Raw genomic sequence first — 576,716 nt, 5'->3', positions numbered from 1 at the left:
AAAGATTATTAAAATGCAGATATAATAAGTAATCCCAATTTTACTTTGAAATTTGTATACATAGAAAAAAACAGATTGGAAGGAAATCCTCTGAAATATTAACAGTAATGATCTTTGGTAGTGTGACTGTGAATGATATCCTACCTTTTTCTGTACGTTTTCTATATTTCCAATAGCAAACGTATTATAATCAGAGAAGAATGAAAACCACGTAAACGGAAGGGGTGCTTTCCTCTCCAAGGTTCAGGACTACAGTAAAAAATCACAGACTTGCACCAGGGAACCCTCTTCAAACCTGACCTCTTAGGGTGGCTGTGGAGATGCTGGTCCCAGTTGGCCTGGTCCACTCCCTGACAAACATAAGACCAAACGCACCCGAGCCTGCTTGTCCGACTGGACAGAGCTGGACTGGCCGTGATCTCCTGCAGCCCCGCACATCCTGGGAGCCTCTGTTTAAGCCTCCTATTAGCAGGCTTTCCTCCTGTCTATTAGGTCACTAAAGATTGATTCATCTCACTTCACCGTGGTTTACAATTTGCAGTTCTTGACCCTGACATCCTCCCCCTGGTGCTGGAGCCCTGTTTCTGCAATACCAACAAGGCAATGACAGCAAGCAGCTGGTCACCTTCAGGCCTTGTATCCTCTCGGCCTCCTCAGCAGGCTCCTCGCCCTCTCCCTTCCTCTCTGTGCCCATCCAGCATCCACATACACAAGGCTGCAGCTTCAAGGAACCCATGGGGTCCTACCCAAGATACAGGCATAAAGAAAGGGCAGGGTGAGACTGGGCCAATGGGAATTCACTTGTGTGTAGCAAGGGTCCTAAGCTCTGTCCAGGCTACAAAATAAGAGGCTCCATTGCAGAGTCCACAAGGTCTGGGACCTTATGCCTTATCTCTTAACGTGGAACAGGGAGCTCACAATTTCTGGTCCAGGTTACCATGCTGGGTGAATTCAACAAGTTGACACACTCTGGGCTTCTGATTTAAAGGTGGGGTGTTTGCAGAATAATCTTTTTTGCAAGTCGTATCAGCAGAAACCCTGGGAGGTAGTTAGAGGAAGTCTATCCCTCTGTCCCTTGTTGCCAATTATGAAAAAAAAAATTTTGTCCACTCAACCTTCAAGGTCTTTGGCCTCCTGGCCCTCCACAAACTTATCTGCCCAATTTTTCACTTCTCCTCAATATGGCCCCATCCATAAAATCCACTCTCCCTACTCCCTGCCTCTGACATCTTTTTCAGTTGGTCCTTTCCCTCTCCCGTTCCAGTGTAATTGTAAGAGCAACACAACACAGAGGGAGGGAACCTGAATTCTACTCCTGGCTTCCTTGTTCATGAGCTTAGAACCTCAAGCCACCTTAGAACCACCCTGAGCCTCAGTTTTCTGTCTGAGAATATAGGAGTTGAACTAAAATTAGAAACACTGTTCCAGTTCTCACATTCTATCGTGCTTCTCATGACCATGTCAGAAGCCTTTCCTGAGTGAGCCTGCCTCTTACCCTGAGGTCCACAGGCTCCCTCCACTGTCGTGCTCACAGGGTGGAGGAATTCAGCCCCCCTTGCTCTACTTTCCCCGTTGGTTTGCTCAGGGTTTGTGTTTGTCTTCTGTCTAGGTAGAAGGTAGCTCTGGATCGATGACTGTGCTTCTTCACGACCCCCTTCTACGTGTGCAGAACACAGGAAACAGGTCATGTGGTTAGTTGCCTAACTAATGCCTACCCCTCAGGCAGACGTGAAAGAGACTCATTTAAATTTGGTTTCCCTGCCAGAATTGTCAGGCCTCAGTGGCCTTGGGAAGTCACCAAGGAAGAAAATCACCATTTATTCGGAAAACTCTGCCATCTGCACAGGCTGCTACCATCTCCAAACCTCTGCCTGGCCTGCCTGCTTCAAAAATCTAGCAGGTTCCCAGTTTCACTCCTCTCCAAGGAACTATGCCCAGAAGGTCATCCAACCCGCTTTTCTTTCTCCCAAGAGACTAAGACAAAGATGCAACTTGCCTAGTTGTATATTGGAGACGGAATCCCTCCCCACTAACAAATTCATATGTTGAAGGCCTAACCGCACCCCCTGCCCCAGTCAGCAGCCCAGAATGTGACTGTATTTGGAGATTTGGGGTCTCTAAAGAGGTAATTAAGGTTAAATGAGGTCATTAGGGTGGACATCAATCCAATTATGACTGGTATCACAAAAAGAGGAAATCAGGGGCTTCCCCTATGGCGCAGTGGTTGAGAGTCCGCCTGCCGATGCAGGGGACACGGGTTCGTGCCCCGGTCCGGGAAGATCCCACATGCCGCGGAGTGGCTGGGCCCGTGAGCCATGGCCTCTGAGCCTGCGCGTGCGGAGCCCGTGCTCCGTAACGGGAGAGGCCACAGCAGTGAGAGGCCCGCGTACCGCAAAACAAAACAAAACAAAACAAAAAGAGGAAATCAGGACACAGACACACATAGAGGAGAGACCACGTGGAGACACAGAGACAAGACGGCCACCTACGAGCCAGGGAGAGAGGCTGCGGAAGAAAAAGGCTGCGGACACTTTGATCTCAGACTTCTAGCCTCCAGAGCTGTGAGTAAAGCAATTTCTATTGTTTAAGCCACACAGCCTGTGGTACTTTGTTAAGGCAGTCCCAGCAAACACACAGCAGAACAACACCAGGGGCAAATCAGAGGGAAAATGAGATGCATACTCTAAGAGTTCCCAGTGGCAGACTTGGATGGACGTGGTTAAAATACTTCCAGCTCTGAAACTGTGACTGGGCTGCAGAGTTCACCCTTTCCTCACCCTCACACAGGCTCCTGGCTCCTTTGTTCAACCCCAGCTAGCCTGCCCCACCCACCCCTGCCTGCATCCCTGCTCTCAAGAGCCATCCATCACTACCAAGGGGGTCACATGCCAGCCACAGAAGGAGAAAAGATGGGACCAAGTATACTGTTGTCAAGGCTGCACTGTCTGATTTCCAGACATTCAGGACAGCTGAAGGCAGCACAGCTTGGGTCTGGAAATTTACTTCTCTCTTCCCTTCTTCTTAGCCCGTCAGGCAAGCAGGTTCTGGTCCTTAAGGGCCAAGGAGAGTCCAACTGAAGAGAAGGGATGTTCATTTATGTGTGTCTTTGTGTGTTTGTTTCATTACTGTCTTTTTAAGAGCAGTTTTGGGTTCGTAGCGAAATTGAAGGGACCTTGCAGGGATTTCCCACATACCCATTGTCCCCAGGCATGCATAGCCTTCCCGGTAACCAACATCTGCCTCCAGAGTGGGACGTTTGTCAATTTTTTTTTTTTTTTTCTGTTTTTGGCCATATCGCGGGGCTTGTGGGATCTTAGTTCCCCAACCAGATATTGACTTCCGACAGCAGTGAAAGCTCAGAGTCCTAACCAATGGACTACCAGGAACTTTCCAGCTCAATTTCCTTCTGGTGGTTGAAACACCATCAGTTTTTTCCCTTCAAGTGTCCACAAGCTCAGAAAAACTAATAATAGTTGGTAGCATTTTTCGAAAACCTATTATGTGCCAAGCACTGTGCTAGCCAATTCATTTACATGACTTCTGATCCTCCCAATCACATGTATGTGGGGAAGACCACTCTCTTCCTTCTTTTTTTTAATATTTTCAAAATATTTAGTTTATTAAAAAATTATCGTACATTAAAATTGACCTTTCTTGGCATGCAGATCTATGAACATTTCTTGAAGTATAGTTGATTTACAATATTGTGTTAGTTTTAGGTGTACAGCATAGTGATTCAGTTTGTTTGGGTTTTGTTTGTTTGGTTTGCAAATTATATTCCATTATAGGTTATTGTAAAATACTGCATATAATTCCCTGTGCTATATAGTATATCCCTGTTGCTTATCTCTTCTATGTGTAATAGTTTGTATCTGCTAATCCCAAACTCCTAGTTTTTCCCTCCCCACCTCCCTGTCCCATTTGGTAGCCATTAGTTTGTTTTCTATGTCTGTGAGTCTGTTTCTGTTTTGTATATAGATTCATTTGTATTATTTCTTAGATTCCATATATGTGATATCATATGGTATTTTGTCATTCTCTGTCTGACTTATTTTACTAAGTGTAATATTCTCTAAGTCCATCCATGTTGCTGGAAATGGCAATACATCATTCTTTTCTATGGCTGAGTAATATTCCATTGTATATGCATACCACATCTTCTTAAGTCAATTGTTTGTCGACGGGCATTTGGGTTGCTTCCATGTCTTGGTTATTGGAAATAGTGCTGCTATGAACACTGGGGTGCATATATCTTTTTGAATTAGAGCATCCCCTTTCTAAGGATGTGAAAACTGAGGCATAGTCAGATGAAGGAACTTGCCCAGGCAGGCAGCTGCTTGGAGGCAGAGCAAAGACAGAAAGTTAGCTTCATCTGATTCTTTGCACTTTCTACTCTCCCCCTCTGATGAGAAAACATACCTGTGAAAGTTCATTTATAATGTGAAGTGCTATACAATGAAAACTGTTGTTTTTGTTTCAATTCCTATTGTTAATAACTGGGAGATTTTAAAGAGAGAGAGAGAGAGAGAAATCTTCAACAAACATAGAAATCCCATGACTTCTAAAACTGAGATCTGATCTCCAACTTAAAAACCTTCTATGTCTTTGCCTGAAGAGAAGTCTAAATTCCTTTGGAGACCGGAGCTGCTCCCCAGTGCCCACTGTAACAGCACTCTGTACCTTTCCTTCCTAGTACCTAGCACAATTTGAAGTTATATATTTGGATGATTGATTAATGTCTGTCTTTCTGCACTGGGCTGAAGGTATATAGTTAGCATGACCATATAATTTATAGTGTAAACAGAAACACTTTTGAAAGTCAAAGGAGTGCTAGTAGTAACTATTCCAGGACAAGAAGAAACCTGGGATATATGGCCATCCTATGGAGGAAACAGAGACTGACTCGGCTTTGCTTGCCATTAGAGTCCAGTGCTGGATTCCATACTTGGCGCATAGGACATGCTCAGTAAATAAATCTGCTGATTGATTCAGCAACATGTCTTTCAAAGATTTCTTCACAATTTTGTCCCATTGTTGGGCTGTACCCCACAGGCCTACAAGCCTTGTACTTGCCCAGCTTCAAGACTAAAGAAAGAGCCCAAAGTCAGTGACAGAGACATCAATGGTTTAATGGATGGGGGAGCTTACATGTCTGAAGCAAAGTGCTGGAGTGACACACCGGCAGGCAGGTTACCAGTTATAGGGGGACTTGACATCATGTTGACTCATCGGTTACCAGGCAAACTGGCACAGGGGCATGCCCCTTACTGCCCCTTTGATAAGCTATGATGGTGGAGAAATGCTGATCTAAAGATTAGAACAATCACTACCTGGGCGGGAGCAAGTATGTAGCAAGGTCAGTCATGTGAGCAAGGTGTAGGTATGCAGGCACTGGCCAGTAAGGGGATGTACAGAGAGCAAGAGAACAGTTTTCTTGGTGGCCTCAAGTGACCACATACCCACCATATCCCTCAGACCTCATCTACTGCAACTTCTCACATACCCCAACTCTAGACACACGGGGGGTCTCTGTTAAGCCCATCTTGAACACACCTTATATTTTCACACCTCCAAGCTTTCCCCAGCCTGCTTCTTCTACCCACGATGCCTCCTGCTTCACACTCTACCTACTTGAATCCTCCCATTCTTAAAAGTCATCTCAGCTCAAATATTGCCTGTTCTCTCTGGAGTCTTGCTTCCGTTTCTCAGAACACTTGAATATACCTCTCTGCATCCCACTGCATTGTAGTTATTTATGTGTCCTGTCCCTCATGAGACTGTGAGGTCCTCCAGGTTGGAGCACAAGTTTCATTCATCTCCCCAGAATCCATCCTGGTGGCAAACACAGATGAGGCAGAGAATAAATCCCTGTTGAGAGAATAATAAAAGGTTAGAGTTCTCTGGGGTGTCAGCAGTAGAGAAAGATTGAAAAGGAGTGCCCTTGCATTCTGAGAGAATCATGTTTATGTTGCTGAGACTGGACAGCTGATCACTTTGTACATCAAGCAGTACTGGGCACAAAGCAAGCACATCCTCAATCAATATCTTCATCATCGTCATCATCATCATCATCACTATTCGCATTGCCAGTCTTTTATGGTGATGTGTCCCCTCGTCTCCATCTTTCCTGTCTTCTACAGCTCTAATGCCAGGTCTCCACTGGTTCCTCAGCTCACGATCAGCACTTTCTTTCTGTCGGAACCAACCTTCTCCCCTGCCTTCTGTCAGCCTGGATATATCTGAGGAGTCCATCCTTGACAGGCAGACTTCCTGGCATTTCACACCATATTCCTCAAAGTGCATCTGATGCAACAGCTGCTGTCAGACTCCTTGGATTCTCCATCTTCCCCTCCGCCAGGCTGTTTGTATTCTTTAAAGACCTTTCGTGTAACGCTTGTGCTAATATTTATATCCCTGCTTAACTAGGCTGGCCTCTGCTGCCCTGGGCATTTCTTAGACTCAAGCAAAATGGAGTTGCAATCTTTCCAAGCTACTCAGTAGCTCTTTTCCCACTCAAAGCACAAAGCATGATAAGAGCTGGAAGTTGCTTAGTGTGCAGGCTGCCTGGGGGTTGGGATACGTCCCGTGAAAGATGTGCCGGGTTTAGCCTAGTCGTATATAACTAGGGGCTTTGGAAACAGACAGTCTTGGGCTAGAGCAATGCTCAGCCACTCATCAGCTCTGTGATCAGCCAGTGACTTAATCTCTCCAGAGCATTACTTTCCACATCTGTAAAAAGGAAGTCATAATATTTCATAGGGCTGGTGTGAGGATTAAATGGGAGAAGGAAAAGAAAGAGGCACATAGTAATTGCTCACTAAAGGGTATCTATTATTTTGAAAGCTAGACAAAAATGTATTGCAGACCTACTATATTTAAGGTGTGTAGAGTACTAAATTCCGGTATTGGAGCAAAGGAGAGAAAAAGATGAAGAAGACAATCCCTGCCTTCCTCCAATTCAAAATCAGATCTCAAAGCAAGCATGATAACAGCTCTACGAGATACAGGCAGCTGCAGTGGAAGCAAAAAGGAGAGAGTGGCACTGGATGGGACAAAGCTGGGGTGTAGGCCGGGCCTGGAAGATTGAGAAGAGCCTTGCAGCTCTGATGTGAGAAATTCTTGCAGAAACAATGATCCGTGCAAAATCTTGGAGAAGGTCTGGAGAAAAACAATAGCAATGGCTGCTATTTGCATTGATTGCTTCCTCCAATGTTTCACATCATCTCATTTAATCCGCTCTCTCAACAGCCATGCAAGGGGAGACAGGTGCTACTAATATTTCCATTCTACTAATAGTCCTGAGGCTCTGACAGGTAAAGGGACATGCTCAGGATTGCAGGGCTAGTAAGTGGCCGAGTAGGACTTGAATTCAGGTCCGTCTGACCCCAAAGCCAGAGCCTGTAATCCTATGCTGTGTGTGCTGGGTGGGGACACGTGGGATTGTGGGTAAAACCGGTGCGGCTGAAGCGTAGGTAGGGCATGTACATGTGCGTGTGCACATGCCTGCATGCACACGACAGGAGTATAGCTCAGGGGTTAATCTGAGAGAGGAGGCTTGCAGGAGGGAGGTAGGAAACTACTGAAGAAGATTCTGGAGTCCAGGCGGAGGGGGCCAGCTTCAGTCCTTGCCTCTGTTCCACTCTGGTAGGCCCCGGAGGTTATTAATAACAGCCTTGATCATGCTAATTAGTGCAGTGGGAACAGTCCAGGGAGGGAGGGCAGTGCACCGGGGCAGGTACCATACCCACTCTTGGGGGAAAAGGCCTCCACCTCCCATTTTGCAGGCTTCCAGGTCAGGCCCAGGGCTCCAAATTGACTTTGACTTCACAGGAGAGCTCAGCAAATCCTGCCAAAGCAAAATACCGGGAGGAATATCTCTCCCTCTCTGGAGTTTTGGCAAAATTATTATCCCAATCAATATCTGAGTAATTACGATCCCCTGTGATCAAAGGCGTGGGGGGCTGGTTTTCCCTTTCTTTGGCCTCTTTAAAGGCCTCTCTTATCTGGAAAAAGATTTCTTCTTCTTTTTTTTAATCTACTTTCCCTGAATGCCCTGAAGGTCTGCGTGCCACAGAGGCCCCAGAATCCCCTGATTGCTTTTCACTCCTTAACTGCTACCTGCCCCAGCTCGCAGGCCGTGCTGGTAGGAGTGGGCCTTTCAGTTCAGGCCCTTCGGCTCGGGCCCCCCACGTAACCCCCAAGGGAAGGAGTGGGGTGGGAGCTGGGACTCCGGGAGCCCAGAGAACAGAGGTGAGTTTACTTCCCTCTCCATTTAAGAGGACGTGGGGAAGGGTTGGAGGGCGGGGCACCAAGAAAGAAGGTAAGCCAGCATCATCCCTCCTACTAGGCGCCGGCCAGGCTTTCAACTACTTTTGAGGCCTAAATACTAGCGAGAGGGGGGAAGGGACTTCGGGGAATTAGAAGGAAGTAGGTTGGAAGTTTTCCTTTCAGTCCTTGACAAGGGATCACGAGGCTGAAAGGCATTTTTGTTCAGTTATCACAGCCATTCTTCTGCTGCCATGAACCCCTCACCCATGTGCCACCCAAACAAAAAGCCATCTATCCAGCTGGTAGTGTCCCACACCAGGCAGGAAAGCCGCTTCTTACCTCAGCCTCCCTGGGCCTCTCAGTGACCAGGGTTTTCTCATGTGGGTCAGGGTGGGTCTCTAGAGGGCTGAATGTAACACATGAACGTGAAAAGAGGGGCTGCCCACTATTTACAATAGCCGGGACATAGAAGCAACCTAAGTGTCCATCGACAGATGAATGAAGATGAAAGAAGATGTGGCCCATATATACAATGGAATATTACTCAGCCATAGAAAGGAATGAAACTGAGTTATTTGTAGTGAGGTAGATGGACCTAGAGTCTGTCATACAGAGTACAGTAAGTCAGAAAGAGAAAAGCAAATACCCTATGCTAACACATATATATGGAATCTAAGAAAAAAAAAAAAAGGTTCTGAAGAACCTAGGGACAGGACAGGAATAAAGACACAGACGTAGAGAATGGACTTGAGGACATGGGGAGGGAGAAGGGTAAGCTGGGACGAAGTGAGAGAGTGGCATGGACTTATATACAGTACTAAATGTAAGATAGACAGCTAGTGGGAAGCAGCCACATGGCTCAGGGAGATCAGCTCTGTGCTTTGTGACCACCTAGAGGGGTGGGATAGGGAGGGTGGGAGGGAGACACAAGAGGGAGGGGATATGGGGATATATGTATACGTATAGCTGATTCACTTTGTTATACAGCAGAAACTAACACCCCATTGTAAAGCAATTTTACTCCAATAAAGATGTGGAAAAAAAATGTTTTTAAAGAGGGGCTGCTTCACGGCCAACAGCCCTCCAAGGAGTGGGGAGGTGGGCAACAGAGGGGCCTTCGGGGCTCAGCCTGGCCTGATGTATGATTTAGAGACCAGGTCCTTTCTGACTCTCCATGATTTAAGAAGTTCCTGCTTTCCAGAAACCTAGTTACCCCCAAAGATTTCCTTTAAGTCTTCTCAGCTTTGCTTCTGAAGAGGCCCTTCCAAGAACGCCGCTGGGTTGGAGTCATTATGCTGCCGACCACTTGCCGGGCCATTTATTGTATTTTTATGAGCAGAGTGCTGTGCTGCCTAATACATTTCCCAGGAAAGACTCTGAAGAGGGGGCTCCGGTGCTGCAGCTGCTAATGGGGGAGGGGCAAGATCAACATGGACCACAGTCCACATGCACGTCCCCCCCAGGAGGAGGGAGGCATGAGCCCGGAGGATACAAATGACACAAGCAGGTCGTACACACTTATGAGACAAGACAGTAAGCCAGCTGAATACCCACTGCTGGGACACCTTGATAAACATTCCAGAGGCCAATCCTGTCCAGCTCCCTGCCTCCAGGCAGATCTGTTCCAATTTACCCCAGATCGCACAGGACTCTGCATCTCTGAGGCAGGCAATTTCTCCGTTCCAATGGCAGACCACTCCAGTGTTTAACAGCCCTCCTCCCATGAAGCATTTTCCTTCTGGAATTAGCAATGTTTGGGCCAGAAGGGAACTTGGAAATCACATAGACAAAGCCTCTCGTTTTAGGAAGGGCAGAATCAGAGGGTTTCCGTTCCTGGAGAAATCACTCCATCCTATAGTACAGACACGCTCGGCCTAGGAGGGGATCAATCACCCTGCAAAGCCCTTCAGCTTAGCTCAGAGCCGAGGGGGTGGCCCTGTGATCCAGCCCAGCTCCTGGGTAGGTGCATCAATTTTCATAATAGAATGACAGCCCTACCCCAGGGTTGACAGATTCTAACAGTTTGTGTGTTTGTAAGGCATATGGGTCCATATTAATTGGCAACCCAATAGCTGCACTTTAGGTATTTGGCAGGGAATATAGTCTCAAACTCACTGCCATGCAGTGTCCATCAAAAGCCCAGCTGAGAGAAAGAAAATGCATAAAAGTGCCTGAAGGATGTGTGGTCCCTCCCTCCCTCTGGAAACATGAACAACGAATCGGCCCCAGGATTAAACCAGGTGAGCAGAGAGCTGTCTCCTGGACCATGTCCTTCTGCTCTCCTATTTTCCTGAGTTAAAGTTTGGTCTGTGTGGAGGATGATGTTATGGGGAGCAACCTAAAAAAGTGAGGCGCTGCATCTCCTGTGAGGCTGTTGTTGAGGACCTTGATCATCAGGTCACGATGTTCATTCGGTAGAGCTCTCCCGAGGAAGGCCCCCAGGAAAGCGCCTTCCTGGGTCAGCATTGGGAAAGTTGGGTTTCTCCTAAACAATCTTCTTTCCTTTTTTCCTCCCCATCTCCATTCTTTCCTCCCTCCCTTTCCCTCTCCTCCCCTCCTTTCTCCAACCCCTCCTTTCCCCTCCTCTCCCCTCCTTCCCTCCTTCCTTCCTTTTGTTCTCCCATCTTACAGACACTGTAATTGTGAGACTGATCACATTACCTTGCCCAGGTTGGCTGCCCAAAACCCTGAGTTTAGATTCTAAACTCAGGCCCTGGTTACCTGGTTACCAGTAGTAGGTGCTTAGGATTTCAAGCTCTTTATGCTTATATTAGCCTCATTCCTGATCCCGTGTGATATTTCTTCCTTTGTTTTCATATTTTCCTTTCCCATTTGCTTCTAATATATATTATCTCACTCTGTTTCACATATCTGTGTAAGCCACCATAACTCCACTTTGGCACAAGGCAGTATAAGTAAGTACATTAATGAATTAATTAATACAGCTCAAACTGTGCTGCACACACAGATTATATTTACAAAAGAGTGCATTTACCGAGCTGGTACTGGAAGGCCTCCCAGACCATATGGGCCTTGAGCTAAGCGTCTTGAAAGATGTGTAAGATAAAGAGAAGCAGAAAAGTGGGGAAGTCACAGTTCAAATTCTATCCCTTCACTATAATCTAAGGCTGCATCTTCTCATCCTTCTCTCAGCACCAGTGGAGCACTTCTCCAGTAACTTTACCCAGTCTAATAGCTCTTCAGGAATTTTTAGGCTTAGAATAAAAAAATAAAAATTATAGTCATAGAAGGTATAAATCAACTATACTTAAATACAAACTTTTTTAAATTTAAAAAATAAAATGAAATCATAGAAGGTAAGCTCCTGAAAGGAATCAGAGAAATCATCTCATCTAACCCTTTATTTTAACACAGAAATTAATGAAGGCCTTGAGAGGGCAAATCTAGTTCCTGGATCACTTAGAGCAAGTTCTGGGTCAAGCACCCTTAGTGGTGGTAGTTGAGGGGGGAAAGTGTTAACTCCTCTCTTTTACAAATGAAATGCAGCAGCCCAGGGGAATTCGGTAATTTGGCCAAGGGAACTAGCAGAACCCCTGAGTTGCCTGCTCCGAAGTGAGACCTTCTCTGCTTGGAATCCCGGAAGTGTTAGAGCATCAACACTTGGATTTCTCATTTCCCGATCCCTCCATCCCCACCTCCACCCTATCTCTGGCCCCTTCCTGATCCCACTTCCTGCCTCTGCCCACCAGCTAACTCCCTTTGCATAGATCCCATATGCCTAAATACCAGTACTGATACCAAAATGCCTAAATCAAGGTTGACACTTGAGATAGTAACCAAAGGAGGTTGTACCATCTCTTTTGGGCTCTTCTATCTGGGTCAGAGGCAGGAGGATAGGGACAAAGGAATTTTCCAGGAATATTTTCAGGCTAGGGACTCTGTTGGTTCTGTTTTCCTTTGCCTGAGCTCAGGCTGCTGAATCTTGTTTTGGTGCCTTGAGCAGAAATGTGAACATCTGGAGCCCTCGCTGAGTTCACACTTCAAAGCCTTGAAGCTCTGCCTTCAGCCTGAACCACTCTTCCTTCCTTCCTCCCCTCCCCCCACCACTCCCCTGCTCCAGACACTGGCACAGAAGGGAAAGGTGTGATGTGGTAAGATGAGTGCAGAGACAAGGGCATATTGGCACCACAGGCATTTCCCAGGTGCTGTAGAACTGCTGTTCGTCTTTACGATCAGGAAAGGGAGAGAGTGAAAATCAGCTACTGATAAGAGACTCTTGTGTTTGCTCCACTGGCACGTATTTTCTCAGAGACTTAGACTGCACTCACCTCGCCTGCTACCCATCCACCTCTCAGAACCTCAGGATTCGTTGGTCGGCAGCTCTCCTCAGATGGTCACACCCAAAGGCCCAGGGCCGAAGCCCAATGTGCAGTGCGACCAACCAACTCTCAAGGCTACAATCCATGGCTTATGTGTGACTAAGCTAGACCCAGCACATCTCTCAATGGACATGTCCCAACCCCCAGGCAGCCTGCACACTAAGCAACTTCTAGCTCTTAGCATGCTTTGTGTTCTGAGTGGGAAATAATTACTGAGTGGCTTGGAAAGATTGCAACTCTGTCCCGCTTGAGTCTAAGAGATGCCCAGGGCAGCAGAGGCCAGCCTAGTTAAGCAGAGTTATATATACTAGCACAGGCGTTATGTCAAAACTCTCTAAAGAATACAAACAGCCTGGCCAAGAGGACGAAGGAGGATCCAAGGAGTCCAACAGCAGCCGTGGCACCAGAGGCCTTAACCTTCCCTCACACCATATACAAAATTTTACCCCAAAAGGAAAGTAAAAGCTAAAGTAAACTTTTAGAGCTATAAAACCTTTAGACAGAAATATAAAAAAAAAAAATTGTGACTTTAGGTAACACCAAAATCATGACCCATAAAGGAGAAAATTGACAAATTGGATTTTATCAATGCTAAAAACTTCTCTTTAAAAGACATTCTTTTTTTAAAATTAATTTAATTTAATTAATTTATTTTTTGGCTATGTTGGGTCGTCATTGCTGCTCGTGGGCTTCCCCTAGTTGCAGCGAGCGGGGGCTACCCTTCGCTGCGGTGCGCAGGCCTCTCGTTGCGGTGGCTTCTCTTGTTGCGGAGCACGGGCTCTAGGCACATGGGCTTCAGTAATTGTGGCACGCAGGCTCAGTAGTTGTGGCTCGTGGACTCCAGAGCACAGGCTCACTAGTTGTGTCTCACGGGCCCAGCCGCTCCGCGGCATGTGGGATCCTCCCGGACCAGGGCTCGAACCCGTGTCCCCTGCGTTGGCAGGCAGATTCCCAACCACTGCACCACCAGGGAAGCCCCAAAAGACATTCTTGAAAGACTTAAAAGACAAGCCACAGACAAGGAGAAAATATTTCCAAAACACGTATCTGCCAAAGGACTTGAATCAGGACTACATAAAGAGCTTTCAAAACTCAACAATAAGAAAATAAACCTCCCATTTCTTAAAAATGAGCAACAGACATTTCACCAAAAAAAGATACACAGATGGCAAACAATCACATGAAAAGATGCTCCATGTTCTAAAGTGAGATAACTCTGCATACCTATTAGAATGGCTAAAATTATAAATGAATGAATGAGTGATGATACCAAGTGCTGGGGAGGATATACGACAAGGAGGACTCTCTATCATTGTGGGTGAGAATGTGGAATGATACAGCCATTTTGGAAAACGGTTTGGCAGTCTCTTATAAAGTTAAATATATACTTGCAAATGATCTAGCAATTCCAATCTAAGTATTTACCATATGAAATGAACTGACATATACACGCAGCCTGTATGTGAATGTGTAGAGAAGTTTATTCATGATCACCCAAAACTGGAAAGAACCCAAGGTCCTTCATCTAGTGAATGGGTGTAAAACTGTAGTACAGCCATACAATGGACTCCTACTCGGCAATGACAAAAATGAATTGCTGACATATACGACAGCATGAGTGAGTCTCAAATATTATGTTAAGTGAAACAGCCAGACCCAGAAGGCTACATACTGTATAGTTATATTCACAGGATACTCTGGGAAAGGCAAACTATAGGAACAGAAAACAGATCAGGGGGCTTCCCTGGTGGCGCAGTGGTTGAGAGTCTGCCTGCCGATGCAGGGGACACGGGTTCGTGCCCCGGTCCGGGAAGATCCCACATGCTGCGAAGCAGCTGGGCCCGTGAGCCATGGCCGCTGAGCCTGCGCGTCCGGAGCCTGTGCTCTGCAACGGGAGAGGCCACAGCAGTGGGAGGCCTGCGTACCGCAAAAAAAAAAAAAAAAAAAAAAAAACAGATCAGTAGTTGCCAGGAGTTGAGGATGGGAAGGTGATTGAATGAAAAGGGACTCAAGAGATATATGGAGGGTTGATGGAACTGTCCTGTATTTTTATTGTGGTAGTGATTACATGACTTTACATGACTTTACATGTCAAAACTCATAAAACTGTACACTGAAAAGGGTTAATTGTACCATATATAAAGTATACCTCAATCCAAAAAAGACTGAAGCTCTTTGTTCTTGACAAACATATCCTATGAGATGTGTACTAAAAATTGTTATCCCCATTTTACAGACGAGGCAATGGAGGAACGAAGAGATTGATTAACTTGTCCAAGGTCACAGAGCCCACAAGTGGTAGAGTTGTGACTGGGATCCAGGCTCCAGAGCCCCAAGGTCCATGCTCTTAGCCATCAGGCCACACTGCCTCTGACACTTGGGAATTTATTCTTAAGTATATTTTGGCTCATCCATTGGACTTTAACCAACTTGAAGACACAGTCTAAATCATTTTATGTGTGTTTCAAATACATGAGAATAACTTGAAGATACTGTAGTCTTAAAAACACTTAAAAACACAGAAAAAGGGTACAGAGAGGAAAGGGTGAAGGGCCCCTTCCATCACTCCTACCCCTGCACATACCCCTGCTTCAGGAGTGTTCTTGTTGACAAGATGGCCTTCCACCATGGACGGATATACTTACATATGCACATCATATGTATTTCCAGTATCCCACTCAATCTCCAGTCATGGACACGTACTTGACTTGGAAACAAAAACCATGATAGGTTCATCACCTTGCTTTTCATAGACTGGCTGTATGATCCGCAGGAAGCTAAGTCACCTCTACGTACCAGTTTTTTTAATTTCTAAAACAGAAGTAATAATACCTACTTTTAATAAGGATAGATCCCTTATCATAGAGTAACAGTTCAGTACATGCTATTTAACCCAAACGTGTGGGTAACTGAATTGCAAGATGGCAGCTCCGACGGCAAATACCAGGTCTCCATTCAGTCAACTCCACTGAATGAGGGTGATTCACACTCAGCTAGGTCTGAATTCAGCACCTGTTGCTTTTTTTAACAATCCACTATGCAATCCTAACGAGCAATCTGGGTCTTATGTCACTCAAGGTATGACTGTAGGAACTGAACGGATGGGAAGTACTTAGCCTAGAGAAGCAAAGATTCTTCAGGGATATGAGCATTGGTTTAAAATATTTGAAGGCTGTCGTATAGGAAGAGAAGGCAGATTTGTTCTCAGTTGCTCCAGGGCAGAGCCGGAATTAATCTGGATGCAGATTTTGTATTATGGAATAAAATTGTCCAACAACTACTCTTAGCCAGCAAAGGAGGAGCTGTCCGTGAGGCAGTGAGCTTCCCACCACTTTCAGGTAATCAAGCTGGCAATTATTTGTCAGAAAGCCAAAGAAAATTCCCAGCAAGTCAATTCCGGGATCCCATGCCTCTCGGTACAGGGGTGCACATGCCCAGAACATAGGTAGGTGTATATGAACACTGAAAGGGGCCAGTGTGCCCCATCCATCCTTTCATCCTCCCCAGTAATGGGGGTAAGTGGAGTTACATGCATCCAGGAACCAAGGCGATACACAGATAGATGGTTTCATCAGCTTGTCTTGCGTTAAAGGGAAGCAAAGGAGAGAATGTCCTGCCCTCCAAAAATGCAGGCCTATTTGGATCCTAGCTGAGGTCCCTTGGCGGCTGACACACATGCCCATCTGCCATGCTGGCACAGTGCCCCCAGCAATGCGAGCTCTGCTTCCTGCTGGTGGGCATAGGTGCCAGGTGGTTGCATATGCCTGCAGGGGGGGCCTGGGTCCCACACAGCTCAGGGCACTTGCAATCCCCATGCCCACCCCCCATCTTCCCCACCCGGGGCATGGAGGCGCCCCGGAGCTCCAGAGAGTTTAAGTGAGAAGCCAGGCACTGGAGGGGCTGGGGTTACCAGATGAACAGGCCTTGCTTCATCCAGCATGTCGTGGAGCCAAGACCACCCAAGGAACAACCAAATGGACGCTTGGAAGGAGAGGCCGAGGCACACATGACACCAACTCAAAGGGCATCACAAGGGGTTGGGCCCTTGAGAGGAAGATGGGATGTTAGAGGATGCCCCGGGCTCTGTCATTCTCCTCCAAGGATGCAGAGGAAGAACTCCAAGGGAGGATCCTTATGTTTTTCTACATCTGACCTTGGTGGAGAAGTTCATCCTCCTCTGCTGTTGAATGGGAGTGTCTGAGCCCATGGTCACCTCTGCCTAGCTGTGTGGGAGCGTGTCCACTGTGCTGGCGTGTGTGTGTGTGCGCGCGCGTGTGCATGCCCACATCTGAGGGTTGCAGTCATTGCGTATTGCTGATGCTGCAAAATCACATAAAGGCTGGGCAGCTAATCCAATCATTCATGCTTCCCTTGTTCTGACTCTTGGGTCTGATAGATAAAATGCCCAGGCAAATGACCAGTTTCATGGACTGTTTCCTCTTTTGTCAATACAAGGAATTATGAGCTGTCATCTTGTCCCTCCTCTCCAGAGAGAGAACTCAAATATTTATGACCTGCTTTTATAACACTAATTGTATTTCTAATTGTTTTTCCCTCTCAGCAGCATTGCTTCCCTCACCCCGGTGACGATGGGCAGTTCTGAGGTTTATGAAGAGTGGTTTGTCACAAATGAAATTCAGAAGAGATTTGGAATGAGGCAGCCGCATTTCCTGCTTAGCGGTCCTCCTCCGTTCTGAAGCCTGGGCTCTGGCTGGACACCAAGGCTACATGTCCAACGGGCCCTACAGAAAGGACGGGATTGGCTCTCGTCTCCCTGTCCCCAGACATGCGGCTGCCAGGGAAGCACCAAGGGCAGCTCCTTGTGCTGGATGCCCTTCGACCACAGGGCCAGGCAAGTCCCTGCTTCAAGTCCCTACCTTGAAAATCTCTTCCCTCTCCCCCCAACTCCCACACTGCTTCTTGTATTTCCTCTCAGCAAAAGGCCCATGGGTGGGTTTATTTTTAAGGTCTGAAGACTGATTTTTACATTTTCGGATCAATGAAAAACTGCTGGAATGAGAGTGGTGTCCTGGGCAGTACATTTGACTAGGAATCGGGAAAGCTGAGATCTGGTCACTCCATTACTCAGTCATTCATTTATACATCAAACATTTATGGGGATTCCCCGTGAGAAGCATCACCTGCCTCTTGGGGGTAGAGAGGCCACTGCCTCCTGTCAAGCTCCTGGAACCTTTCACCTCCCAGACCACAGCCGCTTCTTTATCGCCACCAACACCGCCTTCCGAGAGCCACCGTCACAGCATTTCACAGGACAGCTGGAGGAACAACTCTGCTCAAGTGAAAAGAGGGCTGGACCAAGCATTGGGAAGATCCTGCTCTGCTTCTTTCTAGTTCATGACCTTGAACCAATCACCTGGACTCTCTTAGGTCCAGTTTCTTTATTCCTTCATAGGACAGGAATCAAAATAGTCTTGGACCCTACATTGAATTTGAAAACTAGATGAGATAATGTAGGTAAACGCTGTCTGTAAATGACAAGGGAAGCAACCCGTGTAAAATGAGAAATCACTATTAATAATAATCCCAGAGCCCTAGCTATCTCTTCCGGTCTCCCCATGCAGGGTAAAAAGTGGACATTAGGATGTGATGTTGGGCAAGAAGATTCCCTATTGACTGCCCCCTTTTCAAAAGAGGGAGAGAAATCTTCTCTCCAGTAAATCTTGGAGGGTCCCCCCTGAGACTTGGCTGGAGCCAACCAGCACTCCACAGGTAAAGGACCTAAGCTCAATCATAACTAAAAGAATAAAAGAGGTTAACTCCAGGGTGGACTCACCCTAGGGAGAAGTCTTTGACTACTGCTGAGATGTGTAAGCCCGGCCTCACAGAGCCCTGGATCTGTTGTCCAATCAGGGTTCCAGGGAGCTGATAGGTTTCCTGAGTTTCCTGAGCCAAGGAGGGCGGGGGTGGGGCAGCAGAAAACCATGATGGGGAGAGAGTGTGGCTACTCTCAGGGCTCCACCCCACAACCCAGACCCAGCCTCTCTGTGTCTCCTTCCTGATGCTCTTTCACCTGGAGGCACCAGACTAATTTGTGACCATGGTGGTATATGAAGAAAGGAATTCTCTAAGCAAGTGAGGTTGGAAAAGAAAGTTAAAGTAACACAGCACGTTTTACACAGAAAAGACCTCAGATATCAGCTCGTCCCAGCCCTTCCTTGCACTGGTATGATCTGAACAAGCAGTGGTGTTGGCTGTAGTGACTAGGATAATCTGTATGACCTTGGAACAGTCTCTTCTCTGAACCTGGGGATCTGACTTCTTAATTTGTAACTTGGTGGTAACAGTAAGTAACCACCTTATGGGATTAGAGGGATCGGATAAGGTAATACTGTGTAAAGCCCTTCCAGAAATGGTATGGCCTAGAGGAAAGAAAGCATATAGGAGAGAGCCTGGATTTATGATTCAATTGTTCTATCTGCCTGTGGCCTTAGTGAAGTCATTTAATGTCTCTGAGCTGCATTTTTTTTACCTGTGAAATGGAAATAATGATAATGATGCCCACCTCAAAGGGTGAAGAATATCAAGTAAGATAATGAAAGTCCTTGATGAGCTGTGAAGTGCATCTCAACATTAGTGATTGCCCTTCCGATAAACACACTAAGGGCCAGGGAGGCCACCTGACTTGCCCAAGGCCCACAGCTAATGTGGAACCTGACCCACATTCAGCAGCCAGCCAGGCCCTGACTTCCAACAGGTCCCCTGTCCACTCCTGCCCTCCGGGGAGGAGCCAGGCCCCCCTGACAGCCCGGGCTCGCGGCAGGGACCCGCTGGCAGCCACCCTATAACCAAATGCAGTGGGGGGCATTTTACCTCTATTTGATCGCTGCTGTTTATATTTGCCTTCCCTCAGGAGTTAACTAGTCCTTGCAGCATTGATTACCGCTATCAGGTTTCCTAATGGAGTAAACACAGGGCCCCTTGGATATTGACGAGAATTTAACAAATATACCCCTTACAACTCCAAAGTCGGTCACGGGACACAGCATTTATACGCACAGGCCACTTCTGCCTGAACCCCCAGCTGGAAGTGAGCTGTGACTTCCCCTTGGGCTGCTGCTGCAGAGGCTCTGAGCTTAACTCGTGCATCTATGGGACTGTTTATAGTTTTTCCTTTTTTAATTTTGAGGCAGAAGTGATTCATTTGAGGCTTGTTGAGGCAGAGGACAAGTATGTGTGGATAATGGCGAGGCAGAAGAGAAGCTGAGTTCCTGCCAATGTCTGGGCCTCCCGGAGCTTCTCCGAACGGGCTGGCCTCCTTTGCCAGCCTCTCCGCACCCCCAGCCCGGGGACCACTCTGAGCAGGGATATTGCAGCCCCGCTTCAAGCCGACACCTGGAGTTCGGACTGAGCCCTTCAACCACCCTCCACGTAAACTCAGTCTCCTGTTCCCCAGCTCAGCCCGCACCCCACTCTACAGGCCCTTCTCCCCACAGCCTCCTCGCCCAAGCCTGCGGTATTCCTGGGCCCCGACCCTCCCCCAGCAGAGTCGAGGCCTACCTTTCAGCTGCTGCCTCCTGACCTCCGCCTGCTCCTCCCAGAAGACTGGAGCGAGGAGGGGCGAAGGCTGAGATCAGCCAGGTGAGCTGCGACGGGGCCGGGATGGTGGGGGCGGGCGGATCTACACTCGGCTCCACGGCTCTCATCAGCCCCGCAGGGAAATTCCAGATTAGGCTCAGGGCCTGTGCTCGGACCCCCAAAGCTTTTTTTTTTTTTCTTGGTACGCGGGCCTCTCGCTGTTGTGGCCTCTCCCGTTGCGGAGCACAGGCTCCGGACGCGCAGGCTCAGCGGCCATGGCTCACGGGCCCAGCCGCTCCGCAGCATGTGGGATCTTCCCGGACCGGGACACGAATCCATGTCCCCTGCATCGGCAGGCCGACTCTCAACCACTGCGCTACCAGGGAAGCGCCCCCCCCCCCCCCCCCCCCGTAACTATGGACAGGGAAGAATCTCTGGCATGACCCATTGATGAGGTCTGGCTGGTTTGGGAGAAAGGGTTCCTGCTGTCTTTTGGGGAGCGGCACCATGCACCCGTTCTCTCCAGGCACAAACTCCCTTCCAGGGCCCCCTCATCTCACTTGGCGCAGAGGTTCAGAGCCAAGCTTCTGAGCATCCCCAAGGGTGTGCAGGTAGCCACTGCCTCCTTCTGAAAAGAGGCCCAGCCTGGAGAGGAAGGGGAGGGAGGGGACACTGCCTTCCCTGCCCACTCCTCCTGCCCCAGCAGGGGTTCCCTGGTCCCTGCCTGGTTCCACCTCCCCAGGTCCCCAAGCACTGACTCACCCCCACGGCTTCCTAAGGAGCCACACAATAGATTTATTGAGGGAAGCTATAAATTTCAGCAAGGTCGACCCTGGGAGGAGCCCGTGACCTTCTGAGGGGGCTCCCTCTGGGCTGACTGTATCCAATACAAGAGGGTCTTTCATAACCGCTCAGCCTTGGCCACGGCATAGGGCCGGCCCGTGCAGGGGCGGGTGCTGAGTGCACCCCTGACCCCCCTAATCTCCCCACTACCACACCCCCATTCCCAGACAGCAGCCTCGGGAGGGCAGCGGTCACAGGAACAAACACTTCTGCTTTGAAGGAGACTATTCGGATGGCTGCTTCATTGTTTCCCCCCATTTTTGGCCTCAGCCCAAAATCGAGTTGAGGGAAGGATGGAGAAGAATAAATAACTATATCTTGCAGGCCTTTTTTAAAGTTATGACACCTCAGGAGATGCCCGGAGGGGAGGGGAGGAGGGGGAAGGGAGGAGGACCTTTTCCCTCTTTATTGGGGGGAAATTGCTACATTTTCTAATACCAAGTAACTAGAAAACAGCTGAACCTGAAAACTTCAAACTTGAATCAAAGTCACTCTTACAGAGGAGTAGGTGGTTTGCAAAGGCTAGGAAATAAGAAGAAAAAAAAAAGGACAATTGGTCTGGAATTAATCAAGATATTAATATTAGAAAAGGTAGCAGAACAGACAGGCTGTACCCAGGTGGCTGGGTGTGAAGAACCCAGAGCCTAGGGTCCCCTCTCAGCCCATCCCTTGCCCCTGAGAAAAGCTCATGCGTTAGGGACAAGACCTTGACTGAGGAGACGGCAGTGTGAAAAGGACAACCCTCCCAGCCACCGGCCACCAACCACCCCGCCTCTTCTCTGCAGTGACAGGCCAGCAGCATGGGTGGGGACATCTGTCCCCAAGGGCAGGTAGCCATGGGGCAACATTGACTGACAGCTACAACCTACAAAGAGACTTATTTGATGGGAAACAGACGCTTGGGCTGCCCATGGCTGTCAAGCCATTCCCTAGCTCTCAACTCATTTAAACTAAAAACCCAAGTATATTTATTCCCTCATAGACCTGATACAATCCAGTGCTCCTGCCAACTTGCTTTGCACCTTTGCACACAGCAGATCAATGTGTGCAATGTAGGAACAGAGAAATGAAGACGTCGGTGAAGACCGGGGGCGTGGGGGGCGTGGGGGGGCGGGAGGGTAGGGGCGGGCAGGCTGGGGGCTTGGCTCCGGCTCACGGCCCCCCATCCCTCCCTCTGAAAACTCTTGCTTTCCCCCGCCCACCTCATAGCACTGATCTCTGGGCCTTTAAAAGGGGGAGAAGGTCTTTGAGGTGTGGACACAGAAAGACAACGCTTCCATGTTACCCAGAACTGGCATCTTTTTTTCATGTGCCTCACGTATAGTACGGGACCGTGATCATAAGTTCATAAAAAAAATCCATCCACATGTCCTGTTCTGAAGGGCACCCTGTAGAGCTCAGGTCCCCACTCCCCCTGCCAGCCCAAGGAGCTCCCAATTCCTAAGCAGATATTAAGCTACGTGGGGCCGGTGACATAATGTTGAACAAATACAGATGCTATTTACCCTGCATCCATTTTCCTGACTATTCTTAGGGGACTCAAAAAAAAGTTTCACTCAGTTCTGCTGTGAAAGGAGCTTGCAGAATCTGCTGTTTTTAAGAGAGTGATTCTAGCAGGTTTTGGAAGATCCTTCTCCACGTTTCCAACCTCTCCTATCACGGAGACAACTCAAGGGGAGACGACTCAATTCTGCCAGCTGGTGTTAAAACAACAGACCTGAAGCTCATTTTCATAAGGTCACCAGCAAACTCCCTCAACACCAAAGCAAGGCCTTCTGCCCACTTTCACATACACCCTCAGGCTGAACATGCCTCCTTTTTCCCAGCGAACTTGCCCTTGATGTTCACTTCCAGCTGAATTCACTTGAATGGTGACCCCAGGGAGAGGGGCACGGTGAATTTTGCTTTGGGGTGCACAACGCCTGCTAGGAAGGATATGAATGCCTAGTAGGGTTTAGGTGAAGCAAAAAGGATTCTGCATCTGCTGAGTACAGGGCTCTGTGATGTGACTTTGTGTACATTTCTAGAGTCTTCTACCAGTATCACCTCCCCACCCCTGCCAAAATTCCCCAAAGCACAGATGAAAACCAGTTAGATCGATTTACCCACAGTCACACAACATGTGAGTGATAGCACTAGGATTCAAAACCAGGTTTTCTGACCCCAACGCTAGGGCCATTTCCTTGAAAGCGCCATGATGTGGAGGAAAGACGGGCTCCTGGCCCAGGCAAACCTGGATTCAAATCCTAGGTCACATCTCATTCCAGCACTTGCTAATGGCATGGCCTTGGACAATTACACTTTTTGGGTATTAGTTTCCTCATCTGTGAAATGGAGGACCTAACACCTATCTCACAGGATGGTTGGGAGGATTACATGAGTTAACGCCTGTCAAATCTAGCATGACGGCAGGCTTGAAGTAGGTATAAATAGATGTTACGTCCCTTTCTCCTGACTTTCCTCCATTTTAGAAGAGAAAAATAAGTTGAAGATATGTTTTATGGTAGTTTAGCATAAATGGACAACTCAGTGGTTTTCACCAAATGCACCATGATATCAGACAAAGGAATATTTCCACTTGCCCTACCCAGGGGCTCCCCTTCTGCCTCTTCCCAGTTACCATCTCCCTTCAAAGGTAACCACTATCCTGACTTCTGACACTATAGATTCATTTTACCTGCTTCTGACTTATATAAATGGAATCATCTAGCACGTTCACGGTTGTGTCTGCTTGCTTTCACTCACCATATTTATGAGACTTATCCATGATGCTGCATTGGTTATAGTTTGTTCTCTCTTTTCTATATAGTTTCCCAGAGTGTGAATGTACCCAATTTATTTATCCATTCCATTTTTGATAAATATTTGGGTTTTTTCCAATAGTTTGCTTTTACTAAAATGCTGCTCTGAACATACTTGTGTCTGTCTTTTGATAAATACATATGCTTTTTCTGTTAGCTCTAAGAAATGTGTACGTTTTGTATCAGTAGAAACCGCCAAAATGTTTTCCCAAGTTTTTGTTCCAATTCTCACTCCTACCAGTAGTGTTTGAGTTCTGATTGTTCCACATCCTCACGAAATACTTGGCGTTGTCTCTTTTTTATTTTAAACATTCCACTGAAAATGGGGTGATATTTCATAGTGATTTTAATTTACAGACCCCTGATTATCAAAAGAGGTGAGCACCTTTTCATATGTTTATTGATCACTTGGAGATCTTTTGAGAAAGGCCAGTTCAAGTATTTTGTCCATTTTTTCTATTGAATTATCTGCCTTTTTTCCTATTGGGTTGTAGTGTTCTTTACATATTCTGAATATGAGTCCTTTGAGAGAGATATATTTTGCAAATATCTTCTCCAGCTCTGTGGCTTGCCTTTTTTGCCTTCTTAGTTGTGTGGTTTTATCTTTTTTTTATTATTAATTGAAGTTATTAATTTTAATATAGTTTAATTCATCCATTTTTTCCCCTTATGGTTAAGTATTTTGTGTCATGTTGAAGAAATCTTTATCTAGCCTGGATTCTGAAGATATCCTTCCATGTTTTTTTCTAAAAGCCTTTATAATTTTACCATTCTCATTTAGAATTATAATTATATATTTATCTGTTTGGTGTGAGGTAGGGATTTAAAAAAAAAATTGTTTTCAAATAAGGATATCCAGTTGACTTAGCATCACTTATTGAAAAAGGCCATCCTTGTCCCCACGGCATTGCAGCCACCTTTATCATAAACGAGGTGACTGAATATGTGTGTGGGCCTGATTCTAGACTGTGCCATGTTCAATTGGTCTATTTGTCTATCATTTCATCTGTAGAACACTATCTTTATTATTGTAGTTTTAGGTAAGTCTTCAAGATACTTTCTAAAAAACTAATACCAAGATCTTCCCAATCCAGGAATTGAGGAAATCTGTGCCCCCTTCCTTGTCTCAGGTAGATTGTTCTGGTGCCAAACCATCCTTCCAGTTAGTTGGCTGGGAAGAGGGGAAGGAGTAGGGAGAAAGTAGAAAAATTTGTTTTGAACATTTCATCTTCAGACTAAGTGAGATTGGGGTAAATTGCCATGTGTCCTTCAAGGTGACGGAGCTTCAAGGTGAGGGAAAAACCTGAAGACATAAGGAAGTTCATAGAGCAATGGGAAGAGCTTGGGCCTAACAGTGAGAATTCCCAAATTCTAGGCTCAATCATATCACTCATTAGCTGTGTGACCTTGAACATCCCAGTTCCTCTGTCTGGGCCTCTTTGCCTTCTGTAAAAAGAGGGGATGGAACGAGCTGTCCTCCGATGTCCCTTCTATCTCTGAGAGTCTATAACTCTGACTCTTAGCCAAGGAAAAGAGAAACTGGTGTAGGAAATGACTCTCCAGTCTATAAAGGTATTTTTTATTACAGCAATAGAACTTTCCTATCCTTATTCATCCCCAGTGCAATATCTATTCAAAGATGTGGACTCTGTTGGGCAGGATGTCTCCTCTGTATTCAGCATGGGGCTGTTAATGACTTCCTCTGTGCTGAGATTTGGTCTAGAAAGAGACAGGTGTGGTTTTGGTGTGAGACAGCCATGGGGTTCAAATCCTGATTGTGCAACTTACTTGCTATGTGACTTTGGGATAATCACCCCACTTCTTTCAACCTCAGTTGCTTCATATGTCAAATGGAGGCTAAGAATACTTCTCATGTAATTTTTTTAATAGACCTTTATTGGTGTATAATTATTTCACAATACTGTGTTAGTTTCTGTTGTACAACAAAGTGAATCAGCCATATGCATACATATATCCCCATATCCCCTCCATCTTGAGCCTCCCTCCAACCCTCCCTATCCCACCTCTCTAGGTTATCGCAAAGCACCAACCTGATCTCCCTGTGCTATGCTGCTACTTCCCACTAGCTATCTATTTTACATTCGGTAGTGTATATATGTTGATGCTACTCTCACTTCGCCCCAGCTTCCTCCTCACCGCCCCCACCCCCGTGTCCTCAAGTCCATTCTCTATGTTTATGTCTTTATTCCTGCCCTGCCACCAGGTTCATCAGTACCATTTTTTTTTTTTTTTAGATTCCATATATATGCATTAGCATACGGTATTTGTTTTTCTCTTTGACTTACTTCACTCTGTATGACAGACTCTAGGTCCATCCACCTCACTACAAATAACTCAATTTCTTTTCTGTTTATGGCTAATATTCCGTTGTATATATGTGCCACATCTTCTTTATCCATTCATCTGTCGATGGACATTTAGGTTGGTTCCATGTCCTGGCTATTGTAAATAGTGCTGCAATGCCTTCTCGTGTACTTTTGCCAGCCTAGAATATCTCCACAAGGACAAGCTACTATTTACAAGCTACATAGTGTGGCTGCAGTGTCTAAACTCACTGTCAGGTGTCTCATCGCTTCTGACCTGTCCAGTTGCTTTCCTGCTTCTCATCCCCATCTGCCATAAGCCAGCCAATAAAGGTATCAGCAAATTAATCATTCACCTGGAGCCAACCCAAGGTTACACACACCTGCTCAGAGATTACTTGGGTTTATTTTTGGTCTGAGTTCCCAGATGCTTCAATCCTGGGGAATGTGGTTGTGAGTGTTTGTGAGGTCAGAGGAGAAGGGCTAAGTCAACAGGAAGAGTTAATGGGGGATCAGAAGTGATTATGTTCACAAACTATTTAGCCCAGGGGCTGATGCATGGTAAACACTTAATAGTGATATCTGCTGGTATTTCTATTATTCTTATTATACCTGTTCAGTTAAAGGACAGCACAGGTGTTCTCATGTGAAAAACACCTATGGTCCTGCCCCTTAGGTGGGGCATACCTAATGTGGCATTGCCTCTTTCCATGAGGAGAATAACCACAGGATTCCATCCCCCAAGCCAATTCAGCTTTTGGTTGAAACTAAACCACTGTAGGTTACTTCTTTGGCAGGAGATGGAGAGAAAAATGAAGAGATGGATTGTTAGGGAAGATGTCTGTGTCCTCCACCCAGTGGCTCCTAGGGAGCACTTCCTTCCCTATAGAAAACAGGATTCTCCTATAGTTGGACTCTCTGAGCTGTCAAAGGCCCCTGTGGCCAGAGAGTAGGCCTCTGGTCACTAGTCTCTTAGCTTCCACTGGTCAAAAAAGGACCACTTTATCTTTCCCACTCCATCACTGTGCCCTGCAGAGGTGACTGCCTGCTGCTCAGTTATGTCTCTGTGCTAGAATCACCCCCCAAACCCCATCAGACGTTACAGAGAGGTATTGCCTTCTTCTCTGTCTCTTCTTCTGTGTGGCTGGAGGGGAGCAGGTTGGGCACACAGGCCCTCAGCAGGATATAACAACAGATCTGTGCATTGCATGCAGTTCCCAGCATATTTGTTTGACCCATGTCCAGGTTCACTTAGACATCTGCTTCTAAGCTGACAGCTGAACATAAAAGCAGTCCCAAGTGGCTGTTTTCAGGTCTTCAGCACTGGTTAGCCGCAGTTGGGAAATCTTCTCCTTCCCTGTGCCCTTAAGTGAATTATCACATGTTATCAAGTCAGAGCTTCGGGGTGGCCGAGCCGTAGCTCTGCTGCTCCTCCTCTGATGATCCATCACCCACCAAGTGGGTGATTAAGATATTCTCTGCCTGGGAGTGTGCATCAATCTGTGGCTTGGCTGTCCTTTCAAGGGGGCATGGCAGAGGAGCGCCTGGCATTCCTGTCTCCTAGATGTTTGAGTTGCACGCTCTGTACCTTGAATCCACTGAGAGATCCTGAATCTGATCACCAATCCACCTCCAGCCCATACTAACTCCCTCCCAGTCATTGCCCCTGCATCCAAGCCATTCAAGGGACACCTTATTCCAGCACCAGCCCTCCCAGAGCACAGGATGCCAGGTCTGCCCCACAGTGCCCAGGGACGTGCCCTCCAGCCCCTCCTTGCCCCTCTGCAACCAGGTCATCCCTGCTGCTCTCAGCCCCCAGGCCACGTGGAGGATTAGATTGCACATGAATAAGCAATATTCACTTGGCTCTGAAAGCCTAGAATAAATCCCTTGAGCTGCTGTACGGGAGCAGTGCAATATTTCCCATCTCCTCCCCATCCCCTACCTCCCCCCTCGCCCGGCTCCTATTCCATTTGAAGGCCTTTTTTTCTGGGATGTACCTGCAGGTGGGTAACTATATTAGAAAAACACCATCAAAACAAAGCATTCAGAGCAGAATACCAGATCCCTAGGAGGAGTCACTCGACTAACAATAAGGAGAGGTGCTGGAAGAGAGCATCCCCCATCTGACCTCTCTCTCGGCTGGGAGGAGGATGGTGGTCAGTCCTTTGCTTTCTGCACAAACTCCTAGTGGTCACCAGCCCCACCTGTGGAAGGAAAAACCTCCCAGAGGCTTCACAGGAGCCACCCACCCTGTGAAAATCCTGCCCTTCAGAAAGGGCTGGAAACGCAAGGCACCCCTGTGGTATGACGTCTTAGTTAGCTCAGGCTGCTTTAACAAAACACCATAGACTGGGTGCCTTAAACAACAGACATTTATTCCTCTCAGTTCTGGAGACTGGGCAGTCCAAGATCAAGGTGTGGGCAGATTCAGTTCCTGCTGAAGGTCCTCTTCCTGGCTTGCAGACGGCCGCCTTCTTGCCGTGTGCTCTCACGGCCCTTCTTTGGCGCTTGTGCATGGACAGAGTAGGGTCTCTCTGTCTTCTTCTTCTTATAAGGGCACTAATCCCATCAAGAGGGTCTCACCCTCATGACCTCATCTAAACATTATTACCTCCCAAAGGCCCCACCTCCAAATATTACTATCACATTGGGGGTTAGGGCTTCAACAAAGGAATTTGGGGAGGATGCAAAAATCAGCCCACAGCAAGGTGACTGACACTTTTTACCAACTCACAGTGAATATTTAACAAAAATTGTAGGAGTCAAATCCCGCCTACCACTTACCAGTTGTGCTTCCTTAGGTAAGTGACTTTATCTCTCTGTGCCTCATTTTTCTTACCTGTCAAGGGGGAAATAATGCTCTTCATTGTGATGCTAAGTCACAGTGAAATGTTTAGAACTGTGCCTGACCCATATTAAATGCTTAAGAAACATGAACAATTTTTAAACTCCTTTCATCCTGCCGCCTCCACTCCCCATCCCAGGCCAAATTCCAACAGGTATGCCAGGTACAGCAGAAGTAAATAAGAGGGAAATTTTATTTTGTTGTCTTTGATGAAGTATCACCACCCTCTCAATGGTCCTTCATCAGGCCTGGAAAATGTCTGTTAAACTTCTTTGTCTCCAGCACATGATGGGTGCTCAATTAATCTATTTCAAGAGAAGAAAGAGACAGGAAAAGGAGGGAAGGAAGGGAAAGGTAAGAGGGAGGAGAGAGGAGGAGGGGTAAAGAGGAGAGATAATGGAAGGAATTAGGGCAAACCCAGTCTGTACAAAATTGAACTCATCGGCTATCTCCTCCCACCCTGGCCCCAGCCTGCTTTCCCTCCTGACTTCATTCCTATCAGTGGTATTAACATTTTCTATTGTCTGAGGCTCAAAACTTCAGGGTCATCGTCAACTCTCCCCCTTTCTTGTTCCCCTTATGCATCCAACCACTGACCCATAGTAACCCTTTTTTTTTTTGAAGTATAATTGACTTACAATATTATATTAATTTCAGGTGCCCAACATAGTGATTTGACACTCTCATCTATTCCAAAATGATCACCATGACCAGTTCCAGCCACCATCTGTAACCATACAAAGTTATTAGTATATTATTAACTGTATTTCCCATGCTGTACATTACATCTATTTATTCATTATTTATTTTATAACTGGAAGTTTGTACCTCCCAATCCCTTCCACTTATTTCACTTATTCTCCCATCACCCACAGCAGCAACCTGTATCTCTGAGTCTGTTTATGTTTTGTTATGGTTTTTCTCCTGTTTTTATTTTTTAGATTCCACATATAAGTGATATCATACAGTGTTTAACTTTGTCTGACTTATCTCACTTAACATAATACCCTCTAGGTCCATCCATGTTGTTGCAAATGGCAAGATTTCATTCTTTATTATGGCTGAGTAATATTCCATTGTATATATACACCACATCTTTTTTACCCATTTTTCTATTGATGGGCCTTTATGTTGCTTCCATATCTTGGCTATTGTAAATAATGCTGCACTGAACATTGGGGTGCATATATTTTTTCAAATTAGTCTTTTGTTTTCTTTGGGAAAATACCCAGAAGTAGATTTGCTTGATCATATGGTAATTCCATTTTCAATTTTTTTTAGGAACCTCCATACTGGTTTTTATAGTGATTGCACCAATTTACTATCCTACCAATAAGTGTACAAGGGTTCCCTTTTCTCCACATTCTTGCCAACACTTATTTGTTGTCTTTTTGATAATAGACATTCTCATAAATGTGAAGTGGTATCTCAACGTGTTTTTTTTTTTAAATAAATTTATTTATTTATTTATTTATTTTTGGCTGCATTGGGTCTTCATTGCTGCATGCGGGCTTTCTCTAGTTGTGGCGAGCTGGGGCTACTCTTCATTGCCATGCATGGGCTTCTCATTGCGGTGGCTTCTCTTGTTGCAGAGCACTGGCTCTAGGTGCACGGGCTTCAGTAGTTGTAGCACGCGGGCTGAGTAGCTGTGGTTCATGGGCTCTAGAGCACAGATTCAGTAGTTGTGGCGCCTGGGCTTAGTTGCTCCGCGGGATGTGGGATCTTCCTGGACCAGGGCTCAAACCTGTGTCCCCTCCATTGGCAGGCGGATTCTTGACCACTGCGCCACCAGGGTAGCCCTCAATGTGGTTTTGATTTGCATTTGCCTTATAATTTGTGATGTTGAATATTTTTTCATGTGTCTGTTGGTCATCTAAATGTCTCCTTTGGAAAACTATTTGGGTCCTCTGCCCAATATTTAATCAGGTTGTTTGTTTTTTTGATGTTGGGTTGTGTGAGTTCTTTGTATATTTTGGATATTAACCTCTTATCATTGTTTGCAAATATCTTTCTCCCATTCAGCAGGCTGCTTTTCATTTTGTTGATAGTTTCCTTCACTGTGCAAAAGGTTTTTAGTTTGATGTAGTCCCATTTGTTTATTTTTGCTTTTGTTTCCCTTGCCTAAGGAGACATATATTTTAAAAAAAAATGGCTAAGACCAATGTCAAAGAGCATACTGCCTGTGTTTTCTTCTACGAGTTTTATGGTTTCAGGTCTTACATGTAAGTTTTTAATCCATTTTGAGCTTATTTTTGTATATGGTATGAGAAAGCAGTCCAATTTGATTCTTTTGCATGTAGCTGCCCAGTTTTCCCAACGCTATTTATTGAAGAGGTCGTCTTTTCATAGTAACTCTTCATAATGTTTCTCAGCCATATTTTTTTTTCCTTTTCTGGTAACTCTCACTGTAGTTCACAGCTTTGTCATCTCCCCTTCCCCATAATGTGATGGTCCTGCCTCTAATCTGTGTCCTCGCAACCCATTCTGTCTAATGCATCCAGGTTAATCTTCTTAAATTACCATTCCCACTGCATTATCCTCTTTCAGAAACTGACAGTGGCCCTTTCCCATGGGCCCCCGCATCATTCCAGCCTCATTCTCTGCTTCTCTTCTGTACAGATGCCCTCCTCCAGCCTGATATGTCTTCTCTCTGTTCAGGATGCATTAAGTGCATTTGCATCATGAAAAATTTCAATTAGGTGCTAGACCTGAACTGTCTGAAATGGTAGCTATTAGCCATGCTTGGCTACTGAGCACGTGAAATCTGGCTAATGCTACCAAAAACTGAATTTTTAATTTTGTTTAATTTAAGTTAAAAAGCAGAAGCAGTGTAAAATATTTTGGCATTAGACACGCTTTTATTGTTTTGATAGAAGCCCATTTCACTTTAACCATCGTATCCTGTGAGATATCACTGTTGTACTGTAGTACATGTATCAGCAACGTGTGTCATTTCTTGTACTGAAAACACAGCACAAAGCGGGAGAGAGATAAATTAGGAGTTTGGGATTAACATATACATACAACTATATATAAAATAGATAAACAATAAGGACCTACGGTATAGCACAGGGAGCTATGCTCAATATCTTGTAATAACCTATAATGGAAAAGAATCTGAAAAAGAATTGATATAAATATATGTATGTATAACTGAATCACTTTGCTGTACACCTGAAACTAACACAATATTGTAAATCAACTATATTTCAATGAAAAAATAAAAGATAAAAATAAATAAATAAAAACAACACTGGTTGTGTCAGTGTCAATGGATTGATTCAGTTGGAATGATTTTATTTTCTAGGCACTGATATGCCACCGTAATGTGATTTTCAAAATATTTTATGCAGATAGCATGAGCTACAGTGACACCTATTCCTTTTGGTTTCTTTTAATGTACCTAATAAAACACGTAAAAATACATATGCGGCTTGTATTATATTTCCATCGAATTGCTCAGTAGTAGCTCTGCGTGATGATGACACGCAGGAACCTAATGGTAAGGGAGGTGGGAAACGGGCCTCCTGGAGATGGTTACGGCAGCCTCTATATTGATCCAGTCCTGCCTGTGGCATCTAGAAACCAGCTTAGGCACAGTGGGGACCTTCAGTAAATGCTGCAGAAGGTGGTAGAGTGTGGTGAGTAGGAGGAGAAGATTGGAATGATCAGACGCTGAATTTGAATCCCAGCTCTGACAACATGATGGATGACTCCAAGCCTCAGTTTTTCCATCTGCTAAACTGGAGTGTTAACATTACCGAATTCAGAGGGTTAGAGAAAAATGACATAAGATAATACCTACTCTTAGCATGGTACTTGCCGGTAACGAGTGCTCAATAATTGAGCACTAATAAATTAGTTTTGGAGGCCCTTCGATTCCTCTTCTCTGTGATTCCCAGTCACATGGTTGCTGCAGAGGATGACCTTCTGACTCACAGATGAGGTTCATTGCAGCAATAAAATCCCCTCATAGAGAAGTATGTTTTACCCATAGACTCAGCACAAAATGCATTCTCAAATGCCCATCAGCTAACCACAATGACCTGCCCTTGCAAATCCCATGATCAGCTCTGAGCTCCACCTCCAGCCGCCCTGGGATGGGGCGTGGGGGTGGGGTGGAATGGGCCCTGTTTCTATGCAGTTCCCGTTTGTCAAAAAATAATCTTCAGGATGCCTAGCCCTCCTCCCAGGCTAGCACCTCCAGGCTCTCCCAAGGTCAACTGAACCCCCAGGCTAGAAGTCACTGGAATTGTGGTATAAGTGACTCTCCAGAGAAGTGCTAAGGAAAGCCTCTTCTCCTTATTCTTACCTTGCTCTCTGCCGATATAAGAGGGTGTGCTGGGTCCTGGCACAACCCCGCAGACAGACCAATGTCTTGGAAACCTCTCCTGGGGTCTTGCCAGGCAGGAGGAGAGGAAGCAGTTGTATAGCTGAGTCATTGGAGCTCATATTCTCTCCCGGTGCTTCTAAGTGGAGAAGAGAAACAACAGTGATTTCAGACAACACTCGAAGAAACAAGAAAGCAGAAACCAACTCCAAGCTCTCTGCAATGTTCTGGGACCCAGAACCAAGGAGAGAGCCAGAGTCTTGGATTTAGAACCAAAGAGGCAGAGAGTAACGCAGAGAGCAGAGCACCACAACCTTCTCACAGTGAACGCACGTGGGAGCCAGTCCTCTAGTTAAAGTAACCAATAAACCTACAATGGCTGTTAGAGTCCCTCCAGTGTCACAGGGAGCTGTAAAGGGGTCTTAAAGGAGAGGAATAGCAGGACCCTTGTGGCTGTGACTGACACTTTTTCTAATGAAAGAAAGAAAAGAAGGAATTTATTAAAAGGATCCTGAGTATCTCCCATAATCAGAGCTAAGATTAAATAACCAAGCCATGGGAAATATAGAGATGTGACAACAGACCAGCTTCGTCTATGTGGCAGAATTACTCCAAGGAGCAGAGATTACTGGGAGCCTAGTACAACATGCATTCCTCCTTTCCTCCTTAGAACCCCAGTTTTATTGGGCAGCAATGGTTCCCAGCTAAAAGATTACATTTCCCAGCTATCTTTGCAGCTAGGTTTGGCCAGGTGACTAGGTTTGGGTCAATGAGATGTGAGGAGAAGAGTTAGGCCTTCTAAAAAAATGAGAGCCATGCTTTTTTCTCCCTTTTGTCCTTCCAACCTCCTGAAATGCAAATAAGACCACTGAAGTTCCTGCACCCTTACTGGAACAGGAGGTAACTCAGAGGCTGGAAACTGCCCTGAAGATGGAGAAGCAGAAAGATCGGAGCCTGACCTTGGAGCCCTCAGCTGGCCCTGCACTGCCTACTTCTGGACTGTTTTTACAGAAGAGCAACATATATGTCTATTTTATTTAATTACTATTTTTGTTTAGTTGTGCTTTTTTGTGGCATGGGTGGGATGGGGGTTTCAGTTAAATGCAGCAAAATCCAATCTTAACTGATATACTACAATTAGGCTGTCTCCTATTTACTGTATCTTTAAGCAGACATGGTCTGACTAGCTTCCTCAGTTCTTAATTCAAAATCCTGGGAAAGCTCAGATTGGCCCAGCCTGGGTCAGCTACCATCCCTGGACCAAGCAGCTATGGTCATGGGAGCATATCCTGAGAAAACCAGGAGCTGAGGGGGGAAAGGGTGGAGCCCATGCTGATCTCTGCCCACAGAGGGAGGGGTAGCAGGTCATAGAAGTAAAGACAGAAATGAGTAGACAATGCCCGCAAGTCTACTATAAGAAGAGATGGGTTTAAATTACCTTAATCTTGGACGGACCTAGAGATTATCATACTAAGTGAAGTAAATCAGACAGAGAAAGACAAATATCATATGATATCACTTATATGTGGAATCTAAAATATGACACAAATGAACCTATCTATGAAACAGAAATAGACTCACGGACATAGAGAACAGACTTGTGGTTGCCAAGGGAGAGGTGGCTGGGGGAGGGATGGAGTGGGAGGTGGGGTGAGCAGATGCAAGCTATTATATATAAAATGGATAAACAACAAGGTCCTACAGTATAGCACAGAGAATTATATTCAATATCCTATGATAAACCATAATGGAAAAGAATGTAAAAAAAAGAACGTATATATAACTGAATCAGTTTGCTCTATGGCAGAAATTAACAGAAGATTGTAAATCAACTATACTGCAATAAAAAAGAAAAATAATCCTTTAAGGTAGTTGTGTAATATCCCCATTTTACAGAAACAAAACTGACACTGAGAGTGGTTAAAGTCACTTGTCCAATGGCTCACAGCCAGGGAGTATTGGAGCTAAATTTCAAGTCAGGGTACAATTTCTATCACATTAATTATTTGTCAAGCTCAATTCATTATTGAGCTTCCCTTACAGAGAGAACTGGATTAGAGATGACATACCTCCCCTCCCATCCCTACCTCCACCCCCTTAAAAAGACACAGCTCTGTAGTCATGTCACTTAGAATCTAACTGGGGGGAGGGAGCAGACAACAGTGAGCCTATGTAAAATTACAAAGCAGAAAAGTAACTGTAAATTAGATAATGTCTCCAGGAGGGATGGATGTGTAAGGACTGCCCGTCAGACCCTCCAGGAGAGTCGGCCATGATGCTGGCGTTAGCCAGAAAATCTGTGAACCTGGCAGCAGAGCTGTGAGAGCAACAAATATCTTTACTGGAGCTATTTTTTAAGAGCTTTTGATTAGCCTGAAACATTAGTGTGACTTATTTTCTCAGCTCTGGTAAATATTTAATTATCAAAAATAATGGTGTCTTTTTTTTTTTTTTAACCTTTTTGAATCTAAATCACAGTGAGAATTTTATTAAGGCTGTCTTGGCAGTGAATGGCATCCTAGTGTGGCATCTTTTAACTGACATCCCTATAATTAGAAAGAATTGTCTTTTCATACCACAAATTTGAACGGGCTAATTACTCAATGAATATTTAGCTTCTTACGTAGGCAAATATTATGTGAAGAGAGGAACTTTACTGAATAAGTTTTCAACCCAGAAAACTTCCCAGCAGCCAGCTATGACCCTGTCTATCTGAGGTCTTCTCCACTGCTCTTCACCCCAACTATTCACCACCCACCTCTGCCATCTCAGACTCACATACATGGATGTACACACCATACACACACACACACACACACACACACACACACACACACACACACACACACCACGTCCTGGCACTTCTGAGGAAAGCCGAGGGGGTCCTTAGTTGTTTGGATTTTCACATTTTTATTTCTTAATACTGTAAAATATTTCTGAAAATATCTCAACCACTCAGAAAATTTAAGGAATCGTATGATAAATACCCTTGTGCCCATATCCCAGCATCAAAAATAAAACATGACCAATAAGGTTGGATGCCCACGTACTGCAGCCCCTTCCTCCCAACCCTCCCTCCCACTCCCTATTCCCATGCTCCTAAAGTTGACCATCTTTGAATTTGGTGTCTATATCCCTAGGTATCATTCATAAACAGTACATGGTTTGGTTTTGCATAGCTTACAGCTTCTATAAGTGGTATCACAGTGTATATACTCTTCTGCAACATGCTTTTTTAGCTCCATGGTGTTTCATAGAGTCATCCATGTTGATACATGTAGTTCTACTTCATTTTTACTGCTGAAAAGAACTCCATTCAATGAGGATTTCACAACTTACTCAACTTATTCATTTCATTCTCTTGTTCATAGAAATTTAGGTTGTTTAGGTTGTTTATTAGTAGAGCCTGTGCCTGGAGTACAGTTGCCCAGTTGTAGGGCAGTGTATCTTCAACTTTACTAAATACTTCCAAATATTTGTAGCTCAATGAGCAACAGATAAACCACTCAAGAAAAACTGATGTTTTTAACCCACCTTACAGTTTTTGGCCTGAAGGACTGTGTCAGCATTCCTTTCCAATACTCTCCCGTGGCTTCAGTAACTTTCCAGAAGCCTCTTCTATGTTCCTTTCTCAAAGGATGCTGGTGTCAATGAACTGCCAATCACAGGCCCAAAGCCATGGCCCCAGTGAGAAGGCTGAGAAGGTTTACCTGCTTCATGTTCAAGCTGGTCTCCTTCGAGCTCTCAGAGATTTGCAGCAGGCAGGGCGGCGTGATCCCCAACTCTGTCTGACACCCACCAGCACCAGAAGTACAGAAGATCAGTGACATATACCTCAGCTTCCCAGGGCCCCAGCAGGGACTGCAAGTCCTCAGGAAACTAAAACACAGCTCCAGGGGAGGAATATATTGGTTCAGTTGTCCTAAGGAGAAAGCTGAGAAGTCTTAAGGACTTACCTTGTCTGGGGCTCCATTGCACTAGGAGGATTTCAGAGAGGGACAAGCCCTGCAGATCAAAGGAATGAGTGACTGTCTTCTGAAGGATGAGCAAGCACTGTAGTGATGGGAACAGGGGAAAGATGGAGGGAGCACAGGTCGGCCTGATCCCCCAGGAATCTCCTTCTATAAGAAGCTGCTGGGTCAGTCCTTCACCAAACTCTGAAGTGTGGAGAAAAGGGGCTCGTGTCTTGAGAGCTGACCTCTGGTCTCATCAAGGGCAGATTGAACCAGGCATCCAGGATGTGCTCTGGCAGTATCACCACCAGCCCCATCCAAGAGTTCCCTTCATCCCAGGCCTCCCTGCCCCTTCTGGGAGGGCTGCTTCCTTCCCACTTAAGCACACTGCCAGGTCAAAGTCTACCGGGCTTAGGGGAGCTGAGTGCCAACCTTGAAGAAAACTGTGTTTTCTGCAGCCCTGCAAGCCAAGAAGGAAACGCCCAGGGCAAACTGCACCTGACCCCGGGCGACCTGTCCACATAAGGTCTCCACATAGCTTTGCAGCCCTGAGATCCTCCGTCCACCTCTGCCACCATATAACCCCCAGCACTTCACAGGACCTAGTTCCTCACCCTGCAGCTGGGGGGTGGTCTCTTTATGGACCTGGTGGTCTCATGTCTCGCTGCCTCTTCGTAAACCTGGGGAGGCCGAGGCACAGGCCTCAGTAACTGAGTACTTCCTTCTGCCTTGAACTTCATCCTCTTCCTCCTTTCCCACTGGGGCAGGAACAAGCCCTTCTGGCAGGCCCAGTGTGGCTCAAAACGGAAGGTAGTTCCCAAGCCACTAGCCAATAGCAGAGCTGGAATTTGCCATCAGAGTCTCATCTACAGAGGGAGGAAAGTTCCAGGATGCTGGGAGCTAAACCCCAGGAGGACCAGGGGAGCCTTATCTCTGGCCCCCGGCTGTACAGTCCCCACTCCCACTCAGCTCCGCAACAATGCCTGGACTAATTTCATCCAATTCTACTTTAAAAAAGAAAACCCCGGAAATAATTACTTTAGTCAGCCATTATTTACTTAAGTAATTCTTTACTCAAACGTCTTTAGGCTTTATTTTACTAATACTACATAATTACGTAATTGTGTAATTAGGAAGAAATTAAATGACAAATGTTTGCTGAGAACAAATGGAAAAAAAAATAGATCCTTTATTTCCCTGAGTGCTCTCGGCTCAGTATGTTACATCTCCTTCCCCTCCTCCCAGCTTTCCCCGGTCTCCCCACCCCCAGCCTCCCGCAGTGGGGATCAAACAGGAGGGGTACCTGGACACGTAGCAGCAGGTGTGGGCACCCTGAGCTGGAGGCAGAAAGCAGACACCTGTTAGAACTAACCTGTGTATCTCTCTCTACAGCCCGACCTCCCTCCCCGGGTGGGAGGCAGGAGTCAAGCCTCCTTTGGTTTCAAACCCTTACTGGCCCGGGAGATCCACGGAGCTCCATCCCACGGCAGCCCGAGAAAAGTAAGCACAGCTGGCCCTACGGATTACCCTCCTGTAAGCAAGTCCAGTTCAGCTCATCCTGCAGATTCCCGGGGCGGAGAGCTTCCCCGTCTGAAGAAGAGGAATGAAGGGTCTACTAGACTGAGAGGGGGATGGGAACACATCTGCTTTGCCACCTTCACAGGGACCCACAGTGTCTGCCTGGCACTCTACCCAAGGAAGAGGCGTGGCACACACCCCAGGACTGAGCTGCTCATAGGGGGACCCATTCCCGTGGGCCACCACGCCTCCTCCCTCCTTCCTTCTCCAACCTCAGCAGCTGTGGAAGCCAGTGGAGCTTCCTGCCAGTAAAAATCCAATCAACCACCTACCCAACACCCATGGAGTGTGCCTTTTGTTCAAGTTCTGAGGGGGACACAAAAGAGCAGGCAGGCCAAAGCTCTGCTCATTAGTACATCAGCTGCTTGGAGCTTGGCATGTAGATCAGCGTTATTCACAGTAGAAAGTTTCCTAGGCCAGCCTGCCAAAAAAAAAAAAGAAAAGGTCACTTTAAATGTCCCCAGCATCCAGTACAAATAAGGAGGAGTCTGCGCCACAGACGCGGTTATGGAGGGTCACATCTGTCTGCAACACTTCCAGGCTGTGCCCCTGAAGAAGTCACTAATCTTGCCGTGCCTCAATTTGCCCATCAGTAAAATGGGAATGGTGCACACCCTACCAGATTACTGGGAGGATTAAATGAATCGGTAGCAACAAGGCACTCAGAACAGCATGAAGGGTTATTAAGCAGGAGCTGGGAACTACAGAAGCCAACCCAGAGTAGAAAGGCTGCGGGGTGCGGGGGGCGGGGGGAAGCTCCTCCCCAACCCCACCAGCTCTGAGCTGATGATGACTCAGGAGCTGGGGCAGGGCCAGCAGGGCAGGAGGTTGGGAAAAGTTGAGAAAGGTCTTAAAGGGACTCTGGTCCCCAGGGGCAGTGCCATGGTGCCCTGTAGGAGGGACTTCCTGCTGACTGAATGCTCCAGAGAAACTTCTGCCTGGGGCCTCTTACTTCGGGGGCCGACTGTAGGAAAGAACACAGGGCCCCACTCTGTGACATCCTTGAAGGAAACACTTTCTGAGTTTGTCTTTTTTTTCCCCTCAACAAACGGGATCAAGGGATTAAAGTGACTTCCTCCAATGTCTCTATTCATTAGTTTCATATGAAACAGACAAAGAGTCTGTCCAAACACTAATGGTGGGTCTTCAGGTGTCCACCGAGGTGAAGAAACCCTGCTTCTGGCCATCTCAGAAGGGATCGGAGGCGGGGAAGGGGGATAATATACGGGGCTGGGCACCCTGAGCCCTTGCGACAGCAACAGAGGGAGGAACCAGGGGTTTTGCCTTCCCAGCTCCCCGGTTCTCTCTGGAGAAGAAAGAACGTCCCCTTCAGAGTCTGAATCCCAGCGCAGCAACTTGCTATCTGAGTGGCCCTGGCAAGTCGTGTGACCTCTCGGAGCCTCAGTTTCTTCTTTTATGAATCAGGTCTTATAAAATGATTAAATGATCCTTCATGAGATTGTTAGAAGTATTACATGAAATAATGCATTATAAAGCACTTAGCTCAGGGCCCTGGCACATCATAAGGACCTAACAGATGGTCATTCATTCCTTCATTATTATTACCATTCTTACCTCATGGCACCGCTACTAGTCCTGCCACCACAGATCAGATCTTAGAGGGGCGTCCAGAGCGGGTGCCTAGGGTAGGGGTGGGTTCCAGGCGACCGCAGGCAGCCGTGAAGTCCGTAGAGGAGAGGGGAGGGGCAACCAGGAAGACAGGGGAGTAAAGAAAATTCTAACAGTTGGAGAAGATGGGGCAGTTCAGAGTCAGGGCTGCTGTCCCCATGCACTGTCCAGATATGAGAGACAGACTGGTTGGTAGTTCTCGGCAGAAGACAAACATACACCCAACACGGAGGAAATTCTACCCTTTTCTTTCCAGCATCCTCCATGAAGCTTCGTATTTCTAGGAGCTCCTTTGGGGTCTTTAAATTACAATCTACTGGGGTTAAGAGTCACTTGTTCTCTGTCAGAGGCTAGCCTCAGAAAACTGCACTTTTTAAGATTTTCCCATATTGACATTCGGCAAACCAGTTGCCCACACCTCCGTCACCCTACTCAGTCTTCTGGGCTTCTGTTCACGGGGCCCAGCCTGGACATGTTCTGTGTGATGCTCACCAGGGCTCTTGCTGTGGCCACGCTCCCACCCTGCATTTCCTTGAAGGCTGAGCTTGGGGTCTTGTCTATGCTGTCCCACCCCTGGCTGCCAGCCCGGCTCCTATATTTCCTTTGCTCCTGCCCTCTCATGGCCTCAGCCACCCCCTAGCTGAGGCAGGTCCTCCCACCTCGTTCTGTGTTGTCCTTTTTTCCAGGCAGCTACAGGGTCAAGCAGCAAAGGAGCCAGGGAAGCCAGAGGGAGAAGAGCCACACCCCTTCTCTCTGGGTTCAATTTCGAGTTTAATTCAATGCCACGGATATTTATAGACCATCGAACACCAGAAGGCTCAGAACCAAGTGTGTGTGAGTGTAAGTGTGTATGTGTGAGAGTGTGTGTGTGTCGGGGGTGTCCTCTGATGGGAGAGAGGGAGACTCGTCTTTGTTGGTTCAGCTCATGTCTTTCAAAAACATGGAATTCGGGACTCCTTCTGAATGTTCTATAGAACACATTGCAGCCAGCCAGTACTGACCGATGCATGAGCTGAGTTTTTGAATCCCAGGGCTTTCTCACAAGTTGGGTCCCCAGGGTAGGGACGAAACTCTACCCCAGCAGGCATCAGCTGCTCCAAATCTCCCCACTAAGCCTTGCTTTGCCTCCTGTGGCTCGTTGGCTGAGAGCCGGTAGTAACCAGGGTAAGTCTGCAATTAACAAGGTCTCCCCCGTCATCTAACCTTAACAAGGACAGAGACAGCCAGCGCACAGCCTGCCCTCGCTGCCTCCTCTGTGCTGTTTGTTAGCCTCACAGATTATTATTAGAGGAGCCACAGAGCTAATCACCTCCCTGGTGGACACCCTGCCTCCCGCTGGCTCCGGCTCCTACATCGTCTGCGTTTGACCTGACTTCCCAGGGCTCCCAGGCTGCCTGCTGGCGGCTCCCAGGGAGGAGCAGAGGTGAGCCCACTGGGGCAGGACTGGAGGATCGTCTCCCCCAGGAGGGTGACCTCTGCCCTGAGCCCCCAAGGACAGGGGCTGGGGAGGTAGAGAGGTGGGAGGAAGGAGAGGGAGGAGGAAGTTTGGGGAAGTACTGTAAACTAAAAATGCCTTGGCACTTACTCATCTCTGGTTAAGCCCTTGTTAGTACATCCAGAGGGATGTGCACAGGGAAAGGCAGGAAGACCAAGCTACGGCAGAGCTCCCCTCCCACAAATCAATGTCGGGTAATGGAGGAAGGTCATTAGCAATTCTCTCCTTCCCCCAAAGACTGCAGAGGAGAAAACAAACTTCAGTTCCAGCAGAAGGAATTTAAGCAGCCAGAGGAAGAACCCCCTCACTGCGAGGAGGCTTTGCATCCTTGGATAATTTCCATGCCTCCTTCTGCAGCCCAGCTAGCCCTCACCAGTTTTCACCTGGCTTTTCCCCTGCTCAAACCTCCTGGGTGGCCTCCACTGGGCAGGAGGAAGTCTGAAGACAGGAACCTGATGTTGAAGCCATGCCCTTGCCACTTCAGGGCACTGTCTTGGCCTATCTAAGCCCAACTTTTCCTGCAAAGCCAGCTCAGGGTCACTCCAGTCTTCTTCTGTCCTCGGTTCACCTGCCCCCCAGCCTTGTTCCAGGGGTAGGACCCATCCGTGCCTCACACATTTCTGAGCTCCTCCCTCCTAAGTGCGGTATCTCACACAGAGACAGCGATCAACGGATACCACGTGCTTAACACGAGGGACAATGTGAGTCCTGGTTGTTCTGGTCATTTGTAGGATGTTATAATCAGAGTTTTAGAATCACAGGGAAGAAGAGCAAGAAAGGGAATGATCAGTTACAGGACCTTATTACCCCATGTCTTCCTTGTGACCACCCTATTTGGTAGGTTTTTTTTTTTTTTCAGTACGCGGGCCTCTCATCGCCGTGGCCTCCCCCGGTACGGAGCACAGGCTCCAGACGCACAGGCTCAGCGGCCATGGCTCACAGGCCCAGCTGCTCCGGGGCATGTGGGATCCTCCCGGACCGGGGCACGAACCCACGTCCCCTGCATCGGCAGGTGGACTCTCAACCACTGCGCCACCAGGGAAGCCCCTGGTAGGTATTTTTATTCCCATTTTATGTATATGCAAACTGAGGCTTACAGAGGTAATTTGCACAGGCCCACATAGCCAGTAAGTAGCAGAGCTCTGGGATACGAATTGAAGTCTAACCCCAAAGCCTAAATTTCCTTCACTATAGGATGTCCACCTTGGTCAAAACTCCCTTAGATGTGAGGTCAATTTGACCTAGGCTTCTATTACAGAACTCACACAGGATTTGCAAAAAGGTGGAGTAGGTGAGACATCACATTTCATATCACGTCCATATCCTCACCACCCCTTTGGAAGAATCCCATTTCATTTAGTGATTTCTGAAAATGAAAGGTACTCACTAATTCAACAAATGTTCAGTAAGGAAACTGAGTGCATGCAATATGCCAGGTTCTGTTTTAGGTGCCAGGAATACGGCAGAGAACAAGACAGATAAAAAGCCCTGCCCACTCATCAACAACAAAACAAATAACCTGATTAAAAAATGGGCAAAGAACTTGAATAGATATTTCTTCAAAGAGAAAATACAAATGGCCAATAAGCACATGAAAAGATGCTCAACATCACTAATCATTAGGGAAATGCAAATCAAAACCACAATGAGAAATCACTTTACACCCATTAGGATGGCTATTACGAAAAACCAACAAACAAACAAAAACAGAAAATGAGTGTTGATGAGGATGTTAAGAAATGAGAACTCTTGGGCTCTGCTGGTGGGAATGTAAAATTGCATAGCCCCTATAGAACACAGTATGGCGGTTCCTCAAAAATTAAAGATAAAATTGTTACTGAGTCCCGGCTTATACTGCTTTACACACGACAGACCAATAAATCGAGGGACAAATTGTTGGGGCAAGGGATAGCGACTTTATTCAGAAATCCAGCACACCAAGAAGATGGGTCTAGCATCCCAAAGAACCATTTTACCTGAGTTAGAAGTCAGGCTTCTTTTATACTACAAGGGGAGGGGATGTGGTTGGTTGGTGCCAATTTCTTGGTACCAGAATCCTTTGTTCTTGCAACTGTCCATGTAGATCTGGTCACAATGTTCCTCCAACAAGACAAATGTTATTCTCTGTTCTGCAACTTTTTATCTCTATATGAATGGGAAAGTGTTATACCTTTAAAGGTCAGAGGCTTGAGAAGGGGCTATCCTGTATATTTCAGGCTACAGGCAACATTCTTTTACAAAGGTGCAGAGCCAGCATGACTAAGCACAGGCAACAGAGCACAAGGGTTAGCGCTAAAGCAACAGATCCAATGTGGAGTCAGGTTTGTTCTTCTTTGTTACAGAATTATCCTATGATCCCTGCACTTCTACTTCTGGGTGTATATCTGAAAGAATCGAAAGCAGAATCTTGAAGACATATTTGCGCTTGCATGCTCATAGCAGCAGCATTCGCAACAGCCAAGAGGTGGAAGCAACCCAAGTGTCCATCCATCTACAGATGGGTGGATAAACGAAATGTGGTATTTACATACAATGGAGTATTATTCAATCTTATAAAGGAAAGAGGGCTTCCCTGGTGGCGCAGTGGTTGAGAGTCCGCCTGCCGATGCAGGGGACACGGGTTTGTGCCCCGGTCCGGGAAGATCCCACATGCCGCAGAGCGGCTGGGCCCGTGAGCCATGGCCGCTGAGCCTGCGTGTCCGGAACCTGTGCTCCGCAATGAGAGAGGCCACAACAGTGAGAGGCCTGTGTACCACAAATAAATAAATAAATAAAAATAAAATAAAAATTAAAAAAATAAAATTAAATTAAAAAAAGGAAAGAAACTTTGATTCATGTTACAACATGGATGACCCTTGAGGACATTACGCTAAGTGAAGTAAGCCAGTCACAAAAAGTCAAATACCATATGATTATACTTACATGAGGCACCTAGAGTCGTCGGCTTCCTAGAGACAGAAAGTAGAATGGTGGATGCTAGGGGCTGGGGGAGGCGGGGACGGAGAGTTGTTGTTTAATGGATACAGAGCATCAGTTCTACAAGATGTAAAACTTCTGAAGATTGGTTGTACAATAATGTGAATATATTTGACACTACTGAACTGTACTTAGAGACAGTTAAGATAGTAAATTTTATGTTATGTTTTCTTAACAACAATTAAAAATAAAAAAAAATTAAAAAAGAAAGAAATCCCCTGCTCTTGTGGAGCTTCCATTCCTGCACTGAGTTCATGCCCTGATGGCTTTCTCCTCCCGGGCCTCCTTCCCCTTCCATGGGTGAGAGGGGCCAGGCAGGAAGTCAAGTAGCCATAGGGTTCCTACCCCTGCACTGCACACTCACTCACGCCTGACACCCCAGCATTTCTTTGCAGGTCTCCTCAAGCTGGGAGGCTCAGGCCCGCTCCTCTCCTGACCCCTGTGGCTCGCCTCACTCTCACTGGTGCCCCCTGGAGGAGGGTCATGATAGTGCTCATCACAGCCCAGATGGAGGCTCCTTGAGGGCACATCTGGGGTTCACCTCTGGAAACCAGAGGCCTTCTCGGTTTCACCCCCCAGACTCTCCAGGGCCAGGAGTCTGTTGACTTGTCACAGATCCCCCGAGGGGCGTGCAAGCGGCGTACGTATATGTGTGTGCGTACACACAGAGTAGGGGTAGGAAGGTGGACGCGGGAGGAGTCCTTCCGGTGGGACCACAGATGTAGCCAGCTGCGCGCAGGCCTCCAGCAGCCGGCCCTTTCCCCAGGGGGCCCACCTGGCGCTAATCGTGTGTTGTTCTGCCGTGGATGCAGCTTCTCCCCCAAAGTCCTCTCTGTCCAGATGTTGTCATCCGCCAACCCCATCAAGGGGGGCTGGCCTGGGGTCTGGCTGTCGCCTGTCAGCCCTGACATCTTCAGTGGATAATGGAACGCGAGGATGTGAGAGGCAGAGCAGGTGCATGCTAATGAGGAGATCAATTTTAATTATGATTTTAATTAAACACCCGATCCAGTAGGAAATATGACAAGAGCTGGGCTGGGGCTATGCAGCCGGGAAGGAGGGAGAGCTGTATGGGGAGGGAAGGAGCCTCCAGGAAGCCTCAGGATTTAAAAGAATAAAGGGCAGCACAGTTGGGAAACGGAGAAAAACCTGTGCAGCCTGAATTTTGCACCTAGCGAGGCTCTTCCTCCAAAGAGTGCTCAGACATCTCAACTCCTGCAGAGAGGGTCTCGGCCACGAGGAGGCCTCGGAGAGGGCCAGGCCCGCCCTCTGTTCACCTGGGGAAATCGAGGCCCCGGGAGCGGGGAGCTGTGACTGTCTCTGCTCTGTCCCCACAACATGCTGCCCAGGTCTCCAATCAAGTGCTGATCACACCGCATCCTCCTCGACTCCTCCCAGCCCCCATCTGTTTATATCAAGTGTTTATAAAGTGAGGGCTGTTTGTGCGATGCAAACCCTTCAGGGGCAAGGCCACAGGTGGACACTTAGAGGGTTGTTGATGCTCCTGGTGGCCATGCCTCCTACCGCGAAGGACTTCGCTGTCATAAGGGGTCATCCCCAAACTCCACATTCCACTGGTGCTCTGAACAGTACCTGGCATGTAGTAGGCATTCAGGAAATGGTGTACAATGAATAATTACATGACAAAGAAAGTCCCTCAAATGTAAGGAGAAGTCGGGAGTGCACCCAATTAGTCAGTTGTTCTCAAGTCAGGCTATCAAATTTCTCAACACTGCCCTGATTGGAAGAAAGCATTGTGTGCCGTGTGTGTGTGTGTGTGTGTGTGTGTGTGTGTGTGTGTGGGCATTGCTGTGTTGTGTAAGTGGTGGCAGATGACAGCAGCTGGTGGGGAGGAAACTCAAGGGGGCAAAGGAACTAATGCTGCGGGATTCTTGATAGCAGGCAATTCTAGAATAACGCAATAGCAGAATTGCCAGAGATGTTATGGGTGAGCGCTGCCCACCAGAACTTTTTGCAGTGACGGAATGTTCTATACCTACACTGCCTGATGCAGCAGCCAGTGGCCACATGTAGCTATTGAGCATGTGAAATGTGGCTAGTGTGACTGAGCTGCTGAATTTTGTATTTAATCTCAATTCATCTCAATTCAAATAGCCACACGTCACCAGTGGCTACCATATTGGACAGCGCAGTTGTAGATCACCTAATCAAATTCTCTCTTGGTCCAGCAGAGGAAACTGAGGCCCAAAGAAGTAGTCCTTGGACATCACCCAAGCTCACGCATAGGCCTTCACAGCCAGCGCGTTAAGGCTCCATCCTCTATGGCTTTCTGGTGCATAAACAGAGAGCTTGTCAGCGGCTTCCACTTCTGGGAATGTTGATAAAGTCCCTCTATAAGGCCTAAGGGCCAAGTGCAGAAAGATTCTGCCCAGTTCCCCAGATAAAGCTGCACTGGGAAGAGCTGGAGGCCAGGGCAAGACTTGACTTAATAACCCAGCTACTTCTGCCTTGTCTCCACCACCACCAGTGCCCCAGCAGGCAGGGCCCTTCTGGTTGTTCCCACCTAGGTAATGTGGGGTCTTCCCAGCCTGTTGGCCTGCAGCTAAAGTCTTGTCACTGGCGTGAACAGAGAAGCTGAGATTGGAGATGGTGGCAGAAGTTAATTGGGATTAGATGCGCATGTTCCATGGTTAATGAAAGCGCAGATGGTCCAGAGCTACTTCTTAAGCCAGATTATCTTCTAATTACTCTCCCCTCCTCCCTCTCTGCTTCCTCTTCACCCTACCTGCAGCAGTCCGCCTCCACAGGTGCTCTGGAGAGGTATCGATTGGGCTGTTTCTCCTTCTTGCAAGTTATGACTCAATATCTAAACCTTTTCCATAATAAATGAGGTCATTTGCAGGAGGAAAGGAGAAAACAGGGACTCTGGGCCTCACTCTGACACACCCATCAGCCCCTTCTTTCCTTCCCTCTTGTCTCCTCTGCTGTTTGCTTCATTCTCGGGCTGCCAATGGAAGAGACAAAGGCAGGGTACCCACAAATCGCTCCTATAGTCAGAACACAAAGGATGTCTGCTGTCAACACATTTCAGACTCCCAGATTGGCAGTGACTGCAAATCAGGGAAAAGCATGGGCTACAAATCCCCAGAGAATTCCCCCAGCCTACCCCAAAGCCCCCCACTGTTGGAGCAACTGAATTCCAAGCTTCAGATGAACTCTGGTTCTCAGACTCTGGGAGCTAGCTTACCAGGAGCACCTTCTTAGAAAAGACCAGCTCCGAATTCTCTCTTCCTTTCACATGAGGAAGAGATGGAGAAGGACAGAAAGTTAAGCAATTTGCATCTGTGATTCAAATTTGCTCCTCCCAAATCTGAGCAGGTTCCCTAGCAGCCAGACCCTGGTGTGCGGTCACACTGTCCTTAGACCCAGCTCCGCTTGGTGAGTTCAGGACCCTCAAAGTAGGACAGAGGCAGCCTCGCTGTGGCCACGGCAGTCCTCCTGGTAAGGAAGGACCCTGCCTGTCAGAGACCTGTTAGCTGAAACAGACAAAAGCGTGAGAGACAACCTGCTGACCTTCTGGGGCACAGGGGGAGAGAGGTGCATCCAGGGCGAGAAGGCAGCACGTTGTGAGACAGGCTATGAAGCCGTCAGCGAGCAAAGGGCCAGGGACAGACACAGCGTGTAACCTTGTACATTGGCCCTTCTCATGCTAACTGCGGTCTCCGTAGGAGAAAGAAATTCTCTCTTTAAAAGAACTGACAAAGTGGTTTTGCAGCTCCCAATCAATAATTCCTTTTGCCCCCCTTTTTTTTTTTTTTTTTTTTTTTGGCAGTATACGGGCCTCTCACTGTTGTGGCCTCTCCCGTTGCGGAGCACAGGCTCCGGACATGCAGGCTCAGCGGCCATGGCTCACGGGCCCAGCCACTCCACGGCATGTGGGATCTTCCTGGACCGGGGCACGAACCCGTGTCCCCTGCATCAGCAGGCGGGCTCTCAACCACTGCGCCACCAAGGAAGCCCTCTTTTGCCCCTTTCTTAAGGAACTCCTTCCTGAGAGCAGTGTATCTGCTAAAGGAACCAGCCAGCGCCCCTCTGTTTGCTGGTGCCCAGCCCTCATGCCTTCTTCAATTCATTTCAACAAAGTCATTGAGCATCTACTCTGTGCTTTCTTTTGTGTCTCCCCGCACCCCCGGAGAACAATGGCTCTGGAGAGGGAAGTGGGGGTGGGGGTGGGAGTGGGGAGCCAGTGGCAGGAGCAGAAATGGAAGCAGAGGAGAGCAGTGACGGACACCATGTCTTAACGGGTATTCAGATTCTTGCCTGGCTTGGTTTTGTCCCCAGCATTAGCCTGTCTCCTAGGGTTCTCCTTGCCTTGGGTGACACCTTGAGCCTCCCCCAGCTCGCTTACATGTACTCAGTCAACTGGAGATGACACCAGGCTCCAGACAAAATCCAGGTGGGAATGCCTGCCACCCATCTCCAGGGTAGTACATTCAAAGCCAAACAAATGCAGCATTATTTTAAGCTGCACACCCACACAGCGCTCCTAGGAGCATCTAGGCAGGGAGACCAGCAGAGAGATGAAGATTTCAGCCTGACAGCCAGAGAGACCCACATCTTGCCCCTGACCCTGAACGAACATGTTTCTTCTCCTGCCTGCGACTGTCTTCCCATTACCGTGCTTTGCAGACAATTAGCAAGCCCTGACCAAGAGACAAGAACTTTATTAGCACTGGGAACATCTCACATCAACCCAGGCCTTTCTGCCCAAGATCACCATGTACCCTGTAGGCAAGAATCCTCTTCTGCCCCCCTCCTCTGGGATGGGGGAAGTGTGGATGGAGTTGCTCCTCTCTCAAATTGACGATGTTGCAACCAGGGCTCAGAGCTTAAGGAAAATGCATCCAGTTAGAGAATAAATTCAGGTGGAGCCTTGACATCCTCATCTTTGAGTTTTCTCACGCCTACTGACTGTGGCAAATCCATTAACAAGTATTTAATGAGCAACTATTATACGTGAGGCATCACAGGACACTTGCAGATGTCTAAGATAAGACACCTCTTCTTACTTGAAGAAATTTACACTTTTCTTGAGGAGATACATCCAGGGACACTGGTGGCTACTCTAGTGCCAACTGGGGAATCCACTCACATGGAGCACAGCAGAGGGGCCCTTGGTGGTGATGCCCATGACCATGACTATGTTACTCACAACAGGAGGAGGGATGAACCAAGCACTGTAGGACTGGGAGGGGGTCATTGTGGGATGAAGGGATGGGAAGGCTTCACCAAAGTCATGGGGCTTGAGTTTAGCTTAGAAGGATGATTTGGGTTTAGTTGAAAGGAGACAGGTGAGGAAGACATTCTGATGGGAAAAATCCCATTAGGTAGGAGATCTGGTCAGAAAGACCCAGAAAGAGTTCAAGAGACACTGAACAGAACAGTTTGGCTGGAAAGGAGAGCTTATGTGAAGCAGAGATGGGAGACCTGTTTGCACATGTAAACTGGGGGCCAAACACCACTAAAGAACCCCAGGCCGAACTTTGTCCTGTTAGAGACCCACATCCCAGATCTTCCTAGTGAGGACAGAGGGATCTTGGGTTTGCGTTACTGGATAAGGTTCAGATCTGGATTTGTGGCTGGATCCCCCGAGTGGCTGGCCGTGCTCCACGGGCTGCAGGGCTCCGTTCAGCCTCCATCTTGAGGACCTCTCCCCCACTTCTCCTCACCCGGAGCCTGGTGCCCAGCATCTAAGGACAGCAGGAGTGATTGGGCCTCTCACTGCTGTGGCCTCTCCCGTTGCGGAGCACAGGCTCCGGACGCGCAGGCTCAGCGGCCATGGCTCACGGGCCCAGCCGCTCCCGGACCGGGGCACGAACCCGTGTCCCCTGCATCGGCAGGAGGACTCTCAACCACTGCGCCCCCAGGGAAGCCCAGCAGGAGTGATTTCTTAAATCACTTAAGATTTATGTGACCCCAACAGAGTATTTAATATCTGTAAATTCCCTTGAAACCTCTGTTTCCTTAATTGTAAAGAGGGGGTAATAATAATACTTATCTTACAGGGCTGCTGTGAGGATCAAATGAGCTAAACCACGCAAAGTGTTTTGGCATATAGTAATTGCTCTGTAAGATTGGGTATTATGATTATTATACCCAAATCCCTAATAAATTGTAGCTGTTCTTTGTTACGATGGCACTTAATTTCATTCCTTTATCTAGCAAACGCTCAAACCTCAGCTGAAGTATTATGTCTTCGGGAAAGCCTTCTCCATGTCTCCCAGCAAGAGGTAGTTAGTTATTTCCCCTGTGCATTCCTATAACACCCAGCCCACGTTTCTATTACAGCATCAGTACACTAGATTGATTTAAGTGTCTGTGTACACCCCACTCCACCACAACCACACATGCAGGAGTCTGAGCCACTTGAGAGTAGATTCCATGCCCCCGTTCATCAGCATATAGCCAGTGTCCACTTCAGGGCCTCAGCAATACAACGTTTAAGAAATGTCCATTGACTGTTTAGAAATTACCATAACATAAAATATTTGTTAATTTATGTGTCTAAACATACATAATAACACTTTATTCGTATTCCAGTCGGTGAGGTGCATGCTTTGTTCCATGGGAGCAGCATTCCTTGGGGTTTGAGCAGAATTGGACCACCGACGGAGCTGCAGCCGGAAAGTAGGATTCCCGCGTGTCTGGCCCCACTCTCAGAGGAATCCTCTGGAGCGTAGCGTCCCTCAGACCACCACTCCCACCTGCAGCTTTGGGGCTTCCCTTCCCTGCTTCAGCAACTAGGCCCTGCAGAAAAAGTCTGAAAAGCATATTTTCATGGTAAGTCAAACCTCCTCTCCTACCTTAAATGAAAGGTATTATTTTTGAGAAGAGAATGTCACACTCTACCACCAAAATTCTGCTTCCTCAGCAGAAACCCTGGCAGTTTCTCTGCACAGCTGGCAGCTCTCCACCCAAGGCCAATGCTGGGAAATTCACCAGGCCTAACGCAAATCATGGGAGCACAAGCTCCTCTGTGATTAAAACAAGGGAAAGCAAAGTCAAGGAGCCTTCACTTTGCAGAAACAGGGCAGGGGTAGGAGCTACTGTCCAGACACTCCACCCCAGGACCCAGAGCAGGTCCTAACTCTTCTTGGGAAATTCACGCATCACTTTGCCAAGTAAATAAACTATCCCTCCCAGCTCAGCAACCTCTGTGCCTTTCCTGTAATAGATGATATCCTTTCACCTTCATCTTTGGTATCGTATCTATAAAAATATACACTTCTTAGCTGCCAACAAGCTATCAGTCACTCGTCTCTAAGCAATTCATTCTAGAGACAGTGTGATTCACCCACACTGAACCTGCCCTGGGTTAAAAAGCTTTGTACAGAGCTGGGAGGGTGGAAAAGGCAGTGAGTGGGTTCGAATAAATGGGAAACTGTCTCTACTTTTTTTTAAAAAAAACATCTTTATTGGAGTATAATTGCTTTACAATGGTGTGTGAATTTCTGCTGTATAACAAAGAGAATCAGTTATACATAAACATATATCCCCACATCTCCTCCCTCTTGCATCTCCCTCCCACCCTCCCTATCCCACCCCTCTAGGTGGTCACAAAGCACCAAGCTGATCTCCCTGTGCTTTGCGGCTACTTCCCACAAGCTACCTATTTTACATTTGGTGGTGTATATATGTCCATGCCACTGTCTCACTTCATCCCAGCTTACCCTTCCCGCTCCCCGTGTCTTCAAGTCCATTCTCTACATCTGTGTCTTTATTCCTGTCCTGCCCCTAGGTTCATCAGAACCATTTTTGTTTTTTAGATTCCATGTATATGTGTTAGCATACGGTATTTGCTTTTCTCTTTCTGACTTACTTCACTCTGTATGACAGACTCTAGATCCATCCATCTCACTACAAATAACTGTCTCTACTTTTTAATGAGTGAGAAGGTGCTTGGAGGAACAGGTCAGAAGCAGCCTTCTGCCCCTTGAGCTTCCTGTTGTGTCAGCTTCTGTGTGTGTGGCCTAGGGGCTGACGAGGTTCCAAGTCCCCAGGCGTCCCAGAAGCACTGGCTGCTTACCTAGCCCCCAGCTCTAAGTACGGGTGCAAGGGCACCGTGGTCACATTTTCCCAGACCTGGATGATTGGGGCCCTACTTAGCCTCTCCAGCCACTCCCGCAGGCTCCTGCTTCCTGACAGAAATGTGAGTCAGCTCTGGGCAAAATCCAGATGTTTAGCTCAGGTGTTCTGTGTCTTCTGGAGGCCCTATGGCTGCGCTCAGGTGCCGACCTATTCCATCCTGGCACCCTCTGTACGGATTCAGCGTCTCTGAGGCCAGGAGGACAGATGTTTTGCCGAGATGGATTCAGGGGCACAGGTGGTGACCTATGCGTGGCCTGTAAGGTCTCGTGGCAAGGCACCCCCATCCGGAAGTTCCCCCCTGCCGGCACCTTGGCCGGCAGGGCGCATCATGTCATCGTGCAATGCTTTCCAAGGGGCCCATCTCCTCCGGAAATCTCCCAGTGACCACAAGTACCCTCCTTACCAAGGACTCTCCACTCAGAAATCTCCGGCCTGCTCCTCACTCCATCTCGGGATGGGGCTGTATGCAAACATTCCCTTTGATTTGTAAAATGATCCATATAATTAGGGAAAAGAGTTAAATGAAGGGACTGATTTCAGAGAGCAGGCTCTTAATGACACTAATACCTGACAAAAGGGGTCATTATGATGGGCTAATGGGCCTTGCGTGGCAGCGTTCAGCTCTCTCAGGACACAATCCAACACACTCAATTATCTGCTAATCAGGGCCATTTTGTCAGAGGTTATTGCCCTGAAGTATCAATTATAGGAACATTATTAATACTTTATGGAGAAAGCGCTTGCATGAAAGTGTTAAACCCATGGGGCGAGCACTTCACCCTTCCCCTCCCCACTAGGACCCATCATCTGCCGTCTCTTTTCACCCCCATTTAATTCCCCAACTGGGTAGTTTTCCCAGACCCCACTGGTTCTATTGGGAAGGAGCCAGGGCCATGGTGATGTTCCCAATCCTGTCACCTGTGACCGAACTGGCACTCCCAACTCTTAACGCCACCAGCTGGCAACAAGTGGCTTAACCTGAAGCCAAGGCATCACTGCCTCAAGATGAGGGAGGGAAGCTGAGGGCCGTAGGGTTGTAGGTACAAGAGGTTTGTGGTGGTGGGGGGGTGGTCTGTGTGTATGTCTTTCTCTCTCTTTGTCTCCCTCTCTCTCTCTCTCCAGTGTTGTCCTCTCAAAGAAATGGAAAACAGATACACAGGGACCCTCACTTCCGGATACAGCCTGTTCAGGACGCCATCTTTGCTGTTCCCTAGAATCCACTTCTGCTCCGTGCCGGACACAGGAATGTCTCACCACCATGAAGGCACCATCAACACAGAAACTGGAGGAATAACTCTAAAACCATGCAAAGGACTTTAGAGTCAGATCAATGAGAATTCCAATCCCATGACTAACTGGCAGTGGGATCTCAGGCAAGTCACCTAACCTCTTGGAGCTGTGGTTGTCAGATCTCCCAGGACACAGCGTAGCTTAGAATACCAGCTGGGCCACTTACTAATTGTGCAAACTTGAGAAAGTTATTCCACCTCTCTGAACCTAGTTTTTCACACATAGCATAGAAATAGTTCTGTCCATATGCTGGAGCTGTGACGAAGGTTAGATGAGAATGTGCACATAAGCACTGGTCCTGCGCCTGACGCATTCCATCCACGGGGAGCAGGATACTTACTCTGCAGTGGGGCTCTGGGGTTGAAATACTTGCTCCTAAATAAACAATGAACATAAATGCTCAATGGAAGTAAGTTCTCTCTGTTCCTGCACTCCTGAATAATTAGATAATGGCCAGGAGGGGGAGGGTTAAGCACTTTTTCCAGCTAGAACAGAAAGCAGGAGTGACCCCGTGAGATCCCTCCCAGTGTTCTGGCGTCGTACAGAGGTGCCCAGCCCACTTGGGAGAAGCTGGCCTTTGGGAATGGGTGAGAATCTCCACTGTCACGGCCCAGCAAGTCTAGACCTGCCCCTCACAATCAGGCATCTAGCCAGCAGAAAGGGGATTCGGCACCGTGTGGGAATCTCCTGTAATCTGGCTTAGAGGCAGAGTTTAGACTCATGAAAGAAAAGTAAGAAGGAAGGAAGGGGGAATTTGCTTTGGCATTTAATGGTCTCTCTCATCACTGTCAACCCTACTCTGTGGTTTAGAAAAGAGAAGTAAAAACATGGCTGTGCTCATGCCTTCACCAACTGTTGTTGAGGACCTGGCATGAGTTGAGCAGTGTGATCACAGTCTGAATGGGAAAGGCCAACTCAGGAACAGATCAATTCCACTAGAGTTTGATCTATGTGCTAATATAAGCATTTATCTATGCATGTTTAAAGCTTCCTGTAACTCCTGGTTAAGCCAAAGGACTGTGAGTTATTCCATTTGGGAAGCAAAGGTCAAGAACAGGAATGTAGGGCTTTCCTGGTGGCGCAGTGGCTGGGAGTCCACCTGCCGATCCAGGGGACACGGGTTCGTGCCCCAGTCCAGGAAGATCCCACATGCCGCGGAGCGGCTGGGCCCGTGAGCCATGGCCGCTGAGCCTGCGCGTCCGGAGCCTGTGCTCCGCAACGGGAGAGGCCACAACAGCGAGAGGCCTGCATACCGCAAAAAACAAAACAAAACAAACAAACAAAAAAAACCAAACAAACAGGAATGTATAAAAACATTCAAGTGGTGGAAGAATTGGCACAATTGGTGATCATCCTCAGCTCAACTGAGTACAGACATCGAAGAATGAATTTCGTTCATAACTGTGAGATCTGGGGTCAAGAGTGTGAATCTGAACGTAGTTTAAAATGCAGAGAAAGCCTGCCACCTCTTTCCTGGAGACCAGAAAGCAGTCGAGGCGTTTGGTTGACTCAAGGAGAATCCCGTCCAGGGGAGAGAGATGGTCAACATTAAAGTCAGTATCCTCCAGATGCGGCCGGAAAGGAGGAACAGACACTTACAGACAAAAGGTCTCCACATCGTGCTCAGGGCAGCCTGACGCAGGGCTCAATGGCGAGCAGTGCTGGTTGAAGGTCTGAAGGTGCTGAGAATCAATCCTTCCGCTCCTTGATCATGGGGTATAAATGTGCTGTTCAGTGAGCCTGGGTAATTAGCGTTTGCGGTAAGAAGTTATGGGGTTAAGTGCTACCAGGGGTTTGAGCTGGGCTGACAGAGCCTGAGCCGCAGAGTAGGGTGGTTGCCTAGCAACAACACCTGTAGCACATTAAGCAGCCAGTCAGCTTTGTCAACTTCTAGCAGGGGCTTTGTAGAGCGGAAGATGGGGGTGGAGGAAGGATAAGGGGGCACAGAAGTGGAAAGCTGGACAGTGGCTCTCAAGCTGAAAGAGGGGACAAGATTGAAGGTCCCACCAACAAGGCTTTATGTCTATTTTCCTCAAGCAGGAGGCAGGTAGGCAGCTCAGGTGGGAGTCCAGGGCAGGCTCTTGTCTCTTCCTAAGACCCTCACATGAATCACCGGGTGAGGCTGGAACCCTCTTCCTCAGCCCAAGCTCTCTCTCAAAGAAGGCATCTCAGGATTTGCTGCCTTGGGGAGGGGGTGGGAGAATGATAAGGAGGCACTTTGTGGATTGGGGAGGATTGAGAGCTCTTTCTGCTGACTCATCTTCGAGGAAGGGCCCCGGAGAACAAAAGCAAAGACCCTGAGAGGGTAAAGTCTTTCTCACTGCCTTCCTTTCTCACCTTCCCATGCATCCCTCTGGACTGCATCTCATGCACACCTGAGATCTGACTGAAAGAAAGAAAAGATTTGGGGAAGGGCAGAGACCTGAACAGTATTGTTGCCACTGTCTTCATAGAATTCACGGTCTAGCTAGCCCCTTGACTTTTCTCAGAATTCCCAAGCTGCCTTTGTGGGGGGGCAGGGGGGGCGTGGAAGGGCAAAGAGCCGTGTACCATATGGGAGGGGCCTATTCAAAATGTAGCCCCAGCAATCAGAAGACTTGGGGTCAACCCCACTGTGTTACGTGTAAGCGACATAGCTGTTGGCCAATACCTGTACTGAGGCTCAATTTTCTCATCTCTAAAGTGGGTGATAATTATATCTGCACTACTTACCTTATGGGGATCAAAGAAGGCATGTTACAAACGCTATAAATCCTCCTCTGTGTATAAAGTATTCGTAATACAGAGAAGACACCGATGTATCTGCTCTTTGGGACTGGCCTGAGCTATTTGCTATTTGGCCCAAAGCAAAGAGAGAAGCAGCCACGTGACTGTTGCTGGGTAACTCAGTGGCAGAAGGGCTCTGAGAGGAGGCCTATTTAACTATTCTATTGTAGGTTCACTGGTTCAAATCCAGCCCTAGGCCAACAATTATAGTAATCATTGGGTTTGGAATTCAGAGAGTCTGACTTTCAGAAGACCTTTTGCTTATCTATTACCCACTGAGTTTTTACCGGAAGCTTATGCATGAGGTCACGAAGGAGGCTGGAGAACCTGACTCATGGCCCTAAACATGCATCCGCCCACCCTCCCCTCCGCAGATCAAGCTTCTCCTTCTAGATTATCTGAAAAGGCGGTCCAGTGACAAGGGGCACGCGTGTGTCCTCTGGGTTTGGAAATCCACATCAGCATGCCAGCCGGACCTGCCGCCGCCTGAGCGTCCCCCTCCTAACTTGATCCTCCCTTCACGTCTGAAAAAACAGGAAAGTCTCCCTTTCCACACATCACTTAAGATAGATCCTCCCCAACTCTTTAAGTCACACCACATCTGATGAGGAAAAAGGAGAATCTATGCAGAAAGCAGCAGAGAGAAGGCCCACCCAGGCTAACGTAGCTAGCTACTCACCGGCCCGGAGGGCACCAGACCTCTGTGGGGTTTTGTGGGCTCTCTGCCTGGGTGGCCCTGGGGTCTGCAGTTGCCCTGCCACCCCCAGGGTGACAGACAGTGTGACTGTGTGTGAGCTGCTCACTCCATGGCTTCTCCGATCCCCATGTTGTGCTGTTATTTTCATGCTCTGGGTTATATTTAACTCAAGTCATAATATTTGGGGTGTGGGGGGGGGGCGGGTTGGAAGCCTGCTGTTTCACCAAGAAAGGCATTTGAATATTCTCAGTTCCAGAGAATTCCAAGGGCTCCGGGAAGAGAGTGAGACGGTTGCCCCAGATTTGTCTGACACATTGCGGTCACGTGGACTCCATTAGCGGATGACTGAGGCGGTGAGCAGGCAGCCTAAAGGAATGTTGTAGACACGATGAAGAGGAGCTAGGGAGTGATATCATCAGGAGGCTGATGCCTCTGGGGGTCCCAGGGCACTCGCCCCACACATCCCCAAAGGGAGGGAATCTCTAATTGGCAATATGGCCTGCCTTGTTACCTCCCCACCTCTTATGGCTGGCAGCTTTGACGTCTGATGCAGAGGCAGAACTCGAGTCCCATGTGATGTGAGAGGCACATGCAGCTCATCCCCTCCAGAAGCTCTCATTCCCGATGCCTCTGATAAGAAAAGAAAGCATCCAAAGGGAGCCCATCCTCATCCCGGGAGTCAGTGTTTCCCCCAAAGAAGCCCCGGCAAGGTTAGCACGGGGCAAAATCCAGGGCTGTCCGAAAAAATGTGGAAACACACATAGTTCTATTTTGTTCCTTACAGGATAAAGATATCCTTGAGGACACAGATGCACCTGTTTCCAGCTTGTGTGGACACTCTGTACGTACTTTTAAATTCTGAATCTCTATTTTCCAAAAGTTCTTTCTATGTTACATTATACAACACATTTCTCTGAGAGACTCCAACTTTTTTTTCTTTTCTTTTCTTTTTTTTTTGGCATCACTTCCCTGAGCCGGGAAGGGCAGTTCAGGCACAATCCCAAATGCACGGAGGTGGCGTCTCTGAGTAGATGGAGAGTGAGGACAGGCAGGCTCGCCACGTGTTTCTCATTATGGTGTCTAGACACAGGCAGGTCTCAAAGCTGCAGGAGAGGAAAGGTGTCATGTCCCAGGGCACCAAACACTTTCTAGTCTGAGCAGACACCAATCCCCTCACCAGTGAGGGCAGCTGGCAGGAGACCCACAGAGTATTCCAGGAGGACAGGTCCTACTCACGCCTGTGAGTGGAGGGGTCCAGAAGTCAGTGACTCAGAGGGCGGAAATTAAGGAGGCCCTTGCAGTCAGAGGCTATCTTGGTCCCCAGCCGTGGAGAACACCATCTCATCTCCAGTTGGAACTAAAGCACTAAAACCAGCCTTTGCTTCACATTCATGGAAACTGACATATGGTATAATTTTTTTTTAAATCTTCCAAGTTCCCTAGGCAGCTCTGACGTGAATATTAATACTAACATAATTTCATGATGATTAGAGAACACAATTAGGGGCTATTAATAATGACACAAATAATGACATTTAAGGCCTCATTTTTAATTTGAGTAATATTCTGTCTGGTGGTATTTAAACAGTCCTGTCTGGCACAATTAGGGCAGTGCTAGGGTGCAGTCACTGCTCACAAAATCTGTCAGATCCCCCTCCCCCACTCATCTGCATGGCAGAGGAGATAGATGGGGAACGTTGCCCCAGACCTGAGATGCTCTAGCCGAGGCCCCTTGGCCAGAGGGCCTTGTGAGCGGATTGCAACAGAAGAGTCCAGCTCGAGGAAGATGGCTGGTGGCTGGATTGGAGTCCACTGAGAAGCTGGTTGCTTCCATCCTTAGGTATCACTCTCCTCCTCAGAGTTGGAGGGACGGTGCAGGTTTCAATGTTCCCATATCAATCATACTTGAGCTGCAGAATGTAGCTCCCATTCCATCCCAGAAAGAAGCCTCTCCAACCCTTTTTCCATCACATTATCCTACTCCTATCATAGCGTCTAGTACATTCGATTCTAATTATCTGTTTACTCATCCACCTCCCCAGCAGACTGCTCACTTGTCGAAGGGCTGGGCTGTCTATTTGCCTTTAAACCCTCAGTTCCCAGGCACATAGTAGGCTCTCAGTGTTTGTTGAATGACTTAATGACCAAATGACAGTGTTCTACCTTCCATCCACGGGGTGCATGTTGGAAGCTGAAATCCCATCACAGCATTATACCTGCAGGAGCTCTAAACTGCATCTTTGGGGGCATTTCTGACCAACAGCAAACATGTGGAAGATGACTGGACTGGTCGAGGGGGTACAGAGAGAGGAAATGTCCGTGAAGTACAAAACTTCAGGGGCTCAATGGGTAGAAGCCAGGGATGGTTAGGACTTAACCCAAAGACCTTGACCTTGGTTAAATGGCATTAACCCATTGGGGAAAGCATACTCTAGTTTCATAATATATTTTGGTGTTGTAGACCCAATTCTGTCTGAAGAGGATTGATAGATAAGCCTGGACTAGAAACTAGGTTTTCTCTCAATCCAGGATTCTATAGCAGAAAGAAGGAACCAAACCAACAAACTCCCTGATAAGTGAGGATCTTAGATGAATAAGTAGGAAGAAGAGCAGGCCAAGAGGAGGAGAGGAAGGAGGGGGGAGTTGAAAGAGGTGAGGGCGCGGGGAGGAAGGAAAGAATATTGGTGAGCATTTACTCTGGGCAGGCATTTCAGGCACTTTACACCATCTTTTCTGATCCCCACAATAATCCTATGAGATATATATTATTATTCTTTTCACTTCACAGATGGTGGAACTGTAGTTGAAAGAAGTTAAATTAACGCTCCAGGTCCCACAGCGGTACGTAGCTGATCCCGGCTTCAAACCCATGTCTGTCCTACTGCAGAGCCCAGATTGTCACCACCCACTGAACTGGGATAGGTGACCGAGGAGGAGGACATGTAGGATGGCTGATGCCTCACAAGAGGGACAGGACAGCCCCTTGATGCCCCTCCCACCTAAGGATCCTGCGGGGTCTGCAGGGGGACCAATGGAAATCCTCTGGCCAAGAGCCAGAGCAGGCATCCCTGGAGCAAATGAGGGCAGGACACTAGACTCCTGGATCCAGTGGCCCTGGACCTGTCCAAGGACACAGCTGGCAGGGAGCCGGCTCCAGTGCAGGCCGACGGTGCTTTGGCCGAGGCCAGCGAGGCTGCAGAGGCCGGGGCAGGATCTGCAAACAGCAGGGGAAGTTAAGTGGAACCTTTCTGGGTAATTGACTCTGCCTGCCCACAGGACCCCCTGTCAGGCCCAGGCAGGCCCGGGCCTGACACACTGCAACCTGTCTGGCGTCTGTTCTGTGGGGCAGGGCGCCTGGTTGACAGCAGCCTGGTAATTTCATTATAAGACTCTCCCTTCCGTTGCAAGCCTCCTTTTGTCTGAATCCCTGATGCCCACAGGCATGATGGGATTGAATGGAGGATGGAGGACTGGGGATGGGGGTGTCCAGGCTGAGCCCCCGTACTCACCAGAGGCCCTCCAGCCTCCCTCAGCATCCCTTCCAGCTGGTGAGCTGGTACCCACACCTCTCCCAATGCCACGTGCACACTATCAGACAGGCGTGGGGAATTCAGAAGGGCACTGGGTCCCCATCAAGGGATTCTTGTAGCAGCAGGAAGCCCTTGAAAGCCCCCAAAGCTGGTCACTCACCAATTTTCTCCTCCTAGGGCAGAATACTTATTTCCTGCTGCTACTTACCACCATCCCCCAAATCCTTCCCTCCCCCTCCTGATCCGCACAGCCTGGGCCTTCTGCTCACCCATCCCTCACACCCAGGCTTCCCAAAGCAACAGCAGGAGATGTGATCTGCTTTGACAGGGACCCAGTGTCCCTGTGCCCTGACCATTTGGGGAAGCAGCTGCAGAGGGCATGTGGGGCACTCAGGAAGGGCTCAGAGGAGACGGGAGCACAGGAATCAAAGGTAGCGTGAGGACAGAGCTTCCCAGGACCCAGGTGGGGGGACAAAGAAGCAGAGCAGCCATGTAGTAACAAGCCAGGGGCAGGGCTAGACCGAACCCCCAACCCCAGCTCCTCTTTTGGCTCTGGGGTTGCTTCTCACTCTAGTTTCACATGGATTTAAACCAACCTTCTCGTCTTCCCCTACTCACCTGCAGCTTCTCCCAGTGCCGAGGTCTAGGACTGACACTGCCATTCTCCCAGCTGCGAGTGACCTCAGGGGGCTCCTGAGTGCACCTCCACAGCCAATCAGAAGCAGAGTAACACTGATTCCCCCTCCTGGTGTTTCACTACATTCCATGGGTACCAGTCAAGGTGAAGCCTTTAGACCCTGTTGCCCAGACTGTTACAACTGCCTCCTAGCTAACATCTGGGCCTTCTATCTCTCGCCACGTCACCCCCTGCTATATATACCATTATCAGAATTAAATTCCTGAAGGGTAAAAGCTATATCCAACATTTACGAAGACCGTACTGTGTGTCAGGCATGATTCTAAGCACTCCACAGACATTACTCATTTGATCCTTACAACGGCTCCATGGGGTAAGTACTGTTTATCATTCCCATTTTACAGATGAAAGAACTGAGGCACAGAGAGATTAAATAATCTGCCCAAAGTTGCACAGCGAGGCAGCGACAGGGCCAGGAAGCAAAATCTCCACTCTTTCTCCTATGAGTAGCAATGCTTACATTCAGACTCCCTCTTTCTTCAAAAATGTTTAGGGTTTTCTCACTCTCTACCCCACCCCAAATCCACCTCAGTAGCTTCCACACCTTCAAAACCCTGTCCTAACCTGGCTTCCCAGTCTCATTCTCAACCCCGGCTTTCCAGCCTGAGCTGCTACGTTTTCTTCCCCCAGAGCTACTAAGCCTGGGAAACTTTGCCCTCGGTGTGCCTTCTATCGTCCCATTTCTGCCGGCCCAAATCCCTCCCTTCTCATCCCCGAGCCCAGCCAAGTCAGTCTTTGCCCTTTTTGAACTCTTCTTAGGAAAGCAGATTGTTACAGTGGCAAGAGAATTGGCCTGGGACATACTGTGTTAAAATACTTACTCTTAAATACCTATTCTAAAATACTTATTCATGGCTCTGGCACCTTGAGAAAGCAAATTCGCCTGTCTGAAAATCAGTTTCCTTGTCTATAAAAAGGGGGTGATGATAACAGTACTTATTTTCCAGAGTTGTTGTAACGATTAAGAGATGTGATTTGGGGAAATGACTACAGGGCTCCTAATGGGTCCTCAGTCAAGGTTAACATCCCCACCCGGCCCCACCCCCCCGCTTCCTGCCCTCACAGCATTCACCATGTCTCCCTGGCATTTTAGCTGTTCAAGTCCTCAGGAAACTGTAAGTTACTTAAGGGCAGGGGCGACCCATCAGCCTCTGAATTCCCCTGTACAACTTGCCAAGTACCAGACATTGCCGGGGCTCCATCAATGAACGAATAAGTGTATGACTCCATCTAAATGCTTGACCAGGGCCAATTCAAACGTGAGAGAGAGGATCCACCTACCAAAGAAGCTAGATCCAGACAATCTCTGAGTCCCCTTCAACCCTGAGAGTCCATAACTGGAACAATCTCCTTCCTAGACAGAACTTGTGCAAAACACAGAATTCTCTCCCTATCTCACTAACGACATCAGTGTGAGGTCACATTGACTCTTCAAATCCGTTTCAAGCCCACTCATTTTTCTCCTCCAAATTCTTTTTTCCAGGGGTCTGGCATTTCCAGTCCATACTAGGAGGCTGAGGTTCTCCGGCGGCCCCAAAGCACGGCGGCCCCTGGCGGAAAAGTCAAACCAGCAAATAGAAATGTCACTCAATCATTTCCCCTTGCTTTCCTCTCATTGGCCTTCTCTACCGCATATAATGAGAACTGCTTTTTGCCCAAATATTGTTTGAATTTCAAATACACAATTTCCCCGGGGTGACCAGATGAAAAGAGAACTCGGGTTTGCAGCGTAAGACCTCTATGAGGAAGCTGCCTTGAATGAACACCAAAACGAAATTTTTATTGAGTTCCTTGAAATGATAGAAGCACATCAAGGCAACCGGGCTCCCTTCGCACTGTGGTGTGCTAAAATTATTTTAAATGAACACCACGGAAGCACCCCTCAAGGGGTGAGGGAAGAAGGAAAAGATTTTAAACGCAGTGGGCAGAATGATATATCCGTTCATTGTGTCTACCCCATCCCTACCAGAACCCCAGCATGTGCCTTCCTACGTGCCTCTCTGTACAGGCATTGACTGTCCACAGCTGGGGTTCTTAATCAGAGTGGGGAGGAGAGTCTAAGGGGCCCTAGGGCAATGGTTCTCAATCTTGGCTGCATTAGAATCTCCTGGAGTGTTTTAGAAAAAATACTGATGTCCAGATCCCACCCTGGACTGTTTCAATCAGAGTCCATGTGTGTAAGGCCTAGACCTCAGAATTTTATCAGAGCTCCCAGCTTATTCAAATGTGCAGCCAGGATGGGATGTATACATAGATTCAGAGGGTGTAACGCCCCCAGAAATGGCAGCTAAACTTTTGTATACATCAGAATATGTGTGTTTCTGGGGTGAGGGGTCATAACTTTCAGACAATTCTTTAAAATATCTGCAACTCCAAACGGGTTTTAAAAATAGACCTATTTGGGGGCTTCCCTGGTGGCGCAGTGGTTGAGAGTCCACCTGCCGATGCAGGGGACACGGGTTCGTGCCCCGGTCCGGGAAGATCCCACATGCCATGGAGCGGCTGGGCCCGTGAGCCATGGCCGCTGCGCCTGCGCGTCCGGAGCCTGTGCTCCGCAACGGGAGAGGCCACAACAGTTAGAGGCCCGCATACTGAAAAAAAAAAGACCTATTTTTAGGTCTACAGCTTGTGTCTTGGGTTCCTTCCAGCTGGAAAATGATATGAACCTAAGACGTTGTTGAGGGTTAAGTGCTAATCAGCAAACAAAAGTTCTCTGGTTCCTCGAGGGGGTGAGTTTGTTGATCAAGATCCCACAGGGCAAGAAGCTGTCAGTGAGGGGCCCAGGGACACTGACGGGGGTGTGGGGGGAAGATCCACTGAAAAACAGAGGGGAGCATTCTTGCAGGCAAAAACTGGGCACTGGGCACTCGGTGTAATTTACTATTTCGGCAGCCCTGCCTGTGGCTCAGCTGACAGCTGTGCCCAGCTTGGCCTCGGAATCTGGACATCCGAAGCCAAGACCATAGAGAGGGTCGAATGCCCAGGATCTCTTATTTTGGGAGCTCCAATATCTCTGGCTGACCAGTGCACTCCATAAAACTGTCCTGAGAGCCAGCTGGTAAGTGTGTGTTGGGGGCTGGAGAGAGGCAGATGGGGGTGGAGCCCCTGAACAGCATCCCCAAGACCAAAGAGGTCCCTTGGAGCCTACAGTACCATCAGAGCATGATCTCAGTAAATCCGGGAAGGGGGCAGGGGGAAGGCTGTGCAGGGAGGGAGGGCGCTGGGCTCATCAACACCCCAGAAGCCCTCCATTAAGCCCTGGAGGCCGTCCTGTCACCAACACCACTCACCCGCCCTCCTCCTGTCCCGCCCCCACCCCCATCCCCCAGGGCCTGGCGGGACCTCAGAATTTGGGCTCTGCCAGGGTACAGCCAGGCCTGCCTGCAGCTCTGCCACTGGCAAAAGGAAAAAGGGCCAGGCTCAGGGGCTTCCCAGCTCCAAGTCAGCTGCCTAAGTGCTCAGCCCTGCTCATGAAAGGGCCCCCTCTTCCTCTCTTCTCAGCCCTGTGCTCTAATTTATCCTCCCCTTTGATAACCAACTCCAAACACATTCAGTCAAGGCCGGGCCATCAGCGCACAAAGGCCTGTGCTCTCCCAGCTGAATGCGACACTTCACTCTTGGGGGGATTTCTATAGAAGGCAAAATCCACCAAACAAGCTATTACACTTAAATCAGACAATGCCCGAGGTGAGGAGACCAGCGTTAATGACTCAGCTAGCAGCGGGCTTCTCTATTTGGAAGCTCTACCCCAGCATGGGAGAGCAACCCGCTGCCCTTCCCAGCCTCACGGCCAGATGCCTCTCCTGCTGCCGGACTAGAAAGTTGACCCTCTGTGTCCGCTGGTTCTCTGAATCCTGAGGGTTGATTTTCCCCAGGCCTGCATAGACTGACTCTTGATTCCCTTTCTGCCTAGGAAAAAGAACCGAGAAATGAAGTCTGTCTGCCCCCTTCTCTAGCCTTCATTCTGAAGATGAGGAAACCATGGGAATTGTTGAAAGTCACACGGGCAGCCAGAGGCAGAGCCAGGATTAGAATCCCTCGTTCTCACCTCATTCAATTCATGCAAGAACTAATATCAATTAGGTGATGCACAGAACGCACTTTGCATAGTTTCCGGCAGAGGAAAACACTCAATAAATACCGGTTGTTTTTTGTTGTAGTGGTAGCAGCATTTTTATGTGCCATTCAACTACTCAGGCAGCACTTCTCACGAGCCAGACAGTCTTCGGGGTGAACATGACACAGCGCTGCCCTCCTGGAGCTTACATTCTAATAGAAGATTTGAACTGGTCAACGGACAGTTGCGATACAGAGTGGTAAAAGATAGCACAGGGGAAGTAAAGGATGCCTCAGGAGCCCACAGGAAGCGCACCTAATCCAGACTGTGGGGCTTGGTGAAGAGAATCTGGTGTTTTAGCTGAGACTGAAGGAGGAGTTGGATCTAGCCAGGTGAAGGGGGGTAGGAAGGAGAGGGACAGGTTGGGGAAGATAGAGATTTCTAGGAGGAGGGTATAATTGAATGTGCAAAGGCAAAGGAGGTATGTAAAGGTGAATGAGGGTAAGATGCAACGGGATAACTGGGTTTGATGGGGTGAAGACAGGGTCGTGTAGGGTGGAAGGTCAATGGTTGTGAGATGTGAGGCTGGAGAAATAGGCGCAAGGCATCTCATGAATCACATGATAAGCCCTAGAAAGGAACCTGGGCTGTATTCAGAGGAGTAAGGGGATGACAGGATCCACGGGCATGGTAGAGATCTCAGGATGTATTGGGGGAAATGGGCTGCGGGGGAGCAGGGCAGGGAGAACACTTAGCAGGTCAAGTCCCAGTTTAGCACTTGTTCCAAATTCCATTTCAACCCATTACGTGGTTCTAATCTTGAGTCACCAAAGAAGGCTCACCATTAACAAGACTCACGGAAGGGGGAGTAAGCTTAAAGTAGAGAGCTGTGGCCCCAGGGACAGAGAAATCGAAAGACAGGTTTCACTGGCCACTTGGCCCATTACCCAAAGCCTGGAGCGCTATATAGTGAGAGCAAGTTCTTCCCCACCAAACAGATATGTGACCTTGGGCCACCTCCATTTCCCCATCTGTACAATGAGGATATTTACTAAGTGAGTGGTACGCTGCCTTGCAGTTCTCCCATTCTGTTGTTCTATTACTTGAAATATATATCATATATTTTTTTTCTAAGAAGCATTGCTTTGCATTTTAATGTTTATAAAAACAAGACAAAATGGTTTGCATATTATAATAGAGGAAACACAGCTCATCAAAATCAAGCACGCTGCATAACCGTCCGACATTTCCTCTTCTGGGTCCACGAGAGGCCCAGATTTGACACGGACCAGGAAAAGCTGGTCGGGACCTACGGTCCTGAGTTGTCCCAGCTTCTCCTTGCAGCCTGTGAAACCCTCTTTCCCAGGCCCATTGCCCTGAGGACTGAGGTTCTACAGAAGGCCACAGCACTCTCTCGTCCAATAGCTCTGGCAGCTGCTAAGGTAGAAACCAAAGCTCCAAGGATTCTGGGCAGGTAAACAAAACAACAAATTGAGGCTGGGGTGAGAAAAGAAAAAAACACATTAGAGCTGTTTTTGGCTGGAAAGTTGCTTTCCATCCCGTAGCTTTAGGACGCAAGCAGCATAGTGTCCAGAGGCACACAGCTGTATAGAACAATTCAAAAATTGCCTTGTTGGACTACAACGTGCCAATTTTTCCAATCTAGAGCCATTTTCACTATTACAGTCTGTGCCGTCTAAGCCGGGAGAATTTTCTTCTGGGAGGGAAAATTGATTCCGAGGTTACCATTTACCCCCATTAGCACAGCACGCCCCATTCCAAAACTATTCTTGGGAACCAAGGGGGCCAGAGGAAGCTCTAGAGGCCCCTGGCGAGGTTGGTGCCCAACATCCCGGGTGCTAACAGCCAAAGTCCATTAGCCCCATGTCTCAGGGGGGCAAGAGAGTGAGTGAGGCGGAGAGAGGCGGGTGAGAGGAGTACAGAGGAATCTGGGAACGCGTTTTTCCAGGAATTCCTGGGCTTCGGAAGTTTGCTGGTACAGCTCACTGCATCTGGGTGGATTGGGAACTTCCATGAGCTGCACAGCAGGAACCTAAGCTAAACTCTGCAGAGACCCTCTTTATTTTGACCTGTAGCTCTCACCTGTGACTGCCCTCTCTAAAGGGGGCCAGAGCCCAGCAGAGGAGTGTTCTCCAGGAGCTGGTTTGGAGGTGCCCATCCCATTCACATTCCTTGTACCCAGCTGCTCAGGGCCCAGGTCTTTGCCAGATAACACAGCTATAAGGCAACTGGCTTTGCCTGCCCAGGTGCTCTATATGGAAAATCACTCCAAGCCATTCTAAGCACAGTCAAGAGCCAGCAGCCTTGATCATGGGGTGTCCTGTGACCTCCATCTTCCCAAACATAGAGCAAAGACCCATCAGCCCAGCAGAGAAGGCAGTGGTGACAGCGGCTGCTACAAAACAAGTACAGAAAGACAACTGTGGGAACAAAAGGGAACAGCAGGCAACGGAGGAAGGCAGCACATCCACTGACCTCCCAAGCGTTATTTTTTGCATGCCTATGACAGAGCAGTCGGCACTGGTCTTGGATCCAGCAAGCCGGACTCTGAATTCTGGCTCTGCCACTTGACCTTGAATAAGTTACTTAATCTCTCCCAGCCTCTGTTTCTTCTCCCTTAGCCTGGAAGTAAAAATAACCACCTGGCAAAGTTGAAGTCAACATTAAATAAGATAATATAGCAAAGGAGTGATTATATACTAGTTTGCTCAGCAAATATATATGTATGTGTGTATATAAACAACTAAGGAAGCCCACCATCCACTCAAAAATGTCTCTTTATTGTCTATAGAACGACATAGTCTCATTCTTCTTGCCAGAGTTTGCTTCAGTGTCTGAGATTGTGGCTATGTGGATGACCCGCTCCGAACTGGTCAGAGAGCTTAGAAAGGAGGCCCCCTTAGTGCTGGGGGCTCTGGAGAGAGGAAAGCGCTCCAATACAGCTTGTCTTCCTTCCGTAAACATTTAGAGCATCTGCTACATGCTGGGTCCTGTACTAGGCACTGGGGCTCCCCAGTGAGCCGTATTTGGTCCAGTTCCAGCCCCCTAGGTGCCAGGGAAGCCAAGGCACCAGACCCGTAAATAGAGCTCATTACAACCCTACACGGTGAGGACAGGGCAGGCTCACTGAGAGGGGGTCATGGGACCGAAGGCGCGAGGAGGGCCTCCCAGGGGTGGGTCCGGGCACAGCGGCTGCTTCCGTCCCTGCAGAAACTGGGAAGTTGACCTCTCTTAGTCATCGGGTGATTTGTGTGGGAGGGGAGGGGAGCGCACGCGCAGGGCTAAGTGCTGACGGGACGTCCCTGTCAACACAATGTTCCGCCTGGCCGGGCCTTCATATATAAAGATATTTAATGAATTAGTTAATTAATGAGAGGAGTTTGATTGATAGATCATATGGCGTTCGCAGCAGGGTGAGTCTGACCCTCAATATCGCCGCCTCGGCTGCAATCCGTCCCCCTCACTGGTCGGGAGAGCGCGGTGGCTCCGGCAATTTGCATGCATTTAATGTAGCTCTTTAATAGGATGTAATGTTAGCGAAAGCCAAAAGCGCAGCAGCTGTAACTTAAAAGACAGCCCCATTACTGCAAGCCTTATAATTAGGGTAAGAGGGAGACTCGGTCTGCCATATGTTAAACTCTTTTGAGGTTAATAGCTCTGTAAGATTTTTGCAATTTAAAAAAATTACACTTGAAGGATGATGACAAGGCTCATCAATGAGGAGCTTCTCCACCGGAGGGAAGGGACAGAAGGAGCCCATGTCCCCCAAGGCCCTCTTTCCCGGGGACGTGGCCAAGTGGCCCCTCTCGCGCCACAAGTCCCTCCTGTCCCCACCTGCTTCCCGCACCCCGGCCCCATTAGCGCCTGGCCGCGGCTCAGCTTCGCGGAATCAGAGCTCGCCCACCTGGCTCGGCGCAGTCCCCGCAGTCCCCGCATCCTCCAGTCCCCGCATCCTCCGAGGGAAGGAGGGAGGGCGCCAGTCGATCGGTGCGCACCGTGCCGGGAGCAGCAAGGCGCGTGCTTACCTTGCAAAGTCCCGGGCAACTCCAGAGCAATTACGGGTCCCCGCAGGTTCCCGGGCGCTGTTTGCACATTCCCGGCCTGAATCAGAGAACACGCAGCAGGCGCTGCCCCGGAGTGGGGAGAGGAATTCGCTGGGAATTTGCTTGGTAATTACCGGGCACAAGGCCCTGGGGGTGTTTGCCATCTCTGTGCCACAGCCCACGCGGCAGGGTTGGGGATGGGGTGAGGGGCGAGTGTGATGCGGAGCCCTAGCTTGGGCCCGATGGACCGTGGAGCGCTGGCCCCTGCACTCCGACCGCGATGTGGAACAGGAGGGCCTCCCTCCACTCACCAAGCCCTTGTGAGCCCGGCTGCACCCTCCCAGGCTCTGGTGTCTTTCCCGAGGGCCCCTTCCTAGCGACCCAGAGGCCCTGGGTGGCGGTGGGGGGCAGTCAGCGGGAGTCCGTCTCTGGAGACTGGAGTGGCCTCCTCCCGCGGTCCAGTCCCACAGCCTGAGCCCGGCGGGGAGCCCGGGAGGGGCAGCCCGCCAGGCACATCCTCTTCCTCAGGAGTTCTGCCGCCGGCATCTTTCCCCTCCCCCTAGCTGCCACGCGGAGTGCGTGGGAGTCGGACCAAATTCCTGATGACAGACATTCCAGACAAAACAAGGGGAAAAAAAAGAAAACCCTTTTATTTTATTATTATTTTTTTAAGGGGACTCTTGTTAAAAGGAAATTACGGGAGCGATCAAATTACTGCTAATCGCACAATCACCTGATTATCTCTGGTACCAAAAATACACGCGATCCTTTTCCCCTCCCAGCCACTCAAAGAATTCTCAGGGACATCTCTTGGGGAAGGACACAGCTCTCTCTGGCCAAAACACCAAAGAATATGAGGAAAGGGGGCTCGTGGGTGAGGGTAGCAAAAGGAAGATTCAGAGGCCAGGGTAGATCTCCAGAGAGGAGAAGGAAAGGTTTAGGACAGGATTAGGGAAGAGATGGAGTAGAGGAGAGAGGTGGCCGCAGAGAGCAAGAATGCATCTTCCGGGGAGTTATATGTCAGAGCTCACAGGGCTCCCAAGAGGTGAGACCCATGGAGGTTAGGTCACTTGCCCAAGGTCTTTGGAGCTCGCTGCCTGCGTGTAGGCTGCCTGAGTGTGGGCCGGTGTTGGGTGGGGCCTGGGGGAAGCTGTTGAAACCCTCTAAACCCTCATTGCATTTGGGGGCAGAGGTTATGGTGGGCTTCTGCAACCCAGGTACAAAAACCTTTGTTCATATTACAAATCTTGATTTGAAATGCTGCTTATTGGGAGCTACTAAAAATGAGCACAACAGGAATAGCTAAATTTTGTTAGTGCTGGTTTATAAAGCATTTTCCCATCTGCTTTCTCACATAATTCTCTCACCTACCCGTTCCATCGGAATCCCCATTTTCGAACGAGCTAACAGAGACTCAGATGATGTGAAGAACTCCTCAGAGGTCATTGGAACACGTAAAACTCCAGGCCCGGCATCTTTGCCCTGTGTCTCAGAGCCCGTCTTGGAGAGATGAGCCAAGGCTTAAGGGATTTCTCTGTGTGGGTCTGAGGCCGTGTAAATAAGGTGCTGAAGTTAGGTTTTATTGTCTTCTTTACATTCATTATTTTTTTAAGTCAATGGCCCGGGCAGTCTCTCCGCTTGGATGTGGCTCAGTCATCTGGAGCTATTTTTTTTTTCCCACGGGAAGGGACTTCAGTTGACACGCCAGCCTGAAATGTCACTTTCGGGTCACCAACGATGCCTCAGCTCCTTGACGGGAAAAGGCACGGATAGATCCTGGTTGAAGAGCCCACTTCCTGTTCTCCCCCACCCATTTTGCCAGCCAATCAGGATGAAGAGAGAGACCTTTCCCCCAGTTCCCCATCCTCTCTGCTGCCACAAACTGGGGAGCAGGAGGCTGAGAGGATGCAGCCCCAAGGACCCTGTCAGTGCCATGCAGACACGAGGGCCACTGCAACTTCCCGGAGACTCTTTGGCAGTCAAGACCCCTCCTCCATAGGCACCACTCGTTTCCCCTCGGAGCAGCCATGGCAGATTCAGAATTACCGTCTACAGATCAGTAACAGGCCAATGACGGGCGCCTTGCCTGCAGCCAGCGGGACCTCCCTCTGGAGGAGCAATGGGGGTGCATGCAGGAACATAGGTTCCCTTCATTAGGGCAGCTGGCCTCCAAGTGAGACCAGAGCAAGGCTGAAGACTCTCAGGACTGGGGGCTGGGAGGCATCTTCCCAGGAAGGGCTTTGAACTCAGGAGAAGTGAGGAAGATGTGGAGGTGAATTGGCCTAAGAGGGTCTCTCAGGGGAAGAGGCTGACCCTAGGCCTGTCCACCCATCCAGCCAGCTCCCAACATCCTGTCCCCCTACACACAGCCCACTTGAGAGAAGTTAATAAAAAGTAAACAAGCCGATTCTTCCCATCAACTACCCCTGGGCAGAAGGTCCCACGGCCGAAGGGGTCAGTGGGCGGTCAAGCAGGCTATCTGAGGCCAGAGCAGGCAAAGGGCTTGAGCTGAGGGCTATTTCCCAATAAAGCCCTGCTTGACAAAGTCCCCAGGCTCTAGAGAGGCCCCTTCCCCTAAAACCAAGCCCTCCATCTATTTAGGAAACGTGGTCCCTGTGATATAGATGCTGAGGGTTAAAGATGAATCAGGCTTGCCCTGCTAGGAGGCTAGAGTCTACTGGGAAAGACAGACACGTGGCCGCTTGACTTGGAGAAATCACATATCTCAGAGTTCAACACCCTCAAGTCATAGAGAAGAGGAAACAGAGGTTGGGAGTGAAATGCCTTGAGCCAGGTTTCCCAGTTAGCGGCTGGATCTCGGTGGGAAGCAGCTATCCCGACTCCCTGTCCAGTGCTCTTCCCATCACGAGGCGGAGCTGAGTGGGAGCTGGTGCTGCGCTCAGCCCCACGGAAGAGCCGCAGCCCCCGTCCTCACCTGCCGCCCTCTTCCAGGTGAAGAAGCATGATTAGCAGCCGCTTCTCAATCCTTCCCGCTCGGCCAAAGGTCTGGTGTTTCATTTCTACCCAGCAGAGGAGCCGGTAACATTTAAATTATTTCATTTGAAAGGAAATTTCCTCAACCCCATCTATTCTCAGGCAGGATACCTTGGCCAGGACGGGACATAGGGAGACTGGGGACACGGGGCCGCAAGAGGGGTGGTGGACCACAGCTGGCGCCCTCTCCTGGTCAACCAAGGGGAATGCATTTTGTATTGCGCTCTCTCGTTCGGTGAGAACAAGGTTGGGTACTCGCTGCTGTTCTGCCATGCCAGACCACCTCCAGCCTCAGGGCCTTTGCTCTGACTGTTCCCTTTACCTAGACTTGCCCAGCTATCAGCACGACTCACTCCTTCACCTCTTTTAAGTCTTTGCCCCAAGGGGACATAGTGAAGGACATCTCCCCTGACCTCACTAAGTAAAAGCGAAATACCCTCCTCCCCGTGTTCAGCATCCCCACCCTGCTTTCCAGTTCTCCATAGGACTTCAGGACTTCTAGCTTATTATATAATGTATTCACTCATCATATTTTGTGTATGTCCCACTTCTGCCACCACTAGAAATCAAATGTCAAGAGGCCAAGGGCCTCCTGTGTTTTGTTCACAGTAGCTAGAACACTACTTAGCACGTATTAGATGCTCAGTAAATAATGAGTAAAGGAATGAATCAAGAGTCTTCAAATATGAGAGCTGGAAGAAACCTTGAAAATGAGCTAATCTCAAACCCTCAAATTGTGGGTGAGGAAAACGGGAGCTGGAGAGAGTAAGAGAAGGAGGAGGTGGTGACATTTGAGGTAGACCTTCTTTCCCTTCTTCCTCTTTTTCTTCTTCTTCAACTAGTTCATTCCATGCATTTGTTTATTCATTTATCCATTCAGAAAGTATTCATTGGACATTTACTACTTTCTAAACACCGTGCAAAAAATAATCATAATGTTAGACACATATTGATCACTTTGTTCCATTTATCTCATCTGAACAACCCTGTAAGCTTAGTTCTGTCAGTATCCCCATTTCACAGATGATAAATTAAGGCTCAGAGAGGTTAAGCAACCTGCCTAGTCACACAGCTAGAGAACGGCTTAGGTGAGACACATACCAAGGTCTGTTTGACTCCAGACTTGTGTGTTGCACCACGACATCTTTTTTCCCTCTTTTCCTTTACCTTCCTGTCTCTTGGGCCAGACTAAATGGCCCAACCAAGGTGGCAGCCAAGGTCACCCAGAGCTGGAGCCCTTTTGAAGTGGCACAATCCTGTCGCTCCAAAGACCCCCTCGAAGCCACCTCTCTCCACCCCATCCGCCCTCCTCCTCCTGGCCACACGCGCTGAGCCCCACATACAGGCACTGGTATGATTCACAGCACCAAGATCGGTCCCTGGGAGGGAAAGAGGGCCCATAAAACCTTACGGCAGTTTTATGACGTATTCTTAGCTTTTACAGGCAGACGGGGCGGCCGAGGCTGGTGAACAGCAAGTGTCTTGGGCAGATGGGCGGGCTCCATGGACCAAGAGCTAGTGAGAAGAGCTGCAAGTTTTTTTGTGAAGACAGCACCATCTTTTAGCCGCCCAAACGGGGAAGGGCAATGCAAGAAGCAAATATTTCTTCAGACCTCTATAGTTTAAAGAACGCCGACCAGGCAAAGCAGGTATTATTTCAGATTCACAGATGAGGAACCCTGCAGAGAGGTTGTGGAGACTCCAGCTTTCCTTCCTGAATTCAGATCTGATGCTATGCTCCTGGGACCGCCTGGCACAGCACTAACTCTCAATGACCCCTGCTACTTCTGCCCACAGAGACAGGCAGTACCAGGCAGTCACCCCTTTTATGGTCTCAGTCCAGACTCCATCACCAGGACATCCCAGAGCAGCTCCCGAGTAAATTTCTGCTACCAACATCCAAGTATTGGGGAACATTGTACCCATGTCTGTGCCCCCGGAGCCCTAGCTCGACTCCTCCACCTCCCTTCATACTTCTCCTCTTCTATTCTGCAGGCCACCCCCATCTCATCATTTCCAATGCACAGCTTATATCAGCACCAGATGCGGGGGGTTCGGAGAGATGGCAGTGCCTCATAGATGTAATCACCTGCACTCTCTGATTTATTCGGATCATTCCTGAATTTCTAATGAAAAATAAATCACGTGGGTCTGGTTGTGCCTTTTGGACAGATGAGGAAACAGGTTCAGAGAGGTCAAGCAATTTTCCCCAAGTCACACAGCTGATGATCGAGAGAACCAGGATCTGAATCAGGTGTCCTGACTCAAGTCCAGGTCCCCTTCCCTTCTCTTCGGTAAGTTTCAGAGAGTCCCAGGTTGCTCCTAGTGGTTCAGTGTGGCACTGTTTCAGATTCAGTGGGAGTATTGCTTTCTCCCTAGTTGAAAGCTAGGACTGGCTTTCTTAGCTACTTTGACCCAGCGTGTCTGGGCATATTTTAGCTTGTGGTTTTTCTAGTACGTGGGTGGTCTTCCTTAGTTATCAAATGCCAACACCAGCCCCCCGCTGAACACAACTGGCACCTCTAACATCCCCTCACGTGGCCTGAGCTAGGGACCCAGTTAATCATCCTTAGGCCAGGGGTCCTGCATCTTTGCATTACTAAGTTCAAGAGGTGTCCTAACTGAAAATCATTTGTCCAATCATCTAGCATGGTTTAAACTCCTCTTCCATGGAATCTTCTTAGTGAGGCTTTTCCGGGCTTGGCTCCTTGACAACACCCTGAAGTATGGTGAACAGGACCCCATACTAATCTGGGCCCCTCCTGTCCCTGAAGCCTCATCTCTCTCTATGCCTTCTTCCCCTCTCTCCCCTGCTCCAACCCCCTCCTCCATGTCCCAGTCACTGGCAGTGCCTGCAGCCTCTCAGGGGCCGTCCCACCCCTCCAGCCCACGCTGCTCCCCCACAGCTGTGCAGCCCCCCTGTTTGGATGCCCTCCCAGTCTCCTTTGCCTGCCAATCACCTACTCATCTGTCAAGAGACAGCACAAAGGTTGCCTCCTGTGTGAAGCCTTTCCTGATACACATGCCTGTCTCTCCCGCCAGAGAAATCAACCACCCCTCCTCTGCGCAGACCTCGCTGTACCCTAATGAAGGAACTAGCTCCCTGCTGGGTCTGTGAGCATTTGGAGAGCAGGGATGCTGTTCGATCTCTCTCATAATCTTATCAGAGATCCTGGTACACTGAAGATGCACCACGTGTGCTCACTGAATACAGAAAGACGTTAACGGATGACCATTGGCTGCATGCGTGGAAAGAGAAGAAACTACGCCATCACAGAGCCATCACAGAGTTTAAAACTTCACCTGTGTGTCCATCGATGGATGAACTGAAAAACAAAATATCATCTATACATACAATGGAATATTACTCAGTCTTAAGAATGATAGGAATTCCGACTTGTGTTATGACATGGATGAACCTTGAGGACATTATGCTGAGTGAAATAAGCCAGACACAAAAGGACAAACACTGTACGATCCCACTTATATGAGGTACTCAGAGCAGTCCAATTCAGAGACAGAAAGCAGATGGTGGTTGCCAGGGCTGGCGGTGGTGGTAGGGTGATCACGACTCCCACAGGGGAGTCTTCCCATGTCCCCTCAAAGCCCTCCCTGGTAGTGGAGCAGTCTGCCTCTCCCCCACAGCTACAGAACATTTCATAGCAGTGAGTCTGCCCCGGTGGGATTAAGCTCTACCCTAGCCCTCCCCTTCCTCAGTGTAACCGGTGAAAAGTTGCATCTGGACTGCCTCAAAAACCAGTGTTTGGGAGATATATACCTACACACACACTTTTGTTCGTTGATTTACACAGAGGTACCACTGGCAGGCTTTGCATTTCTGGGCTGTCTTGCTTTGCTCGCCTCACACCCTTTGGCTCCTGAGAATGCTGGGAAACTCAAACGACAGCAGTGTCCCTGGCCTGAACCCTTCAGCTCTTACCAGACCCTCCTCACGTGTAGCTTTGCAACCCCCTGCAGTGGATGGTCGGGTGCTGACAGCAACGTGGTGGGAAGCAGGCGAGCATCTATCCAGGAGCAGCAGGGGAGAGCTGGCATGAAGCCTCCCTTCCCCACACAGGCCACGAGGAGGAAGAATAGTTAAGGCTGGAACCTTAAATGCAAACTGCTTTCGAAGAATCTGTCACACACGGAGCGCCTCCTAGGAAAGTCGGACCCTGAAAACTCAAGTCGGTGTGGTACCGGAGGACTCGTTTATTGAGCACCTATTATTTGCAACACGCTGGACTGCATACTTTGGGCTGTGCCTGCTGCAGCACCTCCAGTCTAGAAGGGCAGATGCCAAGGGCCCAGGCAGATGCTAAGTTGTAATACAGGGCCGATGCACGGTGTCAAGACATGCATTTCAAATGCCTTAAGGGTTCAGAGTGGAAGTGAGATGCTCAAACCCTGGCAAGGTCTCCAGCGAAGCCAGCCTATAAACACAGATAGCCTGCGGGCCTGCATTTCCAGGAGAGTAGGGAGCACATTGAAAGGCTGGCAGGATCCGTTATTCTTCTGGAATAGAAGAGGCTAGGGCCATACACTGACTACTCCTCCCCAAGCAGGCACCTGGTGTTTTCCCAAGCCTTGGAATAGGAAGGAGAGAGATACTGAAGTCCCAACCAGTCCGGAAAACAAGATATAGGTTGAGCAGAAACAAAGCCAGTCTTCAGGATCAGATAGACCTGCGTTCAGTCTTGGCTCTTTCACTTACTGTGTGGCCTTGGGAAAGTTACTGAACCTCTCTGAGCCTTAGGTTCTCCATCTGTAATATGAGGATGACAACCCTTTCACGTTATGAAATAAAGAGGTGTATGGAAAGCCTCTAGCATAGACCTGGGAAGGAGCTGGCACTCAGTCAATGAGAGTGGGTATTATTGTTAGTATCAGTAAAATTTGCCTGGGTGTTCCTTTGGGGCTTTTGATTGATGTATCTGGTATCCAGGTAGGCCACATAGCCCTAGAAGTTTCCCAGTGCTGTTGGGAGATTCCTTATTTCTGAGCTTGAGACATGGGTGAAGATGTTGCATGGTCCAATGTTAATTAGTACTGATACAGGGTTTTGGTGAGGATGAAATGAGCTACCATACATAAAAGAGCATCTAGCAGCATCCGGCACAGACTAAGTGGCAGTGTGGTGTAGACGTGCAGAATGGACTCTGGAGGCAAACTCTGGGGTTTGTCGCTTGGGGTGTGAGCCTGAGCACATTATCTTTAAGTTCTCTGTGACTTGCTTTCCTTTTCTGTGAATCGAGGATGGTAAAAATGGTGCTCATCTCACAGAGTCGTGGGATTTTCATGATATAATAGGTACAGAGAACATGGAGAAGTCCCTCACCCTCGGTAGGGCTCTGTGAGTGTTTGCTCTCGTGATTATGAGGTTCTGCGTCCATCTTTGCCACTGCTGTTGTTTGGGCCAAGAGCACTGGACCTGAACCCAGGAAACCCACGTTCAAGTTCTGGCTCCGACAATTGACGGCTACCTAACAGCGGACAGGCGACTTTGCTTCTCTGAATCCGTTTCCGTGTCTGAAAACTGGAGACAGTAATGCTCATCCCACTTACCTTGATGGGTTAATGTGAGAACAAAAGCACTTTGTAAACTGTAAAAGAGTAATAAAATTATAACAGGCAAATGAAAAAATAAAGTTGTAACACAATATTAAAGTACCTTTTTAATTTGTGGAAAAGAGAAAAATATAGAGAGATAAACATGCACGTTTATTCGGAAATGGGAAATTTCTCAAAGGATAACTGGTGGGACCTAGGAGATGAGAATGGGCTTGGGACATTAACATTTTACTTGAAACCCTTCAGTACTATTCAAATACATTTTTTGAAACAAGCAGGTTTTCCTCACCTAACTTAAAACCAGAGCAGTATTTTCCCGGACATGATGGATTCTTAGTAGATTTCATAGAACTTCAGACAATTCGGATGCTTGCCCTGGTTCTGAAGTGGAAATGAACAGGCACTCGTGGCGTCAGTTTTTCCATCGGTGAAATGGAATAGCCATTTCCTTGTCACCGCCCAGCTTTACAAAGCTATGGGGAAGATAAAAATATGATCCCGAGTAAAAATAAAAATGAAGACAAACACAAAACCTTTTTTGAAACTAACTTAATTACCTCTAACCGAAAATCCACGAGCTTCTAGGTCTGTCCTTACATAGGCATGGCTCCCACCCAGAGCCTGAGGGAAAGGAGATGCACTATCGTTTCTGCCCTGGGGGGCTCGGCATTGGTGCTCACAGTGACCCTGCACACAGCCTGAGCAGGCCAGGGCCCCTACCCTGCCGTCCGGACTGCCAGAAGAACCCACCCCATACACACAGACCCAGTTCAAGGATCCGGAGAGGAGGACTCTTCAAGGAGCCCCAGAAGACAGACTGCGTTACCTCCCACCTAAGCGAGACACCTCTGCTGCTCCAGAGGAGAGGCGAGAGGAAGCCAGGCTGGGGAAGTGGCTTGAGCCCCCAGACCTCAGACCCCACCCCCCAGCCCCATGTCCCCGCCCTCCTCTCTCAGAGCCTCCCAGAAGCCTCTCTCCTCTTCCCTTCCCCGGGGCAGTGCCTGCTTGGTATTCACACCATGTCATGCTTGCCTGTCTCCATTTGGAAAAGTCTCTTTGTGACCTCTCTGTATCTCTCAGTTGCCTTTGTGGGGGGAGGGAGTGAAGGGGAAGGGAGAGAGAGATCATCTCAGCATTTACCCAATTAGTGGTAATTAGAAGGCAAGGCCCGATGCTCTCCTCGCAGCTGCTCCAAAGGGCAGAGACGGCTCCAGAGTAGCTGCTAAACGGGCATCGGACACACTCTGTCTGTGAGAGCTCTGAGCAGCCGGCTCCTGGCCCTCAGAGCCCCACCTCGCTCCCCGCCCAGCGGACACCCTCATCTTTCTCCCCACAGCTGCTTCTCCCAGGTCATTTCTGGGGTTTGCCCTGGATTCTCAGCCCCCAAAACAGCAACCATGGGCTGTGTCAACCAGGGCCCCCTCTGGGCCTATACCTGGGTTTAGGCCTGGTTCCCATGGTAACCCAAGCCCCACCCCCTGCAGAGTGCAGCTCCCAGGAATGGGCATCTACCTTCCCAGACACCCACTGCTTTGGTTCCTAGTTACCTTGAAGTACTCTGGTCTGGCACAGAAAGCCCTACAAGGCAGGGCAGCTGGTCCTAACTCCATATTCTTGGGTCACAGTTGGGTCACAATTCCTCTTCCACTCACTTGGGTCCAGACCGCAGGTCTACAACTGCAGTGGAACCTTAAATCTGATGGCATCTCAAGAGGTCAGCGTGTCTGCTCCTCCTCAGCAGGTGATCTCAGTAGGTGGAATGGAATTGAGAAGCTATTTTTACTCGGAGCACGGCCTGCCCTGACCCCGGCATAAGGAACCAGCTGTTTGGGGACTGTCCATTTTATTAATGGCTCTGAGGAGCCTCTACGGAGATCCATTATCTCCATGCCAGGGAATAGACTATTAATTCCCACCTGTGCCAGATTACCTACAGTTAGTGGTTGGTACTTTTCCACGGTCTCACGACACATCTTAATCAGACGGTGAGTGAGTTTAATTAGCCGAAGTATAGGTTTTATTTTTTTATTCATATAACCACTTAATCTAATGGAAGCCTATTATCTGTGGCTTCTTTCCCATGCATAGTTATGACTGTGTTTAATTGATGGTGCATCGGGGGTTGCAGCTACAATATGGCAGCTGGAACACAAAGTCGCCTTTCCCCAGAATGAAGGCTGAGAAAATGCGCTGTCAGTGAGGCGTCCGACTTCCTGTTTTCACTGAGATGTGAGCTCCCATGTAGAAACTGCTGGCACCTGCCAAAAGGAAGAAAATACGGATCTCAGCTGGGCAACCCCTGGGCTTCACGGCTGCAAAATGCCCTTCAGGAGCCCTGGGGCAGAAGCCAAATCAGGAACAGCTGGGCAAGGTAGCTATTTGTCAATCCAACCAGATCATAATCAACCCCAGGGCAGGAACCAAGTCTTTTTCTTGTTCTGTTTCCTCCACGCCACAGGCCCTGGGACAGGCTCAGGTACCTGTGTGCTCTCCATAGACAGGTGGTGAATTAAACTCAGGGCTGAGATGGTGCAGGAAACCCGGACTCTTGCAGAGAGAGTCACCATCTTGAATGTGAAGATGATCCTGAAGTTGCCCACGCAGAGAGAGGGATCCGCGTTCAGAGGTGAACTGGGGCTCTCAGTCCATCCACAGAAGATCCTAGCTGTTCCCATTGAGAAATCAGACCCTGGTCTTCAACTGGGATGGGTTACCAACGTTCCAGTGACCATCTGGGACAGAGTGTGATCTCTAGGAACCAAAAAGTGTCCCATTCACCCAGATTGTAAGGGAAATGAGCGGAAGGGTGGAGTATCTGGTCAAAAGTAGGAATCCATCCATTTTCTTTGTGTGTGTGTGTGTGTGTTGAAGTATAGTTGATTTACAATGTTGTGTTAATTTCTGCTGTACCACAAAGTGATTCAGTTTTTTATATATATATATATATATATATCTTCTTTTTTAAATATTCTTTTCCATTATGGTTTATCACAGGATATTGAATATAGTTCCCTGTGCTATACAGCAGGACCTTGCTGTTTATCCACTCCATATATAATAGCTTACATCTGCTAACCTAACTTCCCACTCCATCCCTCCCCCCAACCCCCTCCCCTTTGGCAACCACAAGTCTGTTCTCTATGTCTGTGAGTCTCTTTCTGTTTCATAGATAGGTTCGTTTGTGTAAATCCATCCATTTTCTAATAACTCTAAAAGGCTTGGGCTTCCTAGAGGTAAGCTGTCTTGAAGGCTTGGTAGGAGAACCTGGCAGCCGGTTAGCAAAGCCCCAAGCTGACCCAGAATGGAAGGACTCGGATCTTTGATCAGTTTGCCGAGTACCTTGGGCTGAGCGAGACAGGGAGCCCTATTCACCCCTGAGGGAAGCTGAGGAGCTGCGGACAGGAAGTGTTGTCCCTCTTGCCCACCCGCACAAGCCCACCCTCACTTTACCTCTTGCCTCCAGCTCTCCCCAGACCCGTTAGCTCCAGTCAGAGGAAATCTGCATAGCTAGGTTCAAAGCCTTATTTCCCCTCCTGCTTTGTCTCTTCCTGTTAAATAATGTGATACAGAAAGGAGGCCACGGGAAGGAAAGGTGCTGGATCTTTCAGGTTGAACCGTCTCTTCCAGGAGCCTCTAAGTTACCTGGGCAGGAGTCATGCACTTTCTCTCCTGGCCCCTGGCTCTAGTGGGGTATTATTGTCGGTGGCATTGGGTTTATTCCTCCCTTCCCATTTTGCAAAAATATGTGTACGGAGACTCCTGTGCCTGACCCACAGTCAGCAGCAGACAGGAGCCACAGATTCCTGTTGCAGCATTTTACAGGGTGACGGATCAGATAATGTACACTTAGCGAGTGCACAAATAATGTGAATCAGGGTTGGCATAGTGCAGTGAGGTGTAAAAAAAGCAATTTGAATTGTTCTAGGGAAACGCCAGAGCCGCTCTGACATGCTTGCTTGCCAGAACGCTGCCCTGTGCCCCTCCGGAGGGCTGAGATCCAGGTTCTGGCTGGAATGGCAACGAGGCTGCCCAGCATGGCTGGCCTGAAGGGGAGCTCCCCCAGAGACGGGAGAGGTTCTGCGTCCACACACAGAAAGGAGATGGCATGAGCGAGCGGATGAAACGGGGCTCCAACTCACACTGGAGGGGATAGTTTGACCCACTGAGCTGTTGAGACAATCATAGTAAGGAGGGAGGGAAAGAGAACGAGAGAGACTAAACTCTGTGTCCCTGGGGATGGCCACACCTGGGCAGCAAGTTGATGCCGATGTGTATCGACTGCGGTAGATCTACCCTTAGCCTCCCTGGACTGCCAGAAGTCATCTAGTCCGTTCCCCTGCCTCCAGACAGAACTGTGCCTCCTCCCCCACACAAAAAAGTGGGTTCTGAACTTGTTTCAAAGGCTCTCCAAGAAAAGGAGATTTCACATCCTCTCTTAGTCACCTGTTCTTAGTGTCTCAGTATGCCCACCCTCTGCAAGTTCTTCACTTTCAGTCTGAGTCAAATCCTTCAGGCACTCTTCAGCTTACACATTTTCACGAGGGTCTGGCCACACTTGATCAGTTGATGGCATTCGAGATTACGTGTGCCCAAGCAAAGACCTGGCCGTAGTGCCACGTCCTCCCTCTCCTGGTGAGAGGGGCGTAGATGAGGAGGTAATCAGCTCATCCCTCGGGCCAGCCTTCCTCCCGCTGTCCTGTCCAACCCTGGCTGCACTGAGCCTGCTTTGGCAAGTTCCCATTGCTCTCCGTCTCTGCGGAGCCAGACTACCCGTTGACACTCTGCAGGTTGACGAAGCCGACCCTCCTCTGGTGCTGTCCCCATCAGCCTCTGTCCTCACAGCCCCTCCTCCCAACATGCTGCTTCCATGAGGTTTCCTGTCCAGAGCAGGAGACAGGCTGTTTATCACTGTGACACCCACTGGGCAGCCTTACCTCGCAAAGCCAAAGTGTCTCTGCAACCCTCCCAACGCTGACCTTCCCCAGCCCTAAACATCATCCCCCAGCCCCCTGGGGGAAACCAAGGCTCTGCGCACAGAAGATGGTCAATAAAATGGTTTGAATTTATTTTTCAGTAAGAGCAAGCAGACATTGCCAACCGCTTCCATTAAATACCTTAGTCAAACCAAGCTCTAAGCCTGAAACTCAGCATCTGGGTGGTCTACGAGACCTGGTCAGAGGGGAAAGTGGTAGGAAATCTCTTGACTGTTTCACATGAAAGCTGATTACAGGGAGAGTTTTTTGGTGGCTCGGGAAGCTGAGAGGTTGTGGGATAATGGATAGCCAGGCTGCCGCCTGCCCACCTGCATTACTGACCTCAGGGAGGCCAGGCAGGGAGCCCAGCGCAGATTAAGAACCCAAACAAAAGGGAAGATAGGACAGGCCTGGGGACAGGCAGCCTGCTGAGGGACTGGCTAAGGCCTCCAGATTTTTTTCCCAGGAAATCTGGGGACAAATTTCCATGTTGTCGTTGCATAAATTTGTGGGCTGATTTGCATACATTTGCATTTTGCCTTCAAAACACCCAAACTCCCAGAATATAAAATAAAATGCAATTAATTAATTAATTAATTAGCATGATGGATGGCAAATGCAGCCAAACTAAAAATACAGTATCAGTGAGGGACCTTGATAAAGGGACAGATTTTTGAGCTTGTCCCCCTAACCCAGGATGGATCTCAGGGATATGGTACAACCTGTTCTGAAGTTGTCTGTCTCCCTGGCTAACAGTAAGCTCTGGGGAGCAGGAACAGACAGAATTCTTTGATCCCTACATTCCTGGGCTCCAGCACAGGGCTTGTCACATACGAGATTATTAATAACTGTTTGTAGAATATGCGACTCAATGGCCAAGTGAATGAGCGACTCCCCTGCAAACTTATGATCAGATGATAGGATCAGAAAGAACTTGGGACTTCCCTGGTGGTGCAGTGGTTAAGAATCTGCCTACCAATTCAGGGGACACGGGTTCGAGCCCTGGTCCAGGAAGATCCAACATGCATCAGAACAACTGAGCCCGTGTGCCACAACTACTGGGCCTGCGAGCCACAACTACTGAGCCCGCGGGCCACAACTACTGAAGCCCGCACTCCTAGAGCCCGTGCTCCACAACAAGAGAAGCCACCGCAATGAGAAGCCCGTGCACCGCAGCAAAGAGTAACCCCCGCTCACCGCAACTAGAGAAAGCCCGTGGGCAGCAACGAAGACCCAACACAGCCAAAAATAAAATAAATTAATTAATTAAAAAAAGAGAAAGAACTGATGCTCCACCCTCCTAGGAACCAACTAGACAAGATTCAGGGCTGCCCTCGGAGGAAGAAGTCTTCACAGGCCAGTGAATCAGTGACATAGTTCCAGGCAAACCCTCTGGGGCAGAGTTCTGGGAGCAGGTTTGGAGAGATTCCAGAGCATGTGGGCTGTCCCAGCCCAGGGGCAGGGGCTTTTGGTCCTGAGCAGGTGTGGACAGAGATCTGGACCACATGATGGCATAAACCAGAGTGCAAAGAAAAGGCAGTGGAATCTGCCCTGTGCGTCCAAACAATGAGGCTTTATGGTCTTCTGAACCCAGAAAGGACCCAATAAGTGACCCGGCGCATCCATCCTCTGTGCCTAGCACAGGGCTTTGCACAGAAGTGATTCTTAGCGAGTTTTTACTTAAGTACCTTCTACTGAATACTCAACAAATATTGATTAATCCACTGATTGACTGACTGATTGATTCTCTGGTCACCTTTCAGCAGTCCTTAATCCTCTCCTCAACCTCAACATCTCCCTCAATAGATACCACCCCTCCTCCATGCTTACAAACACAAGGTTTTCAGAGACTCCAAGATAGCCACCATCTGGTACCATGTAGCCCACACATATGATGGTGTTGGCCCCACTGTTAACTCTTTGAAACAGGTAGTTCTACCTGATGTCTTACCTAATCTCACTTACTACAACAAGAGTCTGCTCTTTCTGATTCCAAAAATTTGGAAAAAGTATCAAGAATTACTTTTCATTCTGCACACATCTCCCATATTGTTGATTGATTATAACAGTCAAGAGAATGGACTTTGGAGTTGGCTGCCCAGATTAGAATCCTGGCTCCACCCTCCCTTGCGGAACAAGTTGTCATCTCATCTATAAAATGGAGATAATAATGATAGTGACTCCATAGGGTTGTCGTGGGGATTAAATGAGACAATATCCACAGAACACTTAGAACAGTGTTGACACATGGTAAATGCTACCCGAGTGTTAGTTCTTCTTATTACTTTACAATTGAACCCCTCGTCCTCACTTTGGAGAGAAAGGTGAAACAGAAATGGCTGACTGAAAGTGATGGGGATTTGTAGGGAGTTTCACAGAAGTGACTCCTCAGGATGCAGAGGGGAGATTGAATCGTTCTCTCTTCACTATGCATCTCGCAAAATATAAACTTGGAATCTAATGCCTGAAGAGAAGCCAGGATGCTGTTTGGATAAAGAGGCGAGAGGCTCTCAGGAGCTGACCCAGGCATCTTCATGTGGGACAGGTGGCCTGATTAGGGACACCGGTAGAGCCAGGGATTTGGGGATGTGCCCTCCGGCTTTGGGGATCAAGCTGATGTGAGGCTTGGAGAGCAGATGCAGAGGAAGCAAGCCCGCCCGGGGATTAGCAACCAGGGCATTCTCGGCTTTGGGCTCTGGGGAAGACAAATGAGAAAGTCCTCACTTAGAGGATGCTGGAAAATCCCAGAAAGGGCACCGGTGCTGACACTGTTTCTCCTTCCGTTGCCCGGGCTCTATATGCAGCTTGGACACGTGACCAAGAAAGAAGAGATCTTGAAGAAGCAACCAGCTTATCCGTAAATTCCAAGGAAAACACCAAGTAGGGATTCCAGAGCCTTAAAATTTTCCTGACTTGATGTGAAGGGCATCAATAAAGTGTCAGGTTCCTACCGTAGGGCCAGCTGCTTTTTTGCTGACCTTATTAAATTCATTCTTTGCAACAGCTCTGAGATGTAGGTGTTAACGGTTCCCATTTTACAGATGAGAATAGGAGAGATTACAGATTTGCCGAAGCTCTAAAGGTAGATAAATAGAGGATGCTGTGTTAGAGGGCAGGACTACCCAGCTCCAAAGCCTGTGCTCTACTTACCACTTTGAAGGAAGAAGGGTACAAATTGGGGAGAAAAAATGGGAACAGAGGTGTTGAGAAAGGAAGGAGATGCAGGAGCTTCGTGGTGGTTGGGGAGGGGAAGAAGCAAGAGCTGGGAAGTTGTGTGCATATGACATTAAGTGAATAGTATGCAAATGAGATACAAAACAACATGCAAATGAGTACGTGGAGTTTTTTTTTTTTTAGCCAACCACTCAACTCCATTTGGCACAATTGCAGCACAAGGCGTACCTGCCCAAAGCTAGCAGTACCCGTGCTACAAGCAGAAATAGCTTCTGGGCTGGAGATGCCCCTTTCCCACTCTTTCTGGGGTCTCCTTCCTCCATCCTCCTGCACTTGTCCTTTGCCCCCCTCACCCCTCCCCCGATCCTGAGGCTGAGACCAATCACAACAGCCTCCCCGCCTCCAGACACCCCAGAAGACAACTGGTCTCATCAGCCTCCTAATGCAGTGACCTCTCACCCCTTGGTCTATCTCCATTTCTGTTTACCTTCAACTGGGAGGCTTTCTGGCCACCTGGGATCAACACTGCCACTTTCCTGACCCGGCTTGTCAAGTGAATCTCCCAGCCCAGTGCCTTCCTTTACTAAATGGCAGCAGAGATGAAACGTACCCTTTTAAGGGACTGCCTCTGACACCGACCACAGTCAGCAGCTTCTTAAGTTAAGTATGACAGCTGCTTCCCCGCTAGTCTCCAGGGAATCTGGAAGAAATCTTACAAGGTGATCTTCTGAGACGCTTTATGTAGACAGTAGCTGGTAGCCTCTCGCATTCTTACAGGTGCCTGAAAAAGAACCTAGGGTCGGCCCCAGCTATGCATGCCAATTTTAATCCCTTCTTTTCTGTTTGGAAGTTCTTGCCAACGTCTACCTTATACCCTCACAATCATAGTGTCAGCCTGTTCTCTGCTATTCTGTCCTTAGTGGAGGTGGAGAATCTCTGCCCTCTCACCTTTTAATGTAAGAAAGGAATGGGGAAGTAGAAAGAATACACTTAGCAATACAGAGTTGAGACACTTATTGACAAAATACTGGGCTTTTATTTTCTCCCGCCTGCTCAGAAACCGTAGCTCATGTCCAGGGCTCAGTGCTAAGGGCCCAGGAGACCTCCTGGCTCTTGGCACAAGCAAATCGTGCAATCTGAGGAAGGCTCTGATCTCTTTGCACTATGTCTTTTATGTTTCCAAAAGGAGCTCAGGGTAATCATTATGTTTTCAAAGTCAATATCAGAAGAGCCATTTGCAAGATGGACTGTCCATGAGGGGGGTCACTGAAAGGCAGTAACCTATTGGCCAAAATATTCTTAGGAGTTGACATAGTCCAGCTATGGGAGTTCATCTTCTTTGAGAAGTCTTCCTCCCTTCTCTAGGATTCAGATCCAGATTCAAGTAACAAATATTAGGTGTATATTATGTACCAACCACTGTGCTAGGTGCCTTCAGATACATTACCTTTTAAAAACTCATCATCATAAATACCTTCAAGATAGGTATTCTTATCCCAACTTAGCAAATGAAGAAACCAAAAGTCATGGCTAATTTAATAATTGCTCAGTCTCTTTGGGTACCTTAATAGGAAGTCTTACCAGATAGCTACTTAAATGCTTTCTTTTAATAAATTTATTTATTTCTTATTTATTTTTGGCTGCATTGGGTCTTCGTTGCTGCGCGCGGGTTATCTCTAGTCGCGGCAAGCAGGGGCTACTCTTCGTTGCGGTGCTCAGGCTTCTCACTGCGGTGGCTTCTCTTGTTGCGGAGCACGGGCTCTAGGCGCACGGGCTTCAGTAGCTGTGGCTCGCGGGCTTAGTTGCTCTGCGGCATGTGGGATCTTCCCGGACCAGGGTTCAAACCCGTGTCCCCTGCATTGACAGGCGGATTCCTAACCACTGTGCCACCAGGGAAGTCCCCCTCAAGGCTTTCTTAATGCTACTTTCTTCTCATCACCTTCTATTCCAGTTATGAAAATCCAGTGGTAAGCTTGACCTACCTTTTGTGGCATAAGGTTGGAGGTGGTTGCAGGTCCCATTCCTCAAAGCCTGCCCTGCCTCCCAACATTGAAACCCACACCTCCGTCCCTACTGGAAGGAAGGAAGCTCCCCAGAAAAGGTGAATCAGTGGTGCTGGAAAGACCCTCTGGCAGGATCACCAGCAAAGTACCACTCCCTTATGACCCTCTGGCTTCACGCTACAATGACTCACGATTCCAACTTCAGGCAGTCTCTCTTTCTTTTGATCTTACCATTCCTGGCATCTTCAGCGGGGAGGCTGGGGAAGCAGGCTGGAATATTAAGGGGACACACGTAGGCTGGTGACTGCATTAAATGCTGTAAATTTGGCATCTACGTGGGCCGCCGTTTTGATAAATAGCATTTTCATTATCCAAATCTTTCCATCTTTGGGCTTCTGCTGATCTAATGCTGGGCTGACCTGTGTATGAAGTGAGCAATACAGACATTGTTCTGCCCTCTGAGAGCTGAGATATGATCTCTCCTCAAGATGGAAACCTCCATCAGTTGAGACAAACACCCTAAATGCCATACCACTAGAAAGCATGAAAGAAATCAAAGATATTAAATTGGGGTAAGGCAAAAATTATAAAGTTTCCTCTAGGCCATTAGAAAATTTCCAGTTTCCCCTGAAAATTGTCCTATACTGATTCTTCTCCATACGTGGCGGTCTCAGGAACTAGAACAGCGTGGGGCAGCAAGTAGGCAATGCGTATATTTTATTTTTATTTATTTTTTATTATTTTTTAATGCGTATATTTTAGATGGATGGCGAGATGAATGGATCTTAGATGAATGGATAAATACAGTTGGATCAAGAGGCAGCATGGAGAAAGTCTTCTCTGATGCCCTAAAACTCACCATCCACATTTGGGCAAATGACCTTGTCTTATCATTTCACCCCCATTCACACTCTGCCTACACCAGCCCCCAGGGAGCTTGGCTGTGCCTTCGTCACATCTCTACAGAAAGGCACGTTAGACACCTCTTTCTGCCTGGGGAAGCTTGTCTCTAAGCGCGGGGACATCTGGGATTATGCCTGGCCCCCGAGTTCTTTATAAGGAAGCCTTAGACAATGGAGGCCCAGCTCCTTGGGAGCCAAAAAGCTTTGTGAAAAAGGCAGCTAGTTAGAGAGTGGACAGTATTTTTAAACGCATGAGTGTGCTGAATAGTTAAGCAAAAACTTTTGTTTTCATGGAAAAATTTCCTCCAAATGCTGCATCAAGCAGGGTACTGAATTTGCCACAGGCAGTTGTTGGCAAAGACAATGAGACTGTGTTTCTTCCAGTCCAGGGGAATCCAGATCAGACCTCCAGGCTACGGTCTCCAGTCCAAACACAGCCCATTCTTTCTGATGCAGAACAGTCACTCTGGGAAAATCAGATAATGTCTTTCAAAGGTCATAAGCCTTTCCCCTGTGTTACCGAAACCACTCATGCGCTTCCCCTGTCTAGATTTTCCTGGATCATAAAATTTTGAAGCAACCAGTCCAATCCCCCATTTTACAGAGGAAAACGTCGAGGACCAGAGAGGTTAAGAGATTTGCCATAAGTCCCACAGCAAGTGAATGGCAGAGCTGATTATCTTAAATGCCGATTCTTACCCTTTGCTCTCTTCTCTGCCAACCCAAACACAATTCATCATTTAATACCTTGCCCAAGTCTCCCCTCCTCCCCCAATGCTTTTTGAACCCAGCACCCTACAAAGATCTTTCTCCCCTTCTCTGAATTCTTAAAACAGTTACTTCTTAGAATGTTTACACTCAGCATCATTCATGAAATCATTGGCTCCCACGAGGTCGCATGGCTAGTGAACGATCATCTGTCAATATCTTTTTGACAAATGTATTCCAAGGCCCTGAAGGGCAGGAACTCTCTCTTACACCTCTTTTGTATCTCCCCTCAGGGCAGAGCATGTAAGTGATACTTGATGAATGTATGTTGAAAATGTAGCTCAATGGATAGACGGATAGACTAAATGATGAATGATAGCGTTTAAAAGGTACTTAATGAATGAGAATAAATGAAAGGATAAATTAATAAAATTATTCTAAGCAGTTTAGTACGAGTATTTGCTTAAAGATGCAGCACCTCCTTACTGTACATATGTACGTACATGTGTACAGTATATATATATATGTACATACACAGTCACAGTGATTAAGTGTAACAGTCCTCAGGCCATTTCACTTTGTATTCATTTCATAGGTGATGAAATTGAGTCACAGAGTAAAGGGAAGGAACCAACCCCTCTCTCATGGCCAGGAAAAGACACAGAAGGGATTAGAGACCCAGTTGGAAATACACAGCGCACAGTCAACCATGACGAATTTCTGTTTCTTTAGAACAAAGGATGAATAATAACCTAGGGCACCTTCCAGTGGGTGCTCTCAGGCCCTGGGGGGCTGAGAGAAGATAATTCTACTCTTCAGAAAAAGAAAAAAAAACACACATAGTTAATGTTTCTTTTTTATACCCAAAATTACAGGTATGACTGGTGGGTCATTAATTACAAAACCGCCTTAATAAGCTCCAGTGAAGGCATTTTTAAAAAATTCTCTAAGTACTTGTAGCAAATGTTAGCATTAAAAATTACTCAAATCAAAATTATTTACCAGTATGGTAATTCTTTCCAAGACAACTCTAGACTTGAAGTCATTTTCCTTACTAGTACCACCCAATAGAATAATTGGCTGCAATTAGCAATGACTTTGTCATTCCTTCCAGAATTTGGCTTCAGCAACCGTGAAACATGCAGATTGTCTTCTCTTTCCCAACAGGGACTCAAAGCTTCTGCAAATCTTGTCCTCCATTTAGAAAGGGAAAGGAAAGTATTCCCCCATGTAATGCATCATGGCATCGCAGAGATGGACGGGGTCTGCCATCGCTCAGCCCAGAGTTCCTCAGAGGGTAGGACAAAAGGTAATTTAGATGATATACAGATGAGCCTTAAAGAAAATTAATAGTTAAGTTTACTTTAATCTACATTAGAAAAACATATGACTTGCTCACCAAACCCGGGTATTTTGCATAGTATGTTTAGAGCGAGGAAAAATTTTTAGTAAGCCAATTGAAAGAAACATATTTAAAGATCTGACAAAACTCCTCATAAAAATAGTACTTGAATAAATTGAAGTTTGGAAAATACTGATAGCCACACACCCTCATTTTATGGGACCAGAAACTGAAGGTCAGAGAGGCAGCTATGGGAGCAGAACTCAGCTCTGGGAATTGCCAGACCAGGTTTTCACTCCTCTAGACTCTGCAAGGTCTCCCTTCACCCCAGAGCAGCTGTCCGGAACAACGTGAGATTGGCAAAGTTTCTTGTGTGTCTAGGAGGCCACGTTTCAGGATTGTGCTTCCCTTCCCCAGCCTTCTCCCACTCTTCCCCCCATCCTCCAAAGTCCTGATCCCCCAGTGAGATAACCTATGTTCAGATCGTTTCAAAATCCACCATCTTCCCCATCACTAGCAACTCACACACCCACCAAACCATAGTTGTCCTGGAGCCCCATTCCTTCATGGCCCCATTTCAAGCCAGTTATACTGATGGGTATTTTTTTTTAATTGAAGTATAGTTGATTTACAATGTGTTAGTTTCAGGTGTACAGTGAAGTGATTCAGTTACAAATTCCTAATTTATCCCTCTCCCCGCTTCCCTTCCCCTTTGGTAACTATAAGTTTGTTTTCTATGTCTGGGAGTCTCTTTCTGTTTTGTAAATAAGTTCATCTGTATCATTTTTTTAGAGTCCACATGTAGGTGATGTCATACAGTTTTTCTCTTTCTCTGTCTGACTTACCTCACTTAGTATGATAATCTCTAGGTCCATCCATGTTGCTGCAAATGGCATTATTCCGTTCTTTTTTATGGCTGAGTAGTATTCCATTGTAGATATGTACCACATCCTCCTTACCCATTCCTCTGTCAATGGACATTTAGGTTGCTTCCAAGTCTTGGTTATTGTATTTAAATAGTGCTGCTATGAACATTGGGGTGCATGTATCTTTTCGAATTAGAGTTTTTATCTTTTCTGGATATAGTCCCAGGAATGGGACTGCTGAACCCTATGGTAGCTCTATTTTTAGTTTTTTAAGGAACCTCCATACTGTTTTCCATAGTGGCTGCACCAAATACCAGTGGTTTAATATGCTTCTCTTTGCTGGTTACATCAACTGGAAGATGCTATCTCAATTGGCGAGGTTTGGGATTTGCGTGACCCATTCTATGAAACAGTTGTTTGATTAACAACACTGCTTTACAGAGAGTCTCCAGCTAGGGGACCCTCCTTGCTGATGTTATCCTTCCTGCCCTCTGGCCTGAGTTGCACAGACTGTATTGATGACATTTTGTAAAGTTTGTATGCATCTCACCGAGTCCAAGTACATGCGCAACCTGGTCCCCCAGGCCAGGACCTTCCAGGGAGCCAGAAGAAAGACAGCACTGGTTGGTTAGCCTAATCCACTGACCAGAAAAGGATCCTCCAGTAGGAGCTGGGGCCTCAAGGATGCCTGCCTCTTTCAGAGTTTTGTTGTCTAGGGGAGTGTCAGCCTCATGACTGCTCCTTCTTTTTTTTTTTTTTTGCAGTACGCGGGCCTCTCACTGCTGTGGCCTCTCCCGTTGCGGAGCACAGGCTCCGGACGCACAGGCTCAGCGGCCATGGCTCACTGGCCCAGCTGCTCCACGGCATGTGAGATCTTCCTGGACTGGGGCACGAACCCGCGTCCCCTGCATCGGCAGGCGGACTCTCAACCACTGCACCACCAGGGAAGCCCGACTGCTCCTTCTTTATCCAGAAGCTTCTGGCCAGTTCTGGCCTCCTTAAACCTCTTTGATTCCTAAGTCTGGGTCTTACAGAGGAAGATGTCCAATTCCCTGGCCTCCCTCAGCCGATCCCCACCCAGCTTCCCAGAAGGTCGAGTAGAGCTGTCTGGGGGCCACGGCTAGATCAGTGTGTTTCACTGCTGAGCCAAGTGAAGGGAAGGGTCAGACCCGCCCCTCCTAGGCCTCAGTCTCCTTGACTATAAAATGAAGGGGTTTGGTTTAGAGAATATCTCTGGTGCCCGTCCAGCAGTCCTTGACCTCTCCCTACCACCAGGCTTTCAAACATTTTTCTCTTGAGGTTTCCTTTCTGTGTCTTGTAACCGCATTCCCCGTGAATGATAAAAGCGCTCCGGGTGCCTCCATTAGATACCTTGACAAAGAGCTCTTCTGAGTTCCTTCTTGACCTTGACAAAGACTTTAAAGCTGGAAGAGTGACAGCACTGTTTTACTCTTGAAGGCCTGGGTGTTCGAGGACAGAGGGCATGAAGAAAGAAGATACCGGAGTTGGGAGGACAGGCCATGGAGTCGGGCAGACCTGGGTTCTGAGCCCGGCTGTACCATTGCTGGCCAAGTGCCGGGAGCAGGTTACTTCGCTCTCTGAGCCTCAGTTTCCTCGTGGGTAAAATAGGGTAACAAAGGCACCTAGTTACAGAATGGCTGTGACAGTAAATGTGATCACTTTTGGAGCTAATATATGGAAGTCGCTCAGCCAGCACCAATGGTTGGGTTTGAACAACTCTTCCAAGAACATGACCAATCCCCATAAAATCAGCTGCTTCCATTGACGACTTTCTCCCAAACCCCAGACTTAAATTGTGTGTTGAATTTTACCCCAAAATAAAAGAGAGGAGGGGGAAAGACTGGATCAAATACAGAACGGCCAAAAATAACAGTGTTGCCCCAACCCAAATGGCAGCGAACAGAGAGGGTTGCTGGAAGTCTGGGTCCCCAGCCTCAGAGTTGCTGCTTAAATCTGGAATCCTTATGCCCACCACTATCCCCCGCCACCCCATCCCTTTTCATCCCTTCTCCTTTCAATCAAAAACTTCAAAGAGACGCCCAGAGAAGAGAACCGTGAATTCTCTGCTCACTAGTTTTCATGAGAGGAAACCAAAGAATGTTTCTTTTTGAAACTGCGTCTGCTCATCCAAACCAATTTTACTAGCTGGGGGACTTGAGCTTACAGGCAGGCTCAGGGGCTGATGAAATTCAGATGTGAGGCTGCAGAGAGACTGCAGCACTAACAGGAAAATGAGGGGAGCCGGGCATGGCTGGGCGAGGGCCTGGGCAGCAGGAGAGGGGACTTGGAGAAGGAGAGAGAGGTACCCAGGGAGAGACAGAGAGGAAGAGAGGAAGGGGGCCAAGAAAGCCTGAAAGGGAAGAGATAGATGAGACAAAGCCCAATAAAGCATTTTATTTTTCTTCTTTAAAGAACAAAAAACAAACACACTGTTTCAACTGACGGGAAATGTTCGTCTGCCGAAGGCATTATTAGGACAAGAGATAAGGAAACCACAGAGATAGGAAATAATTATTTTGTATCTGTCTTTATAAATGAAAATGAAGGACATTAAATAGGATTTCGATTTTCAGGGACAGAAGGGAATGAATTAGGAAATATTCTGATAACACAGGAAATGTTTATTAAAAGGTCAGAGGGGGACTCTCGAAACTGACAAGGACTCCTGGGCGAGATAAAAAAACCCACTAAGCTGAGGAAGAGACCGGGAGGACCAAAACTGCGGGCTCGGGGGGGCACCCCTTGTGCGAGATAAGTCAGATCAGGATGGAGGATGGATGGAAAAGGTGACTGACCCCTTGGCCGCAGTTGGCAGCTGGTGACCCAGCGTAACTGATGTGAGTCAGGCAACTGCACCCCGAGCAAAGCAGATGCGGGCAGAGGCATCCAGGGCTGGACTCGGCCTCAGGAGGACCTCTCCTTCTCACTTCAGCCCTCCCCCCAGCTCGTGGGATGGATGGAGCTTGGAGAAACTGCGTGGGAAGGGCAGAGAGGGAGGGAGCCGCATCAGTGAGAAGGCCAAGCTCACAGTCGCTGAGAATCCCACACTCTTCAGAGACTCACAAGGCCACCAAGTCCGCTCACCCACCTCTTGGTCTTCCAGGTGTGTATCCCACCTGGCCAGGAAGAACCATCTCCAACATTTCCCTACTCTGTCCAGGGAGGCAGCTGGAAGGCAGCAGTTAGGAGCCCAGGCTCTGGCATCAGATTGCCTGGGTCTAAATTCTGACTCTGTCCCTTTCTAGCTGCTAGCCTTGGATAAAGTTATTTAACTTATCGGACCCTCAGCTTTCTCAGCTGTAAAATGGAAATCTAACAGCCATACCTCTTTTGTAGGGTCGTTGGAGGGATTAAATGAGATTGTAAAAGAAAGTTCTTAGAACAGTAAATATACTACAGAATAGAATGTACTTCTTATAGCAATTATTAAAGGCATCCTGGCTTACTTTCAAAACCCATGTTCCTCTTTACATCTAAGCTTCATCCCTCTTGCTCCCATTTGAGCCCCTCCTGTTTGGAATAAACACCCGCTCATGTCCACCTATACATCTTCCGGTCTTGGACATTGAGCTCTGTCTGTCCCAGAAATGGCTTTTCCTCACCCCCTCCTGTCCACCACCCCGACATCACCTTCAAAGCCCCAGCACGGCTGCGGGTGGAAAACTTTTTGACAGCTGAAACCAGTGTCTAACTGGCCATGTTACAGGTCCTCATAGGAGAGAAAGCGGTGCATCAGATTCAGGGGGGAAGGAAGAACAGACCCCATCCCCTAATCTCCCGGAACCATTCAGCAGAAGAGTAGTCCGTTTCAGGAAGATCCAAATGCTCACTTCATCTTTGATTTTCCCTTCTGGCTCCGCCATTCCCTACAGCCACTGATCCCAGGGACTTTGCTGGAGCCATACGGCCGCCCGCTAAATTGGCTGTTCTGGATGGTGAATAGAAAGAGGAGGGGGGCTGGGGGCAGAGAGAAAAAGAAAGATACGTTGAGGGGAGGGGATTAGGGAAGATGAAAGAGGGAGATGAGAGAAGGAAGATCTTTCACTGGACTCCTCTTACACAGACCTCCACGGCCCCCGAGAACTTGGGGAGGTTTTGTTCCAGGAGAACGTTCCTGGTCTTCTCACTGTGCGGTGGTTGTCACAGACTGAACTCTCATCTTCCCAAGAAGTGGGAGGGGTGGAGGGCCGGGCCCCTGCTGGAGAGAGAGACCAGAAGAGGTTGGCTGCCACAGTTTGCAGGGGAAGCAGAGGAGAAAGTAAACCCTCCCAGGCGGGGCAGGACTCAGCGGGACCCAAAGCCCGGCCAAGGAGCTGCGTACAAATACAGGAGTGGCAGCATGGATTTGGGGATGGGATGCAAGCAGCATCTATTGCAGCTGTAAATCTGGAAACAAACAAGGGCTACAACCCGGCTTGTTGGATCTAGTGAGAAGGCAGGCACCAAAGCAGCAAATGTCACCCTCACCACCGCCATGGCTGGCCATTAAAATTCCCACTAGGCCTGGGAATGCAGTGAGGCCTCTGTGGGTCAGAGGGTCAGGAGATCAGAGCCTGCAGCAGCATCAAGGGGGGATGGGCGGGGGGAGGGGGGCACAGAAAGACCTGTGAATTGGCAAGTCACCTCTTTGTGGGGGACAGAGAGGGTCTTCTTTAAGGGACTGCTGCTGTAAATTCAAACCCAAGGCAGCTGGGTTTGACAATCGCAACTCAAGATATTTCCAGTTGTCCCGTTCTTAACAATCATTAGGTAGCCCACTCCAGGATAAAGTGTCCATCACTTTGTTTTCCCAGGGCAGCCAGCTGAAGCAGCTGCAGCTGATTTTAATGAGACATAATAATATTCTCTCAGTTCCTCAAGCTATAGACTGAGCCCACCGAGGGAACCTGCTCAACCCCCAAAATGATCAGACTTGTCAAAATATGATCATTTTGTTCCTTATTATAAATGAAAAGAAGATATGATTTAAGTGTCATCCTCTGGCGTGTGAGCCGGATTCCTATAAATCAATCACCCAAAATAAACTCTTTGGAGTGATTTCACTACAAATATGCTGGAAACAATTTCTTTAAACAAAGCATAAAAGTATTACTGTATCCCTCCAACATCAAAATGGCTTTAGACCTGCATTATTGGGTTGCTGGGGTGTTCTTTGCTTAAAATGTGTTGTTTATGGTTTTGCACCTGACAGGCAAAGTCAATGCCTGTCTGCTGGAAACCTCCTGCTTGTGTTCATATCAGGTCCCCACAGTAAAATGGTGAGAAGAGGAGGGATGCCGGGGCGGGGGAGACATCTAAGGGCCAGGCTGGGGTCCCTAATCTCTGCAGATGTGACACTGCATTTCCAAAGTGGGTCTCATCGCATCAAAGAATGGTAAGCCGTTGGTGTCACGCTACATTCTGCTTGGAGCGGATTCCCAGGTGTATTACTTACTAGCCCTGGGATTTGGGCACATCTTTCTTTCAGTTTTGTATCTTCAAAATGGGGACCATGGGGACAACAATAGCAACTAACTCATGCAGTTTTCGTAAGGAGCCAAGAGGGGTTAATACGGCAACGCACTTAGAACGGAGTCAGCCCTGTGTGGGCACTAGTAACAATAGATAGTATTATTGTGCATTATTTTTATTAGAAAGCCAGACACTTCCTGTCCCAAGGAAGTGCTGTGGAGCGAAACTGTGCTTGGACTTCCACAGACTCTGTCATTTGTCTTGACTTTGTTGTTTTCACTTCATTCTATGCAGGGAAGTAGACTTGCAGAGGACAGTGAGTGTCCCGATGCCATGGAGTTTTGAAGCCCCATCGGTGTTAGAAAAAGACAGTGCAGAGAAGGGAGTGGGGTCCTCAGAAGTCTTCCACAAGTAGGATTTGTCTCTTGAGCCCCACCTCTCACCCCTTCCCATCTCTCTACACTCACCTGGACAGGCATTGCTTCCACGCCACGTTTTGTAATGCTCCAGTCCATCTGCACTTTAACAACCTTGTACCTCAGTCGAGATAGAGTCTGAAAAGTTTAATATCATGTCAAATGAGAGAGCCAATAAAACTTGACATTATTAATAGGATGTCAAGGGTTTTTTCCAACTGCTTAGGGAAAAAACATTGTGTCCCATTAAGTGTAGCTCCTTGCACTGAGAAATATTAAGTGACTTTTCAGTGACCGCCAGCTGGAGCTGTTAGTTTTCCTTCATAAGCATTGATGCCGTCAATTCTGAGAGGCGAGGCGAGAACCTTTTAGGAAGATGCTGGATGAGCCCGTGCAATCAGAACAGCTTTGAGGTTTCCCTGAGATCTCTCCTTAAGTGGGCTTGCACATGGAAATGGGGCTATGAATTATGAAAAGACTTAAATACGTTGGGCTGAGTGAGCATGAGATTTCAGACCCCCTCTGTCCATTTATCCCCAAAGGATTGCAGTGACCTCTCAGGACAATTTGGTGTGGACTTAAAAACAAGGCGAGAGTCCCCAGGAAGGGAAAAACAGGACTTCTTCTCCCTGCCCTGCTGCCCCATCCCCCAGCCTTCAGTGGGCTCTCGATGGGCCCGAGAGCTGCGGGCGCTGCAAGTCCCACTATCACTGTCCCGGGGAGGGTGGGGGTGGGCGGTGAGTGCCACCAGTTGTTGCCGCCTCTGCTGGCACTGGGCTTCTGGAGAGGAGGCTGTCAGGGAGCTGCAGGGGCCTCTGTTTCCCTTGGCCTGAGGCCATGGTCGCCTTCCAGCACGTGGCTTTCCAGGCCGGTTTCCCTTCCCGGGAAGAGGTCAGGCCTTAAAATAAGCTGGCGTGACTCAGCGTCTGAGTTGGGACATGCTTCACATAAGTGCCGGCTTTTCAGGATCGTGCAGCTGGAGCGGCTGAAAAGAAAACTCCAGAGGCTCCGCCCTGCGATTCCAGGGTCTGTTGGCTGCTCAAGCCCAGCTAAGATTGCTTCTTCTGTTCCCACCTAGACCGCTTGGGAGCCAGCACTTCTATGCCTCCCTATCCCCGGAGAAGTAGATTCCGTAGTCTTTACCCCCTTTTCCATGCCGCCATTTGGCCCCGCTGTCTTGCCACCTTCTCCGTGGGTTGTCCTTTATGGTTCCCATCCCAGCCGCAGCAGCTTCTTAGGGCATGTACCTGTGTTTTCATTCTTAGGAATCCAGGGAGCTGGCTGAACAGACGGTCAAAGGCTGGTGCTTATTTATAGAAGGGTGCAGTATTTACTGGAGAGTTGTATTGCTTTCAGAAGATCAAAAGAAAGACCTGGGCAGCCAACAGGACAGTGCTTATTTATCCTCTTCTGATGTTCCAGTCGACAGGCTCCTCCTTGCCCTTTGTCCCCTGTCCTGCACCATCTGGGGGCACCTGACCCCTGGAGCCGGCAGATGGAAGGCAGCTTGTGCTTCTTAAATTTCACCCAACACTTGGGAGACCCTGGGGAGAAAGCCCTTGGGATGACCCTCATGGCACCCAGAGCACTCACACCCCAGCCTCAGCTGCCAGGATCGGTGATGAGGAAAATCCCTGCCGGTGGATTCCTCTCTTCCCCACGGAAGCTCAGGTTTGAGAGACTCGGCCAAGGGCAAAAGAGGCTGAGGGAGAAATTTGTCTCTTGCAACATAAATGACAGTAGCAGCCCCTCTGTTCTCAGTGAGCTCAGGACAAGAGGGAAGAAAATTATTACGATTGTGGAAGGGACTTAGGTCAGATTCTAAGAAAGAATCTCCTGACTCACAAGACGGTGGCCTTGATGAAGCCGTGGAATCTTTGCAAGTGCATTGGTTCTTTTGCTCTGAGGTCCCATCTTCATCCCAGCTCATATCTGACAGTGACTATCTAGCTCCTTTCCTTTTCCGGGACATAATCTAAGAGATTCAAATAGCTGACTTGGGGCTCTGAGGCACTAACTCCAAGAAGATAGGAGAGAGGTAAGTGATACTTGGGTAAAGAATGAAATACAACCAGGTATGCACACCTGGGTTAGCGTGGAGGCTGCATGGTATTGTGGAGAGGATGGAGACCGGAAACAAGAGCCACCACGCAAGGGGTCAGGAGCAAAGTCATCTCTACCCTCTTGGCATTGATGTCACCCTCAGTAAAACGGGGAAAATAAGACCTGTCTGGACTTACCTTAGACTTGTTGTTATGATCAAGTGAGATAATAGATATCAACATCTCAGGAAAAAAGGTAAATTATTTTAAGAGATACTCTTATCAGCCCACCCTTCCACTCAGAGGTGGAAGTGAGGGTGTCCTCTAATGCCAGGAGGTAGAGCCAGGTGATATTTAAGACCCCTCTGGCTCTAAGCAGCTGTGGATATATTCTCCTATACGTTTCGCTTAACCAACTCTTCATTTGAGGCAGGGCAAGGAAGCAGAGCGTATGAGCTGGCAACTCTTGGTTTATTCAGAAGAAAAACTGACCTTAGGGACACAACCTACAACATGGATGAACCTTGAAGACATTGTGCTAAGAGAATTAAGCCAGTCACAAAAGAGAAATACAGTATTTCAGATCTCACTTACATGGGGTACGAAGGGTAGTGAAATTCACAGAGACAGAAAGGAGAATGGCGGTGGCTAGGGGCTGGGGGAGGGGGTGGAGGGGGAGCTATTTCTGTAAAGGTATAGAGTTTTAGTTTGGGAATATAAAATGTTCTGAAGATGGATATGGTAGCACAAGAGGGTGAATGGACTTGATGCCCCTGAACTGTACACTTAAGATGGTAAAGGTTATGTTAGGTATATTTTACCATAATAAAACTCAAACCAAAAACTGACATCAGGCCAAACAGCTATCAAGTAATTAATTCTGATTGATTCAAACTAGGACTAGCTTTAGCCACTAAAATGTACTCCCATAACCAAGTGACTGGCCACAGTCACTGTGAGTTGGGAAGGCTGTCTTATTTGCTGTCCCATTGGTGAGGGCAGCAAGGCAGGATTCAGCATTGGTATGGGGGTGTCATCAGTACCCCTAGGTACCCAGTGTTGTGCATTCCACAAAATCTGGGGTTCTGAGAAAGCACCAAGGCTGCACCATCACAGCTGGGATAGCCCAGTACCATCTTAGGCCCAGCAATTGGAGCCTTTCTCCAAGGCAAATGGAAGGGAATTGTTCCCACTCCCTCTTGCTGCAACTCAACCTTCCTTCACCTTCCTGCTTTAATGTCTTAATCAAGTGGCAGATGAGAGGAACTGATCCATGCAAAGGACAGAAGGTTCGACAAGATGTGTGGAACCCACTGCTGCTCTCCTCCCCCGCATCAGAGTCGACGCCCCACCAAAGAGAAAGACAGGGGAGCTAGAAAGTGAAAGAGAGAAAGGCGAGAGAGATTTTGTACCCTTAAGCCTCCACTGCCACAGTTCAAAAGACCAATCTTTACTGAAAATAAATTTAAAGGAGAATTTTTGATGTATATTATGGTCTCTGGTGGTAGACAAGAGCGCTGCCGGCGGTATATGGAGTTATGCAAAACCAAACTGGGATTACTTAAAAGTGTCTGTAGTGCTTTGATTAACTGGTATGTGTTTTATTTTTTATACGACACAATCACAGGCCTACACTGATAATATCTTGCTATTACTGTTTGACACTTGAAGCTCTATTTTTCCTATGACTTGGAAGTGGGCCTTGTTCAGTCTGGGGCAAGGGTCAAAGGATCAAGATGATCCCAAAGGGGATAAGATGGAGACTTGCCCACCTCACATTTTTTTTTAATGCAATGTGTAAAAGACCTAGGACCCATCGTAGAAAGTAAAGAAGTGGGGGATCAGACGTGGTGATTCAAGGATCTGGCCAAGAACATGGGCTATAAGAGAGTCCAGCGACCTTCTGAAGTTTCTTACGTCCATCTGGAAAATGTCCCCCCCCCCATTAATACTTCTTCTAGAACTAAGGTTCCATGCTGATTAGGAAGCTGCAAACCCCTCTTTCTGTGTTTTGCTTTGTGATGCTGGGCTGGGACTCTGCACATTGCATTTCTCCTCAGCCCCCTGGCTCCTCTTTGGTTCTGTCAATAGGGAGAGCTAGAGGGAGACTGGAAAGCTCGAGGCCTGGAGACAGGATTTGCTCCTTCCTCTTCACTTGCTGCCTCTGCCCCAGCATAGGAGCCCTTTGCCCAGAGGCAGCAGTTGTTTCCAGGCTCATCCAGTACCAGGCTCACTGCATCCCCTCGAGATCCCAGCACCAGCCAGGCAGTTCTCCTTTGGCAGACAGAGTCCCAGCTCTGCAGATCCCCTTCCCTAAACTTGAGTCACTGGCAGCAGTGGGTCACACTGAGCCCTGGGGCCCCTCCTTCAAGCTCCAGGTGCATCAGCAGCCCCCCCACCCCTTTAAGGTCTAGATCCCAGTGGTACAGGGTCCCTCCTGGGAGCTTCTAAGTTCTGACAGCCCCAAGCTCTTCTCTTTGCTCACCCAGACCTAGGTAGTAAGTGCCTGCTTCTGTTGAACCAATCCCCTGTGTCAAATCATTTCTGTTGAAATGGCTGCTGTGGTTTCCATCTTCCTGACTGGACCCCAACAATACAAGTCCCTTGAAGTAAAGTCACACTGAGCAAGGAGGGCACCATTCTTCCTCATCCCTGAGGCGAAGACAATGCAGACCAGAGCTTAGGAGTGACTGGGCTGCATCCCTGAGGCTCACAAAACCCAAGAGGAGAGGCCCACGGAGCCACATCGGAGAGTAATTCTGAGGGGGTAAGGGCACCAACTTGCTGGCTGAGAGACTCAGAAGGAAATGAAAGAATGACTACACCTCTAAGAGTAGGCAGGGGCAAATCCATTCAGCCCTTTGCTGTTGGAGTCCTTTCTGACAGTGAGATGGACTCTGGAACATATCTGCTCTGTGTGTGGAATGGGGGCAGAGCCGTGGTCTTCCTGGCTGGCTTTCCCCAACTGAGTCTCCTGCCACCCCCGGCAGAGCTCACAGGACAAACTCAGAGACAATTTTCTTTCTACTTTTCAGACCTTTCTCAAGGACCAGTCTGCCTCTCCCCCAACTCTAGTTCCTCATCTGTCCCTGCTTGTTACCCACATGAGCTCACACACCGCACCACAGGGTCTTGTCTGAAGCCTGGGCAGTGAATTCCATGGTTGACCCTGACATCCTCGTCCATTGGTGTCTAAAAAAGGAGCAAGTCTCTGTCCTCACTGGGCTACGAGGCATGTGTTTGAAGGCATGAACACCACATTCCTACGTTCATGGCTATGGCCTTCCAGCCCACCCAGCTATCCTGGCACGAACTTGGGGCCATCAGGGGTCATTTCATTCCCCCCAGCCCCGCCCCCAGCCAGATTCTCTCTCTAAAATTCATCCATAGGAAGGAGACCTCTGTTCTTGAAACACACCCATGAAATTCCTTTATCACTGAGCTGTGTCATCTTCTCTCCCACTCAGGTTGACCTTCTTTTAGCAGAGTGAAGTCAGGAGATGGAAAATCTGGGTGAAGACTGACTATTTCACAGGGCTGTTGTGAGGGTCAAATAGGACAATATATGTGAAAGCATTTTGTGCACAGTCAAGCTCTGTACAAACGGGAGGTGATTTCATCACAACAGTTGCTACCCAAACCACTCACTACATGATTATTATTTAACTCCTCCTTCTGGCGCTTTAAACTCATTTCTTTTCGCTCTGTATGGTTGGGTAATGGGTGTAGATTTCACCCTGGGGCTCCAGCTGCACAGACAGAAGAAGGCCAAGGCAGCCATGTGTCTCCAGCTCCGATTCTCAGAAGCCCCTCCATGTCCCTGGCTGGCCCAGTTCCCCAGAGCATGGCCCTGGCCATCCCTGGGGAGCCATATTTTCAGGCCTGTCTAGTTCCAGCTGTGGAGCCTCTTCAGGCCAGTCTGGCAGGAACCTAACCAGCACCTGCATGAATCATCACTGCCCATGGCCCATTATGCAGGTCGGTGTGGCTGCCTGAGGAGGCCAGGGCCCTGACCTCAGAGGTCGCTGTATTATTTATCACCTTTTGTGTCGTGGGCAAATTTGGACCTTTGCCCAGCCCTGGGGAAATGGCTTCATCCCCATTCCTTCCCATGGACTCAGGGAATTCCACTCTTCATTTTCTACCTCATAGGAATAAACAGTGGGAAAGAGAAAAACTTTATGTGCTCCCATATACTATGTCAAATTCTGCAGTTAAAACACAACAACAATAGATTGAAGAGGGGACTCCAGCCTTCTAAGAGCTTATAAGGGGAATGAAAATCATCACCTATGGGAACAATGCTAGACCCTTACAATCAACCCAATGCAGCACATGTGCTAAACAGCACCAGGCAGTGGGGCCATCAGACTTGGGAAGGATTAAGGGAGGTAAGAGTAATCAGGGAATATTTCTTAGAGAATGTCCATTTATCTTTCTTTATAAACATGTGCTTTGCAGAAAGTTAGAAAATGAATACGTAAAAAGGAGAAAAAAATCACCCATAATCCTTACCTGAAGATAACCATCGTCTACAGGTTGATATATGCTTTTCTAGACACTTTTTTTTTTTTTTTTTTGCGGTACGTGGGCCTCTCACTGCTGTGGCCTCTCCCGTTGCGGAGCACAGGCTCCGGATGCGCAGGCTCAACGGCCATGGCTCACGGGCCCAGCCGCTCCGCGGCATGTGGGATCTTCCCGGACGGGGGCACGAACCCACGTCCCCTGCATGGGCAGGCGGACTCTCAACCACTGCACCACCAGAGAAGCCCTAGACATTTTTTGATGCATATATTTATATTCATACAATTTTAATAAAAATCAAATTATTCTGGGTGTACTATTTTATAACCTACTTTTTCCACTTAATTTCCTATGTCAATATATATATATATCTTCATTATTTTTAATGACTACTAAGTATTCTATTATATGAATGTAAAAGAGAATGTGTAATATTTTTAATGAGTCCTCTATTATTGGGCATTCCAGGCATTTCCAGTTTTGTGCCATCTTAACCAATGCAGCAGTGAACATCCTGGCACCTACCTCTTCATGTACATGTGTGATTCTTTTTTCTTTAGGATAAATTCCTAGAAATAAAATTACTGAATCAAGGATTAACATATTTCTAAGGTGTTTATTATACTTGTCAAATTTTGACATATACTATAATATACTCTTTAAATTTTGCACCAAGTTCCACTCAAAACCGACAGAAAAATATCAAGTTTTAAATTAGGCTTTGGAGGTAGGGAGAGATGTTGACTCGACACTAGCCATGGAGATGAATTTGGCAGCTACAAGGCACAGAGATGGGGTCTAAACAAGTCATTCATTTATTCAACAACGTTTATTTAACCCTGACTATGAGCCAGGCACTACGCTCAGCTCTGAGGTACAAAGACAACAAGACCTTTGAGAAACTCACAAGAATGGGAGTTGGAAGGAAATTGAGTGTGGCTTAAGCAGAGCATCTGTGTTGGAAGAATGGAAAGTCATGGAGAAGAGCCCAACGGTGATGGTCCTGAGGACCTGGCTGAGGGGTGGGATAAGAGCCCGGTTCTGACGGTCTGTGGAGTGATGCTGACGGGTTAAGAATGAGGCAGTGAGTTAAACATACCTGGATTGCGATTCTCGTTCATCCACTGTCTAGCCCTACAGTCCAAACAATGAATTTAACGTTTAGAGTCTCATTTCTTCAACTATAATATGAGGAATAGAATGGCTACCACATCTGGCTGTTGTGAAGGTAAAATAAGGTGCGTTAAGGACATACTATGGAATAAGTATTCAGTAACCATTAGCTATTGTTCTCATGTTGAAACGAGGTGGAGAGCAGGTTGCTGCAGATCTGAGAAGATGTAATGGTCCCACATCCTTGGCCCAACGGCAGGCTGGGTTCTGTCCAACCTATACTCCGTACAGCTTAGGGGCCCCTTTCCTGTGGACCTCATAAAGGCTGATGTGGGGTGGTGAGCTCTCTCAAAAGAAAAAAAAAAAGGAAAAAGAAATAACGCTGACAAAAAAAAAGAATATCCCCGACCTAGGTGACCCATGAGGTCCTTGGGACAGGGACCCATGTTGGGTCACTACTATTTCACCGCAACACTCTTCCTGCCCACCTGTCACGTTGCTGGCCAAGTTCTGTGGAGGCCCCTCCAGAGCCTAGACTTGAGTCTCCTAAGCAACAGGGGCTGCCAGGCACCTCTGTGAGCCTGTGATCTGCCTGTTTGTCCAGTGACTACCTGTCAATCTCGCACAGTGTCACTTCTGATAAACAACAGTGACACCTTGATACATCAATTCCATCTGAGGTTTCCCTGACAGGCCTTCCAGCTCCTGAATCACCAGGGATGATTCACGGCCAGGCATAAGCACTGATGGACCCTTCCTTCCTGGCTGGGCTCTGTGTCAGCCTCATCCTGTCAAAGAAAGCTCCAGCCTTCTCCTCAGGCTTGTTTTACCATCTTTTGCCTGCCTCCCAAAGAGAAGGGGGATATGTTTATGCATGCATGCACCCATCCATCTATCCATCCATCTATCCATCCATTTAACAAATGTGTCTAGGAAAATTCAATGTTAGCAGGAGGCTCAGAGGGGAGGGAAGAGAGATGAAGTCAGTGTCACAAGGTCTGGGTTCCAGAACTGGCTCTCCCTCAGTGTTCCCGTGGTTCTTAAAAAGTCATTTAACCTCTTTTCGGTGGTATAACTGCAAAAATCTCTGCTCCACAGGTAAGAAGATACATTGTATGATTGGAGAATGTTAACGTAAAAGGGGAGATCTTCAAGATTGTCAGGTTTAACTGTATTTATATTCATCCATTGGACAAATATTTATTGAGTGTCCATTTTGCACCAGGCACTATTTTAGAGTTGGGAACATATCAGTGAACAAACAGATGAAAAAATCCTACACTCATGGGGCTTACACTCTAATGGAAAGAGACAGATAGTAAACCAGATAAATAAGTACAATACATAGTATATTAAGTAGTGATAAGTGCTAGAGAGAAAAATAAAGCGGAAAAAAAAGGAATGGAGAGCATTCGGATTTAATTTTAAAAAGAGTAGTCCGAGATGACCTCACGAGGAGGGAGATCTTTGAATGGAGGGAGGGAGAAAAGTCACATAACTCTCATGGAAAGAGTACTCCCCTTGGAGGCAACAGCAAGTGGAAAGATCCTGAGGTGGGAATGACCCAGTGTGTGCCAAGAAATGAAGGCTCCAAGTGGCTGGAACAGAGTACCAAGTGGCTGGAACAGAGTACCAACAGAAGAGGTACAGGCCATCAACACTCACACAACCTTGGAGGAAAGGACTTCGGATTTTATCCTGAAGGAGGTGCTGGAAGGTTTTGAACAGAAAAGTGATAGGGTCTGATTTATATTTTAACAGGATCATTTTGGTGCTGTGCTGAGAATAATATAAACAGTAATAACCCTAACTCTAACCCTAATACTTATGTAGTACTTCTTATGCACCTGGCACTGTTTTAAGTTCATTTATGCATCTTAACTCAGTCAGTCTTCATAACAACCCTAGGAGGTAGTCTATTATGGTTCCCATTTTACAGATGAGAAAACAAAAGCATGGAGAGGTTATCAAGAACCTGGCCACACAGCTAGTCAATGACTGAGCCGGTTTGGAATCTAAACAGGTAGGCTGCCGATTCTGTGATTTCCCCGCCCTACCCTGCTGTCGAATCAGGCCAAGGGGAGAAGCAGCTAGACATGCCAGTGGTCTACAGCAAGGCATGTGGGGACGACGGTGGAGAGAACGGATCTCATTCTGGCTGTATTTGAAGGTAGAACCAACAGGTTTTGTTGTCAGATCAGATGCGGGGGCGGAGTCACGTTGGTTTGGTTGCTTTCATTTTAGCTTGATCAACTGGACAGATAGAGTTGCTTTTAACTGAAGTGGAGAAAATGGAGGAAGGGAAAGAGCAGGAGTTTGGGACACACTGATTGGAATCCCTGTCAGACATCTAAGTTGTAGGAGATGAGCTTAAAAGAAACGAAGAGAGTCTCAAGTATTTGCTCAACATCGTAGAGCTGGTTAGTGAAGAGAGTTAAATCCTTCCAGTATGAGCTTTTCCCCCTCTTTGTGCTTCTGAGCGCCTTTCCACTTTCAAGTCTACTGTGGTACATCATTTGTTTATCGAAGTGGAAATCAGGTGCTGGAGGAAGCTTCTCCTTACCTCCTCTTTGCCGGCTGGGGTGACAGTGTGTGCGTGCTGTGGTCCGGGGAGGGCTGGGGGACTGGCGGGGACTGGTAACCCAGGTCACTCTCTCCCCAGGTGGTGAGGGAGAACCGGCTTTAAATGTTTATAGAATTCTACCATTGCTCCCTCCTCAGAGGGATGGACCCCTGAAACCCACTGAAGCTGAGGCGTTTGGCCTCCCCAGAAGTCCGTCCTATGTTGACCAGGAGGCAGGCAATTACACGGGGGTACCGCAGCAGCCCCTGGCATGCCGAGCTGGAGAGAGCTGCCGGTGTTTCTCTGGGTGGCGAGCTGCTATTTAAAATCAGGCTTTGTTTCTGAAAATGAGACAGATGGGGCTACATTCGGTGGATAAAGACATTTTGTTGAACTTTCAAAATGGGTATTATTTTCCATTTACACTTATTTCACGGAGAATTGTAAGAAGATGAGATTGTAGACATGTCTGTGATATGCAGTAATGAGTGACGGATCTTTGAAGGTAAAAATATCTCTAGGATACTTTTTTCTTTTTTTTTCCCCCCCTTTTTCTCTTCTCTCTCTCTCCCCTCTGGGCCTCAGGTTGGGAGAGTTTAGGTTTTGTTTTCTTTTGTTTTTAATATCAAAATGGAGAGTGTCTCTGGTGGGAGTATAGACTCTTCTCAGCTCAATGTTTGTCTTAATAAAGGTTAAAAGAAATGAAATAATATTAAAAAGGCTCTCAGGAGACAGGAGCACCAGATGCTGCCTACTCCCTGGATCGCTGGAGGGGGAGGCAGGATAACAGGGCTGTGTACCCCACAGGTACCCTGAGTGGCTGATCCCAGCAAGGCCAAAAGCCTCTGGGAACAAAGAAACAAGGGAAGACAAAGAGGACTGGAGAAGAAGAGGATAAAGGAAAGGAGAGGAAGTCGGAGTCCAGGGAGACGCTGCCATCTTTCTCCATATTCAAGGCTCTCTCCTTCTCTGGGGTCTGGCATTGCAAAGGGTAGGCATCCCAGAGAAGCCAAAGTCAACATCCCTCCCCCTGTTGCCCTCTACCTCCCCTTAATTGCTTTGGAAGGAAACCAAGAAAAGAGAAACTAGAAGGAAGAATAACTTTCAGCTTGATTTTCTTGGATAAGAACTTAGATAAGGAAATCCATGGGTGTTTATTGAATAAATAAATGAATGAATCAGTAGTCTACTAGCCACTAGAGCAAAGAACCAATACTCGAATCAGGGAATGAATTAGGGAATCAGTGAACTTGGCATAAAGTCTCAGATTTCTTAACCTCCTGCTCCCATACACAGACTTCTTTATCTTTGTCTATTGACAAGGTTGACATTCTCAAAACAAAACAAAACAGAAACCCCATGGAATTTATCACCATCAAAGGCCTGTACCATGCAAGGCCTACATCCAGCTATGTCCTCGTAAAAATACTGGAAAAAGCTCTACCCTTTGTGTGTGAGTACTAGGTAGTAGAAACAAAAGTTTTAAAGGAAGAGAAGGATATACTTTCCAATGTACTGAGTTCAAACCAAACATTGCACACTTGCAGCCTAACTCAGCCACTGGACAGGGTTCAATTTTAGAGAGTTTTCACTTTTGAAGGTCCTTCCAACTGTGCTTTCCTTCTCAGCGTGTTTCAGGTACAACCATCTTCCAACCAACCAGTACTGATTGAAGAGATGGGCTTTCCCTTCTTCAACGTAAATTCTTCTGGGAAGAGGTCTACATCTTCTTCCTCTTGGTGTTGCCCAGCATCTCCAGTCCCCAGTGATGGCTCCAAGGCCATCAGTAGCTGCTTCTTGAATTGAGCATAGTCGTGTCCAGAGTTCCAGCTTTTCTCCCAAAGACGATGCTTCATTAGGCTCCAGCGGATGTCAATTGTAAATAGCAACTTTGTTTTTCAAGGCCAAATACGCTGGAGTCATCCTTGACTTCTCCCTGGGATATAATCCATAAATTCCCCTGGCACTGGTGAACCAGCCTGAAAGACACAGGGACTTGCTAATTAACTCTTCCTAATAACTTGAGAGAGCTGAGAACTCGGATACATAAGATCCCGTTAAGAGAGTGTCCTGCATTTTTATCTGAGGGCAATAGATCATAAGGGGCAAGAAAGGAAGAACTATTTGTCTCTGAGAGCATAATTTATATTCAATAAATTGAGAAGGGCGACTTGGGGGTCAAATATGGGGAAGGATGCCAAAAGAAATTCTCCACTCAGGGAAGGACTACGTGGAAGCAGAAAGTGAGTGGCAGGTCCTGAACAGCCCAGGGGAGATGGGTTTTAAAGATCACTTTCATGGGTTTTATTGGGCAGAGGGTGGGGTGACCTGCTTCAAGATTCCACCTCTGTCTAATGGGAAGAGAGACCAGGAGACCGAGTGGAAGAAAAAGATGGGAGAGAGGCAACAGGCCACGTGGGAGTGACACTTAGGGTACCCCAACTCCTTTTCCTTACCTAGAAGCAAAAGGACCTCCTTCCTTGATGTCAGGCCATGTGGGAGTGGAGACATTTGGCCTGAAGACTAGAGATGCCCAGAGTGTCAGAGAAAGAAGGGCCCTGAGCGATCACCTCCCAACCCCCCTACCCTACAGATGCTCAGAGAGGGGGCAGTGAACTGCTCTACCTAGAATCACCACCTCTTCCATAACCCTCTCCAATTTCCTCCGTCCCACACCCATCCTCACTCAGAGGAGGAGACCGATGTTCCCAGAAAGCGCACCACATCTTGGGTCATTTTTCTTTTTTTTTCCTACTGCCTTTCAAAGGAGTCCTGGATTTTGAAAACACAGTCTCCAGCCCTGACAAGTTTGAAAACTGGTCCCTGTGAGTCCCTCCCTATTTAGAAAGTAAGAAGGACAGCAAGGGTGCAGGGTTCCCAAACACTAGTCACTTGGGGAGCAGTTGGAGAGCCTGCTAAAAATGCATATAACCTTGTCGCACCCCCTGAAAACCGACTCTGCATGCGCAGTGTGGGAATCTGTAGTTTTCATCGGCACCTCCGGTGATTTCCAACCATTGAGGATGGAAGACACAGGGACTTGCTAATTAACTCTTCCAACAACTTGGAACCCTGTGCTAGAGGAGAGCATGTGGATGAAACCAGTTGTATGTATGGATGGGGCTGATTGCCTTTGTCCATCCATACCGTGGGAAAGGAGTCCCCACTCTCTGCTTCTGACCTGCCCAGTGAGTGGGTGAAGACAAACACGATCAATGGATCAGAAAAGACACCGGGCTTCTCTGAAGATGCTCTGTGTGTCTAGAGTATTATTGATTCCGATTTCAATTATCGTCAGTTTTATCACTCAGTCCTTGAGGGAAGGCTGATCTGAGACAGGGCCACGCCTGCCCCAAAGTGACCCTTCACTCCATGGTCCACCTTTTGCCAGCCCCGCCCAGGATGTGTATTTCGGCAACTGACCCCCATTCTGGGCTAGCCCTTGATTTAAGACCATGGGGAAGTAATTAAAGATAATTGAGGCTGCAACTTCTACATGAAGACATACTGCCACCTGGGCAGTAATTAATCACTTCCTCTACCCTCCCCGCAACCAGCATTTGGTTGAGACCAAACTGGATCTTGATATCCACCCACACAGGCTGACTTCCAATTCTCCCCCAAACCTCGATGTGGTCAACATGCTTTAATTACCATCATGGCTCATCCTCCATGCTCCCCCACTTAACATTCACAGTGGTCCCCATTTAACATTTTTTGGATGTGCACCAAAGGCAGCAGAAGCCCTCACCCATGGCTTCTGACCATTTCACTTCCCCAAGTCTACTATGGAACATTCCAAAAAAGATAAAGAGCAATGCTCCCCGGTTGGTAAATGTCACCACCTGGGTTTTCTGCACAAGTCCTGGGTTTTCCGTGCCCCACACTATTCTAGGTTGACAAAAGAGATAACCCATCTGGTTGTGGCCCGCCTTCCCTCCCAGGGTGGGCGAGGGGTTATGGCTGCTTTAACGCTGGGAGATTAGGAGCTTGTAAAGAGCCTTGTGCTCCGAACAGGGATACAGTTACATAAGTCCACCAAGCTTGGCACTGCAGGACGGCGGGCTCCAAGTGGCATCTAATTACAGGGAGGCTGATGGCCACAGTTGAAGATACTGTCACAGGACCCAGGTCTTGGCCCGCTGATATCCCTCCAGCAGTTGCAGTAAAACGGAAATTAAGTGCAGTGTCATGGCCATTTAGGGCATTAGGAATGGAAGGCGCCCTGGAGCTGCTTCCTGGCCCCTTGCCCGCCTTATGAACAAGGTGCACTCGAGGACTTGTGCTGGGAGAGGGAAATAGCTGGAGCACAGAGACTTTCTCTGCAGGTAGGGATATGAGGAGAGGAAGGAGGTGAGGGAAGTCTGTCCCAAATCACCTTGGCTGAGAAGGAAATCAGCTTGATAAGTGAGGAAAAGGTATCAAGCTCTGGATGAAACTCTTTAAAGGGACGTTTTCCAAGTTGCGATTTTCTCCGGGTCCTGAATTTCCACTCTGCCCCCCCACCTTCCACCCCAACACACACACAGACACACAGCCAGTGTGTGGAGAAAGGCATAGGCAGAGGACCAAATCAGCATCCTCTGACACCCCCCCTCGCAACATCTGTAACTTGCTTGAAGCCTTCAGTCTACTGGGTCCCTGCAAGCCTTCACCAGCCAGCGAAGTTCTCTAGCTCTGAATCTGGGGAAATCCTGCCCTGGGTCACCATCCAGCCCTGGATACTAGGGCTATTTGCTAAATCCAGTCCACAGGCCCCAGCACTGGAGGAGGGGCTGAGGGCTGGCTGCTTTGCTACTCACCTGCCAAATCTCCCCACCGACCTCCATCCCCATACAGCCCTACTTCCTCTCCTCACTCACCCTGACCTTTATTTCTGGCCATTGTCGGCTCCTCCTAGAAATTGCAGAGCCAGACAGATTTGGGGAACGCAGCAGAGCGAGGGAGCACCATGGTTCCCTCTGCCTCTTTCACCCCATTCCCACTGACACGCACATGCGCTTCAGGGGTGCTTGTGTCACCTCCTGCCCAAGTCAGGCTGGCCTTGGGGGGACCCCAGGAATCTCTAAACAGCCAGCCCAAACCTTCCACTCAGCACGCTGCTTTCTTATTTCTTTGCCAACAGCTGTGTAGCAGAGGTGAACTGGGACATGGGAAACACCAGCTCACTCTGGATAGGGGAAAAAAATTAAAAAGCCCGTTTTTCTGTCCTGTCAGGTCTATTTAAGTATTTAATGAGGTGAGATAGTACCAATAAATTTAACATGGCACAATAACTCTGATGATGTGGGCCACAGACTAATAAGCTTCCATCCCAGGGACAGAAGAGTGATCTCGCCTTCACTAGATCTTATCGGGTTTGATTGCTTTGTTCAGATATTAAAAAGGTTGAGCAAGGACTTTCGGGCACTGCCACAAATCTGTGCGTATACTCCCAGCCGAGATAGATTGAAGCCAGACCTCGGAATACAAGGCTGTTTATTTTAATTGACAATTGAGAGGAGTGGAATAGGTAGAGGGTGGAGGGTGGTGGGAACCACAGGGGGGCCCTGTGATTAGGTGGCTGGATGGTGTGTTTTCCCCTTCTCTTCAAAGTTGTGGCACAGTTTCAAATCTGAAGGTCTATCCAATGGAGTGTCTACTCCTGAGGCTTCAAAGAGTCTTTTCCCCACTTGTCTTGGGCAAGGAGACAGGACATTGACCCACGTGTCACCAGTTATTTCTGTCCTCACCTCCCTCGGGTGAGGCCTGCTGCAGACGTTTCCCAGGCACTCATGTACAGTCCAGGCTGCTACCCCCAGATGCACAGAGCCTCCCCTTGGCCCGCAGATTTAGGGGGCCGTCAGTAAAGCTCTTTGAGGTCAGAGACCACATGTCCCACTTCTAACTCCCCACAGCATGCAGCAAAGACCAGAACTTCTAATGTGTGATATGCACACTTTGCGGGTAAGTACAACAACTTCACACTTGGCCTATGACTGCCATCTTTAAGTTAACATTTAGATATTTATATTAATGTACATTGTATGCATAAGCCTAGTGCCACAAACTTGCCCTTGGTAACTTATTTGTCTGGTTCAAGATAACTTTGTAGTTTCCTTTCCTAGGACTTGTTAAGCACCAAAAGACATTTTGAACTGTACATATGACCAGATGGTTAGCTGTTCTTGTTTTACTTCCTTTGACAATCTTTGAATTAAAAAAAATCAAATTAAAAATATATATTATATACATATATATATATATAACTAATACGTCACACAAAATATCACGGATATTATTACTCAGGATAAGGCAAAATTAGACCATAAGTTTTAAAGATGAGTCAAGTTCAAGTAAATTACTACAGGGAGAATCCAAAAGAGTCAAGTTTGGGAAACACTGTATTCGCTGATTTACTATTTGATGGATTAGTTGGTTGGTTGATTTGTTGGTGCCTTTTTGGTTGACAGATTTTTTTCCCCCAAGATTTTATCATGAACATTTTCAAACATAACAGAAAAATTGAAAGAACTGTGTAGTGAACACCCATACACCCACGATTTAGATTCTACAATTTTTATTTGTTTATCACATACCTGTCCATCTAGCCATCTCCCATCAATCTATCTTATGTTTTTGCATGCATTTCAAAGTAAATTACAGACATCAGTACACTTCAACTTTAAATACTTTAGCGTGCATATCATTAGAGTTCAATATTTGTTTGTGGTTCTTTTTTTTTTATTTTGGAAGTAAAATTTACATACCACAAAATGAGCAGAACTTGAAAATGAGTTTTGATAAATGCATACACCTATGTAACCCAAAACCCTATAAAATTATAGAACATGACCATCACCCCAGAAAGTGATGGTCATGCCCCTCCTCATGCCCCTCCCAATTCAGCCCCACTCCCTTCCTACAGAGACAACCACTGTTGTGATTTTTTTTATTGTATATCAGTTTTGCCTTTTAGAGAACTTCATGTAAGTCAAATAATATACTGTGTACTCTTAGGTAAGGCTTCTTTCACAATGTAAGGCAAAATGTTTTGCCTGTTGATGCAAGTATCAGCAGCTTGTTCCTTTTTATTGCTGAGTGGTACTCCTCTGTATGTATCAGTGCTCCTGTCAATGGACACCTGGGCTGTCTCCAGGTTGGGGACATATAATCAATTAAGTTACTATGACCATTTTCCTACAACTCTCTTTGTAGATATACATTTTTATTTCTCTTGGATAAATCATTAAGAGTCTTATTAGTGATCATAAGACAGGACTATGTTTTAGTTTTAGAAGAAAACTCCCAGATCATTTTTCAAAGTGGTTGTGTACTGCCACCCACAATGTCTGCGAATTCCTGCTCCAATAACTTTGCCAACATTTGATATTGTCAGTCTTTTTCGTTTTAGTCACTCTAATGGATATATAGGAGTTGAACCCTTTTTAGTGTGCTTATTGGCCAGTTGTAAACTTTGCTTAGTGATGTATCTGTTCAAATCTTTTGCCCATTTTTTTGATTATGTTGTTTATCTTTTCATCCTTGAGTTGTAGCCATTCTTGGTACATTCTGGATACCAGTTCTTTGTCAGATATGTTTTGCAAATATTTTCTCTCAGTCTGTGGCTCACTTATCTGTTTTCTTAATAGTGTCTTTGGTGAGCAAAAGTTTCCTATTTTTATAAAATCTAATTTATAATAATTATTATTGTTTTATTTTATGGCTATTGATGTCAGTGTCCTAAGATATCTTTACCTACTACCAAGTCACAAAAATTTCCTAGGTTTTCCTGTAGAACCTTTATGGTTTTTAGCTTTTACATTCAGCTCTATAATTTGTCTCAAATTAATTTTTGTATATGGTAATTTTTGTATATGGTAATTTTGTATAAAAACAGAGCTCAGGCTAGATCCCAGGGCCTTTCACTGTGCTATACTGTCCCCCTCAAAAATGAATGTCACATTCTCTGTTATCCAAGAGCTTATGTTTTAGTGAGGAAGTCCAATGTATTCACAACCAGCCATAATAGAAGGCATTTTCAGTTAAGGCCCAAACCAGAAGTATGTGCCACAGGAACATGGAGATTCTGGGTAATCACGGAAGGCTCCCTGGAAAAGGAGGTCTTTGAGTTGGACCAGAGATGTGGAGAAAGAACACACCAGTCAAAGATATTCCAAAATGAGCAAAAGCTCTGGGGTAGAAAAGACTAAGCTCCTCAGTGTTAAAATCTGGATCCCTGTAGGTATGAAGCAATAGACATTGCCATGTTAATAAAAGTATTTTGATGGTCATAATACTACTCCTCACATTCCTTCTGATGGAAAAAGAGTCAATGGCTGGGGCAAAGGTCCTATGAGTTGATATTTCTTTTACACTCTGTCCCTGAAGCTATCAAAATTATGAATTGAAAACCCTGTGTTTCTGAGTGTGTTTAGGAAGGCAGGTTGAACAACCTCAAGGTAAGAAAAGTGTAGGAGGGGGAAAGGAAGCAGTAGAGCAGAAAGAATTCATAAGTTGGTGTCAGCAGACCTCAAATTGAAACCTGTCTCTTAAATTTACTAACTGTGTGATCTTGCACAAGTCATGTAACCTTTTGACCTCTCATTTCCCCATTTGTAAAATGGGACTAATCATAACGCCAACCTCCCTAGGTTGTTGTGATGTGTCAAAGAAATAAAATATGTGAAAGCACATCACCCTGGGCAGAGAACTGTGCAAAGGGAAAGTAAGTCATCATTATTATAAAGAGTTTTCTTGGGGCTCAGCTCTAGGAGCCCATACTGCTGGGCAATGACTCAGGGAGGCAGTAGGGTCAAGGGAAACAAAGGTACCCATATTTACAGCCAATCCCTGACCAATGTCTTCCCTCCTCAAAGACGAAGAGTTGGTGGATACACACACGGATAGCCTTATTTTTTAATCTTTCCCATTCAAAGCTGCCCTTGAAGTTTACTTAACTCTATATCTACTGTGCCTTGGGGCGGGTGGGTGGTCTTAGGAGAGGAGAGAAGGTAAACACAGGTTATTATTTCCCCAGACTACATTTACTCCATCAGATGGAATAGGCTAGGTTATGCTGCAGTAACAAACACAAAGTCATACCAACCTGGAACAACAAAAGGTACTATTTTGTGAGCAATATAATAGACTGTAGAACAGAGCTGGGGACTTTGTTCTTTATCTCCTCACTCCAGGACTAGACTAACAGAGCAGCCACCATTTCAAATATTACCAGTCAGTGTGACAAAAGAAAAGCCAGTTTGGGAAGATCCTACATCAATAATACAATGCTCTGGCCTGGAGTGGCACTTGTGACTTCGGCTCACAACACATTGTCACCTGGTCAAACAGTCAAACCCAACACTAAGGAGGCCAAGAAATGCAATCCCACCATGTGTTTAGAAGGTGGCGAACTGGAAATGTGATAATAACTCTTATGGCTGCCCTCTTCACTGGACCCATCATGCTGTTTCACATTCGGTGGCTTTGTACGTTCTGTTTCTTCTGTTTGGAATGACTTTATCTCTTCCTAGAGGCCACCTATTCCTCTTCTAAGACTCATTCAAAGGTGCCGTCCTCTCCTCTCGAAGCCACTCCACAACTCCTTATCACATTGCATTGCAATGTTGAATTTATCTGTATATTTCCCTGCTACACTGAGAACTCCTTTAGAGAACAAAATAAATGCCTGTAGGCTGAATAAATGAATTCTGATCCTCCTTGCCCAAGATGGTCTGATCTGAATCCCTTACCCCTCCCTCAGAAATGGCCCAGAATGTTATGGAAGGAGAAAAACAAGTTTTGCCTCATCCTTTCCCAGTGTCTTCACCATAATAGTTCACATTTAGCAAGTGCTAGCTTGTACCAGGCACAATTAAGAGTGCTGTTTGGCATCTAGTTTAATCCTCACAACAGCATTATAAGGCCCCTTGAGTTAGAGATTGCAGTATTAAAGTTTAGAGAGGTTTTGTGACCTGCCCAAGGTCACACGGATAGTAAGTGAAAAAAACAGGCCTGGAACCCAGGCCTAGGTCAGAGGCTAAAACCTGTGCTTTTAGCCACTCACTGTGTTGCCTCCATGGGTTACAGAGATAGGCCACTGATAGGCCCATTCCCATGGGCTCTGATTGTCCCACATTTTATAAGCGCACCACTGGCAACAAAGACAGTGAAGTCCCTCGTCCATGGTCCCTAATCAAATGTGTGCAAAGATTAGAGAATGAGAATACACTAGAAACCTTACCTCATTACAGCTCCATTTGGTTGGAGCCCAAAGGAAGACCCATCATGGTAACTGGCCTGCTCTGACCACAACGAAGAGAAGACTGGTATGAATAGTTCATCGAATTGAGATTATTTAGCCTGAAAAAAGAAAATTAAAAGTGACTTAATAAATGTTGGTTGATGACCAGATGTTTACTAAATCCACTGAGGATAAAAAAGACAGCACTTAAAATTCAGCTTGGGGGATTTCAATTAGGCAGAAAGAAGATGTTCTTAAATATCTTTGACTAATGAGGGATGATGGCGTCTTCTTTGAGTCTAGAGGCCTATTCAGTTATTTATTCGTTTATGTATTTAGCCACTTAGTCATTCATTCTTTTAGCAATCATTTATTAACCAGACACTGTGCTAGGTACTAGAAATAACAAATATGAATAAAAATAATTCTCTGCCTTTGAGACTTTCTTCTTGGAATCTTTTTCCAAGATGTAAAATTTCTTTGAAAGATACACAACAACTCGTAACACTTTGAATACAAATACATTTTTACATTTCCCAGGGAGGCCCTGGTTACCAGACATGATGTATATTGCTTGAGATGGTAAAGGATGAAAAGAAAGGGAGGGAAATTTTTATGGATTCCATTGGTTTCCTATGGCTGCTGTAACAAATTACCGCAAACTTAGGAGCTAAAAACGACATGTATTTAGTCTCTCACAGTCCTGGAGGTCAGAAATCAGTTTCACTGGGCTGAAGTTGAAATGTTAGCAGGGCTGATTCCTTCTGCAGCCTCCGAGGGGAGAATCTTTTCCTTGTCATTTTCCATTCCAGTGGCTGCTCGTATTCCTTGGCTTATGGCCCCTTCCTCCATCCTCAAAGTTCATCAACCCAGTCCTTTCCTTCTGTCATCACACCTCCTATCTCTGACTCAGACCCCTCCTCTTTCTCATTCAGGACTGTTGTGATTACACCCTGCCCATGATGATAATCTCAAGGTCCTTACCTTAATTACATCTGCAAAGTCCCTTTTGCCATATAAGGTGACATTCACAGGTTCTAGGGATTAGGAGATGGACACATTTGGGGAGCCATCCTTCAGCCTGCCCCAAGGACAGAAAGAGTATTACAGCAACTGTGCCTATTTGGCCATTGTATCAGGATTGGCCCTGACATTCTACATTGCTGAGGTCGCTATGGACTATGGGAGAGTGTCTTGGCCAGTGACACGTAAATAGCTGATGCTGGCAGAGTCGCTGGATTTACCCTGTGATACGGTCAGCCCTGTGGGGGAGTTTAGGTATTGTACTGGCTAAAGGCAAGGGAATAGATGAAATAAACCTTTCACATCCATTCCAGTTCTGTAATGATGGCTAACACTTATTAAGCATTTATTATGTGGCAAGTACCAAGCTAAGCACCTTATATATTTTCAAGTTATTTATCAAAGTAATCTGTGTACATAGTTTAAAAAAAACTAATAGTGCTAAAAGACTCAAACAACAGCAGTCTTCTGATCTACCCTTCCTCACCTCTTCCATCCCACAGAAACAACCTCTCTGAACTCAGTACTTTCTCCTGGCATTTACCTCCAATTTTAAATAACCTGTTTATACTGCTATTTCTTGAGTTATCAGTTTTAGACAGTTTCTATTAAATTCCAATTATTGCAGTTGAGAATTCGCTTTCTTGTACACTGTGAACCTTCTTCCTACTGTCTCTCCCCTACCCTTCTGGTGTAATTATATAACAATTACTATAAATTAGTAGTCTACTATAAATTAGTAGTCTGTATTTATACTATTAAGACTGCATGAGGGGGGCTTCCCTGGTGGCGCAGTGGTTGAGAATCTGCCTTCCAATGCAGGGGATATGGGTTCGAGCCCTGGTCTGGGAGGATCCCACATGCCACGGAGCAACTAGGCCCGTGAGCCACAACTAGTGAGCCTGCGCGTCTGGAGTCTGTGCTCCGCAACAAGAGAGGCCACGATAGTGAGAGGCCTGCACACCACGATGAAGAGTGGCCCACACTTGCTGCAACTAGAGAAAGCCCTCACACAGAAAAACGAAGACCCAACACAGCCAAAAATAAATAAATAGATACATTTTAAAAAAAGACTGTATGAGTATTATTCACTGCCGAGACACGTATTTTACCATAATTATGTGTCATTTCTCATAGATTGTTTTTCCTGGAGTTTATAATTGCCTGACTTTTTAAAGTTGCTGCTTTACATGAACCAATTACTCTTTTCTTTCTCCCAAATGCTCCAACTAATCAATCACCTAGCAATAATTTTCAAAATATTTATATCCGTCAGTTTCTTTTCTCCCCATGGTCCTCCATTCTCCCATTCCAACCTGGACGTTTCCCTTTGAGGTAGGTGCAGGACTGTTGTCCCAGGACTTGACTATTGCCATCTTTCTACACTGGATACCCACAGCAGATAAGTGCCCCACAGCAGGTAAGTGTTAGACCTCAGATTTGAATACACGTTTGTCTACATCAAAACCCCACATGCTTAGCTACCATTGCTATATGGCTTCTATAATTCAAGCATTTTAAAGAGTGGCTATAAAGTTTGACCAGGAGGTAGTTACCACGTGGAAGTAGTTACTGTTGGTGGTTGTGTTGCTTCTGAACTCTACGCTTGCACAAACAGTGCAAACTTTCAAAACAGATGACAGTTCTCAAAGTGTTGGGATTTACTCATCACACCTGGAATAAACAGCATGCAAACAGGGAATTTTTTTGTTTTAACCTCACAGACATTTCCATGTGAGTTTGTTGCCACTTTGGGAATCCTTCGTTCCTACTGTAAGGCTTTGTTCAGAAGCAACATCTGGTGGCTGTGGGTTTTTTTTTTTTCTCCCTGATTTATTTATGTTATCTACCTTTTCCCTGTGGTCTGGAAAGACTTCCAGTGGGCATATAGCCTGCCCAAGCAGAGGGGCAATGCAGCTTCTGTCTGAACCATGTACCGCTCTCCCCATCCACCCCCTCTCCCCATGCACTCACACACACACAGACTCCTGGGCACTCAGCCCCAACTCTATTGAAGACAAAAGAAGGGTCTGGTCAGTGTCAAAAGATATGAGTCTTATCAACCTGTTTGGACTGGAATCATGAGGGTAAGAGGCGCAAGGAAGGGGGAAGAATAGAAGGGAGCTAAGAGAGGATTTAAAGCTGTCTCAAATATTCCTAAATGCAATTTTGCATCTTCTCTTTGATACTCCCAACTCTAACACAAACATAGACAGATACCATGGAAAAGCCAAAATTACAATCAGATTTTACTATCTATCTAGGTGACACCATAGAGTCCCCAGAGGGTATAAATCCTTGCAGAAACAAATGCCCAGTGATGCAATTGCACTGTAGTGGTCTTACCCCATACCTCTCTCTCCTACTTTCTCCCTTTCTCTTTTGTTCTTTTTCTTCTCCCTCCATTTTTTCTTACTCTCTTTCCCTTGTTTTCCTCTGGTGCTCCTTCCTTTAAAAAAAACATCCAGCCACCCTCTATCTGTTTGTGCTCTGTGCGCGGAGCTCGGGGACCTCCCCAGAATAGTTTATTATGGCTTTTCTGTTTAGCTCAACTGCAGTCTAGCAGAGGTAATACAATCATGTCTCAGCTCCATATGGTCTCAGAGGCTGACAAGCAGAACAACCTCTGCTTTGTTTGTGTTTTACTTATGGTATTATGGGAGCCACGTGGGGCTGCTGGGCAAGGTTCCTCCCGCAGGACAGATCAGAGAAGGAGCCAGGCTCCACATCATCCCTGCCCACCTCCTTACACACACACACACACACACACACACACACACACACACACACACTCTGCAACAACTCAGGGCATGGTAAAGACAAGAGGATAAGAATCAAACCCAGAGAACATCAGGGGGCCCACAGGGAAGGCAGTGTTTCGGGGATGGTGGAGGTGAGAGGGGGAAGGGAAGTCATATTTATGGAGGTGTGCACATATTCTTCTAGACTCTTAGGTAATAATCCTCATACAGCTCTTTGGAATATATATTGTGCCTCATTTTCTCTCAGAGGAAACTGAGGTCAGGAATCTACTTGGCTTTTTAAATTTTTTTTAATTTTTATTTTTTTAATAGATCTTTACTGCAGTATAATTGCTTCACAATACTGTGTCAGTTTCTGTTGTACACCAAAGTGAATCAGCCATATGCATACACATGTCCCCATATCCCCTCCCTCTTGAGCCTCCCTCCCACCCTCCCTATCTCTTGGCTTTGGCTTTTTCCCTATAAGTGGGAGAACTGGCATTGAACCTTTGTGTGTTTGATCCCCAAAGTCATTCACAGTTCATTTCAGTGTTTCTGTCTACAGTGGGTGGTGGGGTGGGTGCGATTCTTAACAGCTCTTCTCAACAAAGAGCCCAGATACTATAGGCAGTGACATAGGGTAGATCACCACCCTCCCAAACTTGTAACAGAACATGGTTATGTAAGGTCACAGGGGGTACCATCATCTTTAGACCCCAGAAGGCATACGTCCCCAACCCCGGCCACTGGAACAAATGAGGTTCTATGTCTCAAAAGCATTTCGAAAAAGGTGAGATTTCAGTGCAGCACGCTTACAAGATGGCGTCATCATTGCTGCAATTACAATAATGAGGTTTTACCTAAAAATGCAGAGGATGACTCGGTGGGGAGGAGTTAGGAATATGTTAGAGATAGAACAATGGAAGGCCCAAGCCATGAATAATTATTGGGTATCTTTAAGGTTCTACAGACTAAAAAAAAAATTTTTTTTAATTTTAAAGCATGTGGTAGACAGATCCATGGACCACATAGCTTAGATTTTTCTGGAAAATTCCAATTCTAAATATTCTCTTTAATGGAAGAGAACCAATGACAAGTACTGTAAGGTCTACAGTTGAGCATCTGAACCATATGAAATAATAACAACAGCTAATATCTGTTCCATGCTCTCTGTGAGCAGATTCTGTGCAATTCATTCACTATCTCATCTAATCATTGCAACCACCTGTGATGCAGATGCTATTATTAAGAGTACCTGGCTCACAGAGGCGATCAATAAATATTTGTTAAATGAACATCACCTCTGTTTTCACCCCAGAGAGACTTCATAGCATGTCCAGCATCACACAGCGGGTGAGGGTTGAGTGGGATGTGAACCCAGGCAAACCAACGGCCACCTGCCCGCTAGACCCCTGCCCAGCACAGCCTGCATTTTTAACCCCCTCATTCTGCTGCTTCTCCATAAGGCTCTTAGATGGACTTTTCCACCTGAAAAATCATGTGATCCAACATCTAATTTGCAATATCTGCCCACCCTATATGCAAAACGTGGCCAAGGGATCCTGTGTGGCTCCGGGTGCCATGGGGATCCTACAAAGGTTGAAGAAGTATTAAAGGTATAAGGGCTGGTTTCCAAGGAGAAGCAAACTGTTTCCCTGGAGAATACTGACAGCCCAGGCTATGGGCACCACTGTCTGGGGAGACCCATGGGTGGCTCCTTTTGATTCTGGGCTTGAAGGAGGGATTGGAGGGGAACCTCTCTGATACCAGGAGGGTGCCAGCCCAATGCCCTGGTCCCAGCCACGAGCAATGACTATCTTCTCCTTCCCTCTTCCCCTTCAGGCCTCAGGCCTGAGTCACAAGGAGTGATCCTAGTCTCTCATTTGTATCTAGACGATTTCGTCAATTTTACTCGCAGTAGCTGGAGCAATGGAGGCAGTGAGAGTTTGCATTCGCAGGGCGCTCCTTATGTACTAGTGACTTGATTCACATTTTCTCATGTATTCTCCTCACCCGCTTTGTGAGATCAATTTTATGAATCCCGTTTTGCAAATGAGGAAACTGATATATCGCAGATTAAAATGAAGCTAACACAAAAAGTCAGCACCAAAATAGGAATAAATAAATGTTACAGGTAGCCTTGAAGAAGAAAAGGAATTTTTTAAAAATCATGCTTAGGAGCTTAACCATGGGAGAAAGTAAGGAGAGAAGGTTCCTTCTTTCCCTTGGAAACAGGAGAGGGTTACGGGGAAGGTGACATGTATATGACTGTATTTTTTAGTACAAGCTAATTGAACCCCCTGATTCTCCTCCACCATCTGTGTCCCAGACTCACTATCTCACTATCTTCCTCCCACCTACCGCCCAACAGCTAGTCACTATAGTAGCCTGGAGCCCACAATAACTCCTAATTTCACCAGAGCCAAGAAGAAAGCTTTGTACTCTCTGCACCCACAACTGGGTGCCCCTAAAAAAGAGTGTGTGCCCAGCGTTCATTCATGCTACAAATATTTGTTGAGTCCCTGCCATGTGCCAGGCACATTTCTAGACATCAGAACAGACCAGTGAACAAACCAAACCAAACAAAAAAAAAAAAGAGAGACCCTGCCTTCATGAAGATTATGTTCTACCAAAGAGGCTTACAGTGTTGGGGATCATCACTTCCTCCAAGAAAAGTCAATCCACCAAGGAGCCCAGAAATAGTGACAGAGCTTTGAGGTGCTAAGCTTTGCATATGAGGCCTGTTGTCACATCCTCCCAGCACCAGCCTTTCCCTCAAGGGCCTTTTGTTCCAACAGAGTAAGGCAATTCCAATTCCCCCTAAGTCAACCCTGCCCCAGCAGTGCCTCTGACTAGGCCCCTCTCAGCCCCTGCACTCCAAGCCCTGGCTTCTTCACTGGTTTGCCTCATAAATGTATAATGCCAGTCGAGGAAAGGCACCCAGCCCAACCCGCTCTGCCTTGCATCCATAACAACCTTATCAAAGGGTTTTTTTTCCGAGCACGGAGAACAGAGAGCCCTCCAGGTTTTGATTCATAGCAGGTGAAGGCTGGATGGGCTGAGAGCTGATTGAAATCATCGAGGTCAACAAAATACAGCTGAGAGTGCACAATAATTGAGAGAGAAGCATCACTTCCTTGTTTTTTGTGATCCCGTGCACTTTAGAGCTCCTGCTTAAAGGGAAGTCTTTGTCTTACACACTTTATGGCATCGGTGTGCGTCTTATTTGTATAAACTTCGGGTTTTGCTGACCCAGAATTTCCCCTCCCTTTGTCCTGCAGTCGACTAGGTATTTTGGTAGGGGTGAGGGGATGGAGACTGAAGGGGGCTTTAGACTCTCTGGATTTTCATGTTGGGAGGAAACACACACACACACACACACACACACACACACACACATCCCTCTTTAGGTTTTGTTTCAGGAGAAGAAATTCAGCACTCTACCATAGCCCTTTGGTGCTGATAGGAGTACTGTGGTGTATCAAGGGTACAATTCTAACCAACTCAAGGGCAAGTGACTACACTGTATTCAAAGTCTGCATCCACACATCCTCACACACACACACGCACACACGAGCACTCGCGCATGCACACACACACTCCCTTTAAAGCGGTTCTCTCTGGACTGAGCGTCCACTGAAAGCAGGAGCTCTGTCTTGCTCAGGGGCTCCTGAATATGAATCACAGAGCTCAGCACAGGGTTGTTGGTTGAATGAATGACTGCCCAGCTGAGACTTAGCGATACTTCTAAGTATCTCCTGAGACTTTGCTTTGCCAGGAGATATGGATCTGTAGATGAGCTTTAGTCCTTACAGGAAAAGAGAAAACCATCATGTGGCCACAGCACCGAGAGGGGATACTCGCGAGGGAGTAACTAACCCAGAGCCTCAGGGGACATTGGCGAGGCGTCAAGGACTTAAATGGAAAGCGACATTCTTCAAACTCTGGGGTTAGCACCTTTGTTAGCTGTGAATTTGAAGGTGGTGCTGATTTGGACTCTTGTTGAGACTGGCTCAGCTAGTCACTATAGTAGCCTGGAGCCCACTGGATTCCACCCCGCCAGAAGGAACTCAGCATCCTGCTCCCCAGAGGGTTGATGATGTATTCCATCTCACTCTCCACCCAAAGAAGTTTGCTGTCTATTTGAGCCCCTCCCTGTGAAGACAAGTCCTGACGTCTTAATCCCTGGTCACAGAGCTGAACTAGGGAAGTTCTCACGACTACCTTCTAACCTGGGAGTCTGTTAGTGGTAAACGCAGAAAGATGTTTCTTCTTGGATTGAAAGCCCTTCCTGCGGGCTGAAAAGGGACCCTGAAAGCACATGCTGCCATCTACATAAGGGAAGTAGAGACTTCGTGGTCATGTTATGCTCACCTCCCCATTTGTAGAATTAGAAGAGGTTGAGTCAGGTTCCTTCAGTCAGTAACAACAGGAGCCAGATAAGCAGCCCATTCTGCCATCATCACTCATATTGGCCATGGCAAAGGCCTCCAAATGTGTCTCTCCCTATGTCTATCTATGTTTCAAACTGCTGCCCCAGTAACACTCCTGAGAAATAAACCTGACAGATAATAATAAGTGTTGGCAAGGATGTGGAGAAACTGGAACCCTTATACATTGCAGGTGGGAATGTAAAATGGTGCAGCTGTTCTGGCAAAGGTTCAAAAGGTTAAACAGAGAGTTACCATATGACCCAGCAATCCCACTCCTTCATACCCAAGAAAACATATGTTTACACTAAAACTTGTACATGAATGTTCATAGCAGCATTGTTTATAATAGCCAGAAAGTGGAAACAACCCAAACGTCTATCAACTGATGAATGGATAAATAAGATGTGGTATATCCATAAAATAGAATATTATTCAGCATTATGGAGGAATCTTGAAAGCATTATGTTAATGAAAGAAGTCAGTCACAAGAAGTCACATATTACATGAGTCCATTTATAGGAAATGTCCAGAGAAGGCATAGCTATAAAGACAAAAAGTAGGTTAGTGGTTGAATACACACACACACACACAAATTGCATTTTACATATTTAATAGTGAATTGCATGGTGTGTGAATTGTTTCTCAGCATAACTGCTACCAAAAAAATAGAGGGAAAAATAGTTAAATCTGCTAATTTTCCTGCTAAAGACTTCAGCTTCCCATCACCCAAAAATAAAACCCAGGCTCCTGGGCCTGCCACCAAAAACGTCCCTTGACAATTTGATTCTACCCTATTTTTCAGCTTCATCTTCCACTCCCCTCGATAAATTCCTAAACCCCAAGCCTCTTCTGTCCTGGAACGGAAAGTGCTGTTGCTGTCACAGGAACCCAGGCCTTTGCATTGTGCCATTGCCATGTGGAACACCTTTCCCTGATCTGCACCTGCCAGATGCCGGTTTATTCTTCAGGATTCAAGATGAACATCACCTCTTCTGGGAAGCCTTTCCCAGCTTTCCCAGGGATGGCTTCCTGCGCTTCTGGGCTGCCACAATATGCTGCGTATAGTCTATTCGGGTGCTTATCACATTTTATTTTAATTACCTGTCTACATGGTGCCTGGACTGTGGACTCTTCAAGGACAGAGGTTTTGCCTTGTTTATCTTCATATCCTCTTCTCCACCTGACTCCCACCACATGTCGCTAAACAAGTGCAGAGAGACAGAGAGACAGAGAAGGAGAGAGATACTTGCACAGCTAGGACCTTGCACAGCTACCGTCCAACCCATAGGTAGTTAACAAATGTAAGAGGAAATATTTTTTTCTTTCTCTATAATTGAAGTACATTGACTTACAATATTATATTAGCTTCAAATTTGTAGCATAGTGGTTCAATATTTTTATAGATTATACCCCATACAAAGTTATTAGAAAGCATTGGCTTTATTCCCTGTGCTGTACCTTACATCCTTGTGCATTACTTACTTACTTAATACCTAGTAGTTTTACCTCTTGATCCCCTTCACCTGAACAAGTGGGAACATTAAATATTCCCAAACATTAAAGGGAGGAGAGAAGGGAAAGCAAGCGAAGGAGACAGACTCTGGCACGGGAGGAATGAGATTTGCATCTCATCCACTTGTTCCAACTGAGCTACCTTGGTTGATAACCAGTTTGCTCCATCACAGAAGATAATACATAGCTGAGTGGTCTGATGATCATATATAATAACAGTAGCTGAGTGGTGACCCTGTGTTGGTCACACGTGTTAAAGGAGTTTACATACATGATCTTATTAACCCCTGCAACAACCCTTTGAAAGAGTTACTGTGCACATTTCTCAGGTGGGAGAGCTCAAGGCATTCAGAGGTCTAGTTCTGGACCCCAAAGCCTGAGCTTTCAATCACCTCAACAATTTGCATGTGTAAACTGCTAGTTGCTACTGATTGTTTCACTTTCAGAGGATCCTGGAGGTAAAGAGTGCTGGGTACCATTCTAAGAACAGCTTCCTGACTTGGACTCGATTCAGTTCCAAGTGCTCTGCCTTGCACATCAGTTGACTAACGTGGGCCTCTCAGATTTTACCACGGGGCAAATGTACACATGTTAACCTCCCTGCACTGCTCACTGCCCAGCCAGGCCTCATTCATTTTGAGGACCCAACGCAAACGCAGTCTCCTTTAAGACATCTTCTTAAACAACTAAACAACGTTTCCTGTATTCTTCAAGGCCTTACACTTTGAATCACTTATTTTAACCACAGCCTCTAAATTTCGCCTTCCATTCAGAGACAAAATTGTCGATTTATACCCCTGCTTCCATCTCCTTACCGCCCGCCCACTGATTGGGTGGCATCCTGCAATGCAGATTCTATCCTCACCACCCCGTCAGAGCTACGTTCTCTGACATTAGCTGCAGTCCCGCCTCAGGGCCAGTTCTAACACATCTTCCAGGGCACTGCTCCCTGGTTCTCTCAGCACTTGACACATGACAGCCCTGACTCTGCCCTACTGGACCCTCCCGCCTCCCTCCTCAGCGTGCATCACTCCTACCCTGGCCCTCCCTCTCCCCACCCCCACACTCCTTTCCCTCCCTGGGCCTGCCCGAGGCTCAGGTATGTGGCCCTAGACCCTCCAGCCTTCACACTCTGTACCTTGAAGTTCGATGTCTTCTGTATCTCAAGCTCCAGCCCTATCTTCCTTCCTTAGCTCCAGTGGAGCATCTCCAACTGCCTCTGGACATCTCTACTTGTATACCTCACTGTCACTTAGCATTCAATCTGTCTGGACCCTGTGAGTGCTTCTTTTGTATGATAAGAGCTGTAAATATCTTGAGAAACTATAAGATACCTCTCCCGTTTTTCCTTACCCCACACTAAACTGATCTCTATCAAACCATCACATAAACTTGTTTATGCCACCAAATGAGTCAGCTGAGATGGGAATGTTCATTTTTTCAAGAAGATACCTAGATCTATCTAGATCTATCTTAATATCTATCTAGTTATCTATTTATCTATCATCTAGCTAGCTAGCTAGCTAGATCTATCTTGATATCTATCCACATCTATCTATATCTATATATTGCCTGAGATATCAGGGCCTGTATTTCATAGCAAGTCCCTGTCAATGAATCATCAAGAAATCATCGTTTGGTACCTACTCTGTGCCTGGCACTGTGCTAGATACATCTTTGGTGATTGCTACATAAAACCCATCGTCAAGCAAATGACAGCATGTACCATCTCAAAAATAGCATCGCATAAAACCAGACCATCATCTTCCCCCATGGCTGACCATCATTTCAGTCATCCATGTTTATAACATGGAGTTTTTAAAAAGGACAAAAACAAACAAAAAAAACCAGAGTGTTTTTTTTTTCTTTTTTGGGCTATTGTTTCTTCATTTTCTCCACCCTTGCCCCGAATCTGATCACTCCCCTAATCCTGCTTGTTCCCCTTCCTTAGCTTCCCCTGTGCCCATTCTTTCCTACTCTTCACCTCAGCATATACATTTAGGCCCTTGTTACTTTATGATGAGGTCTCTGCAATGAGATCTTTTCTCTGCAAGTTTTTCCACAACCTCTTTCTCTTCTAAAGGACCGCTCAGATCTTTCAAATTAATCCTCCTAATACACCATTTCCAGGGACTCACTCTCTCTCATTACATTATGGAATCTTAAAGTCAGGAAGAACCATGTAGGTCTTTGAGTCAAAACTCCTACCCATTGTTGCCGTCCTTCTCTCTACAACACAGCCTCCTCTTGATTCATCCAGAAATGGGGAACTCACTCCATGGCAAGTGGTCCAGTCCATTGCTGCCCTGACTGTTAGAACATCCTTCTCAAGGTGATTTGACTATCTTATCATTTCCACCCATGGGTTGAAGTCCTCTATTTTCACTTCCTACTATCTCTTCCATTGCTTTATTCTAGTTCCCTAACCCCCCAAAGATGTTGTCTATCCTCAAACTCCACTCCACCCAGTCTCTCCCTGCCTCCAATCAGCTTTTATCTTCTTTGTCCCCATCTACTGGGCAAAGAAAGGAAAAGGGCAGGAGGCTGATTGTAAAAAGGACATGGTATCTCTAATGCCAAAAAGAGAAGCACTCTCTCCCTCCCTCTCTTTCTCTGTCTCTCTCTCTCCCTCTCTTTCTCTGTCTCTCTCCCTCCCTCTCTTTCTCTGTCTCTCTCTCTCCCTCTCTTTGTCAGTGTTTGATGCACTTGCACGTATGTGGCTTGTGGATTCCCATGTGTGTGGCTCAGTTTACCTGAGTTCCATTTTCTGTGTTCACCCAGAGTTCCGAGGATGAGATCACGCATAAGCAATGTAAATGTTGCATGATGCTGAAATTGTTCGCTAATATACCAATCCCATTGAAACAAGTCCACCGTTAATCAGAGAAAACTCTTCCAGGCATTTACTATCGCACGCGCACACACACACATAGAATAGCTTCAGAGCCAAGTTTAAAACTAGAGCCATAGGTTAACACTAAAAAATTAAACAAGTTGAGCTGATGTTTACTTCACTGTTTATTACAGTTGAATCTGTAATACTCTAGACCAATGGATCTAGGACAATTACCTCCACCGCCAGGGTCATGTGGCAACGTCTGGGGACACAACTGTGGGAAGTGCTATTGGCATCCAGTGGTCAGGGATATTGCTAAACATCCTACAGTGCCTGGGACAACCTCATCTCCAAAACAAAGAATTATCCGGCCCAAATTAGAGTAAGTTCAGGAACCCTGATGTAAACCTACTCCTCTATTTTTATTTCCTCCTCCTGGCCTGCCTAGATTTGAAATCCTGTGTCGGTGGGACGGGTCAGAGCACTGGAAGGCTGCCAAGGCAATGCCCACTCCCAGCAGACCTGGAGGTTTGTTGTGTGACCTCTTGTCCATGCCCTGACCTCCTGGGCCCCAGGTAAGCCCATTCAGATAATTAGGTTAGAAAAGCAGACACTTGGCTAACTACCAGCTGCTGTGTCCAGGCTGAGTTTCCTCGGGGAGTGAGGGCAGAAGGGGGAAAAGAAAACAGAGGCAGGGTAGCAGGATGGGGAGAAGTCCAGGCAAGGAAGTGCGGATGAGGTTGCAACATTATGGGAAGCCTGAACGTTTCTTACCTTCCATCAGCTAATGATAAAAACATGTCTCCTTACAGCTTAGTAAAGCTTTACAGGTTACAAAGTGTTCTGCATGTGTTATCTCATTTAATTCTCACGACCGCCCAGTGACAGAGGGAAGGCAGTGATGACTGGCCTGTTGATAGAAGGGGAACGAAGTATCGGGGAGACTCCAGACCTCAGGGTGAGCTCAGCACTTAGTACGTTTGGGAGAAATACTTAAAAGACGGAGAAAGGGTGGAACAGAGGGAAGAGAAAAAAGGAAATAAATGAGATAGTGAATGTCAGGACAAATAGAAAGTCTTTGAAAATAGTCGATGCTCCATGAATGTGTGTTCACTCATTATTTGTCTTTAAGAAGATGAACTCTTTGTTAGGAAAATGAGATCATTACCTCAACAGAGTGCAATGGAAAGAACTCTAGACTGGGAACCCGAATCCTGGAGGGGCCCCCACTTTTGCCCTCCCTGACCCGCTGCCTCACCTGGCTGGACTGGGCTTCTCTGAAGATGGGGAAGTTGGAGTCTACCGTTTCGCGGGCGCCTTCCAATTCTTGAATCTCCTATCTCCTCCTTTTTCAACCTCCCCGGCTGCTCAGCCCCAGCTTCACCTGGCCACAGGGTCTGGCCAGAGCCCACAGCAGCTGGGTAAGGACCAGAGGGCTATAGCTGGTCCTTTGTATTTGTATAAACAGCTCTTGCAACCATCCAAAGCACCATCACAGGCATTGCCTTTCCATCTTCACCACAACTGTCCGACTGTCCAAGGGAGACAGGGTAGGGATTACAAGCCCCTCCCTTTCTGGATGGAGTCAGCACAGAATAGCAAGAAGAACACCAGATGAAGCCTCAAGAGACGTGCTCTCTCCCAGGTTGTTACCTTGCTATGGCTCCTTCCCCACTTACAGCACTCCAGAGACTACTCTTTGCCATTAGAATGACACCTGGGCTCTTCACCTGAACCCACAAAGGGCCCCCATGACCCAGACCCTGCTTATCTTTCTGACTCTCCCTTCTATCACTCCCTGCTTTGTCACTCTAGCAACACTGGCTTTCTTTCTGTTCCTTGAACCCAAGCTTACTCACTCTGTAGAGCCTTTGCCCTGGCTGTCCCCTGTCTTGAGAGCTCTTCCCCCAGATATCCACAGGTGGCTCTTCCACATCATTTGGGTCTCTGATCAGAAGTCCCCTTCTCAGACAGCCTCTCCTAACCACTCTAGCTAAAGTAACTCTGATGTTCCCACGCCACACCCGTTATTTTCTAGCCTCTGATTTTATATCATTTCTTCACAGATTTAGGAGGGAACACTGCTGATGTTTCCTTCCATGTGGGGGATACTTCCATTAGACAGAGGAACACTACTGGTCTCTCTCCCTAGCTTTTACTCACTTCTCTGCAGGGTAGGTATGTCTTACCTGATTGGCAAGTTTGGAGAAGGTGCTAGGACCACCTGGCTCAGTCTCTCCCTCTCTTTCTGGGATCTGCTTCGTGCAGAGAGCACGAGCGCTGCTCTGCCCTGGACCAAGAAGCAAGCTTCGTGGAAAAGGTTCTGCCCCTCAGGGGAAGGCTTGTGACTGACCATCTCTGTCTGGGAATGGATGGCAAGTCTGTCTAATCCCAGCGTCAGCACCGTGAAGCCCATCACTGCTGCACTGCTAAGCTTCATCCTCCAAACTAGCTATGATGAGCCATAAAGCTGGTGCTTGCGTTTCCACCGTCTAACTCATGTGTCTGTCTCTCCGGCAGTTCAGAGCTCAGGCTGGAAACGGCTGTCATTAATGGGCTCCACTAAACCACATTTCCCTCTTCCTGAAATCATCGTATTTATTGGTTGATTCATTTATTCATACATCTATTGTCTGCACACACACCCCACCCCACCACACACACACACACACACACACACACACACACACACACACACACCTCCCTACCACCCCCTACAGAATATAAATTCCTTGAGAGCAGGAATTCTCTCTTTCTCTCATACATCTTGTGCCTGGAAAAGTTCAAGTAAGAGCCAGAAAGTATCTGTTGAATGAATAAAAGAGACGTCCAGGGCTTCCCTGTTGGCGCAGTGGTTGAGAGTCCGCCTGCCGATGCAAGGGACACGGGTTCATGCCCCGGTCCGGGAAGATCCCACCTGCCGCGGAGCGGCTGAGGCCGTGAGCCATGGCCGCTGAGCCTGTGTGTCCGGAGCCTGTGCTCCGCAACGGGAGAGGCCACAACAGTGAGAGGCCCGCGTACCGAAAAAAAAAAAAAAAAAAAAGAGATGTCCAGATGCCTTGGCCCTGCATGGGACTCCAGGACTTTTGCATCACTGTAGGATGGGGAGTCCCATTAATGACTAAGACTAACTTTCCAACTTGCTCAGGAGAATGGGAACTCAGAATTAGATTCAAGTTGATTTAAAGAATTTTTTAGAGTATTTCTTATAATCCTCAACTATAGATGAGATTCATATCTGTGAAATATGATTTCCCTGAGATTAGGAAGCTGAGGCACACTGAGGTCCACTTACTGAGGCTCCACGACCAGCCAGTGGCAGAGTCTGGATGGCTGCTACTTCCCTCCATAGCCTTCTCCACCTGCAGAGGCAAACTGGGCTCCGGCCACTGCCTCATCCAGAGAACCACTGAGGGCTGATTTTCCCTGTCCTTGTCTTTGCCTGGGTCTATCAGTCTCTGCCAGGTCTCCATTCCATTCCTTTCTAGAACCTGAGGGCCTTTAATCTGCTGACTGCACCATGAGGCATGTGAGAGCTCCACCCATACCAGGAGGCATGGCCTGGATTTTGCTGTCTTAAACCCAGTATCTGGGGGGCTTGGGTCCCCCTCGTGCTCCCCGAGCTTCATCTGGGCCTACTTGTGCTGGCCTGGGCAGTGTGATGGGCTCCTGCCCTGGTTTCCCGCTCAAGTCTGGGGCTGGAGAATGACCCTGAACACTTGCCCACTTGGCTTCCATCAGCTTATCCAGCTCTGCTAGCTTTCTCAGCTCCCGCTCAAGGACCATGCCCATCCCATTATCTGAGCCACTGCAGAGGGCTCTATGACAAACTCTAGAAGCCTGAAAAAGCAAAGCTCTGCCTTCTGACTCATGTCTAGAATCTCCATTGTCTACAACATCCCGCTTTGGATGTCAGGCCTGACTTGACCCTAATCTGACTTTGCCCCTGGGGATGTGAACCTAGAATTCCTACACCCACCATTTCTCTTCGGGAAACCCTTCAGGCCCACCCAGTCCACCTGCCAGCCTCACCCTCAGCAGCCCCTCCTGCACATCGAGTCCTGCCCCAGTCTTGGCCTGGCCCTCCATGGAGCCACTCTGGGTTAGGGTCTGCTGTCTGGGCAGCCAGAGGGGCAGCCCTGCCCTCTGGGGTGACTTCCTTCCTCCGCTGGCTGGCCATCCTCCAAGAAGGTCCTCTTCCGGAGCATTCCAGCTCTCTGCCTCAACTTCTCTCTCCTCCCCCAGGCCCTTCCTGTAAACATCACATTTGAAATAAATATTGATTTCCTCACGAGTACCCCTTGCCAGGGTTGTAAGACACACACACGTACACACACACACACACACACACACACACACACAGCCTTGGCAAACAATAAGCATGGGCCTGCTACCACTTCTGGAAATGAATGAGGTGAAAATAAGGAAAGCACAAAGAAAAAACAGTGTGGCTTCTAGGCAAAACACACAGCTGCTATTATTTTCAGAGTCTCTCCCTGACCCTGGCACTGAGTTAAGAGCTCAGCTGGTGTGGTGAGTGTTGACTGGGAGTAAGAGACCCAAGAGGGCTGTTTTTCCATAAAATTTTTTTAAGAAACAAAAAAGTGTTTTAACTTTTCCCTCTTGTTACCAGAAATGAGCATGAAAGCCCAGGATCAGCTTCAATTCCGTGACTGCAGGACTCCCAGCCTCGTCTCCCTCCCCCATCACCCTCCGCCAACTCCCTGTTCCCTTGGCTAATAAGTAATCCTGAAAAGGTTTGTGCACTTTGCTTACTGTATTTGGCTCAGAAATACATTCCCTTTGTCACCCCCAACCTCAGGCAAATGCTTTCTGCTCTCCATTTGTATGCCTGAACACACGGAGCAATTGGGTTTAATGTCATTTTCTGGGTAACAGCAGGAAGCGGAAGGTCACTGGGCACAGTGAGAACTTGGCCCTTCTGGGAGATTAGATGCCCAAGGCCTGGCCAGTTCCTATTTTAGGCTCAGCCACCTCCTCCCAGCCCCAGGGACAGGCCTCCAGGGCACCTAGCTAGTTCCACATCTCCATCCTACTCCCCTTCCGGATAATTCCTGAATCCACCAAAGACCACACTTACTGCCATAGAATTTGCATAGAGCAGGGCAATTTATTAAGACTTTAATGAAGCAGAAGAACTGACTCCAAAATTACCTATGTCTTGTTTTTCTCTGCAGTGAGCTCAACACAAAGGCATGAAAGGTATTTCCTTCTCTCCTCCCCAACCCTTCTTCCAGCCCCTCCCCAGGCTTTTGTGTCCTTGCGGTCTAAGTTTCTTCACTTGGTTAATAACATGTACCTCTGTTTTGTAGCACAAAGGAGGAGTTGCCAGGGGCCATTATTTTTGTTAAAACTCAGGGACAATCAAGTGATTAAATGGGATTTGTCATCTAGGGAAGGAGCTTGGTGGCTTTGCCATGGCTGGATTTGAAAGAGAAGGGCTGGTCAAGGAGAAGGGCCCGTCTCTGACCCCAGAGAGGATGACTGACCTCAGGAGGTGGAAGCAGAAGAAGGAAGAGGCTGACAGCTTCCGGAGAGGCAGACACCTGAGAACCAGGGAACCCAGACCTCCGAGGAGGGAGGACTCAGAGAGGGAGAGCTGTGTGGAGGCCTATGAGGACCCAGCACCCTGGCCATGGTCTTGGGAACCTCCACAAAGGCCTCCCATGGCTGAGCTAGCAGTGCGGCATCAACTCACCACGTGGGTCTGCACAAGGAGCATAGCCATGTAACCCCACAGACTGAGGACCAGACTGAGGACACCTCACTGCTACCTTCCGAGACCTGAGAAGCCCAGCTGTGTTTTTACTGAATGGGAGGATGCCCTGAAAACATGCAGACAGTGGCAACCTTGGAGTTTGTTCTGGGTGTGTTTTCACCACACCACACCACACCACAGTGGGGAGGGGCTGCTTGTCTCCAGAGGCTTAGCAGCAGTGGCTGCCCTTTGGGATCAGGTGTAAGATGGGCTTTCAACAGCTCATGCAGGCTCCCAGGAGCTGCTTCAGGATGTCTGCAGCCGCAGCCACCAGGCATTTAACTGGATCCCTTATTAGTCCGATGGCCCTCATCCAATTACAGGACCTCGCCATATTTATTTCCTCTCTGTGTTCTGTTGCTTTCAATGCTGTGCTGTTCTCTAATCATTGTGTCTATGATCTTATTACCTCCCAATTAGATCTTGGTGTTTCCCCTATTAGTCTCTGGCTTCAGCCTACTTGCCTTTAGGATAGAATATATGATTTGGGTCCTTGCTATATTAAATTTTAGCTACTCTTGTTTTTCAGACTTTGGAGCCTAGCCTCATGTTGGAACAAATAGCTGCGTTCAGCTCTCCTCCTCTCTTGACCCTTTCAGCACATCTAACTGTGCTACCATCTCCCCAGTCGCACTTAGCCATTCACTGACCTCAGTCACTTTCACAGATTTCTATAGATCTTTGACCCCTGGCTTCTTCCCACCTGGACCTCTGTCATCATTCCCATGGCTTCAGTCTTCAAGTAGATGACTCATCTAATAACTTCGAAATTTCTTAATTTCCTTTACTTCGACAAATTTAGCCTCCATTTAAATGACCCACTTCCACGGCAGCACCCTAGAACTTGTCATCACCTAATACTGTTCCATTGCCCAACTCTTAAGTTCAAAAACCCAACTTCTTTTTTTTTTTCATTTTATTTATTTATTTGTTGTACCACGCGGCATGAGGGATCTTAGTTCCCTGACAAGGGATTGAACCCGCACCCCCTGCTTTGGAAGTGCAAAGTTTTGACCACTGGACCACCAGGGAAGTCCCACAACTTCTTATCTTTTCATCTATGACTCCTTTAGGAATGCTCATCATTGGGCTTCCCTGGTGGCACAGTGGTTGAGAGTCCGCCTGCCAATGCAGGGGACATGGGTTCGTGCCCCGGTCCGGGAAGATCCTACATGCCGCGGAGCGGCTGGGCCCGTGAGGCATGGCTGCTGAGCCTGTGCCTCCAGAGTCTGTGCTCCGCAACGGGAGAGGCCACGACACTGAGAGGCCCGCGTATAGCAAAAAAAAAAGAAAGAAAGAAAGAAATGCTCATCATTTAAAAATTGTATTTATTCACTGTGTGTGTTTGTGATAATATTTTTTCCAGGAATCTGATAGATTCACAGGATTTCCAAAAACATTTTTTAACCAACTGAGATAATGGAATTAGTGACTGGTTGTTGGAACAGACCTTGCCTACATTCCCCCAGATGGTTACCTACAGCCCAGAACAAAAGTCTGACCAAATCTTTGGCCAAGGGCATTACTCCAGGGAACCTTGACCCCATGTTTCTGTTTCAACATGATGCTTGAGAAAAAAAGCATCAGAAATCTACTGATGGGGGCAGGAACAAGGGATCAGCCTGCCAGGAGAAAGCAAGACAGCGAGTTAGGAAAGATATTTTAACTATGTTAATAAAATTAGGATTCAAAATATTTAAAAGCACAAGGTTATAGATCAACAAAGCCAATGAGAGCAGGCTCTCTTTTTGATCAGTTTGGTTTATGCCAAGACCTCAAGAACTCCAATCTCTTAAATTCTTCCCATCTTCTCTTTACTAGTCTTTCCGACCTCCCTGCCTTTACATCCAGTTCAGCCACGTAGCCATTTGTCTAATAAGAGTGGCAAACACATGGATTATTCGTGCCGCAGCCTACTGAGAGCCCTTTCTGTACGTTAACTTTCGTCACCTTTTTCATCAATTTACAAATGAAGAAAATGAAGTTGAATAATTGTCCAAGGCTTCCCAGCCAGAGTCAGCTACATAATTTGTAACGCCCAGTGAAAAATGAAAACGCAGGCCCTCTTTCAAAATTCAGGGGGAGAAAATGCCCTTAAAATACTAATATATAAAGTTTTTACCACCTCTACAACAAATGCTAAAGGAACTTCTCTAAGTGGGAAACACAAGAGAAGAAAAGGACCTAAAAAACAAACCCAAAACAATTAAAAAATGGTAATAGGAACATACATATTGATAATTACCTTAAATGTAAATGTATTAAAGGCTTCAACCAAAAGACACAGGCTTACTGATTGGATACAAAAAGAAGACCCACATATACGTTGTCTACAAGAGACCAACTTCAGACCTAGGGACACATACAGACTGAAAGTGAGGGGGATGGAAAAAGATATTCCATGCAAATGGAAATCAAAAGAAAGCTGGAGTAGCAATTCTCATATCAGACAAAATTGACTTTAAAATAAAGACTATTACAAGAGACAAAGAAGGACACTACATAATTATCGAGAGATTAATCCAAGAAGAAGATGCAACAATTGTAAATGTTTATGCACCCAACACAGCGGCACCTCAATACAAAAGGCAAATGCTAACAGCCATAAAAGGGGAAATTGGGGCTTCCCTGGTGGCACAGTGGTTGAGACTCTGCCTGCCGATGCAGGGGACATGGGTTCGTGCCCTGGTCCAGGAGGATCCCACATGCCGTGGAGCAGTTGGGCCTGTGAGCCACAACTACTGAGCCTGCGCATCCAGAGCCTGTGCTCCGCAACGGGAGAGGCCACAACAGTGAGAGGCCCGCGTACTGCAAAAAAAAGGGGGAAATCGGCAGTACCACAATAATAGTAGGAGACTTTAACACCCCACTTTCACCAATGGACCGATCATCCAAAATGAAAATAAATAAGGAAACAAAAGCCATAAATGACACATTAAACAAGATGGACTTAATTGATATTTATACGACGTTCCATCCAAAAACAACAGAATACACTTTCTTCTCAAGTGCTCATGGAATATTCTCCAGGAGAGATCATATAGATCAGATAGACAAATCAAGCCTTGGTAAATTTTAAAAAATTGAAATAGTATCAAGGATCTTTTCTGACCACAACTCTATGAGACTAGATATCAATTACAGGAAAAAAAAACTGTAAAAAATACAAACACATGGAGGCTAAATAATACACTACTAAATAACCAAGAGATCACTGAAGATATCAAAGAGGAAGTCAAAAAATACCTTGAAACAAATGACAATGAAAACACGACAACCCAAAACCTACGGGATGCAGCAAATTAGTTCTAAGAGGGAAGATTATAGCAGTACAATCCTACCTCAGGAAACAAGAAACATCTCAAATAAACAGCCTAAACTTATACCTAAAGCAACTAGAGAAAGAAGGACAAAAAACCCCCAAAGTTAGAAGAAGGAAAGAAATCCTAAAGATCAGATCAGAAGTAAATGAAAAAGACATGCAGGAAACAATAGCAAAGATCAATGAAACTAAAAGCTGATTCTTTTAGAAGATAAACAAAATTGATAAACCACTAGCCAGACTCATCAAGAAAAAAAAAGGAGAAGACTCAAATCAACAGAATTAGAAATGTAAAAGGACAAGTAACAACTGACACTGCTGAAATACAAAGAATCATGAGGGATTACTACAAGCAACTATATGCCAATAAAATGGACAACCTGGAAGAAATGGACAAATTCTTAGAAATGCACAACCTTCCAAGACTGAACAAGGAAGAAATAGAAAATATAAACAGACCAATCACAAGCACTGAAATTGAGACTGTGATAAAAATCTTCCAACAAACAAAAGCCCAGGAGCAGATGGCTTCACAAGCAAATTCTATCAAACATTTAGAGAAGAGTTAATACCTATCCTTCTCAAACTCTTCCAAATCATAGCAGAGGGAGGAACACTCCCAAACTCATTCTACAAGGCCACCATCACCCTGATACTGAAACCAGACAAAGATGTCACAAAAAAAGAAAACTAAAAAAAAACTAAAAAACTAAAAAAAAAAAAAAAAAAAGAAAGAAAACTACAGGCCAATATCAGTGATGAATATAGATGCAAAAATCCTCAACAAAATACTAGCAAACAGAATCCAACAGCACATTAAAAGGATCATACACCATGATCAAGGGGAATTTATCCCAGGAATGCAATGATTCCTCAATCAATGTGGTATACCATATTAACAAACTGAAGAATAAAAACCATATGATAATCTCGGTAGATGCAGAAAAATCTTTTGACAAAATTCAACACCCATTTATGATTAAAAACTCTCCAGAAAGTAGGAATAGGGGGAATTTACCTCAACATAATAAAGGCCATATATGACAAACCCACAGCCAACATTGTACTCAGTGGTGAAAAACTTAAACCATTTCCTCTAAAATCAGGAACAAGACAAGGATGCCCACTCTCACCACTATTATTCAACGTAATTTTGGAAGTTTTAGCCACAGCAATCAGAGACAAAAAAGAAATAACATGAATCTAAATTGGAAAGAAGAAGTAAAATTGTCACTGTTTGCAGATGACATGATACTATATAGAGAGAATCCTAAAGATGCTACCAGAAAACTACTAGAGCTAATCAATGAATTTGGCAAAGTTGCAGGATACAAAATTAATGCACAGAAATCCCTTGCATTCCTATACACTAATGATGAAAAATCTGGAAGAGAAATTAAGGAAACACTCCCATTTACCACTGCAGCAAAAAGAATAAAATACCTAGGAATAAACCTACCTAAGGACACAAAAGACCTATATGCAGAAAACTATAAGACACTAATGAAAGAAATTAAAGATGATACAAACAGATGGAGAGATATACCATGTCCTTGGATTGGAAGAATCAATATTGTGAAAATGACTATACTACCCAAAGCAATCTACAGATTCAATGCAATCCCTATCAAATTACCAATGGCAGTTTTTACAGAACTAGAACAAAAAAATCTTAAAATTTGTATGGAAACACAAAAGACCCCGAATAGCCAAAGCAACCTTGAGGGAAAAAAATGGAGCTGGAAGAATCAGACTCCCTGACTTAAGACTATATTACAAAGCTACAGTAATCAAGACAATATGGTACTGACACAAAAAACAGAAATATAGATCAATGAAACAGGATAGAAAGCCCAGAGATAAACACACGCACCTATGGTCAACTAATCTATGACAAAGGAGGCAAAGATATACAATGGAGAAAAGACAGTCTCTTCAATAAGTGGTGCTGGGAAAACTGGACAGCTACATGTAAAAGAATGAAATTAGAACACTCCCTAACACCATACACAAAAATAAGCTCAAAATGGATTAGAGACCTAAATGTAAGACCAGACACTATAATACTCTTAGAGGAAAACATAGGAAGAACACTCTTTGACATAAATCACAGGAAGATCTTTTTTGACCCACCTCCTAGAGTAATGGAAATAAAAACAAAAATAAACAAATGGGACCTAATGAAACTTAAAAGCTTTTGCACAGCAAAGGAAACTCTAAACGAGATGAAAAGACAGCCCTCAGCATGGGAGAAAATATTTGCAAACAAATCAACGGACAAAGGATTAATCTCCAAAATATATAAACAGGTCATGCAGCCCAATATTAAAAAAAGAAACAACCCAATCAAAAAATGGGCAGAAGACCTAAATAGACATCTCTCCAAAGAAGACATACAGATGGCCGAGGCACATGAAAAGCTGTTCAACATCACTAATTATTAAAAAAATGCAAATCAGGGCTTCCCTGGTGGCGCAGTGGTTGAGAGTCCGCCTGCTGTTGCAGGGGACACAGGTTTGTGCCCCGGTCCGGGAAGATCCCACATGCCGCAGAGCAGCTGGGCCTGTGAGCCGTGGCCGCTGAGCCTGCGTTTCCAGAGCCTGTGCTCCACAATGGGAGAGGCCCCAATAGTGAGAGGCCTGCGGATGGCAAAAAATAAAATAAAATTGCAAATCAAAACTACAATGAGGTATCACATCACACTGGTTAGAATAGTCATCATCAGAAAATCTACAAACAACAAATGCTGACAAGGGTGTGGAGAAAAGGGAACCCTCTTGCACTGTTGGTGGGAATGTAAATTGATACAGCCACTATAGAGAACAGTATGGAGGTTCCTTAAAAGACTAAAAATAGTATTACCATATGACACAGCAATCCCACTACTGAGCATATACCCAGAGAAAACCATAATTCAAAAAGACACATGCACCCCAATGTTCATTGCAGCACTATTTACAATAGCCAGGTCATGGAAGCAACCTAAATGCCCATCAACAGATGAATGGATAAAGAAGATGTGGTACATATATACAATGGAATATTACTCAGCCATAAAAAGGAACGAAACTGGGTTATTTGTAGAGATGTGGATGGACCTAGAGACTGTCCTACAGAGTGAAGTAAGTCAGAAAGAGAAAAACAAATATCGTATATTAACAGTATATGTGGAATCTAGAAAAATGGTACAAATGAACCAGTGTGCAAGGTAGAAACAGAGACACAGATGTAGAGAACAAATGTATGGACACCAAGGGGGAAAGCAGGGGTCAGGGTGAGTGGGGAGCAGGGGGGGGTGGGATGAATTGGGAGATTGGGATTGACATATATACACTAATATGTATAAAATAGATAACTAATAAGAAACTGCTGTATTAAAAAATTAATTAAATTTAATTAAAACAAAATACATCAACAACATGGACACACCTGGAAGGAGCCACGACCTTGTCCAGAGCAGGTTCTATGGCTCTTAAAAAATAAATAAGCAAATGAAGTTTTTCCCTTTAAAATATTTTATTACTTATAAAACATAATATAAAAAATCATCATTCTAAATGAAGTAAAAATTTTAAATTATTAGCCTAAGTTTTACTGTTTATATCGTGCAATGCCAGTTCTAAAGGTAAATATGAGTGTTTAACTCATATGCAGAACCACCAGTATTTCACAGCTTGTACATGTATTTGTATTTTACTCTTACCAGAACAGTGGAAACGCTGCACAAAACTAGCTGTTTTTATTTCACTTCTTGATACGCACACATCCTATCAACACTTCTTATCTTCAAATGGAAAGACTTGAAGGAAAGGGAACTATGGGCGGTCCTATCTTTCCCTTTCCTGGTATGTCATGATTTCCTGCATAAGTGATTGGCTAATGCAGGAAAGTAATGCAAGTAAGAAAGGATGTGCTTGGGTTCCTTGATTATTTGGAGAATGCCAGTGCCTTTGTTTTCCCAGCAAGTTCTGGTTGACAGGAAAGCATGGCCTGGTCAGGGCTGTCGGTGCCCGATTTGCTAGTTGTAGATTCGTTCTAGCATGAGCACAGAGTTCAGTGGACACACAATGCATGTGAGTTCAGCAAGACGCAAAGTGAGTAGAAATTTAAGTATGTTATGGAAGCTGCAGGGCTTCTGGAACACTACGTGTAATCGAGGCAGCAAGTAATAATGGTCGTGCACGTGTGCCGATTCCTCTGCTCATATACACGCTCCATGGGCCCATCCGCCTTAACAAAACACAAGTTCAAAGACAAAATTATTAAGAATTTGAAGCACAGGACCATTCTGAGAGCAGGAGTCTTTCAGTGGCACTTTTTGCACCCAAGAAGCCAGCTCTGTCCTTAATTCAGAGGTGGTGTCAGGATTTGAACCCAAGACCCTGATTCCAGAGCCTAGGCTCTGAACCGCTATAAACTACATACTCTCTCGACTATATAGCTTTTCTTACTGTATTAATTTAGCTTTGTCGTGCTCATCACTGCTTCTGTGTCAAAATAACTGTCAATAATCACATCACTAGCTGTTTGGGATCATCAGGTTACTAGGCATTCCTTTTTTTAGACTCCAGTAAGCTCCCTTTCCTGTCTCCATGGTGGCTATTCGAAACTATTTTTCGAAACTCTTCTCCAGATTTAAGTTTCCTCTTTCCCACTAAACCACAATTGTTCTATGTCAATACATTGTTTTCTTAATTACTATGTATTTTGTCCAAATGATACACCAGAATTTACTCAGCCATCTACCTATTGCTGTCCATTTAAGTTATCTTTAATGTTTCTTCTAACACTACAACATTGCAATGAATTTATTTTTAATTTTTCTTCTAACACTACAACATTGCAATGAATGGCATGCATCTCTTATGGGATGAACTTGCCTCCAATTTTACAGGAGAAAATAGAACATAACAAATATGAAATCCTTCTTTCCCAAATGTATATATATCTCCATCGAAGTTCATACTTTCTGTCACTGGTTGGGTTCCCTGGGAAGCAGACTCTGGAGAAGGAACTTAATATTCAAGAACTTTATTAGAGGAAGTTGCTCTCAGGGGCAACACCTGTGTTGAAGATCAAGAAATCAAGATTGGGCAGAGGGAGAAACTGGGCTGTGATGCCATCACTATGCAGTCTCAGCCAACCCTACAGAGAGCTCTGGAGCTGGGATGGTCCTTAGAATTGTCTGGGTTAGAAGGATGGAGCTGTTAACCAGTCATTGCCTGTAGGATGCCCCAGAACAGGCTGTGGGCTTGCTTGAGGCAACTCTTTTCGATGGAGGCAATTCGCAAAGAAGTTGAGAATGCCCAGCAGGGGGGAGGATAACTCCTGCAGTCCTGAAGGGCAGATGTGGTCGGTGCAGCCCAGCATCCAGAACACCCTCCCTCTACCCCCTGGAGAGAGATCTCTTCCTCCTCCACTTCCCTCGTATCTTGTCCAATTAATTATCCCACTTTTCTTATCTCTTCAATTTCTTTTCCAATAACAGCTCCTTTCACTCGGCCTAAAAACCTACAGCGTCCCTCAGTATCCACAGGGGGTTGGTTCCAGGACCCCCGTGGATACCGAAATCCACCAACATTCAAGTCCCGTATATAAAATGACGCAGTATTTGCATATCAACTACACACATTCCTCCAAGCTTCCCATCCTTTCATATACTTTAAACCATCTCCAGATTACTCATAATACCTTATACAATGTAAATGCTATGTAAATAGTTGTACATTGTACCACATAAATGCTCTGTAGATAGTTGCCAGGTAAGTGGCAAGTTCAAGTTTTGCTTTTTGGAAATTTCTGGAATTAAAAAAAAAAACATTTTCAAAATAACTGAATGATTCTGAGTTGGTTGAATTTGCAGATGTGGTGGGTGGGGGGCCCTACTGTACTTAAGTCTCCTCCCATTAAAAACATCCCCTTATTCACCTCTGCTTCCCCCAGCTCTACAGTCCTCTCATCGTGTTACCCACCAACATCCCTCAGAGTAGTCTCCACTTGTGATCTCCAGTCCCTCACAGTGCGTTTACCATCCAGCCCGGGGTCATCTGGCTTCTGCCTCTTAAACTCTCCTGAAACTTCACCCACGGAGGCCATCTGCTCATCTTTATGTCCAGTAACTGTCCTTCAGCCTTCAAGTTCCCTGACTTCTTTGTTGTACGCAAAACAACTGACGGCTTCTTTCTTTAAGATGCCTCTCCTACTCTGATCTTTGTCACAGGACACTTTTAGTCTTGTTCTACCATCATCTCTTCACCATTCCTTCTCAGACCCCTTCATTGACTCCCCTTCATTAACCCCGCAAAGGCTGTTATTCTCCAGGACTCAGTTTTTGCTCCTACCTGTTCTTCCTGGTTGATTTCATCCACCTTCACCTATAAGTCAATGACTCTGAACTCTATTCTCAGTACCTACTACTTCCTAAGATTCAGATCTATTCATTTTGTAAAAATAAACTTGATCGTCCAATACTTTAGATTTTAAGTCACTTTTTAAGATAACACAAATAATACCTGGTTTCTACAGAAGATTGGGAAGTCTAGGAAAGCCAAAAGAATATAAAATGCAAAAACCTGAAATTCAAACTTCCAGAGATAATCACTATTGGTATTCTGATGTATACCTAACTTTATGAACCTTTTCTGTGCAAAATATTGAATTTGGGGTCTAAAAATTTCTTGTTTTCCAAAATTTTGGTCATACTTTACATAGGACTTGGCAGTCCTTTTTTATTTTTGTCTTTCAAATCACTGAGTATAATTCTACAACCTCATTTCAATGGCTGCACAGCATTCCATGGTACAACTGTGCCAAAATTTGTTTAAACTTTTCTTCCAGTTTTTGTACATTAGCCTTGTTTCAACATTTTCCACTACTATAAACAATACCACATCCTTGTGGCTAAATTTCTGGGAGCAAGCATGCAAACATTTTTAACGTCAAACAAGGTATGTCAAATTACCTTCAAACAAGATTGTACCAATGTATGTTCCCCCCAGCAGTAAATAAGAGTACCAGTTTCCCCAAACCCTCATCAAGAATATCTAACAGCATTGGTTTTAATCTTGTCTCTGTACTTCCTCATTATTTCAATAGTACTTCTTACTTTTTTCTATTTGTTTATTGTCCATTTGTATATCTTTCTTTGAAAAATGCTTTTTTGTTTTCTTTGTCCATTTTATTCTATACACATTTTTTGTTTATGGATTTGTAAAAAAAAAAAAAATCTACTATTTCTAAGTACCTACAAGGTGGCAACAACTAGGTTTCCCCAGACCACTTTCAGACCAAAATTTCCACAACCAAATTGATTATCTCTTCCATAAAGACCAGTTACCCCTGTTTTCCCTCTCTCGGTTAACAGTATCACCACCTTCCAAGTTAGCCAAAACAGAAACTTCAGAAATAAGCATATCTCCTCCTCTGCCTCTTCTAATCCACTTACAAAGTCTTGTCCATTTACTCTAAAATAGCCCTCAGGTCTGTCCCATCTTTCCTATTCTCCCTGTCACTGTCTTAGCCTGGCGGCAATCACAACCTCACATCATATATATATATATATATATATATATATATATATATATATATATATATATATATTTGTTTGTTTGTTTGTTTGTTTGTTTATGGGCCCAGCACGCTTCCGCTGAGCAACTCTGCTAACATATATATATATTTTTTTTTAATTGAAGTATAGTCGATTTACAATGCTGTGTTAGTTTCAGGTGTGCAGCAAAATGATTCAGTTTATATTTTTTTTTCTTTTTTAGATTCTTTTCCCATATAGGTAATTACAAAATATTGAATATAGTTCCCTGTGCTATACAGTAGGTCCTTGTTTTTTTATCTATTTTATATAGAGTAGTGTGTATCTATTAATCCCAAATCCCTAATTTATCCCTCCCCCACCTCACCCTTCCCCTTTGTTAACCATAAGTTTGTTTTCTATGTCTGTGAGTCTACTTCTGCTTTGTAAGTTCATTTGTATCATTTTTTTTAAGATTCCACATATAAGTAATATCATATATTTGTCTTTCTCTGTCTGGCTTACTTCACTTAGTATGATAATCTCTAGGTACATCCATGTTGCTGCAAATGACACCATTTCATTCTTTTTTATGGTTGAGTAATACTCCATTATACACACACACACACACACACACACACACACCCCACATCTTCTTTATCCATTCATTTGTCGATGGACATTTAGGTTGCTTCCATGTCTTAGATATTGTAACTAGTGCTGCAATGAACATTGGGGTGCATGTATGTTTTTGAATTATGGTTTTCTCCAGATATATGCCCAGGAGTTGGATTGCAGGATCATAAGGTAGCTTTATTTTTAGTTTTTTAAGGAACCTCCATACTGTCCTCCATAGTGGCTGCACCAGTTTACATTCCCACCAACAGGGTGGGAATGTAAACTTTTCTCCACACCCTCTCCAGCATTTATTATTTGTAGATTTTTTTGATGATGGCCATTCTGACTCATGTGAGGTGGTACCTCACAACCTCACATGTTAATCTCACCATTTCTTGTTTGAACCATTGCAAAAGGCTCCTAATGATAGCCAGCTGTCTCCTCCTGTATTTTATCCTCCATTCTGACACAAGAATACTTTTTCTATCCTGACAGAATAGGAAAGAACAAATCTAGTAGTGCCAATCCCCTCTTAAAATCCTGCAGTAGTTCCCCATCACTTCCAGTGTAACATGATCTTTCCTTAGCATAGTATATGAGGCCCTGTACAACGTGGTTCCCAGTTACTTTCATATTCATCTACACTATTCTAGCCTTTGCACCCGCAGCCAGTCCTACTGACTACTGTTCCCTCCAAATGTCATGCTCTTAAACAACTTTATGTCTAAGCTGTTTTGCCTAAAGCCACATTGTCACGATTCAAGACTTATAGCACGTCTTGCCCCTGGAAACCCCTAAGAAATAAGTCAAACATACAAGCTTTGGCTCTTTAGCCAGCTGGGAACTGGGATAAAATCTGACCCCTTACAGCTGGAAACTTGATGCAAAACAGCTGAAGGCGTTATCCTCAGTACAGCATGGTATCTAAGTGAAAAACTGAGCTCAAATCCTAGCTCTGCATTACTGGCTCTATGGTCCAGGGAAAGTTACTTAACCCTTCTGTGTCTTAGTTTCCTCATCTTTGAAACGGTAGTCACAATTATGACTCCCTATAGGGTCTCATAAGTTAATATATGTAAAGCACTTAGAAGAGTACCTGTCATGAATTAGAGTGAGCCATTATTCAGTGTCACTCGAATAGATGATGTATGTAGGGCAACTAATGTTTGTGTCATCTGACTGTACATGTAAGTGGTTAATTGGATGAAACAGTAACATGTGAATGCAAGCTCTTTGGAAACATTAAGACACTATGGAATTTTGTGGTATTATTATCACTCCATTTTAAACATGGTAAGTCTCTATACTTCCAAGAAAGTATATATCATAATCAAAGTCATAAGATCACTATAAAAATTAGAGATTTAAAATTACATATACCCCTATATATAATGGAATATTACTCAGCCATAAAAATGAATGAAATAATGACATTTGCAGCAACATGGTTGGATGTAGAGATAATCATACTAAGTGACGTAAGTCAGACAAAGACAAATATCATGATATTACTTATATGTGGAATCTAAAAAATTGATACAAATGAATGTATTTACAAAACAAAAATGGACTTACAGACATAGAAAACACACTTAAGGGGTAGTGGAGGTGGGACGGATAAATTAGGAATTTGGGATTAACAGGTACACATTACTATATATAAAATAGATAAACAACAAGGACCTACTGTATAGCACAGGGAACTATATTTAATATCTTGTAATAACCCATAATGGAGAAGAACCTGAAAAAATAATATATATTTGAATCACTTTGCTATATACCTGAAACACTGTAAATCAACTATACTTCAATAAATAAATAAATAAAAATAAAATTACATCTATTCCATCTCATTCCAAAACGGTTTTGAGTGTTAAATTCAACCCTAAAACTTACACAAAAGCAAGGTGATGCCGTACTAAGAGCACTTAAGAATTTAACATACTGGATGTAAATCCAGGTTCTCCAACTTATTAATACAATGACTTCTCCAAGGCCTAGAGGTATTTGTGAGGCACTGGGCATTCAGAAATGGTCATCACTGTCATTCGGTTGAAATACAACATCAAGGCAATCTTGGCAGAAGGAGTAAGGCAGACACTCAAGCAGACACTCAGAGCAAGGAATTAAATGCTGAGGGATACTGAGGGAGTTCAGAAGAACTGGAGGAAAATAGCCCCGCTTCCCAGGTAGTCAGCAGCTCAGCCCAGACTCAGCAGCTGACTGAATCTCCAGGCAGAAGTCATTTCAAATGCTGCTGTTTAGCCCTTATTCCATGCAGCCTTCTATCATAATTAATTATTTCTAGGTCTGTCTCCTCCATTAAACTGTATCTTCCTTGAAGTCAGTGACCTCGTCTTTGTAAACCCAATACCTGCAGAGCACGTGCCATTCAGAATCAGGCATCATTGCTTGCTGAATGAATGCTAGAAAGAATTACCATCTGCCCGGGGAACTCTAGACACGTGTTCAGGCCAGTTCTTTCTAAATGAACTGAATTAAAAAAAGAATACAGAATTCTTGCTTGAAGAGAGAAGTAATGATGGACCTGGATGGAGAATACCAATTCTTACAGAAATGTTTCCAGAATCATGGGGAGTCAGAAAAATTCTGCCATTACACTTAGAGCATGGCTGGAACAGCAGCTGGTGTCCTGAGACCTTGCACAAAGGCAGAGACAAGCAAAGCCACAGCTACACCGTGAGGCTGACTGTGTCACTCAGGAGAGCTTGGTGGGTGCTAAAAGAGGACTCTGCCACTGCCCCCCAGCCCACCCCAGCATCCATACCAGCTCTGCAATACACTCATCGTGATGATTGTCACAGCCTCAAGTCCACCAGACGAGTTGCGCGTTCCTAGAGTTTCCAAGGGACGTTGGATTTCTGTAAATATGCTCTTTCTTCACTTACTCCCTTTATTTTCTACCGACCCTGTTCAGCCTAACAGTCGACCTTACAAGCATTGGTCAGTGATCAGAGGCAAAGTTGCCCAAAAAAATATCAAAACATAGTGGCTGAAGGTTTCAAAGTATTTGGACCTCCAGGGACAATAAGGAGCTCCTTTCTTACTCCACAGCTGCTGGAGCATTTCTCCCTGTCGGTGGGGGGCGGGGGGGGCTTGATCCATGTTTGATCTGGACTCTGGAGCGGGTAAATCTAATCTCACGGATCTAGAACTTTCAGGATCCCCTGGGGGTTCCCCACTGGTTTCTAGAGTTTGCATCTGACCAGGAAGCCGGTGGAGGTAAGACTGGGGTGTAAGCCTGTGATCCTACAGCTTGCGACACAGATGGTCTGGGCAAAATGGGGTCCAAACCCACACATATCTGTGTGTTTTTCTTCCCCTTTTCTTCTTTGTTTCTTTTCTCCCTGTGAATTTCTTTCCGGGACCTGGGGAGTCAGAGAAACCCAACAAATTGTTACTTTCTTCAGTATTGTAGCAACTTGAGCTCAGATTAGCCCTGCTGGTTTTAATCGGAGACATTTGCAATTCCTGAAGCAGTGGGTCCTTGGAATGCCAGCCCCAGATCACATCTCTGTGGTCTGTTGGGAGTGTGTCAGGGCCACTTGGGGGCAAGGAGCGGCCACGAAGTGGGGGCAGGAGGAGGGAGTCGCACACAGGGGCCTTTTGTCCCCTGGACTCTGTGTTAAAGCGAGTACAATGTGAAAGCAAAGAAGAGATAGGAGGGGAAGCTGTGCTGTGTCCCAGTGTGAAGAAAACAACTTGCTCTGAAGTTATCGCGGCTCCAAATACAATGTAATTTCATCTCAGGCTGGGCTCTGATAGCGTGACCAGCAGGAAGGGCTTTACGCCAGGCAAACTGACAGAGGGAGAGGGCACAGGGGGGCCGATGTCACCGTCCCCGGCCCTGGGCTTTCTCCTGGATCCCACTTGGGGCACAGAGAGTGCCGGCGCCTTCATGCTGGGCTTGGACCCAACCTCCAGCCAACCTCCTCCAAGCCCAGCCACGCCTGCCTCCCCCTCGCCTGCCCTTGAATCCCAGCCGCGCTTTGCCCCTTTTGTCAGAACTATAAAGACTCCACCAGGCACAGAGGTGACGTGGGCATCAGAAGTTAAAAGAAAATTTCTGCCAAGAATTCCAAAAGACGCAGGGACCAGAGCCACAGGAAGTACCCGGGCAATTCTCTGGTCCTTGGGGAAGCATCCTCTTAAACCCTCTGGGATATGACTCCCCATTAGTTCAAGTCTTCAAGCGAAGATTCATCCACCTCCCTCTGCAGCCCATTCTAACACCTACCGACCCTCACACAACCCTTCCCACCTCACCCTGAGCCCCCTTCCTACCGTTCTGGCTCCAGAGACCATCTCATGAGCAAGATCTTCTCCACCCAAACACACAGAACTTTCCACCACCTTTCACAGGGCCCAGAAATCTGGGAAATCCAGAAGAAACTAGTTGCCTATGGGTAGGGCCAGCAGCATCCTTTGTTTTGAGCAGCTCTGACTAGGCTGACTGAGGTAATGCAAGAATGAGCCAGGTGTCACTTCAGTTATCTGGGTCATTGTGTCCAAGCGGCCCTGGCCACAGAAGCTGCCTTTCCTACCCTGCCAAGTCATGAGGGAGAAAACACTCTGCTGGCTGTGTCTCCACGTTTCTCCGGGGGGGACAGAAGGGAAGGACTTGATGGACCCCCGCAGAGGCCTGACACTTAGAAGCGGTGTCCAGCTTGGGCCCATGACTCCCCATGTCCTTCAGCAGGAAGACCGGTGTGGGACTCCTTTTAGGGATAGAGGGAGGGGGGTGATGCTCGTACCCTTCATCCCCTGACCCCACAAGCTCTGGGGAGCGGGGAGGGAATGGCTCCAACATGGGGTGAAGGACTGTGGGGCTGAAGTGACACAAAACTATGGCATGGCTGTGGGCGGCCCACAATTTCTCTTAATTAGCTATGGCGTCTTGCCCATCATTGAAATAAATAACAGGTGTCCCCTAAGGACACAACATGAGAGGCGCCATTTATCGCCGTTCTCAGAGGAAACTGACAACGTGACGGGTGACATAGCAGAAATAATGAAGAAAAATGGTAGCGGGCAAGGAGGGACCCCATTGAGGAGCCTTGCAATCAGTCCCCAAGGGGAAACCCCTGCCCAGCTGCCCCCTCGGGGAGCAGAGCCTCCCAGGGTGACCCTCGTCTCCAGACAAGATTGACAGCTTCCATCAGCACAGGCAGGTGCCACACGGGAGCACTTCAAGGTCACCTGCCATCCCTCCTGTTCCATCATGGGTCACTGTGAACGTGGGTCAGAGCCCCTGACATGCCACTCAGAGAGTTTCATTCGTTTAGAGATTTCAAGTTCAGGCCACTCGAATTTGTCTGCGTGGATTCTCTCTGCCGAACGTTAGACGGTAGGCCACCGATCGGCCACCTGACATCCTCTGGTCCCTCCCCTCAACTAAAGGTTGCTAGATCGAGTCCAAAGGCGAGGAGGCGGCCTTCTCCTGGCAAAGGTGTATCTCACCACCTGTGCTCAGCATTCCCAGCCTGCTGCCTCACCAGCCATTTCTCACCACCAGTCATACCCTCTCTAACTGTTACTGACCAGGATTCTTGGCCAGCCTTAATCAATAGAAACTGGTAAGATGCCAGGCAAGAAATTCAGGCAAGGCTTTACTGGGGCTCCTGCTGCAGCAGGGGGTGGTGAAAATAAGTAACCGTTTCCCTTGCTTGCTCCCTGAGAAGGGGGGCTAGCGAGCTGTTCCTTATATGGAGTGAGGGTAGGGGTGTGTCCAGGGGTCCCACCGGAAAGGTGGCTTAGGTGGTCTGCCCACCCCTTTGGTGGTGCTGTGTGCAGTGGCCATGCACGGTAGCCTGCTTCTGCATCCGGCTCTTCAGAGGTGGCAGCTGGGATTTTGGTCTTTTTGCATCTTGTTGTCCATAATTTACCCCAACTGTACATGCGTGCAGTTATTTTAGTCCCTATAGTTTCTTTGTATTCTGTTGCTTGAGGAGACGTTTGTCCAGGTGCAAGCACTTCAGCAAAGGATCCCAGGTCCCAGGTCCCAGCCTGTCTCATAACCATTATATTTAACTCTCTTTACTTCCCTCATGGCTCAATAATACACAAGTCTCTTGTATTAAAAACAAAACAATCAAACCAGCCCTCCCTGTAGTTTAAACTCCTCTTCAGCTACTCCCCTCAACATCTCTTCCCTTCTCAGCCAGGTTTCCCCAAAGCATCTGCACTTCTTGTATTGACTCCACAGCCAACTTCAGGTTGGCTTTTGCCCCAAGACCCCTGAAGCAGTTCCAATGTAACCAATGACATCATATGACCAAATCCAACAGCCACTCTTCAGCCCTTATCTTACTTATCATTCCTCTTTCTGGAAATTCTTTTCCCCCAGGGACTTGGGGAGACCGTTCTTCCTAAATTCTACTTCAACTTCTCCAGTTCCTTCTTCTCAGACCCCGAGGCAGCTCCTTTCCCACCACCCATCCCATAAACGCTGGGAAGCTTCAAGGGTCAGGCCTCAGATCCCAGCTCTTCTCATTCACTTCTTAAGCAGACACCTGGATTCAACGCTCTTCCATGTCTTGTTGATTCCCAAGTCTGAGGCTGCAGCCCAGACTTCTCCTTTGAGTTCTGCCCTCATATATCAAATCATCTACTGGAAATCTCTGTGATGTTCTAGAAGGCCCTCATTTTGAATATATCTCAAACTGAATTCTTGTTTTCCTCTCTTTCACACTCATGTGCATGCACACACATGCATATCAGCCAAACCTCCTGCTTAGGAATGACACCATCAGCCACCCTTACGGGGAAGGGTAGAGACAGAGAGCCAGTAGCCCGCAGCTTTCACACTGCTTCACGTAATCCCCGGAGCTCTGAGAGCAACTGGCCAAACCCTGCTGGCTGGAACCTTGAGATAGACCCAAAAGTCTAGTGCGTATATGTTTGCCCACACAAAACTGGGCTAAAGACAAACACGAGACTGAGAGCTTCTGAAGATCAGAGATCAGTGAGACCAAAGGGAAGGGATACAGCACTGATAATCTAGCCACACGTAGCAAGACTCTTGTAATGGGCGGAGGGATGAAAAGAGATGGAATCCACGCAGCAAGGAACACAAACAAGAACTTTTAGAGACCCCAACGTGGATGAGTTTCAGGGCAGCGGTCCAAGTTGGAAAGGGCTTGGTCTTTCCAGACAGGGAGTCCAGAAGAGAAAATGCGAGTGGGGCATTAGAGCAGAAGTCCTAGACAATGAACTGAGTAATAGCAGATGCATAAGGAAATGCTCTGACTAGCAGGCTTCTGGGTACTTCCCAGGACTCATCCAAGGCAACAAGAATCAGTACCAACCTCACCAGATGGTTGGACGGATGCCACGGCCTCAGTGAAGACTTCCTTAAAAACTAGGGAGGCTTAGCTGCAGTTCTCTTTGGAAGATGGAGGGATGGGAGAGAACTAAGGCAGGAAAACAAGTTAGGGAGACTGACAGCCAGTGTGCTCTACAATGGTTGACTTGTATGCATTTTGCACTGTGGTGTGTGGGGGTCAGTTCTCTGTGGTCAGCTGGCCTTCTCTCCCCCGTGTGCAGTTTGGTTGGGTGTTGCATGTTTGGGGAATGAGTAGCCCAGGGTGGCTGAGGGCACTTTCTATGGGTAGCAACAGAAGGATGTTGTCCCACCAGAAGTTTTGGCCTCAGACTTATTGGTGGGCCAGCAGGGGCTTTCCTGTATTTCAATTGAGTCTATTGAAGACAACATCAGGAAAAAAATAGACTTGGTGATGTAATAAATGTGGGAGCCGAATGCCTGCTAAGTATAGCTACAGCGGGGACCTTTATGTGTTGACTGAGGATGCCCTTTGTATGGGGATGAGGCTGCACTCCAGTCCCCACTCTGCATTCTGATGGCAGCATGAAGGAGAGGGGCCTCAGCTGGGAAAAATAAGAAATAGGATAAAACTCTTAGAGGAAAACATAGGAAGAACACTCTTTGACATAAATCACAGCAAGATCTTTTTTGATCCACCTCCTAGAGCAATGGAAATAAAAACAAAATAAACAATTGGGACCTAGTGAAACTTAAAACTTTTGCACGGCAAAGGAAACCATAAACAAGACGAAAAGATAACCCTCAGCATGGGAGAAAATATTTGCAAATGAATCAACGGACAAAGGATTAATCTCCAAAATATATAAACAGCTCACGCAGCTCAATATTAAAGAAACAAATAACCCAATCAAAAAATGAGCAGGAGACCTAAATAGACATTTCTCCAAAGGAGACATACAGATGGCCAAGAGGCACATGAAAAACTGCTTAACATCACTAATTATTAGAGAAATGCAAATCAAAACTACAATGAGGTATCACCTCATACCAGTTAGAATGGGCATCATCAGAAAATCTACAAACAACAAATTCTGGAGAGGGTGTGGAGAAAAGGGAACCCTCTTGCACTGTTGGTGGGTATGTAAATTGATACAGCCACTATGGAGAACAGTATGGAGGTTCCTTAAAAAACTAAAAATAGAACTACCATACGACCCAGCAATTCCACTACTGGGCATATACCCAGAGAAAACCATAATTCAAAAAGACACATGCACCCCATTGTTCATTGCAGCACTGTTTACAATAGCCAGGTCATGGAAGCAACCTAAATGCCCATCGACAGACACATGGATAAAGAAGATGTAGTACATATATACAATGGAATATTACTCAGCCATAAAAAGGAACAAAATTGAGTCATTTGTTGAGACGTGGATGGATCTAAAGACTGTCATACAGAGTGCAGTAAGTCAGAAAGAGAAATGCAAATATCGTATATTAACGCATGTATGTGGAACCTAGAAAAATGGTACAGATGAACTGGTTTGCAGGGCAGAAGTTGAGACACAGATGTAGAGAACAAATTTATGGACACCAAGGGGGGAAAGCCGTGAGGGGGTGGGGATGGTGGTGTGATGAATTGGACAATCGGGATTGACATGTATACACTGATGTGTATAAAATTGATGACTAATAACCTGCTGTATAAAAAAATACATAAAATAAAATTCAAAAAACAAAAAAAGAGAGAAATAGGGGCGAGAAGAGATAAGTAATACTTTCCTTTTCTTTCCATTTCCTTTCCGTTATTCCTGGATGTCAGACTACTGGGTAGGTGCTAGAGGAAAAATCTCTACTCTCAGAGAGTTCACAGATTTGGGGAAATGAATATGTAAATGAAGCATTCTAATAGTACAATATGATTTGGAAAAACAATGGTAGCATAATGACGATACCTGACACGGACTGAGCACTTATTATGTACCAGGTACTGTAGAAAATGCTGTAAATGCATGAGATTCTTTAACCCTCCTACCAACTTCATGAGGAAGACGACTTTATTATTTCCACGTTGCAGATAAGGAAGTTGAGGCTTCCAGAGGTCCAGGCCACGGAACTCATCTGCGATCACTTAGCTACAAGTTGAAGCACTGAAATTCAGACCCATGATTTGTGCTCCTAGAGCCCATACTCTTAACCCCTCCACCTTCTGCTGCTTCCTTAGTTTAAGGCAGAGGGAAACAGAAGAAGAGAGAATGAGCATCTCTTCCCCAAAAATTCAGGGATGGCTGCAAAGAGGCGATGGTCTGAGTTGAATCTTGATAAATTAGTAGGCATTTATGGAATGCAGGGAAGACCAGGGCATTCCAGGTAGAGGGAGAAGCATGTACAAAGGCAAGGTCCATTTGGAGAACTAGAAAGTATGTCTGTCCCAACACACATGCAGACACTCACATGCTCACACACAGCCACATATGTGTGCACACACTAACGTGCACACATACACACGCATGCGTTCTTATATATTCTTTCACACGCATATCACATATACACTCACTCTCACACACACTTATACACACAGCCAGACCCATACACATGCACAGACGTGCACACACACTTTACTCAGTCTGTGATAGGTCTGCCTGAAGGTGACCTTCATTCCCGTTATTCCTTTCTCCTTCCTGGTTTCAACTCCAGTGGTCCAATGATAGTAATAGTAACTGTTCATTGGGTGCCTCCATGTTCCAGGAACTATACTAGGTGCTGTCTATACATTAACCCTACACTCACAAGAAACCAACAAGGCAGGTATTGTGACCCTCTTTTATAGATGTGGTTACAGGGCCTCAGGCATGCTCAGGGTATCCCCAGGGGCCACATAATTCATGGGTGATTTTTAAACACAAGTCCATCTCTTTCCAGAGCCTGAGCTCTTTAAACCACCAAGCTGCCTCTCAAAAGATAACAGCCCCTAGAGCAGACTTTGTCCCAGGAGGGAGTGGTCCAGCCCATATAGCCTGGAGAGCAGTGGGCTTGACTGGGAGAGTGATGGACCCCATCAAGACAACCCCTTCTCCCGTCCAGCTGTGGCTTCTGTCAATGATGGCCAAGATGCTGGAGAGTCACTGAGAGAGATGTGAGGGCTTCATATCACTGTGGAGACAACGACTGCCATCATCGCAGAAGTCTGAAGTTCAAACTGATCTGAAAGGGTGAGGAACTGAGGTGTTGACCAAGGGTTAATGGATTGGTATCCAGAGATTCAGAGAAAGCCAGTAACAGGCCTGGTTCCAGACCCATCCCACTGGCCACACTGCCTCCTAGCAGTCACAGTTCTCCTTAGAAATCTTTACCACGGGGACTTTTGATTAATTCACTTGCAGGAGCAAATATATAGGGTTGGAATCATTTGCGTGTATGAATTTGTTTTGTTTCTCTGCACATGCTCTAGTTCCCAGGAAAGCACAAGACTGAGCGAGGGCCTGGAGAGAGCCCACCTGAACAGATGGCCTAGTTGTAGCACAGAGAGATTAGCTGAAGCAAGAAGCTTAGAATAACATCTTGAAGACCAGAGTCTAGATCTCCTTTGTCCCCAATCTGGCCCTGCTGGGTTGGTGCAATTTTTTTCTCTTCGTGTTATTTCCTCAAAAGATGATCGCTCTTCTTTCTTCCCCCGATTTCAGGGTCTCACATCTCAGGTCTGTATTCTTCCTGAGTGTCTATTTTCCTTCTTACTGGATCCCTTCCTTGAGTTTCCCACTCCATTCTGAGCTGATTTATAGGCTAGAGTCGTCCCCTGGGCTGGACAGAAAAATAGCAAGGAGACAGATTAATGATCCCCTCATCATCCCCAGGAAAATGCCAGCCCAGGAGCGAGACCCTGGTCCAGCGGAAGCTGAAACAGCCTGCATCCCTGACCTGCGTGTTTCTCACCGAGCCTGACATACTCAGCTCAGGCCAACACGTGGTCTTGGGGAAAGGGAGGAAAGATTTGGAATGGCTCTGATCGTCAATTCCACCTACTGCTTTCCTTTTATTGTGAAGGTAGAAGGGAGGATCTGGGGGAGCAAAGGGAGCAAAGGGAGCAAAGGAGGGGATAGTACACAGGGATTGCCTAGAGAATCTGAACTCCCAAAGTTGACACGGATTAAAGCTTCCAGATGAAAACAACCTTTGCTACATGGCTCCCCCATCTGAAGCACGGCACACCATAAATCCACACCTACAGTCATAACACATCTTCACACATGCTCTCACACACACACACACACACACACACACACACACTCACACTTTTCTAGACACATATCTACATGCAGAGCCATGTGTTCCTGGCCCTGGAGCCTCCTTGACTTGAGGACAGGGCCTGCCCGTGTTGGGAGGTACCGTGGCTGGAAAAGAAGAAAGACACAGAAAACTTTGCAGCCCCACGTCTCCAGCACGCAGCCCCAGCTCCCTCTAAAGCCCCGGTGGGCTAGGATGGCGCCCCTCCTTCCTCCTTTTCTAATTATGACAGGCCCCAGGGGGCCAGAGCAAAGAGAGGGGAAGGCTGAATGAGGACTGCAAGTGAGAAAGCAGGGCACAGGAAGGGGGTGGGGGGAGAGAGAGTGGAGGTGGCTGAAGCAGATGTTTTGTTTTGGGGAGAAGAAACAAGGATGTGGCCAGACACAAAGCGTGGCCACCCCTCACCTTCCCCACATCCTTGGGGGGGTAAACCCACAAGAATCCCATGGCCAGGCTTGCTGTAGGACCAGCGCAATGGAAAAGGGGAGAAGCCTTTAGGTCTGAGTTTCGATGGCTGATTTGTCTTGGAACCATAATCAAGTTTGATGTCATTTATTCCGCTGGTCTCTCTGTGAAGCCGAGAGATACGAAGGGTTTTGTCATTACTTACATGAAGGGAGCCTGAGCTGCCAGAACCACTTGACTGAAACCATAGGATACAGGCTCTTTGCTCCTAGCCCAGGGGATACGTCACCGCTCTACCTTCTTGGAGAAGGACCGGCTTCCTCTTTCATCCTTACAAGTGAACAAACAGAGATGTACAACATCATCTGTCACCATTATGAATGAATTCACAGCCATTTGCTCTAAATGAGCACATTTTTAGTGAACGTTCGCTATTTTCCAGGCGCTTCTCTGAGTGATGGGATGAAGGTCTGGATGAGCCCAATCCTGGCCTCATGGAGCTTGTGACCTAGTGGAGGACAGATGGAGGGTGACACGAATTGTTATTTCATGCACGGTCCTAAGAGCCCTGCTAGGGCAGGGACCATGGGAAGGCACTCACACCTTCTCAGCTGAAAAAAGAAGAATGACCCTGGGGAGGAGGAATTCGCTGTGGCACCTACTTCTGTCTTTCTCAGCAGCTCTTGGTTAACCAAGTTCCCCAGGACCTTCTCTTGCCCAAGACAGAATTAAATCAGAATGTCAGCTCCTCTCCAGATGATAGAATTTCTTTTCCTCCCAGATCTGTTTTGTTGTGGTCATAAAGACTGCCCGGCCAAAGATTCGGAAAGAGCAACTATCACAATTACGTAAAATGTGATTAAAGCAAGTGTCGTGGCCCTTCCAGGCACCTCTCACTTAATTCTTGCCTTGCCACCCTTGCTTCGTCTGACAAGCATAATAGATTTGCTTGATATATCTTGTGCTAAAATAAAATGTCTGGTCAAAAGTGCTTAGAATCCGTCAGGCTGGGGTTGGCTAATGATGTCATTACTCCACAGGGCCTGGCGTTATTTTTAGGATGGCCATTTCCTCCCCCATTAAGGCCCATTAGGAATTTTTTTTTTTTCTCTGTAGTACTCTACCCACACAATAGAGGTCACACGCAGGGCTGAGGCCTGGTCTGAGCCCAAGGTGGGTCACTTACCCTTTCTGGACAGCTGAGTTCCGAAGAAGGCCACTTGAAGCTGAAGAAAGCTTTTCTTTAAGGACAGGAGATCAGATCAAGGTCAAAGGCTGTCTGGAATGGGCTTGCATCAACATAGCTGGCTTGCCAATATTGAAATGGCCAGGTTTAGGTAATGTATGCCCCACTTACCTCCTTTTTTTTTTTTTTTAACCACCTCTTGTCCCTTTGTTCCTCTGAGCTACTAACCTCTTTAAGACACTTCCAGCCTGGCTTAAATCACAGGGCTAAAATAGCCTTGCAAATATTCCATCATCCACGAGATAAATTCTCTGCACTCCAGCGTGAGGCAACCTTCACCATGCAGGGAAAAACATTAATCTAGTTGTACCAGCATAGGCTTTGCAATCAGGTTGGATCTAGGTTCAAATCCTAGGGCTGTCATTGACTGCCCATGTGACCTAGGGCAAGTTTCTTAATATCTCTGAGTCCGATCCTCTTCCTCCCTAAAAGGAAGATAATAATACCAACTGCCAGGACTGTTGTTGAACAAACAAGAAAATATAGGAAAGGCACTTAGAGTGCCTGGCAAAAGGAAAACACTTATTACATGCAACTGTTTTTATTATTCGTCATCATCTCTAGTATTCTTATAAATCGCCAATCTGCAATTTTGAAATCCAAAAAGCTCTGAATACTGGAAGATTCTTCATAACCCATTTGGCAATAAAACCTGACCTGAACTGACCTGGGTTTCTTTGTAGACCTCATTTATCCCACTTAAGATGAGTATTTGCTGCAGAAATCAGCCTGGTTTTTCCTTCCAAGTTGCTGCTCCAGACTCTGCTGGGGGTTTTATGTAATATCTAGTATCTGTAGCACATGACTTTTCAAAAATCTAAAAAATTCTGAATTCTGAAATACATCTGGCCCCAGGGGGGTTTGATAAGGGATTGTGGCCAATATTCTTTTTCAAGTCAGATAAATCTCACATTGCAGGACCCATGCCACAACTACTCCTTCCTACCTAGAAAAATACCAAAAGTGTGGATTTCCTTAGTGGCTGCATCTCCCTGACAAATCACGGGGAGCCCCCAGGCAGAAAAATCTGCCCCCTTTGCCACTCATAGCCCAAATCTATTACTGAACCTAGATTGTTAATTCTTGTAAGTCTGCACCAGAAAAGGCAACAAAATCATCTTGGAGTCATATGTTCTCACTGTGCTCTCATATAAGCAGCATTTCCATCTACCTACTATGTGCTAGGCTCTTTTCATACACTTTAGCTTCAAAACAAGAGCAAACTTTACAGATTTGTAAATAGGGACACAGAGATGGTGGGAACTCAGAAAAATTCCACTCTGATTTCAAAACCACTGTGTTTTTCTCTATAGCGTTGCTTGCTGATTCTCAAAAACTACAGAAAAAGAACAAAAAGGGAAATCTTATTTCAAATTGATTTTCGTCCCATTGCTATTATATTTGAAGTATGTAGCATTATTTAAAACCCAGGCCCTCGATAGGAGGTCTGTTTGCAAGTTTGAGAAACAGTGACTTTTTCTACTGCCAATGGTCTCTAAGTACCAGTGTTCTCAGAAAATGACATTGACCTGTATTACTCAGCCTTAATCCTTCTTCCATCTCCTGTAACTTAACTTGTGGGAAGAGTTTCAACATTGCATTGGTGGCAGAGGTGGTTGTTTAGGGGGGGTGGATTTGTAGCTGTGTTCTTTGATCTGATGAGATCATTTGAGCACGAAGGCCAAGGAAGGCGATCTGGTAACCTTGTCCCTGAACCCACTGGTGAGGGTTCAGAGAGATGCTCTTCAAGCACACAGCATGCTACGCCAGGCATGAGGCTCTATCCATGACAACCTGCCTTCCCTGGAGCCAAATGTAAAAATCAAAGGCAGCAGAAAAGATTAAAAAGCAAGTTTCCAAAACCAGAGAGAGTAACTCACCCTCCCTCATGACACCCGATGAGACAAAGACCACGAAGTAAAGGTGTCGGGCAGCCCGCAGATGAATCTACACTATGCAGAAGTGGTCAGAGTCCTGCTTTCCCCCATAATAAGGTGCCCAGGAAGCCTCACAATGAATGCTTTAGTCAACAAGGTAGCAAGGAATCTGGCTGGCTGGCGGTGTATTGTTTACCTGCCACCTGGGACTTTACATTATGAAAAGATGTCAGAAAGAGACTTTGTGATCTCCTTGTACTTCTGCAAGTCGCCACTCAGTGCGTGAGCAGCACCGCTCCTCTTCGAATTCCTGACTTTTGATTTGAGGATGAGATTGTTCCCTAGACTGACCATGGTAGGCTTGAAACCCAAGGGTGGCAGCCAGCCCTGGGGTCGCCTGCAAAATGGAGGTACAGCTGGGGTTTCTGACAGGTCCCGGTGAATTCCAGGCAGCCTGCCAGGTGGCAAGGCTGTCAGTGATCCATGCGGTCACCAAGGTATGAATCAACATCGGCAGCATCGATGGTCGCATCCATAATATAGATGGTTCATGTAGCGTGTCACAGGCCAGTGAGAAAGTGACTTGTCTTGGAGGACTTTTTCTTTTTTTTTAATCCCAGTAGCAGAGAAAGCAATCATCCAAGAAGCGGAGAGTGTGAAACAGAGAGCCCTGTCCAGGTGGGATACTCCTGCAGCTCTGCTATGTGGCCATGGAAGTGGCATAAATGCTGGTCACTGTGCCCCACATTATAAAGAAACTCTGATCCCCTTCTTTCTCCACCTCAGATAATTAAGGACATTCCTCTGCTCTACTTTCTCAGTAGCTGCTCAAAGACTCACCAAAAATCTCATCAAATAACCACAATTTATAGATGGGGAAGCTGAGGACCAGAGAAGGGAAGTGACTTTTCCCAGGTCACAGAGTACATGGTAGCAAAGCAAGATGAAAGTCATCTTTTCTGATTCTCAGTGCTTTTCTTACCACCACTCACTCAGAAACGAAGACCCTGAGATTTTCTAAGCCTGAAAATCATATATGCAGGAGAATGCTGTAATTTAAAATGAAAATCTGCTCTAGAACTCTGATGACAACTGGTGACGACCGCCACGTCTAGAGATAGCTTGACACTGACAAAACCAAGTGTTGCAGTGTGAATAAGTGTGATGCTAACAGATGATTCTCCATAATATACTTTTCATGAGCAAATGAGACGATAGGAAATATATATTGTGGAAGATTGTGCTAATGTCATGTTTATTTATGCTGTAATAACCTGATATTCTTTGCATTGTGCTTTCTCTGTGCCTGAAGATGGTATGATGCTGTGAAACCGGAATTTGGCTCCAAACTTTTCACAAATGCAACCAAGGGTCTGTCCCCGCCACACACACACACCCCAATTGAAGGATGGCTTCAAAAGACGGGTCTATAGTCTAACAAGCTGGTGAAGGGTAAAGAATTCCTCCCATCGTGGGTCATCATCTAAGAGTCACCCCTCTTCTCCCTCTCTGCCATTACATTATTCACACATTGTAGTCACTCAACATAGCCCTCCTCAGGGGTCCCATATACCTCTTGACTGAGGTAGGAGGAGGGGTCGGTCTCCATTCCTTAGGTGAAGCCCTGCCTGTCCCCACTGAGGCCCTTGGCAGTGGTGGCAGTGGCTCCCTCCTAGGACATCCCTCTCCACGTCTGGCACCAAGGAAGGCAAAGTTAGACTGACAACAACACTAACAAAGATTAATTCCTGTGTCTGATGAGAGTTAATTTCTCTGATTAGAGGACTCTCAAAGATGTGCAGTGACTAAATCCTGACTGGAAATATTTAAATGGCAGAACAACAGGGCAAAGAGCCCCAGTCACACACAGTGGCTGACATAAGACCTTCCGGGGACCAGGCACTTTACGAGTCAAACAAAGAACCAGGATAAACACACAAGGGCAAGCAGGTAGGTGTTTATGTATTTATCTATTTCAGTCCATTTATTTGTTTATTATTTATTTTCCTTTCCAGAGCTTCTTGGAAAGTCTTGTCTGGCACAGCATGTATTCAGAAAGAAGAGATGAGAGGTACGGAGGACATATCCACCTGGAGAAACATTGGCCCATGGAAACTGATGGCTAACAGGGCTGCTGGACTGGTCCACCCATCAAACCCTTCCCCAGGAATTTCCTTTGGATTATGGAAGAGGAAGAAGTTGATGGACAGTTGGGATGATCCACCTCTATCTAGATTGTTACGAAACTAAGGGCAAGTGCACATGGGTCAAGCAGGTGGAGGAGGGCGTCTGTTTAGAAACAGTTGACATTCAGAGTGACAGCCTCAGAGGTATCTGTGGTCAGAGGGAAAGTGGGAGGTGACTGGAGAGATGTGAGCTTGCAAGGCAGACTGACTTGGATTTGAATTCTGGCGCCATCGTTTACATTTGTGTTAATCTGGACAAGGCGCATAACTTCTGAGAGCCTTAGTTAACTCACCCAGAAGGAAGATCATCCCATTTATGTTAATTCCTCAGCATACCCAACTTGTAAAGAACCTGACAACAAGGACCCCTCTGTCCCCATGCCACTCCCCACCTTTGGGACCTAACAAGAGAAAGGTCCTCTGGCTTCATTCCAGGGAGACGTGGATGCCGTGGGGTCTGCTACTCGTAGAGAAGCTTAGCTACTTCTGGCTGAGGGAGAAATATAGTCTTCCTACTGGCAGGTGTGGGGTGGAGGGAAGAGCTACTTTTCCTTATCTCTCTCCCTTCCCTTCCCTTCCCTTCCCTTCCCTTCCTTTCCCTTCCCTTCCCTTCCCTTCCTTTCCCTTCTCTTCCCCTCCCTTCCCCTCCCTTCCCCTCCCCTCCCCTCCCTTCCCCTCCCCTCCCTTCCCCTCCCCTCCCTTCCCCTCCCCTCCCTTCCCCTCCCCTCCCCTCCCCTCCCCTCCCTTCCCCTCCCCTCCCCTCCCTTCCCCTCCCCTCCCTTCCCCTCCCCTCCCTTCCCTTCCCCTTTAACCCTACCTGTCATTCATTAATCCCATAAGCATACACTGAGGGCTCACCAAGGGCCAACACCACGCTGGGAACTGTCCACATTGTGACTCCCTTTAGCAGAAGACTCCCCACCCCATCAAAGACCAATTCCATTAGCATTTATTGAGAGTCTGTTTTGTGCTGGGCACCAGACTAGCATACCCCCAGACAGGAAGACAAGGTCTCTCTCCTAAGGAGCTCACAGCCTACTGATGGAAAAAGAAGCTGACTTTTGTCTGCAGGTAGTTTGTTCCTTGGGGTTTGGGATGTGAGCGCCCAGCGCTCCGCTCTTGAACTGGGCTAGTACAGATGTAAAGCTGCAGTCAGCACACCACTAATGGGGCTTTGAAAGTCTCTGCTTTATTAGGGCAGCCAGGAAAGCCGATTTCAGCTGCAAATGCCTTCATTGCCTCCCCAGCAGAAATGGCTAATACCTGCTTTCTGGGACGCGCTCATCAAAAGGAGACTCTCAAAGCCCCATTAGCAGTGTGCTGACGCTGGCTGTACATCCTGAAAGGGCAAAGTCCAGCGGCGTTAAAGGAATCCAGCCTATTTGTCAACACTAGCATGAGTCAGAGCTCCCACATGGTTCCAGCCCGCCACCCCCATTCTTTCCAATTTCTCAGCAGGGGGCTCTGCAGTCCTATAACCCACACACTTCCTCCGCCTTCTTTCAGCTCTCCAGCCTCCCTCCCTTCCTGTCTCAATTAATCCTACAATCCCGAGGAAGCCTAAATACCCAGCACAGAGCTGTACACCCAGAACTTCCGGCCACCACATGAATCCACCTAGAGAAACTCTTGGGCTCTGCTCCATCATCACCTTCAGGGGTCACCCAGGCTTCTAGAATCTTGAGGTCGGACAGGACCTTAAAGGTCAGCTGGCCCAACCTGACCCTGTAGAGGAATTTTTCCCTCAGCGCCACCAACATGTGGTCATTCGGTCTCCTAGGGGCAAAGATGACGGTCACCAGCGAGCCACAGGAGGCAGACAGACTTGTGGGTCCAGATCACACACAAGCTATGAGACTATGCTAGTGCACCTGAGGCCAACAGGGAGAGCTGCCATCACTGCCTGGTGATGCTGGGAATGCCAAGAAGATGGTCTCACCTGAGATTTTCACCAGCCCGCTCTCCCCGACCCAGACCTCATAGGACCTCATCTCAACTTCTGCAATGTCCCAAGCTCACATGCAAAGGATGCCCAGTACCGAGAAAAACTGTTCTTGCCCTTTTCTTGGGGACCTCAAGAAGAAAGAATTGAAATTCTCTCCACCTTGTTTATTGTCCCATTATTCAGTAGACAAGCAGGGTCATGTGGACCACTAAGGAACTGGAGTCATTAGACAGTCTAGCTACACCTGTGCTGCAGGCATGTGCTCACCCCTGGGTGTACGAGGCTGAATAATAAGGTCGGCCCCTTATGTTGAGGACTCACGGCTTAGTGGGTGAAGACAGGCAGAAAGAGGAATTATATGTAGCCTGAAACACGCTTTATCAGCCATATGAACAAATGGCTTTGTTTTGTTCCTTATCTTATTGGATGTTGCCATGACGTTTGTCACTGTTGACCACGGCCCATTTCTTGAAATTCTCTACTTACTTAGCTTCTGATTTCACTTTCTCCTGGGTCATCTTTACTTCTGAGACCACTCCTAAGTCTCCTTTATTGAATCCTCTCCCTCTGCTGACCCCCTAAATATTGGTATTCCCTAAAGAATCCATTTTTCCCTTTTCACCACTCCTTCTGCAGCTGACATTCTTCCTGGAAAATATCTTTACCCCTAAGCCCTGACAACACTTACATACTGACAGCCCCCAAATCCACATCTCCTACCCTCACTTTTATTGAGTGACACCTCCAGAACATATATTTTTTGGTTTTGTTTGTTTGTTTGTTTTAATTGCATCTTAACCACTACATTGTACTTATTTTTATTCCCTGCTGTTTTTTTAATTATGTACTGCCAAGCATATTATTTTTAAAATTTTTTATTTATTTTTGGTTGCTTTGGGTCTTCATTGCTGCGTGCGGGCTTTCTTTAGTTGTGGTGAGCGGGGGTTACTCTTCGTTGTGGTGCATGGGCTTCTCATTGTGGTGGCTTCTCTTGTTGTGGACACAGGCTCTAGGCGCACGGGCTTCAGTAGTTGCAGCACGCGGGCTCAGTAGCTCTGCGGCCTGTGGGATCTTCCCGGACCAGGGATAGAACCCACATCCCCTGCATTGGCAGGCGGATTCTTAACCATTGTGCCACCAGGGAAGTCCTGAGAACATATAGTTTTTCAACAAACATTCCTTTAAAATACTATCAATAATATTCTAAGTGCTTTAGAAATATCAACACCTAACAATATAACAACCCTATGAGGTGGGTGCTATTATTATCCTCATCTTAAAGACAAAGAAATTAAGGTACAGAGAGGTTAGGTAAGTTGTTCAAGATCACACAGCTAGGGAGCATTGAGGATGAGTTCCAAACACACGTGGTCTGGCCCTAGAGGGTGCCATGCCATACTGCCTCTCCACTTCTACATATTACAGGCATACGACACATAGCAGGGCAAATATTAACTTGGGTATCAAGAAAATTCATGGAGTGAAATAACATGAATGTGTGTGGGGGAAAAAAAGAAACTTGGTTATCTTCTCCCCAAGTCTCCTCTTCCATTTGTATAACCAAATCTTCCACTTTTGTTAATGGCATCATCATCTCTTCAGGCTCAAAGAAAGAAACTTACAGCCTGACATGTTCAGTGAAGCTTTCTGAGTTATATTGAATTGAACTGTTCTAAACTGAATTGAATTGAAGCATAAAGGGAGCTCAGAGTGAGAACTTCCACTGGAGAATCGGGGAAGATTTTAGACAAGAGGTGACATGTGAGCTGACCAGAATATAACACATTACATCAAACATTCCATATTCACACTGCAAGGGGCTAAGAGGCCAGGCAGTTCTATACTCTCATTTTACAAACGGTGAACTTCAGGCAGATAAGAGGAACCGACAATGGCAACACGTTGAAAACCCAGTGAGGTAGGAGCCTTAGCCCCTTACTATTCAAAGCCTGGCCCACAGGCTGGCTGGACCTGTGATATTGTCATCACATCGAGGCTTCTTCCCACAGACCTGCTCAGTCAGAGTCTGCATGTTAACAAGATCTCGAGGTGATTTATCTGTGCATGAAAGTTGGAGAAGCATTGGCCTAGGATTGTTTCTACAACTGGCCAAGGGAGTCAGATTATTTAGCCAAACCTCAGGATCCTCATGGTTTCATTCCCTCTGGAACCCCTCTAAGTTCTGGTAAACACATCTGTTCTGTGGTCTGTTCCTGACAACCTCATGGAAATTAAGAGTAATATGATTGTATACATATCTCTACTGTGTAGAGAAGGAAGCCCAAAGGAGGCACAGCTGTGAATGATGTTGGGAAACGCTCAACAGTTGGTTTTGACCAAGGAGGGGGGACAGAAGGAAAGAGGATGGTTTTGCTCATGGTGTTCACCCAGTCCCAGGCATCTGTAGTTCACGGGGATACTGGGCCTCCTGCAGTTTAGAATTAAGTGCTAGGAAGGGAGTGAAGAGATCTTGTGAGAACCAACTGCTTGATTAATGTTGTTGGGGGTGGGGTGTTGGTTACAGTCCTGGAACCTGGACATATTGGGATGACCCCAGCTTCAGAGTATTAACAGGAACTGGATGGAGACTTGAGGCTTCCAGTGGAAAAGAAACCAAGGTCTTGAGGCCTGGGTTCCCATCAAAAGTGGATGCCATCAGGATGGAAGGGATGGAATGCCTGACAGAACCAACAATGAAGAGTGGAAAACATGGTCAGGAATCAGGGGAAAGTATAAAAGAATAGGCTACATATAATGGGAAGGAAATAGTTAATTAAAACAGAACAACCTTCAACCACAGGGGCTGTGTCTGAGGGCCATTTAATGGTTGGACACAGGATCCAACCGTCTTAGGGAACGGAAAGAGCTACTAATGGAAGAGGGAAGTCGTCCAGGCAGCTCTTCACCCCAAAGTTACTCCTTTCATGTCTAACCCCACGGAAGATGATAAAACCCCTTTTTCAACAGCGGGGGAAGACATTCACAGACATTTCATAGAGGTATTTTGTTGCAGAAGGCATTCATGGAACAGGTTTACACTGGAAGAGAATTGCACCTCCTGAGATGCCTACATTTCCATGGATACGTGTGGTAGCAAATAGGAGCAGAAATAGCTAAAGTAGAAGAAATTCAAACATCTGTACGCTCTGGAGTGAACAGTTGGAGGCCGACTGCAATTCCGCAGTTGGCCTATCAGCTCTGCTGCAAGAAAGGGATGGGTCCAAATTCCACCGGCTGGGGATGCAGAAGCAGACTTGCGGCCAGTGCGGATCCAGCAGAATAATGCTTAGAGAGCATCAGGACGAGCAGTCTAGGTGTACCTGGCACACGGCCGAAGCAGAGTTCTATTGGAACATTAGGTAGAGCTGTTAACTCTAGAGAAACCATATTGTTCATTCCACAGAGTAAGGCCCAAACTGATGCTCCTTGTTTCTGTCCCTATAGAGTTTAGAGTTTGGGATGGGGGGATCCCTTCAAGTATTTAACAGCAGACGGATATGATCTCTGAGACAGAAGATTAACATAGCGTCCCTGTTCCTTCCCTTCCCTCCTGTCTTGCACAGTCTCCAGCCTCCTTCCTTTTCTTCCCCTACCCCCATCTTTTCTCCTTTTTTGGGCCTTCTTCTGACTCTTCTGGCTATAAAATGAAACTAACATTTATCTCATTATTTATTACAGAGAATTTTATGTTTCCTGGTCTTGGTTTCGAAAATGCACAAATGAAATAGCTTTATTTATTTATACATTTAAATAGACTAAATTAACTCAATTTTTATGTTGTGTGTATCGACCCCTGCCACCCTTTGCCCTAAACAATGGCACTTTCGATGCCAAGATGGCATCTACCCAGGTCTGGTACTTACACAGCATTTGCAAAGGATGCTTACAGAGAATGGTGTTGTAGATGCCTCCTGAGCTTGCCTGGTAATTCCAGCCCTTCAGAGCGTAATAGGAAACCTCTTATCTAACACAATGAACTGAGGATAGAGCCAGGGCATAAAGACAGGCAGGTCAGGTAGCGATTCAACTGTGTCCACTGATTCTGGGGCTTTCTGTTTGAAGGTCACAGAATTCCTACTCCCTCACCTCTTAAATCATCTGCTTCTGTCTGCAGGTGGTGACAGAGACTCCAAAAAAATGAAAATAGTCATCTTTCAAGGTTAAAAAGGAACTGCTTAGAAGTCCCAGCGTGACTGTCAATAGCCAATCAAAGGGAGCTGTCAGTGGCTCCCCTGAGGAAGGGTTTCAGTTAATGCAGAGAGTAAGGCTGGGGAACCCACATATGGAGAAGAACCAGCTGTTTGGCTTCCTATGTGGGAGCCCAATGCTGAAGGCAAAGGGGTTGGGCTTTGCCATTCTCCCAAGCAGAACGGACCAGAATGGTCCCGGTGGGACGTCTGCAACCAAGGAAAACTTGCTGCAATCTGGGGCTCATTCAGTGAAATCCACTGTTCTCTCCCCATGAGAGGGGTTCTCAATTAAATTTCTCCTGAGGTCCTTTCTCTCCCCTAGTGATCTGTTTTCTTTTTTTTTTTTTTTTCTCAGCTACTGTAAGGTTGACTCAAGTGAATACTATAGTTCCAGTCTGGGATCAGATTTACGCCATGCCCTTTACTGAAAGTAAGCCTCAGTTTCCTTCTTTGTAAAATGAGAGAGTGGGCAGATACAAAAGGGAAACACAATCACTCAGCCCGACAACAACACTATCAGGAATTTTTTTGGAAAGAGAGTCATCTGAGATTAATGAAAATTAAAAGGGCTTTCCTCGGGGTTCCTCCATAATCTTCCCTCTGAGTTCAGTGCAAGAAGAAGGGGAGAAGGCGGCTGCTTAGAGCAAATGACTTCATGCTGATTGACAGCAGAGAGAGAACAGAACCTCTCAGTTCTTTTTATTTTATTTATTTATTTATTTATTTTTATTGGAATATAGTTGCTTTACAATGTTGTTAGTTTCTGCTGTACCGCAAAGTGAATCAGTTATACATATACATATATCCACTCTTTTTTAGGTCTCCTTCCAATTTAGGTCACCACAGAGCATTAAGTAGAGCTCCCAGTAGGAACTGCTATACAGTAGGTTCTCATTAGTTATCTATTTTATACACAGTAGGGTCTATATGTCAGTCCCAATCTCCCAATTCCTCCCACCCACCCCTCCTTTCCCCCTTGGTTTGTTCTCTACATCTGTGACTCTATTTCTGCTTTGTAAATAAGTTCATCTGTACCATTTTTCTAGATTCCATATATAAGCCATATTATACGATATTTGTTTTTCTCTTTCTGACTTACTTTCCTCTGTATGAGCCACGTCTCTGTCAGCTCCTCTTAACCTCCGCCTTCTCTACCACAGAGACCAGTCTGGGTCTGGGAAGGGTAGGATGAACTCAAGTGGGAACAGCCTGAGGCCCATTATGGGCGGAGATAGAGTAAAAGAGTTCAAGTCTTCAAGCCTAGACAAATTGCCTCCCAGGCAGGCGGGACTGGGGAACTACAAGCTGTAATCTTGGAGAAACAGTCAAGAAGAAGAGGTGCCAAGTGACTGGCAATAGCACGTTTGTCCCGATTTTCAAAGAGAGGGAAGAGCTCCATTCTGGAAATCACAAGCTGCTGAGCTTCATACCAACCCCTCACAAAATTCTAGATGGCAGGATTAAAGAGGAGATTGGGAAGAGTTTGCGAGGCAAACAGGAAGCATCAGCAGCTGGCCTGGGTCCATTAACACAAAGTCATTCCAGGGATGGTTGCTCTGATATAATGTCAAGTTGGGAGAGATAAGCAGGATGCTTTTTAAAGTCTCTTTTACTGAAGACTGAGTTTAAAAAATTATTCATTCATTCATTCATGAATAAACATCTACTAGAATGTAAGCTTCATGTGGGCAGGGATTTTTTGTGGGGGAGGGAGGTTGCTTTCAGTTCACTGCTGCACCTAGAACAATGTTTAGCACATAGAAGGCGCTTAATAAATATTTTTGAATAAATCAATTTATGTGCATAATAAAAGACTGGAAAGAGACATAGCAAGAGTTAATTGAGATTATCCCTGGGTAATTAGACGCTGGGTGGTTTTAAATTTCTTCTTAATACTAGGTTTTTTTCCTCTATTTTCCATATTTTCTATAATAAGCCTAGGTCACTTTTATAATCACAAAAGTAAAAACACTATCCTCTTTGAAAGATTCATAACAGACTGTCCTTATTTTATTCTCTTTGTAAGTATTACAGTACTGGTAAACCAGGGGAATGTGGATTTCCACAAAGTGTTTCCCAAAACCTCCCATGTTACCCTTTGACCCAGAAGGACACTTGGCGGCTCAGCAAAGGCCGCCCTGGGTGGATTTGTAGAATGACTAAACCCAAGTATTGTTGATTAAAAGACCAATGCCAATGCCAAGGAAAATCTCCACTGGTTTGATACAGGGATCTGTCTCACTCAGCATGTTCTTCAGAGGCTTGGATGAAGGCCTTCCTTGAAGAAAGGCTTACTCACTTGAGCTGTAGACAACAGATAGCTGGGGTACCTAGCTGATACGTGGGAGGGCAGGATTCAGATCAAAAAGATCTCAACAGATTTTATGGACCAAAACCAATAAATTTAAATTAGATAGGTCTTATGCTCAGTTTCCAAAAATATCTATAGCCCAGATTCTCAAAGGAAAAAACCTGCTTAAGGAGGTTTGTGTGGAAAAAGACCCAAGCAACTTAGCCAGCCTCAAGCTCATAATGAGTCAACAGAACTATGTAGCTGCTCAAAAAGCTAGTGCAGTCTTAGGTCCCGTTAATAGATTTCTCCTGTCTAGATTTAATGTTGAGTCCAGATTCGGCATTCTACGATCTATGACAGCATTTTCCAAAGTGTCTTCTGGAATATTCCATGTTACATGGGAGTTTGGTGGCCACATATATTTGGGAATCACTTTATACTGGGTTCCCCTTTTGGAGATGCATAGTGCCTATTAGCATATTAAAGGTGGTGAGAAGTGCTGTAATAAAAGCCTGCCTAGATTATTTTACCAGGAAATGTTTCTTGTTTTGTGTGTGTTTTGTGTAACATCTGTTAACAACCAGAGCAGGCTTTGGGAAAGGCTGATCTACCATAATCTATACTAGGCATGAACTATATCCTATATATCTTTGTCCTCCCCATCAAATAGCGCAGGGCAGGGCACACAGCAGGTCCTCAGTACCTGCTTGTTGAATGAATGAAAAAGAAAATACCAGAGTCCTACAGGATCACAAACTCTCCAGATCACGTTACAGAAAAGGTGCACAGACACCTGGCACATTTCCAAAGGAGAGCTAACAGGATGGTAGATTTGGAACCTTGGTTATCTAAAGGAGACTTTGCCTGGAGAAGAGAAGATTGGTCAGAACAAAGCCCTGGTAGGAGAAGGATGGGCTAAACTGAGCCTGGCTGGGGTCTGGAAATGAGAGAGACCCACCAGAAGAGAGTAGGGCATCACAAGTGATTAGCAAAGTCCCAGGGTCAAGCATGGGTAAAGAAGCATGGTTAAGAGCCCCAGGGTCCTGGAGTGCACTTCAGGGGAAGAGACCCCAGAGAGGTCATTTAGTCCAGTGATCCTCAACCCTGGTTGCACATATTAACCTCTGGCATCATGTTTTAAAAATGCCGATTTCTAGGCCTCTTCCTGAACCCAATGGATCAGAATCTCTGGGTGTTGGCCTTCTACTGGCAGGGCTGGGACTAGCATGAGGCAAGCCAGACTCCTGGGGCACAAATGTAAGGAAATATTGCTCACAGGTCATACAAGTGCCCCTGAGGGTGAGTCCCTCTCACCCTAGGAGCCTGGCTTGCTTCATCTTAGTCCTTGTCGTGGGCATTGGTACTCTGTAAAGTTTCCCTCAGGTGTTTCTAAGTGGTGGCTGTTTTTAGAACCACCGATACACTCAAACTCATTCAACTTATAGACCAGGAAACGGAATCAGAGGTCATGCAGGAAGTTAATGTCAAAGGCAGGGCCAGAAAAGACCAGCAGAGTCTGACAGCAGGCAATGAGCCAAGGAGAAGCACTTGGCATCAGATACTGAAGACTCATCCATAGGGATGGGGTTTGGCTTCGGTCCTAGGAAGGCCTTGTGAGGGAAGATCTAATCCAAGGTAGTGGGTCCCAGACTGGGAGCTGAAGCAGGAATCCAGGCACTAGAGAATAAACATGGCCTCAGGCACAGGAGCTGGACCTCATCGTGAGCAGATGTGACCTAGTGACGGGGCTGTGAGGACAGTGCAGGAGCTGCTGCCCACAGTTCAGAGGCCTCCAAGTTCCTTCCTGCAGTCCAGCCCCTGAGCAGAGCTGAGCTGTCGTGACAGGGCTCCGCAATACAGTGGGAAATGCAAACATTTGAATGGAAATCACATGGAAAAAGAATCAGATTTACTTCAAGGGGTTTTGAAAGGCCGGACTCAGACCAGCAAGAGAAATTACAACTTTGCCTCAAGGTGAGGCATTTCTACCAATTAGAGATTTCCAAAAATGGAGTCAAGCAGTGTGTGTGATCCGAGTGGAAGGATTAGGGGATGTCTGAAGAGGGCAGACTCCATGGAGGGAGGGGCTGCTTTGTATTAAATGCCTTCTACTGTCTTTCAATTCAAAGATTCCAAATCCCTGTCTTTATTTTTTCTTACCTCAAGGAGCTCCGCTTGGATTCTCCAAAATGCTCTATCCAGGTACACAAGCTGGTAAGGAAGACCACACGGGGTATTTGCATATAATTAGATTATGAAAGACTGAAATGTGAATACACTATATAGTCTATTCACAGATAAATTTCAGGGTAAAATTACATCACTGCTCCCCTTATAGTCCATCATCCTTTGACTCTCTGTTTCTCCTCCTGTACCTATTTACATGGACCCAGATCAAATCTAATCAAATCGGCCAGCATTCGTGGAGTGTTTGCTGTAAGCCAGGCACTGCGCTAGATGCAGAGAAGAGTGAGGCCCTGCAGTCAGGTTGAGGGGGAAAAAGAAATCCAGGGCCTTGGGAGAACTTCCTGAGGCCACAAACCTTCACTTCCATTCCTGAGGCCCAGCGTGGAGAATAAAGCTGTGGACTCGCACACATGCACTCCCTACAACTCTCACTTCAACCGCCCAGAGCCAAAATCAAGACCAGGCTACGTCGTGGGAATTCCAGAATGTATCCACAGGGCTTCTGCAACAGTACAAGAAAGAAGGTTCTAGTGCCATCCCTTCCTCTGGAAAGCATTCTTTTTTTTTTTTCTGTGGTACGCGGGCCTCTCCCTATCACGGCCTCTCCCATTGCGGAGCACAGGCTCCAGACGCGCAGGCTCAGCGGCCATGGCTCACGGGCCCAGCCGCTCCGCGGCATGTGGGCTCTTCCCGGACCGGGGCACGAACCTACGTCCCCTGCATCGGCAGGCGGACTCTCAACCACTGCGCCACCAGGGACGCCCCGGAAAGCATTCTTGATCCGCCAGATAAAGCTGGTCATCTCTCTATAACATCTTCAAATTTTCCTGTGTAACATTTTTTGCAATTGTACCCAGTAACCATTTGTGTCATTTTCTTCTCTCTAGACTATAAGCTCCTTCGGGGTAGGGATCTTGAATGAATAAATGAATGAATGCCATAAGTCAGGGAGCACAAAGCAGCAGCAGCAGCTAGCTGGAAGCAACAGAAGCAGGCAAGTTGAGGCACCAAACCTGGAGGCTTAGCTGGAGCAAATAGGAAACCAGAAGGGCAAAGCCTGGGGTCAGGCACACATCACGTAAAGAGGGAACCAGGGCTATTGGACCAGGACTGTTGGGCAAAGCTTGCAAATGCTGGATTGCAATAGTATTCCTTGGAGGGAAGGTTTGGTGCTCCCTTCTTTGCACAGGGCAAGTTTTAGAGAGGAGAGCTCCACTGTACACCTTTGTTTCCAGCCCAGGCAAGATAACCTTCCCATGGCAGAACTAACCATCCAATATAAATTAGGCTGCACATGGGTTTATGGGACATCTGTCTTCACACCACAGGGATTTGAGATCCCTACTTAGCAAGGCTGCCATGTCTCACTTACAGCTGCCCTGGCCTTCTGTTGAAATTTTTTTTTTAAGCTAGAGCTAAAGGGACTCTATCAGCCTCTCTCTCTGTACCGTGGATATCTGATGCCCTGAGTACCTCTTGATTACCCAACTGAGACCTCTGCGGGAACTTAAAAGATGGAAGAAGGATGGTTCGTCCCAAGGGGAAGGCAGAGTCATATCTGAGAACACAGTTGGCCATGGACTGATTAACTGCATTAGGACAGGAAAGACAGCAGGACTCCTGAGATCTGGAATTAGACTCATCTACTCAGGTGGGGCAAACACCAAGGGGAGAGCAGAATGACCAACCCAGTGGTGGGGGGACACAGAATTTGGTAGATATAGTAACAGGTCACATGAGAGTGGGAGCAAGAAGTTAGCTTTGGGGCTTCCCTGGGAAATATTGGGGGTCACCTCCTGGGTGAGTGGGCACAGCGATGCACATAAGAAATAAGTCAAATAAGGCCAGCACTCAGGAGTCCCAGGAGGCAGGAAGCCACCTCTGGGGATGTCTGTTTGCAGGTAGCAAGATCAAAAGGCAAGACGTAGACCCCGAGGGGACTGGAGGCCAGGGAAGGACACTTAAGCAAGGAATGAACGTCCTCAGCCTCTGAGGCCCTGAGAACGGAGAAAATAACCAAGGCAGTGACTTGGGGACAGAGGTATATGTCAGGCTATCCACTTGTCAGGATGAGCCACAAGATGAGGGACAACAAGCCAGTAGCCAGGCTGACAAGAACAAAGCAACGCTGTTGGACGGCAGTAGCCTGAATTCTTCCAGCCTGAAGTCAGAATTGCTCCCGGAGCCTGGGCAAAGCTAGGCCTGCAGACCTGGCAGCCAAACAGAATCAGCTTAGGGAGAAGAGGGGCAAAAAGTCTGGGTACAAGGGCGGCAAAGCCCACATCAGAATCAGGCTCCAGGCGCACGTGTCCGCAGGCTGCCTCCTCTCTCTCAGGTCTGAGCTGTCCAGGTGTGTTTGTGAGAATGTGGAGCGGCTGCAGAGAGAGAAGCCCTGACCAGCTGGGAAGGACCGGGTCCTCGTGGAGTCTACAGTCGACGTGTGACACGTGCCAGCGTGCGGAACCCTGAGCGAGAGATCTAGGAACAATTCAACCTTCATCCTTCCAGGTAACTCTGGGCTGGAGGAGAGGAGGGTCACCACTTGAAGTGAAATGTTTCAAGGAAGACAAAAATAAAAACAAAAAAGCAACAACAATGACAAAACAGACCATCAGGGGTAGTGACTGGAAATTCGTTGATTTCCCTTGTGGGTGTAAATTACAAATGGGGTGGAAAACGATCAGTACTAGGGCTACTCCTGTGAGAGTGTGGACCTTGCTGTTTCTCACCCACTCACTGAGTACCTACCTCTTGTGGTCCAGGTGCAGTACCAGGTGCTAAACAAATAATAGTGAAGGAGGTGGGCCTGGCACGTGGAGACACAGACAGTAAGAAGGCAGACACTAGGATCGATAGCAGAGAAAATAGTGCCGGGCAAGCATGAAGAAGGAACACCCATATCAAACTTGAGGGGTGAAGTGAGGCCAGGGCAGGCTCCCTAGAAGAAATGACATCCCATTTCCTAAATAGGAAAAGGATCCAGCAAGCCGAGAGAGGGAAGAGGATTCCAAGAGGAAGCCTCCCCGTGCAGGGTGCACTGAGTGAGAAGAAAGCAAGGTGCCTTTAGGGAACGACCCGGACTCGGCCTCGTGGGAGTGCAGGAGGGAGTGGTGAGAGAGGAGAGGAAGCAGAGGCCAAGTCCTGAAGGACCTTATAAATTACCTCCAGAAATTTAGATTTATCATGTTGTCGATGGTGGGGTGGGAACGCGTGATCGTGGGAGTGCCAGTAGAAGGCTTTTAAGGAAGGGAGTGTGTCCTGGAATAATCTCTCTTTCCCTACTGGTTATTCTTAGAAAACCTCCCTGGTAATATTTTAGAAGGAGGTGTCTTTCCATTTTCACCAAGTAGTTCCTAAATCCATCTATTTGGTGACACTGGTTCCCACAGACTGCATCCCACGGGCTGCATCCCCGGCACAGAGCCAGGCACACAATACATACTCAACACACGGAAGCTGTTCCTTTCATGAAGAGCATGGTAAGATTTAAATGGCAGAAAGGACACGTTCCATACTGTACTGTCCTTACCTCAGACAGCTTGGAGGAGGAGACCATGTATACAGGCAGTAAAAGTGGAAATGCTGTCCCAGCCTGCAGCGAAGACTGCTATATACTCTTCAAATCCCATTTCCTTTTCCTTCTGGGCAGACTTTCCCCAGCTCCTTAGAGAGAGGTATCACCGTACGACTGAATTCCCAGCACCGAAATGTTGGCAGAAGAGATGTTTTCCACTTACAGGTCTGACCCATAGATCTTCTCTCCTATGATCTGCCATCTCCTTTCCCTTCTTCCCGTTGAGTGAAGAGGATTTGGAAGATCTACGGAAGGCTAGACCACAAGATGGAAGGAGCCTTAGTCCCTGAATGACCTCATAGATTAGAAGCAGCTTCACTGAAATATAGTGTGAGTTAGGAATGAACTTCTGTGGTTGAACTGCTGAGATGTGGGAGCTTATCTGTTATAGCAGCCCGTCCTATTTATCCCAACTAATACGTAGCTTACTCAGCCCCACCTTCACCAGACTCACTCCAAAAAGCCCCAAGAGGAGGCTTAATCTATGCCAAGCTGTCTCATTTTGGATGAGAAGAAGCACCACAGTGCAGAAAACGCCCTTTTCTTTCCCCAAACAAGTTCTCCTACTGGAAGAACACAGATCTCCCCACTTAAGAGAGTCTCGATACCTCTTCTGGAACATTTTGGATTGCTCGTTCTGATGCCCGGTTGATGGAATTCAAAATAAGCAACCGAGTCGGTCATTTAATTCTGTGTTTTTGCTGCACATAAATGTTCACATGGATGTGAACTAACATGAGAAATGATATAGAGTCAATGAGTTCTCTATGGTGGGGAGACTTGTCTGGCTACTATTAAAATGAGCAGTGATTCACTTCTAACCACGCCCCCACCCACCCAAAATAAGTCAGGGACCACAAAACTCCCCCCATGGCTCCTCACATTAGCTCAGAGAGCACACAAAGCACAGAGTTCAGCTATGGTCTGTAAACAGATAATATTCTTGGGCTTCCCTGGTGGCACAGTGGTTGAGAGTCCGCCTGCCGATGCAGGGGATGCGGGTTCGTGCCCCAGTCCAAGAAGATCCCACATGCGGCGGAGCGGCTGGGCCCGTGAGCCATGGCCACTGAGCCTGCGCGTCCAGAGCCTGTGCTCTGCAACGGGAGAGGCCACAACAGTGAGAGGCCCACGTACTGCAAAAAAAAAAAAATAATAATAATATTCTTGGGGTTTTCGGTAATTTCATAGAAAATTCGTAGAATGAATACAGAAATGGTTCAGTATTGAATGGATCAACACAGTAGCTATTATAAACAGCAGTAGCTAGACCTACAGAAACACAGTGAATGCAGATTCTGTACTTAGGGAGAAAACTAAGAAGTTGCTACCAGAGAGACTGAGAATTCTTTACAATTAGTATAAAAGGGAGCAACCATTCAAAATTAGGTGGAATGTCTATAGTAGCAGGGGATATAGTCAAAGACTCAGAACAAAGGAAATGAAAAAAGAATTTAAACCGAAGCACGATTTGCTTGGCTAAAGATTCTTTTAAATTTCCTCCTGATTCCTTAAAAAACTAAAAATAGAACTACCATACGACCCAGCAATCCCACTACAGGGCATATACCCTGAGAAAACCATAATTTAAAAAGAGTCATGTACCACAATGTTCATTGCAGCTCTATTTACAATAGCCAGGGCATGGAAGCAACCTGTGTCAATCGACAGATGAATGAATAAAGAAGATGTGGCACATATATACAATGGAATATTACTCAGCCATAAAAAGAAATGAAATTGAGTTATTTACAGTGAAGTGGATGGACCTGGAGTCTGTTGTACAGAGTGAAGTAAGTCAGAAAGAGAAAAACAAATACCATATGCTAACACATATATATGGAATCTAAAAAAAAAAAAAGTTCTAATGAACCTAGGGGTAGGACAGGAATAAAGACACAGACGTAGAGAATGGACTTGAGGATATGGGGCAGCGGGGAAGGGTAAGCTGGGACGAAGTGAGAGAGTGGCATGGACATATATACACTACCAAATGCTAGTGGGAAGCAGCCACATAGCACAGGGAGATCAGCTCTGTGCTTTGTGTCCACCTAGAGGGGTGGGATGGGGAGGGTGGGAGGGAGATGCAAGAGGGAGGGGATATGGGGATGTATGTATACGTATAGCTGACTCACTTTGTTATACAGCAGAAACAAACACACCTTTGTAAAGCAATTATACTCCAATAAAGATGTTAAAAATATATATATATTATTGAATGTCTGTTATATATAAGCTACTAGGAGGTAAAAACTAACAAGTTTGAGAAAAAGTTTTAAACCAATTGAGGGGAATAAATTTTAGTTTCTAAGAGCCAATCTATTACACACATATTTTTTAAGAAAAAGAGGAAATAAAGCTTATTTAAAAACCTAAAAAAAAACATTTTCTCCTGAGAAGGGAGCTAGAGTTAGAACCACATTAAATGTGACATCCTGCTTGAGGTGTGTCTACAGTTAATTCCATCAGACATTAGTCAAGATGGATGCCTGAACCCATAGACCTGGCTGAAAATTGCAATCAGGTTTCTTGTGTCCCGCAGTGGGGAGTTCAACCCCACAGCACTCTAGAAGGATAAGAACCCTACCAGGTTTTATTCTGCGGGTATGTTGCACATATTATATAATTTCTTAGAAAGCATGTCCAGATTATCAAAGCTCTTGCCCCGCAAATAGCCCTTGTGGAATGCCACTTAAATGTCTGAGCCACGAACACGATTTGGACAGTAAGATTAGGGGGTGTTACCTAGATACCGGCAAAGCCACCTCTCAATTCTCACTTTTCTTCCACCTTGTTCTCCTTTCTCTCCCCAACCAACCCCATTTTTCAGACTCCCTCTCACTTCCCCATCTTCTTCTCCAGCCCAAGCCCTTGGCTTTCCTTGTCTAGAGATTCTAAAAAGAATGAACCTGGCTCCGAGTCTGTATCACATTGAATATGTTCTTGCCTATCTGACCTGCTTGAGCGGCCCCTCCTGCGCGTTAAGGCCTGAGCAACTGTTGTGAGAACAGCTCTGCATCAAAGGGGCCAGGGTGAATACCAGCAGCTCAGCTGGGCCCCCAGCAGCACTAAGGGCATTGGGCTACTATCCTAAGAGATAGAAAGAGCTGCAGGGGCAGGAGAAAACAGCAGGCAGAAGGCCGGGTGGTAGAGTTGAGGGAAGGGGTCCTTGTGATAGAACCTTTCAGAAGAAGCAGGCTGAGATGAGCTGAGAGTCACGCTCCCTCTGGGTTGATAACGCAGAGGAAGCCCTATCCCTTCCTTCAGAAAGAGAATGGTTTCAACACTCTATCCCAGGACTTCAAAGGTTCCTTCAACTGATTATTATGGAGATGTGTATCAATTGGGAGGCTGCATCAGCTTCTTAATACTTGCCCTATAACTAGCTTGAAAAGGAACTCTGAGGAGAAAATCCAGTCCAAGGTGATTGGGTGCTGGGTAGGGGAGGTTGAAAGGGGCTGACACCAGTCCTCAAAACAGTAGCGAACCAAACCAAAACAAGATCTTAGGAGCAGAAGCAGCCATGACATTATTACTACCACCGTATGAAAAATGGACCTGGCAATGTCAAAGCCCTGCCGTACCTCCATCCTTCCCAGCGCCTCACAACAAGGTGTCCTGAGCAAAATAAACCAGACACAAAAGGACACATAGTATAGGATTCCGCTCATTCTTTGTGAGCAGAATAGGCAAATTCCGCTCACAAATAGTCTAGAATAGGCAAATTCATAGAGACGGAATGTAGATTAGAGGTTCCCAGGGGCTGCGTGTGGGGGGACTACTCAACGTTACAGAGCTTCCCTTCAGCTTGATGAAAACGTTCTGGAAATGCAGAGTGGTGACGGCTGAGCCCTGGGAGCATAATTAATGATGTACTGAATTGTAATACATAAAAATAGCTTAAATGAACATCTATGTTATCTATATCTTACCACAATTTAAAAAATTGATAGTGTAATATACCAAAGCGTACCCATTGAATCGTACACTTTACATGGATGAATTCTATGGTATAGTGAATTATATATCAATAAAGCTATTAAGAAAATACTAGATCTACTAATGACCCTCACCTGCAGACAGATTCAAGCCTCTTCCAACTTCTTCTTTCCTCATTCCCTGAGAACTTTTTATCTGCTACATACTCTGCTACGCGTTGATGAACAGAATAGACATGGCAGGAATTGTTTAAGTAGCTTACATCTCCTCTTTCTAGTCGTCTGAAGGCTTTCGTATTGAGTATCCCTTTATGTTAATACTCAGTTTTACTTTCCTAATACCAACCACATAATTTTTTGGCTCCAGCTTTATTTCTGAGTCTCAGCTCACTGGCAGCCCCTTATTCTGGTACAGAGGTCTCTGTTTTCCTCTCCACCCTGGGTTCCTATTCCACCAGCCTGACCAATCTCCAGTTGACCTAGAAGACTCTGCTTTGTAAGTCCGTTTCTAACCACCCAAGGACAGTGGTTCTGACTTAAACTCCATCCACTGTCTGGTGCCCCGCTACCCTGTAGAGAGACCTCATTGATGACCACGGCCCATCTGTCTGAACTTCTAACCCCTCACCACAATTCACCATGTTGTTTTTACCATATTCTTTTCCTTCCTGGCAAGTAACTTCTCAACTTTCCCATGGACCCCTGTTATTGACTACAGTGCAATTATAAAGACCATTCTTCAGCCTTTCTTGCAAATGTGTCGGCTCCCACATGTCCCAAAGAGTAGGTCTTGGTACCACCTCAACTCCCTTGACCCACTCTGAGTAATGAGCCATGATCACAGGATATGACAGTTGTGCCCAGTGCTACATCTGAAACATGGTCCCGCCTAGGCCAGGAGGTAGCTTACAAACGCGCACTGATGGATCTAGAGCGGCAGCTCCTAATCTTGCTCACATTAGAATCACCTGAGGCTTTTAAGAAATACTGATTCCAAGGAGCAGACTGCCTTCAGACTTCATCTGCACCATCGGCTGTCTTGGGTTTCCAGCCTCCTGGCCCACACTACAGATTTTGGACTTGCCAGATTCCGTAATCACACGAGCCAATTATATATGTATATACACTGATTCCTAGACCATATACTCAAAGATGCCGACCTAAATGGTCTGGGATGGGGTCCAGGAATGGGAATATTTTAAAAGTCTCAGGCGACTCTATTATATACCCAGAGTTAAGAGCTAAGGGGACCATATAATATAAGAATATATGTATTCATTAATTCAACAAGTATTTATTGAACACCTACTATACACCAGCAATAGAGTCTAAGGCGCAGTGAACTAATCAGTAAAGTTTCCTGTTCTTCTGGAGTTTCCAATGTTGGTGGGGAATGAAAAAAAATAAAGTATAATTGTATAGCTAGAGATAAAGCAACTATAAAATATATAAAGTGGGGCTTCCCTGGTGGCGCAGTGGTTGAGAGTCCGCCTGCCGATGCAGGGGACACTGGTTCGTGCCCTGGTCCTGGAAGATCCCACATGCCACGGAGCGGCTGGGCCCGTGAGCCATGGCCGCTGAGCCTGCGCGTCCGGAGCCTGTGCTCCACAACAGGAGAGGCCACAACAGTGAGAGGCCCGCGTACTGAAAAAAAAAAAAAAAAAAAAAAAAAAAAAAAAAAAATATATATATATATATATATATATATATAAAGTGGATTTTTAAAATAGGTACACAAGTCTCAGGAACCCTAGATTTAGGTTTTCAGAACATATGAGTAGATGACTGGCGTCAGGGTATGGAGGTCTCCCAGTGGAGACCAAGCAGGATCCTACTAGCTTTTGGAGTAAGTGTGAAATAGGAAAATATTCCTTTAGAGAAAGTCAGAAACTCTTTCCCTATGTCTTACTGAGCTTTAAACCATTCATAAAACTAGGGTGGTCGTCGAAAGTCACAGCAGCTGTGTTTTCATGGAGGAAAGAGCCAATGACAGAGCACTCCTTGGTACTGGGCTTTAAAAGAAAACAAAACAGGTTAAACAGGTTTGATGGCAGCCTGTGGGAGGCAGAGGGGGACTGAGCCTTCCACTTCTTTCTTTCCACAATTGACACTTTCTTTCTCTTTCATTTCAAGCTGTTAAGAAGGAAACAATATGGAGGAGGCAGGCTTTCTCAGCTCATTCTCCCTCCCCTGAACTCAGCAGGGCTCTGATTGGAGATCCCAGGAGAACCAGGCTGACTCAGACCTTGCCAGCCCATGCAGGGAAGCAGATCCTGGGAGTCTGTACCGGGCTCTGTGTACCTCATACTTCTGGAGGAAAAAATACAAAAACAGGATAGCAGTTAGTTGGTCCACAGTCAAATATGGAGCCAGTGCCTGACACTGCCATTGTTGCTTTGAGGAAACCCCTGCCCTCAGGGAGCTTATGTTCTGGTGGGGAATTGAATAATAAAGTGACAAACAAATAAAGCATGAGATATTTGGAGGGAAGTGCACAGAGAGCTAAGTAGGGTACCATTTTAGATGATGTTTTCAAGGAAGTTCTCTCAAAGGAGGTGACACTGGAGAAAAGGCCTGATTGAAATAAAAGAATAAACTCAAAATTCCCAATAAATAGGAAGCCTCTCACCAACTTATGGCTCTTCCTTTCTCCCGTTCAGATAAAAAATCTACCCTCCTCCAACCAGCCCCAAGCCCAACTCTCCACCCCAGAAACTGCCTTCCAATGGTTTAGGGGTATAGGCCTCCTGAATCTGGGATCTTGAACCATGCTTTCTTCAGTGAATGTCTTCATCTATCCCTTGTCTATGGTCCATAATTCCTGCTGCTGAGTTCAAGCTTCCTTAGAAAGTTGTGACCTCCCAAACCAAGGTTCTTCAAGGCCTCAGCCAGCTCTAACTCATCTTCGTGGATGGAGCCGGCAACCCCTTTCCAGGTGCTCAGGTTTGTTATATGTCATATATTATCAGGGGAGGATGGTTTCCCCAGATCACCAAGGGTGATCACAGCCCCCAAGCCATCAAGCCTGATGCTCACTGTCAGCCCTGTTAGCTAGAAATGAGGGGACAGTGGGACCTGTGACAGCCTCCTTCTCCCAGAGTCCAGGCTGATGAGGTCACAGTCTCTTCTGTTCCCCAAGGAAAGACCTTGGGAAATTCTTCCATGTACTTAACTTCAGTCTCTTTTCTTCTGACCTCCCCTCTCCTATTGCCTTCACCTGTATTTCAGCAACGAGCTAGAGAGGGAAGGGGCAGGTCTTTCCCAGCCCAAATTCACCCCCAAACTTCTCCTGATTCTTCTGTTGATGAGGAATAGACCTGAGTAAAGGCTGGAGGAGAAGCGAAGGGTGAACCAAGGCCCTACCAGCCGCTCTTCCTGCAGTGATGGAGTTCAGGGCCAATGGGCATGTCACAGCCAGAAGGATGATGTAGACAAATTAGATAAAACTCAAGAAAGAGCAACACATCAAAAAAAAAAAAAAAAAAAAAAAAAAAAAGATGATGAAGAGACTGGAGGGATTGAATGATGAGGAGAGATTAAAAGAACTAAATATGGACAGACTGGCTAAACGCCGATTAAAAGCAGCGATCGGAACAGTCTGCGGGTATCTGAACACCAGCAGGGAAGAGGGGCTGCACTGGCAGGTGTGGGGTCAGGCAGGCGGGGAGGTGAGGTGGACTGAGAATAAATGAAGGGAAAGTATTAGTGGCAAACTGCTGGGTAATGAGAGCCTCTATTAAGGGGAAAAGTGGGGGCGGGGAGGATAGAGGGGCAGTGGGTATAGAAGGGGGGAACTGTAACATCTGGATCTCCCTCGGAGACTTCTAAATATACCCAATGATATTAAGCAGACCCTGAGGGGATAGAAAGCATACCCCAGGAGACCCTAGATGTGTCACGTGGGCTATGTCCTTATGTAACATCTAAAGCCATAACAGCAAATTCCTGCCGGTCTGGATCCAGGATGGTCAGAAGTCAGGAAGGACAGGATTATTAGCTGGAGCATTGGGACAACACGAAGATCAGACTGTGTGACTGTCCAGTTGACACTGACCTCTTATGTCCCTTTTTATTTTAAAAGTAAAATCCTGAACCAGAAATATTCCCCCTTCTGCAGAGAAAGAGGCAGCTGGTCAGCTTGACAGGCGGAAACTGCAGCTTTCTCGTTAATGTGCAATCCTGAAATGGTGATGTATGGCTGGTGATAGATCATGTTGGGTTTCCGGAGAGCAGGGAAGGCTAAAGCCGGAGTCTAATTCATGATGCATGAACGCATTGATCTTCCTGGCTCTGAAAATACAGTGTAATGAACCCCCGCTAACACATCATTTTTATTCCACTGCACCTCGCTAATATCTAATGATTTCACCTTCTACTGTGATCAAATATAATTGTATGGGAGTTCCAACTTTGTTCTTTGATATGGGAACACCACTGCCCAGCACTGTTTTGCTCTTTACTAGTGGTAGAGCCAGTCTGGAACTTACACATGCAATGATTAAGATCCTACCAATGAGCTGCCCTGTGGGCGTTTGAGGGGTCCTATGTATTCACATGTGCATACGTGTGTGTGTGGTTGTATGTGCGTAGGTAAGCACAAGAATGTGTTCTACGTGTATGTTGAACGAAAAGCTAATTGAAGGAGGGAAGATATTCAGAAGCAGGTGCATCTTCCCTGGGATGGCTGTACCCTTTCCCACCAACTGGCTCTTGGGAAATGGCAATTACTTAGAATGGAGGTTACCTTCTAAATATTATTGTTTGTGGAATCCCGTCTGCTGATTGAAATCACTATAATAATTTGGTTTGAAGTCCATGAAGCTTCCTGAGGGCCCCTTACCAGCCTGTCCTTGACGGTAGCCCATCCTGTGTGCATCTCATGTTTCTTGGACAGAGATTTCAATTGCATGGCTCCATTCTTCATTCTAAAAAGAGCAGTTTGGAAAAAAAATAATATTAGTTGTATCACTCTAGCCATCTGGCCTGAAGGTGGTTGGTTTCTGATGAAGGAACAGATATTTACAACCCTTCTGTGGATGAGCTGAACTCTCCTTTGCCAGCACTGTACTAGGAGGCAGGGGCAGGAGGCCACTTCTGGCACTAGCTGGGTGACCTTGGGTAAATCACTTAACCAGTTACCTTTTCCGGATTCCAGTTACCCCCAGACAAAAGGAATGCTGATGTCTTTCCTTGTTCGAACACAGGTGGCTGAACCAGATGATTTTTTAATGTATCTTGCAGATCAAGGATTTATGGTTCTGTGATACGGCACCCCTCCATGCTGAAAGCTCCTTTCTTCCTTCTGTCCGCAGAGTCAGCATTCCTTGGGGATCCTGACCCTTCCCACAACAAGAGTTGGTTGTGAGTAAATCATAACCTCACAACTTAATAAAGAGAGAGATCTGCACTTCTGTTGTCTTTTTTTCCTTAGATTTGTTTTTAAAAAGAAGAATGACAAAACAAGAGTGAATTAAGGAGAATGGTTGCCCAATTATTTAGATTCTTTAAAGAATCTGTAGCAATATTATGTTAATGCAAAACTGAGTTCTCAAGGTCAAGCTCCAGCACAGCTTCATAGGTAAAACTTTGACCCTTGTCCAGGCCTTTAATTTTGGCCTCTGCTCTGTTCCATGAGGAACTGGTAGAAGGTTAATACATAAAAGCTAGTATTCCAGAGAAATACAGTCCAGAGCTTGAGAGGCGGGTCAGAGTACAGTATCTGACTGCAATCAATATGCACTTAAATGTTTGGATCATCTAAACCTCCACTTGGCACAAAGAATCTCCAGAGAGACCTTTCTTAGGAGCAGAGAAATTACTATTCCAGAGGTGACTGTGGGTCTTCTTGGCCCATTTGTGTTTCAAGGGAGATGCTGGTGAAAGGGGCAAGGGAGGTCCATTTGGGATGAATTGGCTGGAAAGTAAACAGTCTGGGGAGTAGGTAGCCTTGACTCTAATTCTGACCACCACTGCTGAGGACAGTTTGGCCCAATTCACTCTCTGCTTCTGCAGTGGGGTAATTATTGAGACGTGTTAACAAGGTGTGTTGAGACCGTTAGCTAGAAGACAAATAGTATTGTTTATACTCATAGACTTGACAGAGCTCGAAGAGGAAAACTTTCAGCCACCCATTGTTCTAACTGCAGGAGAATGGAAAATGTCATCTATTCATTTTCATCTTTGCATTCCTAAACCCTATTCATTCTGTGACCAGAATTGAGTTCAAATTCTTTATTTTAGTTTTCAATGAGTCACAGACCAGGGCTGGATTAGAACTAATCTTTTTCTTCTTACTTTGCCAATTTCTTGAGAGACACAAGAAATGGAAAGTGGAAAAGAAGTAGATAGACCACAAGAAGCTTGGGATCATGGCCAAGAATGGGGGCAGGGGTGCAGAGCTAGACTTGGGGTTGAAGGAGGGGGGCTGTACTGGCTCCCATTTTGATGAGAAACAGAAAGAACAGCTCTATAGCAAGATGGATACATGTTGCATTTATCACATATAGATGTCAATTCATACATTTCCTTAAAAGCTCAATGATATTATGGGGAAGCTCTTTGGTTGGGAGCGAAGCTGAATTACGGGCAATATCCCAGATCAGAGCAATGTGGGTAGTAGGTGTTTTTGAAAGACTAGGGGTAAATGAAAAGGACAGATTAGAGGTAAAGTCTTAAATTGTAAGGCAAGTGTTCAAATAGACTCTCTCGGTCTTGCTTAGAGATTGAATATCAGAACCAGCAAGTGAAAAACCTAGAAAATCTCCTTCCATGAAAAAATTGAACATGTGACACCCTTTCCTTAATGGCTTGGGTGTGCTCCTACCTAGACACCTGGTACTTGACCAGACAGTCTTGTGAGGTGCCTTTCCAGTCTAGAAGTCAATGAAGACAAGCCCTGGTTCAGCACATGGATCAGTTATTCTCCTTTTCCCATCCGTTCGTTATTTGGCTTTTTTATTTCACTCCATAAATATGTTTTTTAAAAATTTAAATGTTAATGCAAAACCTGGAGGAGGGGAAAAGATGTCAAATATACAAGCATCACTCAGAAGACATGATGTCTCTGCTGAAGAGTTTGACCCCAGTAATCTAATTTGCTTTAAATGTGAAATGATCCTTTATTCTCATATTATAAGGCTCCATGTCGTTGGCTCATAAAGATTACAATTTCTTTTCTTCCAATTGTAATAAATCCAATGCACGTACCCTCTTGACTTGGAAGTCGGAACAACAACACGCAGAGGGCCACGCTCCCCTGAGGTGGCTCTTGGGGAGAGCACGCTAATTTCTTCTGCTGGAGAAAGATGATGTCAGACTATAGAGTGAGCCTCTCTCCCCTCCCCTTTCTCTCCCCCACCCCCCAAACTTCAATATAATCTGTGAAAAGAATACTGTGTCTAAATTATAGCTGATTCCTCATTATCTGGCAGTAAAAAGGTTAGGAAAGCCAGAAAGCCAGACTGACTGCAGCTTCACATTTTCTCTTTCCGCCTGGGAATAGTTCAGTTTCTCAAATCCATTTGAAAACACTTCAGCTCATTCTATCCAATCTAGGGATTTTAACCTTTTTTCTTCCTTTCTTTTCCTTTTTTTTTTTTTTTTAAACTGGCAGTTTAGAATTATAACTGACCAGGCTATAGCCTGCATATCTGTCTATCTGTCTATTGATCAGTCATGGGTCTAGTGTCTTACAACAGAACTTGACTTTTGGATAACATTTGGTATTGATTCAGAGCTAAATTGGATGGATCTCTGAAGGACTTGGTTGTACTATCAAGGGTTTTCTGAGTGATAAACCGTCACAATAATTATAGCACTTGGTATGAACTTAGTAATCACGAGGGCTCTGGCACCCAAAGATAGTATTTTGCCAACCAGTAACTATCTTGATATAGATGGGAAACTTGACCTCCAAACTGCCACAATGTGTTACATTAATTAATATGAACTGAAGGAAGCCAGCCACTGTGATCAGACCTGAAGCTAGGGAGCAAAGGGTCAGGAAGGAATACTTGTGCTCTAGAAAAACAGTAGCTCTAACCCAGCCAAGACAGTTAAATCTACAGGCTCAACCATTATTAATAGCGAAGACACCACAATGACAAACCTCTCTGTCATAAACGTTATCACCAGATATAGAAGTATACAGGCAGTGGAGGGATGTATGCCAAGATACTAGACAACAAAGATTATGGGCAAAACAATATTAAACACTAACTAAAATATAAAATAGTAACTAAAACAACAAAGAATGGATCAGAATACCTAAACTATGCCATCTCCCTGGGGCAGAAGGAAGGATGGGGGAAGAACCAGATCTAATGTTGTGGGAGAAGCAGGGGAAGGGAGGAGGAGAGAGTGAACCCCCAGGGTGGTTCCCAACGTTGGCTACACACCAGAAAGATCAGAGGAGCTTTTAATACAACAGTTTCCTTCCCAGAGACTTCAAGTCAGGAGGTTTGGGGTGCGGTCCAGGAAGAGCCCCCTCCACCAGAGGCTGTGAGGCATACACATCCAGGCTTGAAACCACTGCAGTAGACTATACGTGTCATGGGGAGAAGACCAATGTCCTGCTCATCGTTGTCTTTCCAGTGGCCAGCTTAACACCTGGCTCATAGCAGATGCCCACAGTATTTATTTCAATGGCTGAACAAATGGCAGACTGACAAACGGAATGAATGAATAAGCACTTATTGAGTGCCCACCACATGCAGGCTCTGTTCTGCCTTATCTATGGTATCTCCTATTATTCTGCTGTTCCCAATGAAGGAGATGTTATTTGTATTTCAAAATTGAGGCATCTAAGACTCAGGAAGGCTAAGTAATTTGTCCAAGTTCACATACTAAACTGAAGAAAGGAATCTGATGTAAGGGAGGGGAGAGGGCAGAGTGATGGTCTGGAACAGTGACCATTTCAGAATTTCTATAAAGAAGGGGTGTACGGATGGCAATCTTGTTGAGTGGAGGTCTGCAGACTTGTCCTGAAATTCTGTTGACCTTGCAGCACATTGATTTTTACATCTCTGTTTACTTGGAACTTGACAGGGGGATGGGTTATGGAGCTTCTGGGAGTCCCCTCCTCCTACCCTGTCTTATCCCACTCCGCAGCAAGTCACTGGTTTGGAGGAAAGAGTTTGACAGTTCCCAGTTCATCCTTCCAATATCTCAGGGAGACAGAGAAGATAGCCCAGGGTTCTCTTAACCTCCCTCATTTCTCTCTGTCTGCCAGCTAATGCCTGAAATTTTTGTTAATGAATAAAAAGTTTTGGTTCTCGTAATTAAATATGAAAGCCTTAAAGTACAAATGTGATTATATATTGTGGCTCATTCACACTAAAGTCAATCTACCGATAAGAGTAAATGACTGATAGCAGACACTTCCTTATTTTGAAAGGCAAAGGGAGGAAAGAGCACGCCTGACATTTGCTACCCAGGTAGAATAAAGGAATCCTCTTCAGCCTTCAACAGATTTGCCTAGGATGAGCCTTATTTACATTCAACTGGGAAGGGACAAATAGAAGCTGTGCTCAGAGGTATTTTTGCCATGGGCAGCTGTGAATACATGCAGCTTTTCTTCAAATGACATATGAAGGGTTTTTTGTTTGTTTTTAAAATGTGAAATAAAAGAGCTCCATTCCCTGAGGCTTCATTAACCGAGGTACCATCATCCCCAAAGCTGCTTATAGAATCTGCCACGTGCTCAAATCACCCAAATGGGAATCAGGGCCTGGAATTCAAGAAGCTCAGCTCTGCCCCCAGCAAGTTGGGGTCCTTGAGCAAGTTCCTTATTCTTTTAGGACTAAAACAATGGTACCTATGTTCATGGAGTATTTATCAAATGTCAGACAGTGTGGGAAGCACTTTTCCTGCTTTATCTCAGTTAATCCTCACAACACCACAAAGTACACATTCATATTTTTCAATTTTAGAGTGAGGAAATGAATCTTAGAGAGCTTAAACTGGGCTGTCCAAAGAAGCTAGAAATGGGAAAATTGGGTATGGAAACTAAAGCCTCTGACCTTAGAGTCCACTGCCTTAGGTACACGATGTTACAATGCTACTTCATGGGGAAGCTATGAGGATAAAAAGAAGTGATCTGAGCAAACATGCTTTAGACAGTTATACATACATGTTCACATATCGTGATATACATATATACATAATATATATTATGTATATGTGTGTGTGTATATACATATATATATATATTTATATATATCCATTTAACACTGTCCCATGCAGCCCAGGTTGGTTATGTTATTTAGTTCTAAAATAGGTATATAAATCCATTTCTTGACACCAGTGCTTTTCAAAATGTGGCACCCAGATCAGCAGCATCTGGGAACTTGTTCGAAATGCAAATCCTAGAGCCCCACCCCAGGCTACTCAATCAGAAACTCTGGAGATGGGGTCCAGCAATCCATGTTTTAACAAGCCGTCCAGGTGATTCTGATGCCTGTTTCAGACTGAGAGAAACTGAGTACTATTGAGCTAACATGGCAGAGGGTCTGTTCTCAGCCAACGACTGTAAAGGCACCAGACTGCAATATACTCATCCACTGAGCTCTCCATTGTCCTATGGATAAACTTATGGCTTGTCTTTTTTTTTTTAATAAATATATTTATTTTATTTATTTATTTTTGACTGCATTGGGTCTTGTTTGCTGCGCATGGGCTTTCTCGAGTTGAGGCGAGCGGGGTCTACTCTTCGTTGTGGTGCGCGGGCTTCTCATTGTGGTGGCTTCTCTTGTTGCAGAGCATGGGCTCTAGGCACGTGGGCTTCAGTAGTTGTGGCTCTCGGGGTCTTAGAGTGCAGGCTCAGTAGTTGTGGCACACGGGCTTAGTTGCTCTGCAGCACGTGGGATCTTCCAGGGCCAGGGCTCGAACCCGTGTCCCTTGCATTGGCAAGCACTGCACCACCATGGAAACCCTGGCTTGTCTTCTTGCCATTTATTTTGTATTCTGGTTTTGAACCTTAATGACCAAGAAAAAATTGTGCATGTAATAGTAATGAATTTACCTCGGGAAAAGAGAGGATGACTATTATGTTGAGTGTTAAAGGCTTCATGGAGGATCAAGTTGCATTAAAATAAATGGTCCAGAAAACAGGGAATTACAGATGGGTAGATATTTTTTATGTTATGGAGGCCATGATATATATCACTGTATCCTGGGACAATTGACCAACATTTCTAGAAAGAATAACAGAAAGAAATTTGTTGAAGGCAGGTCATGACATCAGAGGATCTGAAGAGAAGCAAAGAACTATTGTCGCGAACCATCTCCATAAGGATGATGTTAAAGAGAGTACAAATGTGTATGCGTGTGCATGAGTGTGCATGTGTGTTGTACATCCATACTATTTACCATATATTTGGCAATATAACATGAACTTCAGAATTAGACATACAAGTTCCTAACTGGTTCCACCACTTATTAATGGTTATCTTGGGTAAACTACTTATTATTTTCAACCCACACTTTATCTGCAGTTAAGGAAATGTGGAGAAGAATAGTATTTCACTATTATACATAATATTAGAAATAATAGAGCTCTCAGCATAAACCCTGGTGTGTATATAGTAAGCGTTCAGTACATTTTCATTATTACCATTATTCTTTATAGACATAGTAGCAACAGTAATGTTGTTTCCTTAAGTTAAAAAGGCTTCTTGGGAAAAGATGAGGTTTTAGTTGAGTCCCCAAGGCAAGAAGGATGACATCAAATAGAATTCAGTGACAGGGACCCAGAAGTTTCTACCTGAGCCTGTTCATGGCGGATGCCTGTCTCCTTTGTGAGAAAACATGGTATCTTTTTCTCGTAAGCTATGGATTGCTAAGCATGGGCTGTTCTCCTCAGCCTTTCACAGAATCTTTACTTGACTCACGCCAGGCTCCATCTCTTTCTTCCTTTCAAAAGTTTCCCCTCTTGCATTTGATTTTGCTTTCCTTCCACTGTTTGATCTCCAGCTTTGGTTGTTTCCAATCATCTTGTCAGTACAGTCCAACTGTCTCTTGTGGGTTTTTTTTTCATTGCAATCTTTGGGATCTAGGTATGTCTGCTTTAATAGGAAGCAGCCCTCTGAAAGGTTTTTTCTTTTTCCTGCAAGAAAAGCTAGGTTGGATTCTATTCACAGCCCTTCGCTCCTTCTCATTGCCCCTTCCATGAAGCCACTGTGGCTCACTTCTTTGGTACCAAGTTAAGCCTTAGGACAGTACAAACCCTAACACATGGCATTATATACTGTAGGTACTTGATGGGTGCTTGTGGCGTGAATAGGCCATGCAGCAGTTTACAGTTTATTAGAAAAGAAAGAAGAAGACATAGAGAGCTCAGCCCCAGAAATTTCAAAAGGATTGGGAAAGAGGGTGGTGGGGAGAAGTGGGAGTAAAGAAGCAAAAGGAAAGAGATGGGGGTCGGGGTGGGAGGTTTTCCTCTTTTTCCTGACATCACAGATGATGACTTCAAGAGGGGAATATCATCTGAGAAGACAATTCTGGAGTCAGAAAACCCTTGTCCAAAGCTGATCCTATTTAAGGCCTCACGACCAACGTACCAGTTGGGACTTGTCATTTGACAGCTCCCCTTGTGAATTACCCCAGGGAAGAAGTGTTGCCACAGGGCACACCTGCCAGGCTGGGGAGGGAAGGCAACAGCCCTTCAGACTCCTGCCAGTGGTGTCTGGGCAGCTGGCATCCCCTCCCACCATGCTGTGTATTTACCCAACTTCAAAAGCCACGGCGGCCATCAAAGGGAGGAAGAGGAAACAGAGACGAAATTAACTCCCCTCCACCCCACCCCCCACCTCAGCCCTCTCCTCTATTAGAAAACCTCCTTTGCCAAAATGTTAACTAGCAATGCACACCGTTCAGCATCAGATAGGTGAGTTTTGCAGCAGTAGCCAGGAGGAACTTTGCAATTTGGGGCAGAGACACAACTCTTCCAGCCAGGTAAGGGTTAAACCATAAGGACCTGTTCCAAAGGGGGACTCTCAGCCCCAAAACATTGTCAGTTTCCACAGCCAGAAGGCAATGGTGTTTTTGTTTTGTCAGGATCTGAGTGTATGTGTTGGATTAGAATGGAACCTGTGAGGCAGACAAAAGGAAAGAAATCTACACATGTACGTGTTGAAGTTGGTTACATTTCACATCAGGCTGGGTTATCCTACCCTGACACAAGCATGACTGCCAATCAAGGGAAAAGAAAGGTGCTGAGAAAATATGGTATAGTATAAAGAGCATGGGCTTTTGAAGTCAGAAAGATCTGTGCCAGCTGCTTAACCTTTCAGAGCTGCAATTTTCTCATTCACATACTACTACTACTCCTCAGTTGTTGCAAGAATTAAATGAGATGTTTTAGATAGAGTAACTGGCTCATAGAGAACACTCAGTAAACATTAGTGTCTGTATTTGTTTCTTGCAGCTGCTGTATCAAATCACCACGAACTTGGAGGCTTAAAAAAAGAGAAATTTATTTTCTCACAGTTCCGGGGGCCAAAAGTCCAAAGTGAGTATCACCGTGAAAATCAAGGTGTTGGCAGGGCTGCACAGCCTCCAGAAGCTCCAGGGGAGAATCTGTGCCTTGCCTCTCCCAGCCTCTGGGCACTACTGTTATTTCTTGGTTTGTGGCAGCATCACTCCAATCTTCAAGGCCAACATCTTTAAATCTCTCTCTGCTCCATCTTTGCATCACTTCCTCTGTGTGTGTGTCACATCTCTTTCTGCCTCCCTTCCCTTTTATAAAGATAACAGTGATTGCATTTGGGACCCACCTGGATAATCTCCCCATCTCAAGATCCTTACCTTAACCACATCTGCAAAGACCACTTTTCCATATAAGGTAAAAGTTCCTTGTGAAGGAACATTCAGAAGTTCCAGGAATTAGGACGTGGATATTTTGGGGGGGCCATTCATCAGTCTACTACAATGTCCTTCAGGTTTTTGATTGGCAGGAAAGAAGGAGAAAAGAGTAGGAAGGGAGAGGGTATCTTTTTCTATGAAATGAAGTCACGTGCAAATTTAGCATCCAGTTCTGATTGTTTCTCTCAAGTTGGCAACTCAGGATAATAAGGCATCAATATCAGTAGGTATATCAGTTGAACGTACAAGTATAGTAATGTTTTTTGAAGTTTGATTGCATTTATGGTCAATTATGTTATGTAAGGTCTTTTCGTTTTATTTGCATAAGGAATATAAGCAGGTTCTTGAAGTAACTATATCTGTATGATAAGAAATCATTTAACAGGATTCTAATATATTTGCCTAGCTTTTCATATACTGCCTTGAGCTATTAGTTAACTTTCCACAGATCTTGCCTCTTTAATTCAATTATAAATTCTTCGAGATAAGATATGTCTTGTACACTTCGTATCTTTCTTAATGCCAAACGTAGTATAGTCATCAATAAATAGTTGCTTGACTGATTAATTTTAAAATACCAGGAAAGCAATTGTAAAGGAAGATGAAGGCAGGACCATTTAACTTTTGAGCTGCATGGAAAGAGGTATTAGGAAAAAATATCTTAACCCTTGAGGGAAATATTTACGCTTCTCTCTTTTATTCCATGTTTCTCAGCTTTGATTAAAATTTGTACACATTTGTCAAAATGCATTTCAAACTAACCAAAGAAAAGTAAAGCATTCGAATACAGATTTTCTCTTATATCCATATTTCCAGTGATATATCCAGTGAGGTAGTTTGACAATCTGAATCCCCTCAGCAAAAATTCAAATAAAGTCCCCTTTACCTTTTTTATAGGACCAAAATAAGCCTATTTCAAATTTTTCTGCCAAAAAGGGCTTTTGTATGATATACTTATCAGTGTAGGACAAAAAAGGAGAGCCTCCAAAAGAGACTACATGACATATGTAAGGCAAACAAGCGCACAGCCTGGCGTATAGTGTTCCAAAATATCAATTTCCTCCAGCTGTCCGTTTCACTTTTTCACCCTAATAAACTTAATAGTCAATGGAATGAGCAACTAACCTTCAGAAAAATGATAATTCCTTCCAGAGTTGAGGGTTTAACCGAAATGCAAAGTGTCTAAAATGATGTATTTTATGGGAGATTGGAAACCTAAAAAGACATCCTATAAATACTCTGAAATAAAGACTGTTTAGTCACGAGTAGGGGGCTATAGTAATGATCTTCCTAATGTGACTTCTAGGTTGTTCTCCTGGTGTCCTTTCAGTGATTTTGAATTAGGGAGCTTTGTGGGAATAGTAGGGATCAAGAGTGCTAAGCTCTCTTTGATAAAGAAGATGTGGCACATATATACAATGGAATATTACTCAGCCATATAAAAGCACGGAATTGTGCCATTTGCAGAGACGTGGATGGACCTAGAGAGTGTCATACAGAGTGAAGTAAGTCAGAAAGAGAAAAAGAAATGTCATATAATATCACTTATATGTGGAATCTAGAAAAATGGTACAAATGAACTTATTGAATATTTGCAAAGCTGAAATAGAGACACAGATGTAGAGAACAAATGTATGGATACCAAGAGGGGGAAGGAGGGGTGGGACGAATTGGGAGATTGGGATTGACATATATACACTACTATGTATAAAATAGGTAACTAATGAAACCTACTGTATAGCACAGGGAGCTCTACTCAATGCTCTTGGTGACCTATATGGGAAGAAAATCCAAAAAATGTACATATATATATATATATATATATATATATATATATATATATATATGGCTGATTCACTTTGCTGTACAGCAGAAACTAAAACAACATTGTAAAGCAACTATACTCCAATAAAAATTTAAAAAAAAAAAGAATACTAAGTTCTCTTTAGCCGAGTCTTTCCAGAGAAGAGATGAGTTTTTTCTTTTCTTCATCATGTTTATTTGCAATGCCTCTCAAAAGGAGAGGAGCAATCTTTCGAAAACGATGAGAAGATGGAACTGGCCATTGTAACCTGATTCTGCAAACCAGTTCCATTTGGATGGTTTTTAGCCTGCCTCGGATAGACAGAAATGGGCAGGCCGGAGTCTCACCAGACCCCAGGTAATTGAGTTGAGCTAGAGTTGTGTACTAGATGTTTGTGCTTTAGCTGCAGCCCTCTTGCCCTCTGCAAAAGCAGATCTCTTTTCTCAATTGTTCAAAATAAATCAATGATCCAGTTTTTTAAAAAAAGGAGAAGGAGAAGGAGAAGAAACACTAGAAATACCAGCCCCTCTGTTTCCATCTGGAAAGCACAGCCTAAACTTCAGTGATTTTAAAGACGATTTTAGTGAGGGGAGAGAACCCACCTGTATGGCTTGGCAAATTAATTTTGAATATTTGAAGATAAAAGGGCTGAGTTCCTAGGAACTGGCTTTAAAAGTCACCATCCCTAGCAATCTGAGGGATTCATTGACAGGGGCTCTTGTGTTTATTCCAAATACCTCTTTATCATTGGTTTCAAAAGGCTATGGCTCGCTGTAAAGCACTGCCAATTGGGAAAAGAAGCAGATAATGAAAAAGTGATGCTTCCATGATGACACGCCTTTAGGTCCTCAACAGGATTTCTTCTAAATCAAAAGATGTGTTTTATTAGCGCTTACAATGGAGGAGGGGGAAAAGGAAGGAGAGGGTTTTTTCTTTTTTATCTTCATAACAAAACACATATTGAGTAAAAGCCCCTGGATGAGTCACAATGCAAACCCAGAGGGCGGAAGAGATAATTTTTGTAAATTGTAAAACAGAAATTCTATTTGCAGTAGATGTTGAACATATGTAATTTACCAGCGTAACATTGTTACGCTGAATACAAGTGTGATGGATGCCTTGTAAGTTTGAGAAGAGAAGACAGAGTACTTTAAATATCGAGTATGATGTTTCTAGGTTCTCTGGAATTTTCCCATCCTTGGGAGATCCTTTAGGAGAAGAACATAGGCCCACTGGCATTGCCTGGAAATGGAGAGCTGGACAAATGACTGAGAACCTCCCCTTTGGCCTTGTTTCATGCTCAAACAGGAATGGAGTCAGATGAAGTGAATTGGTGGTGTCTGATATTAAGATGATCTTGCTTTACAAAGTGCATCTTTAGGAGGCTAATATGCCAGAGACCTTACCAACTTGGAATTGCTAACCTTTCCAAGTTTGAATTGACTTCATAGGATTTTCCCTTCCTTTGCATTAGCAAGCAAAACATACTCCTCATGTTGGCAGTACGAACTGAGAAGCCTGGTAATTGACTTTCCCGTGGAGTATCTCTCCAAGAAAAGTACAGTCATCCCTCGATATCCATGGGGGACTGGTTCGAGAATCCACTTAGGTACGAAGATCCCTTATATGAAATGGTGTAGTATTTGTGTATAACTTCCTGTATACTTTAAATCATCTCTAGATTACTTATAATACCTAATACAATGTGAATGTTATGTAAACTTTTGCTGGCACGGCAAATTCAAGCTTTGCTTTTTGGAGCTCTCTGGAATTCCTTTTCCTGAATATTTTTGATCAGTGATTGGTTGAATCCGCAGATTCAGAATCTGCAGATACTGAAGGCAGACTTTAGGAGGTTCTAGGGTCCCGATCCTTAATTTCTCTTCCTCATGCTAGTGTGGTAAGCAGCAGCTGTATACTTTCCCCAGTGGCAATCCTATTTCTGGGCCAAAGCTGACAAAGACAAGAGGAACAGTTTAGATATAAGATAAAAAACAATTATTAGAAATCATCAGGACTTTTTTTTTAATGAGTGAAGTCAGGAACTATACTAATTGCCTCTGAAACTATATACTTTTTACTGCATTTTATTAACTGCAGTGTATGAGAGTATGCCTGTTCTATGTATTGCTACCTTGTAGATATATTGAGATTTTTGCATAAATGTGTTATTCATCACAGACTGAGCTACATAAATAAAATATATAGACAGATATTAGTACTGTAACGAAGGTCTTAGAGAAATAGCTTAGGAAGTGACAATGCTGTCAACAAACATGAAAGATTGAAATTAAGCCTTGCTTTTCTTCAAAACATGATCTTTAAACAAACTGAACTTCAGTTCTTCACTCTGTGGACAGGTAAAAGAAGATATTCAAAGTACCACGTAGGGTTCCTGCTAGCTGATGGAAGGGTATCCTTGGAGAGCTGAAATAACTTTTAAAAAAGGAAAAAAAAAGCTCTACCTAAATCTGCAAAAGAGTAAGATGATTGTTATTCTTCTGGAACCCTTTTGACAAACCCCTACATTTTCAAAGAGTTACATGGGATTTAGGCAGGCACTGGCTTTAATGTGACCTGCGTGGCTACACTACCTGTAGTCCTTTGAAAATTTAGGATTTGGTTGTTTGCTATAAGTCAGACGATGATTTGATTTAAGTTGACAGAGTTTGAAGAATGAATAAACATGGGCACTTTGGTGCAAAAATACAAAATCTAGAAGTAGCCCATTAATCAGGCAGGGATAACCAGGAAGAAGAAGAAACAAAAGTATAATACCAATTCAAAATGCAGCTGAAGGATTTGCGTGTCATTTGAAATCAGAAGGTCAAACATGAAAACTTGGACAGGACCATCAAAAGACTCCAAGGATGGGCTTGTGAGACCATTCTCCTAAAAACTTTTTCCTGTTTGGGACTGCAGGATAGATGATCAAGACAATTTCTATTCAGAACTTGTCCTGTTTACAACTCATATTACAAAAGTATATTACCATTGTCATCTTTGAGCAGCATGAGTGATACAATCTCACATTCATAATATGGCTATTTTATATTTGCAGCTTTATGAAAATCTATAGATATCAATATCTGTCTTTAATGGATCTTGCTGAAATCCTGCTGCCAGGGAAGTTATGCTGTACTGCTATGGAATTATCACAAAGCTAGATCTGACAATTATGATATCATACCAGGATAATGTGACTTTTAAAATTGTTGGGAAAAACTTTTACAGCATCATCACCAATCATATTTTAGTTTGGAAATAAAAACTAAGGTCTACATGTGATAATTAGTTGAGTTACCTCAGTTGCAAGGATCCCTCTATCCTACCCAAGGCTGTCTTGTCAGTGTCAATGAAATTGAATGTCAAATTGAAAAACTCTAAAGCTATTTCTTCCATATCAGAAAATCACTAGCAAATCACATCTTCCTGCCCTACTGGCAAGATAAGTAAAGTGAGCACATATCTGTCTCCTTGTATTGTCAAACTTGAATCAAGCTGTTTACATGGGATGTCAGACTGGTCACATACTGGACCTCAGCATTTCGTCTCTGTTGTCAACTCTTGATAATTCTTGTGAAATGTACATTTTTACTTCTTTGTAGCAAGAAATTGACACAGTTAATCACTGCCTCTTCCTTATTTAGCTCTCTTTTTATTCTTTCCCCATTCCCACAGTCTCTCCTTCCTAAGCTCCATCCACTCCTTAAATAATTGGTGTTCATCAGAGTGGTACACCTGGCTTATTTTTCAAAAGTCCTTCAATATATTGTCTCTAGGTAACCACTGCTTCCCCCTTGCCCCACCCCTGCTCAAGTCCCTGGCTTCAACTTCTACCTGCATGCTCTTGACTCCCAGCTCAGTCACTTTTCTGAGTTCTAGACCAGCATTTCAGACTTATAGCCTGGCTAAGTATTTCAAAGACACCTCAAAGCCAAGTTGTCCCAAAGTGAAATCATCTTCTTCCACTGCCCATCCCCCAAACAAACAATAAGCAATCAGATGGACCTATTCCATATCCTTGTACTTGTCTTGGGTGAATCGTACCAACATTTACTCAAATGCTGAAAATACAAATCTAAGGTTCATTTTAAGGCCTTTTTTTTAAACCATGATACCACTAAAATAATCTTTCCAGAATGTAAATCTGACCATGAAATTCTCCTAATTCAATGGGTTCCCATTACCTATCATCACCAATGAAAACTTCTTAGTATGTCAGTCAAGACATTTCCCCGATCCCTGTATATTTTCCCCAGCCTCTTCTCTTGCCACCTGTCCTCTGGCGACCTGTGATCCTAAACTTTCCTAAGAGATCCATGCTTTCCTAAGCTTTGGAGCCTTGTAAATGACCTCCCTAGTCACATCTTCCCCCTCTGTCCTTGTGCACCCCATGGAGTCTTTTTCAACTTCCAGCACTCAGCTCATGAACATTCTCCTGTGTGAAATTTCCCTTGATATATAGACATTCACACTTGCCTCTTGGGTATAATAGGTGTCTCCCTTCTCTGTTCATATAGAGCTGTGTGCACATACTATAAAAACACTTACCATACATAGCTGGGCCCCTGGGCCAAGGCTGCTAAGCCTGCGCGTCCGGAGCCTGTGCTCCGCAACGGGAGAGGCCACAACAGTGAGAGGCCCGTGTACCGCAAAACAAACAAACAAACAAACAAAAAACACTTACCTTATATAATAATTGTACTGTTCATACTATATTCTGAGTTCCTTGACAGTAGATAGTTTCTCATTCATCTTTGTATTCCCACAACTTAACAGTGATTGTTCCATTGGGGTGTGCTATACATTTCTTTCCTTTTAATGAATATATATTTGGATCAGCCATGTATACCTGGATATATTCCTAGATATGATGGAAAAAACTATGACTTGGGTCCCTATGACAAATTTCCCTTCATGGCCATTGGGGCTGCTTCTTGACCTAGTGTGTGTGTAGTAGTTTTCTGTAACCTACTTCGGTACTTCCCTTTTCTTCACACTGATATTCAAGGGTTTGCTGTCAACTCTATGATTCTAGAAGAATAAACCTGTGGGTAAAGTGTTTACTCATTTAAAAATATAGATCTAGCTAGCTTTATATTTCACAAAGATTCATAAACTGATAGTTGCTTGGTCTTAATAATCTAACAATAGGTGAGATGTCTACTAGGTAGACCAAGAGTCTCTCCAGTCCAATATCTAACATACTGCTAGCTTACTTTAATTTATGGAAGACTTTCCATTAAAAGTCGACATTTAATGTAATTTTAGTAACCTTTTTGACAATGGAAGTTGAGGTCTAGGGATTATTTTAGTCTGCTCGGGTGGCTATAACAAAATGCCATAGGCTGGGAGGCTTAAATAACAGACATTTATTTTTTCACAGCTCTGGAGGTTGGAAGTCTGAGATCAGGGTGCCAGTAGGGTTGGGCTCTGGTGAGACCCCTCTTCCTGGCTTGGGATGGCTGCCGTCCAGTTGTGCCCACATGGCCTTTCCTCCGTGCCTACATGTTGGAGAGAGAAAACTCTGTTGTCTCTTCCTAGGGCATTAATTCCATCACAGGGGGCTCATCATCATGACCTCATCTATACATAATTACCTTCCAAAGACCCCCACCTCCAAATATCATCACATTAGGGGGTAGGGGTAGAGCTTCAACATATGAATTTGGGGGTGGGGGGGACAAAAACATTCAGTCTGCAAACTGATTAAACCACTTTCCTATGGGTACTCAAATAATCCAGTAGCAAGGAAAATGCTGACTTCAAAATATTGTTTTCTTTTCCCTAATAATTTGTCTTTTTATACCTGGGTACTCAAGTAATTAGCATTTTTGAAAAGCAGGACATCACTAGTTCTCATTGATTGCCTCTGATGTATTTCCCAAAACATGAATCTTCCTTTAATGCTTATTTTTCATGTATGTTTATCCATATTTCTCAACTGTTTTAGGGAAGGCAAACAATCTAGGGTCTCTTTCTCTTTTGCTCTTTCAAGTTTTCTTAGGGAAAAGAAAAGAACCGGGCTCTTGGTGCTTCTGGCAATTTTATTCTAACACAAGTAGCACCCAGATTGTAATTCTGATGACTATTCAGCTCTTTCTTGAAAAATTAAATTCACAAAACAATTGATTATCAGTTATAAATGGCAAAAACACCATCTGGTTTTCAAAATTGGTTAAATTCATGTAGCAAGGGGAAAAAATGTTGGAACTCATACTTGGGGAGGAGTTCTAGTCCACGAAGCAGAAAATGACGAGCTTTACTATGAGAAAGCCAGAGTAGTCATAACTTGTATCTAGCAGATGCAGGAATTTGATACGTTCTTCACATGTTCCATATGTTAAATCATTTGGCAAGATCTTCAGTGTGAAAGAGCTGAGGGTGGCAGAGGAGTGTGGCTAGTGGATAGGGTAGCAACAGCTTCATCCTAAATTTTCAGCTCTGGTTGTTTCCATGAAGACGTAGTGCTAAAGATGTCCCATGACCTGAGAAATTGGATGTGCAAGTTCCTTAAATGTCTGGCAGGGGTGGCATTTTCTGGTGGAAATTTCTAAAGCTATCTGCATTCTTCTGGGGAGGTAAGTCATACAGCATTAGCATTTCCTACAGAAATGTCCCATGTTGTTCTTTGCCAACTGGAAATCTGCGTAGGTGTTCATTTGATGTGCCAAGAGAATGAAGGGAGATGAAAACACTCCACATCTTCCAATGTCCCCATACTGTGTTCCTAGTGTGGGAGGACTGGGGCCTGACTAGATTCTCTTGGAGCTACAGCCTCATAAGGAACGCTTTTCCTTAGGAGTATAATGCAATCCTGTTATTTAAAAAAATGCTTCTGAGTTGCTGGCATATTTTCACCTTATGTTAAAATGTAGCTTATGTTATTATTCATGCATTGTAATGTGAAATTTATTCACTTACTTAACAAATATTTATTGAGGCCCAGTATAGCATAGTGGTTAATTGCATAAGCTTTGCAATTTTACAAACTTTGACCTTAGGGCAATTGCTTAATCTTTCTGTGTTTAAAAAATACAAGAATACTGTGTGCCATGAGGACTGTTCCAAGGATTAAATGAGATTACACATGTAAAATACTTAGTAAGAACTCAATAAATGCAAAAGTAGTAATAATAATAATAATAGCAAGTATAAATTTACGCTAGGGTGCTAGATTGACTGGGATATAGGAACTTACTTTATAGTTTATACATCTTTCAGCATACATATGGCCTCAATTTTTTTTATACTGATTGTGGAGGGACTCTGCTTTGCATTTGGTCTGATCAAGGTAGCTTTACTTCTGGAGGTGCTAAGAATAGGTAGGACTTTGCGGACTGGACATTATCCCGGTGACCATGTGGTGATGGTTTCCTGCCTCATGTAGTGCTGTTTGCCTGCTGGAGCTTTCTAGACTTCTGGAGGACTGCCTGCAGTTCATGTATTAGGGCCTGTAATTACAGTGCAGAATATCCAGGCCTGTGAAGACAGGGTAGTCTTGAAATTAGTTTATGCATAATGGATAATAGGAGGCTGTTTTTAAGTGTAACTCATTTGGTGGGTTGGCAGATCTTGACTTCCTTTCTGATATGTAACATTTATTTATTTCTTTTTTAGCAAGATGAGGACAGAGGGCTTCTCTAGACTATAGCTCAGACTTAGCAATTTACATTCAGTAATCTCTTGGTCATTTAGCCACAGATAATTTGTCATGGTTTGTTTTAGCTGTTGTGATATTGATATTTATTATGCAAATTGTATTTCCTACATCTTATTGTTCTGCATTCTATGAATACTTAAATTATTATAAACCTTTACACTTAATATGGCTCGTCCTTCAATTTGATGCTTGAGCAACAGAGGGTCAGAGCGCACACGTTCTTCTAGAGGGGAAGAAAATAAGTAATTAAAAAGCAGACAAACAAGAGAGCCGGCTGCCTGGCTCAGAAGAAAGCAAAGGCAATTTCGGGGAGGGAGAGCGAGTCCGAGAAGCGAGTCGCTTCAGCCTGGAAAGCCTCTCCCAGAGACGCGGGAAGCTCAGAGCACCTGTTGGTCCCCAGCCGCCTTAGGCGGGACGAGGGGCAAAGGGGCGGCAGGGGGAGTGGGTTTGAGCCCTGAAGGAGGAAGATGGCAGACCTTCTCTTCACACCCCGTCTCCGCCCTCCACCCCGAAGCCTTCACAGAAAAGATTTTTTGTTGAGTGTGTGTAATCGTAATTATCTAATAATACATGTGCATCATGTATATTAAATACACATATATCACATATACATTAAAACCAGGAAGGAGACCTTCAGCAAGCTGGGGAGCCTGAGCCAACGCTCCTCGATCTACCTTTCCCGAGAATCTACCGCAAACACACAGACTCGAAAATCCCAGATCCCGATTCCGGCTCCTTTCTCCCAACTATGCCCAAGTCTACCGCTAGGTTGTTGAGCGGGCTCTCCCGCTCCGCCGGACCTGCAAAGCACGCATGCACTTCTCCCAGATTGTTTTGTCAATCCGGGGACCTGCCTCCTCACTCTCTACTCCCGAACAGCCCCCGTTTCCCAAAGATCTATTCCTTCGGTGCAAGGTGAGTGACGGAAATTTGCAACGTTTTGTTTCCAGGCCAGTTGCACTCGGCGTACCGGGCAGGGGAGTCTCCTAGGGAGATTCTCGTCGTCTGGTTGATGTAGCGATTGCTATAAACATTCCTAATAAAGGTGTACGGGAAGCTAGACCCGCCCCCGGAGCCGGAGCCCCTGTGCGCCAGGGGCCCAGAACACTTTTTCCTTGATCCCGGGAAACCGAAAACGAATTTTAACATAAACATATTTGCATACGCCCCTCCCCCTGGCCCCGCCCCTAGGTGGCGCGGGTGCGCCGCCGAAGCCAGCGCCAGGGGGCGGGGTGGGGGAGGGGGTGACTCCTCCGAGAGCCGGGTTCGGCTCGCGGCGATGTGATTGGTCGGTCTGGACTCCTCCTCCAGCGCATGTCATTAGCATCTCATTAGTTGTCCGCTTGGGCTCGGGAGGAAGCCACCGCCGCCAGTCTGAGGCAGGTGCCCGACATGGCGAGTGCTGTGCTGCCGAGCGGACCCCAGTGTGCGGCGGCGGCGGTGGCGGCGGCGCCTCCCGGTCTCAGACTCCGGCTTCTGCTGTTACTCCTCTCTGCCGCGGCACTGATCCCCACAGGTAGGTGTGGGCACCGGCCGGTTGGCCCCCGAAATCTCCCAAGGCACCCCAGTGGCCGTAGCCATGGAGGGGGGAAACGTTTCCATGACAACCTTCCCCCACTTCCTAAATCCAAATCGGAGGGAGTGTGGAGAGGAAACTCAGGGCTGAGAATGGAAGGGGTTGAGGGGATCGGTAAATCTCCTCTCCCTTGCCCAGCTTGGTGTGAATTAGAGCTCGTAGGGATGGCTGCACCCACACCTTTTCTCCCCGGCTTGGCGCGGGGCGCGGAGTGGAGTGAGAATGTGGGGCCCGGGGGCTAGAGAATATAGGGGAAGGGGGTGGATCGCAAGCACCCCCGCCAAACCTTCCGGACCCTCCCTAACTCGCTGTTGTCCCCGTAACTTGCAGGTCCTCCCGCTTCCCCGGGCTACCCATTCGCCCCCACCTCTCCAGCAGGCCCCCCATTCCCCATCCCCGAAACCTCCCCATGGCTGACTAGCGGCCCCCTCCAGCGCGATTCCTCACTGGTCCACAGGACATCTCCAGATTTGTCTGATCGCTCCTGCTTTCCCCGCGCTCTGCTTTTCTCCCCTGTCCACGAACAGCTCGCCCCTCGTGTCTCCTTCCAGCCGGATCGCGGCCCCTCCGCCCCCACCGCCCCCTCCGCCCGGCTGCGGGTCTCCTTGGCCGGGCTCCAGGCAGGGAAAGTTCCCCGGGCCCGGCCCCACGGGGGGGCGGTTGTTGTCGCCGCCTCTGCGGGAAGAAGCCGGGAACCCGCAGCCCGCCTGCCCCACAGCGTCCTCCGCCGCGAGTGGGGACCCCGGATTTCCAGGCTGCCTGTCATTTTCGGCAGCTCGGGGGTGGTGGAGGGAGCGTTCGCGGCCTCTGCGGCCAGGCGGGCACCCTCCGGGCCTCCGGGCGTCCCCTGCGTGCAGAGCTGTCTTGGGAATTTGCCCAGGGGCGGCTCTGCGCGCCCCGCTCCTTCCCTGAAGATGCGGAGCACTCGGCTGGAGCACGCTGTTTGGCTGACCGTGTGCCGGGCGCGTTGGCGCGGTCGGGAAAGAAGAGGGCAGTGTTTGCTTTTGCTAACAAAAGGGAGCTGGAGCTCTTCCCCAGCGGAGAGCCCGGCCGTGCTGCACCCTGCCTCCCCTTCCCACCACCGCCGCGCTTGCTGGCCGCGCGGCGTCCCAGCGCCCCTGGCCGCCTGCTGCGGGCTGGGAGCAGGGAGCCGGGACTCCAAGGCGCAGGGCCGCGGGGGGCGGGGAGGTGCAGGAGGGGATGCAGCAGGGCTCGGCGCCTGCAAAGCCCCTCCTCGCAGCTCGGAAGCCGCAGGACCCGCGAGCAACAAGTGGCGGAGGACACCGAGAGCTCAGCCCCCACCTGCGGAGCCCCCGACCCGGGCGGGTGCAGCGCCGGGGCCACCGTGCCGCTCCCGGGGTGCCTCTCCGCTTGGGCTGTGCCTTTTGTTTACACGCTAGAGGACACACAGTTACATAAACACCGCAGGAGACACGCTGTAGGAAATGGGGAGATCTGGGGGTGCTAGCTTTGGATTTGGGGGGATGCCGGGGTGGTTGCTTCCCCCCCACTCCTCAAGACAGGCTTGCAAGGGAGCTCGACTTGAGGAACCTATCGGGGATCCATAGAGGTGGGAATCTGGCGGCAGCTTCAGTTCCAGAGCTGAGGATTTTTTCTTCCATGCCACTGCCTCCGGATGTTGTTTATGTGTTTTTGCACTGTGAATTCTTAATTTATGAGTTACGAGATAATTGGGTTCAGCCGATGCCGGTGTGGTTACAACTTCATTTCGGGTGATGTCTCTGACTCGATGGGTTCAATGAAATGTTCCTGAAAGAGATCCCTGGTTCTGCTGCATTGTAAAAAGCGCCAGTGTCGGTTAAACGTGAGCGTTACAGGCTCGGTAACTGGCGCATAACAGAGGCAACAATAGACTTGTATCGGCTGCAAAAAAAAAAAAAAAAAAAAAAGGCGGGGAGGGGGCAAGCGCTGGTCGGGATATTGTCTTTGGACTAAAAATGGGAGCCCTGCAATGCCGCTCGCCAGCAGAGCAGCATCAGATTATACCTCCTCTGTCCAGCCTGCTCATTGAAGGCTCCGGGTAGTAGCAACAGTACTGTATTTGTAACTATCTCGCGGTAAGAAGTTGCCTTCCCACCGAGGGCTATATGCTGACTTAGAAAGGAGCGGTCTGGAACTCAACCGTGCATGTCAAAGCTACAAGAAAATTCTGTTGCCAGTTGCCATGGAAGCAGCTTCCTGCTCCTGTGTACATCCCTGTTTGTATGCTGTTATCACATTGTGTTCAAATTAGAAAGTAATTGGGTTTGATTTGTAGTGAGGGTGTGAGGCGCCTTTCTTTAAATCTTTTTTTTTTCTTTTAATGCGTTTTTTGGTGCTGAGTTTGAGAAGGGGTCTTGGCCTAGCCCCCAGATCCTAGTCCCAGAGAGTAGATTTCAGGTGGGGACCAGGGGACTTCTCTTCTTTACTCCTCTTAGTTTAAGCTTTCTCAGAGACCTCCAGTTCCTACTCCCAGGATTAAAGAAACCTGTTGGCGTTGCCTTTTAACTTCATAAGGCTTGTTTCATTTACAGCCTTGCTGGAATAGCCATCAAGGGCCATTGTGCGGTGGGTCCAGGTTCTGTCTTCCCCTGTAACTGAATCCATTTATCCTCTGGAGAAAATCTCTCGTCCCTCCTGTGGTGTTTGGATGAAATGGATGTTAATGAAATGCAGCTAAAATGGGCTTGTCAAAGCTCACTCCTCAGTGTAAATCACGCCCGTTTACTTTGGGATGCTCGCATGATGTTGTTTCTGACCCCCAGTGAACCCGTGGTTGGTCACCCTCCTCTTACATTTTCAGCAGTAGAGAGGATGGCTGATGGGTGGGGATGTGTGGTGGTGCTGGGAAGCCCAGGAACTGAGTTTTTGCTTGTCGTGGCCTGTTGGGGCTTGTGTACTGGGGATAGGGACTTTACAAAAGTGCCGCCCTGCTATTGTCGCCTTTCCCTGCATCAAATCCAATAGCTGCGGGAGGGACTTGCACTTGTCTGTGATAGCTTTGATAAAATATCCCTCATTTAATGCCACTTTATATTTACAGTGTGTCACTGGAGACGCACAAGGCTTCATTTAGTGACTTGTGTGACGAGACAAGCTTGCATTATTTGCCTGGGACATTTTGGAGGAACAAGAGACCCATTGAGCAATCTTTTGAAATGAACAAATACGAAAAAAGGGGGGAATAAAAGAGCAGGCAGTTCTCCGGAACAAAGAGCGTTATTCATATGGATGTTGTACATGCTTTATCCAGTTTTCCCAATGGCCCTCCTGGTAAAGGCGAGTGGGACAGGGAAGAAGCCAAGGCAGGACACTGGCGCTTCCTCTCTTTTTTCCTGACTTCATATTCTTATCTGACTTTGCCCTCGACTCCCTGGACTCCCTGCCTGCTCTGCTCAGCTTGCTCGGCTCCCTCTAAAACCCCAGAAGGTAATGGGTTCCTGGGTCTAAAAAGGAGATTTTGAAATCCTTTCTCCCAGCTCTGAATTACAGCGGAAGAAAGTGCTAGTAGCTACCTGTTGAGATGGATGGTCTTCGGCGGATATATCGGTTGAATGGAAAGAGATGTCACTTTTCTGTGACATGTGTCAGGAAGTGGTTGATAGTGAATGTCAGATGGGTAAGAGGTCTTGCAATTATAATATTAGCCTTACTATTTATTTTTAAAGAAATGCTGTGAAAACTAAAATCCAAAATTTTCATGATCATGAAGGGTGCTCTTGGAGTTTTCAGTGACTTTTGCCCACACCTGGAACATTTTGGCCTTATTATACATAAGTGAATTTTTATTATTCCTTGGCCTATATTGCTAAGTGATTTTCAGGCTTTAAAAACTTGATAATATTGCTGTGAACATAAACTCAATCTCTCAGTTTCTGTATGTGACATATTAATGCTTAATTGGCCACTTAGAATTTACATTTTAAAAATGGTTTTGTGTGTGCCTGTGTGTTTAACGGAAGGCCCATTTTTATGCAGGGGGATCTCTTAAATTGCACCAAACTAATCAATGTTATGATTTGAATGGAAATTTACCAGTATATAAAGAAATTTTATAAAAAATAAATCCAAAGGATTCAAATGTTGTATCTCTTTCTTGGGAAGAATAGTACTGACCATCATGCTGGGCATTTTCAACTGAAAATCCAGCATAGAAAGGAGAAATCACACAGCGACATCTGTTGCAGAATTGAAAATTTGCTGCTTCTAGTTGCAAGCAATTAGTCCCATATACGCACCTAATGGTATCAGCCTGTGTGTGTGTGTGTGTGTGTTTGTGTACTCACACAAATATGTGTGTATCCACATGCATATATGTATATATATGGACGTATACAGAAGCTCAGCCAGTGTTCATAGTCACATTTAAAATTATTTAATAGAAAATATAACATTTTAATGCAAAGTTCTTTTTCTTAATATCACCTGTTGAGGAACTAGAGATTCTTATAATCATGGAATTTTTGAAAGGGGAAGGATATTAGAAATCATGTGGCAACGTCTCATTATTTTGCAGTGAGACAGCCAAAGCCCAGAGAGGGAGGGACCGTGCTTACCGCTGAACTGAGGCTGAGTTAGCTGTGCTTCCAGGATAGGGAGCTGGTCTCCGGATAGCCGGCCAGTGAAGCTTCTCTTCCACCTCCCAGCAGGGATGCCCAGTAAGGGATATGCATCGTGGGTAGATGCTGTCTTGGGTAGGAAGAGTTTGTATTCTGAAGGCAGCAAGAGTAATTATTGCTCTACGTAATAAACCGAGGGATCAGAGGTGTGACCTCTGGGAAGAAAGGACCGGTTTTTGTTAAGGTTGTCTTCAGTGTTGACAAATCATTCTGAAACCTCTGGACTTCATGTGGCAGCCACACGTGAATGTTGTTGTCCAAAGCACCTGAGTAGAGGAGAGCTCTGGATGTGTGTCCCGGTCGTTTAAGTCAGATGCGTGAGAACTAGGCTTCACAGAAGCACAGAAGCCTCAGCTTTAGACTTTGAACCTTTCGTTTTGTCATTTCAAGGAGTCTTATTAACAGGAGAACTGGTTCCACATAACTAAAGAAAAAAGGAAGGGTCCTTAAGTCAAGAACAAAAACACATCTTGATTTTCTTACCAGGTACTTGTCCCTTTCCGTTAAGGCTGGGAGAAAGCTCAGAATAATTTTTTTTCTTAAAGAAAAAATTATTTTATTGTTGCAAGATGACCCTTTTTTTTTAAACATCGATCATATTTTCTTTATTTTTTCATTTTATTATGGAAAATTTCAATTATACACAAATGTAGAGAGAATGCCATAATTAACCCTCTTTGCAGATCATCAGGTTTGGTACTTACCACCCATGGTCCATCACCTTCTGTACACCTTCTCCCCTTCCCAGATTATTTTAAACAAATCCTGGACATCCTATCATTTCTTCCATAAATTACTTTAGAATGAATTTCTGTAAGATACAGCTCTTCCTCTACGCCCATAATCACAGTATCATTAGCTGCATGTACATTTTATCCACTGGTATACAGATTTTTATCCTACTCTTGCTCTACCCAGGAAGGTAGAGTGAAGGCTTGGTACAGTGGGTAGAAGCTGAGGCGGGAGCTAGAAAAGCCAGAGCGTGATTACTGCCTGCACTGAGGAGACCTTTTCCTGTGGTTTGGTTTATTTTGAGCAAGGTTTTGTTTGGAACGGATAAGATGAGTTTTATTGTGTAAATATGGTTGTGTAAATATGCAGTAATTGTAGCTAATTCCTCAGTGGCGAGCTGTGGAAAACACCCTTGGTGAGATTGGCCATTTCTGGATGTGCTCATAATGAATACTCTCCGTAGGAGGACTTCTGTAGGAAAGGCTAGTTTAGTTTGATGGCTGTGAGGTGCCCTCATTCGGAATATTTTCCTCTAAATGTCTCCGTGGTATGAGTGCCTTTGCGTTTTGTAAATATATGGCTTCAAAGAAAAAGGTATCTTTTCCCATTTCTAATTGGCTGAGTATTCATTTCAGCCTGTATTCTGTAACTGAAGTGATCAGAAAATGCCTTTGGTGTGGGAAACCCATAGGGAGCTGTAAGTTTTGGGGCCTTATTTTTGTAGGATGGGGGTACGGGGTGGTAGGAAGAGAAACTGTTACTCTTTTTTACTTTTCAGTATTTGCCCCATTCATTTAAAGTGTGAATTTTTAATTTCAGCTAGAAATGTTAGAATGCTTCAGCGTTAATTTCGGAACTTCTTTGGTTTCTCGGAAAATAGGTTGGTTCCATTTTCCAGGGTTCGTGAAATGTGAGGTTTTGTGTGTGTGTGTGTGTGTGTGTGTGTCTGTGTGTCTGTGTGTCTGTCTGTGTGTCTGTCTTTTAAGAAGTTCCTTCTCAAATGTATCTAACGTGGACTATAAACTGAAGCATTGGGGTTTTTGGTTTCTAGCCAAACAAGTAATTACACATGAGATGGTTTTGAGAGTTCCAAGCAGCCCTGGCCAAGGAAAAACCCGCCTCCTGTGCCCCTCTTCTGAGCTGGCCACGGCACCAGAAAAGCACAAAGGAATGTCTACATTTAGGGTTTGGGGAGCGCCACCAAAATCGAATAAAAAGCCTTTGTTTGGAAACCATCAATGAAGGAAGGAACCCACTGGAATGTTTGTAATTACAAGTGGCACCTCCTTGTTTAAATTTCAGAAGCCACAGTTTCTTTTTCAGAGATTTAAATTGCAGGCTGTAGCCAGCAGCTGCTGTTGTGGTTAATGGGCACTTTCTCTTTGAAGATCTTCCTGTGCTGGTTCTCAAAAGCTTTGGAGCAGTCGGCCTTGAACTAGGGTTAGAAGAAAGGGAGATGGAGGTATTTATATACATGCACAGCAGAAGTGATGTGTGGCCTTTATTATTACTCAAAAGAGGAGCTTGGTGGTAAGGTTTTGAGAAAACTGAGCACTAAGGAAAAAAAAAAAAATCTCTTATGACTGACAGGTGTCTTGAATGGGGTGATTATCTTATGAGAAATGTGGGGTGGGGAAAAGTTTTTCTTTTAGTAGATGCTTTACTGGAACGTAGTCATTTGACCCACCATTTTGATCTTGATATTTCAGAAATGTTAAATAGCCTTGAAATGAAAGTGCTCTGTTTCATATTTAAATGCTACTCCGTGTTTGATGTTGATATTCTAGTGGCGTGGACTTTTAAAAATGCCTAGAATAAGTGGCTTGCTCTCGGCAGTCTTCCTTGGTAAGGTGGGCATTCTAAATCCTCTTGAGCCATCCAGCACTAGACGGCAGTGTCAAGTTGGAATTGTTATGAGGTCCCTGGAGGGGGTGGGGAGGAATCTCCCTAAAAACAAAGGGCTCCTGGGCCCCATCTCTCCCATTGTCTGTACCATATCTCCACTTGGCTAGGAATAATCTAGAAGTTAACATGTCAGAAATTGAACCTTTCATCTTAGATCTCAACTTTTCACAAAGTCTCCATTATTGCACGTGACACCATTGTCATCCCGGTCTCCAGGGCCCTGAAATTTGGAGTCTTTTTTTCCCCTCCTTAGCTTTCACCCTTGGACTGAAATAAAATGGGGCTGATTATTTCTCCACAACATTCTCTGGAAGCCTCAACGTCCTCTCCAAACCATGTTTTACTAAGCAGAAGCTCTCTAGCCAATTCCCCCGATCCCAGGCTCTCTGAGTCAGAATTTAAGTCCTCCTACCACAGCTGTAATTCTTTCCTGGACAGGATCAGGACACTGCCCTTGCAGAAAACCTAATCTCAAATTCTTGCTCCTTGCACCAGATTCAAAATCCACATTGTTTTGTCTTAAGGTTGTTCCTTCCTCAATTGCTTTCTCACTCCTTCTCTAATTGCCCTCATTTCTTATTACTTTTCAGCCCAATCCCGATGATTCTGGAAGACTGATGATTCTCCAGTGAAACTGAGGAAGAAAGTGGTTTCCCCTGATCAGCCTTCAGCTGGTTGCCTTTGCATAAAACTGCTCTCTGATCGGTTTTCCTCTTAACTGTTTTGGTTTATAATTGTAGGACGGCTGAATCTCCTTGCCCACCTTGAGCATAAACATCTTTCCTTTGCATCTTTCAGTTTAACTAACACGTGCTTATCTAAAATATATGCCCACACAGACATTTCCTTTTTCTGCTTTACAGGTGTGTACATGTCTTTCTTTCCAGTAAGCCACAATGTATCGATATTGTTGCCATTACTTTAATGAAACTTTAAACCCTAGAATGCTGAAAGTGTATTGTGCCTATTTGGTAGCACGTGTTGGAATACAGGCATTTACTATAGCATGAAAATAGTGTAACTGAATTCACAAATTACAAGCTGGCAAAGTAAGACTTTGGGGCAAAACGTTAAGCCTTGAGGAGTTGGAGACTTTGGAAGGGTCAGTGTCAGAGAGCCTTGTCTGGAGCTGCTGACTTGGCATACATGAGATCAGCCCCTCTGAAGATGCTCCAAAAGATGCGACCTTAGAGGAGCATTTGGTGCTCATGTTTTCGGTGCATCAGTCGCTAAGAAGTACTACCCGGGAAGCCAGAAGGAAGTTCACTAAAGCCCAGGTCTTTATTAGCTAACACTTTAAATAGCGTTGACTTGGGGAGCAGTGCTGTCTCACTAAACACAGGCATCTCTCCCATTGTGGCAGATCGCATGTTAGTTGATTACATAGAGGGTGAATTGTTACTGGCTTAAGAAAATATATGAAATCTTTGTTTCTCAGTCTAACTGCTAAACTTGTTATCTGAAGGATCTTTTCAAAGCCTTTATCTGGTACTAATATCTGCCATGGTTCTTCCCTTATTTTTTTCCCCGCCTGGCATCCTTCCCCCGCAGAGTTCAGTTTTTGCTACTGGAAGGTTATGCAGCACGATAATTCAGTGGTAGGAACACTTGATTATCATGCAGTATTTGGGGACGGTCTTGGGGGGAAAGGTTGTATGTCAAACGTGGTATGTATTTGGCTCTCTGCTGATTATCAGCCTGGGATAAGCCAAGCCATGCAGAAGTTACTGCACATAATCAGCTTCTGAATAGAAGAGGAACCCGGCTTCATTCTCTTGCAGAAACCCTTACTTAAACAATGAAAACTTCAAAGATAGGGAGAAAAAAAAAAGTTAATTCAGTACTAAATTACTGCTCAAATGGTTTTATCTCTTAAAAGGTTCAAATAGAGATTAGCTTAAATGACACCGAACTTCACTTTTCCTTGTGCATATCTTGTGCGCACACGTCACTGTGAAGAGACCTCTTGTCTCCTTTCTTTTAGTTTTGTTAGTAATCACATGAATGTTAGTTGCTGTTTGTTTCCCTTTCCCGAAGCAAATCTCTCCATCTCTGGGCCAGCTTGGCAAGCAGAATACCCGGTCTAGATTACAAAACAGCATAAACCTAGGGCTTTGCTTAAGAGCTAAAAACAACAAAAACAACCTACCTTACAGGGTGTTAAAAATAAAATAAGATCATATGTATGAATGTCCTTGAGAAGGAAGTATTTTATATATATGGCTTTCATTAAAACAGCCACGGTTTAGTGATGGGGGTTATGTTTCTGACCACTACTACTGCTAATCACGTTTGTAAGTCCCTCACACGTTTGAGAATATTGAAAAATTCTGTGCTGAAAGGATTAATTCAGGATGTACTCAACTGTCTCTAAGGTGAAAGTGAAGAATAAAGTGGCAGTAAGATTAAGATCCTACGCGGAGTTGAATGTTTTTTGGAAGTAAATGGAATTATCCAGTCACCTTGGAGAAATAGACAGTGATTATAATCTCAAGTTTCTGGCCTTTTAACACAGACAGGACTTTATGATTTTACTTACCCCTTATATTTTATATACTATATTTAAATCAAGTACTTGTATTTCTGTAGCTAACCCATAAGGCACTTGGAAGAAAAATGAGAATTTAAAAATTATTGTTAAATCAAGTGTCTGCTTTTGTACCAGGCATCGTGTTTGGTGCAGTTATAGTTGGGTGGGTGGATTCCTGAGGGATACAGTTGGTTTTCTCAACTTTTACTTTGAAAACTCTCAAAACGGCAGGAGAGTTGAAAGTATAACAAATGCTTGTACACCCCTTACTTAGATTCATCAACTGTCAGCATTTTGCCCATTTGTTTTATCTCTAGTTCTCTAAACAATGTATCCACACATGTCTTTTTGTTTTTTTCTGATCCATGTGAAAGCAAGTTGCAGGCCTAGTGACACGTCACCCTTGAATACTTCAGCACCAGACTCCTGAGAATAGGGACATCTTCTCCCACAACCTCATTACATTCAAGAAATTTAATATTCACCAATATTATTTAATGTCTAGTCCATATTCAAAGTTCCCCAATTTTCCCAGTAATATTCTTTATCTATCTGTGTTTCTTTGTCTTCCCTGATCTAGACTCCACTGGAGATCACACATTGGATATGGTTTGCACGTCTCTTTTTCTTTTAATCTAGAACCATTCCCTTGCCCTCCACTTTTTTTTGTTTGTTTGTTTGTTAAGGTTCTTTTAAGGAGTGTGTGTGCGGGATGTCTTTCATGGTGTTGACATTTTGTTGAGTCCAGATCTACAGCTTTGTGGAATGTCCCACGGTTCTACAGATTGTTTGCTTGTTTCCTCCTAGTTTGATTCAGACTGTAATCATAGGCAGGAACATGGCACAGCTGATGTTGCCACCTTTTAACATCACATCAAGAGCAACATAATAGCAGTTCGTCCTAATTTTAGCAGTGGCGAGTTTGATCCCTTTGCTAACTGTAGGTTTAGTACTTGGTTGATGTGGATTTACAGATGTCTCCACTTTTGTCCCTTTGTCATTAATAAGTAATTTGTGGGATATTTTGAGATTGAAGATCCTGTTCTCAAACACTTCATCTAGTGGTTTTAGCAGCATTGATAAACCTTGTCTAAATCAAATATTACACCAGTGTTTATAAAATTGTGCTTTTTCTAATTGTCATTCCCCTGTATTGGGCAGAGGGCTTCTTGAATAAAGAAGAGCTCGCCTTTCCCCCATCCTCTCCTTTTTATTTGAAAATCACAACGGACTCATACATTTAAAACAGTTTCAGTGTGATAATATTTCTTTACCGTCAAATTTGGCTAAAGGGAACCCCTTCAGTCTGGCTCTTGTATCCTTTTGACATATCTCTGTTAATTTTTAAGTTCTTTCTTATTTTATGTCACAAGAAGATGTCTAAGCTCACCTTGTATTTTCCCTGCTCCAGATCTGGAATCAGCTATTTCTGCAAGAAGCTGTGGTTCCTTTCAGTGGGCAACTGGTATTTAGATGCCAAAGAGTTGTGCTCATTGCGGTTGACTTGTTTCAGTGGACAGAACTAGGAGATTACATGTATATTTATTATTATATAAATAAATTATATTTATATATATCTGGATACATTTAAAATTTATACTTATTCATTTAAATCATGATTTCATACTAATGTCTTCAATTCTATTGTAAAACTAAGGTTCTTTCTCCCCTTTTCTCATTCCTTATTTGTACTTTTTTCCCCCACACTGAGACCCTTGATTCCCAGCCATATCAGTTTCTTATAATTAATGCAAAAACTAGATTTGGAATTACTCCACAGAGAATACTGTAGACAACGAAACTGTCAAGTGAAGCTCAAGATTTTTGCCACTCTTTTTTGCCTTTAAAATAGATCCAGTGAAGGTTGACGGTCAGAGTACTGTGTTCACAAGTTCACAAATTAGTGCCTTGTGTGTGTGTGTTTTCAATGAGATGTATACTAAGGAGCATTGATTTCTGTTTCTATTCAATTTTAGTGCTTTACCTATCCTTGTTGATTTAAGTTTATATGTCGAACATGTTAATCATTACCATGGCTCAAAAATCAAAACTATGTAAAGAAGTGTCACTCCCTTCCCTGTACTTCCTGGCCCATTCCCACCCACCTTCCTGTAGTAGCCAATTTCATTCCTTTCTCATGTATCTTTCTTATTTTTCCTTTGAAAAAATAATAGGTAGTGTTCTCTGTTTTCATACTTTTCCATAAACCGTGTTAACATCTGCCTATAATGTCTTTTTTTTTTTGTTGTTGGTACGCGGGCCTCTCACTGCTGTGGCCTCTCCCGTTGCGGAACACAGGCTCCGGACGCACAGGCTCAGCGGCCATGGCTCACGGACCCAGCCGATCCGCGGCATGTGGGATCTTCCCGGACCGGGGCACGAACCCGTGTCCCCTGCATTGGCAGGCGGACTCTCAACCACTGTGCCACCAGGGAAGCCCTACAATGTCTTATTTGACAAATCCTGGGTTTTCATATTAATTTGATGATTTACCCCCATTTGGCTTTATTTCACTTTAGAAACCTTTTTATTTTACTATATTCATATCTCTTCCTTTTAGGGTAATAGTTCTCTTTGGGTAGTTAGGAGAATGCTTTATTTTTTTCATTTAACTCACCATATTACTTGCAAGAAAATAGGGACTGCCCTTTTTCATATAATGCAATGTGTGTCTCTGATGTTTATTAACTGTGCCTTACTTTGCTTCTCAGCAGTCATCGTTTACCCTTCTCCTCATCCAGTAAATTGGCATATCTATGTCTCAAGTCCCAATGCCCCAATTCTTCCTACCACTTTAAAAAAATTGTGTTATACTTACTGTAAAGTGCACAGCCTTTTGCATCTAAACCTCAGACCATGTTCCAAAGGTGCCCACTGAACATCTCAATCTGGATATTCCACAGTTATCTCAAATAATATTAATGACAAAACAGCAACTGTTATTTTGTATCTTCATTCAGGATCTCATTTAATCCTTACTGTCACCCTGTAAGTAGTTGTCTCTCTTGCTTCATTTTACCAGTGAGGAAGTTGAGAGGATGATAGGACCCTTGTCCAAGAGGCACAAATAATAAGTGGTAGAACCAGGTCTATCTTCAAAACCCATCGTTTTAAACACTTAAGTACATTTTCCTAAAGTTCAACATGTCTGAAACTGAACTTAGCACTTTTGCTCTCCCCAAACCTCCCACTATCCTATATTTTCTGTGCTGATGAAGGGTATCACCAAGCTGCCCAGTGACTTAAGTGAATCTGGGAGACATCTTAGAGTACTTCCTCCTTTGCTACCCTTCCCCTCTGTTAGTAACTAAGTCCTGCTTGTCTCTTGCATTCACTCCTGTCAATTTCACCACCACTGTCTTAGTTACCCTTATGCTCATTTTACAGATGAGGAAAGTAGATTTAAACTGATCTAATAGTCCCTTAATTGGTCTGTTTACCTCTAGTCTCATCCCTTCAATGCATCCTTAACACTGCTTTTAGGCAGATCTTTCTGAAACACATATTAGATTGTCACTTTCTTGCTTAAAATCCGGAAATGTTGGGCTTCCCTGGTGGCGCAGTGGTTGAGAGTCTGCTTGCTGATGCAGGGGACACGGGTTCGTGCCCCGGTCTGGGAAGATCCCACATGCCGCGGAGCGTTTGGGCCCGTGAGCCATGGCCGCTGGGCCTGCGCATCCGGAGCCTGTGCTCCGGAACGGGAGAGGCCACGACAGTGAGAGGCCCGCGTACCAAAAAAAAAAAAAAATCTGGAAATATTTTCTTGGCACCTTAAAGATGGCGCTTACACTCCTCCAGTGTGGCCTACAGTGCCCTTTATCACTTGACTTATGTCTTCCTCTCACGTTCACCTCTTGCCAGCTGTGCACACCGTGTTCTTTTTTTTTTTCTCAGTACGCGGGCCTCTCATTGTTGTGGCCTCTCCCGTTGCGGAGCAGAGGCTCCGGATGCGCAGGCTCAGCGGCCATGGCTCACCGGCCTAGCCGCTCCGCAGCATGTGGGATCTTACAGGACCGGGGCACGTACCCGTGTCCCCTGCATCGGCAGGCGGATTCTCAACCACTGCGCCACCAGGGAAGCCCCACCGTGTTCTTTACTTAACCAAAGTAAATGTGTCCTAGATATGCCACGCTCTCTCAGCCTTTTTGTATGTCACCTCCTCCTCCTGAAGCATGCTTATCTAGATGGCTGATTCCTACATATCTTTCGAGATCCAGCTCCCAATTTCTCAAGGAAACTTACATGAACTTTCAGGTGGGTTAGGTGCCTTTTCTTTCTGCCCCTCTTCTGTACTTCCTTAGGGGCTTTCCCAGACTTATCTTCTTTCTTCCTGTCAAACATCTTTCTCCAAATTGCCCCAGCTTCCCTCTCTATACCTGTGCATTTCATACTTGTCAAACTTGTTTTCACCAACAGAAATGCCCCATCCTCTGGTCTTCTATATCGGCATGTTTCAATCCTGTGCGTACATAAGACCCAAGTCCAGTGCTTCTTTTTCAAATCTTAATGTACTTTCCAGCCTGAATGTAATATTTTCCTTTCAACTTCTTTTACAATTTCTCTAGCCATCCCATGATATTTAACACTTCTTACGTTATCATATGTTGACATGTGTCCATAGGTAGGTGTCTCCTAGCCTTTCTACAGGAGGGACTACTGCTTATTCATCTTTGTATCCTTAACAGCATGAGGTTAATGCCCTACACGTAGTATGTGTTCAGTAAACATTTGTTAAAGCAATGAATGAATTGGAAATTAGGTCTCCATTGCCCCTGAAATCATCAGCATAAATGTGAACAGAGAACATGGTGATAATAATTCAGTCTTGAAAAGCAGTATAAAGATGCATCACTCCAAAGGTTGTTTATTCACTCACCATTTTCCTGTCACACAATCTGATTTCCAATACGTATATAGCCTATCTTTTCTCATTTGTCATGAATACCGGTAGTTGGGGTTTAGAATTTGCACGAGGCCTTTGTGTATGAATTTAATTTAGTGGTTGTCTAGTTACCAGCTTTTAGAACTGTCATTCTTAGCAAACGTTGTTTGTTCTCTCTTAGTGGATGAAGGGCTGTCACTATCTGATGTCTCCATAGCCTGAAGGACTGACTTCTAGCCTGTTTGATCATACTTGGTTGTTGGGTCGTTGTTGGAGAGATTTACATACCAGCCCAAGTAAGAGAACCTCTTTCCATTTACTTAATCACTGTACAGTCCTGGTATGGCTGGACTTTGTGTCATTGCTAGGGCCATACTGGCACGTTAGAGTTGAAGCAACAAACCAAGAAACTTCTCTCTGAGGCCATCTGCCCCTCTTCCCCTCAGTTTTCATGAGAGCCTTGTCTTAAAATGGATCTATTCTCAGGAGAGGCATGGTACACATAGGAAAATTTAAACCTCAGCGTGACAGTTTTCCTTGTACAGTAATAAAGATATATGTGGAGTCTGTGGCTTCAGGATCAAAAAATAGATCACAGTTGTTGGATCAAACATGAGAAGTGGCTTGTTGCTGTGTTTTAAAAAAATGAGATGGGTAGGGCAGTCTGTTTTGTGGAGATGCTTCCACTATTTGTGTGACTGGATAGTTGGTGCTAAATAAGACTGTGGCAAAACTAAGCTTATAAAGTTAATTGCCTACAACTGATCTAGTTTTAAACAGAAAGAAGATTTCCTGTTGTTCTTCCATGGAAGGTGGGAGAGATTTCATACGCAGGCGGAGGGAGAGAGAGTTTGCTAATGTTACCTTTTAATTTAGGAGAAGTTTGGAGTTTGTTCTTTCCTGTGAATATAGAGGTGGAACCCACTCTAACCAGAGTTTATTGCTGTAATATTTTGTAAATGCATTTGTGACACTGATAAATCTGTGACCTTGTCGAGGCGTTTTTGAAGGGGAGGGGTGGCTAGCCTTTTTCTCACTGTCCTAAGTGATGTCTGCTCAATAACTCTAACTACCTGACAGTATTGGGAGGGGAGGAGGACCTATCATAACTTGTTTTTATGGCCTATTTCTAAAGTGTTTCCTTCATATTCACATCCATCCATTTAGACTTCTCTTCTCCCTGCCTAAGGCATGCATCCAGCCTAGGCTGTGTTTGGTGCTTTAAATGCTTTGAATTATGGGGAATCGTAGCATTTTATCGATGCTTCCCTTGTAGCTATACAGCTCTCTATTGTCTTAGGCTACACGGCTTGCATTTCTTAGGCATCGTGTGTGGATTATTGCAGTTAGTTGAGGTTTTGAGTGGAATGACATATCTTCCTTGATTTTGTGCCATGTGCCATCTTCTCTTTCTTGGTAGACGCTTTTTCAGAGATTGCCTTCTTAAGAAATCTTCAAGGCAGAGGAATTAAACCCTTCCTTTCCACTATAAATCTTGGTAAATATATCTTTATCAGTGTGACCTACCGTCAAGTAAATAATGATGTGATAGCGATGTTCACGAAAAATTATATCTTTGCAATACACATTTTGTCAATGTGTTAATATATAATATATGATTGGTATTATCCAAGAAAAGGAAAAGATTAGTAAGTCAGTTTCTTCTAGAATTAGGTGGCTAACGCTTCAAGCATTCTAGTTAAAAACAATTGCTTCTGGGTCCTGTTGGCAGCATTGCTTATTTCATTATTCTGGTCATTTGCATGCAAACAAGTTGATGATTCTTTAAATAACCACCATGTTCAGTCTGCTTTTCCTCTTGAAATGTTATTCCTCCAGCATTGTATTCCATTCATGCAATAGCATGAATCTGATGCAAAAAGAATTTCAGGCTAAAGAAGTAGCAGAACTTTTCTTCACCTTTATTTTTTTAACCAAAAATGATGTTTCAGTTTTATATTAATTTAGCCATGATGACATCCCTTTATCCTTGATTCATAAGGTGAGTGCATACAGAGTTATGCTTTAATAGAATATTTTTCAAGGTCTTAGGATATTTTTAAATGAGGTCATCACCTTCAAGATTTTGGCCTGAACTTTCCATGAACTAAAGGAGGAAGAAAAGGATAGACTAAAAAAAAAAAAAGATGAATATATAATCTACTTATAATGGAATAACTGATGAGAGTTAAATTCATTTTATAACATTTATCTGGTGCTAGTTCCAGCAAGATAAGTTCCACATTTATACGTTGGATCTCTATAGGAGGCCCTTTGAAAAAGTGTTATACTCTTTTAAAAAAGGTTTGAAAACCACAGATCTAAACAGAATGAGTCCTTCAGGTTCAAAACAACAAGGCTGGAGAGAATGAGCTCTGGTTCCTGAGATCACGTCCGTGCTGAGGCCAAAGTCATAGGCAGTAACAAGGAATGCTCATCTACCTCATCTTTCCTTTCCTCATATTCTCTTTGGGGTCCCCGAAGGTGTGACTGTGGCCACAGCAGAGGACTGGATAAGGAGCTGAGATTTCAGATCACTGTCATCTCTGTCTTTCTATCAGAGGGATATAAAGAAGGGAGCTAACATGGAGTTGGAGTGTAGAAGGCTTTTCATTTAAATGAAGTCTCGAAAAACACAGGGAAGATTTCCACCCAGAAAGAGGTGAGGAGAGAGGACATTCCAGGTTGAAGGAGAACCACATGAGTAAAGGCTTACAGGTAGGAAAGCTAAAATGGCATGTGAGAGATGGGATTAGCAAAAGATAACTGGGGGCCAGATTGTGGAAAAACTTGGAAAGCCAAATTTAGATTTAATTCTGGATGTCATTGGGAACTATTGAAGGGAGTTTGAACAGGGAAGTAATGTCAGGTTGGTGCTCTAGGACTAGGAATCTGGCAATCGTTTGTGATCAGATTAGAAATGAGAGATTGGTTAGGGGTATAATAGTTCAGGTATGACTTTATGAAAACTTGAATTAGGGCAGTGGAGGAAGGATGGAGGTGGAATTGACTGGAGAATGGGGATTGAGGGAAAATAAAGACTAGAAACGAAGGCAGGCTTTGGTTTGGAACTTGAGTGGCTTAGGAGAGTGGCTGTTCCAATGAACAGAAATCAGAATATCATGGTGGGCTTAGTAAGGGAAAACAGTGAGCTTGGTTTTGGACATGTTAAACTTGAGCTACCATTAGAACATAGTAGAAATGTTCAGAAGGTCATTTGAAATGTGATACTCGAGTTTAGGAGAGAGGCTGAGAGTAGAGCTAGAGATACAGATTGGAAAGTCATCTGTAAAGAGTTGATAGCTGATTCTGCATGAGGCATTGATTCAGTTACTTATTTGATACGCATGTACTGAGATGCCCGATGTGTGCCATTGTGTTAGGTGCTGGAGAGGAGTGTATGAGGAATCCTGAAGAGGGTCATAGAGGTAGAACCTTAAGGGAGGTGTGTTTTTTATTTTTTATTTTTTTGCGGTACGCGGGCCTCTCACTGTTGTGGCCTCTCCGGTTGCGGAGCACAGGCTCCGGACGCGCAGGCTCAGCGGCCGTGGCTCACGGGCCCAGCCGCTCCGGGGCATGTGGGATCCTCCCGGACCGGGGCACGAACCCACGTCCCCTGCATCGGCAGGCGGACTCCCAACCACTGTGCCACCAGGGAAGCCCAAGGGAGGTCTGTTTTTAGCGGACAGGATAAGGAACTGTGATGAACTAGTCAAGACTAATCAGAGGACTGGAGATTAATGCTGTGGAAGGGGGAAGGAGTTGTAGGCGGGGTTGATGTGGGTTGGAAGTCTGTTAACTAAGTTGCTGAAGAGTCTTGAAGCAGTAAGGATTGTCTTGAAAGTGAATGAACTCTGGGGAGGAGGTTGTATAAGAATGAAATTAGGTAACTTAGCCAGTCACACAGCTAGGCTGTTGGAACACTTATTTGATTCCCGATTCCAGGTTTTTGGACTGGAAGTACTCCAATGAGTCCGGTTCTCATTGTAGTACACTGGTACACCACACTGTGCCTTACCACTCATTGTATAGGGGACTGGGAGAGCCTGTTCAGTCTGTCCGTAGGACTTAAAAGGTTTAATTACGATTCTAGAGGTTGATGTTGAATAAAAAGCACATTAACGAACCTCACAGTTGTCCTTGTATTTCGCGTAATGAATGACAGCTTTGGCAGGCTTAAGCATGGAGGCAGGATGGATGGAAGCTGTTTTTCTGGAAGTGTGCTTCTTTAACAACCACCATCAGAGAACAAAAACAAATCCTAGTGTAGGGCGGGAAGCCCTTTCAGGATGGCAGGAAGAATCTAGGTCAGCTTAACGGCAACTCCTATTTTTTTAGGTAGATGAATGTTTGCTACCCTGGCTTTCAACGAGCTGCGTGAAGTCCAGAAAGACTGGGCATGGTTCCTTAGTGCATATTAGTCAGCAGGGGGTCACGAATTAAATCGATGTGTGGGAGCATTTTGATTTATATTTGACTAGTGAGAGTGTAGCTCAGGCCAATATGGCAGTCTGCTGAGTCGTAGCCTGCATTTCCTTAACTCTTCCATGTAAAAGGTAAATCCTTGTGGAATTTTTGCACATTACCTTGAGGACCTGACAAGTCTCCTCCTATAGGTAGAATGATCAGAATGGAACTCAGTTGAGCAGTGGAGCGCTGAAACTTTCCAGCCATGTGTCTCCAGTGCTTTTTAGTAGACCTTTCTGTGATGATGGAAGGATTCCGTATCTGTGCCATCCAGTAGTGTAGCCACTAGCCATATGTGACTATTGAGTGCTTGAAATGTGGTTCGTGTAACTGAGGAGCTGAATTTTTAATTCTCTTTAATTTTAATTAACTTAAATTTAAATAGCCCCATATGGCTAGTGGCTACCATGTTGGACAGCATAGCTCTAGACTAAAAAGTAAGAAGCCAAATTCTCATGCTTATCATTATTGGAAGAGGGGTTGGGTGAGGGTGTTGACTTCATGCCAAATTCAGTAGATTTGTATTGAATCTTGGACTCAGCTACTGTGGGTCTCCAAATTGTGCATTTTTCTCTACTCTCTCTTGCTTTTCATACCTAAAAGCTTCTAGAATATCTTAATTTTTCTTTCTTCATTTGAAGAATTATCCCTTTTGGCCCTAGAGGGATATAGCTCATCTAGTGCACAGATTAATAGCTCTAGCTTTGTCCTTAGAAAGCTAAATCTTGGAGGTTACTGTTACATGACTGTACTGCCGTATGCCAATTCACATTGTTATCTTTTCTTTTTTTTTTTTTGGTTGATGCCGAAAGTGAGTGAAATGTGAAAAAAACATTCTTCATTTTAAATAGTTTTGACTGCCAGGTTAATGCGACTCTTAAGTGGAGTTTCATGAGGTCTGGCCATAGTAACTGCTTTTAACTTGATTTAAAGTTCTTAAACATTCTGAATTGCTTCACCTAATCTTTTTATACTGACATACAATTTTCAGGCTCTTTTTTATTTTCAACTCCATAACTGACAGCTGCTCAACACCTCATTCAAATAGTTTTAAGAGTTTTAGAGAAAAGTTGGGACAGGCTGGGTTTACTGACATCAGTTGGATTGAGATATTGTGGATTTAAAGATGATAGAGAAGGAGAAAGAAAAATATGAAATAATGATTGCATGTTCACTGCTTGCCCAATGACAGTGATTTGAAGCCTAATAACCAGCAAAACTGAGAGATAGCAGAAGGACATTGGTATTCACTTTCAAAACTTAACATAAGGAATGAATATTCCATTTGGAAGCAAATTTTTCATGTGTGGTCCCATTCGTTTTATGACATTTTAAAGAATACTGATGCACAGAAATGCATGTATACCAAAAACTTACTACAAACTTTTTCTTGAAATATATTCTATAGATTCTGAGACTGTAAACTCCCAGGAGTGAACTCTTTAGGGGAATCTGTGATGTCTAGTGCACAGCCAGTATTTTTCAAGTGAAATTGACCATTCTATAGAAGAAACAAGATCGTGAGATCTCCCACCTTTACTTCCCGTGACAAATGGAACCTACTCCATGACTCAACTCAAGAAGGCTCTGTGCTATAGTGAATATAAAGAAGCTATAGGGTGTAGTGTTTGTCCAAGAGTTAAAATTAATGTGACTATAAATTTTGTCCTCAGCCTTTTAACGCCTTTTGAGTAAACGCTGCATGCCTATCTGTGTGGGTGTGGGGATGTGTATCCCCTACTATGTGCTGGATACCGTGATAAGTACTAGATTTACAAAGATGAATTATATAGGATTTCTTTCCTTCAGAGCTTTATATTTTAGGTTCTTGTGCAGGAGATAGTGAAAATAACAATGCTACGTGCTTAGACCCATAATAGACATAGTTTGGGAGTGTTACAGAAGAAGGAGGAGTACCTACACACAGTATGAAGACTTAGCATCAGGAAAGACTTTCAGGGGGCTCTTGAGTTGGGACTCGAAAGATTGGTAGGAGAGAGCCATACAGATGGTATTAGGAGTTTTTCCAGGTAGAGAGATAACATGTGGACAGATGTGGAAGCGTAAAAAGCATGGGGGATTCTGGGAATTGCAAATCATTTGGCATGGCAGGGGGAAAAAGCCTTTGAGGATGCAGCAAAAGGCGAAGCTGGGGAAGGTACATGGGAGTCAGATCATGAAGGATCAACTTAGTGTTGAGGAGGAGCTGAAGCTTTATCCCAAGGAGGGTGTCAGTAGCAGGTGGGGAGAATCCAACGGGCTGTGTGTGGAATGGATTGGGGAGATTAGAAACCAGAGGTCAGAGAGCATTTAAGGAGAAGCTGAGGGGGAGTAGCTGGGATTACGAGGGCCTTAGCTAAGTTATCTGATGTGTAGTTTGGGAGGAGTTGCTTTCAGGATATATCGAAGAGGGTAGAATTTCATGACTGAATGAGGAGTGAGAAGAGGGCGAGTCTAGATCAAGTTCTGGCTTGGCCACCTAGGTGAGTGATAGGTTCACTAGTCAAGACAGAGTTTAGAAGGTGGACAAGATTGGGGATTGAAGATGATGTTCTTAGCTTCAGAGATGGCTGCGGCATGTCCAGGTGGAGGTATCTAGCAGCTCTCTCCAGTACTCAGTGGAGCCATGGCTATGATGAGCTCTCCTAAGAAGAATGTATACACTGGGTAAGGAGAGAAGAGGCGTTCCAGGATAGAACTTGAGGGAACATTAACAGTTAAAGATAGACAGAAGATGATGAACCAGGGGCAGGAATGAAGAAGGAACTGTCAAATTTTGAGGAAAACCAGCAAAGACTTTTGTCTTGGGATCCAAGAGAGAAGAGAGTTCTAAGAAGGAGGGAAAGACACTGTCAAATGCTACAGCGAGGTCAGATTAGATAAAGGAGGCTGTTCGTGGACACGGCACTTAGGCATGTAAAGGGGAGCTCGGCCTAACAATTTTAGTGCTGGGTGAGTGTGGAAACCAGATGGCAGTGGCTGGGGCAAATGGGGAGTGCAGAATAGGAGGTGGGCGAATAGACACTTTTTTTGTTTGTTTTTTAAAATTTATTTATTTATGGCTGCGTTGGGTCTTCGTTGCTGTGTGCGGGCTTTCTCTAGCTGTGGTGAGCGGGGGCTACTCTTCTTTGCGGTGCTCGGGCTTCTCATGGCGGTGGCTCCTCTTGTTGCATAACACGGGCTCTAGGCGCATGGACTTCAGTAGTTGTGGCACGTGGGCTCAGTAGTTGTGGCTCGCGGGCTCTAGAGCGCAGGCTCAGTAGTTGTGGCGCACGGGCTTAGTTGCTCCACGGCATGTAGGATCTTCCCGGACCAGGGCTTGAACCTGTGTCCCCTGCATTGGCAGGCGGACTCTTAACCACTGAGCCACCAGGGAAGCCCTGACATGTGTTTTAAGAGAGGTAGCTGATGAAGTTAGGACGAGGGAGGAGGAAATGGAAATAAAGAGATGTAGGAATGAGGGAAATTTAAAAATATATATACTTTAAATTAGGGAGATTTGATAAGGTTTATATAAAAACCAGAGGGAGATTGAAGATGAAGAAGTGAGAGTTGATCACTGAAGGAGTGAGGGCTGTGATGAAGGCCAGGCGGGGGGCACTGGCTTGGAGAGGAGGAGGGAGAGAGACAGTTTTTCTTCTGAGATGGAGGTAATGGGAAAGGCCTTGAGAAGAAGGATGGGTGTAAGCTGGACTGTATGTGGGAGGGCTGAGGACCCAAGAGACAAAGATTCTCCTTGGGAAAGTTGGAGCCCATGTTGTACCTGCTGACGTTGGATGTGATACCCACCAGGGTTCTTGGCTTTCCCCAATCAATAGAAATTGACTAGAGGCCAGACAGGAAGTTCAGGCAGGGCTCTACTGGGGCTCCTGCAGCTGCAGGAGGGAGCAAAAACAAGTAACAGGTTCCCTTACTCGCTCCCAAGGCAGGGTGAGCTGGTTTCTTATACGGGGTAAGGGTAGGGGTGTGTCCAGGGGTAGGGCCAGAGGGGTAGCTTAGGTGGTTTGCAGACCCTTTGGTGGTGTTGAGTGCAGGGAGCATGTGCAGTGCCCTGCTTTTGCTACTGACATCGTTTTTGCTCTAGTTCTTCGGAAGTGGCAGTTGGGGTTTTTGGCCTTTTTGTATCTCATCCAGAATTTGCCCCAACTGCGCATGCAAGCAGTTGTTTTTAGTCCCTTATAGTTTCTTTGTATTTTCTTGCTCGAGGAGACGTTTGTCAAGTGCAAGCACTGCAGCAAAGGGTCCCAGGTCCTAGGTCCCAGCCTGTCTCAGACGGAGCTGGAGGGAGAAAGGGGGAAGGTTTGAAAATACCTGCCCACTGTGGGAACTCGGAAGATTGTGGAGAGCACCTGGCTAAGGTTGGAAACCTCACATTGCGGTGACCTGACCGTGATCCCCCTGGCCTTGCCTTGGCAGCCGACGGAGTGCTCCTCTTTCCCAGGTGGACACTTTACTACCGAGGGGTCCTTGATCCTTTCTTCCCTTTTAGAGGGGCGGCAGGTCAGTACGTCCCGGACATTTAGAGCCAAAGCGACTTCAGAGATCTACAGACGAGCCTCCCCATCTTACAAATCAGGAAACGAAGGCCCAGAAAAGTGAAGTGATTTACTCAAGTAAATCGAAGGCCAAGACTTGAGCCCCAGACTCTGACCGGCAGCACGGGGCTCTTTTCTGTACCCTTGCTGCGTCCTCGATGAGGATTATGAATGAACTCCACGCATTGTCAATGCTCTTAATATCCTAGTTTGGACGCTGGGAATCCAATGCCATGTTCTTCCTCTCTGCCAGGTTCAAGCAGGTATAACTGTACTCTCAGCTACTAAAAATAATTAGGCTTTTTCTATTTTTTTTCCTAAGTGGAGGTGATGTTTGATTAGATGAGAATATTATTTGGGACTTGTAAAAAGGTAGAGCTTAATTGGTGAAATGTTTGAAATTTCTAGTCTTAGAAACTGATTTGAAAGGTAGGTGGATTTATTCATTCATGCATATATTCATTTAAGTTTCAATTATTCCATATTTCTAGAGTAAGTACCTGGCGCCAGGCATCGTGATGATGTAGTAGCACGAATTCCCATATCTGTCCGAACGTCTGTTGAGAGTTAGCTCTCATATTATACCTTCCTCATCTAAGTTATCAAGTTTAATATCGGTAACTTGTGAATGCCTCTTTGGGATATGCCATCTCCAACCTTAGCGTAGAGGAGAACTAAGAAGCAGATAATAGCATGTCTGTTGGATAAACACAGATTTGGCAGGAATGATTTAGTGAGGAGCAAGGGACGCTTAATTAATTACATTGTTTATAATACATTTTCTCCTTTGTTTCCAAGAATAAGAATTATTCAGCAATATGATTGATAAATAAAACATAAAAGGTCAGCTATGGTTGCCCTGGTAACTATATTTCTCAGTAAGTATTTTGTTTACCATGAAATGTGTCCTGGGTGATTTACTGTAAGTCAGACTCTGAATGTCATGACTTTTTGCATTTGCGTTTCTTATGCACTCATTTAGGAGTGACAGTTTTGTAGGGTTTTTTTTTTTTTTTTTTTTTTTTTTGGCGGTACGCGGGCCTCTCACTGCTCTGGCCTCTCCCGTTGCGGAGCACAGGCTCCGGACGCACAGGCTCAGCGGCCATGGCTCACGGCCCCAGCCACTCCGCGGCATGTGGGATCTTCCCGGACCGGGGCACGAACCCGTGTCACCTGAATCGGCAGGCGGACTCTCAACCACTGAGCCACCAGGGAAGCCCTGTAGGGGTTTTTTTGGGTTGGATTTTAAAGCTCTATGTGTGATGGCGATCCCTGTGTTCTTTTCCTTTTTCTGGAAGACAAACAGGAAACTGATTACAGTGAATCTATCTGAGTCAAAGAAGAACTTCCAAGTCAAATGTGGGACTTAAGAGGATTTGAATGATTTGGGGGATACATGAAATCTCTTAAAACTAGAATATTTTCTGCAGAATGTAGACAAAGCGTATTTTCTAATAAGTGATCAGGAATGTGTTAAAACTTACCTTTTGATTTAATCCCCATGCAATTAATTTTAAGTAGAATAAATTATTCTTGAAAAAGTATTAAAGATGAAAATCAAAATAATTAAGCAATTAAAGCAATTGCTACCTTGAAGGTTTTTGGTGGTATGAATTAAAGTTAAGTGGATAATTAAAAGAAAAAAAGTTTAGCATATTCTATGACCCCAAACAAAAACCTACTTCAAGGAATTCAGCTTACAGAAATAGTTTAAATATATACACAGAAGGATGTAACTGCTGCATTGTTTTTAATGGCAAAAAAATTGGAAACAACCCAAATGTCCATCCGTAAGAGATTGGTTAAATAAATCGTGGTCTGTCCATATAATAGAATACTTTCTAGCCATTAAAAAGAGTGATGTCCATCTATGTCTACTGACAGGAAAAGATTTTCAAGATATATGTCAGTAGGTTGCAAAAAAGCACCTTGCAGAACGCGGTGTATGTGGAATGATCCTATTTCTCTTAAACACTTATGTTTTATGTATAATTCATCTATAATGCATACTAGCTAATTAGAAGATTCATTTAAAATTTGGAGAATAAACATAAAGCTGTTAACAAAGGTTATATCTGAAGAGTGGGATTATGAAGGACTTTAACTTTCTAAGTTATATTTGCAGGTTGTTTGAAATTTCTATAATGAATATGCGTTACCTTTGTAATTAGAAAAAAAGAAACGACACAAAGCCTACTGCTTAAAAGGTCTAAAATAGAGTCTGTTGAAATGGATGCTGCATGTAAATATATTAGGCTCTGAAGAAACCTTATATTTACAGTTTATTTTTGGCTAGATACCTGGGACTCTGAAGAAGTGTTACTTTTATGTCTCTATACCCTTTATACTGACTGATATCTAGCTCTTTCCTAGGTATCTACCAGCTGTTTTGTTTTCTCACGTTTCATTTGCTTTCCAGTGTATCTTTCTCCTTAGATTATCACTTTGCAAGGCAACCTGTTTTATTTCTCTTATTTAGTTGCTATCGATTATGCTTCGATGGACTTTTGCTTTTTGTTAAAAGAATTTTTGGTGGCCCAAATACTGGATTTCTTTTAAAGTTATATAAACTCTGTATACCACGGAATTTAGGAATGGAATTTTTGGTCTTCAGGATTTCATCTGCTTGTGATTTGCTAGCTCCTGGCTCTATTGTATCGCACCAAATGTATAGGTTTCTTTGTGTGTGTGTGTGTGTGTGTGTGTGTGTGTGTGTGTGTGAGATCCCAGTCTCTGCCTGGACCCCAATTGTATCAGCAGTCTGGAGAAGAGGCTTCTGTAGTACAATCAGTTTTTTTTTGGAGAGGAGTCATCAATGCAAATAGGATTAGGAAGAGAACGCACACGGGCCAGCCCTTGATTGCCTTTTTCCGTGTATAAGCTTAGTTTATTAGCACACAGAGTGGAGCAGAAAAGGGTCACTATTTCAGACCCTTGCTGTGAGTGAGGCTGTTTCAGTACAGTGACGATGTCTGTGAGGATAAAGCTACACACTGAGGTAGATCTTAGGTCACAGTGCTGAAATTATGGGTATATTTTGTGGATCTGGTGACATAATACAAATTTAGAAAACAGCTTAACATGTTTTATTTTCTCCCCTTCTGCCTTGGTTACATAGAGCTGGATAGGTAATTCCTTTTCTTGGAAATAACCACTGGATTCTTGTCCTTGGGAAGAGTATGAAAACATGCTTTTAAAGAAGTTTTAGACAAGATGTTATTATACCATGGGTTAAGATTTAAGGCAGTTGTTTTCAAAAAAAATTTTAGACCATGACCCATGCAACCATATACACAATAAATTACTATGTTTAGTGTCCCTTGCTTTTTTTAAGTATACTTTGATGTTTTTCTTCCTTTCCGTTTTCTGTCAATCCTAACCTATCCACTGTGTGCTTTCCACTGTAATCTATCCATTCCTTTTTGTATCCTATCTTACTCTACTGTACCTTGCTCTATTCTGCCGTATCCATTTCTAGTCTATTTCACTTAAGCAAATGCTGGGTGGGATCCATTAAATTTATTTTAAGATGACCGTTTGAAAATCATTGATGGGAAGGATGACAAATTGCGGTAAATAAAATTGCCAAAGGGCTTGGATGTTATATTTATTTCTTGAGTGCTGTCTGCCTTTTTCCGTGCAAGTCAGTGTGTTAGCTCTCAGTTACGGTGTGTCCCCATGGCTTGTTTGCTAGTGTGATGGGTTGCCAGAATTAAGCTACCTCATTTTGCGCTATACGTAATTGTTGATTTCTGAGCCATCTTTATTTCAGGAGAGTTTTAACCAGGGAATCTTTATCATTCCTGATTCTCTTATCGTGTAAGTGTTGAGCAGTCCAAGTATGTAATGATGCTAATAAAGTCTGCATTTTCTCAGTGTGGATTGCAGTGTTTAATTCTAGGACTGCTTTCTCCTACCACCCAGCGTGTTTCTGGCCCCCTCCTGCTGCCATCTACTGATTTGCATAGAGAATACAAATCCATTGTAATATTGGACTAAGCCTCTGGGCCGAAGCCTCAAAGGTGAGGTAAATATGCCTCTGAGGGAAAAGCAAACAAATATATCACCAATCCCCCTAGTATACTTAAAAACCACATGGAAATGACCTTGCATTATCTGGCCTTGGTCCTCTTTTATTATTGATAATTTAGTGTTGACTTTGCTCCTGAACAATTTTATAGCTGAATTTTAACCTTCGTTTTTAGATTATGTAACCAGAAGATGTGTTACATTCTTGAAACTCTTGAGAGAGTACAGACACTCTATATGTCTTATATTTACTGTAGAAGCCAGCTCTGTGCTGGAACATAATTGATCCTTGATAAATATATTAATTTGATTTGAATGTGGATTGCATATTAAATACTGAGACTGGGTGACACTATAAGAATTTTAAACTTTACTGAGTGCTTACTCTGAGCACATAGTCATCTCATTGAGTTCTCACAACTGCTCTATGATTTGTCTAGTGATAATTTTGTTTGTCACTTGTAGGAATTTTTTAAAAATTTTACATAAAGACTAAAATTTATTTTTTTGGGTCTCTAAATTTTGGCAAATGCACAGAATCGTGTCACTACTGTATGACTACCACAGTCAGGATACTGCTGCCTCATTTACCCAAACCCCTTCATGCTGTCCCTTTGTAGTCAAGCCTTTCCCCCACCCTTTTAAAATAATTTATAGTTTAATTTGATCTTAAGAAGAGATGTGTAGTATTTTAATTAAATAATTTGTAAAATAAAACTTTCATTTTGAATGTGAGTCTCAAATTTTGCAGTGACACAAAGTGAAAATTTAAAGGAATCATTAAAAATTCACATTTTTACATTCAGAAGACTTGTCTGTTAAAAAATGTTCATATGCCTTGCTTTCATTTTGTTCTTTATACAAAGAGTTTAGTAAATTTGCCAAAAATACAATGAAGAAAAAATTAAAAAAAACATTCTTTGATATCTTCTGAATTGATACTTGGAGCTCTGTGATTCATTATGATGTATGTATATCTGCATCTCTTCTCAAGAGGATGGAAAGTCTACTTCCTTAGTGTTAAATTTACTAATCTAAACCCTTTAGTATAAATTTAAAGAATGCACTTCAATCCACATAGCTTTCGTAGCTACCAACTTGTTCTCCATTTCTATGGTTTTGTGTCTTCTCCAGCATGTTATGTAAGTGGAATCATACTGGACGCAATCTTTTGAATCTGTCTTCTTTCACTTAACATGTTGCATCTGAAATTCATCAGTGTTGTTGCATATAGCAGTAGTTCATTCCTTTATATTGCTAAACTGTATTCCATTGAATGGATGTACCACAGTTTATCCATTCATCTATTTGACAGACATTTAGGCTGTTTTCAGTTTTTGGCAGTCTCAGTAATGTGACTAGAAATATTTGTGTACAGATTATTTTGTGGATATAAGCTTTCATTTCTCTTGAGTATATGCCTAGAGGTGGGATTACCAGGCTATGTAATAAGTATAACTTTTAATAAGTTTACCTTTTAAAGGAACTGCCAAACTAATTTCCAGAGTGGCTGTACCATTTTTCATTCCTGCCAAAAGGCAAAAGGATTTCATTTGCTCTGCATCCTTGTCAGCACTTAACAATGTCAATGAGTGTGTGTGTTTTAATTTTAGTCACTGTAATAGAGACATAGTGGTATCCTGTTATGGTTTTATTTTATGTTTCTCTAATGACTACTGTTGAGCATCTTTTCATGTGCTTATTTGCCATCTGTATTTCTTCTTTGGTGAAGTGGTGTCTATTCAGATATTTTGTCCATTTAAAAAATTGTTTTATTTTTTTTTTTACTCTTGAATATTGAGAGTACTGGATAGAAGCCCTTTGTCAGATGTGTGATTTGCATTTATTTTCTCACAGTCTGTAGCTTGTCTTTTTATTCTCTTAAGAGTGTCTTTCACCGAGCTTTTAATTTTTATGAAGTCTAGTTTATCAATTTTGTCTTTTATGGATTGCGCCTTTGATGAGGTTACTAAGAGCTTACTGCCTAATCCAAGGTCATGAAGATTCTATCCAGTTTTCTTCTAAAAGTTTTATAGTTTTACATTTTACGTTTAGGTCTGTGATTCGTTTTGAGTTATTTTTTATGTAAGGTAGTAAGTATGGATTGAAGTTTATCTTTTTTGCATACGGATGTTCAGTTGTTTCAGAACCCTTTGTTGAAAAGACTAGCCTTTCCTTTGAATTGCCTTTGTACCTTTGTCAAAAGTCAGTTGGCCATATTTGTGTGGTTCTACTTTTGGACTTTTCGGTTTAATTGATTAACACGAATATCTTTTTGCCAGTTGTGGTAGATGCTTTTTAAATCTCGGATTACTGATGAGGAAACTGAGTCTCAGTCAAATTAAGTTCCTTGTCTAAGGTAATTCAGCTAGCAAATGGTTGAACCAGTGCTCAGACTGGGCTCTCTGACCCCAGAACCCATGCTATGCTGGGAAATTACGTAGGCATCTTAGTTATATTGCTTCTGGTTGAAATTTTTGGTTTTAAGGAAATGTTTGTGTAGTGTGTTTCTGGAAGGGTAAATGTGACGAGTAGATAGCATTGAATTACCTAAAATGTGAAATCAAAGTATTTTCTGCTTACTAGGCTATTAATTACCAGACAATAATTAGTTATCAATACCTTTAACAAGGTATAACCTTCTTTCCTAAGTCCAGGATAGCTGTATGTCATTTTCCTTTTATTTTAAAGAGACCAATAGAAATATATGTTCCTTGTATGGCAAGAAAAGAATGGTTAGGATTTGTGAATGTGGGAACACAGATGGGTGAGACTGACTTGAATCCAGATGGCTTATGCAAGGAACTTAGTAAGAGGTGAGCGTGTCGCTAATGTGGTGGTGAATAATAAATTAACATTTCAATATTGGCAAACTGGGGAATTTTGAAGAATGTCATATTTAATTAACTTCTGATTTTTAAAAACCAAGCTTGTACATCGATAGGTTAATGCCCAGTGTGCACACACTCCCACACATACCCACCCTCACCCACACCTATATATATAGTTTTTGAGAGTCATCTTTAATGACTTCAGCCTAGGTACTCTGTTCTTTTTCTTGTTTTTAAAAATTGAGGCATAACTGACATATTATATTAATTTCAGGTGTACAGCATAATGATTCGATATTTGCATACACTGCAAAATGGTCACCACAATAAGTCTAGTTAATATCCATCATCATTTAAAATATCAGTCTGGAAATTCGCTTCCTTGAGAAAGGCTTGGCTTTCTCTCTGAGTAACAGGTGTTCGGTTGATACTGTACTCATTTCTCCTTGACTGTGCTCCCCTGGAAGGGCTTTGGTTGATTGCTGTAGGTATTCTCCATCTTTTCAACAGGTAGGATGGTGTAATGTGTTCCCTTAAACTGGGGTAGGATGTATTTGGTACATATTTTTGACATGTCATTTCACTAGAATATTGGAGAAAAAATAAATTAAAAAATATCAAAACGATAAAGGCATATTACCATGTAGAATACAGAACATGCGTGAATTTTCAACGTTAGTGATGTCTGTATTCAGGCAACTTTTGGCTGTGTCCTAAGCCCCCTAGCATCATTAATTCCCTCTCCTATGATGCTTGAGGCATCTTGGTTAAAAAGGCCGGGACACTTCAGATGACGTGAGGAAAGGGGACACGCACCGTGGACAGTGGAGCCGGTTTGGACTTCTGGGTCCTTCACTTCTTATAGTGATTGATGCACATGTTTGGCCTTAGTTTCCTCATTTGAAAAATTAAGATAATACTGCCTACTTCATGTGATTGTTGTATTGCAAGGATTAAGTGAGATTTCATAGGTAATGTCCTCCTACAATCCCTGTCCTACATTAGGGGATTTATAAATGGTACCTTTTATTATTAATTCAACTAGGACAGGGTATTTTTAAAGAAAATGTCAAACCGCAGAAGCAGTTCTGTTCTCTGCATAGTAGGCACTTAGTAAATGCATTGCCTGGTGTATACGGCATTTCATGGTCCTGCTCTACGCAGCCATCCTAATTTGCACAGGGCTTTCAAGTTTTAGTGCTTTATAATTGTTAATGAATAGTAAGAAGTACTACTTGACTCTTTGACAAATCCATTGCATTTCTTAAAATTTTTCCATTCAACTTTAGTTTTAATGGATGATAGCTTACTTTCTAATAGTATCTTAAAGGTTTTTATGGTTTTTTCTAGTAGCATAAATTAGGCTAGCTAAATGGGCTTTTTGACATAATGCCCTACCATGAATGTTGTTCCGTTGTCAATGGCTAGTTTAATCAGTCTTATTTGAAGGCAGTTTCAAACTACGTGGGGTACTTTGTTCTTTATTTAGTTTTTATTCATTTCCTAATGCATCTAATTAATGGAACTGTCCAGTGGTCTAACACTGAGAAGGAGAGAAGGTGGCATTATGAGAAGTTTAATCATTAAAATGGCACCTAACATTTCAGACAAATGCTATAGTTTACAAAGTATTTAACAGGTACTGTATCATATCTCACATTATCGTTTGATGTGGGCATTGTTTTTTCTTACTGGGCTGATTAGAGAACTGACTTTCAGATTAATAACTTCATCCAAGATCTCAGAACCAGAAATTAAGGGTAATATGGTTATGATTAACAGTACCACTTCCTCATGGGGTAAGACATAGAGACAACTTACAGTTTCATGCCATCCAAAAAGCACCGTCTCCCACAATTTACTGATGTGACACAGGAGTCAGATCACATCGGGTTCAAATCCTGGCCGTGCTACCTTAGGCAAGTCATTGAACCTCTCTGAGCCTCAGTTTCCTCATTTGTCAAATAGGAAGGATAGCAGAATTGTTGTACTAAAATTAGGTTAATAAGTATAAAGCTATTAGAACAATCCCTGGGACATAGTACACACTATATGAGTGTTAGCTATTTTTTTTTTATTGTAGTGGAGAGGTTGAAGTGCCTTACATGAAAGGTAAGTGATTGTACTTAGACTAAAATTGTAGAAGTGGAAATCAGGGCTTCCATAAGAGTTTGTTTTGACAGAACTGTGTAATTCTTAAGCCAGCCTCTATTAGGGTAGAATACATGTATTGTGCATTTTAGGTAGGTATCATCCCCATCTGAATTTTCATGTAGACTTAGTTCATTTACTGCCCTGGGATAAATGAAAATTTGGAGCACCTGACTTTTGTTTCTAACGACTCAACCCACGTAAGAAATACAATAAGGTGTACCCCTGCCCTATACCAGCAGACTCTTTTTGCCTTGCGAAAGAAACACACTCACACACACCCATGTGGGTGCACATGGATACCCCCCCACACACACACACCCTAAGACATAAGGTACATTAGCCATTTCTGTGATAACTAAGTTGTTAATTGCTTTCTTTAGAAATTGTAGTCTTACTTTTAGGATTTTCACAAGTGAAACAGATATCCTATTCATGAAGTTTTGTCTGTTCTTTTCTTCTGGATTAGGCAAATCACCTGTTCGAGGAGAGCCTTTATTACTGTAGAAAAAGCTCCAGATCTGGCTGTCTTCAAGCTTTCTTCTTCCCGCTTCTCTGTCTCATCTCACATAATGTAGTGCCAGGAGTACAGGGCTGGTATTATGGTGCTTACAGCCTTTCTTTTTTGTAATTTTCTGTGTGGCTTGAATTGTTTTTTCAGTGAACATGTAAAACTTAAAATTCTGGTAAATGTTGGAAGTAGGGAATTAACATTTGCAAAATTGCAAATTATTCTTAAAGTTTATGCTTATCTTTCTTATGGATACCATATACAGGCTGCTTTTGCATTAATTAAGTCTCTGTATATCAAAGCCACAGGCTGAGTGTTGCACCTGGTTATGAAATGAAATACTTATAGAAATATATTCACTTTTAATTTATTAATGGCTATAATCAAGATGAAAAGCTTTTCTTAATAATTAATGTCAAGAAGAGAAGTGTAAACTTAAGGCAAGTTGATGACTTCTCTCCAGAGGATGTATAGATGTGACTGGGTTTGTGCTTAAAAAAATTTTTTTTTCAGTTCCTTTGATTTGTTTTCTTTTGTTTGAAGGTCCTTATGTTTCAGCCTTGGCTTGCTGTAGAGTTAGGAGCAACCCCTGGTGTGCCTATAAACTCATTCACTCTTAAAAGGATGAGAATGTTTTAGATTTCTTTCCTCCTTTAAAGAAATTGTTCAGTTGCAATGGTGTTGGTCCAAGTGGTCCCTGCTATGTATGGCTCCTCTCTTTTCCATGCTCAACTCAGTGTGTTTATTTCTTAATGTCTTGAAATACCCAGCAAAACTCAAAATGGAAATGTCCTAGAAATCAAGCTTCTTATATGGCCCCACGAGCATTTAGGAAACACTTTGTGAAACTGTTTGTGGGCACCTTTTGTTCTGGTTCCGGTGCTTCTGTCCATCATTTGGGGGTCATGGCTCTTCTAAGGAAAGAGCAGGCCTGGCCCCTCAAGCCTTTCTACCTTCAATCAGTTAGGTGCTCGTATTTGAGCATATTGCGTCCCACGATTCGCAGCCTTTGTGTTAGGTACCCACTCCGAAGTGTTCCTTGTCGTTCAGAAGGTCGAAGTAGTCGTCAGTGACTGAAGCCCAATTTAGATTCTTAAATCGAAATCACCGTTGAAGAATACTGTTGCTCCACTACAAACGTCTTCTGCATACCATGAGTGTGTTCATCAGAGAACAAGCTCTCACCGGGTCTCTCATAAGATAAAAGCTTTTTTTAATCCCTTTTAACAGGTGCTGCTGCAGTTTATTTCTAACCAATGCATTAACATGAAAAATACTGAAAGGGTCCTAAGTGGAAGGCGGCTATTGAAATATTGCCGTATTTAAATTATAGAATTTTGTCAGGCTGATTTGTGGAAAGGACGAGTCAATGTTGCCTGGTAAGTGGTGTACTCACTGGTTTCCTGTAAGTTTCTGCAGTGTGTTTGAGTCATGCAAAATCTGGGGCTTGCAATTGAATTGATTGCTCCCTTGCATATTTATAATCAGATTCATATTTGGCCAGCTTTCATGCTCCTTGACATTTCTGATCTTTCTGAAGCATGGCATATGTTAGAACTCTCTTGGTCTTCTAGACTTACTGCAGCACAAAGACTGGAGATCCTTCATTGAAAGAATTGCCAAGGAGGTTTCATTTAACCCCTTTCTTCCCAGTCCAAGTTTGAGCTCACACAGAGGGAAGGTAAATGGACCCTTTAATATTGTGCAGTATGTTGGCATTCTTGTTGATTTATATCTCTACCGCGTGTTCTCCTTCCTGAAAAATCTCCCCAGAGACTGAAGTAGTTGGGCTGTATTAATGGATGTTTATGTTGTCCTGTGACAGCTGGTTTTGCTAATTTGTTTTTACAGGGCAGTTTATAGTAAATGAATGGGATGCTGAATATTTTACTGAGATTTCAGATTATCTGAAGAATATTTTCCGGTTTACTAATTGGTAGATAATGCTGAGTACATTGATGTTGACATGAGCAAATGGATTTAAAACGATTTGAAGTGAGCTTCATTAAAAGATGCTCTAATCACAGTCAGCAGGAAATGTCAAACTAGTTCTGCCTTCATTCACACTGGTGGACCAGAACTCTTGTAGACTCAGGGTGTTACGCGTCATCATGGTTCTGGTTTTAGGGTGGTCCAGGGTAGGGGAAGTGATAGAGGCTTTTTCATAGCTTTTTTGGCTCTTCAAGTAAAGTAAATAACATATCAATTATTAATTACCTGTATGGTTAAATGAACATTCTCTGATAATCGTGGTTTTACTGCTGGAGCCCCGTAATGCATTATGGATTGGATACACGGAAGTCATATCTGCTGCCCGCTCTGACCTGGAAGGCAGTAAATTACGTGGTACCCATTCCAGCAGAAACCTATTCTAGAATTAATGCTAATGTGCTCATCAGAACATCAAGGAAAAACCTAGGCAAATGCATTCTAAATTCCCAGGTTAAAACTTAACAACACTGGTTCTACTTGTCATTCCTGTAAAAGCTGTAGGGGCTTTTTGATCAAAATTGACCATTTAGGGGGAAAAAAATCTATGGATATCAAATACAGGGAGTACATTTAACAGTGAAGAAGACAGACTCCGGAATAAGACTTTTCAAGATTCAAATCTTACTTTCTTCCATTCCAACTGTGTGCGTTTGTGCAAGTAACTTAACCTGTCTGAGCCTTACTTTTCTTATCTGTAAAATGGGGATACTAATACCTCCCTTGTGAGGTTGCGGGAATATCTATGTATCTATGTCAGTGTTTATATTTCTATCTATAAAATGTTTATCGAAGTATAAGGCACTTGGTAAGGGCTCCATCAGTGTTTGTTAGCTCTTGAAACCAAAGTAAATCTATTTCGTCTTTCGGATACCTGCGCTTCATATGTGAAGGCATTAACCAGGCATCTTATTTGCATTGGTTTTAAGTTTTAGAAACACCTCTCCTGTCATTCAGAACACAGCTGTCTAGAACCATTGAAAAGTTCCTGATGAGGATATGATATTGGCTGTGATGAGACCACCCCCAGATTCATGCAATCGGTTGTGGGGAAATCTTGCTGCAGAAATCTTATTTTTCTCTTTGAATCCCATCAAAATGCCTTTTTCCTTCCATCCCTGACACAGTGTGCTGAGGGAGTAGTGCTCCCAGGCAGAGATCCAGGGCTCTAATTATTTTCCAGTAAAAATAATATTGATGCAGGAACTTGTCTGATGCTAATGAAATCTAGCCTTGTGGCAAGCAACCTGTTCTTTTCAGTTTTCTCATTAGCATCAGATTTGCGCTGCTCAACAGCCGTACAGTTGGGGTATCCTTTGAAGAGCATTCGTGGGGGTCAGCCCGACATGGAACATTGAAAGCTCCATGCTCTGTAGTCAGGAGGGCCTCCTGGCAATTGCTTTACCAGATTAGGAGATTGATAAAGTATGCTGATACCGGCATAGGATGTTCTGAACTACACAAACAACATCCCTGAGTGACCCAACGTTGTTGGTTCTAAGCTTCTGGCTGTATTACATGTGAATTTGGGCTGTGTGCTTGAGGAAAAATCGTCCGGCTCATCCATTCATGGTTCTGCAGGGCAGCTGGAGCTGTTTTTTCCCTGCTCCTCAATGGCACCGTGTGTTTTAAAGCGGGGAGAGGGAAAAGCAAAACAAAACTACTCCCTCGAATGACCCGATCAGCTTTTCACTGTCCCCTGTAAACTATGCTGGAAATGTAGTAATCTGTGATGCCTTGAGTGCAGGACACAGCCTCTGTTGACAAATGTGAAAAATGGCCCACCAGACTGCAGATGTGGTTTGTGGGTTAGTACAGACTTCCCTCATCAATGGGGAAATGGGGCCTCAGTCAGGCTTAGAAAATGAGAAAAATGCTTAAGGGATGTGACTAATGTCTGCCATGTGTACTATGCTACATAAACCCATTATGCACTTTAATTTAATGTTCTCTGTAAAGACTCAGGACCTGTCAGGAGAAGGAAAGAAACAAGCGATCCATCTTCAGTGAATTGTGTGAATAGATTTTTATATTTTTCAAAATACACAGTCACCTAAAACCTACTTTTCCCTTCATTCAGTTTTCTCCACGTCTGGTCCTTTCCCTATCTCACACGGCCACTCCGGAGGCTGCTTGTGAATTGTTTTGTTCAGTGAAATAACACTAATGTGTTAAGTATTTAACATTGCTAATTGATTCAATGTAAAGGAAAAGGGAAGAGATGCAGAGTGCCCCACATCTGTCAGCAGACTTGAGCAAACAAGACTGCATAAAGTCTGAATTGAAGATGATTCATCTCTGAGGCTGTTGGCCTCTGGATAATACAGCATTTCTTGCAGGTGGTGATGGGGCTGAAATGGGGAAAAGATTAACTTCCACCTGGAAGCTGGAAAACCGAGTAACTATTTTTAATAGAGAATTTGGCTCTATTTCTTCTTCTTTTCCCCTCAAAGCTTTTTGTTTTCAGGCTTCAGGTGTAGACTGGGAGATGACCAGGCAATGTTGGACTTCCAGCAGTGTCATCCTTTTTGCGTGTTGGGAACATTAAAACACTTACCTGTACTTCACTAAAGCAAGCTGAAATTTGCTGAAGATTTTAATTGATGAGTGAGGAAGTAGAAACCCCAGTGGGTCAGAGAGAATTTCTCCATTATAAAAACATAACCTTTCAGAGAGTACCCAATGGCAGTGAAATGTCAGGAACCTGGATTTTTACAATGGAAAGGGAGGCAGACTTGCCTTAAGTTTCCTATAATATGATTCTGAAATATGAATGTACATGTATACCTCATTTTTTCTTGAAGTTGTTTTGTTGGCTCCTGTGTGTAGGTGAAAAGTAATTGTGATAGCGATATCATTTTTGGCTTTGAATGGATTTTTTCTTTAAGATCAGAGAAGGCTAATGCCATGATGAGAAATTACTTAAAACCAGGAAATATAAATATTGAAACAAAGGTTGATCTTAGGAGTTAGTCTCAGCTCTTCTTTTTTTCTGAAGGAGAGACGGTAGTAAACTGAGGGCAGGGGTAGACTCGTTTCATTGGTTGTGGTCAGAAGTGTAGGTGCTGCAAAAAACCTCAGTTTGGTGACGTCAAGCAGTGGGCTCCCATGTGGGGTCCATGAGAGCCCTCAGGAGATCCATGCATGGCTTTCAGCAGGTCTGTGAGTTTCCTGAATTACATGCAATGTTCTGTGTGCAGTTTTCTGCAAGGATCCGTGTTTTAATAAATAAACATGCTGAAATAAAGCCACTTCTGCCAGCTATCTTAAGTGCCTGTTTTACAGGTTGACGTGAGCCTGTGTGTCTTGTTCTTTCCCTTCCCTGTCACCCTCCCCTTCTGCAGCGCACACCGATGTCCCCTACCTCACCCCCTGCCCTTCTTTCTCCCCCTTTTATCTTTTACACCACTGCCTCTCTTATTTGTGCACCCTTTAAAAAAAGATGATCTGGGTGCTTGCCAGATTGACTGACACACAAACTTCAAGGGCCTTCCTTAAACCATCCTTGCCTTCAAGTCAGGGAAATTGACTCCCATGCTCTGCTGCTGGGATAGAGCAATTAAGTCTTGTTTGATTACACCCCTTACCTTGTGGCTGCTCGGATACTTGCCAACAAAACGATGGTTTTCTAACTTCCCTTTCTTCCCTCCCTCCCCCTCCTCCACATCAAAAAGAAATTACTTGTAGAATATTTAATAGGTTCATGGGGCTCTGCTCTGGTGTAAGCTGTTTTCATTCTGTGTGAGATGAGATGAGGCACTTGTCAGCAGAGGCCTCTGATGATGTCGGCCCCCCTAGCTGAGCATGCGTCACCGTGGCCTGCAGACCTAAATTGGGTGGATCAGCAGAGGAGCTTCATGCTGTGGAGTGGGACGGCTTCCGGGTAACCTGAGGTGTCGCTGGCAGTTCTGCAGGTGAGAGGCCCAGGTTCTTCCTTTCCGGTTTAACTCTTGCCTTCTCTGCTGCTCTCCGTCCTTCCTTGCGGCCGGCTGAAGCAGTCAGCCTTCTGAGCTGGGTCTTGGAGTTTAACTTCTTCCCCCTCCGCTGTCCTGAAACCATACTTCTGCAGGTCACCAAGCACCAGTAGTCCTTAGTTAAGCCTTATCTTCCTTGCCTGCCCTACAGTATTTGGCGCCATGAACTCCTGTTTCCTTTGAAAAATGCCACTGTTTCTTCTGCAGCACTGCTTCTGCCTTTTAGGTTGGCTTTTTTGGGTGGCACTTGTGCTGGTTCTTTTTCCTTCTTCTCCCAGCCACATGTCTTCCCCAGTGTTTTGTCCGTTTCTTCTCTTTTCCATAGGCCCTCTTTAGTGTTCTAGATCTCATTCACTCCCACAGCTTCGAGTCTGGCTTTTCTCTCCAGAGTGACCTTTTTTTTTTTTTTGGAAATCCCTGCACTGCATTGTCAGCTGCCCGCTGTTCCTGCCACCCCTTGGAGTCCCACTGCCCCATCAAACTACTTTGGTTTCCAACAGAATTTATCCCTACCTGTTTCCCATCTCAGATCACCAACAAATATACAAATACACCCACCAAAGACAAAATCCCCAATTGGAAAGTCTGCTCCTGCCACCACCCTACACCTGCCAACCCAGGTCCTTGTGCATCTCCTTTTTCCTTTCATTGCTCACCGCCCTTCTCCCAGGCAGCCCCAGGCCTGAGTCTCCGCAGACATCTCTGTTTCCTTCTGTGCTTCATGTGCGCGCAGGCACCAGGTTCTCTTGACCTTTCTAATAAAACCTTTCTTACCTCACACTTCGCATTGCCATGGCTCACGGTCAGCTATGTATTCCCTTGTGGCTTTTGTCTGTACAGACCCCATCCATCCCATGGACTGCGGACGGATTTAACTTCCTTAAACCCTGTTCTGATCACTCCCTTGTTCCAAAGCACCCTTGTTTTAAAAGCAGAATTCTCTGGCCTGCTGAGCTCACCAGATGCTCCCCTGCGCCAGTCTGTTGACCCAACTTACCATCAACCATGGTTTGCAATTTCTGACCCCTACGAATTTTTTAAAAACACTTATTGTCTCTCATATTCTTATATTGAGATATCACTTATCCTTTTTCATCTATTACATTTCTATATGAAGATGAAACCTTCCCTTATCACCTTGGCTTTATCTGAACTACTATTCTTACTCTCTATGAGGTTTATGATATTCAAGTTGGTTTAGAGTTATTTGTGCTTTCATTTTATCACCATACCGGACTATAAATAGTGACAGAGTAGGAGCTTTATCTATCATGTATATATGCTGCCTAATATAGTACCATCTACATGTTAGGGGGTCCAATAAATATTTATTGAGAGAATTAATGAACTCCTACACTGAAATTCTACTTCATGGTAGCTGTCTAACCCAAAGTTACTAAAGATCTCTTCCTGCTAAAGATCTTTTGACTGATTTTTTTTTGGAGCCTTTCTACTGAGTCTTGCGAATTAGCATGGGTTCACAGACTCAGAACCTGAAATAAATTAATCTATATATGAAAGAAACCAGGGTGTGACTGTATAAGGATCTTAGTAAAAGTACGATGGGGAATACAGAGCCAGTGACCAGTAGTTGATATAAGTGAGGTGGTTTTCTTTTTCTGTTTTCTAGCACATGGGCAGAATAAGGTGGCTTTTACCTCCAGTAACCCAGGCCAGGACCACATAAGGTTAAAAGAGCTGAGACATGGGAGAATGAGATCCATGAAAGAAAGAAAGTACAGTGCCTGACCATGTTAATTACTCGGTAACTAACTTCATTACTATTATTACTGTCACCATTGTATTTTCACCATTTATGGTCATTAAAAAAAAACACTGGGTACAGTGCATTTAAAGATCATCAGAGGGAATAATGAAAACCCAGTTGTAAAAGGTTAATGCATGGTTCTTAGGCCCTTGGACATGTTTCCCCAGCACTTCGTTACTGGTGGGGGAGCATTTTGTCAAACTTATCAGTAACGCTGTGTGTAGCTGAGTTGTATTGTTTCAGGCTATTTGTAAATATTATTTTGTGTGACACACTTCCAGGATCTGGAAAGCCTGGCCTTTGGGACTGATCCGAAGAGCTGTTTACAACTGTGGCAAACCAATACCCGTGGCCAAAGGGAAAGGTTTACACTGGGAGTCAACTTAAATGAAAAGGGAGGGTGTGTGGCTTCCTTAACCCTGTGTGGACTGGCTGTGCCGCAGTATTTGCTGCCAGGAGATAAGATTGCGAGGCTTAAGAAAGCCTCAGCATTGGTGAGAGCTCCTCTAGAAACAGAAACCTCCTTTGCGAGCCTATCTGCCAACTGGAGAAAAAAGGTGTCAGGTGTTCAGGGGCTGCTTTACAGGTACCAAAGCCCCTTAGTACATGTCCAGTTCCAAAATTTAAATCCTATTTGTGGGAAATCAGTAGAGGGTTTAATAGAAGGTTAACCAAATCATACATATACACACAGAAAGTCTGGCCTGAGTATGGAAAGGCCGGGGAGTCTGAATGTTCTGGTGAAGTACTAGGAGGTAATTTATTTTTAAAATTTATTAAACCCACTGAAGCATAAGTGTGAGGATGAGAGAAACCATATGCACATATGGTCCAGAGTGAAACTCTTCAGATTTCTGAGATGGTTGCAACCAGTGACTAAGCCATTTTGAATTAACGTGGTGTGTGAAAGTTTTTCCAGTTTAGCCTCTTCAGGTTCACTAGTGGTGGAGAGACAGCTAACTAGTCAGTGATCTCATTAGATGGGATTTCAGGAGGGAAGTGGGACCCTTCTCATCCTGGCTCTGGGCTGACTCTGTCTTTCAGGGGAAGAAACGGGGTTGGGGGGGCCATGCGGAAAGGAGATCTCTGCATCTCTTTTCTGGAGAGTAAGACAGGTCTGAATGCAATTTTATCCGAAGCTTTTGGTTTCTCAGGGGAAAATTGTGACACTGTAGTTAGAAATTTTATGTTTTAAAAATACACAGCTCTAACAAGAGACTAGACATTCTTTTGGTTTTCAAGTTTTTTGTTAAATGTAGGCCTTTGGTTGCATGGGGGGAGTAAAGGCAGTAAGTATGTTTGTGATAGAGAGGAATCTGCAGGACGATCTAATCAGAGGAAGAATTTAGAGGAATCAGACCAGAGACAAATCACTGAGCGGGATACAGAAGGGCATTGTGTGGCAATAACACTTCTTTCCATTCATTATTGCAGTTATAATTATGGAACCCAACATATTTAATTGGCACGGTGTACTCTTCTCTACTGAATAGATTGCATTGTTCCTGTTGAAAAAATACCCTTCTGCGTTGGGAATCTCCACATGCGGCTCTTCGGCTCTCGAGAGGTTTCTTTGTTTACGTGATGAGTGATTAACTGAATTGTGGAGCCTTGCTAGGCGTCATCCCCGAAGATGAAGAGAAAAGGGGGTATCTGCTCTGCTCTAACGTTGAAGGGATTTGATTAATTAGGAAAAAATCTATTAGATCTTTGTGAGTATGTATGCCTTAACTTAGAAACACGTAAATGGAAGGATCGGTTGGGTTTGATATCTGGGCTAGTCTTGTATCTGATGCCAGAGGCCCCGTTCGGGGAAATTTTGTCTCCTGACATGTTACTGGTGTGTGCAATGGGATGTCGAGTGGCAGAAGTGGTATGTGATTTCAAGTATCCCTCAAGAGATGTGTGGCGACTGACCCCTATAAATCAGAGCAGTGCTAAATGTGGATGGAGAGGAAAGGGATCTTATATAGGACTTGTTGGTGAATACCGGAGGCGTTTTCTTTTCTAACTTGCAAGATGAAATGCAGGTATGGACTGGGGCAGGGTGTAACATAATAATGATAATTATAATAATTATTGTTACAGTTATTACAACCAGCATTTATGAGCACAGGTGGCCTGCCAAGCACTGTGCTAAAGCATTTTACCTTCATTGTCTCCCTGAATTCTCACAACGATTCTAGTGTCTACTATAGTCCCCATTTTACTGATGAGGAAACCGAGCCTTGGATAGATTACTTCATTTTCTTGTCTGAAGATCGCACAGTTGATGAAGCGGGGGTGGAGCCTGATCCCACATGCCTCTCAAAGGCCAGGTCTGTTTTTGCTCTCTGCTGTAGAACAGGCTGGAAAGGCATAGCTCATGTTTTAAAGCCTTATTATTTTAGCCATGTTGTTCCTCACTACATGTAAGCATTCCTACATCTGAAAATGAATCAGAGCTTAATGTGGTTGGAGGATCTCTGTGGAGATTTGGGGGTGGGGTACCTTAGCACCCCTGGAACATCAGGTTGTTGCTTTACCCAGAACTGTTTTCTGTGGGCGCCACAGGTAGTCCTGCTGTTCTGGATACAAAAGGTCTGTAGTTCAATTTCTTGCTGGAATGGATGCTTCACAAATAAGGATAATCTTTCATTTGATGTTTACTCACGTGAATTCCTTCTGTATTCTGTACTGTCCACATTGGGCTTTGCAATTTTTATATATTCTTGCCAGAATGCACTTATTCATTAGCTGTTTTTATTAGTGTTACGGTTGAGATGACATTTTCCATTCGAAACTCCAATTTTCTGTGGCTTTTAATTTTACAAAACAATTACTGATCAGACTGAAACTCCTTAGGCTGGTTTTCCTCTCAGAGAAGAGGTTTGGGGGGAGGTTTTAAAGTCTGTTCCGCTTCTTGGCACCCTAGGCATTGAGATTCGTGTAAGTGCTCTTTAAATAAAGTTGCAATCACTTAATTATTTAAATAAACGGGAGCTGAATTATTTAAGGTTTTCTGGCAAGACAGAAGGTTCCAGATTTTCTCTTCTACCCCTCACTCAGAATTTTCCATCCCATTTTGTGTTGGCCAATGAAGAATGAATTTTTCAGTTGTGTTTTGCTCTGTCTGCGAATCTAGGTGCATTTTGGGGAGGTCTTACCCAGGCTTAAGCCCATGGATTTTAAAAGTCAAGTTTGCCATTTTAGTTGATAGTCAAATGCATACTTTTAAGTTATGTCTTTCTATGCAATGTGGTTAAAATGAAGCCTTTGATCAAATTCAATTCATTGGGCACCTACAATGTGAAAGGGAGAGTAGCCGAGTGGAAAGAGTACAGTCTTGGAATTTGAAGGACCTGGGTTTGGATCCTGACCCTGGCATTGATGTGGCTTTATCACCTTTGCAAAGTTATTTAAGCTTTCTGCGCATCAGCTTCCTCTTGTGTTACCCATCTAATAGGCTTGGGGCCGGGTGTGGATTAAGGAAATGTATATGAAAGCCCGATGGTACCTAGCGTTTAGTAGACACTCAATATATAGTAACGAAGAAGTCTGTGCCAGGCACTATGCCAACTTTTGGGAATTCTGAGGTGGATAAGACAGAGGGGCTCCTGTCCTTACTGAGCTGTTAATCTGTTAATCTGTTAATGGCGAAGCAGAAGAAATTTCAAGCAGAAGGATTAGCCTGAGCACAAGTAGGTTTGGAACCATGAAAGTCAGTTAGTTGGCAAACTGTTAATGTTCCAGGGTGTTTAATCTTTTTTTTTTTTTTTTTTTGTGTTACGCGGGCCTCTCACTGCTGCGGCCTCTCCCGTTGCGGAGCACAGGCTCCGGACGCACAGGCTCAGCGGCCATGGCTCACGGGCCCAGCCGCTCCGCGGTATGTGGGATCTTCCCGGACCGGGGCACGAACCCGTGTCCCCTGCATCGGCAGGCGGACTCTCAACCACTGCGCCACCAGGAAAGTCCAGGGTGTTTAATCTTAACACGAATATAATTGGAAATATTAAATTGATGTGGTGTTTTTGAGGTTTATAATGCACATGACATACATTATTTCATTTGATCCTTGCAAAAACCCTGTATGGCAGAAAGGGATTACTGTCTTTATTTTATAAGGGATTTGAGTGATTTACCCATATTCACATAGGTAGTGGAAGAGCCAGGATCAAAGTCCAGGTTTTTGCATTTCCTGTCCAGTGCTCTTTCTACTGTGTCATTCAACTAGTCGTATACCTCATCTATATACACAAGTGCTAAGCCTTTAATGATAATTTAATGAGACTTTAAGAATGTTCCTTTTGCTTTTTTTTTAACTCAAATTTGGTTTTACTCAAGTTCATCTGACTGAAGATAAAATGATACAAAATCAAATTGAGGTTATGCTTTAGCCTCTATATGTATGTAACTTGTGACCTTGTAATTAAAAAAAATTAAAGTTTAGTTGTTTCCTCCCTCACACCCAAGTATAGTAGAGTCAAATTTCACCTTCGAATTTTACTTAGAGTGCAGGTTCCTTTTTGTATCAATATGTTTTATGTTGCCTTACTGAATGGACAGATCACTACTTAGACATTCAGATTTGCCCAGGGTACAAATCCACCCAGTTCTCACTATTCTTCTCTATTAATGGCAACAGTACATCTTTTGGGGGAGGTATCCTCTTTAAAGGGCCACTTTTGTTTCACTATACTTTATTCAAACCCATTGGATTTTTGCTGAAACTGTTAAGATTATAGATCTTTGGCCATCATCGAGTTTTAAAAACAAACGCACAGACTAGAAACTAATCCCCCGTACCACACACACACACACACACACACACAGAGCCACTTGTGTTCTCTTTGCTCTCCAGGAACAGTGCCACTGGGCCAACTGTGGCATATTCAACACACGAGGCAGAAGCACGGCCCCACTTCTCAGAGAGGACTTACTTGCACCCCACAGTTGCTTTTGGACCCTGCCAGTTATTGGCATTTCCCCATAAGAATGCAGAACATGTGCGTGGTGTCAACTTGATCTTTGAACAGGAAGTTGCTGTGAATGGATGGCAATGCTAATGTGCCAGCGATCTGTGAAATGCTTCACCGTGTTGGGCACACAGCAGATTAACAGGTTCTTTCCTCTCCCAAGGAGGAGTGTTTACAAGGACTGGCTGCTTCTGGGTTTGCAGGGAAGATATTTTACAGTTAGGGAACAACTCACAGAACTTGTGTAGCCTTCCTGGAATACTGAAAGATTTTCTTCAGGGACTGGACTCTGTTGGAACCTTTTCCACAGTTGAGAGAGTCAATGAACATTCCACGGGCTTTGTTCACATTTTGAGTTCTGTTTTTTTTAGAAGAGAGAAACAAACATTTATTTAACTTTCACTGGTATTAAACACTGGCCTTAGTACTTAATCAGATCTGATCCTCATAATAAACATGATTCCTATTTTAGAGATGAGTAAAGCACAGCTCAAGAGAATTTGTAACTTGCTTAAAGCCACATAACTATTAAATTATAAAAGTGAGAGTTAAAAAAATTTATTGCGCTATATAGAAAAGGTACGTATTATTCATTCATGTTTCAAAGTATTACAAAGTGAATTACTAGTGAAACCACTACCCAGGAATTCTGAGACAACGGATGAGTTGTCTACTTCTGAAATTTATTAAATTGAAGTATAGTTAATTTACAATATTGTATTAGTTTCAGGTATGCAGCAAAGTGATCCAGTTATATATGTGTGTGTGTGTGCATGTATTTTTTTCAGATTATTTTCTACTATCGGTTATGATGAGATATTGAATATAGTTCCCTACACATTTTGAGTTCTTAGTACATTTTTATGTAAAGTACATACGGGGATTTTTCCACCAGACACTTCCTCACTGTCTTTGTCTATCTTTTTCCCCGTGTTTTTCCTTTAAAGTACTTCTGTTCTTAGAGATACCCTGCTCCCTTGCCATACAGACCTTTTTTTTTCCCCCAAATACATTGAAGATTTGGAAAGAAGTGATTATTGAATTTTTCAGTGAGGGCTGCTCATGAGATTTTGGAGCTTCACGTATGAGGCTTTTGGAATTTATTTTGATTTTTCAATTGTGAAAAAAAATGGAAGGACCTAAAGCTAGTAGCTGGTGCGATCCAAGAAGGAGTTGCCATACTGATAAAAAGAATCTGAAAAAGAGAGCCCAGAAAGAGCTGACTTCCCCTCCTTTGAGGCCTTTTCCAGTTTCACCTGAGGGAAGTCCCCCCCGCCATCTCTGGATGGAAGGAAGATCTGAAACTTCTGCAGTCCTTCCAAGAGGTCAAAAGCTTTTATTTTATAAGCTTTTTATTTTATGAACCGGCAAGAAAACTGGGTGGGGTGGCGCCAGGAAACGGCTTCTTCCTAAAATATCAGAAGACAGGGTGTAAGACTTGTCCCTTAGGATAGAAGGTGGACAGACTTACAGCATAAGCAACAGAAAAAGGCACATCCTTTAGGATGAAATTTGCCTAAAGGAATGGTCTTTGACCCTCTCTCGTGGTGTCTGACCTGAAATAAACTCTTGAAAAGACCTAGAGTCGTCTCAGCTTCACAGAGAGGAGGGGGGGGCCTTGGCAGTGGGCAAGTGGATCCCAGCGTCCATCAGGAAGGGCAGGCGTAGGTCCCATCTCCTGCTGGGATTTAATGGGCTTTTTGATTTGTCATTTTGCCAGGAGCTTTCAATGAATTTGAAAGGTGATATGATCTAGTGTCATTGCATTTTATGAGGTTACATTGAAACCCTTTTCCTTGATCCGTGGCGAACCCAGCTTCTTAGGGTTTGAAGATATTTTTAAAACATAGCACAAAAGTGAATATGAAACACTGAAAGAGAAATGCCTGCCTGGCAGACTGTGATTCTGCTCCGAGAGGAGCAGTTTACTTCCACCTTGATTTACCTGGCAGGAAAGTATCTTTTGCAGACACTGCTGAAGTTTTTCTTAAATTCCTCTGCTTCCAATTGTGTCTCTGGGAGCCATTCATCTTTGTCACCTGCTATTTTTAGCCAGGTGCCAAAGACCTTACAGCTTCCTCAAGTGAATGATAAAGAAATAAGATCAGTTGTAAACAAAGGCTCATCACAGCATTGTTTTTCTGCTGCAAGAGCTTGCTTCAAGCTTTCCTTTGAGTCAACTTTAATTGCCTAGAACCTAGAGGACTTAGACTTTCTAGGAGAGAGGGCTTTGTCAATTTTGCTTCCAAATCTTTGGAGAGGTAAGGCCTTTTTTAAAAAAAAGAACATTCTGGAAGTAGTGATAAATACAATTCTACAATGAAGGACTCCTCCTCCATCCCTATTCTCATGTTATAATGGTAGATTATATGTAGTCATTAAAAAAAATAAAATAAAAGTGAGTGGAGTGCCTTCCAGATCTAGGAGGCTGTATCTTATAAGTTGATTGATTTTGGAATATGCCAGTATTTTTTTTAGCTCAATTGGTTTTAATCTTGGGACTAAGGAATTATAGTGTTTAAATTTTCCTTTTTAGGCTGCTGTGTTTGGGGGGGAATACTTATTTTAATGTTCATGATTTGTGGTCAGAAAGTATGTTTTTGGTGTAATTCGCAACTACCGCTGGGAAGAAAGTTCAGGACACATGCCCCGTGATGAATGCCTCTCTTTCCATGTGACCAGTGTATTTACATGACAACTAGGCTAACTAGACAACTAATGTAATTTTATCTAAGAAATTAGATTAGATGAAATTGATCCAACTAGTTAAGCTAATATAATTTTCCATGCAAATGTTAGATGTTTACAGGTTTGGTTTTTCCCTTTAAGGAAGTGAGTCCACCTCTGAATCATTTCTTCCATCTAAATGTTAAGCACTGCCAACTTCCCCCCTTAAAAATTATTTTGGAGGCTGAAGTATAGTAGATATTTCCCAGTAGTGATATTTCTTTCCCATATAGTTTGTACTTAATTTTTTAAAAGATAAAGAAAAAACTTGTTGCATGTGCACAGAGCCCAGAACTTGTATTTTATTCTACTGTTCTTCCAAGTTGAGTTTTGTTCTGCTCTTATTTTTATCTCTCCATCTATGTTTGCAGGGCTGTCTGTTTCCCCCAAGTGTTAATGTAAATACGTTTTATTTTGAGACAGATCAGTTCACTTCCCTCTGGAAATCCATTCCTATAATGTGGTAAACCTCAATATAACTCTCTGGTCCGAATGACATTTCATAACTGTGTACAAATCAAACACACTGTTGATATTAAATGACAACATTTAATGCTAATGTCAACAATTCACTTAAGTCTCATTTCATTAAAATACTCCTGATCTGGAGAGAAGCCGCTTGTCTGAGCAGATAAAGCACTTGGCTTTCACCTCTAGTTTCCAGGTGAAAGTGCAGTTGGTGAGCTGTAATTCAGGTGGATTTCATAGCTTTTGGCCAAGGGGATTGGAACTGAAATCGAGTTCACATAATCAGAGTAAACCTTGGGTCACCTGGACAAGAGAGCATCAAAACCAGAGATTTGGCTTTATTCCCTGTGTAAATCAGCTGGTCTCTGGGGGTGACTTTCCCCCCAAATCTTTGATATAAGGAAGTTAAATAAACAGCTGTGGTAAATCAGAAAGATACTGTGCTGAAGACAGAACTGCAGCTGGCGTTTTGCCATGAAAGAGAGGCTGCTGGCAGATAAGAGAGCAAGCAGGGGCAAACACTGCAGGGGGTGGGAGGATGGGAATTTGATTATAAGATACATTATTGGACTTTTTAAATGATATGCAAAAGTTAAAAAAAAAAGAAAGTTAAATAAGAAATTAACATAGTTAAGAAAGTTAACACATTTCACTCCTCATTCCCCCTCCATTACTTATCCTTCACAGCCAGCTTCAGGCCCTTCATTCTTAACGAGGCTATTTTGAGAACCTTTCTGTTCCCTCCTAGCACTGGATGCGCTCCTGTCTCTACCCAGGACCATCTTGAGGGGACTGGCTTTTAATGTCTTCCAGGGTATAATCCTAATTTGTGTACTGGTCTTTTATCCACATTTACTCCTCTGCTTGTTTCCCTGCAGTTAGGAAAGAAGTCCAACCCAAATAGGAACCCCCTCTGATGCCTAAATTAGCAAGGACAAGTGTTTCCCACATTTCCAAGATCATGGTATCTCCACTTGGAGAACAGCTTTGTTGGCATGGCTCGTGTCTTAAGCTGAAGCCTGTGAATAGTCTATAACTCCAAGTGGTCTGTAAGGGACATTTGCATAAATAATAGTTGCTGCTGTTTTATAAATAATCCCATCATGTTTTTGTTTCTTAGAACCCATTGAAGTCTGGGGCTTGGCTACCAGTCGCTATCTAAATGCCTTTTGTGTTGCATCTCCCGAGAGCCCTCAGCCAGTGCAGGATAATGGTGGTGGGGAGGCGGGGACTGGGACCGAGCCTTGTGGCTGGGAGTAACTGACGTCCTCAAAAGCCTGCAAGTTGTAAAATTCGGGGGTTGTGCTGAATGTACACATACCTGTGTAAAGGCAGAAAGACCTTGAGATCAACTACAGCACTTTCCAATGTGGAACAACGGCCATGTGAAATGAATGGCTGTTAGGCTTCTCTCAGGTCTTGATAACTCAGGGAAGGCAAATGATATCTAATACAACCACGACGACAGTGGGTCGTAACTGGCTGCGTATTATGACGTTTAGACATATCCCTCCCTTCTCTCTCTGGGAGAAAGAAATTGCTCTGGCATATGTGTGTAGAAGACATAAAACTTGCTATAGCAGTATTTTTATTTCCAAATTACTCTTAAAGCTATTTAAAAGTCACCACAGAATGTGCTTTACAGAAGCAATTTCATGGCTCCTTTAGGTTTTTGTGTAAATCCAGGTAACTGAAGTGTTAGCCCTGATTCATCATTGAATAGGAAGGAAGTACACCAAAGCAGATGGTGAAGTCTGGGTACAGTATAAAGGAATTGGGGGTGGGGGGAAGGATCTCATCAGAGCCTCTTTAGTTCTTTCAAAGAATTTCTGTTGTGATTGGTAATGTAAGGGACATTTAAAGGATGATCCTTATTTGAGAAATGTTTCTGAACTAGAAACTTGCCCGCTTTGAGTCCTGTTAATACTCACTGGTGATGATAACCATTTTCCATTCTATGAGATCAATTTGGAACTTGAGCATAATTTTATTTCTGCTTCACAGTTCTTAAAATCCTGTTTGGAAATGTCATTAGGAGGATAAGGGATGTAATGAAAAATACGTTTTCTCATGTACCAAATCAAAGTGTATAGTTCGCGGAGCTGGCTATCTATACAGAACAACATTAACAAAATGAATCGGCCGCTTTCTGCATTTGAAGTTGTAGAGTGTAAAATTCAGTGAAACATTCAATAACTGGAAAGATCACATCAGCATCAAGGATGCATTTAACCAGTTTCCTCCTACCGTATTACTAGAGAAGAGGCATAGTTTAGAACCAGGAATAAAGGCCGTGAATGAAGTTGAGAATTGTGGGGCTTCCCTGGTGGCGCAGTGGTTGAGAATCTGCCTGCCAATGCAGGGGACACGGGTTCGAGCCCTGGTCTGGGAAGATCCCACATGCCGCGGAGCAACTAGGCCCGTGAGCGTGAGCCACAACTACTGAGCCTGCGCGTCCGGAGCCTGTGCTCCGCAACGGGAGAGGCCGCGATAGTGAGAGGCCCGCGCACCGCGATGAAGAGTGGCCTCCGCTTGCCGCGACTAGAGAAAGCCCTAGCACGAAACGAAGACCCAACACAGCCAAAAAAAAAAAAAAAAGAAGTTGAGAATTGTGGGAGGCCTGGATAAAAAAGTAAGTAGGAATGATGGTGCCTGGAAACCCAGACTTGGACGCAGGTGGAAAGAAACTCACGGAAAGATGGGCCTTTGGGGACCAGTATTTCATAAGAGTGGTGCTCTTGTCAGCAGCTTCTATTGAAGCCTTAAAGTTATATTTCGAAACTGGCATCTGTTAGACCCCCCCCTCCTTAGGGCAAAGGACCTTGTTTTTAGTGGTTGAACTTGCCAGGTCAAATAGAGCGACTATGTTCGATTCCCATGCAGTTTGGAAAAACATAGGGTGGGTGAAAGCAGCTCTCTTTCTAGCCAAAAATTTTAACAGCTTTTTAGTGTGGGAAGTCGTTCCATAAATAAATGAATTGAATGAATGAATGAACGAATGAAAACAATAAATGGCAAGATTTGTTTCTTCTAAACAGGGTTTGTTTGCTGTCAAGAGGTCTGGCATAATCTTGTTTTCTCTGGTATAAAATGAAAAATAAAATCCAACAAAATGCACACCTAAGGGGTGTGTTTGTATGTGTTCGTTTCACTATATTATATGAGATTGTTGAACTCACTAGAATGTTTGGAACTATAAACTTAAACCGTTTTGAAATCTTTCTCTGTTACACACTGGCTTAGAGAAATATACGTTTTCATATAAGACACCAAGAGCATGAAGTGATGACATTGCTGGGGAAACACACCTTGCCATCTCAAGCAGTAGATACAACTTTTAAGAATGCAAATGTGCAAAACTGACAGTGGAAAATTACAAGAAGCTCACGTGTTCTCGAATGTTCTCCATCTGAGTTTTAAGTAGGGGCTGTTACTACTTCTGGCTCTTCCAGGGGATAAAACAGTTTTACAGGACTGACCTTAGTGCAGAATGGACAGTAATTCGAAGCCCTGAGGGGGCTTAAGAAATGAAGGTAGCTTATTGTTTTTGTCAGGGAAAGACCATTGAGCCCCTTAACTGGAAATGCTGACAGGCTGAGCAGAAAGCGTGTGTGCTGTACCAAGCACGGTCATTATTTTCATTGGCAGAACGCATTACTCACAGTTTTGGGTAGTCTGTCCATTTTGTCGGTAATTTAATCTAGGTCGGAAAAGGCATGGGGTGCGACTGCTATTGTGGAGCACCCCTGCAGGCATCCCTGGCAGGGTCCCTTCCAACTTTTAATGAGGAGCCTTGCTTTATGTTGGGGTCCTGCGGTGGCTCACAATATCTATTTTGGGGTGTTTTAACGGGGGGGTTAGCTCTTGAAATCAGACAAGGTGCCTGCCTAAAAGATGATGAGATGTTTTTTCCCCCCTTGGTCTCTGCTCCTTGTTAAATTGATAATTAGGTGAGACTTTTAGACACAAGGAAAAATACAGATGACATGGGATTGTGTCGAAGGTGAGATAGCTTTCCTTTCCGAGGAAGAGTAATTCTGAGGATTAGAAATAAAGAATTTGAAGACAGAAACTTAATACATTTGAGATCTTCTATATTTTTACAGTAATTTCATTTCACAATGTGTGCCAACAATACATGGCATCTTGAATAATGTATTTTTACACTCCTTTACCCAAGAATGTAGCCAAGCTGGTACATTTGCAAGATGAGGAAGTACATGGTGACTTTGTAATATTGCTGCTAAACCCACTCTGTTTCTTGCTTTCCCTGGGAGTGGTGCTCTCATCCCCAACCCCTAACACAAATTCATCCCTTATTCTGGGATAGGTAATGTTCTCTATTTTCTGTGAGTTTTCAAAATATTGTAATTTATTAACATGAGTTGAGACAAGAGTAAATAAAATGGCTGCTCCTTAAATTTTAAAAAATACTGGTGAATTTGGTTCTTTAGATCATTTTGGGAATATCCTTGGCAAGAAGAAGAAGGCATTTTCACATTTTGTCACATTTAGGTCAGCCAAGGAAGTTGCAGAAAGAATTTTCTAAGCTACGTGCTGAATAAGGGGACAGTTGGTTGTGAGGCAGCCTTCTTTTTTATTCGATTCATATATTTGGCAGAAACAGTTTGGGCGTTCTTATTAACTCATTGCTCCACTTACATCATGGAGGGATTTTTGTGGTAGAAATAGGTTCATGTTCTGGTCAAAGCAGAATGAAAAAGGGAAAGGATTGCCTCTTAAGAATAGGGATGAGAGGAACTCAATCATTTATGGTTGTTATATGTGCTGTTTATTGAACATTAACTATAAATCAGGCACTGGTCTAGGAAACTGTATTAATCTGGGTCCAGTTAAGAGAGAGAAAGCACACAGTAATTTGAAGAGGGAATGTTCAATATAGACTCATTCATTCTAACGGGGGATTCGGATAACAAGGGATTTGCTAGTGAGATTTAAAGAGAATTCTGAAGAGTGTAGGATTAGCAGATACAACCAGCAGTCACGACACTGAGGTTGAGATAGAGAACCCTAGGAAGAGCCCCCTTCATCCTACCCCAGGCTGAGATGCAGAGTGTATTGCCGTGGGCACAGTGACTCACCGTGTCAGGGAAGTTCCTGTGGTGCTGTGGAAGTTGCTGGAAATCCGCCCTCTAGGATGCTGGGGAAAACTTCATGAGGTGGTGTCTCTTTGGAGGCACTTTGATACAGAATTTCCTGAGGAGGGTGCTGGGGAAGCTACGAGCCTCTGGATGCTCTGGTCACTCTGCTCTGTAGGACCAGGGGAATCGGAGCACCTCAGGAGCTGCATACTGGAGAAGCCTTATTCCTTCTACAGTGTCCCTCCAGCGTCCTCTACTGACAAAGCTTAACATTGTGCCCGTGGGTAAAGGAGAAACATTCAAAGGGCTCAAATCCATTTCCTCAGAGCAGGCAAAAGGGGTGAATTTGAAGTTAAGAGGCAATAAACCAATACCCAGCAAGGAAATCTATGCTTCTTATTTAATCCTAAGGAGAGTAGGACTAGCTATTGTTTATCCCTTTTCAACAGGAGAAGATTAAATGACTTTTTCAGGGCCATATGGCTAATAAATGGCAGATCCACATTTCAAACCCAGATTTGTAACTTTTAAGGCCCATGTGCTTTCCACTGGCCTCTTGGAAATACAGATGTTTACAGTCCAATCTAGAACCTGATAATGGCACCAAATACCCTTATCTAGATAATATACCAGAGATCACTGTTTAGTTCATCATATAGTTCACTTCCCACTGGTCCTACGGACAAGGGGTGCTATGTGGATAACCACTGTTCTGTTTTTACCAGAGTTGATCAGATTTTAAGTTTTAAAGGGATAGGTTGTGCCTATTTCAGTGGAGTCCTGAAGCTTCTTTTTAACCATATCTTAGTCGACTTCAGGCTCCATATCTGTTTGGCCATTTGACAGCTCCCAGGGTTCTCAATGTGGGCTCTCTGGAGAGCAGGGACAGATGATGAGGATGGCTCTCGGCTTTTTATTTGAAACGTTACTTTTTCTTACCCCAGCTTCTCTCCCCAAGACCGCCTTTCCAGGACACCCTGCTCTTGTTTGTTTCCTGGTTGAGACTGAATTTGCAACCCTGTTCTTTTGGAACCTTTGTGGTCCTATTAGGCTTCTTAGGTTCACCTCATTTGGGATAATAGATTTATTTATACATCAGACTTTTCTAAAAAGAAGTGTCATTTTCGTACTGATTTACACTATAATTTTTAGAACTACTTTATCTTTTGACTTTAAGTGAATTACTTAACCCCTCTGGGGCATGGTTCCTTAGTCTGTAAAGGGGGGTGGCCTTTCTAAAGCTCCTCTCATCTTAGAAACACTCAGTGTCTATTTGTAGTTTAACATCTTCTGGCAGCAGTTCCAAACACGTGAGCTTTCGGTTGCCTGATCCCGTCCCTGGCAAGTAGCCGATGAATTACAAATAAGTGGAAAACAGTGTGATGTACTGATGAGAATGGGCTTTGAAGTCAGATCCACAAGGGTTGAAATCATAGCACTAAAACTTTGTTGTCAGGAGACCTTGGCCAGTAATTTATTTTTCTGTGTCCTAGCCTTTTATTTCGTGTAATGGTCACAGCAATGCCTGTCCCATTATATTCATGTGGAGTTAGAGAAATCATACATGTAAAGCACTTTATATAGCTACTGACACATAATAGGTGTCTGTAAGTGATAGATACTATTATTACTGGAAAATTGTAAGCTCCTTAGAGCCAGGTCCCCATCTTGGTCATCCTTGAATTGACTGTAGTTAGTTTTTGATATCTAACCGGCACTCAGTAACATCATCGTTTTGAACTGAAATGCTTACATCCACTAGGGGAGTCCTTTGCAAGCTGAGTCTCTTTATAAAGTAAACACTTTTCGTATGAATAATCACCCTGGAGTTTATCTATTTTATAAGCTTTATTGCCCATATTCTTCTGTTGTAAAGCAGTACATCTTTATAATTTTATTAAATTTCTTGTTAGTAATATTCTGTCTGATGACATGATTTTTTTAAACCACTCTTACATGGCATGGTAGTAATAGTAGTAACATTGTTAAGGATTGACTATGTGCTAGTCATTATTCCAGGCAGTTTACACATACTCATCCTTTAATGCTTATAACCCTCTTATGATCTCCATCGTCTAGACGAAAAACTGAGGCACCCGCAGGTTAAATAACTTGCCTCAGGTCACGCAGCTGGAGCAGTCTGGATCCAGAGCTGCTGCTCTTCGCTCCAGTACTGAATTACTTGGTTCAACTCTAGTTTTGAAACACTGCATCAGAGGTCACTGATGAAAATCCAATCAAACTCAGATCAGCTCAAGTCTAGAAGGAAAGGGAAGGTGTAAACTTCAGAGCAGCTTGACATAAATCTGTTTTTAAGCCTTTAAATATATTTATGGGGGATTACCTTCCCCTTTCCAAATAACTTCTGAAATCAGGATGAGCAAAAGCCAAACACATGTAACTTTTATGTTTTAATACTAGAACTGTCTTTGATACCAGGGTCTCTGGCAGTCATTATTTGTCTTCGTGCATGCCTCGTCTCTCCCCTCTGCACCCCTGTCCCCAAAAACAGAACGACAGCCATGACAACCTCAAGCTCTATGGATGTCCATCTTCCCTACACGGGATCTAGGGTTCGCTTCTCTCTCTAGTGTCCTAATTTGCTTACTGAGGTTGTCTTTGCTATGTGAGTAGCCTTTTAAATATGAGAAAGATAAAGAGGATTTGATTTTCTACTGATAATGTGAAATATTAGTAATTTAATTCCACAGTATTGATAAATAAGAAAATGGGACCAATGGCTTATTCTCCATTGAGAATATGTTAATGAGGTCCCCGCCTCTTGACAGTTTGGAGATAGAGACCTGAGAACTCGGGAACCTGAATGAAGGTGTGTGTTCAGATGCCAACAGTTTATTCCATTTCTCCCTTATTCTAGTAACAGCATGATTTTCACTGTTTGGGAAAAGATTGGCTTGGTAGACTTCAGGAACCACTCTAGTCAGCGTGGATAAATGAAAAAACACAAGTGATCAGCTTTCATCATGACACATAGAAACTGTCATTTCATTTTTATCCCCAATTATACAGCTCCGGGACCAAGTTTTCAGGTGGAATGTTGGAGCCATTAAAAAGAAATAAGTAAACTATACCATATTCCATCATTTTTCTGGCAGCTAACCAATGATCTGTAGCCATATTACACGTACGTTTTTATAGAGATATTTTTCTCTTAAGTTTGTAGAAGGCTTTATTAACTCTTTACTGATTTCTTCTGGAATGCATTTTTCCAAATGAGTTTTCTCTTTATCACTGGGTGTTGGTTGGGATTTAGTTCTTATTTTTGGCTGGCAGCTATTTTCATCTTCTATATTCTTCGATTACTAGAATTGCATGGAGCAGTGTTTTTTTAAATCCCAACTAGAGTTATGTTAATGGTCCTAATGTTGGCTACAGACTGTGTTCATTTGGATTTCAGAATATGATTGATTGGAAATATAATACATATATAAAACCCAACCAACCATCTCTTGTCTCCTACTTTGACAAGATACTGAAAAACACAGATACTCCCTTCTCTGCTCCTGTAGCGTTTTGTCCTTTGTTCTATTGTAGCACTTCATATGTCATGTTATAATATTACATCTGATTTCATGTTCTCTAGTAATCTGAAATGCAGGGACTATGGGCACCTTACAATTTGGCTGTTTTATCTTTGCATCCACCAACACAGCTGAATGCCTGGTACATACTAGATATGCAAAAATTATTTTTTTGGAAGACTGATTCAGTGCTTTCTTTTTTCCCTGGGGGGATATTTATACTTAAAAATTCTTCAACAATATTGAGATCCAGCATCTTCTGAGGACACTAAAATCCTTCATAACCATGTGTTTAATCATTTTTATTCCATCTAGAAAAATTTTGCACCTGGCAGGTAGTCTTTGAATTTTATAGGTGAGATAAATTGAGAGCAAAGGTTACTAATGATTAGATATTAAGAACTCTGATGATATCACTTATATGTGAAAAGAAAATATGACACAAATGAACCTATCTATGAAACAGAAACAGAAACAGGGACATAGAGAATAGACTGGAGGTTGCCATGGGGGAGGAGGGAGGGATGGATTGGGAGTTTGGAATTAGCAGATGCAAACTGGTCTATGTAGAATGGATAAACAACAGGGTCCTACTGTATAGCACAGGGAACTATATTCAATAGCCTGTGATAAACCATAATGGAAAAGAATACGAATAAGAATGTATATATGTATGTATAACTGACTCACTTTGCTGTACAGCAGTAATTAACTAACGCACATTGTAATTCAACTACACTTCAATTAAAAAAAGAAAGAAAGAAAGAAAGAACTTTGGAGAGAGGCATTGCTGGGATTGGAACCTTTGACTTCTGGCTTCCAAACCAAAAGAGGTTTGGAAAACACTCCTAGTTACACTGATCTGGGGCTTTGTGCTCAGATTGTACAATCTGCCACTACGTGTATCATCAGAAATACCAGTGATTATTTTTGATGCGTGATTAATGTATAAAGCGGTGGTAGGAGTAATGGTTAGAAAACCAGGTGGTTTTGGCTTTTGGAGAAGCTGGTTAATGGATGAGGCCTATTAGCTGCCTCTATCTATGTGTGTTCTTTTGTTTTTTTTTCCTGGTTCATTCACCTAATTAGTAAATCATGGGAGCCTTTGGCTCCGAGCTGGAGAATGTTCGTATCTACTTGACGTTAGCATCAGAATAGTTAAACTTACTTTTCAACAGAAGAGGTCCTGGAGTGTATTGTGAACAGTTCGCGGCATTTTCTTCAGATGTATGCCTTGGCATATGCTTGGAGGAGAAATGATACCCTCTGGTATCTACTTATAAATCTGTCATCTGGTACTGTTACCATTAGAATACGTGAGTAAGCTTGTAAACATGCTGATGAGAGGACTCTTTGGGCGTGGAAACTTGTTAAGTAAAAGGTGTTAGATCATCTATCTTGTCCTCAGGGGTTCTGGGCTAAATAGCTGCACTTATCCTTATTAATGCCTGTAGACTTCTGCTTCTGAAGACACAAATAGTCTTTTGTAAGAGTTGCTATGGTTTGAAGTTTCTTTTAGACAGGCTGTTTACTGGGAATATGAATATCCTAATACTAGCTTTGCAAAGAGCAAAACACTCAGCAGTTGGGGAATGTTTTTCCTAGTTTCTTTTCCATACTTATAGGAGGAGTGAATTCAATGAAATAAATGGACATGATTGCTGATCTGTCATAAATCATCGCTTGTGGTAGGTGTCTATTTTTAAGGCTACATTAGGTCTTCTGATGGGAGGAAGAAATTTTGGATTTGGTTAATGTACCTGCACTGATGGAAAGACGGTAATATTCTATATTCTTGTGTTACAAATGACGACTTTTCTCGTGGCTTTTTTTGGGGGTGTGGGGGTTTGGAATTGGTGAGTCACAGAATTGCAGAGTCGGAAGAGACCTCAGCATAAAGCTTAGAAGTGGGCCTTTTCATGTTTAGATAGCCATACTAGAATGGTCTTACATATATTATGATGATATTAATTATTTTCTGTAACATCCACTCATCAGTCCCTTGCCTTGCATCCCAGAGTCTAATCCTTGCTTGTCACTGTCCATTTAGTGTGACATCCTTGACTGTGCACATTCTTGTTTTGTTTCCTTATATATCAGATTTTATTTTTTTGTTCTGAGATTTTGTTTTTTTTTAATTGAAGTATAGTTGATTTACAATGTTGTGTTAGTTTCTGTGGTACAGCAAAGTGATTCAGATCTCTCTCTATATACATATATATATATTCTTTTTCATATTCTTTTCCATCATGGTTTATTACAGGATATTGAATATAGTTCCCTGTGCTATACAGTAGGACCTTGTTGTTTGTCCATTCTATATATAATAGTTTGCATCTGCTAATCCCAAACTCCCAATCCAACTCTCCCCCACCCGCCCTCCCCATTGGCAACCACAAGTGTGCTCTCTTTGTCTGTGAGTCTGTTTCTGTTTTGTAGATAAGTTCATTTGTGTCAAATTTTGATTCAACATATAAGCGATATCATATGATATTTGTCTCTCTCTGTCTGACTGCCTTCACTTAGTATGACAATCTCTAGGTCCATCCATGTAGCTGCAAATGGCATTATTTCATTCTTTTTTTATGGCTGAGTAATATTCCATTGTGTATATATCAGCTGTTTTAACATCTCTATGCCTTTGTCACATGCTGTGCCCTCGAATTTCCTTGTCATCCTAATCATGCCCTCAACCTTCCTTGTCATCCTAATCATTAAGTCATTCAATTCAGAAGCCAGTTCTTCAGTACATCTATTCCTGTCATTGTTTCTCCATCCCCTAACCCCCAGGTAGAGTTAGATGATCTCACCGTGTTGTGCCCAACTCCCCTCTCCCCTTCAGCCTGCCTCATGCCTCCCTTCCCACTTAGAACATGCCTTTTATCTGCCTGTACTTTCTGTATACTTTAGTATACGTTCCTATTTGTTCATCAGGCTCCATGCTGGACTGACTTCTGTGAAGGCAGGGATCAGATCTCAATGTATCATAGAATTTGGGGTTCCTACTACAGTGCCCAGGTCTTAGTAATTTATGTTACTGAGTGTGTATTGTTCCTGTCAGCTTAAAGTGGAAGTAACTATCACTTTTCTTGTTTTTTCCTGTAGGTGCAGCTTTTAAGACGCCTGATTACATGTTGCTCATTGAACTTAAGATCAACCGAAACTCTTAGGACTGTCAGAGTTGCCTGATCTAGGGTTTTACATAATACTGGGGATTGTAAAATAACAAGAGGGGTGCTGAAGGGGCCCCAGAACAGCTTTTCATTGATTTCAGAGTCCATATTGTTTTCTGAAAATATTAACCTGCAGTATCCAGGTGGTTGGTGTGCATGAGGGTCAGTATTTTGCTCACTTTCTATGAAGTTTGATCATTTTCACAAATTGACTAGCACCATGAGCAATTTTCTCACTTGAAGAAATAAATCCCTTACCCGGTCTTTCATGTCATGAGAAAAACTCACCTGTTATTCCCAAGCAGTGAGCCTAATCTTTTTTCCAGTGTTTTTACAGTTCCGTGTAGGAGTTATAATTATTATTAAATGTCTTGGTAGAAATCAAAGAGTATTCTAGTTTTCTTTCAATCTTGTTTTTGTCTTATGGCATATTCAGTATCTCTGTAAGCTTTAGCCATTTTTATGGCATATTTGAGTGGCCTTCAAGGCATTCTCTTCATTGTCAGAGTTCCACCCTTTGTGGTGCATGTCCCCCTCTTTTTATGTAAGGGGAGAGGCCCTCAGCCAGCAAGACTATGATATCTACACCTACAGGGAAAGGCCTGAGAAGGCAAGGACTTCACTCTCTCTGGGCCTAGTCATTTGTTTTACTTTTTTTTTTTTTTTTCCATTAAAAAAAAGACATATTTCTATTCCATATTTCGAAGAGTGATTGCTAAAATCTTGAACTAAACTTAACTTAGGTTATTGTCCTTGAAGAATGAAAGCCAGAAGGCCACTGAATATCCACAGTGTTTTTCAGAAGCTCCAAAGGAAAACTTCAAGAAGCAGCGTCAATTCAATCATTTTTCAAATGGTGGCCTCCTGGTCGCATTGAACCTAGCAACTCACTCCGTGGAATAAATGGTGTTTCCCCCAAATTCATCTTTGCTGTCTGCATGGAGTTAGTTAATACATGGATACTTGCATATGACGAGGAACAGTTCAAGGCTCTGGAGTAGTAAAGCACCCTATTGCATTTAGTTAATTACTTTGAGATTTTCCTGGGTGGAGTGCATAATTTCTTTCTTTATACTTGATTTATTTTGCACTCAAGAATTTAGCAATATTTACTGTGCACCCCTCGTTTACCAGGCATCATGCTGGATATTGGGAAATATTGGTTAACAAGACAGAATCCCTGCCCTCCAAGAGCTTAGGATCTAGCGAGAATACAGGCAGTGAAACAATTATAGCATATTATGTATGGTAAGTATAGGGAAAATCTCTGTCAGGAGATGAAATGTTTGCTGTTTAGCATATTGATACATATTGATACAGTGATGATATATTCTGAACCAAAATCCCACAACAGATTATGGGAAATGAAGATTACGCCAAATAATTTTTTTCCCCAAGACCAAGTAGGTGTGGAAATGTTGCAAATACAGTTTGGACATTTCGGTGATTTATGAGTACCAAGGAGTAGAATATTTGAAATCAGACCTGCCTTGGCAAATCCAGGATAAATGTTTGCTATACTTTCTGGTTTCTGCCACTTGTAGAGCTGCTAATATAGGGAACAGATTTTAAAAATTTACGAGCATAAAATAAATTCTGCTATTACGAGCATAACAGAATTTATTAAAAATTTGATTCACTTTAGAAATTCTGAACCCAACTCCAGTGTTTTGATGGGAAAAAATAAACTAGAAAAAAGTGAGCAATTGTTCATGCTCTCGGTGCAGATATTATGAAAAGACCTTCTGTTCTACTGGAGTGCAATGGTTTCCCTCTCTCAAAACACCACTTAGCTGTGCTTTGTCACTAGAGTTGATCTGACAATTTCCCATAGATAACCCTGAAACGAGTATACAGTCATGACTTTGCATAATAATTGTATGCCTGTAATATTGCTGAGGTCAGCATGTGGACATCTCTGCAAAACATTAATTAAAGAATTGGTTCTCTTAAGCTGCTATCCGTCAACAGAACACATCCTTTGAGGCCACGAATAGAAATGTGTACTGCTTCAGTGTATTAATCCACACCAGTCAGTGATCCACAGGCCAACAAGGGTAGTATGGAAGAACTAGAAGGCAAACATATTTGAAATCATGAATGGTTTCTAGAAGAGAGCAGCTATCTGGTCTACCTCTTCCCTGCAGTCAAGTCACCTAAATCATCCAAGATGGGTACCTATCTAGGCTCTTTTTAAGATGCCATGGCACCAAATCTTTGGAAATATGGTCTTCCTTGTGCCCATAATATTATCTTTCCCTCCACCCCATTCCTTTACATTTTGGCCAGTTTTTTCTTTGGAAGGTCATGGTTAGCCTTTCCTTATAAAATCATTTCGCAAGAGCCCCGTGTTGAAGTAGTGCTGGGGGCTTGATAGATTTCATGTTTGAAAAGTCCTTTGATTTGGAATAAGTTTTGTAACTGCTTTGCATGGCAGGTAGAAGCCCCACTGATGACTCACTGAGCCACTCTCAGAGTGGGTGCTCTGTTGATAATGTGTCACCTTTAATACTGCTTGACAGGATTTAACCACACATGCAACAAATCAATGCAGTCTAGAGCACAGATGCACTTGATCTATATGTTTGTCTTCCTTTAACTGATGCAGGCAAAAAAAACCATCAGTTAGTTTCTTGGTTAATACAGCTTTGTTCTGATATATTTGGGGGTACATATGGCCAAGGCCTGAAGCAAGGGAGGTATTTACCCGTCTGGACAATCAATAGTCAATATGCAGCTAAACCATGCTACAAAAGGAACCCGGTTCTTCGGAACAAACAATATTATGTCAAAGTTCTCTAACAGTTTATTAGTGTCATTGAAAACTACAGCCCACTAAAAATCATAAATGATCATTTTAATGACAGCTGCATCGTTTGTGAGTGGCACATACCTATACATTTTTGTAGTAAATTAGACATAAGGCTGATGGTTCTTCTTTCTTCTTCTTCTTTTATTTTTTTACCCCTTCCAAACCTCCATGAACAGTTCTGACTGTCTGATTTGTTTCATCGTTTTCCTTCCACTGCCTGTAGAACATCTCCTGGAAAATAATGCTTGTCCTGTCAGTTTCCAGAATCAGCAGCAAACCAAAGTGTGTGTTCAAGGTAGATGTCAGCATTATACTGCTGCTGCCACCAGGCTACTGAAAGACAGAATTAATCCTGTACTGGTAAAATTCACTTTTAAAAAAGATCTGGACACCTCGATTCAGGAATAGGAAGTTCATCCCAAAAGGGACCAAGCAGAACACCAGCAAAGATGTGATTTTGGACCGAGGGTGCAAATAGAGCATGATGATTGCTTGTTATTTAGTGAATGATTCTTTGTGCTGAGACTAGGTTGTACTGTTGTGCTGGAAGCTCACAACAGATCAATAGTAATTTTGTTATGGGCCAGATGTCAAAACAGAAATACGCTCTCAAATCCCACTGACTTGCTATGACAACTAGTATGCTAAAATACATTCACTCAGCAATTAGGCATTTCACAATACTCCCCTAGTTCTGTTTTCTTTCATGTGGAGCCTTAAAGCTAGGCATTGTTAGCAGAGATTCTCCTGTTTTTGTTTTCCTTTCTCTAGTACCTACTTCTTTTGATCGAGAGTAGAAAAAACCTCCCCAAACTCTCCCTTTTTCTCCGCCCTGATAATGAGTTAGGTGATGTCTACACTGTAACTTCTGGTGACAGGTATCATTTTCATGGCAATAAATAAAATCTGAAGTAGGAAAGTGGTTCTGAAGGAAGGCTAGCCAGCAAGAAGTGTGTTCTTTGTTTAGTTCCTCTGTCATCCAACTTTGAAGTTGTAATTTTGGTCTGATTAGGATTTGGGAGTTAAACATTTTCTGATGAAAGGGAACTTCAGGGATATTGACTTGCTTCTTGCTTTGGTACATTCCCCTTTCTCTGTTCTGCTTCTGTCTTTTGTGAAACTGCTGAGTATCCACCAGCTTTTGGGTAGGATTAGGACAGCATTCTGTACTCATGAACACTTCTTGTGCTGATTTGTTTTTATAGAAATATTCAGAATAAAGCCGGTGGCAACAACTGGCAGATTTGGGCACATGCGGCTTGGCAGTGTAATTTAAGATGGTGTTAGCTTCTTAAGTCTGTTTGGTCTTGTCCTTGTGTCTTGTCTATCTGGGCCTAGCCTTCTTCCTCCTCTTGTCCCCAAAACAGGAAAAGGAAAAAGAGAAGGGCTTTCTTTTTCAGTCCATGAAAGGATTGAACAAGCTCAGAATTTATGTGTTCAGTAATGATAGAACTTTCCATTCTACCTTTGGGCAAGTCTTGCATTTCTTACCATTACGATATCTTTTTGGAGTAGAAATATCTCCAAGTGGGAAGAAACATTACATCCAAGGGTGTAAGTCCTCTTAGAACTTAATACACCCTGCCAGATTTTGTTGTGTATTAGTATATTTAATCCTTGGTGCTGCCCTGCACATTTCTCCAACAGACATTTTACTCACAAGAAGGATTACTCTCATTCTGTTGTTCTTTCATATCTTTATTGTCAGTGCTATTCAGAGCATTGAAGCTGCTAGGAGTAAAGTAAAGAGAACAAAGTTCAAATCAGACTCAGGTACCTCTTCTATAGTAGCTCTTCAGTCTATTGACTGACCACTGAAAAAGGGCCTTTTTAAAGCAAAAATTAAGTGCACTGTTACTGCATTCCAGGCTCTGTTAGAAACAGAGGGGACTGCATGATTAATTTATATTTTAGAAACTTATAAGCAACTCATCATACATGAGGCACTGTGCTCATTCTACTGGGGTGCCGGGGTGGGTGGGTTTGCTTTCATTTATCCTCATTCTCCTAGTTGGTTCTTCTGAAAACTAAGTGCATAAATTACCAATCGTGGGACAGAAAAGCTAAATGGTCCACTGAGAGTTAAGGTCAAGTCTTGGACTCGTGGGCCAGAGCTCACCGATTACACTTTTTGTCATTGCTGTTACCTCAGCTGTATTTAAGTCCCAAAGAGTCAAAGTACATAACAAAGGAACTTGAGACATAGAGCAGAGTCAAGAAGAGAGTACCAGGTGGGTCCCCCCACCCCAAACAAAATTCAGTAAATAGGTAGGGGTTGAATTTGAGAGTGCAATTATTATCTGAGAGCAAAGCAGAAAAGACACTCAGGTGGGTGACATGTTTTCAGGAACACTTTTGGAAAAAGCTCTAACAATATTTACCCAAATTAAAAGATAGAAAAGATTTCAGAATTAGAAAAAAAAGAAGAAAAATGTGTGACCATCTTGACCCTTTGTGTCGTATGATGGACATAAAGTAAGCATTTCTTTCTTTTTTTAATTGAAGTCTAGTTGATTTACAATATTGTGTTAGTTTCAAGTATATAGCAAAGTGATTCAGCTTTATATATATATATGTATACATATATATACTTTTTCAGATTCTTTTCCATTGTAATAGGTTATTACAAGATATTGAGTATAGTTCCCTGTGCTCTACAGTAGGACCTTGTTGTCTATTTTACGTATAGTGGTGTGTATCTGTTAATCCCAAACACCTAATTTATCCCTTCCCATCCTTCCCCTCTGGTAACTATAAATTTGTTTTCTATGTCTGTGAGTCTGTTTCTGTTTTATAAATAAGTTCATTTGTATCATTAGGTAAGCATTGCTTTATGTGAGGAATGTATATATATATGTAAGATGTATATATGCGTATGTATACGTATACAGTATGTAAATAAATTTTTTTCCTAATTTAGTTTATTGGGCTGAGTGGGTCAGTGAATAAGATGAAGAGCAGAAGATAGTTACCTTTCTCAAGTTCAGAGCCCCCATCACGTGATGTATATTAGCCTAAACCCTGTTGCCTAGTGTCTTTGTAGAGAGATTCAAGTAGTACCATGTATGGTTTTCCAGAGGGTTTTGTAGGTTTCTTAAATGTTCACCATCATGTGCTAAGCTTTTTCGAAACCAGAAAATAATTGGTCTATGTCAGGAATTGGAAAACTTTTTCTGTAAATATTTGAGGCCTTTTGGGCCATAGGTTTCTGTCACACTGAGTCCACTCTGCTGTTGTAATGTGAAAACAGCCATAGGAAATGTGTATGAGTGTGGCTGTGTTCCCATAAAACTCTATTATGCATACTGGAAATCTGAATTTCATGTGTCGTGAAGTATTCTTCTTTTGACTTTCGTCAACCATTTAATGATGTAAAAATCACTCTTAGCTCTCTGGCTGGGTTTGGCCCACAAGTAGTAGTTTGCCAACCCCTGCTCCAGACCCTCTACTGTTCATGTTTCCCAGCCCATGTTATTAGTTAATCTGAAGCTTTACCATGTTATAATGAAATGTGGTAGCAACTATGTAAGAAAGTGAAACATTCATGATAATCCTCATAGAACTGATACTCTAATCAGAACTCAACTTTTCTGAAAATCTCTTGTAAAGAGTGTAGTTCATTCCATTTGTATTGGGGCTGGGTAGGAATTCAGTGGCTTGCAGAGTAGGAAGGGAGAGGTGAAAACCAGCAAGAGTGACCAGGTCCTTGCCTCCCACCAACAGTGTGTTAGTGCTGCAGACAGATTACCTCGCTTAATCCTCACAAGATTTGCCTGAGGGGAGAACGGTTTTCACCCCATTGTACAGATGAAGAAACCAGGCTTGTAGAGTTCAGAAACTTGAAGGTAAAATAGTAAAGGGCAGAGCCTGGATTCTAACCTAGCTGAGGCCAGGTGGGTAGTCGGAGTAGGAAATGAAAATCACTTGGCTGATTTAGAGCACTATAGCTGGGGGCCTTGCATATGGTAGGTCCTGGGTACCTATTATCAATGTGTCTGTTTTAAAAGAGAAGGGAGGGGTGATGAGGGAAGTTATAATAAGACCTTAGGGACTAAAGAATTCAATACCTTTGTCAGAGATTCAGTTGAACCTTGTAGTCAGTCTATATCTTGTCAAGCCAGAATATGCTTTTGGAGACCAAAGAGGAGTCATAAAAAAATAAAAGTTCAGAGAAACTCATGTATTTAAAAATGTGGCAAATCATAGACACAGAGAACCCACTGTGAAGGTCCTTACTCCTGAGTTCATGAATTCCCATTTGATGGCCAGAGTGTTGTGTTTTAGAAAGCTAGAGGAAATTTTTTGACTCATTGCCAGTCATTTACTTAAACTTAAAAGATCTTAGCATTAAAGTTACTTACTTGAAGTGCTGGCAGGCTAATAAATTCGGGGGACTATTTTAAACATTGTCAATCTAAGATGTAATCCTATTAAAATAATGGAATATTTTCTGAGTGGAGAATTCGCTCGTCTTCCTGTCCACAGCTCGCAAGAGAACAACATAAAAGGAATCCCAGAATGTCCTCTGAGCATCATTGAACCAACTGATGTAGTTGCACATTCTCATCAGCAAAGAATTTCCTTGGCTGTACCTCTTTGAAAGGCAAAACCCCACCATAGTGACAGGTTTATTCTAATAATGGGAAAGGGGGTTTCTGTTTGGAATGATCCCTTATAGGTCCTGGGAACTTTCCTGGTTTATTAATTTATGCTCATTTCTCTGTGTGATTGAAGATCCTGTGTAACTTGAAATGTTTGCATTTTCTTCCTCCTGTTCGTTCCTGGGGCTCCTCTTCACCCAGTAGGGTGGGTTACCCTGAATTAAATTGGTTTATGGCATGCCATTTTTGGTAAAACTCTGCAAAAGGAATGGTCACATAACTCAGAAAGGTTTGCCCTTGGAGTGATTTAGTCATGCTAGATGATAGCTGAGGAGGCTTATTGACTTTGAGCTCCCTTTGGAACAAGATTCAGAAAGCTTGGCACTTCTGTGGCACCTGGGAGACACTCAGTTGAATAGAGCTACGGAGAAAGTGTTTCAGTTATTGGCGTTTTTCCTAATGCATTTTGTATGTGTCTATACCGCAGGGAGAAATGTGTGGTTATTGTTGAAATATTATCTACATGGCTTTGCAGAAGAAAAGGCACCGTACAACAGTCAACACATTAAGTTTCATGGAGTTGTAATGGTTTGGGGACTGTGCATCTGGGGGTATTATTTGGATACCCTTACTGGACTTACAAAAGCTCTTAAAGGGACCTTGAACTTGACAAGTTGGACCTTGAACATGCCGTGACTTGGAACGTTGTTTAAATACTCGTATTCTTTTTGTTCACTTGGTTTTAACTAGGAAGCTAAGCCTTGATCATCTAAGTGTGCTGTGCAAATCTAGGGTAGGAAATCAAACTCTCAGAAGTGGACAGAAGTTAATTTCTTTCTCCTTCTGCACAGATAGACTCCTGTTTAAATAAAAATGTGTGTGGACAGATTTTTGTTTGTCATGTGTGAGCTGGGCATGTTGTGTTAGTCTAAAGGGAGCAGTTTTAAGTGGGTGGATGTGTCAGACCCTCAGGCTATCAGGGCCACCTTATTCATTTCTACAAATCTCTTCTCATAGAACAGCATTGCAGGAAGTTTGGATAATTGATTCTCCTGAGGAATACAAATATTGGGATTCTTAATCATTCCAAGAGATGGTCAGAGCTACTGCTTTTATATTTTAAAAACATTTGCTTACTCTTCTCAGGCATTCATTAAGCACTTATTGATCAACAGTCTACCATGGGCCAAGCTCTAGGCTAGATGCTGAGGATGCCAAGAGGGAAAAAGGCAGAATCTCTGACCTCACAGCCCACTAAGGAAGGCAGATCCCAAATGGACAATTGCAATGCATGCAACAATTAATTTGTTTTTATTTAATGAGTATGTGCTAGGTGCTGGGTGGAAGAGGCCAGTGGTAAGCAAAAGCAGACTTGGCCTCTGCTCTACTGCTCCTTGTGGTCAAGGAGCAATTATTAAATATTTTAATATAATTATTTATTAAGCAAACATCACACAAATGTACAATTATAACGTGGTCCAAGTGTCTTGGAGGAGAAACCGATGGTGCAATGAAATCGTAAACTAAGCGAACTTGATCTGGTCTAGACGGCCAGAGTGGGCATCACCGAGGAGTGATGATTGAACTGTGGTCTGAAGAAGGGCCGGTGTGAGTTAACCAGGCTATGAAGGGTTAGAAGACCTTTTCACAGGGAACCAGGTGCATTGAAGGAATTGAAAGAAGGCCATTGTGCCTGGAGTCAGAGGGGCTGGGACAGAGAGGCAAGTGGAGAGGCGGGTAGTAGCCAGATTGCTCAGGGCCCTGCAATCTGTGGGGAAAGATTGGGGGCTTTATTCTAAGAGGCCTGGGAAGGCTTAGAGGGGTTTTAAGCAGGTAGGAAGAGGTAACATGATCCTAGTCGTTTTCTGGAAAAGATCACTTTGGCTACAATGTGGAGGGGTGTGAGTGGATGCAGATAGGTACCCACAGTTTAGGAGGCTACTGTCTGGACAGGAGCGGGCAGTGGCTTGTATTAGGGTAGTGGTGAGGGCAAGGAGAGAAGTGGGTGAACTTGAGCCGTATTTAGGGGCCATATCTACAAGCTTGGTGATGGATTGGGTATGGGCTGTGAGGAAGAACCATGGTCCAAGGATGACAGAGTCAGAGGTCATTTAATGACATTTTGTACTGATGCATTAAATAATCTGAAATATTTTATTTCTTATTTTACTTCTCCAAGATTAAAGTTTGTGTATTTTTTTTTACAGTAGTTGTCAACCTATCTTCCAGTGTTCTGAGACTGTTTTGTATCTTTAAGAAAGGAGGGCTTCCCTGGTGGCACAGTGATTGAGAGTCCGCCTGCCGATGCAGGGGACACGGGTTCGTGTCCCGGTCTGGGAAGATCCCACGTGCCGCGGAGCGGCTGGACCCGTGAGCCATGGCCGCTGAGCCTGCGCGTCCGGAGCCTGTGCTCCGCAACGGGGGAGGCCACAACAGTGAGAGGCCCGCGTGCCGCAAAAAAAAAAAAAAAAGAAAGGAAATTGCAGTTCTTACCCCTCCTGCTCCTTTTAATATAATTAGGGCAGTGGAAGTGCTCAGTTATGAGTCCAGAAAGAAGTGCAAAAAGACGCAGACCCAAGCCAGAAGATCTCAGAGTAACATATTTTCAGCAATGTCAGCAAAATGTAGAGATCCCATCAGAAACAAACACGAGCTCCTTCCCACCTTCCCTGCCGATTTTAATTCAGAAAATTTAACTAATTTTTCTCATGTCAAAGATGAGTGAAAATACTAGGGAGTCTTTTTATTCTTTATAAACTGAAGTTGGAGTAATTTATTTTATCTGGAGGAGAGTATTAAATTAGCTGTCAACTGTGCTACACAGGTGGATGGTAACTTTGGAATGAAATGACCAAATCTCTGGTCCTGAGGCATTCATTTTAATCTCTGCTTTCCATTGAAATAGGCAAAACATGAAATGTTGAGATAATAGCACTAAAATTCCAGGTAATTGCTTTTGTTAGCTCAACTCATGTTTACTCATATTAATTACTGAAATTTGATAACCTCTTTGTTTTCTACTTAGCATGACTCTGAATGCGGGGACAGAGCCATCAATCAGGTAGGCGGTTCTCACCAAAGGCAGGACTCCTTTGCTTTGATGTTGGCAGCTTAAGGCTAATTCCCTCTACTTGATAGGTTTATAATTCAAGAAGATGTGATTTAATGTTGATGGAATTTATTTTTGAAACACATACGAGGACGAAAGCCTTTCAAAGTAAAAACTGAAGTTTTGAGGTAAATCTTAAGTAAACAGAGGCCGTCAGGCTCTCTCAACACCCAATTTTAGAGATCTCTGTAGAATCATGGACCTGTGCCATGCGTGTCCACCCTTTAGCTGGAGGCGATGAGGAAGCGAAGAGAGAAAATGCAGGCGCCCTGGAGTTTTATGAAGAAGCTAGGCAATTAAAGGCATCAACTTTTTCTTTCCTCTCTTTCTGAATTTGTTTAACATTACCTTCTTTTCCTTGTAACATTTTATTCATGGTATTCCCTAAATAACAAAAAGTTGTTTTTCCAAAGGTGACCCTGAAATATTAAAATTTTAATATTTCATTTGAACTATAAGTTTGTAGAGTTTGGAAAAACCCTGAGCTCATTTTTTTCCAATCTGCTGATTCATACATTTTTTCAGCCTCTCATTCATCTCATTTATACATTCATCCCCTCAGGAAGTGTTGAGTTCCAGGCACTGCTCTACGCCTGGGGTTAAGTAGGTAACAAACCACACTAAGGCTTTGCCGTCAAGGACATCTTTGTTTTGGACACTACTATTATTAGTACCACCTTATTCTTATTTTTTTGGTAACCTCATGGCACTGGCAACTCAGTAGAGCTCACCAGACAAACTTAGTGCCTGCTGTTTGATGAAAATTGTACCAAAATAAAATACACAATTCTCTTCCTTTTAAAAAACATAGGAGATTGAATTCCATTTTGTGTAAATGACCCGAGATCTTGTAGAATACTAATTAACATGTTTTGCTTAGAGACCATTCATATGGATTGGTTGTTTTGTCTCTTCTACACTCAGAGAGATTGCTATGCTTTTCTGAGTTCTCAATAATTTTTAAAAATAGTTTTTCTTGTCTCTTCTTTTGCCCTCAGCTTTTTCTTTCCCCTTAAATTTTTTTTTTTTTGTTTTGATTTTGTTGTAGGCTGGAAAACTAGATAACTAAGACTACTAGATGTGTATGAAAAGTATGTTAATGTAGTACATGGTGACAGCCCGTCTTCTTGCACTTAATAGAGCTAAGTGTTGTCCATGACTTACAGTAGGACTTAAGTAGGCCAGTGACATTTGAGTGACTTAGATGCTCCCCTGTGAAGCTCTGACACTCCGTCTGATGCTCTGGAAAGCTGGGCTTGCTGGATACATGGCCTCACAGATAAGATATTACTACAACAATCTTGCCTAAGGCATGTTCCAATCCTTTGAGGATTGGAACCTCTTAACTATAATGAAGTATAATGTTTTATAATTTTATCCTTTCTGGTTTCCATGCATGCGTGGAGACACACACACACACACACACACACACACACACACACACAATGCTAGCTTTTTTTTTCTCTACAGCCAAGCTTTGGTGAGTGAAGTCTTTAAAATGATATCTTTAAAATGATATCTCTACATTCTGTCAGTTGTATATTAAGAATTATAACAAACCAAGGAATTGTGAAAATAAGAATTGAGGAGCTTGTAGACAATTGCAAAACTTCTCGACTGGATACTGGATTACACGAACACATAACATATTGATTTGGGGAATAAGAGCTTTATATAGTTCAGATGCAAGCTATGACAGATGGGGGTTCACTAGCAACAAATCTGATGACTTCTAGGCACAATTCCAAACACAAAAAAATTCACCAGATGCAAGGACTCTTGCCATTCTTAATGGATTCACTTTTATATAAATGAGTCCAATTTATATATTTTCTCCCATGGCTAATTATCCTGAAGGTGTTATAAGAATTACATTTTATTATTATTTTTCCATTTAATGGATGTATTGCCATGTGGTAGTAAGGTAGTTATATTGGTAAAGTTGGCTGTTTTCTAAAGGAACCCATAAATATTTAGATATTTTAAATAAATGTCTAGATATTTAAAACTTAAAGTGACAATCCACTAAAACTTTTTTTTTTTTCCTAAATATTTGTACGCTTGTCTTGGAACGCTTTTCAAAATTAACACTTTCAGAGGAGGTAGAGTAAGTTCATCTACTAGTCCTTCGATAGAACTTAGAAGACTCAGACTTATTTCCTTTAGTTCTTGACATTGTCCCCTTTAATTACCTTCCAGTTTATGATAAATATATCTTCATTTTCTTTAATCTCTAATTAGTCAAGAAATACATGAACATATTTCCCTTTCAACATATTTTAGAAAAGGCTGAAGTCCTCATTGATGGATTCCCCAATTGTCTCAGTTTAGCTAGCTTCTGTTTTCTTCCATACTTTTTCATCTATCTGTCTCCTTATCTCTCTGCCTGCCTGTCTATCTATCTATCTTGATGTAGATGTAAACATAAAATCCATGGAAACACTATGGGGTAGCATATGTGGTATCATACCGTACTCATCATTCTGCAGCTTGCTTTCTTCCTTAGCAGTGTCCTAGAAGCCTGGCCATGTTGTTACATGCAGGTTTTGCTTGTTCCATTTATGTGCTACCTCGTATTCCACAGCACACATACGCCTGTTTATTTAGCCATCCCCCTACTGATAGGCATATGGATTGTTTGCAGATTTTTCCTACTGTAAACTGTACTCCAGTGTAGATTCTTGTACATGTCTCCATGTGCACATGTGCAAGAGTTCGTTGAGAAAACACACCAAGAAATAGCATTGCTGGACCAGACAGTATATGCACATTTAAAATTTTCATTGTTATCTTCCACATCTGGCTGCTGGTCATTTTAAACTTTCTGTCAGTAACTAGGTGATTTTTTGTTTTAAGTTAATAGAGTGGACCAAGTGATGTTCTCATAAGCAACAGAAAGAAAGGTGGATTTATTGATCCCTCCTGTGTTCCTGCACCCTCCCAATTCGTACCTTTCCTGGAGTTTTAGAATTGATTAAGTGAAGTTTGTTAAAATACGTGCCTTGGGAAACATAGCAATGTTTTTCCGGCTCTTGCCTTGTCCATCAGATCTCTCTTCCTGTTTCATCTTAGTCTGTCCTCATCCGTGAATGGTAGTGATCCAGCCTTGCCATTCTAACTTAAATTATGCAGATTTTAAAAAGAACTAAAATATGTCAAACCATCTAAGCTGTGGAGAGACCCAGAGGGAGCAAAGGGAAGGAGCGGGTGGTGAGTGAAGAAAGAGCTTCATGGATGACACCAAACATGGTGCAGCGGACCCCACGAAGACCTTGCCCTACCTGACAGGGTGGAGGTGCTTCTCCGGCCAGGTGCCTCTGCACCAGGTCTATCTAGGGAGGTCCTGGAAGCAAAACCTTTTGAACTCCTACTTCTCAGACCACAAGGGAGCAAATAAGAGGGGAAGGATTGCTCAGTAAGCTAAGGCTTAAGGTAGGGAGTGAAGCTGCTGACTCCCACCCCCCTCTGCCTCTAAAGAGATCGGGCAGCTGTACCTTGAGTGGCACTGAAATTATAGGAAACAAAGCTCTGGGTCCACAAGAGGCTGAGGGTCGGAATCTGGTTCCCTGTCTGGGTCCTGCTCCTGAGCGTGATTAATTTCCTTCAATTTTATGTCCTATGTGAGAGAGACCATTCAGCCCCATTGATTAGTTTCCTTCAATTTTATATCACATGTGAGAGAGACATTCAGCTCCACTGACAAGTTGAGGTGATAAAACATTTTCTGGCATCCACTAATCATGAAGGATAAAATATTCCTGAAGCTAAAAAGAAAATTCACGTTTGGTAGATGCCTTGTGCCACTTGCTAAGATTTATTTTCTTTTTAAAATGTCAGTGTCTGTTGCCTTTCCTGCAGGTAGCCCTCCTGCTTCCTTGTCGCCCGAGTCCTTCAGTATCTTAGGTCGGGCTGCATCTGTTCCCGCAGAGCTTTCCCTTTCTCCAGCAGAAAGCTGGTTTGTTTGGCTGGGGTTCCCGCTTTGGCCTAGATGCACCTAGGTAAAGGGTTTCTGTCTGAAGCCCGCAGGTGAGGCCCAACTCCACACAGACCCCTGCTTACAAAGTTCCCTTCATGGCCACGTAAAGCAGTAAGGAAGTTTTTAATTGACATTGTCTACTGTTAAGAGGGCAGAGCGTGGACATCTTTCGAGAGGGTTTACTTTCTCTGTGAAGTGTCGGGCTATCAATTCGTTGGATGACGCGGTGGGTTTGCTTTGGGGAAGAAAGAAAGATGTTATTGTAGTGTATCTTTTAGAATCTCGGCACATCAAAAAAGCCCCTCAGAAACAACCATCCCCCAAACCTATGTTGCAATTGAAACCAAAGCTTAAACTGTTTGAGTGATAGGTATGGTTGAAATAACAGTATTTAATGCCCAGAGCACGTCAAATTTGGGTGAAGAGGAGGCATTCTGCATAATGCCGAGAGATGTCTCGTTATGGTGTGGTTACCTAGCAACAAGTGGAAACTGTATGAAAATGAGGTGCTTATCTGTTGTTGAAGTGGGTGCAATGAAACTTATTACGCTAGCCTGTTTTGCTTGGCATGTTATTAAAATCACAGCTAATGTGGAAAGAGCTGGAGCCTGTTTCCATCTGATACAGAAGCAGTGTTAAATGCAGCTACTGTAAAATGCCAGTACTTTGGTCAGGAAAGTAGAAGTGCGCAGCCTCCTTAAACACCCAGCGTTGAGATGTTAGAATTTGATTTATATCGTCAAAGATTTATTAATAATAAAAGCAGACAGAATCTGTAGAGTGACTTAAGAAGCAACTGGTTGTTTAGATTTCTAAAATAATTTCCGAGAGCCATTTATAGATTCGTCTGTAATAATAGCTTGGTACAGCTCCACTTGTCCTCGCCAAATTGTATTTAACTGTCTGCCGAGCTTATCGATGCGTCCTAACCACAGCCTTCTTAAGTTTGTTTAATTTATAGAACTGGGATGCACTGTCTCCATTTTTAAAGGTTCTACTTTTATTTAATCACTTTAAAACAGATCTTTCACAGTATATACCAGTATATATCGGGGGCAATGGAAAAGCTTCTTGTCTTTGGTTTATCGCGGAGCTTTGCTGTCATTTGTGTTTCAGAGAAGTGTGTTTTACCACAGGCCTGTGCTACCCCTTCTTTGTGTATACTTCAGGTGGCTTCATATTGAAGTCTTATTTCACATTTATTTCTCAAAAAGTCAAACTGAGAACGCCTACTCAACTATCTCCTTCTGGGGAGCCTGTGATCCTAAGATGATATAGCACCGGTTACCCCACGGAGGAAGAAAAGTTCAAGTACTTTCTGTGCTCATCAAACACCTGTGATGACACACAGAAATCTGGCATACAGGACCCAGCTCTGTTAGTTGTATTCTGACATTACTTCTGGGGCTCTGGAAGGTGTTTATGTGTAGCAGATGGAGCTATTAGTTAGCTGTGCTATCTTGAAGAATTGCTTTCCCAGGTAATCAGCTCTGCTCATTTAGGATGTCGTTTCCCCACCTTGCTATGTCAGCTCAAGAAGCAGGAATGATTAATCGCAGTGACCAGGCAGTGTGCTAGAATAACTCTGTAAGGGGAACCGTCCCCTGATGCTCCCGTGCAGCAGGGAGTTCGGAGTGCTCTGATGCCAAGCAAACAGTATGGGAACGATGACCAGGATGCTTCCTGAAGCTTACCTGTCAGTGTATAGAGTTGCTGTGGCAACCTGAAGATTTGCAATTCATAGGAAGAGTAGAGCTTGCAATTCATAGGAAGAGTAGAGCGAGACAAAACCTTAAGTCATGGCTGTCATTACAGTGGAATGGATGCCACCAACACCTGGCAACCTCTATTACTTCAACTTGTTTCTTTTCACGCTTGGAGGAATAAAATGCATAAAAGATTAATATGCATAGTAAACCTTTTGGTAAAATATGTATGTGCTCTGCATTTCAGATGAGTAAAGAAACTTCAAGGGTTCCCGCTCCACTTAAATCAATATTAGTTAATAATGTTCAAAGTGAGTTTGTCGTCATGCTCTTAGAGAGAAGAAGGACCATATGATGCAAGGGTAGAGAACATACCACATTCTCTTTCTAGTTAAAAAGAAGGGATAGATCACTATGTATTTAAAAATCTGTTGTCCGTCCGGGAAGTGCTCATAACGTATTAATCTACATTTTGTGCCTCCCCACCTGTATCCCCCTCTCCCATAGTGATGGGTATTTTAAGTTTATCCAGGTGCTAGTACAATCCATAAAGATGAGTGAAAAAGCATACCACGGAAGATTTTCTTTCTGGGAAGAAAACCCCAAACCACAGATGTTTCTAAATACGGTCACATCATTTATGCATATTCTGTCATTCCATCATTTAATGGAATTATAGGATTCCCAGCATCAAACTAATGTTACAGTTGTCCTTCTTAAGGATTCCCTTGAATGTTGGCGGTCGATGGCTACGTAAATTAGAACATATTTAAGTTTTACCCTGTTGTCACTAGGGCTCAGCTTTTGTGTTTGCTGTCTTAAAAATGCACAAATATTTAAAAACGCAATGTCTGCAGCATTTTCTAGGTTTATATTTTGTGCACTTACTAACCTGTTATCATTTTTTTGCTGAAGGAGAAAATGTTTTCTTGTTGAAGAAAAGGGTTTTTTTCCAAGTGTATTTTAAAAACAGTTAAATTGAACCTTGCTTGGAATTTTCTGGGGTACAGAATCTTTTGAAAATCTGTTTCTGAATGTCAGAAGAATGTATAGTTGCAATAAAACCATCGCCGTCAGTATCCTGACAGGTGCATTAAGTCTGGAATTAAATCTAAAGGGCTGATGTGTTAAAAACACATTAAATATTTAATATTAAAGATCAGCCCATAGTTTTTCTCTCCTCTTCTCCAAGGGCAAAGTCAACCATCAGTGCCCTTTTAAGGAGTTACACTTGTAAAAGGGTCTATTCAGTTTAAACCAGGATCCAGAAATCTAGGTTACGGCTAAGAGGATGAGAAAACAAATAGAGGTGTTCAGCTTCTACAACGGACTTGATAGCTTAGCTGCCATGTTGTCCCTGTTGAAATGGGAAAGCTTTTTGGCTGGTATATTTCTGCGCTCTGCTGCATTGGACATTTCTTCAAACCAGCATTGTGTTGTAATTGGAAATCATCTTCTTGAAGATGGAGCCTTTTATTTTTGTGGCTTTCTGGGGAGTTGTAATGCCTGCCTGCTTTTCCTTTTAATTAGATGTTTGCGCTGCAGCTTCGGGTCAAATGAGCATATTCACACCTGATTTTTACAGGATTTTCAGTAACTTGAGAATTATGTTTAAATGGGAAGCTATCCTTTTAGGAAATTGTCTGCCGGAGAGCAGCATTTTCCAGCATTTGGTGGATTTGAGAGAAGGCACTGACATCTATAATTTGTAACCCAGTTAAAATTGTTTACCTTGTCTGGACACACCTGTGGACAAGGGGAAAGCCGCTTACTTTTAAGTTTAGCTGTGTAATTTTACTTGTATGCCCAGATGTCCTTTAATTGATTTTCGGGGAACTGTTAACAGTAGCAAGTTAATTGCCAGACTCCAGTAAGGATTCCTATGAATGGGCTGGAAGAATACCCTTAGGGCACAAGCCTGTGTGCAGTTACGTGACAAAGTGCTAATTCTGAGTTCACATAATCATAGTACAGAAATATTTAAGATGAGGATCTATCAAGTCTTATCTGTTGAGACGTGATCTCTTTAGTATCTGGCAGGCCTCATGCAACAAATTTTCTTTCTTTTAAGTGATCTCTGAAGCTGTCAAGTTCATTTGAGTGAACCGTGCTTGAGGGAAACATGTACCATTTTCTCTGGCAATGGCAAGCTGCTGATGACATATTTTTAGAATTAGCTTTTTCTCTCCCCCACCCTTCTAGAAACTGAACTTTTATTTAAGCTCCCTGCTGTTACCATTGGGAAGAAAGTTTCCCGTGCCAATGTTTGCCCAAATGGAAGGAAATGTTTGCATTTTGTATGCAGTGTTCATAAACTTGATGAGTCTAACAGTTTGGCACCGCTGGTGAGCACGTCTGCTTCGAGTTCTGAAGGGCAGGAAGAAAGAGTGTGGAGAAGCAGTGTAACTATGATAAAAAGGGGTGGCTGAGGGTGACTGAGATGCTCCTCTTAGAGGCTGGAGGGCAGGAATTCAGCATTCACTTTTCCTAGTGTTTTGGAGGTCAGTACTTAGGACAGAGACCTCCAGTTTTGTCAAGTAGATGTGAGCACGAGCAACCTTCCTTCCCTCATTCACTTGGTCAAAGTTAGCTGAAACCCCAGGTTGATTGGATTTCTCCAGGCAGTGTGTTTTAGCAAAGCCATTTGACTCTCTTTGTCTAGGTGTTTGGTTTTAGTTGTGAAGATCTTGCCAGACTTTGCCAGGGTGCATGATGGTCTTTAAACCTTTGTTCTGGAAACTCCTGCCATCATATTAAGTATCTGTAACATGTTATAGGAACACTGTAAAAAAAAATCACTGTGGTTTGATTTCACATAAAGTTAGATTTTGTGTGTGTGCGATGCAGAGTTCAAGGAACAAGGGATTTTTAAAAAATAAAAACCCTACACAAATGAGTCATTTGCATGCAAATGCACCATCGGATGATAAGGAGTGTGAATGCAGTAGGGAATTAACTGATAAGTGTATGGCAAATGACCTAGCCAGGATCCAAGCAAGAATGATTTGTTCCAAGAACCTCTGTTAAGACAATTTAGGAAGATGCACTTTTCTTTGGCTCCCATCCTATAGCAGTGTTGAATCAGGTAAACGAAACCGCTTTGGCTTTGCTTACCATCAGTAAGCCAAGAAGAACATGACATGGGTCATTAAGATTTACAGCTGAGATGTAAATAATTCAGGACCCACAAACAATAATTAAAAAACCAACTGTGGCACTGCTTGGAGTCAGGTCCTCTGGGCCTCCTTTGAGGGGGAACCTCTCCCGTTTTGGCTGGAGACCTGTCCATCTGGGTACAGATGGTTGTAAGAGCTTTTTAATGACCTTGGCTAATGCCGGTGAATGTGTCTTTGGACACCATCGTAACCAATGGATGAGGAGGGTGGAAACAGCAGGACGGTGGCAGCTGAGGAATTAAACGTCCTGAATTTGTTAGACATCTGCAGAAACATGCAATTTGTTGGGCAGGAAATTGTAAACAAAACAGACTGAGTCAATTATCAATACACCTGTGACACTCCAGGATGCCAGCTCTAGTGGTATAATGGCAACTTTCAAAGTCCAAACCCCCTGGAGCAACCTGTTGAATATTCCAGAGGAGTGCCAGGGCTGTTGGATGCTTCCTTTGCCCAGGGGGCCAGAGCCTGGCTGACGCTTTCAACCAGCAGAGGAGGAGAGGGCATTCACCGACAGGAGGAAGTCACCTCCAGAGTCTCTGCTCTTGCCTGTCGTCTTCCTTATGCAGTGATCCTGTGTGGCTTTCCTTGTTACATTGTACCCATTGTTCTCAATTCTAAATCACTGGTGCTCAACCAATGGTGTCCTTCAGAGGGGCTTAAGGAGCTTGAAACGTGTACCTGCTTAGGGGCTTCTCCCTGGAGTGTCTAATTCAGTAGTTGTGGTAGGAGACCCTGGGCATGTGCATTTCTGTTTTAAAACATCCCTAGATAATTCTGATATTCACACCAGTTGAGAAATATTCTCCAGAGTGTCTCCAAGAAAACATGGAGAGTATGAGAGGTTTTGGACCAGGTCATGGGCAGCCTCAAACGGAATCCATTGATCAAGAAATCAACTCACTATGCAGAGAAATACCATTTGGAGCTTGAGCACAATTGAGATGAAAGTGGGTAAGAACAGAAATGTGTTCCCTTGACTAATCTCTATAGAAGAGCCAAGGGACTGACTTTGGGCTTGGATGGAAGCCCCTTCCTGATCCTAGCATCTGTTCCCAGCTCTGGATCTCTCCATCTAAGGTCCATTCTGTCGTCGTGTTCACCCAGTTTAATCAGATTACTGACTCTCGGGGGCTCATTTTCAGGTTCATGGTCAGAGATTTCTTAATTCTCTAGAGGATTCAGTTAATTTCCTACTTTAAAAGACCAGATGGGGTATTGGCTTTATGAGCCTGAAAACATAGCTTTCATTAACTGGGAGATTTTTGCAGACTGGACATCTCTGATGATTGTAAGTTTTAATAATTATTAGGAGTAGTTGGAGTTTAAAAAATTTTAAAGTAATATATCTGTTTATGGTGCATTTCTTAAAGGCAGGGGATGGGCGTCAGAGGGAGCCCCCAGCATTCTTTTACCTTATCCTGGGATTGGGGAAAGAGGGCAAAGGGTAGAAATGTTGTTTCAAATTATTGGAGTGTTTCAGAGTGTTTATGAGGGATTAAACATGATTGTGAGAAAGGAGAGTGGTTAGGGGATCAAAACAAAGGGGCAGCCTATGGAGGAAGAGGCAAATGGTTGGAAATTCTTTAGGAACTGGAGAAAAGTGAGAGGTATGTGATCGTGACAGTATAAGGATGGAATGAAATGAGAAGGGGATTCTTTTTTTTTAATTTTTTAAAATTTTTAAAACATTTATTTATTTATTTTTGGCTGCGTTGGGTCTTCCTTGCTGCTCGTGGGCTAGTTGTGGTGAGCGGGGGCTACTCTTCATTGCGGTGCGCAGGCTTATTGCGGTGGTTTCTCTTGTTGTGGAGCACGCACGGGCTCTAGGCGCACGGGCTTCAGTAGTTGTGGCTCGCGGGCTCTAGAGCACAGGCTCAGTAGTTGTGGCGCACGGGCTTAGCTGCTCCACGGTATGTGGGATCTTACCGGACCAGGGCTTGAACCCGTGTCCCCTGCATTGGCAGGCGGATTCTTAACCACTGCGCCACCAGGGAAGTCCCGGGAAGGGGATTCTTAAGGATAAAAACTTCAAAGGGGACTGTCTGGCCAGTACAATATGCTGTAAGTAGCAGACCGTAGCAAAATAAGAACCCCATTTTGCTTTGTGTTAATACATTTATATTTTCACCCCCTTATTGATCTTGTCTTTTGCCTTCAAAAGAACTTGCACTGCACATTCATTTATAGGACCCAGTTAGCAGAGCAGTCTCCTTTCCTTCCCTCCTGTAAAATTGGTATTCTAAATTATGATTTAATGGGTTCCTGAATCTTTTATATTTAGTAGATTATGATGTTGTATAGTTTATGTAAATATTTGTCTCGAGGTGCTTTAAGTACTTGCTCCTGTAAAGTCTCACATTTGAATTGTTTTATCGCAGTCACTCTGTTTAAAGTAAGCCCTAATGTCTTCAGTCCTATTGTCAAGGCCTCACTCTTGGCTTGGGTTTAATGGAGATCAAATTTGGTTGGTTGCTTAATGTGGTATGTTTAATTTACTTTTCAGGTAGTGATAAACAGTGGGGTTTGGGCTATAGGCTCTTTGACATTAATATGTATAAACCCTGATCTCAAATATGGAACAGGTTAAAATGTTGCACTGAATTCAATTTGCAGCAGGTTTTTTTTTTTTTTAAGTATAATATAGAATAATATTTCTGGTTCAGATTCTGCTGAAGCAAACCCCCAATGGCTCATGCTTTCCTGAGGCTAACAGAATTTTGGGGGGAAGCCTGAAAGGGTAGTAGTTTGATATTTATCTCTCAGTTCTTATGTACTGTAGGAATTTTCTAAATAAAGCTACCTTGACTGTAAATAGATCCCATGAAGCAGTAGAAGAATGGATGTCCCTTCTTGTTAAGCTAATCATATAAACCACTTGAGTGGTCCACTTATACCCCCGGGCTATGTTATTAAAGAAGTTTCGTTTTCTTTTGTGCATTATCAAAATATACAAAGCAGCCCATTGAGCCACAGGTGACCTTAGCGTTCCAGAGTGGGTGAGGCAAAGGTTTTTCTCTTAGTGTCTTCATTAAATCTTACTTTGTTGAAGAAAGATTTGTTTTTATATGTGAAGGCTGGGAGAGGAGGGGGAGCCAGTTTTTATTCATGTCAAGTTGAAGTCCCTTACTACTCACCAATATTGCTTCTTAGCTACTTCTGAATAAGGTGTCAAAGAGTCAGAGCCATAGAACTTGAGGTAGATAAGTATAAACTTAGCATCTTTTCACTGCAGGTGTCCCCGGCTTTAAGCAGACTTGATATGTTAGAATCTGAGTTATTTCTATCGGGGGGGATGTAGTTACTTTAGCGCAGTAATGAATTACTTCACAAATTTCCTCTAAACAGTGAGCTGCCTTAGTCATGTATTGCATGATTCAATTAAAAATGTTTTGATTTGCATTTAACTTTGCAGGAAGTGACTGTCAAGGTGATATAACAGTTTAATGAGCTACAGGGGGAAATTGTGTAGTCTCCAGCCAGACAGTTTTCAAGTGAGTTGAAATCTGTTTTCCTCCGGATGGTGAAAGAAAGACATGTATTGGACCACATTTTCCCCTAAATGTTTCCCCCTCTTTTGTGTTTCTGTAAACACACCTACACTTACATATAGAATTATTTTAAAATCTGTTTATAGTTAATAAATGTCCATCTCAAAAGCCACTCGACTCACTGAAACTCCTTTTGCTATATTGTTTTACAAACTTTTCCCCTTTCTCATTTCTACATTAAATTGAATGCCCTGTGGCTGATAAGATTCAGTCTAAACAATAATTATTTGAATAGTTTGAAAAAGCCAGAAGAGTGTATAGAACATTTTCTAATTTTATTTCTTGACTAGCTGATCACATCTTGCTTGCCTGAGTTTTTAGACTGTGAGTACAAAATTGACCAGGTTGTGCGTGTGTGTGTGTCTATAATCCTTGCAATTAACCTGCATGAAGGGGCTCAGTGGCTACAGTCTCTGATAGTAGAGCCAACAAGTTAGCATGGTGGTTATGTGTAGCATCTGAGAATAAGCCATCTAGGTTTGTACAGGACAGAATACTAGGACACCAGAACACCAGATGAATTTAAATCGTGTGGTGTGCTTTATCTGTGGTTGTTGGTTCTGTCTCTGCTGCTTAAATACTGATAAGGAGAGTCTACAAGAATACTAGATGTGATTTGTGCTACTTGAGTTTACTGTTACCCAGCAGATTTATTCCTTCCATGTTTACAATCTGAGCAGTTTGCTTCATATCAGGGTTTAGTGATTCTGATGGGCAAAAACAGAACTACATTGTTTCGTATTTTTTCACTCTGGAGATTTAATATAGGAAAGCAGTAGACAATTGGCCAAAGAGGCACAGCTTTTGAATGTGATTCCTGCTTTTCACAAAAATGTGTCTTTGATTATCTCTTCATAAATGCATGACCTGGAGCTAAAATTTTCTGTCAGTGTCTTCAGTGGAGCTGTATATTCATGGTTTGACTTGGTATTATGAGCAGATGAGCTATGCCACTACAGTATATTTAAACTGCATGCCAGACATGGCAGGTGGCACAGTAGATAATAATGAATTGAACGTCTTCGCCAGCCCCATGTTACCTTGTCACCATTGTTTGTGTTTTGAGGACTCCTTTTACAGGGACACAAAAGGAATAGGATGAACCCAGTGAAGTTGAATGTAAGGTCTCTCAACTCTAAGATCACCCTGACTTAATCTTTCTTTCATGCAGCTTCTTTCAGGAGGCCTACCCTGATTATCCTAGTTGGAATCAAACTATTTCTTAGGAGTTCCATTGTTTCTTATTTTTACACCTTTAATGTCATATTACTTATTTGCCTTGTATGCTAATTTTTTAAAGGAAAACCTCTTATAAGCTTTGAAAACTCACAACTCAAGCAGACTTTTAAAAGCAGGTATATTGTTTTAGTTTTTGGTTACTTCCCTCAGCATCTAAGGTATACAACCAAAAGTCAATCAATGTGTAATCTATGAATGATGAATGCTTGGTGAAATTGACTATCCACTCATGGAATGGCAGTTGAGTGTAAGAATAACCAACATTTGTTTAGCCATTTACAGCTGAAAAATCGCTCTCAGATGTGCTATCTCATTTTCTACTCATAAGAGGACCATAAGGTAGAGAATATTCCATTTTTCCAAGTGTGCAAACTGTCTGAGACAGGTTAAGAGATTTTTCCCAAACTCACTGCAGCTGTTGTGCAGTTCAATAGGTATTAGAAACCAGTTTTTCAGACTGAAAACTCTTCCCCATTAGATCGCTCTGCTAGAAGATATGCTAGTTCTCCCTCATCCAAGTCCGAAGTTGTGAGTTCCTTTTAAAATGCAGATTGGGTACAGGAGATCCTCCTTATTAGATAATTGACGCCTGGAAAAGGTCACTGAAGTGAATTCACTTAAAGCAGGTACCAGAATTTCATGTAAATAGAGGTAAAGAGATTTGACTGAACTTTATCGTGGAGAGTGAAAGTAAAAATGAGGAGTATTATTTTATCTTATATTTAACAGCATTTAAAATATAGGACTTCCCTGGTGGCGCAGTGGTTGAGAGGCCGCCTGCCGATGCAGGGGACACGGGTTCGTGCCCCTGTCCAGGAGGATCCCACATGCCGCGGAGCGGCCGGGCCCGTGAGCCATGGCCGCTGAGCCTGCGCGTCCGGAGCCTGTGCTCCGCAACGGGCGAGGCCACAGCAGTGAGAGGCCCGCGTACCGCAAAAAAAAAAAATAAAAAAAAAATATATAATTGCAACTCTAATTCTTAGAATGAGCGAAGGATCAAGTGGTGACTGTATTTGCCATGCAGTTTTTCTGATAAAGTTGGATGACTGAATGTCCCTCCCCTCTCCAAGTGTTTAGCCTCTTTTTGTCCTTTCTGACTTTCCCTCCTGGTTTTTTATATTTGATTAACAGATGCTCTTTGATTGGTTAGTGATCTTGCTTGGGATTCGAGCAGTCTTTATCATCACTTTCACTGGTTTAATGAAATTCTGAATCTTTGATAAGAGCTACAATTTTATATTGAGGGCTGTTGTCTTTGTACATGCAGTGTAGAATCTTCCAGAGATCTATAAAGAATATAATTCTATGGATAGAGATAGATAGATTGCAGTGTGATTAGGGTTATAGGCAGTTGGTATGTTTTTTATGTTACGATGACTTTTGCCTTCTTGCTAACTATGGGGGCTCAAATGATTAATATTAAGGTAACTAGGATTCCCTGAACTAACAAAAATATTACATGAATAAATATCATGAAGATGTACTTTTTTACATAGTAGAAGTGTTGGGTGTTTTCTTTTCCTATTCCCTAATAATATACTTTCATGAAAATAAAAGTCCATTAGGTTAAAAATAATTGAGGTCACAAAAAATAAATGATTCTAGAAGAGGATGTTATTTTAATGCAGCATTACTTAATGAATTAACAATTATATGCTGTGTGCATATCCATTTGAGTGTGATGTGATGAGAGGGATGGTAGATATTGGCTTGAAATTAATTTTAGCTTAGTGGTTAAGAGCTGAATTCTGGAGCCAGACTCCCTGGGATCCTGTCCTACCTCTGCCATTTATTAACTGTGATCACGTTCAAGTTATGTAGTCACACTGTGCCACAGTTTCCCTGTGTGGATAATGGAAATACTTACAGAATCTTTCTCCTAGAGCTGTTTCGAGAAGTAAATGAATTAATATTTGCCAAGTGTATAGAACAGAGCCTGGCACATAGTAAGCACTCAATAAATGTTAGCAGTTGTGATTTGATCATTATTTTAGATTACTATTAATAATGTTGAGTTTTTGCAGAAAGAGGAACCCTGAAGAAAACTGGTTTAAGTTGGGCTGAGAATGTTGGTCTATCTTTTGTTTTGTTGTCCACAAAGTCATAATCTCATAAACATTTGTTGCAAGAAAAAAGTATGAGTAATGAATCATTATTGATTTGCTATATATTGAATGACATATGAGAGCTCATAATACTTCCGAGCAAACATTTTGAGGTCTTCTAAACATTTAAATGTATAAATGTTACCTATTCTCAACTCCCCTCCCATGGGTAAATAAACAGGGATTTCTTTAGGTTTTTACCAAGAAACCTTCAAGTGACTAACTTAATGGCTGAAGGAAAGGGTAGTTTTAAAATTTCTTTTCTTATGTGTAAACACAGTGGAAGTTCAGTGAGACTTTATCTTTCAGGTGATTACTTGCTTTGGGTTTTAGGAGTGATGGTGACAGATGAACAGTAATTGAGGTGTGAATAAAATTTTGGAAAAGATAAATGATGTCATTTCTTGTGGAAAATATTGCATTCTTCCATCACAGTGCATGGCTATTTATTAGCTATTTTTAATGGGTAAGGGCTCTGGGTGCTTCTAAAATAACCTGTAGTTTTGAACTGGCTCAGGATATGTTAATGGTAAATGATGTCATGGAAGTAGCGACCTCACTCACTGGTTGTCTTAAACAACAGAGCGATTACAAGACAAATTTCAGCAACAAGACTTTGCTTCTGTTTTTCCCAGAGAGGTAATGACTCACAGGAGGGCTGTGTCACTGCGTTGCTCACAGCCTCGCTGGCCCTCTACTTTAGCATCAGTTGGGAGTCTCTATCGTTCTCCCTCGTATAGACATGAAATCGTGACTCACTTTTGAAAAGCAGATTCAGTAGAATTTTTTTAAATACTGAAGTTTGCTTCATAAAGCTGTTTATAAGAGCAGACTCAGTATTCATTTTTAAAATTTCTTCAATCCTCTTCATATAGCTGTTTTATCCTTTCGCACATCAACTTGATTTAGTCCTGAGCCAAAAAAAAAAAGAAAAAAGAAAAAAAGGCATATATTACTAAAAATGAAAGTAGAATATTTCCCAGCTTTACACGAAAAAAATCTAGAAGTCTGTCATTTAGGGTTTTGTAAAAATTTTTGTTTTTAGTCTGGTAAGGAAGTGGTTCATAAAAATCAAACAGCAATTAGAATGAAGAAACTTAATTATAGTCTTAAGTTATTATTTGAGTTAATGTTTTAATTGACTTTGTTTTTGTTTTTATTAAACTCTGGTTCTCTTTGGAGAAATGAAACTTCAGAAACTTAGGAAGTGACAATTTCCCAGTGAGGGTATATAAAATGACATGCAACAAATGACTGATGATTGACTTTGGTTTTGTGAAATTCTTCTAAATAGGATTTCCACTGTCTTCCACTTTCTTTGCCCACACTTTTTAAAATTGTTTAAGGATGAAATTAAGTCAGAGACTGCATGAAGTCTACCTATTTCATGGGGTAGACTTGTTTTGCTGTTTGAATACCACATAGCAGATTAGAGTCAGGCTCTCCTAAATCTTAACCTGTCCCACTTTTTATTAAGTTTAAAAATGTAAGCACTTCCTATCATCCCATAACTAAATATAGTGATGCCATTTTATCTGAAGTCAGGAGCACTATCCCGATCTGATTTGATGTGTGTAAGGCACTGCACATTCATTGAGTGGTACAGATTGTGTTAAATGGACCTGAAATAATGTTCAGGAAAGAGAATCACTTTCCATTCTTCTTGACACAAACAGTTTGTCACAGATATGCATTCCTATCCCTATCTTGTTAGTGTAGTCGTTATATTTTTCATTACAAGTTTCATGCAACTAATTCTAGTTTTCCTTGATTAGGTTTACATGAATACATTGCAATTATAGACTAGGTGTTATTAATATGTGCGATTAAACTTGTAATTAACATGTGTAATTACATAGTGAGAGGTACACCGTACTGGGCTTTGTGCTGATTTATTGTATAGATGCTGCATGCACAAAGCCACGGTTGGGATTTTATGCTCAACATTTACTCCAGCTGTAAATCTGCAGTGGTTTGTTGTTGTATATGCTCTTTCATTTGAGTGCAGGAGAAGCATGTGTATGGTCATGGGGGCAACTGGATCATGATTCATGATTGTCTTTTACTGTGGTTATGACAAATATTCTACCCAGGGAACCCACAGAAGAAAGGTTTAGCGTGATGTCATGGTCCTTCCTGACTGTGTGACTCCTGTGCTAGGCGTAGCCAAACTGGGGAAAGTACAGATTTTATATTTTCTGAAATTTTATTTTATTGAAGTATGGTTGATTTACGATGTTGGGTTAATTTCTGCCGTACAGCAAAGTGATTCAGTTATGTATATAAAGTACATTCTCTCTCATCTTCTTTTCCATTATGGTTTACTACAGGATATTGACTGTAGTTCCCTGTGCTATGCAGTAGGACCTTGTTGTTTATCCATTCTGTATATAAGAGTTTGCATCTGCTAATCCCAAACTCCCAGTCCATCCCTCCCCCACCCATCCTCCCCCTTGGCAACCACAAGTCTGTTCTCTGTTTTGTAGGTAAGTTCACTTGTGTCATATTTTAGATTCCACATATAAGTGATATCATATAATATTTGTCTTTCTCTGTCTGACTTCATTTAGTATAATAATCTCTAAGTCCATCCATGTCAGTGCAAATGGCATTATTTCATTCTTTTTTATGGCTGAGTAATATTCCATTGTATATATGTACCACATCTTCTTTATCCATTCATCTGTCGATGGACATTTAGCTTGCTTCCATGTCTTGGTTATTGTACATAGTGCTGCTATGAACATAGGGGTACATGTATGTTTCCAAATTATAGTTTGTCCTCCAGGATTGGGATTGCTGGATCATATGGTAGCTCTATTTTTAGTTTTTTAAGGAACCTCCATACTGTTCTCGATAGTGGCTGCACCAATTTACATTCCCACCAACGGTGTAGGAGGGTTCCCTTTTCTCCACACCCTCTCCAGCATTCTTAAATTTTATTTTAATTAATTGATTAAACATTTTAAGCTCCAAGTTAAACTTATCTTTAATTAATTTATTTTTTTACAGTCAGATGCGTTAGCAGATAGAAAACCTTTTCACATCTATTTTTTTCATCAATTTTTTTATTGTGTTAAGCCATTAAGGGACAGAAACTTTTAAAGATCCAGACTCGCAGAAGGCTTGAGATGTACTTGTTTTTTCTTAAAAAAGGCTAAGTATCTGGCAGAGTCCATATAGTAGGCTGGATGTATGCTTTGCCTTACAGGAAAAAAAATCACTTGCAATGGGTAGAAACTACGGCCCACTGTTTGAGAGATCGGATGGACAGATAACATGAATTTCAAATCCTGTGAATTTCAAATAGTCATTGTCATCCATATACAATTAAGCTATCTTTTAAAAGTCTTCCCTTTCTTACATCTTTGGTTACTTTTCAGCTAAGAGAGCTGAACTACCCCCTTTTAAGCATCTTAAGAGCTCCTTTCTGTTTTAATTATGCCCATCTGTGCCCATCATATTCTCACCCATGTCATCATCATGGCACAGTTTTTGAAGCTCTGTAAACAGGCAGAAGGTACTCTCTGTTTCCTTTTCAGCGTTTATTCTATTGCTCTTTCCCTATCTGCCATCCTCCCGACCCCACACACTTCTTGACTGTATATTTCTCTTTCTTAGAGAGGAATTCTGAATTAAACTATGCCAAGAAAAGAAAAATGGCAAAGAGACAACAGCAGAAAGGACTAAAGGGGAATAGAATCAAGTGAGATTATTGAAATCTTCTGGATGTGAGGAAGTAACAAGGGGAACCGACGTTGATTCTGGGACATACCCTTTCCTCACATAATTATGCTGGACAGACACAAGATCAGATGGAAGCTAAGGAGCATAGTTGATAAGAGGTGGAAAATGGCAGTGGAAGGCATCCTTACACTTGGCATCCTAAGCGAGCAAAGTAGTCCAGGTCATAGATTGGAGTCTGCTCAAAACCTCGTGTGGAATGTTGTTCTCAGAGTTTTGGTTAGAATGTGGGGTGGCCCAAGGGTCCAGTCACTGCTAGCATATAATTTTGGTTTGAGTGCTTCAGTGGATAAGCTTTCCTGAAAAAACATGAGCATTTAAGGTTGACTTGGATTTGTAGTCGGCATGTCTCCAAGGGGGACCTGGGAACAGATGTGTTGTCTGCTCTGAATGCATTGGGATCCATCCATGTTTTGCTTACAGAACCCCTTCTGTCTGGTGCACTCTGCCCTCTAAAAGCTTCCTGAATTGCTTTGTAAACAACGGAGCTACTACAGCTGCAACTGTTGGATTTGGACTTGTGCCAGCTTGAAATTTATCCCTGCCCTGATGCTATATATCTGGGAGCAGGCAAAGTGGATTTTTTTTTTAAGCATATGGAAGCATTCCCTGAATAAGATTGTATTGAGGGTAAAGGAGCTCAGATTCCTTAAAACTGCACGCTTCCTCCATGGGTTTATGTAGACTGCCGCTTTGCCACGGGGTCAGATTTCAGCACCTTTCCTTTCCTTTTCCCTACTTACTTAGTCGGTCTATTGCTTCATTAAAAACTCATCATTCCAATGCCCTTTAACTTGGTGGGCCCTGTGGGTTCAAGAGGACTTGATTTAGCCCCTTGAGTGACTGAAGATTGTTTCTTCAAGATTCCTTTCTCTAATATGCTAATAGTTAACAATGAAAGAAGAGAGAAAAAAGCAAAATGAAAAACCAAAAAACAAACAAGGGTTAAAGTGGAGAATTCGATTTCTTAAGAAATCTTGTTTGGGGATTAGCCCTACCTGGCAGTTGCTTCAGTGACTACATGCTACGGGATTTCAGGATTTCACATTTCCTTTGTATACAGAGAGGTGTAGCGACAGCGTCTCCTTTGAGTGCCAGAACGCCTGTATTCTTGCAAAAATTGAAGTTTAGTTTTGCTTTATTATATTCTTAGCTTGTCGATGAGTTTTCCATTTATGCCTCTTTCTTTGTCTTCCCTTATCTAGCTTTTGAAGTCTTCTGCTCAGGTGGACTCCTTTATACCTTCTCACTAGATCAGGATTAAAAAAAAAAAGTGCACTGTTCATCTCTTCGTATACTCTATGACTGCCTGGGCTTCTTTTTTGACCTCTTTGAACGGATGGTGTGTGACACTGGGCAACTAGAGTTAGTATTTGCCAGTCTGTCTGCTTTTGGTTTGTTTCATGTTACCTGATTAGAACTCAAATCTATTTCATGTTAGTAACAGCAGAAAGCACAAAATCTTTCTTGGAAGTTCCTGCCAATGTTCTCTTTTTGGAACAATTTCAAAGTATAACATTTCTGTTTAGAATAAGTATTTTCTGGCCAACATCTCTCCCTGCCCCCACCTTCTGTGCAATGAAATAATGCTGACTTCAGGTTTTGATTATTTAGAAGGCCTTCCACATAAAAGTGATGTCTTAACTAATTTTCTTGGAGTAGAGTTGATTCTGAGTAAGTGCTAGGAGGAGCTACATAGAACCCTTGTGACTGCAACATGGCAGAGGAACAGCAGGATTAAGTGAGGTTTCCTAGGATTAGGATGGGAGCACACCTTTCCCATGTCACGTAATTTTAGCTCACTGACCAGCGCAGTTGTGAACTTCCCCACTGCTTTTTGGCCTCTCCTCATCTTAGAAGAGTCTAGCCCTGCTTGGTGGGATAGAAATCCAGGCCTTCATTGATTTATTCCTTTTGGTTTCAGTCCCAGATCTTGAGCTGTGCAGTGATTTCAGCTGATCAGGGACAGCCAACTAGCAGTAGTATAAAGAAATGAGCTATTGTGCTGGGGAAAAATTTGTTGTTTGAGGACCTAAAATTGACACATTTTCTTTAGGTAGAGGAAAGGTAGTACGTTGGACTGTTATTATTATTATTATTTTTTTTAAGGGGAACATCACTGCTTCCTTCTTATTCCCAGTATTCACATGTAAAAATAAGAAACAGTGTGGCTTTTGTTTAAGCTGTTGCCAATACCAACATTTACCACCTCCTTCCAGTCTTTTAAAGGACTCAGTTTGAACGAAAATTTGCTTAGGGCTGAAACTTGTCATTCAGTTTCTGAGCCCACGGGCAAATTATTCTCCCTCTTGCCTTTAGAGCAAAGAGAACACATTTTAGAAATTTGATACTTAAGGGGCTTATTTGCTTTTTAAAATTGCTTATCCTTATTCAATATACAAGAACTAAAACTCTGGCTTTAGAAAACAGCTCGTTATTTCAAAGTGAATCTTGAAATAAAAGTCATCCTCTTGGCATGGGTTTTGGAAACATTCTTGATGTCAACCGTCAGATTGTTGGGTGCATATCTAGTTGTTTTAGCAGCACTTAAAAAGCATGCTCCAGCCTTTCTACACCAAGATGCTGCTGGCCCACCCTCCATACCTGTGCTTTGGTTCTTTTTCCTTATGGTGGTGGCAGATTTGCATTGAACTGTCTAGTGGTTCAACCTGAAAGACAGTAAGCCAGGGTTAGGAAACCATGGAACTAAATTTTTTTCCTGTGTGAAATTAATATGTGGGAGGTTCCCGGTCTCATTGTTCGTAAACATTATTAACCCATAGAGCTCTTAGTCTTGGAAAAGTGCAGTGAATAGGTGAATGGGATCTTTTTAGCCTTCACCCAAACCTTTGTAGCACTTCCAAGGCTAGAATGTGTTGACCTTCTAGGTGGTGAATCAGTATAGTTACTTGTGAAAAGTCAGTAGCAGTAGCGCATAACACTTAGTGTGATACGGAAAACTGCCTTTCTTGTATATATACTCTATACTAGATTATTAAATTTTTATCATGCTTCCTCAACCGTGGGGTATTTCACAATTACATATTACTTTTCAACATACAAATTGCACAGTAATGTATAGCCTGACATTCATTATGGAAAATGCAATTTTATTTGGTTATTTAATCTTCGCTAAAGGCGTCGTAAGTGATCTGATTTTTTTTTTAAAATCAAATTTCTTTAAAACATCTTAACATTCTGATTATATTCTGGGGGTCTAACATACTCCAGAGGGATCTGTTTAAAATTTTTCTGAATAGAAATCCTTTAGGAAGCAACTGAATAATATGAATAATGAGGGAAGAAGTATTTGGGTACTTCCAAGGAAACAAAAAGCAGCCTTATTCTTAGAATATGGGGTCTGAAGGTAACCTGTATGTTTTTATACCAATATAAAAATCAAGAAAAAGGAAATACCTTAAAGAAAAAACTGCAAAAACCCATCAAAGTTAAGCAAAATCCAATTGTATAATAAAGGCCCATACTTTATTATGCATATTCTTTTTGAAATGATATATTTTGCATTTATAGAAAAGCTTATAGAAAATAATATAGGAGATACATGCGCACACCTGGCTTTGTCACATCTTAATACTTCACCATGTGTGCAAACTCTGTTTTGCATTTGCCTTTCCCTCACCTCTTTCCAAGGGTTAAACTATAATCCTGCATTTAGTGTTTATTACTTCCTTATCTGTGTTAGTCATTTTCCTACAAACATGGGTCCATATATAGTACGCAGTAATTTTGCTTGTTTTTAGGAAAGTATTAAAAATGATGATATAAATACTATCATGCTGCCATATTCTGAAATTTGGTTTTTACCTTCACCCTTTATGTACGAAATTTATTCATTTTGATGCATGTAGCTCCCGTTTGTTTATTCTCACTGCCGTATGTTATTCCACTTTGTGAATATACCACTGTTTGTTTCTTTATTTGCCTTTTGATGACCTTCTAGGTTGTTTCCAGTTTTTGACTCTTATCCCCACTGATAGGATGAACGTTCCTGTATGGAGTGCCCAGTACAAGTCTTCTACTTTTGAACACCTGTGGGAATTTCTCTTGGCTACTATCCGGGAGTGGAGTTACTTTGGACACCCCCCACTTTTCTAGATAAAACAATCTATCACTTTCCGATGTGATCGTGCTCTCACAGGTGCAGTGTGAGAGCTTCTGTTGCTTCCCATCTTCTCCAACCCTGGTAGCACCAGATAATAAAGTTTTTTATCAATTTGATGGCAGTGAAAAGATATCTCCTTGGTTTAATTTGCATTTTCCTGGCTCGTGAGGTTGAGTATCATTTCATATTTATTGGCCGTTTGGGTTTTCTCTTCTGTCAGTTGCCTGATCAGATCTTTTCTGTTTTTCTATTGGATTGTTTTGTCTTTCTGTTTGATATGTAGACATTCTATATGTTCGGAATACTAATCCATTGTCGCTTATGTGCATTTCAAGTGTATGGCTTGCCTTTTTACTTTCTTTATGCTATCTTTTGTTGTACAAAGTTTAATTTTAATGTAGGCAAACTCAAGGTCATGAAAATGCCCTCTCTTTTTTCTAAGAGTTTCAGAGTTCTGTTTTTTACTTTCAGTTAACAGATCAGAAATTTTTGTGCATGGCATGAAGTAAGGATCTAATTTTAATTTTTTCCATGTGGATATCTGATTGTCTCAGTGCTGTTTTCTTTAAAAAAAAAAGCATTTCTCTTTTTTTTAAGAATTTTTTTTTTAATTTTAACATAAATAACTTCAGGCTTGCAAAAAGTTGCAAAAGTCATACAAAAAAATACCCATAGACCTTTCATCCAGGTTCCCCAATTATTAACGTCTTATATAACCAAAGTGGGCTAAGGACTATTGGCCACATTTCCCCACAGAGTTACTGTCTTAAATGTTGCCATTTTAGCATCCATTCTTGCTTGTGGTGCTTGCCAAATGTTTTTCTATTTCCATAATTCTTCTACATTTATTTATTGGAATTATATTGGCATCATTTACTGAAGAGTCCGTTTTTTCTTCACTGTCTTATCCTTTTACCTCTATAGTGATTTAGAAATCTACATTTCTCCCGGAAGCTGCCAAGTCCCCTTCTTTAGGAGTTTGTACCATTTTGCCTTCTTGTACCATTTTGCCTTCTCACCAGCAGTATACAAAGGTGCTGCGTCCCCTTAGTTTCACAAAGTATGTTGTTAAACTTTTGGATTTTTGCCAATCTAATCAGTGAAAAATGAATGCATGTCTCTTATTATGAGTAACATGGAGCATCTGTTCATATGTTTTGGGCCATTTTCACTTATTCTTCTGTATATTTCCTGTTTATATCTTTTGCCTATTTTGGGATGAGGGGCGATGTTGGTATTTTTCTTTTAGATTTTTTAAGGAGCTCTTTGTATGTAGGGATATTACCCCTTTGTCCATGATAAGTTGCAAATATTATTTTTTTCAAGTATGTGATTTGTCTTTTGACTAGTGTATTTTTATATACACTCTTATGTAGACAGATTTGTTAATCTTTTATTTTTGTTTTATTTTTAGTTATTTATTTTTTTATTGCAGTATAATTGATTTACAGTATTATATTGGTATCAGGTGTACAACATAGTGATTCAATATTTTTAAAATCTTTTGTTATTTTTGGAGCTGCCTTTTCTCGTCCTCAGTTTATAATGGAGTTCACGCAAGTTTTCTTTCTCTCGATAATTGTGTGATTTTATTTTTAAATTTAAACATGTGATTCATTTGGAATGTATTCTGGTATATAATGTGAGATATAAATGTAATTAATTTTTTTGCCAGTAGCTATCCAGTTGTCCAAAACACCATTTATTAAAAAGTCCATTTTTTTTCCTTCACTGATTTGAGGTGGTACTTCTTCATATACTAATTTTCCATGTATACTTGGGTCAGTTTCTGAGCTTTTTGTTTTGTTCCATTGGTCTGTTTACTTATATAACAAACCACACTATTTTACTTACAGAAGCTTTCTAATATGTTACACTATTTAAAGGTTTACCCTATCCCCATCCCAACATACAACAGACACACACACACACACACACACACACACACACACACACCCCTTTTCTGTCTCAGATTTTCCTGATAGCTCTTTGTTGGGTTTGCTTGTTTTTAACTTATTTTATTACCAACAAATCTAGTTGGCATCCAAATAGTTGTAATTTTTTTTGCTATTTCCAGAGACTGTTTATTTATTTATTTATTTACATCTTTATTGGAGTATAATTGCTTTACAATAGTGTGTTAGTTTCTGCTTTATAACAAAGTGAATCAGTTACACATATACATATGTTCCCATATCTCTTCCCTCTTGCGTCTCCCTCCCTCCCATCCTCCCTATCCCACCCCTCCAGGCGGTCACAAAGCACCGAGCTGATCTCCCTGTGCTATGCGGCTGCTTCCCACTAGCTACCTACCTTACGTTTGGTAGTGTATATATGTCCATGCCTCTCTCGCGCTTTGTCACAGCTTACCCTTCCCCCTTCCCATATCCTCAAGTCCATTCTCTAGTAGGTCTGTGTCTTTATTCCTGTCTTACCCCTAGGTTCTTCATGACATTTTTTTCCCTTAAATTCCATATATATGTGTTAGCATACGGTATTTGTCTCTCTCTTTCTGCCTTACTTCACTCTGTATGACAGACTCTAGGTCTCTCCACCTCATTACAAATAGCTCAATTTCGTTTCTTTTTATGGCTGAGTAATATTCAATTGTATATATGTGCCACATCTTCTTTATCCATTCATCTGATGATGGACACTTAGGTTGTTTCCATCTCCGGGCTATTGTAAATAGAGCTGCAATGCACATTTTGGTACATGACACTTTTTGAATTATGGTTTTCTCAGGGTATATGCCCAGGAGTGGGATTGCTGGGTCATATGGTAGTTCTATTTGTAGTTTTTTTAAGGAACCTCCATACTGTTCTCCATAGTGGCTGTACCAATTCACATTCCCACCAGCAGTGCAAGAGTGTTCCCTTTTTTCCACACCCTCTCCAGCATTTATTGTTTCTAGATTTTTTGATGATGGCCATTCTGACTGGTGTGAAATGATATCTCATTGTAGTTTTGATTTGCATTTCTCTAATAATTAATGATGTTGAGCATTCTTTCCTGTGTTTGTTGGCAGTCTGTATATCTTCTTTGGAGAAATGTCTATTTAGATTTTCTGCCCAGTTTTGCATTGGGTTGTTTGCTTTTTGTTATTGAGCTGCATGAGCTGCTTATAAATTTTGGAGATTAATCCTTTGTCAGTTGCTTCATTTGCAAATATTTTCTCCCATTCTGAGGGTTGTCTTTTGGTCTTGTTTATGGTTTCCTTTGCTGTGCAAAAGCTTTGAAGTTTCATTAGGTCCCATTTATTTATTTTTTAAGTTCCATTTCTCTAGGAGGTGGGTCAAAAAGGATTGTGCTGTGATTTATGTCATAGAGTGTTCTGCCTATGTTTTCCTCTAAGAGTTTGATAGTGTCTAGCATTACATTTAGGTCTTTAATCCATTTGGAGCTTATTTTTGTGTATGGTGTTAGGGAGTGATCTAATCTCATACTTTTACATGTACCTGTCCAGTTTTCCCAGCACCACTTATTGAAGAGGCTATCCTTTCTCCACTCTACATTCCTGCCTCCTTTATCAAAGATAAGGTGACCATATGTGCATGGGTTTATCTCTGGGCTTTCTATCCTGTTCCATTGATCTATCTTTCTGTGCCAGTACCATACTGTCTTGTTTACTGTAGCTTTGTAGTATAGTCTGAAGTCAGGGAGCCTGATTCGTCCAGCTCTGTTTTTCGTTCTCAAGATTGCTTTGGCTATTCGGGGTCTTCTGTGTTTCTATACAAATTGTGAAATTTTTTGTTCTAGTTCTGTGAAAAATGCCAGTGGTAGTTTGATAGGGATTGCATTGAATCTGTAGATTGCTTTGGGTAGTAGAGTCATTTACACAATGTTAATTCTTCCAATCCAAGAACATGGTATATCTCTCCACCTATTTGTATCATCTTTAATTTCTTTCATCAGTGTCTTATAATTTTCTGCATACAGGTCTTTTGTCTCCTAGATATTTTATTCTTTTTGTTGCAATGGTAAATGGGAGTGTTTTCTTGATTTCACTTTCAGATTTTTCATCATTAGTGTATAGGAATGCCAGAGATATCTGTGCATTAATTTTGTACGCTGCTACTTTACCAAATTCATTGATTAGCTCTAGTAGTTTTCTGGTAGCATCTTTAGGGTTCTCTATGTATAGTATCATGTCATCTGCAAACAGTGACAGCTTTACTTCTTCTTTTCTGATTTGGATTCCTTTTATTTCCTTTTCTTCTCTGATTGCTGTGGCTAACACTTCCAAAGCTATGTTGAATAAGAGTGGTGAGAGTGTGCAACCTTGTCTTGTTCCTGATCTTAGTGGAAATGCTTTCAGTTTTTCACCATTGCGGGCGATGTTGGCTGTGGGTTTGTCATATATTGCCTTTATTATGTTGAGGAAAGTTCCCTCTATGCCTACTTTCTGCAGGGTTTTTGTCATAAATGGGTGTGGAAATTTGTTGAAAGCTTTCTCTGCATCTATTGAGATGATCATATGGTTTTTATCCTTCAATTTGCCTACATGGTCTATCACATTGATTGATTTGCGTATACTGAAGAATCCTTGTATTCCTGGAATAAACCCCACTTGATCATGGTGTATGATCCTTTTAATGTGCTGTTGGATTCTGTTTGCTAGTATTTTTTGTTGAGGATTTTTGCATCTATGTTCATCAGTGATATTGGCTTGTAGTTTTCTTTCTTTGTGACATCCTTGTCTGGTTTTGGTATCAAGGTGATGGTGGCCTTGTAGAATGAGTTTGGGAGTGTTCCTCCCTATGCTATATTTTGGAAGAGTTTGAGAAGGATTAGGTGTTAGCTCTTCTCTAAATGTTTGATAGAATTCGCCTGTGAAGCCATCTGGTCCTGGGCTTTTGTTTGTTGGAAGATTTTTAATCACCGTTTCAATTTCAGTGCTTGTGATTGGTCTGTTCATATTTTCTATTTCTTCCTGATTCAGTCTTGGAAGGTTGTGCATTTCTAAGAATTTGTCCATTTCTTCCAGGTTGTCCATTTTATTGGCATAGAGTTGCTTGTAGTAATCTCTCATGATCTTCTGTATTTCTGCAGTGTCAGTTGTTACTTCTCCTTTTTCATGTCCAATTCTATTGATTTGAGTGTTCTCCCTTTTTTTCTTGATGAGTCTGGCTAGTGGTTTATCAATTTTGTTTATCTTCTCAAAGAACCAGCTTTTAGTTTTATTGTTCTTTGCTATCGTTTCCTTCATTTCTGTTTCATTTATTTCTGATTTGATTTTTATGATTTCTTTCCTTCTGCTATTTTTGGGTTTTTTTTTTGTTCTTCTTTGTCTAATTGCTTTAGGTGCAAGGTTAGGTTGTTTATTCGAGATGTTTCCTGCTTCTTAAGGTAGGATTGTATTGCTATAATCTTCCCTCTTAGAACTGCTTCTGCTGCATCCCATAGGTTTTGGGTCATCGTGTCTCCATTGTCATTTGTTTCTAGGTATTTTTTGATTTCCTCTTTGATTTCTTCAGTGATCACTTCGTTATTAAGTAGTGTATTGTTTAGCCTCCATGTGTTCGTATTTTTTACAGATCTTTTCCTGTAATTGATATCTAGTCTCATAGCATTGTGGTCGGTAAAGATACTTGATACAATTTCAATTTACTTAAATTTACCAAGGCTTGACTTGTGACCCAATATATGATCTATCCTGGAGAATGTTCCACGAGCACTTGAGAAAAATGTGTATTCTGTTGTTTTTGATGGAATGTCCTATAAATATCAATTAAGTCCATCTTGTTTAATGTATCATTTAAAGCTTGTGTTTCCTTATTTATTTTCATTTTGGATGATCTGTCCATTGGTGAAAGTGGGGTGTTAAAGTCCCCTACTATGAATGTGTTACTGTCGATTTCCCCTTTTATGGCTGTTAGTATTTGCCTTATGTATTGAGGTGCTCCTATGTTGGGTGCATAAATATTTACAATTGTTATATCTTCTTCTTGGATCGATCCCTTGATCATTATGTAGTGTCCTTCTTTGTCTCTTCTAATAGTCTTCATTTTAAAGTCTATTTTGTCTGATATGAGAATTGCTACTCCAGCTTTCTTTTGGTTTCTATTTGCATGGAATATCTTTTTCCATCCCCTTACTTTCAGTCTGTATATGTCTCTAGGTCTGAAGTGGGTCTCTTGTAGACAGCATATATATGGGTCTTGTTTTCGTATCCATTCAGCCAATCTGTGTCTTTTGGTGGGAGCATATAGTCCATTTACATTTAAGCTAATTATTGATATGTATGTTCCTATTCCCGTTTTCTTAATTGTTTTGGGTTCATTATAGTAGGTCTTTTCCTTCTCTTGTGTTTCTTGTCTAGAGAAGTTCCTTTAGCAGTTGTTGTAAAGCTGGTTTGGTGGTGCTGAACTCTCTCAGCTTTTGCTTGTCTGTAAAGGTTTTAATTTCTTCATCAAATCTGAATGAGATCCTTGCTGAGTAGAGTAATCTTGGTTGCAGGTTTTTCTCCTTCATCACTTTAAATATGTCCTGCCAGTCCCTTCTGGCTTGTAGAGTTTCTGCTGAAAGATCAGCTGTTAACCTTATGGGGATTCCCTTGTGTGTTATTTCCCTTGCTGCTTTTAATATGTTTTCTTTGTATTTAATTTTTGACAGTTTGATTAATATATGTCTTGGCGTATTTCTCCTTGGATTTATCCTGTATGGGACTCTCTGTGCTTCCTGGACTAGATTAACTATTTCCTTTCCCATATTAGGGAAGTTTTCAACTATAATCTCTTCAAATATTTTCTCAGTCCCTTTCTTTTTCTCTTCTTCTTATGGAACCCCTATAATTCGAATGTTGGTGTGTTTAATGTTGTCCCAGAGGTCTCTGAGACTTTCCTCAGTTCTTTTCATTCTTTTTTCTTTATTCTGCTCTGCAGTAGTTATTTCCACTATTTTTTCTTCCAGGTCACTTATCCGTTCTTCTGCCTCAGTTATTCTCCTATTGATCCCATCAGGAGTATTTTTCATTTCATTTATTGTGTTGTTCATCGTTGTTTCATCTTTAGTTCTTCTAGGTCCTTGTTAAATGTTTCTTGCATTTTGTCTATTCTATTTCCAAGATTTTGGATCATCTTTACTATCATTATTCTGAGTTCTTTTTTCAGGTAGACTGCCTATTTCCTCTTCATTTGTTAGGTCTGGTGGGTTTTTATCTTGCTCCTTCATCTGCTGTGTGTTTTTCTGTCTTCTCATTTTGCTTATCTTACTGTGTTTGGGGTCTCCTTTTTGCAGGCTGCAGGTTCGTAGTTCCCCTTGTTTTTGGTGTCTGTCCCCAGTGGCTAAGATTGGTTCAGTGGGTTGTGTAGGCTTCCTGGTGGAGGGGACTAGTGCCCGTGTTCTGGTGGATGAGGCTGGATCTTGTCTTTCTGGTGGGCAGGTCCACGTCTGGTGGTGCGTTTTGGGGTGTCTGTGGACTTACTATGATTTTAGGCAGCCTCTCTGCTAATGGGTGGGGTTGTGTTCCTGTCTTGCTAGTTGTTTGGCATAGGGTGTCCACTGTAGCTTGCTGGTCGTTTAGTGAAGCTGGGTGCTGGTCTTGAGATGGAGATCTCTGGGAGATTTTCACCATTTGATATTATGTGGAGCTCGGAGGTCTCTTGTGGACCAGTGTCCTGAAGTTGGCTCTCCCACCTCAGAGGCACAGCAGTAACTCCTGGCTGCAGCACCAAGAGCCTTTCATCCACACGGCTCAGAATAAAAGGGAGAAAAAGTACAAAGAAAGAATTAGTAGAAGTAGGAAGAAAGAAAGAAAGAAAGGAGGGAGGAAAGGAGGAAGGAAGGAGGGAAGGAAGGAAAAAAAGAAGGAAAGAAGATAAAGTAAAATAAAATAAAGTAAGATAAAATATAATAAAATTATTGAAATAAAAAATAATTATTAAGAAGAAAAAATTTAAAAAATAAAAAACGGACGGATAGAACCCTAGGACAAATGGTGGAAGCAAAGCTATACAGACAAAATCTCACACAGAAGCATATACATACATACTCACAAAAAGAGGAAATGGGGAAAAAATCATAAATCTTGCTCTCAAAGTCCACCTCCTCAATTTGGGATGATTCGTTGTCTATTCAGGTATTCCACAGATGCAGGGTACACCAAGTTGATTGTGGAGCTTTAATCCGCTGCTTCTGAGGCTGCTGGGAGAGATTTCCCTTTCTGTTCTTTGTTCTCACAGTTCCCAGGGGCTCAGCTTTGGATTTGGCCCCGCGTCTGCGTGTAGGTCGCCGGAGGGCGTCTGTTCTTCGCTCAAACACGACGGGTTTAAAGGAGCAGCTGACTCGGGGCCTCTGGCTCACTCAGGCCGGGGTGGGGGGGGGAGGGGTACAGAGTGCGCGGGGCGGACCTGCGGCGGCAGAGGCCGGCGTGACGGCGTGACGTCGCACCAGCCTGAGGCGCGCCGTGCGTTCTCCCGGGGAAGTTGTCCCTGGATCCCGGGGCCCTGGCAGTGGCTGGCTGCACAGGCTCCCTGGAAAGGAGGTGTGGATAGTGACCTGTGCTCGCACACAGGCTTCTTGGTGGCGGCAGCAGCAGCCTTAGCGTCTCAGGCCCGTCTCTGGGGTCCGCGCTTTTAGCTGCGGCTCGCGCCCGTCTCTGGAGCTCCTTTAAGCAGCGCTCTTAATCCCCTCTCCTCTCGCACCAGGAAACAAAGAGGGAAGAAAAAGTCTCTTGCCTCTTCGGCAGGTCCAGACTTTTTCCCGGACTCCCTCCCGGCTAGCCGTGGCGCACTAACCCCTTCAGGCTGTGTTCACGCCGTTAGTCCTCTCCCTGCGCTCCAACCGAAGCCCGAGCCTCAGCTCGCAGCCCCGCCCGCCCCAGCGGGTGAGCAGACAAGCCTCTCGGGCTGGTGAGTGCAGGTCGGCACCGATCCTCTGGGCGGGAATCTCCCTGCTTTGCCCTCCGCACCCCTGTTGCCGTGCTCTTTTCCGGAGTTTCCGCTCCGAAGCTTACTCCCTCTGCCACCCGCAGTCTCCGCCCGCGAAGGGGCTTCCTAGTGTGTGGAAACTTTTCCTCCTTCACAGCTCCCTCCCACCCACTGGTGCAGGTCCCGTCCCTATCCTTTTGTCTCTGTTCATTTTTTTTTCTTCAGCGCTACCCAGGTACGTGGGGGAGTTTCTTGCCTTTTGGGAGGTCTGAGGTCTTCTGCCAGTGTTCAGTAGATGTTCTGTAGGAGTTATTCCACGTGTAGATGTATTTCTGGTGTATCTGTGGCGAGGAAGGTGATCTCCGCGTCTTACTCTTCCGCCATCTTCCCCTCGTCCCAGAGACTTTCTTTGCCATCTAGTACTGACTAATTTTTTATGTGTCATTTATGCTTAAAAAGAATGTGTCTTTTCTATATGCTGGGTGCAAACTTTTGTACATATATTGCACACATTTTTAAGAATTTAAAGTTTTTGTGGGTTCTGAAGCAATTTGAAGTATATTTAAGCTTCAGGGATATCCTGAAGCCCATTCTTGCGTCAGATATTAGTCTTAGGGTCAGTGGGTGGATTGCAGGATGGCTGTGAACCCACCGAAGCTATGTGAAAGAGTTGTCTATATGTAGTTTTCTGGAGAGAGGATTCATTAGTCTTTTAAAGTCTTCTGTCATCTCAAAAAAATAAAGACTATGATGGTAAATGGGATCATTTCCTTAAGTTCTCTTTCTGATCTTTTGCTGTTAGTGTATAGAAATGCAACAGATTTCTGTGTATTAATTTTGTATCCTGCAACTTTACTGAATTCACTGATGAGCTCTAGTAGCTTTCTGGTAGCATCTCTAGGATTTTCTATGTATAGTATCATGTCACTGTAAACAGTGGCAGTTTTACTTTTTCTTTTCCAACTTGGATTCCTTTTATTTCTTTTTCTTCTCTTATTGCTGTAGCTAGGACTTCCAAAAGGAGTTTGGGATTAACATATACACCTTACTATATATAAAATAGCTAACCAACAACGACCTACTGTGTAGCACAGAGAACTATACCCAATATTTTGTAATAACCTATAAGGGAAAAGAATCTGAAAAAGAAAAAATATATATACATATATATATATAAATATATATATTTATATATATATGTGTGTGTATATATATATATATATATATATATAAAACTGAATCACTTTGTTGTACACCTGAAACTAACACAACATTGTAAATCAACTCTACTTCAATAAAAATAATACTGTTCTAAGTTAAGGTGAATGGAATTTAAATATTCAGTAATGAAGAATGAGAGTTGGCCTTGAAAATTGAGAGATATGAAGAACTAGCTCTTCTTATACTGTCATGCTCAGGATCTATTGATTGTAAAATGAAAGTATATTTTAATATTTTGTTGATAAAGTTTCTAGGAAGTCAATGTCCACATTTACAATAATGATGTTTTCTTTCATCTTTCTTTTAGGTAAGTGGCTGTCTTATGCTTGAAAGCATCAACTTCAGAATGGGTGGAGGTTTGAGGGCTCCCTCTGTCGTCTCGATGCTGTGGTAGTAAGTTATGGTTGACATGTGTGCTCTAGTCTGGTGTGGGCAGGGGTGTTGCCTTGACAAACTAGATAGTTTCCTATAAATCCTTTGCCTATTACTTGTACATGTTAATTAAGAACTCTTTGTATATGTAGTCTCTGAGATTACAGGGAAGAATTAAAAGCCATTGTTCCAGCTTTTAAGAAGACTGAATTTCAGTAAGGGTATAGAAGAAAGAATTTGAGTTCTGGAATTGTATTGGGTTTGGATTTCACACAGCTGCTTCGTCAGACTGCTGGGAAGGTTAAATCAGGGAATAACTGTGTTTATTACACTGTTCCAACATGTAGATTTGTCCCTCATTTCTTCTTCTCAACTCCAGCTCTTTATCCAGAGCCTCAGAAAGAAACAGCAAGGTTTAGAAAGCAAGAGAATAGAGATCAGCTGTTCTCCTCTTATCTGAAGTGTCTTTGGCTGAGAGTCAGGGAATCTTGGAGACCAGGCGCCAAAGGATTTTGTGAAGGAATCTGTAGTGGGTCTAAGTAGGCTCTTTCCAAAGCAGCAAACATTGCCTTGAACTTCATGTCACACTAGAAAAGCCTAGTTAAGTGTGGCTTAGGTGTTGGTTCGCAAGTGGGCCTTAGTGGAATCCCTGAGAATATGCTAGAACATTATGTGGGGAAAATTTTGTTTCAGATGGAATTCAAACAAATGACTAAAGAATGTAAGCTGAGGTCTTTTGATCTCATGTGATTTTTTAAAATAATTGTCACATTGTTGTGTTCAGAATTATCTAGCTATCTGCCTTAGTAAACAGAAGAGCAATATTCACTGAGGAGGGGAAGTGTCCACAGTCTGGTTTGGAAAGTGGAAGGGAACTGTGCCTCAGCTGGAAAGACACAAATCAGAAAAGGCAGAGGGAACTGCACAGGCAAAATGCAGCTTAGTTGGTGCAACTCAGATACCTCTTACCAATGGCAAAAGTCCTAACTAGAAATGTCCCTCTCTAAGGAGAGGCTGGGGCCAAGGGAGACTACAGTTCATTGCACATTCAGAGATTAAAATATCTCCCAATTAGTTCCAGTGAATCATTTTAAATTATTTTAAAAGCTCTTTATATTTTAATCAGAGCCTATTCATGACCAGTTAATTTGGATGGTATGTTCTAAAATTACTTTCCTCCAATGATGTCTTGTGCCATTGCCTTAGAATGCAGAAACCTCATGGAAGATGGGAGTAGGGAAGTTAGAAAGTACCAAGGGGCTGTCCATCTTTGTTAAATGTTAACCTTACGAGAGGATTCAAATTTTGTTCTTGCCACCTGGTTTAGAATGGATCATGTCAAAATCGCTACTTTTGTAGAGTAAGGCTAGATGGTTCCACAAGGTGCCAGAGGTCTAGCAATGTGCTCACTTTCCCAAACACTCGGAAGACTGGATGCTATGACATTGCTCTAGTACATGCGTTTTTAGACTTGGGTGTAGACTTTGGTTTAGTGACGTACTGCTTTAGCAGCCTTTGATAATCTCAAAATGTTTATCCACCATTTTGCTAATCTCTCCTACAGTTAGTGCAACTGCAGACCTTGTTAAGGGAAGTTTTAAATGCATGGAACACATCCTTAGTCATTAAGGTAAACATCATAGAGTACAATGTTCTTTATTATCACTTTAGAAGAAATAGAGGCCTGTATGGATTGCATGTTGATCCCAGTTGGACTTTTTTTTTTTTTTTTTTTTTTTGCGGTACGCGGGCCTCTCACTGTTGTGGCCTCTCCCGTTGCGGAGCGCAGGCTCAGCGGCCATGGCTCACGGGCCCAGCTGCTCCGCGGCATGTGGGATCCTCCCGGACCGGGGCACGAACCCATGTCCCCTGCATTGGGAGGCGGACTCTCAACCATTGCGCCACCAGGGAAGCCCCCAGTTGAACTTTTATGTCTCATGCTTAGCAGTCCCTTTCTGCGTCCACCATCCCATACCTTTTTTTTAAAGCTTGATAAATTAATAGATTTTAATTACAGTATTTTTAAATTGTTCCTTACAATTTTATATACCCCCCCACACAGATCATGTGTGTGTTGTGAGGGCACATCCCATGCCTTATACATGCCTTGTGTCTTTAGCAGTATCCAGGTAATTGATACGTTATGAACATGATGAGACTGTGGATTAATTTAGCTCAAAACTCTCTCTTTTCCCATTGCCTTATATTCTTTTTTTTTCTTTAACATCTTTATTGGAGTATAATTGCTTTACAAGGTTGTGTTAGTTTCTGCTGTATAACAAAGTGAATCAGCTATATGTATACATATATCCCCATATGTCCTCTCTCTTGCGTCTCCCTCCCACCCTCCCTATCCCACTCCTCTAGGTGGACACAAAGCACCGAGCTGATCTCCCTGTGCCATGCGGCTGCTTCCCACTAGCTAGCTATTTTACATTTGGTAGTGTATATATGTCCATGCCACTCTCTCACTTCGTCTCAGCTTACCCTTCCCCCTCCCCGTGTCCTCAAGTCCATTCTCTACATCTGTGTCTTTATTCCTGTCCTGCCCCTAGGTTCTTCAGAATCTTTTTTTTTTTGGATTCCATATATATGTGTTAACATACGGTATTTGTTTTTCATTTTCTGACTTACTTCACTCTGTATGACAGTCTCTAGGTCCATCCACCTCACTACAAATAACTCAATTTCGTTTCTTTTTATGGCTGAGTAATATTCCATTGTATATATGTGCCACACCTTCTTTATCCATTCATCTGTTGATGGACGCTTAGGTTTGCTTCCATGTCCTGGCTATTGTATTTAGTGCTGTAATGAGCATTGTGGTGCATGGCTCTTTGAATTACACCATCCCATATCTTGATACATAGACTTTTCATTGTGGGGAGAGGGCAACGTCATTTTCCTGGAAGCTGTTCCTTTTGTGGTTAACTAAGGTAGAGGAGCCGTTCTAGTCAATATTTCCATGCTTCTACCCCCAAAGTGTTGGTTCAAATGATCAGAATCCATCTTGGGATGTTGCATATTACCCATTAGTTACCAGTCTTCGGCAGGGGAAGAATTGAAACAGAAGAGAGCTAAACAGGATGGGTTTTTAAATTCTAGCACTGAGTAGCAACTGCTAGTCAAGATTTTTTTTGGCGGTTTGTTAGAATCTCATTTTAAAGCAATAACACACTCAGAGTTGTATTCAAACACTGAGATAAATGCATCAACCTAAATTCATGGTTTTGTTTTTTTCCATGTAGCTGCTAATTATTGAACATAACGAGGCTTATTCATAATTTCTTTTCTCCTGCTTGATAGCCATAATCTTGTATTTGTGCTGCTGTCATTCCCATGGTAACAGACTAATGTCTGAAGCATCAGATTGTTAAATACAGAACAGTACATTAAAATAATGCTAAGGTTCTGACTTAACAGAGAGACTTTCACTCTGGGGCAAACTTCAAAATAGAGAACACTTATGCAAAAAGATATTTACTCGACCAGTAATGTTTAGTATTCCCATAGCTATTATGGAAGAGATTTGTTTGAATTATAGCCTCTTCCTTCCTGGCCCATCATCTCCTTTGGCTTTGCAGCCAAGTCTTAATCTGGTGTTTATGATGTCAATCTGTTGCCATGGGACGTATTCTGTCACAGATGCATCGTGACTTCACTGCAGGATAGAGGCAGAAGAAAATTTAGGGCAAGAGAACAACTCTAAAGTTAATTTCTAGCATATCTGTTCTGCCAAGAAGTATTCCGTTCACCTTTATGTGGTATTAAAAAAAAAGTTAGTTAAGCGGAGCTTTGTCGAAGGTTGGTCTGTCATAAACGTCGTTGAAATCACCAGAATGCCAAAAGCCAGCCCAGAGGAAAAATGTTATGCAGCTTAACCTTAGGTCTTTGAAGAGTGATCCAGATTTATCTGTTTAATCCTATGCTACAATAAGGAAGCAAACCATGTTTGTAGCACATAAATTGATGCACCGATTTTCCTGATTTTCTCTAAGAGAATTTCTTGTATCTTGATGTGATGTGATCGCACGCACAAGGATGTGCTTGTGCCCTTTGCTTCCACCACCATTAGCAACTATGTCTTTACTATTCACGGAGATCTGTGGAAGCACTGCCAAACTCAGAGTGTCTTTGAAGCCAAATTTTATAGTGCTCATAAGCATGTTAGCATTATAGTTCCTCTGGGGCCCCTTCATCATCTGGTATCTGGGACATTCTCCCATTTGGATGGCATAAAAATAATCCATACTCTTTCCTAGGGATGACAGATTTCCGCAGATTGAAGCTAAGTACATAGGTGGTGCTCTGTACGTGATGAACTCTATGAATGTCATGAACCAGTAGTACAAACAGAACACATGCACCTTTAACCATTTTTCTTTTTAGAGGTATAGGACATAGAAAGAGCCAGAGGGGAAGAAAATGATATGTAATGAGTAAGATCTTTTGGACATCTTTAAGTTATATGTACAATCAGAAAATTAGCTTCAGTAAGTCCTTTTTAAAATGGAATTAAGGGTTTAGGATATTCTTCTTTCCCTCCTTCTCCATGTGTGTACTTAATAGATAGAGAGGGTTTTAATGTTATTTCCCTTATTAGAAGAAAACTAAGGTAGGTGAGGCTAAGCAAATTCATGTTCTTCAAACATCGCTTTCTAATTGCTGCCAGTTTGTCACTAGAAAGCTGTGATAATCACCTTGGAATCTGCATCACCTCATTTTGAGTTTATAATAAGACTCTCTCCCTTCTGCGTCTTCACCCAAATCAGCATCCTTCTCAAAGGAATGATGCTGTGCAGTATAAACTCATGTCAGCATAACGTGCCGTGTACCTTGATAATGATTTTTTCCAGCATTTTGTTGAGCCAGCTTCAGTAATGGCTGTGAGTATATGTGTAAATGATTTTCTTTAAAAAAAGCAGAGATTACTGCATTGGTTGAGTTGCATTTCTTTTTATTTCTCTTTTTCCCTTTCTTTTCTTTTTTAATTCCCTGGGATGACATCTATGGTAAATCTCAAAGGAGAAAGAAGAATTTACTTGGTTTTCTATACTTTGTGTCAGTGGTTCCCGAACCTGTGGAGCCTCAAAAACTCCGATGCCTAATTTCATTCCTCAAAGATTGTGGTCTACACTACTATATGTAAAATAGATAACCAACAAGGACCTACTGTATAGCACAGGGAATATACTCATTATCTTATAATAATCTATAAGGGAAAAGAATCTGAAAAAGAATATGTGTGTATACACACACACACACACACACACACACACACGAAACTGAATCATTTTGCTGTACACCTGAAACTAACACAACATTGTAAATCAACTATACTTCAATTAAAAAAAAGAGGGAAAAAAAGAGCTAAAAGCAAGTGGGACAAAATGTTAGCAATTGTCAATTCTGGATGTGTTGATACATGTTAAAAAAAAGATTGTGGTCTAATTGTTCGGGGGTGGGACCTGGCCTTTGGAATTTTTAAGAGCTCTCCAGATGATTCTAATATCCAGAAAAATTTGGTAATCCTCTGCTTTATATGTAGTAATGGCTGAAAATTAAGATGTCAAGGACAAGTCGAAGTATCACAGATATGTTTGATTTTTATAAATCTGCTTTGTCTCTCCTTACTTTATGCTGAATCTCCCTGGTATTCTCTCACTTTCTCTTTCATAAACACACCAATAAAATAATCCAGAAGTTCTGACCCACTATTTCATCTTTTTCTTCTGGAATGAGAACATTGGGTGGGCAGTAATTACCTCTGATGTTTTCTTTGACATGCTACATTTGTCTGTTAAAAAAATTGACTCCAAAATTTTAGAACATTTTGAATTAAGACTACGAAAGAAAAACAAAGCCCACAGCTAGTAGGGAAAAGAACAGAGTTCCTGTTTCAGAAACTTGATTAGCAGTGGAAATTGAACTTGAGTTTTTGACATTGGGTTCCACATGATGCACCATCGTGCTCAGCCTGTATGCAAATTGTTTTCCTTAAGCTCTTTATAAATGATGAGATGACATTAAAAGAATTGTTTAATCATGTTTTCATTTTTCAATATGTAATGCTAGAGGAGAAGAGGAAAAGTAGATTTCTTCATCTCATAAAACAAAGTACTTTTGCAATAAAGTTCTGACTAAAACTTAACCCGGCGTTTTTTCATTTACCTTGGTTATTGCTTTTCACATGTCTTGTGGTACTTGTAAACATGATTTTCCCTCTGGAGCTAGATTCAAAGCAAAGGTTATAAAGGAAAGTCTTGGTATCCAAGCATCATGCTTCTGTTGTTTAACCTTAAGAAATAGATTTGAGCTTAAAAGAAAAGTAATAGGTTTGCTTGAATTTTCTTACCTTTTCTTCGCAGTTGCTTTTACTGCCTCTATGGATAGCCCTAAAACTTGGTTTAGATAGAGATCTGATGTAATTTCATGAAGCAGTGCTGTCAGATGACTGCAAAGGATGTTCATATTTGTTGACACAGTCCTGTAGATTTCCAAAGAGCGTGAGCAGATGTTAGTCTGTAGGTCTCTATCTGTAAGCACAACCATCTTCTTTGTTTTGAATGTTTAAATTTGTTTTAGAGTGGTTTTAGAATGGTTAAATGATTACTGTGCCTGTACAGATTAAGAAAAAGGGCTTTCCTAAGAGCTTGGGTAGTTTTTCTTCTGACCATCTATAAAGATAGAGTTATTTTTATAAATTCAGCCTTTTCCTACCAGGTGATTTATAGCTGTGTTCAGTGACTCTATATTTGGCTGATTTATTGAAAAGTCCATTTATTATCAATAATTTTAGTTTATATTCATGGAGAAGGACAGTGCTAAATGCCATAAGTATTTTGTATTTTCTCTCTTTTTTATTTTAGACTTGTTTCTCTTTTATTGCTATGTGAGTTAGGAAATAAAACTTACAACATTCCTTGTGTAAAGATTCCCTGTCTAATTTCGTACTGAATTTTAAAAGAAAAATTCTAAGGATATACTTTTGGAATGAAAGGACCCTATAGAGGTTATTCAGGGCTGTGGTTTCTTAATTTCTGTTTTTTATTTAAGGGGATTAAGGATGTTCTATTTCTTAAGAATGCTACTTTTGTGTTTTTGCAGATGTTACTAACATTTGCACGTTTTTTTCAAGACTTTTCTTTACAAGATTTTCTTCTTGATAATATTGACAACTCTTAAAAGCATATTTTGGGGCTTCCCTGGTGGCACAGTGGCTGAGAGTCCGCCTGCCGATGCAGGGGACACGAGTTAGTGCCCCGGTTCGGGAGGATCCCACATGCCGCGGAGCAGCTGGGCCTGTGAGCCATGGCCGCTGAGCCTGCGCGTCCGGAGCCTGTGCTCCGCAACGGGCGAGGCCACAGCAGTGAGAGGCCCGCGTACCGCAAAAAAAAAAAAAAAGCATATTTTTTCTCTTCTATGAAATCTTTCTTTCATTTAAATTTTTTTCTATTATATAGGTAGAACATGTTTAAAATAAATAAGAAAATTCATAAAAGTATAGTGTAGAGAATAAAATTCATCTATAATCCTACCTCGTAGATAAATACTCTAGATAATAGTATTTTCTGCCTTCCTTGAATACTGCCCTCCACGGTTCAGAACAGATTGGCTTGCTTTCATTTATTTGACATCGTGTTATTCACATTCTTGTCTTTATAAAAGTTCTTCAAGCATACATTTTAAAGACTGTATAATAATTAATTTAGTGGCTGGGCCATAATTGAACCGTTTGTCCATTGTTAATCCCCTAGATTGTTTCTAGAATTTTGCTGTTATAAATAATGCTTTGATGAACATCTTTGTATTTGATCTTTGTCTATATTTCAAAGTACTTCTTTGGAATAAGGTTTCACAAAATGAAATTCCTAGGTTAGAGATATAGACCTATTTAGCTCTAAATTCTTATTTCCAAATTATTCTCTAGAAAGGTGGTTTTAATTTCACTCCTACTGGCTGGGAATGACCATTTTACTGCACTGTCATTGTGCTGTGAAGTTTCAGTTTTAAAAATCTTTGCTAATTACCCAGTGGAAAAAAATCTCATTTTGTTTTATTATTTATCTGATATTAGTGAGTTTATTTTTCTTAACCATTTGCTGGGTTTTTTTAGCAGCTGTTGTTTAGGTTCTTTACTCATTTCTGAGTCAGTGTTTGAGCGGTGTGGGGGGAGAGAGAGTGTTTGTGTGTGTGGTCTTTAATCAATGTAAATAGGCTTTTTATAGTAAAGATAATAACCCTTTATCTGATCTATTACAACTGTTTAAAGATTCCCTGCCTAATTTTTGCCTTTTCTGTTTGAATAAGAAGAGCTTTAAGAAATCATTTAGCTTAATGAATGATTCATTCATTTAACTGACATTTATTGAGTGTCTATTATGTACTGGACACACAGGTATATTAGTGAACTAAACAGGCAGATATCCCACCCTCTGTAGAACCTACAATCAGGGAGGGCAGAGGAAGGGGTGAGTGAGAAATAAGCAATTAACACAATAAGTGAGCAAATTATATAGTGTTTTGAGTGTGAGAACAACTGTGGAAAAAATAGAGTAGGGTGAGGGGGGCTGGGAGTGCTTGGGTGGGGTTACAGTTTTAAATGGGACGGTCAGCATTGGGTATAATGAGAATATGACAGCTGAACAAGATTTGGATTTATTGTTTTTACTTTTGTAGAACTCTTTATTCTTCGTGGTGGTATTGTCCCTGTAGCCCTACTATTCTGTTTTCTTTCTTTCTTTCTTTCTTTTTTTAAATAATCAGGTTTAATTCTGTGCTATGCAGGTTATCTCTTTTCTGGGATGGCCAACAGAAATCCATCACCTTGGTCCAGAGCCTTCCATACACATTGCTGGAGGGTTTCTGAAGCAGGTCTTTCTGTCTGAATGCCTCTGTTGGTAGGTTCTCTGCTTTTTATCGGGGCCCCACCAGCTGCAGCACCAGAGCGGTGGCTTTGTGGCCTCTGTACGTCAGAATATGTAGAGCTTTAAAGAAGCTTTATAAATGTGGAGGGTGAGGAGGCAAGTGGTAAAACTGGAGTGAGATTTCTTCACCACTCGGTAGGAAATAGTCTAGTCTAACCCACAGTAAGTCCTAGTGTTACATTCTGTTTCAGGGGAAAACGGGAAGGACAGTGATGGGAGTGAATTTTCAGTTTTCATTATTTATGTGTTGAAATTGTAGGGGTTCCCCCTTCCCCCTCCTCCTCTTCTTTTTTGCCTTTTCCTTCTCCTTTTATTTCTACCCCTTTTTCATGCTTAATTTTAGAATTTGATAATGTTGCTGGGTGTTACTTATTCTCTGACATAACCATTGCAGTTGCTTCTTGGAGCTGTGTTCCCAGTCTATTCATATTTGAGAATGGTACTATGTTGTTTTGTCATGCATCACTCAAGTCTGAAAGGCCATTGTAACCATTTTGCTGATAAAGAACATGAATGCCAAGAAGAAATAGTGGTAAACTAGACAGCCCTGAGAATTGTGCTGCCTTAAAAGGGAACATGGGATCATAGAGACATTCTTTATTTCTGTTCATTCAAATTGATGAATTCTTTAAATTGTATGTCTAATTCTCATTTTTTGTAGTTAAGTGCAGGTAGGTTATGAGATTCTAGGAATTAATGCACATTGATTTCTTTCACAAGTTTGGAGACAATTGTTGATTCATAAAACATGACAGGAACTTTGGGTAATTGTCAATTGTCTATTTTTCGTCTTTGCATTCCTATTGCTTTGCTATTGCAGTCATTAAATTGGTTCAGTTTGAAATCTGAATGAGAAATTAGTGTATTCTTATGAATGTACCTCACATAAACTTTAAATGAAGTGTTTGAGTTTTTCATCCAAAGCAGGTTTGGCAAAAGAATGTTAATTGTTTCATTGACTGAGTTATGAGGTTCAGTCGAAGTTCAAGATTACTCACACCAGAGTATATTGAGAAATAAATATAATTAAATGTTTCCAAATGTGCGTATCTTAAACAAGAACTGAGCTCTAATAATTGTTCCATCGAGAAGCTTCCTCTTTTGTTTACCGTACTCACTTTTCTTAAAAACCCCATTAAAAAAGATAGCCTGACCTTTTTGGCAGTGACTGTGGGAGCCTCACGTGCTATTAGAAAATGAATGGTGGTGTGTTTCCGTTTTCCGTTCAACCTTTCAGTTAACCAAATGTTTACATCTCATCATTTTCGCCTACTTTTTAAAAGCCCTGAAGTTTTCTCCCCCCTCCCCCTCCCTCCCTCCCTCTCTCCCAGCACACACGTACACACACACCTCCTCTCTCTACCTTCCCCCGCCCCGCCGATGAATACCACAATGAACCCTGTATGTAGACGCAAGTTCTCTGCCAGAATAATTGGGCTGGTCCATTTCCACCTGTGGAACACCAGCGCTGCTGACCAGAACCTAACTGAAGGATTTCAGCTAGAATGTGTGCTCCCTGGCATCTGAGCAACGGTAGTGAGAAGTGTACTTTTGAGCCTAGCCAGGTGCGGTGCGGTAGACTGCGGCCACCACCGTGTGCTAGTCCCTGTTGGTGCCCTGCTTCTCTTTTTCCCCTCCTTCGAGGTTGGGAGTGTGTGTGTGGGGGGATGGGATGGTGTAAAGTGATCTCACCATCTTCCTGTGGCTCAGAATAAGGAGAAAGGAGGCATCTGTGGCTCATGAAATGTATGGTTCTTAAGTAAGTTCTTAAGTAAGTAAGTTCTTAAGTAAGTAAGTTCTTAAGTAAGTAAGTTCTTAAGTAAGTTCTACTAGAGACCACCATCTCCTAGTATGACTCCCCATTTCTCTGTTTTATTTCCCATCTTTGGGACCAGAAGTAGCTCAAATTAAATTTGGATGGTTGAGGGAACTATATTCAAAGTCCTGTGATAAACCATAATGGAAAAGAATATGAAAAGGAATGTAGTCATCTATATATATGTGTAACTGCATCACTTTGCTGTACAGCAGAAATTAACACAACATTGTAAATCAGCTATACTTCAATAAAATAAATTAAAAAAAATAACTAAATAAATTTGGATGGTCGGACATCCACAGTATTTCCTTTTTACAGCAGATGTCCCTGAAGAACTAGTTTAATAAGTAAATTACACTTATTTCTTTTTACTTCTATTATATTATTATTCTAAGAATAAACCTTACTTTTATCGTAACATTGTAATACAAGCATTACACATCTGAAACCTGCAGAAAGCAGAAGGGAAAAAAGTCCTCAATAAGCCATCTCTGGGAGGGATGACCAGTGTTGGCATTTTCTTGTGTTTCTTTGTAACCTTTTTTCTGTGATTTTTTTTCTCTTTGTCTGCTTTACCTACATGTGATCATGCTATATATCATCTTTAATCCTGTTATTTTCACTTAATATTATATAACATATTTCCGATTGTTATTATAAACTTTTGTACACACATTTAAAGACTGCATAGTGTCCTTTTCTTAAAAAATAAATTTATTTTATTTATTTAGTTTTGGCTGCATTGGGTCTTCGTTGCTGCTCCTGGGCTTTCTCTAGTTGCGGCGAGCAGGGGCTGCTCGTCGTTGCGGTGCGCGGGCTTCTTATTGCGGTGGCTTCTCTTGTTGTGGAGCACGGGCCCTAGGTGCGCGGGCTTCATAGTTGTGGCATGCGGGCTTCAGTAGTTGTGGCTCGCGGGCTCTAGAGCGCAATCTCAGTAGTTGTGGTGCATGGGCTTAGTAGCTCCGCGGAATGTGGGATCTTCCTGGACCAGAGATTGAAGCAGTGTCCCCTGCATTGGCAGGCAGATTCTTAACCACTGTGCCACCAGGGCAGTCCCTGCATAGTGTTCTTTTGAATTTACACAGCATAATTTAATTAACCATTACCCCAGTTTTTTAAAAATACATATGGTATTTTTTTTGCTTTTATAAACAATACTGTAACAAACATCTTTGTGCATAACACTTTCTCCACATTTAGGTGATCTTAACAGAGACAAAGTATGAGATAAGCGTGAGATTAGGAACACTGAATCTGTCATTTTAAGTTCACTGGGTTGTATGCAAGAGGAGGTTGACCTTTTCTTTTTTTTTTTTTTTTTTTACTTTTTTGGGAAATAGTTTCAAACTTACTGAAAAGTTGCAGGAATAGTACAAAAAACACCCATATTCCCTTTATACAGATTGACCTCTTGCTGACCTTGGGCTGTGTATGCTTTATGGTTTGTGTGTATGAACATTCCTTCCCTCTGTTTTCTTTCCCCATCTTTAGCTATGCATTTTTTCCCTAAATCATTTGAGAGTAAGCTGCATATATCATGTCTCTTTGCTTCCAAATACTTAAGAGTGTATTTCCAAAAAATAAGAACATTTTCTTATATAACTACAGTACACTTATTAACTCTAGGAAACTCAACATTGATATAATGCTATAATCTTGTGTCCATATTTCAGATTGGTCAGTTGATCTAGTGATTTCCTTTTTGCCATTAATCCTCCTGCAGTACTAGGTCCATTCCAGGATCACACATTGCATTTAGTTGTTGTATCTCCTCTAATGGGGCTGTCTTTGTCTTTTATGACACTGACATTAAAAAATGTATAGGACCCCCCCCCCTTTTTTTTTAATAAAAATGTGCTCATTTGGGTTCGTCTGATGTTTCCACATGGTGAAATTAAGGCTATGTATTCCCAGCTGGAATAATAATTAAGTGACATGTCCTTCTTGGAGTATTGCAACCAGAGGTACCCAGTGTCCTTCTGCCCTTCATTGGTAATATTAAATTTGATTATCTGGTCAAGGTGTTAGCTGATTTTTCCACTGTATAGTTACTCTACTTTCCCTTGCAACTAATAAGCAAACTGTGGAGAAATGCAAATATCTTAGTCCTCTTCAAAAATTTCCCCTTAGGTTTAACTTCTCTTGATGCTTCTTGCATGAACTAGTCTTTCCTATGATGAGTTGGAATTAGAGCATCAACAATTACCAGTCAGCAGTCAGCATTCTCCTTTAAAGAAGAATCCTTCATCCCACCCACCACCCATCCTTCCATCCATCCATCATCTGTCTCTTCTATCATTGGTATTGACTCTTAGACTCCCCCTTTTTATGGTTTATTAATTATTACTTTTCTTAAATATCTTTGTGCTCAAATTCTAGATTTAATCAATGAGAGCCCCTTCAGGTGGTTTCCTGTGTTCTTTTGACGTGCCCCCACCATTTTTTTTTTCTTTGAGTGCTAACTTTCTTTCTGACATAAGATGTTCTAGTCTCATCTTGTACCTTCTCTGCCATAGCCCTGTAATCAGCCATTTCTGTGGAGATTTCTGGTTCCTTTTAGAGGAGAATGGTCTTAGAAACTGATGTTGCAGTGCTCGGTGTGCTACTTACTAAGAGAGCAGATTCGCTTCTAGGGTCAGAGTTAGGAAAAAGACCAGGAGCATGTGCGCTTGTGCACATGTCCGTAGTTTAGAAGTTGTGAGTTTGCCCTAGTGCTTCCAAGTCCAAACGTTTGATTCTCCTTCTTCCACATTGAAAACCCTGGCTCCTAATACAGTTACTGATTTACTCAGTCTTACAGTACATCTAAACATAGTTCCAGAATCGCTTCACTCATACCACTACGGAAAACAAACTACTAAAAAAAAGTTCAGGACATGTTTGCTGTTTTCCCTTCATGCCTTCTTAGCATGGAGAATATAGTAAAACACTGAGGTCAAACCTGTATCTTTTTCTCCTCTCCTTCATAGTGGTTATGTCATTAATTTCAGGGACATTTGTGTTCATTTCCTTCAGTTTGCTTTCAATTTTAGGTTTTTTCCCCCACCCTTGTTTATTTTAATATTAATTTTTGAATATGTAAAACATTAATATGCTTCCCAAGTTCCAGACTCTATATAAAGGTATACTGAGACATGTATCACTGTAGAAGGTTGGTCATTTATTTAAAGGAAATGTGGTCCATTCTCTTAAAGTTTAAAATCATCCCCTTATTTTATTCTTCGAAAATGTTTTTCATAATCAAGCATATTTCTCAGGAATTCAAAGGGAACAAAAGCCTCTCTTGATTCTTGCATCCACCCTAAGTTTTTGGTACAGTAGATAATCAGAAGCATTTGGTTCACAGATGGGGAAAGTGCCAGGTAATTTGTGACATGCCCTTTCTTAGCCCCTTTGTCTGTGTATCTTGGGGACTAAGTTCCCTAATTCCGTACACCATTGTTACCTGTTTGGCTTTTTTCTCTCTTTGACTCCTTTATAAACTTCCCAGTGATACATTTCACTAGTTTCCACCATTCTAGTTTCAAAAAAACATCTTTCAGTGGTGGGCATATCAAATGATTGCATTTATTTAATAGTTAAGCTCCTTATTTAAATATCTTCTGGTTTTTTTTCAAAAAGAAGGCTTAAAATGTATTTAATATAAAAAGGCTGGCATATACTCTAGCTCCATATGGGATATGAGTCTGTTCTCCCACTTTGGGTCATGGTGAAATATATAGTTTTTCTTTATTAGATATTTGGAAATTGTGGACTTGCCCATGAGATATCCTTATATCTTCCTCTTGTTCAGAATTACAATTGGGGTTTATGGAATGATGGACTCACAACAGTTAATCCTGAATGACTAAATAAACTGCCAGGTAGCTTCAGGTGAAATGGTGTTCCAGGAAAGACTTGATTAACAGAAATACGGGCACAATGAACTTCGCAGTTGCTCCTTTCAGTCCGGCAGGTCATTTTGTTAGAGGTATCCTGTGTAATCTTAATATCAGAATGTGTCCGATTTTGTCCTGTTCTTATATAGGAAAAATCCCAGTGAACAGAAAGAAATAAAGCAGCTTGTACACCAGAAACACTTAAGAATTAGTGTCTGAGAGGCTGTCAGCAAGCTTTATTTGTATTTTTGATACTGGCCAGTTGTGACTCTTGTAAGGCGAAGAATTAGAAATGGATATGAAAGGAGGCTGCCTTTGCGCAGCCCATTAGCTGTTCCGGAGGAATCTATTTGAATGTTGAAGTCAAGGCTTTATCTACTTGTATTTGTGAGGATTTTCTGACAAACAGATTGTGAAATTTTCTTGATCAAGTTAGCCACTAGTCTAATATGTACCTAACTGAGGTGGATGGCTTGTTTGTGTTTTTTTTCCTTCAGTCCTTCAAATTTTCCTAGCTATAGCAAAAATTTGGCTTCATATTAGATAGACCTCATATACGTTCCAAGACAAACTTAAAACCCATTATTTTGAATGCATGTCTGATAGAATAATTGAGATGATCATCAAAAGTCTGCCCCCTAGTGGTGTCATATTAATGACACTGGACAGCTAGATGGAGGCATTTCTTTATAGCCCGTTTCAACTATAAGAGAAATGAATAGATGGAGACCTGCGTTAAAAAGGACTCGCATATAGGAAAAGCTTTGGAGTTTCTTCAGCATTTTACTCAGGAGCAGCAAATCTTATTTCTACAGTTTTTTATTTTTTAACATGTCATGTTGTTGAGCCTTTTTTTCCCCACCTGTATTTAATATTTGTTGTTAATTGAAAACTTATGTTTCTTTAAAAACCCATTAAAAATAAATATATGCTGTTCAGCTGGGTGATAAAAACCAAAATGAGTATGAATGTATGTTTTCTGTAAGGATTCTGAAAGCAATAATGGGATCTCTTTAAGCTCTACTGTATAGGAAGGCGAGCGATCCATCAGAAGCGCAGTCTTGGGTTTGGGTCTTCTGTTTAGATTAGGAATGTTAGGAAAGATGGATGGTAACTGTCCCCCAAACATGAAATGAAATCTGAAGACTCTCAAAGAAGGTTTCAATTACACTAGCAAATGACTTGAACTAGGATTGGGTAAGGGGAGGTCACGGGCCAATGGAATGCCAGTTGTGGATTTATACTGTTTAAAATGAAAACATTATTTCCATTAACCCCTTTCCACTAACACCTCCACCAGAGTTATCTTCAGATTGTACGTTTGTAGGTGTTAGTCACACTTGATAGAAATACCTTATCACTCGTGTGAATTGCACAGCCTGTCCATGGGTGCATTTTTTTCCCTGTTCAATCCACAATACAGGGTTTCATTTGGCTAATCCTCTAGAGGGATACTGGCATCCTTATGTTCTCCAAACTTGATTTTATAATGTAGCAGTAAGCTATCCAGTTGCAAAGAAGCGTTTATAAATGTTTTAAATAAAAACAGAAGAAATGGATTCTCTGTTGTGGTTTTCCACGATAACGGCTAATCAACTGCCAACTCACACCACGTACTTGAGTTGAGGGAGGGAAAATTCTACTTTTCAGGGTGACTCTCAATAAATTTGCCCTTAACTGTACATATGGGTTTGAGTGTGGTTTTTGCCCTCTTATTACAAATGGAGAAAAGAGTTGGTAAGCAGAAGAAGCAGCATCCTTTTAATGAGTCGGCTATAGTGTGTGCTCAGGACAGACACTTTTTAAAAGAGCACCATTAATTTGAATAAAACAGGAGAAAGTAGGTACTTTGTACATCCATAAAGCACTGAAGGGGATAAATCCAATTATCTGTTCAATATTTAATGGCCATAAAGTTAAAAATTTTAAAGGCAGTACCTTGGAGACTGCTTAGTCAATTCTGTCCATATTATTTTTGACATTCAAAAGTCAAGGTAGACTAGCCATATTGACAGCGGCACGCATCACATTGGTCTGCCGATTTAGTGGCAGCGATCTTGGGATTTGTATTTCTCTACTCTGATGAAGATCAGTGGCTTTTTTTTTTTTTTTTTTTTGAGGAACTCTTATGGGCTCTTTGGGATATACTGAGCTTCTACCTTTTTTTTTTTTTCCCCCAGTTCCTTGCTGTTGGTTCTTGGTATGAAAGGTGTTTAAGGATGACTCATGAAAAAAGCAGAAAACAGAAGAACCAGAATAAAGATCAGCTGTTTGGACTAAATTATTGCTTTTAAAGAAAACAGAGGATTTAAAAATATATATTTCAAAAATTTCTATCTAAGAAACTCTTTTAGAAATGCCAAGCCTATTTTTACAGATTTTTTTTGCACCATGCATATTTCCTAAGCAAGCTGTGAAGAAAAATGATAATTTATTAATTTTGCCACTTCTATCCATTTCTCTTCTAAAGCTGTACTTAGCTAGTGATGCAGGTGGGCATTGCTCTAACTGTGGTTCAGAGGCAGCCGAATCATGAAACTTCTAAGAAAATCAATGCACTAGCGGCATTTGGAATGAATGTCAATATGACAGAGTGATTTTGTGATATGGTGAAGCTTTATTCTGCTCTCACCTTGTATGGTCCGAACTATAGAAGCGTATCTTGTATTTCAGAGAATGTCACTGCTAGTTATCTTTTTACTTATTCTGTTTTATATGTTTCCTTTTGCACATAATGTTCCCCTTTCGTATATCTCCGCTATAGAACTATATGCTCCCTGGTCATTAAACCCCTGTCAATATGGCTTTGGTTGCCTGCGTGTAGCTTTTTATTTTTTTATCAAAAATATTTTTTTAAACTAATACTGTGTGTAGATAAATTTTGACATGATGGAGGTTTACTATTAAAATGTTGTAAAGGAATCACGAAGAAAGACAACTTCAAGAGAGATTAAAGAGCACAAGTTAATATACTGCATGAATTATGAGATGATAAGGGGACATTTGTTTTTGTTTTAAGATACGTAAGCATTTCAAGAAGGTCCTACCTGTTGTGAGTGCTTTTAAGGAGTCTGTGGTTTTCCTTGGGAATACATACAAAGTGCTTTTCTTTTTCTTTCTTATTTTGCTATTCATTTTCCTTGACGAGGACACTTTTGTTTGTTTTACTCGATTTTCAAATGCAAATTCAGCTTATTCTTGTGGCATGTAGGGTCTCTAAGGATGAGACTTGCTGAAATCTAAAACGGTTTTGCATTCTTGGATCATATAGTTTTTAGTAGATTGTTCCTTGTTTTGCTCCAAGTGTCTTGAGTGATTTGGCTGTTGAACCAGCAGAACCTTTTGTTTTCTTAGTTTCCCATAAAGAAAATAAAGGTGAGAAAAGAATGATTTCCTGGATAATTCAAAGAGAAGATTTAACATACAAATCCCTAACATGCTACTATACAAGGACTTCCAAATCAGCTTATGTTACAACTCAGCATGATGATTGTTAAACTCATTTATTTTTAAAGAGCTTTTATGTGTGATACATGTTAGAAGAGCCAAGAAGAGGGGGACTTTTAACACTATTCTTCTTGAATATGACTCTGAACTTGGAATATATGTGGTATTTCATTTGTTTGCTCACTTGTGATCCACACAGTCCTTAGAATGTAAACTCCTTGATGACAGAAACACTCTAATGTATGTGTGTGTATACATATATATGTATATATGTGTGTGTGTATATATATATATAAAAAACATAGTGTTTCTTTCCTGTATGATTTTTGCCATATCTTTATATTGCCAATATTATTCTTTACATATTATTTCCCTTTAGGTTGATTAATCTTTTCTACTCAACCTCATCCAAATCAGTATTTGGCATGAAATTACAGGTTTTTGGGGGGGCTCTATTTTCTTGTAATACATGTTTAAATTAAAATCTCAAATATTAAACTTTTAAAGTTTTAGGTACCATTTAAAATTTTTTCATGCATCATACTTGAGAAAACAGTGTCTTAGCCTGACACATTCGCACATTTAGTGAATGTTTGTTTAGTGTGTGGGGGGCAATTGATTTATGATGTACTTACAGTGTCAAGTACTGTTTTCAGTAGTTTGTATATGTTTTCTCATTTAATCATGTTAACAACCCCAATAAAGAAGGTGTTCCCATTTTACAGATAAGAAACCTGAGGCTCCAAAAGGTTAAGTGACATTCCTGAGGTTAAATAGCTTAATAAAAATTAGAACTGAGATGTGAACCCAAGGCCATTGGACCAAAGTCTGTGCTGTTTTTGCTACATGTTGCTGACTCCCTGTTGGCTAATAAGGTTAATGAATTAACCTTATGCATTCATATAATGGTTGGCTTTACCCATTGTGATACTTTCCTCTGAGTGGTAATTTATAGATTGTGATTTTCCTCTGGAATTGCATTTTGCATGATCTTGAAAGTTGTTATCACCTTCCTTTTGGGTTTTGTGTGAAAGGGAGCCTCTCAGCACTTCTGAGAGGAATCTGCTCATTTTTTATTTTTTAAAAGTATCACTAATTAAGAGTTGAAAACAAATATTAAGATCCTTATTTAAGTTAATGCTATCTCTGTAGTTGTTTTTCATTTTATGTGGCTTCAGTCATGTTACACTTTGGAGATGATCTGATCCAATTCACCATCCTTATTCAAAATGGATGCTTGAATCCCCTTTTCAGCACACACACATGATCATCTAACCTTTGCTGGGTTACCTCCAATTATGGAGTCTCACTCTCTGTCCTGTAACTGTTAGTGAAAAATGAAAGAGGGCTTAGGCAACCATAGTCTTTTTTTTTTTTTCCGGTACGCGAGCGTCTCACTGTTGTGGCCTCTCCCGCTGCGGAGCACAGGCTCCGGACGCGCAGGCTCAGCGGCCGTGGCTCACGGGCCCAGCCGCTCCGCGGCATGTGGGATCTTCCTGGGACGGGGCACGAACCCGTGTCCCCCGCATCGGCAGGCGGACTCTCAACCACTGCACCACCAGGGAAGCCCCCCAACCATTGTCTTTTAAGACTAATTTCCTAGTACTTACAACTTGCAAGTTAGCCTAATGCTTGTTTATTCGATTTATTTATTTTGGTGGTAGAGAATAGAAAAAAGTTTTAAAATTACTATTTGCCTTTTGATAAATTCAGAAAATTGTATGTTGTATATTTCCCTTTAAATCATTTGGTTCCCGTTTCAGATCATCATTAGGGTTTCCTTTTCATTCAGCTGGATGGCATACCTAGAGATTGTTTAATGGTATCATTTACATTGATGGGCGGTTTAACATTCTGAAGATAGCACACAGTAGCGCTTTTAAGAGAATAATCAGGATGGCACATGAGGGATGTGAGTTGCTTGAGTTGGATATCACAGCTTGTGTAAGTGCAGTTTTGTGGAACTTTTCTTCAGCAGCTAACAGAGTATTTTATACTCCTTTTTTTTTTTCCAGATTGTACCCTTTTTGACTTCCTGTCTAGCTTATTTACCACATTCATTTTATGTCTTCTAAATGTGGGGAAATAGAGGAACTGCATATCTTCCTTTCTGACTATAGATTCTGGCTGCTCTGGTTTTGAGTGGGTTGGAGCTACTGGGTCCTAGGAGTCAATTGTCTTTTGAGGGTTGGAATTAGTGCATCTTCATAGCCAGCTTCAAATAGGTTGTTTTCACTCCATTGATTTGGCCTATATCTGTTGATTTTATTATATAGTCTGTACTGTAGGCAGAGGAAGAGGTTGCTGTTTTATTATTCCCTCATAAAATTAATTGGGGCCTAAAACAAATATTATTAAAGATACTATATTTTATAACATACCAAGATGATTGATGTAGGTTCAGTATGGAGTTTATGTTCTGTGTGTTTATGTCAATAAATGCATAAAATCTGGAAAATGAAATAAGCCATAATTTCATTTTAGTCTCAAAAGGTAAAGTGAATCAGAGGTGGTGACCGTGTAGTTCCCCCGATGACTCAAACAAGCAGATGATTTAACATGCCCATGTAGGATTTTGCTCATTTCAAGAAACTGGATCACCGTTCCTTCCTTATTTCATGTAGAGAATTTTAGCTTTATTGAAGCCAAAAATCTAGTGCAGCGTTTTGTCAGTTAGAGAATATTTTGAGCTTCTGTGTTTTGCCTGTTGTCCCCCCCCCCCCCCCCCGCAAACCTGTGAAATGTTGGTATCACAAGAAAACCAGGCTATTTTTGATGTTCTAAAATGTAACTCCATGGTCCCCATGCTGGACTGAATTCTTTATAATGTGCTGTTTTCTTCAACCTAACCTTTCTATAGGGAGGAGGAATAAGTTTATTGTCATATAGTGGATATTTTAATTGAAGATAAACGAGTTTTCTTTTTAAATGTCTACCGTATTACGTCTTCGGTTTTATGATCCTAATTTCAGTAGATTGGCAAAGCCAGACAAGCTTAACAACCCTGACCTGATTCAGCATTCATTACTGTTGCTAAATCAAATAAGACCTGGCTAATAGAAACAGAGCTTGTGCAGCCATTTTTCAATTTAATTAGAATATTGTACATTGTATTCTACTTACATGTATATACTAGAGACAGAACTTGATCATCAATTTGGAAACACTCATGCTGCACCCTCCAGCTAGAGATATTTATCATTTATTGTAAAATCTCGTCTTTCAGGGGCAAGTCTTTAAATTATTAAATAACAGGATTGCTTGAAGGAATGGAGATGGGGCCAGCTCACTTGATATGCCATCCAAGGTGAGGATTTTAGGTCCCACTTCATTATAGCAGTGGTTGGCAAACTTCCTCTGTCAAGGGCAAGGTAGTATATGTTAGACTTCTGGGGCCATATGCTGTCTTTCACAACCACTCAGCCCTCCGGCTCTGGTGTGAAAGCTGCCGCAGACAATATGTAAACCAATGAGCATGGATATTTTCCAATAAAACTTTATTTATGGACATTGAAATATGAATTTCATATAATTTTCATGAGTTGTGATTTTAGTATTATTCCTAATTTTTTTTTCAACCAATTAAAACTGTAACAACTATTCTTAGGTTACAGGCTCTACAAAAACAGACAGCGTGGGCTTCCCTGGTGGTGCAGTGGTTGAGAGGCTGCCTGCCGACGCAGGGGACACGGGTTCGTACCCCGGTCCGGGAAGATCCCACATGCCGCGGAGCGGCTGGGCCCGTGAGCCATGGCCGCTGAGCCTGCGCATCCGGAGCCTGTGCTCCGCAACGGGAGAGGCCACAACAGTGAGAGGCCCGCGTACTGCAGAAAACAAACAAACAAACAAAAAAAAACAGACAGCGGACTGGATTTGATTCCTGAGCCTTAGTATGCTGGCCCCTGTGCTGTCCAGTCCTGCTTCTTACCCTATCTATATATCTATTTATCATACATATACATGTGTCTATTATTTTTCAAATTCTTACCCATTTAGGTTATTACAGAATATTGAGCAGGGTTCCCTGTGCTATACAGTAGGTCCTTGTTGGTTATCTATTTTAAATATAGCAGTGTGTACATGTCAATCCCAAACTCCCAATCTATCCGTCCCTACCACCCTTCCCCTCGGTAACCATAAATTTGTTCTCTAAGTCTGTAAGTCTGTTTCTGTTTTGTAAATAAGTTCATTTGTATCATTTTTTTTAGATTCCACCTATAAGCAACATCATATGATATTTGTCTTTCTCTGTCTGACTTACTTCACTTAGTATGATAATCTCCAGGTCCATTCATGTTGCTGCAAATGGCATTATTTTATTTTTATTTTATTATTTATATATTTATTGACTTACTTCTCTTAGGTGATTTGCTGTGTGTCTCTGCTTGTTCACTTTTCCACAATGCAGGAAATGTGGGTGGACTGACTTTTTCCTGTCGTTCTGTTATCTGCCAGTCTCCGCTTGATGGGGCAAAGGAGAATCAGGTGTTGAGCCTCCAATGAGAGTAATTTCTGTTATCAGTTGGTAGTTGCTGTTTAATTCTCAAGGTGCAAACCATACAGCAGAATTGACTTATCTCATTTTCACATTCTGGGAGATGATATGTTAGTCCTGAGGATGCTGTCATTTTTTTGGTGTTCCTTGCCCTGCGTGGTCATTAACAACAGTGGAGCTCATAAATTGATCCCAGGTTTGAGTTGTAAGTTGTTGGCACTGCAAACTTGGTGGACAAACTTGCTGTCAGTGTTTGTGTTGATGGAAATAGTCTGATCTTGGCTGCATGACTGTACCTTGTCTAATACCCATGACAGTAGATTTTTAGGTTGTGTTGGAAGAGAGTTCTTGTTCTGGAAACTTGCTACCAGACATATTCCCCTCAGATTTTTACGAGACAACGAATTGTTCAAACTTAAGGTTGACATTGTCTTTTTAAAATGGTATTCAAGAAGGAGTGGATTAATTTATAAGATCCAGATTTTGAGAAATTCTTTTCTCTTATAGTGAAAGTTCAATTTGCTGATAAATCAGTGAGAACTTTGTCATTTGACATTATGGATGGATGCTTGTCTCTTTATAAATATAGAATTAGCCATTTAAGCTTGCCACTGGCATCTTTTGCAAGAGTGGACATACTCTTGTCTTTCTGTAAGATACCTTCTAGTTTCACTCAGAAATAAAAGTGAGTCTACTAGTTCTCTCTCTTGGTTAGTGGAACTTAAAGATAGCTTTAAGTATATAAATTATCACTATTGACATTTGTGAATGATGACTATTCAGCTTTGGTAATTGTAACCAGCCTATTTCTAGAATTATTTATTAAATAAAACATTTAACTAGCTCTCTCCTTTGTAAGTTTAGCTAAGTCCTTCCTGATCAAATAGCCCTGTGGTTTCCGGCAAAATCTTTTAGTCCTTGTTTCACATCATCATGAAGAAAATTTAACAAAAAGATGAATGCTTGCTCTAACTCCTGGCATTTTTAAAATTCATTTCTCTTTTCTGTTCTGTGGTATCTATAAGGTGATTAGAACACAGCTGACTTCTTCAAAAAGGTTCTGCCATTTCCTTCCCTGCAATAAGCAAATTACAAATGACTTGAAAGTAACTCGAAGTGTTGGAGAGCTTTCTTGGTAACCACTGCTGGCAGATTTTTAGGTGGTACACAAAGTTCTGTAGGTCAGCTTGAAATCATAGTGCTTGCAAGGAAAAAAAAATTAAAATTGACTTCAAAGGACAACTCTGACACGGTCAATTAATAATTAAAACAGTTTTTTAATGAGCTATGCAATTACCTGTATGTCCCTGGAGATGATGGTTTATGGTATTATTGCAGTGCCCTTTCTTTAGTCGTGGCGCATGACATTTGTAATTTAAAGCCAGCTAGACATTAAAGTGACAGAACTTTCATTAACCTTGTCTAAAGTTTGCTGATGACAAATGACTTATAAAACATGCTGTTGTCAAAACATACCACATATTTAAGTACCTTAAAAGTCCTTTGGGCTCTGAGAGGCTGTGGAGCCTGAGAGAGAGACCAGGACCACCGGTGTCCTCGGGAATTACCTGACGGATCCCCAGTGACGGGCATTATGTCTTCATACTCAGGTAAGTGGTACCTGCTTCAAACAAGAGCTAATGTACTTTTCATGGCTCTCAGGTTTAGGTGGGGTTCCCATGGGTTTTATACGGCAAGACCTGATTCTGTCGACCCGTGGGTTATGACTATGGAATAATTTCTTCTAAATCTGCTTTGCATTTTTATTTTTTCAGCTTGAAACCAGTGATTATGTTTTGATTCTAGCTTTTCTGGTATCTTGCTTTTAAATTTTTAGCCATTTACTTGTGCTTTGTCATTTCCCCCTTTATTTTTTTTTTGTGTGTGTTTTCTCCATCTTATTTAAAATAAAACATTCTTTTTTTCTGGTAGAGCCTATATTGTAATTTTCTTCATCATATTTCTTTGAGAGGAATATTTTGAAACTACCAAGGGAGATATTGCAGAGGGATATCCTTTTATAATTACAACAATAATAAATATATGGTAATTACCGTTTAATGATCAGATGCTGTATGCCAGGCACTGAGCTAAGAGTTCTATCTCGTTTAATCCCATAGTAACTAGAAGTGAAAATACCACTCCATTTACAAATGTGGAAACGAAGGCACAAAAAGATTAAGTACTTGCTTGATGTCACACAACTTGTAGGTGAGTGAGGATTCCTGTCTAAGACTGATTGACACCAAAGATCTTGCTTGTAACCATTTAGCAACATGACCTTCAACTCACTCTGGCTTTTTCAAAATAAGTTACATGTTTATTTGCTATACTTTCATCTGTGTACAGTACAGTAATTTCATCTTTGTACAATATACCAGTAAATAAATGTAGACTGGCTAGTATATCAGCAAAAATGAATTTAGCATTACAACTGAAAATCCAGTATTTATACCTTATCTGAAAGAATAGTTAAGAGAATTTATAACCATCTTTTAACTCAACTAACACATGATAGATACTTTATAGGTATTTGCTATTATTATTATTAGTGTATTCCTTGTATTTAATATGTCCTGATTCTGTTGGGTCTGTGTCTTATGATTAGTTCTCATGAGATTAAAGGCTATAATACAACGTTCACAACACGTTGTCTTTTCCTTTTGATCAATGTCCATAAGCTTCTTAAACACTATGGAAGTATTATGCATTACAAAGTATTAAATACTTCCATCTTATTGAATGCATTTCCTGTGATTATACTGATGAATAATAGTCTAGATTTCTGCATACTAATTTTTTTAAATTAATTAATTAATTAATTTTTGGCTGCGTCGGGTCTTAGTTGCAGCACCAGGATCTTTTGTTGTGGCGTGCATGCTTAGTTGCCCCGCGGCATGTGGGATCTTAGTTCCCTGACCAGGGATTGAACCCTCATCCCCTGCATCGGAAGGTGGATTCTTAACCACTGGACCACCAGGGAAGTCCCTTATGCGTACTGATATTGACTAATTTTGGTTGAAGTATAACACCAGAAAGTTGCACAAAATATAAATGTTCAGTAATAGCACAAAATATAAATGTTCAGTAATACTACAAAATAAGCACCTGAGTTTACTCAGCTCAAGAATTAGACTTTATCCAGTACTCCAGAAGTCTCCCTTCATGCCCTCTCAGAATTACTGCTCTTTTCTTGTCCTCAAAGATAACCCAGATTTGAACTTTAATGCCATAGTTTTGTATCTTTTGTTTGTTTTTTGCTTTTGACATTTTTAAACTCCTTACTGTGAAAAATGTCAAACGTACAAAAGCAGAGGGAATAGTGTATTGGACCCCCATGTTCCCATCATTTCAACAGTTATTAACTCACGGCCAACATTATTTCATTTATAATCTCACCCATTCATGCCCTTTCACCCCCCGAATCATTTTAATGTCAGGTATCTTTTAACCTATAGCTTCTCCCTCATCTTTCTTTTTTACCCCTTGAAGTTTCTTTGTTGAAGAAACTAGACTGTTTGATCTGTAGTTTCCCCCAATCAGATTTTGCTTATTATATCCTCATGATTTGTTTAGCATATTTATTTCTTAATTTCCCATAAATAAAAGTAGAAGTGTATCTGATTTGGGTTTGATTTTCTTTTTCTTTTTTTGAGGGGGTGGGTATATGAAGTGCAAGAATAATCCATGGGCAGGAACATAACACATGTACCTTTTGGGGTATGTGTGACGTTAGTAACCATTCAAAGATCATTGCTTAGATTCTTTCAGTAGGGGCTGCAAGATGGTGATAATCTTATTCTGTTATTCCTTCTTCACAAAGAGAAACTTCCCCTTATCTTTTACCTTAAGGTACAGTACATGTAGGAAGGACAAGATAAATGATTGATTCTTTACCTTTATTTAGTAATTTTCCAAATAATTAGTTGGTTCTTCAGTATCCTTTAAAGATAATTGTGGGGGGCTCCCCTGGTGGCGCAGTGGTTGAGAGTCCACCTGCCGATGCAGGGGACACGGGTTCGTGCCCCGGTCCAGGAAGATCCCACATGCCGCGGAGCGGCTGGGCCCGTGAGCCATGGCCGCTGAGCCTGCATGTATGGAGCCTGTGCTCCGCAACGGGAGAGGCCACGACAGTGAGAGGCCACGACAGTGAGAGGCCCGCGTGCCGCAAAAAAAAAAAAAAAAAAAAAAAAAAAATCGTGGGGCTTTGTTTTGTTTTGTTTTAGTATTATTTTGAACTAATAGCTTGAAACACACTTTAATCTATTACAATTATTATTCTATTGATGCTCAACTTATCCTGTTTTTGCCATGGGAACCTCTTCATGTTGGTTCCTGAGACCTTTTAACATGACTCCATGTTAATCTTTGTTAACATCATTTTTCCTGATATGATGAGATATTCCAGGTTTATTTTATAAGGTTTGTTGGTTCCCCCCACCCCTTACACCTGGAATCAGCTATTTCTCCTAGGAGCCTGTTCCTTTTAGTGGGAAACGTTATTTAGAAACCATAATCTGGTCACTAGGGGACACATTGCTTTCGAGTAAATCATTGTTTTTAGATCTTTTTAGTGTACAGAGCTAGGAAGTGATTGTTGTTGTTCTTAAAGATAAAATGCATAATGACTACATCATGACTCTTCCAATTCAGTACTACACAGTTTTTACTTAAAATCACACACTTACTTAAATCACACATTTTTTTTTCACCTGCCAGCCTTGTGGCCATTTCCAGTTTCTCCCTGGACAGTGCCACAGGGCTTGAAGTGGCTTATGCATGCTGTCCTCTAAATCACACATTTGTATTTTCATTTATTTGTTTATGCCTCAAATCCTGGTTCCTAATGAAATTAATTAACATTAGAGGTACTCAACATCAGACACACACTGGTATTGCCTCTGGTAGATAAAGTTTGGCATCTGCATTTTTAATTTCCATAAGGGATTCTGATACTCACCAGCATATAAGAGCTGCAGATCTATTTTATGAAATATGGTTGTGGTATAGCTATTTAGCTGTGCCTCCAATTTTCTTCTGAGAATTCCCCTTTTCTTTCTTGACTCACCATATTTTTACTGAGCCACCTGTGTACCATCTGAATCCTTTTTTCTTGTTTAATTCATTGCTCTACACATCTACTAGAAAAGACTTGTAGTTATTTCAGTCCTATAAAAGCTAGGCTGCAGTTATCTTTGTCCACCTGGAATGCTAAAATACAGGTGAACCTCACAACTAAGGCTCTGCCTGAGGCCAGAGGGAGAATTCTCACTGCTTAGAGCAGAATGCCTAGTACTGGAGTAGGTTTGCTTAAGGGCAATTCTGCATTTGATAAAATATCAGAACAATTTATGTTCTTGTACCCTTGTTCCCTTTCTTTCCTCTTATGCAGAAATGTTGATTGACAATCAAAGGAGTAACAAGTGCATACCTGAATTCACAAGTCTTTGGGGGCCCATCTTTAGTACTTCTGCAGATCCAGTCCTGGTTTGGGTTGTGCCTTCTTTCCTCCATGCTCACCTGAGAGTGCCATTGTTTTCCTTGTTCTTGTTTCTGGATTCAGAGTTCTGAAATATAACTGTGGCTGGTCATTTTATTGCTTCTCAGAACATACTCTAGGCTGCTGTGGGTTCATCTAGCTTTGAATTGATTTAATATTGATAACGGGAAAAAGAGTTAACCTGGAAATGACTACATCATAAGATGAGATTTCAGTTTTTAAAATATAACCACATCAATTTTGATAATCCTTTTAGCTTCATTTAATATTAACTTAGCTTTGTGTTTTTAAATTTGTAGACTTTAACATTTTATTAAAATTCTCGTTTTAATTTAATTTTTTTTTTTTTTTGTATAGCAGATTCTCATTAGTTATCTGTTTTATACACGTCAGTGTATACATGTCAATCACAATCTCCCAATTCATCCCACCAACACCCCCACACCCCCGCTTTCCCCCCTTGGTGTCCATACATTTGTTCTTTACATCTGTGTCTCTATTTCTGCCCTGCAAACCGGTTCATCTGTACCATTTTTCTAGATTCCACATATATGTGTTAATATACAATATTTGTTTTTCTCTTTCTGACTCACTTCACTCTGTATGATACTCTCTAGGTCCATCCATGTCTCTACAAATGACCCGATTTCGTTCCTTTTTTATGGCTGAGTAATATTCCATTGTATATATGTACCATATCTTCTTTATCCATTCGTCTGGTGATGGGCATTTAGGTTGCTTCCATGACCTGGCTATTATAAATAGTGCTGCAATGAACATTGGGGTGCATGTGTCTTTTTGAACTGTTTTTCTCTGGTATATGCCCAGTAGTGGGATTGCTGGGTCATATGGTAATTCTATTTTTAGTTTTTTAAGGAACCTCCATAGTGGAGGTTCTCCATAGTGGCTGTATCAATTTACATTCCCACCAACAGTGCAGTTATTAAAATTCTTAAGAGAGAGATAAAGTAGCCACTGTTATTCTCACTTTACGGTGCAAAATGAAACTTCAGAGCTGTTATTCAACCTCTTTGTGATTTACATCACACATGTTATAAGTGGTGGAGCAAATACTCATGTCTCATTCCTGATATTCTTTCTGTTATAAAACATGACTCTTAAAAAAAAAGAATTCAAAGTAGTTTCCAGTATTACAGTGAAAGTAAAATGATCTTAGGAGAGGTCAACAACCAAGTAGAAGGAGAGAGTGGGTATACTCCTAAGTGCCTGGGGTGGATTTATTTTTAGACTTTGGCACTAAATTGAGCTTTGGCTTTCTGATTGTTAGCCAAGGCATAAAGGGAAAACTGGCTCCTATAGTACTTACATGATTTAAGAAAGCATATGAATTCACATGGAATGCAGACATTTTCCTGGCACTGAACTATGTGAAGAGAATATATTATATGATTCTTTAAAGGATATTTGTTACAATGAATTATACCTTCCCAGATGATTTTGTAAACGATATGAAAATAAATTCAAAAGAGCCATTTTCATACTTCTCTTAACCAATATTATGTGAATTCTTTGATAGAGTATTACACTTGAGGTATATCACACACTAGAAGTACAGTGCTTAAGTAAAGCATTCATACTAGCTTTTAGTGTTGACACGAGAAGTCTTTTTTCATCTTTTTACTTTTAACCTATTTGTGTTTTTGTATTTAAAGTGTTTTTCTTGTAGTAAGTATATAGTTGAGGCTTGCTTTTTAAAAAACATGCAGTCTGACAATCTCTGCCTTTTAATTAGGGGTATTTAGACCATTTACTTTTAATGTGATTATTAACATAGGTTAATTCATCTTGCTGTTTGTTTTTTATTTGTCGCATCTGTATTTTCTTCTCCTTTTCTTCCTTTTTGGCCTTCCTTTGTGTTAAGTGAGTACTTTTCATGATGCCAATTTATCTCCTTTGTTGGCTTATTAGCTGTAATTGCTTTTAAAAACATTTGTGGTTGTTTTAGGGTTTATAGTATATATCTTTAACTTGTTAAAGTCTATCTGCAAGTGATATAATACCACTTCACATGTAGTATAAGAACCTTAAATCCTATACTTGTAATTTTCTTTCCCAGCTTATGTGCTACTTTTGTCATACATTTTACTTTTACATGTACTATAAACTTCACATTATTATTATAACAGCACATTATTATTATTTTTGTTTAAACAGTCTATTAATTGGCTTTAAAAATAAATAACTAAAGATATCTTTTAAATACTAATAGAACATTCTTATACATTTATCCATGTAGTTATTATTTTTGGTATACTTTATTTCCTCTTTGTATAGAAATATTATACTCATATTTCCACCTGATATCATCTTCCTTTTGCCTTATCAAGTTTCCTTAACATTTCTTGTAATGCGGATCTATTGATGATTAATTCTTTCAACTTTTGTATAACTTAAAAAGCCTTTTATTGTTTTTAGAAGAGAATGTCACTGGATATTTAATTCTAGGTTGACAGATTTTTTTTCTTTAAATGCTTTAAAGATGTCGTTCTACTCTATTTTTGATTGCATAATCCTAATGATAAATTTGATGTTATCTTTATCTTCCTTTTTATATAAATAGCATGCCACTTTCTTTGGCTCCTATTAAGGTTTTCTTTTTATCACTGGTTTTGAGCAATTTTGTAGTGACATGATTGGGTGTAATTTTCATGTTTCTGTGCTTGAAGTTCATTGAACTTCTTATATCTGTGGTTGTCCCACAGCTTAATGATTATTTTTGTTTTGTTTTGATATCTTTTTAAAATTTTGTCTCAGTGTTTCATTTTGGGCAGTTTTTACTGTTATATCTTCAAAACTAATTTTTTTTTCTTCTGAAATGTCTCATTAGCTGTTAATTCCAGTGTATTTTTCATTTCATGTGTTGAAATGCCTATCTCTGGAAGTTCTATTTGAGATTTTATTTTATTTATTTATTTTGGCTGTGCTACGCAGCTTGTGGGATCTTAGTTCCCTGACCAGGGATTGAACCTGGGCCTTGGCATTGGAAGTGTGGCGTCCTAGTTACTGGACTGCCAGGGAATTCCCTATTTGAGCTTTAAAAAGAAAATCTTCTATGTCTCTATTTTAAACACACACAGTGCAGTTATATTAAGTCTTTTAATGTCTTTGCCTGCTAATACTATCATTTGTGTCAGTCTGGGTCAGTTTTGATTGATTGATTGATTTTTCTTCTCAATATGGGTCTTATTTTCCTGCTCTTTGCATGCCTGCTACTCTTTGATTAAATGCTAGACATTGTGATTTTTCTTGTTTGGTGCTGGATATTTTTGTGTGTACTCTTGAGTTTTGTTTTGGTATGCAGTTAGTTATGTTACTTGGAAATAGTTTGATCCTTTTGGTTCTGCCTTTAAGATTTGTTTGGTGGAACTGGAACCGTGTTTAGTCTAGGACCAATTATTCCCACTACTGAGGCAATACCTTTCTAAGTACTCTATATAGCCTGGGAACTATGAGGTTTTTCTTCTGTCCAGTGGGCACAGGCACTATTCCCAGCCTGATGTGTGTTACTTACCATTTTCTCTAACATTTCAGATAGTTTTTTCCCCAACGCAGTAGTTCATCACACTCAAGCCCTGATGAGTGCTCTGCTGAGTACTTGAGAGGGAACCTCTACAGATCTCTGGGGTTCTATGTCTGTGTGGCTTCTCCTCAGTACTTGGTCCTGCACACTCTAGCTGCCTTGGTCTCTCTGGGCTTCACCTCAGTTCCCCCTCCCTAGGCTGCATCCTGGAAAGTAAGATTGAGCCAGTAGTAAGGCTCACCTCATTTGTTTCCTGTCTCTCAGGAACCACTGTCCTTTGTTGTCTCATGTCCAATGTCTTGAAAAACATTGTTTTTTTGACTCATTTTGTTGTTGTTTCAGATGAGAGGCTAAATCTGGTTTCTGTGACTCCATATTGGTAGAAAGCAGAAGTCTTCATTAGTTTTAAATATAGGTTAAATAGCCAGTAATTAATGCTGACTTCTTTAATAGCTGTGTTGTGGTGGTGTTAGGTATTCACTGTGGACGCTCCTGACTCTTCCTTCGGATGTGGGGATATAGGGATCAGGGAGACCAACTTTAAATCCAAGTTGAGGGTGCAGCTGCGTTAGTCCCCTTGGGCTGCTGAAACAAAATACCATAGGCTGGGTGGCTTTAACAACAGGAATTTATTTCTCACAGTTTTGGAGTCTGAGAAGTCCAAGAGCAAGGTGCCAGCAAGGTAGATTTCACTCTGAGACCTTTTCTCTTGGCTGCCTGGTGGGAACAGGCACTATTCCCAGCTTGGTGTGTGTTGCTCAGCATTACCTCTAACATTTCAGGTAGTTTTTTCCCCAGCCCCAGGTAGTTCATCACACTCATGCCCTGATTAGTGCTGTGTGCCATCTTGCTGTGTGCTCACATGACCTCTTTGTGCACAGAGAGGAAAAGCAAGCTTATAAAGGCACAAATTCCATCATGAGAGCCCCAACCTATGACCTCATCTAACCCTAGTTATCTCCCACAGGTCTCATTTCTAAATATCATCATATGGGGGGGGGGGGTTTAGGGCTTCAACATATGAATTTTATGAGGATACATTCTGTTCACAACAGCAACCATAAGTGTAATGTTCTGTGACCTGAATCTTTCTCTATATAACTCGCACAGATTATCATTAAGGCCCCCTGAACCATACATCTGCTCTGATCTCTCTCTTACTGCTCTAGCATGCTCTGTGGCAAAATAAGGAACACTTACCCATCAATAGAGTAGAGCCTTACCTGTACTTTTCTGGCAAGAGAATTTTTGTTCCCATAATTCTTTTTGAAGTGCCAAGAACTTATTCAGTTCCAGTGGATTAAAGAGAGCAAAATTATCTGCTTGAATCAGGAGCAACTTATAGGAAGAGATCAGGGCTATGAAGCCTGTTGGGAGATCTGCATTTATAAGAAGGTGGCTTCAGCAAGGATAAGTCATATCTTAACATCTTAGTCTTAAATGACAGATTTGTTGCAAAGAAAATGGAAGTGGATGGAATCAATGCTGTGTCTTTTTTCCTGTGGCAGCATTTCAGAATAATGTATTGTAGCTCGATTTTTGCTTGTGCTACTCCCTTCAGTTAATATTAGAATCAGAAGCCTGATCAAACACAGTGCTGTTTATTTATTTTTTCCTCTAATCAATGCTTATGGACAGGTAAAATCTGTAAGGATATTAATAAAATCAAAAATCTTCTGTGAGTGAGATGGTTGAATTTTATTTCAGTTGTTAATGTTGTGTGAATACAAATATACTTCTTTTGTTACAGAGATTCTGGGATGCCAGTATGCCCTTAGATTTGTTCGGAATTTTATGTGGCATCTGAATTTTGTATTTTAATTTACCGTATAGCTTGTTAGCTGTCTTTCCTCTGCCAGTCTGAGAGAGAATTTTCTTTCCAGTTTTAACAAATAATTGAAAAATAAAATGGTGACTACGTTTTGTTAATTAATGCATCTTCTGCCAGGCTTCTTGTAGCAAATGGGATTATAAAATCTTACATGTCCAGTTTATATTTCTTCCTTTGAATGAATGATTAAGCATTCCCATAGAATCTTAGACAGTTTAAAAATAAAATAATTGCCTCTCTAATGTTTTGTAGGTTTGCCCAAGGGTTGCAAAGAAGGTGCCATAGGAAATATTAAGTTTGGATTGTGGAATTTGTCTTTCTTTCAGTGGCTGCTTTGCAGTGAGACTGGGTTGTTCTGCTCCTTTCAGGGATTCCATGATACCCTTATTAAGGAAAAGAGGCCTTTCTTCTTAGGATTCATCTAGCAAATTATTACTTACATAAAAATGCAAAACAAAACAAAACAAAAAACAATGTTCCGCTCACTCTGCTGAACCCTGGGAAGCACGGAGCTGTCAGAAGGACTGACACATCCCTTCCCCTCTAGAGCTGCACTTTCAGACGAGATAGCCAGTAGCTCACTGTGGCTATTTAAATTTAAAACTAAAGTTCATTTCCTCAGTCGCATTAGCCACGTGACAAGTGCTCACTAGCCACATGTGGTTATTGGCTGCCACGTTGGACAGTACAGATAAGAACATTTCCATCACTGCAGAAAGTTCTCTTGGACAGCACTGTACAAGAGGTTATTGTACAAATTCGTTTACCCCCAAATGTGGTTGTCCTAGTGCTCTTTGCAGTCTTAGAATCACAGGAACCAGGGAAACAAAACACAAACAAAAACATGCTGCAAGAAAAATTCCTGTTGGCTATTGATGTGTTCTTGTCACTATGTCTGCCCCTAATATTAGGATTTTTCCCCAAAAATATTATTCCCCAAGAGAAGTCATTATATATATTCAAGTTTATTAAAAGGCTCTCCTATTATAGATCAATGTCCCAATTACTTTGAACATCAAAATGGCTTTCATGAATGCTTGCTGATGATGCAGAGTCAGATTAAAAAAAGAGAGAAATTTAACACAAATTTAATAATTTAGGTATGACCTCTCAGTTACAAGTGGTGGATATTATTGTAAACAAGGCTTTTTTTTATCCCTTTTAAAAAATTACTTTTTTTAAGTATAGTTGATTTACAATGTTGCATTAATTTCTGCTGTACAGCGAAGTGATTCAGGTATACACATAAATACTTTTTTTTTCATATTCTTTTACGTTATGGTTTATCACAGGACATTAAATATAGTTCCCTGTACTACACAGTAGGACCTTGTTGTTTATCCATTTTATATATAATAGTTTGCATCTGCTAATCCCGAACTCCCAATCCATCCTTCCCCACTGCCTGCCTTGGCAACCACAAGTCTGTTCTCTATGTCTGTGAGTCTGTCTCTGTTTCATAGATAAGTTCATATGTGTTATATTTTAGATTCCACGTGTAAGTGATATCATATGGTATTTGTCTTTCTCTTTCTGACTTACTTCACTTAGTATGATCATCTAAGTCCATCCATGTTGCTGCAAATGGCATTATTTCATTCTTTTTTTATGTCTGAGTAGTATTTCCTTGTACATATATATATATTTGGAAGAAATGCATGTTCTAAGAAATGTGAACACAAATCTCTTCTTGGTATGAGATTTCTCTTCTTTTCTACTCCAGTGCCCCTTGTTACATTACACAGACTCAGTAACCAGAAGACTTATTTCTTTACATGTTGTTGTAAGGAGCGGAAGAAAGAAGAAGTCTAGAAACTTGCTGCATTTCGAAAGGGACTTTTTTCAAGGTATCCCAGGGGATGTGGACTCTAGGTTCTAGAAGGCTAACCCTCTTTACTGCCTTACAGATGACCTGCATGTAAAACATGCTGCCTGTTGCTTTGGACATCACTTGACACAAAAAGCTATGCAGTTTGGATTTTTGCATGTCAGAATCTTAGCCAGAGGAATTAAAAATAAATATTTAAGTAGGTTCCTGATTTTTCCTATCAAGGAGGCACGGAGACAGGCAATTTGCTTATCAGGTCTTTGTGTTCGCCTGTTTTTGTGCTGTAGAGGAATGTGATGTTTGCGTCTGATGATTCCAAATGCGCATGCATTATATGATCAGAGCGGAGTCCAGAGTATGCCAGCGCTATCTGTGGAGGGCTGTATGATAACATGTGACCCTAGTGACAGGAATCACTGGGCCCTGGCAAAAAAAGGAGCCATAAATCTAGATGAAAATGTTACCACACAGTGTGTAGATTAATCCTGGCCCTCTCATGGCAGCAGCCCACATGTAGAAAACCTGCTCTGTGCTCTCACAAGTGGGTGAAATCCTCCCGTATTATCAAGACTGAATTTCTAAATGCTCTGGTCCTGAAAATTGATTCTTGGTTTAAGCAAGATTAGCAATGTGAGCATTTTGGATTTGATATTTTGAAAATATTCAAAATTTGGGTCCCCCCCCATTTTTTTTTTTGCTGCATTTAGGACACCCAAGCTATTACATGAGGTGATTAAAAAGTTATAGTAGGTCTTCTTGTCCAGTTTGGTTGATTCTAGTAGTTGGCTAATCAAAAAAGTTTTAACAAATTATAAATACATACTTTCAGCTTTTTAACATTTATAGCTATTTTTATCATATACATATATATTTTCTTTTTTTATTCGCCAATCTTTTTTTTTTTTTTTTTTGCGGTACGTGGGCCTCTCACTGTTGTGGCCTCTCCCGTTGCGGAGCACAGGCTCCGGACGCGCAGGCTCAGCGGCCATGGCTCACGGGCCCAGCCGCTCCACGGCATGTGGGATCTTCCCGGACCGGGGCACGAACCAGTGTCCCCTGCATTGGCAGGTGGACTCTCAACCACTGCGCCACCAGGGAAGCCCTTATCTGTCAGTCTTTGATGTTAGTTCAAAACATTTTCTTTTCTAGTTGGACTTCGCTGTCATCTTTCTTGCATAAACCCACAACCACAGCAAAATCCCTCTGGTTTCCAATCCATGTCTGTCTAAATTGGAGTAGTTATTTAAAGACATTGTGTAACAATCTCTGCTCAGAATCCTGCTAGACTTTTACTAAATTTCCCCCAAAACTGTTCAATTATTTAACCTACATGTATTCAGTGATTATTGTTATATGACTTATCTTTATGAAGTTCTTTCAAACATTCTGCTTAAGTTTGATAGAAACAACAGATCACTTTCTTTTCCACTTAGATTTCATTGATTTACATTGTATCATCTGTTCACGTACTATTTAGTTACATTTTGTAATTACATTAGCAAATAGAACTGGAATAAACAGGTTTGGGAACAAACCCAGTGAACTGATGGTAAAGTGCAACTCACCTGGTGGGACTAGTCATGCATGGGCATAGTAGAGAATCCCACATGTATGACTCTTCAGAATACCCTGAGCATCAGTTAGCACGTTTTACAGGGGAATGGAGAGCATTGTTTAATCAAGCCTATCAAGTTTTTCTGTAAACATCTACAAAGAGCTACAGCTGAAAAAGCAATGAAGAATTTAATTTTCACCATTGTTTCTCTTTTCCAAATTAAAATATTAAGTAAATAGTAATGAAACTGTTAAGTGAGGTACATGTCAACGTTGATATTATAAGTATATAAGTTCTGAATTGGCTATTTTACTACTTTGAGCATTTATTATGTATGTAGCATATTAATTGATTGGTTTGTGATGCTATTTAAGATTTTCAAGAGTACAGAGTGATAACGTGCCAAACGTGTGACAGGATTCTAGAAGTGTCACAGATATGTATATACTGTGTCAGAAATACAACGTTGCCAGAGTGGATCTGGTCCCTACCAAACAAGTTAAATAAAAGGCTTCTCCTCCCCCTCCCCTCCCCCTCCCCTGCCCCTCCTCCCCTCCCCTCCCCCCTCCTCCTACCCCCTCCTCCTACCCTCTTCTCCTCCTCCCCCTCCCCCTCCTCACTTTATAATTTACTCCACTATAGAAAATGCATGGGGGACTTTGTAAATGGTGACATTTCTGGCCGTGATAGATGTGTGCTTCTACCAGACCAAGTCCAGGTGTTTCCGTTAGGAATCCAAGGAAGAGGTTGATTTAAAAAGGAGTTTACTTAAAAAGGAAAAGAAGGAGTGAAAGAAAGTTATAAGAGAATGTTAATTGGAAGGGTTTCATGTATAAAAGAGACTTAATGATTGGTGTAAATGTAAATGTTAGGAACGCTTTTGAAAGGAAAACCTGACCTTAGAAAAGAGTTTATAGAAGCAAACATTTCAGGAACTGTAGGTTTGAAAATGAGACACACTCCATGCTAGAATAAGAATGAACATATCTTAGATTTCACTGAGAGGGATCACACATGTATTCTAAATTACCAGAAGAAGCAGTCCCAAGATCATTTGATTCAGGCCCCAGTGAAAGCACTAGAATAGTCCAAGAAACTTAGCCTTTCCTATTAGAGAACGAAGTACATTCTTCAGCCTTTCCTAGCTGAACTGATGAACTGATCAGTAGACCTTGAATCTAAGGAAACAAATTTCTGTTTATCTTAAACCTCCTCTATTGTGTTTTTGCATGCATTCATCTTATTCTTTCCATTATTCTTAACTTAGTCATCCAGATTGCTGCTTAAAAAGGAAAATTACCCTAAAACGGACTTGGCAAATAAACAAATCTATCACTGTCTGGGGTTTTTGAATCCTTCTTAACACATTTCTTATAAGAAGAGAAGGAACTGTTTTCTTTAATATTGAAAAGCCATTACCTGGAACACCCCTCATCAACCTTGGTCCAAATGTTCAGTGATTCAGTAGAATTTAGAGGGTTCTGACATTCAGAGAACAGCGGCCAACTGTCATAAAACAGTAGGAGGTGGTAATAGTGACCTCCATTTAAGGTCACTGGTGCTTGAATGCATGTGGTACTTTGGCGCTGGTTATGCCATGTCCTGCTGATTGTGCAAGTGGTGCCAGGTTTAATCTGTGGCGTCAAAGGAACTTTGTAGTGACAAGAGGCCAAAGAGCCTGAGCTCTCGGCTTGCACCATTGATCCTTAAGGGAAGATTTATCTGGACTGGGCATGTCTGTCTGATTTTCCTGTTGGTAGAGACTTGAAGAAATCAGTGAATGAGATAAAAATTAAGTTCAGATCCTTTAACAGATAATGGCAGCTTTCCTCTGTGTTCCTGTCCCCTAGCACCTAGTAGGTGCTTGATTATTGAATGAAAGATCAGCTGCACTACATTTTCTGGGTAAGAAACATTGTGTAGACGTCTAATAAATTGAATTCCTGCATTGGATTTGTAAAAGTGATGATGTTACTGGTACACAAATAAACAATGAGAGGAGTGCTTCTTTGGGGTTATATAAGCATAAAAATACTCAACGACCTCATAGCTTTATTGACGTTTATTTGTGAGAAGGATTAAATAGTATCTTGCCTCTTGTACTCTGCTTTTAATCATTCATTGTTAAATACAGGCTTAGGCCCTCTGTCTCTGCCCAGATCTGCCTAGATATGGAAGACTGTATTATAGAGATACTAAAAAAAAAAAACCAACGCTCTAATAATCTGTTTATACTATTATCCTCCAGGCATTTCCCTAAAACAGTTTTAAGTAAATTTCCTACCAACTAAACCACACATTTATCTGTTAATTAAACCTATTTTTGTTGACTAGATCTCAGTGCTCTTGAGGCCTGTGGGGATTGTACTTCCTCCTTTGTCTCTTGAAGGTAAAGATAGAAAACAAAACCTTGTCAGGTTTAAAAGGTAAAATACAAAACTGCAGTTTTCTGATATCAAGGTACATTCTTTTGAGAATCAACATTCCAAATGGCTAATTTAGTTAATTTTCAGTGGTACAAGATAGGGCAGAGGGGATTGACCGTGTTTTGGCACTTGATTTCATTTTATCTTATACCAAGTGCTTCTTAGACAAATTCTACTACATTAATATTCCATAGGTGTAGGCATTGTTAACCTCAGTGAAGAGTTTATTACAAGCCATTGTTAGACCTTGTTTTTGAATAATATTACTCCATTATTTAAATGAGACAAACTACCTATACTCAAGTGGAATCGACAGAGTTTAAAATGGAAGCACCAGGTTTGGGTGTGTGATTTGGGGTACGGCTGCTTGCTTGTGTGTGTGTGCAGGCACGTGTGGGGATGGGTGCACATGTGCCCCCAGACATGCACAATCTGAAGATACAATATGAATTTTCTGTGGTATAAACTTGGTTCTTAGAATTACTTCCCTCTCAATCAGATGCAAAATATGGTGGAGAACAATAAGCAATCATAAATAATGGCTCTATACACCATTCAGGGTCAACTTCAACAAGACACAGGTCACTCAATATATTCAGAGGCTACAGTGCTGAGTCTACTCTGGGACTCTTAAAATGTTTCCAGTGCATCCTGGGTAGTCATAGGCAGAACCTGAGTTATCCAATCTGATTTCCTTTATGAGCTGTAGCTTAACTACAGCACTGACTACAACTTCATTATAATCCTCCTGGCTTCTCTCTGGTAAGAGAATTTCCAGCATACCCAGCTTTGAGTGTCTGGAAAACTGTCGGTAACACCAGTTTAAAAAGGATTATTTGTTAGTGATATTGCAGAGACAAACACGAGGTATTGATGGCGATTCAGTGTTGTTATGCTCTATGAATGGTGTTTTACTTGCTTTGATGCTCTTTCGTTTTCCGTTTTTGTAATATAGTTCCCGTCCCCCCACCCCCTTTTCTCTTTTTAGCGGAATTTGAGATCCAAGCAGTAGGGCATTCTCAGTTACATCTAGACATAGAGTCTTTTAGGGATTCTTAGTCAAAATGTAAATTATAGGTTAAAACATAGCTTGAGTATACTTTGAAGCCCAAGTACATTTGTACCTGGTAAATATTAGTGATCGCCAGGAGGACCACAGATGTATCCAGGCAGCTTCATCTTACTGTCAAATTAAAATCTCAAAAAAAAAATAAATTCTTGTTGGATCTTGTGAGTAGGCTACAGGGGCCCAGTAAGACTTTAAAGAAAGCACACCTTTTAGAAGGGGCTCAAGGTCACAGTCATCAGTCTTTCTTTGACGTGCCTCCCAGACACTTTTATTTCTCCTTCAGACTACAACAGTGTTCCGTCTAGGGGCTCTGCTGACAGTGCGACCACACAAGTACAGTCCCCTTTCTGTGCATTAGCACAATCGGAGATTGCAAGGCTGCCCGTGGCCATTAGGATTTAGTCATGGAATGTAAGGAATTTGCAACAGGAAATATATCTGGCTTTGAAATATTTTCATCTGCTGCAGTCGCTGAACCTACATGCCTTTTGGGTGTCAGCATTTCATTCTAGGATTTCATCTGGAATGTGTGCGTGTATGGTTTTCTCTCTCAAGTTATTCATTGGATGCTGTTCATGTACGGTCCCGGTTACCATTCATAATCACGTAAGCAGTGTTAGCAGGTTTTGGCAAATGCTCCATTTCGTCTATGCCTAAGAACGGAACACTTTGATCAGCAAGATAAATTAATTTCACCGTCTATTTTTGGTTAGGATGCGGCCACAAAGTCAGCAAAACGTTCACGTTGTCTTCAGGAGGCTCATTTGTATTGTGGCTGTACTTCGATGATATGGCAGCTTTTTGAGTTTTCAGTAACAAGTACAATATCAATGTCAGCTTTTCTATGGAACTTAAGCAAAAGTCACAATAACAGGTATATTATTTTGTTGCCAAAGAAAGGCTTACGTATGCCCTCTTCTATGTGATTAACCTTCTCACCCACTTGCCTGCAGAATTCGGCATAGCAGTGCCCGCAGGTAGTAGGTGCACAATAAACAGATGCAGCCATTAGTGTGGTTGTTATTCAAGGCTCTTAAAATAAGTTTGAGTGACGGAGACCCAGAAATTGAAATATCCTGGTTCACATTTTAGTGTAGCCCTTCTTATTTTCAAGGGTCTCAAACTTAACCCTATTAGAAGAATTGTATTTGGAACAGTACAAAGCCAGTGTGTGTGTGTATGTTTGCACGTGCCATTCTCTTATACTTAAAGAAATCCGGAACATTCAACAGAGATTGAGTTGGGAACATTTTATCTTAGTCATACTTAAAAAAGCCTTGTTCAGGGCTTCCCTGGTGGTGCAGTGGTTGAGAGTCCGCCTGCCGATGCAGGGAACACGGGTTCGTGCCCCGGTCCGGCAAGATCCCACATGCCGCGGAGCGGCTGGGGCCGTGAGCCATTGCCGCTGAGTCTGCGCGTCCGGAGCCTGTGCTCCGCACCGGGAGAGGCCACAACAGTGAGAGGCCCGTGTACCGCAAAAGAAAAAAAAAAAAAAGCCTTGTTCAGTGCTAGGCGCAGGAGACACTTGGTAAATATTTATTGGCCAACTAGCCCGGGGCTGAGTACATAGGAGATGTGCAATTTTGTGGAATGACTGATTGAAAAGATAGGAGTCACTGTAATCAAGGAAGGGACCCATTTCTCTAAGGAGGTTTGTAGTATGACTATGTCTTATCTTTACCTTGGGCTGGTTTTCTACCAAGGATGTTACTCTAATGGCTGTGCTATATTGAGGTACCTACTATGTACCAACCATTGTACTTGGTACTTGGTATCATCTCATCTTGATGTATGACACTAGTTAGAAATATAAGAAATTTCATATCGAAATGAAAGAGAATTTTTAGTGCAATTTTTATATCCTAATGTTACCTAATAATCTGCTAAAGGGAATCACTTGCCTTACCTTCTGCACTGGTGCTCGACTAGAAGCCCATGCCTTCAAGCAGTGTACTTGACCGCTCAGCTAGAAAATAGTCAGTCTTTATAGGAACAATATTTTAGATCCTAGAACATCTGTAGAACAGTTTCTCAAAAATCCCCACCATCTTATGACAAGCCACACAGATGTGCCTCTCATTTTGTAGTGTTTTTTTTAAATGGTAATGCATGTATGTATACAAAGCTATACTGAGAGTCCGCTTTGATGATTGTTTCAAGATTACTCATCTTGGTTTTGCCTGCTTGATGTGAGAGGTACAAAACATTTCTCTTTCTGTTCTGACAATAAAAATAGTGGTTAGTATGAAATACTCAGTGGGCATGTGAAACACTGAATAATGGGGGTAAAGTATTCAACACGTTGCAGTTGGGAGGCAAACCATTAGAAAAGCAGTTAATTCTAGATTGATTTGTACTCCTCAGTGAGTTTAGTGGGAGAGGTGGTATTTGAATCAAAAGGTAGAGGTTTATGTGTGGCGGAGTAGATGAGATGGTCCTGTTTTCCAGTGTGTTTTAAAATTACTGACGTAACATGAACGAATCTCAAAATAATTGCTCTGAGTGAAATGAGCCAGGTCAAAATACATACTGTATGATTCCTTTTATATAGAATTCTAGAAAAATGCAAGAAACTGCAGTGAGACAAAAAAGGATTCATGACTGCTTGAGAGGTAGTGGGAGGTGGTGGTACCTGAAGGAGGGATTCCAGGTGTGTACAAAGACATTTGGGGGGTGGTACAGATGTTCATTATCTTGATTGTGGTGATGGTTTTGCAGCTGTGTGCATATGTCGGCTCTATATACGTTACACATGTGGAGTTTACTGTGTCAGTTATACCTCAATAAAGCTGTTTGGAAAAACACTTACCACATTATAATCAACTAATTGTTTAGTATCTGTCTCTTATACTAGACTGTAAGCTCCAGGAAGACAGGCTTTTTCTGTTTTGTTTCTGTCTGTGTCCTCAGTACTTAACATGTGCGTGGTACCTACTAAGTACTCATCTGAGTATGATGAGTGACTCAATAGCTGTGGTACTCATGTTGCGTGACCCACACAGATAGCTCTCATTCACTGAGCACTTGCTATGTGCCAGGTACTGTGCTAAAAATATATTATTAATCTTCTCAACATATTTTTTGGGAGAGACAATCTCATTATCCCCATTTGACAGAAAAGGAAACAGGACTCAGAACAGTTACATAACATGCTGGAGACTACTGGCTTGGGAGTGGAGGGAAAGTTAAGAGCAGGCTGTCTGAGTTAGTCTGTGATAACCTTTGCCCTTGGGCCCTGTGGCATTTCTTTATGGCTTATGTGGATATTTATGAAGCTGGGACAGGGAGATTTGCAAGAACATAAGACTCAGTTCCTGGCACTTTATCTTCAGCACAATAGGAACTCAGTAAACATTTAAAAATGAATGAGTGAACCCAGTGCTGAAAGGTCTTCTTACAGGAAAATTCTTTTCCTTTTGTTTATTTTCCCAGTATTAATAGAGCAAAGTTGACATATTACATGTGGCTCTGTCTGTACTGCATGAAACCTGAATGTGGTGTGGGGCCAGGCAAGCAGAAGAAAGCCCTCTGGGGTGGGTTTCTGCCCTCACCTCCAGCAGGGGCTCCTGAGCGCTTCCTCTCCACTGTCACGTTGGGAGTTTGTGCCAGGAGGGGAGAAGAGAGCATATTTTAAAATTTCCTTCACAGTTGTATTATTTGTTAGGTTCTTCTAAAAGCCAGTTGAATTTTGTAAGCTAACATTAGAATTCCAAAAAGGGATTATAAAAATGTTTGCATTGTGCTATTATAACATGGTGGGAATACATTCTTTCCCCTTTTGGTTATAAAAACCATCTTGTTTGAATTGTAGAATACAAAGAATGGATACATTGCTAAAATACATACTTTTTTTTTTAAGGTAATTGAGTTTTCTTTTAAAGCCTGTTATAACATCTGTTTATCTACAGTTTGTGTGTGTGTGTCTTTTAATGGTAGTGCATTAAACTTACAAACACTGCCAACATTTTCTGAGTTTAAAGGTAGTAGTTCCCAAACAGTGGTGTTATTTCTCATATACTGCTAGGTAGAAGTCATTTTGGGATTTTATGTGGACTGCTATTTTCCCTGTAAGTGCTACTTAAAAAAAAAAAAAAACTTGAAATGCTTTATAGCTACATTCAAAACAAACAATATACCACCGATTGCATTAGACTCATTCATTGACATTCTCTTATTTGTCCATCTGTTCATTCAGAAACAATTTATCAAAGCCACATTCTGTGCCAGGGTCTGTGTTAAGTGTTGACGATAAATGGAACGTTCATAAATGCCTTCTGTTTTCGTGGAGGGAATTTGTCCTTTCTGCCTATAGTTTTTTTGTTTTGTTTTGTTTTTGCGGTACGCGGGCCTCTCACTGCTGTGGCCTCTCCCGTCGCAGAGGACAGGCTCCGGACGCGCAGGCCCAGTGGCCATGGCTCACGGGCCCAGCCGCTCCGCAGCATGTGGGATTCTCCCGGACCAGGGCACGAACCTGCGTCCCCCACATCAGCAGGTGGACTCGCAACCGCTGCGCCACCAGGGAAGCGCTGCCTATAGTTTTGCTTCTGGAGATACTAGAAGTTTCTGAATTGTAAATCCTTTTATATTGACTTGTCAGCTCTACCAAAATCACAGGTTATTTAGGTCAAGTTCCTTGGCCTTACTGCCCTAGTTTCTTATGTTATAAAATGGGCATAGTAACTGCTTCTCCCATGTGAGTTATGTAACAAATAATGTACTTCAGGAAGAGAGTTATAAAAATGCATAAGGTATAAGAGAATAATTTAGTGATTAACCCACTTTCTGAGTTTGCGCATGTGACTCTGTGTGTGTGTGTGTTGTGTGTGCGCGCATGAAATTTGAAGTTGAACTAAATCTATTTAGTTTTCAATTTCTAGGTAGTTTGCCCATAACTTGATTTCTCTTGAGATGGCCTATGAATTAATTATTTCCTTATCTTTGTGTTCTGGATCAAAAATCCTGAAAATTTGGGGTTTGGAGTTTGATAATTTCAATTAGTGTCATTTCAGCAAATTAAACTTCTGCAAGATGTATAGGAGTGTTTCTGTTCAAGTAGAAGGGAAATTAGCACAGACAGGATTCCTTTTAACTGACATAGGTGGATACATTAGAGATGTTTAGGGAAATCCTCTCTACAGTGTGTTGGTGGTGAATAAAATGAATGCATAATATCTTATAATTAAGTTAATGATCATAATTTGTAGACAGTCCTTCTTTTTAATGATATCGAGGAACACTCTGGAGACTCTGAGGTGGTTATCCTTAATTTCACTGTTATTTGAAAAATTCTAGTTACTGTAGTTCTGTAGTTCCCAGGGAAATTTCTTATGCACATAGACTTGCTTTTTCTCATGACCTGCCTATTGCTATTTAGGGTTTAATTTATCTTAGTTTGTAATTATCTGGCCACTTGCAAATCCCTTAAAGGCAAAGACTATGTCACATTGAAGTTTGTGTCTCCGGTACTTTGATCAGGGCCTGTTACACCATCAGCTTTAGAAATTGTTGGCTCACTTAACAGAAAGGTACATAAGGCTCAGAAACCTCCTAGTATTTCTTGACCCTCCCCCTTGCCCTTCTTCGTGCAGTTGATTTCCAAGTCTTGAGAATCAGGGTTGCGTGGGTGGAAAGAGTGCTTGGCACCTGACTGAAGACAGATCTAAGCCTGCGTATCTCCCACCAGCTGTGTGACCTTGGGTAAGTTACACGTTGTTGGTGCCTTCGTTTTTTAATTTGAGAGCATGAATCATGATGCTTACTGTATAGATTTGTGAAGGCTAATTAAAATAATGACCAGCATAATGGTTGGCACATGGTGAATCCTCAGTAAGTGATACTTTCCCTTTATCCAACAGTTAAGCCTCTTCAATAATTTAAAAAAATCTTTCTTTGCCCTAGATTATTGTAATAGCTTCTTAACTGTTTTCCCGATGTTTCCAGTCTCTCCTGCTTTCAGATCAGGTTAGATGTAGCTGCCAGATTAAATATGTATTATTTACTGTATGCTGGGTATTAGGCTTCTTCTGTCCTGTTCATGATTTAAAATAAACAAACAAGGAACCCATCACTGCTTTGAACCTAGAGACTAAAATTTACTTCGGTTGGTAGTCAATCTGACCAAAACCTAGTTTTCTAGCCTTATTTTCTACCACTTCCCTTCACTTTACAATCCTTATAAATCAGACACTCTTTTCTTCCTATTTGCTAATGATTGGGATGAGATATGCCAGGACGCAGATAGGCTCAGACCCTGTCCTGTCAATCACCTCTCCCACTTACTACCCTCTCTTCCCAGAGCAAGAAGGTACAGAATGGGAATCTAAGTACCAGCACTTGGGACTCCAGTGCAGAGCTCTGATAGAAGCTGGATCAGATCATGGGTTTAGGCTTGAACCCAAGTGATGCCTTCAACTCCTCTGTCTGTTCCAAGTCTTAATCTTGGAATCTTACTGCCTTTTGGTAACCACACTAAAGACAAACTGAGAAGAGAGAAGGAACAGATAGAGCTCCTAAGTGAAAGTGAATGCAAATAGGACAGCCATTCTGCCTCAAGAGACTAGGCCTTGCGGCTCTGCTTTCTGCATGAAGCCAAGAAGCAAGAAGTTAAAGACAGTATTAAAAATAGGTGCTGGGGCTTCCCTGGTGGCGCAGTGGTTGAGAGTCCGCCTGCCGATGCAGGGGACACGGGTTCGTGCCCCGGTCCGGGAAGATCCCACATGCCGTGGAGCGGCTGGGCCCGTGAGCCATGGCCGCTGAGCCTGAGCGTCCAGAGCCTGTGCTCCGCAACGGGAGAGGCCACAACAGTGAGAGGCCCGCGTACCGCAAAAAAAAAAAAAAAAAAAAAATAGGTGCTGAACCTTCAACACCCAGTGCCTGTCCAGTTGGAACCCTCAGTGTCATAGACTCTGTGCTCTCATGATAGGTGGAAAAGTCCTTCTTTCTTGGAGATGAATGAGTTGGACGGTATCTAGGAAGGCAGTGGGCCAAAGTGGATGGCCTGGAGAAAATGGGATAAATGTTTTATTCTCTCCACTCCTATTTTATGACATGAGCTGATAATTGATAATGTTTGTGGTATTCCCTCTACTTAAAATTTACTGTAGCTCATATACCCCTTAGAATGTCTTCCCAATTCATTCTTTGTTCCTTTTCCTATCAGCCCAGAGCAGTCTATAAGTTGTTTGTACCATTATGGCAAATATAACTTCCATCTTTCATGATCAATTTTCTCATATTTTATTTAGTTCAATAAGTGTCTCCTCAGTTCCTACTGCCTGAGAAGTATTGTACTCAATCCTGGAGATACACAATGTAAGGCTTAATTTACAATCCTTGAAAAAATTAAGGTCTACAAATATATAAACAGAACACTACGAGGTGTTCGTTAGTTCCCCAAAACGTGCAAGTGAGTAATGAGGCCAGAAGGATTGTCACTGACCAAGTTACCATGTCCAGGAGGTACCAAACTAAGGAGCTTGGATTTTATCTTATAAGAGTGAGAACACACTGAAGGATTTTAACCGGAGGTGTGCCTACGTCAGATCTACATTTTGGGAAAGTCACTCTAGGAGTTTTGTGAAAGATGCATTTGAAGGAAGCAATATTAGAGGAAGGAAGCTCAGGACAGAGACCATTACAAAGATCCAAATGAAATGATGCGATTATTGAGTATATACTATGTGGCAAATTCTGGACAAAAAATGTGTATATAGTATGTGAGTATGTGCTTTTGTAGTATTATATGTTTATCCTCATCATAGCCTATAGTAGTTGCCTGGTGATATTTGTTGAATGAATTAGATGAAAGATTCCTTGAAGATTGTTTGAGAAATATGACTTAGAACGAGAATACCTACTATTGACTCCATCCCCACCCCCAATACACACATATACTTGCAGGGAAATATGGACAATATGACATTTACAAGTTATAAAACTCTCTGTGTCGGACTACTTTTATCACTCATATGACAAAATGAGTAGTTATCGAACTTTGACTTGTGAACTCCTAGGCAGAAAATTGCCAAGAGTTGATTCCATAAAGGGTGACATCTACAGTATCTTGCATTTCATTAGCTGAACAAATTGTCTATGTTATAGAATTAAACTGAAGTGTAAGTAGCAGCATGTGGCTATTTACATTTAAACTCAATAAAGTAAAATGAAAACTTCAGTTCTCCAGTTGCTGTAGTGACATTGCAAAGGCTCAGTAGCTATGCGTGGCTAGTGGTTTCTGTATTGGACAGTGCAGATGTAGACATGCCCATCATCACAGAAAGTTCTATTGAATAGTGCTGTTATAAATAGTGTAGTGTAGGTTAAAGCATAAGATTCAGGATCTAACTGCCTGGCCTTGCAATCTGGCTGTGCCAGGCACTAATTGAATGAAACTTACCTCTGTCTTTACTCAGCTGTAGGATGGGCATAGTAATACCAATTTGATAGGCAGTTGTGAGGGTGAAACTAGTTAATTTGTGTAAGATACTTTGAACAGTGCCCAGCACTGAACAAATGCTATGTGTTTGCCATCATCATCATCATCATCTTCTCTCTTCTTATTAGGAAACACATGTTCCTTGAATATGGAAGAGAAAGGAATTTACTTTGCCCACTCTACTATTTTATTTTTTTCCTGCAGATGAGCTCTTATCTGGCTCCTGGGGAAAAAAAAAATCCGTCTATTTCAGCCAGCACTCTACATTGCCTGTGTCGGTTTAGATGTGTTAGAGGCTGCTTTGGAAGACTATTCCGTATAAATTGTTCATTTGTTCCTTCATTCAACAAGTGTGCAGGGATTGCTTCTTGCGTGCAGGGCGCTGTATTTGCACGAGCTGGGGACGAAGCGGCATCACTCAGTGCCGAAAAGCCCTGTGCCGTAGGGATGCCTACTCATTGTACGAAGCCAAGACGGGCTTTCCTTTACAGGTCTGTTGTGAGACTCTCGGCTGAGATGTGACACTGAATTCCCTTTTGTAGATTTATACTGTTTGGGAATTTTTGTCACGGTAACTTGGGGACCTTTCATTTTTTTTTTTATGATTTTTTTTCTGGATTCTTAAGGCAGCATCCTTTTCATCCCTGTGCATATACAAGTTGTTCTTGGTGTTGCTGGGAACTGCCGATGTTAAACGTTCTGTGACTTTTGGGAATATTAATAAGCCTCTTAAAGTACATGTTCAGTTAGATTCCCTGACCTGCTGTCCAGAGGTTGAGGCATCATTAACCTGGGAAGCTTTCTATGGTTTAAGCAGTAGTGGGAAAACCATTGTCTTCCTCCTCACCTTTGTCTTGCCTGTTTCATTGGCTGTCTTCCTGGGAGCAGTGGAAAAGCAGGGCGCCCCATTCTAGAGCTCCAGAGGGGCTTTCATGCCCTAGAGAAGGAGAAAGCGAGAGCCGGTTAGGTTTTAGATTACTATTTTGCCTGTTTTTTTATTTAAAAATGTTTGCTAGATCCAGAGGTTTGACAGATTAATAATTTGTTTTCCTTATGTGGAGAATTGCGTCGTTCCGCCTCATGCATCAGAGTCAGGGTACCGTATTTTATTTGCATAAAATTTGAAGTATTTTCTTTTAGGTCTTATAGGAGTGAATTTGGAGACTTAAATTGTTCACAGGCTTCAGTCTTACTAATGCTGGGCCTTCAGATCAACTTGCCTAGGGTAGAAAAACCATTCTTCCTTTAAGGACACTAAATACTGTCCTTTGGGACTCCAAGTGGCCATGAAATACTTGGGTTTGATGTTGGTACCTCAGGCTCTCAGCCACTTATCTGTTGTGAAATTCTTTTGTTGTCAGATTTGTAGTTTCCTTTTCAGATAATAGCTCATCTGATTTAGAGCATGAAGGTACACCTTCCCAAGTTTCTACGACAGAAAGATATTGAGGAAGAGGGAGAAAAGCCAAATTCCAGAGACCAGACAAGCCGGCAGGAAATTGCAAACATGGTGGAATTTTCAGTGCTTCCCATTTTTTGAAGTCATGGGTAATTTAAAAAGTACTCGCTTTTACTTTTGTTTGTTTCTTTGCTCGGAACCACGTCTGTCTGCCAACCTTTCTAAAATGTCATGATGTAATTATTTTAACAGGCACTGTATGCTCCTTTATTTGGGGGATATTAACCTTTCTAAACAAAAAGAATGTTAATATACGCTGGAGACACAACTAATGGGATTTCATTTTTCTTGTTAGGCAGGAAGCTTGATTTTTTTTTAACTTCTCATAAAAGAATGCAGCCAGTGAAATAATTGCCTTAAGCTAATCCACGATAGCGATTTTAAACGTGACTTTCCAGATCACTTTTGTATGGCTTAGAAAGAATAATGTGATTTTCTTGTTTTTGTTTGCTTTAGCTAAACAGTGTTGAAGGATGATATAAATTCAATGAATCCAAAACAAAGAAAATGCTAATTGCTAATGCGCTGAGTTCTTTTGAGGCATGAAATATAGTGTTTAATTCATAAGCGTTGTTTAATTTTATATAGATTTAGTTAATTTTTTGAAAGTTAGCATAGGACAGACTCAGAATAAATTAGCTAGCTAGCCATTTTCTTGATCACTATGTATTCCTATTTGTAGTGGTCATAGGCTCTGAGACAGTAAGGCAGAGCACTTTTAAGATTTTGCAGCGAAAAAAAAAAATCTTCCTCTCTCCCTGGTTCTTTCCCTCCTCCCTTCCTTTTTCCTTCCCTTCCTTTCATGACTGGGATCCACTGAACCATTTTCATGCACTTCCTGAATCACCCTTTGACCAATAGCATACGTTTGCAGTGGGATGGCTAGTGCTAAAGATGGTAAGGCAGTGAAACAGATGAAAACAGATTGGTCCACGTGGGTGTCAAGCCCATGATTTTGGCCTTGTTATTAAGGACTCTGTCACTGAACTGCCCAGCCTCACCATTCTATAGACATGTACCATCTGAGTGAAATATGCATCATTAATCCCTTTGCTGATGGGATGGACCTAGAACCGTGGGGTGGGGAGGAGAAGGGTTGAGAATGCTGTTGAACTGAACTGTGATCTCTGCCAAACCCTGGAACAGCTTTCCCTTTAAGCAACAAAGATGACAAGTTTTTGCTATTTTGGATTAGTGAGATGGTATGAAATGGTTTCCCTTTCCTTCCAGGCAAAAATACCAACAGACTCTGCCTTTGGAATGAAAGTGCTAATTTCATTTGGTGACTTTCAGACTTGAAATATGGGCTTGAGCAGGAATTGTGCATTAGTCAGCTGAGGCAGTGGAGGTTATTTTTACAATGCTAATTATTATTTCATGACAGTGATTTACTTTAGGATGTCTGCCGTTTACACCCCCAAACTAGCCATTGTTTTGGGAACAGAATTGGTTGGGCTGTCAGGCTCTTTTTCAAAAACAAATCTTACTGTTTTATGGGTATAGATACTTCCTACAATAAAGAAGGGAGCTTTCTTGAAGAGAGTCTTGCATATGAAATGTAATCTGGATATATATTCAAAACTAATAGGTTTATATTTTAGTGTTGATTTTTAAAGTATATTTTTCTGACACCTTAATCACCTACCTTTATCTGCATTAAACTTCATCTTTACTGGGATGTTTTACTAGGATGCAGCTAAATTTTTGTTGCTTACATTGAACTTAGAAAGGAGCGACACACATAGTTAACAAATAAATACAAAATGAAATTTCATATAACTCCTTGATGCGTAAAGGAAAATGAGTGCAAGACAGAGTTGATTGCATGTCTGGAAGCATATCTTCCTGATTTATACTCTAATTTTAGTACTGAGTTTCCTTTGTAATAGTAAAATGTCACATTAGCATGTCCCTTTTAATAATCTAATATGCTCCCAGTGACAATGAATACACGCACTGAGTCTAGCTAGCTGAGGGTTTCTCAAACTTCGTAGGCCTGTGACCCTTCCTCATGTAGTTAAATTTCCCAGATGACCCTCCTGTCATATATTTTTAATTGTAAAGCACTCGAAATTAATCATGTTTTATTTCTTTTTAAGTAAGCACCTCGAGAGCAGTGGTGAGACGTTTTGCTCATGACACTTATCCACTCTTCAAGAAAATTAAAGATTGGAAAGGGCCTTGAGTCTCAGTGGCAGCAAAGCCATCCATCCACACTGGGGGACAAACAGCAGACAAGAACTGTGGTGAATACTTCTCTCCACAGTCCCTTGCCTGTGCACTTAGTGAAAATTGGCATTTCACTTAGTGAAAATAGAACAAAGTAAAAGCATTTTGAATTATTACTGCAAACCTTCAAGTGGTCATAATCCAAGATTTTCAAGTACCTCGGTGAAGGCTCAGGTTTTCAACAATTTGTATGGTAACTGAGTGCCATACAAACGTGAACTACGCCGAGCTATTCTTCAGGAGAATTGGAATCTGCCTCTGAACTACTTAGGATTTACATAAATTGATAATTTGTCTTCTTCATGTGTCTGCAGGAAGGAATTACTATTCAATTTGATTAACAAACGACAGAATTCAGCCTGGTAATTTGCCATCTTTATTAGCAAACTTAGAAAACTTCTAATAGTAATCTCTCCACTTATATCAACTCTATTCTGGTAAAGTTTACCTGGAAATAACAGAGGTAGTATGACCCACCTCACCTTTAACAAAGAATTCTGGGTGTGGTTTTATCTTTTCAATCCTTGAGTACAACCCAAGCGCTCAAACTGAATTCCCGTGAAACTCGAAACTCTAAAATAATGTGTAATTAACTTCCAAAAATGAATGCTCCCTTCTTTTGAATACATTCCTGAACTCCCTCACAATATATAACGTTGTATAAAAGGAAGCAGAGCATTATATTAATTTTATTTTTCATGCCCCACTTTGTTAGATGTCTCCCTTTCTCTTTAAACAGGTTGTAGTTGTGTGTAATGGACAAAACTTTTGGTGGAAGCTGAGCCATAATACGCAATTGACATTGTGAATAATTCAGAAACCTATTTCGGAGGTACATAACCGAGATGTAAAACTGCTGTAGCATGGCATTAAAGTGAGGGCATTCAGCTTTCTTTACATGGGTAACATGACGTGTTTTTAAAATATATTAGTGTACATATGTTTATACAGTTGAAAAAAAAATAATCTACTGGACTGAGCAGCCTAGTAGAATTGTCACAGTGCTTACAGATGCCCTTTCCTATTTTAGTGTCAGGAGAATCTTATCTTCTTGCATGTCAAAAAGGGAAGTTGAACTATTAGCCTTTTCAAGACCCAGAGTAAAGTTTAATTTTATAATGACATGAAATAAATGTTCTGTTATCTAAGTAATAGTTCACCAGAAAAGTCTGAAACGGCCCCCTTTCTCAAGGATGCAGCTTGTATGTGATGCTAATATTAAAATGGACCTGCCAAATTGAGTGATGGGAGGTGCTAATAACGCCAAGTGGGGAGATGCAAACAACATATTGCACACACCTGCTCTCTGCTTTACGTCAGTCTCATTAAGTTATTGAATGGGTGAGTGTAATGGTGAAGGAGGGGAGTAAGACATATGCCAGGAAGAAGCTATGTGTGGGGCTGGAGCCCTGCAACATTAAGAGTAAGCTGGCATGAAGCACCTAGGGGTAAGACAGGAATAAAGACACAGACCTACTGGAGAACGGACTTGAGGATATGGGGAGGGGGAAGAGTGAGCTGTGACAAAGCGAGAGAGAGGCATATATACACTACCAAACGTAAGGTAGATAGCTAGTGGGAAGCAGCCGCATAGCACAGGGAGATCAGCTAGGTGCTTTGTGACCGCCTGGAGGGGTGGGATAGGGAGGGTGGGAGGGAGGAAGACGCAAGAGGGAAGAGATATGGGAACATATGTATATGTATAACTGATTCACTTTGTTATAAAGCAGAAACTAACACACCATTGTAAAGCAATTATACCCCAATAAAGATGTTAAAAAGAAAAAAAGAGTAAGCTGGGTGTCTTTTGCTTAGAAGTCCATCCCTGATGTTAATCCTTGATGTTAGACTTGAGAATGCAAAAGAAGTTTAGATCGTTAATAGCAGTCTCTCCTGGGCAGAGGTATTGGCAATGAGGATGGTTTTATTCACCTGTACCCCCAGCTCAGTTTATTGGTGTTGCATTGAAAATGGGTATTTATATACCCATTTTGTTGAGGTACCCTCAATTTTGTTCTATCTCTTTGACTTTTGAAATAAATCAATAGGTATTTTACCCTGACAATGTAGGGTGTTAATATTCTTTTTAAATAGGGCTGTACGTCATCTGATCAGGTAGAAGGAATTACTTCAGACAGTTTGCTAGCAGTTGTTTCTAGTAATGGTCACTAATTTCAACCGGAACAATTTAACAACAAGTAAAATATAAACCCAGGAACTGAATTGTGGGGCAGGTCCTCATAAGGCATGACGGGCTCTAGGGTGCTCCAGAGGGGGAATCCATCTCCATCTGGTCCAATCTAGGCCCCTCCCTGGCAGCTTCTGTTCGTCCCAAAGAAGCCAGGGCGAAGTTGAGTTCCAAAAAGAATGCTGGTCAGGTCTTCATTATTCAACCCAACAGAAAAGAAGCTTCGTGGAATGTCTTTCAACCGTGTTGTTTAGAGTTGATTTTGCAATGTATTATAAAATTTACCCCTGTTTTGCTTATTCTCACACTGACATTCATTTATGCCCCTAAGCACATAACTTCTGAAGACAAGCCGCGCCATGCAGTGGGTGGCAAGGTATCAACGTGGGATTAAAAAGGCTGGGATAATGCTAAACGACACGTGGATATTTGAGAGGGGACTGCTTCTGCTGTGCCGCTGTCCAGCCTGCAAACTGAGGATCTCTGGGAAGAGGAACTTTTTTAAGATAATAGGATTCACGTGAGCAAAAGGGCCCATCAGAGGTTGTCTGGTTTCAGTGGTATGATCAACAGATAATGTACTGAATGTGGGCTAAGAAGAAAGGACATCTGGAAAACCTAATAAAGAAGATGATTTCAGCTCGTGTTTTCAGAGAACCAGTTAAATGCATGTACATTTTCTCTTTTGATTTAGAATTTTTTAAAAAATTGAAGTGCCAAAAAAAATAATTGAGTAAAGAAATGCTTGAACATCTGCAAGGTGAAGCGAGGGGGTTCCTGGTTTCTGGTAGGGTAAGAAGCACTGTGGTTAAGCTCTGACAAATGGCACCCCTGCCTCTGGCCTCTATCAACAAAAAGTGCTTCTTGGAGAGAACAATAAAACAAGCAGGATGTAAACATCAGCAACTTAAGTACTTGCCAGCTCAGTTGTTAGGGATGGAGGTGAAACTAAAGATTAAAGACAGCTTGACAAAATCCTACACACTCCCCAGCTGGGCTTTACACGTTATGAGATGTGGTAGGACAGAATGAGGGTGTTTAAAAAAATTATTGCTATTATGCAGCTGGAGGGCATTGGGCTGAGTTGGGAATATGCCCGGAGAACTTGTGCTGCTTGTGTAGATAAACTTGCAGGACTTCAGCTCTCAACTCCATCCAATTCTTTCTGTCAGATTCTCTTAACCTTGTCCTGTCCCTTGCTGAGCACTGACATTTTCAGAGCAGAAGAAAAGCATGTTAAATTTATGTATGAGGAGGGGGGATGTCTGTGTGTTCTGCGGGACTCTGGTTTTAAGTGTTTGGGCTCTTTTGATTAGTTCTGTCCTGGGTTTGTTTTGTAGTCTCAGAAGAGCTTATAAACCAGTGCTGGTTAGGAGTCTAATTTGGATTCTCGTGTTCTCTGGCCAGCATGGTGGCGGTCGGTTCTTTGTAGTGGGTCTGCCGAAGAGCTTCAGCCCCTTCTGCGGAGCCAAAGGGCCCCTGAGTAGCATGCTGTCGCTGGACCGTTAGGTCTGTTTCAACCCAGGCAGTGCTGTTTTGTCAATTTAATTTATTGGGATTTGGCCCAAGATTTTGTTTGATGAAAGAGTTAAAAAACTGAGAAATATTTGAAAAACTCTGATGTTGGATTGTGAGAGACAGGCTAGAGAGGAAGATTTGGACCAAATTGTAGAGGATCTTGAACATCTGACAGAGGTGAACATGTTTTTATTTTCCCTGTAGACAGATAGATAATGGGGAGCCATTGAGGACGGCTAGGCTGGAGAGAGACAATGTAAGGATGACTTAGAGAGAGACTCATATCAGAGAGCGGTTAGAGGGCTATTGCAGTGGTGCAGTCGTGATGTGATAAATGGTTTGTAGAAGAGAGGCAGGAGTAGTCATGGTTAACAGTATGGAGAGCAGTGATGAGAGCTGGGCTTCATCTGACATCCCAGCTCCAGTCAACGGCTGTGGCTCCCTGAAGTGCTATGATAGTAAGGATTGTAAAGCTATGTCTAGACTCAGGTGAGGGAGTTCAGTGGTTAGTGATGTCTATCATGGGTGAAAGAATAGGGGATGGTACACCTCTTCTGTGCATATGTTGTCCCTGGTAAATGTAATCCACAAATCCAATAGGAGAAGTATTGGGGATTAGTGACAAACTGAAGGAGAGAATCAGGATGCTGGAGGAGTAAATTGTGACTGATGTTTAAGCCTACCTGACCTGATTTAGAAAAGTGCCAATTAAAGGAGAAACATCCAGTAAATAGAGATATGATATTCAAGTTTTGGACTGAGATCAGTGCCAGAGAATTAGACTGGAGGTGGTTTGCAGAGATGTGAAATTGATTTTGCTCTTGCGAGTTGGTTGTGGGTGGGGAGCAGGAAAAGGCTCGGGACAAGTTAGTAGAGATCAGCTCGAGTTGCCATGTCCGTATGGCTGCTGAACTCTGAATATGGACATTTTTACATCTTGAGTCGTATTGCAAGGAGATCAAGAATAATCTTGTAATTAATGCTGGTGTAGTGTAATAAGCATTTGGAAGTAGGTAAGTGCTTAGGGTGCTCTATCTGGACAACATGTAAATTTTGTTAAAACTCCATTGAAGTTTTTTATTTTTATCTATCTATCTATCTATCTATTTATCTATGGCTGTGTTGGGTCTTCATTGCTGTGCATAGGCTTTCTCTAGCTGTGGCGATCGGGGGCTACTCTTCGTTGCGGTGCGTGGGCTTCTCATTGTGGTGGCTTCTCTTGTTGCGGAGCATGGGCTCTAGGCACGCAGGCTTCAGTAGTTGCAGCACGTGGGCTCATTTGTTGCAACACACGGACCCTAGAGCACGCAGGCTTCAGTAGTTGTGGCTCGCGGGCTCTAGAGCACAGGCTCAGTAGTTGTGGCACACGGGCTTAGTTGCTCCACGGCATGTGGGATCTTCCTGGATCAGGGAGTGTCCCCTGCGTTGGCAGGCGGATTCTTAACCACTGCGCCACCAGGGAAGTCCCTTTTTGTTTATTTTAAACTCTTATCTGAACTCTACCTTGTTTATTAATTGGCACATTTTAGTGTTGGCTTGAGCAAAAGGTCTCTTCTCTGCTATCTTGAGATTATAGAATATTGATGCTAAGAAGAAACTCCATCTGAACTCTTACTATAGAAGAAAAAACAAGGGCTCAGAGAGGTTAAGATTTTGACTAACATCACAAAGTTAATAGGTCATATGGTTGGATCTGAGACTCAGGTCTTATGATTCTCCTTCAACATCCATATTCTATTATTCCATGCTATCTTTTCTAGACTGTATATGATATGGAAGTGAACTTTATGTATAAAAATAAAGGATAAAGGATGTGCATATTCTGATGGAATAATTTGGAGGAATGGAGATACTGGCGATCCACAGCTTTTTGCCCTTTATGGTTTTTTTTGTTTTGTTTTTTTTAGAGAGGGCCATTCACGGTGCTGAATAGGCAGGTGACTTGGAGAATTACGGAATATATTTGAGCAGTTTGGAAACAGTACTGCATTTGTTCACCCACAATTAGCACAATAGTCAAAGCTCAGACATTAGATTTTAAAAGGGGCTTGCACTGCAGGGCAAGACTGTACAGAACTAGGGAAAATGTTATGTTGCATACTTTATCACAGTTATTTAGTTTCATCTCTTAATCCTCACATTAGATTATAAGGTCATTACAATAAGGAAATGTTCATTCTTGAATAACCAACCATGCCTAGATTGGTAAATTGCACTATTATGTGCACAATAAAAGTTGGCCTTTTTAAAAAATATACAAAGGTTTATTAAAGACATTTTAGAAAGTCAAAAGGAGCAAAGCAGTTCTACTTCTAAGAATTTACCCTAAGGAAACATTCATGAAGACGTACAAAGGTTTATGTGTACGGAGGTTCATTACAGCATTATTCATAACTATAATGATTATGATGGTAATAATAAAAACAATTACCATGTATTGTGTTCTTATTTTAAGTCAAGCACTGTGGAAGCACTTTATCTATATTACCTCACTTAATTCTCATAGCTGCCTCTAAGAAAGATATTATTATATAAGCTCAGAGAAGTTAAGGTAATTGTCCAAGGTCAAACAACTAGTAAAAGGATGGAGCTAGAATTTGAACCCACAAGGTCTGACTCCAAAGTCTATGTTCTTACTATATAGAGCTTGCCAAGTACCAAAGATTGTCCTAAGTACTTTACACATCCATCCTCATTTAACCCTCATAGGAACCCTCTGAGGTCAGCAGGATTATCGTCCCCATTCTACAGGTAAGGAAACTGGGGCACAAAGGTTAAGACACTGATCAGAGATCACACAGGCAAGAAATGGTAAACCTTGGATTTAAACCCAGGCAGTGTAGCTGTCTTTTCCTATTTAACAGAGCAAATGACTAGAAATGACCTAAATATTCAAAGACTGGTTTAAATATATTTTGGAATATGAGAACAAAGCAACACATCACTGAAAAGGAAGAAAGTTCTATGGAAGAAGATCAGTTGGAGGGATTAGCTTTGGCTTGGGGAAATCAAGAAAGGCTTCACGAAGGAGATGACACAATTGGATATTGATGGTGCTTAGTCTTTTGATAGATGGAGATCAGGAAGGTTATTCTTGGCAGAGCAAGGCCTGCTGTATGGATGTTTCCGTCACTGGAGTCTTAGGGTTTAAGCCCATATACTAACCATTGGCTTTGGAGACTTAAAAACTGGTAAGGAGCTTATGTTCTCCACTCACTGTTCCTCCAGCTAGATTTAGATTCTCTTTATCTTCCCTCTGTCACAGGCAGTTTTTGGATTTCCTGATTTCTCTTAGAAACATGGTTACCACGTCATGTGTTACTTAAGTCTGATTCAGGCCAGAGTACACATGCAACTCTTTAATTCCTCAAATTGGAGTTCACTTTCTAGGTTCTCTATGGTTTTTTTTAATCTGATTTCTCTGAAGAAAAGTTAATCTCTTGTTATAGTGTGATGGCAAGGCTTTGCAAGTAGAGGTATTTAAGTGTAGTCAAAATTCTTAAGGTAAGTTAAAACCTTTTCAGTTGTTACTTATTTTGCAGTGACAGTTATGACAAATGGCTGGCATAATTTATTTTTGCTGTGTAGATGGCTCTTAACTGGGGATCTTATATATCGGATATGCACTTTTTTATGAATTCATAAAATTTCAGCCTAAAGCACTGGATTAGACGTTAAAGCATTTATGTTGACAAGCAAGAAGTAAATTGTATTCCAATCCAGTTTGTATAATAAGGTGCAACTCAATTCACTAAGTTTGTATTGGTAATTTTGCATTGCTGTGAGACTTAAGTTACATGTATAAGAGTTGACAGTCATTTCAGCGTGTGTTAGACGTGAACTCCAGAAGGTAAAGGAGAAGTTCTGCTACTTAATTTCTGTTCAAACAGTGAATAAAGGATCCCCATATAATTCTCTGCCACACACTGGTAAATACACAGTCTAACTGAATCCACCAATAACCAATGCTGTGAGAGGCTTGTTTCCTTAAAGCTTTCATGTGACAAATTTATAATTTTATATGTTATTTCTAGGTCAGCAGTTAGATTAATGTTTTATCTACTGAGCAAAACACAGTGCTTCTTTGTAAACTTTCTTATCATACTCAAACTGAAATTGCAAAACAAAGAATTTTCTAGTTCTCACATTCCTCCGTGGAGAGCTTTGTTTATATAGAGGTTATCTTGTGGTTTATTTTATATTCTACTTAAGTCTAAATTTTCTGCAGGTGGAATAAATATCCTACTTAAGGCTTTCAAATCTTATTAATTAAAGCTAGTTAGTAGTCATTACCAATCGTTTACTTACTTTATTTTTGCTTTGTTATAGCCCAGCAGGAGGCTACTTAAATTGATCAGAATATAAGCCTGTTTGCTCACTAAAATATACCTAGTGCCTGGCCACAGAAAAATACTCAAGAACTATCTGTTGAATGAATAAACTGATTATGTCTCTGACTTAGGAAGTTATAAATCTAGAAAAGGAGTTTAGAATATGCAGACCTCTGCATCAGTCTGAGAGCTGGTAACTTTGGACATTTTCTTTTTCTGTTTGAGCTAGTATGAACTTAATGTTTTTCAAGTAGGATATGTCACCAGTTCTTAAGTACACACGGGAACTCCTCTTAATGTTATTTTTGAAATGTATTACATTTTAGGACTTTCTACCAATATTTCCTTCCACTTGCGTGGACTGAAAGTTTATTTTGTTCTGTGACTCTCACACTGCGGGAAATTTGATTTTAAATGCATCCAATTATATACCACGTGTATTATGATGTGACTTTTTTTCTTTCTGCAGCTCCATCCTAAAATTCTGGTACATTTCAGCCCCTGCATAAGCCTCATTATTAAAAACTCTGTTTTCAGTACAGTCAATTCTAGCTGTTTGTCAGGGAGTTCCTAGAAAGACACATCATAAAAGGGATTGTCATAAAGGGTTTTGTATCTCCTCACAGGAACAATGGAGCTTGCATTTACGACCAAAGATGCAACTAAGATAATCGTAGATGTGACCCAAATGCCATAAAAGCAAAAATTCAGCCATAAACCTACACGTTACTGTATCTTTCTTTTTATTTAATAAACATTCTAGGTATGTCAGATAGGAATCTTAAGTAGTCGCTCTGCTCAAAACAATTTTTCAGTCATTGAGGGAGAAAGACACTATCAGAGTGGACTCGGGAATAACCATGTATGAAGCCAGCCAGCGTTCAGCATGCATGCTGGATGATTTGGAATCTCGTCCTTATAACTCAGATGCCCTGATTGGGGTAGTGAAGCAGACCTTGTTAAATAAACTGATTTAAAATTTGATCCTAGGTAGTTTGGTGATCTTATTGGAAATACAGATGAAATTTAGAATACCTAGAGAGATCAATACTTTTATCCTCTACCTCTTTTCATGTAAAATATTATGAATCTCAGTCGGGCTTATGAAATGGCAGATTGAAGAGGGTTCATGCCTGAGCTCTCTGGTAAATGCTTTGATGCACTTATTCTGTGTCGTAGACTGGAAGGGAATTCACTCTCTTATTTGACGGTTAAGAGACTTGCCAAAACTAAAGTTGCCCAACTGGTAATTTAACTTTGGAGCCAATACTCTTTTCTGCGTTTCCTATATTCTGATATTAGATATCTGCTTGTATGGTCATAAATCACTGAATAATTGGAGAATTTAAAAATTAAAATAATTCTGAATTAAGTAAAATTAGTGAAGAGGCAAAAGATAAGGACAGCTTCTGTGGAGCGGGTGTGACCAAAGCTCCATGAAACTATGATGAGATGTGTCTGCTTTTTAAATTACAGCATTTTTAAATGGTAAAAAAGATGGAACAAGCCTCTTTAACAAGAAGGTACAGAATCTTATAAAATGTACAGCACTTGCAGTCTTCTTCTCCTTCCTTAACAGTTTTATGCCAGGAAAAATTGAGAAAGCTGGATATTTGGAGAGATAGCAGAGGGAGATGTAATTGCCCAGTATTTAAGGAGACTTGAGCCATGGCAAGACCAGAGGAGGGATGCTGTGACCAATTATGGCAGCAGGCAGAGACAGTGATTCCTGCACAGCGTGGTTCCTGTGTGTAGGCATCTGCCGTTGGTCACTAGGAGCCTTCAGAAGGCTTACGTCATCATGATACTTGAAAGCATATTGGGTTCACGGATTTCTAATATTCTTCAAAAAGACAGTAACTTCAGGGTTATGGAGAGAGAGTGCATTAGTGTGTGCCTAGATATTAGTAGTTCTTTAAATCTTTCTCCAAATGGTAATTTAGTGTTGGGCAAGTATTTCAAACATTTAAGTGAATTTACTGTGTCCCAGCTCTACTACTTACTAGTTGTGTAACCTTAGGCAATTACTTATTTTTTGTGTGTGACTTAATTTTCTCATCTATAAAATCCAGTTACAACCTCTTAGGGTTTTGTGAGTATTAAATGAGTTAACACGTCAGGTGCTTAGAGCAGTGTCTAGCTACTAGTAACACTGTACATATGTCAGCTCTCATGGTGATGATGATGGTGATGATGATGGTGTTGTTGTTTTCCTCCTCTTCCTCCTTCTTCCTCTAGTATTTATAGAAGTGTGAGCTTTCTCCCAATTCAGTCATTCACTACTTCAGGAAAACCAAGCTTCTAGACTAGTATTTTATATCCCAAGATAATTACAGTCCACTCAGGGCCAATCAGTATGTCACCCGCTTTGTCCTTAAATTATTCCCAACTAACTCTTGGAGGCAGGACTTACAAATTCAGTCTCAGTTCAGTAATGGTAGTTTTTCTCTGGAGGTGATTTATTACTAGAAGCACCAGTGTGACCCTCTTAAAATACGTTTATCTAATATAAATTCCTTAAGAAATGGATTTTTAATAAATCCTTACTACAACTCCATAGAGAATTAATTCAACAACATTTGCGGGCCTCTAGTTTTATATATAGTATTGTGATAGAAGTTGTGGGGAATACAAAGAGGGCAAAAAAAACAATTACAACTTAGTTGAGAAGATACAACAAATGCATATGCAAGGTTAAGTAGCATTAAGAAAGATATAGAGCCAAGGGGTAGAGGGTAAGGAGACAGAACACCCGCCTCCTGTCTTAGGGAAGACTTCACAGAAGTATAAAAGGCAGGATTTCAATAGGCAGAATGGAGGGTTACAGGCTGAATGGTAGAGGAAGACTGTGGTGTAATCAAAGAAATCACGAGCCACCTAGTTTTACTGGAAAAGAGAGTTTATGTTGAGGAATAACTGAGGAATAGCAAGTTCGTGAAGTAGAAAGATATACAGTTAGGCGGAAAGAATGAAATTTGTGTTGACTGTGAGACAATGTCTACAGCACATCAAATTAATACATGTATTTAGCATTGACTCCACCAACTGCATCTCAATAGGAGGCTAACAAACTGGGGAAAATCAGGGATCTAGTTGCAGGTGCCCATCAGAGCTGCCGGCCTGGGAACCCCCGAAAAGAGGCAGGAACGAATAGATTCATCTTTGGAGTCAGTCAAGCTTAGACAGACTGGTTTTAAATTCAGCTCAGCTACTAACTACTTGTATTAGTAGACAGTTAATTCTCTGAACCTCAATTGCCTCATCTGTAAAATGGTGGTCGTATTAATAAGAAGGTGGCAACTTTGAAATGTTGTGAAGACTAAATGAGGTGGATAATATATGTAAAACTTACAAATTCAAACATATTGTGAGCACTTAATTAAGGGTAGCTACTAATAACAGCAACACAGTATGTTTCAACCAGAGAGAATGACTTCGATTTATTTTTTTCCCATATTGAGATGCCACGTACAGTGTTAACTATTCAGTGTTATACTTCTTGAAGAAAAAGTTGGAACAACACTCCTGGTGTACAATTATTTTTAGCCTTACTACTGTGAAATGATAGTGCTTCCAATTATGGCTCTGAGATCTGGTAATGCTTTTAAAAGAACTAAATTATGAATATACACATCAGGAAAGGACTTAAATTTAGTATTTTACTGAATTCATGTTTTGGTCCCAATTAATATATTGTAAATTTTTAAGAAGAGTAGGCATCTAAAGAGCAGGTATATGAAAGAGTTAATGATAAAATTAAATAAGGGTTTCCCTTTACCAACTGTTTTAGGAATAGAGGCTTTTCTGTACTATGAATCCCTACTCCTTATTTCCCCCCAGATTTGTCACTCAGTTTATTTATTTTAAAATTATTTTTTAAAAATTTATTTATTTAATTTATTTTTTTGGCTGCTTTGGGTCTTCGTTGCGGCACACGGGCTTCTCACTGTGGTGGCTTCTCTTGTTGTGGAGCACGGGCTCTAGACGCGCGGGCTTCAGTAGTTGTGGCACACGGGCTCAGCAGTTGCAGCTCACGGGCTCCAGAGCACAGGCTCAGTAGTTGTGGCACAGGGGCCCAGTTGCTCTGCGGCATGTGGGATCTTCCCAGACCAGGGCTCAAACCCGTGTGCCCTGCATTGGAGGGAGGATTCTTAACCCCTGCTCCACCAGGGAAGCCCTCAGTTTATTTTTAAATGCTGTCCTAAGTCCATTTTAGTTTTCTGTGCAGTGTCATAAAGTGAAAAGAATACAGACTGAACAAGACCCTAAGTTAAATTCCCTCCGTGTCATTTTCTAGCTTTTGTGATCTTGCATAAATAATTTCATAATCTTGAGCCTCACCTTCTACAAAATGGGGATAGTCAGGATACTTAACCTACATATTTCACAAAGTATTTAGGATTGAGTAAAATAATATATTTGAATATACATTATATATATATTGAATATATGTATTATATCTTTTATAAACTCAAGTGTGGTTCTCAAAGTGTGGTCCAGGGATCCCTGGGGATCTCTGAGATCCTTTCAGGGGATCCATAAGATCAAAATTATTCTTATAATAAATACTAAGATGTCTTTTTTGATATCTTGACGTTTGCACTAATGGCACAAAAGCAGTGGTGGGTAAAACTGCTGGCACCTTAACCTGAATCAAGTCAGTGGCACCAAACTGTCCTAGAAATCATTATATTCTTCACCCCCGCACACTGTCAGTAAAAAGAATGTCCTGATGAAGCGGTAGAACTTACTAATCTTATCAAATCTTGGCCTTGAGTACACATCTTTTTAATAGTCTGTGCGATGAAAGGGGAGGTACACACGAAGTGCTTCTGCTTCATACCAGTATGATGATTGTCTTAAGGAAGAGTACTCATGAGACTGACTTACAAGCTGAGCTCGCTGAATGTTTCATGGAATGCCATTTTACTCGAAAGAATGATTAAACAATGGGTATGCAGACTTGGGTATTTTCTTGAAAGTAAAGTGAGCCTGTCCTTTTGAGGGAACAGCGGACAGTGTTTGTTAGTGATACAATTCAAGCTTTCGAATGAAAACAGGAATTTTAGGAAACTTGAATCTCACCGAGAACTTGACAGCTTCCACATACTTAAAGAGTTTTCTGATGAGCTTGGTGGTGATAAATGAATATGTTTTTTTTTAAAAAAAAATGAAATGTGTCAACATTTGGAAGATCTGCATAACTTAGTGAACTAATATTTTCCAAAGGACCAATGCATGATGTTACAAAAAGAAATCAGGCCTGGGTAAAAGATCCATTCAAAATGCGAGATAGACCAATGGATCCTAACGTAAAGTCGGAAAGTTCTTTAATACGGTTTCTGATTCCACATTCTAACGTAGCGTTAAGAAACTACCACTTGTTGAGTTTTGGTATAGTATCGAAGAAGGATATTCATAATGATCTGAAAAGACTGTTAAAAGATTTTCCCTTTTCAAGCACATATCTGCCTGAGGCTGAGCTTTCTTCATCATTTACCTCAATCAAAGCAACATATCACAGCAGACTGAATGAAGAAACAGATAGAAGAATCCTGGTCTCTTCTTTTAAGCTAGGCATACATTAAAGAGATTTGTAAAAGTCTCTCACTACTCTTTTTGCTTTGGACAGTGTAGTTATTTCACACAAAATATATTATTTAGGTTAACAAGTAATGCATTTATTAGTATTTTAAGTGCATTAATAGAAATATGTAAACTTTTTTCAATTTAAACTACTAATAAGGTAAAAATTGATAGATATAACCTACATAAACAGAAGCTCTCTGAGGTCCTCAGTAATTTTGAAGAGTTTTAAAGGGTCCTGACATCCTCAAGTTTGCGAACCGCACTTCTAGAGAGATAAATACTTAACGGTTTTTATGGTTTACTAATGCATGATATCGCCATCTCGTGACAAAATAGGAAAATGCAGGCATTTTTGAAGCAGTCAGCTGTAAGGCCCTTTAATGATTTCGAATGACTGCTTCTTGGAAATTTATCAAGAGAAAAAAGACATAAGTTTATATTTCCAGGGGATATGTCTGAGATATATGTGCCAAAAATATTAATTTTCAGAAGGCAAGCAAAGAACGGTTAATTAAATGGTTATTTTTTTTTTGCGGTATGCGGCCTCTCTGCTGGGGCCCCTCCCGCCGCGGAGCACAGGCCCTGGAAGCGCAGGCTCAACGGCCATGGCTCACGGGCCCAGCCGCTCCGCGGCACGCGGGATCCTCCCGGAACGGGGCACGAACCCCTGTCACCCGCATCGACAGGCGGACTCTCAACCACTGCGCCACCAGGGAAGCCCCTAAATGGTTATTTTTAAAGGCTAACATTGGTTTTAGGGCAATCTTGTAATAAGAACACATTTAGTTTTTGTACTCAATATGTATATTTCATAGTACATAGAGCCCCCTCATATGTGGTATTGTATGCTATGTGGAACGTGAATCTATTGTTTGATATATACTGATCAATGTTTTTCGTGGTATTTCACTTTGATGGCATAGCATCATCATCTGTGATTGACTTAAGATTTTTGTCATTGGTCAGTAACACAAACTTTGATGATCACATTCTTCTGAAGGGGGATGGGATCAATTTTTTATGATGAGGATTTTAGACCCACACTTGGTACGGAATTTGGGTCTGCTGCCGTTGGATACATCCCGGCAGTCCCGGGTGATGGGTCCTGTACAGACATGCAGAGTAAGCATTGTTCCTTGCCTTATAGCTTCTGAGAACTAAAATATACGGTGTAAATATGTACAAACATGTTGCAGGACATATGGACAAATAGAGCCAAAGCCAAATCGTGGAACATACAGCTGCAAGAAACAGGCTCATGAATAATGAACATGTATGCTCTAGATTCAGTGTGCCTATTTTTGCATCGATGAGCTGTGTGAAAAGGAAGGAACCTTACTTCATTTTCATTCAGTTAGATGAAGGCCCGCTGGCTAGTTTTTTTGACTGAGTTCAGCTGATTGTTTTCAAGATAACCTGTTCTTTTCAAACAGTTGTGTGTGTAGGGACAGCTGCGCTCCAATGAAATGACTGTGAGCCCTACCCTCTAACTACTGTACTAATTTTCTGCCTATATTCACTGTGCACCCATTGACCCCGCTGATGAATATTTTAGACATCTGCATGAATAATCAGACTGCCCGCAGGAGAGCCACTTGCTTGTTTACGAGGCTGTAAATGCCATCGAGATGCTACTGGCTCCAATTCTGTGCACCAACGTGAAAATAATAAATACCTAAGTAAGGTCTTAATCTGGATTGTCTCTGAGCATCCCCAGATGCCCTGAAACTGGATGCTGAGGTGTACCTGCAAGTAGATGCTGATGTTTGTGTTTTTGAGAAAACTCCACAGCTTATATCAGACTCGTCCAAGGGACTGTGACCCCCATAAAGGCTAAGAACCACTGGATAATCCTTTATAGCTTTGAAAGTGCATCTACATACATTTTTATTTGATCCTCCCAACAGTTCTGAGGGAGATGTGGCAGGAATTTGCTCTCTCTTTCTCTCTCTCTGTCTCTTTCTCTCCTTAAAATAAGAACGTGACTGGGAGCTCAGGTAGCTTTGTTTCATCCTATAGGCACAAGGAGCCATTGAAAGTTTTAAGCGTGCAAGTGATCTGATCAGATCATTGTTTAGAGAGAATGCCCTGGTGATAGTGTAGAGGATGTTTCTGAAGAGTGAGAAGCTAGTTAGGAGACCGTTTGGAAGATCAGGTGAGATCAGGTGAGAAAAGATGGTTGACCCTAAGTTTGTAGTAGTCAGATTTGAAAATAGATGATGGATTTGCAAAATCTTTGAAATCCTTGGGGAGTGTTTACCAATTGGTTTTGGAGGGAGCGGGCGGGGAAGGGAAGGCAAACATTTTTGAAGATGACTTTCTCAGTTGATGAAGTGAGTAGAAGCAGGGTGGGTGGGGGGCAGGAATATTATAAACTTAATTTGAACCATGTTGATTTGAAGAACTGATGAGACCGCCAGCGAGAAAGACGAGCGGTCAGTTTAGAGTGCTGGGCTGAAACTGGTGAGGTGAGCTTGACACTGCTTAGAGTGTGTAGGCAAAGCAGAGAAGAGTGCCAGGGACGGGACTGTGAGAAAATATCAGCCAGGGATATTTCAGGGAAGCCCCAGGGAAATCCAAGAGGAACATCACTTCATTTTTTCCCTCTATTCCAGAGTAGAGTAGTAGGAATTAGAGATATTTCTTGACTCTATTTACTATCAGATTACTCCATCATCCCATAAATCAGATATCCCTGTAATCTACCTTCAAGTCAGTGGAGGCATCAAACCAAAGATGGTTGAGGGGACTCCTTTATGATCTCTTTAATCTTCCCCATTCTTAGACATGGAAATTGACACTGTATCAAGCATATGTAAGTATCATACCAATCCAACTTTACCTACCTCCCCACTCGCCCTACCCCACCTCACCTCCCCAATAACAATTCTGGAGCCACAACTACTTCGAGACTGTCTCAGTTTCCCCAGTGATTTTTAAGTCAGGATCCTCACTAAGTGTGTGTAGCATTCCTTCTGATGACTCTGCTACTGCCCAGATCTCATAGTTCTTCTCCTTCAACTGAAGTGACCTTCATCTTCAGTCCACTTCAGCTGTGCCACACACATGCCACACTAAAACACCTGCTCCACTTTCAGTATTTCAAACTCCATTAGGCTCCCCTTTGAAATAGCCTTCTCACTTCTATCTGCCTATCCCTCTTTTGCTTCTGAGCTTGCTGTTTACCTCTCCTCCTCCTTCCCTTCCCTTGTTGGCATCCTTTCTTGTGTCCTTGTTTTTCAGTGGGGGAGGGAGGAGGGGGCAAGAGGAGGCTGGTTACTCCCTTCAAATATCCTCCTTCTGTGCCCAGCTCAGAAATAATCAGATGGTTGAGTAATGATTGTGCTGGCCTATAGATCTCCTCACACAGTGTGCTTTGATAATTTCCAGTCCAAGTTCCTTCCCTGTCATCTGTTTACTTTTTTTGTTTTTCCCCTCCAACTTTCTGGCAGTGTGGCATTGTTAGAAAACCTCACAAAAACTGGGGCAACTGGATCGATAAGTGTACGGTGAATAAAGAAATCTATCAACACCCCCCTTCCTGCAACACACACACACCCACACACACACACACACACACACAGCGAGAAGGGAATGATAGAACTGTGCTGAAGAAAAATACATCTGTATTTCATTTTAGTTTTGTTTGATCATTGTGTGTGTGTGTGTGTGTGTGTGTGTAAATATTTTGTATGTGTCAACTGATAGCTCAGAAATTTGGGATCTTAACTTTGTTTTTGTTAGAAAATCAGCCTTTGTACCCCCGTGTTTTTCACTTACAGGTATAGATTTGATAAAAAAATCTCCCCCAGATATTTACCCTTTTCCAGTTAGGAATGGGACTGTTCAGGAGCTTTTTCTTACTTCTAAACTGCGAACGATATTTATTTATTTTGTTTTTGTCAGTTGGTTCCATGGTTCATGAAATCTTTATTATAGTAGGAGTCATCAACTGAATGGAGAATCATTGAAATTGTAAGTTTAGGACATTAGTTGGGATAACCTGAACAATGTGCTTACTTTGGGGGGCCCTTCATTTAACTTAAAATTAAGGGAGTCTTATTTTGGCAAGCTTCACAGATATGCCTGCAGGGCTTTCGGGATGGAAATGTGTGTCTGGAGGGGGGCTCTTTTGTTTAGCTGGATAGGCTAGGAAGTCTTTGTCCCACAACATTCATTGTTTTCAGTGCATCAGTAACTGAACATACTGTTAGCAAGAAGTTTCCTTTGAGATTGAACCACTGACTTCCAGGAATGTAGCAAACTGAGTGGAAGTGCTGTGAACAATGTCTTCCTTATTTCCTTTAAAAGACCCATGAAATTGTCTGAAGAGGAAACAAATCCCCAGAAGTCACCACGATGAGTATCAGGCATTGAGCCCATTCTAGTTTCTGGAAGGAATTTTTATTCTTCCTTGCGGTTGAAACCAGATGAAGAGGTGCCCCTTCTTCAGCGACCCCATTCTGACCTGACCCCCTCTGCCCCTGCATTCCCCCCCCCCAGCCCTTTTCTGCCTCTGGTTCTGGAATCCTGCTCTCTCTCTCCTTGTACTGACCTGTTTTCCCTTTTGTTCATCTCCAGTGCTGTTCATTGCTTTAGCTGATTTGGTAAATAGCGCTACCTACTCCTTCTCTGGCTTAGCTTTTTTGTAGGGTTCAGGGGAGGGAGTGGAGACTGATCTCATTCCAAATAGACTCTACCTCCCCTCCTCTACCGCCGACCCCAGCTTCTGGCTTGGTCTGTGACCCTTGGTACTCCAGCATTTGCACCTGCCACACCTACCACCAGTCATCCTCTGTCGCCCCACCCCTTCATCACAGTGTATGTTTTGTTTGTCTCCTGGGTTGGTAAGCTCCATAAGGGCTGGGAAGGGAAGTTGGAGGGGTGGTGGATTCCTTATTATTGAACCCCCGGCACCTTGCTCAGTTCCTGGCACGTGGTGATCATTGAAGAGACTGTCAAATTCATTAATGAAACTCAATTATTGGTAAAGGCTTTAAAGCGGTCCTCATGTAGGTAAGCATTGAAGACCAAGGTCAACAAACCAAGCTCAAGAATGTAAAAAAGGAAGCAAGGCAAATATTATAGGTGAATAATGAAAGCAAAAAACAACAGCTCTAAAGCGAAGGAGTTGTAGGAACCTGCAGTAAAATATCTCTGAAACAGATCCGCTTTATGAAACAAGGAACTGTCAGAAAAGCTCTGCTTTGTAGATTCAGTGAGATACATAAAGAGGTTGCATCACGTAAATGAGAATTTTAGAAAGGGTATAATGAAATGAGAACTATAATAGGTAAAATAAATCTTCATTATAAATATTAGAAGGAGACTTAGAAAACTCAGCCAGTGATAGACAATAAAGTTCACGAAAATGCCCAGAATGCAGCGGAGAAGCCTAGAGAGATACAGCGCCAACCTAGAAATGAGAGAGCGTATTGAGGAAGACAGTGCAAAACTAATGCATCAGCTGTGATAACTACTGGAGGGACATTTTTAGGATATAAAAGAGACTCAACCTTAGGTATTGATACCACATTCCAGGTGGAGTTTCTAATTCCAAATCAACACTGAACAATATTCTGATGACTTTTTCTTTTTTAACTGGAAAACTGGTAGGTAGTGTAAGGGAAATAAAAGTGCTAAATTATGAGTCTTTCATTAAAAGAAGACTAACGTGATCTTTTGGGGTTACGTTAAGAGTAGATACATAGTGTTTTAAGATTTATTAAAAGTTTTTATAACTCATTAGGTAAAGAAACAGGATGCCTATAAAACTCAATACAGAAAACAGAATCAAACACCATAATCCCATCTAGCTGTAGAAAAACAGAATAGTTTCATATTCCTTTCCTTTTTTTCATTTGCAGACTCACCTTTATATCTCATTTCAAAGAGAGATTGAATTTGGAAATATAAATATATGTATATATTTCTAAATAATACATGTATAATTAATTTGACTCTTAAAAGTTTTAACTACTCTTTTCAAACAACCTGTGTGATCTAGGCAGACAACAGAATTTAGCTCCTAAGCTTTCATCTTTTCATTGCACAAGCGTATTATCCACCCACTATGGCACATAGTAGGCAAAAGAAATATTTGTTGAAGAAATGAATGAAGACATATATAAATTAACTAACACTATATATTTGGAAAATGTAATTTCATCTACAAGCAACAACTTTGTAAGTAATGGCACTGTTTCTCCCTCATTATAAGAGAGAGAAAAAAGTTTTTACTCTGAAATGTGATGAAACGTCTGTCCTGAGGTAAGACATGGAGGAAAGGTGGAGATTAGCATGCAGTAAGGAACATATTGCTAAGTGCTGGGGAAGGCGGAAATCAGAATTCAAATTAAGTCCTGATTTTTAGGCTCTCAAAAGGTTAATTCAGATTGTTCTGGATGTCATCATAGCAGAAAGATTTGGCCCATCTGGTAGAAAATGGTAGAAAATCAGAGGTCAACAGAAGTGATTAAGCAGCTAGAAAAATCAGGTTCAAAAAGAAGATCTTAGTCTATAATTTAGAAAAAGAATTTGAATCTCTCAAAGCCCAGGGAAACAGAAGAATAACTTAGAATGATTTGGAGAGCTGTAGAGCTGATAGCATAAAATTGAGTAGAAAAAATACTTACTGAGTGTAAGACAGTTCTTAATAGACAAATTAAAGAACCATATAGCGTCCAAGGGAAGTAGTAAAGATGTTTTGATAAAATCTGACACCCCAAAGAAAGCCAACAGCTAACATTTATTGAGTACTCACTATGTATACCCTGTATGCATCATTTCACTTAACCTCGTCAGTAATCTATGAGCTAGGTACCGTCGGCTTCATTGTCAAATGAGGCTGTTGAGGCTTGGTCACACGACTGGTAGGAAGTAGCACTGTATTTTCAACTCCAGCTGCAGAGCCCTATCCCAATCACTTCCACCTTCCAGGCTAGGCAGTTGGGTATATTGTTGATATATCAAACAGGTCTATTTTGCAGAGATTTGACAGGGTTGTTGGTATTTTTTAAATTTTATCGAAGTATAGTTGATTTACAGTGTTGTGTTAATTTCCGCTGTACAAGTGATTCAGTTATACATATATATATATATTCTTTTTCATGTTCTTTCCCATTGTGGTTTATCACAGGATATTGAATCTAGTTCCCTGTGCTATACAGTAGGACCTTGTTGTTTATCCATCTTCTCTGTAATAGTTTGCATCTGCTAATCCCAAACTCCCAATCCAACTCTCCCCCGCCTACCCTCCCCATTGGCAACCACCCACAAGTGTGTTCTCTTTGTGAGTCTCTTTTGTAGATAAGTTCATTTGTGTCAAATTTTGATTCAACATATAAGCAATGTCATATGATATTTGACTCTCTGACTGGCTTCACTTAGCAGGATAATCTCTAAGCCCATCCATGTTGCTGCAAATGGCATTATTTCATTCTTTTTGATGGCTGAGTAAGATTCCATTGTACATATGTACCACATCTTCTTTATCCATTCATCCGTTGATGGACATTTAGGTTGTTTCCGTGTCTTGGCTATTATAAATAGTGCTGCTGTGAACAGAGGGGTGCATATATCTTTTCAAATAATAGTTTTATCTGGGTATATGCCCAGGACTGGGATTGCTGGGTCATATGGCACAGAGTTGGGTAAGAACAGGTGTATTGTACAGAGATTTGACAGAGTAAACTAGCTGCTCTTCCATGTACTAAAGAGGTGATCCCAATAGGCCGTTTTTAATTAAGTAAAAAATAATAGTAACAATAATCTTTTCTACAGTCCCATCAAAGGTGCACTTCTGTTCAGTCTTCTGGATGAATGAATCCTTACAGAAATACTATTTGTATACGAGAAGGTTTTCTTAATGCAAATGTAAAATAAATAGGTATTAAGCTGTGGACCCAACAGAGTAAGCAGTATCCAGCAAATGTCAGCCCTTCAGGAGGTTGTTTTCTTTTTTAAAATCAAGTTATTTATTTATTTATTTTTGGCTGCGTTGGGTCTTCGTTGCTGCGTGCAGGCTTTCTCTAGTTGTGGCGAGTGGGGGCTACTCTCCCTTGTGGTGTGCGGGCTTCTTATTGCGGTGGCTTCTCTTGTTGCAGAGCACGGGCTCTAGGCGCATGGGCTTCAGTAGTTGTGGCGTGCCGGCTCAGTAGTTGTGGCTCGCGGGTTCTAGAGCACAGGCTCAGTAGTTGTGGCGCATGGGCTTAGCCGCTCCGCAGCACATGGGATCTTTCCGGACCAGGGCTCGAACCCGTGTCCCCTGCGTTGGCAGGTGGATTCTTAACCACTGCGCCACCAGGGAAGTCCCCAGGAGGTTTTATATGACAGAAAATTGGCTGCATAGTAGTATATAGGGGATTGGAGAGATAAACCTGGGTTGGAATTCTGGTTCTACCTTTCGTTTGCTCACGACCTCGAGTAAGTCGTCTAACCTCTCCAAGGAAAACAATAGCTTACCTTACAGGGTAGGAAATTTCATATCGTGTTGTGTATGTAAAGGTAGCATGCATGTATGCAAATAATGTAGTATGTATGTGAAGATGGCATGTAGGTAGATTGCATGTATATTTCAAAAGCATGCATGTATGTATATATGTAAAATGCTCAGTGCCTGGCACATGCTGACTGTTCAGTTCATAGCAGCTGGCATTGTTCAAATGTAGTCCTCAGGGAAATACTTTAGAAAGTACAGCCAAGTGTTACTGTGAGGTGGTAAGTTTTCAAAAAGATTTAAATTTCATGCAATCCTCTCAGCTGATGTATTTAACAGTAAAATTTCACCCTCTGTGTACGTTTTTCACAATTTGGGAATATACGGAATGCTTTGGTGCTTTAAAGGCAGTCGTTTGTTTACCGAAAATGTAGCTTATGACAAATTCAGTGGTTGCCAGGCTCTAATATGTTAGCAGGCAGAAGCATGCTTTTAATATTCATCATCTTTAAGTGCTACCAATTGACATTCAGTAGTAAACGTGCAGATATGGTTGTGGAGCAAAACAGAGCAAGGAAGAGGACGTGCTAATTTGTATTCTAGATGGAAATCTTAAATTAGTTTCCAAGATTTTTAAATGGATTTTTAAATGCTGGGCACATAGGAGATTGAGGTCATATTAATATTTATAAGGTTTGAGACGATATTTAGTGAAATATTTGTATAATTTAATTTTGGTCATTATCAAGTAGGAAGCCATAACCAGAAGGACACTGTACTTTAGTTTGGTGACTGTTTTGTGCCTTAGAGTTTGGAATAGCGTGGCAAAACCTTGGACAACAGATACATGCTTAAAGAGCCCTTCTTTCTTAGAACCCAGAAGTCAGCGGTTACTTGTGTATAAATTCCTTGGCTTGGACTGTTTTATGTTAATTTCATTTAAGTTAATTAATTTAGAAATCAGTCTTGGTAATGATTTTTTTTTTTTTTAAAAAGGGCTTCACATGCTTGGTTTTTTATTTATTTATTTATTTTTGGCTGTGTTGGGTCTTCATCTCTGTGCGAGGGCTCTCTCTAGTTGTGGCAAGCGGGGGCCACTCTTCATCGCGGTGCGCAGGCCTCTCACTATTGCAGCCTCTCTTGTTGCGGAGCACAGGCTCCAGATGCGCAGGCTCAGTAGTTGTGGCTCACGGGCCTAGTTGCTCTGCAGCATGTGGGATCTTCCCAGACCAGGGCTCGAACCCGTGTCCCCTGCATTAGCAGGCAGATTCTCAACCACTGCACCACCAGGGAAGCCCGGTAATGATTTTTGAAAAGCATTTATTGACAATCCTGCAGAACCCTGTAATCTCGCTGCTTTTATATTCTTTATTATACAGAACAGCTCCTCCGTTGGTTCACAGAAAACCTGCTTCCTATAGTTTTGCTTAGGGCTAATTGGGTTTAATGTAGTTTTGTGTGCAGAAGGTATTGACTTTTTGCATAGTACTTAATTTGTGTAAATATGTGTGTATGTAATGTTTTGCCCCTCCGAGTTTTATTTTAAATGTAACCCTTGAAACTGGGATAATAGAAATTCTTAGCTTAAGCCTGCTAGCAATCGCAGGTGCCAACGGTTTAAACTGCTGTAGAAATACAATTATGAGCAGCCAAGAGCAAATCTTGTTTTAAGGTCCGTGTGTAATGAATGCCTGTTAGTATCATAGAATACAATTAAAAAGAGGTTTACGTCTCCTGAGCTGTGATTGGTTCTTTCTGATGGAAGTGTAGACTCCCACGAGTAGCATGTGTATTCAGCTCCTGGTGATTTAGACACCAGTGAGCCTGGCATGCTGCAGGCTTGGATAAATTCAGGGCAGTTATAGTCAGGCAGAGATGGGAAAAGACTGAAAGATTAATGAGGGAGCTTAAAACAAAGCTCCGAAAATGAGAGCAATGCACTGCTTGGTCTTATGTAATTGTGCCGAATGGAAGTCAGTCTTGGCTGCCGTTGTTTAACAATCTTAGGAGGTTGGCAGGAAATGTTTGTTTGTTATAAACATCGGATCTAGAGGAGGATCTAGAGGATAGCTAACTCTCGCCTGCCTGCGTTTGCCCGCAGAGACACACCCTTCTCTTCATCCTCCTTTTATCCCAGCTTGACCAACCCTTCCTTCCCAGCCCCACCCCAGCTCCCCAGCACTGCTTCTTTGGGGGCGGGGACCCTTGTTGAGGATGCACTGAGATCTGACCCATGGCTGCCTTCAGAACAGGGCTACCAGGAGATGCATGTCTGAGGCGTGTTTCTGACACTCTTCCACCCCAAGGCCTGAAAGATTGGGAGCATATGTGGGTGTCAGAGCCGCCTGAGAAGGTAATCCCAGTTATTGTTTCTTCCCTGTGGCTATTGTGGGGACCAGAAACAAGGTTTCATTCTGGTTGATGGTTGTAAATAGCAGTTTTGTAACATTTCTTCCTAGAGATTTTAACTTCCGGGATCCTAATGGCTTTAAAATGCTATTTTCCCTTTGAAAATGCTTTTAATAGGTGCTGTAATGAACCTTCCATTTATGTGATGGACACAGTTGAGTTGTGCAATGAAGGTGGTCATACTGTTAACATGAAGCTGGGCACTTAGAGGGGAAAAAAGAAGTGCATAAATAACGTGACGTAGGTGAATCACTTCTGAAATGTAAAGCTTGCCAATACCAGTGAAGAAAAGCTGCCTTGAAAGAAAAATTGCCAACTCACAAGCAAATTCTTTAGCCCTTCAATCTAGACACACACCAGCCCTTTAACTTGGCTTTCTGTTTCCTCTTCAAGGAGTTTGGCGCCACCTACCGGGAGCAGGAAGCACAGAAATCCGTGCAGCCACTCTCCGTAGCACCTGGGGTTCTCCCATTGGTCATTCCTCATCTTTAGTTTTTATAAATTTGATCACTTTTTCATCATGTAGTATTTATCAAGCTGCTTCTTGTCCATGGAATGAAGCTAAACTCTGTGAAAAAAAAGGTTACATCTGTACTAGCGGTTTGGCAGGAGATTCCTCACCCTTAATTGCTTTTTAAAGTCTCTGTTTCTGCTGTCGTGCACCTTTTCCACGGACATACCAACAAGAGAGAACAGAGTTATCGATTGGGGGCCTGGAGTATATCGCCGGTAAAGGTACTGCTGACTCCTTTACAGTTTTGCCTTCTTTTGTTTCTTGTAGAGAACGTGGCATCCAAATCATCATGCTTATTGTTGCTGTCGTTTATTTGTTTTGTTTTTATTTGTCTTATCTGGAGAGAAATGTTACGGAGTTTTAAAAACCTGCACAGCGAAGAAAGTTAAAGGTGCGTGATTCAGTTCAGAGAAGTCTAAAGGGAGACACGTGATTACTTTTACGGGCGCAGTAAGGAGGATCAATTAGTTTCATTCATCAGTATCTCATAACTATATCACTGAATTAAGTTCCCCATTGTTTCCAACTAGAATGATTTGGCTTGAAAGGAGTTAAGAATAATGTCAGGTTTTTCTCTGTTGTGTGAACAGACTGCAGCTCTTTTGTTTCCCACAAGCATCTCTAACCCACACCCTCTCCTGAGCGCCATCCTGCTTGGGTTCTTTGCATGGTCTTCCCCTCTCCTGCCCTGGAAAAACAACTCACATATCCCAGACCAAATCCATTGTGGCCCAGATTGGCCCATTATTTTTTGGCCCATTATTTTTTCCTTTTTCAAATCTCTTTCCTTAAAAGAGCAACAAAATCCACTAGTCCTCCTTCAGTGGGTCTGCATTTTGTTTTGCTCCCCTCCTTCCCATTCCCATCCTTGCTTTTCTTCTGGGCCAGTGACACCATGATTCATCCACTTACCTAGGAAATAACTCTTAGTTACCTACAAAATCTCTCTACTACTGTCTAAATCAGTCAAGCTCTCCTGAGGTTGCATTATCTCTCTAACGTTTCTTGAATTTGCTTGTTGTGAAGCTGAATTTGTTCATCATTCTTCTCACCATCATTTCCTCCTCTTGAATTTCCTATAATTCATCTACTTCCAAGTTACATATCTTCTTCAGAAATTCTTATTAGTTGACTTTTAGTAGACTTGGAAAATGGGCTATTGGCTAGAAAGAACGAACTAGTCAAGTGAAATTTCACCCACCTATTCTTACCCCCCACCCTTTAAATTATGCTATAGAATTTCAAGACTTCTTTGTATTTGGACATATATATTAGTGTGTGCATTTAAACATCAAAAGGAACTTTAGGGTGAGAAGATTAATTAGAGTTTTGATGGAAAATGTCACACATTGGTGCTGGGAGATAGCAAATATAATACTTCATATATTTCTACCGAGTGGTTGATTAAAAGTTGCTCAAAATATATAACACATCTCTCCAAAGAAGTTATATAATTGGCCAATAAGCACATAAGCTCAACATTATTAGTCACTAGAGAAATGCAAATCAAAATCAAAATGAGATACCACTTTACATCCACAAGGATGACTAAACTAAAAAAAGACAGACAATAATAAGTGTTGACAAGGATGTGGGAAATTGGAATCTTCATACATTGCCAGTGGTAATGTAAAATAGTACAGCTAATTTGGAAAGCAGGTTGGCAGTCCCTCAAAAAGTTAAACATAGAGTTACCATATGACCCACCAGTTGCACTCCTAACTGCATACCCTAGAGAATTAAAACATATGTCCACACAAAAACATGTACAGGAATGTTTATAGCAGCATTATTCATAATAACCAAAAAATGGAAAGAACCCAAATGTCCAACAGCTGATGAATGAATAAACAGAATGTATACACACAGACACACACACACAGACACACACAGGAATATTATTGAGCAACGAAAAAGAATGAAGTTCTGACACATGCTGTAATATGGTTGAACCTCGAAAACATTACGCCAAGTGAAAAAAGCCCAAAGGCCACATATTATGTGAGTCCATTTATATGAAATGTCCAGAATAGGTAGATCTATAGAGACAGAAAGTAGGTCAGTGGTCTGCTAGGGACTGGGAGAAGATAATAGGAGTGGCTGCTTGTGGGTATAAAATTATTTTTAGAATGAAGATGATGTTCTGAAATTGGATAAGGGGTGATAGTTGCACAGCTCTGTGTGAATATACTATACTAAATTATACTAAAAAAACCACTGAATATACTAAAATATACTATGAATGAATATACTAAAACCCACTGAATTGTACACTGAGTAAATTGTATGCTATGTGAATTGTATTGCAATAAAGCTATTATATATATACACACACATATAGCCATATATGTATATCATTAGCAGCTGGGCATGCTTAGAGTCTGCATCTGATGCATCTTTGTATCTTCTAAAGTACCAGACCAAATGCCATGCGTAAATAAGCCTTTGATAAATGGTTGAAGAATGAACGAATGAATGATATAACAAACAAATTTATGAGTGGTCTTGTAATGTGAGGAAGAATTTTTTTTGGCAAGTGCTATAGGAGAGAGGTAAAGACAACAGCCAAGAATTGAACCTTCTGTTCACTCAGGCTGACAGTTCAGCTGTCCCGTCACTGATCTGTGATCATGACTGATAGAATCACGCAATGCCTTGACGTCAGCTAGATGGTGTGTTTCTTTTTTCTTTTGAGTGATAGGTTGACAAAATATACTTTAGCAACTGTATGTTGTGTGGATGATGCATGATGCTCATACTCTGTTGTGACCTTTATTTTTATGAGCTGTGAGAATTAAGAACCTACCAGTTTTAGTTTAATTAAGCAGTAAGACAGAACAGATGGTGCATTTGTGGGTGATGATTGCATTCCTCTGGTTCCCTCAAGCAGGGCTCTAACCCTATGGAATGCTTTGCCTAGAGTGTCGCACCACTGTTGCAAAATGGCTAGGAAGACAAACAAGTGGTACTAATGTAGTCAGAAAATCTTAGAGGACAATTTATAACAGGACCTGACTACCGTAGGAAGTTCTGGTAGTTAGCAGCTATTGGAACTAGGGTTAGGAAGAGGAATCCATGACATTATATGGTTGTAGTAGTTTCTGCCTATCTTATTTCTCCAACATTTGTGAGTAAAGCATAGGAAGATTTTTATTACCCTGGTATTCTTTTGCGTAATCTGGGTCAAACATTAGGAATGCACTGGAATATGATTTGCGTGTTTTAAAGGGCTCAGACAAGAATAGGTAAATGAGGAAGCACTGAGTTTACGGCAGGTTGTTTTATTATGTTTGCTTTTAGTCACTAGGAGAGCCTAGAGAATGTCCTACAACACGCATTTTTCCCGAGTAGTATGTGCTTACCGCTAGCATATTTACTCCAGAAGATGTTTAAAAACATACATAAGCAGAGAGAATATGGAATTAATCCATTGCTTCTCACTGATCACACAGCTCTTCAGGGAGAAAACCGAACTGTTAAGTTGAATTACTTTCTCTTATTGTTCAGAGAGAGAATATCTGTCTAGCTCAGATTCTTTTCCCTTTACTGTCTTTGAAAAACGGAATTACTTGAAAGCTGGCATAAAACTTGTAATTACACAATATTTTAGATCCTCAGATAATATACCTCGATTTTTCTCATTAATGCAATATATGAAATCATCAAGATGAAATACATTCACTTACTGGCTATAATGTTGTTAAAAGTATGAACTATGTGGATATTTTAAAATATAGCTATCATTGCTTTAGATAGAAGAAACCATTTGTCTTGTCTCTCTGCTACAGAGACTGGAATTCTAGTTAAATCATGAACTTCAAAAATAATATTTTAACAGAGGATATAATTTCTCTCTGGGAAAACCACGTTTTGTATTGAATTTTTAAAAAAAATTTTATAAAGAAAGGATTTCCTTTGCTTTTTAAGGGTGTTGTCACCGCAAAACCTGAAACTACATCATCCTTCCAGATATTCTTCTAGGAGACCTTTTCTAATTAATTAAATGAAGCATTTCTTTTCTGAATTCCCACCAACTCCAGCACACCCAGGCATTGACGATATAAAAGTGAAGGTTAAATACTACTTTTGCAATTCTTCTTGTAGGAATAAAGGTTATTAACCTTCAGTTAAAACTCACCAGTGGGGCTTCCGTGGTGGCGCAGTGGTTGAGAGTCCGCTTGCTGATGCAGGGGACACGGGTTCGTGCCCCAGTCCGGGAAGATCCCACATGCTGCAGAGCGACTAGGCCCGTGAGCCATGGCCGCTGAGCCTGCGGGTCCGGAGCCTGTGCTCCGCCACGGGAGAGGCCACAACAGTGAGAGGCCTGCGTACCGCAAAACAAGACAAAACAAAAAAACAGCTCACCAGTGTGTAATACAGGGAAGATATCTATAAACATATAACTGCATAGGAAATCCAAATCCAATCATAATAACTGATTTTAGCCTATAAGTTATTAATGCTTTTGACAGGAGAAATTGTACATTACTTTTATATGGAAACATACTTCATTGCAAAATTATTAGTATTTCATTTCTTTACAGAACTGGATTTTTATCCAATTAAAATTTAGGAAAGAAGGAACTAGATTATTTCCCATTTACTCAGTATATAAGTAACTTGCCAATTCTTTTGTAGCTCTGTTTAATAAAAATATTCTACAGGACTCCAAAATGAGACCTCAACAGGAAGATAAAATTATGCCTGATAATTTTAGGAACGTTAGAATTATTTATTTTAGTTCTCTAAAATCAGTAATATGTTAATTCTCTATCATCGATTGTTTATCTAATGATAATACTTCCCTTTTATGATGATGCAGAATAGTTTGCATTACTTTTGTATTAGAGGAAGTAATGAAATCTGTCAAGATGTGCGTACACCAGTAATTGACAGTCTGCACCTATAGCCTCAGTCTCTCCTGAGTAGTCTAGCCCTTTTGTTACGAGCATAGGATTTGGAATCAGAAAGACTTGAGTTTTAAATCCTGCCTATGCTACTTATTCGCTGTGTGACTGTATCATTTAGGAATTCCTTTTGGCTCTCAAAGAGATCCCCAAAATGATGGTTTAAACACTTGTTGATTTTGTCACCTGAAAGATGTCTGGAGGTGCGCAATTCAGAGCCTCCACCCGATCTTCAGGAACTCAGCCTCCTTCTTTCTGCTTCACAATCCCCGGTTGGTACCTTCTTATCCAGGATGACTGCTGGGGGCTTAGGTAGAGCAGCTGCCTCTTAGGCAGCAGGAAAGACAATGAAGAGTCCTCCAGGCCGAACCGGTTTCTTTTCCAACCCACCCAGCCCTTCTACTTACAGTGCATGCCCTAAATGTGAAGGAAGTAGGAAATGTTATCTTTACCATGGCCAGCTAAAAAAGAAGGGTTCTGTCATCCAAGGACTAAGGGAAGAATGGATATTTGCTAAGCAACTAGCCTCCTCTGCCATAGTGACCTTGGGTCATTGAGCCTCAGCTTTCTTGTCCTTAAAAATGGTTGTAAAAATAGAATCTAATTCATAGATCCTACTGTTTTGAGTATCAAGTGAGTTGATACATCTAATGCGTTTAGCACAGCGCTTGACATATAATTAATCAGCCATAAATGTTAATTATTATTCTTTCTAGCTATTTCCTTAATATCGATAGGTTAATATCCTATAGATGTTGAAAACTTGAAGTGTTCAAATGTATTACAGATCCTTATTGCATTCCCTAGCTCATCATCTGTCTATTCTTACAAGCTAGAAACCATAGAGCAGTCTCTGAATAGCTCTCTATTCCCATCTGTACTCAACAGTTACCAAGTATAGTTCTGCCTGCAAAATCGTTCATGGATTTCTCCACCCTGTCCCTCCGTGTCCATTACCACTATCTGATTTCAAGCTGTCTTCATCCCTTGCTTTCAACAGGTATTTGCTGTCCACCAGGTAACATCCAAACTCCTTAGAATAGTATTCAAGTCTTCATATAATCTGACTGCGGTATTAGCTTTGTCTTGATTCAACCACACTCTCCTAGTTTCTCCAGATCACACCTTTCTTGTTCTCTAACTCCACTGAAAACTCACTATTCTCCAGATAGGACATTGTGACTCTAATTTCATCTTCAGGATAAATGTTGAACAATTCTCAAATTGAAACACGAGGAAACTAAGCATAAATGTGTTTCAGTCTGTAATTTTGAATATCTAGATGTGATTTCTGGAAACTACTTTGTGATTTCGTGTATGAGTCCAGCAGATAGATAGGTATACCAACACTCCTTATCATAGCTGGGTATCTAAGTGTATAAGTATAAAAGAACAAAGGGCTCTTGAGTGAAAGGAATGGGTTTGGGGGGAGGGGAGTTGATGTCTCTCTAATGGATGGGTTAGTGTGCTCAGCAATTCTCAAAGTATAGGTTTAGATCTAGAAACTCATTATTTTTACTTTGCTAGACAATAGCATTAGTTTAGGTGCTTAATGTGAATGTTATGGATGCATTTTGCTTTCAAATTGAAATAAAGAAGTAGAGAAGGTTAGCTTTATTGGGGTGTGTGTGTCTGTGTGTGTGGAGTGCCTAACAGGGTGTATAATATAATTTCAAAGCCCTCTGATGCAATATTTGGAAAACTAAGTTTGTAGTACAATTAAAACATATCTTTGGTCATAGATTACTTGGCCTTTTGCCATTTTCGTAGGCAATGTCCTACTTAAATAGCCTGGATTGGCTGAGAAAAATAATTGCTGCTATGAAATAATTTCGCCATTACCTCTGTAATTAAGGGCAGTTTGTTAATGAAAGTGCTTGGTGAATAATGACTGCAGGGCACTCCATCTTGCAGCTTCATGCCAGATGATTGGTTCATGTGGTTGAGGCAGTTAGGGAATTAGTGACACAGCTGTCATGGTTACAGGATGGATGTAAATATCCTCTGCAGTTGATGATGAAGAACCGTCATTAGCCTCCTGCCCCTTGGGAACTGGTCAGAAGAACAAAAATAAACTTAACACACGATGGTAAAAGCCATTCCTTCTGTCTCCTTTTCTTCAGTTTGAACAATTAACATTCTAATGGAAGCTGCAGAGAGTGTGCAGATGAGCCCTCTCCACTTTTTCAGGCATGTTAGTGTGATAAATGTTTCTCCTGGTAGGGCACTGGTTGTTCACAGTTTATAACCGCTCTTAATAGCTTATGGGCCAGTTAAAAACTGCTCTTTAGGGACCCACTGGCCCCATTTAAGTTCTTCTTGTTCATCTCCAGGTGTTGTGGATTCAGTCCCACCCTTTGAAGAGTGCCCACGGATGGATTTTTGCATGCTGTCTTGCATGGCTGCAGGGGCAATGGAAGATCAATTTTCTGTAGTTGGGCTTATTTGCTTGTGTAAAATTTATGTTGTTATAACTATGACCGGGATGCTTACCTGATCTTGCTTTGTAGTTTGAAAAAGTCCTTGTTGAAGATCTTTTTTTTTTCTTCTTAAAGTAAGACACCCTTGGTGTCTACGTGTGCTTCCTATTGATATTCATTCCACTTCCTTGGTGTTTTGATGTTGCTTTTCATTGTAAATTTGCTTAAGCAATCTTTTGTAGAGTAATTTCATAACATGCACACACCGTGGTTTTACATTGAGATGCTCGTGATCTGCAACTCATTAACTTTTGCTGACTGGGAAGTCAGTATTGCACTTTGCATTTTCTCTTGCTTTATCTTGCTATCTAGTCAGTTTTGTTCCTTGTAAAAGATGGTAGTCGAACACTTCCAGGGAACTTAAGCACGGCTTCTCTCGATATCCAGTATGCTACATCTTCTCTTTGGGACCCTAAGGATAGATCACTGGAGTTTGTGTCATTACGTGCGAGTCATTACATACCCTCACGGAAGGGACCTAACAGTTTTCTGGGTTTCAGTTCACAATGACTGTTCATGGCAACGCTATACATTTGAAGGATGAGTTTCTTGCTCGCTGTGTTTGGGTAAGTGTTTCCTGCACTTGCCTGATGCCGCTTTTGATGCCTGGATCTCCTCTTGGCTTTAGCAAGAGGTGCCTGATGTAAAGGATCAGAATTCTCACACTCAGAACTATCACACGCTGTGGCCCAGACCTCTCCCTCTTCATTTTACCTTCACTGGCTGTCACAGAGAATGAAAAATGTCAATAAGCTTAGGTATGAACAGAGCCTTGTTCTCATGTTGAAATGCTCCCTTGGCTACTGAGTCGTCTGACTCCCCCTAGATGAACTCCTTACTCCTTTTCTCATTATTCATAGATAAGCCACTCTAGAGATTTCTCTAGCTAACTTCATTGCGATCAGATATTCTAAGATAGACGTCACCTTGCTGGTCCCAAATGGTGAGTCCTTAAAAGCCAAATAGCTTGAAAAACCTCACATGTTAAGCATTAAAAAAAGTTACGTGTGTGTGTGTGTGTGTGTGTGTGTGTGTATACATACACACACACACACACACACATATATATATATATTATATATATGTATATCTCAGTCCAATAAATGACACCTTCCTTTGGAAGGTGAAGGGTATTCTCAGGCATGGCCATGGCTGGCAAAATTATTTGGTTTCTGACGGAATGTGACTTTCCAGGCATTCCTCTTCACAGAGGGCCTGCGTGCAAGAGGCGCTGGCACCAGGCTTTGCATTAAATCAACAGTGGAAAGGAGGCAGAGAGATGTGTGCTAGAAAACACCTTCTGAGCCTAACGAAAATTGCGGTATATTATTAATTAGTCTGTTTTTAGCTAGAGTATGGGCTTTTGTGGTAGGTCAAGATAACTAAAATAGGAAAAGAAAAAACAGTTGTGTCTTTTATTGGTGTGGCTTGAGGTAGGGAGACTGGGGAACTCTTTTCTCCCTCAGGAGAGATGTGACACACTGCAGTATGTAGATATTCAGTGTGTGTTTCCATTTTTGTTTGGTTTGGTGGCGTTTTGATTTTTTTTCTTTTTTTCGGCTAAACATATGAGACATGAGTTTAATTGAATTGCTAAGCCAACTCTGCAGGCACCCTCATAAAGTATATTTAAAGATGCTCTACAGATTCTTAGGAGAGGTGGCCATGTGAATTTAAGAATCTGTTGGGGGTAGAGGGGCAGTTTCTGAGTTTGGATAAGTAGTTGAAATTCCCAAGTAAAACAGAATCTGTTCTCCTGCAGTTTTCTGGGATACTTTGGACAAGAATTGGAGTCTCCCTTTTTCACGTAGCAGCTTTTATCAGGTTTCCCTCATTTCCCCAGGACAAGCATAAAACGTCCATATTTCTCCACAGTGAAAATGGATTGTGTCCCATCCTGTCCTCTTGCCATCCTTTCTATGAAAGCAACACTAATTATAAAAATTGAACATAAATTTGTACTGTTTAATAGGTTTGGGTTTAATCTTGCCTCAGTGGAAAGACATTCGATTAAACTAACCTTTTTTTTTTCTCCTTCTCCCCCCTTTTCCTTTTGGTAGAACAGTTAGTAAAGGCGTAGGAAATTGATTTTAGTGTCACAAAGGACATTTCTGACAGGAATGTACTTTGAAATGATTCAAGGCGTCTGTTTCTCTTGCATATGCCCAGTGCAGCTGAGAGCTGTGCCTAAATGTACACTGTTCAACGTGTCAGCTCTGAATCTGATCACAATTTACGTCCAGTTGCTTGCTTGGAATTTTTAACATTTCATGAACTTCCTCCCCTCATTTGTGAAACGAGTACTCGCTCAAAGTGACCGTTCGTTCTAGGTGCCAATACGTCATGGTAAAATTGACTGAGCTTTAGTTATTTGTTTTCGTATGGTCACTTTGCCTGTGCAACGAAATCCTCTCTGCAGTCTGTATTTCTCCTGGCAGGACTGGTGATGATGGCTTGGTGGGTGTTTTTGTTACTGTTCACCTTTCCCCTGGTGCTGTGTCTGTCCTACAGTCTGGCTCCAGGAATTCCACTGGTCATAGTTCCTGAGTACAGGAATCACGTGTACTCTGTTTACTACCATATCTGGGGCCTCCAGCATAATACCTGGAAGGCGCTAAATGAATGGGGAATGAACACTTTCTACATGATCACACTATCGTCTTAGACTCTCGACTCCGAGGGCTCGCTTGTCTCCCCTGCTCATGTTGCTTAGAAATTAGTAAGGCTCACTTGTATCAATTATAGTCAGGCATGTCCTTTGAAGTTGAAGGGCAGGGGCAATTATTTTGTGTGTGTGAACCTTTTACATTCATAGAAGAAATAGTTTACTGGGAATGAGAAGGGAAAGTGACTCTGTTGATGCATAATAGGGACTGGAGCTCATTAACTTAATTACTTGGTGGTTCCTGACAATGCTTTTCTCCCCCAGTGTTCACCCACATACCCTTACACAGTAGTTATCAGTGGCCTTGGATTACAGAATCCTGAGGAGGGTGGCTTCTACCCTTGCCCTTCCCTGTGCTCGCAAGTCCACAGCAGACCGAGGTCGCGGTGATGTTTGTACAGGGGTGTCCTGGGGCACTAGTGCTGCAGTGAACTCACTTGGTTGACCTTGAAGATTAACTGGTCACTCCTGGTGAGTCTGTTGAGAACATTATCCATAATATTGTCATCGATACACTTGCATCGCTAATCGCAGTTCTCTGAGAATCTATTAGTGAGGATAGAAAAGCTGCAAATTTTGCAGTGAGTTAGATATTTAGAAACTACATGTTTTTTTTAACTTCGTAGTCTAGGGTAGATGTTCCGGTTCTGTGGATAGCCTGACCTCACCCACCCAGCCGTTCAGTGACCTAGGCTAACGATGCTCTGCCGCCTTCAACACGGAGCTTCTGGAGCCGCTGCGGTCATACCATTTTGTCCTCTCGGAAGGGAGAGAGAAGGGGGGGCAGCCTGCTCTTTAGGCACCAGGTTGGAACTGGCACAAGTCCCTTCTGCTCACGTTGTAAGGACTTAGTCACCTGACCAACCTAGCTGCAGGGAAGGCTGGGAAATGCAGAGCAGCAGCCAGCCTTGTGCCAGGCTGCCTGGAAGAAGGTGAGAATGGGTGAGTGACAGCAGTCTCTCGGACCACAGGCTTGCTTTGTCTTGCAAAGTCCCACAGTTGACCATCGACTTGAAACTATCTACAATGATCATTCCCCCTTTAGTTTCTTGGGGCCAAAGCTATTTATAAAGATGAGTGTAAATAATCACTGGCCGAGCATCTAGCTCACCTCCTTCTGCTTAATATCAAGGGCTCGGCACTTCTCACACACACGTTTTTACACTTTGAAAACAGAACATAAGTCGTCTGACAGATACTTGCCATTTTACCACATTTGAATGCTTGCTTAATTTCCTTCCCCTTCTTTGTCTTTGGGAAGCAGGGTAGGTTAGAGATATTTCGGTAGACTTGTAATTCCTTTTTCTTCATTTGGGGAGATACTGTACATACCCTTGGTATGTTAATCATTATTCAGGAAAACCCAGAAGGCATAATCACTATTGTCTGCAAATATTATTGTCTAGTATATACAGATGGTCACTGCCTAATGTAAAATTAGGTTTCCGTTCGGGATCTTTGTTCAGAAACAGTTCTTCAGTTGACATGAGAAATTGTTGCCAATATTATTGCTTTTGGCTCTTCTAGTATATTTCTTCCAAGGATCTACAACAGACCTTGATTAGATTTGAGAGACAATGTCTGATTTCCTGCTCACATTGTTTAGAGAAATGATACTCCCAACCATCTCCTGATGGTTTAGTATGGAATATGTCAAGATGTTTGAGACATTTAAACCTGTGTTGAGATTGGCTTAGTCTCCTCTGCTACTTTACCACAAACAAGGGATTGTCATAGTTCTTGCTGTGCAATAGATGTTATTTTTAAAGAGAGGATTTAAATGATAGTCATCTGACTTTTTTTTTTCACATCTTTATTGGAGTACAAATGCTTTACAATGTTGTGTTAGTTTCTACTGTACAACAAAATGAATCAGCTATATGTATACATATATCCCCATATCTCCTCCACCTTGCATCTCCCTCCCACCCTCCCTATCCCACCCCTCTAGGTGGTCACAAAGCACCAAGCTGATCTCCCTGTGCTAGGCGGCTGCTTCCCACTAGCTATCTGTTTTACACTTGGTAGTGTTGACGTGTCAGTGCTACTCTTCTCACTTCATCCCAGCTTCCCCTTCCCCCCGTGCCCTCAAGTCCTTTCTCTAGGTCTGCATCTTCATTCCTGCCCTGCCACTAGGTTCATCAGTACCGTTTTTTTAGATTCCATGTATGTGTATTAGCATACGGTATTTGTTTTTCTCTTTCTGACTTATTTAACTCTGTATGACAGATTCTAAGTCCATCTACCTCATTACAAATGACTCAGTTTCGTTCCTTTTTATGGCTGAGTAATTAATATTCCATTGTATATAAGTGCCACATCTTCTTTATCCATTCATCTGTTGATGGACATTTAGGTTGCTTCCATGTCCTGGCTATTGTAGATAGTGCTGCAATGAACATTGAGCCATCTGACTTTTTAAGTCTTAGCGCAACCAGACAATTTTGGTTTTGTGCAGACAAAATCACCTTGAGTTTTGATTCATTTTTGGTGAGGGAGGGCCAAGAAATAAGTTAGGTATATTCTAAGCCAGGATCAATAGATGTTGTTTATTTTATGTAGAAGATAGTTTCATTTTAAATATACAATTTTTCGATATAGCTTACTGCTCTAGTATTGATACTGCATAAAATAGTTGATATTTTTTGAAGTGTTTTGAGTATGATTCATTATAAGGTCACAGTCCTGTGATTTCAGCTATATTGAGGCTACTATTAATGAATTAGTACACTTCCACAGTGTATTTATATAGCATCCTACCCTCCAGTGATCAAAACATGAGATGCTTCAGTGTAGAAGTGCTTGCTAGAGATGAAAGGGAGAAAACACACCTAAGCAGTGGTGATATTAATCTGTTTTCAATGTCTTGTGAATGTGCTTAATGTCTAGGGCATGTTAAATTGGAGTTATCAAAAAATAGAGTCCCTGAAATTTAAATAAAGTAGCATTGGAGCAAGAAACAAATCATTTTTTTCCCTGATAGTTAACCAACTGCCACCTTGCCTTGCTCACTTATTATAGCATCTTGTGTGACTGTCACTGCACTGTCACATCATTCTGTAATTCTGTGTTTGTATTTCCGTCTTCCGTACTAGACTGTGAGCTTCTTGGAGGAAGGGGACATGTTAATTTCAAGTTTGCATGGCACATCTAACAATAAATGAGTGATGAATGAACTAAAGGAGGAATAAATATCTTAAAGTAGGAAAATTTTATCCCTATGTCAGTTGGTGGAAACTAATCTAAAGACACTTCCTCGGAGTTTGGAAAAACTGTTATTTATATTTTCTGGATATAGGGAATCTTTTGCTGTACTTCTCTGCTCATCTGCCCATCTGATTATTTAGCCTTTTCTTAAAAATCAAGAAAAAAATACACACCAGGTACATTGGTCTAAAATGATGAAACTGTTGTTTTATTCTCCTCGTTGTAAAAACAGAAGCTTTTTGTGGGGGGAGGGATTTTCTCCCATGACCTGTGTCTGACCCCCCCCCCCCCAAGCTCGTTGCCCACCCTAAGCCTGTTTACTCCTCTGTGATACTGACGACCTCACCACCTCTGTGTGGACTGAAAGAGGTGCTTTAGCCCAGAGGGTCACACGTATTAAGCTTCCAACAAACATTAGTTATAAAGATAACGATTATTACGGTTTGTTCCTTTCCTCGTAAGTCTTCCTTGATTAAATATTTACAATTTCTATTACTTATTTGTGGTTGTTGTTTTCCTTTATTATGCTCTTAAGCAGAACTGTTTCCATAGAAATCCTCCATCACTATGAACAGGGCTTAGGGAAAGTTAGGTATAGTTAGTTCTACTCAGTCACGGATAGCAGGATGCAATAAGGTTGTCTTTCTCCCTGCTTTATAGAGGTGTCAGATCATGCATTGGTTGAACTATGTAAAGTGGCACTTGTTTGTTTTTCAAGCGTATAATGCACGTAACTAATAGAATCCCTTCCTATCAGATGGTTCTGAAAGCTTGCTCAAAGCACAGTGAAATGATAAGATGCCACAGACTTTTGTGTTACCTACAAATATTACTCCTTTTTCCTTCAATTTAAAGACTAGATTTCTAGGTCAGCAGTTGTGTTAAGGAATTTTCTGTTCTTTCTAGGATCTAGTGATGTGGTACAGTGCCTCCTCATTTATCTGGAGGTCTTGTATCAGATGACCTCAGCTATCTGGAACACAGCTGAGGGGCCCAGAGTAAACCAGAAAAGCCTCTTGAACTTTCTGCCATGAAAGGTGTCACAAAGTCTTTGCATTAAAACGTATGCAAATTACTCAAAGAAAACTCCCCAGGGTTTCACCAAGACCAAATTATTTCTGAATTTTACAATCCTATAGAACTTGTACAAAATCTTATCTATTTTGTAATCTTTTCTCCAGTGTCCACACATTGGTGTCCACACATTGGAGTCAGGTTTGAGAAGTACAGAGTAGAGAGATGCTGCTAGATTCTAGAAGCCTCAAGTGGAAGGAGAAGTTCACTGGTAACGCTGGGCAGGATGCCGATGTGAAAGTGCTCAGTAATCCTTGCGGCAACAATGGTTTGAGATAGAAACTGTTTTTATCCCCATTTACAGATGAGGATTTGGAAGTTCAGAGAGAGAGTGGTTTGCCTCACGTTACTGCCAGAGCGGGTAGAGCCAGATGGAGCATGGGCTGTAGTCCCTGTTGCCAAAGCTGTATTAGCTGCCTGACTTACTGCTCAACTTAAAGAGAAGCTTGGTATTCCTGGACTTGCCATTTCAATTCTACATAACGTACAAGAACTGAGTTCCTGTCTCTTAATTGACAAAGAGTGAAAAGAAAAAAAGGACTGATTGAAATCCATTATTAAACTTCTCTGGTTGATTGAATTGGCATAGCTGCCTAGCTCAGAAAAGGAACTATTTTAAGAGCACGGAGATTTCATGCTCACCCCCTACCCCATTCACCTACTCTTTTATTTTCTTTTTTACTTTGACAGAATTCTTGGGTTGTATACTGAAAAGCCCATGAGTTACAGCTAAACTGTACGTTTAAAATTATGCATTGACACTCCTTTTGGTTTTACTTTTTTTAACTTTTTTTAGAGGGTTGACAGCTTTAAAAGAAATAGCATGTTCCTCTAACCTCAAGAACATTTTATTTAAATTTAGTCACTGGTTTGGAGAAAGAATAAACAGAACCTTCACTTAACTGTTCCCATGTCTCAGAAGAATGAATGGGTAGTGATATGATTTATAGCTGGAATAAGAATAAAGAAGATAAAAGAAAAATGAAACCCCAAATTATTGGTTTCACCAGAGCATTTCTGATTTAATTCAAAATCGTGAATACAGTTTACGCCTTGCTTAAATGTTTCTTGCCAGGTTGTGGAAGCAAATCTCTACCCTTTGTGTAACATGTAGCTTAATTCAGTGCTCATTGTCTATATAGATAATTTAAAGTGAAAGGAGGTAAATCGTCATCCATATTTATATCCAGCACAGTGCCTCAGTAAATATTTGTTGATTGAATAAATAGAAGAATGAATGAATGAATTTCATTCAAAAGGTAAAAATTGATGAATTAGCATTTAGGCTATGTGTAACAGTTATGTTTTACAAAAGTTAGTGATTAAAAACTAGAAAGAAAGTTTCTGCTGTCATTGATGCCTGTACCTTGCTAGAAGAAAACCCAAGTGTGGCAAATGGAATAGGTTGCTCTGTTAAAGAATTCACTCTAAGATTCTAATATTTTCCTTAGGAACCCCAAAGGTCAGCTTTGTACTGAATGGAAGTTATCTTTCATGGTCTTTTAAATGCTTTCTAATATATTTAGTGAGTGAAAGCACAGATTTCGAATAAACAGTGGTTACAGGTTCTATATACATGGGCACATTTACTGCTGTCTATGACTTACCCTTCTTATGTCTGAACTTCAACCATGGGTTTCCCAAAACTTACTTTTAGAAAACAGCATTGGATTTATTCAGCTGAGAGTAACATGTTTTGCTCCACAGTACTGAAATTTTCTGTTGTGATGTTTAAAACTTTCACCAGTTAAGGACAAAAACCTTGTTGCAGGTAAAAAAAAAAAAAAATGTATGTACTTCGTGTCTTTTATAGTAGTCATTTTAGAAAGTCATATAGAGATATTTCATTGAGGCTGCCGTTGAGCAAAACCTTTTTTCTGTGTCTCTTTATGCATTTTATTTGGATTATTTGAATAGTCTCAGCAGTAGCAGGTCTTTATCCTTTGGGGTAATGTAATATATTTGGAACCAGCCCAAAGTCACTTGGAATCACTCTTTGAGGTGGGCGTTGTAGTTGTGGCTTTTTAAAAAAGGAACGCCAAGCATAGCTATGAAACACTAGGATATAAGTGTGTCACACTGACTGTCGTGGAAGGGGAGGTAAAAGGAGTAGTTCAGACTGTGTGAGGGCAATGGCAGCATTACTTGGATAAGCAGATGGCCTTTCAGGGCATAATAGAAATTTGATAATAATAATAATAATGATAATAATATAATGTTAAGGATAATATGCATTTAAATTTTTTAATCTGTAAACTCCAGTGATTTTTCTTGAATGTTTTAACTTCATTAATTAAAGCCTCACCCTATAAAGACCTAAACATTGGTGTGCAACATTAGGATGGGAAGAACCCAGGCACTTAGGACCTAGTTGGTCATAAAGACCTGAAGGAGAACGTAAGGATCAAGTTCAACCCTGGCATTAGATGACGCTGGTAATTGGGCCGCAGCATATTTTTGTCTCTAGCTTAAATAGTTGAAAATCCATTTTAAAATCCTCTTCTGACTTTATTCTTTGGTGTTTATATTTTTTGCCTTCTTTTCTCATTGGAAACAGAGTAAGTGTTTTGGGGGCCTCTCTACTGATGGAAGGTAGTAGGGCCCTTTGCGGAACATTTTCTGACTTGCAGAATCTGGCCACCCGGGGCATTTTACCTTTTCACGTTGCTTTTTGCAAAGGAAAATTACATTGACAAAAAATTATTTAGGCTCTAGTTATCACACATGCTTACTTCTGCTTGAAGTTTTGACCAAGCAAGCAAGACCAACAAATACTTTTAATGGGTTGGAGGAGAATCTATAACAAATACCTCTGCAATGTGGGAAATTAAATTTGCACTCAAGTATGGAAATCCAGATCAACAGAAATGAAAGCATTTAAAATCTATGTTATGCATATCTTGTAATGAGCATCAGATGGGCCTGAAATACAACATGCATTTTTACTGCAACAGCGTGATGCCAGCTCTGACATTCTGACTCTGCATCACTCATTCACCCGATCGATTATTCATGGACAACTTAAATATTTCTCATTTTGAAAAGTGAAGCCTGAGTAATTGATGCATCCATAAGTTGGAAATCAGGTTTTCACTGAAGCCCAATAATGAATAAAAAGTGCATTAGCCAAATTAAAACTCTTGCATGTCTATATATTGGCTATTGATGTGACTTTGTGAATTTCATTACTGTAGAGTGGAATCATGTTCATCAAAGAGCTTCCCAGAATTTCCCTTGTATTAAAGCTCTGGTTTACTTCTAAATTGGTTAGGGGAGATAACCCTGTGACAGTTCATCTTGCTCACTAATTTGTGTAAGATAATTCTAATTCTCATTGACTCGGAATTCTAGAAAACATATTACAGGCCTTTTCTCTCGAGCTGTATTCAGTACACAAATAAATGTTTTCTCAGATTCTGTTGTATATCAATGTTGTATATAGGGAAATCATTAAAATGGTGCACTGCTAAAGTGAGTGGATGACTAGTAGTCTTAGTAGCTGATGTATGTGGGTATGTCTGTGTGTGTGTGTATTTCCCCCACAAATATATCTTACATAAAGTTTTGAGGTTAAATAATACTTATTTTTGAAAGTGATTTGATGCATAGAAAGACGTGTTGGAATTGAATAGACTAGAAATTAGATATTACACTGCCTGAAAGTTTACACTGCATATTCTTTTGTTTCATTTGAAACAATTTTTTCAGAACTAAGCATCCTAAAATGAATGACCAGTCTGTTTCTACCTCTAACATGAGTCACGGATAAAACATTGAGGGCACCCTTGTTGCTTCACCTTTTTGAATGCTCTTGTCCATCCTCCAAAAATCTGAAGTCAAGATGCCAGTTACCTATTAGCTGCAGAAAATACAAAAAGGAGGGAGCTAGTGGTGGTGGAAGGAACTAGGTTTTAATAGAACTTTAAAGAATCCCTCTTCTATTGTGGCCAGCCAATGCTCTATTTATTCTTTATCTCATTGTGCTGTGACTCTCCAAGCTAGAGAGGAGAGAAAAGATTGAGAATCAAAGTGCGGATAAGAAGCAGAGACCAAAAGGACAAAAAAGCAAAAACTGACTAGAGGAAGCAGAGGACTGCCAACACAGAAAAGGAGAGGAATTTCAAAGACAGAATTGGATGGATACGTGTTGAAAGTAGTAAGAGAAAAATTCTTTCAGATAATGCAAACTGGGTTGAGGTCTGTGTACGTAATCAGAGACTTGTCTGAGCTGGAAGAAGCCCATGACCGGGAGTCTAGATAAATCCTGTGGCCTTCTGGGGGTTGGATGGCAGGTGAGGCTTGAATCTAATTTTTTTCTGTCTTTGACATCGTCTCCACTAAGCACTGTCAAGCAGTGATTTGAGGGCTCCAAGGGATTTGGATTCTAGCGTAACCCTTAGAAGTTGGTTTCACCCTTAGTTGAATGAGTCTTCATTTCACTGTCTGAGCTTCTGTGTCTTCCCCCTAAGTTTCTGTTTCTTGCATGGGGAGATGGTCTATGCCATCTTGGATTGCTGTACCTCTAACAGGGGTAGTCATTCCTTCACTGTCCATCTCTCATCAGAGATGGTAGGTTGATGGGTTTTTTCCATTGTCTGTATAATTATCGTGCACAGCTATAAACACGGAGGCAGTAATCACGTATTACCAGGTAACTTGACTACTCCAAAAACAAGGACAAAAATTGACTCTATAAACATAGGGACTTAATAAAGTGAAGCTTGTCATTTGTTTTGTTTTCCTTATTTGAATTGTGAATTGAAATATATTTGTTTGTTATCCATTTTATTAATATTTATGTGTATATGTAACAGGGCTTTATCTTAGGCAGTTTTAATTCTTTGTATGTCTGTATACCTGTTTGAAGTATGATATCCGATCAGATTATTTCTTTGATAATTCTAAGATGAAATGCATAGGTAGTGGATGTGTCATTTTTAGCACCATGTCTCTATTTAAGTTTCCTTTGGAGCCAGGAAGTTTGGACATAAGCTGTTTATTATGCCACAGTTATATATCTTCCTAAAGAAAACCACCATTGAATTAACTTTTGCATACTGTATTTCTATCAGAGGATTTGATCCTTGTTTCTGCAAGATAATCCTAAGAACTTTTTATTTTGAGAATAGAAAACCATGACGGATTTAATTCATAAAGGGAAGCTGCTGCAAGGAATGTAAATGTAAGCGCTTGATAAGGTAGGATTTCCTAGTTGCTATGGCAACCTTTGGGTCATGAGCCTGAGAAAATATAAAGTAAGTCCTGAAGCTGTGAAGATGATTATAAAATTTAACTGTCATTCTTCATTTAGAGTTGATGGCAAACATTATTTACTTAAGTTTATCTCAAGGCAAGTGAGGATCCGTTTTTAAAACTCTGAGGCTCAGATCACAAATGAATCCATGTTTCACATGTCTAACATTATAAAGCACATGCAGCATTTATTATTCTAACCAGACTATTTGTACATAATATCCCTGTAGATTTGGTCACCTTCCTATGGAAGCCAACAGTTCTCGTCGCTTGAATTCTTAATGAAAACTGTAGAATGCAGCCATATACATTGAGTAATTTTGCAAAAATGTGTGTGCTTTCCATGCCAAAAAAAGAAGGCCTAGGGGATTGTGTAGGAAGGAGGCCTTTGTGCCTTCTTTTCAAGTTCAAATATAAATAAACTATTTAGGGTGGACAGGTGCCAGGAAGGGATGTTAATACAGTTGCATATTTTCAAAATATATCACAACCTGGAGATTAAAGACGTGGGTTAGAATCTCTTTATTAATGCTTCCCTGCTCCCTGCCAGGAGGTGGTGGTGGTGAAATCCACTTTTTTTCTACTGTGGAAGAATGAATACAAGGTGTCAGATCCCTAAATTGAAATATGATGCTTAACCGTGCGCTATGGCAAAGTACCCGCTTTTCTTGCTTCATCTTTCACAGAATGCTGTTAATTTGCACTAATGACCTATGAGACCCATTGCAAATTACCCAGTCTTGCAAATTAGTGAGTATGTGAACAAATACTCTAAAACTATCAGATACAGCATCAAACAACTGTAGTTTATTGCAGGAAGAAAAATAGACCTGCATATTGAGAGGGAACATATTTTTACAACCAGATAAGTGCTTTCCTGTTGCCTGCCTGCCCTTCGGGAGCATCAACACATTATATGGTCTGTGGCAGCCAATGGCTTACTGGCTCTTGAGCAAAAACATCATTTTTTTAAAATGCAGGCATAGAAAATCTCAGTGATTACATGCATACTGGAATCTGGTATTGAATTTTTTCCCGTATCCTTTGCCTCCTTTAAAAAAAAAAAAAATTCCTCTTTCCAACTTTGTATGCTGAACCTTTACACCAAAAAGGAGAACAGAATTTAAGGGTATTAAGAACAGAATGTATACTTGGCTGGCTTTTCTGCACTGCACCCATTCGAGTCTGAACCTGAAGGATTATTCATCCCCTCCCTTTTGGAGGATGAGGTAGAAGCCAGCCCACACACACAGCAGCATACACTCTGCTCATCAAAACACTTTTCTCCGTTGGTTTGTTTTCATGTCTAGCAGCAGAAATAGCTGCTCTTTTTCTTCCTATTTTTTATGCTGGCATCTTGTAATTGCAACTGGTAATGTGTCTTCTTCCTAACCTGGGAGCAGCACAGAGATGGCAGCATTCTCCCACTCATACACAGCCAGGCTCCCAGCTGGATCCCAGTGGCAGTTGGTGCAGCTCCACTTCCCTTTCCAATGTTCCATCCCTCTTCATCGGTGAACCTTACCTGGGTCTACCAGTTGCCTCCTTTACTTTTGTCCTCCTTGTTACTCATATTCTACATGGCTTGCTAATAACAACCACAGCAGCAGCCTCAGCAGCAAAAGCCACATCGATAATGGGCACTTTAAAATGCTTATTATGTTCTATAAACTGTGATCAGTTCTGTGTTGTTTGTATTTATTGAATGCTTTACCCAGTGTTATACACACACACACATATATGTATATATATAATACATATATGTTTAAAATTTCATTTTAAATTTAAAATTATCATTTTAAATTTCCATTTTAAAATGAAAAAAAAATTTCCATTTTTTCCTTTTTGTGTACAGTTCTCTAAATTTTAACAAATGTGTGTGCGTTATCAAGCTATAGGACACTTCCATCACCCCAAACAAACTCCCTCATGTTACGTGATAAGCATTTTGAATGCATTTGCTGTTTAATCCTCATGATGTTATGGGGTATGTACTATTATCTCCCTTTTAAATTTTTTAATTGTTATTTTTTTGACGAGGAAAGTCAAAGTCAGAGAAATGAAGTAACTGAGTCAAGGTTGTACACCAAATAAACAGTGAAGCCAAGATTGGAACTCAGATCTGCCTCAGTCTAGAACTCCAGCTTTCATGCACTGTTCCATACTAGCAATCACGAAAAGCGGCTTGGGGGTTGTATTCTCAGTAAAGTACAAAGGTCTACACATAAGTTTTAAATGATGTTGCAGCTTGTAAAGGATCACAGATATTTTTATGTGATGCGCTCCCCAAAGACCCTAGTAGACTAGGGCTTTGTTTGTTTGTTTTATCTTGTTTTGACTTCAGGTAAGACTGGTAAGGGGACTGAATTGAACATCTTCTTGGTTCAGCTAGAAACCATGAATGCTTTTTGGACTAAACTGTCCAACACCCACGTCTCGTTACCGTCATGCTGTACCACCACCCAACCCAGGCAGTGTCATCCAGCTACACATAGAAACCGAAGCTAGGCTTTTCCATTAGCCATGGTCAGCTCACACTATCCTATCTCTCTTTTCAAAAATAAAACCCTTTTCAGTAGCTGTGGGCTCTTCTGTGAGGGTGAGTCACCTTTCGGAATAATAACCAGCATCTTTCACCCATGCTTTCACTCTAATGTGCTGATGCTCAAATCATCCTAAATATCAATACAGAGTTTTGCTTTAGACTAGGGATTCTTCTGCCATCACTCAGTATAAATCCCCTGAAGTGCAAAAGAAACTATGAGCAATAAAGGAAGTACTAAATTTCTCTTTGGAGAAAAAAAAGGGGGGCAAAATGCTTTGTTCAGGGAAAGGCAAACGCTTCATAAATGGTCAGAGAAGCTCCTCTCTCAAAACTTTCCCAGTGTAGAGCACCATCTTAAATTGAGCTTGAGAGGATAACTGGGATTATGACCAGAGCCTACATGGATGTTTAACAGTTTTAAATAACCTATTTACCTCTTTAGGATGACCGTAATCAATGATGATCATGGAGCAACTACATGTTCTCATTTTATTCATTCATTCTTCTGGTTTTGCTTCTAATATAATCATAAAAGATCTAGACTAAGTAAGATACGTTGTGAATAAAAAATATGAGCATTCCCTTTGTACAAGTTCAGGAATATTCCTCCTGAAATTTTGTTTCAAGAGATCTTCTCCGGAACAGAATTTGGATAGTACTTGCTTTGTGTAATATACTTATATGTGCTTAAGAAATAAGATCCACCTTGTATTGGTAAGAAACAAAGGAAAGACACCAGATATTAACACAAAATCGTATTTTGGATTCTTTGATCCCTTAATTTGATCCTTCTCAAAGCAGCATCGTAGACCTTCCCTCCTTGCTGGAAAAGACATTCCTGTCTGAAGACAGATGATAAGGTCTGTTTTTTGTTTTAAATTAATTTATTATTTATTTATTTATTTTTGGCTGCGTTGGGTCTTTGTTGCTGCGCGTGGGCTTTCTCTAGTTGCGGCGAGCGGGGGCTACTCTTTGTTGCGGTGCACAGGCTTCTCATTGCGGTGGCTTCTCTTGTTGTGGAGCACGGGCTCCAGGCGCGTGGGCTTCAGTAGTTGTGGCACGCAGTCTCAGTAGTTGCGGCTCACGGGCTCTAGAGTGCAGGCTCAGTAGTTGTGGCGCATGGGCTTAGTTGCTCCGCGGCATGTGGGATCTTCCTGGACCAGGGCTCGAACCCGTGTCCCCTGCATTGGCAAGCGGATTCTTAACCACTGCACCACCAGGGAAGTCCCATAAGGTCTGTTTTAAAAGTGAGGATGTGAGTATCAAAAGCCTAAAGCCAGGGAAAGAGTTTCTTTCTTCTATTTGTAAAACTATTCATGATGAAGAGGGTAGGAATTATTGCCATAATTTAGCTGAGGGAGCCCCCTGAAAATCCTTATCTTGCAATAACTCCTCTCTAGTAATGTTATTCACGATTATCATTGAGCAGCTAATAGCACTGTGAGTTTTACATATCTATTTAAGCAGGTGTGGGATTTTTTATTATTTTACTGTTTTACTTCCCTACTTGTAGCCTCATTTAGGCTGGATCAACCGAAAAGTCTGTTACATTTGCCTTTTATAATACATTTAGAGTAGCTAATCTGAAATCACACTTTTCAATCAGAAAGGACTATTGGATGCCTTTATGGAAAGATTACTACAAACTAAGTTTTCTTTCCTTTTTTTCTGAGTTAGATTCCTTGAGTGCACTTTGCTAATGGTTGAACATTGAATCAAACAGTATATTTCTCCCATTTTTAAACATTGCAAATTCAAGGCAGAGGCTTCTGCTTCTGTCTTCAAATGAATGAGAATACCATTTTAAGGGAAAATGGCGGCTAAAGTGTCAGTGCTCTGCATCACCTCTATCAAAGAGACCGATTACAATGTTGATGGTGATTTTCAAGGCCATCTCCGTCTTGCTTCTGCTTCTTAAGAATGTATAATGCAGTCCAACCTTAAGACAAATAGGTCAAACTGCAAAACTCTGCAGGAATAGAAGAATGAATTTCAAAATAATAAAGCAGTCCAACTTTGAGATTCTATATACTGTATAAATATCTCCCAACTTAGAGGAAATGCCTGTTAAACGGCTTTTCCATGGTGATGCATACTGTTGTCTAGGCTTGCCATTCTCACTCATTTTTAGCTCTTGCTTCTAGAGTTTATTAAGAGTTACTGATGTTTAATCTTTAATGATGGTTGAAGGAAAAAATGTCCATATGCAATGTTCACCAATTTTTACTGTCAATGAACTCTGGAAAAAAAGCTATTCTCCTGTGGGGCAAGAAAACATATTTTTGAGAATATCTCAGCTGCAGATAAAGTAAGTGGCCATTTCTGGACCTGTCAAAGATAAAAATAAATGCAGTGTTCAACGGTATTAAATACCATACTTGAGCATAAGGGAGAGTGCATTTGTCTTATTTCATTTGTCTTCCCAGCCTGTGCCCATTTAGCACTGCAATAGCAGTGAGCTTCACGGGCAGTCAAGCCTACTCTTTCATGTTTCCTTCCAGTTCTAAATTGAAAATATTTTTTTTGAAAAGAACTATGACAAAAGCAATTTGAGTTATTGATATCTTGAAAGAGAACCTAATTTAAGATTACCTTTGTGGTTGGTCATTGTTACCTACAGTAGGCAGATGTCATGGTGATCTTCTTAACATTAGTATTCTGAGAGAATCTGACCTGACAGTGTTCAGGTAACACCACAGATTGGGCTATCATATTGAGATTTCAAGTGCTTGTGCAAAGGGCTGCTCACAGAAATCTGCAGTCACAGAGAGAAGCACAGTAACTGAGAAGGAGTGGGCCATGCTCTTCCCTTGGCCTGTGCTCTGTGACATACTTTTATATTTGGGAAAAGCCATGTGATATTGAGTGGCTGATTAAAATGTGTTGGGAATGGGCTTTGTAACTGTAAAATGTAGAGAAGGAAAGGGGAAAACAGCGGTGTGTCTTACCTGATTTTCCAACCTATACATGAAAATGTTGTCTCTCTCTATTTCCTCATCAAAGACCCCCCCCACCCCACCCCATGCCGGTGTAGTGCGATCAGCTCTTGCAGAGGCGTGCCCTTACAATTGTCACAAGATCAGTGATTTCATGAACATATGGAACTAAAGTCTTTCACAGGATAAAGTGATGACTCTAGAAGGAGACATTGTTGTTAAAGAAGGCCATCTGTCTCTGGAAGTATGATTTACAGGGGCATTCACCTCTTCCCCAAGCCGTAAAAATAGTTCTAGTGACTGGATCTCTTCCTCCTTCTCTCTCTGCCTACTTCCCTTTCTTCCTCGCCCTCCTCAACCTAACCCTAGAGCCAGAATCATTCAACAGATTTTGTGAGAAATGATGCTGTCATTTAGCTTCTTCTGAAAAGAGGAATGCAGTATACCGGCGTCTTAGTTATACTCCTAAAATCCCCCCCAGACAGAAAACAAGTGTTACAGTTGTCTCCGTGTGTCAGAGGAGGAACCCAAGGCAAGGAGATGAATTGGAATGCCTAACACAGAAGGGTGTCGATAACAGCGCTAAGACTCATGCTCAAGTCTCTACCATGTGCATTATTCACAGCAACTATTATTCCCCAGAGCATCCCTAATTACCACCTACAGCCCTGTCAGCTGGTGTATGATCAGGAAACCTACCCTCATTTCAAACTATGTGGAAACGAAACGAGAAGCTGTTACTTCTACGGGACCATGCAGTGCATTCCAGAGGCAAGTATGAATGGCATTTAGCGCTGCCATCTTGGCTCATCCCCATTAGCGCAGCTTTCCATTCTGTCTCCTAAATAACGAAGACTTAGTTATTCTTTAAGCCCCTGTGTCCTGCCTCCTGATTCACGATTTACCTTCATTTTCCAAATTTACAATCCCGTAGTTTGCTTGGCTTTTAAATCCACTTTGGTGCTTACAGTTTGTGTCGTGTTCTCGGCCCTTGGGGATGTTTCAGATCACATAGAATACTCTATTGAGTATATATTAGTTTCTTGATCTCAGCAGAGTAATGGATGCTGAAATATTTCAGATAGATGTATTCTGTAAAGATTCACGAACTGCATACTCAGCCTGTGTCAGAAGCACAACATGTATGATTTTACTTGTGGCTTAATCAAAAGGAAAAAATGCCAAGCAGCTTTGACTAGCTGGCAGTGGATCTGTTTGTGTTTGCCTTGTTTTCTCTATAAGACACCTGCTGGAGATGAGAGCCGGCAGAAACACCGAGTAGATATGCAGAGCTTCATTATAGCAGTGTCTCTAATGATCAAAGAAGCCTTTTTATACCATCTTGTTCCTGATCATGCAGCTGAGCATCTGTCTACCTGTCTGTCCACCTTTTAATTGCATCATCCCCGTCTCTCTGATCCTCGATGGTTCTGTCAATGCAGTTCTGCTTTCTACCATTTCTGATCATAGTTAACACAAAATTTTCTGCAAAGCTAACCAGTAAAACGGAGAGCTTTCTAATAAACTTGAACCAAACCATTTTAGGAGAAGTTAATTTTCTATTGCATATCCAGTTAAGCCCTTGTGCTAATTTATTCTTCGAAGCCAAATACTGTATAACAAGGAGGGGAGTGTGGTTTAGGAGTACTTGAAGCATTATGTTTATTGGATACAAAAGGAGCTTGTTCTCAGATGCTGCAATCTACTAAATACTGATTCGTTAAAAAAAAATTGGCAGTAGGAAGTCAGGAATTTAATTCACTTGATTTGTTCATTTGTCAAATACTTATTCAGACAAGCCCATTATGTGTAGGACTGTGTGTTTGATTCAAAAGTGAGATACTGCCTGAATTCTAAAATGAGATGAGGTATGTACAGATTAATTATAAGAGAAATATTATATGTTGATTTCGATAGAAAAATACTCAGAAAGTGATCTGATACTCAGTGGAGGAAGAACTCACTTCTAGTTGAGCGGATCAAAAATAGCTTTATGAAAGGAGCAACCCTGAAGTTGGGCATTGACAAATGGGGAAGATTTGTGACATGTAAGATTATAATAGTTGAAGATATTCCAAAAAGAGGGACCAGCATGAGATAAAGCATGGAAGCAGGAAACCCCAATTCATGTTGGGAGGTTGGTGTGTTGTAGGCTAGCTTGTCTGAAACCTGGGGAGGCTAATCACGAGAATTAATGCTGAAAAGGGAGATTATAGAGGATCCTTGAGAGATTTCAGTATCATGTTAGCAACTCTGGATTTTCTTCAGAAGAAACCAAGAAGGGGAAATAGGGGTAGTACATATGGATTGCAGAAGGGAGCGACTGAAGGCTGGAGGATCACAGTGGTCCAGCCAAGGGGTAGTGAGAGCTTTAACCAGGGCCAGCACAGTGAAGAATAGATATGAAGACCAGGGCAATGAGAGGGGTCAGATGACTAGAGAGGATGCCCTTAACAGTGGTGGAGGGGCCAGGAGGAGGGCCAGCTGGGTGGATGGGTGAGATAGGCTTTGTTGTGGACTTACTGAGTGCTCATTGATCCAGGTGAAAATGTCCCGGACTCTGTTGTCATTATGTACATGGGAGTGGATGAAGTGTGTTAGGGTGCTGGGGAGAGATTTGAGAGTCTTCTATGTATAATTAATAGTTGAATTGATAGGAAATTTTTGATAAAATTTGTCTATGGAAACCATATTTATTAAGTAATAAGCATTGTGTCTCATTGAGCTGATTAATGCAGACACATTTTGAAAGTTTGGCAGTTATCTGAGATACCTCTCTTTATTACTTATAAAGACCCTGAGGAATAACTACATTTAGTGTGCAGGAAGAAGAGGCGGAATGGGGAAGGAGGTACAATACCCAGAAAAGTTGGCCAGGAAAATGGGGACTCTCAAAGTTGAAGGGGGAAAAGTATTGAAGTGGGAGTGGGTCAGTGCAGCATTTAAACACTGGAAGAGATTGAGGTAGATGAGAACAAGCTATTGGATGTAGCGCCCTAGGAAGAAGTTGTTTTAAGAGCATAGCTTCTGTGGTTTGCTTGCAATTAAATTGTAAAAACTGGCAGCCACTTTGGAGAATAGTATGGAGGTTCCTTCAAAAACTAAAAATAGAGTTACTGTATGATCCGGCAATCCCACTCCTGAGCATATATCCAGAAAAGATGAAAACTCTTAATTTGAAAAGTTATCTGTACCCCAGTGTTCATAGCAGCACTGTTTACAGTAGCCAAGACAGGGAGGCAACCTAAGTGTCCATCAACACATGAATGGATAAAGAAGATGTGGTACATATGTACAATGGAATCTTACTCAGCCATCAAAAAGAATGAGATAATGTCATTTGCAGCAACATGGACGGTCCTAGAGATTATCATACTAAGTGAAGTAAGTTAGACAGAGAAAGACAAATACCATATGATATCACTTACAAGTGGAATCTAAAATATGACACAAGTGAACCTATCTATGAAACAGAAACAGACTCACAGACATAGAAAATAAACACATGGTTACCAAAGGGGAAAAGGGTGGAGGGATAAATTAGGAGTTTGGGGTTAACATATACACACTACTGTATATAAAATAGATAAACAAGGGCTACTGTACTGTATAGCATAGGGAACTATACTCAATATCTTGTAATAACCAATAATGGAAAAGAATCTGAAAAAGAATGTATATGTGTGTGTGTGTGTGTGCTTTATAATATATATATGTGTGTGTGTATATATATATATATATATATATATATACACACATATATATATATATATATAAAACTGAATCACTTTGCTATATACCCTGAAACTAACACAACGTTGTAAATCAACTATACTTCAATTTAAAAAAAATTGTAAGAACTGAGGGAAGGAGTGTTTGGTGAGGAAGTGGAAGCACTGAGTATAGACACTAACGGAGAGAAGCCTGGATTTCCCTGGGGTACAAGCCTTGGCCTCCTCTCCTTGCAGATGTGTGACTCGAGTGTCCCCGTGAGGAGCCTTCAGGGGCAGGGGGTAGGGGCCTCCTGGAGGCTGCATCTGAAGAGGCAGGCTGGCTCTGATCATGTGTCCTTGCCGATAGCCATCTGAGCACAGTCCTGGTTAGTACCTGTACTGCCAAGATACATCTCTCCACCCGGTGCTCTAAACTGTACTGTGGTGGCCATTGGGAAGCCATATCTCAAAGCTTGGATCTCGTATTTGTGCTTGTGAAATAACTTAAGATGTGTTGTCTTGATTATCTTATTCACTTCTCTTAATTATAGAGTCTGATCCAAAAGATTATTTATGAAGTATAACCAGCCTAATGGTTTAGAAGAAAGAAGATTTGCTTTTTGTTCTGTTCCTAGGCCTGAAATTAGGATTTAAATTAGAGTATGTTGATTACTAATCAAAATCTGCAAAATCCTGTGTTGTTTTTTTGCTTAAGCAGCATAATGATAACAGAACTAATCATAGCCAATAATAATAAATATTATTAAACGATGATGATACGAAAACTACTATGTTTATCTCATCAGCAATACTGACTGCAGAGCAGTGCAGTGTAACATTTATTTGTTTGCTTCAAATTAATGGTTTTGGATTATAACCATTAAATTTCAGGTGGAAACTTTAAACACAAGTTAGCTTGTGGTGTTCATGTAGTAGAATAAAGGATAAGAACCTCTGAGATCTTTCATGGATTTTGTGGGATCTCTGTAGGACAGAAGAGTTATATTTAATCTTTTAGCTGTAAAGAAGTCATTGAAAATTTTGGTTTTCTGCTTATTTCCCTTTTTTAATGTGATTCCTTCACAGTAGTTTAAATCACAACTAATTGTGCCACAGCATTTGGTAAATGTCATGTACCCTACTTTTCTAAAAGCAGTGAAGTAGTGTAAACATGTGGCTTCGTTTTTCAAAAGATCTATCCAATAATTATCCTGAAGGCTATTACAATATGCAAATAGCAAGGGGCGGCCTTGTCTCCTAAATTAGAATATCAATATTGATTCAACATGCGCAAAAAGAAAACAGTATTTCTGACCAAATGTTAATCCTGTTTCAGGGTAGTGAAAATACCACGGGATGTCAAGTTTCCATCAGGGTTTGGGTTCTAGCTGCCCCAGTGAGCGATCTTCTGTGTTATTAGCTACACGGCCACCCCTAGTGTCATTTTCTCATCCACAGAATGGATGTCCACTGTCTGTCCTGCCTGATACAGGTTCCTGGGAGCATCAAATGTGATGGTGTACTCAGCACACCATAATGTCCTAGACAAGTGTAGAGTATTATTATTTCAGAAGAAACTTTTGTCTTCTCTGAATTCTTAATTATCACTGATTTTAAATGTATTAAGCATCTGATTTGTCCTGGCGTCCACGTAGAATTTAAATTGGCCTTGGATAGGGATGTGATGGATTTCCACGCTCTCATGTTAGGGAAACTGAGGCATGTAGAAATAAAATAGACTGCCTTTTGTGTTCCATTTAAATCATTTTCTCTTGCATAGTATTAAGGAACTTAAAACACGTAGTAGAAATTAAGTTCAGATTGCCTGAAATTACTGCATGAAGCTGCAACAAAGAATTTCTTCTGAAAATTAAATGATAGTCTTACAGTCGCCTGCCATTTTAATGTAAACAGGACAGCTGGCATTCTGTTCAGTTCTCCCATCTGGCTGTGCATATATGTATTTAGAATCCTTGGACTTCAGACTTGAACAAGGTTGGCAGTGACTGTTCAGAAATGAGTGTTTTTGCCATCACACCAGGTCACTGACCCCTCCAGCTGTCATTTCAGTGGGTGGTAAGAGACCAAGACAAGCCCCCAGTCATCATTATTCTTAGGCTTGAAATTCTCCCAGTGTGTTTTCCATAGGTTCCCAACATACAGATTACTTCCTAATGTCACTCAGACACCTGTATTCTCAGAAATGCCAAAGAAGGACTCCTCTGTAATCTCTTAGAATTATTTTCCCAGCTGAATTTGTCAGGCCAAATTTAAAAGAGCAACATGCAGTTAGATACTCATTTTTCCTTTTTTTTAATTCGATTACTGCTCCAGATCACAGGTGTTGTAAGATTTCTCTGACTCTGTAGTATTCTATTCTGTTTTATTATTATTATTATTATTATTCCTTTTCAGGGCCAAGTGATTGTGAGAGAGATTTAGCTGGCCATTTTGGCAAAGTAATGCGAATTCATAGGTCTTTTCCATGGAATATTCTGGAAGGGTGTGATGATAATATCAAAACTGCATTTAATTCGTGAAGAGGAAGGGAGGGTAGTACATGAGAGACAGAAATCTGCTGTTCTCTTTGTAAGTGAAAGGTCACGCTACTGAGCGCTGCAGGGTGGATTGGTGAGAAATGAGCTCCAGTTTGCTAGGAATTAGAATGAGTCTATCTGATTTTCCTTCACTTGTGACCTTTAAAGATGCAGCTTTTAGATTGATAAGCAGGTGGATGCTTTTAGTAACCAAATGCAGAATTTGTTTCATATAAAAAGACTATCTTTCAGACACCGAAGATATTGCTTCCACAAAGGGTTTTTTTCCTCCAGAGCCTCTGGAGAAAGAAATTCAATGATCATATCTTATCTGTCACACAAAAAGAAAATTCAGAATTACTGTATGTTCAATTAGAACACGTTTTTTCCCTCAAAGCATTAATCATTTTCTGGAATACACATCCTCATGTTAAGAATCTCTAGGATGGTTTGACAGTGGGCAGTCCTCAGAGCTCTCCCCTCCGGATCTTCCATCCGGCTCCACTCTAGGAAACCTCCTCCAGGCCGATAAAAGAGCTTCCCGGGTTGCTATAGTGATCCTTTCATGTTGGGCCCTGTGCTATCTTGAAGGCAATCAGAGGAGAGCAAGGAGTGGGGAGCAATATAGAGTTAATGTCAGGCAGCCGAAGGGGATCTGCACTATTATATTTGGAGATGTTTTGGTTTGCTGAAGACGGGATGGCGGTCAATGCAAACCTTCAACCCACCGTGGACCCAATTTGATGCTTGGATATTTAAACATAGCATTTTTTTATGATATATGTAGACTCTAAACCTGCCCTCCTTTGTATTTAAAAAGGTTGAAATAGCTTACTTCCCATGGCCAACAAGCTCAAATGTCTCTTCCTCTCTACTGGTTTTCAGTTCTTAATTACATCATCCATCTTATTTGTTCTAATTTCCTCCTTTTCTTTTCCTTATCCCCTCAGCCATCAACAGCTCCAGCCCATCAGCATGTTTTATTTTGTCAAATGCTGGTGTTTTATTAGGCTTCTGTGCTGTTCCTGCTTCTCATTTGATATTCCTCCCTGATAATAAATTCTTCATAAAGCGCCCCCGATCAGATATATCGGGTCTTCTTTCTTTTCCTGTGTACAGGTTTTAATTTCCTACTCAAAATCACAAATGAGGTTAAAAAAATGCATGCCTCCGGCACAGTGTATCCAACTTTTGAAATGTTTAGGGAGAGAAGAGGAACTAGCTGGGTGACTTCTGTCCTGCAGCCCCTCTGTAGCAGTCAATAATAGCAAGAATGGTCAGCGCTTGGAGTCAGCTTTCATATAAGCAGTTCTTCTTTCATTTAAAAATACTGTTTACGAAAACACAGTTGTGTGTTGTAGAGTCCACATAGAAAAACAGTCCCGTCGGAAGTGTCTCAGAACTTCAGAGCTACGGGGAATAGAAGATGCCAGCGTATCCGCAGTCAGTACAGCCGGTCCTCTGCAAATGCCAAGCCTACCCTCTCATCCCTTCCTTCAGCCATTCGTGCGTGCACGTGTGATTCCTCAGACGCTCACTGAGAACTTCCCAGATAACATCACAGGCTGTGAGTGTGACGAACAAGGCTCTGGTCCTCATGGAACTTGCATTCAAATCAATTTGGACCTGTCTGAAGGAGAGCCCATCATGATAGAAAATTCCAGAACTGTGCTGTGCCTCACAGAAGCCACTCGGCTCCATATGGGTATTTGAATTTAAGTCAATCAAAACTGAATACAATTAAAATTCAGTTTGTCAATCGCTCTAGCCACACTGCAAGTCCCTCAGACATCCAGTAGGTTACCCTGTTGGACGGTGCAGATGGAGAACACTTCCATTATCACAGAAATTTCTACCATCCAGGGCTGCTCTGGAACGTCCCCCCTTCTTAGAGCTAAATAATGATTAAAGAGGCAAATATGTAAGAGAATAACACTCTTATCTTTGACCTCCAGAAATGTTTAAGCTTCTTTGGATTTCTCAATTCTTCTTGAGAAGAGTCATCCTGAAAAGCCATTTGTAAGCAAAATCAGCATGGCGCTTAGCCTAATCCGGGGGGAGTGTGAGGTGAACAGGCACAGGACAGGGAGAGAGGAGGCCCAGGGCGAATGAGGCAGCCTCTAGGCTGTCTGAGTCATCCCAGTCCGGGTGGAGTGAGCAAGGTTAAGACGGGGTGGCTGAGCCCTACCCAGCTTTTCATTCAGCTCTTCCACAAACTCTTCTTAGGCCTTGAGAGGCCATTGCAGTGAAGTAAGTAAAACCTTTTCATCCCTAGTGGAAGGAGACAAGTGTCAGACAGTGACAGGGCAGCATGGTGAGTACCATGGCACAGGAATTCATGAAAGTCTCTGGGAAGACCGAGGGCATTGACCCTGACTCCTGGGGGTGTGGGAGGAGGGAGAGAAGTGGAGGGAGGTCCTCAGGGAGGGTCTGAGTGGATTTTTTGTTCAATGTACCCTTCTTTAGCATAAACTAGTTTAAAACTCTAGGCTGTGTAGAGACCAGTCTCTACCCAGCCTAGATTGTCAATTATATAAAATAAGCCATCAGAAAATTCTTCAAGTAGCAAAGCTCGGTGGTTCATTTGAAATGTTTGCTGTAAAATGTAACGTTCTCCTGGTATTCTGGAAAGCGCGTTTTATTTTATTTTGTTCTAGGTGTGAATTCCTAGAAGATAAGCCGTTCTCTCTCTGTCGCCATCTCTTACTCTTGGCCATGCTGGCTTCCGTGCTGTTTCTGGAACACACTAAGCCCATTCTCCCTGGAGGGCCCTTGCTTAATTGCTCCATTTGCCTGGAACTAAAACACGCTTCCTCCCAGATATCCATTTTGCTCTCCCACATGTCCTCCAGATTCTGCTCAAATGTCCCTCCATCACACAGGCCTTGCCTATATAAAGGCCTATATAAAAATATGAGGCCTACATAAACATTAGCCTCCCACACATGGTACTTCCCACCCACCCCCTCCCTTAACCTGCTGTATTTTTCAAAGCACTGATCATCACCTGGCATATTATATGTTACTGTCTCTTCATGGTCTGACTCCCGTCTTTAGAATGTAAGCTCCATGAGAACAGGAACTCAGATTTGTTCAGTGTCATATGCCCAGCACCTACAAGAGTACCTGTCGTAGAGTAGGTCTCAACAAATACATAGTGAGTGAATAAATTCTATGTTAATGTATATTATAGGCCCCCAAAGGAATGGTTAGATTAACCCTTTTTTTTGGTTTTTTATTGTTTGTGTAAAGATAACTGATATTTACACTTTGTAATTCAGTAATTCTCTGTGACCAAGTATTAGAGTCGACTCTTAACATTTCGCTGCACCAGATAACCATTGGGCAAAGCTGATGCCCTGTGCTGTCCATCAGACGCCCAGGTGGACCCTAGGATGGCATCGTTCAAGTACAATTCGCTGTGTTTGAACACTCCTCCCTGGCACGTGACTGGAATGCTGGCAGTGTGTGGCCAGACCAGGGAAATGTCAAAGGACCACCCTATTGCTCTGATTTTAAATCAAGCACCTGGGCTTGCCTTTTCCCCCTCCCTTCCTTCCTTCCATCATACCTTTCAATAGAATAACAGCACTAATAATAAAACAATCTTCAAGTTACATCCCCAGGAACCTTGTTATCAGTGCTGTAGATTATCAATGTAGAAACCTTAGAAGAAAAACTTTGGTGCAAGATGTACGAGGCCCTTTTCTTTTGAAGCGTGTCCTTCTTAATTGAGAGACCACAGTATGTTCTTGCCTCTCTTTGGATACTTGGCCCTAAATCTAAACAGGAGAGAGAAGGAAAGGCATTATTTCAGACAGGCAATGGTTAGGATAAGGGGTCAGGAGAGACCTACTTCTCCTTTATTGATTTTGTGAAATTGTTTGAAGAATGATTCAGCATTTTGGGGTATAAAAATAACAGCTTCGAGTTGCTTTTCAATTAGGCGCATGTACTTCTGCTGAAAGGTTCTGTTGTTCTTGAAACGCACTTTCCTTCTGTTCTTTCAGAGCCTCTTTAATCAGTAGTGATGTGACAGGAGGTACAGCCACCTTCCTGACACCCCCTGCTTCTTCCCTTCCCTCACTCTTTTGTGAGGCTGAGTCGCCAGGAAAACTGATTGGCAAAATTGTTCCTTAATTGGGGAGAAAAGTAGTTCTCTAAAGACAGACGCTATCTAGAGCATAACAAATTTAACTACCAGAATGTATGTTTCACCCTGGTTCGGTTTTGTTTCAACTAGGAATCCTAAGCAGCCAGGGATTGGGTTTAAAGCAGGCATTTATCTGAACGTTAAAGTACTACTGAAGTTTAATTTTTTTATATTATTATTTAGAGCATGGTAATGAGATTCTTGTTTCATTATTGTGTCCATGGTCAGGTCAGTGCATTTAAATTCCTTTTAAAAATGCAGACAGTAATGAATTTTGTATATACGCTGAATGCCCTGGGCTTTAACAAAATGGCTAATAGGTGTTTCTGTGGCCTAAGCAAAAGAAAACCCCCTTTGATGTCCTTTTTTTGTTTATTTGTTTGTGTGTCTGTGCGAGTGAAAAGATTATGATGTGTCATTATATTACCCCTTGTTGAATGTTTATTACAATGGGTGATACGTGTCTGCCCTACATGCAGAATACACTTCGGTGGGCATAGGGCTAGTAACAATTTTAAGTTCTCTAATTTTTTTAAAAAAATTAATTATTCACATCTAATAAAATACCACTCCCTTTAGAAGATAAATGGAAGAACTAAGAAGTGAGTGTGCTTACGATTTTCTGTACTTCTGCAGTTTCCCCATGTCTTTGACTTTAGAGTGCCTGTGATGCTTTCTGTGAAATTATTTCCGTAACTAAGAGAGGTGGCGGGTGTGCCACTTAACTTGACTGTGGTAATCATTTCCCAGTGTATGAGTATATTAAACCATCATGTTGTACACTTTTCAAGAAAATCACGTTGTACAACACACAACATGTATTCATCGTTTATACCCCAGCATAGCTGGAAAAAAATTATTTCATCTTCTCACAACAGCCACATCTGGGATAATTTTATAGATGAAAAATGCTGAGGCTCAGAGGAGTTAATGTCACCAGGTAAAAAGCAAATATTGAGTGTTAAGGTTTCAGGCTCCAGCTAGGCTCAGGGGACTCGTGGTCACCAAGTGGTCACCACTCCTGCAGGAAGGGACCTTGCAGTGGGGCTTCACCTAGAGGTCATGAGTTTTGGGCTCAGCCATAACCACCTGTGTGCTCTTGGATAAGTGACTTAATTTCTCTGCTTCCTCATCGAGCAAAATGAGGCTACTGATACCCACTTTGTCTTTGTTCTAGGATTAAATGAAATAGTTGAAAACACTTAATAGTCATTCAGTGAATGTTAATTTTTCTTATATTTCTAGTCCAAGTCTAATGTTTCCCCTTACAACCCCACTTTGCATCACAGACATGACATCTATAAACCTCTATCCAAGTTTCCAGACTTCAACACTTACTAGCTGGGTGGCCTTTAACAGGTAAGTAAATGCTCCCTGCCTCAGTTTCCTCATCTGTAAAATGGGGATAAGGGCACCACTTCATTGGGTTTTTGCTGAGGATATAAGAGTTAATGCATCTGAAGTACTTTGAACAGTTCCTATCAGAGTAAGTGCTCAACACATATTGGATATGATGAGCTACAATATTAGCCTTTCTCCTTTTAAATTGTATTCACAAGTATTTTCACTATGCATCTATTAAAACATTTTAGTCAGTTCTAATGTATTTGATCAGATTTTAAACCGGAGTCTTTGGACTGTATAAATCAAGGCGTTGGCAATTTGGTTTCTGATTCCTTGGCATTGACTGATCAACATTTGGTTCATTGGTGAGCGTTTAAGAACCACCAGTGAGAGCGTTAGAAATTAGCAATCCTTCATACTGTCAGGAAGCATTGAGATTAAGCTGTCAGAGGCCGAGGGTGAATGCTTCACTGGATTGAGCCACTGAACCAGTTGGATTCTTTGTCTTCCATGGCATTCCTGGATAGAGTCCATTTAACTAGGAAGTAAAGACTTTGGTCAGTCCATTTAATAGGAAAGAGCTTAGAAAATCCTGTGTTAACCATTTAGACATGTTGGAAACAGGAGAATGTTAGTTATTGAGCTAAACACCTTTAAAAAGAAATCAGGAAAATACTATGGCGTGAAGGAATACGTAACCTTTGACTTCAATATACAGCCTAAACCATATCTTTAAAGCATTAGAAAAATTTTTTCCTTGTCTTTCTTTTTTAATTCATCAGAGTGACCCTGTTTTATTGGATGCTGGGATGGAGTAGTGGTGAGGAGAAAATGAGAAAGGAGACACTGAGCCCTTGGCATTGTGGCTGGTGACAGATTCTAAACTTATGTGAATGTGCTTTATTCTTTCTTGATAACTATCTTCCCCTGTGTTTTTCCTTTTTTTTTTTTTAACAAACCTTGTCTGACTGACTATAACCTTTAAATAATTGGTAAACTGAAGCAGTGAAACTGACATTAAAATCTAATGAACAGGGCTTCCCTGGTGGTGCAGTGGTTGAGAGTCCGCCTGCCGATGCAGGGGACACGGGTTCGTGCCCGGGTCTGGGAGGATCCCACATGCCGCGGAGCGGCTGGGCCCGTGAGCCATGGCCGCTGAGCCTGCGCGTCCGGAGCCTGTGCTCCGCAATGGGAGAGGCCACAGGAGTGAGAGGCCCACGTACCGCAAAAAAAAAAAAAAAAAAAAAAATCTAATGAACAGAAATGGAAGGAGGGAGCGTCATTCTAGTAAAGCGCTGGCCAGCCCATTGTCCCCCTATTTTGCGCTGAATGATTTCTTCTTGCAACGGGCAACATCGGCAGTGGTAGTGTTAAAATATTTCACATCTATTTCTGTTAGTAATAGTACAATAATGCATCATCTCTAGGCCATGCAATGAGTGACCCATTTCTAGGAACAGAAAGTCTTCAAACAGAAAGCGCTTCTCTGTCCAGCCCTGGTCTGTCTGTCTTACTTTCTCTCCCTGGGCACGTGCACGCACACACACACACACACACACGCACACACACACACACACAGCCCATGCTATTAAGCCTCCGCCCTGGTTTCTGCAGGTCCCCCTGCCTGGAATGGCTCCTTCAGCCTCAGTAATTCTGTCATCTTTAGGAGCTAGTCCAAGGCCCAACCCCCTCAAGAGCTTCTCCTTACTCTTCCTCCCTGGTTTGGATTCAGTCCAACTCTAGATATATTTCCTGAGTGTGAGAGGCCCTGGAGTTCCCACACTGAGCAAGGTGGGCATGGCCTCTGCTCTCAAAGACCTTACAGGGCAGGGGGGCATGTGGGTGAGGAAAGGCTTTGCAGCAGCATGGAAGGTGCTAAGACACGAGGTACAGGGTGCTCAGGGAGCTCGGACAGGGTGCCTTGTCTAGACCTTGCCCAGTCTTCTCACAGATCTCACCTTGCCCTGAGCATCTAGAGTAGCTCTAGAGGGTTCCAGGGAAATTGGCATTTCATTTTATGCTGCCTTGCATTGTTTTCTTCTGTGTCTCCGCAGCTGGATGGTAACTCCCTTGAGGGAAATAGCCTTTATTTTATTTTATTTTTTCTGCTGCCTTTTGAAACTCTGTAGGGGTCTTACACAACACCCAGTGCATGGAGAATACTCAGTCAACACCAGTTTACTTAGCATCTCTTCCCTTTCCTCCTCTTCTTTTGGCTTCGCACAGAAATGGTTCCCCCTACTGCATTCCTGCATGAGGCTCTATAATTTGAAAATGGCTGTTCTCTGAACCTTGTTTGTTTCTGGCTAGTGAACTCCAGCTGATTGGTTCCTAGGCAGCCATGTGTGTTCTTTCTGCCACCACATCCTTCCTTCGTCGGGGCCCATCAATTTAATTATACTCCAGGCTCTCCAGACCTACCATCCCCTCTTTTGCATAGCCTCTAAAATATTGTCCTCTTTCTGGGACTGTTTTCCTAATGAGGGTGGAGTATAATTTAAGGGCTTAATTTTAGAAAACTATAAGAAGCAGCAGACCCATAAATGTGACGATTCACGACCATTTGTTTTGGTCTCACGATGCAACCTAAACTAAAAAGCCACTCCTCAAAGCTATAAAAACTGTTCATGGATGTCTTTAGTATATCGTGTGGAGTATAATTCAGCCCACAGAGAGGCAAAAGATGGATTCATGGGGCCATTTGCCTTGGTATATGTTAAAGGCCAGTAATTTCTAAGCTCTGTGGAAGACCTTATTTTACTATAAACCCTGGGCTCTTTCTTAATCCCGCTTAGTTTTCCTTTCCATTTTAATATCAGTGTGTCCTCATTTATAGACCCTTTCTTGCCCCTATAAATTATTTCCAAGACCCTGACTGTGCCCTCATCCATGGCCCTTCTAGTCTCTGCTACCTTCGCCTGTTGAGATTGGTATATGAAGATGCATTGGCTAGAAAGCCAAAATGCAGCCTCCATGGAGAGTTACCCTGGTCATTTATCAGCTCTGACAACCCCTGGGAGAACCCTTGGTCCTCCCCTCACACCTCCTCAGAGGGCAAATAAACAACATTTTCTTGGAAATGAATGAAAGAACGAAGCCCATGGGCATTCTAGGCTCTGTTTTTCTAGTATTATGATAGAACCTCAGTGTTGATCGTTAACCCAGATTGCTAACTGTAGTTTCCTCAGTAAGATACCTCAACTTACGATACCTCTTGTTTGGATTCATATTTGAACACTGAGGATAGATGCCGTGTCTTACCTTTTACTTTTCTTCATGATGACGTTATCTAGGTCATTGCACTTTAGAAAGTACACGTGTGATGATATCCTGGAAATTAAATGTTTAGGCCATAGAGTGAACCTGGTTTGGAATCCTGGCTTAGGCACTTATTCAGCTGTGCTCCTTAGACAGATTACTTAGCCTCTCTGTTTTCTCATGTGCAAAATGAGGTTAATCACCGAACCTATCCCATGAGATTACTGTGAAGATAGCATGAGATAATCTATATAAAAACCAGCATAGGGCTTCCCTGGTGGTGCAGTGGTTGAGAGTCCGCCTGCCGATGCAGGGAAGATCCCACATGCCGCGGAGCGGCTGGGCCCGTGAGCCATGGCCGCTGAGCCTGCTCATACGGAGCCTGTGCTCCACAACTGGAGAGGCCACGGCGGTGAGAGGCCCGTGTACCGCAAAAAACAAAAAACACCATAGTACTTGGCACGCATTAATCAGCAACACTCGCTTACCAACGCTTATTTTTATTAAGGGCCTACCAAAAATAGTCATTAGAAGGAGAGGAACCAGGAGCAACTTACCAAATTCAGATAAACTCGACGGTTTCAGTAAAACTCCAAGATGGACCACTTGTATGTCATTGATCCCTGCTGCACTTGGTGAAGCCAGTTGAGATTGTGTTGTAAATAGAAGTATACCTGAAAAATGAACCACTTATTAAACTCTATGGTTAAATGTCAGTGACAAGGTGTTTTGTTTCTTTCTTCATTAAATACAGTATTATGACGTTTAACTTACTTCTTGCACATCAGTTGTTTAGCTGAAAAGGAAATTCTTTTTTGTGGTAGGAGCTAAGCTTTTTTTTCATTGAACACCACTGTAGTTATAGACAGCTCATGTATTTCCACTTAGGGTGTACCTTGTACTGCATATTTGCCCTGGGTCTGAAGATCCGTCTCTTTTAGCTGACTCATTTTAAACTCTTATAGAACTAAATGATTTCCTTGAAGAACAAGTTTCATTATTGGGCAGGTGAAACTGGCAGTGGCCATTCAGAATCTTAAGCTAGAGAGCAATGATTTACAAAAACTCAGCAACTTTGAAATAAGTTTATGCATAATTAATAATAGGATATTGGCTAAAAAATATTGGAGAATTGTTTTGAAAATATCTTTGTCCCCCTTTTAAAAAATCCATTTCCCCCCAAGAGATAAAAATAACATTTATCTTGGTATTCTCTTTAAGCTCAAGTCTTGAGGGGGGAAAAATTCTCCAGAGCCAAACCCTTGATTTGGTGGAATTAATACTCCCATTATTTATTATTTATTTTCATTGGGAGTTCTGGGGCCTTCCCTGTACTTCAAAAGAGCTCACCCTCTATGCTCTGGAGAAGTTTGGTAGCTCAGCTTGACCACCATTACTGTGGTCAAGGGTCTTCCATGACCCCGTGCCTTTAGGAAGGCTCAGGCAAAAAGACACAGCCTGGTTCTCTTTCAGCCCTTTTCCCTAATGAGAGAAATAGATTCTGCCTTGTACTTGGGTGGGTTTCCTGATCTACTGGGAGTCCAATCCATTAATAGGTAACATTAGGTCACCGCCAGAGGCGCCATGGTCCCCGCAGTTGTCATTAGTGAGCTCTTATTTCTATTCCATTGAGAAGCTGAAATTGACAAACTGTCTAGGGAGCTGTGTGACTCTTTGCTGCCTACTTTTGAGCAGGACACATTAAGGATAAGTTACTTGTCATGGTGGAATTCCTCATCATTAATCAGTGAGAGACCACATTCCTAGGTAAATCAGTAAGCTTGTTGACAAAGCCACATCTTGATAGAAGATGTACCTTTTGGTCGTCCTCTCGCCTGCTGGCCTGGTCGCAGTGTTGCCGCACACCCAGAGCAAGCTGCCTTATTCCATTCTGACGATGGTGCTGCACCGTGTATCTGTGAGGATCTGAGCCATCGCTGCTGCATGAGGCCTGCTTTGATTTGTACACAATATGAATAACTGTCTGTGTATTAGGCATGCTATAATTGTTTCATCTTCTCTGCCTACAGGGACTGTATTACCTTATCAGGGTAAAGTTCATTCTGTAGGACTGATAATTAATCCCCTATTCCTTTTCTTTTCCTCCTTTCTTATCTGGTGGTTACATTATATATAAATTCCAGCATTTTTCATCACTATGCCAAATAAAGCAATTTGGAGATGCAAGCAATAAAAAGCTTATTTTTATAAGCCCTCTAGAAAGAAAACAGCACAGATTCCATTTTAGTGATAAAAAGGCATTCCATTATGTGGTCACATGTACATCTACTACTAAAACCAAATGCTGGACAAGTAAGATGGCCAGCTGCAACTGATGAGTTTCTGGTCTTCTGAGAGTATCCCAGAAAAGGTGCTCTATTTGTTTGATATTTCCACTACCGATGCATTTCCTGCACACACCACATTGTCTGTGCTCCTTCTCTTGCTTTATAATTTTAAAAACAGAAATAAGATAGTCTGTAGAGGTTATTAACTCAAGATTCACATCCTTAACTGGATAGCACATGTCATACTAATTGAAGCTTGTATTTCACTGGATTAAAATCCAGTGGCTTGATGTTAGCATACAGTGCAACCAAGTCCATTGTCCTTCGATGAGAGGGGCTCAGCTTTGTACCGCCCTACAGTATTCAAGTCTCACACTCCTCCTAGGGTGCTGGCTTGCTGTAATTTCATTTGGGGACCAGGGAACATTACAGCACGGTGAGCTGGGTAGGAGCTAAATATTTCAGATGTAGGAAGGAATACTGTTCTAATTAAACTGAATCTGGTGCCTGTGGCAACATATGTGCTTAATATATTGGGGTATGTGTGAAAAATTACGTGTATTTTCTTAAACTATTTTCCCCCCTCTCATCCTTGCTGAAGGGCTTTTGTTTTGGATATTGTTTCCTGCAGAGGAATTATTTCATTACTGATACGGGACAACACAATAAAATCTGGAGAGTCGCAACAGTTACCCTGGCCCTTAAATATTTCTCTTCTTTGGATGAACAGGGAAGAGTTCAGACTTCTCCTATAAGGTGGAAAACGAAAGAGCATAATTTCTCTGCATTATCTAATACAGAATCCCAGGTACAGATCCCTGGGCTCTTACCTGTTTTTCATTTAGAAAAGAAAAGCAATTTTAGCGTAAAGTAGATCTTGAATATTCAAGCAAAGATCAAGGCTGAGCACAGGATTTTCGTAGCCCGACACTTTTATGTTAGGTGCTCTTTGTGAAATATTTGATTTGAGGGGTCAAAAATGTTAAATGTGGCCGATTTCACTTGATAGCCCATTAATAGGCATCGACTGTACCCAAACTCCATTTTTGTAACCTAAGAACATCTATATCATGATACTGTAATTAGAAATAAGTGCTAGTGCATCTAATTTTCTGATCTGTGTGTTGTTATAGGGTCTGTTGACAAAGGGCCCAGTAGGAGGTGGACTTGGGAGGGATGACATTCTTAGAGACTGTCTTGCCTGATCCTGTTTTGCCTCCTTTCCAGTGACCTCTGAGGGCCTGATTCAGCTGTCATCTTGATTTACACGACTCCCAAATCCGCATCTGCCTTTTTTAAAAAATTTATTTATTTATTTTTATATTTATTTTTGGCTATGTTGGGTCTTCGTTTCTGTGCGAGGGCTTTCTCTAGTTGAGGCGAGCGGGGGCCACTCTTCATCTCAGTGTGCGGGCCTCTCACTATCGCGGCCTCTCTTGTTGCGGAGCACAACCTCCAGGCGCGCAGGCTCAGTAGTTGTGGCTCACGGGCCTAGTTGCTCCGCGGGATGTGGGATCTTCCCAGACCAGGGCTTGAATCCGTGTCCCCTGCATTGGCAGGCAGATTCTCAACCACTGCACCACCAGGGAAGCCCCACATCTTTCTTTATGCTTTGAAAACGTAGAGCTACACATCACTCAGCTATTGAATACACCATCTGTCTTCCCTGCCTGTATCTTCCAGGCCTCGCATCTTCATTGATGAGTCTTAGCCCTCCAGACTCACTCTTGGCATTTACATGCATTCTCTCCACGCTTCTCCCATACCACCATTCAGACCAGGTTGTGTAACTTCTCCTTTGTGATTCTAGGATCTGATCTTTCCTCTTCATGCCTGCTGCTCCTCCCTCCCTCATTCAGGCCAGCCTCAGCTTGCCTGGCAATGCTCCAGTAACCTCTCGGGTAGTCTCTGCACGTCTGTGGCCCCCCCACTTCCCACCCTCATCACACACACAGCATTCAATCCATCTCTAACCTCTGTGGAATTCCTCTTCCTGGAGGATGGTGTGGTACATGATACCTCTTCACTCCGTTCCATCCACACTCATAGGCTTAACCACCTTATCTCACTTTGCAGCATCCAAAGGTTAAAGGCTGTATTTTCTTCCCCGACGTTCAGAGCCCTCAATCGTCATCTCCAAGTAAGGCCCTGCTTCGCCCATTCCTCTGGAACATTCACAGGATCTTTATCATATCCTGTCTTTTATAAGACATATCCTGTCTTATTCTTTGAAGACCTGTCTTATCTATCCTACTAAATCCTGAATTGCTGGAGAACAAGTGCTTTTTCTTTAACTTACTTATATCTACCACATGCCATTATAATCAACTGACCAATAATACATACAACTGACATTTACTGAGCATTTACTATGTGCTGATTACTCTTCTGAGTGCTTTACGTACATATTTTTTCTCATTTTAGCTCATGAAAAGGTATTGTTATTATTTCCATTTATAACAGTGCACATGGAATTCAAAGAGGCAGGAAAGATTACTTTTCTGCAACATAGTCAGGCAAGGCTTCATGAGAATCCACAGGACATGGTAAGGAGGGAATTTATTGTACAGATGGGCAGCTGTGAAACAGGGGCATGAGGACATGATTGGGGAGGGGGCGAGAATTGCAGGGCAGGTAGAGCAATACATGGGACTGTAAGTATGATATCAGGGTTGAAAGAAACTGAGGATGGGAATGAACACTGCACCTCGGCAAGCAGCAGGAAAAGGAGTTCCACAGAGCTTGGTGCCCACGACCCTCACTCAGTACTCGGCACAACGGGCTTTGTATTCTTCTGCTCCTTTTTACTTGTCTGTCCTGTCTCTACCACTAAACCCTGAGGTCCTTGAGAAAGAGAAATGTAGCCAGTTCATTTTTGTAGTTTCAACATTCAGTCTGTAGTACATGCACAATCAGCGTCATCTGATGATGACCATGGAGCAAAAAATTAAAATATTGTAACAGGCAGCCTTCCCTCCCTCAGTAGAAGCCTCCTTCCTGTGAAGCAGGCAGGAGAATAGTATGGAAACCCTATCTGGAGGAGGGACTTTACAGAGTACAGAAGGGCTTCTCAGTCCCCACGCCCGCCTTTTTTTTTTTTTTTTTCTTTTTACCAATTTGACCACATACATTATATCGCCGTAACCTCTGTCATGAGAAAGGACGGATTGGGGTGATTATAACTAGCAATCCTACTAGTTAAGTTCTGGTTTGATCTTGACATTCAGTGGAATGGTTGCCAGGATTTCAGTGGACTGTTGTTGTTGTCATTGTTAATGATGGTGTTCTGCAATTCTGTGCTCCTAAGTTGAAAAAAGCATACCTTACTCTTTTAGCCTGCATTTCAGGGAGTTGTGAGCCCTGTGTATTTTGTCAGGCTGTGCTTTCATCAAGTCTCTGTAGCAACATTAGAGCACAGTGGCCGATCGTCAGCTTTCAGAGTGTCAGTGCTGTACAATAATAATAGGTAAGGGCTTCCCTGGTGGCGCAGTGGTTGAGAGTCCGCCTGCCAATGCAGGGGACGCGGGTGTGTGCCCCGGTCTGGGAAGATCCCACATGCCATGGAGCGGCTGGGCCCGTGAGCCACGGCCGCTGAGCCTGCGCGTCCGGAGCCTGTGCTCCGCAACGGGAGAGGCCACAGCAGCGAGAGGCCCGTGTACCGCAAAAAAATAAAATAAAATAAATAATAATAATAATAGGTAAGACAAAACAAAAACTTATCACAGCAGAAGAGATGTCTATGGCCACCTTTGTGGTGGGCATGGTGTTGCTGGCCAGCACTATGTTCTTGTCTACTCAGGCTGGCTGTTGGCTACCAACTGTGAGATGCTCCCTTGCTGACAAGCCTCCCCCACTCTGTACTCTGCCCTCAGGCTCACAATTTGCTGGATGCAATCTCGTTGAGAAAATGTGGTCTTTATTAGGGTTCGGCACAGATCGAATTTTCTTTGTCCGCTTTTGCAGAGCTGGTAGGATGCTTAGTGCGGGGAAGAAACAGGCGACAGGTGACAGTATGAGGACAGGAGAATGGGAGTTTTCAGGTGCTCAGAACCAGACTGCCGGCTTAGAGAGATGATTTGAGCACACCGGTTAGAAATAGCTCATTGGCACCCATGGAACTTTTTGCAGCATTTCAATCAACAACTAATTATCAAAGAGGGTATACTTGTCAGTAAAAATGGAGTCAGTTAGTTTATAGATACATGAAAAATAAATGTATATGTCAAAAACAGCTTTTGCCGTCCAGATGTTTATGATGTGATGAGAACACAAAACATATATGTTGATAACCCTCAAAGTGGTATGGCGGAATGTACGACTTTATATATAATATTCTATTTTTCATTGTGAGGCTGTACTGCATATTCTCATGTATATTTCTCTATTGGTCTCCACCTAGCTTTGTCTGTTGCCTTGGCTCTGTTTTGTTGGTCTAATCTATTCCACAGAGAGATTTGTGAGTGGCGCGCTGCAACTACTCTTTCTTCTCCCGTACGCTGTCTCTTTAACAAAGGCCCAGACGTGTGACTTTTTTCCCACCTAATCTTGATGGTGCCTGTTATTTTAAACAGTTCCTCGATTTATAGGTATTACTGGGTAGCTTCTTAAGCACAGATACAAATGCTTTGCGAGTAGAAATGAAATGCCAGAGAATCTGTAAGAAATAGAAATCATAGTCATTTAAAATAGTCGTTCTATAAAGAACTGTAGAAAGGCGAAACTAATAAATACTAGCGTGAGCATTAAATATTCACTGCCTACCACTTCTGAAATGGTACAACAGCATCATTTTTTAATGATGGGTAATGATAAAACACATCCATTTTAAATAACCTGTTTTCTCCTTCCCTCTTTCCAAAGCTATGAGTTGGCAAGCTTGAAATTAAACACAGGTAATGGTAATAACTAAGCTTCTGCTAAACAATCATGGAATAGACAGTTTGTTTTCTGGATGTTCTGTGGCTATTTGAAAAGACTGGGAAATTGAAAATTGGTGCTAATGGGATCAGCTTGAATTTAAAGAAAAAATACATCTCTGTTAGTGGCAAGCAAGAAATGTAGAACCTTAAATAGCAAGTGCACCATTATCCTCTAATGCATCTTATTAAGGTTCACCAAGTCCTCTTAGAATAATTAAAATGAACCTTTAACTATAACACATTTCTACTCCTTTCCCTCCAACCCCCCTCTAAAATCCCTTTAAAAATACTTCTATGTTTAGTTGTGCTTCACTTGTTATTTAATAAGTGATTTGCAAAATACAAGAGGAGCAAATAATGATAATATCTTGAATTCATATGTTTCTTTGCTATCAAAGAACTGTATATACCTTTCATCTTCAATCTTATATGCCATGCACATTTAATTGACAGAATTTTCTCCCTGTCTTATAGATGGGAAACACTAAAGCATCTGTTTCCTAAGCTTATGTTGTAAAGTGATTTAAGAGCTTGTAAGTCCTGAGATGGGGAAACACAGGGTGCTGTGGGACTGACCCTATAGGAATCCTGAGCCTATCTGGAAAAGGTGGAGTCCGGTCAGGTCTCATGCAGGAAATGGTATCTGAGCAGAGATCTGAAAAATGAATTGGAATTAATCAGGCAGCAAAGGGGTGTGAAGGAAGTAGGGGAGAGCAGGTTGCTTTGGGAACACATAGAAATAGCTGTATCCCTGCAACGATGGCGAAGCTGAAGGGACAACATGATGCTGAGCAATGATGCAACATGAGAAAGGGTTTTTTTGTGTGTGTGTGGAATTGAAAGAACTGGGTTTCCCCAAGTGTTTTTTGATAATTCTGAATCTCAAGAGAATGGTGGCTGACCCTTTAGAGTGACTGAAATGTGTAATCTTGATTGATGGGAAAAAATACCTCATGTACCTTTGCTGAAAGGGACCATGGTGGGGATGGAGGGTGTCCTGAATCAAGTTCATGGGAAGGGGTTTGTAGAGGAAGTAGCACATGTGGGAAAAATCAAGACAGGGACAAAAGGAGGAGCGCTTGTGGGGAAACAAGTCCAGGTTGGGGAGAAGACACAAGCTCTGCACTCCTATTGCAGCTGCTGGGTCACTGGGAAGCGACCCCACCCAGGAAATCCTGGTACATAGAGATGCTTGAAGCATGTAGCTGGTAAGGAAAGGTAAAATGAAGTTAATAACAGCATGAGGACTATATACATCAACTCTTCCGAGGGATCTACTTCCTTTTTACGCCAGTTCGAGAGCTGGCTATTGTTCCTCCCAGCTTTTGTTGCCGTTGTTGTCACGCACCCCGGTAGGTTTTAGGCACCGAGCTACAAAGGACAGAAACGTTGCCAACGGCATTACTACCCTGGCCCATTGTCAAGATTTTATATTAACAAGTTGTGTGAAACTGAAATAGGGACAAGGGGAGAAGTAGACTCTTTTTAAGTCCAGCCATTTTGTTTTTCAAAGGACAAATCTCCCTGGGTGATAACTACCGGATTGATGGGGATAGTGAAATGGCACTCAGAAAGGAGAACTGTTAACACAGTGTGCTAGCAGAGCTGGTGCTTGTGCTTAAGCACCTGGGCCGTTCCGTGATTCAGAGCAAGAAATGAGAAACAAGCCCCGGTTGTCTAAAGAGAACCTGGCAGGAATAGTCCCTGGGTTTCCATTTGAACACAACTCCATTAAGAGATTACTAACTAAGAAGCACTAAGGTTTGTGGTTGAATAAGCAATTGAATCAAACCCGCAAGCTCATCTGGATGAATTCACACGTTCCTCTACCTGCAGAAGTTGGCTGGGATTACACACATCTGATGGCAATATTTAGGAGTGTGGGGAAGGAGGTATGATTTTCCAGGGAGGAAAATAGATCTTGAAACCCCACTGAAGTGTACTGTGATTGGGAGACTTCTCTGGAGAGAACAGAATTTCTATTAAATGGGCGTGCAGATCACCACTGTAGTATGTCAGTTGTATGTCTTTTGGTGACACTTCTTTGTCATGTACTTTCAAAGATGGCATTAAATTTGTCACTCGCTCTAGGCGTCCTCTTTCTCCAGGCGATGTTTTGATAAATGTTGATGAGTTCATAAATGTAAAACCAAATGACATTTACAGCGTGATACACGCTTTGCCCATTGCATAATTATATCTAATGGCTTCGCATGTAGAAAGGCATTTACCATTTACTTTTGTGTAAAATGACAATCTAAACCCCCAGGCCTAAATTTTTTTTTTTTTACACAAAGACTTAATTAAAAACCAAACACAATTTATTTTTGTATCTGGCATTTAAGGTACCTAATTCTTTGGTTAAATTTGTGATAATCATGACGTTTCTAGTAACAAAGATCAGTGGGTTTCTTTTTTTTTCCCCCCTCTGTCTTTGAAACATCGGTGAACTCGTTTAATTATCAAGCTGATATCTGGTATGACTTCTTGTTTCTCGTTTCTAGTTAAAAGAGCTATTTTGAAATTTAGCACAGAATTGAATTATGTGTTCAGTGAATGAGGAACATTTAAGAGGCGTTTCTAAAATTAATGTGATAGCAAAATGATAAACCACCGTGGAGGTATAGACATACTTAGACGGTGATGGTGTTTCAAGCCTGTTGATCGTGGTCGGGCAAAGTTTTGTGGGCTTTTACTTTTTGGTTTGATTTTTTTTTTTGTATTCCAACATCTAGCATGGAGATAGCCATTTAGACCTTTTAGAGCACTTATGGTCATAAAGGAGGTGACTTAATACAGCAAAACAGTTTTGTTCTCTAGCCTGCATGTCAGACCAGAAATACAGCTTCTAGTATCTTGCTAGGATATCTACTGTGTGTTCCTGGGTAGACAACTGAGTAGCTCTTGAGGAAACAGGCCTGTATAGTAGTGGTTTATCTTTCCAGCCCTGTCTTGACCCTACCACCCCGATATGAAGTCCTCTGACTTGCTTACCAATGAGCAGAAGTTAAAGTTGTTCTCTCTGTCTGCCTTTCCGTCGTATAAGCGTTGTGATGTTGCTTTCTTTCTTCCAGACATAAATAAAACTCCATCAAAATAGGTCTCTTCTCAAGTGTTTGGTCATAGGAATATTGTTGCTTTGAGTCTCTTCTGAAAAACAACTACTGAGTTATTCCTGAATATCATGGAATTTGTCCGCCTGCAATGACTCCTGTTGGATCCTATTGAAAACCTAAGCTTTGTGGAATGCTGGAGAGTTAAAAGATTTTCTTTTTTTTTTTTTTGAGGTTAAACTCATCACGATCTGGTTGTTGTGTAAGTTTCATTTAGTTCGAAGTGACTTTTAAATTAATTTGTGGGGTTTTTTTGCATATTAAAATATGAGCAGCAGTTATTTATATGCACTTGACTAAACCTGAAGCCTAAGGGAACTAGTTGATAATACGCAAAAAAAAAAAAAAAATCTGTTTAGAGTGAGTGAGCTCAAAAAACCGATTTCTGAGCTGGGATACAACAGCTGAAGACATGTCGCAGCTGAATATAATCCCTTGGCTAGGAGGCTTAATAGAAATGAGAAATGCAATGACTACAATTAAAATGCAGGTGTGAGACTGTGGCTGGTGTCTCAAGTCAGGATTTTAATAACGCGCCTTTGAACTGCTTTCTTTTGCCTTTAACAAAATCATAGAGCAATAGTCTTTGAAAGTTTGTAAAAAAAAAAAATCTATAATAGAAGAACTGTTGTTAAACCAACATTTAAGACCTTCCAGAGAGCCTTCAGAATTTATTGGAAGAAGGGACAGAATAATTTTCTGAGGAAGAGTGGTTAAGAAGAACCATTTTCATGCTTTTAGTCTGGGACAGGTGGTATAGATTAATGTTGAATACATATAAAATCTATTGAGACTAATTAAAGATGCATATCCACATGGAATACCACATCTCAGTGGGTCTTTGGCAGCCAATCCAACCAGCACATACAGTGTTTATGCCAAGCATTTTTCTAATTTAGCCAAGAATGGTATTAGTGAAACTTCTGAAAAGTGCCTTGAAAATCCTTAGTCTCTTTGTATTGTAGAGTCTCTCTTTAAGAGTCCCCATCTCCAAGAAGGACTTCTTTGAATAGAGAAGATTATAACCTATGTTCACCTGTAATGGGTACAAAGATACAGCAATACAGAGTAAGTAGTTGACTGTACCTAGCCCCAAATCTTATATGTAGAAGAACTTCAATTTAATTATTTGGCAATGGCTATACTTATATATCTTGGCCCTTTACCTCTTGGGAAGACATCCATTTGTAACCCCGTGCTTAGCCCAGCGACGATGAAGCTCTACTAAGGACCTGTCTCTGGTGTTTAATCCAGGACAGTGAATTAACACATCAGTCCGCAAGCCTCTATCCCTCATCTAGGTTGGCTTAATACCCTTCGGTGACTTGGTCATTTCTCACAAATGCTAATGAACGGTTCACTTTGACACTGTCGACAAACACAGGCTGGTTGTTGTATTCAGATGTTTTTCATACCTGCTAATGAATAAACTCCCAACGGTTCACAGGTGTCTGAAGGAAGCAGCAACTTGAGGTGTATCCCCAAAATGATTTATTAACTGTGTCTTCAACCAAGAAAACGGGATTTTAGAGAAAGTGGGAGCGTTTTTTTTTAATTCAAGGGTCAAAGTAAGGAGGATTCTATTTTAAATAAAGGAACTTAATCATCTTAGATTGTACTCCATATTGAAGTTTTTATGGGGAGTAGAGGTAAGAGTAGGGAGTACATACAGGCAGATAAGAGTGCCTGTTTATCAGTTAATAAAAGAGGTATCGACATTTGTCCATAGAGCTTTCTTTTAAATAAACATTGAACTGGAGCTTTATTGGACCATCACCTACCCAGTCAGTAATGGGCTTCAAAGAGGCCACCCTTTCCAGTCCTTTTAAGGTTTAAGCCAATAAAGCAAATCCTGTAGGTGCAGCAAGAATAAGGGGGAAATGTTCTGGAAGAAAAGGGGAAGGGGCCACCCAGAACTTATGACAAATAGATTAATATTTATAGACATCAGCACTGGTCTCTTACCAACATTTATAACTCCCAACAGTGGCAGATTGAGGGCTGAATCAACATTTTTCCCCCTCTGTAAAATAATAACTATGGTAAAGGAGCTCTCAGAACTGCCTTTATCATAGGGATAAATCAGGACAGTTTGTGTTGCAGGAGAGACTTAAAACTTATAAATATGTTGCCCTTTAGGCTACTATTCATCAAAGTGTCTGATATGAAATCTAGACTAAAGGCTTTTGTTATTGTGTCTGCTTATTCTCTTTTAGAAGTATAAATTGGAAAGAGCACTGTCATTTTGGTCACACTGGCCTGCTGTGCTACTTAAATGCATGTCCCTTTTGGGATGTATTTGAGAAGGAAATCGTGGGAGCTGACTACTGCACACTTCTACACAAATCCTCTTCATCCCCTAAACCTTCCTCGAGGAAGGCATAATTTCCAGCAGGAAAAACACAGCACATAACTGCCTGACAAATGGCCTATTTTGGTGCAGTCAACTTTCTTTCTAAGATACTAGAGCAGAGAAGTTGTTCCTTAAAAGCCTCCTAAAATCCAGAGGGACCTAACTTTCCTTCTGGGGGCTCCTGTCCAGCTGTGCACCAATGGGCGTGGGTTCTTCCACTGTGCAGAGTGTAAGCAGGCCCGGCTGGTGACAGATGCTTTAAGTCACGTGACCCGATAGGTATTACTGCTGGTGAAACCTCATGCTGCTTTGCGGTTCCGAATCCGAATTTCTTGGCTTCTGTGGTTTGGAGTCAGAGTGGAGGCCCCAGCTCTGCCCTCCCCTCCCCCCCGCCCACCCCAGTGCCTTTAGATTTGGGATCACAGATGGTGTGTGGCATCACCTGCCGTTTGGAGAACCCCACAGAGTAGGTACTGAGCAGTTTTCTTTTTCGAATGTGTAGTGCCGCTCCTGGTTTTCCAGAATAACTAACTGGGAGCACCAACCTCACTTTGCCCTTGAGTGGTTTACAATTTAGGAGACCTGAATGACGGAAATGGAGGGCCTACAAAGGAGACATTGAAGCCGGCTGCAGTTTGATGAGTTGCCCACTTGGCTGGGGGAAGCTGCTGGTGTAGAGTTGCCCTGGGAAGAAACGCCAGGCTCTCTCAGGTCTGCGGGTTGTTTCTGATGGTAGTTAGGGGGGATTTAGAGAGTTGGGGAGCTCTCACTGACCCCTTGGGGTCCTTTCCTGCCATATCAACGTTTCACAGGAGCACAGTGTGGACCACTGGGTTAGTTTGGATTTGCTTGAATGCCAGCACGTCGGACTGACGTCACACCACGATGCTAGATCATGTGTGGGGATAGTTCTTTCTTTCTTTCTTTCTTTGTTTTGGCCGCACCACACAGCTTGTGGGATCTTAGTTCCCCGACCAGGGATTGAACCCAGGCCGCGGCAGTGAAAACACCAAGTCTTCACCACTGGACCGCCAGGGAAGTCCCATGGCGGGGATAGTTATTCTTGGAACACTAGTCTAGGAGCCATGTTAAGGGAGAGAAATACTTCGAGCCAGGGCATCCAAAAATACCCATCCCTATGTGATACCCAAGCATTTTCACCCCCTGCTGGTCAGTGCAGACAACCAGAATGGGGCAGTGATGTGATGTCAAGATCTACCCACGTGAGGGGCTGAAAGGAGGGCAGCTTGGGGGTCCCACGTGTCCTGTCGAGTTGGTGGCAGTTTGACTTGCCAAGTCAAATTTCTCGTCCTCTGTACGAGTCAGAATGCCCAACCTTATCACCGGTAACTGACTCTAAAGAGGGGCTCAGGACCAGGAGAGCACAGGTTTTCTCTTTATCAGATGTCTTTAAAGCCGCTTCGCAGCACATCCCTACGATTGCTAACACCATTATGAAGATTGACAGTTTCATCAAGAAAGCAAAGAAGAAAATGTGCACACAATAAACGGACGCAGTGCTGGGCCTGGCTTCAGGTCCTCTCAATAGTGCTTCCAGAGCACTGAGCCGGGGGCCGGGGGTCCTTTGCTCCTCCCAGACCTGGGGCTTTTTTACTGAGCACAGAGCCCGAGGTCTTTGGGCCCCTTTCCTGGCACTAATAGGTACTCTAAGACTGACTGAGGAGAGAGCTGAGAGAGAGAGAGAGACTGGCTTTGTTATGATGGTGAGGATTTTTTTTTTTCTTTGCATGAAGAGGATATTCTGAGAATAAGCCTCCAGTGTTTTCTAGCAACTTTCCCACCTCCCAAGCTGAAATACATATCCCTAGGTCTGCAAATATTTTAGTACAGTGGCCAGACCAAGTGGACCCAAAGCTCAAATGTAAAAATCAAGAATGTCTTCAAAGGACATAGAGCATCTCTGAATTGTGAGCATGTATCCACAGCTGAGAATTCCAGTCACCAGCCTCTTACCCCCAGGCAGGTGCCCCCCAAATGTGTGGGCTGTCACCTGAAAGGCCAGCAGTGTGATGATTCAGTGCAAACCCATCAACACCACTGGCAAAACAATTCTTAGTAAAGACTTACTGAAAGATGATTCCGTGAAACCATCGCAGAAGGGAGCCGCTATGTGACATCACCACTTCTCTGAGTTTGCTATGTGTTAACAATATATTCTCAGTGGTAAATAACCCTCTGCTTACAAGACCAACGTTAGTTACTGAGTTTTGTTCCCTTGAGGTTTGAATTCAGCCCCATGACCATGTCATAAACACAGTTCTGACCTCCAAGGGGGCTATTCCCAATCTTACTTCTTTTGAGTGTTCTTCTCAAAGGTTAAACTTTCCACCCAGCTCGGTTGCCTTCTAGTCATCATATTCTTTAAAGGAATCAGAGGGGTTAATTGGTTTCTTCAGTAAGGAGATTTGTGTGGAAGAAAGCAATTTTAGGTTAGTTTGAGTAGTAGCCAGGGAAAGGCACTGAAAGGGGTGGCACGTGTTTCTGTTGGGCAGATAACCTACATACAGCTTCCACAATGTGTGATTTCCAGCGTATGCTAAAATAAGAAGTGCTTATTTGATTTATTTCCCACAATGGTATGGCATTCTCTTCTTAAGTGGCATTTCATTTGCAAGCCAGGTACTGTAAATTTGAACTGAATATGTAAGTAAATATCCCTCAAGGAGATAGCGGGCTGGCTGGCCGTGGCTGAGACTACACTGCTCAAAATGCAGCTCTTGGCTTTTGGAAAAGGCTCCACACCTGAAATGCATAAGCTTCCAAAAGGGGGCACGGTGGACCAGCCAGCCCAACCCGCTAAAGGTTAGTCTGAGCTGTAATTTTGGAGGGTCACCTACAAACAAAGTCATATTTGGGTGATGTCGCCTACATTAGCCCTCCAGCACTTCAAATTATATTCAACCCATTGGAACTCTGCTTTGGACTCCCTTGTTTGGGCACATCGCCTTCGTGCAGGCAGCTTGGTACATTATAGCTTTTACTGTAGCATCTTTGCATGGCAGGGACAAAGACAGGGACAGTGTTTTACCAAGTCCTAACAAGATTGCCTCTGTGCATAATTGTTAAACTAAAGGGCTGTCGATCCACTGATTTGGAACAGGCAAGAAGCTTAAAGAATGGAGAAACCCCATAATTGCAGAATAACTTCTATTCTGATTTATTATTTATCACATCATGGTTAAAACAATTTCCTACAGTTCTATGTATTCTTAATATTATTTTGACATTGAATTTTCAATGTAAGATGCAAAGGCAGGTTTCAGAAACTTTTTAAACATTTATATATTCGGGTAGTTATGGGAGAAAATCCCTTTTTTATTAAGATACAAAATGCATGTTTATCAAAATTCATCTCAGATTCCATTTAGAAATAAAGATATCTCGGCTTTGAAAGAGCTTACCGAACTACAAAGGATGACAGATATTACTGACAGAACAAAGTTATGAATGATAAAAGAACCCAGGAAATGTTTATACTCATGTGGCTATAAATTAGCAAGTATAGGAGAAAGAGTGCTGTTCTTCGGTTTGCATAGAGCAGGCACTGAGTTGGTGAATATGGAAGATAACACACAGTGTACGTTGTGGTGTGCTTCATGGGGAGGTATCCAACATCCTCTGTGGTCCAGTCCTGTGTGGCTGGGGGTGTGAGTCCACCCCCCACACTGGGTTTCACTGGCTGATGGATGCAGACATAGCAGTCAGGATGACTGGCTGCTTCTCTCATCTCCCATAGAAATGATTAACAGGAGGCCAGAGGCAGAGTAGGGTAACACAGTAAGCCTTGTGCAGCGGTCCCAGCTGAGAACCAGAAAAACTGGGACTTGTGAATGTTAGTTATGGTTCAGAGATGTTACATTTCGCAGCTGTGAACAGCATCCGTGGAAGCCACTCTGAAGGACAGTTGCCTGATACTAAGGCACAGCTGACTATAACGCTGTGTTTAAGTACAGTAACCGGTTCACTGGAGTAGTAACCAGTGGACCCAAGCACTCTGCACATCCTATTGGCGGATGCTCACGACACACTGGACGTTGGCAGGTGGATGCTACTCATGTACACGAGTAGGTCTCATCTCTCGCCACGGTGCTGCTCAAACTTCAGGAGACATCAGACTCACCTGGAAGCTTATTGAAACAGATTGCTGGGCCCCACCCAGAGAGTTACTGATTTAGTAGGTCTGGATGGGAGCCTGAGAATTCAATTTCTAACAAGTTTTCCTTGTGATGTGAGACTGTGGTCTAGGGACCACGATTTAAGGACACCGTCCTGCTAGTTGAGTTGTTATATGCTCACCAAGAAGCAACCTCACTGATTCTCAAACCATTTGAAAGAAAAGCCTTGGATTTTACACCAAGAGGTTGGTCAACGAAAGTACAGCTATATGTTTTAAATTAAAATAAAATATTTACAGCATGTAAAAAAAAAATGTCAATGCAACCCTAGAAAGAATCGAGATAGTAAGAACAGCTTTATTAAAAAAAATTGTTTTTGTTTTCTGTGCTTCCCCACAGTGTCATGTTTTTGACCAATGAACTGCTGGCCCCAAAGACATCTGATAAGACGATCTATACTGTAGGAGGAGCGTTGGTGCTAGGCACAGGGAGGTGTGGTCAACGGCAGAGAGGAGGAAATCTTTTTCACAATTTTATGAGGGATCAGTGCTGGGGCATGTACGAACATAAGAAATAGGTTCAGAAAAGCATTTCCATATGGATAGAAACAGCACTCAGTGACTGCTGTGAGCAGTGATGAAACTGTAGGAGCTTAAAAAAATACAACAGTAGGAATGGACCAGCCACGGTGCCCAGATTTGGCATTAGACATAGAGGCCCAGGAAGATTAAGAGCCAGGCATTATTCTCATTTGCAGCAACATGGATGGACCTAGAGATTACCATACTCAGTGAAGTAAGTCAGAAAGAGAAAGACAAATACCGTATGATATCACTTATATGTGGACTCTAAAATATGACACAAGTGAACTTATCCACAAAACAGGAACAGACTCACGGGCATAGAGAACAGACTTGTGGTGGCCAAGGGGGAGGGGGAGTGGGGGAGGGATGGATTGAGAGTTTGGGATTAGCAGATGCAAACTATTATATGTAGCATGGATAAACAACATGTATAGTATATATAGCTCCCTGTATAGTACAGGGAGCTATATTTAATGTCCTGTTATAAACCATATGGAAAAGAATATGAAAAAGAATGCATATATATGTATAACTGAATCACTTTGCTGTACAGCAGAAATTAACACAATACTGTAAGTCAACTATACTTCAATAGAATAAATTTTTTAAGAAAAAGAGCCAGGCACTATTCTAGGCACTGGAGAAGGAGCCAAGAACACACAAGTTCCTTCCCTCATAGAGGTTAGACTCAGTTTTTTTCTTATGAGAAAAGAGGAAGATTTCAATATTGGTATTGAATTCCTAAAAACAAGAAGATGTTAGGATTCCTCGGTTTTAAAAATTATCAGACCATTATTCTCCAGATAAAGCCGAGGCTGTCTAGTCTACTTCGTTTCAAGTGAAAACACAGTCTACTGAATGCCGTTAATTTTCCTTAATGCTGACTGGCTTTGCGTTACTAAGGTAATGGTTTGCATGTATCCATTTCCTTCCTAAGAGGTGGAGAAGTGCAACCATTTGCTTGCCTCCATGGCATTCCTATTTGGTAAGGTCACCCCACTTGCAGCTTATCCTCGTTTTTTAGGAAATGAGGATAGTAAGAGAAATCATCATTATCATACAATCTCCAGTGTTTATTGAACCCTTATATCGTCAGGCCCCGGGCACAGTCATCCTCTCCTTTAATCTTCACAGTAGTCTTCTGCAATGGTTCCTTTTCTTTTAAATTTTTAATTGAAGTATAGTTGATTTACAATGTTGTGTTAGTTTCAGGTGTACAGCAAAGTGATATAGATAGATAGATAGATAGATATACAGATATATTCTTTTCCAGATTCTTTTCCCTTATAGGTTATTACAAAATATTGCGTATAGGTCCCTGTGCTATACAGTAGGTCCTTGCTGGTTATCTATTTTATACATAGCAGTGTGTATATGTTTATCCCAAACTCCTAATTTATCCCTCCCCCTCTTTCCCCCTTGGTAACCACAAGTTTGTTTTCTATGTCTGTGGGTCTATTTCTGTTTTGTATATAAGTTCATTTATATCATTCATTTAAAAAAATTCCACATATAAGCAATACCATACAATATTTGTCGTAATAGTTCCATTTCTGTAGATGACAAAATGGAGGCTCAGGTGAAATTACTTACCCAAGGTCACAAAGCTTCACAAGTGGAAAGGGGACTTGAGCCTAGATCCATCTGACTTCACCATTCCTACCACACGCATCCTTGTACAGGAGCTTTCATTGTGTTTGTGGAAACACTAGGTCTCTTAAACCAGGGCTTTGCACAGAATGTCTTTCTGTGGTCTTGAGATAGGGTACACCTGTCCTTGGTCACTGCAATAGGTGACAGAGATGGAAGTGAATTTTAGAACTGAATGTGCCATATGTTAGCCCATAGAAGGGAGCCATTGTTGAATGTTTGTTTTTTCTAATTGTGTATATTAAGTAAAGTGATTGCACAAACAGTCCTCTCCCGCCTGCTAATCTGCTGTAAATCAACCTTCAGATGTTAATAAAACAAGTCAAGACAGACGAAGTTCCATTTGTATTTTAAACTCCCAATTCATCAGGGTCTCCTCCTTTATATCTTCTGTGCGAGTGTCCTTGGTCTTAATGTAGCTGGAAGATAAAACGCAGATAAAAGAGCCATTGTCTCAGAAGAGCATTAATAAAAAATGAATGTTGATCCTAATTGAGTGGTATTTAAACATACAGGGTGGAGGCTGCAGTCTGCAGTGAGCATCTGAGTCTCTTAGAATTTGACTCTCTGTCTCATCTTCCTCCTCTTATTAGTGTGCCCTTACCTCCCAGCTGCCTTACAAGAATGTAAATGGTCCTTCGCACTGGAATTAGAAAAGGTTTATATAAACATAGTATGACAGCAGATTCCCAGATCTTTTGCTATTGTTGTTCTTAGTTGGAAGCGATGTACTTTTCCTCTCCTTATCTTTTTCTGACATCTGTTTCAAAAATGTTCCTCAGTTGACTCTTTTGCTGTTCTGTCTTTTTCATTGTTTGCCTATTTCTACTGGTTCCTGGTAACTTTTAAAGTTCTCCCTAATTTTGTTGTGCTGAATGTAATAGAAAGAGCTCCCAATGGCCAAGGTGGAACAATTTGCACAATAATATTAATCATGCTAGTTATCAGATTAAAGCCAAAGAATAAAGTAAACATCCATTTGAGTCCATACTAATATAAATAAATGACTGAATAAAAAGATAAATAGATAGGAAAAAAGGGAACGCGCTTCTACACAACAAGAACTTCAGTTAAAGGAGTGGGAGAAATTAAAAATGACCACTTGAACACCATAGTAGTGATTGTGCTACAGGCCAGATCCATCCATGAATGCTAAAATTAATGAGCAAAAGTTGAAGGAGAAAACAGGATAGTTGCATAGCCTCAAAGTATCTCCCCTAAAATATTTATTAATTGCTCTAGTGATTTGAACATGTACATATATCCACAAATTCTTTAGATTTCTCCCTCTAGGAGGTACAGCTGAATTCCTCTCCCCGGGAGCAGTGGGCTGGACTTCGGTGACTCCAATTCTAACAGATGGAAAGGGAAGAATAATTATTTTCCAGTGGTGAAACCTTCCATATGTCACCATAGCCAAGTGGCCAAGGTTAACATCAGCAGTAGAAACTGATATCGTGTCTATTCTCATGTGATGTGAGAAGGGTACATGACCTCTGTGGTACTCTTCCCCCAAATCCATGACCTCAAACCATTTATGGGAAAACGTTAATCAAACCTAAATGGAGGGACATACAAAATAGCTGACCAGTACTCTTCAAACTGTCCGGATGATGTGGTGGTATTTACAGTGTCAATTTTATAGTTTTGATAATTGTGCCATGTTCACATTAGGGGAAGGGAGTTTATTTGAACTCTCTGTACTATTTTTGCAACTTTTCTGTAAGTCTTAAAGCATTTCCAAATAAAATGTTAAGAAAATAACACCTCAAGGGCATAGAAAGCTTAAGGTAAAGAAATGGTCAATTGAATTCTCTTTTATTCCCTCATTTATTTGTTCATTCATTCAGCAAATGTTTGCTGCCAGACACTGTATGGAATCCTGAGGACATGGTGGTGGTGTAAAAGATCCATACATGCTCTTCCTTTGCAGAGCTTGGTACAGTGCCTTGGTCAGAGGAAATACTTGGTCATCACTTGCTTCTGTTAGTATCACAGTTTAGTGGGGCATGTGAAGGTTTAAACAGGTGCTGAAATAGGACAAGTGGTGTACTTATGGGAGCACGTAGGAGTGGTACTTAACCCAGTTGTGAAAGACTATAAGGGCTCCCTGGTCATTCTTTGTAATATGAGTAAACCCATTGTTTAGTCTTTCGTTTAAAGTGTGTTCAGTGTTCTCTGTAGGAATGATGTACTCATGACCTAAATTTTGAAGTTGATTTCATCTTCTTAGTTTCTGAATGCCTTAAAAGTAAGAATAGTGTCATAAGTGTTTTTGTGTGCCTCAGATCCCGAGAGATGGAGAGAGTTTTTGTATGAGGTCAAAGGGGCCTCAGATTCCTTTGGGTCGGAATCCCTATTACTTTGAGTTATATTTAGCAACAAAAAATATGTAACGTAGAGTATATAGATGCTGCTGTGATTTTTAAAAAATTGAATAGTAAAACTATACTGGAGTGCATGAAATTTATGATGTTAAAAAGATGTTCTCGATACATGTGGAAATCAGAACAAATATATTTGCAGAAGGATTTTCATTGCAGCATTTGTTAGAATCATAAAACTTTATGATTTATAAAACTTTATATATTTAGAAACAATCGAAATATATAACAAGAGCAGGATGTCTAAATTACTTTTCTGGTATACTTATATGATGTGCCATAATACAGTAATTAAGGATTTTATACACACACATGCACGAGCACACACACACACGTGCACGAGCACACACACACGTGCACGAGCACACACACATGCATGTCCCATATATGGAAAGGAATATACTAAACTATTAATAATAATTATCTCAGAGTTGTGGTATTCTTTTATTTATACTTTATTTTACTTTTTCTTCCATGAGTATATATAATTTTTATAATTAGGATACAAGTTAAATTTTTGAGAAGGGTATTAATTCTTAAAAGCGGTCAGGTAGAGGTCCCAGGACTCCTAATGCAGTGGTTGAATCACCAACGCTTTCAGTAAGATGAGAATCCTTCCAGAGGATTCTCAGGAAAGCTGGCCTCATTCTTCTTGTGTGGCATAAATAATAAGTTTATATTAGCTTCATTTTTGTGCACCATTTCTCAGTATGCTTTTAAACAATGTCTTTGATGGTTTTGTGTAGGAAAAAAACATTGCGTCCAAAATAGGTCACCCTCAGGACACTTAGCCCACCTCATGGCTCCTCTCTCACGGCTTGGAAATCTCAAGCATTGAAAAGTGTTTGGCCTGTGTAGCAAGTGAGTGAATTCTACATTGCAGATTCCTAAAAGGTACGGATAGCCTCATTAAAAGCATTTGGAAATCTTTTTCTTAAAATCAGTTACAACCTGGTAAATAAGCATGGTCCCTCATTTATCGGTGTTGGTCATTCTCATGTGACTATCTCACCTATTGTGAGCAACTGTGCCCATCGTTATTCTGAAGACTTAGGTCTGACCTAGGCCACTCAGGCCATCAGGCACAAAGGTAGAAGCCCACTGGCCACACTGGGAGCTTCTTGATACAATATGCTTAGGTTTCAAACCAAGGAAGGGGGAACAGTTCTTAAAATGCTAAGCCCGGCCTGCCCCTGACTCATTCTATGTCCCTAGATCATTAGAGGCTGTCCTAAGACCAAGCCAGAAAGGTCAGTCTAAGCACATGCAAACAAGAGGGTGAAGAAGAGCTGCCATCTTGAAAATGGAGCAAATGATGGAGAAGCAAGTCAGTTGATAAAGGCACCAGAGCTCAAGACAGAACTGAGCAAATGGGAGGCTAGAACCAAGGTGGAATGAGGAGGGGAGAGGCATGGATCCAGGAGTGGGAGACGGAGGCAGTGATGCAGAAGAGTCCAGGAGATCTTTGGATGGCATGATTTCTGCTTGTAGTCTTTTGAGGAACCCTTCCTTTAGCTCCACTTGGGCTGTACTCAGACTTAAAGCGGCAGACTTCTAACAGCCAGGTGGGGACCCTAGACCTGCTTTTTTCTGTAGATAAAGCAACTTTCCCTTGGGGAAGAAAAATCAAGTTAGAAAATTAACTTGCCTCCTCTTTAAAAAAAAAAGGTTTCTAGGACATCTATAACTAGATGTTTTCTTAATGTGTTGAGCAGCAAGCATTTAAAATATATATATGTGTGTATGTATATATATATAGTGCTTTTTATCTTCATTTCACCCAAGCTAAGACTCTTCCTATTGAAAGATGGATGGAGAAAACAAAAAATATGTGAACCTACCATATCTCCTTAGATTTATTTAGCCTTTGCCTCCGAAGAGCTCAAATATCTTATTGATCTTGGTCACGTGTTATAATAAATTAGATTTTTAGCCTTTTGGCCTCACCTTGCAGTGTCCATGTCAAGGGTTACTAGAGATGGTGTTGGACCCAGGGCCTAGTTCTGAGCCCCACTATATTATATGGTCCAAACCTTAAACGGATAGTTGAGAGCCAAAGCCAGGTTCTGGACTAGGTAGGGAAACAAAAACTCGTGACACCGTGCAGCTGGGATTCTCTCTTTGACCTGTTCACAGGCCTTTCACTGAGCCTTGTTTACCATGCTTTTCTTGTGGTTTGTGACAGATAAGAACTGTATTGATTCCTAGCATCTGCTGGCAGTAACCTTTGAAAGGGCAGGTGATGCATCACCACAGAATTTTATCTATCAATATCGGAGTAATAGAAAGACAGGGATGACATCTAATCACAACACGGCTGGCAGGTCATAAATCTGAGCTGATATGGTACTAGTAATGGGCGGTAGAAAAGGGACACGGATTAACATTCGGATAAAGTCAGGGGGGCATTTAGATAGAAAGGACGAGATTTGGCCATGGGAAAAGTCCTCATGGGAATGGTCACCCTCACAGAGACGTGAGGAAGTTAAGTATCTTGCCCAAATGTATACAGCTATTAAGTGGCAGAGCCCCTCTCTGAGCCTCAGTTTCCTCACCTATAAAACGGACACAGTGAAGGATTCAATAAGATGATGTGTGCCAGTTCTCAAAGTGTGGTCCCTAGGGTAGCAGCATCACATCGCCTGGGAATTTACTAGGAAGGCAAATCCTTGGGCCCCACCCCAGACCTGCCAAATTAAAAACCCCAGGGTAGGGCCCAGGATTCTGATGCATGCCAAAACAAGTTGAGAACCACGGGTGCGGCAAAACACCCAACAGAGTGCCTGGCACAGAGCTAGGGTTCAAAGAAGCAGCATTTAATTGGTGCTTTTTTAAATTATTAATAGTATTTAGCCTTACCATTTATATTAATAATGTATTCTGCTTACAAACTCTACAATCCTCATACTTTTTTTGACTCTCAGGTGAATTAGTAGGAAAAAGAAACATTTTTTGACAGATAGACATTTGTGACATGTAAGCAATGTCATAGGACTGGATATCTAATTCCTACACTCTGAATTACAAGGCTAGAGGATACCAGCATTCTAAAGGTTAATGTTCGAATGTGTGCTTTGGACATATCGATATCAGTGCCTTTGACATGTCGGGAAGCTTCCAGCCTGGACAGTGAATAGTGCTACTATTTAATAACATAAATGGAGTCTGTCTGATTCTGCAAAGAAACGGCCTTCCTTAGGGCCCAGAATATATAGTCCCTTCTGCAGTTACACTCACAGTATTTTTAATCATTTCATGTTTTCATTATATCCCAAGTACAAGGTGTTACAAAGAGTCCCTGATGCTGGCAGTCACTCAAAAATTGACAAATCTAAAAAGTGAATAGAACAGCAAGTAGCCCATTAGAGGTTTTCTTTTTTTCTTTCTCTTTATTTAAGAAAAAAAAAACTTTTTTAAAAAGAAAAACTATCTTATAATGTTAGGAGGGTTGATTTTGGCTTCTTAAAAATGAAAAATAGTAGTAATAAAGTTCCCCAATTGTTGGTCTTTTCTCTGTAGAAATTATGGCTGTGCACAACTGTGGCAGTTTAACTGTGTTTCCGCGAAGTACGTAATTCACACGCTAAATGTGACAAGCGTGACTGCCTGTAAACCCAACGACTTTTTTAAGAGACTGAAATTCAGAACATTATTCTCTCTGAAACTGCACTTTAGTAACCCAGCAGAAAACCCTTCAGATGTATTCTCCCACTGCAGGAAAGCCATCTGGGTATGCCAGGAGTAAAAACCCTGAAAGCTTTCATATAAGAACACATTGGTTGGGGGAATGAAGTGCGAACCAATTGCAATCGCCATATATTAAGGAACAGGAAGAACAGAAACTAGATCGTGGCAATGATCATTGTGCTGCTCCACCCTCTCTTCCCCCCACCAAAAAAGTAAAATAAAATTAGAAAAGTTTATTAGGAAACTTACACAATGGTTGAAATTCTAAACTTTATATACTTAAGTTTCAGCGTGATAGGAGAGAACCTCTCCAAGCTGAGGTTCTTACACTTAGGTGAAACCTTTGCTTCTTTGCTTTCAAGGTAAGTGTCATTTCCTCCTGTGAGCTGCTGCTAAGGATGCTGTTAGCCTGCATCTGGAAGGCAAGGCACATTCACTCTAGCATCCGCTCCAGGCTGATCCATGGATGTTCATTAAGAGGCCGTGTAAAAGTGAAACTCTTGTTTACCTTTTCTTCCCCTGAACATTCTACGAGGCTCTTCCTGTGTCTGCTTCTTTCTGCCTACAGCTTATGACTCTTATTATTTCCCTTAAACCTCTGTTTATGTCATTACCTACAGTTTTGCCGCAATTTTTTTTTTCACAATTCCGGTTTCTGGGTGTTCCCAGAGTACCCAGAATTTTATTTTATTTTATTTTATTTTAACATCTTTACTGGAGTATAATTTTATTTTAACATCTTTATTGGAGTATAATTGCTTTACATTGTTGTGTTAGTTGCCGCTGTATAACAAAATGAATCAGCTGTACATACACATATATCCCCCTATCTCCTCCCTCTTGCGTCTCCCTCCCACCCTCCCTATCCCACCCCTCTCGGTGGTCACAAAGCACGGAGCTGATCTCCCTGTGCTATGCGGCTGCTTCCCACTAGCTATCTGTTTTACATTTGGTAGTGTATATATGTCCATGCCACTCTCTCACTTCGTCCCAGCTTACCCTTCTCCCTCCCCATGTCCTCAAGTCCATTCTCTACGTCTGCGTCTTTATTCCTGTCCTGCCCCTAGGTTCTTCAGAACCATTTTTTCCTTTAGATTCCACATATATGTGTTATCATACGGTATTTGTTTTTCTCTTTCTGACTTACTTCGCTCTGTATGACAGACTCTAGGTCCATCCACCTCACTACAAATAACTCAATTTCGTTTCTTTTTATGGCTGAGTAATACTCCATTGTGTATATGTGCCACATCTTTATCCATTCATCTGTCGATGGACACTTAGGTTGCTTCAATGTCCTGGCTATTGTAACTAGTGCTTTTGCAGCAAATTTTATGTCCTGGACACAGAGTGAAAAAGTCTGCTGTAATGGGGTAGTATAGATTTCTTTTCCCCTCCCTTCAGATTGTATAGTTGAATCTCATCACTTTTGTAACAAACCTGGGCTGCCTCTTTCAGTTTTCATTTTGGACTGCTTGCCTTATTTCCCTATTTGTTGTTTTGTCTTCACTGGCTCAACACACACGAGCACAAAACATACAGTAACAATGAAACCAAAGAAGCAAAAATTAACCAGAGTGCGGCATGCAAACTTACAAACCCACTGAGTGTGGGAGCACCAGCTGGAAGAAGTCGGGTTTTTTTGCAGCTGAATGCAGAATAATCTATTTGCCTTGGTTGCAGTCAGCTAGCTGCTTTGGGAGAGGATTTTTCATTTGTGTAGTGGTGGTTCTGTGAAACTTGGAAAAGAACCCAAGGTTCTAGTTCCTATTGACTTCATGAACAATTCACATCAATTTATCGTCATCGTGCAAACTTGAAGTCGGTTTTTACAGAAGGAGAAGTTGCAGAAGCCATGTTACTCCCTGGAGATGGGCCTCACTTGGTGGTGCGGATTCACCTTCTTCTTCACCCCATGACTCACTGATTCACTAGTTTCCTTGAAACCTGTTGTCTAGGAACAACACACTTCTTTCTGTGATCTTCCTTGGTTCAGCCATCAGTCTCAATGTTTAGGATCATGAGAGAATTACTGTACTCTAGGCCAGAGCTCCTCAAACTGTAATGCACACATGAATGATTAGAGTCTCTTGTTAAAATGCAGATTCTGACTCAGTCAGTCTGGTGTGGTTTGAGATTCTTCATTTTTAATCATCTCTCAGGGATTTTCAAAACTACTGGTCGACCACACTGAAATAGAAGGGCTCTTTTGGGGGTGAGGGTTGCAGGGGTGGAGGGACACCCAGGTACCCTAATTCTATTTTTGGTACAAGTGAGGCTGCAAAAACCCATCTCCGTGGTGAACAACAGTGGTGATGAGAATGGGTGTGTGAACTGCCGTCCAGCTCCTTTTGAAAGTTAGCTCTTTGCTGGTCCTTCCTTAGAAGGCCACTAGACACTAACTGGAGTTGAACAGAGGTGACTGAGGAACACCCAGGGCCCGCTTAACGGAGCTGAAAGCCCACTAATGTGCCTCACCTGGAAGGGCTCCCCACTCCTCCTCACTCTCCCTCCTCCCACCCTGAGCTCTGCCATCCCCACTCCGGATTCCCTTACCTGGCTCTTATCAGCTTCGAGTACTCTGTGGCTGAAGTCTCTTAACTGATCTTCTTGGCTCCAGCGTTTTCCCACCTCCCGTCTTCCCTCCCTCTCTGCACAAACGTTATCTTTCAGAACACACGTGTGATCATATCACTCCCTGGATTAAAATCACTTAATGGTTCCCTATTAATTACAAGATAAAGTGCAAATTCCCTAGCCTGGCCTACAGTGTCCTTCAATATCTGGACCTAATGACCTTTCTAGAAAGCGCCCCTTCCTGGCACTCTTCAGAGCATACCACACTCTTCCCTTTGTTCTAAACACACCACGATCCTTCTTTCTAGTGTCTCTTCTTCATCCTCTCTGGAATTTGCACCCCCATCCTGACAGGGTCCTTCCTGGCTTCTCCAGCTTCCCATAGTGCAGTAGCATCCTTGTGGCTAATGAGTCTCACCACACTGTGCTGTCCTTGCACGTACACATGTCTGTCTCCCTCGCAACATCGGGAACTTCATTTTTTTTTGGAATTTTATTTTATTTATATTTCTATACAGCACGTTCTTATTAGTTATCTATTTTATACATATTAGTGTATACATGTCAATCCCAGTCTCTCAATTCATCACACCACCACCACCACCACCACCCCCACCCCTGCCCCTTTCCCCCCTTGGTGTCCATATGTTTGTTCTCTACATCTGTGTCTCTATTTCTGCCCTGCAAACCAGTTCAGCTGTACCATTTTTGTCGGTTCCCCATACATGCGTTAATATACGATATTTGTTTTTCCTGACTCACTTCACTCTGTGTGACAGTCTCTAGGTCCATGCACGTCTCTACAAATGACCCCATTTCGTTCCTTTTTATGGCTGAGTAGTATTCCATTGTATATATGCCCATCGACAGATGAATGGATAAAGAAGATGCAATACATATATACATCAGGAACTTCTTAAAGCTGGGCTGTTTACTCTGTTGACCACTGGAGACACAGCACTAGGGCTGTTTCTTTTCGACCTTGTGAAAATGTCTGAGCCACGGAAAAGCAAATGGTTAGCTTCAGAATATAACAGACAATTGGAATTAATCATTTCAAAAGCAAAATTAAGGAAATTCTTAATTAAGTTCATTTGAAGTTCACAATTATATTTAATGAGAGATATGGGTACAACTTAATGTTTTGATGTTGAGACTTGTCTCCAAAAATGAGACTGCCTCAGTGTGAAGGTCTTAGTAACTCCCCTAACAAGCATTGATTAAACACTTTCTCTGTAAACTGACTCTCTATTATGCTTTGGGAATACAAAGATGAAGAAGATAGTATGACTGTTCTCAAGGAGATACAATAATTATAATTTTTAGACCCATTTTACATGTGTAAAACCTGAGGCTTCAAGAGGCTTTAAGTAACTTTTGCAAGGTTTAGCTAATAACTGGCAGTGCTAGCAGTTGAACCTAGATCAAAATATTTTTAAAAAGGAAACCACCCTGTAAATAAATGACCATAGAACTCTCAGTGTAATAAGTGCCGAGACTGACAATTACAACACACCATGAGCCAGAAGTCTAGGAACGTGGGGCGGTATCAGAGCTTCATGGGGAAAGCGAATGACTTCCAGCTGGAACCTGCGGCATCCTCCATGGTTAGTTTACCTGCCTTTATACATAGCTTAGTAATAGATGGGTTTGAACTAATAATAATAACATTAAAAAACAAACTAGACTCAGTCACCAATTTTTTTTTATTGGTTTGCTTCCTACATTCAAAGGTGTATTTTTACCTAAGAATATCTATTGGGCTTCCCTGGTGGCGCAGTGGTTGAGAGGCCGCCTGCCGATGCAGGGGACACGGGTTCGTGCCCCGGTCCGGGAGGATCCCACATGCCGCGGAGCGGCAGGGCCCGTGAGCCATGGCCGCTGAGCCTGTGCGTCCGGAGTCTGTGCTCCGCAATGGGAGAGGCCACAACAGTGAGAGGCCCGAGTACCGCCAAAAAAAAAAAAAAAGAATATCTATTAGTGTCAAAGTATTATTGTCAAACTAAGCCAAATATTATTGTTAACTAAATTTTGTCTGTGCACTTTTCTTTCCTCCAGTGTCAAATGAAGGGGGAAATTACACCCCCCTCATGCCACAGTGACACACCACTTAGTGAAGATTAGGTTTCTAGAGACCTCAAACATCCTGGATTAGTAAGCAGGAAAGGTCTTAGCACCAGTAGCTTTCTCAAAGCCCTTGCACTTAGTAATAAAGGAAGGAATTATCTTCAAGAAGTGACAGCCAGCATTGGAGGGAAGCAGCAAGGACATATACAGGCCTGACAGCTGAGATTGTTTAGAGAAGGGCCACATAGTCCTACGTGTGTCATTAACTCATGTCATCCTCCTTAAATAGGAGCATAGGACAAAGTGGCAAGTCAGCAAGCTCTGTGGAAATTGTTTTTGTTTCATTTCATTTCGTTTTAATTTTGGCCTTCAGAGAGAGATTCAATGATATGGAAAGCTCACTTTTGTGGAACAGCGTATTCAGTAACTTGATATCTGAGGTGTTGACTGACGGTTGAGGTTTTCCAGCAAGGGTGTTGTGTGTTACATGACTAACCTAACACAACCTTAGAACACGGAAATTGTCCACTGAACTAATCATGACCGTATAATTAAAGGAGGGAAAACAGAAAATAAGTCATGTTTGTAGTGCTATAGATTGAACCTAATTTTAAATGTTCACTCCTCTGCCTGCATCTGCTATTCACCTTATACTTTTCATACTGAGGATGGTTTTAGTTTGCAATTTAACGTTAGTGATGAAGATGTTTTAATTTACTCTGTGCTTTTGTAGTTAGCCTTAGAATGAAAAGAATGCTCGCTAAAGCTCTGAAATTGAAAAAAAAGAATTCCAGCAGATCATGGAAGCTCATAAGAAGGTCCGAGCACTATAGACAGAGGCTGCATGGAGATAGCTGGAGAAGGAAAAGATTATATCCTTTATTTAGCATTTTTGGAGCCCAAAAAATACTGTTACTCACATTTCCTCACTCGATTCTCATGATAACCTTGGAGGAGAGATGCCATTTACCCTTTTGAAAATGTGAAAACAGATTCGGAGTTTTTCCCGGTTTCACCACCAGTAAGCTCAGAACTGCAGCACAAATTCCTTTTTTCCGAGTTTTATGGTCTCATTTTCCTTAGATGCCCGCTTAAGTGAAAATAAGGTACAAGTGATGTCCTTATCACATATCTCTAATTTCAATGATGATTAATCAGCAGCCCACATTCAGATGATAACTAATCAAGTTATTTTCATAATGACACCGCTTTGGTTAGCGGCAGGGCCCCTCTGACTGACATAGGCTTTCCGCCGGGGACTCGGCAGTCAGGAAAGTAGAATCTGGAATCTCCTTTGGCCACTCTCCATATGCAATCCCTTCATCAAACCCTGGCTTAAGAAGAGCTTTCTAACTCATATGTTTCTTCTCAGACTCAGCTGGGACCAACAACTCAAGAGCCCAGAGGTTAAAAAACCGCCACTTGCTTTGTGACTGACGGATAATAGAGGGCATAACTCACCATAAGGGCCTTAGTCACAGAACCCAATTTTCCAGCTAAGAAACTGTCATTTCATAAAATAGTCCAAAGCTGCTTGGATTCCTGGTAGGAGATGTGAATAAGTTGAATGTTGCCACATTATTCAGCATGATGCTTATCATGGATTTACAGCTGTTTCTTCAACAAACCATATTACACACGCTCGGAATACCCTCTAGAATAAGAATATGAAACATCTATCCCCTCCCATTTCCCCGGTTTCTGTTTCTGTAGTCATGTCAGTTGAGGTTGACATTCACTCTGAGTCCATATCTGATGTGTTCCAACTGATATCCTTACTTGCTTGTCCTGTCGGCTCTAAGCTTTAAATTTGGAAGGTGTTCAATGGCTCTTGTTGGCAGGAAAAATGAACGAGGAGATGTAGGGAGAGACTGCTATTACAGCCAAATTTCAGTCACATAGATTGTCAATACTAATGAATGCCCTTGAAGCAGACACTCTAAATGCCTGAAGTTGGAGTTGAACTGCATTTTGAGTCGGGATCATTCGGCAGAACAGACATCCTCTCTCTAAATACTAAAGGACCAGTATTTGGACTCTGGTTATAGAGCTAATTATATCGCTGTCACATATTGGAACATGCTGATTGCTGATGGATAGGCTTCAAATTCCTTCTAAGCTGTATTAGTTTAGTTTTAGTCCTAACTCACAGAAATCAGATACAGTAGATTCTTCCATTAGTTCCCCACCGTTCTTTTAGCATCATAAAATAAAGCCTCATTAACATACTGTAATTGTGACTAGTGCCACAGTTAAATAGACGGAGGTTTGGATATTGGTTCCAGCCACTTATTTAACCTCTCTAAATCTCAGTTTCCTCATCTGTATAATGGGGATGATGATAAGATATTGAACCACATAGGATTGTTGTGAGGATTAAATGAAATAACACAAAAAACAACGCATAGCGCCTGGCACACAGAAAACATTTTTAAAGTATTTAGCTATTGTTGTCATACAGATAATTAAAATAATGCTCCCTCCAGAAATCATGGGAGTTTTCTTGATATTAAAAAAATTAAAATAATAATGAACGCTTTAGAAATGTGTTTCTCTTGCCTCCAGACGTGGAGAAAAGCAGTCACTTCCCTTTTCTTTTCTGTGTGTAGTAATCATTGTTACATGGGATAAGCCTTGTGATTTTAAATATCTTACACTAACTGTTAGTCTTTTAACACCCTGGAGGCAAACGTAAAGAAAAAAAAAAAAAAAGTCAGCTTTTAGTAAGTTGAAGCAAGTGGCCCGGCTTTAATAATGATACCTCTCATCAAAGGGAAAGATGATATTAAATTGGGTGCTTAAAAGCAGGGTATAAAAAATAAGGGAACTGCACGTGCCATCTCCATTGAGACTTGAGCTTAAGGGTTGGAAGGAAATTCAATTTAAAGCACTTTGTAGAGGGGCAGTTATTGTAAACAATCTTCATCTCTAAATATGCTTAGCCTGTAGGGAAATTGAGAAGCATCAGTTAAGAAGAGACCACAGTAGAGTCTGCTGTCTCCGTAGCTTTGAGACAGAAATTTGTGAATTTCTTTTCAATTGGTTAGAAAAACAGGCAACATTATATTTTCTTACAGAGTGAGGGCTCACCAGCGGCTGCTGCAGTGTGTATAGTAAATGACTTGGCTACCAAGGTCTCTTCCCGGGTAAGGAAGAAGTCCAAGTTCCCTTAAGTATTTATAGGAATAATAGAACCTAATATGTGTGTCGTCCTTTGTGGTTTTCAGATATTTTAATGCGTATTTTGAGTTTTAATCATTTAAACCTTTTGTTTTCATGATGAATAGCTCATGGTTTGAGAAATGTGGATAGTTCTCTATATGAATTAAAATCGTCCATTCCCATTCTCCCAGGCTTCAGCTAACTTTGGGACCAGTGACCACCCACCCCACTGGATGGTGTGAGGGTCTGTGCTTCATCAGTTACTGGCTTCCACCTGCACAATGCATCCATTTTAGAATGTGATTTTCTTTCCCAGTAGTCCATGCTCATGGACAGCAGAACTGTACAACTAGTTTTCACTCTGCAAAGTAGCCATTTAATATATCCCAGGGAATGGAATATCATATTATCAGTTCATTAGCAAAGTGGTTGGTGCAGAAGAGCAACAGTTGGCCTTCAGCACGCTCTGTCTGAAAGAGACAATGTATTTTGAAATGCTGGAACACTCCCCCTCTTTGAATTGCTACTGCAGCAGAGCAATATAAAACTGTTCTTTTATTCTTCTTTTGCCATAAACGAGCATCACAGAATCAAATCCATTGAGAAGAAACTCCTTGCTTTGCCAACACAATTAGTTTTGTAAGAAGCCTCTGTATTCAGATTGTTCTCCTCCAAGGTCCAAGTTGGATGGCTGTGGTTATTTTTTAATTAATATTTTTTTAAGAGCCTCTTTTCTCCCAAGAGCCTCTAAGAAGATTTAGCAGGCTTAAAATGACTGTTCCACAAGGTGATTTCAGTGCCATCTCACAAGCAAATAAAACAGTGACTTTCCTACTTTGGGGGCTCTGTTTTTTCCTCTCTCTTTTAATTCTCAGAAAACGTGTCCACTGGAGGAAGTTTTTCTTCAGGGTGAGGCTGTCTTCTCTCCAAAAAAGATGCTATCTTTTTGATGAACGAAAATGCCATGAAACCTGTCCAGCTATGAAAAGGAGTGAGAGGAGAAGAAAGTCTGGGATTTTCACATTTCATTGTGAAGAGCAAAAGGATTCAGTGATTATTATTATCTTTTATGGTTTATTCTTATATTCCTCTTTCTTTGATTGCCTTCGCTTCTTGGATAAGTGGATTTTAATGGAAAAGCTAATTCAGATCTTCATGTTTAGTGGACGGGTATCACTCCCCACAAACATTCTATAGAGGGCATTGAACCTCTGCGCTTTATGGGGTCAGGCAGCTCAGATCATAAGCATCGTAATTGCTTGGCCCTCTTGGTGCTGTGGGCTCTGATTAAAAAGTCCTATTGAGCTCAGTCTTTTAAGAGGAAGGCTTCTAATGCGATGGTTAAAACTGAAATAGCATAGGCGCAGCTGCTGTAACTACTTTCTTTTGTCACAGTATTCCTGGAAAAGAGTTTTCACACACCTAATCAATGTTTCCTTTCACAAAAGAGATTCTCATCCTATATGTAAATACCAGTTGGACTGTATTGACCAACAGTCAATACAGTTGAACTGCTTGACCGCGGTTCTTCAGCCTTAATGCTGAAAACCAATAGACCCAAAGGTAAAAACAGCTTGATGCTTATTCGTCTTTAAAGTTAAGGCTCGGGTCACCTTTGGTTTGGCATGGTATAAGAGCTCATTCTCTTGGAAGAGAAAAGCAGAAACAGCTCTTCTTACAAATGAAGTAGCACAAGATTAAAGGATTTCATGGGGACAAGAGAATCTTGACATGGTCCTTTGCAATAACTTTTGTCCTGTTTTAAACCCTGAACTTTCCAATTTGTAAGGTGATGGTGGAATTATCAAAATCTATTCACTAGGTCGATTTTGTTAGCCTTAGATCCATCAAAACCTGGGTTTGGGAACTCTGAAGGCAAAATCTGGCCGTGCTCTTTCAGAGCTACCCCTTCTGAAAGGGATATTGCAAGACATGAGATTTGCAGAACTGGACCTTTGTGTAAGTTGGTGTGGCTGAACGCATTGTGGCAAGTCACCACTATAAGCATCAGTATTCTTGGCTGTCCCGCCTTCGTGTGCATTTTCGAGTTAAAGGTGAAATTCCATCTTTAACCCCCTTGTGGTTGTCTGAACAGTGATTAATGAACTAGATGTGATTCCTTGCAGACCTTTCAAAGGATGGATGAAGGATGGAATTTCAGCCTTGTGTTTTTTTTTTTTTTTTTGAAACCAGGCCTTTTGCATCATACAGCTTTTAAAATCAATGTCCTTTTTTGAATGCTGAGAAAACAAAGGGAACTTCTCAAAAGTGTATGCAGCTTGACACAATAGGCCTTAATTGGTGTCAAGGAGATGTTGGGATGAATGGGGAAATGCCCATTTAGCTGGTAAGACTGAAAAGTGGAGCCTTGTTATGAACTCTCATCTCAACGTTTTTAAACTATAGCAAAACTGAAACATATTTGCAATATAGATCATAATGACTCCAAAGGAGCCATTATACTCTATTATGTAATTACATAATCAAAGCATGCATAGTAATCAGCTTGTGGAATTCAATGCTAATCAAACATACCTATAGTATGTGTTTAAGCCAAAATAGAGAACGTTAATTTGCCATTAGTCAACTAAACAAGAATGCGTATACAGAATATTCATGAATTGCTTAATGTTGTGTCAGATGATATTTTTTTGTTTTGTATTCAGGGGAAATCAACAATTTTAATTGAAGAAAAAACCAGCACTGAGGGAAGATTACTCTTTAACTTGCCGTTCAAAAATTTGCCTCACCTTTTTACTGATTATAAAAGGAGATTAGATTAAATTCAATATTTTTTTTTCCTTCCATAAGCTCAAGTGATACAGCAGTAATTATATAACAGGAGATTCTTAGGAGATCCTGACCATCTCCATGCCATAGGATAAAGTGTTATGAATACTACACTTGAAACAAAGCTTTTAATAAATAAATAAACAAACAAACCTTGAGCATCTCTTGCTTTTGTAATTAGAAGCAAATCAATAAATGTTATTTAGAAATAACCAAGAATAGAAATACCTTGATGAGCCATCAGGAGATGGGGCCTCATACTTGCCATGTGATCTTACTTACATATCTCCTCCCTGGGCCTCACTGTCTTTATCTATAAAATGAGAGAGTTGATCTGGAGGTTCCTTTTAGTTCTGTTGGCCTTGGTTTCCACAAGGCTTCTGTGAAAAAGAAGGTGACACAGAGGAAATGCTTTGGTCCGTGCGACGTACTCTTGCCCACTCAGTTATCTGTGGAGTTGGTTTATCTTATTTTAACTCTGAGCTTGTGAACTGTATGGTTTGCATTCATGCTTATTTTGACCATTGAATAGACAGTCCTTGGAGCAGTCAACAAATTCCACTTTACTGTCTGGGATAGCAAAACATGGATGAGGATCAAAAAGGTTAAGAGTAGCTTTGTAAACAGCAGACAGATTGAATGCTTTTGATTTTAAATAAATATTCTAGTATTCACAAAGGTTGAAGGATTGTCTCTCTTCGAAATAAAGAATTGTATTTATGTTGAAGAGGGCTCACCCTTAACCTTAATCCACAGTTGATAGACCCATCGTTTTCTGTTTCGGTTTTTTTTTTTTTTTTTGGCCGCGCCTCGTGGCACGTGGGACCTCAGTTCCCCGACCAGGGATGGAATCTGCGTCCCCTGCGGTGGAAGCGTGGAGTCTTAACCACTGGACTGCCAGGGAAGTCCTGGACCCATCGTTTTCGACACAGGTTCTCACTGTCTTTTATTTGCACGTTGGATGACTGAAAATGTTACTGTAATATTTAAAGGGGTCTAAATTCTTTCATCAAAAGCTTTTGTGGCTTGAACTTCAAATAATTTATTTTCAAATTACTTTTACTGTAATTCTTATTAATTCAAATAGGTTTCTGATTTGATATAAAACTCTGTAAATGCAAGGAACAGTTTAATGAATTGAAAGATAGGATTGAGTCTTTTAAAGGAAGTGTACGAAATATGCTGACAATAATTGCTTAGATAGAAATCACATCTTAATGGCTTTGTTAATGATTTATAGTGAACGCTGTGTTTACGTTGACTTGGAGGAACATGTGCAGTTAGAAAGATTTCTCCCTCTGGGTTTCAGCAGAATCTTAATTTTTTTTTTTCCTTTTCCTGAAATGTACTCAGTTCTAAGGCTAGCTCTCAGAAACGTTAGCAGGAATTGCAGAGCCTCTGTTGGTGATGGTTGTATTTGGGTTGGGGTAAGGGGTTTTTCTTTCAAGTTGGGCACGTAACTGATATGGTTGTAAAAATGGGATCCAACAGAAATGAGAATGGGGGAAAAGCCATTTGAAGCTTTAAGACACAGGGCTCACATACCAATAAGAAATAAGTGTTTCAAAAACATGCAAGCTTTTTGCCTCTTTAGAAAGTCTCAACTTAGGTACCATTTGGAGGGGAAGAATTAATAACCCCAAAGCTTTAATTAGTGTAAAATTTCGATAACTCTGGTGGCTTTTTTAATGGCTGCGTTGATCATTGGCAGGATGATTTTTTTGTTGGTTTGGTTGGGTTTTTTTGGACAGCCTGTGTTGTTGGTTGGACTTTTGCCTATTCAGACAACCTGACTATGCTGATTTCATGTTAGGTTCAGTCTTCCACACAGCAGAGGATTAAAAAGAAAGGTTCCCCTAAGACGATTTTGCAACTGAAAGAGTAGAACAGGGGACCTTATTTGCTCTTTCTCTGGTCAAGCTGTCTTCCCAGTAAAGAGTCATTGGTGCTCCTCGAGTCAGGAAGAGTTTACATAGTTGCCATAGTATAAACCGAATTCTGTTCCAACTGTGACTTGCCCTTTTATTATAGACTTGACTGGAGAGACTTCCCCGGTGTAAATGAAGTGCTTTATTTATTAACAGCCAGGCAGCAGGGGGCCAGAGCCCTTGGTGCTGGCAAACGCTGGCCGTGCACTGGTAATAAAGGCATTCTCCAGGGGCAGTGTGCTGAGTGCTAAAAGAAGGAAGCAGTAGTAAACAAGGTGTTTTACATTCAGGACAGTTTCTCTCTCATCTTGAAGTGTGTAATTGTGTTCTGGATAAATTATGGAAATAAAAAAAATTCAGAAGTTGCTCATAGGGAAATCACCCTCTTTAAAAACAAGTAAAATTTCCAAGGCAGAGCCAGTAGATCCTTGGCAACAAATCTTGAGGTTGGCTGGTTAAAAAGTACAAACTGTATGGGCTGGAGAATCTGACGTAACTGGGTTCAAACACCAGCTCGGCCACTTAGTTGAATTCCATTAGGCAGCTTATTTCAATTTCTCCGTGTCTCAGGTTCTTAATCTTTAAAGTGGAGACATTGAAAACTCCAGGAGTTTGAGAAGGAAAAGCGTGCAAAGCCACTAACACAACGCCTAGCGTCAGAGCAACATACGTTCCCTTCTCCCAGTCCCGGTGCCTGAGAATGCTATTTCTCATTTCAGCTTCTTGCTCGAAGATTTGCCCCATCACCCCGGCCTTCAGGCAGTTCTCTTGTTGGTCAAATAGATTCCAACCCAGGCTTAGTGTTCTGTGTAATGCATTTACATAGTGTTTATAACAAAATGAGGTTTCAGGAAAGAATCCATGAGTTAAGTCAACTGATGATTGAATTAATGGGGGATTTCTGAGTCCACTGCATTCCCAAGCCCACTCCAGCCCTAACCAGCTCAGCTGAAATGGTCTTTACTGATCATCAAAATAAATTTTATCTTTTTTTTTTTTTTTTTTTGCTTTAGGTAATATGCTTTTGCTTCCTTGTAATGAATGTCCTGGCAACTTCTAGAGTACTTTGGGAGACCTGCTTGCGAGAGAATGGGCCTCTCTAATGCCAGAGTTTTATTTTTAGAATTTGTGGGTCAGATAGGGAAGTTATAGGGAATACAGTTGCTGGTATAAATTAAAAGCCAGTTTGATTCCGTCTCTTAAACCTCACCCACATATACCAACTAGCAGTCAAAAATGTCTATACGTGTCAGACGTTGTTCCACCCTTAAAATAAATTACCTTGCTGATAACAGCCTTATTTAATGGCTACAGTATATTGTACCTACTTGATTTCTTTTGCCCAGAACGTGTGCTGTTTCTGCCCTGACGGTGTATCTGCTAATTGAATTTTAGAAAATCGGAAGAGTTTTTTAAATGGATTATTTAAGAAAGGCACCAAAGTTACCTGTTTGTAGCCTTCTGCTACACATCAAATTGTGTTTTGTAACAACCTAATTGTCATGATATCTGTTTCAAGGGGAAATTTATCAAGTCACAGTGCACCCTTCTGTTTGGAAGAAATAGTTGCGGACGTGAGCAGAAATTATTTTTACATAAAGGCTTCAGGCGGTTAGGAGTACTGACATACATATCATATTTTCATCACTGTCATTCGCTTCCTTTGCCTCAACTAAATAGGTCATTATTATTCCATTGCAGCCATCTTATGATGCTCCAAGCATGGAGCTCTGTGTAATATAACTACTGTCCAGCTGACCCATATAATTTATTGGTGACTTTTACAGAGTGACATCCTTGGGCCACCACCATCAGTCAAGGCACTTTGATATCTTGCAACACTTATAATTTTTTAGCATTTGTATTGTAACCATGTTAACATAGCTACGTATTGTCCTTTTCTGAGACAGTGGATTTTAGGTTGGCCTTAGCAATTTCAAAAAATAATACAGTAGTGATGATGATACCACCGTGGATTTGCAGAGCCTGTTATGTGCCAGAGCACAGCAAGGGCAAACATTTGCAGATGGCAAAAGTTTTACCTGAATGATTTACTCAGTAATGACACATTAAAGGGATCTGGTCTTATATTATTTAATTATAAGTAATAAATAAGAATGTTTAGACTTTTTAAGAAACGTACAAACAAAAAATCCCTCTGGCTCTGTTTTATTACTTTCCTTGCTTTAAATACAAAACCACAGTCAACTCCTCTGCTCCTGTCTCCTTTGCAAATGTTTTATAGCCTTAATATGAATATAGACAGAATATACTAGGGTTCTGAGTAAAGACTAAAATTAGAGTGGATGGTTATTTCCACAGTAACTATTCTATTAGAGCTTAATTGAATTGCACTTGGCTTTAAGTCCCAGCATCTGCAAGATGGTAGTCAGGATCTATAAGGCCAAAGGGATTAAGGCCTTTCACTGGGTAGCCTTTCCATGTGTTCCTTTTATAAGCTGAAGATTCTTATTTGTGTTGCTAATAAACTTCCTTTCGGTAGAAGAAATCTCCTCCACAATCCGGTAGACTGGTTTGATAGTCTAACCTCCTCAAGGCAAGTCCCATTTTTCGAGACAGAATAGCATTTGAATCATGCAGTTTAATGTTTCCTTACTAGGTTGGGTTACCCTGAGGAAATGGGGTATTGTCCTTTCTGTACAGACCTCCCCGCCAGGGCCAGCAAAACCACCTTGAAAAGCTTGCTTAATTGGCAGGAATTCCCTTTCCCTTGTTTTAGTCTCAGATCTGAGAATAAACTGCTCCCCCCAGCTTGGTTCTGAATTCTGTGTTTGTCACGGTGACCCACTGAGGAAAAAATAAGCATGACTTCGTCTCCTCTGATCACTCTTCCTCTTTGATATTATTCTCTAACACTCTTCAGCCCACTAAGCTTTCACTGCTGGATCAAGCTAGGGAAGATTTACCTTTACACTTGCTACAAGCCCTGTGGGCCTCGTTCTCACACCCAGGTTACTTCCCTGGATCAGAGGTCTCAAGGTTGGGTTTGCTTTTGCTCTGCTCCTCAAGCTTCAAGAATTTTTGTTTATCTGTGCCTCTAATAATTTTTTCCTTATCCCTCTAGTTGCCTCTTTTCTAATCCTCTCCCGTAGGCTGGTCTATTTCTAGGTGGATTTGGCTTAAAGCCATCTTAGACGTCCCTTCTCACACTTCCCAACTGTGTCCTGCCAAGAAAGGATCCTTCAGCAGAAATATGAGAGCAGGTGGAAATCCTCCATTTACTCAAATTGCGTCTCTATTTATGCGGTCTCATTTTTTTTTTTAGAATAGTACTTATCTTTGACCTTTGTTTCTTAATGTGACAGGTTTTTTTTAGAGAGTGAATAAGCCACCCCGAGTTGATATATAATTACATAGAGAGCTCCTTGAGAGCAGGGACCGTGAGCTTTCATTCTTGTATCCACACTACTGGCAACACGTACAGTTGCTTAGTTGGGATTTGACATCTAGAGAAGTGATGGTGGTGATGATGATAGCAGCTACCATTTATTCAGTTTTACGAAAGATAGCCACAGTGCTAAATGCTTTACACTGATTATCTTTCTTTTTTTTTCTTTAAATTTGTTTATTTATGTATTTATTTTTGGCTGCGTTGGGTCTTGGTTGCTGCGCGCGAGCTTTCTCTAGTTGTGAGCGGGGGCTGCTCTTCGCTGTGGAGCACGGGCTCTAGAGCGCAGGCTCAGTAGTTGTGGCACACGGGCTTAGTTGCTCTGCAGCATGTGGGATCTTTCCAGATCAGGGTTCGAACTCGTGTCCCCTTCATTGGCAGGTGGATTCTTAACCACTGTGCCACCAGGGAAGTCCCTGATTATCTTTCCTAATCCTCCCAACAGCTCTGTGAGATAGCTTTTAATTACTATCCCCACTTTACAGATGAGACATGGTCTCAGGGACTTTAAATAGTTTGCCTAAAATCTTACAGCTAAAAAGCAATGTCTCTTGTCCCCTCCCTGATTGACCATTGTACCTATTGCCTATATTATACTTTTTGTTCTGTAAGTGGGAATTAGGGATCAGTTTTCACCAACATTGCAGCTTCTTAGAGGCTAGGACAGTATCTTATACTACTAAATCCCCTGCTATGCCTGGTGCGGAATTGGACATTCAACAATTATTTCATCTTTTGCTTTTGAAGTCTCCTCTCCTCCTACCTGTGCTGTGGATCGTTTAGGACATTTATGAGGGGCCCTGGCTACTGTCACTTATCCTAGAAGTAACAAAGTAGAGCAGATCTGGAGATAATCCAGATATCAGTGGATCTGAAAGCCTAGACTTTTTGACATGTTCTGTAAGAGATTTTCTAAATGGCTGGAAGGGGGTAGTCTGTAGAAGGGGCGTGGTTCAGGACTGCCTGGAGCAGTCCTGAAACTACATGAAGATGTAGTTTCTGAGAACAGAGTAATAAAGTGAACTGTAAGGCTTCCCAGGATTTTACTGAGTTTCCAAAGGGTCATAGTCAGGTCCCCACCCCTACGCAATAAATAACGGAACTGCCTATACTTTGGGAATCTTGACATCCACTAACAAGGTGAGATTGTTTACTGAGCCCTCCCACCTACTTCTATTAAGTGACCCCTTGAGTTTTCTGTGAGGTGACCAAATAGCTCAAGGGCATTTGAGCTGAGGTTCAGTACAGTCATTGCTTGGTATCCATGGGGGATTGGTTCCAGGACCCCCACGGACACCAAAAACCTCAGGATCCTCAAGTCCTTTCTATAAAAGGTATACTTTAGGGCTTCCCTGGTGGCACAGTGGTTGAGAGTCCGCCTGCCGATGCAGGGGACACGGGTTTGTGCCCCGGTCCGGGAAGATCCCACATGCCGTGGAGCGGCTGGGCCCGTGAGCCACAGCCGCTGAGCCTGCGCGTCCGGAGCCTGTGCTCTGCAACGGGAGAGGCCACAACAGTGAGAGGCCCGCGTACCCAAAAAAAAAAAAGAAAAGAAAAAAGAAATGTATACTTTAAGTCATCTCTAGGTTACTTATAATACCCAATACAATGTAAATGTTATGTAAATAGTGGTAAAAACAATGTAAGCACTATGTAAATAGTTGCTGTCGTGCAAATTCAAGTTTTGCTTTGGGGAACATTCTGGAATTTTTTTTTTTTTTTTTTAGTATTTTCGATCTGTGGTTGGTTGAATCTGTGGATGCCGAACCCGCAGATGAGGAAGGCTGATGTATACATATTTCCCCTACTCCGTTTGTGGGAGCTGCTGTTCCTCATGACAGCCAATACTCTTACCTTTCCATACGTCTCCAGCGTACTACTTGGCTAGTAAAAACACTGGAGGCTGGAGCATGGACATCACAACTTCTGACAGCACGTTGATTCCAGGCTTAGTTGTATTTTGCCCCTAGATCTAGCTCAGCTTAATAGACTCGTTTTGTGGACTATTGGAGAGAGGTGTGTGAGCCTTACCAAATGTGGCTCCTCCTGTCTATTTTCTTTTTTGGCCGCGCAGCTTGTGGGATGTTAGTTCCCCGACCAGGGCGTGAACCCGCTCCCTTGGCAGTGAAAGCTTGGAGTCCTAACCACTGGACCTTCAGGGAATTCCCATCGTGTCTATTTTCTAATTCACTTCTTGTTTCTTTCTAATTCACTTCTTGTTTCTCATTTTAATTGATCCTATTAACCAAATTTTAATTGATGGAATTTTTTTCTCCTTTTTGTAAAGGTGATGGACAGAATTTGTTTACGAAAGATGTGACAGTGATCGAGGGAGAAGTTGCAACCATCAGCTGCCAGGTCAACAAGAGTGACGACTCTGTTATCCAACTACTGAATCCCAACAGACAGACCATTTATTTCAGGGACTTCCGGCGTAAGTTTCCATCTCTATAGCGTTAGATGGCAACTTTTTTTCCTACACGTTGTCTTGATAAAGAGATTGCCAAGGCCTCCTTTTTTTTCTTTTTTTCTTTTTTTCTTTTTTTTAATTTAATGTTAGATGCTTAAAGTTTAATCAGTTCTTCAGAGGAAAGAAGAGACATGCAATCATAATCTTCCTACTTAATAGAAACCTTGAATGGTCCTTTTTTAAAAGTAAGGCAGTCTTCCTTTGCAATAGGAATTGATTGTAGTAATTCAAGGTGAATTGCCGTTGAGTCCCAAATACTTAGCTGACACAAACAACTCAAATAGGGTAAAGCAAGGAAAATATAGCATTCTCAAAGGTAATCTGTTTGGTTTGAAGACTGAAGTTTCCTAGGCAATCTGTGCCTATAAAGACAAAACCAAATCTCCTGTCATCATAGCGTGTGGTAGATGGAGGTGCCCATGTGCTGAAATCCTTCCAAATATAAGATCACAAAAGCCAGTAATCGAAACTTAATTGTATATCATAGCAATGGTTCAAATGGGTGTCAGGGTTTGGCAAGAGCAAGAATCAGGTCTTTCGAAAAATTGCGATTTGAGAGCATTGGTGCCTAACCAAAGTAGGTGTCAGGCATGTCGCCTCCTGCCCACTTGTCCCCATTCTCCCCAACACCTCAGAACATTCATGACCTGTGGAAAGAGTTATGAACATAAGGAACATTAAGAGGACTGTGGAGGGTAAAAGGAGAGAAGCCAGCTTCTCATTGTTAGAATGAATTTTTGTCATTAGTATATACTGATCTAGCCTTTGCCAAATTAATATAAGGACTTTAAAAGTGAATATTAGACATCAATAAAAAGCCCGCATACATTACTTTTGGGATGACTCTGACTTCCTACTTTATGCCTAATCAGTTTCATCCCCGTGGAGCTGAATGCAGTTAGAAAATGGGGTAAGGTCTTAAGGCCCCTGAAGGCCCCAGGCCATGGACTTTTGGCAGTGCCACCTCAAACCACATGAAACACAAAGATGCATCAGAGTTAAATTGGATTGTTTTGCTATAAAGTTTTTTTTTAATGATTTTCATTTTGCTTTTGCAATTACTAATAATGCTTTTTTAAAATTTTCTCTCGTAATATTAGAACCTCTATTTCTTTTAAGGCCTCAGATTTTTAGAGACAATTTAAAAGCCTGTAGGTTCTACTCCCTGAAATTTCAGTGCCAAAGGGAGCTCATTGCCTGCCCTTTCCTCCTGTTCTCATTCTGCCTGTCTCCGATAGACGATCCGAAACAATTTATGAATAAGTGCTCAAAACTGACAGCAAGGGATATGCGTGTGTACACAGACACACACACCCATGTGTGTGAGTTTCCTTTTTGGGCAGGGATATATATATATGTGTCTACAAACAGTTATTGCAGAAGCCCTAACTAGGAACTCAAGAAGCACAAAGAAGTACCCACCAGGTGCAGAAAGACTTAATCCATGTGTCTGCTCTGTAGCTGCCTTTCTAGTCACCTGCCTTTTGCCTCCCCTCGGGAAGGCAAATAGACTGTCGTCTTTCCCACAACACTAACTCTGTGTTTTGTTTTCCAGCTTTGAAGGACAGCAGGTTCCAGCTGCTGAATTTTTCAAGCAGTGAACTCAAAGTGTCGTTGACAAATGTCTCAATTTCTGACGAAGGAAGATATTTTTGCCAGCTCTACACTGACCCCCCTCAGGAAAGTTACACCACGATCACAGTCCTGGGTAAGCAATGCACCAGGGCTTGTCCTGGGAAACGAGGGGGTGGTACTTACTGCCAGATGGCTTCCAGCAGCTAGGAAAAGGTTAACGGTAAATTTTACTGTTTTAGGAAGACTCAGCGCCCATCTTGCTGAATTTTAAAAATAGCCTATTTTACCAAACACTCTAAGGAATGGCAATCAGCAGGCTCTCTAGATTTCCCCTGCTCTTGGGTTTCAACCCTCAAGCTTCAGAAGCAAAGATCAAGAGAATTTAGAGCCCTCAAATGAATCACTCGCCACATGTAATGTCGTTGCTTCTACCTCCCAGGACTTTTTTTTCCCCCCTTCTGTGCAGTAGAGGGGGAAACAGGCTACCACATCTGCACCCTGTGGCAGAGCTCTGATATGAAATCCACTTAATGATTTTTCCTTCTGAGTTACATCTCGTTTAATATTGTTGATCTCCTTTTCTTCAGCTTGACTTATTGCCTCATTTATTGCTCCCACTCAAGATTATGCTGTAAAAATCATACCCCATGAACACATACTTTGCCACAAATTGCAACCATTAGATGTAAAAGAATGAAGAGCTTCTAGGGAGAGAAGGCTGATAATAAGCGAGCATCGTGGATCGGCTGCTGAGTACACCTCTACCTCTAGCGGGTTAAGTGTCTTCACGAATGATGGCTAGCTTGCGACTTTCAGCAGAATCCCGGTAGCCAGGTTTCCATGTGTGTGTTTTGATAGAGTCAGCAGATACTCCTGCGGTGAAGGTGGTCTGAACTAGTCACCTTTTAGACAAACATATACTACAGTGCCTAACACCAGCCAATTTGGATTTTTGAAACTGAGTTTTCAAGGACCTACACTATAGCATGAGGCAAGATCTCTGATTTATACCTTCGGAAAGATGATGAATCAAAGCCTATCTGAGGCGGCAGACTGCAGCTTTTCAGTGTAACGATATGAAGATTAAAGGGGAAAGATAAATATGAAGGCTGTTTTTGCTTAGTGTGTGTGAACATATATGTATTCATGGGTGTATGTATTGATCTGCTGCCTCATTACTTTATTTAAACACAGCTGTAATAGGGAACATTTTTTTAATTCATTAAACTAAAAACATATCCCTAATGCTGACATATATGTTATTGATAAGAGGAACACTGATTTTAGACAGTCAGGTTTCATGTCTGGCCATGTTGCTTCTGCTGTGGTCTATGTTTGGTGATGTGTACGTGTTTATCTCTAATTGCGCCTTTGATCCCTATTAGATCTGCAGAAATAGTAAGTGTGGAAGGTTTGGCTAGGATGAACGTTTTGGAATTTGGCAGATGTACCGAAAGTTTTCTGGAGAGGTCTTTGAAACACTGTTTGCTTGTTGGAGTAAGTCATCAGCTGCATAAACTTCAAATAGGCCATCTTCCCATTGACCCACCATTGTTTATGGTGTGTCCACAAAAGTGACGGCAATTAGATGGAATATACTTAACGGCATTTTGCATTTTCAGAATGTTTCGCTGCATATACCTTTAAGTATGGATGTCTTTATTTCAAAGAAAGAGATGATAATAATAGAGGTTAGTCGTCTTGCCCAGCTTACAAAGCACATGGTGAGAATCAAGAATCTTAGACTTCGAAGCAGACCTTACTCTTCTGCCTCAGAACCTCTGGGTCTTCTAGTCTAGGTTGTTTTCAACAAAATCCTGAAGGCTGCTGTTTCAAGATTTTCTCCCTGAAGGTGCACATCTTTTGTTTGCAGGAGTGTATCTGGTCTTTGACAAGCAGTTACTGCCTGTCAGTTTTCAGTGTTTGGTACATTTGTTCTCAGACTCGCTAGACTGGGCCAGTTGGACGGAATACACCCAGCACTAGGCTTTTGAGAAGCATTATGCCTGTAATCCTTTTGGAGGTCTGATTATTCTAGAAATAATAGGTTCCTTGCTTGTATTGTATAGAAACATTAACTTAAATATACTTGAAAGTAATGCTGGTAAATGCTCTTTTTGCAGATATTATGCATTCATTTAATATTCCTTCCACTGAATTTATTCTAGGATTCCTTGACGGAGTCAAATTATTGTTATCGGCACTTGAGTCTTTCATATTCCAAAATCTGACAGTTTCCACTGATACTCATATATTCAAAGCTTCCTCCTAAGGTTTAGAGTTTTCAGGTATCATAATGAATGAAGAATGATCTATCAGCATCATCTTCGTTTCTATCTGTGGTTCTCTGAAAAGGACCCCATATGTACTTACACAGCTGTCAAACTTCCTGATCGGATGAAGATGCTCATTTTAGTGCATGCATCTTTATTAGTTGTTTGAAGCATTCAGCAAAAATTTCAGCATAATTATAAGACATAGAGATGGGTATTTGTTAGTTACTATTCTGTTTATTATCTTATCCATGTAAAAACCGAAAACTCCCCTGTGATATTTTGCATGCCTTTGGATGCCTTTTAGGATATTCATTCACTTCTCCCACTTGTGATGAGTTTGTTTCTTTCTCCAGATCCTACTACTGTTCATGAAAGGAGATGAGTGAGAGAGAGAATATGCTGCTTTAACATTAGTATAGTTACTGATAATAGTAGCTAATATTATTACAGTCCTGTCCTTCTAAGATTAGTGTTCACTCAAGATTCCAGGAGCAGGAGAACCTAATTATTTTAAAGGGTCTTAGAGTGAGATTCCACATACCGACCAGCTTTAAGTCTCCTCTTTTGTTGTAATTAACGTGACTCATCATGATATTGCTGATTTTTTTAATGTTGTAGGCGTAATGTTTATAATTAGCACTCTTATAGATGTGAAGTTAGCTAAGAAGAACGTCAACATTTCTTTGCTATTTTCTAGTATTTCCCTCTACGTGACTTTTATTCAAGTTTCCATCTCTAGGCACCTCCTTAGATATATCTTTGGTTGTTTTCATTAATGGCTGCAGGCAGTTTTCACTAAATATGTCTGTTTAGCGGACCATGTATAAGTGTATTCTCTGGTTAGTAGCAGTTCTAGTTCATTTTTTTCTTATAAATGGATTTTGATACCTTACTAACTGCTTTCGTATTTGAGTAGACATTATGAAGTTAAAGGGAAAAACGGGAGAATGAATAGACCAAAATAAACTTTAAGATTTTCTTGTCCTACCCCCCCTTTTTTCAGAAAGATAGACTTAAATCACTTCATCTATATTTTCTAAAGCTTTCTTGCTTTCAAAAAAAATCTGAGAGAAGTTAACTTTATAACTGATATCAGTGAACCATTATGACTCACATTTTATTTTATATTTGTAAACCAAACAGCTCCTACTACATTTGACTCTTTCTTCTTCTAAACTTCGTAAAGATCAGTAATACTGGTCACAGTCTTGAGAAAACTGTTTACGGACTTGGAAAAAGTCATTCAGCCATTTCTCAGGATGTTCTTCTCCACAATAAACAAGTCCTTTATTTTTCTACACTGGTCATATTTTCCACCACTTTTGAAGTTTTCCACATGTCTACCTTGGCTGTCAAGTTACAGGTGATGTCAGCTCTCCAGGAGGAGCTAGCATTAGTACAGGAATCACTGGGAAGGATTAGGGAAGTGTAGATTATATCTGCTGCAGTAGAGGAGGTATTAACATGGATAAAACCAAGCAACAGGTAATCTAGATAAGGACCTATTTGCTGCCATTCACACTCTCAACACCCAAACAAAATCTAAGAGACATTGGTAAATTTTCCTCTGGCCTAATTTATACGTACCACTTGCCATTTCCTTACTTTTTTTTTTTTTTTTTTTGCGGTACGCGGACCTCTCACTGTTGTGGCCTCTCCCGTTGTGGAGCACAGGCTCCGGACGCGCAGGCTCACTGGCCATGGCTCACAGGCCTAGCCACTCCGCGGCATGTAGGGTCCTTCCGGACCGGGGTACGAACCCGTGTCTGCCACATCAACAGGCGGACTCTCAACCACTGTGCCACCAGGGAAGCCCCACCATTTCCTTACTTTGAAATAGCAGACATTATTGATAATGTGAAAAGAGCACGCCATCATCCTTATGACCTTCTCCATCTGATGGAGAGAATTAAGTACTTCCTCTACTAAGAAGTACCACTGAAGGTGAATTGCTAGTGGAGGTTAGAAGAAGCCTGTGAGGAGGAGAGAGAGCTCTCCAGTATCTTCAGACTCAACACGAGAAAGGAGAGGATAAAGGAAAGATACTCAGGAACACACAGAAAACTAATATCTGACAAAGACTATGTTTGAACCTTAATGCCGTCAAGACCTGACAATTGATATTTGCTGGAACCTTTTAACAGCTCCTGGATCTATTCCCATCAGGAAGATTCCCAGGTTACCACAGAATGACCATCAAAGTGTTTCTCCCAAAGTTATCCATGCATACTGAAATCTGCTCTATCCCATCCTGTAGTATTTTCCAAGCAAGAAAGGTAATGTGTATTACACATTACCTTTAGCTATTTGCCCTCTTTTTCTCATCTGAAGAGAACCCTTCTGTGAGTATCCCGTCTCAATTTAAGTTTGCTTAAATTGAGTAGTATCCCATCAATTACATTACTCAATTACATTTTTCTCATTGAAAATCATTGCACATGTCAATATCAGAAATTATTTTCATCACTCCATTTTTATTTCTGCCTGGACCTTGAAAAGAATTAATACTGTTTGACTTTCAGCCCTACATTTGTTGGGAGGACATTCCTAGCTCTTTTACTCCTTAGTTATTCCCTTTTTATCTAAGCCTCTTCTTCTGTTCCCCATAGCTCACCAAGATCTTATTTTCTTTAGGCTTGGACAGTCTTTTCCTCTGACATTTGCTCTAACAAAAGCATTTTTTTCAATATTCCTATTATACGGCACACAGAATTTAGTAGTATTTGTTGGGCGTAAACATCTAGTCTCTCTGTGTACCCCATATCAGCTATCTAGGTACGTGTAATGAAAATCTTTAACCTACCTGATTGTCATCTAGGAAGGATAAACTGCGTTGAGGAAATAGCTAGCCAAATCATCCCATTTACTTTTATACCTGCCTTTCTGTCTCTTAAAATGTTGGCAGATGTGCAACTCCAAATTGGATGTTAGACTATCTCTCTTTATGCTTATTTTTTCTTAAAATGTAAACTAGGGTAGTTCTTTGCCATATTTAACTACTCATTGGGGCCACATCACTTTAGCAACACGTCCAGTTGAGCAACTGTGTTAGCTTCCTGTGATACAGGGAACAAAGAAGAGACGTGATTTTGCTCCAATAGTTACACTCCCCCTACCAACTATCTTGCTGAGAAACATACACAATAAATCATTTTCCTTTTCCTTTTCCATAATTCTCTATAGAAATTTTCAACTGCTTCAATTCAGTGTAAAAGTCTTCCTGTGGGTAGAATTTTCACATTGGACTAGAACAGTTGGAAATCTCAAATACATGGTTTAATCCCATAATTTATTGAAGCAGTATCAGAGATTTATTATTCAACTTGATCATCAGGATGGCATGTTTATACATATTTAATTTCTTGTTTCTCTTCTGAGTTGAGAAACTTATTAATCATAAGTCTTAGAACCATCTTTGCTTATTCATGGTGGTCAGGACATATATTTTTAGATTCAGTCTGCTGAATTCAGTATTCTTATTGATTTTTATTTCAAGAAGCTCAGTCTTGACATAAGGTTGCACTTATATGGTTTCATTGTCAACTCAGTTTCCGAAAAGATAACATGCTTTCTTTATCAACCACCGTCATTACTCTTTATTTGATATTCAGCATTTTAGCCCCCAAATATTTTATTCTAATCATTTTATTACATATATGTTTAATATGCTTAGACAAGAGTGGTTTTAATTCTGAGGTGGAAATCTAACCTACACTCAATCGTCTTTTCCACCTTTGGTTTCTAAAATTTGCAGCTTTAGATTTCAGAAAATCTAGAAATAGAAAATCATTACAAATTAACTGGCATTTCCTACATTACTACATCTTCATAGCTAAAGGATCTTATTACTACGCCATCCATCAGAGGTCAAGATCATATTCTAGATCTCTGTAAATACTTTGAATTGAATGGAAGTGGCTCTGAGGCACAGTTTTTCTGTGTATGTTTATGGGGAGTGATTCTTTTACGGGACTCCATGTTTTTGATCTTTGCTGGTTGACTTTGGAATCTTTCATATGAAGATTGAAATCCAAGGGTTGAGTTTAAGGACAAATATTCCTCTCAGAGACTTCCAGGTAAGGAGGATAATGTCAATAGTGTTAACTCCTCTTGCTTTTATATCTGCTTTCTGGTCAATTTTCTAATGATCGATTGATAGCAAATCTAGTATCTATATTTTTATAACTTGGTCACTGATAGGAGTGGAAGACTGGTCATTTTATCAGATAACTTTAGGACGAATTCTGAAGTAAGGGATTTTACGTAACTCGCTTTATTTGGTAATGACTTTGTCTTTCTTCTGTTTCCTCCAGTGGCAGTTTGTTTTAAATTCCCATCAGGAATGTCTATTGTTATCTCCTTTTTTTGAGAGCAATGGTCCTAGTTTCTAATGAATAGAAGAATATGCCCAGAAATAGATTCTGTGTTTAAAAAGCACACATGTTTAATTTGTAGTCCCACCACGTAATCTGATGATCGATATCCAGAAAGACACTGCGGTGGAAGGTGAGGAGATTGAAGTCAACTGCACTGCCATGGCCAGCAAACCAGCCACGACCATCAGGTGGTTCAAAGGGAACAAGGAGCTCAAAGGTAAGATGCGAATTGCCTGGTACTGAGGAAGCCAGTCCACACTCGATCCCAGCAGGAGTATATCTTTGTGGACGTTAAAGACAAATGCAAAACACACCCCTGAACAAAAATGCTCATTTATATTGGGTTGACCAAAAAGTCGGTTCTGTTATAAGCAAAAATGAAAGACACATTTTTCATTTTCACCAAGAACTTTATCAAACAATGTATTTCTTAACTGATCTTTTTGGCCAACCTAACATATGGTTTGCAATCAGTTAGTAAGTGTGTCTGAGCCCAAAGCATAACGGCATTTTACTGTTCTAATTCATATCCTCATTCTGTCGTTTGAGGGTTCATGGTGATATGTGCTGCTAGGTGTTTACTCAGAGGCTCAGAGAGAACCAGACCTGTAAACTAGAGCTCGCTAGACCAGTTAGAATCACTGAGGTATCCCCTGAGCTCAGGCTGGCCATGTCTGTACCCTTAGTTCTCCTTGCTTTTACCCTGTGACCCAGGGTGGGTCAGGACCCCAGATTCTTGTGTTACACCTTGAAAAAAAAAGTATAGCAGTCTTGGCCATGGTGAATACCAAGTCATTCTAACATCTCTTGGACTATTGGTTGTTTTGACAATGGGCATTCCTGCAAGAGTGCTTGTGCTAAGCAGCTGAGAATCTATCTTCATAGCGAACTTGCAGGCACCACCCTTCTTGAGAAGTCTGTGATTCAGTTGCCCATGTCAGCAGCCTATTCTTCTGCAACGTTTCTGACTTTGTGCTGGCAGCACAGGCAACTTTTTTAACCCTGCTCCTATTGTCTCTCCCTCAGTACCGGGCCATCCAGATTTGATTCCTGGATCCTCGGACATCTGCCCTCTTAGCCGCTGCATCGGCTGAAGGATACAGCCTAGCCCCTATTTTTGACTCTCTTTTTGCCAGTTATCCTAAGTTCCTCATGCATGTCTGCATTCCGATTCCTTTCTTTGCAAAAGGTTGCCTTGCAAGTAGTACCCAGGACAGAGGACTCAGGGCCTGAACTCCTCTGATCATTTGACAGAAATGCTTGCTGTGTGCCTCAATTTCCTCTAAAATGGGGATATTAATATTTACATACCTTGTGTGATTCTTATGAAGATGAAATGAGTGAATATTTGTAAAGCATGGGGCTAGTGTCTGGGCCAAGGTAAGTGCTCTGTATGTGCTTGTTAAATAAATAAATAGTTCCGGGAAGAAAAGAAAGTCCTTTTAGAAAGAGGATATAAAAATCTATATCTAGAAACAGAAAAATCTATATATAATGGCTTAAGTTTCAAAAAGCTTGCTCTGTTTTAATCTCCTATTTCCTAGGTATGGCTTTGGAAGGAAGGAATTTCTCATTTCCCCTCTGCTTTTCTGTCTAAGTGAATTGAGCCATTAAATGTGTACCAATAAGTACAAAACATTAAAAGAAAGTTAATGGTGCGTCATGTCCCAGGGAGTGCTGAGTTCAGGAAAGGGGCCTCCTTGGCCTATTCATCCCATCCGGAAGCCTCCTCCCCCCCTTTTCTGGGTGTTCTTGGACGTGGCTCCCTTCTGGCCTGAAGCCTATATCTTACTTTGCTCTACCCACTGCCACTGCATTTTTTTGTGTTCTTCCAAAAGTCTCAGAGTTTAAACATTTCAATTACAATTTCATTTAATTGTCGTTGCTTTCCCTGTTAATTGCTGATGGGCGTGGGCAAAGGGGGTTGTTTATATCTTTACTCCTGATTGAAATTACTTAAGGGATTTGGATGACGTCCTGGAATTTTTAAACCACATTACAGCCTAGTAGATGTGTTAAGTTCAGATGGTTGTAGGGGGAAAAAGCACTTCTCTTTTCTTCCTCTCTAGGGCCTGAGCAGTCAAATGTCAAAATGGGTCAACTTTCAGCTGCTTTTTTGTGGGAAAATTTAAGACAGAAGAAACATATATTTAAATAAAAATAGTAAATAGTATGTAGAGTTGATTATCTTAAATACTATCCTGCAAGGCTGAAAAGTAGGAAATTATCCTTTTATCAGTTATCTACCCCCAGATTACCCTTATCTGGAGTGACTTCCATTATGTTTATTAAAATAGTAACGTTGGGGCAGAGGGAGGGAGGGGAGGATATTTAAGAAAAGAGTGAGACTCACTCAGCTCTGGTTTCTTGGTATGTCCCCCCAGGCAAATCGGAGGTGGAGGAGTGGTCAGACATGTACACCGTGACTAGTCAGCTGATGCTGAAGGTGCACAAGGAGGATGACGGGGTCCCGGTGATCTGTCAGGTGGAGCACCCTGCCGTCACTGGAAACTTGCAGACCCAGCGGTATCTAGAAGTACAGTGTGAGTACCTGTCTTAGTCCTTTCTGGCTGCTGTGCGAACTACTACAGGCTGGTGGCTTATGAACAACAGATATCTACTGCTCACGGTTCTGGAGGCTGGGAAGTCCAAGGTCAGGGTACCAGCATGGTCAAGTTCCAGTGAGGTCCCTCTTCCTGGTTCATGGCTGGCGCCTTCTCACGGTGTCCTTACATGGTGGAAGGGGCTAGAGAGCTCTTTGCAGCCTCTTTTATAAGGGCACTAATCCCAGTCATGAGGGTTTCACGAACCTCCTGACCTAATCACCTTCCAAAGGCCCCACCTCCTAACGCCATCACATTGGGGATCAGCATTTCAACGTATAAGTTTTTGCGGGGGGGGGGGGACACAAACACTCAAACCATAGCATTACCCAAGTATTTTATCCTGAGGGTATAGAGTAGCAGTTCTTTAAAAACACTTCAGAAGCCACTTATTGAATACATATGTTTTTATATAGTTTAGGTGGAATTTTCATCTTGTTGTCTTGGTAGAAAAATAATCAAAGGATTATTCTACTGAAACACTGCCATATTATAGAGTGCCAATGAGGATTTTGAAAATACTACATTTAACCCAAATGTAAAACTTGAAAATGATTCCATCTGCTCTAGTGCATGACTTAATTAATTAAATTTAGTGAATATTGACTGTAATCATTTCTATGCCAACTTCAAAATCTAGGGTAATTCCAGCCGCCCCCCCACCCCCAGCTTTATTAACCCCATCATAAGTGCTGAATTTTTTTATAGAAGGGATTTTATTCCCACTGAACATCAGCATCTTGTTTTAGATTGCAAGTTCTCTTCTATTTTAGCTTAAATTATAGCGATGAGTTTAAAAGTGGAACTCTTTGGGATGAGTGCCGCGGTCTTGATGGCTTCATCAGTAAAAGCTGGATCGTGGTGAGTGAGGTTTCTTCTCACTGTGCCCTATGGACTAAAGATGCTCTCCTCATCTTCTCCTCTGGGCTCTCCTACTTGTGGAAAAAATGTCTGTTTTCTGCACAAAATTATCCTTGCACCAAAGTTGTGGCTGAGTAGCCAGCTTCTCACTTTTTATCAAAAGACTTCTGTAACTTGGCCTCTGCAAAATTCCAGGTGGCCTTTGGGTGTGCCTAGTGAAAATGTTACTAGAGTTTGTTTGGATGTCAATGATTGGGCATCAGATAAAGGAAAAGCATTACTCTCTATGAATTATTCTATTAATTTTCTAGGGCTGCCATAGCAGATTACCACAAATTTAATGGCTTAATAAACAACAGACATTTATTCTCTCACAGTTCTAGGGGACAGAAGTCTGAAATCAAGGTGTCGGCAGGGCCAAATTCCCTCCAAAGGCCCTAGGGAGAGGATCCTTCCTTGCCTTTTCTGGCTTCTGGTGGCTCCAGGTGTTCCTTGGCTTGTGGCCACATCACTCCACTCTCTGTCTCCATCTTGACCTGGCCTTCTTCTCTTCTCTGTGTGTCTCTTATAAGGACACTTGTCATTGGACTTAGGGCCCACCCGGGTAACCCAGAATGGTCTCAATTCAATATCCTTAACTTAATTACATCTGCAAAGAATCTTTTTCCAAATAAGGCCACAGTCACAGGTTCCAGAGGTTAGGAATTAGGTATGTATTTGGTGGTGGCAGGGGTGGGCACCATGAATCCCCCTATGATTTGTATCACCTGCTTAGGTTGCCTGAGCAAAACAGGGGATGGAGAAAGTTATAAAAAGTTGCTTCTACAAAGCCATCCCATTCCACTTCATGAGCTTGGCTCAATTGAACATTACATAATGCCAGTTTTTCTTGTTAATTCATTTCATCTACTTCATTATGTAGCTTCATTATGGGCATCATGCTTATAATTTTCATATCACTAAAACTATTGTGGTGTAATGTCCCTATAATGGGAAAACAGAAAAGATCAGATATTATCTAAATTGGCAGATAGTAGATTTCTTGTGACTTTGTTAATATGTAATTCATTTAAGCAAACTTAATATCCATTAACTTTCCTTGTAGGGGCCCATTAGCTTTAATAATACATTAGCTCCTTTGTGAGACCTGAGTAGCTGTTCACCCAGTTCCCACCCCTAAACTCTTAGTTTCCCAGAGTATCTTCTAAATAGAATATAGCCCCACCCACCTACAAAATTACACTCATTCCCAAATGCAAAATATTTCAAGCACCACACCTCCTACCCCTTGGAAGACTTGCCAATGATCTTTATAAAGCCTTTTCTTTTGAAGATTCAAGTGAGATTTGTCCTTCTAAGAAAAGGAATAAAGCTGTGTATCTGAATCCATTTGACTTCAGTCTTACAAAGTACTGCTGGCCCTTAACTGCAGGAAGGTGACTTTAATGCCTTCCCCAAATTGAAGACACATCCCTGGGTCATTTTTAACTTTAACATGGCACCTTTTTATGGGAGACTCTGTTCTTTTACCCAGCGTAAGCCACACAAACATTTTATCCTTTGATATTCCATTTCTTGGAATGTATATAGGAAAAATGTCTTTTTGCATAAAAGAAGGTTAAGGATTACAAAGCAATGTGTTAATCTGAATGGAGTTTAGAGTCCCATCTGGCATCTTAATAGGATGCTTCATGCTCAAGAAAGTCACCTGACAGGTCACTACCCTCCCTCTCTAGAGCACTACTGAAAAATTTGCGGAGTCAGCCAGGAATTCCTTACGTAGCATCTTCAGACACATTGGAATTCTCTACTTCATCACCTACCAGCTTTACTCTTCTTGAACACCAGCAGCTATGGACAACAAAAAGCCTCGTGCCTCAGGTGCTCAAGGCACTCAGTCTTTGGGCACTAGAACTTTCTCAGACCTTGGCCAGTGGTGTTGGGGGTTCAGCTCCATTCCCCCCATAGGAGGCCCCTCTCTGCAGACAAGCCACACCATGTCTCTCTCTTTTTTTTTTTTGAAGTATAGTTGATTTACAGTGTTGTGCCAGTCTCTGCTGTCCAGCAGAGTGACTCAGTTATACACATACATACATTCTTGATGGCCATGTAAAAAGAAGAGATACTTGAATGCCTGAGATTCAGTAGCCAGTGTGCATGGATGGTGAATTATTTTGGATACTCTTTGAGGAGTAACATTAGACCATTATTTTTTAATTGGCCCAAACTCTGGACTCAGCAGTTCTTAAACTTTTGGGGATCGTTGACCCCTTTAAAATCCTTTGACAGCTATAGAGCTGGAAATGATGACATTCACCACATTTTACTTCCAGTATAAGGGGTGTATTTACAGTTTTCCTAATTTTAGGTATTCAAGGGCCACATTCACAAGTTTTACCAAATCCACGGGTCATCTGTGTTCGTATCATATTTAGAATTTTTAAGTCATTTTATTGCTTTAACCTAACCAAGACGTGTGTAAAAACACCTGTAAAATTATGAGTTTTATTTGCTATGTATATTCTATCTAGTAAACTTTAAGATAAATATACAACTATTATTTTTTAATGTCCTTTCCTTTGCCACCTAAAAAGATTTCTTATACTATCAGTGATAAACATTAGTTTATCACCAGGACATCCTGAGCTGGTCCATGGACCTCAGATTAAGAATTACTCTACTCTGGGGAAATGAGACTACCTTCGAGGCAAATCTAACCTGATAGGATTGGTGTTAAGTATACTCAGTTCAACCTTGGCCCATTTTGCTACATGAAGATTTTTGGAAACCTCTCTCTACCTCATCTAAGATGGATGGATATTAATCAGGATAAGAACAGAGTAAAATGACAGATAATGGATTTGAATGCTGTATAAATTATGTCCTTTTAGAAAATACTATTTTTTAAAAAGGAAATGAAAACCTACATTGTATGCCACTAAATATCTTACTTTAAAAATGACAGGAGCAAGGAGGAGGGATAAAATGAAGGGAAGGGTTGCACACTCCCCTTGACACGGAGAGCCACCATATTGTCTAGAAGACAAGGCTTGAGCTCCAACTTGGAATCCCTTTTGTCGTGTGGGTTTAAGTCCTAATTAATTGAACACAGAATTTTGCAGTGTTTGTTTGTTAAGCCACTTGTATATGGTACCAGGAGAAATTGTGGTGCCCAATTATGTGAAAAATCAGCCAGATGTGTATGCTGTCATGCTTTAAATAATCCTTAAGTTTGGTGAGTACAGATATTAATTGTGTAGTATGCATTGAAGTGATTAACGTCCATGTAATTTATCATCTGGAAATTTCTGAACATAAATAAGTGAGTTGTTTTGTTCAGCAAGGTGTTGACCTCTCAGAATTAGTGAATTAAAGTCGCCCCTCCCTTCTTTTTATTAAAAATATGAAAGGCACCACAATCAGCCAAGTGTTCGGTTATTTGATTTTCCGGGGCATTAGCTGCTCTTGTTTGTGGCATTTCCCTGTTGGGTGCTCGTTTGCAAGCTCATTAATAAGGTTTTCTCATAGGACCGTTGCTGGGAAGGAAGAACATACAGTAGGGCTCTTAGTTTTCTAGCTTTCATTCTAAGACTCAGCAAGGATACGGCAGCACGCAGTTAAATGTTTAAAACAGCAAGTAATTGTGCTCGCGAGCTGGAATTCAAAGCTCTCTTTCCTTAGATGTTAGGCAGAGAACAGTTTTGCTTTTTAATGTTCTGAGCTATATGACCCTAAACTCTTTCTGTGCAGTTTTTTCTTTCCAATGTCTGTGTATATAGCGTTGCTCAAATTTACAACAGGGTTGATTATAGCAGAATGTGGTAGAATTGTAGCACGGTTAGTGGAGCTTCAGATCTGAGCGAACGTACTCTTGTCAAATAAAAGCCTGTTTAAAGGAGAACAGTTCACTGTCTGCACGTTAAAAGAAAACTGTCTAAATAGCATCAAGGTGGAAACACATAGCGACATAAGCTGGGAATTCAAAGAAAAGGTGTGACCCTCAGTATGGAATTCAGATTGCTGTGCAAGGGGGGAAGCCTTACTCTGGACCGAGGTGTATCCGAAGCTCTGGAATTACTGCTGTGTGTCTTTTGCTTTCCCCCATCGTAGCCTTGCTCTTTAAAATGTTTTGCAAAAATCCTCGTCTAGTGAGGGTTTTGTGTGTGTGTGCATATCTGAAAAAAAAATTTAAGAGATATGTTTTGAAAGGGAGAATGAAACCAAAGACTCAAAAAATGGATGTTTGAACGCCTTCCCTGCTCGGATTATCATCTGCCAGTTAATTGTGTTCGTGGACATCATTTTCCAAATGAGTTTTATTGACTCAGTGTAGCCAGATATTTTGTAAATCCATATTCCTGTTCATTGAGGGTCCACAGAAGGCTAGATTTTTCTTCTTTCATTCCCTCAATTGGGGGAAAATTGGGCATTGAGGGAGATGATCAAAACCTGTTCCTTGTGCCAAAATAAATGTTTCTCTGGTATCGATAGTGTCCTGCAGTGAAGGAGGGAGAAAAAACCTGGAAATGGGAAAATCTTTCCTGTTTGGAGTGGAGGATAAGACACAGTTTACCACGGCAGCTCCCACATCCCATCCTCTCCCCCATCAATTCTATTCCCAGGTTATATTCTTCAAAGCGTAATAGCTGGAGTTTTCATATTTGGCCTGTTTCTCTCTGATCTCCGGTCTCTCTCTCTCTCTCTCTTTTTTTTTTTTTTTTTTTTTTTTTTTTTTTTTTTTGCTGTGGCCTCTCCCACTGTGGAGCATAGGCTCTGGACGCGCAGGCTCAGCGGCCATGGCTCACGGGCCCAGCCGCTCCGCGGCATGTGGGATCTTCCTGGACCGGGGCACGAACCCGGGTCCCTTGCATCGGCAGGGGGACTCTCAACCACTGCGCCACCAGGGAAGCCCCTCCGGTCTCTTTTTTTTTTAACAGAATATGCTCTTCCTCCCACTCTCCCTTTCTTTTATTTTTTTAAAGCAATGAATTGAGTTCCAGGGAAGTTATTTCAGTATTTATTATTCCTCCTGAAAAATAATCAAGGCATGGAGACCCCCCTGATTCAAACTAATGTTTTAACCTATCATTTTTTGTGTTAACACACAGTAGAAGCGGGTCCAAGTTCCTGATGCCATTAACTCTATAGAGTGTTAGTGAGGCATTCTGCAGTGCCAAAGGGGGCAGGAGGCTGAGTCACTAGTACTCAAAAAACAAAGAGTAAATATTGGGCCAACTCCACTGTGAACAAGACTTGAATGACATGACTCTTAGGGAAGAAAGACTTTGCCATCATCCCTGCCTTCTGAAGCCACACCCTGTAGAAAGACGCCTCTTCCCACATCTGTCTTCCCACATCTCACTGTCTGACCTAATGTATTTGGAAAAGATGTGTCTCTGTGGCTGTGGACATTGAATACTATGTAGTGAAACTAGTCTTCTAATGTGCTCTCTTAATGGTTTTTAACTCAAGGTCAGATTTGGATTCTGTGGAAGGTTCAATGGTTGTAAAGCTAACATCTCAAAATCTAAAAAGAATATTCCAAAGGGGATCGCTGGGGGGAGTGGGGGATGAATCAGGAGTTTGGGATTAACATATACACACTACTATATGTAAAATAGGTAACCAACAAGGACCTACTGTATAGCACAGGGAACTATACTCAATATCTTGTATTGATGATAACCTATAATGGAAAAGAATCTGAAAAAGAACATACATACATATATATATATATATATATATATATATATATATATATATATGTGTAAACCTGAATCCCTTTGCTGTACACTCGAAACCAACACAACATTGTAAATTAACTATACTTCAATTTAAAAAAAACATGTTTTTAAAAATGTTGAACAAACAAAACTTCCTATACTTAAGGTGGTTAACAAAAAATAAATAAAAAGAATGGTTCAACAACATTCTTTATGATTTCATTGGAGATGCCACCTTGGAATATACCCAAAATGCTAAATAAACGTGTAGTGAAGTGGAAGTGCGTAACTCAGACACGCGGGTTGGACCTCACATTTTGGGAGCTGGATTAACCTTCTAAAAGAAAAATAGAATTGTATTTTGCAATGAGGGCTGTTAAAGTGATTAAACAAGGAGGCCATTAGACCAATCTAATAAGGTGACTCTGATACCTTGGTAGCTTATGTAGGCAAACCAAAACCTAAACCAAAGCCAATGCACTCCAAGGCAATGAAACTTAGGCCCAGCCAATCACAAACAGCTAACCAGGCTTCCCAGAAAAGGCAACTGCTCAAGCTCCAGCCAATCAGATCATTCACTTGCTTTACTTCCGTGTCTTTTCTATTAAAACCTTTCCCCCAGCTCCTATTGGAGCATTTTCAGTCTGGGCTGCCCTGTTCAAATGGATGCTCAAATAAACACTTGAAAATTTTAATGGGCCTTGTGTGTCTTATAACAGGGCTTCGAGGGATTCATGGTCTGCTTGTTTTTGTTTTGTTTTTGTTTAACCAGTAGCAGAGCTAGAAGTCCATGCCCCAGTGTTCCCCCACTTTCTCATTCATTCATTCACTTGGTAAATATGTATTGAACGCCTACTATGTGCCAGGCACTGACACTGTTCTAGGCACCAGGGATACAAAAAACAAAACCTTTTCTTGTTACAGAGCTAACGTTCTCGTGCAGAAAATCTTGCTATGAGAATTTTCTCACCCAGTGTTCACTTTCTAATTCTGAAGATTTCTCAAAGATATGGAAGAGTGCTGTGTGGGTGAGTGTGCACCCCACTTCAAAGGCACTGGAAGCTACTCTCCGCCACAACATCACAGAATAAAATTTGATTCTGTTGGGTAAACAGTAATTTCAATATCCACAAAGCTACTTACAAGTTGCAACAAGAGGAAACTGCATTTTACTGTGTAATGTGGCACATGCTCTTCGGTCCCACATCCGTCCCCCCAGGTTTGACTCATCCCACTCATCATAGCTCAGCCCTCCTCAAGAATAGCAGTTTAAGTGCTCCAGTTCATACAACAGATGTAACAGCAGGAGGTCCTTCACCTTGCAAACAAACAAAATAAATGGCAGTGAAAATTATTCGTGAATGTATTATGACAATGGGAAGCAAACCTTTTGCAAGATGTTCTTTTTAAGTCCTCTGAGAGCTCGCTGTGACTGTGTTCTCTCACCAGCCCCAATGACCTCGTGATACATCGCCCTCCTTCAGAGCAAAGCTGGGCTCTCCCAACAGCTTAGGCAGCCATGTTATAGGGGTTGATTCTGCTTTGAGCTCAAGCAGCCCCTAATACTCACCAAATCTCAGGTGCATCTCGGCATTGTTGTGCTCCTCCAAACTGCAGTAATCCCCCATGATTGACAAAGACCCTTCTGTCAGTGCTTCCCCACCTGAATGCACAGGCACTGACCCAAACCAAACCCAGCCATTCTGATTCCATCTGGGCCCACACTGCCCTTGAGTTCTCCCTGGTAGGCCCAAAACAATGAACACTTGGTCAACAGGCATCCAGTCTCACTCTAACAGGTGTTTCAGAATGTTGGATGAAATCTAAGTAAGGGATGCAAAGAGCCTGCAGGAACAGATTTGCACTTGGGTTCCTGGGCCTGCTTGCAGTCAGCACATCAATGAACGAACGTTTGAGGCCCACGTCCCCTGATTTAGAAAATCTCAGGCAGGGAAAGCGTCAGGAGCCCCTGGGCTAACAGGTCTCCTCCTGCCGCGGTGTCAGGGCGCCTTCCCTCTTATCTCAGCAATGCTCCTCTCTGGTACATGGGGAGGATAATATCCCAGGCAAAAGGAAACCACGGTGTACTTTTTTTAACTAAGAAATTTTAAAGACCTGATATGTTAGTGCGGTAATCTAGAGCGAAGGAGACCGTGACTTTTCATTTACATAGGAAAGCGAAATACAGGTTCCAGAGTCTTGAGTTTCATCTTCTGAAAAGACCATAGAATATGGTACAAGGTCAGACTGGCATGACATCAATTGTAATCTGCCAGCAAGCCATTCTAACCTCTTTAAGAGTTTCCTTTTATATATATATTTTTTCCCTTTATAGAGAGAGCAAAGTCCATCTAAAGAAAGTCTCATCAGATCAGAATGTCTTTCTAAGATGATTTTTTTAATTGGCTGCTACTGTAGTGTGACCTAAAGTCTCCTGGTATTTAACCCTCTGTGCGACTTGGACCAATGGACGAATTTTGTCTGCTGGAGTAGCCTTGCTAAACGTCTTTTACGGGGTTTTTAAAAAATTACAGTGGATTATGAAAACCCCAGATCCCTCGACCTAATTTATTAGCTGTTGGTGGTACCATCTCTGTAACTGTAATGTTCCATGAGTGCACAGACCTAACTATTTTTCTTATTTTTATATAGCAGTTCCATTTTATAGTGACATTAAGCCATTCTGCAGTACATTTCTAGACAGTTATTGCACTTGGGCAGAAAGTGTCATCTGGCTTTTGTGCCTTCCAACACCAACCGAGGCGTAAAATGATCACCCAGAAAATGTTCTGGGCCTTACCTCATTACTTAAAAATAAATCTTGGAGTCTGGTCCTGTTTCAGAAAAGATTTGGTGGGTTATAACGTTTGATTTATGGACATAATTAAAATATAAATGATGAGCTTCTGGGCTATTCAATCAGCCATCTGGAGTGTTCAGTATTTTGACATAGTCGGATTGTGGTCAGGATTATCCTGGGAAAACGTAGCAGCCCTGGGTTCTAGAGGTGCCAGTGGAGCCCCAGGGTTTCTATTCCGCCTGTTGGGAAGGCTCCAGTTCCTCTTTCAGGGCAAAGGAGGGGGAATTGAATTTGTTTTTTAAGTTTCCTTCACCCAGAGATGGATCTTGGCACACAGACCCTCTATTTGGCTCCTAGGCTGGGCGTGAAGATAGCTCAGCTGCCCACGGTCGAATAATATGCCTATAAATACTGCCTGTGTCAACAGAGGAGGACATTTTTCTGTATAATACAAGCAAGATTAATGTTTACCTTTCCAGCGACCTATTAAGATGACTGTGGCAGCTGTACCCATAAGTAGATGGTAGATGTTTCTCCAGAAACCTAGAGAGTAAATTGGGAAAATCCGTTATCAAAATTGAAGGTGTATTTCCTATGGCTTAGTATATGATTTTTTAAATGTAAATTCCAGGTATAGCAAGGCCTTAGCTTGTTATTCCTAATTTATGTGAGTAATTGACAACTGGCAAACAGCCATTAGGAACATAAAAAGCATTTAACTAAAACAAACTCAGTGGTACTGAAAAGGCAGGGTGGATAGATTTTCAACACGGTCTTTATTATTAATGGAAGCTGAGCGTGTGAAAACCCTTAGTGCACTGTGCTGAAAAATATACTCTCTCTGTTTGCTTGTAAATTACACAAAGGAGAAAAGAGGACAAAAGAGCCTTCCACACTGGCCAGCAAGCCTTCTGCTTCTCCTTAATTAATGGGCGAGGTCGGCAGTGCATGGAAAATGTAGACCTTCTGTGGATCAGAGATTAACCTCTAAGAAAATGTTACGTTTCAGCCCAAATTCGGGGCTTTAAATTTAGGTTTCCTCAGAATGGTTGGATAAGGATGACAGAGGTTCCCTAACCAGGAACTCCAGAAGTGCTGCTGTTTCTGAGCAGGGGAGCCGGTATTTTGTTGTCTGTGTTTTCAGTGGCATAACCTTCTACCATTTTTTTTTTTTTTTGATATCTTGTGGGTTGTTTTTTTTTAATAAACTTTACCAACTAGCTCTGTGTACAAGTGTATTATACCACCAAAAATAATAGACCCACATATGTCACCCAATGGTTGTATTTAGCCTACAGTATTGTCTGTAGCTCTCAAAGGTGGGTGCCCAGGACACTTGCCCAGCAGCCAGTGCTCATTTAAGGTCATCCTGTTTATCCTTTTTGAGTATTTTTGCCTTTTTTTAATGATTAGCTTCCCCACCCAGCTATCAGTATCTGGAGACCTCTAGGCCATTTTCCTCATAAACATTGCCTTTGCCAACAAGTCTAAGAATAGAATCGTGTTACTTTCAGGGGTCAGCTGGACCTTTCAGTCCCAGTTAACTTATGTTCACTGGCAAGTGACTTAGCTCCTCAGGAAGCTAAGCATTACCAATTCAGTGTACAGTGCCCACCGATGTACAAGAAGCCTCTCTTAAAAGGTTTTGAATGCCACGTGGTTTTCAGAGACAGAAAGATCCAGTGCTAATAACACGACTGTAAAAATACATCCAGAAAACAGCCATCCCTAGAGAGGACCTCGTGCAGCTTGTTTGGCTGTGTACAGGGAGAGGTGGTTGAGCCCCGCCATATTTCTCTTTGCTCCCTGATACCATAGGGTGAATGATAATGAGCGAACCACTGCTTGTAAAAGGCCGAGGGGCTGTTGTTTGGGTGGTGTGATTGTCCGAGAAAGTAAAGTTGTGGCAATTGTTCTGACCTTTCAGCCAACTGATGTCTTGCCCTCTCACATTTATTACCTCTTGGGTACATTTCCAAAAATATACATTTACAAAGTCATGAAATTAAATGAGAAAAATGATTTAGGGATTAATAGCTTATTAGTTCAGCAAAGGGGAAAAAAAAAAACCCTCCCAATTCCATTCAGGTTTTATTTGTAAATGTATTTGTGTGTGTGTCTAAGTTAATTCCAACCCCTCCCCCTTCCCTCCCCATTCCCTGTACCTCCTAGTGTTCCTCTCTCATACCCACAGCCCTACGAACTCACAAACACAGTTTTTAAATAGCTAGTGGAAATAAGAATACCTACATCACTGAAGTATTCACTTACGCCTAGGAATACATCACTTAGGAATACCTAAATACCTGACTGCATTAGGAAGCTATACTCGGTATACTTGGCTTTAATTACGGATTGCCATTGGGAAATGTGGGTTTGAATCAATAATCCCTCCAAACGTACATTTCATGGGGCCGTCTCTCATTATGCTACCTCTATGACCTTGGACAACCTACATCATTCTCTAGGTACCAATGTTCTCGTCCCTAAAACTGGGCTTTTTCCACCAACAACGACGGTTCCTACCATAGTAGACTCGGTAACCATCAGTTTCCTTCCTTCTGATATGTTTACCTTGAGCCATCATAGAGTTTCATTAGGGGCCACCAAAACCTCCCAGTTCTTTATTCTTAGACATTGGAGTGGAATTCAGAAGTTTTGCCTTTCCCATTTGAAAACAAGAGCACAGAAGTGGCAGACTTATTAATATGCAGTGTCACAACATATTGTCACATAGTAATATATGATCTATGATAAAATGTATCAATTCTGAGCACAGATAGTAATATATGATCTATGATAAAATGTATCAGTTCTGAGCAACGCAGATATCTGTGGCTTCACCTCAGCATGAAGGCAAATGAATTTCCTTTAGCTTGAGTGAGTCTGGAGATAAACTTAAATGTAACAAAATGTATTTCACAGGAAATGTTTGATGTGGCGTGGTTGGCTTATGAATCTCTTATCTATTTGTGGTTCACTTCTTAGAGTTATTAGTTTAATTTGAGCAAATGCCAGGATTACTTACTAATTAGAAGGATTTTACTGAAGGCATGAGGATGGGAAGCGTGTGAGTGCTGGTAGTATGGGGTTTGTGACAGCGTGCAAGTCTGGTTCTGCCTGATGATATCGTTTGCTAAACATTATACTTTGTGTTGTTGTCACACAGATAAGCCTCAAGTGCATATTCAGATGACTTATCCTCTACAAGGCCTAACCCGGGAAGGGGACGCGCTTGAGTTAACATGTGAAGCCATCGGGAAGCCCCAGTAAGTTCTGAAGGCCAAGGTTGGCAGAGGGTCAGGAGCAGTAAATGTCACAACACACAGATGTGCGTTCACAACTCATTGGCCTGTCACCTGTCTCCTGCTGTAAAGGATGGAAGATTTTTCAGGAACTAAAAGAATATTCAGTGAAAAGGAATAAATATCTGTGGTTCTTAAGGGTGAAGATTGGGAGAAAAATGAAACGCCAGCTAAGATTGAAATCTCAGCGAATTCTCTTTTATTATCATCAACATGACTGTCAGAACTATTTTCTCTCACCCACATAAAATAATCCTAATAAATTTGTAGTGTGCCCACAATCTAATGATATGTCTGCTACCTTCTGTGTTAATGTCTAACTAAGACGTTGGAAAGATGGTTTTCAGACTTAAATTAAGCTGCTGTGTGTAGGGCCAGCTGTAGGCAAATGAATTTGCCTTACTTTTCATTTTGCTTCTTCCCTCAAGGAAAAGTGACTACTAGAAATAGTTTTGTTAGTGAGGAATGGTTTGGGAATTTTTCTCAAGGAATATGTATACATACTGCATAAGGGAAAAGACTCGCACTCTTATTTTATCGAAAAGTGTAAAAAAAGCTACTTCACTTGGCCCTGCTAAATTAATGAAAGTGAATTAGAGAAACTACATGTATTATCACTAATATAGCAAAAGCCATGTGGTGGTACCACCTTAGCTATTATTCCATTTTGTTTGGGGAGGAGGAAGAATCCTTTCATCTTTCTGATAGAGTGAAAATTGTTTTTAACTGTTTCAGAGGGAGAAAACACTCCATGTCACATGGAACAACAGGTCAACGTAGTCATGGGGAGCAGTCAGATTTTATTGGTCCCCAACAAAAAACAGCATTGAGCTCCCTCTGCTGTCCCCTCGCTATGATGTTTTTCCCCCTCTCAGAGTTTTGCTAACTAGCCTATTCATACAAGGACCTCAGAGCATTTTCACAAAGCTTCCCCCAAGTCTTCGGAAAGAATTCTCCCCATGACAGCTAAGCGCTGATCTCTGAGAAAACAGAGAGCCGGAGGGAGCCTGGCTGCAGTGGGCTGTCTTCCCACGTCAGCCCTCCCTATTTTGTGTGTCCTTCTCCAGGGGCGAGGATTTGCTTCTCTCTCTCCTCACCGTTTGGTGTTGTAAAGATGGCCTTTAGGAAGGAGGAGATGGTCTTCTGCTTCGCTTTTCCTTGGGTGTTTCGAAGTTATTTGGTTTTAAGTACTTCCAGCTTTACCAGAGCAGTCTTCTTCTGCTTTGAACACTGCAAAAGATTCAGCTCTTTCTTTGTGTAAACTGTTTGAATTAGGCCCCAGGTAGCAAATTGCCTTCCTTCCAAAACGGTCCAGTGGCAAAAAAAATAAATTCTCTCAGGCCTCTTGCCACTTACAGTACCAACCATATTAACTACATTTACAGTCTATGGCTTGCTAACCTCTATTTTGTTTCTATATTTTTTTCCCCTGAAGATGGTACTGTGTTCAGTCGCATGTGCCACGGGGACAGTAAATTGTATGTTTCCTTCGGGACATTGATGCCAGAGAGGGTATTTGCTTGTTCCTCTCAAATCGGCCCGGGTCCACGGTTGTCTGAGAAAAGCACGGGTTACTTGACTGCTAGCCCTTCTAGCATATCCCCTATTTATTTTCTCAAGAAATTGCATACAGTAAAAATGGTAATTTAACTTGCCGTTAAATGTTGTGAATGTTCTCAGCATTTACCCCCACTGGTGGTTTCAAGCAGCGGGACGGTAGGTCTGATTGCCAGGCAGAGCCGTTCGCCATTGCCTGTGAGGAGGACGGATGCAGGGCTCATTTTAAAATAATTTACTGGGTTGTGATAACAAACCCACGTGTCATTAAAGAAAAACTGTGACTTCACATCCCATTGGAAAACCGGAGTGCTACTTGACACGGCTGTCTTGAGTGCCCGTTCATACGAAGCACGGGTCTTTGGTTCTGATGCTGCTCCTAGCGGCAGTGCAGAAAATGAAAGGAAGCTGCTTCTGTGCTCGAATCTCTGTGGCCCTGCCTGGGAAATGGCAGCTTTCAGGCCCAGCCCTAGATGTGGCCTCGATTTCATAGGGGCTGCCTTGAAGGATTATAAATTCAGTGAGTTTGAAAAAGACTCGGTGTGTGTGCAATTTGGGCCCTGGAGCATCTTGTGAAATTTGCTTTTTCCTGATGGATACAAATGTGGTCTTTAAATCACGAAAATAAACTCCCCTCTGATGAGCAAGTACCATAGGACCCCAGGAGTTCACGTGGAGGTGCTGTCACTCCACAGCCATTGATCTGGGAGCCTGTCCCTCGAGCTGGGGACCTGCAGGTGCACACACAGGGGAAGGGGAGCAGTGTGAGGGCCTTGGAGAGCCAGGGAAGACAGGCATTTTGCCAAGGAACACATAGATAAGGTGGCTTGGGGCCTCGGAAGGTGCGGTGGGGTCTTGGGTTGGCGGAGGGTGTGTTATGGGTAGGGGGTAAGGGGACAGGAAGTGATTACATCTTTCCAGAATGAGAAGAGGTAATTTTTTTCCAAACAGCAGAGGCCAAAGAAAGCACTATTCAGCTGTAAAAGTCCACTCCTTTCTGCGAAACTCAAAATCCACTTAAATATCACAACTTTCTATGCCACTATCTCGGCGTGTTAGTAACCATGAGATTAATGCATGTATCACTAGCCCAGGATTTGATTTTTTTTTCCCCCTAATTAATGAGATGATTAACAATGGGTGAGCTCTGTCCTGTCTGAATTGGTGTGAAAGCACACAGCAGGGCATAAAAATAGGGCACATTAGTTTATTTGCTGATTTGTTGAAGATGAATTGGAAATAATGAGACTCCTGCTTCTGGTCTGTTGAAAGTTTTTCAACACCTGATAATATTTTTAAAAAAATGATATTCCAAACAGATTTGTGAAGCCTTCACAGCTCTCATTCTCTGAACTTACAATAAGTCTTCTTTAATTGTGTCATCCTGCATGGGACTCACTTACTGTGTGGGTGGGAGGTTTGATGCAGACATCTTGGTGGGAAATCGTAATGCACCCTGTCTCTCTCCCATTCCCTCTGCAGGCCTGTGATGGTAACTTGGGTGAGAGTCGATGATGAAATGCCTCAACACGCCGTACTGTCGGGGCCCAACCTGTTCATCAATAACCTAAACAAAACAGATAATGGTACATACCGCTGTGAGGCTTCCAACATAGTGGGGAAAGCTCATTCGGATTATATGCTGTATGTATACGGTACGTGAGAAGATGAAGCCCTCTTCCGTTTGACTCATTTATTATGTAGCTGCTGCTTGTGATTCACTCCTAGAGCTTTTGGTCAAGTTGAAAACCAAAAAAACAGTTTGTTTCCTTCAAGAATTAAAGAAGCCTGGCCCAAGGTGGACCCCAGTGCTACCACTAGGAGGACAGCAACTTTTCTTCTCCCCTTCTAATCCTGGGGGCTTCCCTCTAGATCACAGGCTCTGGTCATGCTGAGTAGGAAAGCTCTGTCCTCAGGCGCACGCTATGGAGATTATGTTAGAAATAATGACTGCGAAATCCAACCTTACCAATTAATGGCTTTTCAGCTCAGAAAGTCTATTCCCAGTGGTCTTTTCCGATGAAACCTGGGCTAGCCTTTCTCCTGCTTTGATGAGCACAACTATCCTACTTTCAGCATGAAGCTATTACATTCCATATGTCGCAAGCCCGTAAATACTTGGGAAAAAAATAGAAGGTCCTTGGTAGCTCTGTTAACCACCTATAGCTACTGCTTTAGACAGAAGTGCTTTTTTAAAAAATTTGTCTGTTTTCTTAATATCTTTTTGCAGGATTATTAAAACATATGATCACGAATTTCACTTTCTAGTCAACAAATATTTATTGTGCACCTACTTGTACCAGCCATTTTAAACTTATTTCCCATTTATAGCTCATGGTCAATTTTGTGTCTGGTGAATATTCTCTGTTTAGTTGAGGAGTGCACTGCCTGTCTAGTCTTATGATGACGAATTGAGTCTCTTCTGTCCAGTTGACTCTCTCGGTTACTTTTACACCAGGAAAAATAGTCATGAGCTGACATGACACAGAATGAGTAACCATAGGCATGACAATTTCAGTATCTTGTAAATATATGAACATGTGTGTGCATTTCTCTCTTCATGTGAGCCAGGTAAATAATCCAAGTGTAAGTGTATGTGAATATACACGTATACACATGTAAATCTACATACGGGATATTTACACCATAACGTCTTAGAACCTGGCCACTTTCCTTATGAAGAAAATAGGAGTAGCAGTCTCCTTGATGAATAGAAGCATGCTTTACCTCATATCTACATGGATATTAAAATAGAATCCTCAGCCTGTACCTGAGTTTTGTTTTCCTTAGCATAATGCAAAGTTAAAGGCTCACATCTAATCACTTTATGTATAGACTTCTGAGGTGTGATTTCTTTGCACACTACCCACGTTGTCTGTGGTCTACACATAATAGCATTCATTCTCCCCGGTAGTTAAGGAGATCAGAGTGAAGGGAATGGCTCTCCGTGTAGGTGCAAGGAGGTGCCGAGTGCCCCGCTTCCAGCCATCCCCCTTTTGCTTCTACATCCCTCTCATGCTCAACATCAGGGTTTAAGCCTCATGCAAGGCCCCAGCCTTGCTGTTATCCAGGTTTACAGACGACTTTCATTCAGCTCTTTTTTAAAACGGCAGATTATGAAAAGCAGAGACAAATTTCCACCAGTCTATTATGTGCTTCCTTGATTCAGAAGACTCAGTTATCTGGAAAAACAATTTTGACTTATTGTACCCACTGTTCCGACATCTCAAGATGAGAAGCGTTTTGTGGATTTGACAGATAGATTTGAATAATTTTGGATCCTAGCTCTGGCTAGCATTTATTGAGGGCTTGCGCACTTCGTTCCATGCGCTAGGGTGACAGTTTTACATGCACGATCACCTCTGATCTCCACGATAACATGACGAGGTAAGCGCCATCCCATTTTACAGATGATAAAAGGAAGCTTAGAAAGGTCACATAAGTTGCCCAAGTTCACATGGTTACTAAATATGTTTCAGAGCCACGATAACTTTGACTCTAAAGTCTACAGTGAAATGTGTGTCTTTCTTTGTAGTTTCTCTTACTCTCTCTGCTTCCCGGTAGAACAGTTCCCTCCAATGCAAGATTGTCGTTTGGGAATGAACTCGCTGGGCCAGAATGCATTATTTGAAAGCCAGGAAACAGAGACCTGCCCATGTAGGCAAGCACATCTACCTCCACCTATCTCCCCAACCCAAGATGGTGCACTTCGCCTGGTCTAGGAATTTGCTAGATGCACAATATGCTACCTCCCTCCCATAACCTGTACTAGCAGTAATGCTTGGGATGACAGGCTAGAACACTCACCTGAGGTGCTGCTTGTCTAGTAATAAAATATTCTAGCAGTTTGAGAAGATGGTGAGTAGGTTTTCTTTTCAAAGCCAATTTATTGTCCTACTACAGCAGCTTTCAAAGTTCTTTATGAACTCAGAGTTAACATGCTTTTAAAATGTTTAATTCTCTAGAGGTAACTTCTGTACTTGGCGAATCTATCTGGTTAGCGCCTGAGCCCCAGTTGCTTTTGTTCTTCTAGCGTCTATGTGTCAAACATAGCTTATTAGCTCCAACTCTGTATTTTCTTAAATAGTGACCTCACGTTGCTCTTATCGCTAGAAATGATCTAGGCATTACACCTGATAACGGAATCTAATTCATTTAGGTCACTTGAGCCACATGTGAAGGACAAGTTACCCCAGTAGTGATGAAAATAATTGGAAGTGTGTGATTTTCACAAAATGAAAGGAACTAGTGACCTTTTTTCTGAAGTCTCTGCCCTCGTTAGTCAGTCTCTGTTCCACTCCTGTTGGTAATGGTAATTTCAAATCACCTTCAGGTGCACTTTGATTGTATCGTGGACATCGCACATTTTGTGCCAATACTTTTTGAAATAGAGACAGAAATAGCATTGTAGCATACCAGCTACAGATGTTCCTTTTCAGTGATAAATATTGTCATTGAATCAGAACAGAGAAGGCACATCTCTGGGTACAGCTGAATTGGGGCATGGAGAGAGCAGGTTGTCTTCAGGGACTGGTGCCCCCCAGTCACCTGCGTCCCTACCTGCACCTGTACCTGCACCTGCCACAGGATGTAGGTGCATCCAGTGGTCTCCCAGGTCACAAAATGCTTCCCCACCTGTGGCCTCCATAAGAAAGTACTCCAAAAAGCAAGACTGAACGTGTACTGTCCGTTCTTCTTCTAACAAGGTAGTTTGAAATTATGAATCATTTATACTTCTTGGAAGAGAATGAGATTTTTTTTTTTAATGGATTCTTTTTTTGCACTCATGTGTGAGGCTGCTTTCAATAGTCGTTTAAACTGCTGGCATCCCCAACTTCAATGAACAGAGTCTCCCCTAAAACAGACAGGTTTGCTCTTGATTCTTCCCTGTCAAATTCGTACATTTGTGTACGTGTGAGAGAAGTTTGTGAGGAAAATTAAAACTGATTATTGATCAACGGTAGGAATCTTTTAAGCAGACCTCATAACCAAACGCCAAGATAATGTTTTCGTAAACTTCCAGGAAGTTCCGCCAAACCCAACAAAGACACGGTATATAATTAAGGTTTGGATGTATTAATTCGACAGTCTGAGAGCTCACTTGGAGATAAAAGGACACCAGATGTGTCACAGAGAAAAAGTTGACGGGCGTTAGATAAAATTTAAAATCAAAAGCCTTCAAATCGTCTTACGCTCTATCATAGCAGAATGATTGCTTAGGTCAAAGTCTTGCTGACAATTTAACACATTCAGTTTGATCAGTTGGGCTGAGATTTTTTTTTTCTGTTTCATATTTGCCTTCTCTTTTCCCTCAAATAATTTTGGAGATGATAGAAGAATATACAGTATATCAGACACCTGACAGAGGATTCCCTATCGGATTCCTGTCTTGGAGGGTTAAGCCTTGTTTATATTTAATTCTCTTGTTTACAAGATGGAAACGTTCTTCAGTTTTATCATTGTCGCCCACGTAGGTCAGGCTTGAGCAAAGGCAATGAACTGATTAATATTTATAAGTTGTAAAATTTATTGACTTTTAGAAAATAAAATCTCAGTAAAATCTCACATGCCTGGAACTTGATATTTAGTGGTGACATTCTCTCTTCTGTGTATTTATTACAAGTATAGAAGTAGTTTTACTTCCTGCTGGGATGTATTGATGGAGAATAATGAAGTTAACAGTCAGAGACCAAGAGGCAGGCACACACTTTCCCTTGGCCGATAGGAGCCCTTTAGATAGATCAGCGCCATCTCCTCCTTTCTCCCACCGGTGAAAGCATAAAATGAAATGACAACCGTCGGACCCTCTCAGGGGCTGAGTTGGTCTAACCTCACCCTTTGAAATCGGATGGGGGTGGGGGGGCGTGTCATATGTTTTGATTTTTCCTCCCTTCTCTACTTCTCATCTCCTCATCCCTAGTTCACTTCATTGATACAAATCTCTTTTCTTTTTAAATTTTTAAAATTTGTTTTATTTATTTATTTATTTATGGCTACGTTGGGTCTTCATTGCTATGCGTGGGCTTTTCTCTAGCTGCGGCGAGTGGGGACTACTCTTCGTCGTGGTGCGCGGGCTTCTCATCGCGGTGGCTTCTCGTTGCAGAGCACGGGCTGTAGGTGTGCGGGCTCAGTAGTTGCAGCGCGTGGGCTCAGTAGTTGTGGCTTGTGGGCTCTAGAGCGCAGGCTCAGTAGTTGGGGCACATGGGCTTAGTTGCTCCACGGCTTGTGGGATCTTTTCGGACCGGGGCTCAAACCTGTGTCTCCTGCATTGGCAGGCGGATTCTTAACCACTGCGCCACCAGGGAAGCCCCCAAATCTCTTTTCTTCTTTTCTTAGCTCTTCCAAATAAGGCCTTGGGATATGATTATAAGAGATAAATTTTTGCGGGGCTGGGGCGGCGGGGGGAGTCTTTGGTTTTTAAAGCGAGAAGTCATCAAACAACATGTCAGCGTCTTCACGCCTTTGTTGTGTCGTTACTGATCACCGCTGTGCTCAGCATTGTGGGTTTGATTCTCCTTTTTTTCTTTATCCAGATCCCCCCACAACTATCCCTCCTCTCACAACAACCACCACCACCACCACCACCACCACCACCACCACCATCCTTACCATCATCGCAGGTATGGTACCTTCATTGCCATTGCAGATGTCCTGAATGTACACTGTCTTTCTGGTATGTATAACAAGAAGCCTAAAAGGCCCCTTTAACTCCTTGGAATAGAATTATTCCTTTATTTGGGAACTTGAAAGACATTAGATACTGTGTTCTCAAGTCGACTCTTAAGGACCTCAGAAAAGACTTTAACATCCAAGCATTTAACAGTAGATCAGATATTTTGCAGAATTCTTTTTTAAGCATCACCATGCAAAGAAAAATGCTAGGGGGGAAATGGCAGCCTGGCTCTTAGAGAACACGCGGATAGCTTGTGCTGAGCCACGGTTGACGAAATGGTAAGTATCCCGGCTTCGGATCTTCTTCTTGCCTTAATTTCATCTTAATCCACATGAAGGAAAATACACACCCTTTAACATGTCCACGTGGGCCATGTTCCTACATGCATCATCCTTCCTGCCCCAGAGAGTACCCACTGACCATGTGTCACCTGGGGAGTCACCGTCTGTTCCACTCTGGGCACTCGAGTACCCCTTCCTGCCCTCCGTTAAACACTGGAGGAGCCGCTGCGGTTGTCACTCTGTGGTTTAGCTCTTTGGACTGTCTGAAACTCCTATCCAAAGTGAGTTTCGTGGTCTCCTTTTTCTGACCGTCACTGAGGGAGGAGGTTATGTCCTCCAGCCCCTTCCTGGTTGGTCCCCAGCGGCTCTCAGTGCTTGATGTCGCTTGTCCGGGAGACTTGTTGTTTTCTCTGCCGACCAGGGTGGGAAAGGTTATGGCCGCACCACGTCGAGTAGACGTGCAAGATTTCCTTAGGTAAGACCATCCTTTACATTGACTTTCCGGAGACATTTTCAGTTTCCACGGGAGTTGGTGTGATAGACATGATGAAAATTCTAAGTGTTCAGTGAAAGAGGAGGCCTCATCAGTTTATGAAATATAACAATAGATTGTCTAATTTCAGTTTTCTTCACCTTTCTAACATTAGAGTGGAACAAAGAACTTTTAAATAAGCCACTAGAGAGCATGGTTCTGAATGATGTTTGCGAAAACATCAGTGCCTGCACTTAATTGAAAAGCTTCTGAAAATCCATCAGTTGGTTTTTGTGTCTCACCCTAAACTCGGCTCCATCCAGGCTGCTTCCTAAATTCTTGTCTGTGTGTATTTGCCTTTTAGCTTTTTGTTAGTTTCTTCTGCTTCTTAAGTAAACTCAGTTTGTTAGCAGTGCGGACAGATTCCTCCCACTTTCTGCATCCTTAATAAGCGCAACAAAGATGCCCCTCCCTGACTGATTTCCAGAGCAACCATGCTAACAACTTTCCTTGCTGCGAACCAGGTGTTTACCTTTCATGATTTCTTACCTCTTATCCGGGTAGTAAACCAATTAAGCTTGAGCTGCTGTTACCAGGTTTTCATAGTTTCCTATGAACGGCCCTTTGGATGTCAGTGTAAATTACACCACCCCTTTCGCTACTCCTCTGCATGTGTGAACCCATTAAGAAAGCCCTTCTGTGGTCTGTTTTGTCTTTGCAGAAGTTGTCTTCTGCAAAGAAGAAGGCTGGTGTGAGCCAGCCTTGATTACCTCTCCTTGTAGAAGGTTCCGTCTAGGTAGCTAGTCAGGTTTACATTTTAAGGCGGTCAAGGCCTTCATTCATTCGGCATAAATACCACATTTCTCTTTTTTTTTTTAACATCTTTATTGGAGTATAATTGCTTTACAATGGTGTGTTAGTTTCTGCTTTACAACAAAATGAATCAGTTATATATATACATGTTCCCATATCTTTTCCCTCTTACGTCTTCCTCCCTCCCACCCTCCCTATCCCACCCCTCCAGGCGGTCACAAAGCACCGAGCTGATCTCCCTGTGCTATGCGGCTGCTTCCCACTAGCTATCGGTTTTACATTTGGTAGTGTATATATGTCCATGCCTCTCTCTCTCTTTGTCACAGCTTACCCTTCCCCCTCCCCATATCCTCAAGTCCGTTCTCCAGTAGGTCTGTGTCTTTCTTCCTGTCTTACCCCTAGGTTCTTCATGACTTTCTTTTTCTTAAATTCCATATATATGTGTTAGCATACGGTATTTGTCTCTCTCTTTCTGACTTACTTCACTCTGTATGACAGACTCTAGGTCTCTCCACCTCATTACAAATAGCTCAATTTCGTTTCTTTTTATGGCTGAGTAATATTCCATTGTATATATGTGCCACATCTTCTTTATCCATTCATCCGGTGATGGACACTTAGGTTGTTTCCATCTCCGGGTTATTGTAAACAGAGCTGCAATGAACGTTGTGGTACATGACTCTTTGAATTATGGTTTTCTCAGGGTATATGCCCAGTAGTGGGATTGCTGGATCATATGGTAATTCTATTTGTAGTTTTTTAAGGAACCTCCATACTGTTCTCCACAGTGGCTGTATCAATTTACATTCCCACCAACAGTGCAAGAGGGTTCCCTTTTCTCCACACCCTCTCCAGCATTTATTGTTTGTAGATTTTTTGATGATGGCCATTCTGACTGTTGTGAGATGATATCTCATAATGGTTTTGGTTTGCATTTCTCTAATGATTAGTGATGTTGAGCATCCTTTCACGTGTTGGTTGGCCATCTGTATGTCTTCTTTGGAGAAATGCCTATTTAGGTCTTCTGCCCATTTTTGGATTTGATATGAAACAGCACTTTTCATTTGTGGCTGGCCTCTCACTAGCTTAGGCTTTTTTAAAAAAGACCTTTCTTAACACTCCCTGAACTCCTCCCCCCTCACCATCAATCTCAGACACTCAGCAGAGGCGCTTCAGTTCACAGCTCCTAAACCTTCACTCCAGACTAAAGCTAATCTCACGTCTTCAAACAGCTACAACTCACTGTTATCACAGTTACAACCACAGAGACTCCATTTAAGAGGAAATTTTAAAAACAAACAATGCTATATTTCTGTCCACATCACAGGTACCTTTATAGGGACTTGTCTTCTCCTCTTCCTCTCCTCCTGGCCTCTTTGCTCAAGGTAATATAAGATGATCTCATAGGTGCACTTTGGCCTCTTGATGTTAGCAGCTGAACCTGCTCTACACACAAAATGCATTTGTGGTGATGAATGCCCTGATTCTCACTGGCACACCCAAGAGTCGTTACACTAAAATTGCCACTAAAACAACATTGTAGAATCCACTGCCTTAATGGATGTGATCTTACAGGCTTGCTGTGTCTTAACAAGCAGTCTTATATATATTTATCTTGCCCAGAAAGTGTACTTGTGGAATTTAACATTTGGTCCTTTCTTCAAACAGATTAAAGGTTATGGAGCTGAATGATTCCGTGTCCCATTTTAAAGGTCCAGGCTATCCCCTAGATTTAGATTGGTTCCTAAGAAATCTTCCAGACTGAATCCTGACAAATGGAGAGCTAAATTAATCTCCACTCATTTTCTCTCTTGTACTGTTTGGTACATTACAGCCACCATTAGCCTTAAAAGCTTCAACAGCTAAATCTAGTGATACTAACATAAAGCCTCAGCTTAAAAAAAAACTAAGAGGAAGAGGAAGCCCACGGGCATCTATTTCTTTTCTCCCAGGCAAATGCAGTGACTGAAACCCATTCCCTAGGTCAGCGTTTCATTACAAGAAAAACGTACAAATTGTTTTTAAATGCAATCGAAAAATGTTTTTAAACTCAAAAGGTCATAGTTGATTTCTGATGTCTCTGAAAGGAAGTGTTCCAGTGTTATCTTTTATCTTTCATAACCAGAATAATTGAATTGTTCTCCCTGTTAGGGAGGCAGGCCTTCGTGAGTTCCGAGTCACCTGCCTCCCTCAAAATATGTTAAATCTTCATCCTGGAGGCCCTTGAAAAAGAGGAATTGTAAGCCCAATCTGACCCGATGCTGCCCACCCAGAATCACAGGTGGGTGGGAGGAGCAGGGCGCCTCTGCCTCCCATCCGTCCTGCGTGGGGAAGCTCTCCTGACTTACCTGTGAAGGCCACATCTAAAGATAGATTCACCTGCAGAAAATTTTTGCAGGCTCTAGAGTACTGAAAGGAGCATTTGATATCAATTTGCCATATCAACATTGTTATGGTTTTATAACTGTTCAGCCACTAATGTCATTAGAATCGCTTTCCAAATAAGAAACCATCTGAGGGATAAAATTGGGATGGGAGCCGCGCAGAGCCTCCTGTGATTTCCCATAAGATTCTTTGGTGTCTCTGTTCTCTTTCATGTACGTTAATCTTCTGACCATATATTTCTGTTTTGACTATTGCTACTGGCAGACCCCCACTCCCTTTTTTTTTTTTTTAATATCAAGTTGTCCATGTGGTTGTCACTCACGAAGATATATGCTAGATTATAGGAGAGCAAAATGCCTAATTTAAATTGCACTTTAAATCCATCCCCGGCATCCTCTGTGAAAATACAGAGACAGCCAACCATTACCCGGGGCAAGAGGCCTCCATGCAAATTCCTTTCAAAACCCAGAATCAAAGAAAAGTCTACTGCCATGGGAGGGTGGGGAGGGGGGAGGGCGTTGTTTGTTTTGTTTTGAACTTTCTTTGAAATTAGTTGACTTTGTATATTAGATGTACATAAAAATACCTGGTTTTGTGTTTGGTGATAGCTTTTGCCCCGGTCTGCCAGTTGGATCAATCATGTTAGGAAAATATTCTGTGTTTCCCTCCCTAGTTAATGTGGATATTGTTTTATTTCTGCCTGGTTTTGCCCTGAGTTACGTACTTGATGAGAAGTACCATAGAAAACACTCAGCACTCAGTTTTAAACACCCTTAGCAGCTTAAATATAAAATTCAGGCCAGGAGGAGCTCAACCCGTAGGTCACATTTATACATGTGACTGTCATAAATTAAAAAATTAAAATCACCTTAGAATAAGAAATGAATAGCTACAGGGCCGAATTCTGAAACACATTTAAGAATCCTTTCATAAGAATGAAGTAGGTCATTTATAAATGAGTTTTTCTCTTTTTGAAAGTCCATATCCAATTAAATGTTTTGTGTTTCTTGGAAAAGAAAACAGTAAGGTTTTTCTTATTGGTATCTAATCACTCAGTACCCAATATAGCTTGGAGAAAGTGAGTCCCACCCCCAGGCTCACATTATTATTTTGGCATTCATAGCCTCCTATCATAAGCTTTTTTGTGTGTGTAACGTGGGTCAGGTCACATAAATAAAGAAGGTGAGAACAGCCCTTATCCTTCCTGCGGATGCCAAATTGGGGAAACTCAACAACCAAGCCCATGTTTTCAGTTTCCTAAATACAAAGGAAAGAAGTACACCTGTCTTAAGACTGACTCTGTAGCATGACCAGCTATGTTACAATAGAGAGCTTTGCTCCACATAGAGCTGTCTGTTCTCCAGGGTCTTAGCGTCATGATTCCTACTCTGTGCTATTGATATCTGCATGACATAAGGGGTAATGCTTTTAGGCATTCATTCAACGCGTATCAAGGACCCATAATATGTACAGCACTGTGCTAGTGCCCACGGAGACAGAAAATTCTTGGGACCCCTTAAAATATAGCTGAGGAAATAGGTTATACCCATTGGAACTCCTTAAGCAGGAGATACTGTGCACTTAGGGCTGATTCAGAAGATTGAAGACTGTCACAGGAGACGTAGAATTTGGTCTATGCCACCAAAGAATGGATAGAATGTGGATAAGAAAGGATGGCATTTTGGAAATTAAGCCTGAAGGCCTAACTTTACTTCAAGCATCCATCGTCAGTGTTTGTGTCTGTTGTGTGTATTTATATTTGGGATATATATTAAGCCATCGTTGCTAGGAAATACACATCTCTCATCCTAGGATGTTTACTAAATTGCCTTTTTTCTAGAGTTGGCATCTACTCCATCAAGCCTGTTTTTCATTCATCATTTATTGAATACTTATCGAATGTTAGTGATATACATACCAGTATGCCTGGTGACAAGAATATTATTAGGGCACTAGTAGACACTCACGAGCCACCTGTTTTGTCACGAGCTCCCTTTCCAAGTTTTTGCCCCAGAGGTGCGTGGACCATGTTTTTCCATACTGTCTTCAGTGTGTACATTTTTATTTTTTTGATGATGATACACGTATTACAAATAGCATCATAGCCAACCAGTTTTTGACCCATATTGACTTATGAGGGAATGGAAGAAATTAGTGATGAAGGTCACCTGATTCTGCATTTTTTTCAAAAAGGAATGAGAGATGGGAAGTCAGTGAGATTTTTTTTTTCCTAATGCTTCTATCATCATTTCCATGCTCTTATGTTCCTTGTTGAAAAATAATCCAAGAGAGAGGGAATTGACATGTTTTCATACTAAAGATTCATGCACAACAGTGCAAAAGAATAATCTCATAAATACAGGTTTCTTAGGATTAGAAAGTTGGAGCTATCTCAGTGGTGGGAAATAAAGGACTTGGCAGGAAGGACCCAGCCCTCCAGGAGATGAATATAAACTACTACTTCTAGAGCTGCTGCCCTCTCCCCACCATCACCCTCCTGCATCCCTCTCTTTTCCTCCCCTCACCGGTGCCTCACCCCTCTCTGTCCCTCCTACCGCCCAGCACGGACACAACATAGGATAGGAATTGTTTTCCTTGTTAAATGAAACCACGGTACTGGTGGTTATTATTATTATTATTTTGAGAACATCTGGTTTGCAAATGAGACAATCTCAGGGGTACAGTAGCACTTGTGAACAATTCTGAAGAAGCTTTTAACAAAACTGGAAATTAACCAAAAAGAAAGAAAAAACAACAACAACCTACTCCCCTTCCTGCTGTTCCCTGGCACACAATCTCTTCACTCAAAGGGGAGATGACAGGAAGACAGAAGAAAGCTTTCTTAGGGGTCTCCTACTCGGGCCTTTTAGCTTCAGTTCCGTTCCTATCCATTTCTCCCATCCCTGAGCAATGGGAGTTTAATTAAAGCTGAACATAGATGGAAAGAAAATTAACCAGGAAACCAGTAGAAAATAAATTTCAAAGTTTAATTTTCCAGCAGGTATGTTTGCTTTCAATAGATTTCAAATATGTCAAGAAGAAAGAAAAAGAGGGAACTATACTTAATATATATTGGCCAGCACAGCACCATCGTGAGAATAAAACCGTCAGGGGAAGTCCTTGCCTACCCTAGCGTCTAGCTTTAAAGCAACTCCATAACACAAACTGAAGGGGAATTCAATTAAGAAAACCCATTGGCTCCTTATTGACTTTAGTTAAGAAAATAAACTGAGAGAAAGTGTATTAAAATATGTCTGGACTGCTTAGTATGCTTTCATTTACGCTTATGACAATCAAAATGGCAGAATTTAAATTCTTTACAATTAAGCTCTGCTTTTGAGCAGATTGGGTTATTACCCTATGCATTTTTTAATGTGCAGCCTACTCATACCGTCCCCCCTTCCCCCCAAATGCAGCCTTGCAGTGAATCTGGGCATTATAAAGCAGGAGTACCATAGAGCAGTTGGAGAAGAAAAAGTATTTAAGGTTGTGAATTTAATTTCGTTCCTGGATTTTCATTTTCATTTATGACACCCGTTGTGTTTGAGACCACGGACTAATTTATGGATTAGTTTTAAACCCCCAGTCTGTCACACTCAATGAACAATTCTAAGTTGGAGAGAATCCATATGAAAGGATTAGAATGTGCCACAGTGGAGCTTACACATGACTGTTTCAGCTAAACATTGCCCAGCTGCCTCGCATGCGGTTTTTTTGTTGTTGTTGTTTTTGGTTTGGGTTTTTTTTTGCTACTTGGTTAAATGGATGGTGTCTCTAATCTGACACATTGTCTGAGCCTTTTGATTTTGAAAATATCTGATACTGCCACTGTGAAATATAGGTGATGTTTAATGTATTCAAGGTAGGGTCCCATAAACTGTTTGTATGGCTGGGAGACTGAAAGTCGATATTCAGTGAAATGTTCATCTTTCAAATAGCAGTGCAGGCCCTGCCCTTGGATACCTTGTTTAATTATACTCATAAAACAGCTAGAGAGTGACTATTAAGACCATACACACTTACTGGGTTTGCAGGAACGTGGGATTGCTTTTTCTTGACCATATAAAAATAGATGTACAATAAAGTTCTCCCTCATTGTAATTAAAATTAAAAGAGACAGTAGCTCAAAGAGGCTTTTTTAATTTCATAACCCTACACCACCGTAAGTCCAGCTCAACTTTCTGTGACCTATTTTTCTCCTAGGCCTAGCGCAAAGATTATTTTTTAAAGGCAGCCGCAGAATGAAGTTTGAAACAGCCTCTGTTAGGGCAATTAGGCACTCTCATTTTTCAAGTTAATTAGAGCCTCGGTTATCTTCTGTTGGAAAGTTACTGTTTGCATTTTGCCTGTACACTTAGAATGTTATCAAACAATATAGTGACCCCACAAGTTGATTCACAGGGGTGGGCTAGCACATCTCTCCAGTCTCCTGATTAAGATACCTTAATAAATCCTACTTCACAGAGCCGCACTCACTTCAGAGCCAGGGTGTCTGTGGTTTCTGCATGACGTCGTAATGCAATTATGAAGGAGAATTAGATTCTGTCACAGTGCTCTCCTGCGGGGAGCACAAAGTCACTTCTAAAGATTTTTTTTTTTTCATTCTTTACTTGAAATAGCCTCTGTTCAGATACCTCACCAGATGCTCTTAGAGAAATGGAATCAGCGACTCCCCCATTCACCCTCAATCTCGGTCTCAACTTTGTAGCCAAGCCTGTGTGTCTGCTGCCCTCTGCCACTCCATTGCTGATCCCTGGTTTTGCCATTCCCAGCTGCAGTAACTGTGTTGTTTGACTTGAACATGTGTTTGCTTTTCACTGTTTTAGAACTGTGTGTTTTCCTTCTCAACATCCCTTTCTCTTCCCTGTTGGGCGCAATTGATGGATTTCCCATCCCCAGAATGGGGAGGCAGGCTGCCCTGTGAACTTCCCTTCATTTGTTCTCTGGTACCCACAGGGAAGCGTACACCCAGCTTCCCTTAGTTTGATTTCATCATAAAGCTGGCGTGATGTTGTGATGTAGGCAGACAGTAAATTGGGGAGTCGTCGGTTAATGCTAAGACATTATTTTTGAGGACCCTTAGATTTTACTCCAACCCCTTTCATTTTATACTAATGATTTACCTGGTGAAAATAGAGCATATTAGAAGTGCTGCTACAAAAATAACGAGCCAAAATGTTTATTGCTATTTTTTAAATTAATTTTGGAAAGAAGCCAGTGTCTAGCCATAAAATATATTAACTTTCATATAAGTGTTTCTGTACAAATGTGCATTTGATTTTGCCCCTGCAATTGAAAGCACCTCAAACTAACACTTGACTTGAATGTTTCAAGTAAGGAGACGTGTCAGACGTGTCATGAGCATCTGATGTAGAGATGTTTCATCTGAACAATTTTCGGTATTGTTTTTTAACTGCTTTTTTATGCATACAGACTTGTAAGTAAGTATTGCGTTCTGGTGTGGTTTATTTTATGTTTTTCTTTCCTTCATCTGTTCTTCAGAAACTCAGCTATAAGTTCTATTAAGCTGTAGTGGCCTCTCGGACTTCTGGTTAATTCTGGCTCCTTAGAAGGGCTCTGATTTTTTGATGGTCTAGGGTTCTGAGGAAAGGGGAATTGAAGGGGAACACTGGTGTGAATTCATGTGTCATATTTATAAATCAGAAGCACCAGGCTCGTTGGACCAAAAAAAAAAATGTTACATTTGGCATTCTGGTGCATTTAAACATTGCCTATGTCAAGTCCAAAGGCGTCTTTTGGTGTCTCCAGAACTCATGAAAATAATTACCAGCTAAATAGCTGCATGATAAAAAAGGACAGGTAACTACTTGCAGTGTCAACCCAGGATCCCACTACAGCTCGACATGACCGGCTCACGTGTGAGTGTCTCCACTCCTTTCTGGCCAGAAAGGCATTGTGGAGGGAGACACCTTGAGAAGGTAGAACTGAAAATTACAACCCGGCCAGATGGGTTGACATTGGAATGAAGTTGGCTAGAAGAGGGGTATTAAAACGACTCTGGGAGAGGAATGTTGCCGTGCATTTTGTTAGATATTTATCCCACTTCCCCTCTAGCCAAAAAGAAAAGGAAAATTTCTGGAGCCCCCTGAGGAATTTCCTGTGAAGAGGAGCCAGTATAGCAGGCCTGGTTTTGAAGCCTGGTAGAAGGAGAAAACTTGAACGGCATTAAAAATAGAAGAAGAGACAAACCACGGTTTCTTCCATAACAAGTGCATCTGGCAGTGAAAAAACCTCACGTGCCATCTCCTGATTCACCCTGAAGGCAGGACTCCTGGCAGCTCACAGCAGTGAATGTGGTTCTGGATCGTGAGCAAAGGGACGGCTGGATGCTTTAATTTTTGGAATGTCACATGATGAGAAGTGGCATTTGGCAAATTATGTGGACTTGGGTGTTTTCCATGCAAGACTTCTTGCCCTTAGATTGTAACATAGTAAGATCCGCAGAGTGGAGGATGGCTGAGTGGTGAGTATGAGTGCATGTGTGTGTGTGTGCGTGTGCGTGTGCGTGTGTGTGTGTGTATAGAAACTAATCTGAAAGCCTTTAACATGTTCATTCCCCTGGCCTCCCAGTTAATTGAACTTTCCAGCTGAACCCTGCTGAAATAACACACTGGATGGAAAACTTGAACCCATATATTCATCTACAGGCATCTGCGCATGAGCCATAAAAGGATCCTAAATGTGCAATTGATTCAGCGACGCCTGATTGGCAGTCGTAAAGCCTGAGTGCCTGGGTGGGTTGGGTTAAAACAAAGGCAATGTTTGAATGTATGAATCTGTTGTTCAGCCAGCCTCCCGACTGAGCTTTTCTGTCACAGTCCTGAGCCTTGGTGCGTTCAGAGCCATCTACCAGTCACTGAGTTTGCACTGGTGTTTCTCATCACTTTGCATGTTCCCCTGACTATTGACTAGCAAGTAGATGTATCCTGGCAAGACCCCCAGAACCAAAGAATCTACTGTTTTCCTCACTGGCTCGCAGCTTTGAGCTGAAGGCATGTCTTAAAACAGTGCAACTCACTTCAAATGCTTTTGGCTTTTCATTTATTATTGCTTGTCACGCGATGTTCTTTGAAAGCTTGCTCATATATTATCTGTTCCATTTTTTTCCATTTTCCCTTTTTTTGCATGCCGTTCCTCCTGTTTCTTCCCTTCCTCCAATCCTCTGTTCCCGTCTGTAGACACCACGGCGACGACAGAACCAGCAGTCCACGGTTGGTACCACATTACTGTTTATCTACCTTCTCAGCACTGCTGAGCGGCAAGGCAAGCCTGGGAAAAAGAGAAATGTAGTCTTCAAGGGAAACTGTGTTCCGAGTAGACTGACCTCATAAATATACTCTAATTTGTGAGGCTTGAAAGGATGTCGAGTCTTGTCATTTCTGTTGTGAGTTCGGTGTTCAATGGTTGCAATCTGAGATGAGGCCTCCCTGTCGGCTGGCTGGGCTGCAGGAGTTTTAGCTGCACGTAGCCCTTAATTCTATAATGCCGCCAGACATTGAAATATAAGGGACTCCAAAAAAAACACCTAATATTTGCCTAAAAATCATAGCATCTGAATTAAAGGCCCAGTTGCTTTCTTCGTTCATAGGCTAGAATCTTAGGTACATTTTGAAGAGGAGTCATTTATGCCACTTAGTAGTCGAGACTGAAGGACAGGTCAGGGCGGAAGATTCCTGTTTAAATTCATGACGTAGGGATGAGGAAGAACATTGTTCTTCTTTAATTATCATATTTACCTCCACGGCCTCTTGCAGGTTCACCCTTAATCTCCACGTGTGCATAAAAGTTTATGCGACCATTTGGCGGGAAACATCTCCAAACAAGAATGATACCATATGTACATTTCAACAGCATTAACGGGGACTTAAAAAAAAACCATTTGTGTGTGGGTACCTTGTAGGCAAAATACTAAAAAAAAAAACTCCTCACGATGTTAGCCAAAAGCTGATAAAAAACCGAGTAAATACAGCTCAGCAGGGGGCATCAGGAAATCCTTTTCCGAATTAATCCACTGACTTCCTAGGTTGGAATAGGTCCATTCACTTTTCTATATGTCTCCAATCAGAAAATGAGAATCACGTTTCATCTGTATATTACTGTGTTACTTAGCTCACATCTCACCCTGGCGATATCGTGCTTTGGAGAAAGATATGTTAGTTAAAAATGGGCTGAATTTTAATAACTGAATTCAAGGGAATTATTTGGTAAAGGGCCTATTACGTCGCTTTGCACATTGTGCAGGATTGAAATCTATCAGTTAAATGACAAGAGGTGATCAGCCAACCCTATGGTGTTCATTCAACTTTTAGAGAAACAGCTCTTCCCAGCACGACTGACCTTCTTAAACAGACCTGCATTTGAGGACTTAACCAGTTAGAAATCTCTGAGCAAAACCTATGCTGTGTGAGCCGTCCTTGAAGGTCAGGCCTTTATGCTTGGCTGACCACCCCCCATATCTGGACCTTCTGATGAGAAATTCTGAGAAAGCAAAACAAACTTGGGTATGGGGCAGTATCCCTCCCCACCCTAACCCACCTCCCCCTGCCCTCCCTGTCACTGGCACAAAGGGAAAAGTTCATAAAATTAGTTAAAGGGCCAGATACACCAACAATCATGAGAAATCAATTAGGTAAAAAACTTCCACTTTCCAAGGTAATGCCCCATGGTGCTCACTGCATCTCAGACACTGCACTCCATTAAGCTCAGTTATTTGTAGGTTTCATCATTAATTGAGCACTTCCTGACTTTTATCGATTATTCTCAGAGCTTTAAGGCTATTTTAATGTAGTTCAAGAGATTTTTGTTCTATTCTTTTTAAGATGCTTTAAGTTCTGAGCTTTCTATAATTAACTCCAGGGTCAAATGTAATCATAAGATTCCTGAATTCTGTGAGATCTTTGAAGAGATACTAATCATTTATCTCAAGACTCCAGGCTTCTGTTTTCTAGGTCCCTTCAGTAACATTTGTGTAGTTATATGACTCTAATAGTTGTAGGTCTTGGAGTTGGGTGGGGTATTCAAGGTAAAAAATATGTCCCCCTGGGCTTCCCTGGTGGCGCAGTGGTTGAGAGTCCGCCTGCCGATGCAGGGGACGTGGGTTCGTGCCCCGGTCCGGGAGGATCCCACATGCCACAGAGCGGCTGGGCCCGTGAGCCATGGCCGCTGGGCCTGCGCGTCTGGAGCCTGTGCTCCGTGACGGGAGAGGCCACAACAGTGAGAGGCCCACGTACCACACACAAAAAAAAATAACAGAAAAAAAAATATGTCCCCTGAGCTGAAAAATGAGAAATTAATTTAGGGAGCCAGTCCTGATCTTAGGATACTAGTATTTGAACATGTATTTCTCTATGGAGAAAGAAAGTGAAGGTGATCTCTTTTTGTGGTATAATAAAGAGACACTTGGAATAGGACTCTAGCATTCGTGTGACAGGAAACAGAGATGCCTGTGTACTGTGAGAAACAACCACTGTCTTACTAGTTCAGGGATAGTGTTCAAGCCAGCAATGTCCCAGTAGGATGCTATTGACCAGCAGTGAATGAGAAGTATACCTACAGCCAAGAAATTAGGGGAGAAAAAAAAGGAAGTAAGAATAGTATAATATATATGTGTGTGTGTGTGTGTGTGTGTGTGTGTGTGTGTGTGTGTATAAATATATGATCATCATATATAATATATGATTCCTTAGCAGGTAGAGAGAAGTGATAATCCAGGTTGATTCCTATAAAATGCATTTATAAATACATGCTCCAACTTGTCTAAAACCCTCACAGCATCCTCCCAAAGGGATCTGACCCCTCTTTTCAACAGCATACTCTCCAGCCCACAGCAAAAAGCTTTAATGAAAGCCAAAGTAATATCTAGAATTTTACTTAACAGGGGGAGAAAGTCTTCCAGGTCAGTTGTCAGGATAGAAAAGGCAATAGAATATGATTGGAGTTACAAAGCAGGGGACCACATTTCCAAGGAGATGAGGATACAGAACTGACTTTATTCAAGTGACTTATGGGTAAAAGCCAGCTTCTTCCATATAACAACCATGTGACTTAGATTCATTTGAGAATTATCCTGAGATGCTCATGTTGGAGATCTGGGCCTAGAAAAATGTTGTGGTTTGATAACTTGGCAACTTAAATGACAAGACGTCCTGGGTTGTGACCATTGTACTGGTCTTAAAAGTTTTCATACTGGATTTCTTTCCATACTTCTCTTTTCTTTTCTAAAAAGGAAAAAAACTAATTTTACAAAATGTTTTCCCTTTGAAGACTCATTAAAATATTTTATTCAAGCTTGTGTTGCTAGAGTATGTATGAAGTATATCAGTTGTTTATGTATGTTGACCTTTTGTTCTTACCAATATCTGATTAGAATAAGCATGTGTTGGGAGGTTAGAAGTGCATGGGCATGATTCAAAAGCAAATGGATTTTCTCCAAAAAGAAACCAAACAACAGTCAGCCACAATGTGTCTTTAAGGATATAATTGATAGTACAGTAAAGATAAATGTGAGTGTAAGAGTGGGATTCCTAGACTAGGGCGATGGAAGGGATCTTTGAAGAAAGATCTTGAGCATTTGTGTTTTTGGAGCTCATCCTTAAGGCCTGGACAGGAAGAATCCTGTGTTATGTGTGCATGTTGAGAAATGCAAAAAACACTCTGCCAAATCCTGGTACCACATGGTCTGAAATTTATGGCAGAAATGCATGAGTGACGTTAAGCACGGATGGTGTACTCGTTCCTATGATTATTGATGTGTGGGTGCGTGTGATGGTTTTTATTTGTTTGTTCCAATGTGGGGCGCTTCTCTGTAAGTGTCTTGTGCCTTGTTCTTTTTCTGCCCTGTGTGTCCCCTCTCCCTTCCCCCACCCACCTCCCTCGTGTGAGGTTTTGGGTGACAGCATGCCCATGGTCTGGAATAGTGCTTGTGCTTTTGCTGCACTGTAGTCAGCTGGCTTCCTCTGGGTTTGAGGTTCTCTCTCTCTGTCTCTCTCTCTCTCTGTCTCTCTCTCTTTCTCTCTCTCTCTGTCTTTCTCTTTCTCTGTCTCTCCCCCCACTCTGCCCCACCGCTATTTCATTATTTTCAAGTCTACCCGTCCTTTTGCTTGCTACCTCTTGGTACATTAGAAGCTGATGATCTCATGAATTTATAATCCCAAATGAGTTATTAACTAGTTTTTAATTTAGTATGCAATTGTAGTGAGACTCAAACTGGGAACCCCTCTGACATAATTTTTCACTTTCAGTTTTGGTTTCAAAATGTTTGGCCTGTGCTAGATACATGCTTATCCCCTAGACCTCTGCCCTTAGGCAACTACCCCAGGGATCTCCCTTTCCCTGACTTACTTCATAAGTCGTGCAAGCCGTGATGGAATTCTAAAAGCACATGAAATTTCTTATCTTTCTATTCAATTGTGGGGAAATTCTGAAGCCCATTTTAAAGAAAAATAGCCAGCAGTGCGCATTATTACAACCTCTATGTCCACCATCCGTGTATGCACCCCTCTGCACATCTCTCTGTATGAGTACACAACAGTGGCATTCGAAGGCTGTCATTCAGTCAAGGGACTCTGCAGACATTGTATGTTCTACTCAAGAACAAAGCTAAAGAGGTTTACGAATGGCTGCAGGACCTGAAGATTGTGTTTCAGCCTTGATATGCAGTTTGGAAACAATGTGCTACTGTTTAACGGCGTGAACCAAATTTCTGCTAATGGGACCAAGGGAAAAACTCTCCACAAAAGCTGACAAAGCAGGAAGAACAGGATGACTGACTGAGCATTTAGATTAAAACTGCCGGGGCATCTGAACTCTTATGGCTGGTGATGGAAGTAACAGATTCCATAATATGGCCAAGTGATCAGACATATGCTGCTTAGGTAAGAGAGAGACCATCGCCTATTTTTTCATAATGGGAATGATACTAGGGCCAGTGGGAAGTTTTTTTGTTTCCTAGAGGTTTTATTTGATCATTCTGTTTTAAAATTTTAAGGAAAAAAAAAAAAAAAAAGAAGGAAACCCTGATGAATTGAGCCCCAAGCATTTAGATTTTACTTGACCTTGACCTTGAATTTAACTAACTCTAGGATTTCTTGCTGTTTCTAATTTTTGAGGTTTTCCTTAACCTGGTTCAAAATTGCTACGCCATACATACCATTTTTAGAAGCCAGCGATTTGTGCTGGAAAGAAGTAACCATACCAACAGCAGAAGCACTGTCTGAGGAGGCTCAGGGCACGTGCAGCACGTGATTGATAGCATCACGAAGGAGCAAAAATCACGTCTGCGGAAGAGACGATTCTCGTGCGTGTATTAAATTATCATGTTTGCACCTTAGGATTTCATTAATTGCTCAAAAGAAAATCCCATATGGACCAAAAGTAAACTTTCATTTGTTTAACAAAGTTTAAAGAAATGTGTTGAATACATTTTAATTGAAGTGACCAGGAAGGGCTTGAGCGGATGATATGAAAAGTTCAAGAGAAAAACCCAGAAGTAATTTCCCACTTATTGTTAAATGGTGGAGCTTCCTTTTGAAGACTATTCTCTGCCTCACAAAATGCATTTTTTTCTTTGAGAAAAATGAAAGCTGTATAATTTTTATCACGAAAGAAAACTACCTAAGTCAAAGTAATTTTAGGAGGTAAATTTTGCTTGTACACTCAGTGCTTCAGTAAACTCTTCCTAATTATATTTATTTTGAAATTATCCAGCTATGGCGGAGCACTATAGATTCATAAAATACAATAGTAGTGCAAAAACAAATTTAACCACTAACCTAGATGGCTTCCCACTTTTGGATATAATCTGAGCTGTAGATTCCAGAGGATTTGGTATATTTTAAAGTTTATGCCATTAAAAATGACAGTTTCATCTTTAATGAGGTGTGTATAAACTGTCTGTCGCTTTTTAATGGGAAACTTTGCATATCAATGATATTTCATAAACATATTTGTCTTTATTTTTTTTAAATTAGCTTTCTAATGCCCTCCCCAGGGAAACAAGCCTTCAGCAGTAAAACTGCCTACTTGAAACATCCTCGTTTAATATGGTTCAGTGGGTGCCAAGCATGTATGTTGCATGCTTTGATATTCATTGGGCCACGTAGAAGTGAGGGATTAGCCTCCTGAGAACTGCAAATTCATAATTAACTACAGAGGAGAACTTTATGTTGCCCATTTATAACAATTATTCAAATAATTGTATTCATCGGTCTTTATACAATGAATAAAGCCAATTAGAAATAGGAACACTTTCAACCAATCAGATTTCAGAACCAGTGGATAACATCCCTACTCAGTTGCCTCTATAATTTATTGCATTACTCATTGCTTTCCCATAGTTGCCTAAATCCATAGTTTGGGAACATCCATGGACTTCAAATCATCCCATTTTTAATTGGCACGTGCCATTGAATATTGGCAAGGGTCATGATGGAAATTCTTCAAGAGCTGGTATGACGCTTTCTTTCACAGCACCAACCTAGCTCTCAATATTCTTTTGGCTTCTTTATAAAACAACTCACAAAATCCAACCTTTTACTGTCCATTTCTACATTAAGTGTTTCTGTTGATTTGGGAGCTTCTGAATAGTGCGGTCAGTTTGACATTGCTTGTTTCCAGAACATTTGTTTTAGTTGGTAGTTCACTAAGCATTACTCCCAAATCATTAATTCAGCAAATACTTACTGAGCTTACCTTTTGCGCTCGGCTATAAGAGAAGAGAAAGATGAACAAAGAAACAAGGCATGCCCCTCATTCCTGTTTAATAGGTCCACAAGTATCTTCAAAAGTGACAAATCTCATCAGAGAAGGATTAGCCAGTTGTTGTGCCAATGAGAAGACCTGGAGGTCTGCACAAACCAGACACGACTTTGTGGTGTTTTTAACTTCATTAAAGGAGCAGCCTGCAAATACAGGAAGAGGAGAGGGAGGCCATCTCCTAACTGAGCCCCCCATGGTTTATCTGCTTTCCCCGTCACCTCTTTTCCTTCCAGGCAGAGCTAGCCGAGAGCCATCCCAGCTGGCCAACATCGGTGCTAACTCGGATACAGGCATTTCAAGCTCCACTCGATTATCTCCTGACCTAACTGCTTTTTCAGCTTTGAGGGTTTCATTTTTTCAGGAATACCACTGATTTTTGAAATTCTCTTTTTGAAAAAAAAAACCATTTTGCAAATCAGATTTTCTGATGAAGGCAAACTGCAGTTAGCAGATGCCATACCATTTTGAAATCGATGATCCCAGATCATCATCAATTGATAATGAACTGTGTTTGTCATTCTTGCCCAAGGATTTCAATTTACAGTGAAATGTGAACTAAAACTTACATACATCCGTATGTAACATCTCAATCTATTTGTATTTAAGAGATCTATCAGAACATCAATAGCTAACAATCAGGCTTTATTTTTTTTGCTTTCTGCATGCTGTTATGAATGAGTGATTAGAAATATTCACCTTCATGTTTCATGTGCTTTGAAAGTGGAGACTGAGGAATCTTTCTGCCTCAATTGTGTATCTATAACAAAATGAAATGATTGGAGAAACGTACTTACGGATTAATACATTCAAGCTATCCATGAAAGAGAGAGAGATGGCAAGAGATTTGGCTCATGTTTTTTTTTAAGAAATTCATCCTCAGTTCTTAAGTGTTTTGTTTATGTCCCTTGAGGAATGAAAAGAAAAACGATTTGTTTTTACTTGTAAGGCCTTACTCAGTTGCCCAATTCCGCAGAAGAACTGGACAGTGAGGACCTCTCAGGTAAGGGCTAGTCATTAGGTAAAAGGCTCTGCAGTGTCCAACCTGTGGGCCCTCCATCCACTTCCACAACACAGCCATTTGGATCGCTGAGCAGTCAATTCGCAATTGTGGATTTTAAGACTCAAGAAAAAAACAGATTTTTATTAACACTTTCTTCCTCCCCCCACCCCTCTTCCCTGTGTATTTTCAGGTTGTATATTGTGTGTATATTTCAGATTGGGGGCTGACCGCTGTAAAGACCTCCAGGTCAATAATGACCTCCAGGTTGAATCATCTTTGGGATTGAACCAAAGCCACTCTGTTCAGTGGCTTAAAATAATTTTTATGTTCTAGGCATGTAATGGTTCATGAGAAATTTGTTTTATTTCAAAGCTATTTAAGGATGTTGGATTATGAGACAAGATCTTTTTTAAAAAAAAAAACCTCATATTGACCATCTCCTTCTGTGGAATAGACTAGAAAAGCCAGGTCATAGTTAATCTTAGAAGGGGGGGAGGGGAGGGGAAGGAAGGAAAGAGGGGGCAATTGTTTTGTCACACACCATGATGCAAACTAATTATCCACCTCAGACCTTTTTCACAGCACACTGAGCTCTTGCAAAAGTAGGTTTCATGCTTGATTCCAGGATTTAGGTGTTACTAATCCAAAATAAGAAGCATATCCTATAAAGGAGGGGAAGGAGATTTAAAATGGTCAGAGCTAAACAATTATATGTGCTCCCATGATGTTGTGGGACTTCACTGCCAACCAGCTGCAGCTTTTGAAACATTCTGATCAGTTGCTTCTTAATAAGTCAATAAGGAAGGGCCCTTCCTCATCAGGAGAAACCAAGGCAGAGGACTGTAGATGCTGACTCCAGCCTTTTGGAAACAAGGGTTCCATGTTGCCCTTCTTGAAGAGATTTCACTGCAGCTCCCTTGAATAGCTGGTTGCTAAGGTGCAGCTTTAACTACAGGTCTTACCCAGTGAGAGAATAAGATGGTACCACTATCTTTCACAAGCGATAGATTTCTTGCCTCCTCTGTGCTTCTGTCAAACCTCAGGGACGCCTTTATTTTTCTGCTATGTAGCATGTCCCAGTTTGAACCTGGCTGATGGATTTTCCCACAGAGTGGAAGCTCCAGGAGGCCATATTGGTTTTGTTCACTGCTGTACACCTGTCGTATCATAAGCACGCAGCTGATACTTGTTGGACGAATAAATGAATTCCAAACCCCAAGGAGTTTAGATAGATAAATAAATAGAAGATTAGAAACGTAGCCAGCCATCAAAGGAGTGTTTTATTTTTGCCTCTTGGTGGTGGTATATTTAGAGAAGTTTCAAAAATGTTAGCTTGATTTTTTTTGGGAAATAAGAGCAAATGAGTCCTTCTCCCTGCTTGGAATATCATGCTGAGTGTAAGAAGACTGACTCCTCAGTTCCGATCCTGGCCCTAAATAAAACGGCCCTCTGACACAGTGGCAATTGTATCTTCTCAAGGATCCGAAGAAGGGACCAAGTTCTCCTTGGCCCTGATCCCTCTCAGCATATCAGCCAGACAGGATCACTCATATGCAGGAGTCATTTTTCTCCTCTTTAGGAAAATGGGACGAAATCAGCCCTTATCCCTTCCCCGAGCATCATCAAGGAAGGAATACTCCAGGTCTCTCTGCTCTGCACCAAGTCAGAGGCAGCCTTGCTGCAGCTCTATCAATCACCCCTGAGTCGGGAGTGATAAGCCAACAACTGTTTGTGTTCATAATAATTTGGTTAAATTAATAATTACGTTGTCCCCCTCCCCTCCCCCGTCCAGGAACGCTGTCGTTGTATATTGCGAGGGAGCCATAAGTCAAGTAGAACCCTGACGATCTGTCAGGCTGGGGCCGGGCTGCCTTTGCATCTGGTTTGATGAACTAATCAAAAACTGATTAGCACCTTTGTTCAAAGGGGATGCTGATTAATCAATTACTATTGATTGTGAGCATGGCTTCACTCGGCAGCAAAGAGACATCTGAAGGGGAAAAAAAAAACACCCGATAAAAATTGAGCAGCTGTCATAGTGTTTAAATTTATTAAAACAAAATACATTACTTTTTATGAAGCTGTCTTGAAATGGGTCACTGAAGGAGAGCATATTGATTGAGAAAGGATGAACTTCTTAAATTTCTGTAGCCTAGAGACTGAATTCAATTATAATACAAGACAAACAGGTTAACACCCGTCTTAAACAGTCCATCAATAAATTAGAGGAGGTGTTGTACATTTAATGCTAAGCTGTGGTAATGAATAATATTACCATCCGTTCCCTGCTCCATCTGGGTAGAAACTTCATTCTTTCCTTATTATGGATAAATGTTATATCCTGCGTTTCCTTCACAATAATGATGGTCCGTCTTCTGCCGGCCCCTTGTCCCGCTTCCTCCCCCATACACCAGTGCCACCTCAGCTAATGCCGGTTTCCTCAGCACCATATGGTGCCCCAGCCTCACCCGGCAAAGCAAGTGGCCCAGCTGATCCTCCTCTTTAATCTGCATTAAAAAATTATGCTTGTGTGTAGTTCAGTGATTTAATTATTGGAGGACCTGGGGAGCTTCTCCAGTTCCACTTTGAACCCTTTCATTGACTTTTTGGGTGTTAACTTTATTGATGACGGATCCACAAGAGTTTTGCGTTGCTTTATCAATTACATCTGCTATTTCCCCGTGACAGCTGGTGGTTATTGCCACCCATGTGGAATAGAATAGCTTCAAGCCTATTTATCCTTCTATTTTATTTTAAAACTTTAAAAACAATGCCTCCAACTGCCTCCCTCCCTTCAGCAATGGAAGGTCCTTCGGGGACTGTTTAGTGGAGTGTGGTGGTGAATATGCCGCGTGCCAGGGAATGGCCCTCCGGCACAATCAGAGCAATCCGTCAGGCTTCTGCTTTGGAAGCAAAGGCACCAACAAGAAATTTCAGAGCTCTCGTGCTTCCCGGAGAGAGACACGTTTTCAACTCTGGCCCTACATACAAGAAAGTGATCTGGAAAAATCAACATCTCCCTCACAGTCCATAGAAAAGTACGGATGGAAGGCAGATTCTAAGTGGCTTTGATAATCCATGCCAGGTGTTAAGGAAGAATCTAGGTGAGCCGGCTATAGTCCCTTAAGTGGATTACAGAGGAAACGGGCTCAAAATATGGTCTAGATGTAGTTCATGGAAGCACTTAAAGGCCTTCAGATCCAGATGATCAGTTCTGGGGTGGGATATAAGACCATCTGGCTGTTGTGAGTGTCCGCAAAGTCCGGCTGAACTTGCTTGAAATGTGTGTAAGAAACTGTCAATAGACATAGCATTTGGGGGGACTCTTTCCTTACTGGCTCCCACGTAAAGTATGGCCCAGACTTGGCAAACAGGCAATTGCATTTTTTTGTTAGGCTAGTAGTAATATTGATGATGATAAAGAAAAACATCAAAAACCAGCTGGACTATGTAGACAAATTCAAGATCTGGCCCCTAAATCGCAGGTGAGGTCTCATTTAGCTTGTATTTGTATAGTATTTGACCGCTCAGGAAGCTTATGCACACATAGGATCTCATTTGATCCGCATTCATTCAACAATTGTTTGAGCTCCTCCTGTGTGCTGTGCTCAGGCCTGGGCACCAGGGATGCAGCAGTGAACAAGACCAACCAGGGGCTGGAGCTGCCCTGGATTTCACGTGCCAGGATCCTGCCCTCATACAGTTACATTCCAGTCAGGGAGACAAGCTCAAAACACAAGATAATGTCAGACTAATGCTGTGGGAAAAAATAAACCTGGGTAAAGTGAAAGTGAGTGACTGGGGCTGGGAAGAGGTGGAGGGTAGCCTAGAAATGCTCACCAGGGGAGGCCACTGGGACAGGAGGACCAAGAGATGAGCATGAGCCAGCCATGGGAGGATCGTCATGAAAATCCTGGGAGACTGTTAAGGAAGAGGTTGTTTACAAATGAGGGAACTGGGGCTCCAGAGGTTAAAATAATTTACTCAAGAGACAGAATCAGAATTTAAACATATGGGTCTTCCCGGTTCTTCAGGAAACAGAGACTTAGGTTGCCATGGCTCACGGGCCCAGCCGCTCCACGGCATGTGGGATCTTCCCGGACCGGGGCACGAACCCGCGTCCCCTGCATCGGCAGGCGGACTCTCAACCACTGCGCCACCAGGGAAGCCCGAGACTTAGGTTTAAAGTGGTTATCCTTCCTCTGTGAGATCCACACTTCCTTTGCCCTGGTATCTTCTTGGGAACTCTTTCCCTCTTGGACCCTTTTCGATTCAGTCTGTGCATCCAAGGAATGAAGCAGGGAATGTTGAGCTCTCCAGAGCCCATCAGGTAGAGAGCCACGTGCTGACGACGGGGAAAGATCTCTTCCAGCGTTGAATCACGCTCGTTCCCATTCAAAGGGGACCTTAAACTCTGCTCAGATGTTTTCAGTGCCATTGTCCCATTGATCTCCTAAATTATGGGATGGATTTCCCACTGAGACGGTCCTAAATGCCATGGGAAAGTATTGAGTTGCAGAAGGTTAAAACGTGTAGATTACCTTATTTTATAATTCCTTTTAGTACAAGGCAGTGGACTGACAAATCATATTGGGTCCGTGCCAGCTTGGCCATGACTTTGCCACCATGATGTAAGTTTGAATTTCATGGTATTGCTGATCTTCCCATAATCCAACATGCTGCTGTTTCCCCCATGGGGAGGAAGGAGACCATCAAATAGGAAATTTTCCTCCAAATTAAAGAGTTGGCAGGCTACAACACGAAATATGAATTCCAGTTCTACAGGTTGGACACTGCTTTGGGGTGACTTCACCATATTCATTAATCCATCCTCACACCCCCAAATGCCTGAGGTCCACTGAAGCATCTTTCTCCAGAGAGAGATTCTAGTGGGAAATGTATGTTTAGAAATACTTTTACAACCCTGTTCTCTTTATCAGATGTATACTCCTTTAAGGAAAACTCCAGTCTCATCCTCAGTGCCTTCCTGTTGCTTAAAATGGAAAAGGCAATCACACTTCTAAGTCCTTATTGTTAGATGAATAGGGAGGACTTGGGAGTGTGCCTTGTGGTCTCTTTGGTGATGATTAATGTCTTTGGGAGGATTTGCATCAAGTCATTTCCACTGTTGGTTACATTAACAAAATCAAGTTACTTGAGAAGGGAGAAAAATCAACATTAAAAAAAAAATCTTGTTCTCATATTTAGCTGACAGCAAGAGCTTAATATCCTGATACTTAAATGGTACACCTGAGTGATAACTTGGACTGGGCGGCTCACAGGACTGCCAGGCTCACAGCCTTGACCACCACCCAGGACCACCAGTCACACTGTGTGCCATTCTACGTAAATGAAAAGAAGGGGTTTGGTGACTTCAACTCAGCTAGTGTCTGTGGGGCATCTTACCCTCTGAGAACAATGCTGAGTGTGCAGTACGACCCTTACCCCAAGAGCTAGTAAGTATTTGCCTGGAATCAGTGATTGGAACTGGAATAAAGCCCTCTGTAGGCTTTATTACAGCAGATTTCAATTTGGCAAACACTTCTTGAGGGCCTATGATATGCCAAGCCCTGGCCCAGAGAGGCCCCTTCATATTCAGTGACGCACTGGCCTCTCAGAACACCCCTGTGAATTGTATGATGGTGTTCCATGGCTCAGAGTAGCTGATTGACCTGCCTGAAGTCTCACAGAAGAGCAGTGAAGCCCAGCTTCTAGGCCAGATCTGTGGGCAAGTCCAGCGCACTTCCCAGCGGGCCATACAGGATGTGAGGTCCTAACTCTTCCTGCATCTCCTGTTCGGGCCTGTTTCTGGAGGATAACATAGGCAGTAACCGCCTAAGAGCCCGTGTGCGGTACTTCTGATCTCAGTGAATACCTGCGGAGCTCTGGGTGGCAGGATGATGATGATGATGATGACTGCAGTTTTCCTTTAAGTAGCTTAACATAGTTCCTTTGAAACAGTAGCATAGCTGCAGTGACGTTGCTAGAATGAGATGCAGCCGAGGGGTAGTCCTAGATGCCTGGGATGCTGTGTGAGAACCTTCATGATTTTTCTTGCCTTACATTTATTCCTTCCCTTCCACTTTCTCAGAAGACAGAAAAGAAATGTTATGCTGCACGGAGGCTAGTGTGCTCCAATATATATTAACATCTTAATGGGAAAGCTGTGCATGTACTGTATACATTTACTACTCTCTGACAAGAGGGAATTAAATGTCAGAAGGATTTGTAGCATCTATAATTGAATTGCTGCTGAGAAAAGCAAATCTTAAAGAAGAATAACATATTAGGATTAGCAAATAATGTGGCATTTTGTCAGCGCATGCCATTCAGTTTGTTCCCCTTCAGTAATAAAGTTGTGCTTTTTAAAATGCACACTTATTTTTGTTGCCATGGCGGGAGCTGCAATAGGTGATGAGAATGAGAAGCTGCGGTTTGCAGATGGTGCCAGGTTTGCGGCTTGGTTTTGTTTTGTCTTTGAGGTCAGATTTTGGTTTTGTCTCAGAGGTGGAAAATCCACTGTCAGGCTTTTTCTTTCTTTCTAGTAAGAAGTAACAAATGACATCATAGTCACTAAGCTTCCTATGCAATAGACTAATCCCTACAGCCCTAGGAAGCAGGGGGCAGCGATTCCACCATGAACACCGCTTCTCGAAGTTTCTAATTAAACTGGCTTGTCTAGCAGCCCAGGAAAAAGACTAGAACTAAAGCAAGTGACAGAACTGCTGTGAAAAGTCAACAGCTTCACTTTTTTCCCAGCTATTCATCGATAGAGAAATTACAGAAGGTTGAGCATATGAATTGTCCAATAAATAGAGGTAGGAAGACCTATCTCCTTAGAACCTCCCCTATGTTTTAGGTATTAATTTTGAAGATGAGACCTCAGGTAGTTTATAACCTTTGTTTAAAAATAGTATGTGCATTTAAGGGGAGTGTCTAGCTCTTCACAAGTTTTTAAGCGTGCTTTCTAGCCCAGGCCAAGGGTGGGTTGAAAGGTGAAGGAAAGCCAGGGCAGGGTGGTCCTCCCGCCCTCCGCCATGTGCTCGAACCGTATTACTGTATCACACTTCAGCTTCTCCGAGGTGGCAATGTGAGTGTCCGCCTGGGCTGAAGGTAGGCCGGCTGCAGCTGCAGCGGGCAGTCTGCTCAGCAGCCCCTCTGCCCACGTCGCTGTCTGCCAGGAGCTTGTCTAGGACATCCTGGCCATTCCCTAGCTATCCACGGATCTCTGCCTCGGGCAACAGAGCCTCCCAGGCTTTTCGCAGATCCATGATTAAGGCATTCATATGGCAGTTGATGTCAGGCATCCCGTGCCAGGTGGTAAAGTAGCCATAGCAACCGGGATCTGTTAGGCAGCGTGACTGCCGGAGCCCCGGCAGTCAGTCATTTGAGAAGTAAGAACAAGTAGAGAAAAGGAGGCCCCTGCAGGGTGGGGAAGGAGGCTGAAGTTCCACTAGCCGTCACTCTTCTTGTCAGACCCTAAGGAACGAGCGTCTTCAGAACTCCCCCTTGCATATTGCCCACGAGGACAGGATCAAGCCAGGCCACCTGGCCCAAAGTAAAGAAAACTGAGCAGATTGGGCCATCACTCTTGGGAGAGTCTTTGAATTTTTTTGTCCTGGCGGTTTCTGAGATGCTAATGGGAACCCCATGTGGTTGAAGCTGTGACCCAAGCAGTAGTAGCCAACTTAGAATTCTGCAAGCAGCTCAGTAAACCCTCACCTGGAGCCAAGTTGTTCCAGCTTTTTGCCCAAAGAAGAGCTAACTCACGAATACTAAACAGTTCATGACTGAGCTGTCCTTAAAGAGTCTCGTGTTACACCTAGAGCCATAGACGGGGCTGCAGCACGGGACAGTGCAGGCAGGAAGGATTGGGCCCCAACTCTGAGTTGACACTTCCCAGCATCTACAAAGTGCCCCTGAAAATCAGGCTCATGGAAGGACAACGCCTCAGTTACTTGAAATCCCGTGTGAAGTGATCCGGGATGGCATTCCACAGTCCAGTCGGAACGTGTCACCCAAACTTGCTTGGTTCTTCAAGGCTGGAATAACCTCTGTGCCATAAATGTACACCAAGTCAAAATGTGGCTTTCCTCTTTGCGGTGACGGGGAAAAGCTAAGTCCCAGCAGGACGAACACTGTTACACCCGTTACTGAGAGGAGCAATCGTGTCTCTTAGAGACAGGAAAACACTCCCTCTGAACCAAAGAGCTGTCCACGTGCCTGAGGATCGGCCATGTTGCTAGTGTTTAGTTTTCAGTGTAGAAGCTGAGGACAGCTGCAGAATCTGTAGGTCTCCTTCTCTGCCTGATTCAGAAAAGTAGCCCGAGGTCTGGAGAGGATGTCCCCCGTCACGTTCATGGGACCTGAGGGAAAGGGTCTGCACCCCAAGAGGAGAGGGATCTGTGGATGATGGTGAAAGTCATAGACTCTCCCAGGGTTTTGTCTTCGAGGTAATCGCTCACGGAACTGGCCAGAGCTTTTGCTCTGTGAGCAGAACAGGAAAGGCCACAGAGCCGATGGACTTTGTCAGAGCCGTGCTCCTGTTGGTGGCTGATACTACCCTGGGTTCCAGTTTGCATCCTACTCCCTTAGCCCGGTGCCTCTCTGTGTAGAATCTTGTGTTACTGCTTTGTGCAGTGAGCCAGGCACCAGTCCACAGCCTCTAGGGGTAGGTAACCAGCCTCCAACTATACCCCTCACCACCTTGGACCAATCAACGGCACTGTAAAAACTCCCCACCCAACCCACACGTGGACACACAAAAAGGAGTGAGGCGAGTCTGGAAACAGCGCCACTCTTCATAGCGGACACCAGGCCATGCCAGGCGCTGGAGGATGGCCAGGATTGCATCAGTGCCCGCTGCAGTAAACCCCGGGGCAGGCCAGGGGTGGGAAGAGGCGGGGCAGAGCTGCAACCCACACTGTGCCCTGTAAATGCAGCATCACTTACCTTCTGGGTCCGTCTGCAGTGACTGAAGGCAGGGAAGATGTCCCGGGGATGAACTGGTGGTAGTAAACTTTCTGATCAAAGTGAATATCAGAAGATAGCTGGAGAGATTACCCCTATAAATAAGTAACTGTAAAATATGTATGTCCTTGAGGGTAGGGAAGATAACTAGAACCCAGGTATTTAATGTGGGCACAGGGCAGGGAGGAAAGAGCCGCACTGAGCCTCTTCAGCTCTGAGGTTCATGGGGAGCAAAGGTCAAAAGAATGGTTTTGGCTGGAAAAATTAATCCCACAGATCCGTATCCTGTGAGGTTGGTTGGTTGGTTCTTCTTTATCACAGAGCTTCCCCCTCCTTCCTCATCTCTCCTCCCTCTCTCCCTCCCTCGCCCCTGTTCTCTCTCTGGCTCTCTTTTCCTAGGCTTCTAGAATGTTCCTGTGCCTAGGCATGGAGAAGTCAGTCCTGTAACAGAGGACAGGGGAGTGCTTCCCCCGGTGGGTTAAGCCTGTGCTGGGGCAGCTTCCCTCCCCTCCATCTGCCTGGGACGGGACCTCTCTTCACCTCTCGCCTCTTGTACCTAACTTTCCCCGCTGCTCAGGAGCTGGCATCACCCAATTCTAAGACACAGGGAGTTAGTTGGAAGAGCCTTAGTTGAAAGAGCCTTATCTCTCAATAGGTCTGAAGCTCATGGCCATTGGAGATGAGCTAATTCTCATTCCCACAAGGTCCCCTATTTTGACAGCTCCCTAGGGAAAGCACAACTTTCTGGCTTTTCCATGACTTTGGTCTCCCACTGAGCAATTTTGAACGTGTGCAGTTGGGGTGAGGGTCTCCAGCATGTAAAGCACCATCCTCCAGCAGATACCCCGTGTCCAGGGGCGCCCTCCAGGGCACGCTCCCCTTCAACAAGCTCTGTTGTCTTAAAAGAAAAAAAAAAAAGTTTCCGTAGCAGAGTTCTGCCTCGCTGAAATGACTTTCAAGACACAGAGGCTGTTGCCTCTGCAGTAGGCAGCGCGTTGGGCTGTGGAGGGAGATTCCACTCTGCCACATTTCAAGCGGAGCTTGTTAGACATGTGGCTGGAGGGGCCCACACATCACGGAGTGGGCTAATTGGCTGCAGTGCACTCCGCCTCCAACCCATCTCCATTCTCCAATTAAACTCCCTTCACCCTGTTGTCCTGGGCGACCCGCTGCTGCCTCTGATTTGGCACTTCTGTTTGGGTTTGGATTGGGGATTTTTTTTTTTTTTTTGTCGTCCTTTCAAAGGTAACTTAATGAAATACTTTAAATACTTCATTTTTTAATTTAAACTCTTAATTAAAGCACTTTTCATGGAACCCTCAGTCACGAGTTATTTCCCCACATCCTTCAGTGCTTAATCTCAGAGTAGAATTGGAAATATCGATAGAAAGTGTAAATCGTGCCCTCCTGCTGAGAGCGTTGTATCAGGTTTCGGCTCAAAAGAGCACCATTACCTTTAGCTGTCACGGATCTGTACACTTGATCGATAAACTTCAAATATTATTAGAGGTGGAGGCTTCAGAGATTTGCTCTGTTCTTTGGAGAGAGACAGAGATAAATCTTTCTTAAAAATTGACTCGAATTTGCACTCTCCGTCTTCCTGGTGAAATGCATTTCTCTTAGGCGTCCAGCAACTGCTACGGGGACAGATTTATAGGCCGTGCGCTTCCTGTACTGAAAGATTTAAATGGTAAATCCTTCACATATGACTTCACAAATCATGTAAAGTTAAAAGTTTTTTACCGTTTCTGTTGCTGCTGTGCTTAAATTGTAAGGTGCAGCTAGTAAATCATTTTAATGGAGGTGTCATACTTGACTCAATAAAAAAAAAAAGACAATGGTTTAGCTTCCACTCCAAAATGTTAATGTATTAATCAACGGGAGAATAATTGTTTTTTACTACATTGTAAATCTCGGGTGCCATTAGGATTTCAGCAAGGGGTGAGGTAGACACATTCCTAAATTAAAGTTGTTCACACTGCCATACATCCATTCTGCATGGCCATAGCTCATTCGGGGTTCACTCTGGAGTTGTCCCCCAGCCAAACATGTCGTTCCCCAGTCGAAAGAAGACATCCCGAGGGAGTGATGCTTATAAAGGAGAATTAATTGCATCGTGAAGTGTTAAATAAATAAAAGAAAAGCCATCTGTGGCAATGGACAATTATTCCTTGCTGTCTTTTTTGAAATAGGTTTTTAGACTGAGGCTTACTCCCTCATACATCCCAAATGTAGCAGGTATGTCACTTGCCTCTAGTTCCCTAATCCTTGTTTTATCTCTAGGCAGCTGGGGCTTTTGAGCTCCTTACTTTTCCCATGCAAATGCCTGGCAGGGAATAAGTCCCTGGGCATCTCTAGAAAGATGCTCCAGCCAGCCCTCCACAGCTCCCGTGACGGCCTGAAGGTGCCATTCTGAGCGCCCTTAAATAGGTCGGCCTCCTGAATAGGACCTGCAGCTGGTTACAGAGAGAGGGAATGCCAAGACCAGGTCAGGACTGGACAGACTCTATTTCTTCTCTCCCTCCGCCCTAAGCTTGTTTACATGCGTTAGCATCCGATGCCGCTTAGAATGAAATGCCTCGAGGGGAGCACAGATCGAGGCAGCGCTGAGCAGGTCCCCTCGGTGGAACTTGATCCATCTTGACTGTTCTCTCTGACTCTTCCATTAAGAAAGAAGGTGACCTCTGACCCTGGAGGCAGTGTCGCCAGGGCTACTGGTGTCTCACAATACCCTCTACATCCCTATTCCTCTTCTGATTTCAACAGATTCTCGAGCAGGTGAAGAAGGCGCGATCAGGGCAGTGGATCACGCCGTGATTGGCGGCGTCGTGGCCGTGGTGGTGTTTGCCATGCTGTGTTTGCTCATCATCCTGGGGCGCTATTTTGCCAGACATAAAGGTAAGCCAGGCGCTTGGGCAGCCAGGAGGCCTCGTAGCACCACGGCGCCTGCCTTTGGGGGACTTGGCGAGGTTGTCCTTGATAGGCAGTTCGGTTTCTGTGGCCACACAGCCTCTTTGATTCCTGAAACTGGGAGAGAAAAAAATAGAAATCTTAGCAGCGGCTGATTAGGACTCTGAGAGGTGATGAGTAGCACTCCTTGATTTGGGTTTTTCTCTAAATGAACAGCTTCATAGGTGTGTTATTCTACAGTTCATTATTGGGGATAGAGTAAAAATTAGGAGGGGCTGGTGTGTGAGGTGTGGTTTATCAAACCCCTAAATGATAAAGAGGGAAAAGGCAGCTGCATAACCTTCTGCTTTGCGGGATGCAGGTAGACTAGTCCTGCTCTCCGACCCCCAACTCTGGGTAAGCTGGTCACAGCAGCTAGGATACTTTCTTGGTTTGATGTGCCTTAAAAGCCACATAAATATGTATTTTTAAAATTATGAGTGCAATTGATTTAAATTGCCATTAATCATGTCACTTATCAGCTGTGCCGTCTGGATGGGCAATCATCTTCGGGAAGGCTCCTCCTCTCTGCCCCATGCTGCTCTGAGCCTCTTCTCTCCCCTCCATAATTTATCCTTCCCTTTGTTTGTCGGCCCTTGTCTTTCTTGGGTATTTTTCTCAAGTGCTGTGCAGTGGGCTCCCGAGCCTTTCCTATAGTATAAACTCCAGGCACTGGCAGTCTGCTTGATTGTAGAACTCGGGCTTGGGGAGGGTCCCCTGAGCACAGCAACAGAGGTCCAAGGTGTTTGACAATCACCTTTAAAATCCGAAGTGCCCGTCTTGAGCGTAAAACGGTTTGGGGCCCTCAGTACTGGGGGTCCCTCAATGAGTGCTGCACAGGCCCAGCACTCTGTATACCCTCCGCCCACGCCCAGGAGGCAGTCTGTTTGGCCAGAGAGCAGGGCCAAAGTCTGCACAGAAGCTGAGGGGACCCAGGGAAGAGGGCATACTCTATAGCGGAAAGGGACGTGGGGGAACCATCTGACCGCCTGCCTTCTCAGACTTGTCACTTTGAAAACTTGAAAATACAACAAATAGATTGGCCTTTCTTACTTAAGACTCTTGGAGAATACAATAGCCAATGGGAGGAGGGTGATTTGATTATGACGGGCAGTGGAAGCTCTACCTGTATTTCATACAGAGGTGCAACCCTTGTCTTTCTCCGTGTAAACCATTGGGACTTGCTGATAAAGAGTGTCACCAACTCCGTTAACGTTCTGTCTATTGTCATTATAAAGTGGCTATGCCAATTAGCAAATCCATGAATCTGGGTCCGGGCTAGAGTGACATCAGGAGCGAGAATCACTTGTTCCTTAAGGCAGATCCCACGCCTTGATTCCAGCTGTTACAATATCAGATTATTTCTTGATCTGGAACCCCACTCTGTGATGGAAGGCAGAAGAAAACCAAACCTCCTTGTGCAAGTTGAAGCACATTTTCACTTACGGACAGGCAACAGTGCTTCCTGAAGACAGGAGACGAGGGTTCAGATAAATGATGTGAGATGATAATAGAACGTCAGCAGGGCCCTAATTCATTTATTGGCTAATTGCTCTTCCTTGCTTTGGTCTTTAACCATGTCCGTGTACATATCTGGCCATTGGTCCTGGGCGTTTACTGTCAGCAGCTCTCCAGCTTTCTGCATTTTTAGCTCCCACTCACGTCTTCTTCTGCTGACATCCTCTGGTCATAATCACGGCTCTAATGTCTCATTTGCTGAATTATATCGCAGCGGTTCAGTTGGAGTGGTGCCTTTGGAACCCCCGGATCCCCATTTGTCTCACCCACCTCGCTCTCTTCTTCCAATTGTTTTTTCCCCTCTGCTGCCTGCACACCACTTCGGCTGATGATGGCCATAAAGCAGGTTGCCATCTCTGTACCACTTTACACAGAGGCCATCAGACAGTCACGGTGCTTTACCCCTTCATCTTTCAGGTACATACTTCACTCATGAAGCCAAAGGAGCCGATGACGCAGCAGACGCAGACACAGCTATAATCAATGCAGAAGGAGGACAGAACAACTCCGAAGAAAAGAAAGAGTACTTCATCTAGATCAGCCTTTTTGTTTCAATGAGGTGTCCAACTGGCCCTATTTAGATGATAAAGAGACAGTGATATTGGAATTTGCGAGAAATTCGTGTGGTTTTTTACGAATGGGTGGAAAGGTGTGAGACTGGGAAGGCTTGGGATTTGCTGTGTAAAAAAAAAAGAAGAAGAAAGAAAGAAAGAAATGTTCTTTGAAAATTACACTCTGCTGTTTGACACCTCTTTTTTTGTTTGTTTGTTTTTTCAATTTTTATTTCTTCCTACCAAGTCAAACTTGGATACTTGGATTTAGTTTGGATAGATTGCAGAAAATTCTGTGCCTTGTTTTTCGTTTCTTGGTTGTGTTCCTTTTTTTTTTTTTTTCCTCTCCTCCCTCCTTTGTGCGCATTTATTTTTCCAAAAAAACTTTGGATTTTTTTTTTTCCAAAATCTCCCATTTTGGAATTTGCCTGCTGGGATTCCTTAGAATCTTCCCCCCCCCCCCTTATTTTCTTATTGTTTTTCCTTTCCTTTGTTTATTTTTTGAAGTAACTGCTTTCTGTTCAAAATTCAGTTTCATAAAAGGAGAACCAGCACAGTTTAGATTTCATAGTTCAGAATTTAGTGTATCCATAATGCATTTCTTCTCTGTTGTCGTAAAGATTTGGGTGAACAAACAATGAGAACTCTTTGCTGCTGCCCATGTTTCAAATACTTAGAGCAGTGAAGACTAGAAAACTTAGACTGTGATTCAGAAACTGTTCTGTTTGCTGTGGAACTACATTACTGTACAGGGTTATCTGCAAGTGAGGTGTGTCACAATGAGATTGAATCTGTCTTTAATTCTGTATCTGTAGACGGCTCAGTATAGATACCCCACGCTGTCCAGAAAAGTTTGGGGCGGAAAGGGCTCCTCCTTTTTCAGTGCCCTAAACAGACGTGACAGGTGAGGTCTGTTCCATTTATATAAGTGGGCAAATTTGAGTTGCCACAGAAAGGGAAGTAGGGAGGGGGGAAAGATAGTTCTGCTCTGGTTATTTCTGTTCCAAATGATTCCATCCACCTTTCCCAATCGGCCTTACTTCTCACTAATTTGTAGGAAAAAGCAAGTCCGTCTCGTGTGCGAATGACTGAATGGGACAGGGTTTATTTTGTTTTATTTTCGTTTCGTTTTGTTTTTTGCTTTGTGCTTAGTTAGGAAGGCAGTAGGATGTGGCCTGCATGTACTGTATATTACAGATATTTGTCATGCTGGGATTTCCAACTCGAATCCGTGTGAAACTTTCATTCCTTCAGATTTGGCTTGACAAAGGCAGGAGATACAAAAGAAGGGCCAGTATTGTTCTCAGACTGGTCTGCTGTCCATCTCAGTTCTCAAAAGGTCAGAGCAGAGGTGGAAAAACAGCATGTAGGGATTTTTCAGTTACTTAATCAAAACTCAAATGTGAGTGTTTTTATCTTTTTACCTTTCATACACTAGCCTTGGCCTCTTTCCTCAGCCTTAAGAACCGTCTGCCAAAAAATTACTGATCCTCGCATGATGGCAGCCATAGTGCATAGCTACTAAAATAAGTTACCTTGAACATATCTTGGATGGGGAGCCTTGGGAAGAGGTAGAGGAGTCAAGTTACCATTTACCTTTTTTTAAAGAAATGTGGGGATTTTCACTGAAATGTCTAGGAAATCTAGAAGTAGTCCCGAAGGACGAAAACTAAACTCTTACCGTACGTTTTGGTAAGGCTCCAGACTCCAGAATACAGTCCCTATGGAAAGATGGCATCAAAAAACAGATAGATCTATATATATATAAATATATATTATATAACATTTTCAGTGAGTAATTTTGGATTTTGCAAGATGCATTTTTACTATTGTTACATTATGTGGAAAACTTACGCTGATTTATTTAAGGGGGAAAAAAGTGTCAACTCTTTGTTGTTTGAAAGCGTGTTTATTTTTCTTGTCTTTATTTTAACCTTTGATAGAACCATTGCAACATGGGGGCCTTTTGGGAACGGACTGGTATGTAAAAGAAAATCCATATTGAGCAGCATTTTGTTTTCCCCTCTCCTATCCCTAGGCACTTAACCAAGACAAAAAGCCACAACAAACATCCCTTCTTCAGTGAATTTTATAATGTGCAGCTCTATTCCGAGCCCTTAGCACCCATTCCGACCATAGTGTAATCGTATCGAAGGGTGAGAACCATTTAGCATGTCATTGAAAGGCTTTTCTCAGTTGTTCTTTTTAGGAAAAAAAAAAAACAAACAAAAAAAAACAAAACCCCCCCACAAAACCCTACCATTGCTCACTGAATTGGCATCTCATTTTGGGGACCTCCCATCTTTCCGTTTTGAAAAGTGTACAGTAGTGCAGTGCTCCTGATGTGACTCTATGGCTTACAATGTTGACATGTCTCAGGTTCATGTGTTTTGATTGGTGTTTTCCGTCTCAGGTAGATTGCGAAGTGTAGGCCCCATGCATTGGAAAAAGATAATAATAATAATAAAACAAAGCAAAAACAGGAAATTATGGATTTTAGTTGTATATTGGTTTATGTATTTTTTTCTTAAGTATACAGTGCACTGTTTGAAATGTATTGTTGAGTATTACTTTGTACAGGTTGATCACTTTTTTTAGAGTGAAGAAAGAACAAACTTGTTTTTTGTGTTTTTTAAAGGAATATAAAATAATGAAGGATGTATAATTGATGCCAAATAAGCTTGTTCTTTAGTCACACCAACGTCTGACTTTTCCCTTTAGGCAGTTCTGGTTTTGAGGTGTACATGAACGATGTTACGGTGTATGAAACTCCATATCCATATGTTCCATTCCCATTTTGTATTGGTTCATGTATACCATTTTTACAAAAAAAAAGAAAAAAAAAGAAGTACTATAAAATATCTGTCTTCTTAATAAAAAAATTAATGTTACAAAGTGATCCTTTTTTCTCATCATGGACTTCTTACGGACGTCTCGGCCTGGGAGAAGATGGGCCCCTGGTCCGGCTTCCTCCTTAGCACCTCGCGCAGGGCCAGGAGCAGGGGCAGTAGATGCTAGGAGGTGCTGCCGGCTGGGCTTCTCGGGACCGCCTTCTCTCCTCCTCTGCTCATCCTTCCTGTCCTTGATCTCTCCTCCCCTCTCAGCGGACAGGTGGGCCAGGTGCTCCGGCATCGCGGACTCAGCCGTCTGTGCAGGTGCGCAGGCTGCAGTGCGGGCCGGCCCAGGACGGCCCCTCCCGTGGATGCGTCTCCCGCCCTCACTCCCCTGTTTCCACCCAGCACCCCACACCCACTCCCCTGTGTTGCCTGCTCCACTTGTCTCTTCCTTTGGGATTTCGTGTCTTCACAATTCATCCTTCTTCATTTCAAGTTCTCTCTCCTTTAACAAAAAGACGTGATCTGCAGAGGACGAGCCTGGCCGCCAACGGAAGATTGTTCTCACTTACTGTTTAGGCTGCTGGGGCTTCCAGGCCGGGTGTACAGCAGGATTCAGTCTGTCACCGTCCCCCTTGCCTTGCAGGCCGAGGCGAGCAATGACTGCACTTCATGGTGACCAATCTTTCAAATGCTCAGATCACACGTGAGCCGCCCCGAATGGCCCTTTCCCACCGTTCACCCAGCTGTGGCTGAGTTCCCCTTTTCTCTCTCAGGCAGGTGGTGGGGAAGGTTCAGCGGTGGGAGAAAAGGTAAGCTCCAGAAAAACCAAAGGCTGCGTACTTCATTTCAGCCCTTCCATCCTGGCCTGGTCTCTCGCCTGTCTCTGTAAAAATCTGCTAATTGGACATGCAGTTACTGGGCGACTGCTGTACGTTCAGCATCGCGAGAAACACAGGGAAGTGTAAGATCATCTCTGGAGACCAACCAGGGCATCGGTTATACCCACATAAACACATGAAATGGTCCCCAGCTGTGGGGGGCACCCCAACTATGGTTAAGGGGCCCAGAGAGTGCCGTGGAAATTTCTTGGAGAACGGAAATCAGTGAAGCCTGGAGAGTCAAGACAGCTTCCTGGAGGAGCTGGGATTCCAGCTAGACCTTAAAGGATGGCTAGTGGAGAGCGAAGTGAGTCGGAGGTACAGACGGCAGTAAGCCCAGCCAGCCCGCTGATTCGCATGGGAAGAAAAAAGCAAAATCAGGAGAGGTGTGGAGCGTGGGATCAATCTTCCAGCTGTTCTCAAAGTCCAGACAGGAGTCAAGATTTCAGGGGCCTCTCCCAGCCTCTGCCCCCGGGCAGGGAGCAGTGGGGAGCCCTGATTCATCATAGCTCTGTAAAAAGACCTATAGGTGATAGAGGCTAGAGATCAAGAGTTCGTGCTAAGAGACAGCCTGGCTTCCGATCTCCACTCCACCGCTTGTTAGCTGTGAAACCTTGGGCGAGTTCCCCAACCTGCCCGGCCTTGGTCTCCTGCTCTGTAAGGGAGGGGGTCACCGTGTTAGGAGAGGGAAGTGAGATTGGCAGTAAGTGCTGAGTCCATAATATGCCAGATGCAGAGTAAACATGTTACATGTGAATCATAACACAGGCTAGAGGCGAATGGTGGTTAGAGAGACAGAGGTTACCCAAGGCTACCAAGAAGTGGTCACGACTCAAGTGAAGGGAGCCATCTGGGTTCCTGTGGACACCTCGTGCCCTTGTGGAGCTTGCCCTAGCGTGTTTAAGGACCCCTTTGTCCTCAACACTCACTAGGGTAGTTATTCCAGTCCACGTGGCACGTGGTATGCTTAGTGTCCCCAGCCCTCTCCCCTTGTCTGTAGCGTGATGCTCCAGATACAGCTGCGACCTGCAGACAAGGGGGACCCGGGGTGTTCAGTGAACGGAGGCAGATGTGAGGTGGCATCTTGCTGCACTTTTGCCACTTGGGTCCCACAGGGTATGCAAGGGGAAGCTTCCAGAAGCAGTTCCCGTCAGCAGGAGCTTGATAAGTTGCCCAGTCCTTCCTTCGGTGTGCGAGTGCAAATGGCCCTCATTTCCTCCAGAGAGTTTTCATGAATGTTTTGGCCTGCTTGCCTTCTCCAAATACATCAACTGGAACCCCGAGGTGCTATGTGGATGGTAATTGGCGCAATCTTTCACTGTCCTCCATCTACTGGCAACGTAATCCTTGTACTGCTGTGGGCTTAGTCCACAGAGAAATGTTCCTTTGATTCTGTCATCCAGAGCTTTAAAGCAACCAGGCAGTCACCATGCTACAGGTGGAAGGACCCTGCTTAAGTGAAGGCATTTTGTTTCATTATAAAATTATGCCCAAGACCCTTTTTATACTCACACCTTTTTGCCAGGATGCCAAGTACATGGCCCTTAGTCATGAAGAGCTGGCTGCCAAATTCCTTCAGAGTGAAATTTGTATCCACAGCTGCACATGTATGGTTTGGAAATATTTCCCGAATGAAGTACTTGGATGTCCTGACACACTGTGCAGGAGAAGGGGAGGGGACTCTTGGCCGTCATCCAAAAGACTCTGTGGGCAATACACTGAAGTCAGTCGTAGGCCCATAGTAGGCACGTAGCAAGTAGTAGATCATCACAGGGAGACAGCCCAAGCATCTGGTTGCCCGAATCTCACTTTATACTTAGTCTGAACAGGTCACCAATTCTGTATTTCAACCCTGACATTTAGAAGTCCATCCTCAATATAGGTAGCCTTCGGGTTGGCCTTGAACAAGTTAGCCAGCCAGCCCTGAGTTTATTGCTATTAGTCCCATCGTTCTCAAGGACCCGCTGGGACAGAATATCGTTCTTCCCTACAGAGAATGACATTTTTGCTAATGGCTAAGCAAAGCCTCACCATTGCCCACATACATTGTGAGGGGCCTTCAGAATGAGGTATGGCATGTTGCAAACATTCAAACCATATTCCTTGCCTTGTGTTCATCTCAAAATTGTGAAGTGCGCCTCCATGAGAGCCACATGTCATCCCCACGCCACATCGTTACACATGCCAGCAAGAGGGTGTTAGGCACAAGGATAATGTCAGCACCCCAAAACTGAGACTTGAAAGCCAGAATCTTCTGTTTTCAAGTCTTCTAATCCTCAGCTTCCAGGCTCTTCTGTACACAGGAGATGTTATCTGGTTTGTTTTTTGTGTTTTTAATTTTTCCTCCCAAAGCGAACATAACATGTCTACTGCCCCTGGTGGTCAGTGCAGGAAATGCAACTCGGATCTTCCATATTTAAATACAGAATTAATTCTAGCAAAGAACGGGACTTAAAGTCTACTGTTTTTTCTCTTCACACACACACGCACACCCACCCTCAAGTCCCACTTTACTCCCTCCTAATCCTTGGAGGTGTTGAGCTGTGGGGTGGTGATTCCGGGGAAAATGAAGACTACCACTGAGGGTCAAACCGACGCAGGACTCCAGCTGTCCTCCAAACGTGCACGGCTCACAGTCATATTTCAGACATGATCACCTTAAACCTTCCGTAAGTGCTACCTTATCAGGTTAATTAACCACCAGGCTTAAACTTGCTGTTACCAGCAGGAAGTCCATCCTAAAGTCAGCAATGTTACCATTGCATCTTCTAATACTGTTTATCTTGCATTAGTGTTTACTTAGGGGGAAATTGATCCGTAATTGACATTTCAGTCTTCCAGAGCTGGTGTCGGAAGAGCATATTGCAAGCCTTTAATAGCAAGCGAATATTTAAATCCCTTCATGGTTACCGAATATTGAAATGTGTGCCTTTATTACTCTTTTTGGTTTGTTTTCTCTGTGGTTGTGTATTTCATCATTTAAACTTGCAACGGATGCTGGCAGGCTCCGGTCTAGCTAATCCACAAAAGCTGTTTGCCCAGACACAGCAGCCCTGATTAAAAAGTATTGCTATGGAAGGGAGCCTTCTGTACTAATCAGTCTCTGTTAGCTAGTGACGAAATTACTATCCATCTCTCTCTCTCTCTCTCTCTCTCTCTGTCTCTCTCTCTTTCTCTCTCTCTTTCTCTCCCTCTCTCTAGGCCTGTTTTCTCTAACCTCCTCTCCCTGAATAAAGTGATGGGGGCAGCTCTAGTGTTGCAATTAGGAGCATGAATCTTTTATCGTTTGGACAACGAAGGGAAAATGCCATTACTGTCAACCGAAATGTCCTACTTGGGTTTTTTTGCTCCTACTTCCCTGCCAAAGCCCATTGCTGCTGCTGAAAGTATATAACGTTCACAGCTGTTCCTGATGGCTTGATTCTTAACACAGCCAGAAATGTAGCCCAGGAGATGCTTAAGACAGTTTATGGAAAATAATAGATTTCCTTGCAGAGACACCAATGCATCAAGAAGGGTTTTGAGTAACGCTAGACACAGCCAAGATCACCAATTTTCTCCCTCTCTGGCTTCAGTAACAGAGGCTATTGCTTAAAAAAGAAAAAATCAGGCCCTCTTGAATCCTCTGTGTTTTCCCGGTTGGTTTCTATCAGCACCCACAAGTCTCTGGCTACAGCGGCCTCTGTCTCACCACTCATCTCCAGCAGCCGTGAGATCTGACCAGAAGCAGCGCCTACAGAAGTGGAAAGGAAGGGATGCTGCAGAGAGGAGAAGAAGAACTCCCGGGACAGCCAGCCACTGAGAGCTGAGACTAGGTCCACCAGCCAGGCTCCAGAGACAGAGGTGGCCATGTTGAAGGTCACCGCTACCGTACTAGCACAAAGGTGGGGTCCTTCCCTGTGTGGCATCCCCACGTGGCCATCAGAAATGCCAAGAAGTGGTGTAGGTAGTTCCTCTGAGTTTCAGCCAGCCAGCCCCATCACCATGCTGCCTCCCAGACCCAGCCCTTAGTCAGGAACCTCTGGGAAGGAAACACCCTCCCCTTGGCAGGTCAAGAGGGAGTAGCTTCTCGGACACAAGTGTTTGGAAGGCTGCAAGGAGGAAACGGCAAGCAGTGCATCACAAGTTTGCAGCTTTCAGACTGTTCCTGCAAATGCATGTCAAAAGCCATGTGTTTCTTCGCCCCAGAGTGCCTCCCCAGTCGTGCCAGAGGCCACCACCAGCCAGATCTCCCTCACCCTTCTGCCCAAGGTGCAACCACAAACACCCCCAGCCAAGTTGCTACCACTCCCCCACTGTTTTCATTCTCAGCTTCTCCTAAATGGAAACCATTAATCATACTAAACTGTGCAATGATTCCGTGATAAGGAGAACGCTGACGGCAAAAATCATTCTCCTTTGTTGTTCCAGGCAGGCAAAAGGCAGAAGTATTAGCTCGTTGCCCTGCCTGGCTCCTTGCAAATGCTGACCGTGTGTTTGCCCACGCAGCTGCCTCTATGCACACAGCTTATTTTAGCACCAGTCTAAGGCATCCGACTGTTGACAGAATACGAGGCGCCCAGCCACCTCTTCCTTATTCCGAGGACCGCCAGTAAACTTGTAACTGTGGGCGCTCCCTGAACTCTTTCCCATCTCAAGGGCCCCAGAGCTGGGGGAGAAATGCTGTGGGACCCGGGGGGGAGATGCTGTGGGACTCGTGGAAGACCCGAGGGGGCCTCAGGGTGAGCTTGTGGGGCAAGCTACGCCACCAACCACACATTTTTGCCAGCTGCATTTTGGGAAGAAGCCAGGTGTGGGTACCAAGGAGGCTTTTGGCCTTTCAGAATTCGATGTCTGCTTTGCTTTCAACCAGCCTCTTTGTAAGCCACCCCTTCTGAATTAGAATCATTTTCCAAAAGCTCTTAAGCTATGATTAATGCCAGCGTTGTTTTTAACAATCATCCTGCCAGTCTTAAGCTGTAGTCATTTTCAGTAATTTGGAGCGCTCAGAGGCAAGCCAGGAGTTTGTTGACAACAAAACCCACAAGAGCACAGCCAGGCAGCCACAAAAGATGGAAAAGCCAAGGGACCATTTGGGCTTAGCTGGCTTTCTGCTCCCAGAGTTTCACCACTAAAAGTTTGATTGAATGCTCACAATGCATTAAAGATCCCACTGTGAACATGGCTTGGTGAGAGGGCTGCCAGCCTAGCTTTTGTGTGAACAAACGAGCGTGTTTGGAGGGCTCCTGGTTTATCTATGGACGCGTGTGGTTCATTCACGCCGTCCCCCAACCAGAGAACCCTCATTTGTCTTCCCTTTGCCAACATCAAAAACCGGGAAAGAAAAGTGGTTGCTTTGCTCTGGGGCTGTTTTCTTCCTATGAATGCTGAGTAAGTCCTGAGCCAGGATTTAGGAACCCAGCTCCATGGATGGCCCCGGCCACTTCCCCAGCCATGTGTATTAAGCTAGTGTTCTCTTTTTAATCTTGGTAGTTTCATGCTAGAGTGTCCATCTGTTTGAAAGCCCAAACTGAAGCTGTGGCTTGAAACGTCCGTGATCACAGGTTTCCTTAGACTCGGCTTCAGATGGTACTTATTTCTAGCTCATTACTTCCTCCAGTAGGAAAGGGTCAGCTCTGGGTGATGGAGTTTAACCCAGTGAATTTGGTGTGATTGATAGATGTCTGTGTCTCAATCCAGCACTAGCTGTTACATAGGTTCTGTTGCTAGCCAGGAAGAATACAGATTTCTGTGTGTAGCTCGGAGCTTTCATGAGCTAACTTCCAATAAACTCCCTTCACCCATGAATCACACCTGGAGCCCCAGTCCAGCATCCAACATGGCCTTAGAGGCACCTGTCATGTTCCCTCTCGGTCCCTACTGATTTCAAGCCCCTTTCTTCTTGAAGCCAAATGGACAGATTTCTAGGGTTTGGTCTCTGGGTCATGCTTCTGTTTTGGCCAAAGAGAAACACATAGTCTACCAGTGACTCTCCACATCCCTGCTCTCCCCACCTCTTAAAGAGTTTTGCTGGTTTTTCCTGGCTGCTTTTCAAGGGGCCCATTGGGACATAGCACCTGCCTTAGGATCACGAGACTTTGGGGAAATGAAAAGTGCCCCCCAAACCTTCTTCTTCTCTCATATCCCCTTTCTCAATGAATAACCATCGTCATTCAGATGAACCAGAAACCTGAGAGTCATTCTTGATTCCTCCCTCACCCTCATCTCCCACTTCCATCTGGTTCCTGAACCCTGCCCGCTGCCCCCTAAACACTTCTCCAAGGTGACCCAGCCTCATCATTTCCACGTCATGTGCCTGGTCCAGGCCCTTTACCTTCAATGGCAGGAATGCAATGGCCTCTTCTCTGGTTCCCCAGTGCCTCGGCCCCTAGCTCCATCATCAGCCCTAACTGGAGTGAATGGGGTCCCTCCCCTGCTTGGAACCCATTCTTGGTTAACCTTAGACTGCAGAATACAGTAAGTCCCCTACGTATGAACCTTCAGGTGGCGAACTTTCAAAGATGTGAAAGTGCATTTGCCTGTCCAATCATGTAAGTTAGTTCACGTGTCTGGCGTACCTTGTCACATGTATGCATCCTCTACAAGTGGTTGTGCTTTTATGGACTTTACCGTACTGTATAGAGTGCAGTAGTGCAGTATCTTTGTTTCAAGCCCAGGATGTCCAGAAGCAAGTGTAAAAGCAGTGGTGACGTAGCTGGTGCTACTGTACTGTAAGATTAAAAATGTCTTCTTTATTTTTTGTGTTTGTTTGTTTTTTTATGTATTATTTGTGTGAAAAGTATTATAAACCTATTACAGTACGGTACTATATAGACGATTATGTTAGTTGGCTACCTAGGCTAACTTTGTTGGACTTATGAACAAATTGGACTTAGAAATGCGCTCTCAGAACGTAACTGGTTCGTATGTAGGGGACTTACTGTAAATCCAAATGCTCACGATCTGCTATCAATTTAGTCTGGCCTTTCAGTCCCACCCTGTGACCCTCCACCTCCACTCACACCCCCTGCCCCCCGACCCCTACCTGACTTCCCCTCAAGTCCCATTTCATCACTGGTCACACCTCTGTGCCTTGGAACATTCCGGGAGCATCTCCTCCCTTAGGTTACTGCTCTGTGCTTTCCCAACCTCTCATGCCTACTGCAATTCATGTCCTTATCACATACCTGAACTGCTTGTTTACCTTTCTGTCTCCCTCAATAAAACAGTAAATTCCTTGAGAATAGAGACTGTGTCTCATCCAGCTCTGTATCTGGAGCTGGAAGCCAAGCACAGTATCTGGCCCTGTGCTCAATAAATCATTGAATAATCAGAGAGAGTTTTTCTTCATCTGTGGTTGGATTGGTCTTTCATCTGTTCATCTTTTTCCCTAGAAATATCCTGGTAAGGCCTGCTTTCTTTCTTCTTTCTAACCAGCAATTCTATCGTTTCGAGAACTCCCTCTGTCTGCTTTGTAAATGTTTGTCTCAGTGTGGTTTTGATTTTGTTTCTTGCTGTCCTAGTCAACATTCTTTCTTTCTCATCTCTCCCTTCTTCTAGCCCTCTGGCCTGTTTTAAGGTCAATATGTATAGTGTCTATGTCTTATAAACATTTCAAGAGCCTGGAAAGAAAAAATATGAGCTCCAAAAGACAGAGAAGGGAAGTGTAAAATCAAAATTATTAAATGCTTAAATATCTACAAAACCATACCATTGTCAACCAGCAAACTGCAACCAAACTGAACTGGTAAATAATCAGGAATAAACTGTATTCAGTGTGGGATTGTAACGTATTTGATACATTGTGGGCACAGCTTCCTTACAAAGAGGTCCTGGGGCCCGCAAAGGTTTAAAACAAGCCCACCTCTCTCTGTTTTCCTTTTTCCTTTCTTTCCTTTTCCTCTCTCTTCGTTTCTTTTTTCTTTTCCTCCTCTCTTTCACCCTTTCTCATGCTCTTTCTCCTCTCCTTCTCTGAATCTCTCACCCCAACCCTGGGCACATAGACCAGGTTCTGGAGAGAACCAACCCAGAGAAAGGCCCAGACCTGCCAGGTGGGCTGAGCACAGCTGTGGTGTGAGCCATCAAGCCCTCCTGGAAGGCTGACACTTTGAAGAATCTGATGAGCGTACTCAGAAGCTCAGGATGGAAGCCAGGCTGACCCAAATAAGCGTAGAACCCTATACGTTTTCACTAGCAGCTACTTTTCCTGGTTTCAGCAACTGCAGTCTGTGAAGACATCTGACCTGCACACCCAGCTTCCATTCTGTAGAGCAAATTGTCAGCGTGGACATGTTGGGCTTTGGGCAGGTGACCTCTCTGCCCTGCTGTTATCTCCTGACTTTGGGGGTTTGTTTTGGTGTGTGTGGGAGGGGGTGGGCTGGTGGTGCTGAGCTCCCACTCTAGGAACCAGTATTCATGAGTACTGTTTCCAGCTGTGCCTCTGATTCAGCCCATGACCTTGGGCAAATCGCCTCCTCTGTGGGCCCCGCTCTCCAGCTATAAAGAGCCTCCACCCCAACATGTTTCCAGTTACTTGTTTGTGAAGTACTTTGACATCTAAGGTCCAAAGCACGGTAAAGTACTGCTGTTGTTATAGTGCGTTTAAAACCCCAAATAAAATGTGTTGTCAGCTCTTGAGTTGAAAATTAAAAAGGTGTTATAATTGACAACTAATTCTGCTGTCGCTTTATGGTACCCTTGCCATGCTGAAATCATCCCGGTTATGCCATTCTTCTTTAAAAATAAATAAAGGCTCCTTTGTGAAGAATGGATGTCATTTAGTAAATAATTTTGACTTGTGTAATGACTTCTGTGACTTTTCTTAACAACTGGGCTTAGCCGAAGAAAGCCTCACGCCCGCCACCGTCCTCTGTCCCTGGCGCTCCATAACGTAATTGTGTAATTAAGAACATCACGTTTCTCTATATTTTAAGTTGGGAGTCTGACTTTGACTCCCCGCTGCTGGAGTGGGTGAGCCAGCCGGTTATTAAAAAAACAATTATGCTGTTAAAAAATCAGGAGCTCCACCAGTGAAGAGCATCGATTGAAGAGAGCTGGTCAGTTATCACCAGAAGGTCCTGACAACACACTAATAGGTTTTTCTGAAGATCCAATCAAATTTTCTAGGCAGAGGCTTGAGGTGTTCCGCGTGGGGTAATGCTTGTCCTGGCCAGTATTGACTTCAGTGTGGCTCTCCCCTCTTTCCCCCCTTGCTGGCACGTGCTCTTCAGCTGCTGCTCCCTTTTTCTTTTCTTTTCTTTTTTTCTAATAAAGACTTGAGCATTGTATTTTGTGTTTACAGTTTGATGGGGAAGGGGGCTCCTCGAAAGCCTTGTCTGCCCTTGACGGTGCCTCTCCACACTCTCTCCTTTGTTACTCCAGCCTTAAAGTCAGATACAGCATCGCTGCTTTCTGCTCTGCTTCTCGCTGACCTTGTGGATTTTATTCTCACGGCAGCTCCCAGCCCAGCCAGCAGCCCCTCTTAGAAGAGATTCGCTTAGAAAGACCGCGGGAAAAGAGGGATGAAGTGCTTAAAGTCACACAGGTTTCCAGTCTCCTCCGGGGAAGTGAATTCCCTGGGCAAGGAGAGGGTCCACGTGTGAGTGTGTGTGCGCGTGTGTGTGTGTGCGTGTGCACGCACGTGTAGTGGGAGGGAAGCAAGTCTCCCAGATAAGTTGTATAGATCGTTCACTTGACCACAGTATCAGATCAAGCAGGCACGGGGGACAGAGATCCAGCCCAGCTTCTGCCAGTGAAACTTGGGAACTTGATGCCCAGGTGCGTCTGCTTGGAGGAAGGCGTGCCTTTTCTCCAATCCTCACAAAGACGCTGTATAAGAGAAGCGACCTGGAGAGAAGCAGTGGAAACCCAGAGCCTCCAGGATCCCGAGTACCTGAGCTACTGCGCGCACTGCTCCAGCTGGGCCCCGACCCCTCCCCATGGACAGCCCTGGACAGCAAAGTTAGCAACACAGAACACTTCTTGCAGCCATTCCACGATCCTGAGCCTCCCATCATACTCAGGGACCCCAGGGAGGCTTTTGGGGTCTCTACCAAGTCAGCATGCACCTCACCCGCCCAGCCTCTTGGGCCACTTCATCCTACTGAGAACCCCCTCACTTGCACAATTGTCCTTGCTCCCCGGCCCAATGTTTCCAAGAACGTGGGCTTTGTTATCAGTAGAGCCGGGTTCAGCTACCAACTTCTTCACTTAATAAAAGTTGACTATGGGCAAAGTCTTGACTATGGGCAAGACTCTGAGTCTCTTTCTTCATCCTTAAAATACCCACCTACCACCAGGCTGTGGGGACCACGAAGGTACACGCCACGCTGCCTCACAGATGGTAGTTATAGGTTATCGTCAACGTTCTAGACCCCTCCCTGGGGCTTCCCAAACCCTGCCTGGAGCCCCTCAACAGACTCACGCCAATGAGCACCTGGTTAGATGCTGACACATTTTCCTCCCCTGGTTTCAAGCATGTGTTTTGTCACCACAGCAGGCTGTTGGTGCCTCGCACAGTAGGTTCTCATCCCACACTCGTCCTGGATTCCCCAGAGCCCCAGGGTACACCGAGCACACAATGGCTCCCCCAGAACTCCTTGACTTCCCTGGGCATTTATTGTTACACAGTGTTCCATCTGTAGCGCTGCCCACCTAGGAATAGACTTCAATGGACTCTGCAGCTCTGGTTGAGTTCATCCAATCACAGAATGCAGAGCGTCAGATCTGCCGAACACCTCAGAGCTTGCGGCGCGACCCCCTGGTTTTATACACGTGGACTGCAGGCAGCCTCACAGACAAGGACCAGATACCAGCCACCCAGGGGCTGTGCTGCCGAGCCGATCCCCACCTCCCCCAGCCGGGACTCCTGAGCCAAGTTCATGAGGGAAGGGCGCTTGCCCCTCACCACCAGGCAGCACACTGCAGGCCAGAGGGTCTCCAATGGTGGCAACAGACCCTACAGCAGGGTGTCCCCTGGAGCTCATTAAAAATTCAGATTCTCAGGCCCCACCTGTATCTATTTAATTGAAAACTGGGAATGGGGCCTTGCCCTCTGTACGTCAGGGAGTCCTCCAGGCAATTCTGATGCCTGCTCTAGTAGGAGAGCCCCTGGCTGCTACAGGGGAAAGGGCGCTGGTCTTAAAGGCAGCAAACCCGCCTTTACATCCAGGTCCTACTCACTAGGGAGCGTTAGTAGCTTCATTGGGAAAGTAGGAAGCAGGGCTCACCTCGCCAGGCTTTCCTGCACACTAGCCGAGGTGACACGCCTGGTACACAGCAGGCACTTAGGAAACGTTCGCTGAATTTGAGCTGCCACTTGTGTTGGGTGAGTGGCTGAATGGCTAATTGCAAAGCTGATTGGAGGACATGCAACTTTCATCACTTTCATCGGGAAAAACAAATCTATTAAGGCCTAAATGCAAGATATTCTGTTCTCTATATTCTGAGAAAAGAAGCATGCCGTAAACCTGGGAAGATGTGGTAGAGCGCACAGGCCAAAGGTTTTGAACCTGGGAGGATCATGGTCCAAAGCCAGCACCTCCACAGTGCACTCGCTGGGAGGCTCTCGACCTACACCCGATGACATGCTCATTCATTCAGCAGATATTGGCTGGGGGGCTGCTACTATGTGCCAAGCAATGTGCTAGGCATGGAAAACACACAAGCGAACAAGCTGGACCAGGTCCCTGTGGCAGAGCAAATATTTCACTTGTTCCCCTATACATCCCAGCCTCCTAGCAGCTGGGCAGACAATGTGAAATGGAGCAGAAGGGGTGCCCATCATCTGGGGCTGAGCCCATAATTTCCCTGCTCACACCTGATTCTCCAGTCTTTCTCTTCCCCTACTGCAGCCTCCAAGGAGCCTTGGTGTTCCAGATGGTGCAGCCACAAGGCGCTGAAGCCTCCAATGACCTGGATCCCTGAGTGACCAGGTGGAGTAGAGGACTTTGCTGTCCCACATGGGGCATGTAGCAGGAGAGAGAAACGTGCGATTTGGAATTTATGTTCCCACTGCTTAGCCCAGCCTCTCCTGACTAACACAGACTCTGTCTATGAGTCTTGCACTCTAATAAGACAGAAAACACACACACAGTTGAGTGTTTAGTCACAGTTGTAAGAGATTTAATGAAAGAGACACAGGGGTTGTTATCAAAGCATACATTACTGGGGCCTTATCAAGTCTGGGGGACTCCAGGAAGGCTTCTCCTTAGAAGTGCAGGTTGAGACCTGAGGGATGAATAGAAATTAATTGGGCAAACAGGGAAGGGAGGTCAAGCCCAGGCAGAAGAAACAGCACGTGCAAAGGCCCTGAAGCAGGAGGATGCGTGACATGGACAAAGAACGGGTTGGCGAGGTGATAGGACCAGGCGTGAGCAAAGGGTGAACGAGGAGGTATGTGAGAACTAGACTATGGAGGATTTTATAACCCATTCAAGAATTTGGGGATTTATTATAAAACAAAAGGTTAACTGAAAGTTTTAAACAAGACAGCAACAAGAAAGCTGCTTTTTAAAATCCTTTGAGCCTCACCTCCTCATCTGTACAATGGGCATAATAATATACACGCTTCAAGATCTGTGAGGATAGAATGAAATAAGCTCTGTAAAACGTGCTGCCTGGTGCACTGTTAACCTAAAAGGATCCAGCCTTTTCTCTTTGTCTGGTTCCCTCCTGCCTGGAGTTTACTTCTAGCACAAGGACTCTGCATGTTCTTTGTGGGGGATGCTGAGATCTGAGGAAGAGACTCAAAATACCTTTGCAATAAAATAATAGCTAAAGTTTGTTGAGCACTTACTGTATGCCAGGTACTGTTCTAAATATTAACTCACCACCATCCTCTGAGATAGGTTATTATTATTATACCCATTTTACAGATGGAGAAACCTGGACACAGACTGATTAAACTATGTACTCAGGATCACACCTGGTCAATAATGGAGCAGGATTTAAATCCAGACACTCCAATGCCAGACCCTCACTCTTAATTACAACATTTCACTGCCTCTTTGAAAGACATAGGATTTTAGGGACACACAGTGATCAGAAGAAACAGCTCTGGCCAGAACCAAAGGGGTGAGAGGAAGAGACACACCCAGCCTTGATGCTGAACAGACAGCCTGTGAGAACCGTGGGTACGTCACTCCCTGTTACAGACCGTCTGCCCTGCAAGGCAGAGGCAGAACTTCAGATGACCAGGGCGTTGCCTGCACCCCACAGCACCCTGGGCTATTCTCTAAGTCAGCTCCATCAGCCTTGCCCACCCCTTCTAGAGATGATCCCCGCCAGCCTAGCCCCACTGCACACGGGTCCCTGCTGGGTGAGAACCTGGGAGCCACAGGAGGCATTAGTGGGGGTGTGTCCCCTTAAGAGGAGGCCGGCGGGGGCACGGCCTGGGGGAAGGTGCCCGAGGCACATGGCATGGGCAGAGCCCTCCATGAAGGCCGGCCTAGCTGGGCTTTGAGGCCGGCTGGCATGATGGCCGCCTCACTCCTGCCACTCTCTGCAGTCAACCAGAAAGTCAGAAAATGTGCTCGGCGACCAGCGAAGCAGATGGTTGAGAGTATCATGTGTCTACAATATTTATGGAATGTGAGGCGAGCAGAGCTGCGGCGGAGACTCCCGTCCCAGGCAGAGTAATTCAGCACCGTGTGATGAACAAGATTGTAATTGGGGTAGTTCCAATTTACTAACCATTTGCGAAAGATTACGTACCTCTCACATATTATCCTCTCCTAATCTTACTTTAATGAACACTACTCTATCTGGATGTATAATTTCAGGCCGGGGGAGGCCAGAAAACAATTTCTAGCCTAGAAGGCAAAGCTGCAGCTAATACATTAACATCCAAATTAGAGAGAGGGAGAGTAATTGTGAGATCTATAGCCGAAGTCATTTCAAGTCTCCCTCCCCTTCCTCGCGTTAACAGACAGACATACCGTTCCTGTGGCAACCAACCATGTGGATATGGGGGTTGAGGACCTTCCCTCCACGATGGCAGCCTCAACTGAAACCGTTCTCTTCACCTAAAGAGGGACCCCATGAATGTGCTCCTCAGCTGGTCTTCACTGCTGGCAATGGGCCCTCCTTGAATTAGGAGGGAAGCGAGTCAGACTAGCAGAAGAACTTCCAGGGAGTACTGAGTTGGTAAGCACGCCTTCCCTAAAAGCCCAAGGCTAGGAGGGATCTTGAGTTCATTAACCCAACTCTACCTCAAGTTTCATCATCTATGAAATGGGAGTGGGGTGGAATGATAATGATGCTAATTTATTCCTTTGCCCAACAATTTTTATTGAGACCTACTATGTGCCCGGAGCTCTTCTGGGTGTTGGGGAGACAGAAGTTAAGAAAAAAATGAAGTTCCTGCGCTCATGAAACTTACATTTTCTTGGGGAAAGGAACACAAACATCCAGTATATTAGATGATAGGACAAGGACAGGCCCCTGCCTCTAGAGGACTCGTGATGGGCTCGCACCCCTTCAAAACCGAGGGTGACACAGCTGACTTCACAGCCCTTGGACCTGGGAAAGGCCTTCGAGCCAGCATCCTGCTTGTGGCAGGAATGGGGGTGGTGCAGCCCTGAGGCGTCCCCACCCTTCCACCAGTTCCCTTCGTGAAGAGCGGTTTGCATTTGAAGTTTTATTGTTTGTTTTTGTTTTTTTTTAACATCTTTTTTGGACTATAATTGCTTTACAATGGTGTGTTAGTTTCTGTTTTATAACAAAGTGAATCAGTTATATATATACATATGTTCCCATATCTCTTCCCTCTTGCGTCTCTCTCCCTCCCACCCTCCCTATCCCACCCCTCTAGGTGGTCACAAAGCACAGAGCTGATCTCCCTGTGCTATGCGGCTGCTTCCCACTAGCTATCTATTTTATGTTTGGTAGTGTATATATGTCCATGCCACTCTCTCACTTTGTCACAGCTTACCTTTCCCCCTCCCCATATCCTCAAGTCCATTCTCTAGTAGGTCTGTGTCTTTATTCCCGTCTTACCCCTAGGTTCTTCATGACCTTTTCTTTCTTAGATTCCATATATATGTGTTAGCATACGGTATTTGTTTTTCTCTTTCTGACTTACTTCACTCTGTATGATAGTCTCTAGGTCCATCCACCTCACTACAAATAACTCAATTTCGTTTCTTTTCACGGCTGAGTAATATTCCATTGTATATATGTACCACATCTTCTGTATCCATTCATCTGTCGATGGGCATTTAGGCTGCTTCCATGTCCTGGCTATTGTAAATAGTGCTGCAATGAACATTGTGGTACATGACTCTTTGAATTATGGTTTTCTCAGGGTATATGCCCAGTAGTGGGATTGCTGGGTCGTATGGTAGTTCTATTTGTAGTTTTTTAAGGAACCTCCATACTGTTCTCCATAGTGACTGTATCAATTTACATTCCCACCAACAGTGCAAGAGGGTTCCCTTTTCTCCTCACCTTCTCCAGCATTTATTGTTCCTAGATGTTTTGATGATGGCCATTCTGACCAGTGTGAGATGATATCTCATTGTAGTTTTGATTTGCATTTCTCTAATGATTAATGATGTTGAGCATTCTTTCATGTGTTTGTTGGCAGTCTGTATATCTTCTGTGACATCCCAGACTTTGGGGGAGGCAGCAGCCGCCCAGCTTCCACTGCAGAAAGCAGAGGAGCCCGTGCCCAGAGCTCTGTCCCTGGCCAATGGCAGTACGAAGCCTCCTTCCACTGGTCCAGCCATTCACCGTGGCAGCTTGTAAAAGGGCCCAAGGACCCAGGAGGAGGTCAGGGAACACAGGCAGCAGAAGACAACACTTGCAATCCTGGAAACAACCCTCTGGAACACCTTCTCTGGTTGTCAATGGCAAGGCAGGGCAAGACCGCAGGGGAGAGGCGCTCAGCCTTACGTTGGTTCCCATCTGAGGCTGACCAGAAATGCCCTCAGAGCCTTCGCTACCCACCTTCTCTGCTGCCTCTTTCTAGCAAGAGAGGACGCGGGCCTTGGGGGGAGAGAGACATTTGAAACCAGTCAGACTCGGGTTCAGATTCAACTCCCATGTCTGGCCAGCGGTGACCTCGGCAAGGCCGCCAAACTTCTGTGTGCTTATTTTAGGATAAAACACCCACCTGCTAGGTCTGAATGGAGGGATACTGAAACAGTATTCCAAGAGCGTCCGGAGGTGGGCCCAGCCCGTAGAGGAACTTCACAGATAGATTCACTGCCACCTCAGAAGAGGCACATTCAGAGTCTAGCCCACTCTGCGATTCTAGAAAGTTCTACCAAAAAGGAAGTTTTGAAACTTCCTGTAGTATCCACTTTCATGTTTTTAACAGCTCCCCTCTATTGTTAATTATTTTTTCAGGTCTAGCCTGAGTCCCTCAAGCTGCAACTCAAGTTAATTTTCTTAAGTCTCCTTTTCAGAAGAGATTGAGAATCGCCCAGTCTCCTTCTGATATTTCTTCAGAAGTATAAAGACGTTTTCCCTCCAGCTGTGAAGCATAGGACAGTGATGCTCACTTGATCCTACACCGGCTTCTGAGGAGCAGACCATAGGTCCAGAGGGGCCCTTGCCCCAGATTCATGAAGGTGCACCTGTGGCAGGTGCAAGGACCAGAACCCAGGCCCTCTGACTCCCTGAATCTGGCTCCCATGATCCAGCCTCCTGTAATCCCAAGCGCTCTGCCTTCTCTGAATTCTCTGCATTATAAAACATTCTTTGCTCCTTTTTTTGGATTAAAAGAAGGGTGGGTATGAACTGGAGGAAAAAAAGAACTTTCCAAGAAGCCTAAACGTGTCACCATTCAAGGAAGAGACACGAGACCCCCGGCTGCAGTTCAGTCAGGGCAGGAGCGCTGGGACCCTCGAGCTCGCCAAGATACACGACTGAGCCGCCCAGCATCCCCGCCCCGAGCCTCCCCCGCCCTGCGCATCCTCTGCCGGCTGCATTTCCAGCCACTTGCTGTCCCATAATCAGCACCATTATCTCTGGATAATTTTCCCTTCTCTCGGCAATTCGGCCTGTGAAAAGAGCCCGAGGAAGGACCGGTGTTTCTGAAACTACGAGAAGGGGGGACGTGGCTTTGATTGCAAATGAAAAATTAAGCCCGCGCGTCTCGCGTTCATGCCGGCGTGATTGCGCGCCCCCCGCCGGCCCACCCAGGCTGCCTGAAGGGTAGCAATGATCTGTCTACCTTTTCTTTAGCTCGCCTCGCGTTTAGCAAATCTATAATGCATTTAATCTCCGAAAGCCACAGCGCTTGGCTCTAAATGCCTGATTTGCTGCCGAGAGCTCCTGTAATTCTCTCTCTGCCTTCCCTGTCGTCGAACCCCAGGCTTTTGTTTGTCCCTTGGGCGGGGCGCCCCTCAGGGTGGAGCGCACTGAATTGTGTGTTTGATCCTCCTCTAGAGGGGGAGGAAGAAAACAACGCTGGAGGGGCGCCAGCTCACCCCACAAGCAGGCTGCCCGGGGAGGCGGGAGCATCTCCTCCCTCACACAAAACCCGCCTGTGCTACCAAGATGACAAGGAACCAGCTCCTTCCTTAAGGGACTCGCAGGCTGTTGCGGGGAGACAAACCGATACACGAATAACTACCACACAATGGAATCAATGTCTTAATAGAGGTGTGTGCCAGATGCCGGGAGAGCGCAGAGGAGGAAGTGACTCAGCTTCTCTCGGAAAGCTGATGAAAGCTTCTGCAGCCTCGCGGGGTGAGCAGAAGTTCATCGGGTGGGCAGTCTGAGACCGGGCGCTTCCAGCTGGGGACGGCTGTGCCACGAGGGTGACCTGTCTGGGAGATGGCCACGAGTGGGGTGACGGTGAAGCTGTGCAAGGAGAGTGCTGGAAACTGAGAAGGAAAGGAGAGCCCCCAATTCTGGGATTAAGATCTTGTGCTGTGACCATGGAGAAGCAATGGAGGTTTCATGCAAGAGTACACGTACATATGCAGAGAGAGATAGGGTCCTAGATGTATAGATACAGATACACACATATACACATGTATACGCATCTATATTTAAAAGTATATATCATTTTCCTATTTGTATAGCTATTACATAATTTCCTTTATATATTGTATTAGTTCGCTAAGGCTGCTATAACAAAGTATTATAGACTGGGGGTGGAGGGTTGCAGAGGAGGAGGGGGCTTGGCTGGAAGTCCAAGATCAAGGTGTCTGCAGGGTCTGTTTCTTTTGAGGCCTCTTTCCTTTGTTTGTAGACAGCTGCCTTATTCTGTGTCCTCACATGGTTTTCCTGTGTGTGTGTGTGTGTGTGTGTGTGTGTGTGTCCCCTAATCCCCTTTTCTCCTAAGACCATCAGTCATATTGGACTAGGGCCCACCCATATGACCTCATTTTACCATAAAGACCTCTTTAAAGGCCCTAAATCCAAATGCAGTCAGATTCTGAGGTACTGGGGGTTAGGACTTCAATAAATGGAATGGCGGGGTGGGAGGGGCACAATGAATTTACATTGAGTTATACATTTATTAATTTTAATTTTCCTTCCAGAAGTGTTCCCCAGTCCTTAGACTTTCCCAGCAGTGGCTTGATGGGAGAGGAGAGCACTGCTGCAGAGGCACTGCCACCCCCTTCCCCAGGGGAGCAATGACATGTCTCACCATCTGCTCTTACCACCAACTCTTGGGCTTTTGTACCATTTAGCCAGGTGTTCCACTGGCCCCAGAAGCAGCCTTGATTATCAGGTAAAGCCCAGGCACCCCTCAGTTCAGAGGATCAGGGATCCCCAGAAATGCCAAGCAGATTGTGGTCTTTTCTAGAATGGAAGTGCCTCACCTCTAACCAGGATGGGGGCTAAAGCCAGATAACTGGGCTTCTTGACTCCTGTAACTGCTTTTTCTTGGTCAATTAGGACTCTTCAGGTTGTAAGTAATAGACCACAAGACTCCAACATGCTTAAAATCAAGAGAGGATTTTATTGGCATATGTAACTGCAAATTCCAATGGATAGACCTAGATTTTCAGGAGAAGCTGGCTATGGGGGTGTCTGACATTTCCATCCACCAGCTCTGCTCTCTTTTTTTATGTCAGCTTCTTTCTCAGGCAGGGCTGAGGTTGTGGCAATATGACTCACCTCAGTTCTAAGCCCACGTCCTGCCAGGCCAAGTCCAATGTCACACACACAGAGGAAAGAGTTCTCAACAGGCTCATTAAAAAAAAAAATCACATTTGAATGTCTTGTGTCTCATTGGATCTGTCCAGGTCACAGGAGCATCTCCAAAACCATCCCTGTGGCCAGGGAAATGACTGACCATTCCAGGGTTACCTGACACACCCACCCCATGGAGCCAGCTACATCCAAGGCAGGGGTAGGAGTGATTCCCCAGAGAGAAAGTGGATTTCTTTTCCCCCAAAGAAAGCCATCTGAATGCCGCGGGTGAGTAAAAACAAAAAGCATCCACTATAGAATCTGAGAGAAGAGCTTTTGGGACAAAACCTTAGCAAACAATCATGTATGAGACTGTCCTGGTTGAATGGTAGCATTGAATGCAATTATATAACAAGTTTGCTGCTTCTTACCTAAACTACTTTCATTTCTGTGAAGTGGAATATTGTTTCGAAAAGAAAAAAATAATAAATACTTTTCGTAATCAGTTTGCAAAAGGACAGTACGGCGGTTAAGCAAGACCTACAACTGTCAAGCCCCACTCGGCCATTTGACAGTCATTTGATGTTGTCAGTGACTTAACCTCTCTGCACCTGTTTTCTACTTACTCACCAGGGTTGATAAAAGCTGCTTCTCATTATGAGCCTTCAGTGAGAGGATGGACACAAAGCACTTAGCACACAGAGCCGGTAAACGTGAGCTGTTCTTTTTAAGAGGTTTCGAGACGTCACGGACTCACTGCATTGGCCCTGAAAGGCTGTTTCATCTACGTTTTCCAGTTGAGAAAGCTGAGCAAGAAGTGGGTAAGCGGCTACTGCAAGGTCGTGCAGCTCACTAGGCTGCAGAGGTGGTTTGGAATCCAGGACCCCTAATTCCCGGGGCAGCCAGCTGCACCACGTTTTAGCCAATCTCCTGCAGCAGTCCAGGATGATGACCCCATGCCTGGGACGTGCAGTCCCCAACCCAAGTCTCTTTGAGCATCTGCCTGGGAGGTGAGCTGCATCTTTGCCTTTGTAGAGTCTCCTGCATGGTGAGGGGTGAGCTCTTGTCCTTGAGCTCTAGAGGCCTGGTGTGTGTGTGTGTGTGTGTGTGTGTGTGTGTGTGTGTGTCCGTGCGCACGCACTTGCACGTGTGCTCGCATGTGCGCTCTGGCCCCATCTGGCCATAATCATGGAGCAGGAGGCAGCCTCCAACCTGACCCTGAACCTGTGTCATCTCCACTGCCTGAGAGACATCACTTTGTCAGAGTGGCCCTATGCACCCCATGGTTTCAGGCCCCCAAAAGGCAAGCAGAGAATCTTGTTAAAGGCTACAGATCCTGACAAGAGTCCACTCTCCGCTGTACAAGGCAAGAGCTGAATGCTCCTGTGATTCGTGTCTTCTTGAGGGAAGGTGTAAGATCTTACTCTGGTTATTTAGGGGAAGATGCCAACCTCCAACCCTGATAAACCCAGTGCCTTTGGCCTGCTGAGTGCTGGTGCCCTGAGCCCAGCTCACTGAATGCCTACAAACGTCCTTGGAGAGGACACAGCATTTAGAGTGAGGCCTCCTTCTGCCTCACCCATACCAGTCATGTGCCTGGGGCAAGTCCCTTGTCCTTTCTGAACCTGTTTCTTGCCCCGTGAAATGGAGATAAACCAGCTGTCTCCGAGTGGCTGTCTTAGTCTGTTTGGGCTGATATAACAAAATACCACGGACTGGGTGGCTTATAGACAACAGAAATGTATTTCTCCCAATTCTGGAGGCTGGAAGTCTTCCAGATCCAAGTGCCGGCAGATTCCTTGTGGTGAGGGCCCACTTCCAGATTCATGGATGGAGTCCTTTGGCTGTGTCCTCACATGGCAGGAGGGGTCTGGGAGCTCCTGAGGCCTCTTTTTATAAAAGGGCACTAATCCCATTCCCGAGGGCTCAACCTTCATGACCTAATCACTTCCCAAATCTCCCACCTCTAATACCATCCCATTTGGGGTTGGGACCTCAAAAGATGAATTTTGGGGTGGGACACATTCAGTCTGTAGCAGATGCCATAAAGAGGAAATGAAATGATGCATGTAAAAACTACTTTGCAAACCATAAAGTGCTCTATGTTGCTATGACTGGGATTAAGTTTTAAAAATTGGTAACAGGGAAGTGACTGGTCATGCTCCAGTGGGATCAAACTGGGGCTAAAAAGTGACAATGAATCATGTCAGGGAGGCCAGGGTGCCCCACAGCGATGGGAGACAACCTTGTGTCAGTTTCCTGCTCCATCCCTTGTGGTTGATATCCTCCCCCTGATACACACACACACACACACACACACACACACACACACCCCTTTCCCCAGCAATGGCAGCTCCAGTTAGAAGCCACTGTGGAAAAGATCTAGAAGGCTAATCAAGGTGTCATAGTACCTCCACCTTAACCAAGGGTTATCCCAGAGAAGGAGGCACTAAGGCAGCTGAGGCAGCACCCCTAAATGGGGGGCTCTTAGGGGGAGAAGACCTCCAAATCCTGTCATACGGTCCACTGGTTCTCAAACCTGCCTGCACATCACATTTTAGGAGTTTCAAAAAAAAGAACACACAGCGCCACAGGCCCTGACCAGGCTCCTCTGAATCCAGATATCTGAAACTGGGTGCTAGGAATCTATAATTCTATAAAGCATCCCAGATTATTCTGATGGACAACAAGTTGGAAATCCCTAAGAGAGGGACTGCTGACTCATAAAACCAGTCCTCAGAAGCAGCCCCTCTTTCTCCTGAGTTTCCCAGCCCTTAGCTACAAACCGTCCCTCCTAGGCCCCTGTGTCAATTGCTTCTGAAAACAGAAATGAACCTTCTTTAAAGATTTATGTGGCTCCTGGCAGACGGGGCTGCCAAGTCCCTGGAAAGGCTGGTGTGGGAGGTGGCAGCTCCCACCCCTGCTGGACAGCTGGCTGGGCCGGGTTTCTGAAGCAGGCGTGCCCGCCGGGGCTGGGTCTCCTGCCTGCAGATGCCGGTGTTTACCCCGGGTGAGTTGGAGGGGCCTGGATGCTGAGCCCAGTTCTTGGGAATTTGGACAGCTGTCCCTGGACAGCCAGCAAGACTCTGCCTCCGAGACCAAGAGGGAGAGCCGAGCATGTGGCAGCTACAGGTAAGTAGCTTGGTCTTCCTGGTGTTTTCTGCCAGACTGGCATCTGTCACCTTACATTATTGTCATCTTCCATTTAGGTCCCTGCGTTGTGATTCTTTTTTAAATAATATATTAAAAAAAAAAAAAAAGGCAAGGGAAGCAAGCGGTCTGTGGCAGGGCTCCAAGCTTCTCTTAATTGCAAATTCCGTTAAGTACCACTTCCCTGGAGCTACAGGCCCTGTCTGCTAGTCAGGACTGCTTGAGCCTGGCTGATTTTTAATAGGCATGCAGTAATTTTCAGCCTCTTCTAACTTTCCCTTTTGTTCATCTGCAAATCCTGGCATGTCCTCATCCTGTGCAAGGGATCTCAAATTATTGGAAGGAATCCTCCAATTTCTTTCATCTTTATACTTATTTATTTTAAAATAAATTTTTAAAATTTATTTATTTATTTATGGCTGCGCTGGGTCTTCGTTGCTATGCGGGGGCTTTCTCTAGTTGCGGCGAGCGGGGGCTACTCTTTGTTGCGGTGCATGGGCTTCTCATTGCGGTGGCTTCTCTTGTTGCGGATCATGGGCTCTAGGCACGCGGGTTCAGTAGTTGTGGCATGTGGGCTCAGTAGTTGTGGCTCGTGGGCTCTAGAGCGCAGGCTCAGTAGTTGTGGCGCACGGGCTTAGTTGCTCTGCGGCATGTGGGATCTTCCCGGACAAGGGCTTGAACCCGTGTTCCCTGCATTGGCAGATGGGTTCATAACCACTGTGCCACCAGGGAAGTCCCTTTTGTCTTTATATTTAAAGGAAAGAACGAGAAAGGGTGGATGAAAGGGGGGGGAGAGAGAAGGAGAGGGAGAGAGGGTGGGGAAGGCGTGTTTGAAACTGAATGCTGGAGTATTAGCGTTCACAGGTGGGGCTGATACTGCAGCAGTAGGACTATGGGAGTTGATCAAATATTGAAATACGTACGGACTCACTGCCCTGAGGTCCTCGCCCACTTCTCTTGCTCTGGTCTCTGCCTTAAAACCCATGGGCCTTGAAAGGGTACACGCTAAGAGTCTTTTTTTTTTCCTTTTTAATTTTATCGTACTGAGGTATAGCAGATATACCATATGACATTAATTTCAGTTGTAGACACTAAAGGGTTAACCTGGCACAACAGGGGGCTTTCAAGACCATGCTGGGCCCTAAGGCATTTGTTCTGCTTGTTTTGTGCCCTAGCCTTAGAGGATGCTAAATATTTTGAATATCACCTTAGGCCAAAGCATGGAGAAAAATGGGGGTAGTTTTGCTTTTTCGCTTAGGGGAGATGGAAAGAAGAATGGGGGAATGAAAACCAAAAGCAGATGTGGAATCAGTAGGCAGCATCCCAATGTGGCCGGACAAGTATGCTTTGTGCGACTCAGCTTCTGCCTTTGTAAAATGGGCCCAATCGTATCTGCTGTCACAGTGCTTGGAAGTAATGCAAGTATATCATCAAAGGTCCCAGCCAGCCATAAGAGCCACGAGGCCTTGCTCTAAGAGAGTCCGGCTTGGAGTGGGTCTGTCTTCCAGGGAAGCAGGGCTGGCCCCAGGTGGTGCCCGCTGCTGACTCTTGCAGCCAAGAGAGGTGATGTCCATGTAGGAGAGGCAGCCCCGAGAAAACCCTGCGAGAGTTAATATCAGAAATTGCTGGACTGACGCAAAATACACTCGCTAAATTGCCCTGGTGCCCAAGGAAACAGTTGCACAGTAATATGGAGGGCGTGAAGGCCAGGAAATGGGAACTGTTCTGGACACTTCATCCTTCCCTAACTCAGTAGGCCTCCTCTCCTGTGGTTGCCAGGCCAGTAACCTGGCCTGCCCGAGACCTGCAGGGCCACCAGGGACCCAAGAGCGGGCTCTTGGCTCTCTGAAGGCAGCAGGCAGCCGTCCAACCGAGTGGGGATGGGGGGAGGCATGGCCTGTGTTGTGGATGGACCCAAGGAGCCAAAAAACTGGGCTTACAGTCCCGCAACCTGGTGACTACTCAGGACAGTAAGAGCCCTGGAAGCTGGATGGACTGTTGCCATTGCTTGAAAAAGAGGATGAGGGGAGCTGATCCCCCACTTTTGCCTCCCGTGTACAAACCCCTTTAAGGCTCAGTTTCTTTGTTCTTTTTTAAAAAAATATTTATTTATTTATTTTTGGCTTTGTCGGGTCTTAGTTGCGGCACACGGGCTTCTCTCTAGTCACAGCGTGCAGGCTCTCTAGTTGTGGCGCGTGGGCTTAGTTGCCCTGAGGCATGTGGGATCTTAGTTCCCTGACCGGGGATCGAACCCGAGTCCCCTGTATTGAAAGGCAGATTCTTAACTGCTGGACCGTCAGGGAAGTCCCAAGGCTCAGTTTCTATAGCTCAAACCAAGTGGGAAACTCCACCTAAAACTCAGTGACACTTAATATATCTCCTCATTCCCTTAAGGCTGTCTACAAATCATCCCTGTTAGAAAGAGAATGGAATTTGGAGCCAAACACAGTTGGGACTTCTGTTTTGAAACTGCACCCTCTAGACTTCACTGAGTCCCAGTTGCCTAATCTGTAAAAATGGGGTCAGTGGTCCCCACAGCCAGGTTGTAAGGAATCACTGATCTAGAGGAAGAATCCACGCAGTGCCCAGGCCTGAGTGAGAGCTCAGGCAGTGAGCTGCCCCCTTCTCTCTGCACCTCACTTCGTGGTCATCCATCCCCACAGCCTCGGCCCCCTTTCCGTAAGGTGTCAACGCAGATGTCCATCTCCCAGGGCTGTCAGGAGGAGGAAGTGGACATGGGTGTAAAGGGCCTGGCACTGTAGGCACCAGGCAGATTGAGGCTGCCTCTCTCCGCTTATTCCATCTCCCTTCTTGTTCCCTTCCAGCTTTGATCTAGAGAATCACAGCCTTTGATTCTAGAGATGGAATTCTGGTAATCTGGGATTTCTGGATGTGCAATCACTCTGCACATGTTTCTGACCAGAAACCACATTCTGCCCCGGGCTCAAGGAACACTGGCTCCATCTGCTGTCACCTGGCTTCTCTCCTGGCTCCTCGTTCTGTCTCGGCAATGCCGGACCTTGCCCTCTCCCCTCTGGGGCCTCAGAGCCCCACCCCCGCCAGTAATCCTGGCTCTTGGCTGCCTCATGCCCAAGGCAGATGGTGTTGAGTAATGGGGCTTCTCCCTTCGTTGGATGGGCCAGCGTCAGCAGAGCTGACTTCAGTATCGTGCTGGCAAGCAGCTTTTGGAGCTTAGCACTTTCTCTTCTTCACGATCTGGGTGAGGAAGGGGGAGGGAAGCGGGATGACTGTCTTGGAATCTTTCCTGCAGCTGGGGTATTTGTGGGCAGAATGCATTCTGAGCCTCCAACTTCGCTGCCACTGAACTTTCCTGAAGACATCTCTCTTTGTTTGCCTGTATTTCACTCTGTCGGTGTCTAAAAGGCTTCTTCCTTGTGCTTTTATATATTCATTTGAAATGACTCCTCCAATATTTAATCTTTATCAGAACCTGGAAGCCTGGTATTTATTTTGCAGGTCAGTTGCTCATCCATTTTCCTTGAGGCCTCTGGCAGGAGGCTGGAGAGCCTGACGCCCCCAGGGGGTGCTGCCATCAACATTAGTCCTGGTGACAGGAGGACAAATCAAAGCACTTCAGGCTACCAGGAAGAAGATAAATCTGGCAAAAGGCTAATGAGTAAACTTGGCTGCGACAAGAGAGGGCCTTCAAGATTGCGGGGTGTGGGTCATCTTCCGGGGGGCTGGAGTGAGCAGGCATGTGGTTGACGTGAGTTGGGCTTTTCCAGAGTGAGGTGCTGGGTGCCAGAGTTTAAACTCCTGGGCAGTGGCAAAGGGCAGTGAGCAAGGATATATTTATCAAACCATCTGACTTTTATCTCCCATGGGAGAGAAGCCCAGGAGTATAATTATACTGCAGCATGAAGGATTTGGGTTAGACATACGAAAGAATTTTTAGAGGGTTAAGCCTTGACCAGGTACTTACAGAAAGTTGTGGAATAGCTTTCTTTTGTAGGTCCAGGGGTGGTTTAGAGTGCACACTCATGTCTAGGCAGGGGAACAGTCATCTATTTCATCTTCAAATATGTATGGAACACCTATTTTATATGGGACATACTACCAGGTTCTTAGCATATAAAGGTGGTGTCTGATTGCAAGGAACTTACAGGCGGATATCAGAGAAACAGCATGGCAATTTTTTTTTTTTTTTAACTCTCCGACTTAATTCCATTTGATTAGAAGTGGCTGCTTGGAGCCTCATGTTGAGAAAAATTGGAACTCTTCATCTAGGTTTAGGAAGAAAGCACGCAGAAATCATTTGGCAATGCCTGCATTGGTACAGCACAGGTAGTGGTATCTGCTGGCCAACCCTGCCAAGGGAAAGGAGCATATCTAATTCAGCAAAGATGTTTCAAACAGCTACTGTGTGCCCAGTCCTGTGCTAGGAACTTGGAGCGGGGGAGGGCAAGTGTAAGTCTTTACGCAGAATCCAGCCTAGTTGGGAAAATACAGGAAATAGTGATGAAACACTGTTATCAGCACTGTCTAAAGTCCTCAAAGATGGGAGCTGGAGGAACTCATGGAAAAGAGAGGTAGCATGGACTGGAATTCTCGGGAAGTTTTCTTGGAGCAGTGAGGGAAAAGAGGAACCCAGCACAGGACCCAGCGGAACCACCTGGAATATCGGTATTCCGCCATCAAAAGCTGTTCTTGAAAAGCAGGTGAGAAAGGAGGGACCAAGGAGGACAGGAAAACCCAAGTGGGCCAGTTTGTTCTTCCTTCCTTTTAACTTTCTCTGCCCCCTTCTCTCAGAAGCCTCTCTGGCTGCTCCCAGCCTGCCTGGGCTGGTGCATTTCAAAGCGCTGCCCGGGTGGAGGGAGCTGTCCCCGGGGAAGCAGTGCTGACCCTGCTCTTGCAGGCGTGTGATGAATATTTTAGAGCCCAGATGTAATCCTGGCCACAATTTTCTCTCCTTCCCCTCACCAGCACCCCTCTCCTCACGATGCTCCACCTCCACCCCAGTCCCAGTCCCCAACCGCTCCTAAGTCAGGAAAATCAGTCCAAACACTTATCAGGCATCGGTATGAAGCAGCCAAGCGCTGTGAAGAGCTAATCTGTACAGAGCTAATAAGAATGAACAAAGTCACCACAGACTTCACCATGGGCATTGCTGATAAGGATTTGTCAGAAGAATTGCAGGTAAGATCAGAACAGCCCCGGGAAAGTGGAATGCAAATGCCTCCCTTCCCATGGCTCTGCTGACGTCCCCTCTGCACAGACTGGAGGCTTCAGAACAGTCAGAAACTCACCCAGGAGTGGGGCAGGCAGGGAAGATGGCCAGACACGGGTCTTGGAGAAACGTGGAGCAAAATCACCTGAGCCGGTGGGAGGGAACGCGTGGACAGGGGTGGGGAGCAGAGGGTGGGAAGAGGTGGAGTGGGACCGGAAGAGCTCCCTTTCTCTGTTCTTTAGCAGAGGGGACACGGTCTGCAGGCTAATGATGGGGGATTAGATACATACATTAGATACAGAAAATAACATCCCAAACAACTGGAAGGTGCTGAAGACCCGAAGAGGGTTTCAGAATTGCCCACCTGGAAACCAGATGCTCTAGAGTGGTGGCCAGAGCTAGGGCCATGGGGTCAGACGGACATGGCTGTGAATCCCCATTCTAACTGTTTCTAGCTGTTGAAACCTTGAGAAAGTTGCTTTACTTTCCTGAGCCTCAGTTTTCTCATCTCTCCGAACAACTAGTATTACCTACTTCACAGGACCAGTCGTGAGAACTTAAATAGGGTAACATTCCTGTGGGCATGGTACCATGCATGGCACAGAATAAAGCTCAAAAAATATTAGCTGTTGTCCTGTCATTAGCTTTATGGGCAGTTTTGCCTAAAGACAACCTATAACCTAATGGTGTCATCCAGGTGTCAGCAACCTTTTTCTGTAAAGGCCAAAAAATATATAGTTTAGACTTTCAGGCCATAAGATCTCAGTTGCAATTACTGAACTCTCCTATTATAGCACCGAAGTAGTCATAGGTGAAACCAGCATGGCTGTGATCCAATAAAGCTTTATTATAAGAACAGGAAGCCAGCTAGATTGGGTCTGGGGGCTGTAGTTTCCCACCCCTAGTGTAATTGGTCTGCAAACTGTTTCAGCCTGAATATCTTATAGGGACCTCAAAGGGAGACCAAGGGCCAAGTTGCCTTTGAGCCAACAGGCTCCCTACAGAGGCTGGAGGTTAGCTGGAAGGGTGAGACCCCATAGTTTTCAGAGGCTGTGCATAGGGCATGGGTGGGAGGCAAATTTCCCTATACATGAGACATTACTGCTCTGACTACATCATGTCTCCCCTCTATGCATCTTCACTGCAGAGTTTATTGTGGGGCTGACGCATTTTTACCGCGTCTCCTAAAAGGAGACACATTTTCAGCTTTTTCTTGAAATACATATCGTTAAATCTCTCTACCAATTCCTTCTGGCTTATTGGACTCGGAAGCAAGCTGTGAGGAATGCTTTGTCTTCAGGCCACAAGGCCACTCCCAAGACAGGCCTCTGTCACACCCCTGGAGCCACAGGAGAGAGTCGGGGTAGGGAGAGTGGGAGGCTCTGGTGTGGGGTATAAATGAGGTTTTGGAATAACATTGGTTTCCTATCCCCTCACAAGTTTCAAAAGCTGATAGTTTCCTCAGGTGCTGAACTTGCCACTCTCCCAGTGCAATAATATTGTCTTGCATTTGTGTGGGGCTTTACAGCTCAGAAAATGCTTTCAATATATATATTACCTCTCAGTCCTCACCACCACTCTGTGAAGAAGCCAGCAGATCCATAACATCGTTCCTGTACCACAGAGGGATAAGCAAGACTCAGAGGGTCTGATCTAGGACATTTGGACACTCATTCAAGATCAGAAGAGATGGTGGTGGGCAGTGCAGGAGGTGAATAGTGACCCCCAAAGATATCAGGTCCTAATCGTGGAAGACTGTGAATGGGTCCTTATTTGAAAAAAGGGTCTTTGCAGATGTGATTAAGATAAGGATTTTGAGATGGGGACATTATCCTGGATTTTCCCCCGTGGAAAATGCCCTGGAGAAAGACCCCTGCCCCAGAAGGGTCAGGTTAGTGGGCATGTTGCTGAGCTCAGCCAATCAGCTGATGTGAACTGAGCCCTCTCTGTGATGCTGGGAACTTCACAGAGAATTGGAAGCTGTGGTCCACACCCTCAAGATGCTCACAGGCTGGCTCGGGAAGCAGGAGGCCCAGGCGTGAAACAATTAGCAAGGCCAACAGCCCAGTGCCTGATGGAGTGCCTGCCTATGAAATATGCACCTTCATTCCTGAGTTTGTCAAGCTTCTAGCACAGACTGGAAAATGCCCTGGCTCCTCTGCGGAGGGTCCAGGAAGAGGACCGAGCACTGCCCAGGTCGTGTGTTCCCCAAGAGACTCTGAGACCCTTTGCTTTAAGAATACTATTGGTGTAAAGTTAAACACACTCTACCAGGCAGGCGCTTCCCTTCTGTTGTGAGAATGGAGGTGACCATGTCCAGGCAGGACCAGTGACCAAGACCAAGTGGCAGATGTCTAGGCTCTGCCCAGTGGAGGGGATGGTGAGGGTGACATTAGATGTGATCTCGAGGAGGCGGTGGGGGCAATAAAGAGAAGAGTGAAAATAAATTAAAACAGAACTGATGTTTTGTGTCTAAGAGTTTTTCTTTCTCTGTGTCTTTTGATTTTTTTTTCTGAAACAGCACTTGGCATATGTAATAAGACACTGTCTGAAGCCACTACAAGGAGTTGGAACCAAACTGAAAAAAATGTGATGAGGGGGACTCAGCTTCATGTGAATTTCCCCCAGCCTTCCAGTGTCCCAGGGAGGAACTCATTCTCAGCTATCCTAGGACCACCCTGCTGTCCAATCTCTTGACAGCGCAGTTAGGAGGGCTCTACCCTCTGGCCCGCCTCTGGGAAAGTGGGCCTAACTTTAGGTTGAACCCAAAATGTAAATATCCTAATTGGCATCTTATTAGTACAAGAGGAAAAGCCCATTGTTATGGAAGAGAAATCTCCCAATCCCCCACCAATTAATCTTCGACTACAGGAGGCTTGTGCTCACCTATCAAGGGGGGCCCGGGGCTCTGGAGTGAGCTGGGGAGGGGGAACAGTGACAGCAGCAGATGTGGCTGCAGAGTCTCTGAGCTGGAGAATCCTGTCCTCCAGGGGTCCAGGCTCTGGCCACCCTCCCCAGGGAGTGTCCCCACCACGAGTGCAGGGAAGATGCCTGCCATTGGGCCGTCCCGTGGGCAGCGCAGAGGGAGACTGCTGTGGAGGAGAGGATGGGTGGTGGACGGTTGTGACGGACATCTGTCATTTCTTTTTCTTTTTTGGGGGGGAGGGATCAGAGGCATCTGAGTACTTTGCTGGTAGGATGGGGATTCCCCACCATCTGAGTCTTGGTGAGAGGCAGATCATGCTCTTCTAAAAAAAAAAAAGGGACAATTCCAGCTACTTGCTTTCCGAGCAGGGCAGGCACATGTCCCTGGCTGGGCCAATCTGGTCCTCCAAACTTAGGCTCATCCACCCAGTGGCAAAGACACAGGACAAGGGAGATCCGGGCCATGGAGGCTGGTGGCGCTGGTGGCGATGCTGGTGCCATCCGAGGAGGGCCAGGCGTCTCCTCAGCTTCATTTTGCTGGTGCCCTTGGCCACATACTCACCCATTTCCAAGCCTGGTTTTCCTGATGGACTTCCTGATAACCGGGAACTATTGGATACCTTTTATTAAATAAATTCATTTTCTGCTAAATCTGCCAGAGTCCGTTCTATTGCTTGGAACTAACATATCTGACTACAACTATGCATTTCACCGGACAGAACAGGAGGCAAGGAAGGAAATTCAGATTTCTGGAGAGTCTGGCGTAGGCTCGGCTTGGGAATTGTTCCATTGGATCCTCACAAAACCTTTTGTGGTACCTAATGAATTACTTCCTTCACTTTCCAGTTGAGGACGCTGTGGGCTTGGCCCTAAGTGGTAGAGCCACAAGTTGGAAGCCGGGTTGCTGCCTACGGCATCCTGGTTCTTGCTCCATGCCAAGCCCCTCCAAGTCCCCCGCCCCAAGGGGAGTGGGCGTCATGCTTTTGGACTGCCCCTTCTGTCTGGACCATCCCCACTCATCTCTTAAGGGTTGACGTACACTCTTCCTGGGAAGTTCCCCAAGATCCTGCACCCCAGGCCAGATTTTATGCTCCTCTTCTCCGCTCCCACAGAATCTGAGGCAGAGTCCTGTCCTAGCACCTACCCTGCTCCTCCGAAATGCCGCCTGCTCATCTTTTCTAGAGACTGTAAGTTCCTTAAGCCCAAGAACGAGGCCTTTGACTCACCAGATCTCCTAATGTTAACCTCTAGCACAACGCCTCACACTTCTTCTGAGGCTCAATAAATGCTTATCAAATGAAATTAATAATGATCCAAGTCTGGACAATACAGATAAAACCAAATATCTAAATCTTTCGCTACAAAAGGCACATCTGACGCAATAGAGGGAAATCTCCTTTGTGTTTTCATGGTAGAACCCAGAGGAGGGAATGGTCTGGTTATGTAGAGACCTTTGTCCTAATGAGGACGATTCAAGGATGAATTCAAGGCTGGGGGTCTTATATATACACCCTTCCTTTGGCCTTGGGTCTGGGCATTAGCAAAGACTTGTCATGGGACTGAGGTAGTGGTGAGGGCTGCGTCTGCCCCTGTCTGCATGCTGCCCAATCACTGGCCTCGTGGTGGGTTCAAACGCTTCCTCTGCGTGATGGTGGATGCCCAGTAGTACCCTTCGCATCTCCAGTTTTCCGCTGGTACCTCCTGAGAATGGCCCAGCTCCAGGCACTTTTCTGGAAAATGAATTTGAAGCTACTAGAGCAAAGGAAAGCAGCCTGAGGGATGGCAAAGGTGATCGGCGTTGTTCTCACTCAGCCTGGCTCCCGACTCCCTTGCTGGGCTATACTAAAACTCTGGCTGCAAGAGACATCTTGCCTGTAGGAGGTGCTGCCACCGCCAGTCGGCTTAGAGAGGCCATGCTTGCATTCAGAACAACTTTGATCAGGGGGGCGCTCTATAAACATAACTCAAAAGACCATCTCGGCCACCTGTTCTGCATCCAGAGGTGGCCTTGGGAGGCAGCTCTTGTTTGAGAGAACTTCCCTCCGTTTCATTATGAAACTCCACTTTCCGTGGCCCAATGTCCCCACCTGCCTGGAACTCAGCTGAATGAGGGGAGAGAAGACCGTCCTTGGCTTTTTCGCACCACTGAATAATCTCCAGGCAGCTACGCGGGAGCCTCAGAACCACGCGAAGTGTTGTCTGGAGAAATCTGGCCCAGATAGAACACTGAGACAACATTTAAAACCTCATTTAAGTGAACATAAAGAGAGGGCTCCTGGGTAAAGAGACTTAATTAATCTCGTTTCTGTGTAGATACTTTTAATTAAATGTAAGTCCACGTCCCTTCCAAATAGATTGGAAGGGCCGGGCAGTCTTGCTACTGGGTGAGGCTGAGTTGGGGGAGGCTGGCAGGTGGGTACAGGTAATCAGAGGCGCTGGGAAGTGTGCTGCCAGCCCAGGGCTAGAAACCTGGGAAGTGGCCCTGCTTCCTCCCTCTCTCCATCTCTGAAGCCAGACGTGCCTCCAAGCACAGGCTCAGCC

The 576,716-nt window shown here is 43.0% G+C and overlaps 1 protein-coding gene and 3 long non-coding RNA genes across 20 annotated transcripts; 2 read left to right on the top strand and 2 right to left on the bottom strand.

The window, feature by feature from the left end:
- Window positions 1-28,122: 28,122 nt before the first annotated feature.
- LOC137230888 (uncharacterized) lies at window positions 28,123-70,723 on the bottom strand. Of its 10 annotated transcripts, none has more exons than XR_010946294.1 (5): window positions 70,114-70,723; window positions 36,825-39,242; window positions 33,273-33,429; window positions 29,599-29,687; window positions 28,123-28,954 (listed from the first exon to the last, which is right to left on the bottom strand). It is a non-coding gene; the product is annotated as an uncharacterized lncRNA (long non-coding RNA). The 10 variants fall into 10 exon arrangements; XR_010946293.1 differs by lacking the exon at window positions 28,123-28,954 and adding an exon at window positions 29,136-29,265; XR_010946291.1 differs by lacking the exons at window positions 28,123-28,954; window positions 29,599-29,687 and adding an exon at window positions 29,136-29,265 and having other exon boundaries at window positions 36,825-38,580; window positions 38,697-39,242; window positions 70,114-70,721.
- LOC137230889 (uncharacterized) lies at window positions 64,800-66,169 on the top strand. The gene is made up of 2 exons (XR_010946297.1): window positions 64,800-65,068; window positions 65,924-66,169. It is a non-coding gene; the product is annotated as an uncharacterized lncRNA (long non-coding RNA).
- Window positions 70,724-78,825: 8,102 nt separating the features above from the next.
- On the bottom strand, window positions 78,826-153,284 carry LOC137230887 (uncharacterized). Its single transcript, XR_010946286.1, has 4 exons — window positions 153,120-153,284; window positions 119,020-119,138; window positions 80,244-80,954; window positions 78,826-79,169 (listed from the first exon to the last, which is right to left on the bottom strand). It is a non-coding gene; the product is annotated as an uncharacterized lncRNA (long non-coding RNA).
- Window positions 153,285-208,931: 55,647 nt separating this feature from the next.
- CADM1 (cell adhesion molecule 1) lies at window positions 208,932-553,033 on the top strand. 8 transcript variants are annotated; one of them, XM_067751098.1, is made up of 12 exons: window positions 208,932-209,091; window positions 475,477-475,623; window positions 477,215-477,367; window positions 483,966-484,103; window positions 486,271-486,429; window positions 499,043-499,142; window positions 502,218-502,390; window positions 507,269-507,355; window positions 518,559-518,591; window positions 526,082-526,135; window positions 537,872-538,003; window positions 547,040-553,033. In XM_067751098.1, exons 1-12 carry the CDS (start codon window positions 208,968-208,970, stop codon window positions 547,066-547,068), a joined length of 1,329 nt encoding a protein of 442 aa, XP_067607199.1. In that variant the 5' UTR covers window positions 208,932-208,967; the 3' UTR covers window positions 547,069-553,033. The 8 variants fall into 8 exon arrangements, with proteins under 8 accessions (XP_067607199.1, XP_067607194.1, XP_067607195.1 ...); XM_067751093.1 differs by lacking the exon at window positions 547,040-553,033 and adding an exon at window positions 539,990-542,377 and having other exon boundaries at window positions 208,934-209,091; XM_067751094.1 differs by lacking the exons at window positions 526,082-526,135; window positions 547,040-553,033 and adding an exon at window positions 539,990-542,377 and having other exon boundaries at window positions 208,934-209,091.
- Window positions 553,034-576,716: the final 23,683 nt, after the last annotated feature.

Source organism: Pseudorca crassidens, chromosome 9 (genome assembly GCF_039906515.1).
Source record: "Pseudorca crassidens isolate mPseCra1 chromosome 9, mPseCra1.hap1, whole genome shotgun sequence".
In the NCBI taxonomy this organism is placed as follows: Eukaryota; Metazoa; Chordata; class Mammalia; order Artiodactyla; family Delphinidae; genus Pseudorca; species Pseudorca crassidens.
The sequence above is the reverse complement of the archived record's forward strand: the minus strand, read 5'-3'. Positions and strand labels throughout refer to the sequence as shown.

Excerpts from the sequence above, each read along its gene's own strand:
- CADM1 (XM_067751093.1), top strand. The coding sequence starts at position 208,968 with ATGGCGAGTGCTGTGCTGCCGAGCGGACCCCAGTGTGCGGCGGCGGCG. Across the intron at positions 475,624-477,214 it reads TTATTTCAGGGACTTCCGGC|CTTTGAAGGACAGCAGGTTC; the intron begins GTAAGTTTCCAT and ends TTTGTTTTCCAG. Across the intron at positions 518,592-526,081 it reads GACAGAACCAGCAGTCCACG|GCCTTACTCAGTTGCCCAAT; the intron begins GTTGGTACCACA and ends TTTACTTGTAAG.